This window comes from Eublepharis macularius, chromosome 4 (genome assembly GCF_028583425.1).
Source record: "Eublepharis macularius isolate TG4126 chromosome 4, MPM_Emac_v1.0, whole genome shotgun sequence".
NCBI classification, from domain to species: domain Eukaryota; kingdom Metazoa; phylum Chordata; class Lepidosauria; order Squamata; family Eublepharidae; genus Eublepharis; species Eublepharis macularius.
The window spans coordinates 143,484,312-144,061,027 of NC_072793.1; the positions used below are offsets into that span (position 1 = coordinate 143,484,312).

At 42.9% G+C, this 576,716-nt stretch overlaps 1 protein-coding gene across 2 annotated transcripts; it reads left to right on the forward strand.

The window, feature by feature from the left end:
• The first annotated feature begins 61,379 nt into the window (after positions 1-61,379).
• SUCLG2 (succinate-CoA ligase GDP-forming subunit beta) lies at positions 61,380-336,655 on the forward strand. 2 transcript variants are annotated; one of them, XM_054978337.1, is made up of 11 exons: positions 61,380-61,489; positions 125,685-125,826; positions 201,969-202,068; positions 202,188-202,278; positions 211,141-211,293; positions 213,707-213,796; positions 220,056-220,152; positions 232,772-232,933; positions 238,189-238,331; positions 317,483-317,603; positions 334,930-336,655. In XM_054978337.1, exons 1-11 carry the CDS (start codon positions 61,400-61,402, stop codon positions 335,043-335,045), a joined length of 1,305 nt encoding a protein of 434 aa, XP_054834312.1. In that variant the 5' UTR covers positions 61,380-61,399; the 3' UTR covers positions 335,046-336,655. The 2 variants fall into 2 exon arrangements, with proteins under 2 accessions (XP_054834312.1, XP_054834313.1); XM_054978338.1 differs by having other exon boundaries at positions 61,383-61,418.
• The last annotated feature ends 240,061 nt before the right edge of the window (positions 336,656-576,716 follow it).

The following is a 576,716-nucleotide window of genomic DNA, read 5'->3' on the forward strand; positions in this document are numbered from 1 at the left end:
AGATATAAAAGATTTCAGCAATTATCAGGACGTTGTATTAATTTCCCACACAAACAAATTGATGATCAAATTTTTACAATGAAGACTCTCACCACATGTGGAATGAGAAATTTCAGATGTTCAAGCTGGATTCAGAAAAGGAAGAGGCACTAAAGGTTATCTTGCAAACTTATTATTGTTACTGGAACATACTAGAAAATTTCAGAAAAAAATCATCCTGTTTTATAGATTACAGCAAAGATTTCAACTGTGTGGATCATGAAAAGCTATGGATGGTTTCAAAAGAAATGGATGTGCTGCAGCATCAGATTGTTGTGATGTGCAACCTCTGCTCCAGAGTCCAGACAAGAGGCTACTGTTATGAAAGAATATGAGAAAAGACAATGATTTCCAATTGGCAAAGGTGTCAGACAAGGATGTTTTTTATCTTCCTATCTGCTCAATCCATATGCAGAACATATCATAAGGAAAGATGGATTCGATTTAGATGAAGGAGGAGTGAAAATTGGTGGAAAGAACATTAACAATTTGAGATATGGGGATGACACCACATTACCTGCAGAAAACAATGAAGACTTGAAATGACTACTGATTAAGGTTAAAGGAAAAAATGCCAAAGCAGAATTACAGTTGAACATCCAGAAGGCAGAAGTAATGACTACTGATTTTAAGGTTGACAACGAAGAAACTGAAATTGTTAAAGATTTTCTATTCCTTGGCTCAATCATCAACTAGATGGGAGACAGCAACCAAGAAATCAGAAGGAGATTGAGACATAGAAGGGTAGCCATGAAGGAACTAGAAAAGATCTTTAAGGACAAGGATGTGTCACTGGGGACCAAGATCAAAATAGTCCACACTGTGATATTCCTCAGTCCCATTACTGTCTATGGATATGAAAAGTGGACAACAAAAGAAGCTGACAGGAAGAAAATTGATTGATTTGAAATGTGGGCTGGAGGAGAGTTTTACAGATACTACAAATGGCCAAAAAGACAAGTGGGCTCTAGATCAAATGAAGTCTGAATTCTCCCTAGAAGCTAAAATGACAAAACTGAGGATAGCATACTTCAGTCACATCATGAGAAGACAAGAGTTACCAAAACAACAACAACAACAGGAAAGATAAAGGCAGCAGGAGAAGAGGAAGACCCAAGATGAGATGACTTGAATCCATAATGGAAGCCATGGTCTCCAGTTTGCAACATCTGAACAGGGCTGTTAATGATAAGACATTTTTGAGGTTGTTAATTCACAGGGTAATCATAAATTGGAAGCAGCTTAAGGACACATTATACACCCAGCTTACCTTCCTTCCTTCTAAAACTTCTTGCCGGATCTCAGATTCTTGGTGATTCAGATTGGCATAACAGTACTTGCTCCTCAGTTGCTATCCTCATCAGTTGCTATCTGGGAACTAGAACAGAACCCTTCCCCACCTCAAAGTTTAGCCGGGGCTCCGCTGCTCTTCCCAGCTCACAGGGCAGAGACGCATAGACACCCATGGCTTCCTTTTAGACAGAACTTGACAAACTTGTCAATGAAAGACTGCTCTCACATTAGCCTGGTATGCTGCCACCAATCCCTTTGATTATCCCCAGGTACTGAAGTAAAGGGAGAAAACTCCAAGCCTGTAGGGGAACTAAAACAGAAAGTCTACCTTGCAAGGTTGCCTTACAAGCAGAGTTTCCAAAATAGAAATTTATCTTGGTAGGTGGTCTTGGGCCAAAGCATGGGGTTTTGCAGGTCTTGAGGTTTCAAAGTCAAGGACCACACAAGACAAAAAAATATAATTAATTTATTTAAGATGCAAAAATATTCAAAATTAGACAAGACAGAATGTGGAGACAAAATAACAAACTCCTAAAGAATATAAGCTTCTAACTAATAAATACCATGGTATTCCAGAAGGCAAACAAAAGTTAGGCAATGTATGGAGTCCCTTTGCAGAGGCACACAGGTCTTCAGTTGTTCAGCATAACAAGACACAAAGATGGTTACAACAAAGCTTCCATCCTACAGGATCAGAGCCAGAGCGGAAGTATTAGCTGGGTCACAGCATAAGTTGCTATGACCTGACTAAAGCCTAAAGCCTTATGTTGGTTAGTTAATTTATGGTTCTTGGAGTCTTGAATGATCCAGGCTTGTTGACCAATCAAGAGTCCGAGAAATGATGTCACCGTTGCTAGGTGTGTATGTCCAGAAGGAGGAGCAAGACCAAATCTGCAGCTTTTGGTGCCACCCCTTTGTCCCACAGGATCAAAAAGGTGTGATCAGTCAAGAATGTTAATTGGCAGGAAACTGTACTATGGAAGCTCTACTTCACTAATGAGCTAGCGTGATATCTTATCTGCAAGGTCACTGTGTACCAAGAGTTCTTGTAAGCTCTGCAAGTTTCTCAGGAAGATTTCTCAGGAAGGCCTGAAAGCCTTAACCAAAGTTTCAAGAACATGGCTACAGTTTGAATCTGAAAGACAGACATTTTCTTCACACACTCAGATCGCACACCCAGGCATTTTCTTCACACACACCAGTTTACCAGCTTACCTTCTAAAACTCCTTGCTGGATCCCAGATTCTTGGTGATTCGGATTGGTGTAACAATGCTTGCGCCTCAGTTGCTATCCTCATCAGTTACTATCTGGGAACTAGAACAGAACCCTTCTGCACCACAGTACTTAAAACCTATACATCTTTTTCTTCGCATAAAAATACTGGCAAGCAGTTGATTTCCTATTTGACACTAATGTGAAGTGGCTGCTTTAGGTACCTGTGAACAATGCAGCAAATTTGCTTTTTTTTTCCAGCAGTACACATTTTATTTGATGGTAGTTCCTAACTTTAGCTTGTGACCAAAATGTTAGCAATTTGGAGATGTTGCCTCAGGTGCTGTTGGGAAAACATAGTTACTGGAGAGACTTGTTAGTCCATCTGAAACTCTGCATGAAACAGAAACATATCATGCACATAAGAGGAAAATACATTTCTCTCATTCTTACCAACAGAAAGGCACACAGTTGGCAGTGATACATCAAGAATGGAGTTTAGTAATCTTTCAAAATGCAGGTGGCTGTAAACACAGATTCAGTTAGGACTAGAGAGTAATGCACACGACCAGCTCATAGAGTGGGCCTGCAGCAATTTTCTGCTTTTGGCAAACAGATTGTCTGGCTTGAGCCAAACAGAGCATAGAATTTTGCATGCTGCTATAAACTCCCATAGTGTGGGTTGAGTGGTGGAGTGAAAAATGTCAGGTTCTGCTTCTGATGAATAATCAGTTGACCCATTCACCACAGTGAGGAGAAACAAGTTTCCCCTGTAGAAGGGTATTTGCATGTGTCACCCCCAAGACTGAAAATCTGGCATGTTCAGAGCAGTTAAATTCAGTGGAAAGGGATTTGCTGAGCAGGTTCAGCACAAAACAGATGTGGTGTTTTCATAGCTTCTTTATGGACTCTCCTTTACTACCTAAACATCAACTTGCTGACATAGGTGAAGATTTTGCCTTACTACTTTAAGGCCAGAAAGAATATCACCTGCTGTACAAAGGGGAGAAGAGACAGTGACAAGAAAACAGTCCTCAAGTCCTCAAGTCTAACCTTCAGCAACACTATCTAGGCTGAAGAGATTGTACTATACTGAATGGATCAGGAATTCAGAGCTAGGATGATCTTGGGCCCTGCCATCTCAAAGGAAAGACAAAAGCTTAATTTGGTAAGGAAATCTGTGCCATTCTGTTCCTGCTTTTGCTGGGAGTCAGAAAAACCAGGAAGTTGTAGAGGGCATAGATGGCTTGCCACAATGCTTTTAAGGGGGTTGGGGAAGTGAGGCTGAAGAAGGTGGGGTTATGCAGCAAGCTATCAAAGAAGCCATATGATTGTTTTGCCATTCGTTTTTTTTAAGGGAAATAAATATTTCTATGTGCATTCAGAGTGAGGACACTATGATACAGGAAGCACTACTCACATTCTTGAATCAGCTTTATACGACTCTCCCTCCTCCTCTTTCCCTCTTCTTTGTCCTTAAACAGTAGAAATGGCACCAGAGGTATATTTAAAATTCAAAAATATCTGTTATATTTATTTTAGAGGGAAAGTTTGGATGAAATTAGGGGATGAACATTTCTCATTTTATTTTATTTTTATTTAATTCCGTTATTTACTTATTATTTATTTATTTTGTTTGATTTACATCCCATCTTCCCTGCAAGTGGGCTCAGGGCGGATCACAACATCATAAAATCATAAAAACCACCATTAAATACAATAAATAGTTAAAATCATTAAAAAATAATAATACACAGAAATAATACTTTAAAAAACCAAAAAACAAACATCTAGCAAACAAACCAAACTAACAATACATATAAGCATAAAAAAGAAAAAAGGAAAGAAGAAAAATGAGAAGAAAAAGAAAATATAGAGAAAGAAAAACTAAAACTGCAAGAGGGGTTCCTCTTAATTACACCTAATGTGATGATTATTAAGATCTGCATTATCCTGAGCCTTATCATACCATAAGGCCAAAAAAAACCCAAAAAACAAACATCTAGCAAACAAACCAAACTAACAATACATATAAGCATAAAAAAGAAAAAAGGAAAGAAGAAAAATGAGAAGAAAAAGAAAATATAGAGAAAGAAAAACTAAAACTGCAAGAGGGGTTCCTCTTAATTACACCTAATGTGATGATTATTAAGATCTGCATTATCCTGAGCCTTATCATACCATAAATATCTATGCCAAGGGGTTGAAAATTTGTGAGGTAATTCAACACAGATATCTCTAGGTAAAATCAGTACATTCACAGACTGTAGTTCTTATGCGATTCACAGATACTTAAATTCTTATGTTTAGAAGCTTCTGTTCTTGTGTTTTCCCCAAACACTCTAGAACACTTTATTTTAGTTTTCTCTTTTAGGTTTAAGAAGGCTGGTTTCAACTTTTTAGTACTCCAAAGCCCTTCTCTTCAAACACTAGTGCTTTCCTTCCGTTTTTAACTAAAGGTCTCCAAAAGGCAGTTTCCAATCACACCCAACCAGGGATCTCTTCGCTTTCTGTAGCTACCGCCCTGTTTCACTGGGTAGGGAGAGTCTCCTTTCCTTAGAAGATCTACTTGCTTTTTTGTTTTATATAAAGTGCAAAAGGTGCTCAATAGTGCAAATTGTCACAGTTATGATTAAATTCAATAAATATTCTAATTTCATAAATATTACAAGCAATAAATAGAAGAGGTTACAGAATTAGAATCAATCATACACCATTGGTAAGAAGTAGGTAAGTATGCAGTCCTGAATAAATATTCACAAAAATATTATTCTTTTTCCTTTCAGTTGCTTAGAAAGTACTTCTATTGTCAGGTATTCACAAGAAGACCAACATATTCTTCCTTCTTGCCAAGTTGTGTATGAAGTCAATAAAGCCTTAGTTCACAAAAGGCTTAGTTCACTGGTTGCATTTTGAATTTTCCAAAAAACTAGGCAGAGCCTGATGGGCATGTGCCAGCATTATATTCCTGTTTTGTGATTAACACTTTTTCAAAGGCTCATTATAACCATGACAATTTCTAGAAAAGATCATGCATATACCATTCAAAATCTTAAGATGCTATGTACCATTAAAGAATCTTATATCAATGTACCAGTAAAGAATCTTTTACAGCTTACTTACAATGAACATTATCACAAACAGTTTCCAAATGGTGTAGCTTTCGATGGAAATTTGGTGTACAGGACATCTTACATCACCACATTTAATGCAATAGAATACACTATCATTAAAGGGGCAGAACACTAATTTTCATAAAGGTAACATATCATAAGAAACATTTCATAGAAAATAAGAATAATCAATGCTATTATTCAAGCCATTTGTCAAGAATGGTGTGTGATTGGTTCTAATTCTGTAACCTCTTCTATTTATTGCTTGTAATATTTATGAAATTAGAATATTTATTGAATTTAATTATAACTGACAATTTGCACTATTGAGCACCTTTTGCACTATCATAGATTGTTGTTTCCCTCCGATTGTTGTTTTGCCTTTTGCCTTTTGTTTTTGGTTTACTTTGGAGGAGTCCCTGTTTGGGGGCTTGCCCCACACTGAGGTGGCAAAGCTAGAGGTGGGTGGGGAAGGGGCTCAGAAGTTGTTGCTGCCCCCCCCCCGATGGCAGAACTGGAGATGGGCAGGGGGGAAAGGAGCCTCTGGAGCCATAGGAGCAGCCCGGTAAGTGGGGAGTGACAGATACTGTGTGAGGGTGACAGAAAAAGAGGAGCATGAGTGAGGGGGGAGGGGAGACAGAAAGGCAGAGAAAATGAGATGCCCCCTCCCCACAAATTCCTTGTGGGTCCCCGTTTGTGTGAGTACCTATAAAACAATGAAAAACAGAACACAGAGATCCATAAACAGCAAGGTTATCGGGAAGAAATAAAGAAGATATGTACAAACAGTTCTTTCTTACAAAAGAATCCGACATAAAGTATACATGCTCAGCAGCTTCCTGTAATGGTGCTTCCTCGGCTAATCCATTCTAGTCACTTTTGGAGCTTTTTGATCACAGATTTTTTTTATTTGTGCATTATTGTGACACCGTAACTAACATCAAGACAATATTTATTTTAGAATGGAAAAAAAAATAATCAGGCACAATGGCTTGCTATGAGAAACATCTGCACGAAGAAGTTTTCCATAATTTACTACTGTATACATGTTGAAATTCAACTCCTGTAATCATGGCATACTTTTCATTTTTATTATTTTCAGGAAATCATTGTTCTTATCTTGGCATACCAGTTGCCCTTGACAAAGAACAACAGAACTGCCACAGTAGTATAATTGAAGATAAAACAAACCCCTTCCCCAAATATTGTGATAAGGAGACATGTGTAGGGGTAGCGATGGCTGCCAGGCCCCCACTGTTCTAAAAACCTGCTGAGTAGGGGATGGTGAGAAAAGGTCTGCAGTCACATTGAATATTTATATTAATAGTAGTACTCTGAATTATGGAAACTGGATTTTACAAGTCACTTTTTTACAGGCGTAGTTTTCCTACCATATAGCTATATATAGAGAGACATTTTGCATGGAGTTCTAGCATAGTGGTTAACTGGTTAGACTGTGAATCAGCACTCTGCTGGTTTGACTCCCACTGCTGCATTGAGCTCGGTAAGTGGCTTTGGGTAAGCTACTCTTCTCAGTCACAGCTGTATTGTGGGGATATAATAACACTGACTTTGTTCACCACCAAGCGGGACACTAATTTGTCTAGAAGAGAAATATAATAAGTACAGTATAACATACAATAACTGTATATGTACAGTTATTGTTATGTGTCTCTGACCAGTAATATAAGTATTTAATATAAGTATTTATCAAAACTGATGCTGGCAAGTGTACTGGGATCTCAGAAAAGCCTCAGAAGAGTAATGCTTCTAAGTTGGACCCACACATGCATATTCTGAGAACAAGATATGCTGCTTGCTTCAGACTGATGTTTTTTCCTTATGCAAATTTAATCACTTCCCTCTTTGATTACTACAAATTGGGTGTTTGTATCCGTGTCCCATCAGCCATTCTCTGAATGGCATCCCCACCAAGATCTCTCAGTCACCTTCTTCAGCTTACAGCCATACAGGGTCAATAGCAACTGGAAAGTTCGCCCCCACTCAGTGCAGTCAAAAACATACACTAGGGAGAATATCATAGTTAATAAAATTTCTGCTGGTAACCAAACACTGCCTTTTTACACATCTTGGCGCATTGTAAACCTGCTTGCTTTAGAATTTCTCTCTTATTTTTTGAAGGGTCCTATTGTCATACTTACATACTCATGTACATGACAGGACCACAGCATGGGGCTGGCAATCTGTCAGACTTTCTCCCACCAGCTTGTTGCACATATTCACTGGGGAAGCAGTGAGGTTTTTCAAGCTGTTAAAATCAGAGACGTTAACCTTTAAGAAACCCAGACAACTGGAGGGCACAGAAGCAGCAACATTCAGACCAAAGGTGGAAATAGCTGTGTGGGGGAAGGGAGGCATTCTGTATCTATTACAATCAATCCAACAAATTCCATAAACAATCAGCACACTGAAATATTATTAATATAATATTAATTGTCAATGCAATCTACTCTCTGTTAACCACTCTTAATCTAAAGTAGTGGTTTTTTCTAAAAGCTGGCTCCCACAGAAATGGTTCATTGGTAACTTGGAAATCGAGCAAATTAAGTCCTTTAGATATCTGGGTATCACCTTCAATCATAATCTCAAATGCGTGATGCATCGCAATAGGACAATAAACTTGACTAAATGTTCTTCATCTCAAATAAAACAATTTTACTTTTCGAAGGGCAACCAATGTGCCTCTGCTGCAATGAGAGTATTTAACGCCAAAACATTATCGCAAATCTTCTACGTTATTCCCATTTGGATTAATGCTTTTAATCGGAAGGTGGAGGATATCCAGGCTTCTTTTCTTAGGCAAATTTTGGGAGTCCCTAATTGTGTTTCATATTTTGCATTTTGTTCAGAAACAGGTCAATCCTTGTTCAAAATAAAGGCATGGATCATAACTTTCAAATTTTGGCTCAAAATGTACTTTAGAGCCGAGCTTGGTAGCTTGATTACTTATCTAAAAAGCGATTTGTACAATGCAACCTGGCTAGCCGGAATTATGTCCAAACTCAACCATATCAGGATTGCAGTAAAGGATTTATTCCTGTCAGATGAATTATATAATTTCAGATTTATCAAGCAGAGACTTTTAGATCTGGGACTTTCTAAACTCTGCCCTGTACAGCCTTATATATGTTCTCCCACTTCATTAGTTATAGATCCTCAGCCTGGGAAGATGTCTCACTGTTTATATGATCTTGACATTCCCCTTCAACGTAGGGTTTTTATGCTGGCCAGACTGAATGCATTCCCTTCTAACATTCTCTGTGGAAGATACCAGCAGGTCCCTTTCCATGAGCAGCTCTGCCCTTGTGGAGTGAATCTTCCTGAACCAATTCAGCATATAATGCTCGACTCTTGGTTTTATGCAAACCTACGTAGGAATTTGTTTTGATAGTCTTTCAGAATAATGTGATCAACTGCCCATTCTTATTGAGTGATTTGGTAATGGAAATTACCAGAGAAGTTGCAAAATTTTTGGAGGAAATACTTAAGATCAAATCCAAATATGCTGTAAAATGAGACCTTATGTTAATTTTATGTTTTTATGTTATGTATATGATTTCAACTCCTTATTGATTGTGAATGCTATTTTATGTTTCTATTATGCCAATAAAGGTATGATCATAGAATCATAGAATCATAGAGCTGGAAGTGGCCATACAGACCTTCTAGTCCAACCCCCTGCCCAATGCAGGATGAGCCTAAAGCATCCCTGACAAATATTCATCCAGCCTCTTCTTGAAAACTGCCAGTGATGATGATGATTGCTCAGATTAAGCTGGAAACAATGTGGCTTTGTTTTTTAAGTATATCTGTTTCACTCAATGTAACCACACTCTGTATCCAACCCCTGCCTGAATCACAAAGATAATTCTCACTGGTCATAGTCAGAAAGCATGGATGCTGTCACCACATTCTAAGGAGCTATTCAAACCATACTTGCTTGGTTTTGAGCTCCAAAAAATGATGCAGAAAGTATTATGGGTCACCACCAAAGGCCATACAGGGAGTTGTTTTTTCTTCAGACCTATTGTTCATACGCAAAATTAAGGGACCAATAAATCAATAAAAGTCACAGTTATACATGAATAAGATTGCTTTAAGTGGGAGACTCCTAATAATAATAATCTAACATTCATGAAGGGTATTTAAAGAGTTGCTCATGATATCATCTCAGTAAAACAGAAGAAAGTACACCAGTATCACATTTACAGTAGATGAGACATAGAATATAAGGGAATGATCAGACCAGAGGTCCATCTAGTCCAGTACCATTTCCCACTGTGGCCAGCTAGAAGGCTTACAACCAGGGCATAGAGGCCAAAGCACACACACACACACACCGTTGTTGCCACCCGCACAGATATTCAAAAAGTGACTGCTTCTAAAATGGAGGTTTGTATCCATGATCTGCATACGCAAGTATCTTGAATCTTACCTGTTTTCCCCTCCCCTCCAATAGTCTGTTCCATCCACAGGAAAGTTGATTCCTAGGGCTGTAGGAATAATATTCATGTGAGCTGGGGTTGCAGCAATCTTAGAGAGGGGATGAAATTGCCCATTCTTTGTCTCCCATCAGTGGAGCTATGATGCTGGAAGGTAGAGCAATTTTTTATGCCCTTCCCTTCCTCACTGAAATCTCTCAACCCACAGAGTCATAATTCCATGTAGATCCCATCATCTCGGAATCAGCTTTCCCAGGGTCAAAAGAAGGGACAGCTGTGGGGAGATGAAAGCAGGAAAATCCATAACCATCAGCATCTTGCACTGACAGACCCGTAGATTCACCCAGAGTCTCAATTTAGTCATTATTGCAAATGCCATTGAGGATCTATCTTCTATAAATTTTAGTTACTTTTTATCTTGTATGTTCATGGGTGAGGGCCAAACTAGACGATACAGGGATGCTGCTGCCACTTTACCTCTGGAATTCCCTCAGTTTACAAATGCTGTGGGATCCCAATCTTGCTCAGGAGGACCATGGCACGTGAGGAAGGTCTCTATTTCCCACCCATCATGTTATTTTCAAGAGCCCTGGCCCCTAGATTTTGGGGGTTTGAAAATGGAGCAGTATGAGAGACAGGAGCCCCTTCTCTCCTCTGTGATGTAATCCCAAGAAAGATGATGTCCCTGCAGCATTTTAAACTGAGGAAATTGTAGAGATAAAATAGCAACAACACTACTAGGGCATTCCCATATAGTTTGGTCCAGAGATGAGATCTGAACTAGAGATTTTTGACTCATAGCTTAGTTTCATACACATCAATCATGCAGTTCCTAAGGGCTTGAACTAGAGATATCTAAAGAACAAGGCTTGGATCTTATGAAAGAGTTCTGGATACACTAGACAATCTCTGCTGCAGGTGCACATTATCTTCACTTTAGCTTCCATTAGCATAAGGGACCTTTGACCACCACTGATCTTGGCCAAAGAGAGGTTTTAGTGGAAGAGAAAGTACACTCCATGACAAGCTTGTGCTCACAGAACTTGTTCACAGGGTCCAAGCCAAAGGCTCCTGTACAATACAATTTTGTTACCAAAATCATCTAGGTGTATGTTACCATCATATTGGCCAGTGGCGATTATAGCTGCCACCACTTACCTGTATCTAGGAGTATATGTAAGCTGGTACAGTTCCAAAGGGATTTGAAGTTGGTTGCCATTGTGAAAAGACTGTGGTTATCGAATGAAGCTGCTGTTTATAGATATTTCATAGTTTTATTATTTTTAGTGCTGGCATGCTTATAGCATACTTTTAAAAGGCCCAGTAGATAGGGAATAGTAATCTAGAAATATTTTAATAATAAATAAATTGTGGGTCTTCTAGGAATATAGAGGAAAAAGTGGTGAAGACTCTCCATGAGTTTGTACAGTGCCTTGTGACAAGTACTTCTAAATGTTATGGGAAGGGGAGACACCATTTTGGTACTGTCCAAGGAAAACGTTGGCCATAAGAAAGAAATTACTTCCCCCCGCTATGGGGTTCAAGCCTCTATCTCCTTGGTGACCCTCATCCTTAGTTTACATGTATGGAATGCCTTATCCTTTCAGCCTCAGTTGCAGTAATAAAGTTGAGGGCCTAAGTGGGTCTAGAGACCTAAAACAAGTTAAAGAAGATAATAATGCCTTTAGCTTTTTGTTAACTCTTACTGTGTATCTGATGTGATTGGAGTCTATACAAAGATCCTCATCTCAAAAGTCCCTAATTGTGTGTTCTGCATTCTTAAACCATGGGGACTCAGTGATGTAGCCTCCATGCCATGCATGTTGATCTATAGGATCTATGTTCCTTGGCCATATGGCCACTTATATGGCCTTGTGGTATACCATGTCTGCATAAATATTCTGGATTCTATACTTCACTTTGGCTATATAGACTGAGAGGGAAGAGTGGGAACAATACTTGGACTTCATCACTGACTCCATTGGTAGCATTAAAAATAAATCCCCCCTTTTGCTGGTGATAATGTTATGCAATGGTCAAGATCAAGGCAGACATCTGAGCACAGGATTTCCATGAACTATATATTTTCCCCAATAGCATTCAAATTTGCCCCTTTTCTTCCTCTTGTGCTGGTAGATGCGTCCCGATGTAAAAGTTACACAGGTACTAGCACAAGATTATCTGATGTGGGTGTAATCTTTTCCCCAAGAGCATAATGTAGTGCTCTGCTTTTCAGAGGGACTTAAGAATAATCATCTCCCAACCGTCAAGTATAACTTCAGTACAGAATCATTCTGCAAGCTGTTATTTTATAGTAGAACTCTCTTGTTAATGCTAAGAATGTCAGAATCAGGAAAGGTAAAATTCACATAAATAAACATGCTGTAAAATGCACATTGTAAAAGTACCACTTTGATTTCAACATGATTTGCATCTTCTTTGAAGCAACAGATTTTTGTACTAACACATGGGATTGCATAGGCAGCCATAGTGGTTTCCTTCTCTCTCTTTTGGTAATGAAATGTATTCAGAATGAAATTATATACTTTACTGAGCCACTCTTGATAGACAATTGTCTAATTACTTACACAATAGAATAATTCCAAAGAAAAATTCAAACAGGGTGGAGATAAATTGAATTATGATACTTGTCAAGCATGAAATGCTCTGAGAAGCAAAAGATAAAGATTGGGATAAAACCCCAGATTGGACTCAACAGCGAACAACAACGTAGATCCATACAGATGAGAGCATTATTGAACAAGTAACAGACTGTGTACATGCAGGTCAAATGGAAACCAGATGAAAACAATTCAAGAGATGAAGCCGCCTGGGTTGAAGCATGTTTGGGAACAGCAATCACCCCACTCAGTCAACAGAGGAAGGTTTACAGCCAGTGCATCTTATGACAATGACAAATGACTCTGACAACATGGTCCCATGCAAAGAAAATAGATCAGAAATGTCTCTTAGATGCCGCAGAAACCAAAAAGTGGAAAATGATGTTAAGCATTCCATTGCAACCATCATGTGAGTTGTGAGTTGTGTAATAAGTACAGAAAACGCAGTCTGAAGACCAATAAAAGAGTGCCATCTCCACTCACCTTTGACTCTGGTAAAACAAGTTTTGCAAGTTTGTTAGCTGTTTCAAACCCCCATGAATCCTATCTGATCACAGTCAATGCTGGGGGGAAAAGAAATGCATGTCTGCCATAGGACGGAAACCAAGCCTCTCTCAAAATCCTTGTCTATCTTCAGCCTAAATCACCTGAGTGGAAGCCCAAATGGTTGCTCTATCAGAAGTACAGATGGCTGGGCTGGAAGAGACTCAGTGCCACCATCAGCAGAATAGGCACCATGCTCTCTTCTCTTGTTAGTATAAAAAGCAGCCACACTATGCCATATAAAGGCTGAAATGGGAGCTACAAATTGGGCTTCCAAGCTCCCTGGAAGCAGCAATGGGAGAAAAATTAAAAAGAAAAATAAGGCCTCTTCTACAGGAAGTTACGTCTTACTGGCAATTCCTAGAGCTACTCAGATGTAACATTGGGCAGCTCTAGGAAATGTTCTGTGGTGAAGTGAGAAGTTCTTACCATACTTCCACATATTGGAATTGCCAGAACACTGTGATAAGAACTTCCTGTAAGTAGACAAGGCCTTATTTTTCTTTCTAATTTTTTCTCCTGGGGCACTGCCTCCCTCTCTGCAATCCTCCTGCTGGTCGCATTGCCTGACAACCATCGCTACAAAAGTCAGGAAAAGGATCTGCATGAGGACTCCTGTCTGGGAGGACTGGGGGAATTTAGAGCATGCAGTGCTGAACAGTAACCCAAGCAAAGTCCTATGGTGGCTTCCTCCCTCAGGTTCAGATGTTTAACAGATGTTGTCAGGATTGCTGGAGGGACCGCTACAAACATACACCTATTAGACAAAGCCTAGCTGTGAGTTAATCTACATATAGATGTAGTTGCTTGGTAACCTGCACCTAGGCTGAGCTGGTGATCTTACTGCCATCCAATTTGGCACTAAAGGTGCAATCAAGTTGTGGTCTCAATATACTCTACAGTGCCACTACTACTTTTCTGGGAGGAGAAAGGATGTGACCCACAAATAGTGACTACTGGTCTGATGCTGTATTGCATTGCATTGTTTTGCCCCAAGCAAGAGCCCAGCATGCTCTCTATATGGAGCTGCTTGGTAGTCTTAAATGAAAGGACAGCTACAAACTTAAGAGGATATTTATGCTCACGAAGCCCTTTGACGAAGTAATATTGAGTATGTTTTGTAGGCAGAGGACCTCTGGGAGCCTGAGTGGCAGTCCCCACCTCCAAGCCTTACGCTAATTCAGTACAGCACATAGAGTTGAAAACAGAAGCTATTTTCTCAAGCTGTTATAACACAAAGCTGTCTCAAGAACACCCAACTACTTGCAATGTTGTGTGCTGATACTTTTGCCTCCAAAGGTGCTCAGTGAGCTCATACAGCCCTCAAACCTTGATTGGGGATGCTGCCCATTTCACCTTCAACTGCTGAACTTGCCATGTTCAAAAGGGTTGATCAAACATGAGCTGGTCTTCCAGCCTCTTCGATTCAAGCCTGCAGAACAGGATTTCATTGGGTTTTTGCAAAACTGAGCATGCAGGAAAACGCTGTCAATTCATTGGGCATCTCTAGGGACTACTTGGATGAACACCAAAGGGTGACTGATTTATATGATTTGTGACCGAGTTAATCGTCTGTTTAAACAATTGCCTGCTGAGAGGAGCAATTGTACAGCAAGGACTAGGGGAGGGGGGAGGAGTAGAACTCCCTCAGGTTGTGTGAGAATTTGCATGCACAAAAAGCCAATTGTGCTGTACTGCATGGTTAGAAAGTAATGTAGTGAAGCAATGTGCTGCACTGCCACGAAAAGGTCGATGAACAGTCAAACCAATCATTGAAAAATCAACAGCCTTTTTGTGATTTGGGAACAGGACATGCGCCAAAACGGTAGCTGTTTAAGCATCCCCAATTTTGATCACAGTCATGACAAAGCACAATTGGGGCCCTTACTGGTGCATGGCACAGCATGCAACTGGAAAAGTCAGCTGAGGCTGAAACTGGCATACAAAAACTGGCATGAATATATTGAGCATGAAGCTCAATATATCCAGCTAATCTTTCTAGAAATCTTCTTCTAAGATGTAATATGTAATTGAAGCCCTACAGATTTCAAGATCCCAATGGAAACTGGACTTTTCTATGCCGTGATGCATTTACGGAAGTGATATCAGCCCTGCTTTAAGATTCTTGTGGAATATTGATCTTGGGTTTCTGAAAGTACACACAAGACAATCAGCCATCTGAGCACCAAACAGTGGTAAACTGAAATATATGTTCATTGGTTCCTACTGTGCATTGCTATTGAATTTTCCAGCCATCATAGGACATTTTTTTCTCTGCCTGAATTTATGTAGTTTATTGAGGGAGTAATAGAACCAGTGAATAAAATAAAAAATATTCTCTCCTATAAGTCATCCAAATGGAATCGGATTTAGTCAAAGGGTGAATAGAGCTCCACTCTTCATCCACAATGTTAACATTCACATCTCCCTACCAAGATTGTTTATCCGATAAAAGCTCCTCCATCTGGGGTCTAATATTAATACATAAATCCAAGAGATATGTCTAGAAAAACTCATACAATTTGAACAAACAAAAAGATAAATAAATTACACAGAAGACTAAAGCAGAGTAAGAGCCTTTTGGAGCTAAGCATGACTTCTTGGCCTCCATTGGGAATAGTGGCATAAATAAATTTTAGAGTGAGAAAGTATCAGTTCTGAATTCACAAAAGAACATAAGCATGGAAGGACACAGGAAATGCCATTACAGAAACTCAATGAATGGGATGTAAGGGATAAATACAAAGGATGATCGTTTGTGGTTCCCTGTCAGCCTGGAAGGGGATGACAACTGGGGTACCTCAGAGTTCCATTTTGGGCCCTGTGGTGTTTAATATCTCTATAAATTACTTAGATGAGGGAATACAGAATGGGCTCGTCAGGTATGGGGATGAAACTAAACTGGGTGGGTAGTTAATACTTTGGGGGATAGAAATAGGATGCGACTGGACTTGGATAGGATCGAGGATTGGGTTCAGGCAAATGAAGTTTAATAGGACAAGTGTAAAGTGTTGCACTTATGTAATAAAAATCAGTTGTATAAATATCAGATCAATGAAATCTGCCTGGGATATAGGGAAAGGTGCACATAGGTAGGCTGCCAGGAGGAGGGAAAGAGGAAATAGCATGAGGAAGGGGATACAGGGGGAAGTGAATGACCCCCAGCAAGTCCCTGCAGATTCCCCACCATGCAACTGGGCCTGGCTCAGCTGGTATCATGCAACTGGGTCATAGGGGAGAGTCTGCTGGAGAGAAGGTGGAAAGGTGAAGACAAAGGGACGTGCAAAGGTGGGTGGGAAGGAGAGACAGAAGCAGGAAAATGGGGAAAGGGAAGGGAATGGGCAGGGAAGTGAAAGAGGACCTAGGGGAGGGGGAAATGAGTTGCCCCCTGCAAGTCCTTGAGGGTCCTTGCTTGTTTTTTTGTAATTTCCATGAATATTATAAAGCTTAAGCACATCATTTAACCAGGGTTAGATCTTATGTACAAGTGCCTTCCTCCAAAAGCTGCAAAGGTCATCTCATTTCCTCCTATATCCCCTCCCCCACTATTTCCCCCTTCCCTTTCCTGGCAGCCCCATTAGGGTTGCCAGCCTTCAGGACGGGCATGGAGTTCTCCCAGAATTACAAATGCTCTTCAGAAATTAGTTCCCCTGGAGAAAATGGCACTCTGGAGGGTGGACTTGATTGCCTCCTTCCCACCCACCAGCCAACCTTTCTTCATCTATTCCCCTATATCCAGCTTTCCCCCCTTCCCATTCCTGCCAGCAGGGAAAAGTGTAGCTGAGTTGGACGGTGGTGGTTATTAGTGCCAGGCCAGGCTGAGTATCACGGTGTCCAGCTTTCAGATTTATTTATTTATTTTGCAAACCTGGGACTCGCTTCATATTTGTAAAGAAATCTTTCCAGTCTGTCCTTGGTCCCATTTTGCAGATTTTTGATCCATTTTCTATTCCAGTTCACAATTAGATATATGATGTTTACTCAGAATTAATCTTAACAACTTCATTAGGATGTCCTTTCAGGTAACTGCACCCAGAAATGCCTTTATCTTCATTTGGGGTCTGGATGTGCTTATTTTTCTCTGTACTGGGGCCAGTCTCCTTAGTTTTGCATGGAGAACCCACGAACATAAAAATGGCTTATGTTTGTGGAGCCGATCTATATGGGATACACAGACCACCTCCAGCTCTTTCATGTTCCAACTGAAATTATTTTGGGAAGGAAAATTCTTCATCCAGCTGCAGGGTGTGACATGTGCCACAATGAAGGTCAGTTGATCACATTTAATGTGCTGTACAAAAAACCCTGATCTGTCAAATTCCTATCCAAACTATGCAGTTCATACATTCAGCACATGCTCAGGAATGCATAGAAGTCTTTATGACATTTAGAGAGGATGCAAACCTTCTGATCTGTCAGATATTTTGGTACCTGTTAAATTAGTTTTTCCCTGGCTGCAGGAGATACTGTGAAGAAAGGAAATGACTCGGCAGATCTCTGCATGACAAGGATATCATCCACCCAGAACAGTTAGCAGATATTTCTGTCAAACAGTATTGTCTTGATTAGTATCTCTCTGCACAGAGTTTCCATGTTCTGCCAATTATTACCCCATCTCAGAGACTTTGGGATGATGTTCTGTTTCTATAAAAGAATGGAACCTGTGTTTGTAGAAGTGATTTTGTTGCCTGGGCTGTGATTGCTAGCCAGAAACAAAAAATTGCTTACACATACTGGCAGGCAATCAGGAAAGAAAGCCAAAGACAGACGCTACGTCTCCTCATTTCCCCAGCCAAGGCAACTGGCCTGTTTTGAAGACTTTGCAGTATGCTGGAGGGGTGGGGCATATTTGAAACTGTGTCTCCATTCCCACGCCAATATAAGAAGGCAAGCAGGACTGCAAAGATGCAAAAGCAATAGAGTCTCGACTCTCAGCTGCCTCAGCAAGAGGCAGTTTTAAGGACACCTAGTCAAGCTCCCAGACAAGAAACTAGTTGGGCCGGAAGAAAAATACCAAACAGAAAGCAGTAAGTTAAGGCACAAGAAGAGACAAGAGTTAAGCACCTCATGTCTGTTGTATCACAAATTGCTTTTGATAATATCTTCACTTTCAAAAGTGGTTTGCTCTATGGCATGGGGCTGCATTTCACAGAACGCAAACTCCAGCTCTACTTTGTAAAACTAATTATGTGATTCTTTGAATAAGGGCCCCAGTAAGGAGCTGAACTTTCATGGATTTGAAAGCTTGTGTGTGCGTGTGGGTCATTCTGCAGTTCTCTAAATGGTATTCTGGTCTAAACTAACTAACTCAAGCAGAGTGATTTGGAAACAAAGAATCTTGACATGTTGAAAGTTGGAAGCTGTGTGTGAGTGCACATTATTTTTAACATCCTATTTAGATTATTGTGCTTTTCAGCAATGAAACACTTCAATGTCAAAGAAGCTCTGCATAATTTTGTAGTGGACCGTGAATATAACATAGTGCCTTGATATTAATATATTGGTGATGAATCTTAGATTTTCATTAAAAAATGAGTTAAACCTTAATGTGTTCCTGATCACTGGTGTGGAAAGTTAGTATTTGAAATAGTTCAAGCCAGATCTCTTGCTGTCTATAGCTAAAACAACAGTGTGTAACCACTCTCCCCTTCCCCCCATCAGCCAAATAAAGAAGCCAGGCACACAACTTCAGATAAACTGGGTTTATTTATTTAACAGCTGCTTTGCATTCTACTTATTATCCCCATCCCTTAATGCAGGTTACCCTTTCTACTGGGCTGCCCAAGGGTATCTACTGTTATTAGCAGTTCCACTCTGGCTCAAAGCTCAAACAGGCCAACCTGCCAAGCCTTGCTTTTCCTAGCCTGGTCATAAAATGGCATGCCAAAAGGAATGGAGCACACTTTTTCATCCCCCCCCCCCACACACACACACCCTGGACTGCATTAAAGGTCATATAATGAATGTTCTCCAGAATCAAAGGGGTCTCTCTACAGCCTCCTCTAGATTGGTGAGCTATGAAAGGAAACCTCCCCCACCAAGCATCAGATGCCTCAAGATGCTTACCAGATATGGGGCAGTGGTTATTGTCAGGGTAGGTTCTGTGAGACTCCCCCAGATCTTTCTACAAACCAGAAAAACACCCCAGAAAAATCTGAAATCCCAAAAAATTAAATATAAGGGGGAGGGGTTAAAAAACCCAAAATGATAAAAGGGGCACCTGTAGCATTAAGAAATGGATGCCCTCAGTGGTCATTGCTAGGTAACCACATTAGTTTTGCCAGCCTTCAAGTCTTGGTTTCAGTCAACAAAAGGCAGGAAGAGGGGGCAAGGGATGTTTTGGCTTAAAAGGAGATCTCATCAGGGCCAGGCCCATCAGCTGCTACTGGGCAACTTGATACCACCAGACCTACATGAATCACCTAAGCATGACTACTTCAACAACAGCCACACAATAAAATTGTTGTATGGTGGTTAGAGTTTCAGTCTAGGACCCTGAATCCCCACTCTGCCGTGGAAACTCACTGGGGGCCCTTCTCAGCCTAATTTACCTCAGAGGCCGGGGTGGATTGGCCATTAAGAGCACCAGGATGCCTCCCAGTGGACCAATGGCCTCCCCCACTGGCCTGGCCAGCCCTGTGACAGAAAGACTGAGCCCAGCCTGCCCAAGTCCTGTGCAAGGTGGGGGATATGGCACCTGGCCTGCACAAGGCAAGGCAGAGGAGGTAGCATCTGGCCCACATAAGGTAAAGTGGGGGGACAATGGCACCTGGCCCACTTGAGCCCCATGCAAGGCAGGGGAGGCAGCTATTGGCCTCAGCAAGGCAGGGGAGGTGGTGATACCTAGCCCACTCAAGCCCCACAGAAGGTAAAGCATGGGAAGGGGCAGTTTCTGGCACACCTGAGCTCTGCACATGGTGAAGTGGGGGAGGCAGCAATGCCCAGCTCAGCCCACACAAGACAAGGAAAGCAAAAATGCCTGGCTCAGACTGTGTGAGACAAGAGAGGCAGAAATGCGCAGCTTGGCCGAGGCTCCTGCAAAACCAGGGTAGCAGTGCAGGTCCCTTGCTCGTTTCTTTCCTCATTGCATTCCAGGGTTTAGAAACAAAAGCACTTGAGATCTTACAGGGAAATTTCTCCCCAGGTGCTATAAATGCCAGAATTTTTACTTTGAATCCCAGAACTGGAATTGTGCCCCTCCCCATAGGGACATGGGCCATAATGCAGCCCTGTGTTGTCATTGTGTGAAGCCAGGTGCTGTTTTTCACAGCCAGGTACTGTCCATTTAACTCCAGTCAAGATCTCAAAATTCCCAGCAGTTTGAGTTGTGCGCTCCTAATGCTTTAGGGTATAGTTTACTGCTATTTTAGTTCAATGACCTGTACCTTGTTTGCAAAAAAATTCATTAGTTTCATAGTGATCCTGATGAGCTCCATGAAAAAAGTGCTGCAGTTATAAGGGAATCACGTTCAGTAGCGCATTACTGGGAAAATGCAGTGATCTTCCAGAAAGCTCTGCAGTTGTCCTAGTATAAGCTGTGAGTCTGGAATCATGATGAGTATCAATATCATAAATACCTATATATAATGTGTATCTATTGAATAGATATATTAGACTTGTGCATGGGAGTTTTTGTTTCTTTTATTGTTGTTATTAATTCCCAAAGGAACTGTTTCATTGTTGTGTTGTTTTGCATAGTTTAGTTTCATTACTGTTTCTTTTGTTATTGTTTTCATAATTCTATTTTGTTATTATTTCCCTTTGGTTTCAGTAGAAAACACACAAACCCCTTCTTGGACCTGTGTTTTGTTTTCTATCTGAACAGGAAATAAACTAGGGGACTTGCAATACATGACTAGGACATCTACACTGCTAAATATCAGTTAGATAGAATAAAGGGGTTCCCTTTTTGAAGCAATGAAAGGTGACCGTGTTTAACAGTACATTCAATATGAGAATTGATAGGAGGCAGTAACACATAAAGCAGCTTGAGGAATTGGCATTGCAGCCATTTAGCTTGAAAAATACTAGCTTGATCTCGCAGGGGAGACTTGAGCTGCTACTACTGTTGGTGGTGGCTGCTTTTTCAAAATTGCCCCTTTCTCTCCCTCTGCCAAATCTGTCCCATTGTGCTGCATATTCTTCCCACCAGAGTCAAAAGATCCTCTGCCAGTCATGATGTGCTGTGTTTGTGTGCAGATGTCAGAGAAGATATAGTAATGAAATGTTTGTAATTTTATTACTAGACTACATGTGATAAAATGAATAAGAGTAAAGTGTTGTGCTTGGGTTACACTTGGGACACCCAGACATACAACACAGACTTAGTTACACAAGACAGATAAATACTAAATTCACTGTAATTCCCGAAGGACCATACCAACTTCAGTGGAGGTGGGCACAATTAAAACTCAAAAAGGTTCAACCAGGACAAAGGCAAACACAGGCAACCCACACAGTCACAGCCATATCACAAACTGAAATGCTCAATAAAGAACTAGTGAAGAAAACGGAGGGGATTAAATAAAATATTGGGCTCCAAAAAGCCAAGGAAGCCACAAATCAAATAATAAAGCATAGAAGAAGGGTGAGTGGATGGAAAGAAACCCCCAAGTAAAAACAGTAAAATGCTTCAGAAAGAATTAGAGAACACAGCCCACATAAAACTGAAACTATATTCAACAAGAGAGCTAGGAAAGTAAGAAAGGAATCATGTAGTATGTAATTTGGCACAAGAAAATCTGCAAATGATCGAGACCTCTCTCTCTCTCTCTCTCTCTGAATTGACTCCCTATAAACAGGCACTTTCTGGATTGTGAAATCATTCTTACTTTATTCAAAGTTCTATCCCATATGCTTCAAACTTGGACTTCCTCACACATATGTAATCTTAGTGGCTACAGTCTGCAATCAGTTAAGAAAACCCAGAAGCTTTCTCCGCCTACCCTCTAAGGAACACAGCAGAGGGGGGAAAGAGAGAAAGAAAGCTCCTGATCAAAACAAAAGAAAACCATGTTTTTCCTCTTATATGCTGTTCAGATGAGAAATTCAGTTTTCCCCCATATTATAGTTATGAAGCACCCCTTTTTGGTAATTATTGCAATGAGTAATGAAAAAAATGCACAAGTCTAGTACACATAACACTGGCTATTAGTTAAACAGCTACGGGAACACCATCTAACTGGATTACACTGAGTTTCCTTCTCAGAAGAGTTTGGTAATTCCCACAGGTTCTGCACTCAAGTATCAGTGTGTGGATTTGACATGAGAGCTTGTTTAGGGTATAGTATTTTCAAACCACACAGAAAATTCTAAGTTTAATCAGTTTTTAAAAAACTGAGGAAGAAATTTATGTTCCTGGCTGTTTAACTGAATGGTATGGGATTTTAAAATGTATTATCTTTCCCAAGACCTCAAAGTGATAAGTGATATGAATTCAAACAATAAATAAAATGAGAAATACACTGAAGCAGAATTGAGCCAAAACTATTTGCACATTCTGGCAGTGTGGAAAAAAAATGCTCCCTTCATTTTAGTGACTTTCCTTATTGGCAAAATGGTTGCTAGTATTTATCTTATTGTCTGCAGTGTTCAGATCAGATTAGTTACATAGCTTTGTCCACTGTATGGTCTCTTCTTGTTCTTGAGTGGGATTCCCAATTTGTTTCATCCAAGAAAGAAGAAGAAATATCAGTCCAGGACAAATAACACTGCAACAGCAAAACTACAATGAATAAAGTCACATGTTCACACAACTGAAGGTTTTTAGTGGGACGAGAAATACCTCTATCCCATTGGGAATAGTCACTGAGAATAGTCAATGCAGCTCTTTATTGACAGAGCTGTTACTTATAGACAACAATCTACCTTTTAGAAGACAGAACGCGAGAAAACATTCCAGCTGAAAGCCAAATGAAAAAACTGTTTTAATGAAGTTAAGTTGCCCTTGTTAGCTCTTGTCTTTCCTACCGTGAAGGTTACAATTAAAAACTCTCTCTGTTTAAACTGCACCAGCTGCTTGGCTCCTTTCGAATCGCTTTATTCTTGACTGTAGGTTGTAATTAATGAGGCTTTGTGGATTATTATTGGAATGACTGGCTTTCTACAAATAAAAATTAGTTCCCTGCTAAAAATGTCATTGTTGTTAATCAATAGAAGTATCTCAAAATAGAGCTGGTATCTATCTATCTTAACATCACCTTTGAGTGACTGAGTAGGCAAGCTTGGTAATTCAACAGAATGATATACTGTCCACCCACTTCCAAAGATCCAAGTTCAACACAGAATCAAACTTAACAACGTTTGGGTGGCTATGACATTATTCACAAAGGGTTTCTCTTTGTCAGAAAATTATTTAAATGTGTGCTGTATAAAATAATAGATACCATGAAGCTGTGCTTATCTTCTGTCAAAACAAATCCACATACCTATATGAAAACGTAGGAATATTCTTGCTGGACCATAACAAAGTCCTTGCAGCTGTTTAAACAACATTTGAATATAAAACTTTTTTAACCTTGAATCTGATTCTTCTCTACCCCTTATGGCCTGTCTCTTTTTCCTTCTCCTGACGTAGGCAGAGCTTGACTTACTAAATTGTTTTTTTATATTTGCATTAATGTTTGTTGCTGTCTCTGTTTGTCTCCAGTATCCAATAACGAGGTATACTGTCACTATCCCTGAAGCTTCTGTTCTAAACTGTGGACAGACAGATGTTAGATGAATTGTTCTAAAGCTAAGGAGCCCAACATGAATCCTATATGTTACTAACTTGCCTAATTGTGATCAATAGTTCTTATATGTATAAATGTATATTACTTCTAAGATTCATCTTTAAAAAACAGTGTTGGCTGAGGGGAAGATCAGAAGGGCATAGAAACTGGAGCTAGCTTATCAGAAGGCCAAAGTAGCAACATACTATAAACATATGAAAGAGTTTGAACATACATAAAGTTGCCTTATACCAAGTCAGACCCTTGGTCTATCAAAGTCAGTATTGTCTACTCTGAGTGTCTAGGGTGTCATGTCTGCATACCATTCATCCATGCCATTCATATGTTCTCTATTTCCTGTATTGATCTGATCATACTGTGTAACTATATGCTCTCTTACTATGCTCATGTACTGTGACCATTAGATTCATGCCATCTCGAGCCTGCCTAAAAACAAAAGTACTAATGTTGAGACTGTTATCTCTGAAGCCTGCTTACTGACCTTGTACTAAAATGTAACTCTTAGCAAGAGACAGAGGGAGTTGAATTCCTTGTAATCTTCTGGCTTTCTCTGGCCTGGCAAAGCTATTGTGTTTCTTATGAGAATTGGGATTTTGCACCTTATTGCTAACTACCCCAGGGGAGGGGGGAATCCTGCTCCATATATCAAAGTGCATATGCTTGTATTCTCATTCCTGCCAATCCTACTCATCTTTGGAAGTACCTGTGAACTTAATGGATCTCTATAATAAAACCTTTTCAACCAAGACCCTAGAGTACTTGCTGTGAGGGGTTTGGGGATCTATCTGCCATGGACTGCCATCCCTAGAACTGACATAGGGCCTCAGGTAGAATCAAATCACATAATACCTGGTCATTTTAACTGGAGATGCCACGTATTGAGTCTGGAACTCTACATGGAAAGCAAACGTTCTACCATTGAGCAACAGCCTCTTTTGAAACCGAAACCCCTCAATTAAACTGCACTGCCCCAGTATAATTCAAATTAAGATAATGAAGACCAAAAACTTTTATTTGTTCCCCACAAACAAATGCTAAAATTCCCAGTATGCCCTGTTTAGCATGATATACTATTGGCAAGGTGCGCTCACCCAGAATGCATCATTACTACATATATGGAGTATGTTATATGTACTAAAATCCCCTGAATTCTCTACCCAGAAATACAAATTTGCAATCACAGTGAATTACAGATCTACCTAGATATAATTAATTACCTCCATTTGCTCCTGTGTTTATTGCTGTTTGTTGCAGATGCAGAAAGATATAGATACTGCAAACTAGATTTGAAGTTCATTAGCTGAGATGTATAATCTGAAAAAAGAAAATTGACTGTAGCACAGACAGGTGAGTTATGTGTGCACAGGCCATTGCACTTGCATAGCAGGGTCCCCCTCATTTCCTTTCCAGCTACCCCATATATTGAGTAATAAATTGTTGTTTAACTTTTACACATTAAAATAGGGATTGGAGAGGGAGGATTTATTGAATAGGAAATGAACAAAAATAAGTGGTTGAACGTAGAACTGGCATATACATTCCTGGGGATTCTGTACATCTTTAGAAAATTAAGTCAAAGGTATTCGCTGGTATACAAATTTGTATACAAAGGTATACAAATTTGCTCTCATATGAGTCAAAGTTCAACATTTTAAAATTGCATTAATTTTAATGGGAGCAATAGAATTTTAACCATCTGTCCTAAGGAAATTTATAACCTTCTAAACCCATCGAGTTTAAAGGACTTTGAAGGGTGTAAATCTGTTTAGGGCTGCACTGTGAACTGTTTATCTTTGGCTTAAATATTGTTGCCCATGATTCAGAAAATGAGAAGAGATGAAATGGAGGACCAACGGAAGAAAACTCTGGGCTTAGGGGATGTGAAACTGATTAAATCATATCAGTAGCTTCTGGTCTAGAAAAACCTAAGGAAAACATTGTGCATTTTACATTGCTTCATACATGGGTATGAATCCATCATGTTACACACACAAATATTTTAAAATTATTTTTAAATATTGTTTAAAAACATTAATGGCTGCAACGCAGGGCATTGAGCGGTTACCACAACGAAGGAAAGATCATGGGTTCCTGCAATTATCACAGGGGATGAGATGTTAATAAGTTCCTGCCACTATCACACTGAAATAAAGTGATAATTATATTTTTAAAGATTATTCCATCTTTTCCAGGATATTACTAAATAAAAATAGCAAAACTGTTTTTAACAGAGTTCTTCTTGGGCACAAAAACGAATATACGTACCAACAGCTACAAATACCTTTACAATATAGCTTCCAAGTCCCTAAAAAGTTGTTCTTTACACAGACTGAATCTACAAATGCTGGCACAACCAGCATTAGAAATCTTTTTCATCTCACATGTCAATTTGAATGTGTATCTAAATCTTTGATCTCTCTTCTCTCTATAAATGGGGTGTAATCTATTACCGCCTCTGCTTCTGTGCATTGCTTTAAAAGATCTGTGACTCCTCACTCTTGGCTGGTCTCAAAAGAAAGATCTTTGAAGGATAGTGTTGAAAGATATTCTAGTTGTATGCTAGAATACGTGAACAGGTATGTGCCTTTTGATGTAGGGTAGTGCTTACCCATTTACTTTCTATGCTCAGAGGGAGATGCTGAAGAACAAAATTTGAAGAAACCCCCTTCAGATTGAAGTAGATGCCACTGCCTCAGCGATTCCTACTGTTCGTTGTCAATGTTTATCAATCAGGGTTCCTGTGCATGCAGTGTGCCACTACGTGACAAGGAGAGCAAGAATAACATTGCAGTCCTAAGCACAGTTAGACCCTTCAAAATCTACTGCAATCAATGTAGTTTGAATGGAATAACTCTGTTTAGGATTACACTAAGTCACAATGAACAATAGGTGCCTTGCATATTTTCCTGGAACATCTGTGCACACTCTGTGAATTCCTCAAATATTCAGCAGTATTTTCATGTTTATATTTTTTAAATAATTGGTCCTTCCATTATGTCAATAAAAGGGAATCAGAGTTGGATTGAATGATTTTTTTCTACTAGTGAAAATGGAAAGCCACCAAAAAGGCTGTACTGGAAATCATGAGACCTGCAGATATAAAAGTAATGTAGGATGGGAGCTGCAATAAAGAGCTGAGATTGAGTAAAAAGCTTACTGGATCAAACTCATAGGGATTTCAGTTTAAGTTTTGCAGGATTCATTGGACTTAAATACATAAATACATAAACACATGAGGCTGCCTTATACTGAGTCAGACTATTGATCTATCAAGGTCAGTATTGTCTATTCGGACTGGCAGCGCCTCTCCAGAGTCTCAGGTGGAGGTATTTCACATCACCTCCTGCCTAATCTTTTTCACTTAAAATGTCATGGATTGAATCTGGGATCATCTGCAGGCAAAGCAGATGCTCTGCCACTAAACCAAAGCCTCTCCTCTGTTAAGACTTCCTTCCTAATGTTTATAGATTATATTTTACAAGGATGTGTGCATGTGTATGCTTCAGTGTTGGATTCAGATATGTTCAATCCCAGAGTTTGTGCTTTCAGGACAGAAATAATTAGCATATCAAGACCTATCAGGAGCCAGGGGGCCAGTATTTGGGGAACATTTTCCCCGGACAGTTCCCCAAAATACTGGACTGTCTGGGTGAAAACTGAACATGTGGCAACCCTACCTGCATTTCAGTCAGCATCTCAGTTTCCTGTCGCTACTGGAGCCCAGCAGGGCAAAGACTGAATAATATGAAAAGCAGAGAGCTGTCTCCAAGAGGCTGCTTGTATACATTACAACATTCCACCCCCCCAAAGTTTTTACTGAACTCTCCCAAACAGAATACCCTAACAACAATACTAAGAAGAACGTGACGAACTGTATGCAACATAATTCTTTAAATAAGTAGGAGTAACTCTTGATATGTAGAATGTCACATTGGCCTCTGAACAGATGATGATGTTCCCAGTGGGTCTGCAATTGTGGGAGACACAGAATGATCAGAGTCCACCTCATTCTGCATAACAGGAGACATGTCCCCCCGCCCCAAATTCTCAGCATTAGTTACTGGGTTTCCAGAGAGATGTATAGTTGGACCTCCTAAGTCTGAAAGAGACACTATAGTTTGGGCCCATGGCTTGCTGCTTGGATGTAATGTTAGGCACAGTTGAGGGCAAGACAACTCATAAATTGTGAAAAAGTCCACACAGTGGCAGCCATTTTTCCTATTTTGAGGAATTACTTACAAGGTTAACCTTGTAAGTAACACTCCCTTAAATTGAGGCGGGGCTTCAATTTATCCTCATTGCCATATAAAATAAACAAGTTTTTATTTAGCTGTCACTCTAAGCATTTCAGTCAGCCGCTCGGTTCCCTGTAAGCAGCCACCAATCCACTATTGGAACTCAGCAGGGCCAAGACTGAATGACATGCAAAGCAGAAAGATATCCCCAGAGGTTGCTTGTATACATTACTACACTATCTAAAAACTCAAGCATTGTATTGTCGAAGGCTTTCACGGCTGGAAAACGATGGTTGTTGTGGGTTTTCCGGGCTGTATTGCTGTGGTCTTGGCATTGTAGTTCCTGACGTTTCGCCAGCAGCTGTGGCTGGCATCTTCAGAGGTGTAGCACCAAAAGACAGAGATCTCTCAGTGTCACACTGAGAGATCTCTGTCTTTTGGTGCTACACCTCTGAAGATGCCAGCCACAGCTGCTGGCGAAACGTCAGGAACTACAATGCCAAGACCACGGCAATACAGCCCGGAAAACCCACAACAACCAACTCAAGCATTATTTTAGTAAGATTTGCTCTCAGCAAAGTGCTACAAATAGCATAGGCACATTTGTATAAAGGGTTGCCTGGCAGAGCCTAACAACCAGTGGGAGCATTAGGGATGGGACGTGGTGGGGGGGCGCTATGTTGTCAATGACTCTACTGACATCACTACATCACTTCTAGGTACCACCTGGAAGTGGCAATGGGTCACTCTAGGAATCACTGCAACTCTGTAGTAAAACTCTGTGGTGCTTCTGGTGATACTTAGAGATTACCTATTCTCACTTCCAGTTGTACCTGTTCTCATACCAGTACAGAGGCAAGAGAGTTTTTCCTCCTTTATTTTTCTCCTGCTGCTGTTGCTACTTAGAGTGGTGGTGAGCAACTAGGTGAATTACTGACAGACTGATCTCCATAAGCAGGCACTTGGTAAGTCTATTGTATACATCTATTAATATCATGTAGACAAATATCTAGGATTTTTTAAGGAGTCTTCATCTCCCCTCTGAGAGGTCATCTTTGCTTTCATGTACCAGCACAGGTGATCAATGATCTGGTGATCATTGAGAGAGACTCCTGGGTAGGATTATGTATTGATATACAGAATGTATATGGAACTTTTACAATTTATGTATGGTGTGGTACTCATTAGCATTTTGCAAGTTTGCCATTATACACTGTGTTCCTTTTTGTTTGTTATATGATCCAGCCTCTAGCCCTTCTCTCCCTAGTTTAAAGGATCCTCTCATGTACCCAAAACTTGCCCAATAGTTCATTCTCAGGCTCTCCAGAGCTACAAGAGTGACGGTCCTAATCTAAAAAGCCTTGACAATCAATAGAAAGGTGGGATACAAAAAGTAATCTGGTGGAGAAAAGCAGGTGTAGTGTGACTCATTGTTCAGTAAACCATATACAAATTGTTTTCAGTAAACCTTCTGAACTGAGATGAGGGCAATGAGAGGCAGAATGGCTGTAGCAGAAAGTAAACATATGGAGAAACAACTGAGATTTCGTGGTTTGCCGGAAAGTGAAGGAAAATCTGCCCAAGAACAGATTACAGAAGTTTTGGCTGGATACCTGGGGAAAGAGGAAGAAGAAATTGCGGCTTTCCTAGATGTGGTATATAGAATAAATTCAAGATTCGCGACCCAGAGGAAATTACCAAGAGACATGATTGTGCAATTCACGACTAGAAACACAAGAGAAATGATTGTGAGTAAACAATTCCAGGACCCATTGGAGGTTGACGGCAAGGTGGTGATTATCATGAAGGATTTGCCCAGATCGGTGCTGTTGGATCGCAAAAAATATAAAGAGTTAGTCCAGATTTTGAAGGACATGAAGATAAGATATAGATGGGAAATACCAGAAGGACTGTCCTTCGAATTTGGAGGAGCTAAAAAGCGCATCAGATCTGAATTGGAGATGGAAAAGTTCATTAGGGACAATGTAAAAGACTTACCAACAACAAGATTATGATTATGGAGTGCAAAATAATATCTTGGAATGTAAATGGACTTAACTCGCCTAATAAGAGGAAAAATATCTTCCACTGGCTATTAAAACAAAAATGTGACATTGTATGTTTGCAAGAAACCTATATTAAAAAGCAAGATATAAAGTATTTAAAGTTTGCAAAATTGGGAAGTGAATTTGTGGCTGCTTCAAAAAAAAAGAAAAAAGGTGTGGTGTTGTATATAAAAGAAGAATTAAGCCAAAATTAGTAGTGAGCGATGTGGAAGCCAGATATCTAGCAGTGGAAATTATGTGGAATTTAAAAAAGTTGTTGGTGATTGGAATATATGCACCTAATGGAGCAAAAGAAAATTTTTTTGAGGACTTGGGGAAACAACTGGATGAACTATCTTATGATCAGATAATTTTAGCTGGAGACTTCAATGGAGTTACCAACTTGGATGAAGATAAGAAATCAGGAACTGCACAAAAGAAAAGAGGATTACTACCAAAGTCTTTTTTTGCAATAAAGGAACAAGAGACTCTAGAAGACGTGTGGAGGAGACAGAACCCTAAAACTAGACAATATACATTTTATTCTGCAAGACATTTTACTTTATCACAAATTGACATGATCTGGGCCTCCAAAGACTTAGCGTTATGGACTAAAGATGTGGAAATAATGCCTATGGTAGGCTCAGATTATAACCCAATTATATGGAGATTTGGGAAAAGAAATAAAAGAAAAGGATGGAGAATAAATGAAGATCTTTTGCATGAAGAAGAAAACATTGAGTTGTTGCGAAGAGAGACCAGATTCTTTATACAACATAATATGAATAAAGAAGTTTCGACTAATAAGGTATGGGACACCTATAAAGCAGTGACCAGAGGCATACTAATGGATTTAAATGCAAGAGCTAGAAAGAAAAAAGAGGAGAAGAGGTTAGAGATTATGGAGAAAATAAAAGCCAAAGAGATTCAACTTAAGAAGAGACCGGGGAAAAAGAAGATATATCAGGATATTAAAATCCTACAAGAACAATTGACGGCAATGAATAACAAAGAATTGGAATGGAATCTTAAGAGAATGAACCAGAAGGCGTTTGAGGGTGCAAACAAGCCTGGGAAATATTTGGCGTGGCAACTGAAGAAAAGAAAAGAGAAGAGAATCATAAATAAAATTTGTGAGGAGAATAAGACATATTTGGAGCAGGCAGCCATTAGTAGAGCTTTTTTTAAATTTTACGCAAAGCTGTACCAAAAAAAGGAAGTGAATAAAGACTCTATAACGAGGTATTTGGAAAAGATGAAGCTCCCTGCAATTTCTGAAAGCTGGAGAGAAAAATTGAATAGGGAAGTGACGGAAGAGGAAATAAAAGAGGCAATTCAGTCAACAAAATTAGGAAAGGCACCAGGTCCGGATGGACTAACAGCTAAATTCTATAAAGTAATGGCTAATGAACTGGCACCTTTCCTGAAAGAAGTGATTAATGGAGTCATGCGAGATCAGAGGACCCCCGATACTTGGGGAGAAGCTAATATATCATTGATTCCTAAGGAGGGACAGGATTTGACCAATGTTAAAAATTATAGACCAATTTCGTTGCTGAATAATGATTACAAAATCCTTGCGAAGATTTTGGCTGAGAGAATAAAAGGATGGATGTCTGAATTTATTGCGGAGGAGCAAGCTGGATTTTTGCCAAATAGACAAATCAAAGACAACTTAAGGACAGTTATAAATGCTATTGAATACTATGACAAGCGTTGTGATAGAGAAGTTGGTTTCTTCTTCGTGGACGCTGAAAAAGCATTTGACAACTTGAACTGGGACTTTATGTTCGCCACTATGGAAAAGCTGCAAATGGGAGAAAAGTTCATACGAGCAGTGAAAGAAATTTATAGGGGCCAGAGTGCAGCAATTGTGGTGAATGATGATGTGACTAAAAAATTAACAATAGGTAAAGGTACAAGACAGGGTTGCCCTTTGTCACCATTGTTGTTTATTTTGGTTTTGGAAATATTGATGATTCAGATACGGGAAGATGATGCAATCCGAGGAATAAAAATAAAAGAGTTTTCCTACAAGGTCAGAGCATTTGCGGATGATATAATGTTAATTGTGGACGACCCAATTGAGAACATGCCAAAGGTAATGGAGAAAATAAAGGAATTTGGAGATTTGGCAGGATTTTATGTAAATAAAAGGAAGTCAAAGATACTATGTAAGAATATGACTAAACAGAAACAACAAGAACTAATGGAAATAACGGACTGCGAAGTAACAAATAAGGTGAAATATCTTGGTATTGAACTAACTGTGAAAAACAGACTTATTTAAGAATAACTATGAGAAATTGTGGATACAAATAGAGCGAGACTTGATAAAATGGAATAAGTTGAATTTGTCATGGTTGGGAAGAATTGCAGCAGTAAAGATGAATGTATTGCCAAGAGTGATGTTCTTGTTACAAACAATTCCAATTATCCGAGACTCCAAACAATTTGAAAAACGGCAAAGGAAAATATCGGACTTTGTGTGGGCAGGCAAGAAACCTCGAGTGAAAATGAAAGTATTGCAGGACTCTAAAGAGAGAGGTGGAATGCAGCTGCCCAATCTAAGACTATATCACGAAGCAATATGTTTGGCATGGATAAAAGAATGGATGATGTTGAAAAATCGCAAGTTATTGGCTTTGGAGGGATACAAAAAAACATTTGGATGGCATGCATATTTGTGGTATGATAAAGTAAAAGCAGACTCTATGTTTTTACACCACTATATCCGGAGAAGCCTCTTCACAATTTGGAAGAAGTATAAAAATTACCTACAAGATGGAATTCCTTCTTGGGTGGTTCCGTATGAAGTAATAGATCCGAGAACTGTTGATAATGAGCAGCAATGTTTAACCTACAAGGAGATAACTCGAGTAGAATTTTTAAAATTGAGAATAAAAACAGAAGAAGAGCTGTCTCCATGTTATGGATGGTTTCAATATAGACAGATCAGAGATCTTTACAATTCGGACTGTTTGAAAGGAGGAATAAGAATGGAGAATTCAGAATTAGAAGATGTAATTTTTCAAGAAGGTAAAAAGGAAATTTCAAGGACTTATAAAGTACTTTTAAAATGGTTTACAGAGGATGAGACAGTAAAAGTCCAGATGGTGGGCTATAAATTTTCATAAAGAAATAACAATGGAGGCGTGGGAATACCTGTGGAAAACTACGTTGAAGATTACGACATGTACAAGTATTAAAGAGAATGTCTACAAAATGATTTATCGTTGGTACTTGACACCAAAGAAAATTGCATTAGGAAATATTAATATGTCAAATAAATGCTGGAAATGTAAAAAACATGAAGGATCATTATACCATATGTGGTGGACTTGTGAGGTAGCGAAGCAATACTGGGGAGATATAATTGAAGTAATTAATGAGGTTTTGCAAACCCAAATAAATAAGAACCCAGAATTGCTGCTACTGAACTTGGGAATGGAGGATGTTCCAATGCAGTATAGAACATTGTTATTTTACATGATTACAGCAGCAAGACTTTTATATGCGCAGAAATGTAAAGTACAAGAAATACCAACTACAGAAGATTGGATCTATAAATTGCTGTACATGGCTGAGATGGACAAAATGACAAGAAAACTTAAAGATCTTGATCCAGGACAATTTAACACAGATTGGGAGAAATTGAAACAATATCTAGAAAAAAAATGGGACGTGAAAGGGGAACTGTGGCAGTTCGGGAATTACTGAAATGTAATAGAAGAAGAAGAGAGAAGTGACTTTACCGGGAAAGGGGGAATATAATTATAGAAACAGCCACAGCAGAGGTCTCCAGCCTTTTTGTCTGCAGACACCTTTAGCATTTTGACACAGGGTGTTGAGGGCAACCATAAAATGTCTATTGCAGGAGGTGGAGCCAGCCACAAAATGGCTGACATAGCCCATCTTCAGTCACAGCAGACATCCTAGTAAATAAAATTATCATTAGAAATGTATTGAAGAGACTGCATTTCTTCAAACATTGGAGTTTGGGATGCCAGCCATGTTGGGAGCAAGGGATCCCCTGGCCCACTTTTTATCCCCTGGCCCTGCTTACCTGGCTGGTGGAGAGGGAAGGTGGGGAGAGGCAGGCTGAGAGCTGCCCAAGCATGTGGTGACATGGTGTGCGTGCACTCTGGAGACCTTGATGATATACTTCCAATGAAAAACTGAAAGCTATGGGAGTCAGCAGGGCCAAATTGGCCACAAACATAGCAAAAATATTGTGTTTGGGGCCAATTTTGGCCCCACAGAGACTGGATTGAAGCCCCACACTTGCCTTGTGACCCCCCCCCCCATCCCCTGCTTCTGAGGTGAGCTGAGGTGGGGCTGGCAACCCTATTTGGAGTACTAACTCTTGATTCTCTAACTAAAGCTTTATATCCTTTTTTGTGATAAGCAGTTTCGCTAAGAAGATAAAATTCAGTCAAATAAATGGAATGTCTCAAATAAAGAACATTAAAATCGCTGAATAAAACAGTGGCTGGTTTCTTCAATGAAAGGTACATTAGGAACACATTATCTAAATTTTATACATTGAATCTCCACTACCTTTTCAATGAGCTTCCCGTTTATACTTTTCATTTTCTTCTTGGAACTTAGAGTGCAATATGAATTGTCCATCAGTTGTTTCTTAAAAGAAATCTCATTCTTCAGGTGGCATTTATTTTTAATCATGCTTGCTTTTTCAAGGAAAGGGGGTAGGAGGAAGGATTTATTCCTCAGGTACAGACTGATAATATAAAAATACAGTAAGGAAGTATTTTGAGCACTTCCTTTTATGCACCAGGAGCTTAATAAAACCAAACCATATACTGATTGCCTGGTAAACTTTTTAACAAGGTTAAACTTGCAAATACTTTACTAACAGCAAATCTTTTACTAACAATACAATCCTAATCAGAGTTAATCCATTCTAAACCCATTGAATCCAATGGACTTAGATTGGAGTAACTGATTGATACTAGAAATATAGGCAGTATGGAAGAATTTTAAGTGAAATGTACCACTTTGTGTTCAATGTTTGGATGCTTTTCCAAAGATCAGGATCACAATGTGAGCTTTTTAATTTATTAAATAACTGCACAACATTTTAAAATGTTTACATTTACAATTTTTACAATATTTAACTCACAGTCCATGCAAAATATATTCCATTCAATTTCTCTTGCACATTTGATACACAACAGAGTGACACTGCCACTCTACTCCCAGAAACAAAGATCTCTGCCCAAGGCACTCCTCATTCTAATCAGACATGCAAGCAAGCAAATAACTACATCACAAAGCTTATCCAAGCCACAAATTCAGCCACGGGCAAGCACATGTGTGCAGTAAATCTGAAGCCATTCATTGGGTTGGATCCACCAGAAGAGTTCACAGAAGATGTTATCAAAGTAGGTAGTTCCTGCCTTCTCCTTTTCCAAAGTAGCCTGTCATTTATTCCTAAAGCTCCCCTCTGATGATCAAGAGAGCCTGGCAAGCAAAATGAGCCACAGGATGGGGGAACTCCATGACAAGAGGGAATCATATAAAATCACCTCTTTTTCTCTCTTCTGCTGGCCTTTCCACTGCAGTCATATTTACTTCCAACCAAGATCATCACAATGGAGCCAGCCCACGCATCCCAAACATGTGAAGTATTCTACAACTCTTCATTCTAATCATGTGTAGGGTTGCATCCTAATAATATTTTTTGCTTCAGCTCTGCTAATTCCCCTCCTTTTTACAACCAATGTCCAACATGACTTTTGTCCATGCAAGTCTAATGATTCCCAGCATAGCCTTTTTGGTGTCAAAGGGGATTGCCCCCCTAATCAGAAGAATGGGACAGATACAAGACATTTGGAACTAAGGGCCACTTTATTAAATACAACTTCAACTCTAAACTGCGGCAAAGGCAAACTGGTGGTACAGGTCAAGCCATGGGGTCACTCTGGGACCTCCGCCTTGACCTGTTTGGGCAAGCCCCACTGCCCCAGGCATAAGCCATTCTTGGAATGGCCTTTACCCAGCCAGCCAGGCAAAGAGTTCCCCCTTCCCATCAAGCTCCTAAAGCCTCAATGTTACAGCATGAGGGAAGGACTTGCACCTGGGGTTTCCTGGAGGCAGTCTGCACAGGTGGTGGTAGCCATGAAGCATACCATCCCTCCTGACAGACCCCATTTCCCCACCTATGGGGAATTGCCAAAGGGGGTGCTCACCAGCCTGCTCTCTATTCCCCAACTTTCTCCTATCAACTCGAAAGGACAAGTCTCTGCTTAGGCCCTCGCGCCCCACAAGTGGCCTAGTGCCAACCTGAGCCCTTGCTGCAGGTTATCTAAGACAATGTCATTGCCAGCAACTGTCAGGTGAACCCCATCTTTGATCACTCTAAAGTCAGCAATCACCAGTAAAGACAGAACCCTGCCTTTTATTAATCATTAATTACCACCCAAGTGGATGACCACAATATGTGGGGGAGGAGCAACCTTCTCCCAAACAGGAGAGGCAGTAACCCTGAGCACAGGAGGTCCTACCGGCCCCACCATTCAACTGTGGCGTTTCCACCCAGCCCAAGCTGAGATCTTTCTGGCTTGGATTGCTGCCCAGAACACCATATTGTGTCCAACAATGAGGATCCTCTTCCTCCCAAGGCGGTCCGCTGCTCCTGGAAAAAATTCAATCAGTGTGAGATTCAAAGGAATGTAAGACTTGTAGGCAGACGATCACCATCCGCCCACCCACTGGATGGCTTTGCCTGTATACCCCATAGCCGCTGCCATGGAGGCCACCCCAATTTGAAAGAAATGGGTGCCGAATTTGACACCTGACAAGCCCAACTGATGTAGTGCCCTATCCATCACTGCCCAAAACTGATACCATGTCAGAGAAAAGTGGTCGCTATGGTGAAACAACACCCCTTGATCAGCTCCCCTGACCATGACATAATGTCGGAGGGCCTTCACTGGACATAACCCTTCCTTCACACAGGGGCCCAAGATTAACCTCGTCCCCACTTGCTTCTGGTGCATCTTGGATCACTTGATCCTGATCAAAACCTTTCCATCAACAAACTTGTTGTCCTGGGCCAGCAAAGATGGCCCAATGTGTCCTGTGACTGAACTACTAGTTCACTGACATGCAAGGCCCCCAAAAATGCCATCAATGCAACAGCATGGAAGAGTTTTCCTTCGAAACTAGAACTACAAACTGTTCCCCAAACTGATCCCAAGCCCCTAAGGATGGCTGGGGAAATTGGCTGTCTATTATCCCTTGGAGTCACTGACTCACGGGCCCAGCCTTCAAGCATTTTCCTAACTCAAAAATCCCCAGTAAACTCCGGCAAACCTCATGCCTTGCTGGCAAATGCTAAAGCTGTCAACTGTCCCCTAATGGACTTAACTGCCAACTCGCGTGCTTGCTGAGCCACACAGATCTGTAACAAGTGTTCTGGAGGGATAGGTCACTGCTGCTGTAGCCCAGCCTCTCCCCACAAAACTGTCCTGCCGCACGCTCACATGCCCTTGGAGTGCTGGGTGCAATGGCCAGCTGAATTGCTCTGCTCACTTCTGCTTCCCAAGCTGCCACAGCTCTAGGGGCATTCTGGTAGGCTGGAACATGTCTAGCCCTAAACAGTATATTCAACTGGAGGCATTTCAATGTGAATACCCTTACCAACCTCATTACCCTGGCAGATTTGGAAGTGAGGGAATTAACTATCTGCACAATTGCCATGTTGTCGCACCAGAAGTGCACTGCATGGTTAGCCAGCTCCTGTCCCCAAATCCAAACAGCTACTATAATGAGAAAAAAACTCCAAGAAAGTTAAATCCCTCACTAACCCACTAGCTGCCCACTCAGTAGGCCAGTGGTCAGCACACCAGTACCCCCTAAAGTAAATGCCAAATCATGTAGACTCTAAGGCATTGGAAGCCACCTGTAACTTGGCTCCTACCAGCTAGTCCTCTCGCCCAAAGGTCACCCCATTAAAGGATACAAGGAATTCATGCCAAACTTCAATGTTGGCTCGCATGCCCCTCCTGATGCGTAGCTGATGGCGAGGAGACTGGAGTGACAACACAGCATCACACAGCCTGTGCAAGAAAGGTCTGCTGAGGGTGACCGTCTTGCATGCAAAGTTGAAATGGCCAACAAGTTGCTGCAGGTCAACCAAGGATGCTTTCTGTTTACCCCTAAACTCTGCTAAACACTCCTTAAGGCTGCTAACCTTCTCAGCCAGGAGCCAAAGAGTCTGGTGCACCATGTCAAGCTCGATGCCCAGGAATGTCAATACTTGGGTAGGACCCTCCGTTTTCTCATGTGCCAAAGGAACCCCAAGTTCCCCGGCGAAGGTCACAAAACCAGCCAGCAGCCTGGCATACGGGGCAGTGCCAGCTGGGCCCACAAACAGGAAATCATCAAGGTAATGCATCATGTCCCAGCATTTAATCAGTCGGCGCAGCACCCACTCCAGGAAGGAGCTGCAGCACTCAAAGGCAGTGCAGGAAATCAAGCATCCAATGAGAAGGGCCCCATCCATATAGTACTTGCCCTCAAATGCAAAACCTAAAAGTTCAAAGTCCTCCGAGTATACAGGGAGGAGGAGGAATGCAGATTTTTGTAGCATTTAGCCATTTCCGCTCTGATTCCACATCTGTGCACCACTCTGACCTCCTGGTCAAAGGACATGTAGTGCACCAAACAGAGGTCTTCAGGAATAGCATCATTCACCAAGGCCCCTTTAGGGAAGGACAGGTGGTGAATTAAGTGGTATTCACCTGGTGTTTTCTTAGGGACTACCCCCAGAGGAGAAACCCTCAGGCGCGGGATCGGGGGGGGGGGTCATTAAATGGTCTCAGCACCCTGCCTTCAGCATATTCCTTCCTAATCTTTTCCCGCACTACCTCTTCCATGCCCACAACTGAACGCTAATTGGAGGACATTAAAGGAACCCTAGGGCCCTGAAACGGTATCCTGAAACTGAACTTAAAACCATTCAACAAGAACACAGAATCCTGCTGCTTATTGTAAACTGCTAACAAGCGCTCAAAACCTCTCAGCCTTACTGGGCCGGGACCCTTTACCAGCTGAATGTTGGTCACCTCCACCCCCAGACTGCTTTCCATCCCCACCCAATTTGGATCTGGGGCAGGATGTATTGGGATGGGGGCCTGAACAGGATGGGCACTCATGCTTGTATTTACATGCCCTCCGATTACAGAACCCTTTGGATGTGAAGTCCCAGCAAAGCAGCTGGGGTTGAACCTGCTGCCCCGTCTGAGCGTGGGTCCCTGCCACCACCTGAGGGTGGTATATGAGGTAGCCACTGTCAGACCTATCTCCCAAGTTGGGTTTTGTGGGGGACATCACCTGCAACCATAGCTGCTGGTGAATCTGGTCCCAGGGAAGCTGCGGGTTGAGAGTGGCCCACATCCTGAATTCTTCATCGTACTGCAACCATGCAGCACCGATGAAGTCAGTATACCCCCTGTAAATTATATTGAGATATTGAAATAGAGAAACAGCCTGAAGAGGCTGAGCTCTACCCAATACCCTTGCATAAATCAAAAATCCCAGGAGCCAATTGCACCAATTGCAGTCCACCTTCCACCTCTTGATCTTTTTCTTATCGTGTTCATATAAATCATCCTTATCCTTCTTCTCCGGCTCCCTAAAGAGAAGGGTAAAGACATCTACATACTCTCCTTTCACTGTCTTATCCCTGGTTGTCTGGGTAAGATGGTTCCCAATGGGCAGAGCAGTGTCACCGAAGGGAAACGCCCTATAAGGTGGACATCCTATAAGGAGGAAACTCCCATGGCAAACATGCCCCATATTGCCAGCCAACAGAAGGGAGGCTAAGAGCCTGGCTATCACCTGTTCCCCACGTTGGCTGAGGGCTCCCCATCACTGACTGGGTGCCTGGTGTACCAAAAACTGATCTTAAAGTGTGTATATATATATTAAAGTGTGTGTGTGTGTGTGTGTGTGTGTATATAAGTATTATATTGTATGTAATCCGCCCTGAGCCGCGGGGAGGGCGGAATATAAATCGAATCATATAAATAAATAAATAAATAAATAAATAAATAAATAAATAAATAAATAAATAAATACTAGCAACCGCTGCAGCTGAACCTATCACAGATTCAAGGGCAGAAAGATGTTTCAAAACCGCCACCTGAAAGGCAGATTTTGATGCAGCCCTAACCAGCCTAGACCGCTTGGCTCCGCTCCCGGCCAGGGTAGAGTCCCCTCTGGCCTTCTCCAAAGCCTCAAGGTGCTTCAAAATATCCAGGCTAAAGCTAGTGCCCTCCTTATCCTCAGAAGAAAGAGCGGGTAGGGGCCTCTTAGGAGACTGCTTTTTGGCAGGCTGTTTGCTGTTTGGCTGGCCCCTGTCCTTCCGGGATGCCACCTCTCCTTAAGATCACCCCCCTGGAATCTGAATTTCAAATTAGGTTCGCTCTCCCTTTTTATTTGTTTGTTTGTTTGTTTATTAGTATTATTATAACTGTTGTATGATGATCAAAACAATGTACTTATGCAGCAAGTTCATACAATGTAGGGCCTAACTATGGGCTTCGTGCTACCCAGCTGCACCTATCAGGCCTGCAACTGCACAGCTAGAAACCTAAAATGACCGCCACTCTCAAAATGGTGGCTGCTATGCAAACATGTGCCTGAAGGCCAAGCAAGACACTTAGCCACCCCCCAGGTCCACCACTAGCACAAGCCTGATCCAATTGGGCCTACAGCTACTACCTTTGACCCAGGTCTGCCTTATTATGCACAAGTTTTAACCTACAGCTTGTCTGCATAATGCTGCCTTGCCACGAATGTCACCCTGAAGAAGTACTAGGTGGAGGGGGGAAAGGGGGGGTTGAGAAGACAGCAGACCACTCCTCACACCCGAACTATCACCCCTGTGGCAACAGGTGCTTCTGTGGAACAACACCAATCCCAAAGGAACTAGGCCAGGAGTGCTCTTCTCCACTGCCTTGGCAGCAATGCCTCTGCCTCACCTGGGAACACTCTGCTCAAGCCAATGCTCTGCTCTGAGGACGCCATGCCACCGCTGGCCATAGGATGGGGCAAGGAACTGGCTTACATAGAGCTGCTGCTCCTTGCGAGTAGGGCACAGTCACTGCTGCCCTGTTCATGTCTAATCATTCCTCCATGCGCCACCTGAGAGCAGGCGACCAAAACACGTCCTGCTCCTGTCAAACACGTGGAGCAACTAAGCCTCGGGGGCAGAGATGCTTTCTAAAGCATGTGTCTCCGCTGCCTGCTTGTACCTGGATGCCCGGGAAGGCCATTTGCCTCCTCCTCCTTCCAAGGAGGCAAACTTCGGCCCCTGGCATAAGCCACTGTGTGGCTGCTGGGAAAGGGCTGTATTCCCTCCTCTCTTTTTTTCACCAGGAAAAGCTGGTTAGATGCAAACCATTAACTTTCACATACAAGCTAAGCTAACAGACACTTCACCACTATTGTATCTTTCGCAGATACTCTTGCAGTCATAATACATGCACTGACTCATAATCAAAATGAAATACTTTGCTCATTTTTAAAGCTTTCTTGGAACACAAAATTTCTGCTTGTTAGTTTTATTTTGCCATTGTTACATGATGGCTGTGGTGGGAGATGCAGCAGTTAACAGGAATATGAAACTTTTCAATAGGTCAGAAGGATTACTGTGCTAGATCAAGGTCACCTGACTTTCAAACTTTTGAAAATTAAATCTTGGCCTCAACTGCAGTTACAATGAAAAGTCAATAGAAGAGAAATTTAGATTCATGGATCTTCAGTTATTGACCTATTCATTTTGTAATGACCCAGGTAAGAATTGAATCTTGCATTTTAGTTCATTTTGTGCCACTGTAATTTTTTCTGATATTCTCAGTCATGTAGGTGTATGATTATTAAATTATTGTGCCCTCCTTTATAATGTTTGGCTAAATTCTACAACAGGCTTCACACCTGGAGTTCTAAAAAAACAACTGACTGGTTGCCGAGAGTCATTCTCATGTCTGAAAAGATGTGCAAATGTTTTGCTAAATAGATAGTGCACACAGTGGTTACCAGCCAGATAGGCGAACTTCAAAACGCTGGGAAGTGTTGGCACATTTACAGTTTGACTGTATTTCCAAGAAACCCATTTGTAAACCTCTGAGACCAATCAGTTGTGAGTTAGGGCCAACAAGACCTTATTGGGCAAGAGATGCATAAACTATTTCCAGACAATTTTTGTATAAGCAAAATCAGACATGGGAAGCTGCCAAACTGAGCAAAGGACCTATGGTACTTCTCTTCCCATCATTTGTTTGCTCACCTTTCTGAAGCTTCCTTTCTCCATGTGTGTGTATGGAGAGGAGGAAGTATCTTACTTTAGAGTCAAGGCTGCTAGACTCTGCTTTTACATTTGTAGAATGCTCAAGAAGAGAACAAAGAGAAGACATAAACATTGTGTTTATTAAGGTTTAACAAGGAGTTATTAGCAGGGTGGTACTTACAAAACATTGCAAAAATAAGCTTATCACATCCCTCTACTAGTGGCTGGGGTTCCCAGACAGTACCCTAGATATGTCACTCCACAGAGCAAACTGCTGATCACACATCTGTGCAGTTCTCCATCAGTCTATGAGATCTGAAGACCTCAAGGCTTGTGTAGCTTTTAAAAAAAATTGTTGTGGCCTAAATGCATGCAACCAACCACCTGTTTGTGGGATGCTTTCCCACAGGTCGTCTTACTGCCTTCAATGTTATCTCTAACTATCAGGCTTGCCAAGTGCCTGATTTGCATGGGCAATCTCCTAGGGATGGACTCTCCCATCTGCTGTTGCCCCTTGGGAGAGTTGGAGAAACAGTGGCAGGCAGAAATGATGCTGGGCTATATGCCATCATCATATCAAAGCAAAAACCCTGACATGACATCCACACATGCTCTAGAAACTCTATGGTAATACCAGAGACTTTCTAGAATGTCAGCTGACATCATGTCGGGGGTTTTGCCTGATATGACACCAGCACATAGCCAAAGGGCCTTTCCAGACCTTGCCCCACCCCAAATGTTCTTGGGGTCCAGCATCCCTGCTAACTCTGTACTCATCATCTGGAAAATTGGCACTGCCAATCTGAAGCCAGGCATGACACCATAGCCAGCATCCCATTTGAACCAACAAACAGCAGGGAAGGAAAGAGTTAAGGAGCCAGTTTGGTGTAGTGGTTAAGAGCACGGGACTCTAATCTGGAGAGCCGGGTTTGATTCCCCACTCCTCCACAAAGCCAGCTGGGTGACCTTGGGCGAGTCACAGTTCTCTTGAGCTCTCTTAGCCCCACCCACCTCACAGGGTGATTGTTGTGGGGTAATAATAACATACTTTGTAAACCACTCTGAGTGGGCATTAAGTTGTCCTGAAGGGCGGTATATAAATCGAATGTTATTAATGTTATTATTAAGAGTTTTTCAATAAAGAAAATCATATTTGGAGACTGTTTATGTATTTCCTCTGTAACTTCTCTCATGCACTCTTCCATTTTGCAACAACACATGTGGCAGCTTTGCTCTCCATGCTGTTCTTCAAAAACTCCTTACTTTGTCTTTGTTAGTTGACCTTTTCTTCCACAATTGCCTATAATATTTTAAAAGCAGCTTCTTAACAAGTCTTTGAAGGGATATAGTCACATTTTATCAGTGGCCCGTACTATAAGAAGTCATTTTCCTCCACTAGATCTTGCAGCTCAGATCTTAACACTTTTTACCTCCCCAGTCCTCTATTGTCTCTGACAGAAATTCAATAAAATTGTCTCTCTCCTTGCAATATAGAGTGCTCTACCTTTCTGGAACCAAGTGTTGGAGTGTCTTGCAGCAAATTTCTCTCAATAGACTGGAGCTCCCCGCTGGCTTCATTATATAGCAGTCCCTTCGTTAAAGATAATACATCTTCTTTGTAAATTGATGTGCCACTCGTACTGTTTTCAGCAAATTCATTTCAATCATAATTATTGTGCTTGTTTCCTATATATATATATATATATATATATATATATATATATATATATATATATATAAATAAGTTTACAGAGCCTGATACCAAAAGAATGAGGGATTATTATGGCTCTCTCTGTTCTATCCTCTCCAGTTGTAAATCTCCTTTTTTAAAAAAGTAACAAAGCAGTTTTTTTGCTCTTGCTTCTTTTCAGCTTATTTTCTCTTGCGTGTTATTAAGCGTTTGCTGTGGATGAAATCTTGGCTCTCTTGAGGGAAGTGGAAGTTTTAGCCATTGACCTACGTGAAGATAGGATTTCACTGCAGGGCTCTTCAAAGAGTGGTCAAAGGCCACTTGTATAGCAAGGCATATAATGCATCACCTAATCCAACCCACTGCTGCCCTCCTTACCAATAAGCAAAGCTACACCTGACAGATACTTGCCTACTGATAGATACTTGCCCATTATGTTTTTCCAGCTCATACAGAATGAGATTCCAAATCCCACTTCTCTTGTTGTTTATATGATGACTTGTTCTCACAGTTCTTGGGTTGGGGGGAAGGAACAAACCATCTTGGTACCTATGTACAATCTCAATAGTTTGTCCACATGGAACAAGTTGAGATATCAGCAGCTCAGTTGGAGATAGCCCAGAGTTGGAAATCCTCTGACTTTTAATTCTTAATTATTTATTATTTATTAATTATTAACTATTTAATTCTTAATTATTATTATCAATAGAAGGTATGCCACTGTAGATCTTAGTGTGTGTGTGTCAGGAATATTCCCCTGCAGAGGCTCTGTTCAAATGCTTCCATATGCATATGCAGTGGCAATAAGATGATGAGGAATCATACCTGTGTGGAAGCAGCCTTCATTAAACCCAGAATTTTCCAAATAAAATAGTATTGCATATATTAATGGAGATGAGAATCTCTTACAAGGTTCTCTTATTTATTCATTCAGAAAATGCATACACTGCCTCTTCAGACCTGCTTGAGGTAGCTCACAATAATGAAACAAAACCAAGCAGACAATAAAAACAAATCATACTAACAAAAACATACTAATAAAACAATCCAAGTAACAAACATTATCCTAATAAAACACACCAATAAAAGTAAGCGAGGGCATAAAAGCATATAAACTAAACAGTCTAAAATGATATTGATGAAAACAGTCCTCGAGCTATGAAGTAAAAACAGCTTAAAAAATGAAACCCTTTTTGTTAAAAGCCTAGGTAAAGAGCAAAGTTTTGAACTGTCACCTAAATGAAAGTATGCTGGATGAACTGCAAGGAGGAAAGCATAGCAATGGCCGCTTTTGGGCTAGGCCTGATCATTACCTAATTATATAAGGGGCATTCATTTGTTTCATGCATTAAAAAATCCTTGTATTATTTTGCTCAGTTGTATTCCTACTGCTATTCCCTTACCTAGATAGCCTAGATAGCCTACTGGTCAGGTCTAAGTTGTTTAATAGGTCTGTCTTAGAACTGCTTATGCTCTGTTTCAGTATTTCTCCTACTCTGTATTGGATTTTTGTTGACCTTATGTCTTTGCAAATTTGCATTTATATACCCTATGGCATTGTTTATTGAAATGTCCTTGATTGTGATTGCACTAATCTCACACTATGTAACCTGCCTTGATAGTGAGAAACAGACTATAAGTGACATAAATAAATTAAAAAATATATATGGCCACTACTTGTGCTGAGGATCCTAGCCAATCTTGGTTAGTAAATTCATGTAAATCTCTCTCTATATAGAAGTGTCCTGACTGACTCATCAATGCCCAGCACAAACCCCTGGACCTAGAAATGTGAAATTTGAGGAGAACGTTCCTTTTGTGATGTTGAGACTTACTAAGAATGGATTTTAAGAAATTTGCCCCCTTAGGGGGTAAAAAGGGGTAAAACATGTTTTCCCATAGAGATACAGCTTCCCTGTGTGGCTGGCAGCCTTCCCCACCCCCCACCCCCAACTTAGCCACTCTTCCCTAAGGTTATTTGCAAATGCTGCCTGATTGGTCAGCACCCCAACTTTCTAAACAGTATGCAGTTGCTGTTGGGAGTCATTGAGTATGTCCTGAGGTAAAAATACACCCCCCAGTCTTCACCTCTAGGGTTTCCAATCTCCCTGTGGGGCCTAGCCTTCCTGTGTGGCTGGCAGGCTCCTACCTGCTCACACCCACCCCCTCCCTGATGGGTCAGCTGTGGAACTCTGTGTTCTGAGGTAAAAATCAGGTCAAGGAAACTGCAGACAGTTGAAGAAAGACAGTATAAGACTCCTGAATAGGGATTTTATATAAAAGTCAGTATGGCAACTGAGTTTTTAAATGTTCATGGGGAGATGGTGCACTACCTTTCTAGGGGCCATTTCAATGCAAACCTCTCACGTGAACCTGCCAAAGTGCCCACCACACCACCCCTCCCTCAGTCCAACTCCACCTCACACCTCTCGCAGCCATCACCTCTTACTGCCACCAGAAAGACTTCTGGCAGATGTCGTGCAAGATACACCAATGCTAAAAGGAAGAAGCGACTTAGAGATGAGGCAAAGAAATATGCACATCATACTCCTGTGGTGCACTGAGCAGCAGTGGCCAAGTACCAGCAAGATCACCCCGAGGTGCACAGAGTGGCAGAGTCTCTCTATGAGCAACGCATCCTGGAAGACGAGTAGAAAGGAAGGTCAAGGCTCACTCAGGCATGGCATATGATCCTTCACTACCTTCAAGCTGCCTCTTAACCTCATCCATGCAGGAACACCTGTGTTCAGCATTTCAAAACAAAGCAACATGGCCCAAGTGCTGTAAGCTCATTGGTTGGGATGAGAGCACCATGGCGATTAAGAGGTGTTTTGAGGCACTGAGCATAACCCTCAAAGATATCAGGGGCAATGAGAGAGCGATGGGGGGAATCACTGTGCTGCTGGCTGGAGACTTCCGGCAGACTCTGCCAGTAGTCCCAAGGGGAACTTGAGGAGATGAGGTTACTGTGTGTGTCAAGGCATCTTATCTGTGGCCCTCATCAGGAAACTCTCACAAAGAAAGAACATGAGGGTCCACTTGAGAGGCGAGGTGTCCGCTGGGGAATTCTCTGAACTCCTACTAAAAATAGGGGACAGAGAGTATCTCAAGTCCAAGGGAAAGGTGACCATCCCTGCAGACCTAGGCACAGTAGTAATGACTCTAGCAGACCTAACAGCCATGATATACCATGATATGGCCACTATCATGGAGGAGTCCATGGACTGGCTGTGCAAGCATGCCATTCTGACCCCCAAGAATGACAAGGCTGCCATCATTAATGAAACACAACTTAACCCCCTCGAAGGGGCAGAAATGAAGTCCAGATCTGGGGACTCAGTGGAGCAAATGCATGACGTGGAGTTCCTCAACATGCTCAACCCTCCTGGCTTCCCAGACCACAAGCTTCTTCTCAAAGTGGGGGCTCCAGTGATGCTGCTCCGGAACCTCAACACACCCAAACTCTGCAATGGCACCAATGGCATTGATTGTGTTGGACTGACGTGGGAAGTTTGGCTATCTGCATGGTGTACCGACTGCTTAGCGCACCAGCAGGTACCCTGCCGAGCTTATTGGAGGCAGTGGCGGGATGGGCCTTGGAGCACCCTAGGCTGTTGGTCCTGGGTGACTTCAACCTCCATGTCAATGATGCTGCCTCCTCGCAAGATGTGGACCTAGTGTCTTCCATGGCAGCTCTAGGACCTTCCCAAGTTGTTTCAGCCCCCATGCATAATGCGGGCCTCATGCTGGATTTGATCTTCAGAATGGGGATTCATTTGGACCTTGATGCTATAAAAGCAGTGCCGTGGTCAGATCACTCTGTCCTGAAGGCTCGCCTGGGAATACCAGCTCCCCCCTGCATAGGCGGCGAGCGAATTTATGCTCGCCCATGGAGACTAATGGATCCAATTGGGTTCCAGAATGCTCTGTGGGATCCAATGCCCCCTGGCGGTTCATTAGTTGAGCTGGTAGAGGACTGGCATGGCCGTCTCTCTGAAGCCATCGATGAAATCACGCCCCATCACCCTCTCCGCCCCCACACCAAATTAGCTCCTTGGTATACGGAGGAGCTATGATGGATGAAGCAGGAGCTGAGACGGCTTGAGCGAGGGTGGCGGCAAAGCCGTAACAAAGAAGCAAGATCATCTTATAGAGTGTTTATGAAAGCCTACCAGGTGGCTGTGAAGGTGGCAAAGAAGGATTACTATGCCACCTCCATAGCATCTGCAAGCTCACGCCTGGCAAAATTGTTTCAAGTAGTCTGGTCCCTGGTCTCCCTCTCAGAGGGAGACTGCCAAATTGATAATTCGGTTATTAGCTGTGAGGCTTTTGGGAGCTTTTTTGCAGATAAAGTCTTGTCTTTCCACCGCAACCTGCCTGCCACGGTTGATACAGTAAGGGAACTGGAGACCCCTTGGCTGTCCTCTGGGTCGATCTTAGATCACTTCGGTCTGGTCTCCCAGGAGGATGTTGACAGGATCCTGCAGCAGGTGAGGCCCACTACATGCTCCTTGGACCCTTGCCCTTCATAGCTGGTGAAAGCCAGTGTAGATGGGCTGAGGGCTTCACTGGAGGCCATTGTCAACTTATCTTTGCACTCTGGGGTTTTTCCTGGGGTGTTAAAGGAAGCCGTGGTGAAACCTCTCCTGAAAAAACTAATTTTGGACCCCACCAACCCGTCCAGTTACCGCCCAGTCTCGGACCTCCTGTTTCTGGGTAAGGTGATTCAATGGGCAGTGGTGGAGCAGCTGCAGGCTTTCTTGGAAGATGCATCGGTCCTGGACTCATTCCAGTCTGCTTCTGCCCAGGCCATGGGACTGAGACAGTGTTGGTTGCCCTCGCAGATGATCTCCGTAGACATCTGTATTGAGGCGGGTCAGCGCTGCTGGTGTTATTGGATCTTTCAGCAGCATTCGACATGGTTGACTATGAATTGTTGACCCACCACCTTGCCAATGTGGGGATACAAGGGACTGCCTTAAAGTGGCTTGTCTCTTTTCTCCACGGTCGGGGACAGAGGGTAGCACTATGGGAGAGGGTGTCTGCATGCCAACCATTGGTATGTGGCGTCCCCCAGGGGGCGATTCTCTCCCCATTTTTATTCAATCTGTATATGCACCCCCTCACCCAGCTGGCACGGAGTTTCGGACTGGGTTGCCACCAGTACACTGATGACACCCAGTTGTATCTGTTGTTGGACAGTCAGCCTGGCTCAGCTCCAGAAGCCCTGATTAGACCTTTGGATGCTGTGTCTGGTTGGGTGAAGCAGAGTAGACTGAAGTTAAATCCCACGAAGACAGAGGTCCTGTATTTAGGTCATGGGACGTTGATGGGGGGGGGATCCAGCTTCTGGCCTTCGATGGCACACCTCTTGTGCCCGTTTCGCAGGTCAGAAGTCTTGGCGTGATGCTGGACTCCTCTTTATCAATGGAGGACCAGGTCGCAGCAGTTGCCTGGTCTGCTTTTTTCCATCTTCGGCAGGCCAGGCAGCTTGCTCCCTATCTCTCGACCCGTGACCTGGAAACAGTGATCCATGCAACGATCATCTCCAGATTGGATTACTGTAACTCGCTCTACACAGGGCTTCCTTTGAGACCGACCCGGAAATTACAGTGGGTCCAGAACGCTGCTGCCCGTGTCTTGATGGGTGTGCCTTTCAGGACACATGTAACTCCAGTTCTGCAGCAGCTACACTGGCTTCCCGTGGAGTTCCGGATCAGGTTCAAGGTTTTGGTATTAACCTATAAACCCTAAATGGACTGGGACCAGCATACTTGAGGGGCCGTCTCTTCCCATATTCTCCCTGGAGGGTGCTGAGATCAGCCAGTAAGCACCTACTGGTGGTCCCTGGCCCCAGGGAGGCTTGATTGGCCTCAACCAGGGCCAGGGCCTTTTCGGTCCTGGCCCCGACCTGGTGGAACTCTCTGCATGAGGACACCCGGGCCCACCAGAGTTTCCACAAAATGAGCCTCTCTCCTGGTCTCCTCTATGTCTGTAGGGGGTATTGACCATCTACCCCCCATATATGAGCTACCACGCATGGTTAAGCCACACCTCCACCTCTGTCAGATGTTATATGATTTTTATATGGTGAGCAGGTGTTTTATTAGAAAGCTGTGTCAATTTATTGTGATTTTATCTTGTATATTTTATCTTCTGTTGTAACCCGCCCTGAGTCCGCTTGTGGGGAGGGCAGAATATAAACAACAACAACAATAAAAGTAAAAGCCCTCCACAGGAACATCATTGAGGCCACATTGTTCACCAGCAGTGCTCGGGGGGGGGGGGGTGTCGGTGTTCATACCATGCATACCATCAGAGAACCCTTTCGAATTCAAGACATTTCAGTTTCCCCTCAAGGCCTGCTTTGCTATGACGATCAACAAGTGCCAGGGGCAGACACTGACAGTGGCAGGAATTGACTTGAGGGAGGACTGCTTCTCACATGGGAAATTCTATGTGGCCTGCTCCAGAGTGAGCTCACCCAGCAGCCTGGTGATCTTAGCACCTGAGGAGAAAACCACCAAGGTGGTCTACAAAGAGGTCCTTCAGTAGAAAAAAACAGGTTGTACGTATGTTTCACTTTATTTCTTGCACTACATTCTTTTCTTGCACTACAATCTTCAGCTGACCCTTGCAAACTCAGTTAACAGCCTGAGGATTATACTGGACCCAGTACTACTGCTAAAGAAGCTAATTAAATGGAGTTGCAAAAAATGCCTTCCACAAACTCAGTCTAGCCCAGAGGATGATCCCCTACCTTGACATGCCAATCTGGCCACTTGGATCCACAGTATGGTAACATTGAGAGTTGACTATTGTAATGCAATTTGCACAGATCTACCCTCAAAGGCAACTTGGAGGCTCCAGTTAGCGCAAAATGCGGCCCCTCAGTTGTTATCAGGAGCTACCCCACTAGCTACCCATCAGTTACCAGGCTCAATTTAAGCTTTTGGTTATCAGATATATCATGGACTTGGCCCCTCATATCTATAGGAGTGCCTCTCTCCCTATGTTCCACCACAGCAGCTTCACTCATCTGAACAAGGCCTTTTGCAGGCACTACCCTACAAATGGGCAAAATCAACAGCTGCCCATACATACACATTCTCTGTAGTGACCTCCACCTTATGGAATGGCCTTTAAAGTTTGCTGCCTTGGGGACCCTATTTTGAGTAGAAAGGCGGCATACAAATGTAATAAATAAAATAAACGGGCAGCTGAAGCTTTTTATGGTAAACAACACTACCTAATCAATGACATCCCATTAAGCCTCTATTAAAGGGACTGGGAAATTTTTTCTGCAGGCAATTGGCAACTGTAGTTAAAAGTGTAGCCAATTCATCTCAAAACACATCAGTCATATTACTAATGAGGAACAAAACCCGGAAGGACAGCCGTACTCATTTTTGCTTGAAGAATTCCCATTTATGCCAACAACACCAATGACACTGTAAAAGTGCTGCTGAATTCGCTCTCACTCTCTTTCATTCCAAATTAGAATATGGTTCCCCAGAAAAAAATCCACAAATGCTCTTTGCTTCGCTGCTGTAATAGCTGTTTTATTCTTGACATGTATCAGCAGGAGCTCCGATGGCATTCAGGCAACTTATTTATTTATATCCTTTGAAAGCTCCACGCAGCCCTGCTGGTTATAATGAGTTTGTATTTGTCAAATAGTTTTTATGCTTAAATAAAAGGTTAATGATAAACAACATTTCTTGAACTGCTGGGCACACCACCCATGCGCTGGGTATGACATTCATCTTGAATAAATTGGAGTTCAGAAAATAATCTATATAAAAGATATGAAAATGAGCATGCTATTTCAGCATTAACATGTACTGACCAGAACAAAAAGAAATGAGGAAATGTGGGAAGAGTGAAAAAGTGGGGAGGGGGAAATAATTGCTCTCCTTTCACAAAGTAACAGTCTTACATTATTTGGAATGAAGGATTTAAGGCTCAAGATAGTTATCATACTTTGTAATGTGCTACTGTAATTCTGCGAGACCTGGTGAGTCTTTTCAAGATTTAGGCTGCATTCCTAGATGAATTTGCTTAAAAGTAAATTCTATGTGAATCAGTGGGACTGCCTATTCCACACACCCATCATAGCTTTTCACAGCTATAAATGGAAGAAGAATTGCTAGCCCTTGGGAGTTTCTTTGTGTTTAGGATGGTGGATACCCTGAAGAAAAAGTTTGCCCCTTTAACAGATGCTTATTGTGTGGAAATGAGCTCAAGCTTTCCATGGCATGAAAACACCACTACCTGGTCATTAGTACCCCATTAAGTCTCTGTTAAAGGGGCAGAACATTCTTTCTGCAAGCAGTAGTGCCTCCTAGCATTGTGGCTGCTGGGTTGAACACACAAAACATGTTTTACCTGCAAGATGTCTTGAATACAATTTATTTATTTATTTATTTATTTAATGTCATTTATAGTCTGCCTTTCTCACTGAGACTCAAGGTGGATTACACAATGTGAGATTAGTACAGTCAATATTAGGAACATTTCCGTAAACAATGCCATAGGGTAAACAGATACAAGTTCACAAAGAAGGAAATGGAATTAGTAGGAAATGGAATCCAATCCAACATAGCGGTGAGGTCTATGATTCCTAACTCATTAGCGGGTCATCTGAGATCCCTCCCTACAACACAGCCCTCCTATCTGCGTAAAAAGCATTTTTGAATAATTTGGTTTTGCATCGTTTGCGGAAAGCCAGGAGAGTGGGAGCACTCCTGATCTCAGGCAGGTCATTCTACAGGGTGGGGGCCACCACAGAGAAAGCCTGTGTATGGTCTGCTGTAAATTTTGCATTACAATAGTCAAGTCTTGATGTTACCATAGCATGGATCCAGGTGGCCAGATTGGCCATATCGAGGTAAGAAGCCATTTTCCAGGTTACGGAGACATTGTAGAAAGCATTTTTTTTGCGGCTGCCTTAACTTGTTTTTCTAGTAATAGCACTGAATCCTGTATAACCCCTAGGCTCTTAACTGAGTCTGCAAGGGTCAGACAAACTCCATCAAAGTGAGTACAATGCTCTTCAGGATCTCTGCCATCCCAACAAGCATCACCTCTGTCTTGTCTGGGTTCCATTTTGTTCAATTTGGTGCGATGGAGTATCAGAGCTCCATATGTGGCACAATGGTAGCATGTCTGACTCCAGATCAGGAGGCTGCATGTTCAAGTCATATCAGGGTGAAATGACCTTCTGTTCCTCTGAGAGATAGCATGGTGTAGTGGTTCTAGTGTCAGACCAGGATCTCGGAGACTCAGATTCAAATCTGAGGGTGATCTCCCTCTGGGCCCGTCTGGTCTCCCTTGGTCATCTTCTCTGGGCAGGCGGCACATCAGCTCCTGCAGACCTCTCATAACTTGGGCCGTCCCCTTCTTCAACTCACCCATCTCTCCCCAGACTGCTCTCAAATCCTCAGTTTGTAAATCCTGGGTCTTATCATCGGATGAGCTGAGACCTCCTCCTCACTCCTGTTCCTCTTCTTTAATTGTCCCCATCACCCGCTAAAAGTCATCATCATTTAGCGCATGGAGGCTAGTGGATTGAGGCCTCTGGCTTCCCTCTCCTTTCATCGGAGTTCTCCGGGTTGGAGGGTCCTGAGAGACAAAAGAACTTGTTTGTCCAGTTGCCACTTCCTCCTCAGTGAGCTCATCCATTCGGGCCAAGAGTCTCATTCTGGATTGATAGTCTAGGGAATCCCAGTCCCAAAGTATCCTTTCCATCAGCCCTCTGTGCTCGAGGAAGGTTCCATATTTCCACGATACACCATCTCCTTGCCTTCCAAGGAGGTTCCAGGGTTGCTCGTATTCGTGGTCCCACCAATAATCTGGTCCAGTTTTAATCGATCCGGTTGCACTGAGCCCACACAGTTCTGCGGGGTCTTTGAGGTTGGAGTCCTCTGGATCACAGAGTCTTTCCGCCATGGCAGCAATGGCCTCGTTCAGGGTACTGGTTCCAGAAACACTTCCAAAGAGACTTCTGCCAAAATGTCAGTCCCTGGCAGTTAGCTCCCTTAGTTCTCCACAGCAAACACACAGGTGATTTGGTTGAAGGAACTTTTATTAGAGATCCATCAGTTCAGGTTGCTCAGACAGTGGAATTCACAAGCAACCCAAAAGAGGCATTCCCCAACAAGCAATGGAGATAACAGGGGCTATACAAGCAAGGGAACCAAAGAAATAAAGTCAACTGATCTGTTTATCCAAAAATTATATCTAGAACTCTCAATGTAATCAATATACTCTATAAATACTTATCTAAATGAATAAACTCATGCAGTAAAAGGTATATACATCATTATATCCATACAAGACCGTAGTCCCTCAACCAAGTTTCTCAGTGGTATAATTCAGTTTCTCACTCAAAGTCCAAGTCAAATGTTGTTTCTCAATGGTACCACACACTGGAGACCTCCGCAAAAGGAGTAGTTGAAGACAGCAGCGGGACTGGTGAGGGATCCAAAGGAAAAAAAGAGAGAAGGTAGACAGTCCCCAATGGGATATGAATCTTGATGTCGTCCGCCCTACTAGTGACCAGTTAAAATCGGCTAGTTTCAGGCAATCCACTTCCTCAGGGGACAACACACAATCCACCTGAATGAACAATGTTCCAACTCTTGTTGAGATTCTCTCATGCATACAATTCAGCACACATACAGGAATGGTCATGCTCATGTTCCCCTTAAGTGTCACATCCTGCATGAGTTCCTTGCCCACTTTTGCTCACTTTGTTGACCACTGACCCAGAACCTCCATAGTCTCTCTGTGAAAAATCCCATCTCATACTCTAGTTAACAAACAGTTAACAAACTAATGGTTTTATCTTGTTTTATGCTATTACTGTTTTCTCTCTTTATTTACAAACTGTTGTTATCCACTTTTAGCCCGGTTGCAGGGATAATATAAATCCAATAAAAGAAACAAATAAAAAGTTCAGGGGTCCCCAAACTTGCAACCTTTTGGAGCCTGCAGGCACGTTTGTAATTCTGACACACCATGGTGGGTGCAGACACAAACTGATTGCTGCAGCAGGTGAGCCAGCCGGGAAACACTGGCCACAGCATTCCTTCTGTTGCATGGTGAAGATCCTTGTAATGAGGTTTCAGCTGCTGCCAAAGGAATATTTTTAAAAATCTGCACAGCGCAGCAGTAATCTTGCTGGGCAGGTGTCACATCTGGCACCCCACTTTCTTAAAACACTTGGTGGGCACCAGGAAAACCATGGCCTGGTCTGCATGGCACACTTTAAGCTGGCTATGCTGAGCATTCACATCGATTGGTGCCGAAATGGCTTGGGGTCCCATCATTCTGCACTGCACAACCTCAAGGCATTTGGTGTCTGCTGATGCATTGAGATGTGTCTGTTTGTAGCAGCATTTTATTGGGGCTGGAGCTGACATCAGTTTTTCAAAAAAAAAATTGCACAGGTGTGTAACATTGCAGTGTTGGAGCCCTTCCTCCCACAGCATTTGATGATTGGCCTGTCCCGTGGCCACTGGAGAGGCAATTGGTAGCGGCATTCTGGGGAAAAACATGTACTTTTAAAGCTTGTTCAACATTCATTTATTTTGTTAGAGCCAAAGTAGGAAAGGATTAAAATGCTGGTGCTTCATTCCCTACCAGCAGCTCCCCAACACTTTGTTTCGCAAACCCATTTCTAGATTGCACAATGGCTTTCAACAAGGACATTTTACTCCTTCCTTTCAAAACTGACTTATACTCCACCGGACATTGTTGGGTAGTGGGCATAATAATCTTTAAGACAAGAGAAATTATCATTGTCGATTCAGCAAAAGATCGGGATCGATCACAGCAACACAGAAACATTTTGTTGTCAACTGCTGCAGCATGTCATCAAATAGCAGGTGTTCCTTTTAGGCATGCAGAGTGGAAAATAATGTTATGTGCAGACACAGTTCAACAGAGCAATACTTATGACTCTGGAGTATACACAACATTGAATGCCTACAGAGTTATTTCAGGAGAAGAGTATGGTACCTTACAAAGTGAGAATGCCAGAAACTGGATAGACGTAAACATTAGTTTGCAGTAGGAGCTTTCTATCAATTTACTTTCAGTTTCACTTTCCCTAATTGGTTTAGCCCAGAAGGAGCCAAGTAAATGTATGGACTTTAGCCTAGTGCTTTTGCATTTCTGCAGGTCTTCTGATTCTACATTTGAGATATGATTGGCTGTTCAGATTTTTAAAATCATTACTTTGGCAAGTAATGATTTTTTCGGGGGCATGCCATTTCAGTCACAGAATGCTTCTGCTAGATCCAGGGGTGTCATTCCACTCCAAAGCCTATCATTCCAGTCCCAGAGTACTTCCGATACACACAGGAGCTGTCATTCCAGTTAGACGCCTGTCATTCCAGTCCGAGAGCCCTTCTGATTCACCCAGGGGGTTTCCTTCCCATCCCAGAAGGCTTCTGCTACACCCAGAGGCTGTCATTCCACTCAGGGGTGTGCCATTTCAGTCACAGAATGCTTCTGCTAGATCCAGGGCTGTCATTCCACTCCGAAGCCTGTCATTCCAGTCCCAGAGCACTTCTGATATACACAGGAGCTGTCATTCCAGTTAGAGGCCTGTCATTCCAGTCCGAGAGCCCTTCTGATACACCCAGGGGTCATCATTCTACTCAGGGGCCTTTCATTCCAGTCCCAGACCCTTTCTGATACACCCAAGGGCTGTCATTCCACTGAGGAGCCTGTCATTCTAGTCCCTGAATAGTCTATCTGGGCCCCTTTTTTCAAAATCCATTCCATATTTTCTTTGCAACTTTTTTTTTTTTGCTATAATGTGTTTCAATGGAGCCCATGCAAATAACTGGCCATTCCTTGTTCCCATTATTTCCAATGGGCCTTCAAGCCTCTCCCATTATTTGCAATGGGTAATCCTCTCATTTCTTTTAGTACATCCCAAAGTTAACACTTTGCAGTTGTAAGGCACAATTGTTTAAAAGAGCTCTGGGCTAAGTGGATGTTTGAGGGCCGGTTGGGGTTTTGTTTCAAGAATTATTGCCCCCCTCCCAAAAAAATACGTCCACGGGATTTTAAAATGGAAACCACTTTGATACAAAATGGAACAGCAGTATATAAGTATTTAAATCCACAAACTGGTTGGGTCCAGCATATGCTGCAGACTCTTCCTCTGGAGGCTTCCCTTGCACCTGCAAGGCGTGGCTGAGGAGGAGGAGCCAGCCCTGTTGCTTCCTCTCCTACAATAAAGGTAGTCGGAGAGAGGTGGCACCATCTGTGGGTAGAACAGTTGCTTTGCCTGCAGAAGGGGCCCAGGTTCAGTTCCAGCTATCACGACTTAAAAGATGATGGGAAAGATTTCTATATGAGATGCCGGAGAGCTTCTGTCTGTCTCGGCACATGGTGCTGACCTTGATAGACTGAGCTGTTTGTTTGAAAGATGTGGATTCTGCACTCTGTTAAATCTTTCTGATACAGATCAGTATGTTGCTTATAGAGTGGCAGTTTGCTATGGCAGCCAAGAACATACAGGCTAGTACTGTGTGTAAAAGCTGAAATACTCTTTTCTACATAGAAAGGTGTTTTTAATGTGTTTTTATGTGCTTTTAACACTTTAATGTTGTTTTGCTGAAGTTTGCTTAAGTTCCTCCTATGTCCTAATTGTAATGACATTCGACCAGATACAATAAATACTCCTCCTCCTGCTGTCCCATCTGTCCAAGGCCAACTAGACTGTGGGGTACTTTACTCTGAAATAGTTTTTGATGTGCCATTAAAATGCATGTTTGGAAGTCTGTACAATTCTATGTATACTTCTGGTGGTGAATAGGACTGGTTGAACTCAGTAAAACTTCTAAGTAAAAGTATATATATTATTGGTCTGGATTGCAGGATGTGGGTTTGAATTTGTTGCGTTGACTAGGGTTTCCATATTTTTTTTACATCTTTTCATTTTTTTCCTTACCTTTAATCTTGACATCTGGTGAAGAAATTCTACAGATTCTCTTCCCCATCGTTGCTCTTCTGGGATTTGTCTCTATTACTGTATGTTTATGGCACAGCGTAAGCAATGCCTGTTGGATCTTTCCTGCTATGCAGCTATTAAAAATGCAGACAAGGGGAACCCTTTAAAAATTATTCCATTTATTAACATGTGTGTCTATACAGCTCTCAGATTTTAGACAATAAAAATTATATTTACATCCTCCATTTTATCTTCACAACAACCCTGTGAAGTAGGTTAGGTTGAGAGTATATGTCTGGCCCAAGGTCACCCAGCAAGATTCCATGGCAGAGTAGGGATTTGAATCTGAGTCTCCGAGATCCTGGTCTGACACTCGAACCACTACACAACGCTCTCTCTCAGAGGAACAGAAGGTCATTTCACCCTGCTATGACTTGAACATGCAGCCTCCTGATCTGGAGTCAAGACATGTTACCATTGTGCCACATATGGAGCTCTGATACTCCATCGCACCATTTGGGCCCACTGTGACAGACAGAACCTCTCCAGAGTTTAAGGGTTTTCCCAGATCTGATATCTGTGATCCTATGGACATGTCAGCAATTATCTTATCTCCCATGTTATTCAACCTCTACATAAAGCCTTTAGAACTCATTGGCAGCTGTGGAGTTGGATGTCATCAATATGCAGATGACACCCAGCTCTATATGCAGTAGAAGTCTTAGATCGCTGCCTGTCGTGGTGAAATGACTGAAGAACAACAAATTGAAATTGAACCCAGACAAAACAGAGGTGATGCTTGTTGGGAAGGAAGAGATCCTGAAGGGCATTGTACTCGCTTTCAATGGAGTTCGTCTGACCCTTACAGACTCAGTTAAGAGCCTAGGGGTTATACAGGATCCAGTGCTATTACTATTTATTTTATTTATTTCTTTTATTTGATTTATACCTCGCCCTCCCCTAGAACTAGAAAAACAAGTTAAGGCAGCCACAAAAAAAAATGCTTTCTACAATGTCTCCCTAACCTGGAAAATGGCTTCTTACCTCGATATGGCCAACCTGGCCACTTGGATCCATGCTATGGTAACATCAAGATGACTATTGTAATGCACGATACACAGGTCTCCTATCTAAACTAACTAGGAGACTCCAAATAGTGCAAAACACTGGGGCTCGACTGTTATTAGGAGTGAGCAGGAGTGTGAACATCACTCCCATCCTGCAGTCACTCTATTAACTACCCATTAGTTACCGTGCTAAGTTGAAGGTATTGGTTATCACTTACAAAGTCAGTTTGGTGTAGTAGTTAAGAGCGCAGGACTCTAATCTGGAGAGCTGGGTTTGATTCCCCACTCCTCCAGTCCCAGAGCCCTTCTGCCACACCCAGGGTCTGTCATTCCACCGAGAGGCCCATCATTCCAGTCCGAGATACACCCAGGGGCTGTCATTCCACTTATGGACCTGTCATTCCAGTCCTAGAACCCTTCTGATACACCCAGCAGCTATCATTCTACTCAGGGGCCTATCATTCCAGTCCCAGGGCCCTTCTGATACACCCAGGGGCTGTACTTCCTCTCAGGGGCCTGTCATTCCAGTCCCAGAGCCCTTCTGTCACACTCAGGGGCCATCATTCCACTCAGTGGCCTGTTATTCCAGTTCCAGACCCCTTCTGTCACACCCTGGGGCCGTCATTCCACTCAAGGCCTGTCATTCCAGCTACACAGACCTTCTGATGCACCAGGGGCTGTCGTTCCTTTCCAGGACCTGTCATTCCATTCCCAGAGCCCTTCTGTCACACCTGGGGGCTGTCATTCCACTCAGGGGCCTGTTATTCCAGTCCCAGAGCCTTTCTATCACACCCAGGAGCCATCATTCTACTCAGGGACCTCTCATTCCAGTCCCAGAGCCCTTCAGTCACACCCAGGGGCTATCATTCCACTCAGGGGCCTGTATTTCCAGTCCAAGACCTTTTCTTCAACACCCAGGGTCTGTCATTCGACTCAGGGGCATGTCATTCTCGTCCTAGAGCCCTTCTGATACAGCCAAGGTCCGTCATTCCAGTCCCAGAGCCCTTCTAATACACCCAGGGGCCATCATTCCTTTCAGAGGCTTGTCATTCTGGAGCGCTTCTGCTACACCCAGGGGCTATTATTCCACTCAGGGGGCTGTCATTCTTGTCCCAGAGCCCTCATGTCACACCCAGGGGCCATCATTTCACTTAGGGGCCTGTCATTCCAGTCCCTGAATAGTCTATCTGGGCCCAGGGACCTTCCTTCAAAATACACTCCACATTTTCTTTGCAACTTTTTTTTTTGCTGTAATGTGTTTCAATGGAGCCCATGCAAGTAAATGGGCATTCTTGGTTCCCATTATTTCCAATGGGCATTCAAGCCTCTCCCATTATTTTCAATGGTCTATCCTGTCATTCGTTTTAGTGCATCCCTTAACTTTCTCACTTCCTGAAGCAAACCATTGCTCCGGCTGAGACAGCGCTGAAGTCTCATGCAGAGCAATCCTAAACAGAGCTACTCTAATCTAAACCCATCGGGTTTAGACTACAGTCACTCTGTTTACGATTACACTGCTAGGGTGCTACTCTAGTACACGTAGGTTGCAGCCTCAAACGCAATCTCAGCACGCGGTACGCAGTCCACCTCAGTTTAAAACCAGTATCGCGCAACGATCGGGGGATGCAGCCTGCCTAAGAAGCAAGTCCGACGGGATTTTCGTATACACGCTTATGATTGCGCAGCAGCGCAGCTAATGTTGGCAGGCAGAGCCGCCCGGACAAGCGGAGCGCCCGCGGGGGTAACAGTTCTTTCCAAGAGGCTGCAAGAAAGCCTCCGGGGGAAGTGCGCCTGACGCCTGTCCAAGGCACAATCCGAGCTAGAGGCCAATCCCCACCCCTCAAGCCATCCTGGCGCTCCGTGTCTTTCTGGGGGATGGTTGCGCTTGGTCATCACCGATGGGATCGCCTGCCTTTTGCTCCAGGATCAAGCGTCGCCGCCTCCGCGGAGTTTTCCCAGCCCCGCGCGGGTAGGACTGGAACCCTCCCCTGGGCCGGTTCTGGGCGGGCCCCGGCACTGCTCCGCCTCGCCGCCCACGTGTGGCTGGGCGAAGATGGCGTCTCCCATGGCAGGTCAGGCCGGCTGCGCGTTGCGAGGGTTGGCCGCGCTGAGAGCGGCTCTGCTGCAGAGGCGGCGCAGTGCGGTGAGTGCGCTCGCTGGCTCCGACGCCTCCCCGCGCCTTGGCTTGAGTCGGGGGAGGAATTGGGCCGCGCCACGTGCCCGCCTCAGTAGTACGGAGTGGGTCGCTACTCCTTCTCATCTGGGTGCCCCCTGGGTGAGGGTTCCTATATAGCAGTGTCACGACTGGGTCACAAGGTTACTAGCCTTCAGCTAGTTGCTGGAGATCGCCTGGAATTGTTGTTGATCTCCAGACTACAGAGACGCTTTCCCCTGGTGAAAAGGGCTGCTTTGGAGAATGAATTCCATAGTATTATGCCCTGACGAGGGCCCTCCTCTCCCCCAAACTCTGCCCTCTGCAGGCTCCAACCCCCATATCTCCAGGAATTTCTCAACCTTGAGCTGGCATCTCTAATAGGTGGCCAGTAAAGGGGTGGTGGTGGTTCTTTCTGGCAGCTGCTTTCAACGGGTGCTTTATTGGGGACACTTTCTCCAATAATAGGATTCAAGTCTTGCGCCCCAATGCTTGTTTAGTGAGCAACACAAGGTAGTTTTGTACATGCTCAAAAACTTGAGCCACTTCCAGTAGGTGTGAGCAGATGGCCTACAGATTTCCAAATTTCCAAAACAAATTTCTGAAACAAATAAATAATTGAGTTAATATTTAAGAACTCCAGGGGTGACCTAGGAAGACAAAATGGCCCTGGGAGGGGCTTTGTCACCATGATGTAGAGAAGACTTGGTAGGCCCAACAGTGGCCAACATACACTGCTGAAGAGAGGAGGACTTGCTGGGCCCTGTGGCAGCCACTACGCCATTTGTCTGGTGGCGGGCTCCATACAGCTTAACTGGGCTGGGCTGGCAGCTACAACCACACCATTTGTGCAGCAGCGACCTCTGTACAGTTTTACCTGGCTGGGTCTAACAGCAGCCACCACACAACTTTCCATAATGGCTAGTCTGCCTCTGAAAGGCTCTCAGAATGCTGTTGTACAGCTTAAATATCTGGGATGTCTCCCTTACTGTTATTAATATATATATTTCAAAGGTGAGCCATAGCATTGCCACTTGGTTCTGGGGCTAAGGTGTAGTGAGCCCTGACTAGCATCTAGGATGGCGTACAAGGTGGTTGTGATAACAGTAGTACTGAGAGAGCATTTTGCAGCGTTTCACATACGGTAGTGTAGAGCAGGGTTGTTAAAGACAGCCAAGAGACAAGAACTGCCTAAAGTTGTTCAATGAGGCTGAGAAAGAGGTATTTGGCCCTGTTTCTTTTTATGTGTTTTTATAAGGAACAGGGCATGTCTTCACCCAAAAGGATACAATTGAAATATTAACTAGTGTCCTTGATGCTATGGTGCTGTGAAATCTCTGCCTACCTAAAGGGTATGTAGTAGCATCTTGCTTTACCACCTATTTTGGAGGTGTTTACCTCAGGTTTTCTCTTGCACTCTGAACTTTTAACTCTATGGTTCTTTGTGACTAGGCAGTCTGGTTTCTTTAGAGTTAAAAGTGAAATTTTGATGTTGGCTTGGGTTGGAGGGCATAGGGAAAAATAGAACAACAATTTATCATGATGAAAGGGTGCTAAAAACCATGCACTACCTGGAGATGATAAAATGCAATTAATTGGTCTTGACTGGCTTACAGTTACAAGATTTTTCCAGTCTAGCAGTAAATGCAATTCCACAAACATGTGTTTTTTATGTTTTTTAAAACTAAACAGAAAACAGAATTATTATGGGTCTTCCTATGGTGGTGGAGAGTGCTGTCAAGTCACAGCTGACTTATGGCACTGCCTGTTGGGGTTTTCAAAGCAAGAGACTTACAGAGGTGGTTTGCAATTGCCTGCCTGTGCATTGCAACCCTGGTCTTCTTTCCAGTTACTAACCAAGGATGACCCTGCTTAGCTTCTGAGATCTGATAAGATCAGTCTTACCTGGGCTATCCAGGGCAGGGCAGGTCCTCATATACAGGAGAATTGATGGTGGCATCAAGACCTCTTCAGTGGTGAAAGAGTTCATCCATTGACCCTAGATTTGTGACCACCGGTAGCTGATACTGTTGTTAAGAGTCTGTATGAGAATGTAGTGTCCTGCAGAGTATTATTTCTTCTCAGTGTATGTGGCACTTTCAAGGGACTTAATCTACTGATTATTTCCCTGTAGTTAAAATATTACAATTTAAAGACTCTGGTAGTGTTAGTTATCAGATTGTTGAAATGAACAGATCTTAAGCATGAAATTGAAAAAAAGTTGAAAGATGTTCTTGCAATTACTTGCATGCTCTTGATGTCTTGGTTAATTGTTGTTGAAATGTGCCTATTTTGAAGCTTAAGAGGAGACGTTGAAATAAATGGAAACTCCTATTTCCTGTAAGATGTGAAGTGGCCTTGTGTGGCATTCAAGTTGGTGCTTCTCCTCATTAAAATCAGAAGTATTACAGTTCTGTAATACAGTTCACGTTTAAGTGCAAGTAAGTCTTATTTTGTTCAATGGGAGTGTCTTCTAAATAAGAGTATGGACACAGGAAGCTGCCCAATGCTGTCTCAAATTATTGGTCCATCTAGCTCAATACCCTGTAGATCTCTGAAGTCTGAGACAGGATGAGGTCTTTGCTAGTGCCCACTGCCAGGGCCAGCTCCAGCATTGCTGGCACCCGAGGCAGCTTAATGCTGCCTGTGTGTGTGTGTATATACAAGTGCGCACGTGCATGGGGAGACTTCCAGCCTTTCCATTCAGTTGCTCTGCGGACCAGGCGCAGCCAGCCGCCCTGGCCGCCGGCTGTGCCTGGCCCGCAGAGCAACTGAACGGGAGGCTGCTTGCTCAGCTGCCCCACGCTGCCGCTGCCAGCATGCGCTCCTGGCTGCTGCCGCTGCCAGCAACTCCATGGTGCGCGCCCCTGCCCCCGGGTTGGTGCCCCTGCAGTGCCTTAGCGCCCTGAGGCGGCCGCCTCACTGGCCTCAATGGACGGCCCTGCCCTGCCCACTGCATGAGATCTTTAGTTGGAGCTGCCACTGACTGACTCTTTTAACAACTGTCTCACTTACTGCTAAGCAGGACATCTTGCACAAAACATCTTTTAACTGTGATTAAGAGGCTGGGGCACCTTTCCTGTGAGGAAAGTTGAACATTCCAAGGCTTTTCAGTTTAGAAAAAAATGGCTAATGAGGGGGAAGGAATGACATGATACAGGTTTTTAATATTATGCACGGGTCGAGAATAGAGAGAACTTTTTCTCCTTTTCCCATAATTCAAGAACTTGGGGGAACCCAGTAAACCTGATGGGCAGTAGATTTAGAATGGACAAAAGGCAGGGCCTCTTTACCTCAAAAAACAATTAAATTGTAGAATTCTGTGCCAGATGCCATAGTGATGGCTATGAGTATAGATGGCTTTAAGAGGGAAATAGATCCGCGGATCTATTTCCATGGTCCATCAACGGCTACTAGCCATGGTAACTGAAGGGAACATCTGAATACTAGCGCTAGGGGGCAGCCTCAGGAGAAGACGTGTCCTTTTTGTTGGCCTTTACGGACAACTCTATTTTACAGTGTATAATGATGTGATTTTTATTGTTGCTTTTAAATGTATTTATATTTGTTGTATTATACCGACTGTAATCTGCCCTGAGCCCACTTGCGGGGAGAGTGGGCTAGAAATCAAATAATAACAACAACAACTACTACTACTGGTTGGCCTTTCTGAGAAACAGGATGCTGGACTACATGGACCACTGGTCTGATCCAGCAGGGCTCTTCTTATGTTCTTATCTTGGACCTCGGATGTGTAAGGCTGGTACTCTATCACTGATCCGCATGTGCTCCCTATTGTAACCTTAGATGATAATGTTTTGTAGACAAACAAAAGATTACAAAGATTGTTGAAAGTATGATAGAAGTGATTAATGGCTAACTCTGTCAATTAGACTAAGCCTTTTTCATTGATACTGCTAACTGATTATTCAATTTCCATCTATTTGCATATTGCAAAAACTTCATCATAGGTGCCTTTTTGAGGTATTGCAGTATGAGTAGGCTAATTTAGAGTTTAATAAACTAAAGCTATTATTAATTTTTAGAAGGAAAAGGTCATCTTTAATAATTTCCTTTTCATTCTTTTCTGTGGCTATACAACTGAATTAGAAGTCTAAAAAATAAACAATAAATAAACAACGAACGCTGATTAGAATTGGTCTCCCACTGTCTAACCAATGAATGTTTTAGTTGATTAACCTACGAATTAATAGCTTGCAGGCCTATTGATAACTTTTTTCCTAAATGCCACTTTGATTAATTCAGAATAATTGTTGCAAAAATCTTACATAAACGATACTTTTTTTTTCGATTTTAGATTCTTAGTTATCATGGCGTTAGAGCAATGCCCTTATCTATTTTCTCTGCTAATTAATGAGAAAAAATAATGTTCATGCTTCATCAACTGTAATATTAATATTGTTTTAAAATGAGATTAAAAACAGTAATGGTTTTTGGGTAGCATTTATTTGTGATTAGTATTTCATCTGCAAGTTTATTTTCCGAGGTCAATCCCAGCACTTCCTTGCAAATTCAATCAAGGTACTTTAGAGCAGAATGCAAAGCCAAGGTAGGGGGAACTTTATTACAATTAAGACTGCCATTAACTGTTTTAATGAAAGACAGACAATCTCTGTGTAGTATGCCAGTATATTTACTCAATAATACAATACAAAATGTCTTGTAGATGGTTTCTGATAAAGTCTACTTTGGTTCTTGAGTATGCATGATACTTAGGCCTGGCCTGTACATGCTACAGAGGGAGGTGATAGGTCTGTACCACTGCAGACCTGGGGGCACGTATATTTGAATATTCTCCTATGTAACCCCCCCCCTGCAAATAGAAAATCAAAACAACAAAGAAAAGAGAGGGTTAGAGTCTTCCTATCTCATGTGCTACATTTTTACTGGCTAGAGATTTTTCACTTGGGACAGCATTAAAACATGAAATCACTAACTCTAGTCTGAAGCAGTTTAATTCTTTCTAAAACCTTATTCTGTTGTATGTGCCAATCAGGTTTATCATACTACTGTAACCAAGCCCAGGGAAACTGTGTACTGTGTGTGGCTTGGTTCTAAGCTAGCTTTTTGCCATTAGACCTGGGAGTGAGGATAGGAAATGGTGACTGATATGACTGCCCAGTGGCTAAAATGGGAACTTGGTGGGTGCTGAGGACTGGAACAGATAGCTGTCCCATGCACAGTTAACCTGCTGCTCAGACAAGGAGATATTTGTAGGTAGATGAGAACCAGCGGGTAGTGAAGAGAATATATCTTAAACAGAAGATAGTGGATAAAGTTTTGCATAGTAGAGAAAGTGGGAAGGAAGAGTTACGCTTCTGTGCCAGTTTTTAAGAGGTTACTTGTATGTCTTCCTTGTATGCTGGTGAGATGCCCGGATTCCTCATGTATCATGAATTCACTGCTGGAGAAATGTATGAATCCTTCTCTTGTTCTTCCCCCCAATCCACTTCTTGCTTTCAGGGCAATTTGAAATTGGTTTTCTCAGCCCAGTACCGAAAATCTGCAATTAAAGTTCTCAAATAAAGTTTTAAGACACATACTTTCTTGTGACAGAGTTGTATTTGTCTGGAGGTAGGGGTAGGCAAGAGAACCTAAACAGATCCATTAGTTTTTTGGAAAGTAGGATTGGTTGCTGTTGAACTTCCAGTTGTCCCCAGAATCATCGTACAGATCATTTACGTAGGGTGATGATTTTCCAAGGAACTTTTACGTACAGTAGTATGAGGCTATTTTTCTGTTCCCTCAAAACTCTGATCTGAAGGCAGACCTCATTTTCACTTTTACAATCCAATGCTATGCATATTTATGTACTCTGGGATCAAGAAAATCTTCAGTCTATGTATATGGAGGCAGCCTTGGAGGAAAATTTAACTTCTCTTTACTAGTGATACGGTTTTCTGGGAATATTTGAATTAAAAAAATCCAATTCCAAAATTTAAATAAATATTTAAATAGTGTTTGCAAAATTTTAATAATTTTAGCAAAAGAAGGACAATACCAGCCCGGGCCATGCACATGCACAGGGGGGCTATCTGTTCTCCAAATCTCACATTTAGCCCATCAGACATGATTGATTTGCAGCACATCAGCCCTGACAACTATAGATACACAGATTATATATGCGGGGCAGAAGATTTTCATGAAAAAATATAGCATCAGAAAAATTTCCACCCTGCATCATTGTTGCTTAGGTTCAGTTAAAAACCTTGGTTCCTAAATTTAAATTATTTGTATACTAAAACTGTGATTTGCATCATAAGGGTATTAACATGCTTTGATTTTGGCTAAAATAGAAAGTTGAAAGTTCATTAAAATATTTAGTACTAGTGATACAGATTATATGTCCTCTGCGTATGTGCCTGGCAGTGTACAAAGTAGCTAAAATGGCTCGGGTCCTTCTAGATGTCAATTAGGGTCAAAATCATAATATTTCATTAAGAAAAAACTGATTTTGGAAAATAAAATATGGAATTCTTGGAAAACCTTGCATGGATTGGAAATGTGTGTTCTTGAGGTCCATGCATATAAAATGGATCATTGTGTAAGTGGCTAGGAAGGGCGGGGTTAAGATCTAAATATGATGTCATTGAGTATACCTTGAAACAAGTTAAGTCATGTTGAAATTAATGGTAGCATAGTGCTCGGAAAGCACACTAAACCCCAGGATTTATTTGTCTACTGGGGCTGTAAAGTACTTTCCCCCCTCTTAAATGTGGTAATGTGGTTTCTGTTTATGCCAGTTGCTCTGACAGTGTTTTATTTGTGCGAAGGGGATGTTATGCTTGGTAAAATTGTAACTAGTTTTGTGTTTGGAGGGAGGGGAGGAAGAAGATGGCAAGCAAGTCCTTTAGAATGCAGTTTCTTTGTTCCTCAAATGCTCCAAAGCTTTTAAAGAAGCGACTATGAGATATTAAATGTGTTGATAAAACATTTCAATTAATTTAGTGTCTAATTACTTCGTTCAAATGAAAAGACTCTCTCAAAGGCAATATTCTTCACTCAACAGAATCACACAATATGAAAATGTCTATGTTATTAATCTTAATTTTCCTGGTCCCTTTTGTGTGCTTTATTAAATACTGAAAAAGCTGTGGATTTTGTGCCGTATCTGGAATAGCAGATATATGACTTTTCATGCCAAGGAAGGAGACTGTTCCCCCTCCCCCTCCCAGATCCACACAAGGGAGAAACCATATAAATGCCTGGAGTGTAGCAAGAGCTTCAGTTATAGCTCAGGCCTTGCTTACCATCAAATAATCCGCACAGGGGGAAAGCCTTTTGATAGGGTTCAGTGGACCCTTTCAGACTTGGTTAAGAGCCTAAGGATTCTACTGCATCCAGCATTACTGATAAAGGAGCAAGTAAATGCAGCTTCAAGAAAAGTTTTCTTCCAACTCACCCTAGCCTGCAAGATGACTCCCTGTCTTGACATGGCCAATTTGACCACCTGGATCTACATCATGGTCACATTGAGACTTGACTACTGTAACACGCTCTGCATAGGTCTCCCCTCAAAGTCAATTTAGGTGCAAATCACCACAGTTAAATTATTATCAGGAGGTATGTGGAGCATGCATATTACTCCTGTTCTGCAGTCTTTCCATTGGCTACCCATCAGTTACTGAGCTGAATTCAAGCTATTGGCTTTCACATACAAAGCCCTTCCTGGGCCTTGATCCCTCATATCTATGGGACCGCCTCTCTCCCTTTGCATCTGAACAGGGCCTTCTGCAGATATCACCCTAAAGTCAGGCAAAACCCATGGATGCCTATACACGCACATTCTCTGTAGTGGCCCCCACATTATGGAAATGCCTGTCTGAAGAGGTCAGGAAAGCTCCCACTTTCCCAGCTTTCTGCAAACTGCAAAACTGAATTATTCAATGGGCCTTTTTAAACAGGTAATAAGGCTGTGCTGTAAGGGAATGGTTCAGAGAGATGCTTTGATAAAGGGATAAGGATTGTAGACTATATTACTTTGTACCATCTGTTGCTGCAAGTATGCTTCTACTGGGTAGTTTCCACTTCTCTTAATAAGTCACGTTTTGTTTCGGCAAGGTATCTGATTTCTGCTTGTTTTAAAATTTCTGCAATCTGTACCATATTGTATTGTTTATTGAATGTTCCAGCCACAGATTGTATTTACTTACACTGTATAATCCGCCCTAAGTCTCAGTGAGAAAGGCAGACTATAAATAATGTAAATAAATAAATAATAAATAAAATAAATCCACGGGTGGGAATAGTACATCAAAATAATTTGCAACAAATGTGCGCTCTGGTATTCCTAGCACCCTATTGTGGATCCAGGTGTTTACTTCCTCCTGTTTTGTGCAGTTCCTTATGTAAAATGCCACGAGACATGACTATGAACTAAGGCTTTGCTTACCTTGAGAATGGTTATATGCTGTTGCCAAGAGATACCTTAGTTTTACCAAGAGGGACTTTACAGATATACATCTATGACAACTTTCTCCATTTGTGGTGTGGTGATTTTTGCTACAACAAACCAGAGATTATTCTGCAAAGGAGGCATGTTGTGTTGGAATTTTGTCACGTGATTATGTGAGAGTTAACTCTTCTGGCATTTTTAGGTGGAAACTGGTGCCTAGTTGCTTGAAGGGGTTGCCTTGGGGGTAGCAAATGCAGTATGAATGTCTTCCATTCTGAAGAAAAACCCCATATGGATGTACATTTCTTCCACACCTCTTACTGTCTAACACTGTTAAGCTCAAATGAATGATTCGGCCCTTTGACATATACTTACGTACTGCTCTTCTAGACAGATTAGTATCCCACTCAGAGCGGTGAACAAAGTCATTATTATTATTATCTCATAATACAGCTGAAGAACCGAGGCTAAGAGTAGTGCCTTACCCAAGACCACCTACTGAGCTCATGGCAGTATTGGGATTTGAACCAGCAGAATGCTTATTCACAGCTTAACCGCTATGCTACAGCAGGAACTCAGAAACCATGTACTGGGATGGCATAAGAGTATGTATGGATCTGCAGACTTTTTAGTTCCTGGGTCTTTAAAGAACGTATCATAGGAGCTTTCTCAGGCTCTCCTCTCCAGTCTCCTCACGGGGTTGAAGGCTAGGTAGCTGCTGCTAGTCTTTAAAAAGTGAATCGTTGGAGGTATGTGAGTGCTTTGGGTGGACAGAACCATGCTTTACAGAGAAGAAAAATTGTCAGGACTTCCTTGTAGGTTGTGTTATACTGATTATGTTTGAGCTGAAAGCAGAAGCTTGCTCTCAATTCATTATTCCCGTGTCAAATCACTTACTTAGTAATCGCTTTTGCTAAAGAATGCGGGTTGCCTGTTATGTACATATGATTCATGGGCTGCACTCCAATCCCCTGGTGATTGGTTTCCTTGGCACGAAGTCTGCAAAGGCTTTCCTCTGGCTGGACGCTTTGAGGCTCTTTGTTAACAGCTCCAGAGTGTCCTTTCTTTCTAAATTTTGTCAGCGCTCTATCAGTGTATGGGTCTGAGGCTGAATTGTTGTGCCAAGTAATCATTGAGGATACCTACCCATATTGGAGCTTGGTATGGCTTAACACAGAGATTATATTGTTCAAACCATTGTGGCTGTTCTCTCAGCACGTGACTGGAATAGTAGTCAGGTTATTCAGCTGAGGCTAGCCACATGGATCATATTGTACAATTTGGTGTAAGCTTCTTAGGCAGCCAATTCCTTTTTGGGTCCAGTTTAAAGAACTGATTTTAACATTTAATGCCCTGTAAAAAAGCAAGGATACTTAAAGAACTGCTTACTCCCAGATAAGCCTATTTGCATGTTCAGAAGTGTCGCAGAGGCTCTTCTCTGTCTGACACATGTCTTAGGTCCTTTCAGCTGTGGTGCTGCACCTGCAGAACTTATTTCCCAGGATAATTTGCATTGCTTTAGACAACCATTTTGTTGTGGCAGCAAAGCTATAGAGTTCTGTCCCCAGAGAGATTTGTCTGCCCCCTTCACTAATTGTCTTCAGTCAGAGGGAGAAAACATTTCTGTTTTGTTTGGCGGGCCCTCACTAGTTGTCATTGACCCTTCCTTACATCCAAGTGTCTCTGTGTTCCTGTATTTTGTTTTATTTTAAACTTATATGCATGTATTTTAAAGCTTGTTTTGATTGTTTGCTGTTTTGGAGACCCTGAGTTGTGTGGAAAAGCAAGTTAAAAATGTTTTAAATAAATAGTATCATTGGGACTGACAATCTTTCATACAACCTTTGGCAGCCCTGGTTCTTGGATCAGTCTAAGTTTTCTCCAATTTATTTCTGTTTATTTGCTTTCAATTAATTATTTTGTAGCTTTTAAATATTTTTCTAGTCATGAATTGTTAGTTTCTCTTAATTTAGCTTTAGTTGTGGACTAAGTCAAAAGGCCAGATTAGTCAAAAGGTAGAATATAAGCATTGTAAATTAAATGTCACAAACATTTGGTATATGAAGCAGGACTCATGAGAAACAAAGAATCTGTGCTGTAAAAGAGACCACTGGTTAGGGGAGAGAGGTAATTGTGTGTGTCTTCAAACATATCTTCTTCAGTTTGGCAGAAGACAGAACATGATTTATATATTCATAATTTTTATCTGTTTTTCTTCAAAATGTACCAAAAGCTGCAAGCAATATTAATGCATCAACAAGCTGTGTAGTCTCAGCCCCATAAAAAGTATATACAGTGACAGTAAAAAAAAAAATCACGCCTAAAACATGAATGTGGGTAAAAACGGTAAATTAAAAGCAAGAATCTTCCGGTTTTGATCTGAAGCTTACTCTCACCCCATAGGAAAAGGTCTTTATTAGAAGCTATTTGCTGCTGGGCAGAAATTGGCCAGGTGAATTGATAAGCAACTTCCCTTAGGAGTGACGTCAGCAAGTTGAGTGACACTACCAGAAAAGTTCCCCCTCCTATAGTTAAGAAGGCAGTGGGCCCCTACCATTTCAGAATAAGGCCCTCATCCATTAATCTGGCTTGACACGTGAAGCATATTTACCAGTGGTATTTTGGGTATGTCTGGACTAAACATGTTGCCACTTACTTTGCTTTAACAGTGCTCAGATATTAGTTAATGTGTTTAGTGAGACTTCTGTGGCAAAGCTTGAGAATTTCTGCTCTAGCTCAGAATTGCCGTTGGGTGGGGTACTGGATTCTAAATTCAGTTTTCTGAGGGCTCTCCAAGTCCTCATAACTGAGTAATTGAATACCAGATAGGAGCTGCATTAATTGCTAGAAGGAGAATATTGCTGTGGGAATTTTGGCCAGCTACGTAATCTACTTTCAACACTATACCAGAGAATCCCCAAACAAAACTGGAGATCATTGGTAGGAATTCATGTTCATAGAACATATGTGAAATACAGACCTTTTGCCCTAGTTTGCTCAGGCTTCAGTGCAGTGCAGGTAAATAATTGCTATACTGTTTTTTTGTGCTCCTTGATAGCCCCATGGGAGACAAATATATCTTGTTTAGTTGCATCTAGATCAAAGAGTTCTGTACTATGTATTGTCTAAGGCTTTCATGGCCGGAGAACGATGGTTGTTGTGGGTTTTCTGGGCTGTATTGCCGTGGTCTTGACATTGTAGTTCCTGACGTTTCGCCAGCAGCTGTGGCTAGCATCTTCAGAGGTGTAGCACCAAAAGACAGAGACCTCTGTGACACTGAGAGATCTCTGTCTTTTGGTGCTACACCTCTGAAGATGCCAGCCACAGCTGCTGGCGAAACGTCAGGAACTACAATGCCAAGACCACGGCAATACAGCCCGGAAAACCCACAACAACCAGAGTTCTGTACTCTTCCTCTTCAATGAATGTATTTGTTATAAAAATTAGTCAGGACACCTATAACAAGAGATTTGCAAGAATCTGGTATAAAGTCTCCTGTGAACTCTGGAGTGGAAGAAATTCTCTAGCAAAGAACTAGATATGATACAAGAAAAACAAAGTTTCTTCAGTGTCTTGCTTGAAAATGCCTGCATTTTTTAAATACTATGAGAGAATGCTTTCAGTCTGTTTTAAACCTTGAGTTGTCAAGCAGTGTTCTCGATCAATTTGGAATTTCTTTCTTGAGGTTTGCACAGACTTTATAAAATAGGTTGAATTTTGATTTTATGTCTCTGACTGCAGTTTACCAGAATTTGACCTATTTGCTTATTAAAAAGGACATGATCCCTTAAGACCCTGATTCTGGCTCATGTGGGACACACTAAATATTTATTGAGAGATCAGATGCTTATTTAGGGGCTTTTGTCACTGATGCCCTTTCCATATGGTAGTACTTTCCTTTGGAAGCCCCATGTTGTTGAGTCTGCCAGGGCAGTGCAGTGGAGCTTCCCGATGGGGAGTTTCTCTGGATTTTCCCTTCCCTAGTCAATAAGGAGGCCATTTCTCCCCTCCTCATCACTGGAGTGGGATGTGCATCTCAGCAATATGCCATTTTATTGGTAAATTAATATGTCAACTTCCATTTTTTTAAAAAAACAAAAACCCTAAAATCTCACCTGTGTGTGTGTGTGTGTGTGTGTGTGTGTGTGTGTGAGAGAGAGAGAGAGAGAGAGAGAGAGAGAGAGATCCAGGCTTTGTTGTGATCCTTCCCAAAACTTTACAGTAAAGCAGATCTGGGGGAGATTGGAGAAGAATCGAGAAACTCCAGGGGGTGCACAAGTGTGCCACGAGGCTGTGGAAAGTAGCAAAAACCTCACTTCTCAACATCATCAATCCTGGAGCAAATAACCTGAGTGGAAAAGGTCTGAAATGGGAAAGCTGTGACTTGTCATGCCACAGGTGAGTCTCAAGTGGCCAAACTGTCCTTCATATGAAAAAAAATCCCTCTATGTAGAAAAGCAGTTCGTCTGGAAAAGTGCTGAACACAAAACTTTCTCCCTTGCATATTCAGTTAAAAGGAAGCAATGTGGAAGAACTGTACCTAGGATTGCCAGGTGGCCTGGAATAAAATGCTGTCCCTTTAATAGAGGCTTAATGTATGGAAACAGGCGGTTGAAGCTTTTCATGATATGGAGGTAAATTATATCAGCTGGCAAACAACATCTTAGTAAGTCTTTGTTAAAGGACCAGGACTTTCCCCCAGGCTACTTGGTAACTGTACCTCTACCTGAGACATTGGAGAGCCTCAGAGTAGACAATATTGATCCTAATAGGCCAGTGGTCTACTGGCAGCTTCATTGGTTCATATGTTACTGGTACTTTGTAACTAGTGGTGTAACCTATGATGCAAAAGGAGGCCTCCTCTTGATGTTTGCAAATGCACATGTGACTTTCCAGCAGTCATTAAAAATACAAGCAAGTAATAAATGCTGTCAAGTTGTAAGAGACTTATGGCTACTGCTCATGGGGTTTCCAAGGTAAGAGGTGAGCAGAGTTGGTTTGCCTTTGCCTTCCTCTGCACAGCAGCCATGGTCTTCCTTGGTGATTTCCCGTCCAAATGCCAGCAATGGTGCTTAGCTTCCAAGCTCTGACAAGCTCAGGCTAGTCTGGGCTATTCAGGCTCCTTAAAAGATACAAGAACCCATCTGAAATTTATGATACAGATAAATGGAAGTGGAGAATAAATAAATATCTATAGATTTTGTTAATTTTTAGTTACTTCAGAAACTTGATGATAAATTCTAGTAATGTGATAGGATATGATAAGAGAACCTGAAATGCTCATCAAGTAATTATTAATGCCGATAGAACAAATTTGTCCTACTTCTTCATCCTTGGGAAAACCAGCTGTAGGTCCTAGGTTCGCACCAAACAATTGAATACCTTTGCCTATGCAGACACCTGCTTGATGCCCATGGAGGTCACAGAGACAGTTTAATGAGCAAAACCGCCATCAACAGTTTTGACTTGCATCTGCTCCCCCCCCCCCCCCCGTCTTGCTTGATAGTGTTGGCTGCTTGTCATTGAAAAAAGACAGGCAGATGCTCAGTCTAGAAAAGGACAGCCTGTAAGACAGGGAATTATTATAATATCTTTTTAATATTCCCTCCCTTGCCCAGTTTTTCATAGTGGAGGCTCAAGGTGGCTAACAAAATCCATACAGATCAAAACACAATAATGTCAGACTGAAACCAGCATTAATACAATAGCATCAACCAAAAAGCCTCTGTTAAGCATTTTTGTGTTGCATTCCTGCTCAGAAGTAAGTATTGTTAGTTGATTTTCAAGTAAGCAATCTTGTAATTTTTTTTTTCATCTCTGTGATTTTTTACTAGGAATTAAATTCACAGATTTTAATCAGACTTGAGTCCAAGTCAGTGCAGGTGATGAATTCATTAGGCTGCAACCCAGTGCCCATTTACCTTGGAGTAAGTCCCATTGAACAAAGTGGGGCTTACTTAAGGTTAAACACGGAAAAGACTGGTGTAAAAAAGTCCTAACTATTCACCCAATTTTTACTACTCATTGGGAAGACCAATGTTAAATTGTCCTAACTATTCACCCAATTTTTACTACTCATTGGGAAGACCAATGTTAAATGTATTTTTAAAGAAATTGACTGATTCTTATATTTGTTCCTTAATCTGATTTAAAGATATCTGAAGTCACCCTGTGGCTCTACAGTGCTCCTATGTTCGTGATTTCCTTTGGGATGATCTCTGATCGTATCTGCAGGAATATTACCATTGCGTTGTTCTTTATCCTCTTGTTTTCCCTTTTCTGTGCTGTGTGTGTGTTAACTCTGTACCTAATCTCATAACTGGGTGATGAACACCCAGCAGGAGTTTCATGTTATTGTATCAGTTGCTGCCAAATGGCCCTCAGCCTTTATTTCATGATTAATATCTAGAATTTGATATCTTAAAAGTTTTGGATCTAGGAGGGCACAACTTGGAAAGCTCCGTTCCAGAACTGTATAAACTGTCAGGGACTAAAGCCTTTGAAGCCTTTAAAGGAAGATCTTGTTTCAGGCTTGCAGATCTGTTGTGAACTGTGGTCTGGCCATTATCTACTGAAGGCTAAAGTAAATATGGCCCTAGAATCCATTAAAATGGTTCTCCCACAACAACTCATGGATCTTTCTAGGCCCTGAGGGATGCCCTGAGGGATTTTAAGATTCCAAATACTTGCTCTATTGATGCTGTAGTAGGAGCTCGGAATGTGAAAGCCCTTGAAGCTCTTGACACCATTGCAGCTTGCCCACCTCTCCGACCCTTGGGATAGATAGAAGCTGGCTGTCTGGTTTACCATAGAGCTGGGTGACCTAAAGAGGGCTGGAAGATGTTTAGAAAGACACTGGTATAAAACTCATGCCAAAATAGATAGTAAGTGCTACAGAGGCCATTGGAAGACCTATAAAGTGGCAATGAGAGCAGCAAAGAAATGTTATTCCTCTGCAACCGTTGCAGTTCATGATCCTCCCAATTGTTCAGGGTATCTTGACATCTTCTGACTCCTAGATCTGAATCTGTACAGTCTCAAGAACAGTTAGTTGTGATGCCTTTGCAAACATTTTCTACCAATAAAATAGCGTGAATACATTCTGATCTAGATGCCAGCTGTAATATAGGTGAAGTGGAAGAAGTGCTTCATACACTGTCTGACTCATATGGACCACTTTGACCCAATGTTGACAGGATCCTGGCATCTGTGAAGGTGTGTGCTGGATCCTTGCCCATCTTGGCTGTTAAAATCATGTAAGGACCACATAAATGAACCCTTGAGGTCTATCATAAATCAATCACTAACTCAAGGCACCTTCCCTCAGCCACTCAAACAAGTGGTTTGCCCACCAATTAAAAAAAAACATGACATAGCTGGTTATTACCCAATCTCTAATCTTTCCTTTCTGGGCAAAGTGACATCTCTGGTGGCTTTAGTTGATGATCTCTCCTGAATGCAGACAAAGGCCATGCTTCTTTTTTCTCCTCCTGGATCTATCTGCAGTCTTTGAAACAGTAGACCATGCCATCTTGCTGAGGCATTTGGAGGCAGAAGTGGGTACCTTGGACTGGTTTAAATAGTTTATCATGGAATGGACTCAGAGGGTTGCTGTTGGAGACTAGCTATCTTTAGAGTGGGAATTATCTTGCGGGGTTCCACAGGAGACAATCTTATTCCCCATTATTCAACCTCTATGTAAAGCCTTTAGGAGAACTCATTTGTAGCTATGGAAGTGGATGCCATCAGTATGCAGATAACACCCAGCTCTATATCTCACAATCCAAATTGCCATGGGATGCAGTAGAGACCTTGGGTTGCTGCCTGTGGTCAAATGGCTGAAAGTGTACAAATCAAAACTGAATCCAGACAAGACAGAAGTGATGCTTGTTGGAAACTCAGAGATCTTGAAGGACATCGTACTCCCCACTTTGATGGAGTTAGTCTGACCCTTGCAGACTCTGTTAAGAGCCTTGGGGTTATATTGGATCCAATGCTACTGCTAGAAAAGCAAGTTAAAGCAGTTGCAGAAAATGCTTTCTACAACCTCAGTCTAGCCTGAAAGATTGCCCCCTACCATAACAAGGCTGATCTGGCCACCTGGATCCATACCGTAGTAATATCGAGACTTGACTACTGTATTACACTGTACAGGTCTCGACTCTCACCTCGGAGTTAACTTGGAAATTCCATTTGGTGCAGAAAACTGCAGCTCGTTTTTATTGTGTGTTAGGACAGCATGAATATTACTCCTATTTTGCACTCACTCTGCTGGCTGCTTAACAGCTACCGGGCTCAAGTCAAGATTTTGACTGTCACATGCAAAGCTCTTTTTATTTATAAATGGGCTTTTTAGTCATATAGGAGGGCTGTACTCTAAGAAAGTAGTCTCAGAGATATGCATAAATAAAGAGATAAGAATTATAGACTTTACTACTATGTTCTGTCTTGCTTAAGTATGATCCTACAGGATTGTTTATATATAGTTTAATGTCAGTCTTAGAATTGCTTATGCTCTGTTTAGCATTTCGTCAACTCTGTATTAGATTCCTGCTAGTTTTAAAGCTTTTGCAAATTTGCATTTATATACCTTACTAATTGTTTATTGAAATGTCTTTGAAATAGACTGTACTGTTTCATACTGTGTAATCTGCCTTGAGTCCCAGGGAGAAAGGTGGATTATAAATAATGTAAATAAATAAATAAAGCAGACTTGTTGCTATTTGTAAGATTAATAAAAATTAACTTGAAAAGATTTCAATGCACACTTTTACATGTGACTTCGTGAATTGCTAGGCGTTAGAGATATGTGTAATTCCTTAGGCAAACCTTCTAAAGCAGTGTTGCAGAGGCTGTCTTTCTAGTCATTACCCCTACTGCTGCTGTCCAAAACTCACAGATAACCAATTGTGATTAACACTCAGGGTACAAACTTGCAAGTTAAACTCTTGAAACTGCTACATTGACATCAGTTCAATGGTTTGCACTCTTGCACATTTAGTTTTATATTTTAAGCACATTATTTTGACCCTTTTCTCAGTTATCCTTTTTTAAACAACTTTGTAATGTAAGCAAGTGTAATGAACACATAGTGAATGATTATTGTTGGACTAGAACCAGGGAAACCCAGATTCAAATCCCCACTCAGTAATGAAGGTTGCTGAGTGACCTTGAGTCTGTTGCCCACTCTCTTATCCTAGGGGGAGAAGGGACTGGCTGGATGCAGGGCACAGCCACTGAGCTTGTTAGCCAGAGTATGGAAAGCAGCTGTTTATCAACTGGTGCTGTTGAGGCATTGAGCATCTTACTTGCAGTTACTGCGATTTCTCTCTCCTGAGGAAGACTCGTCTGTCCCCTTCTGTTGCCATCTTCTGCCAGCAGATGAAGATTTTCTTGTTTCGTTGCTATTCCTTCTGTTATCCCTCCTTCCTGCCCAGTGTTGTGTTGTTTTTATGTTTTTGTATGTGTATTGTAGCTCAGATTATAATTGTTTTAATGATCTGTTTACTTTTGTTTTTAATGGCTTTTAAATACATGTTTTTATGATGTTTTTAATTTGTTAGAGGGCAGAAAGGGAGGGTATAAGTTTTGTAAAATAAATAATCAACCTACTTTACAGGGCTGTTGTGAGGATTAAATGGAAGAGAAGAATGCTGTGTACAAGAAGATCAAGACCGAATCATAATAGATTGATAAGGAAACTGCTCTAGGTTTTACTTAATGAGCGTTACTTTCCTCAATTTGTATTGGGGCAGTGAAACTGTCAGTTAAAGTTTTCCTTCTATCCTTGGTGTTCACTTAGCTTGTTCTGTTTGTTTTTGGGGGTAGGGTAGGAGTAGATAAGAAACCTTCCTGTTCACGTGAAAGTCCAAAGTTTCTCCATGTATGTCAGTTAAGTAAAGCTGCACAGTGGTATGGTAATGGTAAACGCTGGCAGCAGCTTTGTTTGTGCTTGTATTTGTGCGTCTTCCTTTTACTTGACAGAATGAACATGTGATTTTTTAGATAAAGTGTCCAAGCAGTTTAAGTTAATAAAGGCTAAGCTTTATTTTTAAGAGTGTGTACTGGAAGGAATACTGACCTTCAGGATTCAATGGACCTTAAATGATATCCCGCTTTGTCCTAAATTGAATTAGGCTTTTATGACTGAACTGTAAATGAAAGAGTATGTTTGTCTGAAAATGAATGGTTGCTTCTCCGAGTATCACTTTCTGTCGTTTAAATAAAAGTGCCCATTCGAATGCTGTGCGCGCTGAGTAATTCAGAACTGATAAGCAAGTTGATGATGGTAATAACTGGGGAAGGTGAAAAATGATAAGAGATTACAGTTTGTGTCACCCAGAGGGCCAATCCATACAACTGCTGTGCAGAAGTGGATAGCAACCTCTCTCTTTTCTTCCCCTGTTTCAATTGCGCCCTACTCATGTTGGGTGAGTCAATTGAAGGGCTTGTCCTGAGACATGGTGTGCAAAATCTTAGCATTTACATGGGATGATTCTGGCAATTATTTTGCTCTGAGCATGGTCCAGTAAGAACAAAGAGGGGAAGGTACCAATTCGTAACTGTGTTTGTGTCAGTCAGCACTGTGTGAGGTATTCCTACTTTAGCTTGGTGGTATCCACTGTGTAGATAACTTAACAACTATCTAAGAGAGCCAGTTTAGTGTAGTGGTTAAAAACGTGGGACTCTAACCTGGAGAACTGGGTTTGATTCCCCACTCCTCCACTTGAAGCCATCTGGGTTACCTTGGGACAGTCACAGCTTCTAGGAGCTCTCTCAGCCCCACCCACCTCATAGGATGATTGTTGTTGTGAGGATAATAATAACATACTTTGTAAACCATTCTGAGTGGGTGCTAAGTCATCCTGAAGGGTGGTATATAAATCGAATGTTGTTGTTGTTGTAATTAAGAATCATATTTTTTAAAAATTCCACTCTTGTATGGGGCTTAGGGTCGTGTGCATGGGTCTCCTTTCCTTATGTTTTGTCATCACTAAAAAAGACTGTAAAGTAGATTAGGTTGAGAGAGAGTAAGTGTCTGGCTCATGATTGATCAGTGAACTTCATGACTGAGGAGGGGATTTGAGCATCAGTCTTCCTAGCCCTAGTCTAGCTCTTGAATAGTTGACATCTGCAACTCCATAGATTGATCTATCTATTTTGAGCCATCCATTTTCATCTCCTATCCAGGAGCTCAGGGTGGAGAATATAAGTGCCCTCTTTTATTTTATCCAAGTAACAACACTTTGAGATAGGTTAGGCTGAGAGCGTGTGAGTGACTGGGCCAAGGACACCCAGTGAGTGTCATGGTATAGAGGGGATTTGAACCAGGGTCTCGCCAAGCCTAATCCAACTTTTTATCCATGACATTATATTTTTGATAACTTTGTGCATTTGAGGGACACAGATCAGTTAAGGGACTCAGCAATGGAGTTGTGGATGAGGTTGCACTCCCACTAAAGGAGCAGGTTTATAGCTTGGTGATGCTGCTGGATCTGGGTCTCTTGTTAGATAAAATGATGGTAGCAGTGACTGGGGCGTTTTTCACCAGTTTTGGCCTTTCCTGGGCAGGAAAGGTCTTGCCACCGTGATGCATGCCTTGGTAATATCCAGATTAGATTACTGCATTGTGCTATATGTGGTGCTGCCCTTGAAGCCTGTGCGGAAGCTGCAATGAGTACAGAATACTGTCGCCAGAGTGTTGACTGTAGTGGGTTGTAGGGACCATATCTCTTCAGTTATGTTCCATCTGCAGTGGCTCCCAATTAGTTTCCAGGTCCAATTCAGGGTGCTGCTATTGCCTTTAAAGTCCTATATGGCTTGGGCCCAGCATAACTTAAGGAACATCTCCCATATGAACCAACCTGACAACTCCAGTAATCTTTGGATGCCTTGCTTTGGGTGCTCCTGCCGTCTGAGGCCAGAAGATAAGTGAGATAACAATAAAGCAGTTTGTATATGAAATTTTGTTTAAAATGATCAATGACAAGCATAATTAGGTCATAGCAGCCATATCAGTCCAGTCTCTTGTTCCATCTACTCTGGCTCCCAATTTGCTTCCGGGCCCAATTCTAGGTGCCCCTGCCATCTGAGGCTAGATGGGAGGGCCTTTTCAGTCATGGTGCGAAGACTTTGGAACTTTCTCCTCAGAGAGATTTGCCTTTCTCGTTTTGTCATTTTCTTCCACCAGTGAGTGAAGACTTTTTTGTTTTGTTTGTCATACCCCCAGTAAATTCTTACTTGCCCTCCACCCTGGTTTTGTGTGTGTGTGTTTATATGCCTTTATATATATATATGCATTCTAAAGGTTATTTTAAATTATCTGTTGTTTACCACCCTGGAGACCCTATTTTGGGTGAAAAGGTGGCATTTGAATTTTTAAAATATAAATAAATGTATTACTCTGGGAATCTTTAATTGGCTGAGGCAAGCCAAGTCTTTGGCTTGACTGTTTGACATTATGAGGTAAATATTTAACTTGTTTGTAACACAGTAACTGGATTAAGCATTGAGATGTTGGGATGAATGGAGTACATGAGATAACCTGCAGTGGGGCATCTTTAGTATTTTATTTATTTCTTTATTTAATTTAAAGTATTTATACCCTGTATTTCTGTCCCACAATGGCCATCAATGCAGCTAACCGTTAAAACAAACATTATAAAAACACATCATATTTGCATTATAGCTGTGTAAACAACTTTAGCTCTGTTTCCTATATCCTTTTCTGATGTAAAATTATGAGATTTTAAATTTTTTTGACAGTTTCACATTTGCATTTGACAGTTTCACAGAGAGGAGCAAATGCACCTCTCTGCGATTACAGCTAGTATATATAATGTGAAGGAGCCTCCTAGCTAGATAAAAATTATCTTGTGCCCTTCCACCAGCACATAGAGGGGTGTGTATGATTCTTCCTGCTCTATTTTTTCCCTCACAATAACCTGGTGAAGCAGGTTGGGCTCAGAGTGTATGTGATGGCCTAAGCTTCCACGGCAGAGAGAGGAAGGTCTTCAGCAGATCTTGCTCTGTACGCTTTCTTCTTCAGAGTAAATTGTTCAGTGACCAGAGAATAGGGTCTTTTCTGTTGTAGCACCTCAGTTCTGGAATTCCTTTACCACAACTGTTCACCTCATGCTAAGCTTGCTAAGCTTTAGACTGCAGGTATCCTCCCCCCCCCACTTCTCTTTGCTCCAGTTTCTCTTTTCCCAGCTTCTCATTCCACTATGTTTTTATGATACTGGATTTAAAAAAAAGTCTGCTTCTTAAATCATTTTATTTTTTTATACCAGGTTTCTTCTGTGGATCGGAGTTTTAATTTTTAACAGGTAGAATAGGAAATGATATTTCAAGTAAACAATTCTGAAGAATGGGTCATTCTTTTATTTTTGTTTTATGTGCATCTAGGATTAAATAATAATGTGAGATTCAGTACTCTACAATGTATGCTGACACAGTGAGAAGAATTCCATCACTCCACTGTGTTTCCAAGTGTGTATGGTATAATTTCCTTCACGTTATGGACAGCTGATTCCACCATGCCTGCCATTGTATGTTATTGTCATGCTATCTGCCTTCAATCAAAACAGAGTTTGTTAAAGAAAGTGGTGGAGGTATTTTGCGGTTTTGAGACATTTTAGCCCCACCCACTTTTCAGAAATAATCCGTTCATGTTGCATTGTGCTGTGTGGGATTGTATTTTTGATGAATACTGTTGTGTGTCTGTTTCGATAGAGGAATGAATTTAAGATGTACTCATACTCCTTGTCTAGGATTTCATTGGAATTAGAATGAGATTGATGATTCTTCTCTTCCTAATGTGATCTCAAAAATTATTTACCCCAGATTTGTACAACTGTCTGGTCAGTGATTAGCTCCCCTACCAACCACTGAATATCCCCATATATTTTGTTCATTACCACTCTGCTTTTTATAAGCGGCTGGATAGTCTGGTATTTACTTTGGAGATGACCTCTATTACTACAGCTTGATCTGATAATGTCAGCAAACTAGTCTCCTTCAAGAACTGCTGAGTTCTGATTAAAAACTGTCCTTTGTTGTTTCTACTTAACTGATTCTGCCCTTGCCATATAGTAAATGTTAGGACGTGGCTAAATAGGTTCAAATGGCTGAGTACTTGCTTGAGTTTCCAAGAATAGAGAAATCAAATATTGCTTTGTTTTGAACAAGATTTTTAATATGGACCTTCTTTTTTGGGGTGTGCATATACATTTTTTTTTGGAAAATTCAGTTTGGTTTGGTAATACCAAACTGGAGAAAAAATTTGGTAATCTCTCCTTCCCTCTCCAAGTATTGCTTTCCAAGAGCTACAGTGTGAGTACAGCCTGCTGCTCCACCAAACACTCAAGCATGGCATGGGTGGAGTTCCAGCTAGTGTCAACATCAGAGGTCAGGCAACACTCTGGCACACCTGTATTGGTCTCCTTTTGGCACAGTTGGTGAGTTGCTTTCATGCTGCATGAGCAGTGACTCATGAGTCATTGGTATTTCTGGAGGAGATACTGGAAATCATGAATTGCAGGATCCTCTGCAGGTAGCTTGGAGGAAGCCAAACTGTGATGATTTTAAGTATGTGTGTGTGTGTCTTTAAATGCTTGGTGTGGTACAGATAAAGAGTGGGGGTGAAAAGAGGGATGAGTGAGAAATGTAAAGGTAAGGTAAGGGATGAGTGAGAGATGATTGGTTGATGACTGAGAGTGTGGGCGGAGCGAATTGCAGTTTTTAGTTACTGAGTGGAGAGAAAAGATTCAGTCTGGGCAAAGGAGGCAAGGTGTGTGCAGCCTGAGAGTGTCTATGTGTTTCTGAGAGAAAGTCTATATACATTTGAGTGAGAGATTAATCTGTCTGAAGCAGGTAAACTGTGTGCGCGCCTGAGAGTGAAAGTCTATGTGAGATTGATCTATTTGAAGCAGGCAAACTGTGTGTGTGCCTGAGAAAGTTTATATATATCTGTGTGACTGAGCCTATGAAAAGAAACTTTAAGAACTGACGACTATCATTGAAACCATCAAGCTTAATTATCACAATACAAAACTGATACGCTTCTTGTAAAAATAAAATTTTATTTTGTGTTTTTTTACCCCAGAGTATCTGTTATTCCTATATCCCATTCATATCCTCAGGGCCACATAGTCCCACAAAGAAGCCTGATGCTTGGGCATGTTATTAAAGGGGACATTTAAATTATTTTGGAATATAATTCCTGGTGGCAGCAGTCTACCCAGAAAGGCCTGCTGCTGGCCTCGGAAACTGGGGAAAGCTCACTCATGCTAGTTCCTCTAACATCCTCTGGGTCCTTGGGGTGAGCTTGAGGGATGGAACCCCCCCCCCCAGCCCATTCCAAAGGACACCTCATGTTGCTCCTCCTCCCGCTGCTGAGTCTCAACAGCTGGAGAAAGGGAAGCCTCAGCAGCAGGCCCCTGCCATATGCCAGCTCCTGCCTCAGGCATCTGTAGGGGTGTTGCTGCTGCAGTTGCCTGAGGAAAGAGGGCCTCTTGCTGTCAGCAGAAGCCAGGCTGGTGAATGGCAGCTGCACTGGGGTGGGCCTCCCCCTAACTCTATTAGCATTTCAGGTTGACTCAGGTCTGGGGGGGGTGGGGGGGGGGAGGATCGGAGATACTGCTACTCTGTTCAGTTTTTGGCCTCTGAGACCACCATCGTGGTGAGCAGCTTCCCTCACCCCAGAGAGGGAGAGAGGGGGGGCAGGTGGTGGTGATGTGTTGCCTGAGCGCACACAGATAAATACTCCTCTGTTTTAGGTTTAGATTTCACCCCACCCTCCATTTTTTCCCGGCTTCAGATTTTATTGCAAACCTTTTTTGCAGAAAAATGTCTGTACATGGTTCTAGTCTGCAAATTTAAGTATCCACAGATGGAGCCATGTTGACTATTGGTATATTGATTTTAATAGTAAGAAAGTAAGAAATAGGAAGAAACTTTTTTTAAAAATAGAGCAAACATATCCAAGTTACAATTCAGAGAAGATGTAAATTTTTTTTTTTAAAAAAAACTAAATTTCAATTTCCCTTAATTCCAGTATTCGTAGGAACACTTCACTTTTGGTCAAGGGAAAGAGCCTTCTACTGCAGGAGAAGTGGCATTTATGGCAGATACTTTTATGTTAGGAATTTAAAAGTATTTCTTCCTGACAATATCATTGGCCACAGTGATTTCAGAAAAGTTATATTAGCACGACACTTTTGTATTGAAAATCCATAATAGCACAAACTGATGATTTTTTTTTATATTGTGGGGGTAGTTTATAAATTCACATTTTTGTCTGTATTAAATATGAAAACCTTTTCTGTGTTTTGCATAAGTGTAACTTTAATGTAGTAAAATTATGAATTCAGGCATTTGTTAGATACAAAAACATTCATCTTTCCCTTAAGGTACTTAACATAAAAAAGGCTGTTTAATGAATTTGGGGGTTGGGGAGAGAAATATTTCATTTTACCTTTTGGGTTGCTAATGCATATCAGATGCAATAATATTTTGTTTGAAAATGCATTGAATGTATTACAGTATTTTCAGCAATTGATTATACAGTTGTATACTGCAGTGAGAATCTATTTTCATCAGAAACTTCAAAGCTCTTATTTTTAGGTCATGTCTTTCCCAAAGCTTTGAAGTTTTAAATAAGCAAAATGTTCATAAATTGACTTTAAGTTAATTACACATATAAAAGAATTTCTATTGATAGCTAGCCCACTGGAATTGGGTCTACTGCACAGATAGCTTATTTTCACAAAACCGGCTTTGAAAATACTTGAGAATCAGTGTCGCTGCTGTGTAGGTTTCTGTTATGGTAATTGATTCTCATATAGGTTTGTAGTCTCCTTGTCCCAGTTGTTACAAATGGGTTTGGGGTAGGAAGATTATAGAGTTTACTAGCTTAAGGTTTACCTGCATTAAGAATGGGATGCATGAAGTCACCAGGGAAGGGCCATATCCTGTTTTACTTTAGTGTACTTCTGACTTAGTAAAATGCAGGTTTTTCAATATCTTCTTTAAAAACTTGGATTAGATTTCCTGAAGAGGCCACAAGTATGCTATCTGCATTCTTACCTAGTGAATATGAGATTATGCTCCTTTGTTTAGTTAGGAAGCTTGTATCCCTTCCACCTCATTCAACTCAACTCAGTCACTAAAGAAGTCTGGAATTCTCTCTTCAGCAGTAAGTATGCACTGGAAGCAGAAGAGGCTATTCACTTTCAAAACCTTGAGTGCGTGGCGGGGGAGATGAAAGGGCTATAATTGGAGCTAATTAATTAGTGGTGGAATCCTAGGGAGAGTTATGCCCATTGAAGCCCATTGGCCTCAGTGGACTTAGAAGGGTCACACCCTAATTAAGGACAGACTGTAAGAACATCTGACAGCAGCATCTGCACTCTCATCCCAGCAGCCAGGCAGCTGCCAGGAGGGAAGCAACTACTTTGTCTCACATTGAGGCGAGAACAGAGACGGTGGCAGAGAGACAAGTCCTACATATATAGAGGTATATTTAATATTGATGGTTATATACTAGTAGCCTAGTAGCGACTTAATATCATATGTCTTGTATGACTCACACAGGCCCAGCTGCTTGCTACTGTTCAACAGCAGCCACCCCATGAAAGTGTAGTTAGAGTTTCAGAGTAGGATGTGAGAGACCCAGATTTGAATCACCACTCTGCTTTGGAAGCTCATTGGATAACTTTGATCCAGTCACACGCTTTCATCTTAACCTACCTCTTAGTGTTGTTGTGAGGATTATATGGAGGCAAGGAGAATGATGTAAGCTGGGTTCCTATTGTGGAGAAACAACAGGCCACAGGTTCTCGCTGTCCCCCTCAAACCCCAGGAAGAGGACGGGGTGCCACCGCGACAAGGGGGGCCAGGGAGATGTGGTGGAGACAAGGGCTGTGTTTACAATGCAGTAGTAGTGGACATTTCATCGCACAATGCCCTCTTCGAGCGCAGACCCCCCAGGTTCCACCCGCCAGGCCGATTCCAGTGCTGCGGGCCGGAAGGGGTAGAGGACAAGCTAAAAGAGGGCGTCCCGAAACTGGATTGGAGGCCGAGGAGGTTCTAGCAGAATTTGAGGTCCAGACCCAAGAAGTCTCCATCGTGCTGCCAGGAAATGAGGAGGATCTGTCGTGAGGAGGCCCCCACGGCAGATCAAAGAGAAAACCACCCCAAAGGAGGTGAGAGAAAGAGGGGCCATTTTATTCATCCCTGTTAATCTAGTTAATCCCAAAAGGGGGACTCATGTTCGGGTGCAAGCCCTAATAGACTCTGGGTGTTCACGAGATATTATTGCCCCGGCGCTGGTTAATGGGTTAGGGTTGGAAACCCGCGCCCTAGAGCCTCCTATAATATTCGAGCAAATGGACGGCTCCAACATGAACCCAGCTGTACTCGAAACAGAATTAGTGCTTACCAGAATGGGCAAACACTGGGAAAGCCGCCCGTATGTGGTCAGCCAGGTGGCCAAATACCTGCTCATTTTGGGCAGTAGATGGCTTTGGGATCACAACCCCTACATCAGCTGGGCATATGGGATGATAGTCTTTGACCGAGATTACTGCCAAGAGCATCACTGGAAACCCGAATGGGGCGAGGGAGCCCCAGCTAATCTGGAGGTTGCCCTCCTTACTACAGAAGAGCTGAATCTGATTCCACTGGAATACCGAGATATGGCCCAAGCGTTTAGTGAGGAGGAGGCGGATGAATTACCTCCCCACCGCAGCACTGACTGTGCCATTGAACTAGTCCCGGGCGAAAAACTCCCAAAAGGAAAATTGTATTCTATGAGCTCAGTGGAATGACAGGAGCTCAGAAAGTTTATAGATAAGAATTTGGAAAGAGGCTTCATTCGCCCTGCCAGCTCCCCGCACGCAGCCCGAGTGTTACTTGTGAAGAAAAAGGATGAGGGGCTTAGACTTTGCACAGATTTCCAGGGCATTAATGCTGTGTCTATGTCCAACGCCTATCCCATCCCGTTGATTCAAGACCTCCTCAGTGTGGTGGCACAGGGTAAGATCTTTTCGAAATTAGATCTCAAAGATGCTTATTTTCATGTGAGAATAAGGGAAGGGGATGAATGGAAAACCGCGTTCAACACCCCCTTAGGCCAGTATGAATACCTCGTAATGCCTTTCGGCTTGAAAGGCGCCCCTTCGGTTTACATGACAGTCATCAATGAAATTTTACACGAATTTCTCTATAAAGGGGTAGTTGTTTACCTTGATGATGTTTTAATTTATTCGGAAGATAAAGAATCTCATATACAATTGGTCTGGAAGGTGCTGGCAGCCCTTCTGCGCCACAAACTGCCGATCAAATTGTCCAAATGTGAATTCCATAAAAAAGAGTTGGATTACTTGGGTTACCGTATATCAGGGCAGGGGCTAAGAATGAATCCTGCTAAAGTTAAAGCAGTGCAGGAATGGCAAGCACCCTCAACTTGGAAGCAATTGCAATCATTCCTGGGCTTTGCTAATTTCTGCAGGCCCTTCATAGAAGGTTTTGCCCAGATTGCTCTCCCTTTAACGGTCCTGCTAAAAACGAAAGGGAAGGGAGACCAAGCCACCAAACCAATAGCAAAGTTAAATTGGGGACTGCCAACTAGCGTTTGAAAAACTGAAAAGCCAATTTACTTTAGAACTGGTCTTCCAACACCCTGATGAGATCCGTGTTTTCATAGTGCAAGTAGATGCCAGTGACTCAGCCATTGGGGGGGTCCTAATGCAAAAAGGGGAAGATAACAAAATACGTCCGTGTGCTTATCTGTCCAGAAAATTCACAGAGGCAGAAAGAAATTGGAGTGTGTGGAAAAAGGAAGCATTTGCACTTAAAGTAGCTCTCACTACTTGGCGCCACTGGTTAGAGGGAGCTCGACACCCCTTCCAGGTCTGGACGGATCATAAAAACCTAGAAGCACTTCGCACTCGCAGGCGCCTTAACGCGAAACAACTTCGTTGGGCAGAATTCTTTTCAAAATTTGATTTCACCTTAAATTTCCTGCACGGCAAATCTAATTTCCTTGTGGACGCTCTTTCGCACATGCCCCAACATCAGAGCAGGAGGGAGGAGACTATTGACACTGTCTTCTCTCCTAGCCAATTGGGAGTAGTAGTAACTACTCGCAGCCAGGCAACCAAAGAGCAAATGAAAAAGCAGGAAAACCGCGAGGGGTGGAGAGCAAAAGTGAAAAGCAAGGTGGAAAAAGAGGGGGAGGAAGCGCCCACAGAAAAACTTACACAAACGGCAGCCAGAGAATGTCTGAAAGGCGCCAAACTACATCCCGGCTAGCCTGAGAAAGGAAGTTTTACAACAATGTCATGATGCCAAGACCGCAGGCCATTTCGTATATTTAAAGACCCTGCATTTAGTGCAAAGGCAATTCTGGTGGCCCAGCATAAGAAAAGATGTCTCCCAATATGTGGCTTCCTGCCCTACCTGCATAATGGCAAAACCAAGAAGGGGGAAACCCCCGGGAATATTGCAGCCACTGGAAACCCCCTCCCGACCCTGTGATGTCATTTCGATGGACTTTATCACCGATCTATCCCCCTCTAAAGGTTGTACATGTATTCTAGTGGGGGTAGACCTGTTCTCCAAACAAGCCCATTTCATTCCCTGCACAACCGTGCCTTCGGCAAAGAAACTCGCCGGTCTGTTTATGAAACACATTGTAAGAATGCATTCTTTTCCTTCCAAGGTGATACCGAATCAGGGAGTACAATTTGTTGCCAACTTCTGGCAGGAGCTCCTACAAGTTGCGGGAATTGAACAAGGAATAAGCTCCGCCTATCACCCCAAAAGCGACGGACAATCGGAAAGAACTAATCAAATATTAGAACAGTTTCTCAGATGTTATATTAATTTCCAACAGGACAATTGGACACAATTTCTTCATTTTGCCGAATACGCTTATAACAACTCGGTCCACAGCTCGACCGGAGAATCTCCTTTCAAAATTGTGCATGGCTACCAGGGTTTAGCCTTCCCCTTTGAAACCAGCCCAGAGTCCAAGAAATCTGGAGATCTGGGAGAATGGTGGACCTCTCTTACTGAGCAATGGACTGTAATCCAAAAAACATTACACAAAGCCAAAACGGACTATAAAAAGTATGCCGATCGCCATTGTGCGGAGCAATGGGAATTGCACCCAGGAGACAAAGTATATGTTTCCACCAAGAACTTCAAAACAGAACAACACAGTAAAAAATTAGGGCTGAAGTATCTGGGACCCTTTCCAATAAAGAGAGTAATCAATGACGTGACTGTGGAATTGGAATTGCCCAAAAACCTTCATCAGGTCCACTCCACCTTTCATGTCAGTCTCCTCAAGAAGGCACCCCCCCCAGATGTCTGGCATCCTGAAAAAGCGGTGCCCCACCCTACCCTCGTGGATGGCCAAATACATTATGAAATACAAGTGATTTTGGACCCAAAACGGAGGCACAACAAGACCTTTTACCTAGTCAGGTGGAAGGACTTTGAGGAGGAGTTCAGGGAGTGGGTAGAAGCCTCCAATGTGAATGCCCCGAGACTGATTGCTAAATTTCATAGAAAGTACCCTGAGAAACTGGGGGCTACGGGGTGAGGGAGCGTCTTAAAGGGGGCAGAATGTCAGGATGTCAGTTCTCTAGCCAGAGCAACGCCATGTTAACTCTTGTTATAATCAGTAGTTTTCCAGTTTTCCTTCCTCTAGGCCCAGATGTCGTCCAGGCCGTTCATACTCATGGGAGCGAAGAGTCTTATCTATCCAGCCCAGTCAACGACCTTGATGACCTTGTCTTCTCAGGCCTTTGCAGACAGGACTAGGGGGGAGGCTGGAAATGGGTGTTTGATGTATTGTAACTTTCGTTTTACGTGCCATTCTCAACAAAGCTTTCGTTCAGCCAGGGGCCTCTCCAGCCCTTGGATTATGGACACCTGTATCCTGAGCATAGTCTTTCAATAAACCTTTTGGAACCAAGAGACCTTGTGCTTCTTGCAGAAGGGGTGGGAGACGAACTTGAGATAACTGGGATTCCATAGTCTGAGAGGCAGTATGTAAATGAAGTAAATTAAGAAATATAGGTGAAGATGGGGCAGGGGGGGAGATAAAAGGTAAGTTGTTTAGTGGGTTTGAAAGAGAGAAGGATGTAGGGAAAGGTGAGCATATGGGGGCTGCCAGGAGGAGGAAAAGAAGAAATAGTGTGGGGAAGGAGATACAGGGAAAAGTGCAGTAACCCCCGTATGTCCTTGCAGATTCTCCACCATGCAACTGGACCTAGCTCAGCTGGCACTATGCAATTGGGCCATGGGGGAGAGGCTGCCAAGAAGGGGAAGGGAAAAGGTGAGACGGGGGTGGGGGCAGACAGAGGTGGGTGGAAGGAGAGAAGGTAGCAGGAAAAGGGAGAGAGGCTATGGAGGAGTCGGAGAAGGGAAAGAGGACATGGTGAGCAAGGGGAAAATGAGATGCCCCCACAAGTCCGAGTTGGTCCCCACTTGTCTTATATTATGGTATGTGTATGTTTGGTGGGGGGCATACTGAACTCAGTGATAGGATGGTGCAATGAAGAACACTCAAGGCACCTAGAAGTTGAAATGTTTCTTACATTAGGAAAGGGCCATTAAAGATTAGTGTTTACATTTTATAAATAAAGTCTTGAGTCATTTTATTTTAATCAGTACTTGTGTGTGTATGCATAAACCTGCTTGCGGTGACTCCTCAGTAACCCTATACTTTAAGAAATAAGCTCGCTCCTTTATGGATAGCCCATCTTGTGATCTGCTTCTTGATCGTGCTGAGTGGAAAGGAATATTTATTTTATTTAAAATGTAAATCTACCTTTCCCCCAACAAGACCCAAGATGGATAACAGTAAATATAAAATAGGTTAAATTGTCTACATTAAAATATAAAACAAATCAGAACATTGAATATGAAAAACAATAAATATGAAATACATTTTAAAATGAGATATGGTAATCTGTTTAAGAATCACCTTGTTTGTAGCCAGTTAAACAAATCCTTTTCTTGCCCACAGTCAGGGTGCCCTCCAGAATAATTTTTTACCGTCTTTCTGAAGAGCCAGAAGGATATTTCACAAGTATGGGGAAGCCACACACACACACACACACTCCCCCCAGCCTGGGCCATTGTAGAATACACTTCAGGCAAAGGAGGCACCAAAATAGCCTTGCTGGGAGGAGTGAAGCTGTCACATGGAAGCATGCAGGGAGAGGTGGTCCTTCAAATATGCGAGCCCTAGGTCTCGAAAAGATTTGAAGGTAAGAAATTTGAATTGGACCCAGAAAAGAATAGGTAGCCAGTGAAGTTATCTCAGAATAGGAATAATATGATCCTCCTGATGGTATCCAAATGGCATGCATGGGGTTGAGGTTTTACAGAAAGTCTTTGATAGCAAATGTATTGCTGTTTTTTGGTTACATTGATCAATGTGGCCAAATAGAATCTGCAAACAGTAACCTTCCATATTAAGTGAAGTTTAAAGAAAGTATTTTTGTTGTCATGATCATCAATTTTTCCATCAACAGATCAGAATCCAACAAAATTCCAAAGCTCTTAACCAAGTCTTTGAGCAGATCTTGCTGCCCATCAGTGGTGCATACTACACAACACAGGAGATAACCAAGAACTTTGATGCAGCTTTTATGTCAGCTCTCAAAAGGATGATTTAGCATCTCCCACTACAGCCTTATATGGTCTATCTGATAAAATGGATGAAAAGGGGAGTGGGAGGGGGGGTGCAGGGAGGCTGCTATGTAACGAATGAGGAAGAGTGGAGGACCTGGGAGGGGCGGTCCTATATAAACCCACTGCCGGCCCTTGTCGGGGGGGGGGCTGTGCCCCACCCCTCAGTACTTGGCTGGAAGCTCAGAGCAGCTTGCACATGATGCCCAGTCTGTCTCTCATCAAAAAAGCTTACTGGACTGGAACTGCTAGTCTTAAGTAGGAATATTTTGCTTATCAAAGGAGTTTGTAGGATTCAGAAATGATCAACATGAAAAGGGAACATGAGCAACATGAAAAGGGAAAGTGAGAGCAGAAGCTTTTTTAAGAGTCTTCATTGGAGCTGTGTTCTTCCTCATTTTCCTAAATGAAGGGAAGGGATAACTGCATTGAGAAATAATTGGCTATGAGCTAATGCATGGTGTAATTACAATTAGACAAAAGTCCAATTGAAGTGTTCAGGAAAAATGTTTTGGTGCTTTCCTCAACTGTGCTGTAGTTCAGAATATCAGTAGGGAGGATGAGGCATATTTTAATGCTTGCTTTTGTGTGGTTAAAGGACAGAGATGGCTAACCAGGAAACTTTCTTCCCAGTGTGCTCTCTCTCCACTTCCGAGGAGCTTTTGGTATGAGAGATTGTCAAGGTAGATGAGACTGAAAGATTGATGAATTAACTGTTAAATGATGAACTGAAAGACCATGGGATGGGTTTTGGGTTGTGGTCATGTCATGGGGAGAGAAGGGGTTTCCCATGGTGTTTCCCTCTTCCTTCCCCAGCTGCTCTTTTGCCAGGCAAGGGTGGCGTGAGGGATACACAGGCACCCATTTGGAACCTATGGATTGGATCCTATGATCATTTTTTGCACATGAAAGGGGGGTGGGTTTTTTCCCCCTCTCACTGTAATCTGTTTGCCCCATATGTTGTCCCCCAAGAACAGCATTTCAAGAAGCTCCGTGAGCTGCAGCGACAAGGGAAGCGGGAAAGTTTTGTCCTGATGACTGAAGTGCCTTTGGAAGTGGAAAATTACCACTGGGTGGTGTCTTCCAAATGACAAATAGCCATGTAGGTTAAGCTCCAGCCCCTTGCTTTGTAACCTCAATCCAAATCATACTTGATATTATTTACCCTTGAAAAATTGAAGTAGCTCCCATCTAATGGATCTCTCATTTCTTGATTGACTCGCAGTTGTCTCTGATAGCCTTTAAATTGCTTCCAGTCCTATAGTTTACTATTTTATTTTTAATAGTTGAAGTCCCAGAGAATGGTAATCTGTGTTACTTGCTCTGAAATTTCTTTAACGGGTTCATAACTTTTACTAAGCTGAACTGTTTAAATTATTTGGGCACTAATAGGAGGATAGATTTCTTTGAGTCTAAATATTTTGGTGAGTTAACATGGGAGGCTGAACAAATGAGATAGATGGAATGAAAACAGAATAAGTATTTGAAAATACATAATTTTAGTTGCAATGGAAAAAATAGGCCAGTTTACTGTTAATATGCTTTATGTTGGTTTATTGTTTGTAAGGTTTTGAATGTCTTGCAAAATCTTGATTTAGAATTAATCACAGAAATTAAAGTTTTCTGGGGGATAGGGTTGCAGTTATAAGTAGATAATCCAACGATTTGAGGATTAGCTAATATAGTTTCAGTTGTGTGGATTTTCTTTCAGTATTTGCTAGTTAGCATTTGCTAGATAGTCAGTTTACAGGCAGATGAGCTTAGTATAGCTTGACACTTGGTTTTTGTTTAGAACAAAGGCTCTATATTTTCTAAAACACTTGTTTTCATATAGAACAGGGAGAATGAAAGCTATTCCAATAAAGCAATTTCATGTTCCACTGTTGTATTTTGGCTGCAGAGAATAGCGGTTACAGTGGCAGCAAGATAATTTCTGTGCTCATTTAGACATCATCGCAAATAGGAATTAAACAGTGATTTGTCTGTTTGAAGCACAGACAGCTGTACTGGTGTGCTCTGGTTGCCAAACACAGCTTGTGAGAGCCAGTTTGGTGTACTGGTTAAGAGTGGCAGGACTCTAATTGGGAGAACCGGGTTTGATTCTCCTCTCCTCCGCTTGAAGCCATTTGGGTGACCTTGGATCAGTCAAAGCTCTCTCAGCCTCACCCACCTCACAGGGTGATTGTCGTGAGGATAATAATAGCATATGGCTGTTGTGGGTTTTCCGGGCTGTATTGCCGTGGTCTTGGCATTGTAGTTCCTGACGTTTCGCCAGCAGCTGTGGCTGGCATCTTCAGAGGTGTAGCACCAAAAGACAGCGATCTCTTAGTGAGAGATCTCTGTCTTTTGGTGCTACACCTCTGAAGATGCCAGCCACAGCTGCTGGCGAAACGTCAGGAACTACAATGCCAAGACCACGGCAATACAGCCCGGAAAACCCACAACAGCCATCGTTCTCCGGCCGTGAAAGCCTTCGACAATACAGTAATAGCATACTTTGTAAACCGCTCTGAGTGAGGCATTGTCATGAAGGGCGATATATAAATCAAATGTTGTTATTATTATTATTGCTCTGCTTGTGTGCTCCTGTTCCCTCTCGTGCTTCCACCCTCCTCTCATGCACAGTACTTGATTTAAACTTCCCAGGTTGCTTCAGTTCGTGGTGATGTCCAAATGCAGTAGCCTGGCTGATTTTTACTTCCCATAATTGGGGATTCTTCAACACAGGAAGTAAATTGTGCCCAGCACTGACAAATTTCAGCTTGATACCTTCTTCAGGCAGCCTTAATTTTATTATTTGAGTCCTCTTATTGCTCCTAACAGTCTTGGTGAGCAGTTTATAGCAGGAGTATTTTGTTCAGTTTTCCAAACCAGAACTCGCTACTTGTGCATGGTGGGTACACACCACGGGCTTGCAGATTCAGTGTCAGTGCAAGGAACATCATGTTGGCTCTTCTTAAGGAGGAGATAAGATGGATGCTAATGGAGGAACTTCTTGAACTGCCTACTGGGCTGGTCAAATAGGTTGGACAGTTGTTTCTTTTGACCACCATTTGCCACCTGTGAAATCCAACACAAATGGCAATTTAAAGTTTAATACAAAGGTTTCCTCAGGGAGTGGATTCTTTGCTGATCTGGACTGAGAAATAGTAGAGATGCCTAGCTGATTACTGTCTTCTCTGATGGCCTAGTCATCATCAAAATGAATGAACATAGGCTAGGTCTGGGATGCTCACAAAGATTTCAAAGTTCTTCACAACTTAAAAGTGCTGTTTAAAATAGTGTTGAGTTGCTGGTTCCACTAGCTAGATGCTTTAAGGCTAGGTCAAAATTTTGCTGTTCATTTTGTTGATAAAGATATGGTCCTTGTGACTTAATCACTTTTTTAAACCATGTTGGACCAGCAATTTACACTGAAAGTCAACATGTTGTGTCTTTATCTTAATCTCTCTCTTGAGAGTCTCAGCTCAACAAAGTTTTATATTGAGCTTCTGTTTGCTGTGCCAGCTTTACTGAAGTGATTTTTTGGTCATTTTTTTGTGTCAAGTTGCTTCTTTTTTCTCCCTGATCACATTTTTGATATAGAGTAAATATTAATTGTGAGATCCTCATTTCTGTTTGCTTTCTCCTTATCTCATGAAGACCTGATGATTAATTTTAACTTGCTTTATCTTCTAGATTCTTCAGTATCCTCTGAAGTATGGAATAGCCAAATTTGCTCATGCATTAGGTAGGCTTTCTTACATACTAATTTTGGGAAAGGGGAAAAAAGAACAGCACAGCAGATATGTTGGAATATGCCGTGGATAATACATCATTTACCACATTGTAATGACTAGATCAAAAGACTAACTTTGGCCTCTTTCAAACACTGGAACATTTCTCCATCAACCATCTGAGCCTTCTTAAAAGACTTTAAACGTAGGGCATATGACTATGAATTGTTTTCCTGATGATGTCCTCCCTGTACTGGAGAGCCAGTTTGGTGTAGTGGTTAAGAGTGTAGGACTCTAATCTGGAGAGCCGGGTTTGATTCCCCACTCCTCCACTTGAAGCCAGCTGGGTGACCTTGGGCTAGTCACAGTTCTCTGCAGCTCTCCCAGCCCCACCCACCTCACAGGGTGTTTGTTGTGGGGATAATAATGGCATACTTTGTACACCACTCTGAGTGGGCATTAAGTTGTCCTGAAGGGCGGTATATAAATCGAATGTTATATAAATCGAGTGTTATGATGTTATTATTACTATACAACCAACCATAAAATTTCTGTTGTACCATGGATTAGTTGTGTATAAGCCTCAGTGAAGGAGGAATGAGGTGAACGGTTAGCACACTTCCACTGACCTGATCTGAGGCTGATACTGTCACTTCAGACTGTACTATCCTCCTATCCAAGGATAGGAAGATTTTCCCACAGGAGTGAGCTTACTTTATGACCCCAGTTTTATGAAGCTGTGGTTTTCTGCGTATGAATGTACAAGAGCTTCTCTAGAGGAGAAGAGTATGTTTTGTCCCTTTGTGTAGGTAAAGTGTTGTCATGTCACAGCCATTTTATGGCAACCTCATAGGATTTCCAAGGCAAGAGTTGAATAGAGGTGGTTTATCATTGCTTGCCTCTGCTTGGTGGTATCACATCCAAGTACTAACCACAAGCAAATGGGAGATAAAGAAAATTTCTTTGTCATCATTAATCTGAATGAGGTTAATAATAAGAATAACTGCAGTTATATACTGTTCTTCTAGATTGATTAGTGCCCTACTCAGAGCAGTGAACAAGTTAGTGTTATTACTATCCCCACAAGACAGCTGGGGAGCTGGGGCTGAGAGGAACAGCTGACCAAGGCCATCTGCTGAGCTCATGGCAGTAGTGGGATTTGAACCAGCAGGGTGCTGATTTGAAGCCCAGCCACTTAACCACTATGCTACCGTAGCTGTCCTGATTAGTGCCATCTTTTCTCGAAACAGCTGAAGGGTGATACTTGAGCATTTTGAAAAGGAAGATTGGACCGTTTCTGTAGGTAGCAAAGTAACAGAATTATACCTGTCTTTCTTGAAGACAGTATTTTTGGAAAGCGAGATGGAATAGATCATTGTGAAGTGTTATGCTGGAGAGTTACAATACTATGGAAATTGATTTTTGTTTGGGAATATTATTGTACAGAGGTGGAATTGCTATTTAGTAAATCTGGATGCTTTGAAAGAGTATGCCCCTTGTGAATGATGTGGGACATTTGTGATACTAAAGCCAGTTGTGACTATAAAGACTTATTACAGTAATGAAACTGTTGTTTTAATCAGTTAATCAGCTGGAGAAAATTCCAGAATCAACTAAACTCAAGTCTTTTTTCACTGTGCCTAAGTATATGGATATTTCTATATGAATTTTTATGGGCAAAGTCTAATCAATTTCCCTTCATAACACTGAGGCAAAAATGCCTGATTTTGCATCTGTAGAGGATGAACAGACCATTGAAATTTAAATGAGAAAATAATGTTTTATCCCACTTGAAGAAATTGCCTGTGAATACATGATAAAAATTTAATTGAAAGAATAATAAAGATATTGCTTCAAGTCATTTTTCTCTACATATGGAAAACCAATTACCTCATCTGTCTCACCTTCAGAGTAGTTCAAGTTAGTCAGATTTTTTAAAAAGATTAAAGAAAGACATGGCAGACAACCAAGGAAGGAAGAGGAGAATAAATGCTGAATACCTGTTTTTGTTCTCAGGGCTCTTTGCACACTATCGTAGATTTGCTAGATCACAAACAACTCATATGATTGTGGGCATGGGAAATTTTGCTATGGGCACCTGAGAGCACCCGCAGTTTTGAGGGGAAAAAAACAAGCAAAAATGTCACATATATATCTCGAGATACATGTCAGTGTATTATTTTGTTTTATTGACATTCAGTGGTGTAGAGAACTGCCCGATTTCATTTATTTAGACATTTCTGCTCTGTTTTTCTCCAGTGGGAGCCCAAAGCATCTTACAACATCATTCTCCCCTTCCCCATTTTCTCCTCCATAGCAGCCCTGTGAAGTAGGTTAGGCCAAGAGAAACTGGCCCAGGGTCAACTAGCAAGCTTTCATTGCAGAGTGGAACAGTAGGAATTTTAGTCCAGTGGCACTTTAGAGACCAACAAGATTTTCAGAATGTAAGCTTTTGAGAGTCAGAAGAGTCTGAAGGAGGGAGCTCTGACTCTTGAAAGCTTACCCTTTGAAAATCTTCTTGGGCTCTAAGGTGCTACTGGACTAAAATTCCTACTGTTCTACTGCAGACCAACATGGTTACCCACCTAAACTGTTGCAGAGTGGGCATTTGAACTTGGGTCACCATGATCCTAGTTGGAGTTGCTACAAATGAATGACTTACTACTTGGCAATAGCCTTCATCTAGTGATTCAAACGGTTTCCATATGTTGATTGTAAAGTTTACACCAGCTCTTGTTGCGGATGCATGAGAATTGCCCTCTGTAGAACATCTTGGAACTCTGTCTGCCAATTAACTCTTCCTCATATTGGCTATGTGCGGAGATGGAAATTACGTGTGGTTGAGTCTTGTTTCCCTTCTAGTTTACAACTGAAATGACAGGCGTACTAGCAAATCAAATGCTGCTTAGCTGTCGGCCTTCCCATTCGCCTCCATTTTTCTGATAGGCTGTGTGCATTTCTTTTTATTTTTTTAAAATGCTGAATTCTCATCTATTTAATATTTTGAAAAATAAAATGTTCTTTTGAAAAGGGGCAAAATGTTTTGGGATTTGGAGAAGGAAAATTTTGGGGTAATTCAGCCAATTTGTTGAATTCTCTCCCGCTTCATTCCCCCATCCCAGAACTTGACCCTGGGGAGAAAATATATGCCAGTGCTGAATGTGCCACAATGCTCTGAAAGAGTCATGTTTGTTTTTTTGTTATCTGTACATGCTTGGAGATTGATAAGGCTAATGCTGGGTCAGAGGTCATCCTGTCATCACACACATGGTGTCTGTTACAAAGGGCGCAGTCCTGTAAATTAGTGGGAGAAATTTATCACAGTTCCTGTTCTCTTTGTTTGTTTTAGTGGATAATTTTTGCTGGAGTTTGCCCCAAGTGTTATTTTCTAAATCTCTCTCCTTGTTCCAATTCAGTGAATTTTCAATTATGCTGATTTCTTAGTAAAGTTAAGTGTACCAAGCTGTCAATCTCTGCTAAGAAAAGTATAGTGAGAGAACCAAGCCTACTTTTCAACCCCTCCCCCCATGACTTCATGGGATTTAAATGAGCTGTTTTGTTACATGTTTACGTATTCTCACATGTGTTCATAGACTCTCTATTTCAAAATGGACACTGTTAATAGAACAGTTGTATAATTGTACTAAATGGGTCTCATGTATAGCAACCATGGTAGACTGACATGGACTTTGAGATGAAAATTCCGTGTTAAAAATGGTTGTGTAAATTTGAGAGATGTAATTTTGCATATATAGCTTTCTGGCGTCTTTTTGTGTGAAATACTCCTGCATGTCCTTTGTTTGTGTATAATATATGTCCCTTGTTTAATGGGTCCAGTATCTTCCTTATTATGAAGCATGATATATTCCTCAAATATGTATGATTATGTTAAACATGCGGTGCTGCCTTATGCCAGGTGAGACATTTGCTCCACCTGTCTTAACATCATCTACTTTGACAAGCAGTGATTGTGAAGGACATTTATTTATTTATTTATTTATTTATTTATTTATTTATTTATTTATTTATTTATTTATTTATTTCGATTTATACCCCACCCTCCCCACCAATGGGCTCAGGGCGATCTTCCTGAGGTCTTTTAATTAGAAATGCCAGGGACCTTTTACATGCAAAGCATAGATTGTCTCACTAAAATCACGCCCCTTTCTGACTCCCATCAGATTCTTGGTGGCATTTTGGTTCTAAGGAACACCCTTGAGTATTCTTTTTGCTTGTAGTAGAAAAACCAGGTGACAGGAACACAGGGGAGGACATGTTTTGAAGATGCACTGGGCCCATTAGATCCGTTACCTAATGTGTGTCATGTTTGGTTCATATGAAAGCTGCATCAACTCAAGTTACCTTTCTAGTGTTTTCTTTGGCTATGAACTGCTTCAGCAATGGGGTTGTCAGTTACATTTATTGAATAATTCAGTGTGCAATAGAGAGGCTTTGCTCTTTATTGATGAATAGTACACTTTTTCATTATAGACATCTTGGTGTATTTCCTTTCATGTAGTCTTGAAATTGCAAAGAGTGCTTTGTATTACAGGTCATAGCACACAAGCAAATCAAATAAAGTGTGGAACGGTGGAGAATACAATATACGTTTACTTTTTGGGGTTTTTTTTGAGTGGAGGGGTAATAATGCATTCCCTGTTCAGCTGTCTTTTCTTGTTAAGGCTGCTTTCTAAATGTCTTTTTCCTTCCCCTCTTCCTCAGATGGCTTGGTTTCCAATATGAGGCATTTGAAGATATTCCATATTTATAAAATCTGATGCTATAAATAATTGATAGGTAATTGGCATATAATTTGCATTGTTGGAGCAGCTTCCAATGCTAGCGTAAACCTTGTGATCACAGATTATACGTATATTAGTTCGGTGAGGCAGCATGGGGGCAGAGGAGGCTTCACTTCATTTCTCACATTCTTGCAATGTTGCTTTCTTAATATTAATACTGAAAAGTTGCTGATCAGGGAGTTGAAAGATGGTTTTCTGTCTCTGCATTCCCTATCTCTGCTTTTATTTCATTCTGAGGTGGAAAACTAACTCTGGTGTATACGTATATTAACCCATGTCTGTACACAAAGTAGTAGATCTGCTACCTTGGCCACACATCTTACTTTGCCATTCAAACGTTTACCATGGTGTGTGTATGTGTATGGGTGTGTGGTGTGAACAAAGCACTGGATACCTCATTACTCTGAGTATTTTTTGGGAAAGGCATATAACCCTGCAAAGGAGATTTGCTAGATATGGCATCTCATATCTGAGACCAATTTGGGCAAGTCGGTGTTCAAAGATCCATTGGAGTCTGTGTTGATCTTATGGAGCCTCCATACATTAAGCATTTAGATCTGAAATGAACAAGAGGCTATGACTTGGTTCCTGGCTATTCTGTTCAGTTTCCTGCTGTTTTATCTTGAACACCATGACATGCCAGCTTTATATACAATAAATGGGTTTTTATTCAGCTCTAGATTTCTAGTCAGCCCCTCAGTCAAGCCTCAGCAGACACTAGTTTGCTACAGGAGCCGTGAAGGGCCAAGACTAAAGAATACACAATGCAGAAAGCTGGCCCCTAGAGGCTACTTGTACACATTATAACATCCCCCCCCCCACAATAAGTTTTTACTGAGTTCCCAAACCAGAATACCCTAACAACAGTACTAAGAAGAACATGAAGAACTTTATACAACACAGTCGCTTAAATATGTAGGAGAAACTTTCTGACATGCAGAACGTCGCATTGGCTTCTGAATAGGTGATAGAGTTCCCAATGAGTCTGCAATTGTGGGAGACACAGAATGATCAGAGTCTTCCACATTCTGCACAACAGGAAACAGTTTAAATTCTCAGCATTTGTTGCTGGGCTTCCAGAGAGATATGTAGTTGGACCTCCTAAGTCCAACAGTTGAGGGCAAGACAACTTGCCTTCTCTGTTGATTCACATATTTTCGAACAATCTATCCATCCTGTAAGGTGATAGAATAGGACACTGGGCCTGTCACTGTTTGTAATGTAGCAAGTATCCACAATGGACCCGAGCCATAGTTTTAACATAAACTGCATCTCCTATCAGAAAAAAGTCCCCTCATTCACCTGTCATATTGTCATTTTGTTGTTAGTGATATATGAATCCTGTTAGGTACAGGTGTAACAAATCAAACCTGTATCTCAATATCTGTCCCATCAACATTTCAGCTGGGAGAGAAATTTATAGAAGAATGTGGCGTAATCCTGCAATTGAACAAATAACAAACAAGCTTCATATTGAGACTTTCACCCAGTCTTCTGGAAATGCCTTCCTTAAAGGTCTGCACTGCCCGTTCTGCTAGTCCATTTGATGCTGGGTGATATGGTGCAGACATAACCTGCTGAATGCCATTTTGTTCCATAAATTATTGACTAGTGAAAGAACTTGCTTTATCCATCACAAGCTTTTCAGGCACTCCACGCATACATATCCTTAACTGCTCAATGGTAGCTTTGCTAGTTGATGTAGACATAGGATAAATCTACCTATTTAGAATGTGCACCTACCAATAAAAGGAATATCTTACCACGAATGGGACCAGCATAGTATATATGTAATTGCCTCCAAAGTTGACCTGGCCGCTCCCAAGAATGGAGGGGCACCACAGTATGCATTTTATGGCTTTCTTGGCACAATTCACACCTGTACCATATGCTCAATTTCTTGGTCCATTCCTGGCCATTCCTGGTAACTTCTAGCTAAACTCTTCATCTTTGTGATTCGTGGGTGAGCCTGGTACAGATCTCATAATATAGTCTCCCATCCGTTTTGGAATTACTACACGGGTACCCCACAATACACATCCATCATAGAAACAGTTCACATCAGTGTTGGTAGAATAATACCAGTTCTTTGTCTTTCAAAACATGTGACCATCCCCTCAAAATAAATTCCTTGACTTTATCTGGTTGATAATGGACCAGTACATCTGAAGTTTGCAGGTGTTTTGAGATGCTACACAGTGCCATGTGACCCTTTTCTTAAGCAATGTATAAAGAGGCCATAGAAGTGTTGACAAGTTAATCTTAAGTAAGCTTTTAGCTTAGAAACATTCTTTGGTCTGGGAGAATTCCGAATTGCTTGGATTTTCTCCATCATAACCATTTTGTTATTTACATCTAATGTAATGCAAGTAAGGTCCACCTTAGGAATTTTTGTTCCAGTCGTATATGGTATAGGCTACATCCTCAGCCTCACTTACAGGACTTCCATCTTCTGCTGTATGCATCCTATGAGTTAAGGATTGGTGTCTCACATTACTTTGTGTCACAGATCTGCAGGTTCTTCTATTGTAGCCAATGAGACCACAATTACAACATTTTGCTTTTTTAAATCTACAGGCTGTGGAGGCATGGAATCCAGCATAATGATAACAGCTGACGTTACCTTTCTTTCTCTTTTCTGGTTCTTTGACAACTTTCAAAACATGTTCAGGCATCCTCAGCATGGGATCCTTCTCTTAGTATAGAGGTGGAACCTGCAAGTCCTGTACATTTTTAGTCACAGACTAGTCACAGGGGCGCAGTGTCAAATGCTGAATCAAAGGTCAAGGAGGATTCAAACAGTAGTCAACTCTGGATTTTCTCATCATTTACTCTACAGACTCACCGATCTCTTAATATCTGTGTCAATGTGGCACCATAATTGCAGTTTTGAGAGAATTCCCTCAATTCCGCCACAAACTCCCCTGTGGACTCCTTAGATTTTCTGGATCATGAATTAAATTTAAAATGCTGCAGTGTCTCACTAGGAGCAGGATTAAAGTGGTTCTTCAACAAATTTACTAACTCCAAAGTTTTTACCACTGGGTTTTTCAGGTAGTAATAGATTTCTCATTAAACTATAAGTGGAAGGTCCTATGCTTTTGAGCAGAATCACTTCCTTTTAATCTTTACTTGTTACATCATTTACAGTGAAAAAATGTGTGATAATTTCACAGTATTCCTCCCAAGTTTGTTGCTGCAGTTCAAATTGTGATACAATCCCCAGTGGCAGCCATTTTCTCCTATCTTGAAGAATTACAACATCAATCAAAAATAGAGAAATGCTCCCTTTTGAGGCCAGTTGTTGGTTAAGATGAGGCTTCAGTTTATCCTCATATGTTGTATCTCGAACACCATGATACACCAGCTTTATATACAATAAACAGGTTTTTATTCTGCTCTCACTTGGGCTCAGCCAGCATTTCTAGTCAGCCTCTCAGTCAAGCCTCAGCAGGCACCAGTTTGCTACAGGAGCCCTGAAGGGCCAAGAGTGAAGAACATGCAAAGCAGAAAGCTGTCCCCTAGAAGCTACTTGTACACATTACAACGCCTGCCATTTTGATCTGCATCTCGCTAGTATGACTAATTCTTAATGTGTATTGTTTTGGTTCCTTTGGTTTGGATCCTTGTCTTTTGGACTTCAAAAGCTGTTGTGCTTGTATCTGCAAACCAACTGTCATCCATTATACTGACCAACCTTTGTTGTACATATTGTCCACTGTATACTGCTGTTTGTTTAGTATTGCACAGAAAGTGCACGTTTACCTTAATCAGAGACAAAATGTCTCTTACAAGTCTACTGTGCTACCTTTTGGGTCCTGAGGGTTACTTTTCTAGCCTCTGCAGCAACTGAAGTTTCTCTCCTCCCACCACCGTTCTACTGTTACAGTGACCACTTACTTACTCTCCACCTGCTGTGCTGTTAGTGAAAAATATATTTTCTTAATGTTCCCTTCATATGTTACATCCCTTAAACATAAAAACAAGGACACTTATACATTAGAAAAATCCATGTTTCGTACAGGTGCAGTCTGGGAGGATTGGTGTAGTGGTTAGAGTGTCAGATTAGGATCTGGGAGGTAAAAAAAGGTAAATGTAATCCCCTGTGCAAGCACCGATGGGGGACGTCACATCATGACATTTTCTTGGCAGACTTTTGTTACGGGGTGGTTTGCCTTCCCCAGTCATCTACACTTTACCCTCAGGAAACTGGGTACTCATTTTACTGACCTCAGAAGGATGGAAAGCTGAGTCAACCTTCAGCCTGTTACCTGAACTTGGCTTCCACCAGGATCAAACTCAGGTCGTGAGCAGAGCTTGGGCTGCAGTACTGCAGCTTACCAATTCCCACTCCTCCATGGAAGCTCTCTGGGTGAGCTTGTGCCAGTCATCCACTCTCAGCCTAACCTACCTCACTGAGTTGTTGTGAGGACAAAATGTATGTGAGGAGAATGATGTAAGCTGCTTTGAGTACACATTGGGGAGAAAAGTGAGGTATAAATGATGTAGATACATAATTTGGTAGCAGACCAAGGTTTGTACTGTGTAACACATCCCAGCTCTGTTGGTTAGTGCAGCAAAAGTAGACAGGAGCCTTATGGCACTTCAAAAGCTGAATTAGTTTTTATTCTAGCATAACCTTTTGCAGACTAGAGTAGAGCCCACTTTTTCAGAATTGTGTGTGTGTGTGTGTGGGGGGGTCTCACTGTGAGGTTCTGAAGATTTAAAAAAACAGAAAGTACAAGATGAGATGTAATTATGTACAATTCAAATTTAATTAGAAAAAGTACAGAGACAATTCACAATAGTTGTAACTGGTGATAATGCAATTTCCCTGTTCTTGCTAAGATAGTTAACACCTATAATGGCTAAGTAATCACAGGTTTTGTTGCTTGAGAATCCTTCCAAATCTTCCATAATTTATTGCCTTCCACTTGCTTTTGGGTTGATGCCTACTTATTGTATGTTTTCCCCATTTGCTAAGTCACATAGTCTTTGTAAACAATTTTGGCTGCTGGTTGGTTACTAGTGGTGCCGTTTTAGACACAACTGTTTTGGTTGCCAGTTGATAATGGACCTTCTTTTTTTTAACCTTTCAGATAAAGCTGCTTGTGTCCTGTTTGCATTGTGAGGCTTCCTTTTTAAAAAAAATCTGTTTTTCCTTTTCTCAAGTTTTCAATGTGCTTCCCATTCCCAATTACTACAGAGTACTGTTTGAAATGTCTTTAGCGCTTCTGACAGTGCCACCTTTTTAATTTTTCTGCCCAAGTCCAGCACATTCTTTTTAAAAAAAATGTATATAGATTAGCGCAGTAGATGTATATTGTTGCAATGATAGATGTAATGGGTTCTCTGTGTTCCTAGCTTTCATTTTAAAAAATAAGTCTCTAGCCGTTTCTGTTGCAGAGATATGTTTTCTGACAGTTAGAGCGGTCCCTCAGTGGAACAAGCTTCCTCTGGTAGTAGTGGGCTCTTCTTCTTTGGAGGTTTTTAAGCAGGGGCTTGATGGCCATCTGACAGCAATGCGGATTCTGTGAACCTGGGCAGATCATGAGGGGGAGGGCAGAATGGGTTACATCAATGCTTAGTTCTCATGGCCCTTCTTACATGCCCAGGGTAAGGCCAGTCGCCACCTTGGGGTCAGGTAGCAATTTTCCATAGGCCAGTTTGGCTAGGGATCCTGGAGGTGTTTTGCCATCTTCTGGGCATGGAGCAGGGGCCCCTGGGGCAGTTGGGGGGGGGGGGTAGTTGTGAATTTCCTGCATTGTGCTGGAGTTGGACTAGATGACCCTAGAGGTCCCTTCCAGTTCTATGATTCTATGAATATAGTTTGTACTGGGAATTTTAAAAAATCAAAGTTGTAGTAGAACTGCTTTTTATAGAGAACAGAAATAATCCAGGATTATTTCCAGTGGGCATAGCCATGCTATTCTGTAGTATCACAAACACAAAATCCATAATTCAAAATACAGAATTAAATGATCTGAGAATGAAGAGTAGTATAAGGATTTCTCAAACTGAGGTTGATTGATTGATTGATTGATTGATTGGATTTCTAGCCCGCCCTCCCTGCAAGCAGATAAATTACAACAAATAAAACTAGTAAAATACAACTCAGTACCAATATGGATTTCAACACTCCAGGTAGTGCACCCTTCCCCCTTTCCCTGCCCACCATATACAAGGGAAGAAAAGAGTGGAGGTGTGGGTTGGTGAACCTCTAACTCCTCAAGCATGGGGAGGCAGATGGACTATATACTCCCCCCCCCACCGGCAGGAGACCGGCAGGGAGGCTAATTAAATGGATCCAGTGCTGGTCTCAACCATATGCCTGGTGGAACATCTCTGTCTTACAGGCCCACCGAAAAGATACAAGATCTTGGTGGGCCCGAGTGTCTTCCGATAGAGAGTTCCACCAGGTTGGGGCCAGGACAGAAAATGCCCTGGCTCTGGTCGAGGCCAGCTGAGCGTCCCTGGGGCCAGGGACCACCAATAGGTGTTTACTTGCAGATCTAAGAGCTCTCTGAGGTACATATGGGGAGAGGTGGTCCCTCAAGGTGCCAAGGATATATCAGTAGCAGGAAATGGAAACAGAGTTAAACTGAAACTATAGTGGATCTTGGCTTACTGGCAGAGCATCTACTTTGCATGCAGGTCCCATGTCCGGTGAAAAGAATCTAGTGGGTAGGTAATATGGAAGGACCTCCATCTGAGAACCTGGAGATCCACTGCCATTCAGAGTATATGATACTGACCTTGATAGACCATTGGTCTGATTCAGTGTAAGGCAGCATCATGTGAAACCACTCGCAGTTTTATGAACATTTTCAGCATCCTGAGAACCATCTTTCTATTCTAATTATTTTTGGCACTCATTGCAGGAAAAATGTTCCCATTCATTTCCATTGCTCTGACCATCTCTCATTCTTAACAGACATCATCTGCCTTCAGTGATGTTTTTAGAATGACAGAGATCTCACGGCTTGTATAGCTTTGTGACATCATCTGATACACAGCCCGATTACTAACCAGGAGGATGAGCTACATGACCAATTCAGAAAAGAGAGAGAAGCAGCAGTGGAAAAAGGAAGGGAAGTAGAACAGAATATAGCATCCAGAAGACACAGTGGCACTAAACAAGATCAAATCAAGGTCAAGAGTCACCCAGATAATTTTTTTAGCCAGAATAATTCCTACTTTAGTTAAAAATGGTTACTTTTGACTGAGAAAAATCCTAAGTGGTGAATATTTGGTGCTTCGGAACCAGCAGATTTATACCTAAATCCTTTCCTCCCAGTACATTCCTCCCTACAACAATTTGCATGGCATCCATGCTCTGTATTTGTTTTACAAGCCACAAAAACAACCCATGCTATTAATATTTAAAGAATACACAGAGTGTTTAAAGATTAAAGTTCTTTGCCTTGTAAATGGAGACTGGAAATGGCTCCAAGTTTATATGACAAGATCTACCATGTCCTCCTAAAACAGTTTCTGAAGTGTCTCCTGGCAAAGCATCACAGTCACTGCCCATTGAGCTGGCAGACTTCTTTTATGCCACGGACAGGCAGGAAGCTGGAACCTGTCTTAAGCAGCCAGAGGCGATCACATATACATCAGTCAAACATTGCCTGGGTTTTTTTGGGGGGTGGTGGTGGTGCTGCTTTTAAAACTGAAATCAGAATTACATCATTTTGGGTCTGAAGCAGGCGTGTATGTTAGTTTGGTAAAAACATAGCTATGAACATTATGAGTTGAATGGATGTCTTAATGGAGGCTAACTTACTCGTAATAATGTGGAACACAATATGAGTATGTACTGACAGGTTTCATCTGCCTATTAATCACATTAATTTTATTTCACCCTTTTTTTGAAGGCGCTCTGGGTGGCATACGTGGTTCTCCTTCATTTTATCCACATAACAACCCTATAAAGATAAGCATCGTTGAGAAAAATAGCAAGGTAGGTTGAGAGGGAGAGTGGCTGGATTCCCTCGGGCCTAGGGAATTGTCAGCAGAGATGAATGTTGCGATTCAAGTGCAGTAGTTAGGCCAAGGATATGGTCTGTTATTGTGTGATAAAGCCACCTCACTATATATATATTGAGCTAAGCAAGGCTTGGTTGAGCCAGTACTTGGATAGGAGGCCACCAGGGAATTTTATGCACACCACCACATTCAGTTCTATCAAGGAAGAAGGATGTGATATAAATTTAAGAACTCCATAGAGAGTAGCCTTCCCCCAACAATTCCCTAAAATGTTCAGTATCTCAAAAAGGAGGGAAAGGTTGTTTTCTTCTTACAGCCTGGCAGGATGTTGTGTTTTCTGGCTTGAATGCTGGCCTGAGTAAAAGGAGTTACTTGTTTTAAAAATTACATTCTGTGGTGTATCTAATGTTTGAAGTGGCTCACAACATAATTAAAATACAATGAAATACAATATAACACTGCTCAAAAATCACTGAAACAAAGCTCTGCCAGTTCTCCACTGTGTGTCAGCAGCCCCAGCCTCACTGTGTCACCCCTCATGGCCCCAGTAACTTGGATGGGGGGAAAGGAGGTGGCGGCAGTCAGATCACCACCTGCCCCACAGGCCAACAAGTGGCTGGGTGAGCAACCAACCTCAAGGCAAGAGGGGTAGGGACAAACAAACCACTGGCAGGCATGATCACCCATAGGGCAGCCAGGAGGGTAGAGTGAATAGGTGAGGAGCAGTGTTTACACATCCCATAAAGCAGGCTGTACAAAGGCTGGGGAGGAAAAGAGGTAGACCCCTGCTCTGAGGCTGAGAGAGGAGATGTTCTGGGAAGAGAGAAGAACCAGGTAGTGCAACTTGCTCCTCTTATTCTGAGGACCTCATGGGCAGCCCAGCCAGATGGCATAGGGGCAACCAACTGGACTGGAAAGGGGGAGTGCCATTCACCCTCCCTCCCCACCCCTTTACATGGCAAAGCAAACTGGAATGCTGCTTTTGTTTATCTCCCCTCCTAGTTGGATGGGATGTCAGTGTTACCCTCCCCATGTCCTGATGTTTGACTGTAGCCTGGGTGGTATCCTGTGAGTTGATTTATTTACTTTATTTATATCCCACCCCCCACTGGTAGAGTGTAGCATACGTTATTGTCTTCTTTTTATCCTCACTACAACCCTGTGAGGTAGGTTAGAGGGAGAGAATGTGACTGACCCAGGGTCACCCAGCAATCTTCCATGGCAGTGTGAAGATTTGATCCTAGATTTTCCCACTTGACAGTCTTAATTGCCATACCCTGCTAGCTGCCTTGTAGTTTTCTATCTGTGAGAGGGAGAGGAAAGTGTCCCACTTCAAGGCTGCAGTTACTCTCTCCTAGAAATATTGTGGTGGGTGGTGTTTTCTTACCCCTTCAGTCATTTGCAATTGGTCACATCTATGAAAGGCAGAAATATTGGGACATGGTAAAGATCCATAAAACATTCTTGTTCAGTTATATAGAGAGGATATTGAAAAAGACAAAACCAGGAGTTTATCAGTAACTTGATGGTCATAGCATGATTGCACTACTGGAATGGATGAAAGAATAATAGGAAACTGCAGCTCTGCTGAAACTAACTCGTTACATATGCATTCAGGATTTTTAAAAAGGGACCCAAGAAAACCTTAATGACTTTATTCAAAGGTGGTTAAGTTTTATTGACTGTTTGAAAATCAGAACCTGAAAGTTGATAAAATAAGCCTTTTCTGTTTATTAAAGACTATTTCAGGCATAATGTGGCCTAACTTTTTTTTCCTCCATACTGAACAGCATGTTAAGAAGTGTCATTAAAGCAGGTGAAAAGACATGTCATTCAAGATTTCTTTTTCTAAGTGCAAGCACTGGGTGTTCTTTTGGAAAATGAGTAAAAAATTGAAAAGTGAGTGTAATTTCTGAAACAGTGATGTTTTATTAGGCAGTATAAAGTGCTTTCTTCCAAATTGTGGGTACAGTCTGCAAAAACCTCCGCAAAAACCTCCTTCCCTACCCTGACTCAGTCCCATCAAATCCCAGTTTACCAGTTAGAATGTCACTAATCACTGTACGGTCTTCTGAATTTGAGTAATTCTCATGTTGCATTTAACACATCTATGGCTGAATGTGTGATTTAAATCTCACATTAATCCAAGTACTGGTTCCTGGTTTCATTTTAAAGTGAACATGCATTGTGCTTTTTCTAGCAAACAGATACACATGTGTAGGGTGTACGTGCATTCACTGTAACCCTGTGAACAGGGCTTGTGTGTGTCTTAGCACAACTGAGGATTTGAAGCTATAAGACTTTTAACCTCTACTTCTAACTATAATAAAAATAAAGATTTCTCTGGTACAAATTTTAGCTGTTCTGCATCAAGGCCAGATGACCGTCTGAGGTGAAAATGTGTGCCTACAGGAGTGATTGGCTGCTTGCTTGATAATTAAGCAACCAAGAGACAAATTACTACAAAACCACACAGGAACTGAGCATCAATAATCTGTTAATATTTTATTTTTTCAGTTGGTAAGCGTCTGACCAAAAGACAGTCCTCTAAATAGAAAATATTACCCCCCGCCCCCTGTCACACACACACACTTGTAGAGATGAGGAGAAGGTGAAGTGTCTGTTCTGAATGAAGGGAGATGTAGTTGAAAAGCAAGAATATAGAACACATTTGTAAACACGTGTTCTTTTCACTTGATTTTTTTCGCCTCCTTCATAAGAGGGGATTTCAAATGACATCCAGTGATCCTTGCTCGAACGCCAGTTCCCCCTGCTGTCCATCTGTCACCGACAGGCACCAGTATGCATTGCTACCTCTGGTGCTATGCTGCTAAGGGTTGTTGATGGTAGTGAGCTTTGGCATGAAGGGGGATTGTCAGGAATATGCAGTACAGCTGGCGTGCACCTGATGCAAGAGCTAGGTTCACACACTGCTTTGATTCCCTGCCAGATCAGAGCAGACGGTTTAATAAGTCTCATGGGGAGAAGATGTGCTACCTTGGAAGAGGGGATGGTTTCAGAAGTCTGTGGCTTCTTTTCCGGTTTAGTGTTTCATAGCCCTAATGGAAGACTTGAAGTAGAATGTCAGTTACTGTGGATTTTGTAACTTCTTCCCATACATTTTATCTTTCCTTTCCTCCAAGGAGCTTAGGTATGTGATTCTGCATTCCTCTGTTTGATTATCACTACAGCCCTGTGAGGTAGGGCTAGGCTGAGAGAGTGGCTGGCACGAAATCACCTGGCAAGGTTCAGGGCATAGTAGTAGCTTGAATCCAGTCTAGAACTCCAACCATTGTACCACTCTGGTTTCCAGCCAGCTTCCCTGTTTCTTTTTGCTTCATTCTTCCTCGTGTCATTCAACTTGCAACTAATCCATTCAAGGAGATCACAATAAAATAAAAATTAAAAAATACTCACTGTTTTGGGTAGCATAGTATTTGTGTGGGGGGGGGGGAGGGGGAGTCCATGTAATTTTTAGTACCAACCAAAAATAACACAAAACAACTCTTCATCGGGCTGGGTGTTAAAGAAAAAGAGATTTCTCAGACCATGTCTTGTAAGCATCCTGTGAGGAATGCAGACTTAAAATAGTGCTGGTGTTAGGTTTCACTCTTGGCATTCCTTCTGGGATGCTTGTAAGACAAAGCCTTGAGATCATGGCCCCAAGACATTCCCCCCGCCCTAAACTTCATTTATACCCCACCTTTTTCCCCAATGGGGACCCAAAGTAGCTTATGTTCTCCTTCCCTCTGTTTTATACTCACAACAACTCTGAGATGCAGAGGAGTTTGCCATTGCCTGTCTCTGCAAGCCTGATCTCCGAGGAGGTCTCCCATCCAGTTACTAACCAAGGCCAAACCCTGCTTAGCTTCAGAGATTTGAGAAGATCAGGCTTGTCTTGGCTATCTATGTCAGGACATTCTTTTCTCTTTAACAGCCAATTAAAAGTACCTGGAAAATTATATATATATATATATATATATATATATATATATATATATATAGAGAGAGAGAGAGAGAGAGAGAGAGAGAGAGAGAGAGAGAGAGAGAGAGAGAGAGAGAGAGAGAGAGAGAGAGAGAGAGAGAGAGAGAGTGTAATCAGTGTATCTAGTTTGTAGTAGTTTTTTAAAACATCTTTTGAAGATTTATAGAGTCTTATCTATGTAGGTGCGGAGTGGCATCATAAGTTGGCCTAGCAGAATGTCACATGATTAAACTATGAAGAATCAGCTAGATCTAAGACCAATCACATTTTTATATTATTGTCCTATGTAAAGGATCTTATAGATGTCTTTATAGATAGAAAATATCATTTAGTATACAAAAATATCATCAAGATAAGAAATGAGAGTTTTGACAAAGGAAATCTCGCACAGGATTTTAGGTGAGAAATGTATGTCTGTGTGTTTATGGAAATTCCAATGCATTTCATAGATTTTAAATAATTGACAGTTATGACTGAGAAGAGATTTATTTATATTGCATGCATATGTTCATCATTAATTGGATTTATTTTAGTATGCATTTATATTCTAGTATCTTGCTGAATTTAAAGGATTAGGATTTATTTCATTAAAAAATAAAGATTTAGACTCCAAAAAAGTCTCTGTGTACTTTGATGGGAAAGAGCTAAACAGGAAGAACCCACATAAATAATTTATACTGAGAAGCAGGTTCTCAAAGAGATGCCTTGTTTGCAGACCTTATCTGAAGCTCTGAGTCTATCCAGATTTTGGGAAATAAATTTCTATACTGGACAGATCAGAAACTCTAATGAGGTATGAATAAATCAGTCTGTTACAATACAACCATAGAAAATGTCCTGCCTCTAGTCTCCTCACCTCTGGAGTTGAGTTCATAGAGAGGGTATATATACAGAATATTTCTACTCTTAAATATGTTTGTTTGCTCCTGACTTGCTGATTATGCTTTCTGAATTCATACAGTGTAACCCAAAGGTCCTTCTCCTCCCGCGCTGTCCAGCCTGCTTGTTAAGATCTGTCTCTCATGTCGCGCTCTCTGTGTCCTAGCCTTTAGAGTTGAGGCTGGTGACTAGAGAGGGGGCATTTTCTGCAGCTTTGCATTTTAAGCCTCCTCCCCCCAGGTTCAACTGTATTTTAGGCACCAGGCCAAAACATTCCTTTTCACCCAGGCTTTTAATTAGGGGCTTTATCTTTCCAGCTATTTTATGGTTGTCTTCTGCCATGGGGTCTCTTTTATGGATATTTTTATGCTGTTTTATGTCCCCAGGCTTGTTTGTTTTTATGTAGAGAATTTATTGTTTTAATTGTAAACCACCTCGAGGAGGACCCTGGACTGATGGCATAAAAAGTTATTAAATAAATAACCCTGTCACTTAATAATCAGGAGTCAACATTTGCTTATCATGGCTTTGGTGAGCAAGAAGTTGAGTGTTTACAAGGACTCGAAGGGAGCCATTGTGGTGTAGTTAGCTATGAGGAGGCCTGGGCTTAGATCTCCACTTATCCATGGCTATCTTGGGCCTGTCACACCCTTACCTCCTAACTTACCTTACAAGCTGCTTCCTGGACAACTGTGTATGTTACCCTGGCCTACTAGTTGAGCCTCCAGGGGAAAGGAGTTCCATAATATTGGAGCAATCCCAGAGAACGCAACTCCTAGTAGTTGCTCATCTTGCATCTTTTTGTGAGGAATTTTGGAGCATAGTCATTAGCTAATCTTAAAGAGCAAGACACTGGTAGAAGATGCTTCCTCAGGCAATAATGTTTGGCTGATCTTTGAGTGGGAGTTAGTTAAAGGTAAGGAGGGGTTGGTCTCACTCTCTACAGTTCATAACTGAGACCTGCACAACAACAACAGCTGTGCTTATATACCTCTCTTCTAGACAGATCCATTTCTATAACTGGAAAATCAGGGTGAATTCATGACTTGGAATGCCTACCCACTGGCCCCGATCTGATGACAAATATGTAACTATTCTTCATTTTCAGACCTGCATTTCCCCTGTTTGTTTGGGCAACTAGGGCAACTAACTGGCTGTCCACTTTATGAAACTGCATACTGGCCTGGATGGACCACTGGCCTGATCAACAGGCTGTTATTATGTTCTTTGGAGATTCAAAAATTGCCAGTGTATACCAGTGAGCAAGATTTCGCTGTTCAAAGGAAAGAGATTTACCTCCTCTTCGGCCTACTCTTGACAAAAGCACTCTTTCTCTGGAGCTTGTAATACATCTCTTAAACAAGTATTCTTCTACTCTGCAGAGCTTTTAATACACAGTCAATTTCCAGTGATTTTCCAAAGTGTACAGATAATCAATGACTGTTGTGTACAGTGGTAGGGCTGCATTAATTCATCTTCACCAGGAGTTCATTTATCACAAAGAGTTTGTGTATTGTGAAAAATCCTGATTGAAAGCCTCAGTCAAAATTCGGGCAGAACATGGCTTCTGGATGCTTAAAATTTTGCGGTCTGCAAAGGGAAATGATGATAAATAAGAATGTCTAGTATGTGCTTTTTTCTGTTTCTGAGTTGAGAAGGTGTTAGACTTGTGGTACTACTACCTGGTGATATGCTTTCATTTTCAGGAAAATTTACTTGCTTAACATTAAAGTAAAAATGTCAGGGATCTGGGTCTGGAAATTTTTATTGTAAATCTCCTTGGTAGTTAATATAGTAATCCAATTCATGCATCTCATTAATGAAAAGAAACAAGCAGATATTAATTTCCTTGACCTTGAGGTCATGTCTCTTCTAAAAGACTGAAAAATGGCTTTAAGAATAAATGCAGCCATGTCAGTCACCCTGTGGCAACCCAAACAGCAGTCTTATTGTTCATCTTAAAAATGTAATTCCTTTGTTGTGGTTTGAACTTTTATGGGCATGAAGTAGACTCATGCTGGTCTTTGGGGTGCCTTAAGACTCTTCGTTGGAAGAACCTTTATATGTTTTCTCCTGAACCTAATTTGTATAAGACAGTTGGATTAAGCCATCCCAGATGAAGGATCTTGTTGGTGTTCGTAAACAATTGTTATTGCGGCACAAATTAATTTTTCCAATAAAAAACCTGGAATTTGGGAAAAACATTTTTTGGGGAAACAGCTGTTCTGAAATATTTTTTAAGATGAGATTTTATTCTATCAAAATGCTTTCTAAGAACTGTGCGGTATGAAGATTTCGGATATAACTTATCTCTAGCACTGAATAATGATAATTCCTCTGTCAGCTATAGACACATGCAACACACTTTCAAGGATATGCTTAATGTGTCCAATTTTGTCCACAAGTAATGTGAAAGAATCTCTGTATGGTAATTATGCACTGTTGGAGAGATCAGTGAGTTCAGTGTAATATCTAGATCTGTAGAAAATCATTAATGCTGTAACTGTATGAAGGCTTAAGTCAAAATAATACATTTTTCTTTCATTTACTACATAATTTATGGTTTCTATTTTCAACTTTTCTTCCCCCCCCCCTACTACTTAGATGGCAAAAACCAAGATATATGTGCTTTAGCAGCATAGGGTGCAGCATTTTGCAGCTTTCCTTCTCTAATAAATGGGATATTTGCAGTTTTGTTAGAACAAAACTAAAGCATTTTTTTTCCTTTTCATAAATATGCCAAAAAATACAATTTTATTTGCTAACCAAGTAATGAATTATGTATTTTATGTTCTCAAAGTAGGAAGTTTAGCTGTGACAGGAAAGTAAGTATGGTAAGTAAGTTTAGGTCTGACAAGAACGTATATCCCCCCAGGTTTGTCTCCCCCCCCCCCGTGCTTAGCCCTCCCATCGTTTCTTCCCATAGCTTCAACATTTCCAAAAAATGTACATCTCTGCATTTTAATAAAGCAGTGCGGCTCTAGTTTCCTCTGTTCGGAGTGCCAGCATAGTGTACTGCTTAGAGTGTTGGATTAGGACCCAGGAGTTCAAATCCCCACTTTGCTATGAAGCTTGCTCGGTGTCTCGCAGTCTAATCTACCTCGCAAGGTTGTTGTGAGGGTAAAGTGGAGGTAGTGAGAATGAGCCATGCTGCTGTGAGCTCCTTGGAGGAAAGGAAGGATAAAAATGTACCAAATAAATAAGTGCCAGTCTTTCTGTTGATGATGACACCACAGTGTATTTGAGCTCGGTTAAATGTGGGTGACCATTATTGTACAGCTTCTACGTACAGCAGAGGGGTACAGTCATATCTTTGGGGGCTGGCTCTGCCTTTAGAATGGAAATAAAAGTTCTGCCTTGCTCTGTGTTTCAAAATAGAATGCTACACATTCTGTACTGAAGCTGCAAAGTTTCTTCCTTTTTCTAATGTGGGCATGCAGTTGTGCATGTGTCTATCCAGCATTTGTGCATGTGTATATCCAGAGCCTGGCTAGTGAATTAATTAAAAGGTGTGAGCTTGTTTTTCTTATACCCTAGATAGTGACATCTGTTAATTCTCTATTATGGGAGAAAAACATGAAGAGCATCTTTACAGTTGATGTGCTGCAGCGGCAGGCTTGGACATACATTTCTCGACTGCAACAACAAAATGGATCACAGCTGGCTAGTATACTTCATGTTCTCTTCCAAAATAGCTCTTGGTTTATTGCCTTCGTAATGGAGTATCCTTATTTTCCTGTAGTCTGTTTACCGATGATACAGAGTTCTATTACTTACGCAATACCATACACATATCTTGCCACAATAATATTGTAGTTGCTTTGGAATGAAATTGGCAAGATAATGGCTAGAATTTTCAGAGCTCCTTGTCCATCTCTGTGAGCCTTCAAGTGCTTAATTCTGCTGATAAAAGGGACATAAATACCGTAGAGTCTTGGAATATATTTAGGCAGTGGAATTATTCTAACAGGTAGGGACATTAGCTACTGTCATATAGAGGGTAACTGCGTTGAACTCTGTCCTAATTTGTGGTGGTTTTCTGCAGCCACCATGCTTTGCAAAATTTGGTTCATCCACAGCCATGGCTTGTGACTCATTGGAATTCTTGCAGCTCTGCAATATGATCCATATTAGGGCAGACTTGTGCATCAGTGAAAGTAATTGCTGTATCTATGAAAGAAGCATAATTTTCATGTTGTTAATTCATGGAACCCTTTTGCTGTGATCTCTGGTACGCATTTTGATCACTCAGTTTACTATTGCTGAAATATGTTTATTATATTCTCACAAATGCTGAAGAAAAGGCTCCAAATGCCCCCCCCCCCCAGTACTTGGACAACGTCGTGCTAGAACTGATCCCTAGTGAAAGATAAAAGACTTATTATTGGTGTTTTTTTTTTAACTCCTTGTCCTTTATTCCTATCCCATCATATTCAGTCAGTGTTATGGTTTTCTCCTCTTGGTAAGTGGAGGTTTTTCAAAATGAATACCTCTTTTTTTACCCAGGGCACAAAGGCTAGAGTGACTTAGGTTAAGTGGCCACGCTCTTTTTTTCTTCCGCCTCCAATGTTTCTTCTTCTTTAAGTCCATACTTACCTCCAGAGATAACAGGTTCCTGCTGCTCTTTAGTTGCAAAACTAGACAAAGAGCCTGTCAGAAACCCCAGCCCAGCTATGCGATGAAGTTGGCTCCATGCCTCAAGGTGACCTCTGACAGGTCTGAGCATCTGTGCAAGTCCATTCCTTATGGCAGTGATGTTTGGCTTTCACTCAGCAACTGTGTGTGTGATGTGGAGACTTTGGCAGACAACTACAGATAGACCCTATCTTTTTCAGTTGGAAAGGAATGGGAATTAAATAATGACTTGGGAAAGCTTGCAGAGATGCAGTTGCACCCCTTTATTCTGTGCACCCAGTGAGATAAACTGCCATCTTAAAGGCAAAACCCACAGCAAAAATCAAAGCGCATCAATGTGCATTCATTTTTACAGTTCTTTACAGTTCATTTTACAGTTCATTTTGCCCTTGAGATTGTCACGGGGAATCTCAGGACCTAATCTAGAGTTTTTCAAGGCTTAGTTTTTGCACAAGCGTACCAGTGGATTTGTTCCCTCCCTGCCCTTTCAGTTGATGCCAAGCGTTGCCCATGCTTGCTTTCTTGCTTGATGGAGATGGGGAATACTGATGGTTAATTTTTTAAAAAGTGTGCCTTTTTGGTGTGTGGTGGGAGTCCTACATCTTTGGAGAGAGAGACGGGACTGGTGCCATCTGTACCATCAGTGTTGCTGTAAGCATAAATCCTCTTTCCCTTGTTCATAGACTGTGCCAAAAACTCAAAGACAGAAGAGAAGAGAGAAACTGGAATTTGGTTTCGGGCTGTAGGTGGAAAGGCTGGGACAGAAGTAAATGTTTCACTGACAAATGAAGAAATAAACTTTAGAGGGGATTCTTAGTGGGAGATAACTTTCAGGGGGAGCATGATGGAAAACACTTGATGGGAGAAAATTTTTGTGAAGAAGTAAATCTGTAAAGAGAGGAAATATTTTCAGTACCTGCAAGACAAAGGAATGGCAATTCACAGTTTGGCTGATGCAGTAGAACATAAGATCTTGCCGTATCAATTCTGTTAACCAAATGCCTCTATGGAAAGCTTACACATGGAGCTCAAATGCCCCTGTTTTCCCTCGAGTGTTTGGTGTTCACACATGGCCTATGATTGTGAAGTTCTCCTGCCCTGATTGCTTTGTAGAGGCGGAGCTCAGGTTGGGCAGGTGGTAGGAGCTTTGAGTGGGTAGGTCCCTGAAGAAACGTTGTCAGATTGGCATGGCTAGGTGGGACTGGCAGTGTTTCCTCACATTCATAACCTGCACAGATACACTTCTGGTGTGTAGAAATGAATTGTTATTGTAAAAAGCTAAAGAAATTTAACATTTGAATGTGTCTGTTGATTTTTTTTGCCATATATTTGAATGTCTTTAGTGTATATTTGTTGTGCAGATAAGTGGGATAATAATAATTTTTTATTTACTGCCTTTCAGGACAATTTAATGCCCACTCAGAGTGGTTTACGAAGTGTTGTTGTTATGCTCATGACAATCACCCTGTGAGGTGGGTGGGGTTGAGAGAGCTCTAAGAAGCTGTGACTGACCCAAGGTCACCCAGCTGGCTTCAAGCGGAGTAGTGGGGAATCAAATCCGATTCTCCAGATTAGAGTCCTGCTGCTCTTAACCACTACACCAAACTGTAAAGCAGTTTGTACATGAAAATGGTATTGACTTTTAAAGCCTCTAGGCCTTCATACCTTAAGGATCACCTACTTCCACCTACCTGTCATCTTTAGAGGCCCTGCTTTGGGTGCCCCCCACCATCTGAGGCTTGATGAATGGCAACTTGACAAAAGGGCTCAAGCAGCCATGGCACCAAAACTCTGGGACTCCACAGGGAGATTTATCTGTTTCCCTCTGTCATTGTCTTTCACCAGCAGTTTGAAGGCTTCTTTGTTTTGTCTGACATTCATTTTTTAATTCACACCTACTGAGGAACTCATTCAATACAATGGACCATGGATTGTGCGATGGAAGCAAGTTACTCCAAGTCAATGACATGACAAAACCTTTCCCTTTTACTCCCCCTGTCACATTTTGTTTAGTTATATCACTGTAAAAAAGTGTGTGTGTTTGGATTATGGGCAAAGGTATCTTTTCATGAATCCCACTCACATGGTCTGAATCCCTCTTGTGTCTACAAAATGTATTGAGACTGAGAGCCAAGCTACACATGACGAATGACACTTGAACGGCAAGTGGATTGAGTGGAGGGCAAGTGAACAGGGAGAAATACACTTGCCGTTCAAGTGTCATTTGTCATGTGTAGCTTGGCCCTGAGCCATGTTGCAGAACTCAGAGCTATTTAATGGGGAGGGGGATTGTTGCTAAAATCATATTGCTTTGGCTTCTCCTCACCATCAAGCTTGGAGGAAGAGTTGGAACTTGTCTATTATACTGTGCTTTGGAGGTGCTAAAGCGTCTCCGAAGCGTGCGTTGACACACACAAACTCCAGCCCTTCTCCTGAATTTGGACCAAGGAAACAACCAGGGCGTTGTCATGTGACTGTGCAGAACTTCAGAGATTATTATTTCCAAAGTTCCATGTGGCTTTAGGAACAAGACTGCCCCTTCTCTGGCTGCACATGGTCTGAGGATTTGTGGAGCTTGAAAGCAGGGCACTTCGTGGTGGTGGGAGGCAAATTTCAGAGACCACCATACGAAACATTTCCCAGATGTTTGCAATCTTTGGTGCCTCCTTCTCATCTGATGTTGCCTGTGCAGAATATTGCTTGTCTGCTTAAGATATAGGTTTATTCTTCTCAAAATACTTTTAAAATAGTTACTTTATGAAAAAAAATCAGTGTGATGTTCTGAGTAGTTTGGGTTATTTTTATTCTTGTAGGAGAATTGCTGTAGGCTATACAACGCATGCCTGAGTTTTTTGAGGAGCAGGGGGTTAAATGGCTCCTGTAGATTTACATGGCTTTTAATGTCAGTCTTTCATTGTGCAGATATAAAGCAAAGAGCTGCAACAACAGCAGGTGGGGGTGGGAATGCTTCTTGATATAGTGTTTTAATATTGTATAAAATCCATATTTGTTCAGATATCCGTGTAATGTTCAGATATTACATTTTTTGTGGTATAAAACTATAGGAACAATCTATTTTTGTAGGATTCTATGTAAATATTAGGATATTAATATAATAAATAATTCTGCATGTCCTTTTATCCTAGTTGATGGACTCCAGCATGCCTACTGTGGTTTTTACCTGATGAACAGCTGTTGATTCTAGCAACTTAGTTGCCAAAGGGGGACAGTTAATCTCTTCATAAGGAGGATGTTTTCCTCAGGACACTGACTGTAATTACAATAATGCTGGGTAGCACTACACTTGTCTACGTTGTATCTTTGTTGCCATTTACTTTTGCTGATGTGACCATTAGAAGACTGTTATAAGTGAGTCATGGGAATAGAAAACAAGTAGGGTAGGGATGTCAAGAGAAGAATTAACAGGGCAGACTGCTGATATGGCCAGTGTGCCTGAGAATCACGTTTTAAAGAGGATTGAAATCTGAGGTAGTTCTTTTAAAGCCTGTGATAAATTGCTCTGCCAGTTTGCTAGTGAGAGAATCAGCTTGATATCCAGTGTTCCTGGTAGCATAAACTGTGGTTGGGTACAGGGATACTGAGAAGGGAGTTCAAGTAAGGTTGCCAGCAGACCTGGAGAAAAATCACCTTTGCCTTTAACAGAGGCTTAATGTGGGTAGGAGAAATTTTCATGGCATGGAGGTAAATAATCTCCCACTCAGCTTCTATTAAAGGGAGTTTTTCTCCAGGCCATTTGGCAAAACCTAAGGCTCGGGTCGGGTTGCTTTGGGATCCCTTGAGAAGTCTTCCTGCTTCATTTTGTCCTCATATTCTCACCTAGCAGGATACCCATAATCCTGAGGCTTAAGCAACATTCAGAAGCCCCTCCAGAAATCACTTATTATTAAACCCTGTGCTTGACTTGGAATCCTAGCAAATGCTCTTCTGGAGCCAGATAGTACGATTTCCAGTTAAGTGAAGGGTTAAAGGGAAGAAGTATGTCCTTATTAAGCTTTTTGCTCCATTAAAATCTGTGACTTCCTTTCCTCTCTCTTCCTTGTCTCTTTTTTTCTTTAAAGATAGGGGAAGTGGCAGAAAGAAGTCTTTTCCCAAGAACTCTCAGTAGCTTTGGTTGGTAAGCATAGGCACTTCTCTGTTCTGGCCTTAGAAGTTAGTGTTACATTTGATAAGGTTCCATCAACTACTTTAATAGCTTATTGACACAGGGATGGGACTGAATAGCTAGATCCATGCCCCAGGGCCCATGTTTTAAGCCTTAGGCCATTTGGCCTTTTGTATATTGGACTGTTTGAAATGAAGTCACTTACAAACTTTTTATTTGAATAAAAAATCCTTTTTAAATTGTTGCTGTAGAATCACAGGATTGAAAGAAACCATTGAGATTATAGTGTTTTAATTTGGGGACAAGGTGAAATCTAAAGTGACTACAACACCAACAGCAGTAATAAATCTCAATATTACTGGAATCTAGACTGTTGAAGTTTTTTTAAATGATAGCATAGCGGAAGTTCATCTTGTGTCATCCCATTTATTCAGGCTTATCTTTGCGGTTGTAAAAGTATTGTCTTTGTACTTGGTATTATGTGGATCTTCTCCAACTCCCTTTTTGAAGGAATTGGGTTATCACAGTAGCTTGTTCTAGCTGCTCTACTGTATGGAACTCTATGGAATGCATCACTTTCTAAAACTTTCCTCTTATGACGGTCATAGTTCTCTACATTCTTGCTGGTTTTGACTTCCTTGAATGGAAGGCTGTGGTAGGCATGGTGTTGGTTGTTTTTGTATAGCACTCTTAATGCATGTTGCAATTTTTTTTTCTCTCTCTCACAGCCAGTCTGTGAAGAATGCTGACCTCAGTTCCATTTTACAGAGCAGGTAAACTGAGAGGTTAGCTTCTGGTCACCTAACCAATTAATGGCTGAAGAGGGATTGTGTTACCTTAGGTCACTGTTACACTGGATATTCACCTGTGGATATTTATTATACAAGTTCTTTATGTTTTTAATAGATGTTATTTCCAGTCTCTTTGGCTTTGCTGAATTTCTTTTTCTGTAAAAAGAAAACACTAGATTTTTTGCTGGTTGATTTGAGAGTTGAGAACAAAATGTAGTTGGTAAATATTTATTAAGACTAAAATGATCACCCAGTTTTTCCAGAGTAAATCTTACTGGTATGACTGGGGCGTATCTGCATACTGCCACAAACACTATTAAAACCTTGTGGTGCTTTCGCAATTCAGGAGTATATAAAAGCAAAACTATAAATATAAATGAATTTTATCCAGGTATGCTGTTGTTATATTCCCTTATGTATATAATACAAGGAAAAATTCCATATACTTTTGTCATTTTTATATTGCTTAGGTTTCAGAATAGCAGCCCAGTTTGGCCAGAGCTCATGAGGGCTTAGGATCTCAGCAAACTTGGCCACAGGCAGAGCCAGTTTGGTGTAGTGGTTACGAGCGGCAGGACTCTAATCTGGAGAACCAGGTTTGATTCCCCACTCCTCCACTTGAAGCCAGCTGGGTGACCTTGCGTCAGTCACAGCTTCTAGGAGCTCCCTCAGCCCCATCCACCTTACAGGGTATTTTGTTGTGGGGATAATAATAGCATACTTTGTAAACCACTCTGAGTGGGTATTAAGTTGTCCTGAAGTGCGGTATATAAAGCAAATGTTGTTATTATTGTTATTGGATAGGAGACTAACAAGGGAGACTGGAATTGCTATGGGGAGGAAGGGAAGTGCAAACTACCTCTGTTCATCTCATGCCTGGAACACCTTGTGGAAGGGGTTGACATGAATTAGCTGCGACTCGATGGCATATTTTTCTTCTACAATTCAGAATGGTTGGCGCATAAAAATGCAGATACAGTGGTATCTGCAAAATATTTAATATTTTTTACAGTTTTGTTTGTTGCTGCTTGCAGGTGACTGCAGCCCTGAGGCTTAATAGCTAAGTTGACTGTTGCATGAACTACTCATAATGAACATTATGCCTATTTTTTCTTCCTCTCCCATTTTGTTTCTCTAGGCTGTTCAATTAACCCCTAGACGATGGCTAAACCTGCAGGAATACCAGAGTAAGAAATTGATGGCTGATCATGGGGTCACAGTTCAGAGATTCTTCGTGGCTGACACTGCAAATGATGCTCTTGAGGCTGCTAAGAGACTAAGTAAGTAAGCTAGTAGTGGGATGAAATCGGTAGCAGCTGGAAAATTAAAATTACTTTGCAGTAAATATATGCATTGTGGTGCACACCATCTTTAAGTCTGCTCCTGTTTATTCTCAAGAGATTAAAATTATTTCACAGATAATGAGCATGATTTCATTTTCATTTTGTGTGTGTGTGTTTTTATCTCCCTTGATCCCAGAAGCTTTTAACTGGTTATAATGGGATATAATATATAAATATGGTGTTTCCAACAACTTTCCTTGTTGATTGTGTGTGAATGCTTCCAAACCAGCCTTGCAAAAGCTACAATAAGGTCCAGGAGAAAAAAAACCCTCCTTATCTCCTTTATGCGTATATGTTTGACAGGCTTTCTTGAACAGTATTGCTGGAGGGTAGCTTGCCCAGAAGGAATTGTTATTTAGTTAAATGGCCAATTGCCAGTGATTAGTTACTGGGCTGATAAATCCTGTTAAATGGTTTGAGGGCACTCTACCCAATTAGAATTTTTCGTGCATTCTGTTGAGTATATGAAACTCCTGCAAACATAAAATATTCCATTTGATTTCAGTGGTATTTCACCAATATCTTCTTCAGGCTTCATGAATGTGGGAGTATGCACATTCCAGAGCTTCATGTGTACATCAGCCTCTGCAGATTTAATCAGCTTGCATGATGATATTGACCTTTTGACTTGATGGATGCAGTGTCACTAGTAGAATGGTGATTTTAGAGACATTCCAAGAACCAAGATGCTGAATCTGGCACTGAAAAAGATACTGCCATTGGTGGACTGCAGTCCATGCTCAAATTAGAATAATTAGATTGCCTTCTCAGGGAAAGAAAAGTATTTTCTAACATCTGCTGCACGGGCCCTTTGCAATTCAATCCCAAACAGGGTTACAACCTTCTAAGCCCATTGACGACAATTGATTTAGAGAGGATGTAGGATTTGCAATGTTCAGCTATATCTGTTAGGAATTGACACTTTAACTATTACCCCACATTGGCTTTCAGCTGAAGTGGACATAGGAATGTGCCATTGTTCAAACACTGGTTATTATAAGATATAGGCTGGAGGCAGATCAGTACTTCATCCCACTGAAAACATGTTCATGCTTCTGAAATAGTGGGGGTGTTGTCAAGGAACAGTATGGGCCTTGTGAAAACAGGTTCTAAATGCACACTCTCAAGTTTCTGTTCTCAGTTACTAATCTTGCACGGATCAAGATTGTTTTAGAGATTATCCTTTAAATTGGAATAAGGCAGCATTTGCCCTTTCAGCAGATAAAATGAAAATTCTCCTCTGTGAGACTCTGAACCCATCGTTTTTAATCTCCCTTCTTTTTGTCTGTCATCAACTCACTACTGAGTCCAGAAGAGACCTTGTACCATTCCTATAGCCTTGTACCTTGTACCATTCCTATAGCCTGCTTTTAACTCAGATGTTTATGTGAGTCTTATAAACAGGACAGGAGGAAAGCTCGTTTGTTAAGATCATATGCCTGTTGTAATAAGAAGAGATAGGTCTCAAGATTTGTAATGGTCTCACTGCTTGGCATTTCCGTGATTTATTAATGTTATTGTCATTGATCACGGCAGTATGATATTTATATGATTACAAGGCTATTCACCAAGGGAGAAAAATTTATAGTGGTTTTTAAAACATGAAGGAGATGAGTATAAAAATAAACTTAACCAATCACATACAGTGACAGAAATTGGTACGCTCCATTTATTGAACTTGCCTGGTGTCACTGTTTTTATTTCCAGAAAGTACATTTTCCTCGGTCATAGTGATAATGCTCTTTGCTGTCTTTAAATGCATCAAATGCTCAGTGAATTAACTGGATTATTTAATACACTTGCTTTTAGTATAAAGGAAGCTGTGGAGCTGTGAAATGCCTTGCATGCTCCACTGAGATGTTAATTAACACAAGCCTTGCTGTTGTCTGTGCCATCATTTGTCATGACTACTTAGAAACTGGAATTTAGATTAAGGAACACATTTCAAAAATGATCTCTTGCTTTTATTCTATGGCCTGTGCACACTGAGAGAGACTTATTGGGTCTTTTCATATAGTGAACCGGCATCCTTGTTATCTGGATTGTTGTACATGAGTTGCTTTTCTGGACTACAACAGTAGTCTGTCTAAGTCTAGCATCCTGTTGGCCAACCAGTTGCCAGTTGCCAGTTGCTAAAGATCTACCCATGATGTTGTCTCCTATTACTGGTATTCAGAGATGTGCTTCCTCTGGATGCAGAGATTATCTTTAGTCGTCTTGTAGCCATGACTAATAGCTGTTTGACCTAATTCTCTTTTAAAGCCATTTATGATAGTGGCCATAATTATATCCACAGGCAGTAAATTCTGCAGTTTTATTATGTGTTCCTTTTGTTTATCCTGAATCTACTGCCTATCAACTTCATTGGGTATCTCGAGTTCAAGTATTATGGGGGGGAGAGAAAAGATTCTCTGTCTACTTTCTCCACCCATGTGTAGTCTTATCACTTCTCCACCCAGTTGTCTTTTTTGTAAACTGAAAAGCTTCTGTCTCTTTAGCCTTTCTTCTTAGGAAAGGCACTCTAACCCCTTATCCATTTTGTTTGCTCTTTTATGCACTTTGTCTAGCTCCCTCTCAGTTCTCGTTGGTTCAGACCTCATCAGTGTGTTATTTCAATGTTAATATTTATTTTTGTCCAATGTGCATCACTGTTCACTTAACAGCATTGAATTTTGTTTGCCTCATTTTTTTGTCCACTTTCTCGGTTTGGAGCTCTCAGAGCTCTTTGCTCTGACCTGGGTAGCCCAAACTAGCCCGATCTCGTCATATTTCAGAAGCTAAGCAGGGAAAGCCATGGTTAGTGCTTGGATGGAAGACCACAGAGGAAGTTTAGGGTTGCTACGCAGAGGTAGGCAATGAGAAACCTCTTTTGGATCTATCTTGCATCGGAAACTCTATGGGGTTGCCAATGGTTGGCTGTGACTTGAAGGCAAAATAAAAAGTCTTTACAGTCTGTTTTAGTTTTCAGCATCTTGAATAATTTGGTAGCATTTACAGACTTGACCACTGCACTGATCATTCCCAATTGTAGATCATTTATGAACAAGTTAAAGAGTACTGATTCCATTACTGATCCTTGTAGGACCCCAGTTCTTCTGACTTCTCTTCATTGGGAGAACTGCTCATTCACTCCTACTCTCTGTTTTCCTGTAAGTTTAAGAGGACACACCCTTTTATCCCATGACTGCGAAATTTACTTAGGAGGGTGTGGTGGTGGACCTGGTAAAAAGCTTTTTGGAAGGCGACATAATATCTGTTCTTTTCTACTTACTTATTAACCTTGTCAAAAAGTTTGTGAGGCATTTTCTTTGCAGAAGCCATACTGATTTTCCTTCAGCAGGATTTGTTTCTCTGTGTGTTTAATAATGCTACCTTTAATAACAGTTTCTATTAACTTACTTGAAACCTAACTGGCATCTAAATTCCTGGATCTTCTCTGGACCGCTGGGTGTAGAAAGGATGGGAGGAGGAATAAAGCCTAAAACCTGTGGATTCTATGCAGCACATAATTTGTTACTCACATCTGTTAGACTGACTAGAGTTTGTAACACAAATCCCAGTATAAAAGTTATGCTTTATGGTGACTGAAATAGTTAGCTAGCTTTAAATGAGAATTTAAAATCGGTTGCTGATCATGGTTTCAGATTGTGGTTTAAAACTTCCTATTGTTGATATTCAGTCAGGTGCAGACATAATGGTGATACAGTCAGCATTGAAAAAGGGAGAGTGAGGTTATTTTGAGGAAGATGAGTGTTCAGGTCTGAGGAAGAAGAGGCCATGAGCCTGGAGAGCATCTCTGATGAGCCACAATTAAAAGACTGTGAAATGTTAATTTGCACTTAGACAGGGACACTAAATGTAATCTCTGTTGTGGAATAGAGAGTCTGTGGGTGAGAAGTTTGGATGGCAGCATGAACTTATGCTGACCTGAATGGCTCAGGCTAGCCTGATGTGGTCACATTTCAGAAGCTAAGCAGGGTTTGCTCTGGTTAGTACTCCAGTAGAGACCACCAAGGAAGTCCATGGTTGCTGTGAGAAGCGGAAACAACCTCTTAACATCTCTTGCCTTGAAGACTGCACGGGGTCGCTCCGAATGTCTGTGACTTGATGGCACTTTCCACTACCACCAAGAAGAAATGCTGGAGAGTGTTATAAATCCGGAAGTTTGGGGGTTAAAATCTGCTAAGTGTTGAAGTCAGTGGCAGTCTCATTGCTCTCCATGTGTTTAATATATTCCTTGATTAATGGTTTTGCGAGAAACATGTCAAAAATGTACTGAAAGTGGAAAAGGGGATCATAAAAGATTTGTAAACAAGCTTAAAGGGGCTGGAAGATTTTATTTTTTCCCCCAAACAAAGCAAAGCGGATGCCTAGAAAATTAAAGTCATGCCATTAATACTTGCCTTCAAAGGGAGTTCTGTCTAGTAAAAGATTTAACCCAAAGGATTTCTAGCTTTGTACACTGCTAAACAATTCTCTGATGAAACTGCTTTACAAGATGACATTGCTTATGAGTCAACATTAAGTCATTTTATGCTTCAAGTCAAGATGCTGTTAGTATCCAACAAATAAAGAAAAACAGATTCTGTACAATGTTAAAAACACTCTGTTATGCCTGATCTCTTTTATGAGTGAGACTCAGAATAAACAAATTTGTCTTTTTATATCTATATTTAACACTGAATAAGCCAAGAGATTTGAGAGCCTATTTATGAAATTCCAATATGAGAGAACAACCATAATGTATCATTAATATTTACTTCGGTTTTATTGTCTGTGTCAAAAATGAGGTTGAACTTCAGAGGAGACAGATGGGATGATGGTAATGGTCTAAAAATATCAGTATCAGCGCAAATTTTCAGTGCTTCTACATAAACAGCTACATTTGTGAGCAGTAGATATATATAAGATTGCTAGATATTGGTGGTGGCCCTTCTTTCTTGCAAAGAGGAACATCAGACTTCCTTTTACTGCTTTGACGTACCCAAAGACCCAAGAAGGTGCTTCCACTAGATATTTGATTTTGAACACATTAAGCTGTCCCATACTGAGGCAGACCATTGATTTCTCAAGGCCAGTCTTCACTACTCTGACTAGCAGCAGCTCTCCGGGTTCTCAGGTAGAGGTTTTTACATCACCTATTACCCAGTCCTTTTAATTGGAGATGCCTAGGATTGAATCTGGGACCATTTAGCTCCACTCCCAGAGTATGTCTACATTGTCATCACTGTCTACTATTTATTTATTTAAAACATTTATATGCCACCTTCCCACCCAAATACGGTCTCTAAGGTGGCAAACGTCAGACACTAAAACATTAAAATAAAATTTAAATTGTATATATGCAATAAGAACATATAGATGATACAAAAGAACATATAGATGAACACACACACTATCAGGGAGGAGGGCCAATATAAGTTTACTGGGGATACATCAAACAAAGTAAAAAATACCTTCACCTGCTGGTGGAAGACAATGACAGAGGGAGGCAGATGAATCTCCCTGGGGAGGGAGTGCCAATTTTTTGGTGTCATGACTGAGAAGGCCCTTTCTCAAGTTTCCACCCATCTAGCCTCAGATGGTCAGGGCACCCAAAGCAAGGCCTCTGAAGATAACTGGAGTAGACTGCAATGCCATCTTCTTCTTCATCCCTCCCAGAGTAGCTCTGCTTTTTATCACTGTCCCAAGGGGGGAGGGGAAGGGTAGAGAAAGACATTTAAACTCAGGATATGAGGAAGAACTCTCTCTTTCATTTTGGGCAGCTTTTTGGATGGGCATAAGCCACAATGAACTTTCACCTAGGGATTCCATCTTGTCCATAAGGTAGAGAACAACAGAGAAGTCCCAACCAGGAGAGCTACGGAGAGCTCTATATTACAGCAACTTCAGGGAAAGCTAGCCTGTTCTAAATTAAACATCATTTAGGAAGCACCTAGTGTAAGAATGGAAGACTGCGTATTTTCACCTTTTCTTTGTTCGCTTGCTCAGCTCAAAAGATTGAACAGAATGTGTATATCTTTTAATTCATTTATTAACTTTCCTCATATTTTGAACTCTTAAGTTTGATTTCTGGAGATTCACCAGTGTTTGTTTGGTCTTGCTATCTGAAGTGTGGTAACAGGGAAGGGCAGTGGAGAAGCTCGCCATCCCTGGGGCACTATGGCTCAAAACTGTGAAATTTTACTCACCCCTGATACTTGTTTGTAGAAGATAGCAGGAATTGTAATAACTTATGCAGGGCTTCTAAATAGCAACACAGGTATAGAGTGCAAAGTGTATGTATGATTCCATCTGGCAGGAAATACTCTCAAAGTAATTGGTGGCAGGTGGTAGTTTCCTGTCTTGAAATTCACACTGTTGGGGAGTGAGAGGAAGGAGTGTGCATCACTACGTGAAGACTTGGGGAAGTGCAGGGGTTTTCTCATCTTCTCAGCCCAAGCAGAAGGGAAAGTGAAGGGTTTGTAATTCCTTCACATAAGAATTTCCCCAACAGGTCCTTTTTACCTCAGAAAAAATAATCTGCGAATAGGATATTTGCATGGAAAGCACAAACATTTCCCATCGATATCTCTTGCCAGTTCACCACATTGTTGGGTTTCCACATACCTAGATCTATAGGTGACTTCAAATGAATGCAGCACCACAGAACTGCCAAGAGGTATGAACTCCAAGACAAAAATTACATCTGCCCCTCCTTGCACCAACTAGACCAAAACCTTAATGTCACATGGGGGGAAAATATCACACAATTCACCCAATTCTATGGGGTCCCATGAATGCCCAGAATTTTTGTACCCCATTTTGGAAAGCCTTGTTCCCATATGAATTCCCATATGAATAGGATAGTGGTTAAGCGGTTGGCATGTGAATCCCACTCTGCTGGTTCGACTCCCTCTAGTGCCATGAGCTCTGCAGGTGGCCTTGGGTAAGCTACTCCTCTCAACCCTAGCTGTATTGTGGGGATAATAATAACATAACACTGACTTTATTCACCACTCTTGAGTTGGCACTGATTTGTCCAGAAGGGTGGTATATAAGCACACTGTTATTATGCATAAAGTAAAATACCTGTAATTCTTTCCAGTTGTAGATAAACTTAACTCCAGTTTGTAATATGAAGACAAAAAAAGATGTAGAGTAGAATTTTTTTTCTGGAGTGGTTTATTTCTTCAAATTGAATTCTGTTTTATAATGAGATTGTTTTTTTGACTGCATTGTATTTGCCTGTTACTTGAGTATTTTGTTAGCCTCTTTAACTGCATTTCAGAAAATACGGGGATGTAAATTTTTTTAAACATCAAGACAGTGTTAGAAGAATAAAATCTACAGAATAGACAGATCGTTTATGATGTCTACTGTCTTGTCTGAAGCAGAACCTGGGCATCTCCCACATCCTCCCCCATGCCCCGATCAGCAGTTTTTCCATGTCTAAAGCCATGCTAAGAGAAGTCATTCTGTTCTGAGGAGATTCACAATTCAAAGTTATGTGAACAATACAAGATGAGGAAGGAAAATCAAACCATTTGGAGTTTTGTGTTAGCATGAAAAAATAGAATCTTCTTTATATAAATTCCCTTCCTGGCAGGTGTGATTATGCATTGTTTTCTATAATTTTAAGTTATGGAATATCTTAAAATACTGAAAGCATTGTACTAATGAATTTTGAAACAAAGAATGCTTTGAAAAGTATGTGCATAATACACTAACTGCAGCCTCGTTAGTGCTTGAGATAGAAGTGGGCTAATTGTTGTTTTACTTATATTTTTATCCTGCTTTTCAGCAAAAATTGGCTTCCAGTAAGGCTTCTAGGAATTTAAAAAAAAATACAAATGACATTAAAATTCGATATAACTATTCACTGAGGGGCTGTGCTGCTAGTGGATGCCACGTTTGTATCCTCCAAAGTGCAACAGTGCCTTATTGTGGATCTTATAGTATAGAGAGGTTTGTATAGGAGAAAGCCTCCTCCAGATACTCTGGAGTCAAACTACTTAGGACTTCACAGGGCAAAAACAGAACCTTAAATTTGGTTCCAAATATATTAGCTGTCAAGGAAGCAGGTATAAATAAAGTGCCATGTGTTTGTTGGCTTGTATAATCCAAAATGCAAGGAACAGCACTGTGAATGATTGAGTTTCTGGAAAGTCTTCAGGGGCAGCCTCATGTTGGGTGCAGAAGTCCAATCTGGAGATTGCCAGGACATGAATGACAATGGCGATGCTGCTGTGATCTAGTATAGCTGGCGTACTGGCTGAAGCAGAAAAGGACATTCTGGGCAGTATCTGCTGTCTGAGAAACAAGGGCCCAAGCTGAGTCCAGGGAAATACCCAAGATATGGGCCCAGTCTTTTAGGGAGAACATAAAAAGAACCTGCTGGATCAGACTAGAGGTCTGTCTAGTCCAGCATACTGTTTCACACATCTGTCAACTAATAAACTGGGCATAGAGGCCGAAGCCTTCCCATGCTACTGCCTATCTAGCACTAATATTGCTGCCTCTAGATACGGAGGCTCCCTTCTGTCTCCATGGCCAGTAGCCACTGATGGACCTCTCTTCCATGTAGCAGTGAATTCCACACTTTGCTTATTGAGTAAACAAGTATTTCCTTTTGCCTGTTCAGAATTTTTTTTACCAGTGTATTTCCCATGCCCATGACTGTTCTATCTGTGTTCAGTTTAATAGAGTAGATAAGAATTAATTCTGATTTGACCTATCTAAAGACTTTGCTATTTCACCTGGATCTTGTAAAAAGAAGAGAAGAAATAAAACTGAGTATTGTCAGTATATAGTGTACATATCACTCTGTTGTTGGACAACCTCTCACAGCAGTTTCATGTATGTGATTAAAAGTTTTGTTGTCAAAAGTTCATAGGACAACTTCTGTGTGGAGGAAGAGTAGGCTCCCAATACCAGCTTTTGGAACCTATCTCTGCCCTAGAACCAGTCCCAAGGTATGTTTCAGAAGAATACTATTGTTGATGTTATAGAAAGCTGTGGAGAGATCTTGGAAAATCAACATGGTGAGACGAGACTTGCCTTGTTCCCCAGTGGTAAACTAAAGAAATTCTGTCCCACAGCCAGTTCTGAAACCTGATTGATAGGGATCTAGTTAATCAGCTATATCCTTTATGTGCAGCATTTTCAGTAACTGTTAACCTGAAAGCTCCTCCTGTGTGGTAATCTCCATGCTTACCGAATATCGTTCGTCACTGTACTTGATATGTCCTGCATCACCATGTCTGTCCTTTTGCTTCAGGGACAAAGGATAATTTTGCCACTGGAAATTAATATGGTGTTCACCTTGAAGTTCTATGGTGTTCACCTTGAGATTTTTGTTCTGAAGACATTAACGTCACATAACATTGTCCCAGGGTGACAGAGTCGGTATTGCAAGGAACAAATGCAGTGGCTTGACCAAGGCTACCAACAACTGTATAGCTGTAGTGAAATGGAGATTTTTGTATTCAGGTCTCCACAGCAGACCTTAAATGACCAGGCCTCCTTAATTGCTGCATTGATATTCAAAGTAATGTGCAGTTTTCAAATAAATTTCTTCATTTACTTTAGGTATAACAAATCTTAGTAAGATGCTAAGGTAAGACAAAGATTAAGACAAAGAAAGAAAAGCATTTAAAACTATCCATTTTTTACTTCTGTAAAGTTTCACTGAGAGTGCCTGCAAATAGTGAGCTTCAGTATACCTTTAGTTATTTTATAACCCTTCTCTGCCACCAAATGTCTTTGAATCAAGTAGATTTATAGTAATATGAGTAATGGGTAGGGGGCTAGCAAATCAAAATCTCATTTCAGATGTTTGACACTAATGTTGTGCTGAGTTACTGTTTTCTGTGTTGGATTTTTGATCAAATTACTGAAATTGCTGCTTGGAAGTATGGTTAGAGGCAAAAAATACAAACAAAATATTGTTAGAAATGAGTACTGAATTTCATAGTTTGCATATGTCATAGAATCAATTCTTTAGCTATGTTTTAAAAAACAAAGGAATCTTTTTGGAGGCTTTTTGCAGAAGGTACCATTCCTAATATATAAACATGATAAGAAGCAAAATCATGTTACAAATAATATGACGATGACAGTACTTGTCTTTTATTTATTCCTCGTTATGATATATTTTAGTGTTCTGCAGCTGAAAAAAAAATAAGGTGTGCAGTTAAAGATTAGTTGAAAGAAACTGTTCCTGTGCATACAATGAGAACTATTCCATGCTAGCTTTGTATGAAACACGATGTATGAACAGCAGTTTAACCAACAGTTAATACACTTTTATTGGTACTTGGAGCTGGCCTAGATGTTTTCAAACCTATACACCAGCTGCTTCTTTGTAGCAAGTTTCTATAGCTCTGGTTTCGTATACACAGACATTCACTGTTTGATCTAACATTGTTATATTCTGCATTTCTCTGTTTTGGCTCCACGTTAATGACACTTGTTGGTAAATTTATTTATTTAATGAATTTTTATTCTGCCCTTCCTCTAAGGAGGTCATGGTACATACATGATTCTTCCATCTTCTTTATCCTCACAACACCCTGTGAAGTATGCTAGATTGGAAGCGATTGACTGGCCCAAGATCACCCAATGAATTTTATGGAAAGCGGGCCTCCTCATTCATAGTCCAACATTTTACACCAGATTGGGTCTGTAATGATATCCTCTGAGTAGGGTTGCCATTCCCCCGTGGGGGGCGGGGGATCCCCCACTCCACCCCCCATCCCTGCTTACCTGGCCAGCGGGGGAGGTACAGTCCTCCTGATGTTTGCTCCCTGGGGTGTGGTGCGCTCCCGCGGACCCAATCCATCCCAAGTTGGGCCCAAATTGGCCTGGATCGGGCTGCTGTGGAGCGTGGGAGCACTCCCATGCTCCGCAGTGGCCCGTTCCAGGCTGATTTGGAGCCAATTCCGTCCCAATTCGGCTGAAAGCAAGAGACATTCAGAAGTGGTTTGCCAGTGCCTGCCTCTGCATAGTGATCCTGGTCTTCCTTGCTAGTCTCCCATGCAAGTACCATCAACCTACCTTTCATCTGGTGCACTAACTATATTTATTATTTATTTATTTCATTTATACCCCACCTCTTTGTAGAAAGACCTGAGTTGTCCGTTCATGGATCCAGTCTCCGGATGTAAGTATCCACAGATTTGGCTGCATTAAGAATTGGATATATTGATGATAAGTTATATAAATATAGGGGCTTCTGCTTCACTGTTGCAGTTTATCCATGGTGAACTTGATTGGCAGTAGGTTCTGGAGAGGCAAAAGAAAGTACTGCACGACATGCTGCATAATTTACTGAATATGCTTCTATAAGAGATGATATCCATTGGTTCATAAAACTTTAATAAAGGATCAGGCAGATCATGCACGTGGACAGGTTCATCTGTGGTGGTTAGCCGTGATGGCTAAATAGGACCTCCCTGTTCAGGGACAGTATTCATTTGATTTTCCGTTGTTTGGCAGCAACTGTGAGCTGGTTGCTACTGTCTTTATTTCCTGCTGGTGGGATTTCCAGAAGCATCCCAATAGCCAATGTGAGAAATATGATGTTGAACTGGACAGACCTTTGGTTTGATCCCACAAGACTTGTTTTATCATTACAAAAGCTACAACACATTGAATTATCCTTATTTTTACAGAGGGATTTCAGGATCTAATTCAGTAATTCAGCTGCTTCCTCTGCAACTTTAAGCAGGCTACTGAATTATTGAAGTGTGTGAGAAGAAAGGAGACTGCAGTTTTCCAGTGTTGAGGGGAAGGTGTTCTATGCAAGCCCAGAAGTATTTTTCTTCCAGATCTCAGCTCGTGTTGTAAACAAACTCTGTGGCCAAGCCCTAGTGAAATCTTGGCACAAACTGAATTAGGAGTGAAGATTGACAATAGTAGAGACAGATTCTATAGTGTCAGCCTTTTAGTCTGTTGTGGCAAAACCAAAAAGTCATCTTGTGCCACCATAAAAAAAAAATACCACCACCAAATGGGGACTCAGCTTTTTCTCAGATAATTTGTGTCTCATTTTTAGTATTCATTCTACTCTTGGCTGGGGAATCTGATTCTTCTTGTTGATGTTGTTTTGCACCTTATCCTATTGCAATCTGCACAGTGTAAATCATGAGTAAACTTTATTCTTTAATAATCCTGTTCCCTTTCTTTTACTGTTTCTTACCTAATGAACAATTATTATTCTGTTCATGGTATTAGGAAGCCATGTGATTTGTTGAATCATTTATTTATTTTGTTGTGCCACTGGCGGGCTGGGTGCCCACAGCAGGCTGGAAAGGGGCCATCCGTCCATGAAGCCCTGTTGCAAGAAACTCCATAGAAACTGGTCTTGCTTGCAGGAACTCTTTTATTTCAAATGGTTTTGGCGTTCTTTGCACTTATTCCGCCTCATGGCCTACCCTTGTATTCCTCTGCTGGCCACCTCCAACTGTGCTGTAGCATGGCTTTTAAGGCTTGCCCCAACCAGAGGTCCCACCTGTGGTGTTGCTAGTCCAGGGGAATGCTCTTCCCATCAGTGCTACTCCTCAGATCTCTGTCCAGCCATGGTGAGAGGTTGGCATCTGAGGTTTGACTCTTCCCAGTGGGTATAACCAGACAGAGAGTATCATGAGAAAGCACAATAATCACCAAGAGTTCGTGAAAACTAACTAAGAAATCTAGGAAGATATTACTCACGGAAAATGTGATATACCATTAAATACAATTTATAAAGAGTTTTTGTATGTGTTCTTTTTACAATAAGAAATGCATCACAACTACCCAAGGCAGCATAAAGTACTGATACAATTCATATAACAATACAAAATTTCCATGGACAATATACAGGACCAATTAATCAATATTGCAGTGATTCTCTAAAGTGCTGTGTGCATGAGCAGCCCAAGCACAATGGCTATTCATTCATACAAGCAATTAATATCATTCATAAGAATATTTAGTCCATGGTCAGTCCGTTGTCGCAATCTGCTCAAGAATGTTATGAATGGAAGGAGGAATCCAAGTAGAGCAAAGTTATCTAATGGGTAGACCGGTTCTTGTACAAGGTCCCGTTTCAGTTCTTTGTCAAAGATGGCAAGGCAGAACAAAAAATGGAGCTGACAATCTTCCTACTCAAAACATATTATTTCTACAAAAAAACAAAAGCGTCAGTCCAACTCCTTTAAAGGGTGCGTACCTGCCTTGGATAGTTGTGATGCGTGTCTTATTGTGAGAAGAACACATACAAAAACTCTTTATAAATTGTATTTAATGGTATATCATATTTTCTGTGAGTAATATCTTCCTAGATTTCTTAGTTAGTTTTCACAAATTCTTGGTGATTCTTCCCGGCAGGTGGCAGAGACAAAGCAAGGGGTTCCTCCGAATACTACACTAGATCAGTAAAAGGGGGCACCCTATCAGAGGAAAAAACTCTTAATTGTATAGATTTTTAAAATCAGTTTTATAGATCTTTTTAAGAAAGTGCAAAAGTGCTTAAAGTGCTATATACATGCAGGGCTCATTTTGAGGGGGAACACGCAGGAACGCAGTTCCGGTAGTTCCCCAAAGAGGTCACATGTCAGGTGGCCCCGCCCACCTGACTCTTGGCCATTTTGGGCCCGTTTCAGCCTGGATTGGGGCCGAAATGGCCTGGATCGGGCCTTTGATGGGTGGCAGATCACTCTCCCACTCAGCAGCAGCCCGATCCTGACCATTTTGGGGCCCTTTTTGGCCATTTTCAGCCCCTTTTTGCCATTTTGGGCCCAATTTCAGCCCTGAATGGCCAGGATTGGGTCCAAAACAGCCAGGATAGGTAATGTCAGGGTGTGTGGCATATGCAAGTCAGTTACGCTAATGACACATTTCTGGTGATGTCAAGGGGCATGGCACATGCTAATGAGTTATGCTAATGAGCTATGCTAATGAGTTCCTCCAGCTCTTTTTCTATGAAATGACCCCTGTATACATGCAATAAATATACAGTAAATACAATATCAAAAAGTAAATACAAATAGATCCTATCAGAAATTCTTTACAAACACCACTGGATACCTAGAACAAAGCATAAGTATTAATGTGACATGTTAAACAATGCAGAGTTTATATAACAACAACAACATTTGATTTATACACCACCTTTCAGGACAACTTGACACCCACTTAGAGCAGTTTACAAAAGTGTGTTGTTATTATGAGGTGGGTGGGGCTGAGAGAGCTCTGAAAGAGCTGTGACTGACCCAAGGTCAACCAGTTGGCTTCAAGTGGAGGAGTGGGGAATCAAACCTGGCTCTCCAGATTAGAGTCCTGGCCGCTCTTAAATACTACACCAGTGTATATGACATATTGTTCTGACCTGCTGTAAATTGGTGCTTAATCTTTTCTCTTTCCTGCCGCTGCAATTGTCAAACAGACACCTGTCTCCATTTTGATGTGACCAGGTGATTACGTATCCCATCTAGGGGAAAGTACCCCCCCCCATAGAAACACACTTTATTAGAAGTCCCAGCTCCCCCTGTTTCACTTTGTACAGTGAAATCTAATTTTTCTTTTTCTCTAAATGTAAGTATGTCTGGCAGCAAACTTCTTAACCCCAAGATAAAAATTGTGTCATCGAGATTCTTGAACAGGAAAGATATTTGGGATGCAAAGCATGTACTTACAGAGAGCTGCAACCTCCTACCTCATTCAACTGGATAGCTAACAGTTGGAAGAAAGTCATTTATCAGTGAAAGATTCTTTCTGACAAGCAAATGTTGCAAAAGACACCATCCAACGCTGAATGTAGGTCAGGGTGTGCCAAATTTGGTGTCTGTTAGTTCTTTAGGAAGTCGAGTGCTTATGCCTGCTCACTTTGCTTGAGCCATCTGTCTCTTGTACAGTATCAGGAATTTTTAGTCTGTTTTCAGTGTTGCTCTCTCCAGTTTTTATTTTTAAAAAAGCATGTGAGAAAAAAAATCCCCCAAGTTAGGAATGATTAGGAATGGAATGAAAAATGAAACACATTATACAAATAAATTTGCAGCGTCCCCATCTTTTGAATCATTAATGCAGATCTAACACCACGATGTCAACTAGGACATGGTAAAGCAAAAAGGACAACTGTATAGAAAAAGGGCCGCTAAAGTGATCAGAAGATTGGAACAACTAGGAAAAGCTGAAGAGGCTGGTATGTTGGGCAGGGGTGGGGGGAGTGAGCAGGTATGTGCTTGATAGGTGAGACATCCCAGCGGAAGAAGAAAACAGAAAAAGCAAGTGGCATTTCTTCATATATGACATAATTGAGGGGATTTTTGTTTCACAGATTATGGGGATGGTTACTTGTTTCAGATGGTCTTATATAAAGGGCTGTACAAATACCAGGAAGCTAAGGGCTCAGTCTGAAGGCATGTTTAGGATAGCAGCTAAACCCCACGCCAGTGTAACTTAAACATTTGCTGACATAAAGCCGAACCACTAGAGAGACATTTCACAAGGCGGGTCAGTGCAAGTTTACCTGGGAAGTGTAGGAGGCTCCTTCCCCTCTCTGCCACTGCTCGCTGCCTGCTGTCCTCTCTGAACGGGCATGAGGGCCCCCAAAGACCGTTCAGGGGCGGGCTGCTGCTGCTCTCTTCCAGGGTGCCCTTGCGTCCGGCGGGCTTGTCCCTTGAAGAAGAATTTGTGTCTTCAGCAGCTCATTTAAAACACACACCCTGAGGCGCAGCTGTTTCTCCAGATCCTTCCAGCTTTCCCCTTTTCCTTCCCCTTTGCTTTTTTCTGTCATTGTGGTTCGGCTCTGAGTCGCAGCTGTTTCTCCAGGTCTTTCCCACTTTCTCTTTTCCCTCCCCCTTTGCTTTCTTCTGTCATTTTCCTGTCTCACCCCCACCCCAGTCCCCCAAAAGAATCTTATCACATTTCCTCAGCTCCTTTCCAATTTATGAGGCAAAAGGCAGGGAAATGCCTCAGGGCTCCTCCACCCCGCACACAAGCAGACACATTCAGAGAGGACAGCAGGCAGCGATAAGTGGCAGAGGTGGGGGGGGGAGTCTCCTATAGAGATGGGCACAAACTGCAATACGAACCAGTCCAGTTTTTGCCACTGTGAAGAGAAAATGACATGAAAGGGGGAGACCCATGGACTCTCCTTTCCCTGGTTCAAGTTCAGCTAAGTCCCAAGGGGACCGTTCTGGCTCCCACGAACCTCCAACTATGAACATGTTTGTGAACATGTCATGTCCGTCAATCTTTGTGAATCCCTGTTCGTGGATGGCAATGAACAACGAACATCGTGTTCCTCCCCGCCCCCCCCCCCCCGTTCGTGCCCATCTCTAGTCTCCTATACTTTCCAGGTAAACTTGCGCCAACCTGCCTCGTGAAATGCATCTCTTGTGGTTCGGCTCATAGTGTTCTGTTGATGCCCATCCCATTTAAACTTGGTACTGATTCTGCTATACTGGTGTGGGCCCAAAATAGTGCTACAGACATACTTGGTGAGGAGTGGGGCTTACAGTGCAATCCTATGCACAGTTATTCCAGTCTAAACCCATTGAAATCAATGGGCTTGGATTGAAGTAACTCTGCTTAGGATTGCACATTAGTGTCTTAAACCCCCTCGGCCTCTGTTCTACCTATAGTGTAGGCATGTGGTCGCCATAGCCAAAACATAAATATAAGCACCTCCCCTGAATACAATGATTGTGAAAAACCAAATCCCTCTGCCTGCTTTATACCTTGCCTAAACAGCCATAGTATAACATAAGATACTGATTAAATCTATAGCCAATCACAACTCTTCTAGGCACTGTATAAACTCCAGCAGGGGTAGAGTCAATGGGAGACCTAATTGATCCTGCGGTGCCAACCATATACTGAGCCTATAACACTATCACCAGCTGCAGTGACCATTATGCGTCTGGTTGCTTGTCTGTCTGCTTGCCAGCTCTCCTGTAGCCTGTCTCCTACACCATTGCAAGCTGCTTAACAGTTGTTTGATCAGTTTTACATATAGTTATGAGGTAGGGAGGCCGGGAACCGTGCTAATATTGCCGTGCGTTGGTATGCATTGGTTGGCTGCTTCCATATATGGTTGACAAAGGGGCATCATCAGTCATTAGTTATACTATCGCAGCAATTGTATAGGCTCCAGTGTAGTTACTGAGCTCTCCATTCTTTGGAGTTGGGTTTTGTTTGCAAGTTCTTTTGCCCACTGAGTGAACATACAGCACCAGCTAACTTCACCAGTAACAATTGCTCACTGGCATCCAGAGCATAGTGTTGAACAACATTGTTGTGACAATTCCAAATGGAACCTACCTTTCAGAGATTATAGTCTTGGATTGCCAGACATATAGGAACACTCGTCAAAAGGATGTTTATTTCTATAATGCCTCAATTGTGAGCTTCCCATGGGAATCTAGAGATGGAGTGGTAGGTGGACATTTTGTTTTGATCCATTACAGTATTCTAATGTTCAGGGAACTGACGGTATAAGTAAGATTTCAATGGTGGGAATTATATTGTATTACTAGTAACAATTCGAGAATCACAGTTCTCTTCGTCAGATGCATCTGACGAAGAGAACTGTGATTCTCAAAAGCTTATGCTACAGTAAAGTTGGTTAGTCTTAAAGGTGCTACTGGACTCTTTTTGATTTTGCTACTACAGACTAACACGGCTAACTCCTCTGCATCTAGTAACAATTGTTATACTATCTGCAAGTTGGGAATGGCTTGTAGAATTTCTAAACCACTACTTGAATAGTATTCAGTGAAATACAGATAGCAGCAACACCATCGTGTAACCTTAGTACATCTGGCTGCTAAGAAGTGAAGGAGCTGGTAGAAAAGGAGTGGGGGCATAGCATATGGTCTACAGGAAGTAAAGAAAAAAGAGGGAGGAGCTCAAGCTATAAAAATGTAAGAGGAGACTAAATGTGCAAATGTTTTGCAATCACTGTTTCTATACTTTGGCTGACAAATGAAAAATAAACACTATGTAGGTAGGCATCTACTTCGGAAGGTGAGAGGAAACAGACAAATGAAAGTGTCTGGATTATAAGTGAACTTTTGGACTTACCATATGTTAAATCTCTATGCAATGGTGGCATGTAAACGAGCCAGGATAGAAAGCGGTGTCTGTTTTTCTTGTGATAGAATCCTATTAGTATGAAATTCAGTTAATAGAAGAATAAAAAGCAGTTGACTGACAGCAAGGCCCAGTAAACTTGTGCAAGCAATATTTTACCCTTGTTTTCATAGGGCACAGAATTTTTGGAATTCGTACATACTTTGAGGTTAGCTGAACTGGAACATGATTCAGTTCTGAAGATAGTTTAGGGACTTCTTAAAAAATTAATTAAACAAGATCATGAAGGCTTATAAATGATGTCCAGAAGTCTCTTGACTATTCAGTTTGGCATTGATTGTCCGCTATAAAGATCAATGTTTATGACTTAGGCAACAAAATCAGTTTTTCTGGCATTACCTCCAGCTTTTACATAACTCCGAACTATTCATTATTTAAGGCTGGCTGGTGTAAATCACAATATCCATGTTTCTTTCCACATTCTGTGTCACTGTTGTACTGACCCATTGGTTCACACCAACCCATTATTAGGTGAGCTCCCATGCCTGTCTTTTAAAAAGTCCCCCACCTTCTTTGCCAGCATACAACCAACCAGGAAGCCATCTCATTTTCCTCAAATGGCACTCCTGGCTTTTCCCACCTCCTCTTCCAGCAGCCCTTCATAAAAACATTTCTCTTCACAACTGTGTTGCAGCGTCTGTTCCTTACACCCATTCAGTGTTTGCTTTGTTGCACAGCCCAGCCCAGCCCAGCAGGACTCAGTTTGCATTTCCAGGATCAGGAATGGTGAACGCAACCTGGCTTCAGGTGCTCCTGCCAAGTTCCTTCCTTTCCAGCTGCTGGATTCTTTACATACCTAAAGGCTTTTCAGAAGCAACCCCGGCAGGAGGCAGAGGATCAAAAGGCATATCAGAGGGCAAACGCTTGTTAAGAAACTCCGTTGTGTTTATCCTTGGGGAGAAAAGGGGGGGGGGCAAGGCCAGGTTCTACCACTTCTCAGGTGAGCAGGGGAAGGCAGGATTCTGCAGAGTAGAAAACAAGGTCTGGATGGAGAGCAACACTCATAGAAATGGAGAGTAAAAAAAATGACTCTTTGCAAAAGGAGATATTTTTGTTGTTGTCAAAAGGTGTTGCTATTATGCCTAGCTGGAGGGTTGTGTGGTTTGTGACAGTATTATTGATGCATCAGCTGTAACCAAACTGCTCCGTGGTGGAAAGCCATGGTGACATGATGGGGAGGAAATATGTCAGAAGGCTGCATCTTCCCTTGATGGAGGCTGCACCCCACTTCTGATTTTCTCTCTGGGTCTCACATTTTTAGTCTGCTCATCTGTAGAGCTCAGGGTGGCACACACAGTCCTCTTCTTTCCATTTCTTGACACCAATCCTTTGAGGTAGGCTAGGCTGAAAGTGAGTGACTGGCCAAAGGCCACCACAATGCAATCCTAAGCAGAGACACACCCGTTCTAAATTCATTGAAGTCAGTGAACTTAGAAGGGTGTAACTCTGTTTAGGATTGCACTGCCAGTGACTTCATGGCTGAGTGGGGACTTGGACCTGAGTCTCCTTCCCCAGTCTTAGTCTACTACTCTTAACCACTATGCTGCACTGAGAATTTCCCAGCTGCCCTTTATATGCTGTGGCAGTGTGCTGTGGAACTTGATTTTCCTTCGGTTTGTCCTGTGATAGTTCTAGAATAGTTACAGACCTGCAAACGCGAGTGGTTCCTAGCACCATGATCTTTTCCACAGAATTGTCACCTGCCCCTTCTGGAAAGAGGAGCAGAGTTAGTCCCACGTGATTGCAGGTCTCTGTGCAATCCTAAGCAATATTTTACACCCTTCTAAATCAGTTGACATCAGTAGGCTTTTAAGGGTGTAACTTGGCTTAGGGTTGCATTGTTAATACCACAACAATGCCCTTGCCATACCGCTGTGACACATACAGGGCCTTGATAACTATGGCATCTATTTTTGTGAACTTCTTTGGCTTAAAATCTAAAGCAGAGCTACAGCTTTTGTATTTCAGGCTCATGTCCAACTTTCTGGTGTGACAAAGTGTTGCTGTTTCACATTTTTTTCCAAAAAAAATCTGTCTTATAACATTGAGATATGAGTCCAGACATCAGAACTGAATGTGCAATGGAAATTGCTAGGATCCTGGGGAGGCAGGGGGAACACACATTCTTTCTTGACAACTTGGCTGTTTCCAGGTGGGCAAAAATGTCTACACATAGCCGTTTAGGTCTGATTTAAAATAAGACGAATTGCATGTATGTGGGGATATCAGCAACACTGAAATTTTACCATTGAAACAATCACTGATGATCATACTTGAATTTCTTGAGGTCTATATTAACGCAAACTTTTCCTAGCAAATCTGTTTAAAACAAGAGAACGGTTTCTGGAGCTAAAGATGGTCTGACCTTTGCTTAATCTGCCACTTCAAATCTGAGAAGTTGCTATTTGCAGATTTTACTTTTTAAAAAAAGGTTAATTTTTCCAAAGTTCTTTTGAATATATAGTTTATTTGAAATAATACTGGTTTCAGTTACATAGTACTTTTCCTTGATTTGTTATGAGTTTCCCCCTCCATATTGATTCTCAAAACAACTGTTACTATAATCAAATCTCTGGAATAACAGGAGTAGGCAGAAGATTGACATGTGTTTTTACCAAGTGATCAACTGAAACTGCTGGTTTTATGATGACCTGTTGCTCCTGGTTGTCGAGCACAAATCCCTCTTCTTTGAGTGAGAGAACCCTACTCTTCCTTGAGTTCTCAAGCACTGTGATGTCATGATCAGTCTAGGAGCTTGGAGACCCAGGTTCAAATCCCCTTTCGGCAACAAAACTTACAGGAGTCATGGTTGTTGTGGGTTTTCCGGGCTGTATTGCCGTGGTCTTGGCATTGTAGTTCCTGACGTTTCGCCAGCAGCTGTGGCTGGCATCTTCAGAGGTGTAGCACCAAAAGACAGAGAGACCACGGCAATACAGCCCGGAAAACCCACAACAACCATCGTTCTCCGGCTGTGAAAGCCTTCGACATTACAGGAGTCACCTTGGGTGATCAGTCCTTTTTTGTCAAGAATAAGGGGTGTTATGAGGGTAAAGTGCTGGAGGGGACAACTACATATGTCATCCTGAGCTCGTCAGAGGAAGAACAAGCTGAAAACATGTAATAGGTTACAGGCAACAGAGGTGGGAGGGCTCTTTCACTTTGCACACCCTATCTTCTCCCAATTCCACTGGCTTAACAAAGTCAGTCTGTCACTTCACATTTGACTCTAGACATATTCAGAAACTGTGTGAGAGAATATCAGTTTTTCAATGTGTTCATCCCCACGTAGCTCTTGTAGGCATCAAAATGTTTCCCAAACTAGCCGATATCATGACTTGCACTATCTAGAGGTTTCCAAACTCTCACAGGGCCAGTCATATTCATTTACTTGTATTAACAGATGAAAGATATACAAACCCAAACTCAAGCTGCATCCAGACGTCCAATTTAATCTCAGTTAATTGTACATGTGCACAATCCTGGTATGCGCCAAACTCTGCATCAGTTTCCTCCCTCTTCCACTTCTTTTTTTCAAGAGGAGCATGATGAAATAATATGGGTTACCTGTGACTATGAATGCAGGCACATGGCTTAACCAGACTTAGTTTCCCAAGGTTATAGTTTAGGCTGATATGAAGTGGTCCCTTCATTCTTCTAAGTCCAGTGTAGTGTGCAAGGTTTTGACAGGGCTGAGGCCTGTGGTGGCTAGAGAAGAAATTCAGGACTCCTGTGTGCTAAGGTTGTTTCTTGAATGGCATATTGATGCCAAAAATCATCATTTAATTTAAAAACACCAAGGATTGATAATACTTACTATTTATAAAGTGACTGCTGCCATAATATATGTGTGTGGTTATTTGGTTATTATCACAAGTGTTTTGTCAGTAATCTTTGTTGTTAGCCAGTATTCATCATCTGTTTTATTATACAGATGGGGATAATAGAGTAGTCTGCTCTTAAAACCACCAGTTTGCTTAAGAATGAGTGAATTTTGAGCATAGACCATCTTAGTTCATTGCTCCTTCTTTTAACTTATTGTGTATGTGTTGCCTTCATTATGTTGTGTTTTTGAGTCTTCAAAAAGGACATCTATTCTTAAAATATTTGTCAGTGTTGATTTGACAGATCGTATGTATATATAATGCTACATAAATATAGTTCAGTCTTGTAACGTAGTAAGGGTGTTACAAAGAAGGAACCCGACAACTAGGGACATTTGGTATTAGTGGATCTTTAAGACAGCAGTGAGTTTATTTCCACCATGTAACGTGATAGTTGAAACCTGTCCAAGTCTCAAGCCATGATAGAAAGTTAGTTTTGTTTTGGGTTTTTTCCCTCACATAGTGGATAGAACCTATTTGAATGGATGGAAAAATGTAAAATGTTAAGCAAAATGCTAAGTATGAAGATTGTGACTGTTGTAATGTGTACAAGCAGCCTCTAAGGAATAGCTTTCTGCTTTGCATGGTCTTCAGTCTTGGCCCTGGAGGGCTCCTATAGCAAATTGGTGGCTGCTGAGGCTTCACTGAGAGGCTGACTAAAAATGCAGGCTGAGCCATAGTGAGAGCTGAATAAAAACCTGTTATTTGTATGTTATTTTGATGTCGATCTTCGCAGACATCTGGACTGAGGTGGCTCGGCGTAGCTGATACTACTAGATCTGTCGGCAGTGTTCGATACAGTTGATTACAATCTTTTGACACACTGCCTCGCTGATGTGGGGATACGAGGGACAGCCTTGCAGTGGCTTGTCTCTTTTCTCCACGGTCGGGGACAGAGGGTGGCATTTGGGGAGAATTGTCATCCCGCCACCCTTTGGTGTGCAGGGTCCTGCAGGGAGCAATACTCTCCCCATTACTGTTTAATTTCTATATGTGCCTCCTTGTTGGTGCAAAGTTTTGGACTTGGGTGCCATCAATATGCAGATAACACCCAGTTGTATCTGATGATGGATGGCCAGCCCGACTTGGCCCCAGATGTCCTGGAACGTGCTTTTGCAGCTGCGACTGGCTGGTTGAAACAGAGTCAGCTGAAATTGAACCTGACAAAGACGGAGGTCCTGTACTCAAGCCATGGCGGGTTAGGCTCGGGACTTCAGCTCCCGGCCCTTGATGGGGCACCGCTAGTGCCAGTTCTGAGGGTTAGGAGCCTGGGGGTGATCCTGGATGCCTCCCTGAAAATGGAGACACAGGTCACAGCAGTTGTCAGGTCCTCTTTTTTCCATCTGCGCTGGACCAGGCAACTTGTCCCATATTTGTCAACCCGTAACTTAACTACAGTGATCCAGGCAACTGTCATCTCTAGACTAGATTACTGCAACTCGCTCTACGCGGGGCTGCCCTTGAGCCTGATCCAGAGGTTACAGCTGGTACAAAATGCACCGGCATGCGTTATTATGAGAGTGCCAAATGGAGCACCTATAACACCGATATTACACGAGCTACATTGGTTGCCTGTAGAGTACCGGATCAGATTCAAGGTTTTGGTACTGACCTATAAGGCCCTATGCGGACTGGGACCAGCATATCTGTGGGTCCATCTCTCCCCATATATTCCCCGGAGGACACTCGGATCAGGAGATAAACAGCTGTTGGTGGTCTCTGGCCCCAAGGAGGCTCGCTTAGCCTTGACCAGAACCAGGGCCTTTTCAGTCCTGGCTCCCACCTAGTGGAATGCTCTGTCTACTGAGACCAGTGCCCAGCAAGACCTACTATCTTTTGGCCGGACCTGTAAGGGCCAAGCTACAAGTGACGAATGACACTTGAACGGCAAGTGAACAGACTCACGTGTATTCCTCCCTGTTCACTTGCGCTCCACTTGATCACTACACATGAGTCTGTTCACTTGCCGTTCAAGTGTCATTTGTCACTTGTAGCTTGGCTCTAAGACAGAGCTGTTTTGCCAGGCACATGGCTGAGATCTGGACCTCCGCCGGTCTGAAACAACAGGGGTGTATAATAACTAACCCTCCCTATGAAGGCTGTCCACCATCTTGTTTTAGTTCATAAGGCTGGCTATATAACTTGAAAAATGTTTTTATTTGAATTATGTTTTTAAGTGTTTTATGGAAAAGGGAATTTTATTGTGTTTTAATGGGTTGTGATCTGCCCTGAGCCCACTCATGGGGAGGGTGGAATAGAAATGTGAAATAAATAAATAAAATAAAGCTGGTATGTTGTGGTATTCAAGATACAACAGTGACAGACTATATTCTTTTTCATGGCAAATCTCCTAGCTGTCCATATCTGCTAGAGCTTGTTAGTTTCAGTTCTAGAGCCCAGAGGATTGAGCATGTATTGCTAAGAGCTCATGATGACAGGCAGGATGGGTGAAAATCATTTGTTAAAAACCAGCTTTTTCACTTTTTTTTTTTAAAAAAAGAGATCTAAAAATATCTCTTCAAAATAATGTTGTTTATGATTGTCTTGGGATAGTGGGCCTGTCCCAAAAAAGCATCCCCTTCCAGAAGCCCTCTATCCCCACAAATACACCCCTTTCCCTTCTGCCCTCTTCAGCCTTGGAGCAGGCAAGAAGAGCCTTATTTCTGGCTGCCCCCACTCTGGTCTGGGAGTTCAACTAAATTACCCCCTTCCCCATTTCCTCCACCCTTCCAAGCAGTGGCCCTCTATTGGGGAGGGCATTGGCAGATGTCTGGTTGAGCTAGAGACGAAAACTCAGGTAGAGTAAAACAAACTATTTTATTTAACAAGATGAGCAGTCACCAAACAAATGGTGTGGGCTAAGAAGAACACTTGTGAGCAACAGATATAACAGGGGATGCTTTTCAACAAGCAGGGCAAAATTAACACATAAAAGAACTGGAAAGAAAACAATAACGCTTCCTAACATGGCTATCTGACTGGTCCCTACAATACTTGGCCCTTCCTGGGTCCAGCCCACCCTCCCTGGGTGAGGGATCCTCTACTGCTGGTAGCGGCTTCTCTGCCTTGCAGTTCCTGTGAGAACGTCTTCCCCCTTTTGAGGGGAGACTTATATTATTTTCCCCATGGCCTAGAATTCTTGATGCTGATTGACCTTCCTTTCCCCTGCAGTTTCCTTATGCGTATCCTAAAGCTGGGAAGGATCTTGGGAAATTCAAGCCTGCAGGGGAATTGGCAGTCAAACCTACCGGAAATTTACTGTAAGGTCTCAGGAGTCCTTGGGGTCTGCACACCTAGGATCTTGACAACGATGAACTCTAACTTAAATACAAATTTTCATGTGAATGTAACAGAATCCATGACCTTTATCAAAGAATTAAAATTTGCTTTTATGTATAAAAGAAGGAATTTGTGTGTGTGTGTGTGTGGGGGGGGTATCTGATGTCAGTATGTAAATGTAGCACAATAGGCTGGGGGGGGGCAAATTATGACATTTAGGCATGGACATTCAGGACATAATCCAACTAAATGTGAAACAATTTTAATTAAGCCTAGTTCACTTCAAAGGGATAGAATAAATTCTGGATTTACTCTCCCATAGGGGAACACATATACTTAACATTAGCTGGATTTGTTCTTATTTTGCGTCTCGTGGGAAAACAGATATTTTTTCTGCCTAATAAATAGTGGTTTGTTTACATTAATTATAGTGTGCCTTTCTCACTGAGACTCAAGGTGGATTACAGAGTGTAAGTCAATGTGTTGCAGCATATTATCTCTCCTGCAGGAGGATAATTCCTCTCAAAAGACACATGGAATCAAAAAATCTCTGGCTGTTTCAAAGCAACACTGTAACCACTAAACCACTGGTCTATATTGAAATGGCTATTTTTCCCCAGCCTCTTTCTTACAAGAACAACCTTCTGACTGAAGAGAACTTAGAAATTTATTTTATTCCAAGTGTAAAGTGAAAATCATGTGTCCCAGCCAATCACCACACAATTTTATCTTTTAAGACTTTTATTTAACATCAGTCTAATCAATCTTGAAATGATCAAATATAAAACAATCACAGAGATACAAAAAACTTCCATGTGTCAAAAATATGAGAAGTATACCTGTCATCATCCCTTATCCTGTCTATCTTAAATCTAAAAGATAAAACCCAACTATAAGAATCTCACCAAAGTGTTTTAAGCGATTAGGTTTTACACAACCAAAGTCTGAGAGGTTCACGTTCTTTGAGGTGTGACTATCTAATGTAGGCTCAGTTACAATAAGCCCACATGACTATACCAAGTTTCTTTGATTTGTCACTTCCAGTGGCATGACTTGAGTTCTTCTCTGAGCTTAGAAGACATTTCCTATAATAAATGTGACAAACTTTGTACTTGTTCAGACAAGTTGTTATGACTTTATTCTGGGCAGCCATCTAACTATTGAAACTTATCACTTTCAAGGATGGACAGCGAGAACTTAGCTGAATAAGTAACTTGTACGTGTTTTGTAAATATGAAAACTAAAGCAGTTGTTAGGCTTGCTTCTTTTGTTCAACCAATACCTGTTTCTGACAAGGGTCTGTGACAAATGCAATCAATAGGATAGGGCATCCAATAAGCAATGTAATAAAATTAGGATGTTGGAATCAAAACCAATAAAAAGGCATAAGTATGAGCATGGCATATGAAATGATGGAGAAATTACATAATACATACAGCAACAGGAAATATATACAACATACAGTAGTATAGTCCACATTCTTAGTCCCTATATTAAAGAATTCTTCTTGAATCAATTCAGTTATAATAAAGCCCCATTACATTTGTAAAACTGCTCTCCTGATTAATTCCGTTTCATAGTTTGCAAAATGCCAGGAGAGTGGGAGCCTTCCCAAACTCATCAGGCAGGCCATTCTGTAAGGCGGGGATCACAACAGAGAATGCACATATAGGTGTTGTTGAGCTTGCTCGTTTGCAGTGTGGCACCTGCAGAAGGCCCTGCTCAGATGAACAAAGCTGTTGTGGCAAAGCATGGTTGTTTCTTCATCACTACTTCTGGGAAGTTGTGTTTAGGGTTAAATAAGATATTAATTGCCTGACAGCGCCTTCTGGTGTTTTCCTTATTATTTTTTTTTAAAGAAATTCAAATGAAAAACATTTTTCAAGGGCGTGCAAGTTTATATGAAAGAATTCCAGAAACAGAGGAGGAGGAGGAGAGCTGCCGAACCCTTTCCCCTGTGTCCATTTGCTTGCTTAAATTTGTCCACCTAGGTACTTTTTTAGCTTCAGGTATCCTTATATATCTCTCATATGTAAGTGCCTAGCAGAAATCTATTTCATAAGTGTCTAAATACAGGTTCCTATAGGGCAAAAGGTAGAAAGGTATGCATAAAGACTGTGGATTATGCTGCTTGGTAATATAAAGGCTATATTTGGCTATATTTATTAAATCAAACTCATTACCCCTCTAGACTCCTTTTATTTGGGGATATTTCAGTTTTGAGTCAATGCTGTGCCTAAATGTTTGCTGCTGTGGTTACCAAGAGGTAGAAACTGGGAGGCCAACATAGTACAATGGTTAGAATATGAGCTAGGATCTGGGAGACCCAGGTATGAACCCGATTATGCTATAAAAGCTTGCTGGGCTAATCATACTGTTTTAGGATAAACCACTTCACAAGGTTGTGGCTGTGAGGATAAAATGGAGGGCAAGAAAATGGTGGTGTACGCCATTTTGGATCCCCCTTCAGGAAGCAAAATGGGAGTACATATCTAAAAACATTTTTAAATGCAAAATAAATTGTTATCGTGAGGTATCTGGCTCTGAGTTTACTCAGTCTATTGCAGTTTGGCCACAGTACCATATAGGAGCTGAGGCTATGTGGGGAAGGGATAATGCAATCTGGGTCACGTTGGCCATTCAGCTTTCCAACTTGAGTCAGTTTCATTTTTCATGTCTTGAGGGAGCACTGTGTATTAATTTGATGGGAACCCAGCCTAGGAGGTCTGATTTGATTCACGGATGCTCTTGTATAAATATTCACTGTCCCACCCCCCTCCACTAGCCATATTCAGCACAAGGATGCACAGAGTCATGTGTAAGACCTGGTTGGGGGAATGGTGGATTGACTTATGCATCAGAGTGGCCTCTGTTTAAGGCAAATTGCCTGCTCATGCTTGCATATTTTATCTATTTATTTGTGTGTGTGTAGCCTTCAAGTCAGAGTTGACTTACTGCAACCCCTAGGGGGGTTTTCATGGCAAGAGACTATCAGAGGTGGTTTGCCATTGCCTGCCTCTGCAACCTTGGTCTTCATTGGAGGTCTCCCATCCAATTACTAACCAGGGCCAACTCTGGTTAGTAGGGCCAACGAGCTCAGGCTCACCTGGGCTATCCAGGTCAGGGCATCCATTTATTTATATCCCATCTTTCTCCCCAGTGGAGAAATCAAGGTAACTCACACAATTCTCTCCTCAGTGTTATCCCCACAAAAGTCCTATGAGGTAGGTTAGATTGAGAGTGTGTGACTGGTGTAAGGTCACCCAGCAAGCTTCCATGGTGGACTGGGGATTCAAACCTGGTTCTCCCAGATCCTAATCCAACACTTTAACCACCTTAGCACATGGGCTCTCATGCTGGTACTGCACGAGCTTGTAATGGGAAACTGCCTGAAAACCTCTCTAAATTCCTTGGGGGCACAATAGTGGAATATTACCTTTCTTTCCTGTGAATTTCAATCCGTCCATACAGCTTAATTACTCCAAGTGTTGGCCTTACAACTCTGACTTTCTGTAGTTTTATCTCTTGTTTTCAAGTTTATGTCTCTAGTTAACTAGGAAGAAATATTTATTGTTATCCATCTTTTAGATCTAGATTTTCAGTTGAGATGTTACTATTGGACATAGAGTTATAAGGAAATTGTGTTATGCAGTATAGTAAGGAGTAGGGGTGTGCAAGGAAAAAACTTTCGGCTTTCTTGTTTCGGCATTAGCCGAAACAAGATTCTCTATCGTTAAAGCCGAAAGCCGAAACAAGAATCTCTTTCGGCATTCTTTCGGCATTCTTTCGGCATTCTTTCGGCATTCTTTCGGCTTTTTTCTATGGGAAAATGCCTCCGTCTTCCAGGACGCCTGGAGGAGGCATTTTCCCACCGAATAAGCCCAAAATTGGTGGGGACCTTCCTCTAACCCTTCTCTAACAACCACCCAAGTTTCAGACAGATTGGACTTTGGGGGGCCATGTTATGGCCCCCCAAAGCAGGTCCCCCATCCTCCCATAAGAAAGCGAAGGAGCAGCATATTGTTAGCATGCTGCTGCTAATCTTTCTTCATTATTTCCTATGGGGAAAAAATGAAGAGGCAGGCTTCCTTTGCCAGGGGTGGCATTTTGCATGCAAAATGCCCCCTTACCCTCAGGGGCCCTTCCTCCCACCCCCCACCAAGGCTCAGCCTGCTCCCACTTGGGGGGGCCATTTCATGGCCTCCCCAAGTAGGTGCTCTAATCTCTACCACTGACAGCTGGGGGAGGCTTGTCTTGCCAGGGGTGGCATTTTGCATGCAAAATGCCCCCCAGCCCTCAGGGGCCCTTCTCCCACCCCTCCTCCCACCCCCCACCAAGGCTCAGCCTGCTCCCACTTGGGGGGGCCATTTCATGGCCTCCCCAAGTAGGTCCCCTCAGCCCCCAAAGTCCACCCCTCACAGCCCCACACAAACCCAATTCCCCCCCAGCTGCCACACACAGACCCAAATCCCCCCAGTAGCCCCTCACAGACCCAAATCAACCCCCACCTGCCCCACACCCACCATAATCCCAGGAACAGGCTGGCCTGCCCTCCCTTTTGGGAACCCCTAAACTCTCTTTCCCAGGGCAATTCCGCACAGACAAGGGGTGCCACAATGGTGGCAGTGCCAAATCGTCCCTGGGAAAGAGCACCTGCCCTGGCACACAGACAACCACCCCCCTGACCCCCCCACCACCTGCAGAGAAGGCTGGCCAGCCTGCCCCATTGTTCCCTATGCTGGGAACCAACCTCCCATCAAAGAAGGGAACACACACACAATGATTAAGTTTAAAAAACCTTTATTTTATAATTTTCAAATTACAAGTGGTCAACAAATCACAACATATTACACTTATTGTCCCTCACAGCACAACACAACACAACACAATTAACTACACATCAGAGAATCTTTGCAACAATTTTTCTTTTGAAATGGACAATCTGTAAAGTTTTGAACATTTCCACAGGTTACATAGTAAGCGGGCACAACAGGGCATGGAAACAGAAGCCCACACTAGACAAGATGATCATAATAACTACCAGCCTAATACAACTCTCCCTCCATAACATGACTTAATGGGGGGGAACCACTGCAACAAAATCCCCCCCAACCCTCTGGGGCCCTTCTCCCACCCTTCCTCCCACCCCCCACCAAGGCTCAGCCTGCTCCCACTTGGGGGGGCATTTCATGGCCTCCCCAAGTAGGTGCTCTGCTCTCATCTCTACCACTGACAGCTGGGGGAGGCTTGTCTTGCCAGGGGTGGCATTTTGCATGCCAAATGCCACCCTTACCCTCAGGGGCCCTTCTCCCACCCTTCCTACCACCCCCCACCACATGCATTCCTTGACAATCAAGAAATCTGGAGTTAAATATAATGTGCATGTAAGTCCCTCAAAGACAGAAGCAATATGGAGGTAATGACCCATTTGATTTCCACAACCTCAGACACAATTAGGGATCCGTTTCCCCTTGGTGGGGGATCCCCCACTCTCACCTATCACCCCCTGTCACTGCTTACCTGGCTGGAAGGGGGAAAGTCAGGGAATGAGCCTTCAAGGTACGCTCCTGGGGCTGCTGCCGTGATGTCACTGATGTCATCTGGCTGCCCTGAGAGTATTCCTGTGCTTTGCAGTGGGCTGATTTGGGCCCTACAGGCCAAAGCAGGATCCCTTGTGGCCCAAATCTGCCTGCTGTGAATTGTGCATGCTCCCCAGCCTTGTGTGATGATCACATCACTTCCTAGAACAGACATCATCATGCCAGAGCATTGCCATGAAATGATCGTGCGTGTGTGAACAGACCCTAAGTATCCTGTAGGCTTCAGTGATGGTATAGTCTGTCAGTAATGTTTTCACACACATTATATATAGAGAGAGAGAGACAGAGAAGGGGGGGAGGCACTGAACCTAGATTATTTCTTCTATTTTACTGTCCCCTTCCAAAGCCAGGGTGGCATTGGCACAATGCCCCCCTACCCCCAGCCAGAGCCTTAGTACCAGTATGCATTGACAGGCCCATGCATCATAGTCCTTTTTGAGACCCAGCCAAGTTGTGTGCCTTTTGGAGAAAAATGTTCAAGTTGCTGGTGGGGGTATGAACAATTTTTAGACATCCACTGTAGTGCAATGGCTAGAGAGTTGGTCTAGAATCTGGCAGACTCTGATTCTGTGCCTTGTAGGCTTGATGGATGTTCTTGGCTCAGCCTAAGTAAACAATTGTGTTGTGTTTTCCAGAGGCAGTCTAGGTGATTTTGGGGCCCTGGACAAATGTTCTGGACGGGGCCCCAGAACCAGTGCCGCCCCACCACTGGCTCCTTGCCAAGGCCAAGCAATTTGGTCACCTAGGCCCCAGATAGAGTGGGCAGGAGTGCGTTGTTTCCTTCCTCCCCCCCTCCCCCCCTCCAACAACTAAGAAGGCCATCGGTGGATGTAGTCACTCCAATGTGAGGCATGGAGCAGCTGTCTATTGTTAGCCTGGTTGTGATGAGGGTGAAACAAATCAAGGGAGAACAGCAATGTGTAAACCACTATAGGTTCCCATGGGGGAGAAAACCGGGGCATAAGATAAACCTTTAATTTGGTGGGGAGGGGGTATATACATTTTATGTGTATGTGTCTGTATGTTTTATGCATTCAAATCACTTAAGGTTTACTTTAGAATTATTGAGCTCCAAAATATCCCAAAAACCTTGTCCATGTATTGCAAACCGAAGTCAATCTACCACATCTAGGGTATTCTTCTTTTCCCTACTGCCTTCAATTTTTCCTAGCATTATTGTCTTTTCTAGTGAACCTTGTCTTCTCATGATGTGACATTAATCAGTAAGCACTATCATCAACTGATATCTTCAAGGGAGAAAGCAGGCCTGATTTGGTCTGGAGGCCACTTACATGTCTTTTTCGGAGTCCATGGTACATGTAAATTAAAACTTTCTTCCCACTTGACAGTATGAATGCGTTTTCTTCCTATGAGCTTTGTCTAAATTTTACTGTACTGATACTGCTCATTTGGCCAAAAGGCCTGCCCTTGAGCAATGCCACATTAAATACTTCATAATAAAAATATGTTTTTAAAACCATTTAAAAGTGTCTTTAAGTGCCATACGCTGATTTAAAAAAAATAAGCTAAATGTTTGGGAACACAACCAGATATGTGAATGACTGAAATGCAGCCCAATCCCACTGCTACTTAAAATCCATTTTTGATGGAGGGCTGGATTGTCTTACATTGGTGTCATTGGGCTTGGAATCAGGAACCTGGAAGTGTTCCATGGGGGCTACAACTTTCATGCCAAGGCTAAGAGGGTGGGAACGGGATCTCTCTGGGGTGGCAAACTCTGGCCTTGGAAATTACTGGCAATTTGGGGGTGGGACTTGTGGAAAGGGAAATCTGAGTAGGGATCTCCCCCAGAATCCATGGTCCACATTTGCCCTCTAAAGAGATTGCCCTTGGAAGCAGCCAGTTTCTCTGTAGGGAACTACTCTCTCTAACCTGAACTCAAGCCCAACCAGGAGTTTGGCAGCCCTAGGAAAATTTCTGAAAAAGATGGCAAAGGAGGGCCAGCAACTGATAGAGGCATGGAAGCCCACACCAGGACAGTAGCAGGGGCCTACTTGGGCACAAAGGACGACCAGTGCTCTCATCCCCCATAGTCCACTCCTTACAGCCCCACACAAACCCAGTTCCCCCACCCCAGCTGCCACACACAGACCCAAATCCTCCACTCAGCCCCTCTCAGAACCAAAACCACCCTCAGCTGCCCCACACCCAGTACCCCAGGAACAGGCTGGCCAGCCTGCCCCATTGTTCCCTATGCTGGGAACCAACCTCCCATCAAAGAAGGGAACACAGACACACAATCATTAAGTTTAAAAAAAACTTTATTTTATCATTTTCAAATTACAAGTGGTCAACAAATCACACAACATATTACACTTATTGTCCCTCACAGCACAACACAACACAATTAACTACACATCAGAGAATCTTTGCAACAATTTTTCTTTTGAAATGGACAAACTGTAAAGTTTTGAACATTTCCACAGGTTACATAGTGAGCGGGCACAACAGGGCATGGAAACAGAAGATGATCATAACTACCAGCCTAATACAACTCTCCCTCCATAAAACGACTTAATGGGGGGGAACCACTGCAACAGGGTCCAGCAGAACCTATGTCATTTCCTGTGGCTGTGCTTTCAGTTCAGACACACAAAGCTGAACTGGGCACTTCCAAGGCACTGGACAATGGTATTTCTGGAGCAGTTCTGCAGAGGTCTCCCCCCACCCCCACACCAGCCTCAGAATTTACCTGGGAACATCTGCGAGAGATCATCATTGGCCGGTGCCCATCCACCACTCTTCCCGCATCCCCCAACCATGCAAACCCAACATTAACATCAACAATTTTTTCTGGTTTTTTTTTTTTTTAAACATGAACATTCAATCAACTTTTAAAAAACATAATCACAACATTTTTGGGGTTTTTTTTTTCTTTTTTTTACATGAACAGAACATCAACTTTCAAAAAACAGTACAACAATTCTTCTTCAATTTTTTTTACAAGGATTTCATCTGATAAAAACACCTAAGCAATCCCTATCTAACCTGTTTCTCCCTCCAGTAGCAATCCATGTTTCTGGGGCATTATTTTTCATAATAAATTTGGTCCCACAGGGTCTGTCTCAGTGATGGGAGATGTTTTGAATACCCTGGGGGGGGCTTTCAAATTGCTGGGTGTTTTCCCTTTGCCACTGGTTCCTAACCACCCTCCCTCTACTGGCCGGTTTTAACTGTATATACAGGGTTTTATACAGGGGAGAGCGCGATTCCAAAGGATTGGACTCACAGAGGATGCAGGCCACAAGTTGGGCTCACCTCAGTCACTCTGGAAGTCCAGTCCTGAGAAATCGAAGAGGCGAGAGTTGACCTTCAGGAAGGTCAACTGCTCGACTCTCCATGGGAGAAGGCGAGTGCGATGTGGGCCGACAATGTCGCCCGCATGTGAAAAGACGTGCTCGCTCTCCACGCTCGTCGGAGGGCATGAAAGCAGCCGCTGCGCCTCGAGGGAGAGGTCCGGCCAGACCGACTCCTTCCTGGCCCAGTAGCTGAGCGGATCGGTGGAGAGCGACTCGCAGGGCTCCGCGAGGTAGTCCCTGACCATCGCCTCCGCCGGATCCTCTCTCACGGTCCTCACGACCCCAGAGGGGACGAGGGCCCACCGGAGCATCTCCATCTCCATCGGTACTCCGGTGGTGGCCGCGGGGGGGGGGGCCTGCGCAGAGGGGGCGTCAGAGGGACCCGCACGGCAGGGCCCCTCTTGCGTCCCCCCTGTCGACAGGCGTCCCCTCTTGGCCTGCCTGCGCCTCACCCAAGAGCATAGCCCGTCTCTGGCTTGGGTGAGGTTCCCGTCCCGCTCGGCGAAAGTGCCCTTTATGCGCGGGTCACACACAGTCGCCAACATGTATGACTCTTCCTTAGTGAGAGGAGTTAGCCTGGCAGCTATGCCCTGCTGCAGCCGTCTCACTAATGCGCGCACCGCTGGAACAAGGTCAGCACGGGGCGCGACCCGGTCTGCAAGGGTGGCCAGATTCCTCTGGAGCATGTGCACCAGGGGAATGACCAGACCGAGGGTCGCCGTGTCTGACGAGACCGCCACAGTGAAGTCCTTGAAGGGCTTCAGGACCTCCACTGTCTGGGTGATGGTGAGCCAATCCTCCCGGCTGAACTCACCCACCTGACTCGCACCGCGGTTCTCGGAGAGCCACGCGTGGAGTGCGGCCTTCTGCTCCACCAAGCGCTCAAGCATGGCACAGGTGGAGTTCCAGCGAGTGCTGACGTCAGTGATCAGAGCGTGCTCTGGCACACCTGTCCTGACCTGTGTCTGGCGCAGTTCGTGCGTAGCCTTCACGCTGCGCGAGAAGTGACCCGTGAGCCTCCGACATTTCTGGACAAGTAACTGGAGTTCACGGGTCCGGGTATCCACGGGTTCCTTCGAGGAGCCCAACCCCAGCGCATCTCTCACCACTAGGTGAAGCTTGTGAGCGGCACAGTAGACGCTCTCTCGGCTCACTAGATGCGCCGCTGCCCTCATGTTCTTGCCATCGTCCGTCACCATGCATCCCATGGTGGCGGGTCCCTGGCCTATCCACTCGTCCAACTGTCTCCTTAAGGTGGCAGCGATGTTCTCCGCCATGTGGGACACGTCGAGCACCTTGGCGTGAAGCAAGGCCTTGCAGTAGCCGGCCTGGCGGTCTCCCATCCTTCCCTGTCTAGCTGTGCTAGGCACCTCCCCCCGGGCCCCCACCCAGAACCGACTCGGGTTCCCACCAGTGAGCAGTAAGCGAGAGGTACGCTTGCTGCACACTTGGACAGGTCCAGATGTCCGATGTGAAGTGCACAGTTCTCCCGGCAACCCGGGACAGCTGTGCCTTCACATGATCCCTGGCAGCCCTGTAAAACGAGGGCACCACCGATCTGCTCAACGACGTGCGAGCAGGGACGGCGTACCAGGGAAAGCAATCTCGGAGCAGCCCTGAGAAGCCGAAGTCTTCAACTACGGAATACGGTTGCCCATCCACTGCTATCATGTTGACGATGTGGCGCGTGATGCGCCTGCTCGCCCTCCGGATCCCCTCTCTGGGCACACTAGCGCCCTGCATACCAAGCATCTCCGGGAGAGAGGCTTGGCGTCCCTTTCCTGCAGGTACCCTTAGGGGGAGAGCACCAGAGGAGCCTGCCTCCTTCTGGCTAGCTGGCGGCCGTGCGGCGCCACTCGAACCCTCCTCCCGAAGAAGCACCGCCTGGTGGTGCCTCTTCATATGGTACCTCATCCCAGACGTGGAGAGATGCCACACATCTTTGCCACGGCTGACGCGCTGCCTACAATGCAGGCACAGGGCTGCTCGGGGATCCTCCACTGTCTGGAAGTGCTTCCAGATTTCGGAGGAAAAGGGCATCCCACGCTTCCCAGGAGAAGCGCTTTCCGGATCACCCTGAGGCACCTCCTGTGAGGTGCTCTGGCTGGACACACCGTGTCCCACTCTCGGCCGGGCAGGTGGGGATGGACGAGGCTGAAGGGGCAGAGATGTGGGCTCTTCCACCACAGTCTCTGCCTCTTCCTCCCGCATCCTCTCCTGCACAGCCGCGAGAGGCCTGCTGCTGGCCTCAGAGGAAACTGGGGTGGACCGCCCCAGGGGGGGTCTCACGGGCAGTTCCTCCAACATCTTCTGGGTTCCTGGGGTGAGCGGGAGCGCAGGGAAAGTCATGTGCTCCGCGCCCATCCCAGGAGACACCACATGCTGCCCCTCCTCCAGCAGCTGGCTCGCAACCACTGGAGGAGGAGGAGCCTCAGCAGCAGGCCCCCGCCCAGTGCCAGCCCCTGCCTCACGCACCCGGGTTGGGGGTGGCCCTCCAGCAGCTGCCTCAGGAAAGAGAGTCTTGCGAACCCTCTTCCTGTCACCAGAAGCCAGGCTGGTGAACGGCAGCAGCGCAGGGGAGGGCCTCCTCCGCTCAGATGGGGGGGCTGCCGCAGCAGTCCCCCTCCCCCTCCCCTCCTCCCCTCTAGATTTCTCCCTAGCCTTTCCCCCGGGGCCCCTCTCTGCTTTCCTCTCTGACATACTTTCCCCTCCCAAAATCTACCCTAACTAATCAGAAAAGATTTGGAAAACAAAGGTCAACTTTGTTTTCAAGACCTAACTAACCTGCTCTAAATCTGTGCTTCTAGTGGCTCTGTGACTTGGAGATGAACAATCAAGTGCCTTTTTAAGCAACCCTATTTATGTCAGGGAACCTGAGCCTGCCAATCAGCTGAATTCCTCTGGAATTGAGCTGGCCCTAAACCCCAATAACAGAGGTGACTAAGCCTTAAACACTCACACACTAGTATGCCCGGGCCGGCCTGGCACCACCACGGGTGCCAGAGATGGGCAGTGGAACCCTAGTTATGGGGGCACTAATGGGAAGCCTATTGACAGCTATTACAAATTTTTATATATATATATATATATATATATATATATATATATATATATATATATAATTCAAACCTAACACTCACTCACTAATGCTTTCCCTGCTGAGTCCCTATTTAGTTTTTTAAAAAAACTAGGCTTGGTTTCCCTAATAATTATGTTGAGGGCAATTATCCACTGATCACCTACCAACTGGCCTACCTACCTAAGAGACACTATTTAGCGGGACCAATGTATCTGTGGTATGTCGGTGTGGGGTGTGGATGTGGTGTTTTGAAGATGAGCCTCCCCCCTCCCAAGCTAGCAAGAACCCACCCCCAAGCCCACCCAAATGTGAACCCGGACTCGCTCACACTAACACCAGTCCTGCAGTCCAGCGATGTTCAGGCGGTCTTGCAGCTGGTCCTCCTCTCCTCCGCGATGCTGTCAAGAAAATTGGAAATGTTAACAGAGTCAACACCACACGCCGCACACGCAACCCACAAAATTCAAGGCCCCGTTGCACAAGCCAAGTCAGCCCCCCCCTGAAAGGCTAGGGCCAACCAGCAGCAAAACAAAACACATCCACCCAGCAGAGCTTCTGGCCTGTGCAGGCCAAAAGCTGGCACACTCATTTTTTAGTCCTGTGAAACAGTAGTTCAAGCCCACCCCACACTCAAACTTGACAAATGAAACATGAAAGAAAGCAGGCACTGCAATCAATGCTGGCCCCCCCTAACCCCCAAACAATGTCCTCTTGCCCAACCAGAAAATGCCCCCCCTAGCCCAAGCCATAAAGACCGAGCCAAAGCATATGCTCGCAGGTAGGCACAGCAGCAGACATAAGCTCAAAAAACAAATTTTACAACAACCCTACCAGTCCACCACTGCAGATGTCCAGCAATGTTGATCCTCCACGCAGAGATCTGCAGGCCGATGTCCACCAAGTGCAGTCCAGTCCAGAAGAGGTCCACCAACGATAAACAACCTGAATGTGAAGCAAAACAGTGAGTGCCAGGCCAGCAAACGGGAAGGGTTACCAAAGCCAAAGCAGCATACCTGTGTGTGGGCCGCAGGCTGGCACAGTTGTTCAGGACGGAGCCTGTTTGAAAGCCTTGGAAGCAGGGGGCCAGACACAGGAAAAAAAGCCCACACCATTCCAGTTTGTGAAGCACAACTGTGAGTGCCAGGCCAGCAACCATAAAGGGTTACCAAAGCCGGAGCAGCAGACCTGTGTGTGGGCCGCAGGCTGGCACAGTTGTTCAGGACGGAGCCTGTTGGGAATCCTTGCAAGCAGGGGACCAGACACAGGAAAAAAGCCCACACCATTCCAGTTTGTGAAGCACAACTGTGAGTGCCAGGCCAGCAACCAAAAAGGGTTACCAAAGCCAAAGCAGCATACCTGTGTGTGGGCCGCAGGCTGGCACAGTTGATCAGGACAGAGCCTGTTGGGAATCCTTGCAAGCAGGGGACCAGACACAGGAAAAAAGCCCACATCATTCCAGTTTGTGAAGCACAACTGTGAGTGCCAGGCCAGCAACCAAAAAGGGTTACCAAAGCCGGAGCAGCAGACCTGTGTGTGGGCCGCAGGCTGGCACAGTTGTTCAGGACGGAGCCTGTTGGGAATCCTTGCAAGCAGGGGACCAGACACAGGAAAAAAGCCCACACCATTCCAGTTTGTGAAGCACAACTGTGAGTGCCAGGCCAGCAACCAAAAAGGGTTACCAAAGCCAAAGCAGCATACCTGTGTGTGGGCCGCAGGCTGGCACAGTTGATCAGGACGGAGCCTGTTGGGAATCCTTGCAAGCAGGGGACCAGACACAGGAAAAAAGCCCACACCATTCCAGTTTGTGAAGCACAACTGTGAGTGCCAGGCCAGCAACCAAAAAGGGTTACCAAAGCCGGAGCAGCAGACCTGTGTGTGGGCCGCAGGCTGGCACAGTTGTTCAGGACGGAGCCTGTTGGGAATCCTTGCAAGCAGGGGACCAGACACAGGAAAAAAGCCCACACCATTCCAGTTTGTGAAGCACAACTGTGAGTGCCAGGCCAGCAACCAAAAAGGGTTACCAAAGCCAAAGCAGCATACCTGTGTGTGGGCCACAGGCTGGCACAGTTGTTCAGGACGGAGCCTGTTGGGAATCCTTGCAAGCAGGGGACCAGACACAGAAAAACAAGCCACACCATTCCAGATTGTGAAGCATAACTGTGAGAGCCAGCCAGAAGAAAGGCACCAAAGACACCCAGCAGAGCTTCTGGCCTGTGTAGGCCCAAAGCTGGCACACTCTTGTTTTAATCTTAAAACAGTAGATCAAGCTTAAAGAAGGCAAGCACAACAACCAATGCTGAACCCCGCCCCCACCATCAAACATTGTCTGCCCAACCTGTCCCCCAGGCCATGCCAAGAATAAACTGCAACACCTTTTTGCAGAGGCAGGCCACAGCAGCACATTGCCCAGCATCAAAAAAATTTTCAAAAATTTTAAAAAGGCCTACCAGGTGTCCTCTCAGGATGTCCAGCAGCACAGTTGATCCTCCAGGCAGATGTCCTCCAGGCTCCAGGTGCAGTGCAGTCTCTCTTCTTCTCCTCTCTCGGTCAGCAGCAGCAGCAACAGAGGTGCTCCAGACAGTCTAGCTCTAAATTTAAACCCCCTGCTGCAGCCTCAGCCAAAGATTTAAATCTATTGGCTGGCATGAAAATACAGCAGAGGGATTGGTGACTCCTAAAGTCCCCCCTCCCCTGCCTTTCCCCACCCACACTCCAAGAGTCACCCTCCTCCTGCTCCCCCTCCCCTACCTGTTAGTTTTGGCGGGAATCTCTGCTGCTTTGCAAATGCAAAGTGCAATGCAATGCTTGCACCTTGCATTTGCAAGGCAAAGCAGGATTCCCTATCCTCCTTTGCAAGAGGGGTGGGGGGTGACAGAAGGAGTGAGTGATTCACTCCTTCTCCCCCCCTCCCCTCTTCTAAGAGCCTGCAGGAAGCCTTTGCTTCCAGCAGGATTTTGCTAGCCGCTTGCTAAGGCAAACGGCTAGCAAAAACAAAATGGCGATTCTCGAATGCCGAAAGAAAGCCGAAAGAAAGCCGAAACGTTTCGGCTTTTTTCTTTCGGCTATGCCGAAACGTTTCGGCATTCCCCGAAACGTTTCGGCTTATCCGAAAGAAGCCGAAACACTTTTGTTTCGGCTTTCTTTCGGCATTCCGAATGCCGAAATGCACATCCCTAGTAAGGAGTTTTAAAGCACTCTAAACAAATGAAAGGATAAGACACAGTAACAAGTTATAAACACTAAGGAAGGCATTGGAAGAGCTGTGCTCAGGCATCACAAATTGACACAAACAGTTACTATGTTAACTGAATCTGAATGGACTCTAACAGAATATTTCTTTCTGTTTTCTGGGTCTTTCACTATCTGGGGTGTGGTTTTCCAGTAATTGTTGTAGGTTTTTTATAACAATTGATGTTCCCTCAGAATAACATAAATGCTATTTTTAGCGTTTGGCTACAGTTTCTGAGAGGAAACTGTCACAGTTTCTGAGAGGAAATAGGAGAACCCAAACCATTATGTAGAAGTTCGGTCTAGAACAGTAATATACCATGTCAAACATAAGTCAGAAGATACATTTGTCACTGTTTTGCAGGGCTTTTTTTCTGGGAAAAGAGGTGGTGGAACTCAGTGGGTTGCCAGCACAGGGGGCAACTCTTGGTGGGAGATGGTGCCACTGGTACCACATGTGTGCGCGCAAAGTGCACGCATGCTCCCAGGGCCAGGGACATCACTTTGGGTCAGCTGGAACAAGGGGGGGAGTTTTTAAAAGTTTAAGTCGCCCTCGGCGAAAATGGTCACATGGCTGGTGGCCCCGCCCCCTGATTTCCAGATGAAATGTCCCCTCTGTTTGGAGATCAAGGGGCGGGGCCACCAGCTATGTGTCCATTTTCAAGAGGTTCCGGAACTCCGATCCACCACGTTCCAGCTGAAAAAAGCCCTGCTGTTTTTAATATTGCAGGTTTTGAAGCCGCTCTGTTGAAGAGATCAGAAACCTAGCATGTGTCTAAAAACTGGTAAAGTACATTGCAAACTTAGAACTAATGAATTATTAACCAGTTTTTCCCACATCCATTGAAGTGACAGCCAAATCTAAAGATTTACACCTTAATAACAGCTGGCACTGGGGTTGTGTTCTGGACATACTACAGCATAGATTAATTTAAAGATTCCTAAATGATCTCTAACCATAAAACCAAAATAAAGATGTACCTCTCACTCCGCTTCTTGATAAGTTAAAAACTTATTTGGTTGAACATCTGGATGATAGGGTAGTATCAAAGCACTCTGTTCAGAATAAAATAAATAGCTACTTGGCACAGCATACAAGGTCTTTCAAAGATTGTAACATGGTATACATAATGCTAACAACAAAGGAATATCTGGGTAACATGTTACACTTTTTCACATCTACTAGGAAATTGGCTCTTCTGTTTCCCCGTGTGTGTGTTTGTTTACTTCTATCTTGGTGTACATGTCTATCTATGTATTCGTATATGTTTTCTAAATAGACTTCTCTTTCATTTTTGTTTGTGGGTGTAAGGTTCCCCTCCTGTCTGTTGTATGTGTGTGTGTTCATGTTCATGTTCAAACTCAGCAAATTTGGACATGATCAGACAGTAATAATTATGGATATGATCAGACAGTAATAATTCTCCTTCTTACTGATTTCTAAGCCATTCTTGTTGTGTATTTTTAAGTACGTGAGGGCTTCCAGCCAATCCTGTTCCAGCCCTTTGTCTCTTACTCCGTAGGCTTTCTACTGATTCCACTCCCCTCGCCACACCCCTTTGCAGTTCCACTGAGACTCTTCAACCTAACCTGGTTTCTGCAGCATGTTACTCTTTTTGGAGTATATTATGCAGACTTTAAAAAAAAATTACATCTGTATAATAAAGGCCTCTAGCAAATATTAAATAGAGATTAGTGACTGTTGTCAATAACTCAAAGGGTTCACAGGTCCGTTGGAGGGGAGTACCTCTCAAAGGACCACCCTGTCCCAAGTTTGTAGCTGCCACCAATTCTGCTACTAAGCCCTAGCTGTAGGCTGAGGATCAGAGCCTCAATCTGTACTGGACTGTACAGCCTATCCAACAAATTACAAAGATAGTATGGGGCCAAAGCTGGCCTAGGCAACTGAACTCATTTTGTCTGGTAACGGGAAGATTTGGTTGACCTATCAGGGCTTGGCAATGATGTATGAGGATGATACTCTGCAGCTATATCATGCCCAGATGCCATTGAATTAGTTTTACCTGACAACTGAAACTGGGTTCATATATTTATTGGATGGAATGCTTTCGCCTTGACTTCCTGTGCCTCCCATCATAACGGATTTGAAACTTGCACCTGAGTACACAAGTCCAGGTATGTCTCTGGAAATGAGTTCACTTGGTATTACCAATGCTTACTAAGATTGCCAGGTCCAGGTTGGGAAATTCCTGGAGATTTTGTTTGTGGACCCTGGAATGAATGGAGTTTGGAGAGGGGAGGGGCTTCAATGGGGTATAATGTCATAGAGTCTGTCCTCCAAAGCAGCCATTTTCTCCAGGGGAACTGATCTCTGTGGCCTGGAGATCAGTTGTAGTTCTGGGAGATCTCCAGCCACCACCTGGAGGCTGTAAACTAGACCCAAAAGAGTATCCGGAAGTAGAACAAAAATCCCTAGATCTAATGAAACTAATTTTAAATTTTGATTTTTTAATATTACTAATCTCTTAAAGTGCCAGGTGCTAATTATGTGTAATATTCATATAATACATTCGCAGGCCACAGTAAACAAGCCACTCTATATAATAAATAGTAGCACAAAGTTAATAAGAATTAAGCAGAATAAATAGTACAAATACTTATAAATAGTTCTCGAAAAGTCCAGTCACAGTCCAGCTGGTAAAAAGTTCATAAATTAATAAGTTTTCATTTTTTTCTTTAATTGATGATAATTTTCGTTGTAGAAAACTCATGAAAGTGACCTCCAGGAATCTGCTGTTTAGCAGAAGAGCACCAAAGCTGAACATTACAACAAACAACCAGCCGACAGGTTTTTACCAGCATATTTTCAATTCCCGTTTCGTATCCTCACTTCCTCATAGGCTTTATTCTCAAATTAAAGGTCACATATAGTACGGTAGCTCATCACCAAGTCGGTTCTGTCTGCTTGAACCGTTTTCAGACAGGCTCCTTAATCCATTTTGTTATCTGATGGAGAATGGGAGGGGGTTTTTTTACATTTCAAACCAGCAGGCTCTTTAAACCGTTCTTGAATATTATGAATAATGTATTTTTTTCCAATTCAGATATTTTAAAGGGCAAGCATTGTCCTAGTGGTCCATCTTTTGTGAAACCACTTTCCTTCAGGTTTTGTTGTGTGGTTGCATTTCCAAGTCGCAAGAGATGCTATCTGAACTCTTTGTAGAGCTTTGTAGTAAGCTGCTTTATTCTTCCTGCCTATGTTTTTTTTTTTAATCTGAAGGAGTATTTCACTGTAACGACATAGCAATATATTGGTATAGCACAAAACGGACAGAGAAGATCAAAAAGAAATGGCGGGCACTGCGGGAAAATGCATCACCACCTGAAATTCAAAATCTGGTCCAAAATGCATTTTACATACGGTTTCAAGAGCCCATCTGAAAGTGCCCTCTTTGAAATGATCCCACCTTGCTTTAAAAACATTTGAGACTGACCCTGATTCAAAACAAGATTATGTCTTCGTGTGAAAGTGCCCGATGCTAGCTGATGAATGAGAGAGTGCTGCATGAAGCCCAGAAGGTCACTAGACTAGACATTTTAGTTGCTTTGGGCCAGGCCAAATTGACTTGTACTCTGTAAAGCACAATGACCATTGATGGCATTCTGTAAATAATAAACTAGTAACAGTAGATGATACTGGGCTAGACTGACCACAGATTAGACTCTGTGGGTGGGAGCCGGCAAAAGAAACTGATGGTCCTTTCTGACACCAGAAAGTTTTATTCCTAGGGTCACAGAACCTGCATAGATATCCACTGACAGAAGATGAAACAGGGAGCAGTTTTGCTTACTCCCTCCCCCTGCCCCCACAGCCTCCTGACCTACATAGTGATTACTTCACTGGGTCCTGTGACCCAGGAATTGCATTTTCCTGTGGTCAAAAAGGATTGCTGCAGGTGGGGGAACACAGAAGAGACCTGCAGTCCTTGCAGCCAAAGATTAATGGATCTAACTCAGTATGCAGAAGCTTTTTCAGCATCTTCTCCTCCTTCAGTCCTCAGTATGGCATTCTTCTCCAATCAAAATGCTCATATGGAGAATGTCCAAAATGTTTTGTTTTGTAAGGTGTTGTGCTACAGCATAAACAAAGTCTAGGAAAGCCCCCTCAGAAATTTAGGTTAGCACTTTTTCAGATGATAGCTTTTCCTGTATTGGGGCGGGGTAGAATTATAGTAGTGAACTGATTCTGTTCTCCTTAGCCTAAAACACATTTTGGCCATGCTGAGAACTTCTGATGTATCATTTCCTTTCAAGAGATCTGTCTTGAGATCCTATTTTTAATGGCATGATATTCATTTCTGTCATTTTAGGGATTTTTTTTTTGCCTCTGCAGTAAGGCAACTCTGGGTGATTAGTAATTGCTGTTTTGTGAATTATTCTACAGTGAATGACTTTTTGAGAGCATTCTTTCCTTGTAAGCTTGTTTTCAGAAAGAGCGAAGACAATTGACATTCTTTGTATATAAATAAGGAAATAGATTTTGTGGGAAGAATAAAGAATCTTTTAATAAAACATTGTCCCTTTTCTTCCTTCTGTTCATCTGGGAAAGTAAATTTTTGGTTGTTGAAGTGCAGAAAAACAATCAAAAGGAAGAACTGACAATCTAAACAAAGGCCAAGGTGTGAAATGCTGCTTGCCCTCCTATTCCCTGGTGAGCTTTATGTAAGCATTTTCCAAACCAGAATGCATTTGCAAAAGAATAGAGATTACAATACATACACCCCATTGAATCAAATATGCTATGAGTACAAGTAAGCTGAATGTACCAAGTGAGCTACATAGATGAATTTCAATGCAATTTGTGTCCTTGTTGTAGGCGGGAAATTAGCTTTTTGATATACCAGACCAGACCTCTTCATCTTGGACAGTAGCCTTCAATTCATGGATTAGAACCTTCACATAGGTCATGGATCCCCACTACTCTCGCAAGCCCTTTTGAGCTGCCACTTTGTTGCTGCTGCTTTTGGGAAGGATGCTAATGCTAGTGCACGTGTGTAGACAGACCTCAAAGGAGTCATGCATTCTGTCTCTTTTTTTATACATGCCAAGAGAAGAATCTGGTTGGTGAGACAAGGCCACTCAGTGGTGGGGAAGATTCTTCATTAGCACAGGCAGGTTCAGGTACACCTCCTTCCAACACACACGAAAGCTCACCTTCTTCCTCTGGCCAGGCCATCCTAAAAACCACCAGTCGGTCTTCTAATACCTATTACTCTTAATTTAGTTTCATACAGACTCCTCCTGAGCTGCTTAGCTATTTAGTTCCCATTCATGTTAGCTATTTCCTACTCCTGGCACCTCTGACTGGTGAGATATAAGGGCATCTGTGTGACGATACTGTGATTAACCAAAAAGTCATTCACAAAGAATACTTTTTAAGTGTGTATTAAGTACCCCAGTTTAAACCTTTAGTAATGCCGAAGAAACATTGAGATATGCTTTTAATTTGCAAATTCTCCTCCCTCTCCTGCCCTCCCATGACAAGATCTGTATGACCACATTGTTGGATTTATATATGGAATGGGCCTTGGGTTTTTTGACAGGCAACCCTTACCCCATGTTGCATTACATTGGACAATTTCAAAAGCAGGTTGTCTTATAGACTGAGGGAGGGCAGGAGTCAGTGGTTAAAAAAAAAAAACCCTACCCCTTCCCAAAATGTCTAAAATTTTATTGGGTAAGCAAACACCCTTGAGGGTGCCTAAAGGTCTCCCTTTTGATTCTGGTTTCACTGTGCAATTCTTTTCAAGCAGTAGTTACTGAGGCTTTGCCCTCCCTGCTACAGATCACATTTGGACATCTTTTATTTGGGAATTCTGTTTGAGAGAAATAGCATTCTGTGGTGTTCAGGATGAAAGAATAGCTTGTGGTACTGAAAGAGTAGTTTCAGGCGACTTGCTAGCATCCTTGGAGATGTCAGTAGAAAATTGCCAATTGTGCCCCCTTGGTCTGTAGTGTCAAGGAAGTGACATTGTAATATTTCATTGCTTTATGTCACCAAGGAAAGTTTCTTTTGGTTTAAAGGACTCCATTCTTTATTTTCCCTCTCCTAAATGCTTGTAAAACAGAGATGCAGGGCCAGTTGAAACAAGTCTGTTGAGGCAGAAAGAGTCTCCAGGAGAGGTGCTATGGCTCAGTGGTAGAGCGCTAGCTTTATAAGCTGCATTAGACAGCTTTGTGTAGTCATGCGTATTCACCAGGTGGTAACTTTTACCTCTCAGAGGTACCACTCTTTAAATAAAGGGTACATTCCAATGAACAGCTTACTACCTGGGAAATGCAGGGAAACTTACTCTTTTTTAAAAAAAATGGGTGCTAAACGGCAGTCATAAAGCCAGCTGTGGCTCCCTTGAATAATCCATGGTTGCTGCTATTCTACTCCTAGTTCCTGATTTGTGTTGCTGTAGAATAAAGATATGTGTCGATGTGTTGCTTCATTGCGGCTTTGTCACTTGTTCCTTACTATTTATTTACAGGTTTAGATGGCTTGATAAGAGATTGAAGCATGTGGATGTCAAAAATAATATGAATGATCAGGCAGATTTTCTAGATGCTTAAAAAAAACAAGTTTAGCATGTGCTGCCTCCTGTGAAATGGGGCGGGGGGAGATTTCTCCCTCCTGGCTCAGTTTAAACATTAAAATAAAAGTTGTATATATATAAACACACAAAGTTGCCTTATACCAAGTTAAGCTGTTGGTTTGTTTTTTCTACATACGCAACACTTGGTATGCACACTGCTAAATCTGAAAACCACATTGGAAAAAAAATGGAAGAACTATTAATATTCCACTCATGAAGTGGACTAATGAGCACTTACCACTTTCTTTTGCTGACTCATACCTGATGTAGAGGGCATAAATGGCTACCTCATCTTTGTAAGAGTTAAAATTCTATCTGTATTATTGGTGTAATTGTACACACACAGAACAGCTGAATTTTTGTCTCTGAATAACTACCAAGATGATCTAAGGTCTTTGAGTAAGCAGGCAAGAGACTACAGTGGCGCCTGAATCTTTTTATCTGGATTAAGTGGCTTTAATGCTTTTATTGTATTTATTGAAATATTATTTGAAGCCACCCTGAGCCCACTTGCGGAATGGCGGGTTATAAGTCAAATAAATAAATACAAACAACTTGGGAGCTTTTCTGCAGAATGGCTTCAAAATGGATTTGTTACCTCTCCTTCCTTCCTTCCTTCCTTCCTTCCTCTCCTCCCATTGGGGAACCAAAGCAGCTTACGTTGTTCTCCTCGCCTCCATTTTACCCTTACAACAACCCTGTGAGAAAGGTTAGTCTGAGTTTGTGTGACTGTCCCAAGGTCATCCAGCAAGCCTCCGTGGCAGAGTGCAGATTTCTACCTGGATCTCCCAAGTCCTAGTTCAGCACTCTAACCATGACACCACACTGGCTCCCATTAGAGTGTTGAATGTAATATTTGATGTGTGTTTTGCCATTTTGATAAGCATTTCTTTCATTGTATAATTGGCTGAAGACGTCGTTATATTTTTGCCTATATCCATTTTTGTACTATGGGAGTGTTGATATTTATGAACTAACGTGATGAATGTAATCCTTTTTATGCATTCTTTATTCTTGTTTTTGTATTACACTTGTGTTACGTGGGCACTTCCATTTTCAGTAACTTTTTAAAGGCCCAAAGGTACAAGAGCCAAAGGACTTTTGGCCTGAGGGTTTTCGCCAGGAGTTGGGAGTTTGGAGGAAGACCTGCTGACAGAGAGAGAGTGGCTTGACTCCCCTCCCCTTTTCTTTTATCCTGTTTATTTACATTGTATTTTTTGTTGTAAGTTGCTTCAGGTCGCTGTTGGGAAGAAAAGTGGTATATAAATGCTTTTTAGAGGATTTTTGGGAGATTTTGGGGAAGAGGTTCTAGCTGACTAGCCCCAACTGAATAACATTTAAGCTGACATTATTTTATTCCTGTTCCACAGAGATTTAATGCCTGGGTGTACACTGAGGTGTGACCATAATAGTAGTAGTAGTAGTAGTAGTAATAATAATATTTATATACTGCCCTTCAGGACAACTTAACACCCACTCAGAGTGGTTTACAAAGTATGTTATTATTATCCCCATCATAATACCCTGTGAGGTGGGTGGGGCTGAGAGAGCTCCAAAGAACTGTGACTAGCCCAAGGTCACCCAGCTGGCTTCAAGTGGAGGAGTGGGGAATCAAACCCGGCTCTCCAGATTAGAGTCCAGCGCTCTTAACCAGTACACCAAACTGGCTCTCTTTAGATAACAGCCAGTTATCTAAAGGATAACTGTTATCCTTTAGGTCTTAGCTTGAGGGTTGCAGTCTTGAAGCGACAGGAAGATCTGTCAGGAGACAGGGGAAGACCTGCTCTGTACTTCCTCTGGTAGTGCTGCCAGCTTCCAGGTGTGGCCTGGAAATCTCCCACAATTACACCTGATCTCAAGACTACAATGATCAGTTCCCCTGGTGAAAATTATTACTTTAAAGTGTGGATTCTATAGCATTATACCCCACTGAGGTCCCAGAAATTTCCCAACCCAGAACCGGCAACTCTAGGCCCTTCTCTCGTTTATTTCAGATCATGCAAAATGATGGTATTGCTCTACTCTGCTCTAGTTAGGCCGCACCTAGAGTATTGTGTTCAGTTTTGGGCACCACAATTTCAGAAGGATATAGGCAAGCTGGAACATGCCCAGAGGAGGGCAACGAAGATGTGAGGGGTCTGGAGACCAAGTCCTATGAGGAAGGGTTGAAGGAGCTCTGTATGTTTAGCGTAGAGAGATGACTGAGAGATGATATGATAACCATCTTCAAGTACTTGAAGAGCTGTCATATAGAGGATGACACAGAGTTATTTTCTGTTGCCCCAGAAGGTCAGACCAGAACCAACAGGTCGAAATTAAATCCAAAGAGTTCTCAGCCAAACATTAGGAAGAACTTCCTGACAGTTAGAGCAGTTTCTCAGTGGTACAGGCTTCCCTGGGAGGTGGTGGGCTCTCTTTTGGAGGTTTTTAAGCAAAAGCTAAATGGCCATCTGACAGCAATGCTGATTCTGTGAACCTAAGTGAATCATGAGAGGAACGGCAGGAAAGGTTATATCAGTGCTTACGTCTCGTGGCCCCTTCTTACATGCCTAGGGCAATGCCACTTGCCACCTTGGGATCAGGTAGCAATTTTCCCCAGGCCAGTTTGGTATTTTGCCATCATCTGGGCATGGAGCAGGGGTCACTGGGGGTGTGTCTGTGGGGGAGGTAATTGTGAATTTGCTGCATTATGCAGAGGCTTGGACTAGATAATCCTGGAGGTTCCTTCCAATCCTGTGATTCTGTTGTTTGTTGTTTTGCACACTGCTTTGGGGTCCCCATTGGGAAGAAAAACAGTAAATAAATAATGAAATAAATACAAGAGTCAAATAGAATATGATGTGAATAACTCTGGAGAGTTGCTGCCAGTCGGAGCAGATGATACTCAGATTAAAGCAGCTTCATATGTTCAAACACATGGAAAAATTAGTAGGGGCTGCTGAAGCTTCCATGATGTCAGATAGTACCCACCAGAAAAAAGACATGTACCACACTTGTGCTAATATAGAAGACAAAATAAACATATGGTTAACAAAAAATAAAACCTCCTATGTGGTAAGCAGTGATCATTTAGAACTGCTGCCAGTCAAAGCAGACAGTACTGATCTAGGTAAACCCATGCTTGTCTGATTCAGTATAAGACAGCTTCCTGTATTCAAGCTGGTTCTGCCCTGACTCAAAATAGTGTTCAGAAAACACCCTTGTGCAACTAAATCAATAGTGCCACGGTCCCCTACAAAAGATGCTATATTTAATTTCTTCTGCATTAAACTGATAGGAATTTATATGATCTTGAATTTGACATACAGGAGTATGTTGGGATGGAAATTGAATTATTGCGTGTGTATGAATTACTTCATTACAGTCTAAATGTTGCTTCCTTATGAGGTGATTTATGTTTAATCACAGCAGTATTCATACAAATCTTGAACCGAAATTTATGTTAATGACCATGTTGTTTCCTAATCTGGGTTTCTAATTCAGATCAGGAATGACCTGATCTCATTCATTTATTCATTTAAAAAAATGTATATCCTGCCCCTTTTGTTGCATCTAAGGCAGCTTAAAAAAGTAAAAGCAGTCCTTTAAAATCTTCCTGTGTGAGAAATGTGTGAGGAATGCTAATATAGGCTTGAAAAATTATTTGTAGGTTCCCCCCTCCTTTTCAGAAGATTCAGTTGATAATAATGATATCAGTGTCCCTTGCTATTTTCTGGGATACAGCTGTTTGACCTTCACTTTGTCATAAAGCCATACACTGCTCCCTCCTCTGTGTTAAGTCAAGCAGCTCAGTTCCTCCACCTGATTCCTTTTCCCTGTACACAGTTATAACAACTTGTCTTGCGAGGAACCAGCAGCCATCTGATGGTTATTGGTCTCTGTCAAGCAGACTTTGCCTAGGGCACAGCCTGCATAGCCCGTGCATAAGTTTATGTCCCAGATATACAATTGGCTAGCTGCTGCAAGGTTCTGAAAAGTTCTGTTCGCAGCTTTTGTATCCCCCTGCAGGTAGCCTTGCCTTCCTTTACAACACACAATCCTAACGACATTTTCTGTAAAGCCCACACGGTCCGTGTGCCTGGTTCAGATGTCATTCAGGGTCTAACAAGATGTGATGCTGGCAGATCCGTAGCAGTTTTTAAAAGCAAAGAGCAGCTTGGGAAGGCCTCAGATTTGGATGCAGATCATGTTGCAGGGTAGAAAGGGTTTAAACCCATAAACATTCCTGCCTTGGCACAATTTCGTTAAATTCATTATTGGTCTCCACAAAACTGCGTTGGCAAATTGCTCATAATACAGATGGACAATTGAGAACAGTTTGTCACATAACCAGAACTGAACTAAGGTATGTTCAGAAGTCTGCTTCCTTTGTATTTAAAAAAGCCAGGAAACATATGCAGGTGGCCAACAGAAATGCATATATACATGCTTCTGGGCACCCCCTCCCTTGCCACTGCCCCCTTTCCAAGCAACTTTTGTAAGGGGGACAATAGCTGGCAATTATCATCAGAAGATGAGCTCATTGAATATAAGAAAAGCATATTATCTTTGCTCTTCATTCATACCCCACTTTTCTCCCTAGGTAACTCAATACAAAAATACATTATTAACAGAGAAAAGAGCAGGGTGGCAAGTCTTTCTGTCTTCAAGCAGATCTTATTTCCAGCTCTAGGCCAAGATCCTCATGCCAAGATCCTTTTGTCTCTTGCCCGGTGGATAATGCCTCTGGCCTAGGCCTTAAGTATCTGCAGGCAGAGGAGAACCTCTGGCAGATCTTCCTCAAATACTCCTAGCTTACAAGCAGGTCCTTCCCCATCCCCTGTCACCTCTTGCATTTACAGTTCTCATCTTTGCCAGCTGCCATTTCCTGACAAACCATAGAAGCTGTTGTCACTGATGAACCCACAGGAAGTGATGGCCAAGGAAGATGAGCGTTACAATCGCAATGGGATATCTTGTTCAAATTCAAATTTTGTTAGCGTCCTTATTTGCATCACTAGAGAGCCAGCATTGTGTAGTGGCTAGCGTGTCGGCCTAAAGTCTGGCAGACCCAGGTTTGAATCCCCACTGGGCCATGGAAGCTCACTGGGTGATCTTGGGCCAGTTACTCTTCCCACAGCGTAACTTTTCTCATAGGGTTGTTGTGAGGATAAATGGAGGAGGGGAGAATGATTTGTTAAGCTGCTCTAGATCCTCACTGTGGAGAAAAGCTGGGTATAGATATCTAAATAAATCAAGTTGACATCGGTGGGACTAAAGTCAGATACCTGTGTCCCATTGCTATCATTGAAGTCAGTTCAAACATACCAGGACCCTGCTTTTTTACTGATTGAGTGCATGACTACATGAATGCACAGGACAACGATAATCCACAGTTGCAGACGAGGGAAGTTAATAGTGATTTCTGTGATCAAGAGTTCTGCTTTTTCCAGCCATTGCTTTCCCTCTTCTTTACAGTTGGCTAAAGCCTTTATCTAGTGCTTCATTGGAGATGACTAGCAAAGCCATTTTCTTCAAGAAAAGAGATTACTCAGACCTGGTGCATGTTCTGATTTCCTAACCTTTCCACCCATTTTTGGAGTTACAAATACACAACCAGCACTATTTCTGTAGGGACGGCAGGTCTTAAGCTTTGTTTCCCTCTGATTCAGATCTGGCCTTTACAAAGAAACTCCCACATTCATTCTCAGAGGGTGGAGTTTTTCACTGTACATGGGCTATTAATTCTCAGTGCTCCAGGGTCTGGGTTTTTCAGAGAGAAGTAATCCATTTCTCTTTTAATACAATTCCCTTTGTAGAAAAACCAGGGATGTGTTGATACTTCAACTTTGCTTGAGGCTGCCACTAAGAAGCTAACCTCAATTTAATTCCTGCTGTTCAGATGTTCCATAGGCAGATGCAGCCGGTCTTGCCAGTGTCTACGGAGTGAATATTAGGAAGGGGGGGCAGCTAGGGTGGGGAGGAATACAAAACCATTTAACGTTACAATCGCTCTGGCTCAAGAAAATGACTTGATTGTACACGTTCAGTTTCTGAAGAGCGGTAATGAAGTAGAAGACAATTATTGCGCGTATTATCTCATTTCATTTCTCATTTGCCCGGCAAAATTGGCTTTAAAACCCAGTCCTAAAGGCTGTGTGTCGAATTCGCTTTGAAGAGCTATCTAGAGAGAGCTCACCAAGACACGTTTCATATTGCCACAACCATAATATTGCCTTTTATTAATTTGGTATAGCTGTCATTTGCTTGGCTGGGGGTGGGGGAGGGAGAAGAAAGTGGCTTCAAACCCCAGAAATGATTGAAAAGTGCACCATAGTTATATATACCATAAGGTCATATAGTTACTGGCAGTGTCTGATGGAAGCAGAGTCTTTCATTGTCTGCAGTGCTCTGGTATGTAAGAGCCTCTCTGGATCATTTCAAGGGTCCAGCTAATTTGATACCCTCTTTCCAGCAGTGGTCAGATTTTTCAAGCAAGGGTAATAAAGAAAATAGCTCTCTTCCATTGTTTAAAAGCTGTCTGGGTCCTGCCAGTTTCAGGGCATTCTTTCTTTTATCGTCCTCCTCCATTCTTACCTCTCAGCTATTCAGCCAATTACCAGGGTGCTGTAATCACCGCTGCGCTTGAAGCCTCTCATGCGCCATGCCCACCGCCTCGATTCTGCGCTCCCTTGCAGAGGCTGAAAAGGAAGCGTTAACACGATTGAGAAATTTCCTCCCGCCAGCACAAGCTTGCCAGCCACCAAATGCTGGCTTGCCTGCGCAGTGCACCTGATGTCGTGGGCACTGCAAAGTTGGCATCATGGTTGAGCAACACGGGGGGAAGACCCCACAAGGCTGTTAAGCCGATCTCCGATGCTGCAACATCTGGATCCCTGTGGTGCCCAACATACAAGCCACACTTTGCAAGGCTGCGCGCGTTTATAAGGCGAGGCCCTCCTCTTCTGGCCCACCCTCGTAGAGGAGGACACCTGAAGGAGACAGCTCTGACTCTCAAGAGCTCATCACCTAGAAATCCCGCCACCTGCAGCACCATGCCACATGTTGTCCTGGGGCAGGAGCAGAGGGCCCATGACGAATGGTTGCGTGGTTTTACACTTTTGATCAAAGGTAGCAGGACTGGTCGGTGTATTCTAAATGTGGCCTGTCACCTCATGAAGCTGGGACCAGGGGTGACTTCAGCGCCAGCGCCAGAGGGCTGCATTGTAAGCCCCCTTACAATGAGACAGTGTGTAGAAAAAACTGCACCACAACGTAAGCCAACCCCCACCCGCAAAGGGGGAGTGCTGCAAAGCACAATCCTTTGCGGCAGTGGAACCACACTGCGTTCCCAGCGCTATGCCGCTCGGCCAGGAATACCCATCCTCCCACCGACCAATCACTCATTGGTCACCGTGCAATGCTGTGGCCATCCCTAGGTCCTCTGTGGGCCGAAGGCCAACTGGCGGGCGGGACGCACCCGGGGGGAGCATTTCACTTACTCCACGGTCTCGTGCCGAGGAACTTTTGCTCCACCATATCGACCTCTATATCCTCAATCATAGAGGTCATCAACTGGCGGACCATGTGTGAGAGCTCAGCACGGTCCGGGAAGAGAGACTCGAGGCGGAACGGGACCATGGTCTCCTCAGCTGTGTCGCGCTCATGCTCGGTCAGCCCCTTGGCCTCCATGGCCGTGGCTGCCTCTGTGGCCCACTCCTGCCGCCAGTTACTCGGCACGCACTCCGCCATGCTTCCCTGCGAGGCAACAGCCACGTGCAGTTGACACGAAAAGCCTAGCCTTGTGTGCGCGGGCAAATGACAGTGGCAGCCGATCACGGCACACGCCGCACCATCTGGAAGCTGATTGGTCAGGAGACATTTCAGAGGTCAACATGCGCTGATCCGTGCCTATCTCGGATACGGCGTCCAAACAAACTCCGCGGACCCCAAACCTTCAAAGTGGCCACAGCGGCAACAAGCGGGCTCACAGGGTGGCATGCGCAACCCCAGGCATTTGCCCATCATTGCAACACTCGCGGTAGGCGTTGCAACTGCGGCCAGACGGGAAGTGACATGGCCCGGTGTGCCCAAAGTCTGCGGAAAATAAATTTTTTTGCAAACCCGCTTTTTTTTTTTAAAAAAAAACCCTTTGAAACTTTTCTTGAAGCCTTTTTGAACCCACTCGGGTGGAACAGGAGCAGACGCATGAATACTGGCACGTCGGTGAGGCACAGCCAGGACACTCCCCCCCTTTGCACCCGCTAATAGCAGGACACCTGGGGGGGGTTACCCTCCAGGACAACGGGTCGCTTGTGCCTCAACCGCGCTCCACATAATTCATCAAATTGGCAGTCGGTGAAGGCAAGCTGCGCATGAGCCAGCACCCGACCACAGGAACCCGCAGCCCACCCTCGCTCCGCAGCCCGCCCTCGCTCACCACGGAGCAGGGCAAGCACTCCGTGGCAGGCCATGGGCTGCAGTACCCCTTCACTCGCAACGCATGGGCAATAGCACCATCTGGCAGTGAGTGCAATAACGACAACAACGGGAATGGAAAACGGGTAGCTGCTGCATAGAAAAACAGTCGCTCAGTGCGGGCAACTCGCTGGTCATGGAGAGGGACACGTGCAGACGCGGACACACACAGGTACGGCGGGAGCAGGACACGTGCACAAATCTGGGAACGGGGCACGGGTGGGCAGAAACAGACAGGATTGCTGGCACTCGCCCAGTCACGTGTAATTCATAACGTCTGTTTGGCTCTCTGGCAGAGAAAGTCAGTGTCCTAAAGCAATGTTCCAAATTCATACTTTCCTCCAACAGCAAACTTGATTGGTGTATTCTTCATGGATGGCTCGTGTCCCTGGTCCAAGCGAGTAACTTGATGTTTCATTTAAGCCCTTCCTCCATTGTCTCAAAGGCCTTGTAGCATAATCCGTTTCTCATCCTTGGGGGTATGGACAGGATTTTTGTGTTGTGTTGTATTTTTAAGACACAGAGATTAGTTGATTGTAGAACTGCCTGACCTCAAGAGCTTGGCTCGGGGTCTTCAGATATGATGTTTTCCTTATAGATATATATATAAAGATGCTAGGGTTTAGTGGAAAACTGCCTTAGCCCCACACCCTTGGATTCAGATATCAGCATTTGCAAAGACGTGATTATTTGTATGGTATTACTCCTCAACTCCTACATGTCCTTAATATTTTTTTCCATTGGTTAATTATAATGTCAGATCTTCTCTCACCTACAGTGCAATGAAACTTCAGTCACTGAAAATTAAAAAAAAAGATAATGCAGAATATCAAAGCACCCCAGTGTACCCCTAGTGTGCCATTTTGAAAACTCTGTTTGAATCTTCACGCTGCTCCTCTCCTGCTCCTCTTCAGCATACATCTAACTAATTCTGAAAGGGGGAAAAGGTGAATACTGGAATGGTTACTCTTCCTACTTTCTGTTATGTGCTAATCCTGTGCTCCCCCCCAGTGAAAATAGGATAGGAGGAGTATTGTCCAATGGATAAAGTGGATTGGGTCCAAGGTGCTAAGATTGTTATACAAAAAAAGTAATCCTACAGAAATCAATCTTATAATCACACAATTTCTTTTGTTCCAGAAGGGGCTTGTATTCTCTGGATCCCTATTCTCTGTATCATACTCAATATCTTTTTTCACTACAGTGATCTTAGATTCCGTTTGTATAATTGCAATTAGAATTGTTAACCTCTTTGTGTTTTGTCTCATTTTGATATTTACTCTTAAAATTGTATAAGTAGGGAAATAAAGAGAGGAACAGGTTTTCCTAAGACATATCTGAAGTTGTGGCCAAAGTTTCATTTTCTTCGTGGTGTGGAAACCACTTGTATTTTTTCCCTTACTGAGTGAAGATTAGAAAATTAGTTTTAATTATTACTTATGAGGCACCATATGGCTACTCTATAATTTTGGCTTCCCGTGGAGCTTTGTGTGCGTATGGAAAATGAAATTAATTAGTATTCACACTTTGAAATCTATTATTAACTTAATAAAGCTGGCAGCTTGTAGGGTGCCTTCATACACAGTGTGATGTAATTGTTTATGATAACAAGCCACTATTTATAAAGCCACATAGGAAATCTGACAGGGGTGGAGGATGATAGGTCAAGCTGTAAGATAGAAATCTTTTGTTTTTTAACCCAAGGTAGTGCTTGCAATTAAGCACGTGTACAGATATCATGAAAACCCTTTCAGCAAATTTGACATATTCACCAATGTTTCCTGTGCAGTTGAGAACTTGAAAAACTTCATTAAAATACTCCTTTACAGCACTCCACAATGGTTTATACAGACATGCAAAAACTTACATACAGTCTCAATTTTTAGCTGGTTGGACTGTATCTAATAGGTGCGGGTTGGCTTCTTATTCTGTGGTCTGCATTATTTTCTGTTGAGTTCTCTTGCACTACCGATGTGTGTGAATGAGTGTTTCACAGTTAAGACATAACTCATGACGCCATCCTGAATGTTTAGATGAGCATACTTTTGAGTATCCTGGACATCTGGAGAGCATCCCACCAGAAACTGACCCTCTCTATACCTTTTGTTTCTAAATATGAGTTTCTACTGAAATATCTGTAGGATGAGTATAACAGAATTGAAAAAAACCCTCATTGTTTTATACAAAATGCTTACAAATATTTAAACAGCTCTTCTAACTAGAGTCCATAAGGTGTTCCTGTCTCAAGTCTTAGCATTTTTGTAACGGTATGGTTTTATTTAGAATAAATTCAACAACGTGAAAGTTTAGAGTGAGTGACATCTGTTCTATAAAATACATGTTTTTCACATATCTATAAAATTTAGAACTATTTCAATATGCTGTCAGAGGGAAGAGTTTATCATTATTAAAACCAAGTTGACCCCCCCCTCCTTTGGTTGTGTCTACATTTAATTTCAGGTGGTTGATTTTCTTTTTCAAAATTGTTGCATGCATTAGATTGTTCTTGGCACCGAGACTGGTAGAGAGAAGTATTGTTGCTATAGATAGCTTCCTGATTGTGGAGGAAATCTTAGCTGTAATGGAAATGGACTTATACTGGCTAGCATTCTAAGATGCTAGCCAGTATTCTTCACCTGAGGATTTTCCTAAGGCTACACAGCATCAAGCAGTCTGTTTTCTGATACATAGTCCTTTGATGGTCAGTGTTAGTTATTTACCAGAAGAAGCTCCAAATCTCCACGTCTAGCTCCTGAAAGTGATGCTAACTCTGTTGTGATTCTCCTGTATGTGCTTTTAAGGAATCTTCTAATTGGTGTCACACTGTACCACCCCAAAGGGAGTGAATGAGTTCCATTCATGCTAGATATTCTCTACCATGGATCGGGCTTCCTCTTCCACTAACATTTCCATTTGTGAAAGGGAGCATTGAATATCATTGGTCTTCAGCAAATGGAAGTTTTAGCAGAAGAAGAAGTGCACTCCACAGCAGAGACTGTTTGAGGCACACAGAACTCATTCATACAATTCATATTTGAGTGATTCTTAATGGAAGCTCTGTGGATGACCCAGGAGATGAACTATAATCCTGGGTGACATTCAGAAGCCTTAGTAGGTGAGTGAACATTTGGAATTTTAGGCAGTCCCTGTCCCCACTTTCAATGGCTTCTAACAGTCAGCAGAGGAGAGTTGTTCTATATTTCTCACTCTTCCTGGAGGATAAATTCTCATGTCTTGTATTTCTCTTAAATACCCTTTAAAAAGTGCCATAGAGTTGATTAATGGTCATCAGGCACCGGGATCTTACTAAAGGTGTGCTTGATATGCAGATCTGTGTAGCATATGCATAGGTCACACACACACACACACACACAAACAAACAAACAAACTTGTTTTGACTAGTGTTGTTCTTACATCCTATTTTTTGTGGCTTGGGGAGGGGGCTTTTGATTATACTGTAGTGTACTTAGCGGGTGGTAGTGGATTATAGGACTGTGTACCCAAAAAAATTGGATAAATCAGGAATACCATAAATACTGGGTATCTCTGATATCTGGGTCTGATTCTCTAATCCAGTTTGGTACAACTGGAGAATCTCATATATCCAGCCATTCCCTATGGGGAAAACTATCCAAGTGGCTGGGGGAAGTTTTCAAGCAAACACCACCAAATTTGCAGAAAACCTAGTCCTTCCTGTCCACTAAAGGACCCCCTCCCCCAAGTTTCAGGAAGATGGGACCCAGGGGTCCAATTCTATGAGCTCCTGGACAAGCGGCCTCCAGTCACTCTCGATTGTTTCCTACTGGATAAAAAATCCTGAACCTTTCCAGGGCAAAGAAACTTTAAGCAAAGGGGCAACCCCAGCCATTGACCAAAAGCCAGTCCTAAAATGTAAGTCCCAATGCAAGCTGAACTACCAAAGCACAACAGAACCAAACTCAAACAAGGGAACCAACATCAATATCAAACCCGTAAATTACAGCATGCAGCTGCTTAAGCGACTATCCCTTATAAGAACAACTCTGAAAAACACTAGCATACAGCAAAGCAGGCAATTCTTGTCTTTAAACTAACAACCAGGAAAAAGCTATCTTCCCCCACATGAGAACAACTTGCAAGTCTCAGCAACAAAACTAAAAGCACTCCCCAAACAGCAAAAGCAATTATTAAATTTTAGCTAAGAAGAACCTTGCCCCCTTTCCCTCTTATCCTACCACTTCTACACCCAACACGAGGCCAACTCCCTGCCCCCTAAAACAGGAAAAAAATGAGTCTTAGGAAGTCATATCCTCAGGTGGCCCTCCTCAGGCAGGCAAGCAGCACTCGGGTCTTTCTCCAGGCAGGCAGCAGCAGTAAGTTCTGGGTATCAGGCGGGTGAATCCAGAAGTGATAATCCCAAAGGCAAAGAAAGTAGGCCAGAGCAAGCAAGAGCAGCACTCTAACAGCACAGTCTTCCCACAGTCTGCAGAGAAAACCACACAAAATAAAGTCTGCTCTGAGCCAAGCCTGCTTTTTTAACTCCTTGCAGGTTTTGAAAAAGGCTTTGTCCCATCAAAGAATCCCCTGATTGGCCAGACAACTTGAGTTTCTGCACCAATTGGCCATTCGCTCACTCAGTTCCACTCCTTCCTGCCTTGTTCCCCCCCCCCATCTCCTCTGGTGGTAAAAAAGCCCAGGAAAACCCAGGAAAGAAAAGGGGCGGGGGGAAGCTTGGAGAAGCAGCCTGTCAATGGCTGCAGCTGCGTTTGCCAGATAAAATCGAACACACTTGGTTTTATCCAGCCTCTCATTATCCAGTCTCCTGCCAGATTTGAGATTCTTTAGTTTTAATTGGAATAGCTGAATTATGCCAATTTGACATATATCTGGCTATACCTCTGGTATATGAATACCAAGTCACATACCCCTTGTAGATTACTGTTTAAGAACCATTGGTCTGATCAGTTGTATTCACTGTAAAGTTAGGGAACCAGGACATTCTATAGAGTTTCCCCAGTTGAAGAGGCTGCCTGGTATTACACCACGGCCTGTAATCTGTGATACTTTATGGGTGACTTGGTGCTACCTCCCTACTCTATATCTATAATTTGGTTTGCCAAACTGTTGCAAATTAAAATCAGGAAATTAGACTTTAATAAATTTCTCTATGTGGCTTTGTGCCTTCCCTGTTCTTCAGCTCAGTTTTTCACTATTGGAAATTGATGTTTATTGTTGGTATCCTGTAGTACCAGTTCGGTGAAAAAAATCACTAAGTATAGATGTATGCAAAATATAGCGTTGTGATCCAAAGCTTGAAAAAGCCATTTTGTCTGCTAATTGATCTCATTGATTACATTGTTAGGGACAAGGTTTTAAAACCAAATTTGATATTAGTTTGCTGGGATGATGTAGTTGTTAAAGTATCTGACTATGATGGTGGAGACCCATTTAAGTTCATTGATTGACACTGAGCCAACCACTTTCAGCCAAACCTATGTCACATAGTTGTGTTGAAGGGAGCATGTGAGTTAGGTCCCTCCCCCAACTTTTTAAAAGAAGAGTGAGCTAAAACATATAGACATACAGGGCTCATTTCGAGGGGGAACGTGCAGGAACACAGTTCCAGCAGTTCCCCAAAGAGGTCACATGTCAGGTGGCCCTGCCTACCTGACTCGGCCATTTTGGACCCATTTTGTCCTGGATTGGGGCCGAAACAGCCCGGATCGGACCTCTGACGGGTGGTGGATCACTCTCCTGCTCAGCAGCAGCCCAATCCTGACCATTTTGGGCCCTGTTTTGGCCATTTTCAGCCCCGTTTTGCCATTTTGGGCCCAATTTCGGCCCTGAATGGCCAGGATTGGGTCCAAAACAGCCAGGATAGGTGATGTCAGGGGGTGTGGCATATGCAAATCAGTTGTGCTAATGACACATTTCTGGTGATGTCAAGGGGAGTGGCATATGCGAATGAGTTATGCTAATAAGTTCCTCCCGCTCTTTTTCTACAAAATGACCCCTGTAGACATATAAATACCTTGATTAGCAGGGCTAGGCTTATCCATCCTGATGGGAAACAGGTACGTGGGAACTCATAGCTAAGTTACATTCACACAGGAAAACTGTTTGTGAAGTCCCAGGGTTCTAGCTTATTCTTCTCCCTGACATGCTGATTTTCTATGTGCAAGGATTTTTTTTTTATATGCTGGTCCATTTTAGTCATGTATGCTGACGTCTGAAGTGGTACAGCCCAGATGTAAGCTTACCTCCTCAGTGAGAAGTAGGTCTTCATATGCTTTAAAAGTCATGGTGGCAAATGATAAATATCAGAAATGAACTGATTGTGCCCATCTAAATGACTCTTCAGAACTGTCCTTTCTTTAAATATCTTTTTGGAGCCTGGCACTAAAAGTGCATGTTGAAAAATAAACAGCCACATGATGTGAAGCCAGCCTCTGATTTTATGACTGCAGCTTAGTTTATTATTGGTCCCAGCATATATTAAATTATAAAATGGTGCGGCATACTTTTGATGAGACTTCATCTCCTTACAGTAGTTAATATGTACCAGTAGCCTGAGGGCCACAATATTTCACTCTTGTACTGCTTAATGCAGTAGCTTTTAAATGAAAGGGGGGTGGGGGAGTAGATTCTACGAATGCTATCAAATGAAACCCTTTGCTGATTCTCCTCACACCCTTCAATAAGCAGAGCAATAAGTATTCAGAAACAAATATGTTTCCATTTCTTTCTGTAGGGTTTGTGTACTTAATTAATTTGTGTTTATTTTTCTTTTTTTGTCTCCTTGCCTCTTTTAAATCTATCTGACCCTGTATATGTAAGCAATGATATTGTACTGTCCACTTCAAGCTTGGATGAACGCTGGTACCTAGATGCTCGATGGCATCAGAGATGAAAATAAGCCTTTGACCAGCAATTTCTAATTATTCAGCCTTCACTGCACAAGAAAGAGACATCATAACGAATTCCCATCTTATTTCCCTCCATACCTTTCATTTTTATTTCTTACACACACACTTGCTTTCTCTGTGTGAAATTTGCCCCTAAGCTGAGGGGTCAGCAGAAGGACAGTGAACCAATTTAGTCGTATTTAGAATCATCAAAAGAAGACTTAAATGGAACACAAGTCACTTTGTGCAGAAAGGGGGGGGGTCTGTCTTTTTTCTGTCATACCTGGCGATTCATTGGATAGACACCAGAGCCTAAAGGGGAGTGATGAAGTATTGACATTTTGGTACACTGTGTAGTGTGATGGAACATCAGCTGCTTTGCTTGACAGAGGCAGGCTGATAAAGACTCAGTTTATAAATCTGCTGCTGGATCAGTGGAAAGCTGTTCCTTCTGCCTCCCCCTGGTCCAGATGATCTACTTGCTTTTCATGAACGGAATTTTAACAATGAAACCCATTGGCTTGTATTTGCTGCAGTGCCAAAGACTTTCGGACACTTAACAGGAAAGTTATACCCTTCAAAGTCCATTGAAGTTAATGGTCATAGAAATGTGTGTTGCTGCTTAAGAATGTATTTTTAGTTTTCTTAATTGGGGGCAGCAATTTCCACCAATTTCCCCCCTTCCCATTGCAGCCTGCTGATTCGCTTTGAAATTTTCGTCCAGGAGGTTAGCATATTGGAGACATTGGAGATTTGCAGAGAGAGTGGAAGAGCAAGATCTGGATCCAATAGCACCTTAAAGATCAATTAGATTTCCAAGGTATGAGATTTTGGGAGTCAAAGCTCTGTTCTTGACTCTCAAAAGCTCATACCGTTGGTCTTCAAGGTACTGTTGGACCCAGGTTTTGTTCTTTGACAACAGACTGACATGGCTACCCACCTGAAACTGTCTGCAGAGCATGTGGGAATCTTCAGAAACAACTATACCCTCTTAAGAAAAGTTTCCTTAAATTTTGGGAATATGGGGTTGTGTACAGGACAGTATTTCAATGCATATTTGTCTGTTGCTTTCTTCACTTCTGCCACTAGAGGGGCTGTGAGTCTGTGCTTTGCATGCTGAAGTTTGCAGGTTCACTCTCCAGCATCCACAGTTAAAACGATCCGATCAGGTGATGCAGAAGAACTTGACTTTTGACACTGGAGAGCTGCTGCTAGACAGAATCATAGAGTTGGAAGGGGCCATACAGACCAACTAGTCCAACCCCCTGCCCAGTGCAGGATCAGCCTAAAGCATCTCTGACAAGTATTCATCCAAGGTCCTTTCAACTGGAATTGCTAGGGATTGAACCCGGGACCTTCTGCATTGAGCTGTGAATCCTCTACATATGGCTCCAGGCCATATGCAGCCATGAATGGTGCAAACAGCAAATGGTCCCGCACAGAGCTGGCTGGAGCTATAGCAACTTCTTACTCACCAAACCACATGAAAACAAGTGAGACTGGAACCTCTACGCTGTAGTAATTCATTGGAAGAAGAACCCTGCTGCTAGCCATGACTTGGGTAACTTTACCTGAGGCACACGGAGATGAAGTGGCATAAGCCCAGAAGGGGTGTCAGCCAGCACATTGAAATGTGGCGTGGGAGGAGGGCCCATGGCCATTGGCCGGCTTTCTGGCTCCACTTGGTAATTAATAAGCCCCCATTGCTCCAGAAAGGCATGTACTCTAGAAGGCAACAACACAAGAAAGAAGGACTGAGGAATGGCAGCAGCAAGAGCCTATAAGGGGGACATTTCCATACCAAGGGATTCATTTATAAACACCAGCAAGCTGGTAAATGAGCCCTGCAAAATCTTACCATGTAGTATGAAACAGGAAGCAGACGACACTGATTTCAGTTGACGAATAACGTGACTCGGTAGCCCTGGACACAGAATCTCTCTGAGCAAAGAGGAAGAGTGGGCATATGTGCACTGGCCTTGCCCCCTACCTCTGCATGATCGCTGACTTGTGAGCACAGCGCTTATGCGTGGAGGCAGAGTCCACACATACCCTGATCAAGGATGCTTTTTCCTGAACAATACCAATCATGGGGAGGAAATGTATGCATGGATGCTTCCTTCATGTGTAAGTGCCATGCTGTAATTGGAAAAACCTACAGCTCAGTGCTAAAGCATATATTTTGTGTGCTGAAAAACGCCAGGTCTGGTCCCTGGCAACTCCAGTTGCAAGAATATCTGGCTGCAGGGCTGAAAAACCTTTGTTTAAGATTTTGGAGGGCAAGTGACAATTAGAATAGACCATATTTGACTAAGTGGAATAACAGTCTGATGGTGTAGGGCAGTGTAGTTTATGTTCTTAATGAAGGGGTATGCATCCATATTCACCAATACTACTGAACTGCCTTGAGCCTTCAGAATGTGTGTAACTTTGGGTCACATCCAACAAGAGTGTAATGACTATTTAATTCCCTGCATTTCTGCTTCTCTGGTAAATTTCAAGAATTTCCTCCACGTGATACAAGCCTCAGTCAGGGTAGGTGACCCAACTGCACAATCAACCCAAATCGTTGCAATATTTCTAGGGATGCCAATGAAGTCATATGTGATTGTGGATCCTTTGTTCCTTGGGATCCTTTGCTGCATCACTGATTGTAATGGGATATGATGCTTGAGTTACACATATATTGGTAACTTTGCAAGTCCCCTTGGAATGCACCTCCCAGATTATTCCGTCCACGCATTTGGGAGAATGCCTGTCATCAGGTGTTCCAGTTCATGGTGCATCTGCTGAAAGTTAATGGGTGAGATCCTAAGCTTTGCATTGCTGCGCTTTGTGTGCATAGACCCAGGATATAAGTTGTGGCCTCAGTTCCATGCGTACATTTCAAGATTTCCCCACCATTAACCTGACAAATGGCATTCTTTTTCTTTGATAATCATCCCATTTATGCACTGGAATCCCCAAGTGCATGCTGAAGCCCATTGGCCCAGAGGGATTGGAAATCTTCTAATCTGTCACCACTGCATTTCTGGACTCTGGTTTATTGTAACATTTGAACACATTGTAATCCACTCCATGTCTTTTGGAATGGGATGTTCCATAAGACTTCTTTGTGATGTGAGCCAGTGCATTCTTCAACTTTGCAAAGTAGCCAAATACTAGTATTCTCAAGTATGACCTCCAAAAATGGTAACATAAATCTTTCTAATTAGAATCAACCAAAATATCTCTATAACTCTTCATCAGGTTGTTGTTTGAGTACAAATAAAGGAAGGAGGATAGACAAAGATATGTCCAGGGCATGACAGAGAAGCTCCTACTGTGCAGTTTATAAAAACAGAATATAGGATGTGTCACAGATTTACTTACGTGGTACAAAACTACACATGTCCAGTGGACAAGAGACACAGACGTACTTTTCTATGCTTATAGATAGGTGAAGTATCATTCTACAGATACATTTTCTATACCCTTATGTGTCTGTTTTTGGCGGATTTTGTTGTTGTTGTTGTTCACAAACATTAATTCACAAGGCAATGCCAGTTCTCTGTTTGCTATATTTGTCACTGCGCAGATTCCATACCATCAGTCTGACAGTTCAGCAATGCATAATGAAAGTCCAAAAAGAGAATGGTTTCTCTCCCCTCCTCCCACCCAGCTCCAGCACTCTGCACATAATCACAAAGAGAGACATTTTGAAGGCAGTCCAGGAAAACAGGTGTGCATATTATTCCAGCTTAGAGGCAAGAGTCGTGTGTTTTGTTCTTAATGACTGCTTGACTTCAATGCTGCCTACTATTTGCTGCACAAAAAAGTTGTCCTCCAAGCTGCATTATAATAGATGCTATTATGATAGTTTGAATTTCCAGACACAGCTGAGTAGTCTTCCCCTGCTCACTGTATTTGCATTAATAAAAAGAAAATGCAAAGTAGAGAAATATACACTCTCCTGTGACTTTTGCCTCTGCCAGTTTTGTAGATAGAGAGAGGCTAAGACACGTGTGTGTGTGTTCTTTTAGTGTCTCTTAGCCTCAAAGGGCATAAAAATTGCCATGCAATGAAAGGTCCATCTAGTCCAATATAGTCCCCAGGAATGACTAGCCAGATTGACCTGTGAAATTGGTAGAGTTGGAAGAGGAGGATTCAGCGCTGTCCCTTTCCTCAGGTTTCAAAGGGGGACAAACAAAAGAGTTAGAAAGATAGAGAGGCCAGGGCCCTCTGTTTACTATTTACTGCTCTGACTATCCTTTGATATGTAGATTGTTATTCTCAGGATTTTCTCCTCCTGACTTCCTGTCACTTCTTTTCCTGGCATTGTTCCAGGCAACAACTCTCTCCTCCTCCTCCCTCCATCTTGGAAGCATGGATGCAGGACTTCTACAGCCATCCATGCCCATTCTTAGAATCAGGGCTCATTTCGAGGGGGAATGCACAGGAACGCAGTTCTGGCAGTTCCCCAAAGAGGTCACATGTCAGGTAGCCCTGCCCACCTGATTCTCAGCCATTTTGGGCTCATTTCGGCCTGAATTGGGGCCGAAACAGCCCAGATCAGGCCTCTGACAAGTGGTGGATCACTCTCCCGCTCAGCAGCGGCCCGATCCTGACCATTTTAGGCCCCTTTTCAGCCCCTTTTTGCCATTTTTGCCCCAATTTTGGCCCTGAATGGCCAGGATTTGGTCCAAAACAGCCAGAATAGGTGATGTTAGGGGGTCTGGCACATGCAAATCAGTTATACTAATGACACACTTCTGGTAATGGCAAGAGGCATGGCATATACTAATGAGGTATGCTAATGAGTTCCTCCAGCTCTTTTTCTACGAAATGACCCCTGCTTAGAATAGATAGGTAGTTAGGATCTGTCTCTCTTCCTTTCCTATCAGAGTATGAAGTTACTACAATAAAGAACTCTTTATTTCTTTTCTAAATATAAGCAAGTGTATGTTTTTGTTATTTTCTCTCCTGCACACACACCAGCCAACAGAACCGGCTCACAACCACCTTTCCTCTGCTAAACAATAGACTCTGCTAACGGCCCAAACATGGAATTCTTTAATTAGGTTTCTGGGGCCAATGTATGATTTATTTATCAGGTAGAAAAGAGATACTCACCTGCTATGGATTGGAAGACTTCTACTCAGTCCTCATATGTTAGATCTGCAGGACAGTTTTCAGAGCTGGGGTATTATGGCAACTATCATGGTGATGGGGGCTGTAGGAATCTAAGGTAAGCCTTGGTTGTTTTTATTTAGCTTTTAAAAAAGTAATACTAGTGAAGTGTGTAGTAATGAATATAAAAACAATTAACATCCGTTGACAGGATCAAGAGACTGGGTAATTTATCACTATAGATTTTAATGAGGCTTGTAATTTTGTAATAAATATACAGTATTTTTAAGGAGTATCAGCATTACGAATGTGAAGATTTATCTGTCTTCAGTGGTGCAACTAGACAGAAAAATGGAAGGATGTGGAAACTTCTCGTGCTCAAAGGATGGCTGCATATCTGGGGGATGAAATGCAAATGGGATGGGGGGCACTAATTTAAAAGCAAGACCCATATAGGTTGCTGCTATTGCAGACATTTCACATAATAGATGATGCGGCTGAACTCTACTGGTAGGTGGGAGGTTGAGCTGTGTTTTATAGAAACGCTTCAATTTCACACCTCAGTCTCACATCTCTATTTATTTGCTTGCTATTTGTGGGAGTGCTATCTTTGAAACCAGAGGCTGCTTTGAGATGTGGCAGCTCTTTCCCTGTTGGCGGGGGCGGGGACCACATTTTTTCATAAGGACTGGTAAACGCACGACACTGCCTTATACTGAATCAGACCATCAGTCCTTCAGAGTCAGTATTGTTTACTCAGACTGGTACTGGATCTCCAGAACCTCCAGTTGAAGCCTTTTACATCACCTCCTATCTGATCCTTTGGATTGAAGATGCTGAGGATTGAACCTGGGACCTTCTGCATGTCAAGCTGATGCTGTAGCACTGAGCCATAGCCCCTGGGTAAGCCAAACTGTCTAACATGGGGACTCAGCTGCCTAGATGATTTCTCAATTTTACCAGGGCCCCACACTTGGACCTTTGGTTGTGCAGAATTTAATAGGGGAAGTTTTCTTCAGCCGCAAACGTATGTGTGCAGGAAACAAATCCATCTACTAAATTTTTGTGTATCAGGTTTCTGTTAAAGGTATGTTAAAAAGATGACAGCCCAAGGCCCAGGAGAGCAAGGGATTTTATTTAATAAGGCGGCGGGGGGGGGGGGGGAGTCTTGCTGACAACAAAAAGAATGGAATAGGTATAACTGTTGTAAAGCACCCATAGCCAGAAGTGACATGGAAGAGCTAATTTAGAATGGGTGATGGTTAAGACATATCACAAGAAGAGAGGCTGGAAATCTCTGTAGAGGTCAGTATTGTTATTTATCCCCCACTTTTCTTCACGAATCTCAGGACACAGTGCACCCTCCTGCTCCTCCCATTTTGTCTTTACAGCAGCCATGTGAGGTAACTTTAAGCAGAGAGGTAGTAAATGGCTCAGGATCACCCAGTGAATGCCAAAGCAGGTTAGCCTTGGAACCCAGATTTAAACGGACCTAGTCCAACTCCTAGTCCAACTATGGCATCATACTCCATAACTATGATGTTGTACCGGTTGGCTGTGTATGAAGCAAGAATGTCTGGCGGTCAGAAACTTAAGGGTAGGATATGCCCATTGAGTTGAGCTGATATTTTGACTGACCTCAACAAGGAGGTTATCTATGCCTCTGGGAGCCCATGGAAGAATCACCAGGAGGCCGTGTGCTACCTTCTCATGTCTGAGGTCAGGCCTGTGTTAGAGGCAGGCCCAGCAAATGGCCATGGATCACCTAAACTGGCAGCAGTGGTGAAGGAAAAAGACAAGCTGGTCAGTGCCTGATGGAAAACTACCGAGGATTCCACACACATTTCCATGTACTTTCTTTAAGGATCTGAACCAAATAAATAAATGAAAAATCCGAGAACAGTGTACCCTGAGAGCAATCTACACCGACTGCTTTATATCCAGGACAGGCTTGGTCTGGGGTTCAGGCACTGTGTACCTGAAGTGTTGATCCTTCTCAGGATCTTGACTAGTGTTGCAATTGACCAGAGAAATCTAACCTAGCCTGCTCCTGTGCCTTTAACAACAAGTTGATCTGTCAAAATCTGGTGAAGCTTTCCACAGGATAGAGGCAAGCAGTATAGCTTCTTAATGTCTCTACAGATACCATTAGAGGCGCAGGAGCAGGGTGAGGTCAAAAACTGACCAATGGTCATCTCAATGTGGAGGTAGTTATTTCAGTTTGAAGATGGCAACTCTACCTATGTGACTGTCAAATCGCAGAGTGTTTCCTCAACACCATCTTAAGGAAATAGAAAAAAGTCATCCAGTATGTAGGCACTCTCTGTGAATGTCTTCTCTCTGTCCTCAAACTGTGGTTGTTTTCTGAAAGATACATATAACATCAGGCAGTTGTGACCATTTTGTGTGTGTGCATGTTTTGCAAAAAGATGGTCATGAGAGATTTTTAAACTATCGTTTTTTTTGTTTTCATTTATTACATAAAGATTCTTTGAGAACAGCTGAATAACACTGTTTTGTGACGTGATATTTCTTTCTGAGGAGAAAAATGTTTCTGTTACTATTCTTGATGATGTTTCCAAACCCCGTCGGGGTGAATGGAATATTAGAACAATTCACAGGTAGGTAAAATTAGCATCCCACATCAGGAGCCATAATCGCTGTTCTCACCCAACCATACTGTTTCGTGATCAGGAATCCAGCAGTTAAATATACACAGCGGTGGGCTGAAAACAAGCTGCTCGTTTCTGCTGCAGGCGTTTCCAGTGGACCAGAGCAATCATAGTTTCTAAAGCAGGTCCAATTTTTTATTGATTCACAATAAGCTTTCATTATGCTATGGAGTAGTGTTGCAATTTCAAGGTGCAGCACCTCCATTTGTATTCACAACACCAGAACACAAGGAGATGTATTGTAAAATCTAATACCAAAGGTATTTTCCCTTGAAAGAATTGTTCTTGGTGTAGATTTAATTCATTTACTATGACTGGACTCTCAGGATGTGTACAAGGCTTTTGAAATGGGTGCAGTTGACTAAGCTCTTCTTTTTCCTAGTCTCCACTGAAGTGAAGCAGAACTATGTAGGAGTGGGGCTTGCAGGACCCTAATAATATAGTTATTTCATATAGTTTATATAGTTATTTCAGTGTTCAAAACCCTCCACACACATTATACTTAGAGCAGCATGGTAAGGTAGGCCATATTGCAGCTAAGGTGAAGACGGGGTGATTTGCCTGAGACCACCAAGTGAGTGTGTAGCAGAGATAGCATTTGAACCTCAGACCTCTTAGATCACAGCTCATTTTCATTGCTGATGCCTCCACTCTCCATGCATAATTAACTGTGTTTTTATAATCAACATTTTGTTAAGCTGTTTTCTATAATCTTTGCTCTTTTCAAAAATTCAAAGTAATGTTGAGGGGGAAACTCATGGAGAAATGCAGTGAGATGAGGATCATTGCATGCAGACTTCAGCTTGTTCATGACACCACGAACTGGACCCTTTCCTGTGCAAGCAGCACTCAGCAGCTGGCAGAGCGTGTGTGTGAGAAAGGGGCCAATACATGGGGTCAGCCTTCAGGGAGCCCCTGGACCCCTTCTGTGTTTTGCAGCAGAACAAAGGAGAAGTCCAGTGGCTCCAGAAAGACCCAACATCAGACTGAGCTGTCCCTAACACATCATGCGTCGGAGTGAGGGGTACCTTCCTGCTCATTGGAGGCAGGGTGCTTCAGGGTCTGGCCTTGAACTGATGACTGAGCAAAGTGACGGGGATCACACCAGTCATGCTCCCAGGGCCCCCTGTTGAATCACCATCTGCACAGATGTCAGAAAAAACATCTGCAATGATGTCAAACAGTACAGACAGTGTGCCGGCCACAGCCATGCCTATGGGGCCCTGGCAGGGTTTACATAGCCACCGCCATGGGAAATGCATGCTGTAGCTGTCCTCATAATACTTACTGCTCCTGTGAGGAAGTGCTCTGCAATTAGAACTGCTCCATTTGTTTCGGTTATGGAAGAGGCAATGCATCCCATGGTTGTTTGGCCTGCTGAGTCACAGAGCACAGTGGGGCAGCTGCCAGGCACCCCAAACCTCAGTTGTGCCATGTCCCCTTTTTAAGTGTGTATGGCAAAGGAGGGTTCTAATGGCCCAGTATGGGGCTGCCAGCATCCCTGCCCCCCTTCCCTCGAGGCAGCTCTCCTGGGTACACTTCTCTGGGGATATGCCCTTGTGCATGGTATGGAGCATGTTGCTGGGTGGTTCTGGCTTACGTCACCCCCATATGCATGCACCAGTAGCCTTGGATGTGCGAGCCAGCATTGTCAGGGCAGCACCTGGCCTTTAATGAGGGAGACTGCAGGTAGATGTGGACTCCTGGGCTAAGGCAGCTGAATCTGTTAGTGGATGGACGCCCCTTTGGGTTGAGTCTTTGGAGATTGAACAATTGTTTGGGTTCTAAAATGAGACGTTAGCCACAAAGCATCTACTTTGCTCTTCTTGTTGGGTTTTAGTGCTGAGTGCTTCCTCACTGCTGTTATTTGCCCTCTCTGTGCCTCTCCTGCCACTGAAATGCAACACTGTGCACTCTAAATGTGAGTCATGGTTCTGAGCCATACACCCTACCTACTGAGCTATGGGGCATCCTGGCTGGGGTTTATGTAGTGCTGGGTGGGGGGGGGGGGGCTGTGTTTTGGCATGAAGAGAGGAGGTTTGGCCACTGCTGGGGTGTGATTAGTTGTGGTTGTAGTCAGCATCCTATGCTCTACCCTGGCTTTTGGGTGGAGCCGTGCCTATGTGGGTGGTGCTTTGCCTTATCTGTTGTATAGGCAACTGGAAACTGGAGCTGAACCTGCGTCTGCTTGCTTTATGTTCTACTCGCAGGTGCGGCCACAAGTGAACATGTTGATCTTGCAGGATAGCATCTTTTCTTTATTTTACTTTAGCTGTATGCCACAAGTCTCATCCTAAAAGATGCAGGCATCGACCTCTGCTTTAAGAGTTGCCACCTCAAGCACTTTATTTTCATGCCTAGGTGTTCAAAAGGTGAGAAATGACAGCCCCTGTCTGCGAGCCCAAAGGGGAGCAGTGTTGTTCTTCAGAGAAGCAATTTTGGATTACAGGGTGCTCTTCTCCGTAATTTGCTGTACGAAAAATCTCCTCCCTTCAGTTTGTAATGGGGGGGATTGTATTTGGGGTTTGGGGGAGATGGTCTCTTCATAACCCCCATTTTCCATTTTTTACCTTCCTTTGTGAAATATTGTTTTGCTTGAGAATAAGCTGCAATAAACATGGGAGACAAAGAACGAGGAATGAGGTAGGGACGGGATAAAGACAGAAAAAGAGGAGGAGTGACAGCACACATGGGGGAGAGAGAAAGAGAAAAATGTAAGTCAGAGAGAGTATAGAGAAAATCTCTCGATAACCATTCACATTACAAATATGTACATATGATCACAGTCTAAATAAACAAAAGGTTCTTGCCGAAAATAAACCACATCACAATCCTCAACATTTTGTGGTGGCCTCTCACTTGTTGTGATCTGTAAGCATAAGTGACTGTGCAAATGGAGCATTAAGAAGTGACATAGGGGATGGAGCAAGCCAGTATGGATCCCCCCCAGCCATGCCCAGTAAAATAATATCAGCATAGGGATTTTGTACTGTCAAGGACTACTTGGCCCCATATATGGCTAGTAAATCATCTGTTTATTGTACTAAGAAGCAGGAAGCGTTTGCAGCCAGCAATGCAGTCCCTCCTCTTTTTAATTTTACAGTGTAATGTTTAATGACTAAATTAGTGACAAAACCAATACACTTTTAACAAGCATCTGACTTATCTTACTAATTTGTTTTTAGTTTGTAGCTGTGAAGCAAACACTCTAATGAATTTCACACTAAGTCTTATCGGCCAATAGACGGGACTGGGAATTGATTGAGAGGCCTTAATTGCAAAGTGAAGTGTTGTTGAGAATGCTACATTATATTGCACTGTAGTGTATTCCATGGCTGTAAATATTGACATGACACTTTCTTCTTCGTGCTAGGCCTTTCCAAAACCCTCTTTTTTCTTTTACATATATTGATGTATAATCAAACTACACAAGAAAAGTGCCTCTTGGAGTGATACACAGAATGGCTGAAGCCACTTTGATAGACTCTAACCAAAGAGATCCATTTTAATGTCATTTTCTGAATACGGGCTTATTTCATATCCATACAAAGCCTGTTAGAAGCTGTGCTTTTTTAGCGGCACAATCCTGGGAGTATAGTTAAATCATGTATATACTTCAGGTATAATTAAATTTCCTGGTGTGGGGTACTCTTTCTTAATGTGATCTGGGACTTCAGGCAGGAGATGACATTAAAAACAAAACAAAAACAAAGAGAAATTGGTTGTTTGTGCTTTTCTAGAAATCGGATCTTTAAATAAAACGGAAACAGTGAGACTGGAGAAGTGAATCAGCTTGGTAAATGCTAAACCATCAGACCTAGTTACTGTAGAATAAGATTTGTCTGGTTTACTTCATTTTCCAGCGCTTGGGCAAATAACTGCGGAATTAAATTACTTCATGTCACTTTCCCCTTGGGTGTGAGGAACCTGTTTGTAAAGTGTTTTGCTAAGTCGCTGTATTGATTAGTACTTGAGGTCTAACCTTTACATAGTTATGCTTACTTTTCCTTGTTCGCTTATTTGTGTCTTTCATGCTAGTTTCTGTGTAAGTTCTTTTTGTTGCCTTGATGCTCTTTTGGCAGCTTAACTAAAAGGGGGGGGAGGGGGAGGAGACCCATTTATTTGCTGTTGCCAAGTAAAAAGTCATTAGTATGCAGGCTATGAATACAACTGACTTGGCCTGAAGAGCCTGTGGCACAAAAGGGTAATGATCGCAGTCATAATTGACAGCACTTATCACAGAGCATACAAGGCTTTCATTGTCAGGATGGTTAGCAACTCGAAGTAATCTAATTAAATGCTCATAGCGTCCATTAACAATGCCCAAATAGATGTTTTATCACAGCGGATAGAGCGATTTTTGTCTTTAGCTGTTGTCGCCTGGAAAGTGATTTATTTTTAAATTCATCTTAATAATTTGTATGCTTAGATGAAGCAGATATATAATGCTGGGTTTTGGGTGGTTGTTGCATTTAAATTTCCTTGTTATCTGATTTTTCGATGGCACGAATGATAGAAAGCTGGTTGTCAGAAGGGGGTGCATTGGAATGGTGGCCCATCTTCCAAGGGAAGGGTTTAATTTCTAAAATATGCTGCATTAAAAGTCAGTGTTTAGAAAGTGGTTATTTTCTAGTACATGTCCTGTACAAACTGTGCAGAAAGGAAAATATGATTTCTTTATCCTTCTTATGCTAAAACAAAGATGTCTCTGTAAGATAACATTTCAACGCATCCATCTTATAGTCACTCTTACCGCTTGTAGGCATAATACTAGGAATTTCGAGCACTGAATATGATGACAATAAAAAAATCCAACAAAAATCAGGAGGGTGGAGGCAGGTCGCTTTTGTTCAGTGTGTTCCAGAAATGGGGCCCATATTCTGCCTATCGGGTTCTGTTGAGGAGCTCTCACTTCCAATGTCACCACGGAGTCCAAACTTGTCATATACGGTTCTTTTCGTATATTTTGGGAGGTTGCAGATTCTGATAATGTAGGTCACCACTTTCCAGCTGTAAGTTGAAAAATGTGCTGTTAACATTAGCTCCCCCTTAGTTATTTTAGTCGCAAGAGATAAAACTATCCGTGCTAGGCATGAAAACTTAAATCTAGAAAAAGAGTGTGGTAGAGTACATAGAGTTCCTTGAAAGCTCTTCCATGGCTTTGAGTACTTGCTCACTCCTTGGTGTTTGCCTTAAGTTTCTTGTCCCGTTCTCCTGGTCAGCTGCTCATAGGCCTGCTTTTGACCCTGCTGAAGTAATAAGGCTGGCTCACCCTCTTCCTGTCACATGATATTGATGTCAAGTAATAACCGTCACACGTTTGCAACTCAGTTCTGGGAAGTTTGATGTCTGTTGATTTATAATACATCATTTTCTCTTTAAATTGGGATATGGTAACTATTTCTTGATATTTAAAGAAAATACTTGTAACAGTTGAGAAGTTTATATTTCAGCTGTTTGTGGGAATAGTACTTCCATATATTACTCACTTTTTTATAAAGATAGGTTTGGAACTAAATTATATAAATAGCATTTATGGAGCCAAAAGTTAGGAGAAAATATCAATGCTGGCAATTGCAATATAATCTACTTCTTTCTGGTCTCTGTGCATCACACTGATGGACTCACATCAAACCAGTGTTTACCAATCTGCATAGCTTATTTTATGCCTCCAACATTGCATAAATGTATGTTGGAGCATCTTTTGAGAATATGATTATATGACGTCAAATGACTGATTATAGAAGCTGCTGGATGAGAATTTCTAATTAAGTGTGCAACACCTCCTGGCAGCTAAGCTACAAAAACTGAAGCATCATAATAGAACAATATTGTTTTCTTTGTCTTACAGAGGCTGCTGAAATTGTGTTGAAGGCCCAGATCTTAGCTGGAGGAAGAGGAAAGGGGGTTTTCAGCAGCGGGCTCAAAGGAGGTGTGCATCTCACTAAGGAGTAAGTCTTCAGACATTACAACAATATGGAAATGCACACGCAAAAAATCAACTCCCTTTAAAATCTCTGTATACTGATGTGTAATTCCCCCCCTTTTTTTCTTTGCTTTTTCCCCTTAGCCCTAGTGTGGTAGGACAACTTGCTGAACAGATGATTGGATACAATCTCACAACTAAGCAAACACCAAAGGATGGTGTTAAAGTTAAGAAGGTAAAATAGTCTTGCTGCTTAAAACTATTACTATCCAATAAATATGCAGTTATATATGTTAATTTGCTTCAAGATTTCTGAAGTATTGTATTATTAGTGTTCATCTGATAACAGAATACCCATTATTTTTTTGTCCCTGTCCTTGACTGAATCTTACAACTGACTGGTTATAGGACATTGGAAGAGCCCTCTTGATCATTCTGAAATCCATGCATTTCAACATCCTGTTGGTTATAGCAAGATTCGAGTCTAGTGACAGCTTAAAGACCAACAAGATTTATAGGGTACATACTTTTGAGAATCAAAGCTTCCTTCTTCAGAAGGTGTTACTGGACTTGAATCTTTCTGTTCTACTGCTGACCAATACAGCTACCCACCTGAAACTGTTTCTTACAATGGCCAGTCATATAAGTATGGGAAGACCACAAGCAGGCAGTGAAGACAACAATCATCTGTTGCTGTTATCCCATAGGAACCTGACATTCAGAGGTGTCTTGTTTCTGAACATGAAGGGATCATTTAGCAAGCATGATTGACATGATAGCTGTCGATAGAACCTTTGTGTAATCCCCTTCTAGTACTGTCTGTCACTACATCTTGTGTCCACCACTGGATTTCATAAGCTAATTAACTACACATTATATAAAGAAGTACTTCCTATTGCCCATCCTGAATCTACTACCCATCAACATCATTGGAGGCCTGCATGTTCTAGTATTATAAAAGCCTGGGAGAATGTTCTCTCATTTTCTCCAAACCATACATAATTAATAAACCCTGTAATGTTTTGCACGTAAAGAAATGTAAGTATTTTATTTCTGCTGTTTAATGTGTGTTTGCTTTTTTTGGTATTTGTTACTGTGGGTTTACATGCAGGCCTCTGAGGAAAGGAGGAGAGGGGCTGTAAGGGTGAATGGAATCTGCTCTGATTGAATGGTAGCAATACCCTAGGGGGCGGAGAGAACTGTAGTTTTCAATCAGTGTGCTAAGAGAAAGAGTTCGTTCTAATTGAATCAGGCAAAATGTGCAGAGCCTGAGAGAGTCCATGTCTGAGAGACAGTTAACCGGCCAGGAGAGTCTGGTTAAGTCAGGAAACCTGTGCGGAGCCTGAGTTGTCTGCATGTATCTCAGAGAAAGTATTCATTCTGAGTCAGGTAAACTGTGAGCCTCTCTATATGAGACCTTATATGAGAACACTCAAGTGTAAAGAGACACACTGTTAGCCGGGAAGGAGAATTTAATTTCACCTCTCTACAGAGCCAGCAAAGATTGCTCCTCAGACGGTTGGTTAATTTCCTGTTCACCTCCCCAAAGGCTCTGTCAATTTCACTTCCCCTTTGGGCCAGGAGAAGAGGAAATTAACAAACCCTCTGAGGAGTTATCTTTGCCCACCCTGTAGAGGGGTGAAATTGACAGAACCTTTGGCTCTGTCTTTTTAAACTACGTTTCCCAGCTAACATTGCAGCTCTCTACACTTGAGCATTCTTGTGTAAGATGTCTTGTGTAGAGAGACTCTCTGTGGAAGCCTGAAAGGGTCTCATTCTATCTAGGTCAGACAAGCTGTGTGGAAAAGCCTCTGTGAATCTATGTCTGTGGGGATAAAAGGAGTGATTGTTCTGTTACTGAAGATCTGTGTGGAAAATTAGTTTCTGTAACTCAGTCTGTGAATATATAACTATTTTTGAAACCACTAAGCTTAAGAACTATTTTAAAACCAGTACTCTGCAACCATCATGCTTATGTTCTTATAAATAAATCCTACTTCTTTTTAAGCAAAAAAAGATCCCTTTTTACCTCAAAATCACCCTCATGCTTTGACTGTTCTGTCAGATTGCCATCTATAATAAACCTTTGTTACCAGATAAACTATGGACATCTAAGACAAAAGCCTTTGATGACAGCAAAAAACTTTTGAGTGAGTCAGGGAGGCAGCAATATAACAAATACACACAACAGGTGTGTTCTCCCCACCACTTCACCTTGTTAATTTGTTTTATTATTTGTATATTGATTTTAGTTTTTGTTTTTATTGATTTTAACTGTTCACCGCCCAGAGCCCCTGGGGATGGGCGGTATATAAATTGAATAAATAAATAAATAAATAAATAAATAAAAATAGAAGGTGTTCTAGAGGGAAAAACCTACGTAGAGCAGAGAACATCTGAAGTTCTGTTTGTTTGGAGGGGGAAAGGACTTTTGGTTGTATGATCAGTAGGGGTGTGTGCTTTAGGTTTCTGATTTAGGTAAAATACCCAAATTGGACCTGATCTGTAAAGATTCAGGATTGCCGAATCCCGAATCAAAGCTTTCCGAAGCATTTGCAATGCTTTGGAAAGCTTCTGGGTCGAGTTTAAAGGGCCCCTTTCCTGCCACTTGCAAGCAGAAGCCATTTGAGGGGTGGGAAGGGCCAGAGGAGGGGGCTCTGGCCTTCCTTGCTGCCCTGCGAGCCGCTGCAGGTCCGACGGAGACAGTGTGGCAGCAGAGGAGCCAGTTCCAGGTTGTCCCGGCCTCACGCGGGCTGCGGTGGTGACGGCGACGGCAGAGGAGCCAGCTCCAGGCCATCCTGACATTGTGTGTGCTGCCACCTCTGTGGAGGTGGCAGCAGCAGCCTGCCACCCAGCTGATCACTCTCCCTCTATCCCTGCTGGCCAGGTAAGTGGGTGGGGGTGGAGGGGTTGCCCCAGGGGTGTGGGGAGTTGCCCTGGGGGGTGGGAGGTGGGGTTGGGGCGGTTGCTTCCCCTCACTTCAGTATGCTCCGGATCTTTACAGAGCATACCAAAGCGAGTAAATACCAGACTTCCGAAGCGGCTTGATATTTCCGAATTCTGGTATTTCTGAATTTTTTCAGGGTGCAGTATTCAGAGCCCTCCTGAGGTAAAAGTTCAAGGTAACGTAAGGAGGAGCTAAACTAAAGGACTAAAGGCATAGGTTTTTTAAAAACAGAACCATTGCAAACCTCATCTTAGTTGTTTCTAAACTAAACAGCCAAAGCCCTTTAGAATTTCCTCATTGCTAAGGTTACCCTTTTCCACACCTTTTCCGCTTTGTGCAATAGAGTGATCACAATATGCAGTATTCTAAATGTGGTTGCACCATTGAGTTATACACGGGGATTTATCATTCTGTTGTCTTATTTTCAACACCTTTCCTAAAATCCCTAGAATTTAATTTTCCAATTTCAAACTTGATCAATTTTTTCTTTGAGTTACTCCTGAAAGTCTTTCTAAGTTTGAAGTTATTTCCCAAAGCTCATAGATCAATGGTATAGCTATAGTACATGTATTCAGAAAATCCAATGTTAAATTCATTACATTCCTACTTAAATTATTTCAGTTAGCAGAGCTAGGAAAGATATCTGCCTGAGATCTTGGAGTACTATTGCTGGTGAAAGTGGACAGCATTGTGCTTGTTGGGCCATGGGTCTAACCCATTGAATGTTATCTCAACAGCACAACTACAGTACAGAAGGCTCTCAATTCTCTGGCCTTTTCTTACCAGTGTGTAGCAGCTAGGAATCTGGGAGTGGACTAAAGAAGCATTGAGTCAGTGCAATGAGATTACATCTTTGAACTTTCTTAGTGCGGCTTGGCATATAAAAATCAGTGGCAATACATAATATAAAAGAAATGCTGGGAACATCTAACTAAATTATGCCTGACATAATGCAGATAAGAAGACAGCATTCTTCCAAACATTGTATCAGAGGTGGCACCCAGTTCATTGAATGATACGCATAGCAAATCTTACTGATTGTAGTGGATCGGCTGTGCATGAACTCAGGATTTACGTCAGAATGTTTTAAGCATATGAACACTGTGTCCATCTTTTTTAAATTGTCTAAAATCTTTCCAGTTGTTATTTAAATTATCTTCTGTGCATTGACAGAGAAAAGTTGCTTTCTTGCAACTGAAGTATTGCACATACATTTTGAGATTGGATAAGCTTGAAAATCAGGCTTGTGCTTTTCTTCAAAAATCAATAGGAAATGAAAGAACAGTATGTTCAAAGTAAATTATTCCAGTAAGTGAACATCGAGGTACCCTTTCAATGTTCTCCCAGCCGCATGGAAGCCACTTATTCATGAGCCATTACTGCACAGTTGGGAGGATGCTTAAATCACCCAAACGCATGGGTGGTTTTTGTTTTGTTTTTAATTAGAGACTCATTCAGGTAGGAAATGATTGAGAGATGTAGGATCAAGTTAGGGAAATTTACAAATGATATCAAGACCAGTGGCAAGTTGTTTGTGAAATTATTAAGCCTTTTTGTTGGGTCGAAAAAGCTGAAAACATCTCAAGGTGATCATGAGCCCCCAGTGTAATGCAGCTGCAAAAAGGCTAAATACAATCATTGGAATATATCAGTTGAGGAGTTTATGCTACTGATAGGAAGGTCTGCTGCCCTAGAAAAGTCACATCTGGAAAAGTGTGGTCAAAGGATAAATTCCAGCTGGAACAGATACAAATATTTAGTCCTAAAGGAGAATTTATCTCAGGAGCACAGTGCAGAATAGCTCGATTTATGAGGGACCACACTACAAATAGGATAATGGTTGGCATTATTGCTGTATGGTCCCATATCTTTGGGAGGGATTGATTTCATGCATGGAATCAGGACAACTCTTTTGTCCCATTATCAGAAGAGAGAATGTAAACCTCTTTCTAATAGTAGTTTGCTGTCCACTGACTGTAAACTCATTTAGATTCATCCATGATGAACAGTTATTCTACCTCTTCTTTCCCATCATTCTCCTGAAGTCCTCAGTGTGTTTTTCTTCTGCTTCCCCCCATCTCTTTTCTTCTCTGAGCTTCTCTGATACTTCTCTGAGCTTCTCTTTTCTTCTCTGAGCTTCTCTGATACTCAGCTGGAACACACAGGGGTACAAATATAGCAGGTGCTAAAAATGCAATACACTCCTGGACTAATCCCATATAGTGAATTTGGAGCCCAGAAGTTCTTTAAGAGCAATGCCAGATATTATGAACTCACCATGCAGTGAACATTTTTAGAGAGAAAAAGAAAATATAAGGAACAGCTACTGTATTCAACTCACATACATTTTCACAAGGCTGTCCCACCCTCACCCCATATCCTCTGAAGAATCCTGGGAGTTCTGACTTCACATAACAGAAATCTCAAATAAAGGATTATCAGCAAGCCCATGAAACTACAATCCCCGGGGTTCAGAATGAATGGTTGGAAGAGAATTTGAAACATCATGGCTAAATCCATAGTAGAGATGTGTCCTTATCAAAAAATGGGTCCTCCTGGAAAATAAAGATTCTCTTTTCCCTGCAGTAATAAGTAAAATATTGGTGCAAGATCAATCTGTCATAAATAAACAGAGCTCTCCCTTGCACCTTTAGAAGCTATTTTATAGGTTTACATAAAATTATCTTTTGACATCATTTGAAGAGTTTGCTTATCTGCAATGACAGTTTCTGCTTATCAGAACCTGCTGTCACCCCTTTTCTCCAAACGGTAGAAGAATTAAACCTTACTAATTTTTGAATTAAGAACTTGTTTTTGATTAATTAAACTTTCCTTTAATGGTAGATAGTTGATCTAACAGGAGCCTTCATTACAGTAGAGTTTTGCCAGTTCTTTCCCATCTTAAAACTCATAGCCCAACTTGAAGGCTTGGGTCAATTAGCAAAAGAAATACAATTAATACAGATACTTTCTGCATCCTCTCCCGTGGATCTGTGGTGGCTTAAGACAGCCAGTCCAAACAAGTGGGCCTAAAATGCTTCCAGACAATGGTCAAATGTTTTAGAGTATCCAAGTTCTGCCTCTGTGGAACAGCCGGTGAAAATGCATTTGTGTTTTTGCAGAGGAGGGGCTGTGTGACTCAATAGTAGAGCACCTGCTGGACATGTAGAAGGTCCCAAGTTCAATCCTTGACATCTCCAGTTAAAAGGATCAGGCAGTAGTTGATGCAGAAGACCTCTGCTTAAAACCCTGGAGAGCTGCTGCCAGTCTGAGTAGACAGAGTGTATTTGTGTATGTCCCCAAGCTGCAGAAACCCTGTTTTAAATATTAAAGTTGATAGAATATTGCCATTTATCTTGCTTAAACAACTTAATACTTCTCTGCTTCCTCTCGCTCTGTGGCAAGCGTTTGAAGCAAGAGAAAACGTAGCGGGCAGAATCTTCCGAAGGTAAGACAAAACTGCTGCTGCTTTTCCAACTCAGTTATGAGTTAACCCCTTTTAAATTTCAAGTCTCTTATTTCAGCTCTGGTGGAATTCTTGTGGCCTTTTTAGCAATAAACAGAATATGGAAAAGCGCAATTACAAAGAGCCAAATTCAGCTGACTTTCAACAACATTGACTGTTCTGGACAGTCTTCCAGGACAGAGAGGCATAACTCCTTAGTGGTTCACTGCTGGGCAACTTTAGCTCTGCTTTCTATGCTGTGGGGCTCTTCAGGGCTCTCTTTTGTCCCCCATGCTTTTTGACATCTAATGGAACTGGCAGTGAAATCTTAAGGGAATGTGGAGTTGAAATACTATCAGTGTTCTTATAGTATTCTGATGACAGTCCATTCTGTTCTCTTTCCTCTAAGTCAGATAGGACAACGGATAAGCCTAGAAGGTCATAATGGGCTGGATGAACCTAATTAAACTAAAACCCAATTTGCACAAAACACAGAGATTGTTTGCCTCCTGGTGAGGTAGCAGTACTCCTAAATGAGTAGATCTTTTAGATCCAGCCCATTAGATCCAGCCTTATCTTTGGATGCTCAAACACCTTTCGTGGCCAACTTTTGTTGGTGGGCCAGCTCAAGGCTGTAACTGGGGCAGAGGCCTGTGAATTGTGACCATGGCAAAATGTTTGAGAGGGTAATGATTTACTTAGAGTAGAGAGAGGAAACTTTTCCTGTCTTGGGTGGGCAGATCCTCCCCATCCATGATGTCGCTGCTCCCAGCATGTACATGCCATTTGGCTGGAGCTGTAGAAAGAGGTCTGGCCTCATTTGGATATATTGCTGCTATATTTATTAATGAAGGCCAGCTATGGGTCTGAGCCATTTGCTCCCATCCATGTTTTGTTCACATCAGTGCTTTTTGTGCTTTAAGTGGTGCTTCTCAGAAACTTCAACTGAAACTGGTCCCAAATCCTTTGTGTGATACAAATGTTGGACATGCCATAGTAACTGCATCACTCCCATGTTACAAGACTGCAGGTTGCCAGTTTGTTTCTAGACCCAGTTTTGCAATTAAATCCCAACACAGTTTTGACCCAGGATATTTGAACATGCATCGCCTCTTTTATGAATCTCTCTGTTAATCGGACTGACCCGTGCATCATTTCAGAGTTTATTACATCAATAGCATCAAGTATGAGACGGGTACAATGCACCTGGATTTCAAATCCTGTTTAAATTTGTTGATATACTAAATATCAACAAAAACAACCTTCTCAGCTGCATGATATTTTTAATCTGAAAATTGTACATGGAGTTGACAACAATAAATGTTACAGAGCTTGGTAGAGTATGTTTTTTAGTGTGAGTTAAAGTGCATGGTTTTTATGCCAAACTCATTATTATGGTTTTAAACTGCTGGTATTTATTGCCCATTAAAATAATTAGTTTGATCAATAGCTTTTTGAAGATCACTTTATAGTTAACCCTTTCTGCATCTTGGAAAGCTAAATGTATTCATAAAAGGGAAGATGTTAAAAGAAGGGATTTCCTCTAATTTCAGGATGTTTATCTGAGGAGTTAGATCAAGATGAGTAGCTGTATTAGTCTGTCTGTAGCAGTAGAAAAGAGCAAGAGTCCAGTGGCTCCTTTAAGACTAACAAAATTTGTGGTAGGGTATAAACTTTCCTGAGGCACAGCTCACTTCGTCTGAGGAATGGTGGCTCTAATCCACATTTAATGACTGTGAAGACAAAACCAGGGAACTGTATGTCACTCACATTCATCTGCATAATTTTCTTCTTAGATAATGGCTTGAATCCAGTAGATCATTTCCGCAGGTGGAAGGATTTCCACCTGCAGAGCACAGCTTTCTCACCTTGCTGCTGAAATGTTCTTCTTGGGGGACAGGGGACCCCTAGAGCGGCAGTTCAGGGAACATTTTGGTCTGCTGCAAGAGGGGAGAGGCAAGAAAGTCATTTCTGTCTCCAGAAATGCTCCATTGGATCTAGTTTTACGTGGAACTATAATAGTAACATTTCTAGTAATCTGCTGGTTTTAAGTCATGACTTTTGCTGGCATTTTTATTGTTTTTGTTGTTTTGTGGATTATCACTTCTGTTTAAGTCACTTCTAGAGCCACCATATGGCTAACAGCATATATTTAAAATAAAAAATAAGAGAAAGTATTTTTCTATCCTCCTCAGATGTTGAAAAAAAATCAATCTTGATTTTAATTTCTTTTCTCTTATTTTTATTTCCTTGCTTTGTAAAAGTAACAAAAAACGAATAGGATTAAGGTAAGTTTGTTAGTTATATATTAAGGTTAATGTGAAAATATGTGTCGCATATTTGTAGTAGAAGGGTTTTTTCCCTTCTAGTAAAGAGGAGTTTTTCCCCCTAAATACTTAAATCAGTATTGTGAGTGCTTTTTTATAATTCCATGGGATATTAAATTAAAAGGAGCTGTATGATATCTATAATCTAATTAAATTATTGATTTTCTTTTGTGACAAGAGAAAAGAAATGATGGATTTTAAAATGTTAGTCTAACCTCTTTGTTACATTTGTTATAGTTCAGTGTGTTACCTCTGCATAATGGTCATATCTTGGTCATATCCACTTGAAAAAATGAATGTATAACCTGCCAGATGCTCTTCTTATCGCTGTTGGCTATTGACAGCCATGACTTACTAATCATATGTTGCCAAATACAGGTTATGGTGGCAGAAGCACTGAATATTTCAAGAGAAACTTATTTTGCAATATTAATGGATAGAGCTTGCAATGGACCTGTTCTGGTTGGCAGCCCAGAAGGTGGGGTTGACATTGAAGAAGTGGCAGCTAAAAGCCCAGAGCTCATCTTCAAGGTATTGAAATTACTAATCACATTCATTTTAATAAAGTATGACTGCCATCTAAGCTTTCACTGGCAAACTATAGCTTGTTTCATGCATCGTGAAAAAACATGTTTTACTTAAGCTAACAATTGTTATTGTGATTGTATGAATAAGGGCCAGTCTTCTAACTGTGGTTAATTAGGGTACATCAACTAGTATTTCCAGATGGTTTATTAACAACAACAATTAGTCTCATAGACTCATAGGGTTGGAAGGTACCTCCAGGGTCATCTAGTCCAACCCCCAGCACAATACAGGAAATTCACAACTACCTCCTCTTCCCCCACGTACACCCAGTGACTCTTGCTCCATGCCTAGAAGATGGCAAAACACCATCAGGATCCCTAGCCAAACTGGCCTGAGGAAAATTGCTACTTGACCCCAAGGTGGTGATTGGCATTACCCTGGGCATGTAAGAAGCAGCCACGAGAACTAAGCACTGATATAACCCTTCCTGCCCTCCCTCTCATGATCTGCCTAGGTTCACAGAATCAACATTGCTGTCAGATGGCCATCTAGCCTCTGCTTAAAAACTTCCAAAGAAGGAGAGCCCACTGCCTCCCGAGGAAGGAACTTTACATTTCTCTCTTTTGAAATTCATATTATTTATTTTAGCTCAGTTTTCCAGCCTGTCAGGATCATCCTGTATCCTGACTCTGTCTTCTACCGTATTCATGATGCATGTACATGGACATCTTGTCTTGTTTCCTGACATTGCGCTCACCACAGTGCAGGCCATAATAACTGCTGGATTTCTGCAGGGGAGGTGGGAGCATGAGTGAAGTCAAGGCAAATGTATGCTGCTTTTACTATCTTAGCAACCTTCATGTGTTAGGACCATTTTATACAGTCAGACTTCAGTGGCAAATATTTTCCTAGATTTTTCCACTTCAGGCTACATACTACTACTGCTACTACTACTACTACTACTACTACTACTACTACTAGTAGTAGTAGTAGTAGTAGTAGTCCACCTTTCTCACTGAAATCCACAGTGGATTACACAGTGCAAGTGAAAATACGGTATAACAGACAGCTAAGACATTCACTGAACAAAGTACAATAACGAACAACATTAGGACATTTTGGAAACAGATACAAAAGGGAATAGAGGCAGAAAAATTTTAAACAAGTGTAAAGCCAAGCACAGAGATGAAATTATCTGAAACAAGGCATACTAATTTCCATGACATGTTCAGCAACATGGAAACTCCCTAGTAGGTACATATTTATATCAGCAGACAGTACCCGATAGTGTAGCGTTTAGTTCCTACTAAAGCATCTTACTCACAGGCCTGTAACCTGGGTAGGAAGCCCTCCTGAATAATTCAGTTTTGCATAGTTTGTGGAAAGCTGGGAGAGTGAGAGCTTTCCTGACCACCTCAAGCAGGCCATTCCATTAGGTGGAGGCTACCAGAGAGAAAGCATGTGTGTGGGCAGCTGTTGATTTTGCCCAACTGCAGGGTGCTGTCTGGGTTTGGAAGATCTGAATTCCACACACGATCAGGGAAAAAACCTTATCGCTTCAAGAAATCTGGTATGCTAGGGATACCTTTTTCTGTAACCAGGAATTTTTTTTGCAGGGGGGGGAGGAGGGCTGGGGAGTTTCAAGCATTTCAGTGGCCTGTATTGCCTGTAGCGATAGAGTCTTCTCAAACAATCTACAACTTGGTTCTGTTGATCTGTAAATGAATCCCTATTCCCTCAGCAAGTGACCATTTTTCTCCTGTGCCAGTAACATATTTATCAGTGATAAGCAATACAAATGGTTTCCCCGTTATGAATTACTACTACTATTCTTTTTCTGTCTTTAGAGCGAGCTATTATTTCATATTACTCTGCTGAAACGGTCGAGTAAATTATGACCTAATAATCGCTACAGCGTTAAAGAATTAATAATGAGACAAATTAACAACAAGGAAGCAGTTTGTACCTTCAGAGAACTAGTACACATATGTACAATTCTGCAACAATATTTGAATGCACGTTTGAAATGTCCATAAACCTAGAAATATTACTGGGCAGTGCCACTGTGGCTTTGGACATTTGCCAAAAGAAGTCATAAAAATCACCAGACTAAGTATTCATCCACACCATCTGTACAGTAATTAAAAGTGAAAAGTGGTGTCAGATTGTCTTGTCAGCATGCCACCCTGAAGAATTACATAGCTTTTGGAGGGAGTCTTTTCAGAGGTGGCATGGTAATTATAACATACCCTATGGGCAGCCTTGCTGTAGCCTCAGAATTTTGGCAATTTTCCACATTTTAACAACTAATTTGCAAATATATATGTATTAAAGCACTTTTTTGTACTTACTGAAGTTATAAATCTGTCTTCAGGCCCAATATCTTAGACCTGTTTTATGCTCTGTGTTATCACAGGAGGAAATAGATATTTTTGAAGGTGTGCGAGATACACAAGCGCTCAAGATGGCTGAAAATCTAGGATTCAAGGGACCTCTGCGACAGCAGGTAAATTTCACAAAAGTGTAGTGGTCTTCAAACATAAGCAGCCCTTTTCTGTGCATAACTCCCATGGTGTTTAGGGAACTTTTAGAGGCATGTAATGGGTGAGTTAGGAGAAAGGAAACAAGGGCAGAGTATTTTGCAGATGGTCAGGTGAATTCTTGTCTAAGCACCGGGCATGACGCGTACTGCAGCTGGGATTTAAAGCAGCTATTTCAAACGCCTGCAATGGAAATGTGAAGCCAAGATGAAAATATTTATTTACTGAAAATAACCTTTTCACTTTTTGAAAGCAATATAGTAGGTCATTAAGTCTTGAACTGCTTGCTGGAATTGCCAGTTCTAGAAGTGAGAGTCCTCCAAGCTGTAAAGTGGCCATCCAAAGTCTTCCTTGGTTTGTGTGTCTGATTTTACAGGGGTGATGCTCTTTGGATGTAGCATCCTCAGATATCTGAAGAAGTGAGCTGTGACTCACGAAAGCTCAAACCCTACCACAAATATTGTTAGTCTTATAGATGTTACTAGACTCTTGTTCTTTTCTATTGCTACAGACAGATGAACACAGCAGCCCATCTTGTCTGTCTCTATGGAAGGCACCACATTTAGCTGTATAGCGTGGAAATTCATGTACCTAGGACAAAGTCCTGTGGAGTGATAGTCATTGTTCTCCAATCATCTGTGAAACCAACTGACAGTACTATCATGTAGTTCACATTTAATCAGTTTGTTAACCAATAGGGACTTTGTCACGTGCTTCGCACAAATCAAGCCATAGAATGCCCATAGCATTCCCATGACCCATTAAGCTAGTGACCCAATCAAAAACAAAGATAGGATTAGACCAGGTTTTTAAGTTGATTACATATTGATCCTTTATAATCTTTTTGCAATATTCCCTGATATCGAATACAGATTCAGGTGTCTGTAGCTTTCCAGATCTTTCTTTCACTCATTTCTAAAAACTAGGACAGCATTCTGTGGTACCTCACCAGTCCTCCAGGGTTTCTCAAAAAACCTCTATTACCTCCAATAAAACCTAGTACATCAGAATACACTAGCATATTCCTTTAGGTCCTAGGATACAATTTATCCAGCCCAGAGAACTGGATTGTATTTAAAATAGGCATTCCCTGACTAACTCCTTAGCAGTCTTGTGATGCAGTCCTGTTCCCTGACTATTCATGCTACTTTTGTGAAGTTGTGTGCAATTCCCCATTAGGAAGAAGGCAGAAACAAAATGGAAGTTGACCAGTTTTACCTACTCTTTGTTACATGTTAAGATTTCAGCATCCTCACTAAGCAATGAACCCACAATTTCCTTCCTCTTCCTTCATAAATACCTATAAAAGCCCCCTTTCTTGTTCTTAACAACCGTTGTGACTTTGTACTTTAGCTTGCTTGTCCCTACATGTCTGGGCTCCTTATCTCTAATTGCCCCTAGTGGCCTGTCTCTCCTGTTTCCCAATCCCGTGGCTTTTTATGCATCCCCATTGGCTTCTTTAGATGTCTCCTATTTTCTTTCTCATTGATACTGTTTGCAGTTTTTGCCTTTAGCAACTCCTTTTTTTAGGAACTCCCGCCTATATTGACCATAACCCCACTACATTAACCAGTAGTATCTTATTCTTTGGATGCTAAAGGAAATGTTAATTGTTGCCTCTAGGAAACTAATCTTGCAAACGAAAGCATTGGAGGAGATTGCCATGTCCATTCGGTTTTCAAAAGAATAATATGTAGTCAGCATGTCTTAGTTGGGAGACCAAAAAGGGGGAGAAGCTTGCTCCTGTATTATCTGTATGATGTCTGCATCTTCTTTAAGTCAGCTGGAAAGCATTAAAACATGGATTTAATGGCTCTGTGCTGTGCTAACAGAATGCTTTTCTGCAATTTTTCTACTTTAAAAAATCAATGGAAAATAAAAGCTTGATCTAAAAAAACATGAACAGAGAACCAAATATGGCTTCTCAGTATGCATTTTTCTCTTCTAGGGGTTGTTTTCAGAGTACTAAAATGGAACGTGAAGTTTCAAGCTACCATGTCTGAGTGATTCATTTCATAACTAACTTAATCTTTCTCTTGTTGCTGTCAGGGAGAAAGAAATGATAAACTGTTTTTGCACAGAATTTCTCGTATCATCAAAATGCCACTTTTATAAAACCTCTGAATTTTTAATACACCACTTCTAATTAATTTTTATCCCAACTGTATAATTAACAAATGCATAATCATTAAGATGATTAACACCCATTTGAAGATTTAGCAGTATCTTTAATGAGAGAGAATTATTATTAAATCTTTCCAGATTTGCATGTTCTAGCACTTAATTATTAGCACAATGCACAAACTGCTTAACCAAACAACAGCCTAATACATTTCTTCCCATGTGCTATAACCTTTTCGGTGTGATTTACTGGAGCATAGAAACATAATGGCTACATCAATACAATCAAAGGTCTATTTAATTTGGTTTTATCATAATCATTTATATTCCCCATTATGTAAATACCAGAAGAATTCTGGTACTACAATAAAATTCTGGTGTCTAACATGCCACAAAGTCATTGTGATCAATTTTGATACACTCTGCTTATTTCCTACTTGTTCACAGTTTTGTTTTTAAATTTTTATTAAATTGTTACATTATTATCTTGATTCTCTCCAATAATTAATGTAGAGAGACCAACACTGAATTTAGTTTTAGTATCTAGGTTAATGTCATGGGTTTTCTTCAAATTCAATGTGTTGGATTTTACTAAGACATTAATTCAAATAAGAATTGGATCATTTTGAAAAGACTCTGGCAGCTTTCTAAGTTCACAAAATTGACTGAAGTCGAGAGGGTTGTATCAAGCACCTGTGGAATGGATTACATCATAGTAGGCACAAGTGGTAATGTGTGCAGCTAACTAAGGTATCACGTATGGGGCATAAGAAAGAGCCTTGTCTCCCAACCATCCCGCCTGTAAGTCTTTTCCAGAAGGATGTGGTGTTAACATGAGTAATGTGCAGGGTTCTCCCAACAAGCAACTAGAGCTGAGCAATCCTGAATCTTCCCAGGCTTTCCAGCAGCAGAAGGGGAGGAGGGGGGGAGTGAGGCAGGGAAGGGAGCGAGTAGCCAATCGGTGCAGGAACTCTCCTTATCTGGTCAGCAGGGAATTTTGAATAGGCAAGAACATTTTTCAAACTGCCTACGAGGAGTTAAAAAAGCAGGCTTGGCTCAGAGCAGGCTCCATTTTTTGTGGATCGGAGACTGTGGGAAGGCTGTGGCTGCTGGGTGCTCTTGCTTGCTCTGGCCTGCTCTCTTTGCCTTGGATTACTGGATTTACCTGCCTGCCCTGCTGCTGGGTCTTACTGCTGCTGTGCTTCCTGCCTGAGAAGGGCCACCTGCTTTTTGAGTCTCCTAAGACTCTTCTTTCCTGTCTTTGGGGAAAGGGGTGTTGGCTGGCCTTGTGTTGGTTTGGGGAGGGGTTAAGTAAAGGGAGGAAGAGGGGATATTCTAAGCTTCAAGCTCAGTTATTCACTGTTTTTAATTAAGTGGCATTGGGGGGGGTGCTTTGAGTTCCTGTGTTAACTTGTAAGATTTGGTTGTTTGCTGTCTGTTCTTGTATGTAATGTTAACTCCCTTCATTACAGGGGTGGGAGGAAACAGGATGGCCAGTGATGGCCGGTGATGAAGGGCTGCTGTAGCCTGCAATTCTGTCTTGAGGCTTCTCTGAGGCAGTGAGGGTGGCAGTGTAGGCTGCAGAGCATCAGACTGCAGACACTAGAGAGAGAAGAATTCGAGTTCACCAAAATTACACTTCTCTCTTACTTTCTGAGGCCAAGAATGATCCATCTTATACTAAGTTACAACTGTTTGCTTGCCATTGCCTTTTGCTTGGAGATTCTGGTGCTATGCGGCTTATGATGTGGGTACTTGCTGGGATCTGTTCTGTGATGCTCTCCCATTGGCCCTGGCTTCTGCCTGGCTTCTGTAAGTGACACTGGTTCTGTTGGGCTTGCCACAATGTCCCTTGTTTCAATGTATTGTCGAAGGCTTTCATGGCTGGAGAATGATGGTTGTTGTGGATTTTCCAGGCTGTATAGCTGTGGTCACAGCTGCTGGCGAAACGTCAGGAACTACAATGCCAAGACCATGGCTATACAGCCCAGAAAATCCACGGCAACCATCCCTTGTTTCAATTTGGTTTGGGTGGAATTTGCTAGTTTGACCTGATTCTCTGGTGTAATGTTGGTCCCCTTGCTTCAGTTTGGTTCTGGACAGATTCTGTTCTCTTGCTTCAGTTCGGTTCTGCTGGGCTTTCTCTTGGTTTAGCTTGTGTTGGGACTGTGCCTTTGGCCAGTGGTTGCCTTGCCCCTTTATGTTTATGCCTGAGAGCCAGCTTGGTATTTTTCCCCGTTATAGGAAACAATGGAGAGTTTCAATCTTCAGGGGCCCATAGAATTGGACTCTAGGGTCCAATATTCCTTCTACTTGGAACATCTTTAGAGAATATGAAGGAATAGATTCCCTACAAATTTTGTGGCATTTGTTTGAAAATTCCATCCCCTGGGTAGTTTTCCCCATAGGGAATAATGGCCAAATAAATTCAGGATTCTCTAATCTTGCTGAACCAAGATTAGACTCTTACCTAGAGACCCAGATTTCAGAGATGTTGATTTTTTTTGTTTCCTTGAAACCCAGATCCAAATCAATGAAATGGGGGGGGGCGGATTTCCCTGGGGTGAGAATTCCAGAGGTTTGGGGCCATGACTAAGAAGGCCCTCTCCTGGGTTGCCACCTGACTAATCTCAGAACACGAGGGCACCTGAATCAGGGCCTCAGAAGATGACCGTAGTGCTCATCTAGGTTCATAAAGGAGTAGGCAGTCCTTCAGTAACTCAATGACTTACTAAAATAACTGTAAAAATATTGGAAGATGATCCCTTAGGGCACCCAAGTACAGACTGGAGTTGTTTGGGGTCAATAAAATGACACAGAGTGTGGGCAGGCTTAAATCCTTCATCCTTTCATGCTACAGTCCTGATCAGAATTGAGCCCCTGACACATCTGAGTCTTAAAGGGGAGAAAGAACACGAACTGCGTTCATGAAACTCCAACTTCTGAGTAATTGAATCCTAAGTCAACATTCTTCCCCCAACCTTGAAAAAGTTAGGAAGGCAGGAAAAACCATTTAGTATGGCTTGTTAGACTTAATTATAGAGCTCAGCTGGGGAAGAACTGCTGTATTGCCACACTCCAGCACTGAGAGCAGAACCACAAGTGACAAAAGGCACAGATTGGACACTTGTCAGCTTCCCTCAAGTTTTGATGAGAAATGTAGGCAGCTTGGCGGAATGTTGGACAAGTGACAGTTGAAAAGTCCACTGGACAGCAGTCAGAGAGCGAAGCTGCGAGACCAGGATGCCTACATTTCCCATCAAAACTTGAGGGAAGCTGACAAGTGTCCAATCTGTGCCTTTTGTCACTTGTGGTTCTGCTCGGGTGTGGTAAGAGGAAGGGGAAACTTAAAAGGCCAAACAGATCATGAGTGTTCCTTTCAAGCGCTGATCTCCCCTTTTCCCTTTAAAAACACACACAAATCATATTATTCTCTAATTAAGTGAACATGCAGTGGTTGTTTAGCAGCTCTCTTGCATCCGTAATGCTTAAAGGAAAACGAACAGCACCGAGTTTTGAGAACAAATAACCCAATTTTTCAACTTGTTTTGGCAATGAAAGTAACATTTTGATGTCAGAAGGGAGGGCTTACATGTTTTCCAAACAAATTCTGCAACTAATCTGCATTTGTCAGCTGAATATTGCTTCACAGTTTCTGAATTTAGCCTCATTAAGGTAATCACTTTAACTTCAATATCAGCATAATGTATTCATTATGAACTCTCAAACTTGGTTCATTGTGCTTAAATTAAGTTTGTTTGAATTAATGATGCTACTCTCCCTTACTGCAGAGCCCTATTTAGCACACTGTGAAGAAGGGAGTCTTTATGCAGTGTTCAACAATGTTTTGAAGTAGCGTTCAATACTTTTGGGTGATGCCATTGGTCAGTGGTTTGCAAACAATATATAGAATGACCAAGGAACATAGACTTGTATATAGAATCAAGGATATAGAATCAAGGAACATTAACTTGTTGGGCTTGTCTGATGCCAAAAATAAAAGCTGCTTTAGTTACTTTAAATTTAGGATAATTCTTTTCTTTTTTCTCAATTTCTTTTTTGAGTAATCACACACATTCCCTTCTTTTTTCCTCCCAAATGTAGGCTGCCGATCAAATTAAAAAGCTGTATAATCTTTTCCTGAAAATTGATGCCACTCAAGTTGAAGTGAATCCCTTTGGTGAAACTCCAGAAGGACAAGGTATGGAATTAAGGAAGGAAGAAAAAGAAGGTGTATAGCAATCTAAGAGAGAAAAGGATTTTTTGAATCAACTTGTCTGGTAATCGGTGGGTGGGTCAGATTTAAGCAGTCATAAGATTTCAAATCTTCTGACAAAGACTGGGAGCATGCCGTGGCTTAGCTCACATCCTCCTCCTCTCTGCTATGTGAAATTTCCACTTCCCTGATTGTGTACTTTAATTTTGTCTTCATTAATGTTAACCATAGTTAACAAGATTGCCCTAGTAGCTGTATTTTGAAACAAGGAATGCTGACAAAGTATACATATAATTGGGTCATAATGCAAACTTTCACAGCTTGTAATACTATTTTTTTATTATGAATCAGAAAGTCTTAATGAGAAACTTCCCCTGCACAAAATTAATAATGATAAATGATTGTGGCATTTATCAGACCAGGAAACTGAGACTATATCTACTCTTGAGTACATTCTTGAAATCTAATTATTATTACCTTTTTTTGTTCTGGATGAGAACCTGATCTTCGTTTCTGATAACTGAGGTCTTGGGAATAGTTATGTAACTTGCAGGACAATGGCCCAACTTGGCCTGCAGCGCATTAGTGTAATCATAATCATGGCAGTGTGGCCCAAGTGCTTAAGCAACATGCTATCACCTACCTTTTCTCATGTTACAATTCCTATGCATCATTGTGAGAATGCACATGGCCAGAAACATTATGAGCCTGTGTAGAACTCATCTGTCAATGTAGGAAGCCAGTTACTACTGGGACAAATATGATTCAAATGGAAAGATGAGGAAGCCCACTTTATTTTCTAATAAAGTTACTTTGTAGAGATTACAAAAGGCATCCCCCATGAGAATCTCAGGGAGGGAATTTCCCCTCCAGCCAAGCCGATTCTAGCCTTGCTGCCTCAATGGAGATAGTGGGTTTTCCCCCAGCAAGCCCAATGCTGAACTGGGCAGTAGCAACAGCTCCCTCCCTAACTTCCTCCTGCACGACTCCATGTTCATCACCTCAACAGAGGCGGTGCTGGCAGTGGTGTTTCCCCCCACCTCAGCCTGAGTGATCCCTCTGAGCTTTGCTGGTGCAGTAGCTGCAGCATCAGGGACGCCCCCTGCCCACCATATTTGGCACCTCAGTGGAGGTAGAGGTGGCAGCGGTGGTATCCCCCAGCCTGGGTGGCCCCTTTAAAAGTCCCCAGGCCATTCGTAGAAGCCCCTCCCCCAATGCCTCATGCTGCTGCTGACTGTTGGCTGTACATGGTTTTGCCTGGCTGCTCCGTCTGAAGGCAGGGAAGATGGCAACTGCACAAATGTAGACAGTGGTAATGTATTGGGGGGGGGTTAACCCCCCCAGTGTATTTTTATAGGTTTTCTGATTTTTCTGGAAACCTGGGGCTCCCCCAAGTTTGCAGGAGCATCTGCTTTGTAACCGAGTGATCTCAATTCTCAATTCTCTTAAATATCCGCATGCAGAGACCACTTGACTACTAGGTGTATGATTGGTGTTCAGATGCAGTCACGTTGAGTTTATAGATCATTTCGGTGTCATTCTAAGAACATTTTAGTGGGAGAAAGGCCCACTGAGGAGGGAAGGCAGTATGGTATAGTCTGATCTTATCAAATCTCGGAAGCTAAGCAGGGTTGGTACTTGGATAGGAGACTACCAAGAAAGACTCTGGAGAGGAAAGCAATGGCAAACTACCTCTGCTTCTCACTTGCCTTGACAGCACCTTGCTAAGGTTGCCATAAGTCAGTTATAACCTGACAGCACACACATAAGGCCCACTGAATAGATCTGTGTAAGATTCTGAGTAGACCTGTTTAGGATTCCTCTCTTACAGTGCAGTCTTAAGCAGAATTACATCCTTCTAAGCCTGTGAATTTAGAAAGGTGTAACTCTGCTTAGAATGGCACCATTAGTCATCAAAGATCTTTTTACTTGATCACATGCTAGTTATTCATTTAAGATTTATGTCCTACCCTTCCTCTTGAAGCCAAAGCAGCTTCTAACAATTATTTTACTTTGTGTATGCATTTCTTTGATTAACTTTCAAATTATGTAGAGGAAAATCATGACGATGGTCTCTCTGTTTTATTTTGTGTATTTAGGAAACTGCAGGGGTTTGGGGGGGGGTGCAGGCTTTTATTCATTTAAATATAAGTACGTTAGTGGTACTCTGGGTGCAAAATCATAATTTTCTTATTGAAAGTAATAATAAATGATAAATGATAGTTTTCTTACTAAACAATAAAAGTTTAAATTATATATTAGCCAAATTACAAGAAACATGGAACGGGTTCAAAATAGTAGATTGATTTTAAGTATAGAATCTGGATTGTTGGATCGGTTTTGTGTCTAAATCTTAAGTTAATAAAAATGTGTAGAGTATGAAAATTTGTTTTTTCAACTGGCATGGTGTTATGACTGTTGGGATGTTTCTAGCTAGCACAGCGGATAGTATCTCAGTAAGATGATTTCAATTTAGAAGCCAAAGGTTATAAGCAGTGCCTGTATTGTCCACAAAAAAAAAAGATGCTGGTGCTCCTGCATAAGGGTGTTCAGATTTCCACCAATTCCATCTTCCCTCTGTAGATCCCTACTAGGCTGTTCCTGAGGGCCAAGCTACAAGTGACGAATGACACTTGAACGGCAAGTGAACAGACTCACACGTATTCCTCCCTTTTCACTTGTGCTCCACTTGCGCTCCACTATGTGATCGAGTGGAGTGCAAGTGAACAGGGAGGAATGCATGTGAGTCTGTTCACTTGCTGTTCAAGGGTCATTCGTCACTTGTAACTTGGCCCTGAGAGTCCACTCTCTCCTTCTCTCCCTGAGTGAGGTGCACTGATATGCAAGAATCAGGACTTGGGAAAGAATCAGGACTTGAAAAAGGTGCCATGCCAGTGCTCAGTAGTAGAGATGAGCACAACCAGAAAAAAAACCAACGAACATGATGTTTGTTGTTCATTGCCATCCATGAACAGGGACTCAAGAACAACCACGAACATGGCCCTGTTCGCGAACATGTTCGTGGTTGGCTGTTCGTGGGGGCCAGCAGGCTCTCCTCCAGCCATCATCCAAGTCAAGCTCCCTACTGCACCACTCCCAGAAACCTGACCTGAGCAGGCACCAGGAAAAGTACCAATAATAAATAATAGCTTGGCCCCAGAGCCTAGCAGCAGCCCTGGAACTTGAAGGGATAGATCCCTACTGCACCACTCCCAGAAACCTTACCTGAGCAGGCAGTCAGAAAGGTACCAATAATAAATAATAGCTTGGCCCAGAGCCTGGCAGCAGCCCTGGAACTTGAAGGGTAGATCCCTATCCCACCACACACAAAGAAAATTCAAGCTCCAATGCACTCTCTCTATCAAAATGCCAACAGCAACTTTCTCCCTCTCTACTGTCTGCAAACTAAGCCAGAGCTGGGAGCCCCCCTCCCCCCTGCTCTTTGCTCTCTTGTAACAAATTTGGAGCTCCACACTTGGTAGGAAGACCTGCCTATCAAGCTAAATTGGGCTTAGATTGAGGTTTTCAGGGCAACAGCAGGAGTTCAAACAGAGTTCAGACAATCCCTGCCTAAGTTGCCAAGGGAATTGATTGCAGGTGCCAGACTGTCTGGCTTGGTGAACAGCAACGAACAGCAACAAATGAGGCTTGCAATGACCACCTGTTTATTTAGAATGGGGCCTCATGAACAGCTCATTTGCGAACAGCAGATTGGGCTGTTTGTGGCTTTTTTTGTTCATATTGTTCATCTCTATTCAGTAGTACCATCACAAAAAAGCCCTGTATAGAAGTATACAAACAAACAAATGTAAATACTATATAAAAGTTAAATCTGAAACATATGAAAACATCTTCCTAAATAAAAGAAACCCCTGAATTGATTTAGCGTGTAAAGTAATTTTCTTATATTTTAGTTCTCAAAAAAAAAGTGGTCTGTTGTTGTTACCGTCTGCTTCTTGACTATTCCCCTTTTCAGCCTGTCAAATACAGACACTTGTAGCTGGGCAAATTATGGGATCCTTCCTATGTATACCAGGGTTTCAGATCTGGGCAGAGCTTCATATCAGAGTGGGGAGGTTCAAAGAACATGCCTGCAAACACACACATGCAGAGTAAAAATGCAAACTTAACACCTAAACAATAAACAATTAGGGGGACGGGCAAATGAAAGCATATGACTTGTCCTGCAGAGGGTAGAAATCCTGTAGAGTCCTGCTATGTAAAGCAGATGAGTGGGGTACAGAGACCACCTTGTGTTTCCGTGGAACCTGTGCCACACAGGTGCAGTAGATGGAAAAAACTGCTGCAAAGTATTACGGATTTGTGGCCTATACTTATAGTACAGGTGTGCAGGAGCTGGGATGTGCTGGTCATAAAGTGGGGCAATGATAAGTGTACAGAAGACTGGAAGTGACAGATGGCTGTCTCTCAGAGGGTCATGGGGCAGTGAGAAGGCTGCTAGATCCTGCTTTGCATAGACTATCAGAAAAACTCATTCTGGAGAATTGCCCAAATTTAAAGTGAGAAGCTGATATTGAAAAGAGAGTTTTCCTGGTTTGCATAAAAGTTAAAAATGCTTCCTAGAGGAGGTTTGGATGGAAACCTAAGGCTGGGTGAATAACAAGAAATCTTCCTGTACAGTCACTAAGATAAGGGGAGGAACTAGCTGGGGTCAGACCATTGCTCATTTTCTTGGAAACCCGGGTCATTCATTAGGGTCAAATTATTTGGGAAGGAAGCTCCAAAGTCTTTCGGAGAATGTCTCTCTGGTTTAATCAGCCTGAGATGGGCTCGGGTCTGCATTCCTTTGCTGCTTAACGACTCACCGCCTTGCCCTCAGCATGGTTCACTGCCACTGCCGTTAGCTTAACTTTAGCAGGATGCAGAGTCCATTTTTTATCCCTAAGCCCATGTTATAACCAAAATGGGGGTTCAAAATAGGCTCCCCATGGGGTGAGGGTTCCAGGGCTACATCGTATCCTGTTGTAAGCAAATAGTATTAATCTTGTCCAATGTATTTTTTTATCTAGTAAATAAATCCAGAAAAGCAACTGGCCATATTAGTGAACTAAATAGAATGTTCAGTACTTCAGAGTGAAATTCTCTGGTTACTTAATGACTCTCTCAAAAGCCACAGATCTTTGGTGATGTAGATAAGTTGCTTTTTCCTGTGCCTTGGGGGTTTATTCCTTTGTATACAAAAATAAAATATGGTAAAGTGACTTTTTTAAAAAGTCATAAAAATAATTCATTTACTGTAACACATGACAATAATTCAGAGATTGAATTACAGTCATGATCAAGTGTATGTTTTGTTTTCTGACTATAATGTACAATAGTCAAATTAAACTGAATTATAGGGAAAAATGATTAATGACCCATATTTATATTGTTGCCTCTGTACAGGAGCTCTTTTCTCTATCCCACTTCCTCTAAAACCCCTACGGCATTTTGGATAGATTTGCAGCACAAGCAGTACAATAAAGAAGGAAATATTATTTGTAATTATCATACTCTACCTTACAGTTGGACTGTAGGTCATTTGAGAAATACTAGCAGCATACAAATGAAGGATGGATTCCTGTCCCCGTTGAATGTGTAGTCTCCACTGAGAGTTTAGTGGATCCGGACCCTTGTCCACAAATATCCATGTGCAACTTTTTATTTGACTACAAACTTGGGAAAATAACTGGTGTTACATATTTACATCTAGATTGCAATGCTGATGAAAGCTCATAATACATATTGTACAGTAATAAGCTAAAAGATGCTGTATATTTAGATCTGCATGTCCAATCACTGGGTTGGATCCTAACTCAGTAGGGAGATAGAGGATTTCACCCAATGTCTGGTCTGTTGCCCACTGTCCTTCCATATTGTTATTCCATGTATGATATGTTGCAATAGCCTCTTGCACCTGCTCCCTGTTGCTTTCCAGATCCCGAGATGAGTGAGCCCTTATCTCAGATGGCTCGCCGCAGCGGCCTTGGGACAGTGCCTTCCGTCCCGCTACTGGTTGTGTTCAGCCAGGAGGGCCGGTGGGGGGGGGGGAACATGTGAAAGGGTTGATATAATGTAACCTATGCTCACTGCGTCATTCTTAACAACAGACCTGTGTACAGCCAGACGCTTTTAATTGCTTCTATATAACCTATGGACATATGTACCGAGAAGCCTGTGATATCTCAATAAAGACCTATTTACTCAAGAGAGCTTGGATTTCTTGCTGCAAGGGTCATGAGTCACCTTCAACGTATCCTGTCTTCCATAGACTAACACCCAAGTCACCACCATCCCATAGACTCTGCCACATGGCATTTGGCCATGAGAGCCCCTTAACTCCCAGCATTTCAGGGAAATGCTGTGAAAGGCAGGAAAAGCTTATTGGATTGAAGTTTGTTCCCAGTCTAGTCCAGACTGCTGCTGCAGACCTCCCATGCTGGTTTGTGGCATCTGCATCAGGCTCAAGGGATCATTTGCGCAGTTTGTATTTTTCACTACTTGTAAAGCCTTTCATTAAATCAATTATTTTAAAATAATGATAACTAGTGTGGAAGAAATGTGTGAAGGAACTGTGGGTAAAATTTGAAAAATGGTATTCTGTCAGGTAATTTTGTAGCGGAATCTCTGTATGGGATAACTATATGTATATTCACCACCTATAGCAGCAATATATGTTAATTAAAATAATAGAACACATTATGGGATTTCCTGTGTAAAAGCTTAGTGGATGGATCCAATCAGCTGTTCCACTGCTAAAAAACGGAGGACAACTCAAAAAAGCTATGCTGGGGCTCATATGGCCCGTACGGACAAAAGCCACACTGAGCAGGGGAATTGGATGAGATTGAATGCGGGGGTGAGGGAGTGGGGAGCTGGCTGGAATAGGCCTTGTTACAATCCATACTGTAATTGCAATGCCATATGGAAGAAAGAGAAGTGGAGGAGTTACATTTGGGCTTTGAATGTGAGAAATCTGAAGCACTTGGTGGAACTGCAATTGGTGTAACTTCTGTTGAAAGATTTTGATGGATCCATACCGATTTACTCTGGAAGTCAATCAAAAATTAATCCCTGATGATGGTTGTATGTATTGTTTAGAGTTATATTTATTTATTTATGTAAAGCATTTATGTCTCACCTTCTCTCTTTAAACCCAAGACGAGTAACAATATAACACATTTCCAGAACTCAAAAATGTAAATTATATATACACATCCTTATAACATTTTAATCTCTCTCTTTCCAAAGAGTCCAGGGTAACATCACACTTGTTTTTCTCTTTGCCTTTAACCATTACAATAAGACTGTGAGGTAATTAGTCTTACTGGCTCAAGATCATCCGAAAGCATAAATGTTAAATATATGATTAAAATAATCTTTAGACCCAGAACAACCTATTCAAATAAAGGAATGCAAAGTACAATATCATCATCCTTGCTGAAAGTAGGGTTGCCAGCCTCCAGGTAGTGGATGGAGATCTCCCGGAATTACAACTGGTCTCCAGGCCACGGAGATCAGTTCACCTGGAGAAAATGGCTACTTTGGGGGGTGAACTCTATGGAATTATGCCATGACAAGGTCCTTTTCCTTCCCAAACCCCACTTTCTCCAGGTTTCACTCTCCAGATCTCCAGGAATTTCCCAACTTGGAGCTGGCAACCCTACTGAAGAGTGTTATGTTACTTAAAAGCATTCACATGCTTTCACAGATGATCATTCATCTCTGGGATTTGTGAGTTCTCTTTCTCTGATGAGGACTCATTTTGACTCCTAATCTCTCCTCAGTTCTGACATGCCTGAATAACTGTAAAGAACAGTTTTGACTGTAAAGAATGCCACTTGCCTTATATTTCTTTCATATTTCTTAATCTCTAAGACTGGCTATTAGTTATCCTTTCCATTGCACAGGAAGAAAAAAAAGCTCCAAAATTTGAGACCTTAGGGAACAGCCACCAAGCACCTCCTTATGTCTCCTCACTTGATATTCATAGGACAGTCGTAGTCGACTACAGATTAGTTTGGCTCTCTTCTTCTTCCTTTCTGGTAGCATAAACTGTTGAAATAGCAGTCTTTTGAACATCAAGTCCCTAACTAAATAACAAAACAAAAAATGGTACAGTGGAAAAAGTAGTTTTATTCCAGAATACTGCCCCTATGTATTTTGTTGATGCTTCTTCGGCGGCGAGGTCTATATAATAGTATCAAGTACTTTCCACAGGAGCAATTTCTCTGCTTTTTTGTTTCTTCTCTTCTTTTATTCCCTTTGTTCCATATTTAGTGTGGCCCTCTTCTCTGGCATTTAACCAAATAACAACAAAACGTTTTTGTAACTATAATGTTTCTATGATTATAAGTGATGAAGCTTGCTCAGAGATTTGTTCGGAAGGGAAAAAATCATTTGTATAATCTATCATGCATATAACTGTGTGCTTTTGAAAATGGAATCTATTTTTTAAATATTAATATTGGGCATTTCTATTTCATACACAGTGCTGCTTTTATCAAAGACAAATGTACTATAGAAATGAGATTTTAGTGGCAACACTGGAATGTTTGTTTCCAGACACCTGGTTAATAGCGTTGACATCTGTTGCAGACAGGGATTGGGGATGTTTCATTTTCTGGCTATCAGCTGGATACAAAGAATGTTTCCATCACTGGAGTCAACACAGGTGTGATCCAGTGGCTCCAGTTCGTATATTGAACTCTGTAGCTCAAATGCCAAAGCTGCGTGAGCAGCACAGGATGTGCAAGGGGCATTTTGGAGTGGACAACTAGAGCTCTGCACACATTACTGAACATTGCCCACACACACACACACACACACACACACACACACACACACACACACACACACACACACACACACCTCAATCTAGAATACTTTACGTTGTAAGGAACTCTCAGCCTTCGCAGCCAAGAGAGTCCTTGATGGATTAGTCAAGATTAGATTTTTTTTCTTCAGCCCAAATCCATTATCTTTAGCTTCAAAGACACGAGTTACAAACGATGCAAGCCCTGGATATGGAGGTGGCAGAAGAACAGTGTTGGGGACTTCACTGCACGGATGCTAAGATACTATACTACAATTACGGTTGTCTATAAACTGCATAGGCTCACTCAGGCCAATTTCCATTTTTTCCAGCTGACACACTACCCTTGATTTTCTTTGCCTCTTGAAATAAAATAAGCATGCTTTATCCTTGGTAGGCTTCTTTGGGCATTTCTTTTCCTATACTCATAAACTTTTCCACATGCACAAACGTTGTGTGTGTTTTTTTGAGGGGGAGGGCATACTTTCTATATCCTGCTGGTTACTCTGAGACTATCAAGCCATGCAAAAGGAGTGCTTAAAGAAGAACCCAGTCACAACCGGAAGAATGACAAGTGATTGTAGGATGCCAGTTAGAGCTAAGCTACAAGTGACGAATTACACTTGTCTGGCAAGTGAACAGACTCATGTGTATTCCTCTCTGTTCACTTGCCATTCACTTGCGCTCCACTGTGGAGCGCAAGTGAATGGCAAGTGAACAGGGAGGAATACACGTGAGTCTGTTCACTTGCCAAGCAAGTGTAATTCGTCACTTGTAGCTTGGCTCTTAGACAAGCAGAAGAGTTTGGGGATGTTTTGTTTTGTTGACCTCCTCAGACTGTTTTAGGGATGGAATCCCTCATTTACTTGGAGATTTCAAATTGCCAGATGCCAGTCCTGTCTGTGCTAATCTCAACCAGATTCAGTCTCTGGTAAATTTAAGGAGAGAAAATAGTCATTCCCCTAAAGGCTATGTTCATTTTCACTCTGTACGATATTTGTGTGTGTTAAATAAGCAAAATAAAGCTTTGCAGTGAAATTGGTTTTATGAGTCTCCTGTGTACATGGTATAATCCTTAATTTAACATTAACAGAAATGTATGCTTCATCTGAAAGTTCCATTATGTCACTTCTAGAATATCCTTTGGAGATAGTGAGGATATATGTCAGTCTCATTTGTTAGGTTTGGTCTTTAGAGATTTTTGTTTATTTTGTTTTGTGTGAAATATCCTGCCTGTCAGCAGTGCACTCTAGGCAGCTTGTAAAATTTAAGACATGGCACATAAACGCATTAAAATCCATAATCAAAACAGAATCAATAAAACCATTATAAAACAACTCATAGTTGAAAAATAAGCTGTTAAATTCCATTGTAAATAACAAAGCTGGGCTTTGCTTCCTAAAAATGAACAAGCATCCGTTTTTATAGAACTTTCTACAGGGGAAAAGAATCTTAAAATACCGGCGGGTGAATCCTTTTCTGCTTGATTTGTGTTTAGGTCACTAATTACAAGCATCCTCTATGAATATTGGGGGGGGGGAGATTTCCCCACCCCCCCACCACCCAAAGAGTTTTCAATTGGCTTGTTGTCACAAGGATAGAGCCAAGTAGATGGCAACCATTTCCCAAGCAACTGCACAATGCCACCTTTCCGTTCACGTACATCACATGTCCTGACACCCTGGCTACTGATGCAGGCACTGGAACGTGGTCAGATGGTTGTTCAGAGGGAAGAAGTGTATTATTTCCCCCCTGAGAATCATATTATGCTCAACATGACAGCCCACATGATGCAGTGGTTAGTGTCAGACTAGGATCTGAGAATCCTAGATTTGAATCCTCGTGTGATGGAAGCTTGCTGGGTATCCTTGGGAACTTCTCTCTTTCAGCCTCACTTACCTCACATGTATTTTCAGGTGGTTAGCCGTGTTAGTCTGCAGTAGAAGAGCAAGATTCAAATCCCATAGCACCTTAAAGATCAACAAGATCTTCACGATATAAGCTATCAAGAGAGTCAAGCTCTCTCTATCAGGGAGCTTTGTCTCTCAAAAGCTTACACCCTGGAAAGCTTAATGGTATTTAAGGTGCTACTGGACTTGAATCTTGCTCTCCTACTTCAGACGGTGATAAGGGGGATAAAATAGAAGAAGGAAGAATGATGTAAGTCACTTGGGTTACCTTTGGGCAGAAAAATGGAGTATAAACGAATAAATGAACAGTTTTCCTCGTCTTCCATGGTGGTGACGATGAGCTACAAAGAGCAAGTCCATTGTTGTGTAAAATTATAGTACCATTGAAAGAAAACAGCCATTTTCTGTTAGGAGTGGGGTATGTGGAAATAGAAATGTGCTAATATGGCTCTTTTTGTTTAGTTTTAATTCCATGTATTGCTGTTTGAGTATGTTGAAGTAGAAACCAAATCCTTATTGTCACTTATATAAATATTTTGTGTTTGAGTGTGCATGCAGGCGCCCTGTCAAGTGTATTCATCTGGTAGCTGGCCACCCTGACACATAGATTTGTTAGTGCCTAATGGATTGTGCAATATGTGCATGGCTATTTTAATGGATTATTTTACTGATTAATATTTTAATTTATGCTACCATGTTTTGATAATATTTATTGTATTTTGTGATCTGCTCTGAGCCTGCTTGTGGGGAGAGTGGAATATAAATTTAATAAAATAAAATAAAAATCGGCTGACTTACAGAGACCCCATAGGGTTCTCAAGGCAAGAGGCATTCAGAGGTGGTTTGCTATTGCCTGCCTCTCTGTAACAACCCTGTCCTTCTTTGGTAGTCTTTCATCAAAATACTGACCAGGGTTGACCTTAACTTCTGAGATCTAATGAGATCAGGCTACCTGGATCATCCAGGTCATGCATAAATATCATGCAATAACTTTATTGCATAGATTATATTCTGCCAGTACATAAACAGATCCTCAAAGTGACACTCAAGTACCTATAATAAAATTTGAGCAAGGTGGATAATAGAGGCAACTATGCAATCATATTACCATAATAACATTAACAATTCTTGTATAATGTTATTAGTCTTGCTGCATTGCTTGAGAATTCCTCTAGATACTCGTTAATTTTTGGCCCCAATCGATTCTGCTGTGCTTTTTACTTTACCAATAAAGGGCATGAACCAGCCTTTTTAAAATCACATTGGTTTCAGTGGAAAAGCTAAGGACATGTATAAATTTCTTCTACTTGAATCCATGGGTTTTGCCTAGTACATATACTAACAGTGCATTCCTCTAAGTAAATCTGCTTACGAGAACAATCGTAAGCAGGTTTACTCAGAAGCCTACTCTGGTCTTTTCAATGGAGTTTACTCCCAGGAATGTTTTCTTGGGATTGCATTGATAATTATCTAATGTAAATCAGTTACTGCAACAGTTAAGGATTTACATTTGAATAGAGGATGTTAACTTCATTGCTTTAATATTCTGACAGCAGTTATTGATGCAAAATGAAGAATGTTCTGTTTGGTTTTTCGTTTTATGTTGTTACTTTCATTGTGTATAGGTTTCAAAGCACTGCAAATCCTGTGCAGACTCTGAAATCTACTAGTCTCATGGCCAATAATTTTTTTGTGTTTGCAATTCTAAATCCTGCTTCCATATAATTCACCCAAAAACCTAACATTGAGTTCATAGAATATAGGAATATACATTCTCCGTCCCAGGAATCGTGTTGGTTGCAATTTAAACATTGCAAGCTCCTTTCAGATTTTTGAACTGTAATTTGTAATGTACTAATTTCATTTCTTTCTCATTTAGTTGTATGCTTTGATGCCAAAATAAACTTTGATGACAATGCTGAGTTCAGGCAAAAAGACATATTTGCCATGGATGACAAATCTGAGAATGAACCTATAGAAAATGAAGCTGCCCAATATGACTTGAAGTACATAGGCCTGGATGGAAATATTGCATGTTTTGGTGAGCAAAAAAGTTTTAATATTTAGATCCAGACTGATTCAAAGATCAGCATTACGGTATTGTGCTGCATGCTCAAGGAAACAGTCTGTTTGTCCGTCTAACTGTAAGACGTCTTTTGAATCTGATGAGAACTGTGATATTTGCCATTCAAAAGAAAAAAATGTGACTCTGTGAATCTTGTTCTCCATAATTAAATGGCTTACAGTTTAACATACCGTAGGGCAAGTCATATTAAAATTTGAAGGTCAAGTCTGACTTTCACATTTAAGTTCCATGCCATCAGTATCATGGGCACATTGTTTCCATAAGCATGCTAACAACAGTTGGTAGACATGTTGTTTATACTAAATTTTTATTTCTGAAATTGTCCCCCAGTGAACTTCTTTTGGCCTGATTCCTAGTGATGGGTGATGGTCATAGTACAAATTTAGATCTGCAGTCTTGTTGGCAAGATTTTTTAAACGGAGGTTTGCAGTTCTCAGGAGCCACAAAAGTGCCCTAATGGATTGTACAGTGCAATCTGGTGTAGATGTTAGACTTCAAATGATTGTAAGATGCAGACGAAGATGATAGAGTAAATCCTTTATGTAATGTGCAGACAGGCAATCATGCATAAATGTGCACTGGCGTTTGTGTGTGGATTCCTAGTCATACCACACTGGCATATTTGGGGTGAAGGGCATGAGCCCAGGACTCAGTTGCATATATAGTCAGTATGTTGGGGAATGTGTGGACCTGTCTTTAGAACCTGTAAGTGTGAACCTGTAAGTCATATAGGTGGAGTGTTATTTAGGAGTATTCAACAGTTTGTGTCTTTACTGTGCAGTTAATTACACTTGCTGCATTTTAAGCTAATTAGACCCCATGTTGAGACTGTAATTGTGTTTTAATTGTGCTTTGTTGTATTTATTGTGTATTGTTTGTTCTAGTTGTAACCTGTCCTGAGCCCGCTTGTGGGGAAGACGGGCTAAATATCCAATATAATAAATAATAAATAAATACTTACCTGTCCATCCATTTTAAACAAACTCTTCCTCTAAGGAGCTCCAGGGACCGTACACGGTTCCTCCTCCACCACCACCACCCATTTTGTTCTCTCAACAACAGTCTAATATAGGGTAGGGTGAGTGGCTTAATATTAATATCCCTGACTGAGCATTAAGGTTGAGTGGGGAGTTAAAAACTTTAACCACAGCACCACAGCTGCTTTTAACTATGGCTTGAAAAAGCACAACACTATTTGGTGTTTTGGGCAAAATTTTGCTTAAATGATTTTTAAAAATATTTTTCTCTTCTGTATGATAATGTCAGACTAATGTATTGGTCTTGTTTGTATATTCAAGTTTTCATTCAGATGCTTACTATTTTAGAGTGGGAGACAACATTTCCCCAGTGTAGGCATTACATTTCATTCATTCCAAACAATCATATTTCATAGAACTATGCATTTGAATTTAAATTAATGTTTTCAGTGCCACTTTCTGCATAAATTTCTTAAGCGGTTAAAAGAAATGCCTTCTGTACAGTGATGGAAATTCCGAAGGGCTTCAGAGGGATTTTGCAGGCATTAGGGTACCCAGTCTTTCAGATACTCCAGAAGCTCTGTTAGTGACCACTCCTGAATTTTCCCCACAGCTTGGAAGTAGCGTGCAAGGAGCAGTTTCTTCGATGTAGTGATTCCAACATCCCTCTGTCCATACAGCAGTTCCATGACCTGTCTTGGTCAAGGGGTGCTCTTACTGACTTTACTTTGCAGATGCAGGGCTCATTTCGAGGGGGAACGCACAGGAACGCAGTTCCAGCAGTTCCCCAAAGAGGTCACATGTCAGGTGGCCCCACCCACCTGACTCTCTGCCATTTTGGGCCCATTTTGGCCTGGATTGGGGCCGAAACAGCCTGGATCGGACCTCTGATGGGTGGTGGATCACTCTCCTGCTCAGCAGTGGCTCGATCCTGACCATTTTGGGCCCCTTTTCAGCCATTTTCAGCCCCTTTTTGCCATTTTGGGCCTAATTTCGGCCCTGAATAGGTGATGTCCGGGGGTGTGGCATATGCAAATCAGTTATACTAATTACACACTTCTGGTGATGGCAAGAGGCATGGCGTATGCTAATGAGTCCCTCCAGCTCTTTTCCTACAAAATGACCCCTGTGCAGATGTGTTATTAGATTTCAGTACAGATTACTAGATACAGAACTTGTGTCACATGCTACAAGTCCCCTCCCATCTTCCTTCACAGAATTCTTGTAGGTAGAAATGTATTTATTTTGTTTTTATTTTAAAATATTTTGACCTTGCCTTTCTCCCACAAGCAGAACGCAAGGCTTAGAGTAAACTGACTCTAAACAAACACTACTGTATAATATACCGCGCTTAAAAAATCTTACATGACCAGGGATCAAGTAAGTCACAGTCTTTTCTGCCCAGACAAAAAGTTGTTTTAGGGCTGAGCAGCTCGTCTTTTTAGCCCTGGCTAGGGTTCTATTCTCTTAACAGCAGCAGAGTCTGGGAAGCAGGTGTACTTACAGTGCCTCAAGCACAGAGGAGTGTGAGGCTGTGTAGCTGGTCTCCCGCAGCCTTGGCTGGATTGCTCTTTTGCCCCCCCCCCCCGCCTTGGGGTACAATTTTTAAATGTTTTGATTTCTTCGTCTTTATCTATTTGTTGTCCACCTTTCTTGCGGGGGCTGAAGGTGGTTTACACAAAATAAACTGGAATTTGTCTGCATTCTTTTTTTTTTAAGGTTAAATAGAAACTTCCCATTCTTTGAGCAGAAGGATACTTTCATTCATGGAAAAAGGGACAGTAATTTCTGCTGCAGACCCCTTTGTGAATGCTCAGGAGTAACTTTTTGAGGGCCAAAGGGGGCTACTGGCTGAAGAAGGAAGTGGGAAATATTATCCTTTGGAGCCATTTGACTTTTTGATTTTAAAAAACATGTAATACAGGATAACATTGCCCATGTAGGAAAACAGTATAACTTTTGGCTGCTCATTGTACATCAATCTGGGTGCTTCCTGATTAATTCCAGGATACTGTCAGGGTTGCCAACCTCCAGGTTCAGCCTGGAGATCTCCCAGAAGTACAACTGATCTCCAGACTAGAGAGATCATTTCCTCTGGAGAAAATGGGTGCAGACATAGAGTGTGGACTCTATGCCATTATACCCTGCTGAAGTCCCTCCCCTTTTCAAACCCTGCCCTCCCTAGGATATACCTCCAATCTCCAGGAATGTCTCAACCTGGAATTGATAACTCTAGATATTAAGGTTATGGTAGAACCAATCTATAGCTTCAGTACCATGCTTTTTATCTTCCTTGAATTAACATTAGCAAGATTTGTAGCGGATTAAACCAATAGGGGCATCACATTATAGGCCTAAAGCATCCCTTGTTGTTTAGTGGTTTGATCAAACTTGACCTGGGAGACCTTGATTCAAATCCCCAGTTATGATGAATCTTGCTTGCTGACTTTGCCCACCCCCCACCCCCCGCCACCTCAGCCTAGTGATCGGTCTGAGGAAAAAAATGAAAAAGAAGGGACAACCATGTGTGCTACTCTGAGCTCATTAAAAGAAGGACAGGATAAAAATACACTAAATAAATAAGCAAAATCTGTATGGAATTGCTCCGTGAGTGTGTGTGTATGTTTTAAGAAGCTTCCTTTGTATAGAAGCACTCATTTTAATGTACCGAACCATTTTCTTCCATCTCCCCCAGATGATCTAATGTACTTTCCATGCTGACAGCATTTAATGTAGCAAGGATGCCAGCAATTTTTCTAAAATAAAAATTTAAAACCTGGTCATCAAAACAATACCAACAGGAAATACAGTTAAAAGCAGAATTGTTTTTAAAAATGTTTTGCAACAGAGAGTTAGATATATGCCAAGGTTACTGAAATTAGACATGGTCTATAAAACTTCCAAGGGAATTAAGCAATCAAGTGAAGGAAACTTTATATTGGGTCTCTCCTGATTTAAGAATCGGATTTGTCCTTACTTCCCTGAAAAAGTATATACAATTTGGGAGATAAAAATAAGAGAACTTGAGAATAATAAGATCAATTAAAATTACATATGCTAATGCAACAATCCCAAGAACATTTTTTTGCTAGTAATTACCATTGAGTAGGATGGGACTTAACATCCAAGTAGATCTGCTTAGGATTGTTCCTTAAGCTTAGTAGGCTGGCACTATTAAATTTATCATATAAACAGGCACTGTATTAGCTACAGAGGAGTTAGCTGTGTTAGATGCATCTGACGAAGAGAGCTGTGGCTCTCAAAAGCTTATGCTACAATAAAGTTGGTTAGTCTTAAAGGTGCTACTGGATTCTTTACTATTTTGTATTAGCTACAAGTAATATGTAGTCTCCAAAGCTTTGCTGCATCCACAGGAATATTTAATGATGTTTTTTTATTTTAAATTATGCCCAGTATTTAGAATGATTTATTTTTTTGTGTAGTCCTCACTGTATGTCTGTAATCCTATTTCAAAGTGAAGGTACATGTTTACTCTATTGATACAGTTCAAAAAATGTAGTCACCAAGTCTTCATTTGCATCTTCTTGCTCTATAGGCAGATATCACTATAAAATATCATTTATAAACTGAAGGTTTATAAACTAAATCCCAATTAGTTATAATGTCTGAATTCAGGTGATCCTACAACACCCTCAAACCAGGATTTAAAATTGTGGTTTATAACCTGGATTGCAGAAACAGAGGTTTGTTGCAACATCAGAATTTACTACCCCTTAGATCTGCCTGACTACAGAGATAATAGGGAAAAATGTCTTTCCTGGTGTGAGGTGGGAAGAGGCAAGAAGCAAAGAAAGAAAGAAAGAAAGAAAGAAAGAAAGAAAGAAAGAAAGAAAGAAAGAAAGAAAGAAAGAAAGAAAGAAAGAAAGAAAGAAAGAAAGAAAGAAAGAAAGAAAGAAAGAAAGAAAGAAAGAAAGAAAGAAAGAAAGAAAGAAAGAAAGAAAGAGGCTGGGTTTATACACAAACCAAGCTCTACCAAAATAGGTAGAGGTTGCACAGCAACAACATTTGGTGGCTTAATCCCTTATGATGCCTGCTGAAGCACATTCTACTAGAGGAATGTTGCATCAAAATCCGTGGCATTTGTAGAAGTATAATTTGCTGTGGGGTGCGCAGTCCCTTTGCTTAGAAGGGGCACATTTAAACTACATTTATCTTGCAGAAGTCTGTATTTTGCCTTTTCTAAATTCAAACCTCTAACTCTCTTAATTACAGTCAATGGCGCTGGGCTTGCTATGGCAACCTGTGATATAATTTCCCTTAATGGTGGAAAGCCTGCCAATTTCCTGGATCTAGGTGGAGGCGTGAAGGAAGCACAAGTATATCAAGCATTCAAATTGCTCACTGCCGATCCCAAGGTAAAGCCTGTTGTCTTTGCATAGAAGATTTCCTAATGCAATTGTACATTGCCTTCATGAAGCCAAGAATGTACTTAAAACATGAACTGTGAAAAGAGTATTTAATGCACCAGTGTTCTGCAGCTGTGATCATTGCGCACCTCATCCATTTAATCTTTTTTCAGTCACTTACTTTCTCACCTTTATTGTAAAGACTCATACCTCAAGCCAGAAAAAGAGATCGGTTCCCTTAGGTTGCCTTTGGGGTACACTGGCTATGTGGATAAACATCTTGGGGCACAGTCCCATCTGCTTCAGATTGTTAATCCAAATCACATTAAACTAGCTGAACATCCATATTTAAGGCCATCACAGCTGTAGCCTTGTTTGGGATCTTATTGTAACAAATCACCTCCTTCTGAAGTTATCCCTTAGGACATCTCCTTAGGTCATTCATCTCAATATAACACAATATACAATATAACACAAAGCTTGTTCCTAGCATTCTGATTTGATTGTACTTCAGTTTCGGTTTCACAGTCTAAGCAAAGTGGACAGAAGTACACCTTTCTTGCCTCTTGAGCTGCCCGAATGCCAGTCACCAGGGGCAGCTGGAAGTCTGAAGTTTTTCCACCCGTATTGGTAAACACACCCTCAAAATACACTTAGATCCAACAGCTAGTCTTTCTGTAGCAAAAGTAATCAAAGCTGATGGTATGAATAAGCATTCTACGGTGTCCTGTTGTGTGTTGGTGTTTTGTTTTTTTTGTTCTAACCTGCATCATTTTTATTTCTCATCTACTCCTTTGGTTTTGCTGTTTTATTTCAGGGTTTTTTTTCTCCTCTGTGAAAGAACTGCTGTTTTCTCAGAGACAGAAAGCATCTGTCTGAATTTTTTCCCTTCCACCCTTTTCTTTGTTCATATATTTTTTACTTTCTCAGTTCTTGCTCTTGCTTGTTTCCTGCTGCTTTTCTGAATGTGTCTGCTTTAAAATGTCCCATTGGGTGAACTGGACTCGTTTTTCCCCTCCATTTCCTCCCTTGTAAAATGTGGCCCTGCTAAACACCCTGTCTGCCCTTGGGTACCTTGCTAATAGGAATGTCAGGCCTTGACATGTAGGTACAATTGGTGCCTCAGGCTTTGTCCACTGTAGATTTCAAATCAGGCAGAAATTATTGCCATCATCCTTTTCTTAAAGTTATTAACCTCTGTTCTTTGACTGGGTCCCTCTGTACTATTGTTTGCTAAGTTTGTTTTCTGCTGCAGTTTCCTTTAAATTAGCGCTTTTGAGTGACTGGTCCCTTGGCCACACTGTGTGACTGATTTTAAGCTTCTGCCCTCTTGGCTCTGCTGCTACGGCCGTGGGTGAAGCTGCTTCTGTATTCTGTATTCGCAGGCCATCAGAGAAATAATTTCATCAGAGGAAGAGCTTTCACTTTCAGCACTAAATTATGAGGGATGGGAGGGGAGTTAAATTGGGATTTCCAAGGATATGTTGTAGGTGGTAAGGCAGGCATGCATCAACCATGCAAGGTTTCAGAAGAATTACAAATTGCCTTTCTTCAAAATTACCTTTCCTGCCGTGTTATTTAAGGACAAATGCAAACTACTAGGATGTAATGATTGAGATTTTATTTGCAAGGCTACTTTAAAAGCTGCCTGCTCTTCTCTCTTCACTACCCCCATTCATCTTCCCCTCCCCACCATTTGTTTGTATCACTGAAGAGCCAGGTAATTCCTTTAAAGGCTGGGAGAGATGATCATTAGCAACCTAATTGTACTCCCCCCTTTCGATGGAGTTCGTCTGACCCTTGCAGACTCGGTTAAGAGCTTAGGGTTATACTGGATCCAGTGTTACTACTAGAAAAAGTTAAGGCAGCTGCAAAAAAATGCTTTCTACAATCTCACTCTAGCCTGGAAGATGGCTTTTTATCTCGACACAGCCAACCTGGCCACCTGGATCCATGCTATGGTAACATCAAAACTTGACTATTGTAATGCACTATACGTTGGTCTCCCATCTAAGTTAACTAGGAGGCTCCAATTGGTGCAAAATGCAGCAGCTTGACTGTTAGCAGGAGCGAGCAGAAGCATGAACATTACTCCCATCCTACAGTCACTGCATTGGCTACCTATCATTTACCATGCTCACACCCTAGCCCAACTTATCTATGCGACCACCTCCCTCCCTATGTCCCTCCACAGCAGCCTTGCTCATCTGAACAGAGTCTCTTGCAAGTGCCATCCTGCACGTGGGTGAAATCAACAACAGCCCATAAACAGTCTTTTTCTATGGTGGCCCCTACCCTGTGGAACGGCCTGCCTGAGGAGGTCAGGAGAGCCCCCACACTCCTGGCTTTCCACAAACAATGCAAAACTGAATTATTCAAAAAGGCTTTTTACTAAGATAGGAGGGTGGTATTGTAGGGAGGGGGTCTCTGATGTTTCGCAATGCGTTAGGGACCATAGACTTCACCATTATGTTGCCTTACATATTATCTGTTGCTTTAAATATATAATCCCATACATGTGCTTCATGTCGTCTAATGTCAGTCCTAGATTTGATTATGTTCTGTTTCAGCAATTCTTCAACCCAGTATTGGATCCTTACTAATGCTGTGTCTTTGTAAAATCCTATGACATTGTTTATGGAAATGTCCTTGACACTATATGGAAATGTCCTCGATACTGATTGTACTAATCTCACCCTGTGTAATCCACTTTGAGTCTCATTGAGAAAGACAGACTATAAATGACATACATACATACATACATACATACATACATACATACATACATAAAATAAACCACCTCCGGGTCAAAAGGAGACCTGGGGTGTTGTTACAGCTGTCTCTCTGAGCCCTAAGGGCCATGAGAAAGGACTCCTGTTGCTTCCCAGCTCACATTTGAACCATCACAGCTGCTCAGCATGAATCTCCCATTCCCGCTCTTTAAAGGGCCAGGAGAGCTTTCAATTTGCATTTCCACCCGGGGGGAATTTTTCTATGGCTAAGCAAAAATGCTGCCATTCACTGAAGAAGAGAGGGGAGGAGGTGCTAATTGCATCTCTGAATTGAAAAGTTGCCTTGTTTTTCTGGATATGTTTCTAAAAACATTAAAAGGAAGTCTGAATGAGGAAGCCTGTCTCTTTGACGTTACTTATGTTTCTCTGGACAGGTTTGGAAACTGATCTACTAGGGCTCCTCTGTAGGCCTGGAGGGTGGAGCATTAGAGATTATATGCTTCTTATTTCATGGGCAATTTCTGTGATCTCTTGTGAACAGGAGGGTCACATAAATTTGCATATGACTTCATCACATGTTATGCAGTTATGCTTGCAAAGCATTTGCTTGTAGACTTAACTGTCTCTTTCATATTTACCCCATCCTTCTTCCGAAGAAGCTCAAAGGATGTATCTTTCAGTTTTATCCTCACAACAATCCTGTGAGGTAGGTTAGACTGACAAAGGGCGACTAGCCCGAAGTCACACAGCAGGCTTCATGATACATTGGGGATTTAAAACTGAGAGCCAAGCTACAAGTGACGCCTGACACAGGTTGGACACTTGTCAGCTTCCCTCAAGTTTTGATGGGAAATGTAGGCATTCTGGTCTTGCAGCTTGGCTCTCCATTACAGCTGCAAGACCAGGATGCCTACATTTCCCATCAAAACTTGAGGGAAGCTGACAAGTGTCCAACCTGTGTCAGGCGTCACTTGTAGTTTGGCTCTAGGATTCCCCTAGTCCTGCTGTTTAACTGCACTGTCATACTGGTGTGGATCCAGCCATTGTGATCAACAAAGTTTGAAGCCTTTCTCCAGCCCAGGAGCTTTCCTCCAGCTTAAGCAGTTCTTGCAGAAGAATGCTTCAAACTTTGCTGAACGCAGTGGCTGAACCACCCCACTGACTCTTGAATTGTATGTGCATATAGCAGTTGATCATAGCCAAGTGCTGGAAATGCTCAGCATCTCTTTTCCACAATGCTAGGCTGTGATCAATTGCAGCACATTTTTTAAAAAATGCTAGAATCTTCCCCTTAAAAGAAAATATTTCATTTAGGTTGTTTTTGCGTATTGTTACTTGCCACTCTTATTGTCAAAGCATAGTCTGTTCTCCAGGATTTGAGAAGGTTTAGAGGCATGAGCAGGCAGGGATTTTTCAAAGCTGCTGAGAGATTTGCTAAATGGACCCAGGCAGGCTATTTTTTCCAATGAGGAAATGTGAGAATACTGTCAGCAAGAGAGATGCAAGAAGATTGTCAACAGAAAAACAGATCCCCAAATATATGACGATTGTTTTAAAAGCAGAAAGTAAAAAGTAATCTTAAACAGAACCTGAATTAACAGCAGTTCTTTTTTAAAAAAAATACTAATTTCTTATTTACATGTAGGTTATATTTGTGAGAACTACAAGATCAGACATTGTAAACATCAAAATGGCTATAAAGACAGCAAATGAGTAATATGCTTCTTTTCTTCAGACATGTTTTCCTTCCGCTCCTCATCTAACATGACCAGAAATCTTTTTCCTCATGTCGAGGGTTATTTATGTTCATACCTTTCAAAGATTGCCATGTTACTTCCTCCTGTTATTGTTAGAGAACACACAATGGGATGGATCCCACAGAACATTTCCACTGACAGAAGGATTTCCATTATTATAGTATGAGAGTCTGTCTATATGAGATATCTGGGCACATGTTCATCAAGTGTCGGGAGACACAATGTTAGCCAGGAAGCATAGTTTTAAAAGACAGCGCCAGTGGAGATCACTCCAGAGGGGACAGATTCTCTCACAGCCGTCCGCTGCCTTTGGGACTGTCTCCCCTTCTGGAGCCTTTGCCCTGCCACCCTCACTGCTTAAAACCAGAGTTATTTTCTGGGAAAAGAGATGGTGGAACTCAGTGGGTTGCCCTTGGAGAAAATGGTCATATGGCTGGTGGCCCCACCCCCTGATCTCCAGACAGAGGGGAGTTTAGATTGCCTTCTGCGCCACCGGGCAATCTAAACTCCCCTCTGTCTGGAGATCAGGGGGCGGGGCCACCAGCCATGTGACCATTTTCCAGAGGCTCCGGAACCCCGTTCCACCGCGTTCCAGCTGAAAAAAAGCCCTGCTTAAAACTTCAGTAGGGCAAAGGCTCCAGAATGGGAGACAGTCAGGCATTCCAGAGGTGGTGGAGGGTTGTGAGAGAATCCATCTCCTCAGGAGCCCTCTGGCTCTGTTATTTAAAACTACGCTTCCCAGCTGAGAGCCAGTTTGGTGTAGTGGTTGAGAACGCAGAACTCTAATCTGGAAAACCAGGTTTGATTCCCCAATCCTCCACTTGAAGCCAGCTGGGTGACCTTGAGTCAGTCACAGCTTCTAGGAGCTCTCTCAGCCCCACCCACCTCACAGGGTGATTGTTGTTGTGGGGGTAATAACAACATACTTTGTAAACCGCTCTGAGTAGGTGTTAAGTCATTCTGAAGGGTGGTATATAAATTGAATGTTGTTGTTGTTGTTGTTGTTGTTGTTGTTGTTGTTATAACACTGCATCTCCTCCTAACACGGGAAAAACACGTGTCAGAAGTCTTGAGAAGGAGAGAAACAGTCTCCTGCCGCCACCCACAGCAGCCCAACCCCCCATACATCCCTGAAGAGCTACACATTGGGTTGCAGGAAGAAGGGGCAGGTGAAAAAGGTGAGCTCTTCCAATGGAAAACATTTGTCAGTGGAAACACTATGGGATCCAAGCCAATAGCTCGATTTTCTAAAAATAGATTTAAAAGCAGTGGGAAAATATGGTTTCTCTTACTAACAGAAGCTTCTCCTTGCAATATTTTAAAATACAGTCAATAATACCCTCTGATTATTAATAACTGTTTACTTGTCATACTGAGAGGAGCTTATATTGACTGACATTTCTTCGGCACAGTAAAATGTTGGCTATTGGCATCTGTTAGCTCATATAAATGGAATAATTGATGACAAGCTTAATTTGTTTTCTTCTACAGCCATGCCTCAGTCCAAATACAGACTGTTTTATGAATATGGAATAAGCATTTCTTATTCATGTCACTTTTCTTAAGCTTGTTTACTTCTGTCCAACGAATCACTGCTGTCCAATGCACTGAAACTAAAATAATGGCAAGGGAACATCAATGCCATTATGTTGTGTGTATGTGAATTGGAGCTCTCGTGGCTTTCCATTTACAAGACATCTCAGACAGTGATCAGAATCCTGAAGGAAGTTATCGTTAAATATTTCTACTCTTTGCTCATTTTTCAGCCGTCACTGGTGTCTAAATAATACCGTTTGTCCTTTATTAAAAAAACACCTTTTTTTACCACAACTATTTACCTTTCGAGTTGATGAATTCATAAGATTTGTTTTCTTAAATTTGCAGCCTATTCTTCAGTATAACAGGTAGCTTTCATGATTATCTAGCAGAGGTCAGATGGGGATGGGGGGGTCAGATGATGGGGGGGTCAGATGGGGATGGGGGGGGTTGAACAAGTATAACTAAACAAGGAATTGTGATAGGACTGAGGGGCTAGGAGAGAAGGAAAGTGGCACCAGAAATGTGTGAGCTTTTGCACCACCTATAGAAGTTTGGAAGAGTCTGTCCAGCCTCTTTAAATAACTTGGTCTCATTGGAATCCATACAGCTTCTTTGGAAGGATGGCTGTAGACAAGTGATCCCCGGTGTGGTGCCTGTGGAGGCCATTGTGATTGTTGATAAGTTTCTTGGTGCCTACTTACTTCTGCCTATTTTCCAAAGCAAATAAGCAATTCTGCTTTGCCCCCTTTATTGGAGTAGAAGACTCTGGGAGTCTTCGCCATGGGATCTACAGGGAGTTCCCATTCCAAAATAAGCAGCTGACATTGTAGGAGAATAGGTGGTGTGCATGCTCCCAGCATTTTCTTATTGCCTCTCATGGCAGGCATTTTGTGATTGGTCCAGCCTCCCATGACAGCCTTTTTGTGTTGTCGCCTGCTACCTTTTCTAAAAATTACAAGTGTCACATCCTCAGCAGAGTTGGAGACCCCTGCTCCTAGATACCTAGATTTCTAAAAGAACCTATTTCTTCACCCATCCAATGATTTCTGGGAAGTTTGCATACAGTTTAAAGGAAGCTGTAGATTCTGCAAAACTGTGGCTTCTTTTATTTATTAAATTATATTTATATCCCTCCATGCCCTCAGGGCAGTTTATAAGCAATTTCATCAGTATCTTTTTTCCCAGTCCCAACAGCTGACTTTTTAAAGGTCTCACCCCTCCTCACCTGCACAGGGTTGACAGGTCTCCTCCCCCTCCTTGAAACTGGAGAAGCAAGGAATGCCACTTCTCCTTTTTCATGCACGTTCCCAGTGATGCCACTTCCAGTTTAAACTAGTCTCAACAGGGCCAATTCTTTAGGAATCAGCCCAGAACATAATGAAAACACTGTTTTGTGTCGATTCCTAAATGATTGGACCTGCTGAGATCCTATCGCTTCTAGTTTAAACTAAAAGTGACATAATCAGGATCTTGTAAATCACATACATGCCACTTCACCACGTGCTCCAGCCAGCCTCCCCACACCTTCTCCCCAGCAGCCAGGAAAGCAAAAGGAGAACAGTTGGAGGCAGGGGTATCCCTAAGCCTGTATTCCTGTTCCCAGGTGCTTAAAGAAATCTTACAGAGAAGGAATAGTTATTAGCCTGCCTATGTTTCCTGTCTGGTGAAGGAAGGGGAAAGCCATTGCCAAATAAGAGCATAACATAATTTAGCAGTTACTGAATTGTGCTCTCCACCATCAACTTTTCTGGCTTATAAACATTTTCATTGGTAGGAATTCCTCAGGATTTGAAAAATTAATTTAGGGTTTCCTCCATGGGGGAAAAACATTATTCTAGACTGGAATGTTCCAGGCTCTACAGTCTTTCCTCATAGGGAAGGTACACCAAACCCACCCCCAATCTTCTTAGTTGCCCTCCTTTGACATTTTTCCAGCTCTGCAGTATCCTTTTTGAGATGTGATTGCCTGAACTGCACGCAGCATTCCAAATGAGGCCACATCATACATCTATAGAGGGGCATTATAATATTGACTGTTTTATTTCCAGTCCCTTTCCTAATAATTCCTAACACTGGGATGACATTTTCATTGAGCTTTTCACTACAATTCCAAAATCTCTTTCTGTTTCATCCAGTTCAGACACCATCATTATGTTAAGATCTTTTTTTCCAATATGTATCACCTTATACTTACCCATATTGAACTTCATTGGCCACATTGTTGTCCACTTATCCTGTACTTCCTCCTGTATTTCTTCAAAATCTGCCTTGGTTTTCAGCCATCCCAAATAATTTGGAATCATGTACAGTCTTGGCTACTACACTGCTCACCCCCTATTCCAAAGTATTTGGGAACAAATTAAATAGCACTGGTCTCAATACAGATACTTGTGGGACTCCGCTGCTCACTTCCCTCCATTGTGTCCATGTAGTTGTACTCTTTGCTTTCTGTAGTTTAACCAGTTTTTAAACCATAAGCAGACCTGTTCTCTTATCCCATCACTGCTAAGTTTACTCAGGTGACTTTGTTCAGGTACCTTCTCAAACGACCAAGTATAATAACAACAACAATAATAACATTTGGTTTATATACCACCCTTCGAGACAACTTAATGCCCACTCAGTAGTTTACATAGTATGTTGTTATTATCCCCACAGCAATAATCATCCTATGAGGTGGGTGGGGCTGAGAGAGCTCCTAGACCCAAGGTCACCCAGCTGGCTCCAAGTGGAGGTGTGGGGAATCAAACTCAGTTCTCCAGATTAGAGTCCTGCGCTCTTAACCACTACACAAAACTGGCTCTCAGTTTAGTGATGTCTACCAGATTACCCATATCCACAGGCTTATTAACCTGTCCAAAGAACTCCCAAGTTCATTGTCCATCTTCCTGTGCAGTTCCACATGGGACTGCACATATGCAGGCCTGCCGAACAGCAAGGTTTTTACATCTTAAAAATCCACTAGGGAGCGCTAGTCTCCCCAGAGCGCCTGCATGGTGTTTTCCCTCCGAAACCAGGTGACTCTGGGAGACAGCTCCCCTTCACCCCCAGTACCGCTTTCACCACCGTTTGAAGAGGTTCTTTTACAGCAATCTGCAGTCTGCTCGCTTCGGAGTAGGCCAAAGACTGATAAAGCTTTATTCAAGTGTTGCACCACGTGTGCTACTAAAATGACTTGCACCGATGGACACGCGAAGTGCCTTGCTTGTCTGGGTGAGGGGCATAATGTGGCAGCTTGCAAGTACTGCCAGGATTTTATCCCAAAGGCACGGGCTGAAAGAGTCAGAAGGCTAAAAGCCATTCTGTGGGAGCAGGCTATGCTGGCATCTGCAGGTCCCATTGCTGAAGAGGCTAAGATCGCCACCTCTGAGTCCTCAGAACGGCCAGTGCCAATATCAGCTTGGTCCTGCAGCTGATCCCCAGCAATTCATGGTTTGCAGTTATGGACCTGAAGGATGCTTATTTTCATGTAGCTATCCACCCTTCCCATAGGAAATACCTTAGATTTACCTGTAATGGACACAGTTATCAATACCAGGAGCTGCCATTTGGCCTAGCTACAGCTCCTAGAGTGTTCACAAAATGCATGTAATAGTGGCACATTTACGTACCTTAGAGTGCTCCGTATACCCATACCCGGACGACTGGCTGGTGTCCGCTCCCTCCAAAGCAGTGTAGCAAAACCATATTGACCTCATTGTTTGCACCTGCCAAACTCTAAGACTTCTCATAAACTTTAAGAAGTCCAGTCTGACACCTTCTAGGAAGGTTCAGTTAATTGGTGCTATCCTTAATAGTCAGATCAATAAAGCTTTCCTCCCAACAGATCGGGCTATGCATATTAAAACCATGATTAGACAATTCAGTGCCTATAGATTCCAATCAGCTAGAGCCATTCAGACCTTATTGGGTCTCATGGCAGCGACTACTATGGTGGCCCCAATGGCCAGGTTGTACATGAGGAAACTGCAATTGTGGTTCCTTTCAGTTTATCATCCAGTTCAGTTTATCGTCCTTTCAGTTTCTCATCCGGAGAGGAAGTTTACTGTCCCAAGGGCCATAATTAGATCACTTATGTGGTGGACTTTAGATGCCCATTTGCTTACCGGTATGGGCAGAGCAAGACAGAGGGTTGCAAATTAACATGCTGGAACTGTGGGCCATTCGTTATGCACTTACCTTGTTTGCAGATATTGTACAGGGCAAACATGTGCAAGTATTGACAGACAGTTGTTCAGTGATGTATTATCTGAACAAACAAGGGGGCACTGCCTCAAAAGGGCTCTGCAGAGAAGCTATTGCAACTTGGGAATGGGCCATAGCTCATGGCACCAGCCTCCAGACGGTTCACATCCCAGGAACATCCAATGTTACTCTGGGCACCCTAGCAGGCTGGGTTCAAACAACCATGAGTGGTCCATAAAGTTATCTTACATAAAAACAGTGTTCTTGATTTGGGGTTTTCCAGACGTAGACTTGTTTGCTACGGGGGAAAACAAGAAAGCCCCGCTGTTCGGTGGGTGTAGAGAGAGGTTCTCTAGGGGACGCGTTTCAGATACCTTGGAAGGGTCATCTTTTCAACGTATTTCTCCCAATTCCTCTCATACCTTGTATGATCAACAAGATCCAGATGGACAGGCCACAGATCATAGTGGTAACATCATACTGGCCAAGACAGCCATGGTTCCACCGCTTGATGTAATTATCCAGAGGAGTAATGCATCATCTATCTGCACATCGGGACCTACTACAATACCAGGGGGTCCTACATCACGATCTACCCAGACTGAAGTTAACTGCGTGGATGTTCCAATAGGCAGTTTTTCTGAAGGGGTCACTGAGGTGATTTTGAATGCTAAGAGGGATTCAGCTAGGAAGTCCTGTGCATCTAAGTGGGATAGATTCTCACAATGGGCTGGACCTAGATCTTTAGACCCGTCAGATTGTTCCTTAGCAGAAATATTTGAGTTTTTGCTCCATCTGAAACAGGAGGGTTTTTCTAACTCCTCAGTTAGAATATACCTAGCAGCTGTATCTACTTTTCATACCCCTATAGATAGGAAGAAGTTTTTTCTCACAATTCATCCAAATTGTTTCTCAAGGGTTTGAAGAACCTGTTCCCTCCTGTGCCTGAAGTGGCTTAGTTCTAGCTCATTTCATTAGTAAACCCTTTTACCATTAGCTACGTGTCATCCTAGATTCCTCACCTGGAAAGTGGCATTTCTTATAGCAGTTACATCTGCTAAGAGGGTAGGTGAGATTGCTGCCTTACGTTCAGACCATCCCTTCCTTAAAGTCCACACTGGGAAGGTGGTTTTATGGCCAGGGCCAGATTTTCAATCCGAAGTGAAACCTGAATTTCATACATCACAAGACATAGTTCTTCCGATATTTTTTCCATCACCCACATCAACGGCAGAACAATCATTACACACTCTAGATGTCTGTAGGGCCATTCTGTTTTATTTGAAACATACAGAATCCTTTAGGATAGATAAACAACTTTTAGTGTGTTATGCCAACCCCAATGGGTAAGAGGGGTAACCCACAAAATATATCTAGGTGGGTGGTGAGAGCCAGTTTGGTGTAGTGGATAAGAGCACGGGACTCTAATCTGGAGAGCCAAGTTTGATTCCTCACTCCTCCACTTGAAGCCAGCTGGGTGACCTTGGGCTAGTCACAGTTCTCTAGAGCTCTCTCAGCTCCACCCACCTCACAGGGTGTTTTGTTGTGGGGATAATAATGGCATACTTTGTAAAACACTCTGAGTGGGCATTAAGTTGTCCTGAAGGGTGGTATATAAATTAAATGTTATTATTATTCAACTTTTTAAAATTAACTTTTATTAATACATTCATAACATAAGAACAATAACAAGAACTAGAACAATAACAACTGAGGTAACGTGCAACTGTCATTATCAACCATCAAATAACTGCTTTCACAAGTAGATTTAAGCTAAGGTCCATAAAGCAGGTATACAGAGTAATTCTGATGGATTATTTAAGATAAAATCAATCCAGAAAAATTAAAAGTCTAGATTCACCATCGCCTGATAAGGAAGCTTTGTTAATAACAATTCATTATTCGACAGATATTCAACTTTGTTACAAAACTGCAGACCTACCTTGTCCGTTGGAGATCCATGCACATTCCACAAGGTCACAAGCATCCTCCATGGCGTTGATGGTCAAAATCCCATTAGCTGACATCTGCAAAACAGCAACCTGGTCGTCTTTGGAGACCTTTGCAAAGCAATATGCACTCAGTGTATGGGAATGCAGAGAGGCTGCTGTGGGACAAGCAGTGCTTCAATCTCTCTTCAAGTGAAGAGTATACCCATCTCCTGATAAGTGGCTTGTTAATCTCCCATTTGGGACTGCACAGGAAGATGGACAATGAAAACAGAGTTCCATTTACCAGTAACTGCTGTTCATTGATGTCTTCCATGCAGGCCCACATACCCTCCCTCCTACTCCGCTGATGCTCTTTGCATATTTAAGAGAATTGGCAGCTCAGATGGAACTGAGGGTGAAGGGGCGCCGTCTCCCAGAGTCACCCAGTTTTGGCGGGAAAACAACGCATAGGCGCTCTGGGAAGACGAGCACCCCCTAGTGCATTTTTAAGCCGTGTGTGCCTGCACGGAAGACATCAATGGACAGCAGAAACTGGTAAGTGCAACTCTGTTTTCTAACTCCAAGTAAGAAGTGTTTTCCTCAGGAATGTGTGGCAAAAGCGTAGAGGCAGGTATGGGCTGCTATAAGTTTGGCAGGTGTCTCATCAAGAGAAGAGGTTGCCCCAGAGGCCTCTGTGACAGCAGGCTTAGGACAGACCTCATTTCCATAAGGAAAAAGAGCCTGCTCAGAACCTTTTTCCGAGGTACTTTGATTTGAAGGGGCATGTCTTTAGTCACAGTGGTGGTACTGGCACCGTGGCAACTAAGCGAAGTACAGCAGCAAGCAGAAACCCATTAAATGGGGATCAACCAGCCCCACATGTCTGAGACCTCCTCAGTATGGCTCTTCTTTAATGATTGCTTTTACTTTCCAATTTTCACCCTAATCTGCATAACATCAGCCTTTGCAGCAGCTGCGGACGCCAAGGCTGAAAGAGACCCATCCCTCTTCAAACCCACATATGTATGCCCACATGGATGTTGTCAGCCTTTACTTGCATTCTGTGTAAAAATGTGCAGAAAGAGATGGCATACCATCCTCTGCTCCCCTCCCCAGTGCAAAGCAAACCTTTTGCAATTCAATCCCTAGAGCCACTCAGTGCCAAAGCTATTGCCTATGAAGCCTGAAGAAAAAGTACACTAATTCTCTTTGAGGACATCCCCTTCCCGCCAATAGTATTAACACTGAGGGCTCAGTTTCTCCCTTTTGGATCCAATTGGTTGCATGATGAGTGCAGACTTACTGTTAAGGAAAACAAGATGTGGCTGGATGGCCCACTGCTGCCTTGCCTGCCTGAGTGGCCACTGTGCACATAAGAACGGAAACAAAATGCACAAACTTTTGGGGGGGGGGGCAGAGTCATTACAGCCTCGTTTCCTGAATTTGTTCTACTGTTCCAGAAACCACTTTATTTATTTATTTATTTATTTATTATTTTATCACATTTCTAGACCACCCTCCCCGTCAGACGGGCTCAGGGCGGTTTAACAACAGTTTAAAACAGTAAAAACATTATAAAAGCATTAAAACATTATATCAAAACAATTAAAATTGGCGGGTATAAAATATTAAAATACAGCATTTTCCTGCATGGGTGGTGGAAGGTATAGTGGTATAGCCGGCGAGAGGACAGTCTAGCCCCCACCAAATGCCTGGCAGAACATCTCCGTCTTGCAGGCCTGGCGGAAAGATAACAAATCCTGCCGGGCCCTATGAGCTGAACAGCAATTTAATGAGCTGAACAGCAATTTCTCTCTGTGTTTCTGACTCTTTTTGTTTGTTTGTTTGTTTTTGTTATGCACACCCCTAATCTTAAGCACAGTTACAGCTTTCTAAGTGGATAGACTTTAGTGGATTTGGAAGGATGTAACTGTTTAGGATTGCACTGTAAACCTTATTGTATGTAATAGAATTTAATAGTGTTTCACTTTTTTAATTTTATCTTCTTGACTGTGACAGTATAAAATCTTCTCTAATTTCTTTAAGAGGATGGCATTGCTGCCTGCCATTGTTGATACCATCCATACATTATTGATATACCCCTGTTGAAGGAAGTAAAATGTAAAAACAGTATTCAGTTCTTAGTGTAGTGCACTAGGTTAGCAGTAGATTTATTTGAATTGTCAGATTGCATGTCATTAGATAATAGGGAAGCAACTGCATTTTTCTTTGGTCATTACCAAGGCTTTTGTGTTCTGATTCAAATACATGTATCTTTTACATGCCTCGCTGCCCAGTTCTTCTTTGCACAGTATTAAAAAAGCCTTTCATTTATGATTTGGCTTTTTTGCAGCAACAACAGACATTAATTATAGAATGATGTAAGCAATGCATTTACTAGGAATTGGAGTGATGGAGATACTAGGAAATAAGCAAGATAAGTTGGGATAGTAAAAAGGAAGCTCAATTGTTAAAAAGCAGGACACTAATACTTTGAAACTGTTGCCAAAACCCAAAGATAATTTAGGCATGCCCAGAAGCTTGTTTTAAATAGCAAGGCCACAGGTCAGTGGTTGTGCACATACTGTGCATCCCCTTGGTTGGTCTACACCACCTTATGATGGCATAGATAATGCAGCTGGAAGAGACTTCTTCCTAGGAATAGCCACAAAATGATGTAGCGATGCTGTTAAGCATTTTTATCTTTGGACTTGAAGATTTTAGCCCCCACCACCATCATTAATATCAGGCTTTTGGGGAACCACAGGGAAGTAGATACAGGAATAAAAATGAAGATGAGCTTGGAAAGCTACGGCCTACCCCCCCCCTCCCCCAGCCAGCATAACTGAGAGCCCAGGCTTTCATCCCAAAGTCTGGCATGTGCAGAACCATTAAAACAATGATAAGCCTAAGCAAATTCTGGATATCTGGCATTAAGGGATTTCTGTGGCCTGGTCACTGAGTTTGTCCCTTTAAACTGTGGAAAGTTCAATAAAACAAGGCAGCCAAAGATTCTGACTCTATCTGTGACTTTGCCGCAATACTTTAGTCTCCTGATTTTTAGAAGCAACTGTGTGTCCAAGCAGGCAGTTCCTCTTTACATTGCTACCTCATATTACATTTAATTTTGCTTAAGAGTGTTTCTCCCTTCCCCCCATCCTTTACAGAGCAAGCATTTTTTACCATGATTTAGTGTGCTGTCCTTCCTTATTACAAGGTAGAACCTTCATTTGCTGTGTGGGCATTTTTCAGCACATTGGAAAGAGAAGTGATTTAATACCTTTTTATGTGATGAATGGAGATGTATTAGTTTGCTTAGAATGAGGGTGTTAATGGAGGCTTAGTCTTAGTCACAAAGTCCTAGGCTGGTGGGAGTGTATAACTAAGGGCTTTACGCCAAGAAGGTTTGATCAACCATTTACATTTGATAAGTGCTGGATTCTCTTTCCATTTTGCTAGGTAAAAAGTATCCCTGACAGCCTAGACTGTTTCACACATGCAGGAAAATGAGGTGATAGTGAGGGGGTAAAATTAGACTGTGAGCCGAACTACACGATACAAATGGCACGCAAACGGACTTACACGTGTCTCCCCGTTGGTTTTCTGTACACTCACCAGCACGGTCATACTGCCCTGGATCACGTATCCATGCTGACACAGGTTTCTTCTGCGCTTCTCCAAGACGCAGGAATGGTATCCCATTATGCATCGCCAGTTTGTTCAAGGCAGTTTTTATGGTTTTCCCAGAAGCTCTTCGATCCAGGCTCTGACTAGGGTCAGGTCTGCTTAGCTTCAGCAAACATACAGGATTAACGTGTCTTTCACCTACACACTTTGTGTATATATACAAATCTTTAATGTTCTCCTGCTGCCTTTTTACCAAGAGGATCTCACCTCCACTCACTGCTAATATTCCTCCTGTGCCATATTTACATCCCTTCCTGTCCTCCTATCCATCAACTCTTTGCTCTTCTTCTCTCATTGAATTCCATTACATAAACTTCTCTCCCATCTTTACCCCATCATAGCAATGATTTCAAAATCTTCAGAATTTACTACTAGCCTTATGAGCTGCCCTTGGACATTTTTCAGCAGCCAGAGATACACTTCCGACAAGGAAGGTGCCCAAGCCAATGAGATGGTAATTTGTAGGCTTCATGACAAGGTAGTGCATTTGCATGTTCTGTGCTGTTGGAAACCTGTTCCCTGTTGCACACTTAACAACTGCTAGTGAAGCTTCTGACAGGAAGGATGGTGGTTAGAGAGACTAGGATTTGGGAGACCCAGTTTTGAATCCCCATTCTGTTGTGAAACCTTGTTGAGTGACCTTGGGTGAATCACAAATGTTTAGTCTAATTTACATCACAAGGTTGGTTGGGGGATAAAATGGAGGAGAGGAGTACAATGTAAGCTGTTTGGGGGCCCCATTGGGGAGAAAGCGTGGCTATAAATAAAATAAATAAAATAGACATTCTGTGCTGGAAAATAAAAGATTAATGCTAAAGGATCTAAGGAGAGACAGTTGCTCATTTAAAAATGCTGAATTTTTTGTTCATTCTGAAACTAAAAACAAAGCATTGCTTCAGTCATTTTTTTTTCTTTTCAGGATATTGAGTTTATTCAAGATTATAAATGAAATAGCCTTTGATAACCAGGGGAAGAAACACAGTGCCACGCCCCTTCCCTGTGAAACCAGATATTCTTACCATAGGCCTGTGAAGAAAAAGAGATTGTGCAAGTATTTGTGAGGGAGGATAGATCAAGGAGATACTCTTGTAAGAGCAGTGGCCAGTCAGGTTAGAGCTCTTGTTCCTGACATGCCAACTTTCTGTGAGGAGAGAACTGGTGAGTATGTGATTCCCATCCTAAATTTATTGAGGTGGGAAGAACCATGTATGCTACCCTGAGTTCCTTGAAGGAAAGTTAAACTAGAAGTGTAGGAAGATAGTGTAACTCAGGGCTGGCTTCAGCATACTCTTCACCATGGCCTAGGATTTCTGGCAGGGCCCACTGACCCCACCCCTCCTCTTTCACCTGCCTGTGTGCCATTTCCTTATGTGTTTGCTTGCAAGTGCTCTATCTCCTGTGTTCTTGGCTGCCTGGGCTGCCCAGCACCACCCCAGAAGAATGGGCAGGTGATGCAAGCTGCAGAAACACACAGTGCTGTTGAGGAAAGGCCTTGCATGTGGCGTGTAACTGTGGGCAGGAGGGTAGACGTGAGTGGAGGGTCCTGGGTGGCAGAGGAGGGGAGGGTGGCCGTGGGTACTCTCTGCCCAGGGCACCTCAAAATCTAGAACCAGCCTTGGTGTCACTTGTGGTGTTGGCAGTGTAAACTGGGCTGTTAAAAGGAGCTTGCTGGGAAAGGAACAAAAATGATGGTTAAAAGGAATACAGAAAAACTTGAATAGGACGAGGGAAAGTTGGTCTTACCTTTGGGAAACTTTCTATGGCTGTGCTTGAGAACATTTGATTTGGTGTGATACCGATCTGGAACATTTCAAAGCTGTGCCATGAGAATTGAGGAGTGGCTTGAAAATCCATTAATCTTCTCTACTTTTTCAAGAAATGTATCAATGCTGACCACTGCTTTGATCTGCAGAAACATTGTTTTTTCAACTGGGAAAAAGGGAAATGAAGGAAAAACTTTCCATTCACAGTATTATGTATCCTTCAGACTATCTCCTTGTTTGATGTTCAAGGGTGTGGTGGGGAAGCTGATCGCAAATTAGATTATCAGCATGCCTCAGATGATTACCAGTGCCAGCCTATGCATATTTAATCGGAAGTAAGTCCAGAGATTTTTCTGAGATTTTCATAGGATTGTAGCATTAGTGTCCTTCCTTTAAAGGGGGGGAGATGTATGCCCTTTGGCAGGAGAAAATTGATGATTTTAATCCTTTACTCAAAAACGAAACACATGCTGCTCGAATTTTTTTCCTCGCTGGCCAGAGACCAGCAGATGACATTTTCAGCTCTCATGGTAAATGTAACCTATACAGAACTAAGAGTGGCATAATGAATCAGACTGTGTCAAATTCTTTCTCCGTGACAGCAGAATGGGCATTGTGCTAAAACATGACTCTTAAATATTATTCTGGGATAGTTTTGCAGAAACATGCTATTTTATGAAGTAGGAGACATTTTAGTGAACAGTTCCAGTTTTTAATTGATAATGCTGAAACACAATATCCCAAGGTGAATTCTCACATAGACCTAGAACAAAACCATAATTGTTTCCACAAGGTTCAAAGAAGATGACACAGTGAAGGCTTCCAATTGCACTGTGAATACTAATATAGGGGTTGCTAGATATGAGGAGGCTGATAAAAGTATTACACCTTTTTGTATCAATATAAATTCTCAATGTGGTCAAAACTCTGGATAAATCCAGAAATTGGAGCTAGGAGTGTGCACAGGAAAAAAGTTAGTTGATTCAGTTGCTGCCCACCCTCTCCAAGCCCTAGTTCCTCAGGAATGCAGGGCGGACAGACCCATGGAGCTTCCCGCCTCCCTCGTACTCTGTGCCCATCTTTACCCCCTCAGGCCAGGACAGACAGAGGATGCTGCACAGCACCGCGCACTGCCTCTGAATGTCCTTTAGAAAAAAAATGGCAAAATAAGCGTTAGGGGAGCTGATGAGGGTGGGTGTGGTTAAATCTGCTCTGGCCAATCAATTTACAATAGGGAAGGAAGCAGGGGGTTGAGAGAGGCAAGCCGTTCGCACACGCATACACCGGACCAAGAGCGAGTCAGCAGCTGAGGCAAAAAAAAAATTGCCATTTGTCTGTAGCCAGATACCATGAGGAACATAACATAGCCCGGAGCTGCGTCACATAACTAGTTTGGAAGTGTAAAAGGCAGACAAACAGGGATGCGAAACAAGTAATGAACGTGCTGTAAAGACCAAGTGCGAAAACACCCTTGGTTTCTTTCATGCAGTCTATAGATTGAATGAAGCCATGGAGACACAGAGAGAAGTACCAGGGGTGACTATTTAAATTTACACAGATTGTACTGGTTTATATTTGGCTATTATGCAATTGATTTATTGAAGAATGGTTTGATGGTTGTATATATCTATTGTATAGATATTATTTGTTACCTGTATTTTGTACTATTTATTCAAAGCACACAGCACTTTCTATACTGTTTATAAAAATGTTCTAAAAATTTCCTCCAAAAAATTTAAAAATTTGATATATATAGTGTGGGGCATTTTTTTCTAGAAGTTCTTTAGATAAAAGGCAGGGTGGTCATGGCCTTTGAAGGAGGGCTCATCAGGACCAAAAATGGCAGCAACCACCAAGTAACTTTATGCCATATGATTTGCATGACTCACCCACGCCTGACTGCTTGCTACTGTTCAAAAGCAGCCACCTCACAAAAGCCAGTGTGGTGTGGTATAGTGGGTAGAGTTTCAGGTTAGGTTCTGGGGGAACCAGGCTTAAATTTATTGTCTTCCATGGAAGTTCACTAGGTGGCCTTTGACAAGTTGTATATTCTCAGCAGCATAACTTATCTCACAGGGTTGTTGTGAGGCTAAAATGGAAGAGGGGAGAATGATGTAAGCTGCGTTGGGTCCCCACTGTGGAGAAAGGTGGGGTATAAATGAAATATTAAATGTAGCTGAAGAGGGAAGGCATAAAAAAATAGGTTGGTGGATCATAAATAAACTTTGAACATTTGTGGAGGAAATCAGGCACAGCAGCAAAGCTCAAATACATTGCTTTGTAATGCATACCATCTGGGATAAGTTGTGCAGTTCCGTAGAAGATTTGACTGATTCATGCAGTTAGCAAGTGCGACATGGTCTCCCATATTGCTGGGAATGGGAAGACAGCAGCTCAGAAAGCACTTTGCTTAGATCTTAAAAATGTAGTAGAAGGTGATCATCATTAATGTCATAAACTTAAAGAAGCCTTTACTGCCATCTGATTTCAAATAATGCCAGCTTCCATGTTAGCTGGCCGCTATTTGCAAAAAACCGTCTTTCATCGAGTGTGTATTTGTGGAGCTCTGGAACTGGAGGACCTCCCTAACTATGTCCTGTTCTGCTATGTTTACTCAGCTCTCAGATCCAAGTTTCTTGCAGTCATTTTAGCCAGGCTACTTCATGTTCAGTGGCAGATAAAATAATGTCTTCTTTATGAAGACACCCAGCATGTTACTTATATGATGTCTCTCTATGCGCTGGCTGCTAAGAAAATCTACGTGAGATTTCTTCTTGACATTTAATGTCCTGCAATTTATGTTATGGCCCTGAAATTTTTAATACTGCTTTCAGTTTTATTGTGCTTTTACTGTTTTATTTATCACTGCTTAGGCAGTTGTTTTTGTTATATTGTAAGAGACTGACTATATACAATAATTTTTTACCTACCTACAACTTACCTACCATCAGTACAGATCACTAGAGAAGGTTGTTTGCAAGCTGTGTAATCTTCCTCATGAAGTCCTGAAGTCCTGATTCTTTCTAGCGATGCATGAAAGAGTGCCATAGTAAGAGTGCTGATTATCAGCCACTGTGGAGGCAAGCAGCCTTCACAGTAATATTCCAAACCAACTTGCACTAGAAACAAATGGAAGTGGGGAAACTGCAGTGCAAAACTGGTTCCAAAGCTCATGTTGCTATCTCTGTTGCCTATTGCTTGTGACACACCCCTCAAATGTGTGTGCTCAAGTGTATGCAGATCAGACAATGAAAGGAAACTGCAGTATACCACACACAGCATACAAATGCAGAACTAATTCACCTTTGACATTATAAGAATTACAAAAGTGGGTTGGGAAGGGAACGTGCTCAGAGTGACTTTTTACTTTTATTCAAAGACGATGACCTATGTAAAAGTTGTATTTTGTTCCAGTGAGCAATAGTTAATGTTGCAAACTTACTACTTTATGAAGAAATGTAACAATTTCAAATGCTATTCCTATTCTTAGTCCACCCACCCACCCATTTCGTAATAGAAGAATGGCAAAATAACCTCAGGCAGTAGCATTTTTTTCCCCATTTGGCTTTCATGATAAACTTTTTAAAATGAGGTTAACAACTTTAAAAACTTTTTACCCCCAAATGCATGAGGAATTTTTTTCCCTGTGACATTGGTTCCTATAATAAAAATGACAAGACTGAAGCAATAAACAGCATGTTTACTATGCACATTTGAATTAGTAGAAAAGTGGGTTTACCAACTCCTATGTACTTCTTCAAGGGAGTTTGCCCCAGCGTATCTGGAACATTTTCAGGAGATTTTCAACAGTGGGTTGTGCCAAGATGGCTCCACTACAGGGCAAATAAACATCTTAGGGCCCTGGCTGGGCACACAGGCTGCTTCAGGATATTGGTGCTATAGTGGAATTTTGAGTGGTTGGAGGAGCAGGCAAAATTTTCCCTGTTCACCCCCACAACCTAGTGACATCAGTTACCCCGTGTGCCTGATGGCCTGATCATGCAATTCTTCAAAAAGGGGCTGTGTTGTGGAGATCACACTAGTTGGACTACATATACAAGTTGTTTAGAGCTGTGCTGATCCAAAAGTAAAATCCAAAAACCCAAGAAAACAGTCCATGTAATACTTTTATTAGGACTAACCCAATGACACTGCTATATGTCATTAGTTTGGTGCAAATAAAGGTATTATATAGCTTGCATTATTGCATATGTAGGTCTCTCAGTGCAGTCTGTTTATCAGTCTAGGTACATGGCAGAGAAGAGGGGCTAAGTGCAGCCTCTTTAGTTTTTCATTGACCTGATGAGCCTGTTTGCCAGTGTGTGGTGATGCATGTGTCCCAAATGATACGTTTGTGTTTGGTTAAAGTTGTGGATCAAAACAAAGGTCAGTTTACAGAAAAGCAAAATTGTTGTTGAAAGTGTTTAAAGAGAGAGGAAACCCTTTAATTTAGTTTGCAAGCACATGCCAGGTTGAGCTGTATTCACAAATGAACTCCAGCTGAGACTTTTTATTAAGCATGTGGGTTTGCAAAGTTTTATTCTTGTTGACAAGGTAATGTCAGGCGTATGTGATTAAAGCAAGCACATTAAGACAAAAATAAATACTTCTCCCATTGACAATAGGTTTTTTTTAAAAAAGCAGTGTGTTCCAAAGCAGGGAGCTTGTTAAGAAATTGGGTTTCTGTTGTGTGCTTTTAAAATACTGATTTTTTTTTTTTTTGCAGAGTTAACTTTTTTCTTAAAGTAAGTCCTGATTAAGCTATCCTTTCTGGATCCTATTATAGAGCTCTAAGAGGCAAGCCTTTGAAAAAGAAAAAAAAATCAATTACTGTTAAGAGTCGGGGGAGAGGGTGTAGGGAGGGAAACGAATGTGCAGAGTCAATATTTTATAGTAGGTGATGAAACTTGAATGCCTGATGCCCAGCAAATCATTTGATTTAAAGGTTTGGGACTGCAATGCATGACTTTTCATTGAAGAAATATAAAAGAGCAAATTACTGTTTGCTGAAAAGTCACAGAAACCTTATCAGAATTGTTTAGTTCCTGCTGTTCCCGGGAGGTTTTCCTCTTCAGCCACTGATTGAGTATGTGCTCTGTGGATTGTGAAAGATTTGCCTTTAATCAAAACTTTGATGTGGCCTTATATTATTTTCTTTTTTCTTTGTATTGTGTGATACTTAGGAGAAAACCTTATAATGCATTTGGGGTGGATTTTAACTTCTTCCCTACAAGTAGCAGAATGCAATAGGCATTTTTTTTTAAAAAATCCCCAAAAGGAAAGTATCTCCCCTCCATTACACTGATCTATACAGATTTCCTTTGAAGATGAGCTTTTAAAAAATGATTACCACATGTGTATGACAAATCACGTTCACATTAAACATTGATCTGTGCAGATACCGTGTTCCTACCACTCCACAGGAATCCTACACGTTACACAGAGCTCTAAACGAAGAGAGGCTTCTTCATCCAATTCAGTAGGATTGTGTTTGCCGTTAACTGTCATTGGGGTAAAGCAGAAGCAGCCATTCGCATAGAACTCCTCCAAGCATATGCACTAGTGGTTCTACATCAGAGGATAAGTGTATTTTACCTTCTTAGTATAAAATAGACAATCAGAATGGAGATTTTAATAGAACAATTCCTCATATTGCGCATAACAGTTCCTTGCTCTGCTTCTAATCCAGTGTGCTTCCCAACCCAACTGTGATTAAGGCATTCATGGTCTGAGAAATAATATGGCTGGCTGGTCTACCTCCCTAACTTTGTGTATGAGGGCCTTCCTTTTTATTCTGGTGGTTTTATAGAAGCTGACAGAATAGAGCCACTGGAATCTGTATCCTAATCCTTTGACAGGCACATCTCCTTGGTATTTGTCAAATGATTTAAAGAGGAGTCTTGTCGTTTATTTTCTTAATTGCTGCTTTTAATTTTTTTTAGGGAAAAAATCTAGCTGAGATGAGATTTTTTTTAAAATCGAACTTATTTGAAGTGTTTAGAACTCACTTGTCTCCAGAGTTTCAAGGCAAATGATGAAATGCCAACCTGGAAAAGATGTATAATAAAACTAAGACACCAATATTGCAAGAATATACAGCAAAATAAAAACATCATTATAAAAGTGGCCAGAAAATATTTAAATCATTCTATTAGCAGGCACAAATATAATCTCAGCAACAGCCACTACAAAAAGTTCTGCAGAAAAGTCAAGCATACAATGCATGATATATCTTTTATTAGGACCAACCCAAAGACATATAACAAGTGTGCAAGCTTTTGTGTTCCTCAGAACATAAAAAAGAGGATAAAGGCACAGTTTTCAGGTCATTGTAACCATAAAACCAAGCCATGCCAGAATATGGTGGAATTTCAAGCGGAAAAAGAAGATTAAGTTTTTAAGCCACTGCTGGCCTCACCAGGGTTCCTGATATCACCCTTAACCAGGGAGACTTCCAGTCCCTTTTAGGAATGAGAGAAATCACATTGTATTCTCAGGAGATTGATTTATGATGTTGCCAAGTATATATAATCTATTGAAGCCAAATTAGGTAGTCATCGTTAGAGTTCATTCCTCCCCTTCCTTCCTTCCTTCCTTCCTTCCTGCTGTCTGCCAGAGGGGCAGAGGGAAATCTGCATCTGTGAGAGAGGGTTTGTTCTCCCCCCCCCTGCCCTCTCTTCTCAGTTCCTTATTTTGGTAGCCACCACCACCCAAGATATGCCCCTTCTTTCTCTACTTGAGGCTTGAGGCACAGATAGGGGCTATATGTGTGTATATGCTGCTTCAGGCACCCCTTCCTCTCTGGCCAGTTAAGTGTCTGTAGCCCAGCCAGGAGTTTCTGGTCTATGCATGGAATGAGCAGTCAGGTGCCCTTGGTGAGATTCCTTGATCACAGTCTGAGATCTTTAAAAGGAAAAGATCTTCATGTACCAAAATATAACCTCAAGTCTCTAGAGTACAAGGACATTGGGAAAGTATATTAAAAACACTACAGAGACTTACTGAACTAAGAAAAGAAAACATATGAGTCTAAGTTTTATAGTCACTGATGTTAACTTGGCATTCTCTTCCTGGAATAGACTCAAGACCACTGTGAAAAATAGAGGCTGCTCAAGTCAGACTTTGCTTAGTTGCTCACCTGTTCCCTGGACCTTGGTTTGCGCACTTCTAACTAGGTGTCCAAACCTTTTAACCCTTCCTATCCCTGCTAGGAGGGTTTCACTTTAACCGTATCATGAAACTGGGAGCGGATCCCCTCATGTGCTTTTTCTCCAATCAAATTAAGGCTCAAGTCTCAAACCCTTTATTGCCATTTCATGATGTCCAAAGAGCCATCTGCCTTGCCCCCTTCCTTCAGCTGAGCAAATGGTTTTCTCTATCCTGCCTATTTGTCTCTATAAAGGAAACTCATCTCCTCCAAGTCAGCGATCTGAGAAGTTGTATTGTTTTGTTTCCCAGGAAGAATGTTTTCCCTGAGTGTAAATCAAGTTATCCGCATTTCTTTAGCTCAAAATGAGCTATTACCTCATTTTGCCTTTTCATATTTATTCATTATTTATATATGAAAATTATTTCATATTTATTTGTTAACCTCTAGATGTCATGCACTGCTTTTGATCAGATGAATTCAGGTATCATAAAAGTAGACCTTGCATGCCTTTAGGAAAACTTGCAAGGAAGATGTTCTTCAAAGTCCTCAAGAAGTCCACTCTCAAGAATCAATACATGAGTGAAAAAAATCCCCGGCAAAGGATGAATGCACAACTCTACAGGAGGGAACCACGGTAGAGAGCTTGCAGTGACAATCTCAGAATTCCCACGCTTAACAGTATATGAAATGCATTGCCGGCATTGTACATCGCATTGTAAAGACTACATCAATCATAACGGATCTGCCATTGCCCTGTTTGGAGTACTGCTGGAGAGAGACCAGTAGGCTAAAGATCTAACATGTTTCTGTATCATATTGTTATATTCCTTACAATTTGTGTAATATAAGGAAATAGTATTATAGTTGAAATACGTTGTTACTGATTGTAGTTGTGGTTTTTCCCATATTGTAAGCCACTTAGAGTCTCCGTTGAGTGGAGGGAAACAGGATAAAAGTACCTAAATAAATAAATATGCTTTTTTTGTGCCCAGTTATAGAGAATCCAAGGCAGCTGCTTCTTGGAAAGCATATGAATTCATTTGCAGTGCAAGAGCAGAGTCACAATTACTTCCTAGCGAAAGTAGGAAGGATGAGATAAGGTGCATGGGGAGGGGCACTGAGTCAGAACATGGCCCCCATCTAGCTCAGCATTCTGTCTACTGCAGTGGCCAGCCAGTTATCTTAAGGGAGAGTCACAGACTGAGCATGATCCATCCGTTAATTCATGTGCTATCCTCTGCATCAAATAGTCAAAAGCGTAAAGCAGGACTACTGACCACAAGAACATATACAGCATTTTATAACACTTTCCACTCTTTTGTGTATGTATGCATGAGTGTACGTACACCCACCAGTGCCTTCCCCCCCTCCTCCCTCTAGCAGGACAGGAGGTGCTATCGAGGAGATGATACTTAGGCTATAAGTAAAGCACTGATTGCCCAGTCAGTCAATGCTCCAAGGAATGTAGAACTTCACAGATTGATGCTTGACAGAATAATTAGAAAACTGTCACTTGAAGTAACCACTCCTGTGTTCCCTAAAGAAATGTGCCTAAGCCAAATGTGTGCTGTCCAAATCTAGAGGTTAAATGTTCAGTAAGACAAAACACAGCCTGTCACTCGAGAAAATTGCTTCCAACAAGCTGTGGAAGTGATGCCCTCATGCTTCTCAAAAAATGACTGCACGGTTTATCGAACTTACCTGCTTTGATCTTGTTCCAGTATCAAAGAGATTTTTAGTCTGTTGCAATTTATCCACAATATGAAAGAGTCAGGATCTTGTGGAATTTCTGCTGTTCATGTCTGTGCATTTCAAAGTTAGGTTTGAATGTTCTGGTTAAGTTTTGCCTCTTCTGCCTGCTTCATGACATGGTGGAGAGGTGGAAAAGTCCTCTGCTCAAAACCCTGGAGAGCCACTACCAGGCAAAGTAGACAAAATTAGGATTTGAGGATTCATATGCAAACTGGTTCTGATTGTCTACATTTCTGGCACATTCCAGAATGAATTTATTCCGCTCTGCCTCCGGAATAGGTTATAGAATCTCAGGTGGGGGCAATGGTTTTAGCATACCTGTGCTAGATTTTCCTTTCCATGGGTTAGATCTTGTAATCCATCATCTGAAAGCTCTGACTATCGCTGACCTCACTGGCTTTTCTCCGGCCCCCAGCAGTTTATTCCCACTGTCATGATACCCATATGAAAATTGGGGGTTGCAGTGGGGAGGAGGAAAGAGGGAAAAATCACTCTTCTGTGAGCAGAGCTTCACTGACAAAAGAGGTAGAAGGGAGACATTTCTTTCCCTTGTCTCTCCTTTCTATTGCCTTCCATGATCCTGGGAATAAGCTTTCCTGGGATCTGAAAGGACTGCTGGGGAATGTCAGAAAAAAATTACAGTTCTTGCTCTGGATCCAACCCAACACGTGTCTTCCAGTTCCTTCCCTGATACCTTTTTATTTCTTTGCCTCTCAAAAAGAGGTAATATGTGAACAATGCAGCGTAATGACTAGAGCCCTCCTGACTCAGAAGATCAATCATTCTAGATACTAGAGTGGCCAAATCATCTAAGCCATCAAACAGCCATGCTAATTCTGCTTTCCTAAGCCTGATTTAAACAAATCAGTTGACAGTAAGGACGAAGGAGGAGCTGAAGCTTGTTAAGAATGCTCTAAGCCCAGTGCCAGTGAGCTGAGTCATCCTGTAAGAGTTTCCCAGGGTGTGGAATGCTAATGGGGGGGAAGCTTCACTGTATCCTGAGGAGGTTCTTTTGCATATGGTTTGGTGGTTGATATGCTAATCTTATCTGCAGGGCTATTGTAAGATGTAGAGTATTTTGTTAGTCTGGTGTTTTTCAGGACTGGAAATCATGCCCTATTCATTCTTAAACTCTCTTCTTTCCTGTTGAAATTGTGCTTATGCTTATGAATTTCAATAGCTTCCCTGTGCAATCTGACAAAGTAGTTGGACGTGTTGTCCAGTATTTTGGTGTCCTGGAATAAGATACTGTGTCCTCTTTGAGTTAGGCTATGTTCAGCCACTGCTGATTTTTCAGGTTGGCCAAGTCTGCAGTGTCTTTCATGTTCTTTTATTCTTGTCTGGATGCTACGCTGTGTGGTCCTGATGTAAACTTGTAAACTTATAAAACTGTTGTCAGTTGGGCAGGGAAAATCTATGTAGTTCTTATCACTACAGACACCCTTGGGTTTGGAAGCCAAGTCAAAAGCTGTGTTAATAAAATTTCTTTAGGGCCTTATTCTGTTCCACTTCATACGTTTCCCATAATTTTGCCTCTGCCAGATAACCAATTTTTCATGCATGTTTATAGGCATTTTTAATCACAACAAAGTACTAGTAAACTTTATCTTGGAGCTATTCACTACTTGAGAGGTGCTGTTGGTGTTTACTTCTCTCCCAAATTATATCACCGTGCTCCTCTCCTTCAAGTTTGATATAAAATATTCTGTTTTTTTCTCTTGTTTTTTTCTCTTGTAAATATTTTTTAAAGGTCAGGTAAATGTGATGGCTGGATTTAAATTTTCATATACAGACCCACTCATTTCTCAAAGTAATATGAAGAAATGACTTGACAAATGGGGTGAATTGGAGTGAGTCCTATCTCTATACTAGCATTCCCCCAAACTAAGGTGATCTTTCTCCAAAGGAGGAGCCACTTAATTTGGGGGAATAGTCTTGATATTTAGATCCACCCTATTTTCTTCCATAAGTGTCTTTTTTCTAAAATTCCAATCAGGGCTTTTTTTCTGGGAAAAGAAGTGGTGGAACTCAGTGGGTTGCCCTCAGAGAAAATGATCACATGGCTGGTGGCCCTGGCCCCTGATCTCCAGACAGAGGGGAGTTTAATTGCCCTCCGCGCCGCTCGGTGGCGCGGAGGGCAATCTAAACTCCCCTCTGTCTGGAGACCAGGGGGCAGGGCCACCAGCCATGTGACCATTTTCAAGAGGTTCCGGAACACAGGGCCAAGCTACAAGTGACGAATGACACTTGAACGGCAAGTGTATTTCACCCTGTTCACTTGCCCTCCACTCAATTCACTTGCCGTTCAAGTGTCATTCGTCACTTGTAGCTTGGCCCTCAGTTCCACCTTATTCCAGCTGAAAAAAAGCCCTGATTCCAATCCATATTTATGTGTATAAACCATAAATATGCTTATAACCATATTTAAGAAATGTGATTATACCAATTTCTAATCTCTTAGTCAAAAATTCTGTGCCCAGAGAATTTATACAGGTTAAGTTCGTCTGCATAAGTTTCTTCCGTTCTTAAGATGCCAGTGTTCAAATAGAATCTGAAATATTTTATCAGTGATTGTCATGGGAGAGAGCAGATAAACAGGAGATGTAGTTTGCAGCCACAATAGGAATTGCGGGGCAAGCACTGAAGCCTTAACACAGTGGAGGTTGGGGTGGGGGGGGTGAGAAGTCAGCAGACCTTGTTGATAAGGGATGTTTTCAGACTCTTTGTCAACTTTTGTGATGAGAAATTGGCTTTTGTTTTAAATGGCTTGAGAGTTTAGGGCTTTTGCTTTCATGGGAAAACTGCTGATGCCCTACATTCACAGTACTATTTGTACTCCCAAAACGATGTCCTTATAGCATGAGTGGCCTATTTCTGTCCTCTGCAAAGTGGAGTCATTACAATTACTTTAACCTTCCATAAGCAAACATTGGAGGTATATATGAAGTGGCTTTTGTCCAAACCCCCTGTGTGGCAATGGGTATGTACAGGGAGGACTGGTCACTTTTCACTGAGTAGAATGGTGGGAAGGGCAATACTTTGAAATAGAAGGGAAGGAAAGCAAATGTTCATTTTGTGTCTGGTAGCTGAATCTACTAAACTCCAGTCGAATCTGTATAAACATAGCCTGCAGCTTGCTTTGTATACTCAGCTTCTTCCTCCTTTTAATAGCAGCACCTGGCAGTCCAGAAAGAGCACTGTGTATTTCTTAAGGGAGTGCTTTCATGTTATGCTTCACATTTCCATCAGAACTTAGTGTTCTGCCTCATTATCAGCCTCATGGTGCATTATTGACATGGCATGAGTGTGTGTCGTGGCCCAGTTTGTGCCTCCTGTGAGTGTTGGGTTTTGTCCCTAGCAGTAGAACACCCACATTTTTTATTTAAAATAATTGAGCACTTCTGTTCTCTTTCCCCTCTGAAATATCAGGCCCAAGGAGGTCACTCAATATCAAAGGCTAAATTAAAAAATGTAGACTCTCACAATTTCTCTACAGATGCATTTCAGTGAGTAACATAACCATGTATCAATCATCTACATCCCATTCTTCAAACACATATCTATACCTTTTTGGCCACTTCTTGAATATTGGATTTTTTCCCAAGCCCATTTTCCCATGAATCTATTCTTTATTGTGATATTCTGTTTATTGTAAAAGGATTAAGGGGGAAATGGAACGTTGGAGAAATATTATTCTATTTTTTTGTTTGATCCTCCATAATACGTTTCTTTGTCTTGATCCTCCATAACATGTTTCTTTGTCTTAAAAAATGACTTTTTATTAAGTGTGGCACATTTTCTAACTGCAAGAACCTAGCTGGTGTTCTGAAGGCTGAAATAGACATAATAGCAACCGTTGCATGTGTTGAAAAACAGAACTGACCCAGTCAAGTAAAATAAGAAATGGAAGTCCAGTTTGATAAGAAGAGTATAGGGGTAAGGAAGGTAGAACCCCTTCCCTGCCATTATCCCAGCTGCGGTTTCGATATCAGGATGATTACTCTCTTTAAATATTTGAAAGGCTGTCATTTGGAGGAGGGCAAGGAGCTGTTCCAGTTGGCAGCAGAGGGTAGGACCTGAAGCAATGGGCTTAAATTACATGCACAAAGGTACCGGCTGGACATTAGGAAAAACTTTTTCCTAATGTAGTTCAAAAGTGGAATCAGCTGCCTAGGGAGGTGGTGAGCTCCCCCTCACTGGCAGTTTTCAAGAAGAGGCTGGATGAATACTTGTCAGAGATGCTTTAGGCTGATCCTGCACTGGGCAGGGGGTTGGACTAGATGATCTGTATGGCCCCTTCCAACTCTATGATTCTATGGACTCTAGCAGAGAAGAAAGCCCTTGGGAAAGAGGAACAGCAAACAGATAAACCTCAGGAGGGGAAAGAGGCTAAACCTCCTCTCCTACATGCCCCTTTTGCTTTTGAAAAATAACCCTCCTGTGTTCTCTTTCTATGTGATTGGTATGTTGATGTCAAGTTTGGTCGTAATGGATTTCTATGGTCCTCCAAGTAATTATTTGACAGCTAATTAGTTCCCTACGTATCTCATACTACCTGATTATCAATATTAATGCACATCATGATGATATTCCAATATTATACATGTTCTTTTACAAAATACATATTTTGGCATTAGTTGTTAAATGAGGAAAACCCTATTTTTGTTTTTTGTTTTCATGGTTTTTGTAAAGCCCACAGAGACTCTATTTCCCCTTTGATTTCAGAGGATGAAAGTTTTCCCTTTGAATTTGAACATGGTTTTTGCTTTGTAATACGAGTCATGTAGACAGAGAATATTAGAGAGAGAAGGAATGTTCTTTTTCTCCCATGAGGCATTGTGAGGGAAGGTGAGGAAGAGGAACATGAAAACTCTAAAAAGGTGATTCAGTGGCTGCCACAATCAGGCACTCTACATATGTGAATCATTCAGGTATCCTCAAGACATAGTATACATCCAGCCACATGGGAAGCTGCTCTTCTTTGAGTCTCTGCCATGCAGGTGAAGGCAGCAACTTGAATGACTCAGACGAATAGATAGAAGCTAATTATGTGGCTTGAAACCTCAGAATTATCCAGTTCCACAGGAAAAGCAGTTTGATTGCCTGTTCCCAGGGCTCATTTCAAGGGGGAATGCACAGGAATGCAGTTCTGGCAGTTCCCCAAAGAGGTCACATGTCAGGTGGCCCTTCCCACCTGACTCTCGGCCATTTTGGGCCCGTTTCGGCCTGGATTGGGGATGAAATGGCCTGGATCAGGCCTCTGATGGGTGATGGATCACTCTCCTGCTCTTCAGCAGCCCAATCCTGACCATTTTGGGCCCCCTTTCAGCCATTTCAACCCCTTTTTGCCATTTTGGGCCCAATTTCAGCCCTGAATGGCCAGGATTGGGTCCAAAACAGCCAGAATAGGTGATGTCAGGGGGTGTGGCATATGCAAATCAGTTATACTAATGACACACTTCCGGTGATGGCAAAAGGCATGGCATATGCTAATGAGTTATGCTAATAAGTTCCTCCGCTCTTTTTCTACGAAATGACCCCTGCCTGTGCCCACGTGGTTGCATCATTCTGACAAACTCCCAGCTGTGATTTATAAATGTGTAGTTCCTGTGAGGCTGAAAGTACATTGAAAAGGTATCTCAAATTAACAAATTAAAATAAATTTAATTTGATTGACTGCTCAACAATTGGCATTAATCGGTTACTGAATATGGCTGGAAAAGTTGTTGTTAAATGGAGACAACTGAAAAAATGGAGACCAACAAGATTTCCAAGGTGTAAGCTTTCAAGAGTCAGAGCTCTTTCTGAAGAAGGGAGCCCTGACTCTCAAAAGCTTACACTCTGAAAATATTTTTGATCTTTTAGGTGCCATTGGACTCAAATCCTGCTATTCTGCTGTGGACCAGCATGCCTATCCACCTAAACTAAAGACTGATGAGAGACAATGATTTCTTCACTCAGTAAAAATAGAGATGATAGTATTCAAACACCCGGATATCGTGGCCTGAGAGATTTTTATCTCTCACCACCACCTTTTTGTTTTGTTTTTGAACATCTCGCCTTGATCTGTAGAACTCAAAAGCTTACATACGGTTTTCTGTACTTTGGCTGATCTTAATAAAAGGTATTGCGTCGCTTCTGTTTAAAAAAAATATATTAGTGTTAATGTTAAAGAGGATGAAATGGTAGTATTATTTTAAAAGGAGAGTTCCGTGTCCAGCAACTTGACTCAGTTTGATTACTTGTAGGGGAAGCCAGTTTGCTGTAGTGGTTAAGAGCTGTCAGACTGTAATCTGGAGAACCAGGTTTGATGCCCCACTCCTCCGCTTGAAGCCAGCTGCGTGACTTTGGGTCAATTGCAGCTTCTTGGAGCTTTCTCAGCCCCACCCACCTCACAGGGTGATTGTCATGAGGAGAATAATAATACACTTTGTAAACTTCTCTGAGTGGGCATTAAGTTGTCTTGAAGATCAGTATATAAAGCAAATGTTATTATTAATAGTTTAGGATATCTTCTAGCTCAGGTATTTGGCTGCTCGTGGACAAAATCCCAGAATCGACCTTCAGCTACTCTGACTGCCTTCTTCTCCTGCATGTCATGTTGATAATTGGAGAGTTCACACTGCAGTTCCCTAGCAACTTGAACTAGAGTTGTTCCCTGCAACAAAAGAAAAGGGAGTAGGGACTTTTCAGTTTAGAGAAAATATGACTGAGAACATAATAGGGTATATAAAATTATGTATTGGGTAAAAAAATTAAAGAGTGAACTCTCTTTTTTGCCCCTTTCCTATAATACTTGAACCCGCTGGAGCCCAATGAAGTTGATGGACAGGACAGGAAAAAAGGAAGTACCTCTTTACTCAGAGAATAATGAACTTTAATAATACGTGATTCAGTGATGTCCACTAACTTAGATGGCATTAAAGTAAATTCAGTCGTGGAGAATAGGTCCATCAGTGGCCTCTGTGCCCTGTTTGTCAACCTTCCGAGGTTGACCAGTGTATGAAACAGGATGCTGGATCAGATAGGCTACTGGTCTTACCCAGCATGACTGTGCAGAAACACTTACGCTGTTCCTTTCTTGGATACAGAAGAGGGTAAGCTGGGCTGGGACTGAAGCTGTTCCCTTCTTGGTTCCATTAAGGAAGCTGACCTGGCATCAGCCAGAGCCTGTGCCTTCTCCATTGTCACTCCCTCTCTGTGGAATGGAATCCCTGAGGGAGGTGAGGAGGGCACCATCTTTAGACATTTTTAGGAGGCACAGTAAGGCTATTTTATTTTCCAGGGTTTATAATTGGGTATCTTTGAGGAGAATAGGGATTATTGGGGGCGTTTTGCTGCTTTCAAACGGTAATGTTTTAAATTATGGCTTGTAAGCTGCCTTGCGCCACTAGGAAAAGCAGGGTATAATAAATTTAATAAATAGTCCCATCTTGGCTTCCTCGTTTGCTCACACAATTGTGCTTGAAAGAGCTCTTGTCATCAGAAAGGGAAGTTTGCATCACAGAGTGGGTTGAATGTGACCCTATTTTTCTCTCTTATTCAGAGTGACAGCTTCAAGCTTATGGCTATGCTAATTTTATGGGGGGGTGCATTTTTTTGCATTTATATCACATTAGCACATAATGAGAGCCAATTTGGTGTAGTGGTTAAGAGCATGGGACTCTAATCTGGAGAGCTGGTTTGATTCCCCAATCCTCCACCTGAAGCCAGCTGGATTACCTTGGGCTAGTCACAGGTCTCTCAGCACCCCACCCCCCCACCTCACAGGGTGTTTTGTTGTGGGGATAATAATGACATACTTTGTAAACTGCTCTGAGTGGGCATTAAGTTGTCCTGTAGGGCGGTATATAAATCGAATGTTGTTGTTGTTGTTACATTTTCCTGACTTTCTATGTAATTTTGGATTTCTATATCTGATGGCTTTTTTGTTGATCAGATGTAGTCACTCTTTTCTCAGGTTCAACATCTGAATTTATCAAAGAAGATTTAAAAAAAAAACTTTAAATACTCCTAAAACAAATTAACACATTCTTTTACAAAACTGGTAAGGATTTTAAAGAAAAAATAAAGTCACTTTGGCTTGATCCAGCTTGTCATCTGTGGTAAAATATCATTATATGAAGTAAGAGGGGAAGTTAGTTTTTAAGATTTAAAGGCCAGGAAATAAACAAGTGTGATGCTTAAACAAAAATAACGAAGGCATTAATGCATTTCTTAGGGATTAATGACCGGCTGGAAGGAGCTATTGGTCCAAGCATAGCCAATAAAACTCATCTGATCATTAATCTCTAAGTGCCTTGGGTTCACCTCATCTTTGTGACTAGAAAATAAATATTAAGAGATAAGGGTGAAGAATTCTGTAGCTTACTATTTTAAAGTTGATTGAGGTGGTACTACCACCAGAGCTATGTTTGCTGGTCTCCAGTTTTAGTCCTAAAACACAGACTTGAGGGCTAATCCTCACAGCAGCTGGTTATAATCTCAGAGCCCTCAGTTTGCCTACAGTTGAGAGCTTCTTTCAAGACTTCTATATATGCTCACTTCTGATAACACATGAATATTGGAGATGAGAAGCAAGAATCTGGCACAGTTCATTAGCTGTATTGTGCAACTAGCACATATAGGGAGACCAGCCTCCCGGGCTTAATCACCATTGCCTACCAAGGGCTGGTGGGGGGGGGGATGTGCTAATAGTACAACCTCACTTCTAGAAAATACCCAGAAGTGATAGCCTGTTACCAATGTGACATCACCACGATGCTCTAGGATTCAAGCAACACTCTATGGTTTTATCGATGTCATACTAGTGCTGTGATTTCACTTCTGGGTATGCATCAGGATTGACATAATTCCCCCTGTTCCTACCTCCTGTCCATATTTTCAAAGCAATATGACTGCAATTATAGCATTTACAAAGACTGTAACATACAATTTCTAATAGTGTGTGAAAGTACAGCCATGAGAACTGTTGAATGGGACTAGGTTAGGGTACCTTATCCTCATAAGACAGGAATCAAAATTGTCAGGACAGGAGGCTTAGTCATTGTCAGGCAAGAGGTCAAGCCCAAAACTACAGACAATATGGCTACAGGCAAGTGGCTCAGTTGTGGTTGGCGGAGTCAAGGCAAAGCAATAGCAACAGGCCCAGAGGGACAGCAGAGGTAGATCTTGACCTGTCCACCCACAGAAATTGCTGATGGATCCAAGCCTTAGTCATTAAAGTAGAATGGAGAGATACCTAAAGTCCATGTTCTACATACTATCCATCTAGTTCACTTTTATCCTGACCTTCCTTCAAGGACCTCAGAGTAACATATTTAGTTCTCCCTCTCCTCATTTTATCCCCAGAAACAGCCTAGGCTGAGAATATATGACTGGCCCAAGGTTACTCAATAAGCTTCATGGCACTTTGACATCTCCCAGAATCTAGGCCAACACTCCCAGCACCTGGGGTCTCCCAGAAAGCAACGCTTAGCAGGTCTACTCAAAACCCTACTCAAGACTCGTCAGTGGGGCTTAGTCCCAAGCAAGTGTCCTTAGGATTGCACTGTCAGATTCTATATCCGCACTCTTAAGTCTCATCAGATCTTCTTTCTAGATTGCAGTGAGCTTTAGAGCAAATTAAAGGTTGACAAAAGTATGGGCGTGATCCGGGCAATTTTTTTTCTGACAGCCGCTGTCAGAATGCATGTTTGAATGTGCTTGTCTTCTAGTCATATGTATGAGTGCTTCTGAATCCACATTCTAACATTCTCCATCATTTGTTTATTTATTTAAACATTTATATCCTGCCTTTCTTTTTTTGGCTCAAGGTGGCTTACCAAAAAATTAAAATATTACAAATTTAAACTAAAGATAGCAAACAACTCCCCCCCACCCTATGCCTATTGTTTATACCTCATCATAAACCCTGGAAAACAGGCAAGCCATGCAGTACCTCCTGAAGATCTCCAAGGAGAGGGCTCCCCTCACCTCTTCAAGAACCGATTCCACATAATGGGGGCCATGATGGGAAAGGCCCAGGCTCTCTTCAGTGTCAGGAGGGCTATCCTAACTAGGGAAACAGCCAGCAGGCAGCCAGCTGAAGACTTTGTTTTGATGCAGATGTCCTTCAGATGAGTGGGTCTCAGACTGTGAAGGGCTTTAAAAGTCATAACTAGCGCCTTGAATTGAACTTGGAAGCGCTTTACCTTTGAATAAAGAAATAACTAGGAACTCTGTGATCTTTGTTGCTTGCAAATCCCCAGCTGTTACAGTAATCAAAATTAGAATTAAAGCAATACACTCCAGTTGTCTTCATTTCAGATTCCATGGGATCCTAGATCATCTTCAGGTCTCTAACTTTTAGCTCTGAAAACACAAACTTTTTTTTTAGATCTGTATTATTTTCAGATTTCATTATTCATTAATATTTTCTTAGTAGCTTGAAATAAAAAAATTCTTACTGATTTTGTCCCTTTCTATTTGGCAAACATTGATTTTCCTCCCCACCCTCTAATGAACCTTGAAATTACCATTTCAGTTTCCTTCTCAGTGCACCACCATTGCCTGTGTTATAATCACTCTCTTAATTTATTCTATTTTGGCAAATGGTACCCTGGGCTAGATTAGCAGTTCAACACAGACATCTGTCTGTTCTAAATGATTCTCTGCCCGCTTTGATTCTTTAGGATGTGCTGTCGTCATCTATTGGATTAAAGATCTGCCATTCTTTTCAGAATTTTCTTTTTTGGTCTTCCAAGCTGCATAGTTCTATATTCAGGAATGGAGTTTCTGAATTACATGGGAGGGAAAAAAATCTTTTATACAACAAAGAAATGAACACCATGGACTAGCTCCACAGCTGATGCAGATTAGCATAATTCAAGAGAAATTGCAGGAACTAAAATTATTTACACTGTCGAACATCTGGCATTGTATCCTATTCATTTGTGGGCATATCCATTGTCACTGTATTCTCATCTACCTCCTTAACTTTTAGCCTTGCATCTGTCTGTGCTATATGTTTAAAATCTAAATACAAGCCTTGCATAGTCTTGGTGGTCACTGCAAACAGACTGAATTGTGCAAGTGGTATAAACTATGCAAATGCCTCTTCAGTTGAAGTAATCCATCTGTTGGGTTTGATTTATTAAGTGTAAAACCCTGCTCAGCATTAGCAGAAGTAGTATCTGTTTATTCATCACAGTGGTAACTCTTATGCTAGGTTAAAACCAGTTTACTCAATCCCTTTACAGATGACCTGTCTGCATGCTGACTGAAGCCTCTGAGAGGGACAACAGGATGAGTGGACTGGCTCTGTCCCCCACCTCTGTGTGATTGTCAGCTTATGAGCAAGTTGCCTATGCACAGAGGTTCCTTCCCCATGATCAGTGATGCACGGGGAGGGATGATACATGTGAACACTTCCTCCATGCATAAGCACCAATTTCACAAACTGGTGATCACATGGAGCTAGGACTGGGGCCAGCACACTTGTACTCGCTATCCCTCTCAGAGTCTTCAGAAAATGCTCAGAAAGGTTTTATGTGCAGGGCTACAGCGAAGAGAATCCTGTGGTAAGACTATTCTTAGGCTTGGCCTACACGTGCAGCAAAATGGTACAATCCTGAGTTGTTAGATTATTTCCTCATATAGAAACTTTTAAATACCAGTATGTAAAAACTCCCTGCAAATAAAAGTTAGTACATCAAGGAGGGAAAATTCAGACTAGCCCTTCACAAGCAATGGTTATTTTCCACTTATAGGGAATAATTTATATCAGGGAACTTTGGAAAACGGCTCCTGCAGTTTGAAACAATGCAGTCCCTTCTGCTACCTCAGCACTCTTGCCACTTCATTAAGATTTCATTCTGTTGCATGTGTAGACCAGGCTTTAGCCTGAAGTGTTTTATTCTACAGAGGTGGTTGTAGGAGGGAGGGTTGTGTGTTTGCGTTCCCATTGTGTGAGAAGTGCCCTTCAAATTATTAAGATGGGGGAAGGGTTCAGCTTAGCCATTTAGTTTTCTTTGTCCCAGTAGAGCTGCCCTAAGCATCCTTGAATTTTCATGAATTTTCATATGCTCAGGGCAGCTCTACTTTAGATAGCAGTTTCTGATGGGGCCATTGAGGGTCAAGCAAGACTGAATGTGCTAGATGGATGCAGAGAGGGTAGGTAGCCTGCTCTGCTGCTTTTTCTTTCCCCAACAAGTGGTGGTTTGTCGTGCAAAGGGAAATAACAGATGTATCTTTCTCCCCCACCTCCTCCCATACCAGTATCAATAATAGTGGACCATAGGAAAAAGCACTACACACACACACACACACACAGCAGTCAGGAGGCGGCAACTGTTCTCCTTTGGCAATGTCACTTGCAGGGGTGGAGTGGGAAGGCCTCGGGCTTGATTTGGTTTGGCTTATTCCGTGAGGGAGTGAAGCAGAGAAGGAGTGTGGTTGCCAGACCACGAGGTTTTGTCTGGTAAGTCTGAACTCACAGTAACTCACATAGTAACATAGTGCTTTTGTGTCAGTGATTTAGGTTAAAACAGACTAAAAAGCCTAGTTCTGTATATGTTTGATCTGAAGTAAATCCTGTTGAGTTCAATGGGATTTGTTCTTAAGGAAACTCTGTTGCATGTGTAGAGTCTTGTTTTACATTGTGAGCTAACTAAGAAATCTTGAGGAAACCCGAGCAGTTTTTTTAAAAAAAACATTTTATCATGATGTTTGTAATCAGCAACCAAGTTTTGATTTAAAAATCAGGGGAAGCGCTTTTTGCCCATCTCTAACCTCAAGTTCCTATTGCTTAAGGTAAGACATAAGAAAAGGAGCAGGAGAAAGCTAACTCTGTCCACTCTCTTTTCCACATTTGTTCACAACTCTCAGTACATGAGAGTTGTGAAAAAACCCCACAGAATTCATCGTCCTTAGTTTTTAAAAGGCAAGTTTCTACTGCTTGTGACTGTGAAAATAGTTGACGATGATTACTGACTGCTAACATCCCATAAGATAGGGAATATGAAGTGACACTTCACCTACAGCTGTCTGTGACAAAGTTACTACTTCACAAGGTAAATATTTAATATGAGCTCTGCAAATGCTCAGAAGTTAAGCTAAAACTTCCCTTCCAAGCAGTCAAAAATTGCAAATGAAATTCCTCTGCCTAGCCTTCAGGCTGCCAGGAGAATAGCAGTTAGCCAGATAGGCAACAGAAGAACATTTTGTGTGGCACCAAGTCCTGTACATAGCCAATGAAGTCTCCAGAAACCTCCTAGAAGCTAGTAACTTACCATTAGGTACGATGGTAGAGGGCTGAGAGGGTTCTAAGAAGGACTGTCTTTACTTTGCAGAGACTTTGAGCAGTTTTTTTCCCCCTGATTGCGGTTGAGAAAACTTGGAATTGATATGGGAAGAAGAATTAAGTGAAAGAGACCAGAAATGCCTTAATGGAAGGACAAGCAAGAACATGGCCTCAAATAGATATCATGTATCTTTAATATTACTCTGCCTGTTTATTCACCATCAAAAGGGGCAAGTTTAAAACTAGGGAGAGAGGATTGCCATTATACCTCAAGTTATTTTCCATTTGCTGCTGAGTACCTCATAGGAAATTTTTTGTTCTTATATGTTACCTTCTTTTTTTGGAATCAAGCACTGCATATGTATATAAAGTTTTTTTTTTTCCATTTCTGGTAAGTGTGTTACGATGACCTGTCTGCATCCACCTAAAAGTTTGACATGGCTCAAGTAAGTGAAGGTACAAAGAGAAAATAGAGAGGTGCCGCCTGGACCTAATAAGTTAGATTTTCAAGGCCTTCCATACATCTTTTTGATTTGGAGTGTCTAGTACTTAATTCAGCAAAGAGCCTTTTAAAACTTATTTTTATTTTCCTATTAAAAATACAAGAACTACTTACAACTTATAATTCTGAACAAATTTTGAATATAATAATACAAATATTCATGATTAACTTACAAACTCCAGTGCTCATGTTCTTGTATCTCTTTTGTAGCGAGACAAAGGTAATATGATCAACAACAACATTAACAATAATATTTGTTTCCCAGACAATCCAATATTAACCTTTTAATTATTCATTGTAATTTACTTGCCAGACAGATCACAAAAAGGCTGAACAATTATAAAACTAGAAGATCTACAGATAACTAGACAAGCATATATATATAAAACTTAATCTGTTGACAACAGCAAAACAGAATCCTCTTTGTGCTGGGGGTGAAGTGAAACAAAGCAAGAGAGTTAAATAATACTAACAATAACAACTTTTGATTTATATACCATTCTTCAAGACAACTTAATGCCACACTTAGAGCAGTTTACTCATTAAGGTCTAGTGGCTTGATGAGTAAACTTCTTATCCCATGGGGTTGAATGATGTGCCTGTGGACAAACCATGCAGGGGTTGGAGGATAGTTTCGATGACTTGTATAGATTCTTGTCCCCCTAGGTATAAATGGTGATTTTTGTGATGTGAATTAGTACAAAGAATGTAGAGTTTTGTCCTTTTTTTAAAATAATCAGAATTAGTTTCCATTTTGAACCTCCTAGCTACAGACAGATGTGAGAACTAGAAACTCTTAAAATGAGAATCTGTTTTCTCAGTAATTCAGTAAATACAGTTGGATGCTGCAGTTGTTTTCACAATCCATGATGTGAAAATAACAATGGTACATGGCCTGATTATGAAATGGGTGCCCTGTTTCTGTATGTTATTAATAAAATGCATGGAAATGGTGAGAAATATTCCTCTTGAGAATGTAGATTGAGATTCCATTTCACCTGCACAAGACCTCAATAATTTCTGTGGGGCTCACATTATTTGAATGTTTAAGGTCAGGCTGAGTTTATTTTGTTTCTCAAATACTGCCTTGACATTCGCATAAAGTTGGCTACTACCCATCAGGTAATTTGTGTGCATATTCGAAGTCAAGTAATAAGGCTCAGACAAGTCCCGAACTTCAGTGCTTCATTTGGCAAGCAGACAATTTACTGCAAACACACACAATTTCTTCAGCATAAAGAGGCCTCACTGGGAAGAGGTGATAGGCTGGAGAAGAGCCCTAATTTGAAAATTTAGGTGCATGATTTACATATTATGTACATACATGAATGTGGCAAGTATGGGTTTATATCCATTTCCAATGGTCATATTTTATTCTGTATCAACCTCACTAAATTAATTGATGTCTGACACTTAAGCATGAGAAAAGCAAAGGAACGGGACTCTGCGAATACAGTGTCATCAACCACATTTTGTGAAGTTACACTCTCTTTGAAGGGGGTGAGATTATTTGTGATTTTTAAAGAGGATTAGACAAATTCTTGCAGGATAGTTCCATCAGTGGATGTTAGCTAGGACCATTAAACAGGTCCTCCCTATTGAGAGGCAGTAATCTTTTCAGTACTGGTGTTGAGGGACAGCAACAGGGGGAGGCCTTCGCCTTGGCACCCTCCTTGGAAGTCTTTTGGAGATAACTAGTTGATCACTGTACAAAATGAGATGCTGGACTAGGTGGACCGTTGGTCTGATCTAGCAGGGCTAAACTTATGACCCGCTTTCCCAATGAGTCCATGACTCATTCCATTTTGTGAAATGGCAAAATTAGACATTTGAGTTACTTTAGCCAGTTCAGTGTCTTTCTGAACATTGGAGAAGTATAGAGTATCTTGTAATAGGCACAGATTTAATATTCAGCTAGAAACAAGCCAAACACCTCTGAAACATATTAAATATGTGTAGGAATATGACCTCTCTTTTTCATCTTCACTTTCTGCAATATTTCCATGTGTTGAGTAACATCTTGTTCTTCAGTTTGCATGAGATTTCATCACTCCCCACTTTTTAAAGACAATGGCATGTTCAGAAACAGTGGCCAATAAGGTTCCAGATGTCTTCGTGACTGTGAGAGTTACAATTTTTAAAACCAAGTTTTTTTTTTTTTTTTATAATTTTTTTTATTTTTCATAACTACAAAACACTACACCAGACTATCACAAGGAAAGGGAAGAGGGAAGGGACAAAGGGGAGTGGAAAAAGAAAAAGGGGGGGGAATGAACTACAAACACTAAACACTACACTTCAATGTTTCCCTTCATACTGTCATAATACAAAAATAGCTCCATAGAATAATGATGGAGTGGTTAATCATACAGAGAATAAACATTTCAAATTCTGATTAAACTTTCCTCCCCCTTCTGGGTCCCGGACGCAATTCTCTCTGTGCAACTGCTGTTGCAATGCTCTCCTCCTCCCCCCCCCCTCCGGCTCCTCCTTTTCTTCGTTCTTGGTGCAGCAGAGTTCTGGGTTTTTATTCTCAAAATCCTTTAGTTGATCTTCTGATAATATCTTATAGGCCTGATCTTTATATCTGAACCATATTCCTTCCGGGAATAACCATTTGTACTTTATTCCATGGTCCCTCAGAAGAGCTGCAAACTTTTTATATTTAAAACGCCGTTTCCGGACTAGAAATGGAACGTCCTTCAAAATCTTGACTTTCAAACCCATAAAGTCCAAATCCGCATTGTATGAGTTATATAGGATGGTGTCCCGAATCTTTTTAGTTGAAAAGTCAATAATGATCTCACGAGGCAACTGTCGCTTTGTTGCATATTTTGAAGAAGCCCGACGGACCTCCAAAATGGCGCTTTTAACCTCTTCTTTAGTCGTCCTCGCGGGTGTCGCCAGTAATTCCGAGACCAAATCCCACAGATCCTCATTTTCCTCCTCTTTCACGTTTTGGAGACGCAAAATTGTCTGCGTTCGTTCCACTTGTAGCCCGATCAGTTGGTTCTCCACCAACTTCAGCTCCTTTTTTGTAGCCTTCACAAGTGACGCACTTTCCAGAGCAGACTTTTCTGCCCCCCCCGCTGCTGCCTTAATGGTTTTCACCTCGCTTTCAATTAAGCCCACCCTTTGATCAGTTTCGTTCAGCTTGTCAACAAAGGGTTTTATGGCTTCCACCACCGCCCTGCGCACCAATTCTTCGAGCGACTCCCCTTTCTGCAAGGTGGCCGAGATTGACTTACCGAGAGCGGGACTTTGCTTCTTTGCTGCCATTTTGGGGGGGGGGGCGCCAACAAAATTCTGGAACTCCACGAAGGGGAAGAGCGAATCTTCTTCAGATCAACCTCTCCTTCACAAACGCTTGTAGAACAGAAGGGATTCGCTTGTTTACAGGCTTCCGCCTGTTTCTTTTACTTGCCGTTTCTCGTTGCCCGGCGGCACTCGAGGCGCCGCGCACATCTGCCGGCCTCCATAGGGACAAACGGGCAATTCCCTCCCCGCATTGATTTCGGGGAGTTCTTCCCGCCGCGTCCCGGACCCTGGCTCCCTCCCTGGGAGTCCTGGGGGCTAATCCTTGCAGATCAGCCGCCCGGTCAGGGTGCCCGGTCGTTTCCTCCCGGACCAGCCGAGAGGAGCGTCCGGCATGGCTGAGAAAACGAAACCGAATCCTTAAAACCAAGTTTTTGAAGGATGAATCAAGTCTTCTAGACAAAGAGTTCACCAGATCACATTTAAACTGCTCTGTAATATCTAGGCACATGCAGAAGGGACATGGCAATGATAGTTTTTGTCAGCTGATAAATTTTGTGTCTTTTTGGTGGGTAAAAACAATGTTGATCATTAAAAACATACTACCACTTCTGTTTTTTTCCAGATCCTTTATGGGGTTATCCATGAATGACAGAGATTTTGATTGATATATAAATAGTGTAGTATGCTATGGAGCCTCTTTACAGTTGTCACTATCCCCTTTTCTGAGTGACTAATCAAGCAGCTTCTAAAGAAAGTTTACTGAGATGCATAAGGAAACCTTTGAACGTTTATTTAATGATTCTACAGGCTACCAAATGTGTACTGGAATTAGAGTTCTTATTCCCTTCTATACTGCCTTGGTTACATTTATGAAAAATACCTTGTCCGCTCTATAACCAGACATAAATCAAGAGGTTGGCACAATTTACAAAGTTTATTTCCTCCCTTGGAAGAGAGTTCACAGATGGTTTAAAATTATTTAGTTGTATCAAACAGCACCCATACTAGCACCCTTGACTGAAAACAGCAGTTTTAACCATTTTTTTTCCTTCAGATCCTCTCTCCCATCTAGTTGCTCCCAAGTTCCATGGCCCTAATTGACTGTTATGTGTTCAAGACATACTTCCACCAGGCATAAAGGGGATTGGTCATATATAGAAAGGAACGGTTCCTTTGACCATGCATCACATTCTGTCATTTGTCATTTTTAGTCTTAATTTCAATTCATATCATGTCTTTGTGTAATATAAAGATGCCCATAGTTTTTGTGAAACAGAAGTTATTTCATCATTTTTCCTAATAAACTATATAAATTATGTCGTTCAAATTACGAGTACGTACTTCAAGCAGATTTGGAACAAAAAGTAAACGCTTACAGGGTTGTTGTAAAGATTACTGCCATGAAGCCCTTTGAACTCTTTAGAAAAAGCATTATTATTATTGTATAATAATGCAAGTATTATACTACTAGGCCTTAGACAAGATGAGAACAGCTATACAAATCATAGTGCTGGTAAGTCAATTTAGACATATGGGCTTGAATCCAGGAGATGTTTCTGCAGATGTTCTGCAGATGTTTCTGCCCGTGTCTCTTCCTCAGTCTCACCCCCCTCTACAGTTCAAAATATCCCCCTCCGGTGCTGATCCTGGGGAAAATGATCCCTAAGAATACCATGGCAGAGAGTCTGAATTCTGCAGAGGAAGGAAGAACTGAAAAAAATCACACACCCTCCTGTAGATATCATCTATAGATTCCAAGTCATAGCATCTAAAATGCAAATAAAAACAAGCATTTTGTTGAGTACTGTTTAACACTCAGTGACATCACAGTTTAGATCCAGATCTTAGTTAATTCTTAAAATTTCTGTGGTGAGTGCAAATCTCCAAAATTGAATATAGTGCTCCAGCTGCAGTCTTGTCACATTATATACAAAAAGAAAAGACAAATTCTGTTAAGGAAGAGTTAAAATGACTAAAATGTGCCTTAGTTTACATGTTGAAAAGACTTCATAATGAAGTGGTACCAAGGTAAATTACATGAGATCGTTGCTACAGCACAAGAATTAATGTTGTATATTTTTAGGATGAGCAGTTCTAGATACTGCTTTCTTTATTTTGTCAAGGGTAAAATTTCTTAAATGCTTATCTTGTTCAAATGAGCTGTTTCATACTAGAGCATTTAAAATGGAAAATTTAACCAACCATAAGTGTAATATGAATTAATCAATTTAAGCCTTAGGCAATCCAAGATATATGTCAAGTTACCTTCCCCCCCCCCCCCGTCAGCTTCCACATTTGATGTTCCATAGAAAGCTATGCAATGGAACTGAAAATTGGAGAAAGAACAATGAACATCACAAATGAGGAGGCCTAGAAAAAAGTTTACAACGCCACTTGCCAGAAAAGATTTTAGATGCAGAGTATAAAATTACAGGAAACAGGCAACAATTTTAGCATCATCTAATTCTGAAGGCAGCTGAGCCTTTCAGTAATTGGAAGACCCCAAATGGTATCCAACAAATCGGAAAAATTACATGTATTCCTCTCAGGTCTTGCTGGCGATGTAAGACTTAACAGCATGCTCTTGGGTGTCTGGCATGGTTACGATATTTTCTGCTCCAAAATAGATTTCTGTTTGCAGCACAGATGGGACAACATGGTTACAGAAACTATTTCATGAATATGTTTCATGACCTGACTTGTAATAGCAAGCCCTTAACAGTCCTACCCACACATTATGTCCAAAAATGATGATAGAACACAGATGTCCCAACCATGCTAGACTGTACAGTTATGATTTGTGTTATGGATGAGTTTGTGGTTCAGCTAAAAATGGCTAGAATTCTTCCCTCTTGTTTGTCAAACAGTGCATTTTGTGGATGAAGCCACAGAAATTCTGAAGGGCACTCCCCCCCCCCCCATCAAATTAAAAACAGCAGTGCTTGAAACTGTTAGCATCTCGGCATGTACAGAAGGTGTGAGAAGCCAGAGATGCAAGAATCATTTGCAGATACACACTTTATGAAGATCTGAATGGGTAACCACAGGATTGACTTGTTTGTTTTTTAATACTTTGTAACTTTTGGTGAGAAAATGAGTTATTTTCCTTTCTGTTAGCAGAACTTCCGTGTTTTGTTCAGAGCCAACACTTTGTCACAGCTGCAAGCAGGGCTTTTTTTCTGGGAAAAGAGGTGGTAGAACTCAGTGAGTTGCCCTCGGAGAAAATGGTCACATGGCTGGTGGCCCCGCCCCCTGATCTCCAGACAGAAGGGAGTTTGCAGAGGGCAATCTAAACTCCCCTCTGTCTGGATCTCAGGGGGCGGGGCCACCAGCCATGTGACCATTTTCAAGAGGTGCTGGAACTCCATTCCACCGAGTTCCAGCTGAAAAAAAGCCCTGGCTGCAAGTACGAAAAGGGATCTGTATTGCTGAATTTGCTGATAACCAGATTAATCAGTACACAATAGGTTGATGAAATGCATCGCTTATACAATTTTGGATTGAAACTGGGATACAAAGAACAAAATAAAATAATTTGAGGCTTTCATTTAAATTATTACATTAAAAGAAGAGGAATATGAGCTGTGGAGGTGAAAGTGATGAGCACAAATCTAGAGACATACTAGGCCTCACCCATGGATAATCAGGCAGCAGGTTGTGACATGTATGTTGATCCTGTGATTTTCTGAGTCAGCTAGTCAAAATTCAGTGGGGAGGGCATAATATCATGACATGGTATTAGGAAGTGTTGTTGGTTCAGAACATTCTCTTTCTTGTTGCCAAAGTTCTTCCTGAAGAGTAACTGTGCCCAGATCATTTTCCACTGCAGTTAGGTAATATAGCTCTGTCATAATTACAAGGTGTGAAGAAATGTTCCTCAAGCAAAGATTCTTGCAGGTGAAAAGGTTTTCTGGGTGATACCCCTTTGCCACTTAGTTATTTTGATCATCCCCATGTTGATCACTGCTGGTCATCCAAATGTAGCAGGAGTGAGTCAAGGGACATTTGTTGTTATTATTGTTATTGTGCATTTAGATCCCATTTCCAGGCCTGAATAAGTTCTCTCAAAACTATTTTTTTATCTTTCCACTGAAAATTCTGCATTTGCCATCCTTTTTTATCTGTCCACTGAAAATTCTGCATTTGCCATTCTTTCTTGTTGCAGTTTGTTGTTCGTTACTCTTCAGAAAGTGGAAAAGGCTTTGTAAGACAAACCCCACCCCACCCCCGCCCTGTGGGAAAGTTTGGGGGGTGCTGGAGTCACTGGTTTTCAACCAAATGAAAACAAAATTGCAGCTTAGCATCTGCTACTTGTCTTCCCAGGAACCCCCTAAGTTTCAAGCAAATTGGACAACAGGGGTTGATTTTATAGACCCCCAAGGTCCCTCTTTGCACAGCCGCACTTAGTTCTCTTTACTGGTTCCTAAAATGGCCGTCAAGCAGCATAAAAACAGCAGAGCTCCAGCTGGCCACAGACGTGTTTTTAAAAAGGTTGCATCCATTTCATTTCCTTACTTTTACAGTGATGGCCAATATTATTTTTTCAGTTTCTGCTCAACCCTCTGCATTTGCCAGCCTTCTTTCCTGTGGTCTTCCATTTGTTTTCTTTAACTCAGTGAGGGAGGCTTCTTTTGAAGACCTCCCTCCCCTGCAAAATAAGCTGCATTATTCCCAATGGAGGGAGGGAGGCAGGAGTAGTTGTTTTTTAACCAAATATCATTAAATGGCAGCAGAGCTTCTGCCTGTCCATCAAAGAACCCCTGAGTTTCAAGCAAATTGGACGAAGGGGTTGAATTCTATAGTCCCCTGAACAAGCTTAGGCTTTTTACTTTCAGGAGAAAAAAAACTCCTCCCCACAGAGGAAGGAGAATGGCAGCTCTGTGCAGTTTGGGATTGGCTGGGAGTGCTCTGTGCTCCTCCCTTGTAAGGGTCTGATTGGAAGGAAGAAATCAGTAGAATAATTTTTTTTAAAAGAATCTTTTCGGGGAGGGTGTTTCATTATTCCCAAGCATCTTGGAATTGTGTTATCATTCCAGGAAATCAAGGTAATGATTTGAAACAGCAATTTTCATGTATATTTTTTTTTGTTTTGGTTATGAACACCTCTATCCTCATTTGCTTTTTTGGTATGAGAAAGGTACTCTGAACTGGGATGCCTGACTCCTTCCAAAAACAAACCCTTCTTCCATCTAAAAATGCCATAAGATGCTTTCTTTTCTCTTGTTTCTCCTCGAAGTCTTGGCTGGTGTTTGTTTTGATGGCTTTTGAAATTTTTATGCAATTTGATTATTTTTTAAAACCTAAATGGAGTCAGTTGTGTAGAAAACATTTTTTAAAATCCCATCAGTCTCTCTGTTAACAGACTTTTTGTTGTTTTTTTCCAAAAAGGGAAGACAATGCTCAGTAGCTTTAAACAAAGTTTTGAAACGTTGCCCAGTCATTTCTGGAAAGAATTGGATTGGATTGCTCAAGTTTAGAAGCTAATTCAAAAGAATTTTCCAGTCTCTGACGGGCGAAGGATTATAAATGGGTCTATCTGTCGGTTGCAGACACTTAGACAAATGACAGTGTGAAGGCTATGATAATGAATGTATTATCATCTGCTGTTATACCAAAATAAAATTGTCTTCCTTTGCAGAATTCAAGAGAAACTGTAAAATTGAACTGCTACTTCTGTTCTTCTTATGCAATATGATTTGAGTAAAGAGCACTTTGGAGGGTTTTCAGGCGGCTTCCCAAAGGTGTCCCAATGGTTCATGCATTGTTTTTCAAACCTTCAGTCAGCCCTCACATCATTGCAAATCCTCACAAAGTTTAGTGCAATGTTTTGCTGCCTTAGGTGGATGATTTATTGTTTAACTGATTATTAGCATGAAACATGGTGTGACTGTGCTTTAGTGTGTGGGCTGTATCATTGGAAGTCTACTGTCTGAGAGTGCTGAACGTAGCTTGTGCCAGTGCTGTCTCTAAACTGTTTGAATCCAGAAGTCTTGAGTTTTTGGTTCACACATTGCTGAGTCTTGGCTGCACTTGGAACTCATGGGTACCAGGTACATTTGCCATCACACTTAGGAAGTGAATTAGTTTCCTTCCCAAAAGGAGGAGGGGATGTTGGAAATGTATTAACACAGTGCAATGAAGGCCCGTGTGCTATGCCTTCGTTGCTCTGTGAGAATACTATGTGAGAAGCTCACCAAAAAAAAAGTCTCAGACTGTTCCATTAATATTATTTTGTAATCTACAGAAGACTACTTACTCTGTATATTCTCCTCAGTTGCGGGGGAGTGGGGTTGTCTGTGATTTTTTTATGTTTTGTTTTCAAAGCCAACAGTTTTCTCCGGAGCTAAAAAGAATGACACAGCTCTCAAAGAATTCATCTTAACCCCTGACCTTTAACATTTTTTCACCACCAGATTCTGGAAAGAGTTTTCAATTAATGAAGGGTTTGCTTCTTAGGAGGGGAATACAAATAGAGAAGCCTGCAATTAATAGATAACCTAAAACAATAGTTTTAATAGCCCGTGACAGAGAGCATTTAATATGTAAGGGGATTTTCTTAGTCTCAAAAACAACAAAAGGCTGAGTGAATGTGGGTATGATTAGCAACATGCATCAAGGGTACGGCATTGTTTACACTGAAAAGAGCTGCACATGTGTAGATAGTTGATAATGCAGATAATCATTCATTTGTATATAGCTGACTTTCATAATAGGAGAGGGCTATGACTTCTGTTTGTGTGGTCTGAATTAGATAGGGAAATGATTAATTACAGAGCTGTATTTCTTGTCAAGTCATGAATAAATATGTTTAGCATCAATATAGCTGTTTACAAACAAGAAACTGGCATACTTGCCAAAGCTTTGATTTTTTAAAAAGAACACGCCAACATTCCATTCATCTTGATATTCTCTGTAGGAAAGATCTTTACATTTGTGTAGTTTGGCATGTTGTAATTAAGTGGCTCTTAAAACATTTTAATTAGACCGAAGGGAAGTTAAAAAGAAAAAGCCTTTGTTCTGCTTTCTGTATGTACTCTCAGGATGCCACAGAGTACTGGGGTGGTTAATATATTGTTATAGGCCACCCTCTTGACTGTTTTCCACATGGCCAGGCGGGCAAACCCTACTTTACCCCAGGAGAAGTGGAGGTTTAACTCTGGCTTAAACACGTTGTGGAATCTGCAGGTGCTAGTTCTGCCAGAACAGGTGCAATTGTGGTCTGCTTTTTAAACATTTACCTAGAGGCTCCCACACACTGCCTTTTCTTGGTGTATCTCCTGATCTATTCGCAAACCCCGATTGAAGTCAGCTGTAAGATTATTTATTTTATTTATGTGTTGGATTTATATCCTGCCCTCCCTGCAAGTGGGCCCAAAGCAGGTCATGACATCACAAAGCCACAATTTCAAAAAGATATATATACAATATATATATACAATAAGGAGCCCTGTGGCGCAGAGTGGTAAGCTGCAGTACTACACCCAAGCTCTGCTCACAACCTGAGTTCAATGCTGATGGAAGCTGGGTTCAGGTAGCCGGCTCAAGGTTGACTCAGCCTTCCATCCTTCCAAGGTCGGTAAAATGAATACCCAGTTTCCTGGGGGTAAAGTGTAGATGACTGAGGAAGGCAATGGCAAACCAATCCATAAAAAGTCTGCCAAGAAAATGTTGTGATGCGATGTCCCCCCATAGGTCAGTAATGACTCGATGCTTGCACAGGGGACTACCTTTACTTTACCTACAATAAGTACAATAAATTACAGTTTAAAATCATATAAAACAATAAAATACCAGTACATATCATTCTGGGTATCATTCTGGGTATGTTTAACAGATCTCATTAGACAGTGGAGCAGAACAAAACAGACAAGGGACCAGCAGGATAGTTCGGCAGCTCCTCAACCACTCTCAACCATTCTCATAGGCCTGGCAGAACATCTCCATTTCGCAGGCCCAGCGGAACTGTAATAAGTCTCAGAGGGCCCAGGACTCAACTGGGAGAGTGTTCTACGAGGCCGTAGCCAGACCTGAAAAGGCTCTGGCCCTGGTTGATGCCAGGCAACCATCCTTGAGGCCAGGGACCACCAGCAGATGTTGGTCTACAGAGCATAATGCCCTTCAAGGAACATACAGGGAGAGACAGTCCCGAAGATATGCAGGTCCCAGTCCGTTAAGGGCCTTAAAGATTAACACCAATACCTTGAACTTGACCCAGAATTTAACTGGGGAGCTCAACAAATCTTGACCCAGATACAGGACCTCCGCCTTCACAGGATTCATCTTCAGCCAACCTTGCTTCATCCACACAGTCACAGCATCCAAAAGCCTGGCCAAAACATCTGGGGTGGCATCCAGCCAGCCATCCCTCAACAGATACAATTGAGTGTCATCAGTATATTGATGGTACCCCAGTCCAAAACTTTGGGCTAATTGGGCAAGGGGGTGAATACAGATATTAAATAGCTTTGGAGAGAGAATCGCCCTTTGAGAAACACTACATACCAGTGGGCATCTTAACAACATCTGCTCCCAAAGCACTACTCTCTCTCCTCAACCATTGAGAAAAGAGACGAACCATTGCAAGGAGGCCCCACGTATCTCCACTTCAGCAAAGTGGTGGGTTTGAAAGTCATAAATCAACCATGTCACATGCTGCTGTCAGGTCCAATAACACCTGCAGCACTGACCTGCCTCAATCCAGATACTGACGAAGATCATCTAATTGATCGGTGTCTGTGCTGTCTCCATCCCATGTTCCAATTCCTTAATCATGTGGTAGCCCTCTTCTGTACTTTTTCCAGCTCTGCAATACCCTTTTAGAGATACAGTGACCAGAACTGCACAGAGTAGTACACATGAGGCCACACTGTAGATCTATACAGCGGGATTTTAATATCAGCCATTTTATTTTCAATCCCCTACCTAATAATTTCCAGCATGGAGTTTGCCTTTTCCACTGCTGCAGTACAATGGATTGACATTTTCATTGAGTTGTTTGCCTTGACCACAAGGTCTCTTTCCCTCTTCTTCTCAGCAAATTCAGACCGTATTAGCATCACCTTATTTGCACTGAACTTCATTTTCCACATTGTTGACCCCTCACCCAGTTTGTGGAGATCCTCCTGAAGCTTTCATGGCCAGCCTTGGTTTTTGCCAACCTGAATAATTTTGTATCATCTGCAAACTTGGTCACTACATTGTTCATCCCCAGTTTCAGATCACTTATAACTAGAGACTGTCACAAACCAGAAAAAAAACAAACCATGCAGTTCATCGTTCGTCACATTACACGAACCACAAACTTTAACGAACCTGCCCCGGTTCATGAATCAGTTCATTTTGGTTTGTGAAAATGTCACTTCCAAGCCAGCAAATCACCACTTCCGGGTCAGCAGAAGGTCTTCAGGAAGTCCATCCCCTGTTGCCTAGGAAACTGATTGATCGGCGCCAGCTGTCTGCAGTGGTGAACTGAAAAATGAACCAAACGAACCAGTCTAAAGTTCATGGCGGTTTGTCAGAAATGGAATCTGACGAACTGCTGGTTCACGAACCACGACCTGGTTCGTCACGGATTTTGTTTCATACTTTGGTTCATGCCCATCTCTACTTACAACAAATTCAATAATACAGGCCCCAATACTGATTCTGGTGAGATCTCAAGGCATACTTCCTCCATGGTGCAAACTGTCAATTTATTCCTCCTCTTTGCTTCCTGTTGTTTGACCAATTTTTCATCCATTAAGAGGACTCATCTGCTTATCTCATGACTTCAAAGCTTACTCAGGAGTCTTTGGTGAGGTATCTTATTAAAAGCCTTTAAAAGTCCAAGTAGATAATGTCCACAAGGTCACCATTATCTACATGTTTGTTCACTTTAACAAAGAGCTCCAAAAGACTGGTGACGCAAAAGCCTCCCTTTGCTCTTAACAGAAGCCATGCTGATTTTCCCTCAGCAGACTTTGTTCCTCTGTAAGCCTAATAAATCTATCTTTGATTACCATTTCTATTAATTTGCCTGGATCAATCATTAGGCTAAGTAACCTATAATTTCCTGCTCCCTCTCTGGATCTGTTTATAAAAATCAGTGTAACGTTCGCTACTCTCTAGTTCTGATATAGTGGCTTATTTTAGTGACAAGATACATATACAGATTAGTAGATCAACACACTCACATTTGAGTTCCCTAAAAACTCTCAGGTGTATGCTGTCAGGACCTGGAGACTTACTGGTTTTTAATTTTCCTAATAGATATAGAGCTTAATCTCTCGTCACCTCAATTTATTTCCCAGGGCTTTGGCAATAAGGAAATTTTAGTTTGGGCTTCTTGTCTTTGGGGTAGCTATGGTGGTTAGCTGTTCAGCTGGGTTATTTGCAAGAATTTTAGTATGTATGATATGGATTTTGTAATTTTAGTATTGATATTTTATGGTTTTATTGTCTTTTTTAGGAGTTTTGTGAGCTACTTTGAGAGATAGGATACAAATGTTTGAAGGAAATCAATACAATGTCCCTTACTTACAAATAGGTTTTATCCCACAAATGCAATTCAGCCAATTTAAAGCGGGCTGGCTGCTTCTCCAAGTTGTTTTTGTTACTTGGTTTTGGGCGAGTGAATGAATGAGTGAGTGGCCAATGGATGCGCATTGGGGAGAGAGCTTTTTTCTGGTTGTGTTAGTTGCTTGCTAGAGAAGAATTGCTTGCTTTGCTGCTTGCTAGTGCTTCTTTATGTATTATTAAGAAATTGTTCTTGTAGGGGGGAGTTGCTTAAACAGTTGCTTGCTGTTAATTTACTTGTTAAAGTGTCCTTTGCTTCAGTTTGGTTTTGGTGGGATTCTATAGTTTGATGTTAGTTCCATTGAAACCTAAGTAAAATAAATTACAGCTGTTCCATGACCCGTTCATTTGAAGATGATTTCCTTAGATTGTTTCTAGTGTCTAAAGCAAGGCATGTATACCATTTTACACCACTAGCATCCCATTATTTCACAGCAAGCTCCATTTGCTCCTTTCTTTCTTTCTGTCTTTTTTTATTGAAGATGCTGATGTCTTTTTTTACTGAAGTCTGCCAAAGCCTAAGACTGAGCATCTTCCTAAGGAAATAAACCAAATCCTTATTTTGGCAAGCATTTAGCAGCCAGAATGAAATAAAGATTTATGATATAATTTTAAAGTTGTTTTCTTAGTGATTAATTTTATTATTTTACTGTAATTGATCTGAGGTTTGGGGGGGGGGGTTAAGGAGGGAGTTGCTTTCCTGCCCTGGTAGATGAGGTTATCATTTCAGGGTTGTTGTTGTTTTAATCTGCATTTTCAAACTCAGGGTTGTAAATGATGAATCAATGAATCCTTTAACACCTTGAAAGTCCATAAACTGAAGTAGACTGCACTATACAACAGAGACTTCAGGAGTTTGCTGCTACCTTTTGCTTATATGAAAATCTGCAAATTTTTGATTATATTGGGAGAGATCCATATGCTACTCTAGAAATTTGCATTCCTTGTAAATGCTGCACTGGAGACTGCTGAACACGGGTAAGTTGACTGATATACACAGAACAGCTGATCACTGGGATGCATCCTATGCATACATATTGCAACATAAATCCAAATTATGCATATAATCATAGAATGTGATCCATACTGGCTCTGCATATCATAAGATAGATTGTACCTTTCAGTCTATCATGATTCTCAGTTGAATGTATATCCCTTTTCTGCTGTCTGCATCTGGTGCACCTAGTTATAGACTAACATTACTTGTTGCATGCAACTCTTAGGACAAATATTTCAGATACACAGTGTGTATATCTGGATACGTTGGTTTTTATGCCTGCTGCAGATGTGGACCAGAACATTACATCTACAATGTGATTTGTTTTAAAGCTGCCCTGTAAATTTACAAATATTATAGCTTCAAATTGGCAGTGATAAAAGGACTTCAAACTCATTACTAAGCCTGTGAGCCATCTACTTCAGCCAGTAATATAAATTCTGAAGTTAGCACTTTAGTTATATGAATGTTATTACTGATCATTAATTTTTAAACTGTCACAGTTATTCAATTTTTAAAAAATCAAATTAGTTTTATATAACCCTGCAGAAGATAAAAATGAACATTCATCTTCCAAAAACTTTGTTCACAATGGATTGCCTTTAATATACTCAGCAAGTCAGCTGGCAGAGTCCCTGCTGATGACTTTAAGGGCAAAAGTTCTTTGAAAAGATCTTCTACACTTATGCCTAGATTGAGGCACCATGCTTATTGGCTAGGTCTTCAGTTGTAATCATGACTCCAAATTAACTGTGTTACCTTTTCTCAGTAATTTGAAACCAATGCAACCTAATCCCCTGTGTGTGTTATGTAACATCAAGTCACTTCCATCTTATGGCAACCCTGTGAATTAACAACCTCCGAAACATCCAGTCATTAACAGCCTTGCTTGTATCTTGTAAGCTGAAGGCTGTGGATTCTTTTATTGAATCAAATCATCTCATTTTGGGTCTTCCTCTTTTCCTGTTGCCTTTCACCTTTTCTAGCATTATTGACTTTTCCAGTGAGTCTTGTCATCTTATTATTATTATTATTACTACTACTACTACTACTACTACTACTACTACTACAATAACAACATTCGATTTATATACTGCCCTTCAGGATGACTTAACACCCACTCAGAGCGGTTTACAAAGTATGCCATTATTATCCCCACAGCAAAACCCCCTGTGAGGTGGGTGGGGCTGAGAGAGCTCCAGAGAGCCGTGACTAGCCCAAGGTCACCCAGCTGGTTTCAAGTGGAGGAGTGAGGACTCAAACCCAGTTCTCCAGATTAGAGTCCCACGCTCTTAATCGCTATACCAAACTGGCTCACAGTGTGTGACCAAGGTACAATAGCCTCAATTTTATCATTTTAGTTTCTAGGAAGAATTCAGACTTGATTTGATCTAGAACCCACTTACTTACCTTGTTGGCTGTCCAGGGCATCTGCAAAACATTCCTCCAGCATCACATTCCGTCCGTCCGTCCGTCCATCCGTCCGTCCCTCTCTCTCTCTCTCTCTCTCTCTCTCTCTCTCTCTCTCTCTCTCTCTCTCTCTCTCTCTTTGGATATATATATATATATATAAACATCTGTGTGTGTATAAACAGAGATTAAATATTGTAGAAACAAAACATAGGTAATTAAACATCAACAGACAGTACCCAGTAGAATAATTTGCAGTTCCTGACCATTGACCAAGACATCTCTCTGAACCATTTCTTATAGCACAGCTGTATTACCTGAGTAGAATAGTCCTCCTGAACAATTGTTTTGCATAGTTTGCAGAAAGTATGAGTCAGTTTTCTTCCTGTTAACTTTCTTCATTGTCCAATTTTCACATTTTTAACAACTTTTTTCTTCAACCTTAAAGTTATGTAATTCCTCAGTAGACATTACTAATGTCTTCTTGCTGTTTTGCTGTGGCACTTTCTCATTTAACTTTCATCAGTAGTCATTTCAAGTCTTCACTGTGTTCTCCCAGTAATATGGTGTCATCTTCATATCTCAAATTGTTAATGTTCCTTTCACCAATTTTCACTCCACTTTCATGTAAATCTAATCCGGTTTCCCTTATTTTCCATATAGGTAGAACAGTTAGAGAGATAATATTCCATATTTGACATGTTCTATATTTGTTAATCCCCTACCCCAAGTGAAAAAGTCAGGGATTTATATATACCCTTATATATCCTTCACCACACCAATGGAGCATTGTCTACTGCACTCCACCCAACTTAGATAATAGTACCCCTTTTAAAAATAGGAGCACATAGTGTTCCAAACATGAATAGGTAAATCAGCTGGGCTGCAGCAGTTGAAGCAACTCGAGAGGGTGCAAAGACCAACGTATAGATTGAGTGGTGGTACATCATAAGGAATATTCCAGCCTTCACACCTAAACAGGGGATGTGGCTCCATTTACCAGCAGGCAACAGGACATGGCAATGGAATCATGAGGGCCATAATTGCACCATGCAGATGCATGGACAGTGGAAGCTGGCATAGTGTGGTGGCATCACTTGCTGATGCTGGGTTCCATTAGCCTCTCTCTAGCGGTGCTGCAACTGTGATCCCATGAACTCTGTCACTGCCCCCACTTTAGCTGCTCTCATTAATGTGTCCTATGAGCCGCCACTGTTAGAGAATATTGTAATGTTAAATATATGAATTAAACCTTTGCTTATGAAGTTTCTATCTTCAGTGGTTAAGTGGTGAGGTTGCGAATCAGTACTCTGCTGGTTCAACTACCGCTACTGCCATGAGCCCTGCAAGTGGCCTTGGATGAGCCACTCCTCTCAGCCCCAGTTCCCCAGCTGTATTATGGGGATAATAATAACACTGACTTTGTTAACTGCTCTTAGTGCGGCACTAATCCATCTGGAAGAGTGATATGTAAGTGGTGTTATTATTTATAATAGTAAAGTCTGAATGCTGACAGAACACAACACCAGGAATTATTTTGTAGAGATGGGTGAAAATATATGAAAGATGAAACAATTGAAAAGACCTAGAAATTGAAGTTGGTCTTTCAGTGGAAACATTTCATACAGGAATCTGTTTTATTTGGGAGTGAGTTGGCTAAGAGCTAAGAAAAATACCCAATTGGTGGCAATATTTCTAAGCATTACAGAAAATGATTGAGTTACAATTAGACATTATAACTGGAAGATCCATAAATTGCAAGATAACTACTTACCAAAGAAAAATGAAACTTATAAAGATGCATATTTCTAGTTCTCCTGATTTCAAGGAATATTTGGGAAACATGAGCTATCATGTAAAACATCTGAAAACCCAAAAAATAAAAAGCAAGCAGGGCATATAAAGACCTTTCTCTGTGGTTGTCCCATAATTTAGGGATCTTCTTCCCTTGGGAAATCACAGACACAGAATTTGGACTCTACACATCTCAGTTCTTTATAAGACTTCTCTGTTTGCAGTAGCTTTTATAAGTCAATAGAGAATTGGGGCTGTTAAGCATTCTAATAGGGTTTTAATTTTTTATTTGCTTTTTGATCTGCTACCCAACCCATGTCCGTATGGGGCTGTCAAGCTCCTGTGCGGCTCATGTGCTGGTGTTGTGCCATGACTGGCTAGTAAGTGAGACAGAATCCTTTGTTTCAGTGTATCTGACTGGCAGTGGGATGGGAATATGTTTTTGGAATTGGCCTTTAGTATAAGGGATGTGTTCTGAATTTATGAAGCCTTTTCCCCTTTGTGTAGTTTCCCTGACTTTTCAACAACTAATAGTATCCCAACTGACCTAGCTACTTCTCCCCCACAGCAGTAATCTCTTCCTGTTCTGTTTGAGTGTAGCCGCAGTGACTATATAACTTAGTCCCAACAACATTATAGCCATAAAGTCTTTGCCAGTGTGCCCATGCAGCGCCCATCTTCACAGTGTCATCTCTCTAGCTAACTAGAGGATAGGATTGTGCCTAATAGTAACTTTTCTCAAAAATAGTAACTTTTATCTTGATACTTTGTAATCTAGCATTCATATAAAACACTGTTATAGCAAGCAAAGACCATCTTAATTCAGATGAAGGCCCTGTAATCAATTCTTCAAGGAAATAAAATCAAGTAAGGGCCAAACGATGTAAGACTTTTTAAATGAGTTGGGTTTGGCTTCCCTTGCTTTCCTGGCCCTGACTGCCTTCCCCCGCGGCCCTATGCAACAGCTGTAGGGAATGCTAGTATCTCAGGACCAAGTGTGGAGGGGAGGCCTCCTGTCTTCCCCCCATGCCTTGATCCTGAGCTGTTTGGAGCCTTCAGGCCTTAGAAATAATGTTCCCACAGCTGATGTGTGGCTACGGGGGGGGGGGGGTGGAATCGGGTCCAGAGAACTTGGACCCAACTAGTTAAAATGTCTTGTGTACTTTGGCCCTAAAATGCTGCCTCGCAATAAGTTAAGCAGCAAACTGTCATCCCTCTGCCTTATGACTCCATGAGATCACCCTAAATCTTCTAGATCTCCCTCCCTCCCCCTGTCCGCTCACTGAAGCCACTCTCTTCCTCCTTATTAGTCAAAATCCTCCCAGTCTCTACTTCTGCCATCCTTCAGTTTTTCCCCTGTTCTTGTTAGCTCTTTCTCTCTTTCAAATTCCTCTTTTTCCATCTTCCCTGGTGACACTGTACATGCAAAGACATATGAGTGGGTTCTTTTCCTAGCAGTGAGTGAAACATACTTAGACATGAAACTAGGAATTGTTTTTGTTGGAATTGCATTTTAAATTTGGCTCTTTTTTTACCTTTGTCTCAGACCTTCAATGGCCAATAAAACTGATCTTCTAACTTTAAGATGTGCTTTTCCTCTTTCTTAATAGCATTATATGCCATGCTTGTGCATACACGGACATACAATCCTAAAAGCAGGATGGGGACACACTTGTAAAGGTGGCTCAATGTCTATTCCTCCTTGTTTCCTGAGTAACATCACTTCCAGTAGATGTTCTAGATGACTTCTAGAAACATAACTTTGTCATAAAAACATAACACAGAATACAATGGGGAAGGAAGACTCCTGAGATACTGGAAGAAAGAGCAAGAGACATTTCTTTAGTAATGAACTGATAGAAGCACTTGAGTATTATGTAATAATTAATACAATGTAACCCACTCCACCCTCAGATTGGAGTAATTTAATTTTGATGGCTACATTCTTATTGTTAACAGAGTAGAGTTTAATTATTTGCATAGTTTAAATGTTTAATATAACAAATGGAGTTCAGCATTTCTAACATTGTGCATTTGCGTTAATTGCTCATATTTTCATTTAGAATCCTTCTTTCAGAAGTTTCTGTCTTGGCTTGACCTAGATAGGATTAATGTAGAACTCTGTCTTCTACTGGACAGGGAATAAATGTCAATGATATTTCTCAGGTGACAAAATGCTGAAATTCCCAAATCTCTCTCATAGCTGGTGACTAACCATTCTTCATCTGTTTTTATTTAGAAAGTGTATACAGCATATATTTAAGGAATGTTGTCAAACATGGAATGATATTTCTTAAGGATAAGGTTTTGGTGTTCCCTTGCTATATATTCTTTAAAGTATATTCTGTGTCCCTAGTTCTCTAAAATATATTCTGTGTCCTTATGCAAGGGAAATGTAAAACTTTGCTTATATGTCAGCCAACCCCCCTCCCCCCACCCATCAGCATTTTGCATAAAAGTAATTTTTAGAAAGGTCATAGTACAGTTTGAATAGAATTGTATTTGCTTTTCAAGTTACACTTCAGAAATGGGGTAAACATCACCAAATCCTAGCATTCTGCTGAACAATCTCCTTCCTGCCAAATGTGAGGGTCACATTTTGGTCCCATATGAATCAATCAGGTACCCTGGGGCCTTCACAAAGCCCTCAAAGAAGGTGGTTGATGCTGGCTGCCGCCACAGAGTTCCTCAGTGGGATCCTTGGAGGAGGCCTCACGGCTGTTGGGATCTTCCGACTTCACAGACCCTCTTTCGACTTCATTGTCCCTCTCTGGAGCACTCAGACCCCTCCAAACAACATCTCCTCTCCCTCTCGTCCTTTCCGCGAAGGCAGGATGGTGGGTGCTGTCGGCTGCTGCCACAGAGTAGGTTAGTGGGAGCTTCGGAGGAGGCCTCGTGGCTGTTGGTGGATCTTCCCACTTCCCCTCCAAATGACATCTCCTCTCCCTCCCGTCCTTTCTGGCAAGGCAGGAAGGTGGGTGCTGTCGGCTGCTGCCACACTGTTCCTCAGTGGGACCCTTGGGTGAGGACCCGTGGTTGCTGGGGGATCAGGCCCCCGTCCGAATGACATGTCTTCTCCCACCCACACTGGGAATACCAGCACACTCCTCTTTGGCCTGGCGGGTGGGCACATGGGGAGTGCCGCCGGCGAGCAGCCAGACCCCCCGCCCCCTAAATGGGAGGTGGCTTGTCGCTGCCTCTCCACCTCCGCAAAACTCAGTGAACTCGTTCTGTGTCGCTGTATATTGGTAAGACACTGGTGAAATTCACAATCTGTTGTATCATGCTGCTTAAATTATTAATCATAAACTTGCCTTCCCCTTACCCATAGGAATGTGCACCAAAAATGTAAAAAAAAAAAAATCCAGGTGATACTTATCTAGGTTTCAGGGATACCAAAAAAAAATCATTATTCCTGATAATGATCCTGGATCATTCCTGGATCATTAATCCAGGTCATATTCTCTGATCCAGATTAGAAAATCCTGGATTTATCTGGACATTGTTCCTTATTGCCGGGGGGGGGGGGTGGCAGCATTTTTAAGCAAATGCCACCAAATTTTCAGGGAATATGGGCCTGACTGTCCATAAAGATTCCCCCCCCCCAAAAAAAATCAGGAGGATTGGATCCCGGTATCCAATTCTAAGGGCCACTGAACAAACTGTCCCCAGCCACTCTCCATTTTTTCCTATGAGGGGAAACATTTCCAAGGTTTAAAAATTCCACGGTTTGTCCCTTGCTTGCTTGAAATTCTCTGGTTTTACATTAAAACTCCCTTGCAAGCTTAACCAACTAAGCCCAACAGAACAGTACTGCAGCAAGGGAATCAATGTCGAACCCAAGGATACCAACATCAAACCTGAGAATTCCAAGCATGGGGGGGGGGGGGGATAAGCCATGGAATTCAAAAGGTGGCCGGCAACGGCAGCTTGAAGGGCTCTTTTGGACTTTGTGGAGGGGTAGAATGGGATTGGAATCTATTCTGCCTGCTCCTCCTCCTTCCCTCTGCCAACCTTGTGCTTCTCTGTTGCTAGGGCTTGGAGCTCAGCTTAGTTCCATTCATGGTGCTGCCCTCTCACTCACTGCCTGTGATAGCTGTCTGCTCCTTCTCTGCAGTGGTTGCATCCAGCCCAGCAGAATCTGACTGCCCAGTTGGATCCAGGGTTCTTTTGTGTGAAACAACATAGCTGGATTATGCCAGATTGGCGTAAATCCCAGTGTTTAAGGGTTCACTTACCCAGATCAGACACCCAATACTGATTTTATTTTATTTTTCAGATTGCTGCATGCTCCTTAATAATGAGGTAGCCAGTGGATATGTGCCCTGGGGAAAGGAATTGCCATCCCCCTGGTCCTGGGTAGAGAGAGAGGTGGTGATGGGGTGCAGATTGGCTGTTCCAAGAGGCCTGGCCACAGTTTGGCTAATCTTTCTTCAAGTTTGCCTTCCACTCAACAGAGACCTGATTGCACCAAGGTTGAACCCCTTGGCCTTAAGATCTTGCTGTTGAATGGCAGGTCAAGAAATGGAAAAACAACTGCCATCCGGAATTTAATCATAAACAGGCAAGACAACCTGGCATGATTACACAGACCTGGCTGGAGGAGGCAAGAAGGGTAAATCTGACCCATCTCTCCCCTCCAGGTTTATCTATACAGAAGCAGGCTAGGCAAGGGGGATGGGGAAGTGAGATTGCAGTGGTCTATCATGATTCCATCCATCTATCGAGGTCCCTCATCCAACAGTTTGCCAGGTTTGAGTGTGTGTTCCTAAAGGTGAGTGACCAGGACAGGGTAGGGATTTTGCTGGGCATCTCATTGACCAGCTGTTTCTCTTCCTTTTTTAAAAAAAATCAAGGGTTTTATATAACAAAAACAAAGACAAAGTATAAAGATACAATTATACAAAACCCAGCCAAATAAAGAAATCAGCTAGTAAGGATCCTGTATTGATACTGTATGGAAATGTCCTTGATACTGATTGTACTAATCTCACACTATGTAATCTGCCTTGAGTCTCATTGAGAAAGGCAGACAGTAAATAATTAGATAAATAAAAATTATTTCATCTTGTCTTATATCTCTATTTAATACCTCGAGAACAAGTACGGACAACAGGACAACATGTTGCAGTCTTGTCCCTCCCATTTCATCACCATCAGTTCCCTGTGAACCAGGGAGAGTGCTTGGTTGTGTCTGGGGGCAGAGAGCACTTGGGGCAATTGTCTCAATCACCCAGGCCATTTCCCTATTCCAGAGAGTGGTCATGGCATTGACAGTCAGCAGCAGCTGAGGTGGGGAAATCCTCAGGTGTGGACAGGAAACCATCAAGATCTATCAGGTGCCTGGGGTGGACCATCGTAATGCATCATTGACAAAAAACTTGGAATGAGAATGATTGAACACAGCATAGAACCAGTATTAGAGCTTATTATGTGGCAGTGACACTGACTTCGTTCACTGCTCTGAGTGGGGCACTAATCTGTCTAGAAGAGTGATATATAAACATACTGTTGTTATATTTTCTGCCACCATTGTTTCTGCATATAATCATCTAGCTGAGATGTTTTGTATGGTGTGAGGCATTCAACAACATGGCCCCAGAGAATTGGACCTTGACCACATGATGGCTTGTTGTGATCAATTTGCTACTTACTTTGCAGACAAAATCACCAAGAGTTAGATGCCAACATGGATGCATGGTTAGATGATGTACGTCTGGCATCTGCTTGTCCTATTTCTATGGATACTTTTTAGCTTGTGGAACCCTGCCTTTGAGGGAGGACTTATCAGAGCCAAGGCCAGAGGCAACAACCAGGCAACTTTCTACTATATAACTTTCTACTATATAACTTCCATGAGCCCACAAAAGCCAGTGTGGTCTAGAGATTAGAAATTCAGACTAGGGTCTGATAGACCCAGAATCAAATCCCTTCTCTGCCCTGAAAGCTCACTGGGTGACCTTGGGACAAACACTCTTAACCTAACCTACCTCACAGGGTTGTTGTGAGGGTAAAATTAAGGAGAAAAGAATAATGTAAGGCACTTTGGGTCCCTGTCATGGAGAAAGGCAGGGTATAAATGAATAAATAATAAATATAGCTGAAGATGGGATGCAGATAAAGGTTTGTCTGATCAGTAGGTGGAAGGAGAAAAGGAAGCAGAGAAAGGAGAAAAGGCAGCAGGGTGAGCATATGGTGACTGCCAGGAGGAGGAAATACTGGGGGGGGGTGTCATGGGAAATTGAGTCGCCCCTACAAGTTTTTGCGGGTTTCTCACCACACAACTGAGCCAGGCCCAGCCTGGTGGCCACAACCACATAGAGTTTTGCAGGGGAGAGGCTGCCAATAGTGTAGGGAAGGAGAGAAAGCTGCAGATAGTGTGGCAGATAAAGATAGGATTGCTGGTGAGTGGGAAGGAGAGACAGAAGCAGGAAAAGAGGGAAGGGAGAAATAGCAGAGGAGGGGAAATGAGCTGCTCCCTGACAAGTCCTTGTGCCCCCCAACTTGTTTATAATAAACTGTAAAAACTGCTTAAAAGGCTTACTACAATGACCGTCATCTTCATCCTTCTAGCCCTACCATACGAATGAGTTTTGCGCTATTGTCTCTTTTTTATTTATTTGCAAAATATCTCCTCCTCCACTTTTCCACCCTGATAAAGACCACCAAGGGGGCTAAAAAGTTAAAATATACATAATAAAATTGCATCTTAAAAACCATTAAAACCAACCAAAAGTTAAAATATACATAATAAAATTGCATCTTAAAAACCATTAAAACCAACCAAAACATACATCGTTAAAACAATTAAAACCAGAGCTAAAATGTACGTACAGGAACATAAAAACTACAATTAAAACATTGGATAGGAAGAAGGGATCACCACGGGAGCACCAAACAAAACAAAGAAGTCTTTAATGGCTGGCAGAAGATGGCAACACAAGAAGACAGACACATATCCTTGGGGAGGGAGTTGCAGAGTTTTGGTGCTGTGACCAAGAAGGCCCTCTCCTGAGTTTCCAGTCTCCTAATCTCAGAAGACAGAGGCATCTGAAATAGGGTGTTGGAAGATGACCTCAGTGGTGCAGCAGGTTGATAAGGTAATAGGCTCTTCTCCTTTTTTCTCCCCACTCCCCAAAATTTAAGCCAAAGACATCCTGTAAACAAACCAAAGCATGAAGCGTTGCTGCCAGTACAATAACAGTGAAATCCTAAGCAGAGTTACTCTAGACTGGCGTGACTCTGCTTAGGATTTCACTGTTAGTGTCCCGCTAGAAAACAGATACTGAAGCTGACGTCACAAGCCGTGTTGACAGCTGTCACTTGGCTGCTCACCATGTATCTCCTGAATTTTGCGATAGTAAGGGCAGATAGCCCTTTAGCCTTTTTGCTGCTCTGACAATTTGGCTAAAGGAAACTCTCCTTCAGCTGCTACCACTAGAAATCCCGCAACATGCGTCCCAACAGCCATGATTATATTGAGCATTCTAATCACTGCACTGATTATACCAATTATACGGTAGGGTACTGATTATACCATACTGAGCAGGGACTGTGGCTCACATACGAGTCAGTTCATTACAAGGTTTTGCCTGATACTGCAGCCAAGTAGGAAAATAAGCTATTAATTCCTGAATCTCTCCAAATAACATCACCACTTTAGGGGAAGAGGGCAAATTGGAGAGAGAGAGAAAACATTTCAAGTGAATTCCTTTGAGAGCTAAGCTGGGCAGTCTCTGCTTCCGGCCAAGTAATTCTTTACTACAGAACAGGATGGATTCAAGCCACGCTGGAAAAAAGCCCTACATTTTAGGGAAGAAACGCCTTTGCACATTTTTCTTGCAAGGGGCAACATTTCCATATCATTTGCTTATATGGAGGATGGCAGGACACAACTGAGAGATGTGTTTCAATTGCCCTGGCAATGCTTTGAACCTGTTAACTTCAAATAAGGAAATATTTTGAGGTAATTCCCCAGCAAGTACCAAAAAGGCAATAAAACCAGGCAGTACAGTGACTTCGGAAAGAGGTGATGATGTTAGGTTCCTTTTCAGTTTCTTCCCTGATTCTAACTCTCTTATAGTATTGCCATGATATTTTCAATTATGAGGACCAGGAGGGAAGGGGGAGTTTCAGCTTTCTAACTAGAGTACTAACATCTTTCCCCGGCTTATCCCCCTTTGACCAGCAGAATGAAACCTTTTAGACTACTACATGAATCTTCACGCAAATTAATGTGCATGTTTTTAAATTTCAAGGTAGATAACAATTATGTAAATTCTGGTAATACACACTATGAAACAGTATGTAAAAATTGTATTTACTGTTAGGGAACAATGAAATTTGTACTTGATCTGGCACAGATATTTCTGGGGGAATATGCATGTATAGATACTAGCTGTACAAGTATACAGATTATGGCCATTTCCCCACGGTCTGAAAACAGTGCGATACGAAAGGCTGATTTTTGACATCATCCATTTACAAAAAGGAGAAGGCAGCCATGAAAGCGCCATCATCACTGCCTGCCTCCGTTTTGTAAACGGGTGGCGTCAAAAATTGCGCGAGGAAGCCGGCAGCCAGCCTTCCGAGAGTATCATGGGGAAACAGCCTATCATATAACACCATTTGTAGTAATAGAGCTGAAATGGGGGGAGGGGGTAATCAAAGATCAGTTTCCCCTCCCCAGAAACTTTTTATATGTGACCTGGAACTTTGCTAAGGTAAACGTCTCTTGCAGTGCCATCACCCTGTCATTGCGGCTATTATTTTCTCCTCTCATTTTCCTGGCTATTGTGACAGCTGGAAAGCTTTACAGGAGATCTCTGTGTGAAGCTTTTCTTTCCTCTTCGTTCCCTCCGTGGTGCTTAGAACACAGCAAGGAAACATAGGACATGTAGTTTCCAGGACGTCGCATCATCTGTGAACTTAAGACCTTTGGAGAATTATGTTTCCGACACTGCTCTCCCTAGAATCAGAAGTACTGCTGTTACAGTGTTCTAAGCACTAGGAACAGAAGATGGCCTCTCCTGGAGGTCCCCGTGAGATGTCTGAGCCACTGGCTTTTAAATTATGATGCAACTAAGGATTCGGAGGAAAGTGAAGTATTGGTATTGGTATAGGAGGTACATAGACTCTGTGGCACTTTCTGACCGCATTAGGAATTTTTGTTTGCATCATGAAGATAGATCAAGATGGGTGTTAGTCTTTCTGTAGCAGTAGACAAGAACAAGAGTCCAGTAGCTCCTATAAGACTAACAAAATTTGTGGTGGGGTATGAGCTTTTGTGATGAAGCCCAAGACAATACATACACCTGGATTGAATCAAGACCTAGGCTGCCTGTCTGATTATCAATGCTGATTTCTCCACACCCACTACCCCTCTGCATATCCCACCTACTCCAATTATACCTGCTATTGTCATTTACCAGCTATTGTCATTCAGCATCTGTAATAACTCCACTCTCCAAGATATAAGGACAGATGGACTAAATTCTAACTGACGTTGATAGCTTTGCTCCGTCGGATCTTACCAACTGGGTGTTATGATTAAGGCTTGTGAGAGACTATTTGTACAATCATGCCCGTGAAGAAGCTTGGTGTCGGAGACCCGCCCCAGCGGGGCGCTCTGCCTGCAGATGATTCCTCCTCTGAGGAGGAGGGGCTGGAAGAGCCAGCGCGAGACGCACCCCCAGCCCCTGAAGCTCCAGACAGCAACCAGCAACCTGGCCCCTCAGCACAGGATAGACCTCGGTATGGCTCCTTGACTCTCCCCTGCTCGCGCCCCTGACAGACAAACTCCCCGGCTCGTGACCTTAGCGTGTTCTGGACTCCCGCTCGCAGCCCGACGCTCAGCTCAGCCCTCACCTCGCCAGGAGCCCTTGCCCTGACTGTGACACTTGTTGTGTGAAACGGGAATTGAAAATCAGCTGGCGTAAGACCCGTAGGCTGTTGTTGAAGATTGATTACAGCTCCTTTTCCATCTGGAGAATGGTCTGCTCTCTGAAAAGGACATATGGAAAACAATAAGTGTTTCTCTCACCAGTTGAACTGTTTATAATTTGAATGACTTTTTCTTGTTCATTGACTGAATTGACTAAATATGTATTGTGGTTTATGACCGTGTATATTTTGTATGATTCACATGTTGCACTTTGCACTTTAAAATTTCTAAAAATTTCTAAAAGCCTGAAATATAAATTTATATAAGTATTTAGATAATTATACTGCCTCCTTGTGGTAGTTGATGTGTTTGCCACTCTTGATCCCAGCTGGGTGAAGCGGGTGGGCATTGCCATCTGCTCTGCTCCCGATCCCACCTGGGTAAAGGGGGGGTGGGGATTGCCACCTCCTCTGCTCTTAGTACCGTCTGGGTTAAGGTGGAGAGTGGGCATAGCCACCTGCTCTGCTCCTGATCCCAGCTGGGTGAAGGGGGGATGACATTGCCACCTGCTCCGCTCCTAATACCAGCTGGGTTAAGGCACGGGGAGGCCATTGCCACCTGCTCCGCTCCTGCATGTGTTCTGGAGCTATATAGTGAGTTACCTGGGCTTTCCTTTGCAGCAGCACCCTCTGGTGGTGCACCAGGGTATAAAGTAAGATCATGTTGGTTGTATATTTGGTAAATTTATCTTAAGAAAGAGTTTTTAAAAAGAGAGAGAGAGAACAGCCCTGCTTCTCTCATATGAACTTTACAGATATGTTGCATCTGTTGATGAGGCCTTGTTTTGATTTCTGTATTATCAGGAGGCTTTCTGTCTTAGAGTCAGCTTTGTTTTCAGGTTTCTGTAATCCTAGTCCTATTTAACATTGCCAAGTCCCCCAGGCAACCAACAGGGGATGGAGGGAGATAATCAGTCTGTGTTGAATTTAGTGGGATTTTCCAGCTCCAAGATGGGCTGGCCAGTGGTTCAACACAGGTAATCGGTTACCATGAAGAAATTAAACCAAGTGTGACTGGCCATATCTGTACAATGGAAGGAGGGGGAAGAATAGAAGAGATGGCCATGTGAATGTACATTGCATGTTGACTTTTTGGTTGGTTTGTCTTGGATTCTGAAAATCTGTGGCCGAGAAGTAAAACAGACTATTAATTTTATTCTCTGAAAGTTGAGCTTCTTTTTGTACTCCTTTTCCATGCTGAAATGATACTGGCCTCTAGTGGATATCATAAGCAATTGTCGTATTGCTGCGCAACACAGTGATAACTAAGGTGAAATGTGTTCATAATTGGGTTGCTAAAGAGATCTGTAAATGAATTCTGGCACTGAATCGAGCCGATCGGAATGTTCTTTATGTTCCTGAGGGAAAGAAATGGAAGGAGAAAATTCTTTTCGTGCAGAACTTTGGGGTACCTCTGCAACTAGGGAAAGAGTTAAGTAGAGCTTGTTTGTCTTGGCAGGGAGGACCTGATCAACAAATGCAGGGCGGATGCCTGGTAGTGTAAAAAGGTTTCGTGTCAAATTTCAGTCACAGCAGGCTTGAGGCCAAGATGTAGCTTTTAATTCACTGCACACACTGACTTTACTGTCAGTTGCCGAGGAGTTCGTTTCAGCTAAAATAAATGGATCGAGCTGTAGAGCGACAGATTACAGCAAGAGCCAGGCAACATTATTGGTCATTTTAGAATATTGTTTATAACAGCTTTTTACTTATTTATTTATTTTGTGCCATTGTTTTCTGACAGAGACCTTTGACGCCAGAAGCTGGTGAAAAAAATTAACCGAGAAGAGTAGCTTTTCTTACTCCTGCAAGATTTAGATAACGTTTAATTTGTCTCCAGGAGAAGCATCTCACAAGGAGAACATTAGCAGGAGCTTTGATTTGCAAGATCTAAGGACTCCTGTTTAATTAGCCCCCTCAGTTACTTGCTGCACTCTTTGGTGGTGGGGAGAGATTTATTTGAAAAGTTATTTTCGCTGCTTTCCCCTGAGAAAACCCATTGTGTGTGTTGAGAGAGGCCTCTTTATGGGAAGACACAGAAACAGCTGGGCTTGCTGGCACCAGTGATTCTGTTCTTCACCCTGTGCTAAGAATAAATGTATGTCATAGTTATGAAGGCAAAATATGTATTGTTTGATGTTTTCTAAGAGTGTGCCACATTAGAAGAATCTTTTTGGGAAATTCATACACTGCATCTGCCTTGACGAACATATCCTTTTCCTCATGGTATGCAATATTCATTTTGTTAGGGAGGATTCGAAAGGATACCTGGTAGATATGATTGCTGCCACAGCAGACAGCCAGGCATCCAATATATAGATTTATGAATTAGTGATAGAGCTTTTTGGTTTTGCCTTTAAAAGCTATTCCAATGCATAACTGTTTGCTTCATTCTTTCTTTCTTTCTTTCTTTCTTTCTTTCTTTCTTTCTTTCTTTCTTTCTTTCTTTCTTTCTTTCTTTCTTTCTTTCTTTCTTTCTTTCTTTCTTTCTTTCTTTCTTTCTTTCTTTCTTTCTTTCTTTCTTTAGACCCAGGAAAGAATTTTTTTAGTGTTTATTGTTTATAGTGTTTATTGTCTGTGTTTTCCTTTTACTCCGTGTGTGTGTGTGGGGGGGGGTTGGTTGTGTCACCTGCTGGTGAGAGTGATATGTTGGGACTGGGGTGGATGGCACTACGATTAATGCTTAGGATGTTTTTAGTATTTATATGATTGCTACCAGTGTTTTATTATATGTTTTTATTATATGTATTTAGTATGAGCCTGCCTGCGAGGAGAGCAGACTATAAATTAATTAATTAATTAATAGCATGGTATGGGGGAGATGCAGTGGGAGATGAACAAGCCAGGGAAGAAAAAGTAACAACAGACACTGACAGGCCCTGATTGGGCAGAAAGGCAGGATATATATTTTATAAATTAAATAAATAATGTCAAGGCATGTTTTTGCCAAGTGTATGCCAGTTTCTGAATTCCATTTCTTTCTTGCCCACTAATATCACACTCCTGTATGACCAAGGAATGGAACCCAGCACACTTCTGTGATGGTTTGATTGTTGCTGGTCGCCATTTCAGGTTCTATAGAACAAAGTAAATGAGCTGAAGTAAGTGAAACTATTGAAAGAAGAGCAAGCCATGATGGGAACTAGGATCCCCCAAGGCAAGAGAATAGTGTATTGTCATTCAAAGGTTATTTCTGAGAAACTCTCCTTGGCTTTTTCTCATATAAATTAATAACTGTTATTCAGTCTCATGGAAAAGAAGAAAGTTCTTCACTTAGGGGGAATGTATAAGGGAGAAACATGCCCTGCTGCTGACACAGGATGTATACCCCATTAAAACACAATAATCCTCTGTGTGTACTGTGGCCGTTTTCACATGTACCCGTAAGCCTCTGGAGGATCACGCGAAACTCATGGCATGAAGCATCTTCCTAGTGTGATTTCCCAGCATGACCCCTTTAATGGTGCGATGACATCAGAGATCATGCCGGGAAATTGCGCTAGGAAGACGCTTCGTGACGTGAGTTTTGCACGATCTTCCAGAGGCTTTGAATATGTGAAAACGGTCTATGTGCAGAAATACTTTGACAACCTGTACTATATGGGCTTTCTCTTTGCCTCCCCCATGATTATATTGACTGATTATTTGCTTGCTTGATTTATTTCGCATCTTTCTCCCCAATGGAGAATCAAAGCAGCTTATATTGCTCTCCTCCCCTGCATTTTATCCTCATAACAACCCTGTAAGGTGGGTTAGGCTGAGAGTGTGAGACTGACCCAAGGTCACCCTGTGAGCTTCCATACCAGAGTGGGGATTTGAACAGGGCCTCCCAGATCCTAGTCCAACACTCTAACCAGTACAACTCACTGACTCTCAAATATACTTTTTGCTTTTATCATTTAACACTCAATATTTATGTTCCTAACACTGTAGTATTTTAGAGTTATACAGCTGAAATCAATGGGATTAAATACATAAAAGAGCCCTATCAAGATCCATCTAATCCAATATCCTGGTCTCAACAGCAGTTAGTCAGCATCCCATCAACGATATAAGACAACACCTCTCCTTTGTCGTCTGCCTCCCAGTAGTAGGTGTACAGAGGTGCATTGCATCTGCCTCTCACCTGTATTCTACACCCAGAATGAAACAAACCAGAATTTACAAATAGCTTGCAGAAGTGCTTCTACAGGGAGGTGGAGGGGAAGAGAGAGAAATGCTCCATGGTTCAGCATTCATACTGCAGTTCTTCATATACGCACAGTTCTGCATCATGGTAAACCTCTCCAGTTCTAGTCTGTTGCCTAGATCAGGGTTTATGAAGAGCTTCCTGCTCCCATATATCCCTGCTCATCCACTAAGGTTATCTTCAGAAGCCGTGGTTCAATTGCCTCCACCAAGTACAGAGATTGTAACAACTGTAGATAAGGCTTCTTTGCTGGCGATACTATGGCCATTTCCACACATGTTGAATAATGCACTTGCACTTCAGCAATCCTTTAGAAGTGGATTTTGTGTTTCACACATGAAAACTCAGTTCCATATGATCATTAAAGAGCATTGAAAGTGCATTATCCAGTGTGTGTGGAAGCAGCCTATAACTTACAATGCCTGGCAAAAACATTTTTATGTCAGTGAGCACCTTCCACTCTTGGGCAGCAGGGGGTGCTCTTCTTAGAATGTGGTTCTTAACTCTGGTTGTTAGTACTTGTAAAATGTTCTCCCTTTTATCCACTGCTGTACAGGTGTTTACTGATTATTGTGACAATGATTTACTTAATGCTGTGACCTATGATGCCATGCTGATAACATATACGGATGGATTGAGACTGAATTTTCTAGTAAAAAAAGGGAGGGGTCCTTTCCACCAGTTTCCCCTTGTTACACCTCTCCCCACTCCCGGGAACAGCATTTTGGGGATATCAATGGGCTCCAGCAGGACAAAGAAGACATGAAAGGTGCATTCCACTAACAGAAATACTTCGAGTAACTGGAAAATTTAGTCTGGACCCAACTCGTTATGAGTAACAAATGCTTAGATTCAGCCAACTTTTGCACTCAATCCTGCCAAATCTCCCCCTTTACTGCAGCACCCGTCCCACATGACTTTTGCCCATGCAAGTTTCATGATGCCCAGTGTAGCGTTTTTGGGTGGTCAGAGAGCCCCCCTTGTTCCTTTTCTGCCTTCTGAAAAGCTGGCTGGATCATTGGGGTTTTTTTTTATGCGGACCACTTTGGGCAATTTTTGGAAAGGCTGTATATAAATGCCATAGACAGGTAGGTATGTAGGTAGACAGATAGATAAAATTTCATTCAAGGCAGGTGAATACCTTAGATCTATGGGCCCTCAAAATGGGATACAGATGTATCCATGGAGAGAGATGCATACAGTTTTGTATGGGGGGGGGGGCGGCTGCTGTAAAATGCCATCAGTTCTCATGTAGCACCTATTTCCCAACACTGCTCCTTAGTATTGATGAGTTGTGCATTGGCCATAGAAGCGGAGATGATGTCTTCACACATTAGCATTAGCTCCCTGCCTTCGGTGCAAGGGCCATCTCTTCCTTTGATGGATCTCTCATGTCTGCTGTGTCAGTAAAAGCAAACAGTTACCGGACAAAGATGCTTGCATTTATATTCCCTTCTGCATGAAACATAAAGCTCTGACTTGCAAGGCACGAATGTTAGGTGGAAATGTTAATCATTAATATGCCATTCAGGGCAATCTCTCTCTTACGCAGGCAGGGCACTCAGTTCTCAAGGTACATTTTGTGTTTGGTGTTTCTCAGATTCTGGCTATGTTAATGAGGGCTTGTCTACAATATGCAGTGGGTGGTTTTCTTTTTCCCCACTGGGCACTATTTCCAGCCTCCACCTTCTCTGCACGCAAAAAACACCAGCATCAACCCCTTCATCGAAATACGTCTCCAGAATGTTAAGCCAGTTTTAAGGAAAAGCAAAATCCATTTAGGGCAGCAAAAGAACAATAAACACCATTCACCAGTTTTAAGCAGAGTTCATAACTGAATTGCTTTACTGTTTGTAGGGATCTTTTGGCTTATTTATAAGATTACAGTAAAACCCAAGATTAAATTCTTTACCTGATTCAGTTTCCTATTGATTGAACTCATTCATGCTCCTTTCTAATTTAACTGATCTTATTTACATTATTGTTATTATTAAAGGCAGCCACACAAACCTCAATTATCCAACACTAAATCTAATTTCCTTCAATATTTTTTTTTCATGTAGCTGACAAAGGATTAGAGGAACTGATTAGAATTCAACAGAAAAGCACACCCTTAAATGAGAAGGTCCGCATTAGGAATTAAAAATATCTATATTAGGCATAAAATCCTCTTCCTTGTTTTTAATGATGTAAACACACTCCCTTAAGTTTTATATGCCACACGGTTGGCAAAGTTGTTTGTACATTAGGAACCCATTTTAGAAAAGAAAGAAGCCTTTTGCTCATGGCCACCACCAAAGTGCTTTCAGCACTCCTTTGCATAGTAATAATGATACATTTGTATAAAGCACCTTCAGTGCTCCAAATGTTTCTCATACATTAGAACAAGATTTGAGTCCAGTGGCACTTTAAAGATCTACAAGACTGCAGGGTCTAAGCTTTTGAGAATCAGAGCTGCCTTTTCCAGGTATCTGACAAAGCGAATTTTGTATATACCATGGATATCTTGTTGGCCTTTAAGGTGCTACTGGACTCAAATATTGCTCTTCTATTGCAGACCAACACAGCTGCCCACATGAAAATATTTTGTAACAGTAATCTTTACAACAGCCCTACAAAGGTCATATTACAGATGTGAGCAGAAGGCTGAGAAAAAGTGGCTCTACTAAGGCCACCCACTTGATAGTATGTCTGTGACTGAGATGAGACAGACATACAGTACTGTCAGTTCACAGCTCATTCTCAAAGCCGCTGCAGCAGCTGGATTAAAACCAGAAATTACATGAAACCTTTGGGTATGTATCCTATCAACTAAGAGTGGGGCTTCAGTCACAGAACAGGACCATCCCACTTCCCCCCTCCAGATGCAGCCCGTGGTGCCTTCTGAAATAGTCCCCTGAGTTGAGGGGACCCCCTGCCCAAGAACAACACTGGGCACAATGTGAGGGCTCTGCAGTGGGAGGAGGGAAGTGGTAAAAATTTGCCCCCGATCCACCAGCATAAGTGTCTGTGTGCTGTGGAAAGCACCATTGGATACAACCCATGTTTTCCTCTGAAAATAGCAACACCCCACCCCCTCCATGACGTCTCATTTCCCTGCTCTCTGCCCCCAGCATCATCCAATGATATTAAATGTGGACAGAGAAATGCAGTACATTATGATATTGCAATACAATATAATTTCAGGTGGGTAGCCTTGTTGGTCTGCAGTAGAACAGTACGATTTGAGTCTAGTAACACCTTAGAAGCCAACAAGATTTTCAGGGTATCAGCTTTAGAGAGTCAAAGCTCTCTCCATCAGATACCTTGTGTCTGAAGAAGGGAGCTTTGACTCTCAAAAGCTTATATCCTGAAAATCTTGTTGTTCTTTAAAGTGTCACCAGACTTGAATCTTGCTCCAATACAAGGTAAGTTCAATTAGATGTTATTTATAGGAGTGAGGAGCTAAATGCGTGGCTGAAATCTGCAACTGATTGTTTAGTGTGTCACACACTAGCAGTCCCTATCACAAAAATGTCTGGGGGGGGGGGGTTAAACAGTGGTACCATTCAGAGGTACCTCCAATGGTACCTCCATTGGTTCAAGGTGTTGGTGTTTACCTTTATCCCTTCATGAACTGGGTCACACATTCCTGGAGGACCACCCCTCTCTCTCTGCATGTTCCTCTGCAGCAGCTTTTTGCTTCCCACCAGTCTCCACTGTGGTCTGGGCTGGGACTGTTTCAATGGCTGCCTCATGTATGTGGAACAGCCTCCTAGAAGTGGGGCGGGGGGGGGGGGCTTCTGGAGAGCCAGTTTGGTGTAGTGTTTCAGAGCTCGGGACTCTAATCTGGAGAGCTGGGTTTGATTCCCCACTCCTCCACTTGAAGCCAGCTGGTTGATCTTGGGCTAGTCACAGTTCTCTGGAGCTCTCTCAGCCCCACCCACCTCACTGGGTGTTTTGTTGTGGGGGTAGTAGTAGCATACTTGGTAAACTGCTCTGAGTGGGCATTAAGCTGTCCTGAAGGGTGGTATATAAATCATATGATGTTGTTGTTGTTGTTGTTGTACTACCCTTCTTACTTTCCAATAAAGTTGTAAGACAGTTAATTTAGAGAGACTTGGGGGCAGCCTGGTCAAAGAGGGAATATCTTCTTAGTGGGACATAAGGTGTCTCTAGATTGTTTTTACTATGTTTTAATGAATTGTTTGTCAGTTTTAATGTTTACTTTTGTCCAGTTGTTTTTATATTGTTGTTACCCACCTTAAGTCCTAAAGTGCTTGAGAGAAAGGTAGGTATATAAATATTTTAAACAAACAAGTTGTGGCAGGCTGAAACTCACCCGAATTATTTAGTAACCTTCTGTAGACATTGTGGGAAGTCAGCATATGGAAAGGGCCCTCATAAACAGTAAGAAGCAAGTATTGAGGACGCGTAAGTAAATAATACCTTAGGCTGGAACTAGCTGGCTATTTCAACCAATCTCACCTAAGTTCCCTTTTTACTATAGTTCCTGGCCCATGTAGTTTTTAAAGTCCATGGTCCCATGATCTCCAGCACAGCCTATTTTGATTGTCAAAGGGGACCCCTCCTCCCTTTTTCCATTTTGGAAAAGTTGGTTGAATCCAAACCCTGATTTGGAATAGGCTGAATTTAAACAGGGGAATGGGTTCCAGTTGCCTTGGAGAATAGCCATTTTATACATGTTTTAAATAAATAAAATAAGAGTTTGTATAGGGTGATTTAATTGTGAGTTAGGTGAATTTCAGTTCCTCGAAGTTGATGGGTAGCTCTTTTCACTCTGGGACTTATCAATTAATCCGTTGTAATGAATTCTCTTACTTACTTCTCCTTGTTAATTATAAAGGATTTTCTTACCCCTATTTATCAAGTCAGGACAAGTATATTACCTCTCTGTCCATGCTGCTTTGAATGTGGAATATGTGCCAGTAGTTTCATTAGGAATCCACATGCTAAATGGTGTGGCTCAGATGATTCAGATTAAGGGTTTATGGAAGTTTTTTCTATCCTTCCTGCTGTCCTTCTACACAAGTGATATACTGGAAATGTTTGTTCTTTTCACTGCTGATGAATTGGCTATGAGCTCCCTTCTCACACATTAACATGTATCAAACAATGGAGTTCCTCCAATAAAGTGGCATTTCTGTTTACGGTAGGGAGGGTCATTTTCACCCTCTCCCCTGCAGATCACCACTTGCCCCCCTATGCTGTTTTGGGGGGAGTCCACAACATTTCAGGGGGCTCAGCAGGCTGCAGTAGAAGGAGAAGTTAGAAAGTCCTTTTCTATGAAGTTCACAGATAGTTGGATAAGCAGAACTGTGTTTATTTATATGGATTCACAGTTATGCAGCTGTCATGGTTGGTGGGGGGGAGGAATCAAAGTTCATTTTTAAGAAACAAGGGCCATTTCCCCACACGCTGAATAATGCACTTTCAATGCACTTTAGCAATCCTTTGGAAGTGGATTTTTTGTTCCACACATGGAAAAGCAGTTCCAAATGTTTACTAAAGAGTATTGAAAGTGGATTATCCAACATGTGTGGAAGCAGCCAAGGAATCCATTCGTAATTGTCTAATGTTGTAGGATCCCATTTGATTTTTTTTTTTAGCATGAACTCTTGCTAAGCTGATGAAATACATGGTGCTTAGTCTTTTGATTCAGATTTTTACGTTTCTCTATAGAAGTCCCCTGGTAAGCTTAGATTCCCTTACGGACAATTTGCTATACCTCTTAAGGATAGTAAATTGCTATTAAATTGCTATTTAATGCCAATAATATTATAATTTATACACATAGAATAGAATTGGAGAGAGGTTACTTTGCAGTGGGGCAATAGCCAGCTTTGTTTTTTTGGCAGGGGGAGAGATATCTAGCTAGATATGCCTTCATGAACCAGGAATAATAACTTTACTAATACAAGGAAACAATACAGTGATGCTTATTTGCTTTTAAGCTTACCTTGCTGGGCCCCTTTTTAAAAAATTATGGCTAGATTAGCTTTCCCACAGTGGAAGGTATGTAGCACAAGTGCAAAGTCTCAAACCAACAAAGGAGAAAAATAAAATCTCTTCACGCATTGATGCAACTCGAGCAGAGAGGAATTATTTCCAAGCTCACGTTGTTTCCCGCACCTCCTCCAGCATAATCCTGGGCAGAGTTACTCCAGCGTAGGCTTTGACTGGAGTAGCCCTTCATTGTATTGCACTGTTAGAGCTAGTTTTCCCAAGGCAGTCACAAAGTCTGATTGCGTTAATGATCACCGTCCCCTGCACACAATCTGTAGAGTATATTTTGAAGAGATTTCAATCTTTGCCTTGTGGCATCTTCCTCACAACCCACTCGGGTGTGTCATTACTACGATTTTATATGCGGGAAACAGAGGCTGCAAGTCTCTGCCTTGCTTGTGGCTACCTAGTTTGCCCACATCTGAGCCTAGATGCCCCGAAGTCATATCTAGCATTTCAGGCTTTAATAAACCCCAAACGCCTCAGGTGTTTGGTTGCCATGGCACTGTGATCACTGTGACGCTGGCCCTAGAAATTTCTTCAGATCTGGAGCTCAGCTCTATTTGAATTATTTCCCCCCAATACACTGTGTCTATTTGCTTCACGTTGTAGCAGGAATCATAAAATGGAGGTCATAACTTGTCCCTTTTCTTCTGTGTCCCATTTTGGGTTTTTTTTTGTTGTTTTTTAAAAAACCTCTCAGTATGTTGCATTTTTCTTCCTCACCCAGGTGGAAGCAATTCTAGTCAATATCTTTGGTGGGATTGTCAACTGTGCCATTGTAGCCAACGGTATCACTAAAGCTTGCCAGGAGCTTGAATTGAAGGTGCCTCTGGTGGTCAGACTGGAAGGTGAGTAACAGGTTTTAAGTTCTCTTCAGTTATTTCACTTCAGTTGAACCATTTCCTCATTTTTACATCATGACTTGCTTAGCCAGGTCCAGATTAGAGTGTAAACATTCTACTTTACCTTGCTGACCCAATCACATCTCTTCCTTAGCTCCAGGTCATTGGACTCTAGTTACTAAAGGGATCTTTTGTAGGTTGCATGACCATTTCTTCGATCTTTTCCTCCTCACTATTTGACCAGCAGAAGCTGCTACAAATAAGTGGCTGCATCTTACAAAGTGCTAAAGGCGATGGCAAGTCTTTTTCTCCCTTCTGCCAAAGAGCTTAGCAACTCATTCAGAGAGATCCCCATGAGCTTGTTTGTTTATATACGTCATTTATAGTCTGCCTTTCTCACTGCGACTCAAGGCAGATTCCGTAGTGTGATTTAGCACAATCAATGAGCAGAACCACAAGTGACAAAAGGCACAGATTGGACACTTGTCAGCTTCCCTCAAGTTTTGATGGGAAATGTAGGCAGCTTGGCGGAATTTGGACAAGTGACAGTTGAAAAGTCCATTGGACAGCAGTCGGAGAGCGAAGCTGCGAGACCAGGATGCCTACATTTCCCATCAAAACTTGAGGGAAGCTGACAAGTGTCCAATCTGTGCCTTTTGTCACTTGTGGTTCTGCTCAATATCAAGACATAATGGCTACATATGTGCAATTTGCAAGATTTGAAGAAAAAGAAAGAAAAGAAAGGTTTAAAGATTTAACAATGTTGTAACAGAGCATAAGCAAATTCCATGACTGATATATTGAACAACATAGGAATTACCCAGTAGGATCATACTTACAGCAACAGTAATGAAGTCTGTGGTCCCTCCTTATTCCTTTACTGATGGGTTACCTATCCCTTTATTGATGGATCTTTTGAGACCACTTCCCTACAGTACAGCCCTCCCATCTGAGCAAAAAGCCCTCTTGAACAATTCCGTTTTGCATCGTTATGGAAGGCCAGGAGAGTGGGAGCTTTCCTAACCTCCTCAGGTAGCCCATTCCATAAAGAATACGGATGCCAGTGTTTGCCTATTGATTTTGCCCATGTAAAGGATGGTACCTGCAGAAGGCCCTGTTCAGATGAGCAAAGATGCCATGGTGGAATATAGGGAGAGAGGCAGTCCCATAGATATGATGGACCAAGGCCATGGAGAGCTTTGTAGGTGATAGCCAATACCTTGAATTGGGCTCGGTAACTGATAGGAAGCCAATGGAGTGACTGTCGAATGGGAGTAATATTCATGGTTCTTCTAGCTCCCAGTAATAGCTAAGCTGCAGCATTCTGCACCAGCTGAACTCTCTGAGTGAACCTAGAGGGGAGACCGATGTACAGTGCACTACAGTAGTAAAGTCTTAATGTCACCATGGTGTTACCGGAAGTGGTCTCCTTGCAATAAATATGATTTGTGGGGGGAATTAGCAAGCAAGGAAGACAACTATACGAGAGGGGGTAACTGGGATCTATCACCGGTGTATACCAGGTCCCTTCCAAAATACAACAAGTGAGTCTGGTGCTTAATATCAAACAATAACCTTTATTGAACACAAGAACTTCATGCACATACACACAAATTACTGGGGAAAATAATTACGCGCACACACAGAGTCCTAGGAAATGTAGCCAGAAATTGGGAATAGAGAGAGGGAGTAAATATATCTACCTATCCTGGAGAAGGGGTCCAGTCCATGGAGGAAGAGAGTAGCTTCGAATGCCAGCATCCTCAGCCAAGAGAGCAAGAGGCTTAGGGAAGTGACCCTAAGGGAGAAGCCAGAAAGCTTGCATTATTTGAATGAGGCCAGGGCCTACCTTTATAGGTAAAATGTGCCCTGAAGTGGGAGAACCCACCTAGCAGTCAGAACAAAGACTACAACGGTCAGTTCCTGGGTTTAACAAAAGATAAGATTGCCTTGAGTGGTAGCTGCTGGGGCGTGTGAATACAAATGTAAAACTAGTTCTAGAGCTGCACAAAAAGGATAGTTTGCTGAAGAAGTCCACCAGAGCTACGTTAATGAATTTGGGTGGGGAATGCACTGTTCCAGGAACGACTGTATATACTTATGAATGTCATTTGATTAGCTCTTCAGTCATGGACAGGAGATCTCATCATGGAAAGAGGGAAAGGAATGTGCTAAGTGGGGATGACTCTGCAAGACCTTTGTTGCACTGGGCACCAGTGGGGCCGGAGGGATAGTAAATCCAATTGCTTCTCAATCACTCTGCATTCCTGTGCAGCATTCCATGCATGCCATGTTCTCCCGGGCAGGATTCAGCAACTGCTGGAGGTCCTCTGGTGAAACAACAGCCATTTTAACTCCAGTGGCCTGAACATTTTTAATATTACAAGCAGCCACATATAAAACTGCTATTAAAATGACGGAGGCCGGGCCGACTGCTTACAATGGCATGAATACAGGTGGCCAGATCAACCATGTTGAGGTAGGGGGCCATCTTCCCGGTTAGGCTGAGTTTGCGGAAAGCCTTTTTTGCAGCCACCTTAATTTGCTTTTCTAGCAGTAGCGCTAGATCCACTATAACCCCAAGGCTCTTGACTGAGGGCCAAGCTACAAGTGACGAATGGCACAGGCTGGACACTTGTCAGTTTCCCTCAAGTTTTGATGGGAAATGTAGGCATCCTAGTCTTGCAGTTTGGCTCTCCGACTGCTGTCCAGCAGACTTTTCAACTGCCACTTGTCCAACATTCTGCCAAGCTGCCTACATTTCCCATCAAAACTTGAGGGAAGCTAACAAGCGTCCAACCTGTGTCATTCATCACTTGTAGTTTTGCATTGAGTCTGCAAAGGTCAGATGAACTCCATCAAAAGTGGGAAGTACAATGTCCTTCAAAATCTCTGCCTTCCCAACCAGCATCACTTCTATCTTGTCTGGGTTCAGATTTAATTTGTTTGCCTTAAGCCATTTGATCACAGCCATCAAACAGCGACCTGAGATCTCTACTGCATCCCATGGTGACTTGGATAGGGAGATATAGAGCTGGGTGTCATCTGCATATTGATGGCATCCAATGACATAGCTATGAGTGAGTTCTTCTAAAGGCTTTACACAGAGGTTGAACAACATTGGGGATAAGATTGCAGCCTGTGGAACCCTGCAAATAATTTTCATTCTGCGGATAGTTGGTCCCCAGCAGCTAACACAGTCCGTTCTAAGAGAAACTATTTAAACCAGTCTAAGCCATATCCCTTGATACCCATTTCTGCCTCCAGGCACCTCAACAAGATGGCATGGTCTACTGTATCAAAGGCAGTAGCTAGGTACAGGAGAGAGCTGCCTATGAGCTAGTTGAAGTGGATCAGTCAGTCCCAGTCACTTAATCATATTTGCTTCTTTTCTGAGTCCTCATCAAGTGATAGGGAAGTAAAACTAGTTTAAGTAAATAATGGCAAATGGCAACAATAGTGATCCAAAGACTCGGAGTTGGAGCCCTTCTCACCCTTCCACCAAGCCTTCCTGCAACAAGGATTTCCATCATCCTCCACTAGAGGGAGCCTTTCTCCCATGAAGGAAAACCTAGCCAAAGAGAGTCACAGGATCCAAGCCATTATAAAATACAGCCTATCACGATCCAAGCCATTATAAAATACAGCCTATCACATGTTCTTTTTGATAAGAGTGACTGGGTCAGGTGCATTCCGTTGTCTGTTTGATACCTTCTCCCACTGCAGGTTTGCGATTATTCCCATAAATCTTACCAGATTTGTGACCTGCACATTAAAAGCTGTTTGCCCCTGTGCAATGTATTACAAATGTCTTGATGAGTAAAGTTTTAATCAGTCAGGTCTGTCTTGATTTAGCAGGATTTCTTGGGCAAATCTTTGTTCTCAGCTATATAATAATTACAGCCTGTTTTACTAGTGGATGATAAAGGATTATTCTGTTTGAAAATGGTAACAGAAGTCACCAGCTCAGAAACAAGTTCTTTTTTGTTTTTTAAGGAACAGGAGTGACTAGCTTACATTCTTGATTTTAACTGTAGGTCTGTAGTCTCTCCTTCAATCTAATACTTAGACAGAACTGCAGTACAATTCAAATCTCACTGTCCGTTGTAGTAGAGAAACAGTTCTACCTGTGAATTCCTTTAGGCATGCATGCACCTGTCCGCTCCACTACAGTGAACTGAGGAGGACACTGTGAATAATACACCTGCGTGTGGTTATGAGGGCTCCCACCTACAAGAAACCACTGGATCAGATCAAGTTTGGTGTAATGGTTAAGAGTGGCAGGGCTCTAACCTGGAGAACTAGGGTTGATCCCCCACTTCTCTGCTTGAAGCCAGCTGGGTAACCTTGGGTCAGTCACAGCTCTTCTAGAGCTCTCTCAGCCCCACCTATCTCACAGGGTGATTGTCATGAGGATAATAATAACACAGTTGGTAAACTGCTCTGAGTGTGGCATTAAGTTGTCCTGAAGGACAGTGTATAAATCAAATGTTATTATTGTATGTTATTGAGGCTCTGGTTTGGTCCACACACTGGAGCAGAATGAGATTGTTACAGTTCCATAGTGGTTAGTGTGGACTGTGCCATTTCAGACTGCAGGTGGCAATCACATTTTTGACCACACACACACACACTGTCACGGGCTGGGCTGGGCTGGGCTAGCCCAAGCAGGGTGGTTCAAGTCCAAGCCTTAAGGCCAAAGTCAAAGGGGAGTTCCAAGAGCGAAAGCCAAGTCCAACCGGTGGTCAGAGCATAAGATAAAGCCAGGAGTGAGTCCAGAGTCCAAGAGCGAGGTCAGGCATAGTCCAAGATCAGTCACCGATAGCGTCAGGTCCAAAAGCAGGCACGGGCAAGGTTCACAGAACACGGAGTGGTTGCAGGCAATAGACACATTGCTTCCACGCCCAGCAGTTCCCCCCAGACTGGCTCTTATAGCCAGGCGTGGTTTTCAGCCAGCTGCTGGGGCTCCATCCTGACGCTACTCATCATCACTCTCCAGCAGCTGGCGTTGCCTCAAGAGGCGAGCACTGCACCGTCTCTCCTGCAGTTCCAGTCACTGGTGCTGCCTGCGGCGTTCCTTGGGCGTGGGTGAACCTGGGGGGGTGGAGGCTCTTGGCTACGCTGCACCTGTAGAAGTCCCTGGCTGAGCTTCCCCTGTGGTATTGGAGCTAGAGGGTGCTGGTGTCTCAGCTGCTGGCTGCAAGCTCTGGTCAGCCAGCAGGTGTTGCTCCTGATTGCTGGCTTCTGCTGAATCAGGGCTAAGGCTGGCTACACAGGGCTCCTCTTCTCCTGAGGAGTCCTGGCTGGCTACACGAGGCTCCTCTCCTCCAGAGGAGACCTCACTCTCAGACTGGGCCATGACACACACACACGAAAAAAAACTTCCCTGAAAATAAAAAGTTAGCAGAACTAGGAGCAGCCAAGCCACAATCTCTTTCTCTGTGGTATGCTAGTTTTTTCCTTACAGTTTTTCACATTGGGAATATTTGTTAAAAATTATACTCCCCACCAACAGCCTGGTACAGCCCATTCTGCCATGTTGTCGTATGAACAGATCAGCAGGGCTTAAGTATCTAATTCTTATATAAATTTATAACATGTTGTCTACATACACATGGTCTCATGTGGGAGAGATTAACTGGGTCAAGGTCGCCTTCAAAAATAAAACTCTTGAACCATTGGCATTCAAGTCAGACCAGAGTATGTTTAAAAAACTTAGACAGGCCACCTTAGCGCCCCCCCCTCAGTCCCCAATAAGTATACCCAGTCCCTCCCTTTCTGTTGTTGGGCCCCATAGACCAGGTCTATTCCTTTAGGTATTAGAACCGGGCTTATTCACATTGGAAGATATATGTTAGCCATATTGTACAGTGGCTAGTCTCAGTTGGATAACTCCATTATGTATACATTTTACGTATATATTTATTTTATTTCATCTCCCCGGAGAGGGGGGGGGACCCAAAGCAGTTTACATTATTCTCCTCATCTGTTTTATCTTCACAACAACCCTGAGAGGTAGGTTAGGCTGTGAGTGTGTGACTGGCCCAAGGTCACCCAGCTGACATCCATGGCAGACTAGGGATTTGAACCTGGGTCTACCAGAACCTAATCTGACACTTTAACCACTAATTACACTGACTCTTGTAATGAAACTACCATGCCTTGATTGCAACCTACATATGTCAGATGCCTCAAAAATATTTCAAGATGGCAGCAGCGTGAATTTGAGAGAGAGTATGTAGCACATACACAGCAGCTGTCTCGGCTGCATAGTAGTTGATCGGAATCCAGGGTAGCTAACTTGCAAAGAAATACTTTTATAAATACCTTGCTTTATAAATACCTGCTCAAATCAATAACTTTGTTAGTGACTTAAGAAGTAATGAATATTCTGCACTGAAATGTGTGGTGAGATTTCATAAATCTTCTGGAATGCCGTGCTCCTAATAGATAGGAAAGGTTTTCCAGCTCAGGGAACCCTTACTGAGCACAAGTTGATTCACAACTAAGCCATAACTTTGTCAAATGGCTGCATAACAGCAGCATATGAAAGGGAAGGGGGTTGAAGAATTATTGGGATGATTGTGAGGCAATCACCTGTATGATACCACTTCCTGATATCCCAGCGTTCAAATTATATCGTTTAAAAGGAGAGGCAGAAATTCATTCCCTTGCTGTACTAATATTGTACCGGAATTCTACCGTTAGGTAGAATTATTATGTCAGCTACCTACTTCATATTCTTTCAGTTTGCTTATTTTTATTTTTTATTTTATGTTTTTTAGAGTTCACCTTTCTCTGAGACTCAAGGTGGATTAATAACTATGAATCAGTATGACCTATGGCTGGGCATTCAGTGTATAGTGCAATGGGGCACTGAACAGCAGAAAGTTTGAAAACAAGCAGAAATCTGATACAGAGCTAAAACAATGCTGAAACAAGACATAAGCAATTAAACATGACATGTTAAATGATGCAGAAAATACCTTGTAGGAGCATACTTACAGCAGCAGACAGCACACAGTAGTATAGTCTACAGTCCTTATCCTTTTACCAAAACAACTTTCTGAACCATTTTGTTACAGTTCAGCCCTCTTACCTGCATAAAAAGCCTTCCTGAATACTTCAGTTTTGCATGGTTTGCAGAAAGCCAAGAAAGTGGGAACCTTGCTAGAGCTCATCATGTTTCGTAGTGTGGTATAGTGGTTTGAGGGTCTGAATAGGATCTGGAAGACCTAGAGTTGAACCCCCCCACCCACCCCACTCTGCCAGGGAAGCTTGCTGGGCCACCTTGGATCAGTCACACACTTTTAGCCAAACCTCCTTCACAAGTAGAAGGATTGTGAGGATAAAATGGAGGAGAGGAGAACAAAGTAAGCTGGTTTGGGAACATTGGGAAGAAAGGCAGGGTATAAATGAAGTATATATTCACGGCCAGATTTGAACTTGTGATCCCACTCTATATAACCAGCTTAATTGCACAACAACTTAGCTAAATACTTCTTTTTGTTGTTGTTGTTGTTCTATGATGACTGTTCAGAAGCATGTTTATATGTTCCCATTTCCCTCAGAGTGGTTCTGAAGTTGAACTGCTGAGGAGGGAACAAGAATGTACACTGCCCTGAGCAGCGTGAAGGACAGGCGGACTATAGAAATAAAAATAAACATTTCAGGCAGTGATCTCAGACTGCAAAGATGTGAAAAGCCGGTGCTATTTATGTATGCTAGAAAAACACTTATTCGTGTTTAAGGTGTCACAGGAGTCCTGTTTATTTTTACTGTCCCAGGCTAGCATAGCTAGCTCTCTGGGGATATGTACTGCATCCCTAATTAGCTGGTGCAGGTATGCCTCACACCCCTTGGCTTCCCAAAGATTGCGAAAAGCTGCTTCTGCTTAAGTTTTCTCTAATCAATGGGATTGTCTGGAGCCTAGCTTCATAGCATGCTTAGTGAAATGGCTAATCCAGCCCTTCATACTCAAGAAGACCATAGCCAAGGCAGAACTGGGTCACTGGCAGTACAATCCTAAACAGAGGTTATATCCTTCTTAAGCCTATTGACTTCAGGGAACTCAGAAGGACGCAACTCTGCTTGGGATTGCACTGTATCTCTTCCATCCTAAGAATGTTTTAGAAAGCAAACTTTTTAAAAAATGTGTACCGTGACAATTTCTTTTAAAGGAGGAGAGGCTTTCCCCAAACTATTTTACAGTGCAATTCTAAGTGGAATTACACCCTCCTAAGCTCGTTGGCTTCAGAGGTCTTAAACACGTGTAACTGTGCTTAGGATGGAACTGTTAGAATTTTAAAAAATCAGTGACTATGGTCTAGAGTAGAGGTGGGCACGATCCAAAAAAAATTACCGATCAAGCTGATCATGGATCAGCGCCGGCAACGACCCCAAATCACCGATCCACACCGATCATCTCCCGTTTCTGATCCGTGATCGGGGAGGCCAAAGCGGAGGGGCGCCCCGCTGTTCCCAGCTATGTGGGAAGGTGGGTGGTGGTGGCGACCGCCGGGCCTGGCGGGCACGGGGAGGCGGCAACGAACCGCCTCCCCTCAGGGAGCAGGGGGTCTGGCCACTCGACGGCAGCACCCCCCATGTGCCCACCCGCCAGGCCAAAAAGGAGCATGCGGGCGAGATATGAATGGTGGGTGAAGACGGCGGCCGCCAGGCACAGCGGGCATGGGGAGATGGCGATGAGCCGCCTCCCCTCAGGGGGCGGGGGGTCTGGCCGCTCGTCTGTGTTTGGCCGTCAGAGCTGCCTCTCAGGGTTTGCAGGGATGAGATTGCAGTGCCCATGGCTACAGAACACCCCCTTCCCCCTCCCTCCCCTGGGTGTCTTCTCCCAACTGGTGAGTGCTTTGCTGTTCTGTGGTTGGAAGGAAGCCCTGCTGATCAAGGCAAGCTGGGCTTCCATTGGGGTTTCCAGGGTGACAGAAGGAGGGCAAACACAGCTCAGGCATTCCCCTGGCTCCATTGCCAGGGGAATAGGTTGCTGGCGCCTGTGTGTCTGGCTTCCCAATCCGAGCCCGATCACCCCAATCAAGCCCTGATCAAGCACCCCCCGAACGCTGGATCGGTTGCCTGTGAACGGCACCGATCCACCGGGTCCCGATTGCGCGATCGCCATTATCGTGGGTATTTTTCGATCGTAATGGCAATCATGCCCATCTCTAGTCTAGAGTCCTCCACCTGCCCATCCAGGATTTTTCTTGGTTCAAGGTGAGTGTTTGAAGGTCATCATGACTCTTACTGTGCTTAAGTCACCCTAAAAAACCTCCCTTTACATACTAATATATTAAATATTGCAATGGTCTTAAAAGGGATGCCTTAGGAAGCCAATATTTATTGTTCATTATAGATGTGTCCCTATTTCTGAATTTATAACTGCTATTCCTGCTCAGCATGTATGTTTCTGATGCTAGCAATGCATACACTGAAAAATATACGCAAGACTCTGTATCCTGGCTCTAGTCTGCGCATTGTGGGAGAAATAATGACCTTTCCCTCATTCATTTCTTTGAAGTCAGTCTGGAAGGGTATCAGTGAAGGGCAGCTACAGCCATGCTTGTAGTAGACTTTGAGGCGAATCAAGGGGAATCTTTTTCTATTGTGTAAGAAAAGTGAAGAAAATACACAGCTCCCTTCAAATCCTGTGCGTTTCCTCAGTTAAACAGCTGCTTCAGTGAAAGTGAAGTGCAGATTATTTTGATAGCCTTGTTTGGAAGTCTGTTTATAGTTCTCTGACACCATCCAGTGGCAGGAGGTTAATGTTAGTTTAGTTCAGTGAGGGATTTTTTTTAACTATCTCCAGAAAGAAAGTCTTTATCTTATTGAAGATTCTGTCCAATGCTTTTTTGATTATACCCTCATTCAGATTCTACTGAAAACAAACTGATTGTACTCCCTATCACTAAAAACAGCCCTGAAGTTGGTTTATGCATCTCCAGAGCTATTTTTGTGGATGAGGAATACAGTCAATTTGCTTTCAGTAGAACTATCTTCAGCAGTTTCTAATACGTCTGTCTTGCTTTTAACAACATTGATCTGCTAAACATTGTGCATAGTTCAGTGCTTCTCAAACTGTGAGTCGGGAGTGACCAAAAAGTGGGTTGCAATTCTGTCGTGGGTTCATGAGGGAAGGAGACAGCAGCAGAATGAGGAGGAGCAGGGACAGCTCAAAGGGAAAACTCCGTGGCAAATTTGAGTTTGCCTCTGTACATTGTGTGACCTGGCAGTGAAATACAGCCTGTTGCTCAGAGCCAAACTACAAGTGACGCCTGACACAGGTTGGACACTTGTCAGCTTACCTCAAGTTTTGATGGGAAGTGTAGGCGTCCTGGTCTTACAGCTTGACTCTCCATTTAATTAAAGTTTACAGAACACTCCCCCCACACACACACACAGCGGAGGGGAAGGGGGGCGCCCAGCAAGAGCCCGATGCCTGCACTCCCCTCCCGACTGCATGTTCTCCCTCCCATAGACTGCCGCTCTGTAAACTTCAATTAAATGGAGAGCCAAGCTACAAGACCAGGACACCTACATTTCCCATCAAACTTGAGGGAAGCTGACAAGTGTCCGACCTGTGTCAGGCGTCACTTGTAGCTTGACTCTCAGTCATAACTGATATATGTTTGTGTGTGTAATTAAAGTGCCATCAAGTCACAGTTGACTTTTGGAACCCCTGCTGGGCTTTTCAAGTCCAGAGACTAACAGAGGTGGTTTGCCATTGCCCGCCTTTGCCTCGCAACCCTGGACTTCCTTGGTTAAAGTACTACTCAGGGCTGACCCTGCTTAGCTTCCAAGATCTGACAAGATAAGGCTCACCTGAACCATCCAGGTCAGGGCATATTTATAAATACCATACATGACAAAATGTGATATGTGATTCCTGCATTTTATGATGTGGAGGGGAGAAGCAGCATGGAGTTACTTTGCAAGTGATCCCTGAAAAATATAGTCAGTTTAGACATGGGACCTACTTAAAATTTCTGAATATAGGAGCCTCGATGGATCAGAGCAGGGGTCCATCTAGTCCAGCATCCTGTATCACACATTGGAAGGGCAACAGACAGGGCATAGAACCACTCGTAATGTTTGCATTTTGACTTGTTCTTTTCATGGCATCAAAAAAAGTTTCATTCTGCTGGGCTCTGGCACTCTCCCCACCCCCCCACCCCCCACTCCTAAACCTCAGGATTTAAATAAAAACAAGGAGCTGAACAGTTCTTGTCTTCATGAGCATCTTTCCTGCTTGTTCCGTTCATTTTTTAAAGGCCCTATAGAAATCTAGGTGCACAGTGCATTTAATCGCAGCCTGAATATTTTCACCAGTGGATCTACTTGTGGTGCCAGTGTTGTTCTTGTAGGATAGCCATGTATTCTAGTCAAGCTGGAGAGAAAGAACTGCTCCCTGCTGAGATACCATCCGTATTGGCTCCCTGTTCATTGTGTGGGCACTGAACTTACTGGAAGATTGAGGGCTTCTGGTTCTGTTGCAGAAAATCACCCTCAATGTTCCAGCACATTTTCAGTGTGATTTTGGCATTCATTTCGAACAAGACATGTGTGAATGCTCCTGTTCCAAACAAAAGGGGCAAGGAACAGGTTCACTGGCCTCTGCCAACTTTTGAAATATACTCTCATCTCTGTTGTCACAGCTATCTGCATGGTGTGCTGTTTTAGCTATATCTGACTGTCAATAGTGCTCTCAACAGTCCAGTACGTTCTGGAGACATTGTCAATACAGTAGAAAGCATGCTTTCTTCATGGTTTATAATCGAGAGGTATAATTAGAGAAAATTGCAAACATTCGTTAACATTATTTTGAGGTAAATCTCTCAAATGATTACCCAGTTAAACGTTTTTACATGGCAGAGGGACAAGGAACATTGTATAGGGGCTATGGGGAGGAAGAATTAAGGAAAGAATAGCATGTAATCTTGCTTGTCATCTCATGATGCAAAACAGCATGTACTAAAGCACTAGGTCTATCGTACAACATCAGAACTTCTTGGACAACCTGCATCTCCCTGAAGGCTGCAGCAGAAGTATTGGGGAACTGAGTTATAAATTTTGGCTGTAGCATTGAAGACTTGCTTACTTACACCAACAAATCGGTATGGGACATATGGGACATATTATGTATACAAAAAGTCATGAGAAGGCACTGGATGGTTCTGCAGGATTTAAGAGTTTTTTAACATTTTTATCTAAAGAATACAGAATGAACAAGGCTCTCCCTTCTCCCTCATCCCTTTTATTTTCACAACAACCTTGTGTGATATGTAGCCTGCCCTAAGATTATGGAATGAGTAGCTCAAGAACATGCAATTCACCCACAAAGCTTTGTTAGGTAGCTTAGTTTTGAACTTGGGTCTCCCAAACCAGTCTTTTAACAGCTGTACTAGACTGTCCTAATGTTGTGACAGAAATACTTAGAATCTAAATGCCAAATGTCTAAATTCTGTTGCCATCTGAATTTGGATCCTGTTTACTGAGAGTGTTCTTCTTCTTCTTCTTCTTCTTCTTCTTCTTGTTTTTGATGTTGTTGTTAAATTCATAATCCACTCTCTCCTACAATAAAAAACAATAAAATCACAGGTTCATACTCTAAATTCAGTGGCATAAAACAGGCTCTATGATCTCACTTCTAATGCCCCGAAGAGGATTCCATTTGTCCTTCCCCACAACCCATAAAAGGAGGAGTAGGGGTAGAGATGTGGAATTGATGTTCCAAACCACATACTCATAAGAACCTCATGGTGCAGAGTGGTAAGCAGCAGTACTGCAGCCCAAGCTCTGCTCACGACCTGAGTTCGATCCTTGCAGAAGCTGGATTCAGGTAGCCGGCTCAAGATTGACTCAGCCTTCCATCTCTCCGAGGTCGGTAAAATGAGTATCCAGTTTCCTGGGGGTAAAGTGTAGATGATTGGGGAAGGCAATGGCAAACCACCCCGTAAAAAGTCTGCCAAGAAAAGATTTTGATGCAACATCCCCCCATGGGTAAGTAATGACTCAGTACTTGCAGAGGGGACTACCTTTACTTACCTTTACCTACTCATACATGGGGGCAATTGGTCATATGCCCCCCCCCCCCGGCTGATAGGACACTGGCAGGAAGGCTAATTCAGTAGATCTAAGTGCTGGCCTCAACCATATGGCTGGCAGAACATCTCTGTCTTGCAGTCCCGCCGAAAAGAGAGTTCCACAAGGTTGGGGCCAGGACTAAAAACACCCTGGCCCTGGTCGAGGCCAGTTGAGCCTCCCTGGGGCCCAGGACCACCAGTAGATGTTTTCCTGCTGATCTAAGTGCTCTCCAGGGCACATACGGGGAGAGGTGGTCCCTCAGGTATGTTGGTCCCAGTCCATTTAGGGCTTTATATGAAGTATCTTTTGAAACTACAACCGTCTCCTATGACCAAGACCAACATGGAAGTTAGCAGTTTATGTATCTCAGTTGCAATGACCTTTGTCATTTCCAGACTGCTTGGAATGTTCCAACACTGGCTGAGAAGTGTCTCAGTCAAGGCTATATTATTAAACTGATGCAAGAAATCAGAGTACTGCAGACATGTTGTATTACTGGTACGGTTTGCTGCCATTTGGCAAATCCCTATAAAAAAATTTAACCCTCCCCCAGTCTAAAAAAATTGTCTTGAGATATATTTGAAAAAGTTCAACAACTTTTTGTGAAAAAATGAAATATTATTCTTGAACAACCAGATGGATTATTTATGATAGGTGCATTTATTATAGGTATGTAATAGTCTTTGGAATGACTAACAATGTTGTGCATTCGTGTAAGATGATCTCTGATTAAAAGGGCTGAAAGAGCTACAAATTGTCAAATAAGAAGAGGATATTAATTGCAATCTAATAGCAAAGGAAGAAAGAGAGTGAGGTCAAAATGGTATTTGCCTTTTGGAAGCTTGCATTTGGGAGTCCATTATGGGCACAGGAAGAAAGTGGCAGAAAGCAAACAGAACCTGTTTTCAGGGTGTGTGGATTCTCAATAGAATATCTGTTGACTGTTTCTTTCACCCATAGTAGAAGTGAGACTTCCACTATGGGGGTCTCAGTACTCCATGAATGTACCTGTCATTTCTGCATTAATCACTGTTCCTGGCATAAATATTTGTGGTTTTTAAAACCTCCTGAGTTTGGACACTAGGAGAGGGCCTGTCTCCCTTTTTTGTCAGACCCTTTGACTTATCCATCACCTTTCCACCAAGCAAGTGAAAAGGTACCATTGTTGTCAGAAGGTGCTTGGATGTATGGCATCAAAACACAGGAGAGATTGCTGGGGAGAGATGAAATTTATGTGATCGCTCTGCCAGAACGATTCAACTGGGCCTGTCTTTTTGCAGCATTAATGAACAAAGAGCTACAGGATGTGAGCAACAATCAGTCCTCTCTTTTAATTAATCTCCTCTCATTTAGCTATGTTCTTGCCTTGTATAGGAGTTTGACAGACTGTAACGCACACTTTCCTGAAACGTCTCTTTTAATTTATTGGAAACCCCCTCCCATCCCTGTTTTTCCAGCAGCTACAATTCTTATGTTGACTGAACGATGTATCAACTAATATAGCCCTGAGATTCGAAAGTCTTGTTTATACCCCAGAAAATGTACTGTGTCGATAATCTTCTGGATGAATTACAGCCAAACAGATTTAGAAGCTCCATCAGGTATCTGATGGGATCTGCTTCTTAGAGTACCAGTTTTGCATATTGAAGGTCCCAAGTTCAGCATCTTCAGTTAAACAGACCCCAAGTACCAGAGATAGAAAAGACTGACCTCTGCCAGTTTGAATAACTCAGAGCCATAGTAAGCCCTTCCCAGTGTGATAGAACAGCAACCTTACTGCTAGCCTTTTAAAATGGGGAGGGAGAGTGGCTGAGGGGATCTTGACCCCAAGTAATTTAACCACAGAGGATGCAGCCCCCAAAATGGAGTTTTTGCATTTCTTGATCACAGACTTTAGTACCAGGGGGTGGGGTTTACCTCAAAATAAGCTCCTGTTTTCCAAATTAAAACGGCTGTACCACAAATGAAAAAATTCTGATGTGGGGTAAAACAGTCTTCAGGTGGCAATGTTCTCTCCTGGCTACAGCCCTTGAATAGCTCATTCTGACTCCATATAATACAATTTCATACTAGTACTACACAATTGTTTCCTTATGTGATATGATTAGCAAGAATAAATCAGTTTTACAGGCTCTACCTTCCCAGGATCATTTGAAGTGGGTGAATTTGGTCAAATCATGTTCTTCATTTCCTCTTTCATTTGTTGTAATTTTTTTGTGAAAGAGTCCCATCTTGCAGCAATTACAGTGCAATCCTAAACAGAATTACTCCAGTCTAAACTGACTAAGCTGGGCTTAGACTGGTGTTTCTCTGCTTAGGATTGCACTGTTAGTTGCCTAAAATATCGATTCATGAGCCATATAAACTGATCAAAGTAAGTTTCCATCTGGTTTAACATCTTTTGTTGGATAAATACTGCAAGGTCAAAAATAATAACATTTCTGGAATTTAATTTTTATTGCTGTATAACCTGTCCAAAATACTTCAGTGTTGCTGTGTCTGATGTAATCAGTGTTATGTAATCTGATATAATCAAGAACTTTTTTAAACATGAAATTTCAATAGCTAAGCTTATTGCTAATAAGGTAATATTTCAAGTATCTTCTTGAAGGATCTATATTTACCCATAATTTCAACTTTGCTGGGTTCACTATCTCTGGTATTTATTGCCAAGTGCAACTAGAATCTCATTTAACTCTGAAAAAGAATTCAAAGGGGAAAATATGTCATCAGTGTATAAAGGCAATTGTAATCATTAATATGTTCCACATCCAGAAAGACGCCCTTCTTTCTCACTCAAAATTATCATAATTTCTTTGGAAAGATTAATTAACATTGGCAAGAAACAGCATTCCTGCTTCACTCATCTTAAATTCAAACATGTTAATCTAGTGAAGGGAGATACATAAATCAACCCAACCCATCAATTTGGGCCTATATCAAAAGTTTTCAAGATTCTTTTAAAATGGCCATTTAGATCTATCAAATGCTTTTTCAGCATCTAGAAAATTTACAGTATATGTAGGTGATTTAGTTCTTCAGGGAAAATCAGTGTTTATTATCTTCCTTGTATTAACCTTAATTACCTCTCTCAAGATATCTCGAACCATATGCATATATTTACATAAAACATTATTCAATCTTTCTGTTGATATATTTGTCAAGATCTTATAATGTTCATTTAATAGTGTGATAGTTCTATGGGAGCTACCCTTTTCTGGATCTTTGAAGTTTAAGAATCAAAATTATTTTTGCTTCTCTTTGGTGGATGGAAATAGACTTCTCTTGGAAGAGAGCGACCTCTTTGATTGTCCAGGTGGGAATGTAGGTAGTACATAGTTTAATCATTCCATATCCTGAGTTGAGGGGTAATGAGAGATCTGCTTAGATTATAAGGACACAATGCTAGCAGCATCAGTCTGGGTGCTATAGGAAATGCTTAGCAGCGTCTAGTAGTTACACTCGAGCACATTTTGTAGAAATTCATATTTGAAATTTCAATCCACCTCACAGTCCCCAAATCAAGCATTTAAAATAATTTCTTTTAAGAATCTATCTAGAATAGAATGTAGTACTTTCAGAAACAAAATAGAATGTTAACAATAATAGCAGTCGTGTTGTCTTGTTAGAAGTAAAACAAAACTCACCAAGTTACCAAACCAGAAAACTATCAAATTTGTACACTCTACAGTTTAGATAAAGGTTGATTATTTAAGTTTAAAACATTAGTCAGAGCCTGAATCAAGCACACAGTTCCGTAGATATGCTCAGGACACATCAAAGATCATTGGGAAAGGAAAAACTTAGCATACATTCCCAGCACTACTTTATATCATAATCCTCCCTGTTTGTTTATTTATTTATTTCCATTTATAGTCTGCCTTTCCCACTGGGACTGAAGGCAAATTACAAGTGCAATAGAACTATTTGGTCAATCAGTGGGCTTATTACAAAACATGATAAAATTTGAAAAATAAAATTTGACCCTAACCTCAAGTCCTAGTAAGACAAAGCTATTTAGTCAGCAAGTGGTATAACAATGTTTGAGTCTAACAGTAAAGATTCCTAGTAAAAATGATACAGTGGGGCTAAGGTAGAAAGACTGGGGGGGGGGGGGACATTATCCCTAATAAAAAAACACATGTATTTGCAAGCTACTTCCTAGACCACCTTACACAGTTTTCGCTCAATGGAATTAACAGTATGTGTTATTTAAGTCTCCCTACTTCTTTTCTAGGTACAAATGTTCATGAAGCCCACCGCATTCTAAGTGAAAGTGGACTGCCAATAACTTCAGCAAGTGACCTTGAAGATGCTGCTAGGAAAGCAGTTGCTAGTGTGACAAAGAAATAAAGGCACTGCCAACAAAGAGATCTCCAATTCACAACAGATGACATTCCCAGTGTTGCCTCAAATTATATATTTAGGATTCTTTTTTTTCCCAACCATAAGTAAGGTTAGACTTCACCTGTCTGTCATATACTGAATTTACAAACTGTTCAATGTGTTGAAGTTCAGATCTGTTTTAGTACTGAAGCCACAGGTCCTGTTCTTTTCAAATTATTCCAACTGGTCTGTGAGCAGCTGTACTAACGAGTAACTACGGATGTCACCATTCAGGTTTCTTGTGTAATATTGTTCTTGAACTTCTAATTTTTCCAAGATACTTTGTATATCTTTATTATCCAAACACTAGCAAAAGGCTAACAGTTCAGACATGTCAATAATTGGACCAGGATCTAAAGAACTGTACCATTAGTTCCAGGCACCCAAGGGGGATATGGCCTTGTGTTTTTTCGAGGGCCCTTTAGCATGATGCCTGCGGTGGACCACTCTCTCTGATTAGTCCACAGCTTTGCCCCTGCCCTACTCCTTTAACCTCTCCCTTTGGGTCTAACCCTCTCTGCCATCCAGAGTGAGATAGTGAGATAAATGGTCTCTCAGATGGAGCCAGCAAGTACATGACAGCTGCAAACAAGAGAAATTATGAGTCACGGCAAAGTGCTGTACAATGCCAGCTCCTGACACAGGCCCTAGACATGAGGCCTTCTGCTTGAAAGGGAACAGGCCACAGTCCTACTGAGTGTGTCCGCTGTCCTGGATATGCCAGAAGCAGCTCTTTGGATCCCAACCAGTACGTTTTTTTATGAACTTTTCAAATTGTTCCAATTATGTCATTTGAGCCAAATCAATGGGAATGGTTTGTTTGTTTTTTTCATTTTGAAAATGTGCTTGTTTCACACATGCCTTAATGAAATGGTTGTGCTTTGATGCTCAGTATATACCTCACACCCCATGAAAAATAGAAAGTGTGGAAACATCTCGTTTATATGCTATACTATGAATGAATGAGTTTCAAATCATGTGAATACTTTTCAGCATTGAAGGGGAAACATACTACATCCTCATGTGGTAGTGCCATGTGTCCAGTAACTGACTATAAGCTTCTGGAATCAATGTGCGTAGTAGTAAAATTGCCGTTCATAGCAAAATGAAGAATAAATATTCTTTAGGGTGAATCCTGTAATGCAAAAAAGGAAAGTTAAATGAAAAAATGAGGTATGATCTAGCTAAAGATAAGCACCATCTAATTTCCATTGACTTCAGTGGAAATGTTTCAAGCGTGTACTTTACACTCAGTTTGAAGGTTTTTGAACAGAAAAGTACTTAATGTCGACTTGATTGTGCTTTTATTGTGTGAAAAACATGCATGCAAAAAAAGTTTCACCATGAAAGAAATTTATAGAAATCAAAGATTTGACTCCAGTAGGCCACTTTGTTGTAGATGTTGGTTATTTGCACGAATTATCCAATCAGGAAATAGAGATATAAGCAACATGGTACCACTGACACAAACCAGAAATTAGGTTTGGAATCTTTTTCAATAATATTCGGTAAAGATGTGAAAACTTTGTAATTTAATAAAGATGAAATTTATCTAATAAATTGCTAATTGTTAAGTCTCTAGTTGTTGCCAACGTTGTGTTGTTTAAGAAACTTAATTGCAAATGATTTTGAGAGATTTCTACAAATATATTGAGCTGTTGAATAAATTCAGGGAGAATATAGTTCAGTATAGGAAAAAATTAAGAGATCTTTGCTTTTTCAGATTGCCACCTCACAACAGAATCCCTGCTTGGACAGTAATCAGCCTCCCAAACCATGGAACGAACCAGACAAGGTGCAAAAGAACCCAAAATCTGGTCTCCCTCTTTTAAATGTTGTATTTATTTGCTTAGCCCATTTACATCCCACCTTTCCAATATCTGTTCAAGGGAGCTATATTTGTTAGAGCTAATAAATGCAAAAAGCCAGTCTAGGGTGGTCTGTATGGATGTTGGGTGAGAAGTGCCATTATGGCCTTTGTGGACAAATAGCTTGGATTAGGGGCCATTTGCATGGGTAAGTGGCATAGGGAAGAATTAAGAAGAGATCTCTGCCAAGACTGCTGCTCTGTTCCAGCACTGTCCCCTGGCTGCTTTTAACTAAATACAATGACAGAAAAGGAGAGTGAATGAATCTTTTCGATTTAATCTTAATAGTTGAGACATATTTTTTCCTGCATTGCAGTTGAAGACAGTAATATGCAATAGTTTAATTTTAGAGTGTGGCAGAATAACCGATCCTTAAAAAAGCCGGTGCTTCTGTGTCAGTTATAAGAGCCCGTGGCGCAGAGTGGTGAGCGGCAGTACTACAGCCCAAGCTCTGCTCACAATCCGAGTTCAATCCTGGCGGAAGCTGGGTTCAGATATCCAGCTCAAGGTTGACTCAGCTTTCCATCCTTCCGAGGTCGGTAAAATGAGTACCCAGTTTCCTGGGGGTAAAGTGTAGATGGCTGGGGAAGGCAATAGCAAACCACCCCGTAAAAAGCCTGCCAAGAAAACGTCATGATGTGATGTCCCCCCATGGGTCAGTAATGACTCGGTGCTTGCATTACCTTTTACCTGTGTGAATTACCATTTTGAGCATGAAAGGGTTAAATGATCAAATCGCATACACTGCAGACGATGTAACTTCTTGTGCAGTTGATGAAGTGGGATCTTATGCCACACGAACTGTGTTAAACTTTATGGTGCCAGAAGGCTCTTTGGTTGGTTCAGACATCATGTGAAACCATGGTTTATTTTAACTATGGGTAGCTTGTGAAACCAGCATTCAACACACACTCAAACGTTGGTTTCATTCCCTCCTCTTTCTTGCCTGCATGCAAAGGCGTCCCCAGAAAACAAGCCAACATCAAACCAGGATTATACCAAGATGTCTGCATCCAAGCATCATGCAAAACCATAATCAATGCTAACTGTGGTTAATAAGCCATCCAGGTCCTGATTTGATGGACACCACTGCATTAAGATAATCTCACTAACCACAGTTGGTTTAATTAAACTAAACCATGGTTTTACACAATGTCTGAACCGAAACTTCATTATTTTGGCCGCTGCAAACTAATACTCTGGAATTTGTCATTGTGGAAGGTTTAGAAAGACATCAGTATCTGGTTCTTTCAGAAGGAATCTGGGCATACCAATCCTGTTATACGTCCAGTTCACACATGAATGTACATTGATTGATCACTGAACAGTGAAATGGAGCTGAGTGTGTGTGATTGTGAAAAGCATTTGATTTGTGGTGAGATGAGCAGAAATTAGAGGATTCCATTTGATATTCCTAAACATTGCCTTAGATTCACTGGAGTTTTTCAGTGGCAGAAGTTTCTCTTCTTTGTTCCTCCTTCCCATGGCAATTTGAAATGCTCCTCCCCAAGGAACAAGATTTTGGGTGGCATTTCAGGCTGCCATGGGAGAGCGGCTTTGAGAAAGTTGTGCTCCAAAAGTTAATATCCTTCTGCCGCTGAAAAACTCAGAGGGATCTAAGCCACTATTTATTTATAGTAGTACATGATCTCTAATCTTAGATCAGCACCCTATAATACTATGTATCCAAGGACAGTTCCTGCCACTGAAAGCTTGTCTGATTGAACTGGACTATAGCATAGCAATGCAGGAAGCTATACCTCTAAATTCTATAGGGGGAGAAAAGTAGAAATATTTTCCCTAGGATGGTTATAGAAGGATAATCGCATTAAAATCAAGACTAATTTATTTTAGATGAGGGGGAGAATAATGAAGCCAGTAAGTGACAGAAATATGAATTAGCTACAGTTTGGGAAGGTAACATGAGAGGAATTTAGAGGAGTCTTTGCATTTCCTAAATGGACTTCTGAGCACTTGCTGAGCAGACACAAGTCATCACCAGGAAGGCAAGACAGTGGCAAAGTACCTGCAAACACTCTAGTATAGGAAGGTTCAGAGAACTTTCCACATAAGACAGACTGCCTGATGTAAGATCCACCAGTGAGCAAATGAAAACTCTGAGCTTTCTATTATGAGAGTACAAGACATTGTTGAAGAGTAAGGTCAGGCAGTCAAACCCATTAATTCCCCTAAAAGTGTTTTGGAATATATGTTTGTTTATACCCAATCTGCCTCCAAAGGACTCAAGATCAGGTTCTTATTCTGAATTCTTTAAAACGTCTTCAGCAATGGGGGATCTTCAGCACCCTAATCTGGATAGCCCAGGCTAGCAGGGTTGGCCCTGGTTAGTACTTGGATGGGAGTCCACCAAGAAAGTCAAGGGTTGCTACTCAGAGGCAGGCAATGGGAAAGCACCTCTGACCACCTTTGGTCCAGAATACCCAATGGTGTCCTCATAAGTCGGCTGCAACTTGAAGGTACTTAACGCATGCATGCACGCACACACACACACAGAGAAACTTCAGCACCCTGCACATACATGCCGCAGCAGAATTTTGTGGCATTTCATACAAAAGAGAATCAACTCTGAGTGCACAATAGGTTTGGGGCCACTGTGCAGTTCTGTTCTATCTCGCAGCCAGAATAGTTTTCAGCACACCATAAGACTAATGATGGTGTTCCTTATGCTTCAGGTGAGAGGCAAAGCAATTGGATGGCCAGCGGGAGGAGCAGGAGCCACTGGCTCCCACAACTTCTCCTTGGCCACCAAGGCAGTGGTGCAGCAGTCTGGCAGGTTTGGGGAAGGAAGAGCAGAACTACTCATTGCCAGCTCCTCCACCATGTGAGCCAGGCAGGCTGGCGGGAAAGTGTCTGGTTGGTCTGTAAACGAGCAGTTGGGGCAGGGAAAGAGATGGCCTCTGCAAGTCTCGAGGGTCCCAGTTTGTTTTCTCCAATATATGCCTTATGATTTCATTATGATTTCAGGAACAACGGGGCCGAATCTATGGCATAAACAAATCTATGGTATTAATGCTAAAAATGCTGTAGGAATGCGGATTTGTTTTTAGAAAAAGGGCTTCCATACTTTAGGCCTTCAGCTCTTTTTTGCAGGTATTTTCCTTTTGCAGCTGGACTGCTGGCATCTCAAATGAGAATATTATGGCCTAAGCTTTAATGAGCCATTCAGGGCGCATGTGACTCCAGCTCTGCAGCAGCTGCATTGGCTTCCCGTGGAGTTCCAGATCAGGTTCAAGGTTCTGTTTCTGACCTATAATGCCCTAAACAGACTGGGACCAGCATACCTGAGGGACCGCCTCTCCCTGTATGTACCTCGGAGAGCTCTTAGATCTGCAGGTAAACACCCACTGGTGGTCCCTGGCCCCAGGGAGGCTCGGCTGGCCTCGACCAGAGCCAGGGCATTTTCTGTCCTGGCCCCAACCTGGTGGAACTCTGTCAGAAGACACTCGGGCCCGCCAATATCTTGTATCTTTTCGGTGGGCCTGTAAGACAGAGATGTTCCACCAGGCATATGGTTGTGGCCAGCACTGGATCCAGCTAATTAGCCTCCCTGCCAGTCTCCTGCCAGTGGGGGGGAGCATATGGTCCATCTGCCCCCCCCCATGCCTGAGAAGTTAGAGTTTCACCAAACCACACCTCCACCCTTTTCTTACCTTGTGTATGGTGGGCAGGGAAAGGGGAAAGGTGCCCCATCTGGAATGTTGATATTCATGTTTGCACTGAGATGTTATTTTATTGGTTTTATCTATTGTAACTTATTTATGATTGTAACCTGCCCTGAGCCTGCTTGCGGGGAGGGAGGGCTAAAAATCAATCAATCAATCATAGCCTACTTTACCAGATGCATGAAGTATCACCCCCAATTCAGTAATGTTTATATCTAAGAGCAAACAGGAAGGAGGGGGAATATTATTACAAAGTTGGGCCAGAGAACCCAATCCAAGGCAGAGGTGTGTTTCATTACCAGGCAGAGCAAATGAAGATATCCAGTCAAAAGATCTGATAACTTTATGTCAAAATAAATTGATTAGTCCTCAAGGTTCCACCAGACTCTTCACTAACTTTTGCTTCACATTACCCCAGGAATATTCACAGCTCTTGCATACATAATCCAATCAGGTTCCCGAAAGAAGAATTTCACATGTAGTTCCAATTACCCTTGCTTCCATGTATTTCAGTCAGCAGGCTCTCGTGAGTATTTTTTAAAGATGGGATGCTTTCAAAAGAGAAATTGTGTCATGACATAAGGGGGTGGGGACTTCTCTTCAAATGAAAAAAAAGACAATTCCATCGGGCGCATGCAAAGCAGCTCTTCGAATCCCAGCCAGTGAGTTAAATCTTCCTGGCTGAATGCCAGTAATTAAATGCTAATTAAAAAACTCTAAAAATGTATCCTCTCTTCATATTACCATCTGCTCTATTTAATCTTTTACACCTTTTCACACCAGCTCTTCTAATCCTTACCTTTTATAAGATTAACAAATTATAATTATCTCGTGTCTTTTTATTAACATTCCCTAAACTTATTCTTCTGAGCACATGCAGAGCCCAGAAAATATGGGAACAGGAATCATTCCTGAGATACAGGGAAATGTGAGGAAATTTGCCTGCTTCATAAATGTGAGCTCAATGACTGCAGTGTAGACAGCTGTGGTTGTTTTTGCAAACTTCTGGGTCTGCTGTTGCTCAAGCCTTAGTTACTGGCTTGTTCTTTTGCTGAGAACTGTTAGTTCTCCCTCTTCCTCTATTTTGATGCTGTTTCACAATTTCTTACTTTCCTTTGTAGTTGTTTAGATGGGAGGTTAAAACGAACCCCTATACTGTAAAATTTAAATTCTCCACGTATGTTCTCTGTCTGAATAATTCTCTAGCGTGTTTTGCTGCTTTTTCAAAAAGGTGCGCCAGCGTATGTGGTCTGTGCATACCTGCATACTACCAGTTCAGACTGCTTAAACACAGAGATCGATCCCTCATTCTCATTCTACAACACCAGATGGAATCTGCCCATATGTATTTTTGGTATGCTGCAATTGATGGTATGAAATTAATTTGTAAAAATGGATTTGGTAATAAGTTTTATTAACTATTAAATATGTTTTAAAAGCATACAGGCTAGCATTTACTATATTTACACTGCCATCCTAAGCAGAGTGTCCAGAGTTGGGACCACCAGCCCTGCACACACCTGTGGCAATCACACTCATCTCCCTCATACCTGCCCATCAGAGGGGCTCCGAGGGAAGCAGAGAGGTGGCAGAAGCAAGAGTGCAGGAGCCGGGCCCTGGGAATGCTTGGAGGAGAGCAGAGGCAGCCTATGACACCGAGGCTGGTGGGGTGCTGCTGATCAGCTGGGTTGAGCCTTCTCACCTGTCCATGTGGGTGGCTGACTGGGAGCAGCTGGCAGAGCCACATGAGAATCCACATGGGGGGGGACATCCCCGCCAGCTGAGGCAGGACAGGGGACAGAACTAGGAGGAGCAAAGATCCCCATTAAGGGTTAGACAAGTCCCTCATGTTGGGGGAGGATCTTGAGTGGGGCCAACCCCAGCACAGCCTTTAGAAGTCTGCCAGAATTACAGCCAGGGAGGAAGGCCCAAACCTCTCAGAAGTGGTGAGTGGAGAGGTACCTTGCAATGGAGAGAGAGACTATTTCTGAGGCCCAGTCCTCCAAGGACCCTTTGGAAAGGACGAGGCTGGAGGTCGCCAACACCTCAGGTTCAGACCCCACCTAGGGAGAGCCTGGTACAGAGAAGACAATGAACATAGAAGGGTATAACTCTGCTTAGGGTTGCACTGTACAACTGAATGGAAGAAATGGATGAATTCCCTTTAGGGTTCGAGAAGATGACCTGCAGATTTAACTTCCTTGAGGGAGCTCTTGTGAGCTTCACTTGTTCTGGTGATAGCTGGGTATCTGTCTTCTACTCTGAATCCAGATTCTGAAATTTTAAAATTATTTTTGGTGATTAAAATGTGTGTGGAGAGAAAGAACATGTGCAGGCTGTGTGGAGAAAGATCTGCCCTTCCCATGTAAAATGATGTGACGATCTGCTGCCCTCCGTCCTGACCTTTGCCTATACCATCCATCAACAGGTAGTTTCATGTCCTCACTACAAAATACATTGTTCTCTGGTCTGCTCTAGGAACTGTCAAGCAGATGTGTATTGGGAGTTCTCAGGTAAAACTTGGATGCCCAGGCATACAAGATCCCACTTGGATGGGGAACTGCAGCACATGGGAGAAGAGAGCCAGCATATTGTAGTGGTTAAAGGATTGGACTAGAATCTGAGAGGCTGAAGTTCGAATCAGCACTCTGCCATGAAAGCTTGCTGGATGACCTTTTAGCCTAATCTACCTCACAGGGATGTTGTAGGGTTGCGAGAGCATTTGGGAGGTGGAAACTGCAGGGAACTATGGAGTGAGCCATGTTCTAGGAATTCTCCCTATCTCTATGCTAAAAACCATAGAGATTAGGGAGAATTCCTAGAACATTGCTCGCTCTCTATGGTAAAAACCATAGAGATTAGGGGAATTCCTATAGCACTACAGACATGGTGACATTATTTCTACCACCCATTGCTCTCACTGCTCCATTGACCAAGAGGAGGCAGGAGGTTACCATGGGAGGTTGCAGCAGTGGTAGAGAAGGAGAGGAGAATACACTCTGGGTTCCCATTAGGGAAAAACACGTGGTATAAAGGAAGGAGTTAAATAATTAATTAAGGTTGCACACCACACACAGCATTTTCTCAAACAAAGAAAGCCCCTGGGAACTTCTATTTACTCCACTGGTGGCTACATACACATCGATGTGTTATACAAAAGTTACCCAAAAGGACAATACTGGCTTCCCTGGGGCCATTTCATGTTGAGAAAATGGCATAAAAAGAGAAGGCTTAAGCCCCCTCCACGCACATGCTATGGTCCCAATCCAAACTGGTCACTTACACAATTAAGAATGAGGGTTTCCCTGGGAACTCCCAGTGCACATCTGCTTGACAGTGCTGGGGGCAGTTGTGGGACAGACACAGGAATGGTGATAGTCTGGTGCTGAATTAATAATAATACAGTGTCTATATGCATTTAATTCCGGATGCAGCTGTGCTCTAGTTACCCATCCTGTTTTGAGTGGGAGATGTGTCTCAGCTTGCTGAGCATTTATGCCTGTTGAAAGTATGCTAGAGATTTATATGAACATAATGGATTAGTATTTTAGTCTGTCAAATGTCAATAGGCAGAGCAAAATGCTTTACACTGTAGTTATAGGATCCAGCAATTAAAGCATTAGACGAAAGCCTTTTTTATTGGAGTATACATCACCATTTGCTCCAATTATTCTGCCATTAAACATTAAGAATAATTGAAGCAAATGGTGCCCAATAGAAGGGATACATCTGCTCTGATAAATTCTAGCCAAAAAGTACTGAAGGGTTTTTTTTTTTTTTTGCTAAGCAAGATATTTCTTTATTACTCTCTATAGCTAATAGGACATGGTTTCTGAACTTTATTGAGATATATGAATTGGGCTACTCAACACCAGTAACGAATTATTACCTATCAGAGAAAGGTAACAGAGTAACTGTTGGGGACTACATTGATCAAGGAGCATGGGGCTGAGTTCTAAGATCTGTTTGCTGCACTCTTCTTATGGAATGGATATTTCCTGCTTTCCCGGTCTGCTATCCCCTGCCACACCATCCCAAAAGCTGCTCTTGGCAGTCGATGCAGCAGGAACTGCTGCAATTAAAGTGGGGAATGGACAAAAATAGAGGACCCATCCTTGTGAGAGTAGAAGTACAGCAGAGGCCCCAGGACAAGATCCAACAGATAAAATAGTCATAAGGAAACAAAATGGAACCTATTACATCTAATTGTGTTCTTAGAGAGAGTCTTAGAGATCGGACTGTAAATTAGAATCTCTATGTGTAAGTGGGTCTCATCAATTTTGAGTCTCTTCTTTGTAAAGAAGAGGACTGGTTGTAACTAAATTGTCAAGATTTTGGGGGGGGGGGCACTGTACTTTCTTGAGGTGAAGTCCATGGAGTAGGAATGTACTCCCAAGTAGTAGGAATGTGTATTTAAAAAAAATAATTTACATCCTTTTTTTTGAATTACTTGTTTTCTGCTTGGCTTTGGAATGTTCTTTGCTGAGTTTGGAAAGACAGATTGTTTGTTACTTTCTCTGGTTAGCAGTTGTAATAGGATAGAACTTCTGAAGATGGTTGGAACTCATTAAAAATGTGGAATGTAGCTGTGTAGCCCCAGGAGAATGGGATGGGAAACATGGAATTTGCCAGATAACGGTAAGAAGCTGGCAGCTATACATTAGCTAAATAAATATTTTGAGAAAGTGATACATTTTTTACAGGATCTTTTAAGTGCCCCAGAAGGCAAGGTGGTAACTTGATACAGATCCTGGATATTCTCAGATATTCAGAGTTCACTAAGAATATATTCTTTTTCATCCATTTTCTGTAGTTAAGCTCACATCTCTGACATGCTTCAGTAATGCTGGGCAGACTTGATAATAATCATAAAATTGCAGAATTATTTTAAAAGTCGAGTTTTAAAAAATTGAACGGAGAGGAAGAAATAAAGAAATAAATGGAAATAATTTCCTGTAAATGTTTCCTAAACTGTTTGCCTTTCTTTGCACAGAACATAGAGTTGGAAAGGGCCTTATAAGCCATCTAGGACAACCCCATCCTCTTTGCAGGAAGTACAGACGGGAGCATTCTCAAGAAATGGCTGCCAAATCTATCCTCAGCTTGAAATCCTTCACTGAGGGGAATATGCACCAACATAACATGAAGGATATCTCTCAGTGTTCTTAACCTACTACTGACAGGACAGAACTGGCAGCTCTAACTTGCCCTTGCTTCCTCGAAACAGCCCAGAAGCAGGGTTTCTCAACCATGATATTTCAATTCTGAATGTTCTGGGCTTTTTTTTTTTTAAACAGCCTGACTTTATTTGGTAGACTTTATGTCTAATGAAAGCACACACTGCTTTTCATCAACAGGTGCCCTGTGCTGCTTTGTAGGGATTTTCAGTTTGCAGGTCTTATGAGTTATTAAAAATAACCTCAGAAGAAGTTTGCAAAATACACTGCTTTTCACATTTTAACCTTTAACGGAAGAGCTGTTTCTTGGATAGAAGCCAAAAGTAACTCTGCTCTCCCATAGATACCTGAAATGGTGTTTGTGACAGTAATCTGAAGTCGCTGGAAAATTCACTTGTTTGCTTGTGATAGGGAGGCTGTGGAGTCCTTACCACAATGGTGGTCTGTTTTATCTTCCAAAGTATTCAGAATATTGCTTATATACAAAGCAGGTTAGTTGTTTCAACACTGAATATGTGTACTGGACAGTATATCTCGTTGACAAAATTTTAAAATACTTGAAATTTAGAGGTAGTTCTTTGCATTCCTTCGGAAAACAGCCTTCATCTACATGCCTTTCTTGACTACTATATGGCAAGTGACTTTTCTAATGAAAAATGGGATTCATGCCAGACCAGGGGGCTTCGGACTAGACATGGGCACGAACGGAAAAAAAAAAAACCCAAACAAGCTGTTGGTTGTTCGTTGCCATCCATGAACAATGAACAGTAACAAACATGACCCTGTTCACAAACATGTGCATTGTTCATTGTTCGTGCCCCCTTAAAGATCCCTTTAAACTATCAGCTGGCAGGTGGCAGGGGGAATTTCCCCCTGCCGCCTGCCAGCTGATAGTTTAAAGGGCCCTTTCCTGCCATGTGCAAGGGGCAGGGCCCTTTAAACACACCAGAAACTGACCTTCCCAATACCCACCAAATTTGCAGGGGACATAGTCCTCACTGTCCTCCAAAGACCCCCCAAGTTTCAGAGAGATTGAACCCCGGGAAAGGCATGATCCATGTGTCCCCCGCCTTTGCTGTCATTTTCTGTTCACAGTGGCAAAAATGGAACTGCCTGTTGGAAGGCAGCTACTTTAAGAGGTTACAAACTGACCTTCCCAGTGTCCAATACCCATCAAATTTGCAGGGGACATAGTCCTCACTGTCCTCCAAAGACCCCCCAAGTTTCAGAGAGATTGCACCCCGGGAAAGGCATGATGCATGATTTCCCCCCCCCTTTTTTGTCATTTTCTCTTCACAGTGGCAAAAACGGGACTCTTTGCTGGAAGTACTTTGATGGGTTAAAGCCAGAAGGAAAGCCAGAAGGAGTTCAGACAGAGTTCAGTCCCTGCCGTTGCCAGGGGAATTGATTGAAAGGCCCCAAACCGTCTGGCTTGACAAATGGCTGACGAAGGCAACAAACGAGGCTTGCAACAACCACTTGTTCGTTTAGAATGGAGCCTCAGGAACGGCTTGTTCATGAACAGACGAACGGGCTGTTCGTGGGGGGGGGGGGGTTCGTTCGTAATGCTGTTTGTGCCCATGTCTACTTAGGACATATCTTAAAGCATTGGATACTGTACCGGTGGGGATCTGACTGCACAGTAGAGAGCCTGCTTTGCTGAAAAAAGGTTACAGATTCAGTCCTTGAAATCTCCAGTTAATGGTTTCAGGTATGTTTGAGAACAAGCCAGTCACAGCAGACAACCCACTAGTACAGCATCTGCTTTGCATATAGAAGGTTCCAGGTTAAAAGGACTAGGAAGCAGATGATGACAAAGACTTCTGCTTGAGATGCTGGAAAACCACCAGCAGTTAGAGTAAGCTATACAGTGCTAAGTTCACCAATGGACTGACTCAGTGGCAGGACTCTAATCTGGAGAACTGGGTTTGATTTCCCACTCCTCCATTTGAAGCCAGCTGGGTGGCCTTGGGTCAGTCACAGCTCTTTCATAGCTCTCTTAACCCCACCCACCTCACAGGGTGATTATTGTGGGGATAATAATAGCATACTTTGTAAACCTCTCTGAGTGGGCATTAAGTTGTCCTGAAGGGCAATACATAAATTTAATGTTGTTGTTGTTGTTGTTGTTGTTGTTGTTGTTGTTGTTGTTGTTGTTGTTGTTGTTGTTGTTGTTGTTGTTGTTGTTGTTGTTGTTGTTGTTGTTGTAGGGCTTTTTATTTTTCAAGTAAAAATTGGGAGGGAGGCTTTAAAAACAGTTAAAACTAAGCTAAAAATGACACATATGGTGGAATAAAATACACATACATAAAAACATCAATTAAAATATAGGGTAGAAAGAAAGGATCACTGAGGGAATACTGAACAAAAAAAAACCCTGCACTGCTGGAAGGAGATAGCAACAAGAGAGGGAAGAATTTGTGCCACAACCAAGAAGAACCTCTGTCTGGTTGACAGAGGAAGCAGGAACTCAAAAGATGATCATAGTGGTCAGGTAGATTTGTAAGGAAATAGCTGTTCCTTAAGGTATGCTGGTCCTATGCCATATAGGGCTTCAAAAATCAATGCCAGCACACCTTGAATTGTGCCCAGAAACAGATCTCAAGTCAGTGTTGATAGGCCAAGACTGGACTGATATGGTCCCTATGACTCATTCTAGTCAACATCCTAGCTGTAGCATTTTGCACAAATTGAAGTTTCCAAACACTTTTCAAGGGCAACCCTATGTAGAGCGCATTCCATTAATCTAATCAGGATGTGATCACGCCAAGCACCACAGCATCCAGATCTTTTCTGCCCTGGAAAGATAGCAGCTGGCTAACCAGTCAAAGCACTCCTGGCTACAGCTGCTACTTGCTTATCCAGTAGTAGACTTAGATCCAACATACCTGTTCCTTCAAGGAGAGTGCAACCCTATTCAGAATGGGTAACACCTTAAGTCCTTGGTTAGACCTTTTGATCACCAGTAGCACCTCCATCTTTTCAGGATTAATTTGTTAGCCACATCCTATCCAAAACTGCCTCCAGGCACCAGCTAAGGGTTTCTACAGTCTCCCTGCAATCAAAAGCAGGAAATAGAACTAAATGTCATCAGCATATTGGTGATAAACCAGGACAAATCTACAGATGACCTCACCCAGCAGTTTCAAGTACATGTTGAAAAGCATAGAGGACAAGATGGAGCATTGAGGAAATCCTCAGGCCAAAGGGCTGAGCAGAAGTTCCCAAGACCACCTTCTGAAACCTATCCTCCAGGTAGGACTGGAACCACCACAAAATGGTGCCTTCCAGTCCCATAAGGGATGCCATGACTGAGGGTATTGAAAGCCATTGAGAGGACCAGGAGAATCAACAGAGTTGAACTCCCTCTGTCCATCTGGCACCTGGATAACCAAGGTTGTTTTCAGTCCCATAACCAAACCTGAAACCAGACTGGAAAGGATCCAAACAATTTGATTCATCCAAGCTGTCTAGCCACCACCCATTCAATCATCTTGCTCAGGAATGGAACTTCTGAGACTTGTCAATAGTTATTGAAATCTCCCTCTCTCAAGGAAGCATTAACAACCTCTCAGACTCAGTTGCCCCCCCACCACCACCATTGGCAAATTCAAGTAGCCAGAAAGAGCAAGGTTCATACAATCAGGTGGTAGAACTCAGTCTTCTAATGACCTTGTCCACAGCTTCCAAATGAATAACATGAAAAGTATCTGAAACAACTGGACACATTGACACCCTTGCACTATTTGTCCTTGTCACTGCTAGTGTAGAGTTCAAGTTGCTACAGATGCAAAAGATTCTATCTGCAAAATATTCTGCAATGGTGGTGGAAAAGTATTCTTTTTTTTGTCAGCACCACTATCCGAGTACAAACCAAATGAACAGAGTAAGTTTCAAAATGAGCCTTTGCCTGTGACTTACAGGATTTGTCCTGAGTATCTTCTATTGTAGCTAGAGGCAGGCACAAACTGAAATACAAAAGGAAGTTCGTCACAAACTGGGCTGGCTCATGGTTCGCGGGAGCTCATTTCCCACAAACCGTGATGAATTTTAGCCCAGTTCGTTTGGTTTGTATTTTGGTTCATCACTGCAGACAGTCTAGCACCAATCAATCAGTTTCCTAGGCAGCAGGGGAGATGATGGGCTCTCTGCAGACCTTCTGCTGACCTGGAAGTGATGTTTTCATGAACTGAACGAACCGGCTCGCGAACCAGGGCAAGTTCATGAAAGTACGTTGTTCATTAAATGCGATGAACCACAAACCGCATAGTTTGGAATTTTCCCGGTTCATGCCCATCTCTTATTGCAGCTCTAGTTGTCATTTTGTCATCTGCATCCCCTCAGAAAACCAAGAGTGTACCTGGGCTCTAACACTCAGAGAGGGCACTTGGGAGAAATCACGTCAACCACCCAGGCAATTTTCTCATTCCAGAGATCAAGTAGGGCACTGAAAAAAGAACCAAACTTATCAACAGGAAAACCCTTCAGAGCCATCAGGAAGTCCTTTGGATCTATCTGGCTCCAGGGGCAAATTATTTTAATAGATGCCCCCTCCCTTCAAAGTCTTGGTAGCCTTGTAAGTCTAAACCCAAGCAAATGGTGAACTGTCCATGGCAAACGAACTACCATCAATTCCTTTATCCTCAATCACATTGATTCTGCCAAGCAGGACTTTTTTTCTGGGGAAAGAGGTGGGGGAACTCTCACCCAGGACAACTATGGGGAGGAGGTGGTGTGCCTCTTAACACAGCATGCACTCCCGGGACAGCACAATGATGTCACTTCTGGGAAATGTTGACATCACACAGGCCTTGGCCGCTTCGAGAGCACTCCTGTGCTCCATGGGGGGGGTCCAATTTGGCCTGATAAAGGCAAAATTCAGCCCAGATTGGGACTGAATCTGCACAGAACAGGCCACTCCACCACAGGGCGGCACCCCCCGCATGGCAGTGGCTGAATCCGGGCCCTTTGGGGGCAAAACTGGGCCCAAACAGGCCCCAAAGGGCCCAGATCAGCTTAGAACAAGCTTTTGCCACAAAGGAGAGTGCTCCCTCATCCAGAAGCAGCCCAAACCTAACCGTTTAGGGCCCAATCCGGGCAGTTTTGGGTCCAAATTGGGCCAAAACGGGCCCAAAATGGCCCAGATTGGCCTGGAATGGGCTGCTGGCACACAGGAGAGCACTCCCCCACTGGGCAACAGCCCAATCTTGTCCATTTGGGGTCTGATCCTGGCCAATTCAGGCCCAATCCTGGCCAAAATGGCTGAAAGGGGCCCAAAATGGCCAGGATCGGGCTGCAGTTGGGCGGGGCCCAAAACAGCCTGGATCGGGAACGAAACAGACAGGATCAGGCCAGTGCCTGGTGGGGGAAGATTCCCTTGCACAGCTGCAGCCCAATCCTGGCCATTTCGTCCCTGTTCCGGGCCATTTTGGCCCCAATCCGGGTTGTTTTGGGCCCTAAATGGGAAAAACAGCTTCGAAATGGCACCGATCAGGGGCGAAATGGCCTAGAATGGGCTGCTTCCAGGTGGGGGAACCCTCCCCTGCCCAGCACTGGCACGATTCTGGCCATTTCATCCCCGATCCAGGCCGTTTTGGGCCCTAAATGGGCCCAAAATGGCCAAAATGGCATCAAACGGCCCAGATTAGGGCCAAAACAGCCTGGAATGGGCTGCTCCCAAGCTGAGGAACCTTCCCCTGTCCAGCACCAGCCCAATCCAGGCCATTTCAGCCCTGATCTGGGCCATTTTGGGACCTAAATGGGCCCAAAATGGCCAAGGCAGCACCAAAATGGCCCAGATTGGGCCGAAACGGCCTGGAACGGGCTGCTGCCAGGCCTGGCACTGGCCTGATCCTGGCTGTTTTGGCCCCGATCCGGGCCCTTTCAGCCCAGATCCGGGCCATTTTGGCCCTGATCCTGGCAGTTTTGGGCCCTACATGTGACGAAAGCGGCCAAAGAGGCCTGCAACTGGTGGCTGCTAGGCGGGAGAACCCTCTCTTGCCGGGTAGCAGCCCGATCCAGGCTGTTTTGGGCCCAATCTGGGCCCAAACAGCCCCAAAATGGCCAAAACAGGCCATTTGAGAAATACCCATGTGACACCAGTCACGTTGGTATTTTAAAGAGGTGCCGGAATGCCGTTCCTGGTCATTCAGGCTCAAAAAAAGTCCTGTGCCAAGAACAAAACAGCAGATCAAAAGTGTAACCTGCACCATGTGTAGGGACAATTATTACCTGAGACTGACCTCTGGTTGTCATGAAGGCCATGAACAACTGAGTCACTCCCAACAAGACAGCCTTGCTACAAATGTGGAAATCTCACCAGTCTAGGGGTCTTCACTACTCCCCTGAGACCAGCTCAGAGAGTGAGACTTTTAGGCTGCAGGGTGGGTGGTACACCAACAGAATCCCAATCCTGTTTCTCAATCCCAACATTAGGTATAAATCTTCAAAATCGGAAGTGTCGTGGATGAAGCACAATGTTGGGGGATAGAGTCATTATAGTCAATATCAACACCACCTCCTCACTCACCAGACCTAGGCTGATGTATCATAGAGTACCCTGAGGGACACAGATGCAAGAAGTTAATCTCTCCCCAATCTCCCTATCAAGTCCAGGTCTGCTCTCTCTTCCAGAGTTAGATGCTGGATGGCTGTTGTTTTTCCTGTGGCTGACCTGGCATTTATCTGCAAGATTTTACAGCCTGGTAGGTTATCGATACGGTTACCAACATCACCTTGGCTGGAAGAAGAGCAAGAAAGGGCAACAGTACACAGATGTCTGCTGCCCTTTCTCCTTACCTGGCCATTTCTTCTCATATCAGCATATCTCCATATTGTGGCAACATCTTTCCCCCCATTCCACCCCCCCCAAACATATCTCTCCCATCAGCAGGTGAAAGTACAAAAGGAACAATACACAGTGGGACACACTCAAAACCAGTACACACTAAACAAAAGTCCAGATCTACCTCTCACCTGGGCCTGGGTAGAAACACACACTAGCTCTCATCTGGTGAAAAGACAACCAAGTAGGCACATCTTCACCCTCCTTCCCTCCAAACAACAACCCAGAGATGCCAATTATCTGTTTGGTTAACTCTTCCTGTCTCAGTACAGCAAATATTGAAGTGGCATTGCTTGCCCACTACTACTTCTCATTGCATCCAGGATACTTTATTTCCGCTCAGCTGAACCAACAGGCAAAGAGCCACAGTACAAAAGCCCTTTGGCTCTTGTCCTTCAGCTCAGGTCTCTGGCACAAGCCATGGTCTAAATAGCTGTATCTGCAAGAAAGTTTTGCAGCTGATGCCCACTTGAAACCTACTTCAGTTCCTGAAGTAGCGATTAATCTGTGTTTGGGATGCTTAGATGCGAGAATCCATCTTAATAGAACATTATTAAAATGAGTCAGATTTTTCATTTGCTTCAGCACATGCACTTGTTTTCTGTTTGATGCTTCCAACAACTTAACACTGCGAGGGATAGTTTGTGACTACCAAACTGAAGCTGATATACTGCTTCATATAAATGGGAAAGTGCATTCCGCACTGCTTGGTGTAAAAACTTGGCTTCCAAACTGGGTTTTGATGAAGCTGGTTCCTGGGAAGCTGAGGAGGGGTTTCTAAATTAGAGATCCAACAAAGCAGACAGGCTTCCCTGAAAAAGTAGCCTGCTGATATTCCCATGCATCACATTTCTTCAAGAAAGGGCTGAGTATAGTCTAGTGTAATGGTCTAACCCATAGGTTGGACCTTCAGGTGGGTCATGGATCAACAAGACAATAAGGTGTGGCTGGAAAGAGTTCCTTTTTAGCACAGGGAGGCTTCACTCTTCCCATAAAAGTTCTCTCTCATCTATTCCTCCCCAGCTGGCAGAACTTGGATGGCTGCCCACACCCCACCAGATGGTCCTCCTATGCTTCTCACATTTGCTTTTAGTATGTGGCCCCTCTGAGCAACCTCTCATTTGCTTCATCTCTCTTCCTCCTACCCAGCCTTGTTACCATCACCACCAGTCAGGCCTGGGGGGCGTGCACTAAAAAAAAAAATCATTATTTTCCATATTTGAATATTGGGAAGGCCCTAATATTGGTATTCTGGACATTTGGGTCCAAAAATACTGCTATAGTATTCAGATTAGGGTTTTATTCAGAAGTCCAAATATATTTGGCTCCATTATTCCATATGGGGGAAATCTTTACATGTTTTTCATGCAAAGTACACCAAAATTGCAGGTAATCTAGTCCTACCAGTCCATAAAGACCTCCAAGTTTCAAATTAATCGAGTTAAGGGGTCTCCAGGCACTGTCCATTATTTCCTATAGGGGGACATTATCCAGTTATTTCTCCAGAGCAAAGACAGAAGCCTATAAAAGCCAAACATAGAAGAGAACTACACCAGCCAAGCCTCCCAAGCAGAACCACCAAAGCCCAACACAACAAACATCAAACCAGAGAATCCCAGCAGAACCTATGTCAAGCCAGAGAATCCCAACAGAACCAATTGAAGCCAGGGACACTGTTGTAAGCCCAAAAGAACCAATGTCACTCTCAGAAGCCAGGCAGAATAAGCCCAACAGAGGCAACATCAAACCAGAGAATCCCAGCACTCAACCAGGCAAGCCAGTACCATGAGAGAATCACTGTGATGGGCCAAACACTTAGAGCTCCTCTCTCATTCTCCCCTCACCCCTGTTCCCTGGGAAACCTGAAAAGGTGAAAAAAAATCTCAAACTGGCTGTTATTCCCAAATATTCCCAAATAATTCCAGATACATTTGGAAACAGCTTTACTGGCATATCCAAGAACCCTGAATTTATTCTGATTTCCAAAATATACTTGAAAAATACCAATAAGGTATTTTTCATGTATACTTTTGGCTTGGGTATACAAAATATCATACCTCCAGTCAGGCCTTCAATGCTCCATGCATGTGCTTGCAGCATGGAGTTCCCTCTCCCTGAGAAAGTTGCTCTTTGGCAGGTATTACAAGCATTTGAAACTGATGAGGGTAAATGATTTTTTAAGGGGTTGGAGTAGAATTAGGTCTCTAAATCTGCCTGCGCTGGCTTGTTCATTCTGGTGGTTGGTCTGGGTTCCCAGCCATTATCTCTTTGGATCTGCTGTCTGTGGTCCTGGCCTTGACACTGGTGAGGTGATAACTCTGTCTTTTTCCTGTCATGTGATTCTGATGTCACATAACTTCCTGTTACCTGCTTGCAGCTCTCTGGGTTTCAAGCTGCCACCTGGCAATTAAATGGGTTGACAATCTTGTCCAGTGACCTCTGTATTCACGAGTAGTAGTGAGGCCTGACAAACCAAGCCAGGGTCTTGAGTGAATTGAGTGTATCCTAGAAAATCCTCCAATATGTTCTGAATAAGTGCAGAGATTCTAGGACAAAAATGAGGGTGTTTCTTGGCAATCAAGTTGCCCATGGACAAAGCCCCTACAAGGTAGAAAATTTGAAAACCATTGGTCTACATCTATGGGCATGGCGATCTGAATCCAAAGGGCCAGGAGTCCACTTCAAGCATGCTCACCCTTCTAAAACCACAACCAAATCTCTGTGAATGATGGATGCTTAATATTTCTAAATGGGGGATGATTTCACCATCCATCATCAGTTCCATTTGCAGCCCCTCCTAGATTTCAGAACATGCAAAGCTTTAATTCTCCCCATCTTAATGCAATGCAAAGATATATGTTGGATCTGCTCAAGCGCTAATCAAGGTCTCAGCAGCTCTCAGTTTCACGACTGTTCGCTTTAGAGTGGAAATACATCAGATACAGGGCAGAAATGGCACTTCTCAGCAGTGTGTCATAATGATTGGTTGTACTGGTCTCAGACATCGGCAAGAAATGCACTGCGTTTCATTCTACCGTCAGGCCTGCTGTCTCTCTGGGAAACATTTGTAACTAAAACTGTTGTTCATTTGCAGAATGGGCGAGAAGAATGAAGCCTTGACTGAAAATATGCTGAGGAGCTGCTGTAATAAATTTAATATTATATGCATGACATGGATGGATAGACCATTGTTCAGAAGGCCTGGCAAATAAAAATGGTACTGTGGAGTGAGAATTACTGAGAAGGGGAGAAACATTGTTCAACACGGCATGCTTCAACTAGAAACCAAGTCTGAAATAGCCATATATTATTTCACTGCTTTAAAAAAACCCTGAATAATAAAGAAGTCTTCCTCTCAAAAGAGATTGTGTAGTTGATTGATGGCCATTAAGTGAACTTCCAAGAAACTTCCTAACTAGTAAACAGAAACTTCAGCATTCTTGCTCTCTGCCTTTGAATGTTCGATATACACAGTAAAACTTCTGTGTTATCCAAGCCTCAAGGAATGAGATGTCCTTGGAGTTTCATAGTGTAATCCTAGGCAGAGTTACTCCAGTCTAAGCCCATTGAATCCAGTGGGTTTAGACTGTTTAATCATGTCTAATACTTTATACTTTGTTTCATAAAGCTTGTTTGTAATTTATCTATTGCTGTAACCCGCCCTGAGCCTGCTCGCGGGGATGACGGGCTATAAATGTAATCAATCAATCAATCAATCATATTTATGCAGTCCTAGTCCTATTACTTTGCTTATTAGATGCCTAAATCTATGGATTGCATTGATTTACACTATATAATCCACCTTGAATCTTGGTGAGAAAGGTGAGCTATAAACAAAGTAAATAAACAGTGTGGCTGCATCCACACATTGCTGGATATTATGCTAACCAGCTGCAATACAGCAATCATTTGTACATGGACAGAAAAATGCAATCGTGAATAATTGCTATAGTGCAGGGGTCCCCATCATCCCCTGTGCGTGCCATGGTGCCCTCCAGCACCTTTGCTGGTGCCCACCAAGTGTTTTTAAAAAGTGGGTGGGCCAGATGGGACTTTTAAAGCTTTTGATGTCTTTGGCATAATGTAAAGCACTTTACCTGTGCAAATAATGGAATGATATTCTAATAGAACAGTGGAACTTGAATCTGACCAAACACGATTTGCTGCATGGCTAAAATGTTTAATGCACCTAACTGGAAGGCCTATTGAAGTCATCAGATCTTCCCAGTTTTAGTGTATTTTTATAATTCAAGTGGAAGTTGATACTAATATCACTACATCAAATTTTGTTCATTTTTCAAAAACCAGTTATGTCCCTATCAAACCTGGCTAGAATCTGTCTCTAACTATACACACATCCAAGGAGCTCTCACCAGCCCTTCAGCACCAGCTGTCATTCTTAAAAATAATAGCACAGGTTAAAAATGACTGGGGCTCCTGAGAGAAGGGTTCCTGTAAAGGGAATAGCCAGGAAAAGAAACATTTTTTTCCTTTTCCTTTTGCAAAAGTGTGCTAAATGCTTGTAAAATAAAGGCAGATGCTGCCAGATGAGAGTTTCTTTGCTAACTCAATATGTATAATTATCTTGTGCCTATGCAAAAAAATATTTTAAAACAATATGTTCATTTTAAAAGGCATACCATTAAACAGAACTTCTGCTTGAGATGTTGAAAATCCGCTGCCTCGGTTATAATAACAATAACTGTGCCTATATACCACTCTTCAAGACAGATTTGTGCTCCGCTCTGAGTGATGAACAAAGTCAATGTTATTATTATTCCCACAATACAACTTGGGAGCTGGGGCTGAGAAGAGTGGGTTGCCCAATGCCACCTACTGAGCTCATGGCAGTAGTGGAATTTGAACCAGCAGAGTGCAGATTCTCAATCCATCCACTAACCACTATGCTATGCATAACCTCAGTCCCTGACATTTTGTGATTGGCTCCATCTCCTGTGGTAGCCATTTTGTGGCTGCCTCTACTTCTGTGGTGGCCATTTTTGGTTGACTCTGTCATCCTGTGTCAGAATTCCAAAGGTGCCCACAGACTTTAAAAAGTTAGGGACCCCTGCTATAGCGTAATGACAGCATAACATCCAGGGATGTCTGCATGCAGCTACAGTTTACAGAAGGTCTCCAGTTCTACCCTTTGCATCTCCAATAAAAGCATCTCAGACAATAGGTTAGCAAAGAGCTCTGCTTGAGATTTCAGAGAACTGTTGTCAGTTCAGGCTAGATATTTATTTACTTACTTACTATTTATGTATTTACCTCATTAATACGCTACCTTTGTCCCCATTGGGGACAGAAAGCAGCTTACATCATTCTTCTCTTATCCATTTTGTCTTCACTGCAAACCTCTGAGTTAGCTTAGGCTGAGACCATGAAACTAGCCCAAGGTCACCAAGCAAGCTTCCATGACAGAGTAGAGATTCAATCATGGGTCTCCCACATCCCAGTTTGACACTCTAGCCATTATGTCACACTGGTGTAATATGGTCTACATGGTCTGATATGTATATTACAGCTTCAAACAATTGCTTCATACTAAGAAGGGATCTAATTACTAAATGCTCCCCTGTATGAAAAATCTGCACACCAGTGATTATCACATCAATTTCAATCTCAGCGCACCTGCTCCAATTTAAAGGCAAGACAAGAAGAGTTTTGCCATATACTTTATTTAGGCTTGCCAACTCTTTTAATTGCCCCAGCTCCTGTGCATAATAGCCATAGCCATGGCATGAAAATGTTCTGTTGATTCCTGCAAATCAAACTGCAGTTAATGCCACCGGAATCAGCCATTATGGTTTTTTTCCTAGAACAGCTGGTATTACTAGATTTGCTATTCATGTAAAGCAAATATGAGTCACCTCAATTTGTTACATAAGAAGCTCCCGAATACCTTTCTTGGCATATTATGACATATCTCTGTTTGACCTGACTTTGAACTTTTCATTCAACCAGAAGTTGTAATTCAGTAAAATCCATTCCATGACCTTTTATTTTTTCTACTAATCATTTTATCATACTTTTGACTCAGCCATTTTTTTCACAATAAACTCCAATAGAATCCTCATGAGGAAAAGTGTCTCTCACAAGCCTTCCCCCCGGCCCCGGGGCCAGGATAAGCCACCCGGGAGGCCCCCACCCTTGGAATCTTGTGCCTCTGATGTAGTTAGCAAGGGAAAATGGCCACTAAGGTCATTCTCTGTCATTAAAGAGAACTTTCAAACTAGGCCTATATAAAATGCCAATCAAGCCCAGGGGACCTCCAAAGCACCTATCATTAAGGACCCCTCTTGGATGCCTGGTAATTGCTTTACCCCACCTCCTCCCCAAATTCACATCCCAGCAGTCCAACAGACAGAAAACCATAAAAAGGGTTCTTTTGCCCAGCAATTTGTATTGAGCCACCACTGGGGCTCAGACCTGAACTTTGAACTTTGAACTTTGAAGCAAGGACTCTGTATCATCTAAGGAAAATTTCACCCCTGCCCAGGATCTTCAAGAAATCCTATACCAGGCACCCCTCCCCTTCTCATTGGACAGGGAAAGAATATTTTACATTCTTCCTTTTATTCTCCATTCAGGCTGCACCTCCCTTCCCCAGTATCTTTACATAGGTCTAGTACGCTAACATCCTCTGGGTGTATTTGTGTGGCAGCCACCCCTCAAAGTTCTGCCTATCTCCAGGGTTCAGTCTGCACCAATCCTGCAGATTCTGCCCACAAACAAGCTCCAGAGACTGGCTAGCCAATCAGAGCCTCTGGAGCTCCACTAGATGACCCATCTAAGGGCCAAGCTACAAGTGACAAATGACACTTGAATGGCAAGTGTATTTCTCCCTGTTCACTTGCCCTCCACTCAATCTACTTGCCAGGCAAGTGTCTTTCGTCATGTGTAGCTTGGCCCTCAGTTTGAAGAGAGATTGGATACACAGGGAGACAACAGATCTGGTAAAAAGCACAAGGCGAGACAGGCTTTTTCTTTTGGGCATTTAGGATTTTTGGGTAAGGAAGGATAGGGTTGGAACCTTGTTTAAAGAAGTAAACAAGCATCCCGTAAAGTATCTTTCCGAAACCTAATTTTCCTGGTACTGAGGCCAGGTTTTCTGAACGTTTAGAAGACTAGCCTAGTATGTGAGTGGAAGCCTGTCAAACCTGTCAACTGTATTAAAGAGGTTACAAATGAATAGGGTTCCCAGGTGCATGCCAGAGATGGGCAAACTCCCAGCAGTTTGCTCCTCTGACTGCTGATCTCTGGCAATCAGCGAGAGGAGGCAGGCCACATGGTGATCACCCGCCACTGGCAGGTAACCTGGAAAAATGGACACATGAGCTCCCAGCCCCGCATGCACTGACATAATTTCTAGAAGAGACATTATCATGCAGAGTGTGGCAATGTGTGCATGCTTTGTGCCAGGGCTGATTATTTAAGAATTGAACCCAAATACTATGTATTGGGCTGATTCTAAAAGAATTTGTTCTGGTGCAAAGCACGCACTCCACATTATACCATCACTTCTGGAAGTGACATCATAGTGCATAGGGCCAGGAAGATGAGCATGCAAAGCACGTGTGAGAGGGAGGTCTAGGTGAGTACTGCCCCTCTCCCACCGATCTCCAGAAAGACCTGGCAAACCTGCCAATGAAACCTAAATGCTGAACAACCCTATCTGGAGGAAAAGTATTAATTTCTCCCCTCAGCATTTGTGTTATTAACTTAGGCTCAGGTTCAACAATTAACTCCCGTTGGAAAAAAGCATAAGCTTTCGGAAGTGGAGTTGCAAACCAGTTGTACCTTTATTCTTACTATTTATTCCACATAAAATCTATAACTGTTTCTACAACATTTCCTGTAAATTAATCTTTGGTGGTTGTTCTGTTTCATCTGCGTGCTGTCTGTCCATTCAAAAAGCTGTAGGAAAGGGATTTCTAATTACTTCACTATCAAGTACCACATTATTAAGGTCACAGATAAAAGCTCTTTAGGAAACACAAAGCTACAATTCATAAAAGTTTGTGTCTCCTCTTTTTATGAATATGGTGGCAGCTGGGGTTTAAACAGAACAGAAGGAGAAGCCAGAGTGTGGGAGTAATAGGACAGCATTCAGTCCAGGGAACCTTTAGCTCAGATGTTTCCTCTCAGCTCTCCCTCCTTCTCATTTCCCCATCACATCAGGGTACCTCAAGCCATGCAGTCGCAATATACAACAAAAGAGGTAAGGACCAGGTGCTTACCATCACAATATGATATTCTGCTGGAGCAACCACATAGATTTGAATTGTCTTCAACTCTCTTCTTTTCTTGTTGTGCCTGTCATTGCTTCTAGAATTATAATGACTTCTCCTGTTTAGCTGAAAGTTGGAAGAGAAGTTCCATTAGGTAAGAGGAGTAGTACCAGAGAATTGCATCCCAATTGGGAAGGAGAAGCTACAGGTGGGGATATGTTTTAAACCAGGTGCCCCTGACCTTTATGAGCCTGCAGGCACCTCTAGAAATCTGACAGAGAGTGGTGGGTACAACCACAAAATGGCTGCTGCAGAAGGTGTAGCCAACCACAAAATGGCTGCCATAGGAAAAGGAACCAACCACAAAATGTCAGGGAGAGTGGCTATGCATAGCTGTAAAAGTAAATATTTAGCATTTCAGGTAGAAACTGTTTTAAAGGATGCCCTTTAAAATAAACTTTTAAAACAAATCAGTCACACAATGAAGATCCTAGAGCTGTGGCAGAAGCCAAAGCAACATTTAAAAAAATCTGCACAGCCAGTCAGAAGCCCTTCAGTTCAGAAGCCCATCTGGCTACTTCCACTTTCTCAAAATACTTGGCAGGCACTAGAAAAGGTGTTGGCATGTGCCATGGTGCCCACAGGCAGCACATTGGGGACCTCTGTTCTAAACAAATCAAATTGACTACCAAATTAATAATCTCAAACACATGCTGTTAATAAAATATTTAGCTAACAAAACAAGTTGAATCAAAACCTGAATAAAATTTTGCCCATGCCTCTCCTCTTGCCACAGAACTCCTTGAAACCTATAATACCCTCATTCAAATCTGAAATTAAAACTAAAGCATGCAAAACAAGAAGAAAATGTATGCAGATAAGCAAATTTACACCAATTTGCCTAATTTATTGCGAATTTTCCCAATGCAAACACATACACACTTGCACATATTCTGTGTTGTGGCTGCGTGATGGCTTTAATGATCCTTCTAAGTGCAACGTTTGACTTCAAATTAAGTGTCTTGTGTAAATTCAGCTTCCTTAAAATATCTCCCTGGAGATGTGATTTTTGTAGCACAACTTACTAAGGAACATTCATCAATCCCCCTCATTATTGGTGTTCACCATCTCCACAGAATAAAACTGATTTTCTTCCAAAATGGTCTTTAGATTTGAACTTGCTGCTATTTGTTTGGTGGATTTCTATTAGTGCTTGGCTTCTTTTGGAAGGTTTTTTGTGCTTCATGTATGTTGTTTTTACTGAATTTTTTTCTTTTTAATTTTGACAGAAAGCTATTCTCAAAGGGAAGGGAGCTGTATAAGTATTTTAAATAAATAAAGGAACAGGTTATTCTAAGTCCTGACGGCTATCCTAACTCCTTTTTGTATAACACCTATTTGAACACAGCAGTTTGTAGGAATGAGTATGAGGGACAGAGTGAGAGGCTGACATATACTTTAAAAAGGGAGTCCAAGTCCTGAAAACTAGGCCTGCTACAGGCTAGCTCATGGCCTAAAGAAGTGTTAACCAAGATTCTAACACTCAACAAACTGGTTCAAATGAGAGGAACACTCAGCATGTTGCCTTTAATATATCCTTCCAGAAGGGTCACTTAGAATTACTGCAGCTTTTAATGGCAACTGTGACAATTTAGCAGGGTCCTTATCGTCTCAAAAACCCAGTCATGTGGCATCCAATAGTAGCTGTACTAATGGGGAAATTAACCAGGATCCAGTTCTGAGATCAATAATTGTTGGTCCTGAATTTGGTTCTGACCTTAAGTTCAGGCTTCTAGGAAGACTTTAGAAATCAATGCCATTTTCAAAGGCAATAGGCAGAGCAGTGTGAAAACTGAATGCATCTAGCTACATCACAAGTGACCACCAGGACATGAACTATTAACTTCTCCCTGTATAGTGTATCAACAAGGGCATGCAGTGAGAGCTGGTGGAGAGGGGGAGAGAGAGAGAGAGAGACCGGCATTTCTATAAGAAGAGTAGAAAAGCCAGTAGAGAGCCAGTTTGGTGTAGTGGTTAAGAGCATGGGACTCTAATCTGGAGAGCCGGGTTTGATTCCCCACTCCTCCACTTGAAGCCAGCTGGGTGACCTTGGGTCAGTCACAGCTTCTAGGAACTCTCTCAGCCCCACACACCTCACAGGGTGTTTTGTTGTGGGGATCATAACGACATACTTTGTAAACCGCTCTGAGTGGGCTTTAACTTGTCTTGAAGGGCAATATGTAAATCGAATATTATTATTATTAAAACAAATTTGAAATCCTCAGCTCTAGCAGATAATGGGAAAGAGGTAAAAAGCATAGGGAAGACAGAGAGGGTGTTTCTTAAAAGCAGACTCACTACTTTGCTTTTCATGTTGGACATGACTTAGGAGCACTATTGAATTTCACAGCCTTGTTAACTGGAAATTCCCATGTTGTGTTGTGTTTGTTTTTCCTTTGTGCAAATCAAACTCATTTTTGCATCATTATCTGTTTCTTCATGCTGATTTTTACTCATTCAATTTACACAGTTTATAATGTTTTTGTGCCAATGTCTTTGAGAAGGAATGGCCCCACTAACCCACGGTCACTGCTCCATTTGGCCCAACAAAGCATCTAGACACCATCAGCCAGCTGAGTCTCCACCTGGTGATGCATGCTCTCAGGGTCTGCCTCTGTTCTTTCCCTCTTTTGGTACCCCAGCCACCAACTGGCCTTGTTAAGAATACCTGCTGAGAGGGCCAGTGCTCCAACTCCCCTTGCTGCATTGCTGTTCTAAGGCTCCATCTCATGGCTGCCTCTGCTGGTTACCATAGGAATGCTTACTGTACTTGTGTGTTGCTGGAGAGTTAGTAGGCTTGCCAGCCTCCAGGTGGTGGCTGGAGATCTCCCAGCATTACAACTGATCTCCAGGCCGCAGAGATCAGAGATCAGTTCCTCTGGAGAAAATGACTGCTTTTGAGGGTGGACTCTATAGTATTATACCCTAATGACATCCCTCCTAGAGGTGGGCACAAATCACAATATGAAGCAAAAAAACGCATGAACCAGGCTGATTCATGGTTTGTGAAAACGCAGTTCGTGGGACTGCGTTTTCCATGAACATGACTTTTTTGACCTGGTTCATGCGAGTCGTCAGCGGTTTGTAAAGCCAGACAGCTTGGCGCCGCTGATCGTGTGTGAAACTGACAGCCCCATTCTCTTGCTGCTCGGGTGGCAGGAGAACAGGGTTGTCAGTTTCCCAGACCCCACGTTGAGAACCTTCTTCCCTTCAAACTCTCCCCCTTTCCAGCTGGATGGAGCAATGGGGGGAGAGTTTGAAGGGAAGAAGTTTCCCCGTGCTGCTTGCAAATGGTGTGGGGAACCTTCTTCCCTTCAAACTCTCCCCCTTTTCAGCTGCCCTGAGCAGGAGGAGAATGAGGGCTGTCAGTCTGACAGACCCCGCACCAGCTTCAGCCAATGGGCTGAAGCCCATGTGGGGTGAGTGAAGCTGTCAGCCCCCGCTGAAGCTGGCACGGGGTCTGTCAAACTGACAGCCCCCGTTGTCCTTCCACCCTGGGCGGCAGGAGAACAGGGCTGTCAGTTTCACTCACCCCGCACTGGGTTCAGCCCATGGGCTGAAGCTGGTGTGGGGTGAGTGAAGCCGACAGCCCTGTTCTCCTGTCCCCTGAGTGGCAGGAGAATGAGAGCTGTCAGTTTGACAGACCCCATGCCAGATGCAGCCCATGGGCTGAGGCCAGCGCAGGGTCTGTCAAGCTGACAGCTCTCATTCTCCTCCCACTCGGACGACAGTAGAACAGGGCTGTCAGTTTCACTCACCCCGTGCTGGGTTCAGCCAATGGGCTGAAGCTGGTGTGGGGTGAGTGATGCTAACAGCCCTGTTCTCCTGCCACTCGGGGGACAAGAGAACAGGGCTGTCAGTTTCACATGCCCCATGCCGGCTTCACCCAATTGGATGAAACCTCCGTGGGGTGTTTTGAAACTGACAGGCTTCTCCTGCCACTTCGGGGCAACAGGAGAAGGGGGCTGCCAGTTTCAAACACCCCGCACAGGCTTCAGAAGCCAGTGCCAGGTGTTTGAATTCCACAAACTATGAACCACAAACCAATTTGTGAACTGGTAAAAGTTTGTGGAAGTTTGTGGTTCCTGGTTCATGGAATAGCAACAAACCATGAACCTCCCCTCCCCAAATCCTGCCCTCTCCTGGCTCCACCCCCCAAATCTCCAGGAATTTCACAATCCTGGAGCTGGCAACCCTAAGAATTAGTGATTTACCAACTGACCACCTCCCTTCCCCTGATGCCCCTTTTAAATAGTGTGTGAACAGTGGAGGCCTATGGAGTATGGAGAACAACTGCCAGCATTCAAAACAGTAAAGGATTTATAAAAAGTAAAATGTCCACATGCATACTTTCAGTACAGCAATGGATTGAGCAAGTAATACAAAAAGAGTGCCCTAGCTGGTCTTGTTCTAAGGCAGGTTCAGTCATATTCCAAGTTACAGCATTCTAAAAGCTCCCCATTACCTTGGCAACTTCATTCAGGGAGTCCGCCCTTTATCTGCTCCCCATGGCAATGACTGGAACTCCGGTGTGAGAGCTCCTTCCCCCAGATGGAATCAGCCGAAATGGATCCTCTCCTGCACCAAGAGATTTTATTATCTCTGTTTGCTCATCCCTTGTGGTCAAAGAATCCTTTCCTCTCATTTCCAAAAAGATACAATCTGGCCTCTCTCGCCTCCAAAGTCCCTGTGACCCTTCTAGGGGTCAGCTTGCAGATGGAGGTGTGAGCTGACCATTAGATTGCCTCCTGCCAGGAACTCTATTAGCATATCTCAAGCACTGGTGGTCATTGCTTGAGTGAGGTTTGAGAGCAGTTGACATCCCACCTCCTGCCCCTCCTCTTCTAGGAGAGAGAAAAACCTTCTAAAATAAATGCGGAGGTTTTAGTATAGTCCAAACCTCCAAATAAAACACATTTCTCCACATCCTTAAAAATGTTGTGAATGGCATTAAAAGAAATAAACTAATCAAGAATACCAGCAATGAAAGAGGATGAAATGAAAAGGCTCACAATAGTGACCTATGAAAACAAAACAAAATGTTAAAAAGGCAGATTTGTGCATCACTAGCTACCTTGCCCTGATACATAACTAAGGCTAATATTGGCTGGTGTTGAAAATAAATTGCCCTTGGACATCTTGTGGTGGTGACATCTGTATGAAAAGCCTATTCTCTGCACAGAACAACAAGCCAACCTATATCTCATCAGCCTGGTGTTTTTAAAATGCACACATTTGACAAGGAGCTTAAGGGCTGCTGGAACATTCCAATCTCTCAGACAGCGTATTACTCATGTTTGAGTCTGTGGCACTGCAGCTGATTTCAGACTGAGTAAAATGTAGCAGTAAAACAGTAAGCTGTAGGGATTTTTAAAATTTTTGGTTTTGTTTGTTTCTACTCTTGAGGACAGCATGTGGAAAGCAGTTTCTCACTTGCAGCAAAATATCATGGAAATGACCTGACAATAATATTCTCTAAAAGTTTAAGATTTTCATTATAAAAAATCTTGACTGTGTCTTGTAGGTGGACTCTTGAGTCTTGACTAAGGTAATCTGAGCTGAAATATGAATGCTGAAAGAGTGCACACATATGAGGCTCAGCATCGATGTATATGGCTTGAAAAGAGGGGATAACAAACTACCTGTGTGATGAGGAATGGTAGAATATATTATTAATAAACATTTCAGACATATCTGATCACTGAAGTAACGTTGCGGGGAATAGTGGTATAGATTTCAAAAAATATTATTTTCATTTTACTCCATAATTTCAGAAAGGGCATGATTATCATTTTCATTAAATTTCAGGAGTATAGATATTATTTTGTAAATTCATTTCAGGAAAAGTTTTCATGTTTGGAAATATTGAGTATCCACCTCTTTATTTTCTGTATGTTAAATAAACTTGGCTTTCAAGAGCAGGTATTTTTTTAACCAAATGACACCAACAGGAAACCTCGTTCTCCTTTCTACTAGTTCTGCTCCTCCAAAGTTTCAAGTGAATTGGACTAACAGGTCCAATTTTATAGACTGTTGAAGAAGGTGCCCAGGGGCATCCTTATTGTCATTGTGTCCTATGGGGAAAATACCTCATTTCCTCCAGTTTCAGGTAAGTAGCTATGTTGCTCTGCAATAGAACAGCAAAATCCAATAAGCTTTTGAAAGTCAGAGGTCCTTGATGAAAGTATCTCTGAAAAAGGGAGTTTTGACTCTTGAAAGCTTATACCCTGAAAATCTTGAACTTGCCACTGAGCTCAAATCCTGTGTGCTTCCTCTCGTTCACCTTAACTGAAACATTCAAGCAGTTGCTCTCAATATTAGAGAGAATCTCTCTCTCTATTAAAGACCTTCAATTTTCGTAAATTTTGACACAGGACCCTACAATAGGATGCCATTTACAAAAACTAGGGCCAGCCCAGGGCTACTGCTAATAGCCTGGCCAGGCAGAAAGATTAGCTTTAACTACAAGTAGGTGTAATGGTTCAAAGCAAAATCCAGGGCCGGATCTAGCGCTCCTGGCTCCTGGGGCAACGCTTGCCAGTCCTCGTGCGCACGCTCCTGACGTGGCATGATAATGTCATTTTGATGACGTCATCACGCCGCGCGCCGGAGGCAGCACGGGGGGCTGGGAAGCCGCCCACGCCATTCATTTCAGAAGCGAATGGCGCGGTCGGCTTTGCAGCCCCCCGCGCTGTCTTTCGCCTGCCTTGCGGGACAGGGGGCGACCGGCTTGCTGAAGGGCAAGCGAATGCCTGCCCTGCAGGACAGGGGGTGCGCGGCAAGCCGGCCGCCCCCTGTCCCATGGGGCAAGCGAAAGGCAGCATGGGAGCCTGTGAGGCTGCCCGTGCCATGCATCTGCCCCGCGGGACAGGGGGCGGCCAGCTGCCCCCTCTCCTGTGGGGCAAATGAATGGCGTGGGCGGCCACGCTGCCCTTTGCCTGCCCTGAAGGACAGGGGGTGCGCAGCAAGCCGGCCGCCCCCTGTCCCGCGGGGCAAACGAAAGGCAGCGCGGCTGCCCATGCTGTCGCCTGCGCGCTCTGGGAGCTGCTCCCAGCGCCCCTTCCCTGGCAGCGCTGGGGGCAGACTACCCCTCTGCCCCCCCTAGATCCGGCCCTGGCAAAATCCATACACAAATTTACACAAAATAGTGTAAGATTTCAAGTTCAAGTTCTCCACAACTATTTATGGGCCCTTGTGCATACTGTAGTGTTAACGGAAAAGAAATCTTACTCAATGGCTGAGACTATTTAGTATGCATGGAACTCATTTATAAGAACTGTTGTAGCAGAGTAGTTAAGTTGTTGGGCTGTGAATCAGTACTTTGCTGGTTCATATCCCATGAGCTCAGCAGGTGGCCTTGGGTAAGCTGCTTCTCTCAGCCCCAGCTGTATTGTGGGGATAATAATAACACTGACCGTGTTCATTGCTCTGAGTGGGGCACCAATCTATCTAGAAAAGTGGTAAATAAGCACAGTTATTATTATAAGATTCAAGCCAGTATCTTTTCTGCCATAATTATTTTAGGAACACTAATGCTCCACTTATTGCTCCATTTCTTAGAAGTGGACTTAGGCGGACCTTTGCAAGCTTTGTACCTGGGCTGTCTTCGCTATGTGATGAGTAGTTTATACTTTGGTGTAAAGTATAGATCATCATGAGGTTTATGAATGGAAGAGCAAAAAAACAACAACCCAATAACAGAGAGCATGAAAGAAAATATAGTTTCTCCACCCTGTAATGCTGACTGGAGATTTATTTCATTTATTTCTTTATCAACTTGGTCTCCCACTCTGGTCTCCTTTTCCTTTAAGGTTTGTGCTTAAGAAAAACCCTAAGGGAAGTGATGTGGTTTGTTCCTCAAAAGGATACAGATAGGTGGCACAGAGGCTGGGGAAACCTAGGCTATCAATGCAATCCTAAAATGACTTACTCCAGTCTAACAGTGCAATCCTATGCAGAGTTACTCCAGTCTAAGCCCATTGAAATCAATGGACTTAGACTGGAGTAACTCTTCTTAGGATTGCACTGTGTATCTCTTTAGGAGACAGCATTAAACTGAACACATTTATTCCTGATATTAGCCTCATTGCTTAGAAGCAATAATCTTACATATCTAAAGACATGAAATAAGAGCCTATCCCAAGAAGCCCTAAAGCATTTTCTATACGAAAGATAATGGGTTAGGTCCCACACAGGATTTTTACAAACAGAAGGGATTTCCATCTACAGAACATGATTTTCTCAACTCCCTCTTTTTGCATCCTCGAATGCTCCCCCAAATGCTGCTGCTGCAGGGGGTAGGGAGACCACAGGAACAGTGCTGGAAAGATGTGGGGAGTCTTTAGCATGAGGGAGGAACCTGCAAAAAATGCCTCCTTTCCACACACAGAAACCCTCCATGGGACCCCAATCAATTCAGAGAATCATAGGGTTAGAAGGGACCTCCGGGTCATCTAGTCCAACCCTCTGCACAATGCAGGAAATTCACAACTACCTACCCTCCACACACACACCCAGTGACCCTTGATCCATGCCCAGAAGATGGCAAAAAATTGCTAGGTAACATCTTGCCAACTCCAGATAGTGAGAGGCATGTTTAGACTTGTTCCTACATTAAGAAGCGCACATGAGATTGATTCATAAAAAAGGGAAATAACTGGGATAACACATTTTCATGTAGATAGTGGGTAGCCTTGTTGGTCTGTAATAGAACATCAGGATACAAGTCTAGTAGCACCTTAAAATCAAGAAGATTTTCAGGATTTTCAATGAAACCCAAATAATGTAAAAGCTTCCAAAGCTTTTGAGAGTCAGAGCTCCCTGAAAAAGGTATCTGATGAAGAGAGCTTTGACTCTTGAAAGCTTATACTCACACTGAAAATCTTGTTGGTCTACTGGACAAGATCTTACATTTTCATGCATTACTCATGTTATCCATTAGGGCAGGGTGTCAACGTTGTGCCACAACAACAAAAATGTTTTTGAGTATATCAGTGGGCAGGGTAATTGCAGAAAGTCCTCTAGAGTTTTTTAGGCATAGCAGATTATCTGGACAGTTGATCAATGAGCAGGCCCTGTACTCCTATAGATTTTTGTCCACACAAGTCTAATGATCTCAGCCATAGACTTTTTGGGAGAATCATAATGGGCCCCTCGCCCCCCTTGGCACCAGCAGAAAATATGGAGCAATCAAACCCAATCAAATCTAGCTCTATCCTTCGACAACAGTGAATCTTCACCTGCAAGTCACCTACAGTTTAGTCCCCCTTTCCCAAGCTACGGAGTTTTTGCTCCATGCCCAAAACTTCAAAATCTGATCACTCCAGGCACACTATAGGGTAATGCAAATGGAAGATGCAGCATTTACTTTGGATCATATTCTCACCCCTTTCAGTCCCAACATCCCTCTTATTCAATTCTTCTGCATACAATTTCTCATTGTATACCACCAACCACTGCAAGCTATTTTGAAAAACTACTCTGAAATATAGGAATCTGTAAATACTTTGGTCTTTTAATGTTCAAATTCCAACTGGTTTATGATCTGTACATTTGTGCTAGATGTGCTGCTCTCCTTTCCTGTAAACAACCCCTTGGGATAATAAATATCTGTAGCACAACAGAAAAACAATGCAAATGAAACCCAAATAATGCAAAGCATGTGAATGTACTTTTGCATTACCACCTGAAGTGACAACAAGCTGCAGAGAATATGTAGATATTATTGGGATGCACCAAAATGTAAATTAGAATTGTTAGGTGAAATGGTGCAGAAAGGAAATCTCAAGGACCTGGATCATGTGATTTGAAAAAACTGCTTCATGGTATATAAACATGACTTTCTCATTTATTTTAACGTCAAGTTTCTGTCCTTCATGGTTTGAGTGACCTGCCTGAAAATCTATAGCTAGATAGTGAAATGTTTGGAAATAAATGAATGGAGCTTTTATTGGCCAATGAGCAACCATATTAAGGCTGTTCACTGCACTTTGATTAAGATCTGGTATTAAGGTCTTGGGTCTAAACTTTTTGAACTCAGAGCTACCTGTTGTCCCTACCCACTGCCTGATGCCCCTGTTGTTCTGACCCCTCATTTGTATGATTGTGATTAATTCAGCAATAGAATTAGCCAGGTTTGGAATACAGTCAATGACCAAAAATATTCACAGCTTGCCTGAATAGTATATTCAGGCTTCATAATTGCTTCTTCTTCATAGCATCTGATCTGCTTTCTACGTCTGTCATATGAAGAGAGGGAATGAGGATCTGTGTTATATGCTCTTCCCAATATGTTGCTTCTGTGTGAGGGAAAAGAGAAGGTCACCTTCCAACAACTAAGAGCAATTATCTGAAGGAGTTTCGCTCTCTGTCCTCTTTCTTTCTATTATTCTCATAAGCTGCATTCTGTGGCATTTCTTAGAAGCAGGGAACATATCAAACCTGCATATGTCAACTGGTATTGACATCAAATACCTTTCATCCAGCCCCGAGCCTCCCCAATGTCTTTTGAGCCCTTCACCCTCGAAAGTGGCTTGTCACAGCTGATTTTTCCAAGTGAGGAAGCATGTGGCATAATGAGACAATGTAGTCCTGGCACTTACCTTCCAACTCATTCCCTCCACAGTTCAGGCTCTAAACATGAGCCTGCATAGCAATTAGACTCTCAAGAAACACCGACAGTCATCACATTAGGCACTCCTTCAGTTTCCTCCATGCCATTCTTGAAACACGTTTCGCCTCCTACACTGCAGGAGGAATTTGGAGGCTTTTGTCAGCCACCATTATTTTTATACAGTACATATGAAGAGTTTGGTTCTTGTATTACTTTAGTTAATAATAATCTGTTTGGTCCAGGAGACCTGGACTGAAATCCTCCCCACCCCCAGCCCTTTCTCATGATGACCTTGGACAAGTATCTTTCTTAGCCTTATTTCATTTAAAATGGCAACTGTAACTCGATATGTCACACTAAGAACATAGTGTTTGGAAAACACTCTGCAAATTCAACAACTGCTATGTGATCATCATAGCAAGAGTAATTAATTCTAGTGGTAGCACATTAGTGCCTAAATGCCATACATGATGTATGTGTGTGAGAGAGATCTGAAAGAAATAAAATTGCTCCAGCAGAACAGACTTAGAATTTGTGCTGAGCCAAGGAGCAGTTATATGGCCCAGACAGGGGTGGCACCAGGGTTTCTGGCGCCCACAGCTGCCCCTACACGCATGCGCATGGAGTGCGTGTGCACGCCCCCCCGCCTGCTTGATGACGTCACTGTGTGTGACACCATCACACAGCAAGCCAGCCTCATTGGCCAGCGGGCGGCTGGGACAGCGCGTAGAGGCTACCTGCGCTCCCAGTTGGGCATGGTGGGTGGTTGGGGAGGTTCCGCACTCTGCCCTGGGCGCCTACCACACCTGGCCTGTGGCTGCTGCGCCCAGCCGGGGCATGTGTTGGTGGCAGCGGTGCAGGGCAGGAGGGCTGGCAGGCTGCAGCAGCTATGGGCCAGGCACGCCAGCTCTGTGGCATGTGCCCCCCCCCGGTGCCCCCTTTGGTGCCTCAATGGGTGCGCCAGCCCTGGGCCCAGAGCTAGTTGCTGTCTTTCAAAATGGCTTCAGATCTTGTATGCTTACTCCTGTTTCCAGAATGTCCACATGTACAAATATTCTTAACTGAAGACAAAAAAGAAAAGGAGTGTAACTTATTCTTGAGAGAAGACTTGGCAATAAGGAGCATTCTCAAGACAAATTCATTCTCACATACAGACACGGAGCAGACCAGTATTTGAGAAGTATCGTATCCATGTTCACGTTACAGTGTTCAACATGCTTTAATCGGTATAATAATTAGGATCCTATAATTACTGGAATGTTTGGTGACTGTCTGACCTGACTATCTACCTCCCCATCACCCTTCAAAACTGGCTTGTGGCTTAGAAAAGGTGCTTTGAAAATTCTGGTTTCTAAGTTCACTTTTAAAATTTGTGGATGACACCAAATTGGAAGAGATTGTGAGCAGTTGGGAGGATAATAATTCAGAGTAATCTCAACACATTGGAATAGCGGCCAGAAATAAATAGGCTGAAATTTAATAAAGGGAACATCTTTGGTAGTATATTTGGCAAGTATACTTGAATTATTAACCAATAATGCAGCAATCTCTGTTGGGCTGGAGTTGATATATTTAAAATATTAAAAATATACATCACAGAATTAAGTAAGGAATATAATGATACTGAATCAAGTGGGAAGGAATGAAACAAAATCAAATAAAGGAGCAAAATGCAAATAATGAGAAATCAAAGAAGAGGAGAATCAAATATGAGACAGTAATACAAATGATTGCATCATATGCTCATTATTCTAGTAATGAACCAACAGTGACCAATAAATATGTTGGGTAGAGCATTGCCATGTTTTCTTTTTGCTCCCCAAAGCTATCAACTTCTTTTATCACCTCTATCTTTCTCATACACAGAGGGCATTTTTGTATTTCTTCAAATTGTTGCTGTTGACTATACCACCTTTCCCTTCAGCTTGCCTAAAGGGACACTAAATTCATCTTATTCCACCATGTCCTTAATCACCCCTTTTATAGTACTTGGCTTGTGCAGAAGAGCCACAGTTCATTGGTATGTAAGAGGTTCCATGTTCTTCCCTTTGAGTCTCCATTGTGAAGACTTCAGGTAAACCTCTTGCAGAAAGATTGCAGAGGCTGAGCATATACTTTGTATGTGGAAAGTCCAGACAACGGTTAGAATGTCGCACATACAAGTGACGCCTGACACAGGTTGGACACTTGCCAGCTTCCCTCAAGTTTTGATGGGGAACGTAGGCAGCTTGGCGGAATGTTGGACAAGTGACAGTTGAAAAGTCCATCGGACAGCAGCTGGAGAGCCAAGCTGCAAGACTAGGATGCCTACATTTCCCATCAAAACTTGAGGGAAGCTGACAAGTGTCCAACCTGTGTCATTCGTCACTTGTAGCTGGGCCCTAAGATATAGGAGATCAGGGTTCAAATCAGCCAAAAAACTCACAGGTTGACCTTAGATTGATCTCTCTCCACAGAACTCAGGTGTTGTGAGCGGAGGACGGAGAGTCACATACTAAGGTCTTTGGAGAAAGGACTGGATAAAAATTTACTAGATAGACAGAAGGACTGGGTTCAGGTGGGTTCCCATGTTGCTCTGCAATGGAAGAGCAAGATTTGAGTCCAGTAGCACCTTAAAACCAACAAGATTTCCAGGATATAAACTTTTGAGGGTCAAAGCTCCCTTCTTCAGGTACAGAACTAGAAGAGCTGCTGTCAGTTAGCATAGGAAACCGTTGCCTAGATGGTCTGATACTAGTATAAGGCAGCTATGTGTGCTCATCTGCTGTGCCTGTTCCAGTTGGAACAGAAAGCCTATTCTGAGCCAAACAGGTGTTCTTCTATATATTTTTTATTGTTCTCCAGGCAGTATGGATGAGCTACATTATGTATTGAGCATTATATCCCACCCCCAGTGATATGCTGAGGTTATTCCCTAACCTGGAAATGCACCTGAAATATTAGCATCATGTTTATTTCCTTTTTCTCTCTGACAGTACCCTCCACGATGGCTGTTTTAAAAGCTGTTTTTTTGTGCATGTCAAGGACTTGTCGGATCATTTATTATTAAAAAGTGAAGAACAATCATTCCGTGTAATAGAGTGCTGATGTGCAGCCAGCTCCCTTCCTTTAATGTATTCATAAAAGGCTACAGTTGTAGATTTCTCTTTGATGCAGGGCAAGCGAGGGCAATGAGTACTGAATCGATGTCTCTCCCTCCTCGAATGTCCAAATTTACAAAGAATAAATTCCTGCTATGGTTTCAAACAGCCTTTTTTATTATTATTGTGTCTCATCAAAAGAAAATTCACATCAGGTGAACTTTAGAAAAAAAAATGGAGTGATTTTCTACCTCACAATTTCACAGGTGAAATTAATGGATAAAAAAAGAAAGAAAATGCCTACCATGTACATCAGCAATAGGGACTTCTCGCTGCAGAAATTCTCAGGTCAATTCGAAAACAGTTCAGGGTCAAACTCTTATTTAGTCACCTAGAGATTAAAAACTAATTTTGCCAACGACTATTGTATATTGAAGCTTTTTCATGCAAATAAATATCCAGGGGGCTCATTCTCTGGAGCTTTATTAGTGGTGCATGTCATGAATGATGAGCAGGGCATGTTATTTTTTCCTCTAATTTCAAACATTATATTGGGATGGGGGTGTGGAGCACTATTTCTTTGCTTACGTATAGTTAAGTAGCATTCCCATTCTCTCTAGACAGGCATCATGATGGCTCATTAGAGAACAGGAGATTTAAAACAATAGATTGTGCAAGATTAATAATAATGCACGGAGAGTGTATAGCTCTTTCTGTTTTTAAATCGCTTCATGTATTTTTGAGCTGAGTCCCACCATTCAGCTGAGGTCTGTATGGAACCTTTGTCTAGTATAAGGAGATTTCTTATTTTATTTATTTATTTAGAGAGCCAGTTTGGTGTAGTGGTAAGAGTAGCAGGACTCTAATCTGGAGAACCAGGTTCGATTCCCCTCTCCTCCGCTTGAAGCTGGCTGGGTGACCTTGGGTCAGTCACAGCTTTGCGGAGCTCTCTCAGCCCCGCCCACCTCACAGGGTGATTGTTGTGGGGATAATAATGACATGCTTTGTAAATTGCTCTGAGTGGGCGTTAAATTGTCCTGAAAGGCGGTATATAAACTGAGTGATTACTGTTACCGTTACCGTTACCGTTACCGTTACTGTTATTAATAGTCCACCTTTATCACTGAGACTCAAGGTGGATTACATAGTGTGAGATTAATACAGTCAATATCAACATTTCAATAAACAATGCCATAGGGTAAATAAATGCAAGTTTACAAAGGCATAACATTAGCAAAAATTCAATACAAAGTTGAAGAAATGCTGAAACAGAGCATAAGCAATTCCAGGACTGACATTAAACAACATAGAACTACCCAGTAGGATCATGCTTGAAGCAGAAGTAGCACATAGGAACACATACAGATAGAATGTAAGGCAACATAGTGGTGAAGTCTATGGTCCCTAACTAATTAGTGAAGCATCTCTTCGAGATCATCTCCCTATAATACAGCCCTTCTATTTGAGTAAAAAGCCCCTTTGAATAATTCAGTTTTGCCTTATTTGCAGAAGTCCAGGAGGGGGGGGGGCTCTCCTGACTTCCTCAGGCATGCCGTTCCATAGGGCAGGGGCTACCACAGAAAATGCACAAGTATGAGCTGTTGATTTCGTCCATGTGCAGGATGGCAGCTGCAGGAGACCCTGTTCAGATAAGCTAAGCTGGCTCCATGTTGAGCAGAGTGGAGTGGTTGGATCCAAGCCTTATGTTCTCTAATGATTTCAATGGCCTAGTGAGGAAGGTCCAACTCAACATCATTATCCCAACGTTACAGACAGAGAGGGAGTGGCTAACACCCCCCGCCCCCCAATGTGTTCATGGCACAAGCATGATTTGAACTGAGCTCATTCTCATATCCAGTATGCTACAGCAGCTCCTAAAGCTAAGAATGAATATGGTTGCTAATTTTTTTCCACTGGAAAAGTAGTTAATGTAATCATAATTGCTCTATGTCTAAATTGCATTTCCGCCCTAAAGAGATGGCAGTGTACCAGTCTATGAGAAAATGAGCATTATTAAAAGAGAAAACATGCTGATGAAAAAGTTAATAAACTTCCTTTAAAAATTTACAGCTGCTACAGAAGTAATTGAGAACCTCTGCAGGGTATGTCTTGAAGAACTCCTGTTAAGAGTGATCAATTTTATTTGCTTTATCTGCTAGAAGCAAACCAAAGCTTTTTCTTTAAATGTCTAAAATTATTTTTCAACAGACACAATTATACGTTAGTATTTTCCTTGTTTTTGATTTTTAAGACATTGACTTGGTTCAGATGTAACGCTATGTCTCGTCACCACATGAATCATCCTAAAGGAGAAGATCACATTCTCCCCCGTCCCCTTGTGCATGGCCAGATAATTGGTAGAGATCCATTGTGCATTGATACTGGTATGTGAATGTGTCTGATTCATTATTCTTGGTAAATGCCTGGAAGAAGGAGTGATGGAAACGGGATATTCTCGCTAGCAAACCCGTTGCTGTTACTATTTACTTGTGAGCTATATATGCATTATTTAATGACTACTATGTATTGATTGATAGAATATTCAATGAAATTGTACTCTGGATGTGTCTTTTTCAGAAGGTACGGTCCCTTTAAGCTAGCACTTGCGCTTTGAAAAAAGGAGTTTACAAGCACTTTTTCCACTTTGAATCCTTTGTATTGTATGATGCTATTAGCTGGCAGCGAAGGACTTGCATACCTCCTATAAATTGACGTAATGGCTGGATTTTTCACTTTGTGATATGAAGAACACTCTTGGTTAATTCTGTTATCCTGTGTCCTTAAAATCACATTAGTAAGTCAGTCACGGTGTTTTCTTTTTGGTGGGTGCCTTTTTCTGTCTCTCTCTCTCTTTTTTGTAGAGAACCTCCAGGTGGTGGCTGGACATTTCCTGGAATTACAACTCCAGGCCACAGAGATCAGTTCCCCTGGAGAAAACAGCTGCTTTGGACTCTATGGACTCATATCCTGGTGTGGTCTCTCCCAACCCCAAACCCCATCCTTTTCAGGCTCCACCCCTCAAATCTCTACGAATTTCCCAACCTGGAGCTGGTAATCCTGGTGGAAGATGAACTTCTGGAAACTCGAACTCATGTTCTTCTCTGTTGGGGATATTTTTATCCTAAGTGGCAACTGTGAGGTAAATAAAGTCTTTGTGTCTGAGTGTGGGTATTCTTCTCTTTGTGCATTATTTATTTATTTATTTCATTAGACTTCTATTCCGCCCTCCCCGCAAGTGGGCTCAGGGCAGATTACATCATTTAAAAAACAGTCACAACAATAAATACAATAATTCATAAAATTCATAAAAACAATTAAAATCGGAGTTAATTAAATCTTAGTTAATTATTACCAGGACCGGCTGCAGTGGGCCACTCCAGATACACCCCAACCTGCTGATGTGACAAAGTGTGCTGTGTCTGCAGGCGGCAAATACATGTAGGGAGTAAGTGTGGCCAGCACACTTGATCCACATGGAGATGGAGTCAATGCTTCCACTCTCCTTTTACACTCATCTGATATGCATTCTGTTCTGCTATGAGATTATGTTCAGCTAAGAGAATATGATTCCTCCAAATCCTCCGTATGATCCATGCCTGAATAGCAATTTTACCCCAGCTCTCCCCAATTCAAGTGCCGCACTTTATCCTCTCCAAGCCTATCCCTGACTTTCTGTTATCTGTGTTTTGATGCCAGACCTTGCCATTATTGGAGGAGGGAGGGAGGGAGGGGTTACATTTTAGGAATGTTGTCACTGAGGAAAGAAATTTATTCTACCTGAAATTATTCAAGCCTTCACCTTTTGCTTGGCGAAAACCAGTGAGATAGCCTCTGTGTGTTTGCACAGTACTCCCAGATAGGAGCAGTTATTAAAGAAGCAAAGTGGGAGCTTGTCTCTGCTCAGCTAGAACTATTGTGATCGAGCAAATAAATTGTGATTGGAGAACTATGGGGTGGAAGTCTCCTAGCAAACAACCAGCAGCATCTTGACCAAATTTTCATACTGACACAGCATATCTCATCATCTTCAATGAGCAAATACCAGCTTCCACTTTTGCAAACATTAAAGACCCATTACTTAGAGTGATGCTGAGATGAGGAACTTGACACCAATATAAGAAAGGCTTAGCAGGTTCAGAGTTTTGTTCTTTATTTTGTCTCACTCGCAACTTTTATGAATGCTTGTTTTATGATATCCTCTGGATTGCCACTCCATTGGAACCTGAAAATGATTCCGCTGAATTTTATCTTTGCATCTCTTGGTTTAGCACTTGTCTTATCTAACAGATCCCATATTCCTGCCTTATAATTTCTTTTTAAAGATAAATATAGGTGGCATTTCCAACCATCCGCTTATGTGAGAAGCATCTATAGGCTTGCCCCTCTTGAATGTCCAAAACTACTACGATCAAGAGCATCTACCAGATTTCTCTGATGGTGTTTGTCCATCTGAGACAATCTGTTGAATTTCCCACCTACCTGACAGGTTGGCCAGCTGGAACTGGAAACGGGCATTGACCATGTTCCATCGGTTCTAAAAATTAAAGAAACTAGCAGTTGTAATCAATAATTTCATGAGAAAAAAACATGAGAAGACATGAGAGCCAGTTTGGTGTAGTGGTTAAGAGCGTGGGACTCTAATCTGGAGAACCAGGTTTGATTCCTCACTCCTCTACTTGAAGCCAGCTGGGTGACCTTGGGTCAGTCACAGCTTCTAGCTCTCTCAGCCCCACCCACCTCACAGGGTGTTTTGTTGTGGGGATAAAAATGAAATATTTTGTAAACCACTCTGAGTGAATGTTAAGTCATCCTGAAGGGCTGTATATAAATCAAATGTTGTTGTTGTTATGCTAGTGTGTAAGCTGTATGTGAGAAGGACAAGAACAGCACCCTTCACACACACCAGCAGCCTGGAGCTGGGAGAAAGGATTATGACCAGCTGGGATAATTTCAGGTGGTTAGCCATGTTGGTCTACCATAGAACAGCAATATTCAAGTCTAGTAGCACCTTAAAGACCAACAAGATTTCCATTCCTACTTGTATCTGATGAAGTGAGCTTTGACTCTTGAAAGATTATACCCTGAAAATCTTGTTGGTCTTTAAGGTGCTGCTGGGCTTAACTCTTAATCAGGTGGGAATGACCCATGTGATCTCATGCAGGGCCAGATCTAGGGTTGCTGGTGCCCAGGACAACCCAAGTCCAGTGCTTCTGGCGCTGCGTGATGATGTCATTTCAGTGAAGTCATCATGCAGGGGTGGAGCACGCTGCCAGCGCAGCAAGCCAGCTGCCCCAGCACACAGTGCGCCATGGAGCTGGCGGTGGCAGCGTGGGTGGCTGGGAGGCCACCCGTGCCATTCGCCTGCCCCGCTGAGGGGGCAGCCAGCTTGCCACATGCTCCCTGTCCTGTGGGGCAGGCAAATGGTGCGGGCAGCCTCCCTTCCTCCGCTCAGCTGTCCGCACTGCCACCAGCGCGCTCCCGGCAGCTGGCAGCTGTGCCCGGTGCCCCCCTCTTTGGCAGCGCTAGGGGCAGACTACCCCCTGCCCCCCCCATTGATCTGTCCCTGATCTCATGAGGTAGCAGTATTCACACACAGAATCACAGCTACATGGGTTAACATTATGAGGAACTGTGGGAGTAGATGTGACCATGAAGATGGTCTCCAGTTGTGAACAAATATGGTCCATTCTGTTGCTTACTCTTGCTTTTGCCTCTAGAAAGAATGGCTAAGGTGTGACTCAGAGACATCTTTCAGAATTTTGTCCATATTTGTTTTCATGTTTCTTTGGTTTAGTATGGAGGATTCATTCCTTTGAATAACATATATTGGGGATTTTAAAAAATGTATTTCCATGCTTCATGATGACCACTCTGTCCTAATAATGGGTTAAACTGAATAAATAAACAATTCCCATCTTTTTGTTACCTTTCACCCCCATTCATCTGTTTTAAAATGATAACATTGGCTTGGAGATCAAAACTATGATTAAGATCAGCCAGTGGTTACCTTTTGCTGTGTAGGTGCAGGAGTAGGGCTAGAGATTAGATTAAATCATTGGAACTTAATGATGTTTGAGAAACCATCTAATGCCCTAATGAATGTTTGAGTATAAAGGGCAAATGATTTATCATCACCGATTTAAACTCCAGATACCCTCATTGTAAAATACAATAATGGGATAAAAATCTTGTCTATAGCCTTGCATCTCTTGTTATTTTTTATTTAACTGGATACTGTTTATAGATGTTCTCTTAAATATATGCATTTTGTTAAATTCACTACCCCTATTGAAACTGAGCCCACAAACATTGCTTTAGAATGTTGAGATGATCTAGATCTTGATTTTTTAAAAAAGATCAATTATCCATAATTGACAAACTGTTCAAAGACGCTCCTACAGGAATTTACGCACAAGATCACTTTGACTAAGGTCACCATTGTGCTATGAACTGGAGATAAGCACGGTGCAAATTATGCAGAGATAGAATTCATCAGAATACTATGCAAATTCCATAGGAAAAAAATTCACCAAAGAAAAGTCATTTACCATATTGTTAAAATTTGAGATGATTTCTGCAAATTATTTGCAAGTAGTGTCTGTCTATGGGAATGAAAGAGGTTTTGGAAATTGCCCAGAAAGTAAGGAGACAGGAAACATAATTTGTGCTTTATCTTTCTGTGATTACTACTAGGGGGTATGTAATTCATTACTCCTGAGCAGAATATACACCCAAATAATTATTCAGGTATATTTAGCATACTTGTATAAATCCAGATATATTTGGGTAGATCCCCAAATATACCCAAATTATTCAGGTTTATCTGGCTATCACCACACCAATGATTTTAAAGCTGGCTTTCAGGCTTTTCGTTTAAAAGGAAAACAAATTAATTTTCAGTTTAAGGAACAGAGATTTCCCCTAAAGAGGCTTGTGTCAGCATTAAGAAGAGGGCAGGTGTTGTTGTTGTCAAATAGATAAACAGGCCCATACAAAATTAATCAGACTGCTCACCTTGCTCTTGGTCTGAAGCCAGGCCTGGTTGTTTAGAATAGTAGAGTTTGTAGCTGCAGGCTGACCTTTACCAATCTCCAGGTTTCAAGAAGGTTGTTGCTTGATTCTCAAAGAGGTATTAAGCTTCTTGCTAGTGTAGTCAGAATAATAATCGAACCAAATAAGACTTTTTAATAAGAGAAAATATTTCAGCCTCCAGGTTAGATCCACAACAATTTGCCAGCTTTTAGGGTAGGTAATTTGGTAATCTGATATTTGGCTAGTTGTTGATTGTTTGAAAACCTAAAAAATAAAATATGGATGTGTGTGTGTGTGTGGAAAATCTTTGTGGGTTAGTGCTGCTGTGTAAGTGGGTGTAGTGCACCTCAACTAGGCCTACTGTGAAAGTACCAGTACTAGTGGGGATGGAATGAGCAATAAGAGAGGAGTCCAGCAGGCCCCCGATGGAAAAGCAAAGCATAAGAATAGCAGGAAGGAGTGTTAGAAATATTAGAAAGTTTATGAATATAGTTATGCCATAAGCCCTTTCTCTGACTGCGTTTCATGCACTAAAACTACTGCCCAAGAAGGCAGAAATATGGAAGCCATGATCCCAGCCAGGAGATGAGCTTGGGGAATGACAGGCGAGGCCAGCTCACCCCCTCCCACACCCTAGAGATGTGCTAAGGATCCTGATATAACAGGGCCTTCCTGGAGTTCCTGAATTAATCACCACAACACACCCTAATGATCTCCCTTTAACCACTTTCCTATTCTTAGGCGATTCAGAGACCTGAAAGCTCACCCATCCATACTTCATTATTGATAATTTTAGTTCCACCCAGGAAGACCTAATCAGTCCTTCCTAGTTCACTGCCACATCCCAGAGATGTTTTGCCAGTTCATTGTCCCACTTTGGAGACCGTTTGCCAGCTTTTTGTCTCACCCTGGAGATAACTTCTCCACTGCTTTCCAGTTAGTTAGGAGTATGTGCTGTATGTGTTTTTGTGTGCTGTTGACCTTTGTTATTTTCAATAAAACCCACTTTTTGTTTTAAACATCTGTCTGGTCATTGAAAGAGTTCTCTAGCTGGGAAAATCTTTGTATACACTGGACATCTCGAAGTTACCCCCTTTCGCAGCATTTCCATGCATGCTAATTCCTCTAACTTGCAAAGAGACCTTCCAATTGGGTAACAGGTGGTTCTACTGGGTGGTTATTGTTGGTACTTGGTTCTATTCTGGCCCTGGCTGCCTGGCCTCTGAGAGTGAAACTAGTTCTGTTGGGCTCGCAACAATATACCTTGTTTCACTCTGGGTCTGCTGGGATTCTCTGGTTTGTTCTCCTGGGACTATCTGGTTTGGCATTAGTTTTGTTGGTTTAGCTTGCAGTTGAGAGTAGCTGTTGGCCAGTGGTTGACACTGTGTGTTTGAAGTTTGGTTAAAGCTTCTTTGTCCTGGAAAGCCACGTGGATTTTTTTTCCCCTGTAGAGAACAATGGAGATTAACTGGGGCCCATAGAATTGGACTTCTTTGTCCAATCTTCTTGGAACTCTGTGGGTCTGTAGTGGACAGGAAGTATTAGGTTCTCTGCAATTTTGATGGAGTTTGCATAAAAAACAGCAAACCCCCACCCCCCGCACCAGCCTCCCACATATATTCTGCCATCCGGAACAATAGAGCTGAATATATTTTGATTTCTGAATAAAACCCATATCTGAATACTAAATCAGAATTTTTGGACCCTAATATCTGGAAAACTGAATATATATGAATCATATGATATTCAGGATTCCTGGATCCAAATAAAACAATTTTTTTTAGTGCATGCCCCTTATTGCTATGCAATGGCCAAAGCAGGAAACTTATCTTCAGGAAACTTAACATTCAGAAACATGTCTGAATGTTTCATTCAGACATATGAAACATTTCTAGGTCCCCTTATATGAAAATGCATAAAGTTGTGCAATTATGTGTTGCATTAAAATACTTCTTCATTCAATGCATTTAATTGAGATTTGCTGTCATGGGATGTGGCAATAGCTAGTAGCTTAGATGGGATTCATGGAAGATATGTTTATCAATGACTGCTAGCCAAGATAGCTAAATGGGAACTTGGTTCAGAAACGATATACCTCTAACGGTGGAGAGACCTTCAAGGTCTACTTGGGAGCTTCCTGGAGCATCTGTTTGGCTACTGCAGGAAACAAGATGCCGGACTACGTGAATACTTGGTCTAATCCAGCAGGGCTCTTATATTCTTCGTGCTCCCAAAGGTCACTTCCCTTTCCTTCCTGTTTAATACCCATTTATCACAGAGAAGATTATTGACAACATCCTTTTACAAATGTGCTCCTACAGTCATTGGTATCATTTCATCATCACAGAAAGAACCTTCTGACAAAGTGTCTGGCTGTACTTAAAATCTATAAGCAAGTTATTTTTCATTAAGGATTACCAGATAGTGGCCTGTAATTCTGAGCAGGGGATGACTTCAAATCATCATAATGTGTTCTTCCCAGTAATGGATGACACATTAAAGATTATGCTTTAAAAAAAACATAAAAGAGCTGATTGTTTAACGATGGCCATGAAAAAGTCACTACTCTTTGATGAAACTAAAGTACATGTTCCTATGTCAGCTCTTCTTATGTGACTCCTTACATCTCAGATTTACGAAAGCAACATTGGGAGTTGCAAATGTAGTAGCTGTCCATTTTATGTCAAGAACAAAATGCACTGCAAACGTCCTTTATGTTAAGATCTATCTAGATACTGTGTTGGAGATTCACTGGCTTCCACAATTCCTTGATTAAAGATGATTTGAGCTGATAATGCCAACTTCTGATGATGGAATCCTACTAGATGTAGACGTGAAAGACAAACAAATTCAAACTGACCAGGGTGGTTTATTTTTGTTTACAAAAAGTATTCCATACTCTGTATTTGTTTGCTTCAGAAAGAACAATTCTTTTTGGCAAAAATTGCTATAACCCATTCAGTTATATTGCCAGTAGGAAATCCAATCTGAAAGTGGCTTTAAGCTTCCATCACTCGTCATTTGAGTGAGGCAGTTTGTCACTCTTCTGGAATAATATTGTACTGATGTTAGGATCCCATTACAATCTTTGTCATGAAAATGAGGCACCAGAGATTTAATGCAGCAAATACACTGTGCAGTTCAATGGCACATTGCCGTGTGGTAGCTATTTGAGCTCTTTGTCATTTGGTTGCCTGTTCCAATTGTTCTTCCTGTTTTTGAAGAACAGAGCCAATCAAGAAGCTGAAGAAATATGCAACCCCCCCCCCCAATATGCACAAGGAAAGCAGGACAAGACCCAGGGGGCTGTCAATGTGTCTCTCAAAATTTCCAAACTTTTGAATATTCTATGGCATTAGAGTGGCTCAAGGTCCTTGGGGAGACCTGTGTTCAGATTATCACTCTGTCTTGAAGCTCCCTGGGTGACCTTGAGGGCCAGTGTCCTTTCAATCTAACCTGTGCCACAGTGTTTTTGTCAGGGTACAATGCAGGAGGGGAGGACTATGTGACTTTGGAGGAAAGGCAATATACATATGTGATAGATTATACATCTTAAGGCATAGGGATATGCTAAATTATAGTGATCTGTGTGAAAAGTGGAAGCATCTAGGGCAGACTAGCCTCAAAGTAGATAACTCCTTAACATTAGATCTCTGCCCACGACACAAGAGGTATTGAAATCAACACACACAGAGAGGGAGTGGGCACACTTCCTGACTATGCATGTTTGCCAGTTCATGAGCATGGAGTCTGTGCGGGTACAAAGTATGTACACAAATATGTCCTATATCCATGGTCAGGAACACAGCTTTTTTAACATGCCCAATCACAGCAAGGGAGATGGCATGTATAGACTCTGTGCTCATAAGCCAGCAATAGTGCATAGGTAGGGGCAGCATGTCCATGTCTGGTCTCTACATATATTAATGATGATGTGTCTAATACTGTCTGCAGAGGAATAATGATATGAATGGAGCAACATTTCTTTGTACAAGGGGCTCCACTTGAACTTTCCAAACACAGATGCACTATTAACCACTATGGTTCCCATTCTAACACGCCCCACCCATTCCAGCCCAACCCAATCACTATGCAGAATGAAAGAAAATTACATGGCTTGCCCAGTTTCATAGGCCTCCATGTTTAGGGTCTCTCTCTCTCTGCTCCCCACCAACAATCTCCTGGGCTTGAGGGATCCTGCTTACTTGATGAGGAGCCCAGGAAATGGCCAACAGAGCAGAGATTCCCCAGGATGCCTGGAACAGCTCTGGAGGGCAGGATAGTGGTACACAGCTCTCCCAAGTCTCAGAGGAGCCACGTGAGACAAAGACATCAGCAGCGATGAAAGGTAAGCAGCTGAGAGCTGTAGGCCAGTGCACAATGCTCCCAGGCCACAGGAAGAGATGTGTTGCATGGGGATGTTATGTTGGATGGGAAATGCCCAGCCAGCCTCAGCAGCATCAGGCTGCACCCAGCAGATGCCGCAAGCCCCAGAGTAGGGGAGGTGGCTAGGAGGAGCCAGGGGGGCTCTCCTCAACTACTGCATTGTCTCAGGAAACCCCAGCACACAAAGGGTGGATCCAAGGAGATCCTGAGGCAGCAATACAGCTGCCAGCAGGTGAAAGTACCTGCAGGGCTCATCAGACATGTGGCTTTTGCCTGAGTCAGGCAGTGCCCCAGCCATTGGCGCAGGTGGCATTTTGAGCCCTGGGGCTGGAGTTGTTGATGGGGGGGATGGATAAAAGGAAGTTCCAGAACCAGGTCAGGGAGCCAAGTGGCCAACATGTCCAGGAATGTGATATAGAAGATCAGGGTGTTGCTTATCTGGGCTTCCCAGGAGTTTGCCCTGTTGCTTGCCAACTGCAGGCGATCAGCCGGAGGTGGCAAACCTCCTGACTGCCAGCCACTAGCAGGCAACCTGAGAGAGTGCACACCGGGCACACTCCTGGATGTGTGCGATGATGTCACTTCCTGGAGCCATTGTGCTGGCTGCAGGGGTGTTTTGGTCCCAATTTTGTTCCAAATGGGCTGAATTTGCCCCATGCAAAACATGGGAGCATGTCCATGGCTAGCATGATGCAGTCACTTCCCAGAAGTGACGTCGTTGCACAAGCACCAGAAGTACACAAAAAGAAGAGTATGACGAAGCACAAGGTAAGTGCCAGGTCTCCCACTCCCTCCAGGAGGGTATAAGAAGCTGGAAATCCTATGCTAACCTCGCTCTCACCCTTCCATTCTGAGGCCTTGGGAAATCCCAGGGTGATCCAGCGGGACAACTGGAAGCCAGGAGGTAGCACCAGTCGAGGAGAGCCTTCTTCATATTGTTGGAAATCGCAATGCCTGGTGTACAACAAGAAGGAAGAAGAACCTTCCATACAGGGGGCAGCAAGGATCACTTAGGACAGTGAGGGCGGCATTTCTCTTGTTTCCAGGGGATCATTTCTTGTCTCCTATTGAGCTAAACAGTGCAATATCCTGCTTCTTCGCTCTCCTGGCACCACTCTTCTCTAAGATGTAGTCAGATAGTGAGGACCTATTTCTATCTCTCCCCTTTACTTTCAAGTATGTAGTTCCTAAATAAACTTTTTAACCTCTTTAATCAGCACAGCGGGACTTCACTGTGCTTTATTTACCTACTCTGCTTAACATATATTCCACTTTCTTATCAGTGGATTTCCTAAATCAATTGAGCAGCACTTTTCTCCTGCTGTTATTCCAAGGAACTCAGGCTGGTGTACCCAGTTCCCCCCTCCTCCATTTTATCTTTGCCAAACCCCTGTGAGGTAGATTAGGCTGTGAGACAGTGACCGGCCCAAGGAAATTCAATGAGCTTCATGGCAAAACAGAAGTTTAAATTTGGGTCTTCCCAATCTTAGTCTGTCACTCCAACCGCAACGCTAACTCTCTCCAACCCCCATTGCTTCCTAACATTTTCATTCCTGGGAGTGTTGATTTATCAACTGGAGTATTGATAAGTATATTGGTTTATTGGTTTCAGAATACGTTCATAAGTAGAGATGGGCACGAACCAAAATATGAACCAAAATGAAGCACAAACCAGGCCAGTTTGTGGTTCGTGAACCACGGTTCATCAGATCCCATTTTTGACGAACCGCCATGAACTTTTAGGCTGGTTCGTTTGGTTCCTTTTTTGGTTTGTCACTGCAGACAGCCTGGTACCAATCAATCAGTTTCCTAGGCAACAGGGGATGGACTTCCTGCAGACCTTCTGCTGACCCGGAAGTGAACTTCTGCTGGCCTGGCAGTGACCTTCTGCTGACCTGAAATTGATGATTTTCTGACCTGGATGTGACATTTTCACGAACCAAATGAACCGGTTCATGAACCAGAGGCAGGTTTGTAAAAGTTTGTGGTTCGTGAAATTTGATGAAGCACGAACCGCATGGTTTGGTTTTTTCCCGGTTCGTGCCGTTCATAAGCTTGGTGGTTTCATATTAGGTACAGGTGTTTATTCACAGACCAAGCAACAAAGACTAATTTTCCACACAATTGCCATTTAGGCTAGAAATAATAAACAGACACAGTCACAAGAACTTATTTTCCACATAGTTGTTCACTCACAGAATAATTCTCTCCTCTTATCCTCACAGCCACAGACACTCAGGCTTCCACCATACAGACTACCTGACTGAACTAGAGTCTCTCACCAAACTGGACACTGACAGACTTCTGATTGACTCAACTTTCCCTCTGCTGTCATTCAGGCTGCATTCATCCACAAAATAGAATACTCAGGCTTCCACACAGAGTCACTACTGAACTACACAGAGTGAACACTTTTCCTCAGCACTCTGACTAAAAATGGCAGTTCACTCTGCCCCTTCGTGTCTAGCTACCTTCCAATAACGGCATGCTTCACACACACATCCTCAGCCCCACTCTTTCTTACTATAGAGGCCTGCATTTCACACCACAGTAACAAATATTTAAAACTCCCCCATTAACCAGCAGAAACAAGACACAAACTATTTATATGGCAAAACCCAAGGGAAGCAAATTCTAAATATGATCTGGCTAATAACTTCCTTCACTAGCAATAAAATCAAATGTCCAGGGACACCATTTTAGGTTTCACTGCATGCATGGTGGATGGACTGGAAAAATTCATTGGAAGATGCAAAGGCCTGGTCTCAGGTATTTTCCAGACTAAACTGCCAAAAGGAATACAGTCCCTGAGCAAGTAACCAGAGACATGTTGTCTACCTCATAGGAGTCGGAGTGTTGTAGTAGTTACAGTGTTGGACAAGGATCTGGGAGATCTGAGTTTAAAACCAAACCTTCCATAAAGCTTGTTGGGTTACTTTGGGTCAGTCACTCTCTTGTTTCCTCACAAGGTTGTTGCAAGGATAAAATTAGGAAGGGGAAATCATGTACATGTGCTATGCTGTGTAGCCTGAGCTGCTTCAAGCTGGTCTCTGAATAGGCATCATATAAATGTTAAATAAATAGTACTCCAAGCTCCATGGAAGAAGGGCAGGATAAAAATATAGATAAGGAGAAGGAGACAACACTTGCTTCTACTCTCTCTAAATGCCACACACACATAAATCCCAATGATATCCAAACACAACATTACTGCACCATTTTTCTTATTCCAGCTTGCTTCTCAAAGTAGGAGCCATATTTCTAATTGCAGTCCAAGCCACTGGGGGTTATTTCAGTAGTAAAGCCATATCCTATTTCTCTGAGTATGTCAATATATCCTCTGCTTAACATAGATGTCTGCTGTTGCCACTGGAGAAAGATTGACAACAAAAAATGATATTTGAGAAATAAATTATTTGCACTTGCTTCTGTGTGCTTGGTATCTAAAGATTATTCCAATTCCAATGTGTGCATGTGTGTGTGGTTAAAACAGGATACTAATGTTCTACAAAGCAGCAGTCAAGGTTTTAATCCTCACTTGACACTTTGCCAACCAAGAAAGATGGACCAGTAATGATGCTGACAGTTTTATTGTCCTGATACTGGCAGAAAAATAGGCAAAAAGAGAGAGGATTGCCGAGGCAGCAGGACAGAATGCCACATGAAACTTGAGAAAAATATTAACTGGTTGTAAAAAGAGGGGAATGGATGAATTCAAAGCACTGGCATTTCGGTTACAGAGCAGCACTTATTACGTTTTTTTCCTGGCCAAGTTATATTGTTGTTGTTTTTCCCCCTCTCACATTGTATCTTTGCAACTGTGTCTTGGGGCTGGCAGTAAAGAATTCTTGGGTGAGGGATGGAAGTTTTATTTGGCAAAAGAGAAGTACAATAGCAGTGAATCACTCCAGGCTGAATCAGCCCTATTGATCTCAGTAACAATCCCTTGACAGTTTTGCTCATTTAAAAATATATTAGCTTGTTGTTCTTTTACTGATCTGCCCCCATACTATCATTCCCTAGCCAGGCTGTTCATGTACACCTGTAGAATTATTCAACAAATCATCATAACGGGGATGGAGATGTGTGCTACAAATGTATTTCAGCAATGTACTCTTTGTGCAATCTATGGGCATGTCCAGTAATGTACTAATTCCAACTTCTTCCAGGCTCATCCATAAAAGCACTCAGAGAACCTTACATGATTCCCAGGCAAACTCCCACCCAATTAGCTTATAGGGCCAGACCGACTTCGCTCTGGCATTGCTTCCTTTCGGGCTATTATTGGCTGATATTTTACCAAGAATACAAAACCAAATTCTTTCACCGCAATGAATTATGCAGATTAAGTTTATTAGCTTGTACACATGCTGAGCTAGAGCCTATATTATTTTCCAGACTACAGATATTTTGAAAAACAATTCTGCAACAGAAGGAACTTCTACAAATGTGGATCATTGGGATGTTGTCTTAGAGATCCCACAGAACTCCTGCTGGCCTGAAGTATAGTCCTGTCTGAGGAAAAACAATCTGCAAATTATTGAGAAGAAGCAGATTCAACGGTTTAGAGGTTTGTTGAATGTATGAAGTTCAAACTTTTCAAATGAAGAACCAGAATCTCTAACTACCCAGTGCCCCTCATTCAAGCATACCAAGGGTCCCCGGCTTTCTTGAACATGTGGACACTTTTGGAATTTTGAGAACATGCATCAGGTGCCACAACAAAATGGCTGCCACGAGGAGAATGGGGCCAATAAAAAAAGGCCTGCTGCGATAGGAGCTGGGTACAATCACAAAATACTGGGAGTTTACACAAAATGTTAGGAGATTCCAAAACCAAGCATCCTGCTATGATGGAAGCATCTGTTTCAAAATGAGTGCTCTCTGCAGACAAAAATGCGATGTCTCCTGTGCTCTTCTGAAGCACCAATAATGCGGGAGAAAGCCAGCATCGGTAATTTGCTTTGGGGGAGAGGTGCCATTAGGAAGAAGCAAATGAGTACCAGGAAACACACCGGTGGGAGCTATGGCATCCACAGGCACCATGATGTGAAGTGCTGCTGTATAAGCTCCTGAAAATAAAGGCAGAGGGAACATCTGCAGCCTATCAGTGCTGGACTACCCCCCCAAAAACAGTGCTCCCTTACATTATTGCTAATTCTCAACTGGGGTGAAGCTTAGATATCTGATAGGTTTGCTTTTCTAATTAGATACTCAACTGAGCTCAGACCAGAGCTGAAACAAGAACAGACATCTTTACTGGGAGTTTTTCTAGGTTTTCAGCAATTTAGTCAAGCTCTAGCTGCCTGGAACCTGCTACCTCTGCTGTTGAACATTAACTACAGGTCATTCTCTTCCAAGGCTCTCAGTCTTGTTTAAACAAGATAGTTTAGAGGTGATGCTCTCATTCAACTGCAAGGGCTTTCTTTCCATTGCAGGCACAAATTGGCTTCCTGCACTGAAATAAATATGGAATCCCATGGATGCAGGAGTTCCATATGCAGCCTCAAATAATCAGTTGATTTAGAAGCAAAGACAAACTGTCTTTTTTATATACCTCACAAATTTGTCAGAACTGTTCAGGAGTTTGTAATTCAACATTAGTTGCTTCCTGGAGTGTAACCAACACTCTGCTCAAATGGAATTATAAAGGGAATGAGGCATGCTTTAAAAAGTAGAAGAAAAACAGCACATCCAAAGGGGGGGAAATTTCAATCATTTGGTTACATGCCCTTCTGACGCTGGAAACTATAAAACAGGCTTGCTGACAAAGCAAAGGTACACTTCTAAAAGGAAATGTTTAGAGCGAGTTTCCTTCTCTTTTTTTCAGTGAGAAGTTTGGGGGGACATACTGAATCTGATGTCGCAGCAGGCAAATAAGGGGAAATGGTCTTGCTGAAGCTTTATTGAGCAAATGCATGAAGTATAGTAACTGAACAGACTCTGAGAAAAGCCAGAGGCTAGCAGAAGAGCCGTCACTAAAAACTGGTGGCAGAGGTGGTTAGGTACACCTGAAGAACACGCCTGGCATTTTGTGTAGTTTGGCTCTAAGTCTCCCTGCAAGTGAAAGTGAAGCCTCAGCTACTGCCAGGCCTGGCCCAGATGAGTCTTCCCTCAAAGGCCAAAATAGCCCTGGAAAGGGCCCTGCCCTTTCCCTCTGCCCACTGTCAAAAACCAAGGTCTAAAGGCTGACACTACTGTTGTGGTTGCTTACTATAGCATAAAGGTTGTGTCAACTCTGCAGATCCTGGTTATTGACTGCTGCCTTTTTGATTTCATGCAACACCTCTGTTTTAGAATGCCCTATGGATTCTTGCGTTCTGACAACCTTGACCATGCTTTTGCTGCACACTATGGACTTGTTGCCTGACTACTGGACCCTTAACTAGACTTTTGACCCATAGAGTTTTAGGCAATTCTTAGACATGACTGATGTCATTTCCAGGTTCCTCACAGAAGTGACATCAGTCTTCTCTAGGAATCACTGAAAACTCTATGGAGAAAACTCTAAAGTGATATCATGCCATCAACCCAAAAACATTTATTTCGCTGTCAGTCCAAGTTGCTATGAGAAACAAGATGAGGAGTGGGAGATCTCCTACCCTCCTGGGTACTGACAACCCTAGCCCCTACATGCTACCAGTAGTACCTGACTTGGATGAATCCCCAGGCCAAGCTGCTTGCTACTGTTCAACAGCAGTCACCCCACAAAACCCAGTATAGTGAACTGATTACAGTTTCAGACTAGAATCTGGGAGGGGGATACAAGAGAAAGAGAGATGCCCCCTGCTCTCATTGTAGGTTCTCTACCATGCAATTGGACCTGGCCCAGCCCAGTAGCTGAAACTGAGCAGAATTTTCCCAGGAAGAGGCAAGGAGGGAAAGCTGAAGAAGGGGGGCAGATAAAGGTACGTTGGTGGGTGGGATGGAGAGAAGGAAGCAGAAAAAGGGGAGAGGCTGTGGGGGCTTTCAGGGAAGGGGAAAAAAATAGTGGGGGAGAGAAAAATGAGATGCCCTCACAAGTCTTTAGAGGTCCCCAACTTGTTTCCTCTAATAGTGCCTCAGTTAACATGCACAGCAATGCTTTAGGGCTTCTGGTGCCAGGCTTTGGGTTCAATCCATCAGCCATCCCAACTATAGACCTTATGATGAACTGACATAGGTAGGGTCGCCAGGTCCTCCTGGTAACTAGGGCAGTTGGGCGTGGGGATGGGCACATCCTTTTTCTCTGCATACGTGAGCATCAGCACACCAAGGCCCTGGTCAATACATCTCTTCCGGCATAATCTGGAAACAATGGCATTGTGTGCTAGGTGGCATTTCACTATGTTTGGGGTTGATTCTTAAAGAATCAGCTCTGGCATACTTCTGTCATTTATGGGTCACACCAGAAGTGATATTATTGACTGGGACAGTGGATGCCTGGCCTGCCTCTTCCCATGGGAACAGATGACTCCTCCTGCCAATCAGCTGGCTATTGACAGGCAGAGGCATGAATCACTGGGAGTTTGCCCGCCATCAAGAGGCACCCACCATCCCTAGGTACAGGGAAAATCATAAGAAGCCCACCACCTTCCATACTTGTGGTTTACTGGAGGAAAATATATCTGGTGAATTATTGTTTTGTATTCACAATGTCCAGTTGTGAGAACAGGAAGCTGATATCTAAACATGCTCCAGTTCTTCAGTTTTATATAAGGAGTGACTGTGTAGAATACTGATGATACATTGTCACATCTCTGAAATCCCCCTTCCAACTTTTTTCTTACTGCACTCCAGCAATATACACTGAATGCCTGAAACGAGTTATAGTTACGGAAGATGAAAATGTCAATTAGGCTAGGTGGCTATGGAGGGTGCTTGAAGTTGATGGGTCTTTAATTATGAATTGATTCCGCTTCCAAAATGGGGGGGGGGAGATTTATCAGATCCTATGCTTACAATGGGATTTAGTGCATTACCAAACAGCTTTATCACATTTATTTCCTGCATAAAACTTGCTATTATTATTAGTGGGCTGGACCCTACAAACAGTGGATGCCAGGTTTGCAAAAGCAGATATTCCTGTAAGCTGTTGCTGGGTGTTGGAGGACTCTCACAGACAAAAAGCGAAACCGGTGTGGGTGGCTGCAGTTGGGATCAAATGAAATTGCCCTCTTCCGCTCCACCGGTGGAAGAGGAAGGAGAAATAAAGAAACAATAGCAACTTTCCTTTGAACCTCCGTAGGGATATTTTTATAGCTCAAAAGGGTGTTGTTACACCTCTAGAGTGATTGCATCGCTCCTGTATAGTTGCACAGGATCAGTGGGCAGCACATAACTAGGCATGTCCCTATTGTGCACAATCAATTACTCCCTGCTCTGCCTTGTGCACTTGTAAAGCATTCTATGAAATGTCCACTGAACAAATTATTAAGGTGTTCTACAGAAATTACATTTCTTCAAAACTAACAGCAACCTGTATCACCCATGATTGTAGGCTGTTAAAAACCTGGGTAATGAAAATCAGATGGCAAACTGAAGAATTCTTCCATAAATAGAGCGCTAAGGTTGAATTCTTTTGAATGCATATCAAGAGGGCACTTTCAGGCTGGTGTGGGACAAAAGAAGTAAGGATCATTAAATGCCTGGATATATGTGTATGACTCAAGAAGCGAGTAATAGTTCCCAGCGGCCAGAAGGCACGTGATGCAACCATCCTGCTAAAAGAACACACCTGCATCTGGCCAGTGCATGGGCAGAAGACAACCCATGAAGGAAAGTAGGGCATAAACGTAATTATAAATACAAGTAAGTAATAGTCTTCAGGTCTTTATCATTGATTAGGGGGGAGAGGTAGGTTTTCCTATAAAGGATAAGCAGAGACGGTTACTTCTTCCATATAAGGAATTAAAGCTGATTTTGTAATCACTATGGTGCAATTTTATTCATTTATTTAATGTGTAAGCTGCTTCCTTCAAAATTGTTCTCAAAGTAGGGATCCTCCAATGCAACTGAATGTTTGCATGATGGAGAGGTTTATGGTTGCCCTCCGTTGACTGCACTAGGGGCAACACACCGTCATTGTTAAATTTCCTTCTAGGATGAATGTTGAGGGTTTATACTGATGAATTTGCTGCGCTGTTCACAAAAACAAACTATCACATTCAAAGTACCGTTCTTATTTATTCGCTTACTTAGTTACTTGGTTTCTTAATCAAAAAGAGTCCAGTAGCACCTTTAAGACTAACCAATTTTATTATAGCATAAGCTTTCGAGAATCAAGTTCTCTTCATCAGATGCCTGATCCTGATTCTCGAAAGCTTATGCTATAATAAAATTGGTTAGTCTTAAAGGTGCTACTGGACTCTTTTTGATTTTGCTACTACAGACTAACACGGCTAACTCCTTTGGTTTCTTTACAGTCTGCTTTTCTTGCTGAGATGAAAAGTAGATCACATTATTTAAAACAGAGTAATCAGACAGTATAAGAAACCTGATGAACAATGCAATAGGATCAGGATTACAAAAATTAGAAAGGCAATACAAAAGTGAAAGATATCAGACATGAGATCTCAAACAATGAAGAAATGCCATGTTTTGGTCAGCTAGTTATCTCAATAAATACTCTGATTTATTTTTTGTTAGTAGATCAAAGGTTTGATTCATATTTTCTGGTTAAGATAGCTGTAGCACTTAATTTAGGAGTCACAGCTAATTGTAACTCTAGCCTGTAACTGAAAAATAAAACTTCATTATTGCCTCATGACCTCTAAGTTGACTTTAGGTTATTGATTTTCTAATAGCAAGAATAGATTTTTTTTTGTACAGATGCCCCAGTGCTGCGACCTGAACATAGTTGTAATTTCTAGTAAGTCACAGAGTTTTGTTCTGCCTACTTAATATTCTAGCTAAAAGTGAAAATATTTGCCACTTTATAGTAAAAAGAAATCATACAGCAAATATATTGACATGTGCTGCATCCTAAACAGTACAAAGGAGGACCACAAAGGCTGCCCTTAATAATGATACTATTGTATCCAGTTGCTTTGTCAGTCAAAGTCACTCTGATTCTATTATACAAATATGAACTGTTGAAATAAAAAAAAAACTTTAATGGAAAAGTTTTAAACATATTATTGACTTGGGTTAAAAAATTAAACCTTGAAGAAACATTTTAAAAACTGACAAGTTTGGTTATTAGCAACTGACAGTGATAACCTCTCAGTGGTGTAGTGGCCAGAGCGTTGGACTAGGATCTGAGTGAGCCAGGATCAGTTCCCTGCTCTGCTGTGGCTGCTTGATGGGTAACTTTGGTCCAATCACACATTCTCTAAGTACTAACCAGGGACAACCCTGCTTAGTTTCTGAGAGCTGATGAGATTCTGCTGGGTTTATCATATATTTATCCCACCTTTCCTCCAAGGAGTACAGGAGTACAGCATATACAGTTCTTCATTTATCTCACAATGACCCTGTGAGGTATGTAAGGTTGCCAGGCTACCTTACTTGGTGGGAAGGGGGGACCTGGCACTAACCTCCAGTTTCTTCTTGTGTGCACGTGCCCAGCGTGGTGAGATGATGTCACTTCCAGGAGTGACATCATCGCACAGATCCTGGGAGTGCTCCTGAACTTCATGCCAGGCTGATTTGGGGTCTTAAATGGGCCAAATTGGCCCAGTCCGAAACCCAGTAGCACTCCCAGGGCCTGTGCAATTAGGTCCCTCCTGGGAGTGATGTTGTTGCACCAGGAGCGTGTCCTAGGAAGCCTGTTCCTGTGCCTTTCCCCCGCTGGCCAGGTGAATGGAGGAGGGGGAAGAGGCTGGGAGCAGGGGATTCCCTGCCCCCACTGGGGGATCAGCAACCCTAGAGGAAAGTTAGGCTGAGAGAAAATGAACTTTCCCAAGTCACCCAGTGACTTTCATGGGGAGTGGCCATTTGAAACTGTTTCTCCTCATGCCCAGAACCAATACACCACACTGGCTCTGAATTCTGAGATTTATTTTCAGTTTGGGGAAACCAATTAATAAATACCTCGTTAAAAACAGGAAAAGGATATGTTTTATTGGCAGAATTCTCTTTGAACTGGAGAAGTGGCACCATTTCACACATTAAATTTTTATCAGTGTACCTAAAACATTTTATAAATTCCTGTAAAACTGAAACAGAAACCTCAAGTATGTGTTCCTCTTCATGTGTATTTTACAAATATTTAGGCCAGAGAGTCAGAATTAGAGATGGGCACGAACATCAATACGAACTAAAAAAAGTCACAAACAGCCAAATCAGCTCTTCGCGAACAAGCTGTTCGTGAGGCCCCATTCTAAACGAACAGGTTGTTGTTGCAAGCCTTGTTCATTGCTGTTCATCAAGCCAGACAGTCTGGCACCTGCAATCAATTCCCTTGGCAAACGGAGGCAGGGACTGCCTGAACTCTGTCTGGACTCCTGCTGTTGCCCTGGAAACCCAATTTAGCTTTATAGGCAGGTCTTCCTTTCAAGTGTGGAGCTCCAAATTTGTTACAAGGAAGCAAAGAGCAGGGGGAGGAGGGCTCCCAGCTCTGGTTTTGCAGACAGTGAGGGAGAGACAGTTGCTGTTGGCATTTTGAGAGAGACACAGGGAGAGTACATTGGAGCTCGAATTTTCTTTGTGTGTGGTGGGATAGGGATCCAGGGCTGCTGCCAGGCTCTGGGCCAAGCTATTATTTATTACTGGTACCTTTCCTGCTGCCTGCTCAGGTAAGGTTTCTGGGAGTGGTGCGGTAGGGATCTACCCCTTCAAGTTCCAGGGCTGCTGCCAGGCTCTGGGCCAAGCTATTATTTATTATTGGTACATTTCCTGCTGCCTGCTAAGGTAGGGTTTCTGGGAGTGGTGTGGTAGGGATGTTGATGGCTGGAGGAGAGCCTGCTGGCCCCCACAAACAACGAACAATGAACATGTTTATGAACAGGTCATGTTCATCAATGTTCGTTGTTCGTTGCTCATGGATGGCAACAAACAACAAACACTATGTTCATTTTTTTTTCTGTTTGTGCCCATGTCTAGTCAGGATTCGCTGTGGTACCCTGTTGCATATTCAGTATCTCACACTCATGATCGCTAAATGGCAAAAACCACTTGGAAACTTATACATTTAAAAACATTAGAAACAGAAAGATCCTTCAGGAGGATAACAAGATGAACTATACTGGGAAAAACAGAATGTGCAATTTTTCAGTTCACTACTGAAAGCCAAGAGGTTGCAGAGAGGATGCACCGCAGAGTGATTCATGACTCTTTTCCTTCATTCACCAACATAATCTGAAATTTCCAGTCTTACATTCTCATCTGGCTCTTTTCTCCATCTGTTCAATTGAATTCTAATTAGCGTATTCCTTTATTGTTCATCTTTGTGATGCATATAAGGAAGCAAAGCTATGTGTGTGTATCTTCAAATACCGTTTTAGTTTTTGTTCCCTAATGTATAAAGATACTGCTTTCATAACATGAGGTGATGTGCCGAAGGGGCAACAGGCAGGAAACCTTATCGACTTTCAACTATTCTTAAAATATGCCACTTGAGCTTTACTATATAAAGTATATTGAGTGCTGTGGTTAAAGCTCCTCTTAAGGTACAACTCGATGGCTCTAATTTCAGGGAGTCGCTCCAGAAATGTGAGATGCTCCAGTTCAGTTTGGTTCCCATTGGAAATGGTTCATGGATTAACAGGGCAAACCTCCTCAAGTCTACTCAACAGCACTTACTCCCAGGAATGTTTTCATAGGGCTGCACTGAAAATCATCTGTCAGATCTGCATGACCAGTTTCCCAGTGTGAGAATGGGGAACCCCAGAGAAAATATATTGGCCTAAATTACTATTTAGGAAAGACTTGTTCAACTCAGTGTTGAACTGAGTCCCAGCATCAAACATTGACAAGCTGTCTGCATCAGACAACTGCAGGAAGCCACCCAGGCTGCTGCCTGCTCCTGGGCGGAGCTATGTGACCACAGGAACCCACCTGGATGCCCGGACTGCTGGCTGCCCTCCTGGGCTGCATGTGCCTAAATGCCTAAATGTAAAAGTCCCTAGTATCCCCGCCCAATGAAAAAGAGATACCTTAGAACTCATTTCTCTTGGGAATCACTTATCCACCCACCAATACTCCAAACTCTGCCTGGACATAGTTTCCCCCCTCAAATGCAGGAACCCACAAAAGTACTCACATGCGTGAAATTAAAGAAGCAGATCCCCGTAAATCATTAATCAACCTTTCGGTGGTGCTTAAAATAGTTAAAAAATGTTTTTCTTTGCTCTTTCAACAGTTTTTTTCTGTCAAGTTCAACATATGGCCTGGTGATTTTAATACGTTGTATTCATAATGAGTACACAGGAACCAGAGTATCAAAGCTAAAGAGAATTTGTGGCTTCAGAATGTTATCTTCATTGTATCAATTCAGTTTATTCATTCATATGCTACACGGTTTGTGCTTCATTCTCAGATAAAGGATGCTGACAGAGAAGAGAAAATGAGTGATCCACTTAGCATTCAAGAAGCAAAGCAGTTACTAGGAACCAAAGTGGTTTCCCATTTTTAGCATTGAGTTGTCCTTTTTTCAGACCCCTTCGATTCTCTGATACCTGTGATAAAGCAGTGATGGGAACCTTGTTTGGTATTGACAGTTCAACAAGCTACCAGTCTAGGCTTATTGTGGAGGTCATGTACACGTTTTCACTTGCAGTGGTTTGTTCAGATGATCACATATACTCCAGAGTTCATAAACTCATTGAAAATTTCAGGTCAGGTACAAAAATTATGACTGGTTATACATCAAGGGCTGTGCAAGCATATAGCTGAAAACCTTTTATTCTCAATTTTCAAACTCAGTGTACAATTTTGCTCTCTATAGGCATGCATGGAGGGATCTCTTCAGGGGTCAACAGGACTGGGCCTTATTTCATTGTCTGTTTCTCTGATATTAGGGCTTTCAACCAATGTATTCTTTCGACTGCCTTTTCAACAATTAATCAATAGAAAATTAGCACGTGCATGCTACTAAAACTTTTATACTTTTCAGATATTGAAAGAAGTGTGGAGTTACAATTTAATAAACCGAAGGTTATTTCTCATTTACAAAAAAAAAATCACATTGCTTAATTCTTTCCTTTCTAATGCCCAATTACAGCAACACACCAGACTCAACACAGCCTCAAAACATGCCTGTGCCTTAATGGATTAAAACTGAGCCAATGTTGATTGATCATTGTAAAATATAACTGAATGTCATGCTAATCTTAACAATTGCTTTCTGACAGTTGCTTGATGTGTCCACACAACTCTTCTCAAACAGAAAAAAATGGCCCTGGGCCATTGTTCCTAAAAAAATGTGAAAAGATTGCTAAGGGCCAGGCAAGTAGGTTATGCTTATCAAGAAACTACGGTTTGCAGGCATACCATACCAGCCTTCAATAACGTGTATTCTTTTAGAGACAGGGAACAGAATATGGGCTGACTTTGTAATGTCTTTAAGCAGGCCCTGCAGTGGTTGCTGAGAGAAGAAGTCTGAAGTTTCTCTATTATTTGCTGCAGCAATATAGATGAAAGGAGTTGCCCATCTTGACACATTCTTAGTGCAGAGGGTCCAGGTGTTCAGGAACAGCAGGAAGTGAAGAACTAAACCGGCCCTGGTGTTACTGTGAGGCAAGAACTACTGGGGAAAGTGAGAAGGTATCCTAGAAACTGAAATTCGGAAGCTGCTGGCACTTATGTGAAGGTAGAGGTGGCTCCCCCATCAAGATCCAAGAACCACGAGCTGATTCTTTAATAGGTTGGGAACACAAAAGGGTGAGCTGTAACATCTAGACACCCAAGAGTAGTAAAGAATGGTCTTTATCTGGACTGTTTAAAGAAATCACCAGGTTCTGACGCACTAGCACACAAAGCGAAGGGCACTTTGGTTAGTGCTTAAGAGTGGCAGGACTCTAAACTGGAGAACCGGGTTTGATTCCCCACTCTTCCACTTGGGTCAGTCACAGCTTCTAGGAACATTCTCAACCCCACTCACCTCACAGGGTGATTGTTGTGAGGATAATAATAACATACTTTGTAAACCGTACTGTGAGGACATTAAGTTGTCCAGAAGGGCAGAATATAAATCGAATGTTGTTGTTGTGAATATTATAGTATTAATCACTGTAGAATGGTAAAGCCCCATCTAAAAATCCCTGAAGTATCTGGGAAGACCCAGAAGTTACTTTAGTCCTTTCTAGGAATTGCTGAAAACCCTCTGATTTTACCATACCATAGAGATTTGGCCAATTCCTAGAGGAGCATAATGTCATTTCCAGGTTTGCCTGGAAGTGCAACCTACAGCCATTGCTTAATTTTATTTTTTCCTGCCACTGCTCAGAGCAGCAGCAGAAAATACTAGGTTGGTGCAGGGATTGCCCTCCTCCACTGGGAGGTGGGGGGCTGGCAACCATAATGCACAGTTCCCTGAGGACCTTGAAAAAAAGGCAACATAAAAATATGGTACAACCTAAAGGCAAGTAGCTAAATATAGGTTATTTAATTGTGTTGACTAGTGCTTGTCCCTTTTATACTCATTGGCCAGATCACTAGAAAGCAAGAGCACTCTTACTTTTTTGTAAACAATTGAGCAGAATGTTGGCTATGTATTTTCCCTTATATTTCCCTCCACAAATAAAAGAGAGGGAGACTTATAAAAAACACATCAAGGGTGACAATTCAGGGACAACCTGGAATACCATTTAGGCGTTAGACCCTCACAGATCCTATCATCCTGCCCACTCCTATGGATGTGTGTCTAGCCTTCATATTAACCTTGCCCAAATCTACATGCTTCTGGAAATTCTCACTCATTTTATTTTCAATGGAAACCAATGAAGAATCCGCACTTCCTTTGCTCCTCCTTTGCTCTCTCTCTCTCTCTCTCTCTCTCTCTCTCTCTCTCTCTCTCTCTCTCTCTCTCTCTCTCGCACACACACACATATAGACACATACATACATATATACACACATTACACACACACACGTTTGTGTGTGTCTGTGTCTGTATATGTACATATACATACACACATTACCAAAGGCTCTCAGTTTTTGTGAAGGCAGAAGCAAGATGTCTGCAGGCAGACCTGTCTCAACCCCCCACCCCAGGCTACTTCTTTATTTTTTCTATTCTGCTTTTGGCATTGAGATCAAGCAGGTTTTACTGCTCAAGGCCCAAATCCCTCACGTAAATATTTCAACTCTCTTCATTTTGAATATGTATTGATAAAAATCTTCCTCTCAAAGGATTCTAAAAGCCCTTTGCTGTTGTTCTAGCAGCATCTGTAGCAGTAGACCTTACCTCCCACATCTGGCAAAAATGATCAGAAGGTGCATGCATAATGCAGAAGTCAGTGTTGCATTTGGGACACTGATTTTTAGATGGGGCTTTTTCTTTTCTTTCCTTTTTTAAACAATCAAAGATTCTACAGGTGCCTGCGCATAACTGAAGTTAGAAACCACAGGGGAATCCGCTAGCCAGATGTGCAGACTAACGATTTTTAAAAAGGCACAGAAGGACATTTTAATCAACTCAGATTAAAACTTCACTGATTGCTCAGACTTAACATGTTGTTGTCTTTCAAGAAACTGGGCTGTAACTTTATTGATATCTATGTACACTCACACTTCTGTTTCTCAAAGCTTTAGTCTCTATTTTATGAAATATGCTGTGTATTCTGGGTTGATAAAGCACAGTAAACTGGGCTTGGTTCATATCTACAGTAAACTGGGCAGTAAACTGGGCTTGGTTCATATCTACTGTAGGACAATTTTCATTGCCAGGCACGGGAGCCCACAAATAAGCTAAGAGTACAGAAATGATTTAGATAAGAACTCTAATCCATGAGGTTGCTGGTTCAAAACTTGCCTCTGCTGTGAACCACAAGGTGACCTTAGGCAAGATGCATGCTCTAAGCCTACCATCAACAATATGGGGCAAAGAATGCTGGTTTGTGTTAGGGGGCTGTAGTAAGAATGAATGGGATAATAGGGTTGCCGCTAACTGCCTAGAAAAAATGCCCCATTGCTTTAATCAAGGCTTAATGGAGTGTTATTTATCAGGTGAAGTTATTTACTTCCATGTCATGAAAGGCTTCAATTGCCCATTTCCATATATTAAGCTATGAGTGTGCATTTGGATAGTCCCTGTCCAAAATTCTCCCTGAAATTGCCTGTTTTCTTGTGGCTTGGGGATACTTGAAAGAAACCAAAAACATTCACAGAATTTTGTGAATAGTTAAAATTTATCTCCTGAAATTTTAGGAGTGTTTCAGGCAGGGCATACATATAACTCTCCTTCCTCTCTGAGAGAAGGTTTTCTTGAGGCATATACTGTGTAAAACCAAACATCTGACAACAACTTGTTGTGTGTATAAACTGTCATCAAGTCACAGCCAACTTAATAATAATAATAATAATAATAATAATAATAATAACAACAACAACAACAACAACAACAACAACAACAACAACAACAACAAATGCCCACTCAGAGCAGTTTGCAAAGTATACCATTATTATCCCCACAACAAAACACCCTGTGAGGTGGGTGGGGCTGAGAGAGCTCTGAGAGAACTGTGACTAGCCCAAGGTCACCCAGCTGGCTTCAAGTGGAGAAGTAGGGAATCAAACCCAGCTCTCCAGATTAAGAGTCCTGCACTCTTAACCACTACACCAAACTGGCTCTCACAGGGATTTCATGGGGTTTTCAAGGCAAGAAAAAAACAGACATAGATTTTAATTGCCTCCCTCTGCATAAACAAACCAGGACATCCTTATTAAGTGTTAATATTTACCTTGGTTGTGTGTGTTTTTTATGAAATAAACTTTTTTTCTTGTTATCTTTAAACAGCAAACCATCTTGTGTTTCACAGTGCCTGTCAGTTTTACCTCAGTTACCAATACAGGCGTGAGGGGGTTATACTCTGTCTCAGATGCTATCCCCTTGATACAATTTTCTCTTTTATTTTTCCACTGGGAACCCTAGTCCAGTGGGGGTGGGTGGGAAATTGTATTGTGACAGAGGGAAAATCCTGTAGGGTATTGTCTAATCTTCCAGGAAATTTGTCACAGTTTTATCTTAGGGTTTGGCCTTGACAATGCAAAGACAGCAGCAAGCCATAGCTTCCAGCACCACCACCCTCCTCAAATTGTGATACCCTAAGGAGTCTGCTTGGGTCACTTGTGAGCTGGCACTACCTGGCATCCTTGGACATCATATGTGTGCCAACAAGAGGTTGAAGATACCCTCCACTGAACATGTGCCATAGATATAACTGGTTGAAGATAGAATCTGAAAAAGCTGTAAGGACAAATTGGTAGTTTTCAGCAGCCAAGTATGTTGTGGTATCATGAGGGACAACATTCTTGAAATCTGGTTATCCTTCATTGTTGGTATACAGAGCTTATGCATCCACGGTTGCCATTAAGATCATCAGGAGATAATCAATTGACTTACTTTCCTCTCCAGAAGTATGTGAGGTTCTGCAGATAACTAGGCGTGTTAGTGGCATAAGGCCTCTAAAGAAACTGACTCTCTTGCTATAAGAGGAGCTGGCTTAAAATGTGAGTTCAGTTTCCCAATAATCGAATTGCCTTACTAATATGCAGCACCACACCCCCATGCAGAGGGCAGAGAGCATAAAACTCCACAATTCTTATAACTTGCTGCAGGAAAGATGTACATCTCAATCTAAGAAAGGTCAGCAAATAATCTTTTGCATCTCCCTGTAACTGTTTGGGGCTGTTTAGGTATTTTGGGTTCCTACCAATTATAAATGAAAATGGAGGTCTGATACATGTGGAAGACAGGAGCCCAGTTCCTTGGTTAGACTTCTCTCTCCGGTCACATTATATTCACACTTCATTCACCCCACTCACAGCAATGTGCAGATACAGAATCCTTCTCTAACAGAAGAATTTCTTTTCTTATATTAATCTGTCAAGCCAGCCACCTCCGTTCAGTGACACACAAACTTAGCCAGGCAACCTCTAGATGGCCCTTGAGGCTTTCTTTGCCAATTGGAAATACACTTTGGTTCTGTTACCTTGGGCAAATTTAATGTGACGGTTATTTTTCTGAGCCACAGAGATAACATGCCAAGAAGTATTTAACATGTGCTGCAAAACAAGCCTTGCGCTGTGTGAGCCAATTTTGTTGTGAAGATTCATATGAAATATGAAGCACTGTTTATCTGGGGAGAGGGAGAAAGAGCAAGAAAATATGCTCACTTACTCATATCTAGTAAACATCCCAGCGGTTACTTCCCCTGGTGCAAAATTCATAATTCATTGTGTGGGGCTTTTTTTAAAAGCTGAGGCATTCAAATTATAACCCAGGATCATGTATCACTTAAATGTGTGAAGAATAAACACCACTGCGCATTCCATTTACAGAGAGCTGAATGTTTTCCCTCAATAATTCATTTGGAGGTAGCGCACTTAATTTTAAACTTCTTATAAACAAGAAGTAAATATTTTAAATACCATCATCTGATTTATCTTACAGAAACTTGGGACTATTTCAGGTAGGTATCCGTTTTGGTCTGCAGTAGAACCGCAGGATTTGAGTCCAGTGGCACTGTAGAGACCAACAAGATTTTCAGGGTATAGGCTTTTGAGAGGCAAAGCGTCCTTATATGAAGGGAGCGTTGATGCTCAAAAGCTTATACCTTGAAAATCTTATTGATCTCTCAGGTGCTACTGGACACAGACGTACAGTGCAATCCTAAGAAGAGTTACTCCAGTCTAAGTCCATTGATTTCAGTGGGCTTAGACTGGTGTAACTCTTCTTATGATTGCACTATTCGTTTACAAAAGGATACTTTTCTGAGTGCCGGAGGCCTCTGAGACTTATTTGTACTAGATATGATAAGTATTACTATCACCAATAAAAATATTAGTAATAAGCAGGGCTTTTTTTCTGGGAAAAGAGGTGGTGGAACTCAGTGGGTTGCCCGCAGAGAAAATTGTCACATGGCTGGTGGCCCCGCCCCCTGATCTCCAGACAGAGGGGAGTTTAGATTGACCTCTGCGCAACTGAAACTCCCCTCTGTCTGGAGATCAGGGGGCGGGGCCACCAGCCATGTGATCATTTTCAAGAGGTTCCAGAACTCCATTCCCCCGCGTTCCCCCTGAAAAAAAGCCGTGGTAATAAGCAAAACCCAGCAATTGTTGTCATACAAGAATACAAGAATAACAGCAGATTAACCCCAGGTATAGTCTGTGCTGCCTTTTAATGTAAATACTTTAATTTGTTTACTTATTTAGGTCTTTATACCCAGCTTTTTGCTGCAGTGGGATCCAAAATTGCTTACAACATCATTTCCCTCTCCTGTTTTATCTTCACAACAATCCTTTGAGGTAGGTTAGTCTGAGAGAGAAAGAGAGAGACAGGGAAACTGGCCTAAGGTCACCAAGCAAGCTTTCATTGCAGAGTGGGGATTCAAACCTGGGTCTCTTAGGTTCTAGTCTGACACAATTAGCTATTTGAAATAAGGAGTGGGCATTGTGCAATGAAAGGGCATACGTTTAAAAATGAGTTAAAGGGGAAGGAAGTATGTTAGGCAGGCAGAGTTTAAGTGATGGTCAACTTTGGCTGCCAGGGTTTCTGCTGTCTTTTTCTCAGCAATGAAGGCAGCAGTCTATTAGCCCTGTATGTGGACAGGAGATATACTCCTCTATCTCACTTGTCTTGTCTATTGGATGTCAAATAAGAGGACTTAATTAACACTTGACTGTGCCTGGCTCCAGGTCATCTTCAGCTGCTCAGGGAACAAACACTGTGTTATTGCAAGAGTACAAGTGTGTGTCTGCTGCAGCCTTTGGGCTGAGATTGAGTAAACCCAGGAGGACTATGATTGGTGTGCCCTGCAGATATAAGAAGCAGCTCTGGCACCAGCCCCCTGAAGTGTGTTCTCTCAGCTCAAACGTTATTGGATCAACAGTATGAAGAATGGCTCAGGACCAAAAAGGACATGATGCTTGCCACATGGTTGCCACAAGGACTTGCAGCCATATGCTGGCGAGAACTCTGTTTACTGGTCAGAACTACGATGGGGGGAGGAGGGGCTGCTGCCTCCCCCTCACCATTTTCCTAACCCAAAACACCACTGGGGCATTATTTGCCCTATTAGACGGCTGCACATGAAAGTGTTCAAGTCCAAAAATGGCACGGGAAGGAGAGAGCAGCCCCTCCTCCCCCATGCCATCATCTTGATCTGGATGAGGCCCCTGCAGTACTTCTACATGGAGTTGCCGCTGGGTATTCACAGCTGCCAGTCCTTGCTGGGAACTCTCATGTAAAATGTCACATCTATTCTGATGCCAAAACTGCACCTATTTAGCTCCACTGACATTAGAACTTGCTGAATAAGAATTGTCTTCACACCTGAAATTCAATAATAAGATCAGCTGTGCTGCAACAGAACACAGGTCCATGGAGCCCAGTATCCTGTTTAATACAGTGGCCAGTTAGATCCCTCCAGAAGGCCTACAAACAGAGTATCTCCCAGTTGTTGCCCCCAGCACTGGTTTTGAGAAAGTGAATGCCTATGGCCGTGGTAGTTCCATCCAGTTATTGTGGCTAATAGCCACTGAGGGACCTCCAAGAATGTATCTAATCCTGCTTTAAAGCTAACTGAACTAGTGCCCATCACTACATCCTGTGGCAGTGATTTCTACAAGCTTGCGTGAAGAAGAAGCACTTACTTTTGGCTGTCCTGAATCTACCATCCATCAACATTCCTGAGCACCCAAGTTTTATGGGATAGGGAGAGAAAATCCTCTCTTTCCACTTTCACCATCCCATGCATAATTTAATAAACCTTATCTTGTTGCCCGTTAGTCATTTTTCTATAAACTAAAAGGCCTCAAATTCCTTAGGCTTTACTCATTGAGGAAGTGCTCCACGATTTCTATCATTTTAGTAGCCTTTTTCTATTCCCTGCCCAACTCTATGAGATCCTTTTTGACACAAGCAGCTACAACTGTACATTAGGGATGTGCATCTGGAAGGTTTCTGTTTCCGCTTTGGTTCTGGGGGTTATGGAACAATTGTGTCTCATTACTGGTTTGTTCCAGCTGGGGCAGTGCCAACTCAGAATTGAATCCATTTGTTTTTTTCGTTTCATGTGTGTGTGTTGCATGTTGCACTTGTGTTGGCCATGCATGCTCTAATGCACAATCTTCTTTTCAAGGGAGCAAGGCCTTGAGGCAGCTGTTTTTGCATGCAATGGCACCAAAGTCTCACAGTTCTCCCTCTAAACCATTGACCTACCAAGTCTGAGAGCATGTAACAACAGGGTTCTGTGTTTATGGGCCCTGAGAAATACTTGGAGAAGACATGCACCAAGGTGAGTGTTGAGCAGTTGCACATGTATGCACACACTGTTCTTTTTGGAAGTTCTAGCAGGGGAGCACAGCTATTGTATACACTTGACCAAAGAATGGTACACTCTTTCTATCTGGGGGTCTCACCACACGAGACAAAATACACTTGAATTACACGGGTAATTCAAGTGTATTTTGTAATTTGAGTGTATGTGAGTGTAATTCAAGTGTAATTCAAGTGTATTTTGTCTTGTGTGGTTTGACCCTACAATGGTTGTCTTCTTCCACCGAGTGCACAGCTTTGGGAGGGATGTACATGGAGTGATGAGGGAGAAAGGGGACACCCGCCTAGCCAGCCAGATCAGCCAATTCAACCTTGGTGATCAATGTGGTGACAGGTGTCACAGCCAGATTGCCCTCCCATCCCACATACTGTTCTTTTTGCATTGTCCAAAACCCATCGATCCAATGAGTTTCTTCTCAAGCACATGAAAACGAATGGACCCCAAGGAAGGGGAGTGTTTGCATTGGTAGGCACACACAATAGTGGGAAACAAGTGGCACCAGCACAATGCGCAAGCAAGAGTGCGTCATTGTCAACCAGTCCAGCACAGCACAGTGAAATTTTTAAAAAATCCTACTTTAGTGACAAAGCCAATAAATGTTACCTTTTAGTCTTGCTGTTATGCCATGCTTCCCCGTGCTTTCTAGTTTTGTTTCCACAATGAGGGACGGATGCTTCTCATCCTAATCTTCTTTGCAGCAGCCCAGAATTCCCTGTTTAACCTGCTGGTTGCCAGCCTGTTCTTGAACTGTGCATAAAAGTGCAGAGAAAAGAAGGGCTATGTGTTGGTTCTCTTTTTCAGGAAGGGAAGTAGAAGGATGATGCCTCTCTTCCCCCTTTTTTTTACTGTAAGAGTGGGAGACTGGACCGTTTGTTGGCTGCCAGTATCCCTTTCTGAAACTGTTAACTCAAAGTTGAATGAAAAGTAAAAGAAGAGGAAATGACCGGAAGACAAGCAGAAAGAAAAAAAAATCTGACCAGATTGGTCATTCCATGTGGAATGCTGAACTGGAAAGATTTGGGTGTGCATACATGTGCAAGTATGCAGCACAAATGCCTGCTGCCTCCCCATCATTTAATGCTGGGTTAACAGTTTTAATCAGAAAAGGGCAACAAGCCTGTCAGAAGGCTTTCTGGGCCAGATGAAATTCCTCCTGGTGCTCCTCAATCTACTAACTTTGGAGGGCTTCTTTAGTCACAGTGACTAGAGATGGGCACGAACAGCAACATGAACTTTAAAAGCCACGAACAGCCCAATCAGCTGTTCACAAACAATCTGGTTGTGAGGCCTCATTCTAAATGAACAGATGGTTGTTGCAAGCCTCGTTCATTTCTGTTCGTTGCTGTTGGTTAAACCAGACAATCTGGCACCTGCAATCAATTCTTTTGGCGACTGGAGGCAGGGACTGCCTGAACACTGTCTGGACTCCTGCTATTGCCCTGGAAACCCCAATCTAAGCCCAATTTAGCTTGATATGCAGGTCTTCCTTTCAAGTGTGGAGCTCCAAATTTGTTACAAGGAAGCAAAGAGCAGGGGGGAGGGGGGCTCCCAGCTCTGGTTTTGCAGACAGTGAGGGAGAGACAGTTGTGGTGGCATTTTGAGAGAGAGATGGGGAGAGTGCATTGGAGCTTGAATTTTCTCTGTGTGTGGTGGGATAGGGATCTACCCCTTCAAGTTTCAGGGCTGCTGCCAGGCTCTGGGCCAAGCTATTATTTATTATTGGTACATTTCCTGCTGCCTGCTTAGGTAGGGTTTCTGGGAGTGGTGTGGTAGGGATCTTGATGGCTGGAGGAGAGCCTGCTGGCCCCCATGAACAACGAACATGTTCGTGATCAGGTCATGTTCGTCAATGTTTGTTGTTCATTGTTCGTGGATGGCAACAAACAACGAACACCATGTTTCGGGTTTTCTTCTGTTCGTGCCCATGTCTAATGGTGACTAGCCCTGGGGCATTACGACGCCTAAGTGAAGGACAACAGCAGAAGAAGGCCACTGGATGTGTATCAACCAGCTCCACATGCCTGGGATTTCTTGGCTATCCTTTAATAATTGCTATTTCTTCCTATTTTCACCCTAATCTGCATAACATGAGTCTTCGTGGCAGCCAGGGACTCAGAAGCTGCAGGAAACCTCTCTCTCTCTTCAAACCAACATGTGTGTGCATGCCCTTATCTACAAGGGCATCTGTTCCTTGCATTGTGCATAAAAGTGCTGGGCATCTGTTCCTTGCATTGTGCATAAAAGCGCACAGAAAGGTATGGCAATGCTGGTGCTGATGGCACCATGCCATCCGCTGCTTCCCTCCCCAGTTGAAAGCAAACCTTTGATCCCTACAAGCCACTAAATGTCAATGACATAACCACATTGCCCAGGAAGTCCAGGAAAAAATGTACTAATGTGCACCATGCACACACCCTTCCCACCAACAGAGTTAATGCTAAGGGCCCAGTCTTTCCCCGTTTGAGCCTAATGGCTGCAAGTGCAGACAGACTTGCCATTAAGGAAAACAAGATGCTGCCAGCTGACCCCCTGTTGCCTGGCCTGCCTGTGTGGCCTCTTTGTGGTAAATACTGAAATGAAACTCCCAAACTTTTTTTGTGTGGGGGAATCATTACAGCCTCATTTCCTGGATTTTGTTGAGAGTTCTGGAAGCTGCTTTAACAAGCCGAACCACCAAGTTCTGTGTGTAATTTCAGCTCATTTTTTCCATTATGCACACCCCTACTGTACACTGTTGACCACATGTAGTTACACCATAGAAGGACATTAAAATACCAGCCAATTTGTTACCTGTCCTTTTTCTAATAATCCCTAGCATGGATTTTTCATCACTGCTGTCAATATTTGCATTGAGCTATCCCTCACAACTTAAAAAACTCTTTCCTGGTCAGTCCCCATTCTTTGCATATTAATTGAGGACTTTTTGCAACAATATGCTTCATTTTGCAATTACATGGAGCCATATTTGCCCTACTGTTGTCCACTCACCAAATTTGGAGAGATTCTTTCAGAGCCAAGCAAGCAGTTTTAGTTCTCATAATCCTAAATAATTAGTATTGATGTATTGTAGTTAGGGTTGCCAGGGACCTGGAGTCCCTCAACAGGAGATTCCCAAGGTCTCTGTAGTCTCCTGGTGGGGGATTGGGAGCCGGTACTTAACCCGGCTCGCGGGATGATGTCACTTCCACGAGTGACATCATCACACAGGGTCAAAGGGGGCCCTGGGTCAGAGGGGGCCCTTGTTGCCACTGCCGCCAGCTCTCATTGCGAGCGTGGCCAGTCGCTCTCACTGCCGCCACTCACCACAACTGCGGCCCATACTCATTGGTGCACAGGGGCCATGGTGGTGAGAGGCGGCAGCGGTGGTGGTGGTAATTGTAGTTGAATTAGGAGTCATCTGCAAACTTGGCCATTTTGCTACTCACATCCAATTCCAAATCATTTATGGACAATTTTTTAAAAAAAATTTATTGGGTGAGTAAAAATTATTACAGATTTCCAATTAAAACCCTCACTTCCATATTTTCCCACCCTTTTCCCTCCCCCCTTAATCTAAGACTTCCAACAGTTTTCCAACCCGCTGTCTAAATCTACTACTTATATCCCCTTTTCTTACCTATCTTAACACACTAGTAAAATAGATAATATATATTAGCATTTATGGACAAATTAAATAGCTTTGGTCCTGTGGGGCTCCACTGCTTCTGAGAATGCTCCAGTTACGCCTGCTGTCTGCTTTTGTCACTTAACTAGTTTCTAACCCATGAGGCGATGACCTCTCCTTTCCCCCAAACTTGATTCTTAGCCCTTTTCCCTACAGCACCTCTCTTCCTTTAATGAAAGTCTTAATTGCAGTGCTCTGTCAGCTATCCATTTTTTTCCTACTGTTCCTCCAAGAAGCTTGGGGGTGGCATTTATGGTTTTTACCTCACCCATTTTATCTGCTCAACAACACCATTGAGAGAACATAATTGGCCTGTACTGAGAGCTTCACAGGGGCCAAAGGAAGATTTGAGCCCCAGTATCAATCCAGCACTCTATTCCATTGTAAGGCTGCTCATTATGTGAGATCACCTTTTGAGTTAGTTATGAACCTAATGTGTAACAAGGGAAATTGCTTCCATTTCAGTCTTTTTCTGAAGAAATAAGTGGTTTGAAACTGAAATGCATAAACAAATAAGAAAATCCTGCCTGGAAGTAATCACTCTGAAGTAAGAAAGAGGGAGAAAGAAAGAAAGAAAACTTGCAACTAACATTTGCATGATTATGCTTTGCCAGCAGCAGACTGAAGCAGTACAGAGATTTTAATTATACATTGAGGCCCCAGTTACTAAGCCTCAGCCAGCTAATTTAGCATGGATAAAGACTAACACAGTGAAGAAGGGACTCGCTGCAGAGTTTCCATTTCCTCAAAAAGGTAAGTCTTTTGTATTTTTTTAAAAAACCCTCTCAAATATTTATGTAATGTATTTTGGAAATGGGTGCCCATCAGCATTGATTTGTAGTAACTGGATGATTTGATACTGTCTTTTTTTGTAGAAAAAAGTCCCCATTCTTGAAGAGACCAGTAGGTTCAGAATCCTGGGGCCAGAGCAGTGGGCAACAGGCTTTGATCTCCAGCTACACTTCTAATGTCCTCTGGTTCTTTACCTGGATGACATATCTCAGGGTGCGCCTGGATTCTGATTGGTCAGTATGGTGTATTTCAGGTTAGGTGACCATGGCAGTGGCTGGTCTGGTGTTTTATCTATGATAGCCAATTATGCCTCATGGGTTGTGCACAGTTCCTGAGCAATCAAGAGTGGTTCCTGGACTGTTTGACTGATGAAGGGAACACATCTAAAAGTAGTATTCAAAGGCCTCGGGACATAGCAGAGACTTCCCTCCTTCATTTTCTCACTTAGCTCTGTGCTGTGATCAAAGATCACTGGGGGCCAAACCCATATCCTCAAGTCTGCCATGGGGATGCACCACCATTTTAGAGCGGTGAATCAATTTAAACTCTGGAAAATGTGGGGGGAGCCCCTTATTCTCCCACACCACAGTCCCTGCAAAGATATAAAAGTTTTTTTTTAAAGCCCAAGGCTGCAAAATGGTGCTGCATCTCTAGGACTAACGAGTGATGAGTGTCCATCATCTTTATTTCTATCTCAGCAAAATTTAAGGCCAGCTGGTCCTAACTGCCTCTTTGAAAGCAAAGTCACCTGAGACTTTTGAAAAGTTGCTTTGGGCACAATTCAGTCTGATTAATAGGATTTACACCATTGCCAGAATAAAATATGCACAAGCATCTTCCCAAAATGCAACAAGTTCTTAGTCTTGCATTTTATACATCTTTCTTGGAACTCAGGAAAGGCATATGGACAACTTATTTATATAAATGTGAGTAACTGTAGTAATGCAAAGAGTAACTTGTGCAGGCAATAGCTACAGCATATGCTTTGCCAAGCTATCCACCAGGCAATTCCACTTTTCAGATGATATCCCATGATGTGAAATCAGCACACACAAGGGATATTGGGAAGGGCTGGGTATCTGCTTTGCATGTGGAAAGTCCCAGCTTCACCTGTTAAAAAGGACCAGGCAGTAGGTGACATGAAAGTCCTCCACCTGAGATCCTGTAAAGGTGCTGCCCATCTGAGTAGCAGACCATGCTGACCTTGATAGACTAAGGGTCTGAGTCAGTATAAGGTAGAACACAGGGAGAGAGAGGAACCAGGTATTTGGGCAGAATGGAGAACTTCTCTGAAAAGACTGAAGAAAAGAAGCTTGGGAGATAAATGTCTGCTATGCAGGGCTCATTTCAAGGGGGAACACGCTGGAATGCAGTTCCAGCAGTTCCCCAAAGAGGTCACATGTCAGGTGGCCCCAACAACCTGATTCTCGGCCATTTTGGGCCCGTTTCGGCCTGGATTGGGGCTGGAACAGCCTGGATTGGGCCTCTGATAGGTGGTGGATCACTCTCATGCTCAGCAGTGGCCCAATCCTGAACATTTTGGGCCCCTTTGCAACCATTTTCTGCTACTTTTTGCCATTTGGGGCCCAATTTTGGCCCTGAATGGCCAGGATTGGATCCAAAACAGCCAGGATATGTGATGTCAGGGGGTGCGACATATGCAAATCAGTTATGTTAATGACACACTTCCAGTGATGTCAAGGGGCATAACATATGCTAATGAGTTATGCTAATGAGTTCCTCCAGCTCTTTTTCTACGAAATAACCCCTGCTGCTATATATTTTTATCCCACCCCTTCCTTTAAGGAACTCAAGGAGGAATACTTCCCCTCCTTCATTGTTTTATCTTCACAACAACCCTGCAAAGAATGTTTGTCTGAGAGAGTGTGATGGCCCCAAAGTTTACCCAGCAAGCTGCATGGCAGCTCAACAGTCTGACCACTGCACTATGCTGAGATAACTGAGTAGGAATATCATGCATATTAAGAAGAAAGAGCATTGTTTAATTAAGAAGAAGGCAGTTGAGGCCGGGGGACTACACAGTCAATTGGGAAAGGAGAAGAGCTCAGGCAGCTGCTGGAAGGCTACGTCTGAGCTCACCAGCATCCTTAGCAAACCAGAATCAAATTATTTCCAACTGTGGAAAAAATCAGCTGAGAAAAGAAGCTTAATTTTCCTAGTATTTTAGGAGTATTTTCCTTTCTTGGGCTTTGTATTTTGTTTTAGACTTTCCTCCTATGGTGTGGAACAAAAGCATCCAAGTGAAGAATTTTGAATAAAGTAGTATAGGAAGATCTCTAGGCTGAACACACACCTCTTTCTGTTTAACCATCAAACCCATATTACAAAAATATGCATTAACTGATGTTGTTAGCTCTGTAATGCCCAAAAGGCCTTTAAGATGTCATGTGAGTCACTACCATTTGTCTCCCCTCCCCCCCTTCCACATGTAATATTTCTGGACCTATGGATAAAGACTACTAAAATGCAGAACGGCTTCATACAGCAGTAGGCAACCCCCTGGCACTCAAGCCAACAGTGTCACTCCAGATTTTTTTGCATGGCACCCAGGGCCACATCTCTGCCCACAAACCAAGACACTGGCAGCACTGCTGGATATAGCAGTGTGGGAAAAGGAAACAGGCATGTCTAATGCCTGTTACCACCTCCAAAACATCTACAGCCACCACCTCAGTTCGAGGGAAATCACTCAGATGCTGACAGTGTCTGTCACAATCGGGAGAGGAGGGCTTCCTCCTCCCTCTCGACCACTGGATCCTTCCGGTAGAATGCCACTACCCAAACTAACCAGTACTGACCCTTCACCAGCTGTTTAGGGAGCTGAAGAGCCTATGAGCATGTACAGAATGCTAGCAGTGACTTGAGTAGAAGGCCTATGAGTAAGGACACATCAGCACAACTGAACTTACCCAAACTGAACTACATCAGACTACAAAATATGGAGTGCACACAGGATATAGGAAGTTGCCTTGCCCCTGGCTTGCTGCAAAGAAAAAGGAAAAAAAGAACAGAAAGGTGCAAGTTACCTAATCGTACACGAGACATCCCGTGTTGAGATGGGTGTTCTGTGCTTGGGGAGAGTGAAGGCAAGGCTGTCCTGCCAAAGTCTCCATTCTCCATGCCCTTCTGAACCACTGAACCACTCATACAAAGGGCAGCTGAGCCCCCTTATACTTTCTCCTCCTCCATTGCATATGTTGGTCAGGAAGTCAGTTTTATGATGGGACCAAAAGGCTAAAGCAACATACATTTACTTATCCCAAGGATGCCAGTTACCTAAACATCTCAAGGAGAGGTTGAGCAAATGGTGTTGTATTGGCCTGCCCTTTCCTTCCTGCTTTCCCAGGGCTGGATATGAAAAGCTGAATCACAGGCCAGCTTGATATCAAAAGTCCCATTTTCCCATCCTGACAGCATCACTGGTGCTTGGGTTGTTCAAGCATCTCCCCAAATACAAACGGTGTCTCCCCACACTCATTTTGCTTGCTGGCACACCAACTAACAAAAGGCATTTTTTTTGTCACTTAGGCCAAAAATGTTGCCTACGCTTGGCTTTAACCACCGTAATATAAAAAGGAATTAAAACATCATGCATAGCAGTCTCTATGCCTCATTCTAGAACTAAGTGCATGTGCTTAACAGTGGCTAAATTAGAGATTCTTACACTCATCTTCTCCACCCTTTTCTGTACCATGTAACTGCTCTAAATGCTGCCACTTTATTACACCTGGAGATGGCAACAATAACCAGGATGATGGACCAAAGCAGTGTACTGACTTACCTTATAATGCTGATGCAACATTGCAATACTGTACCCTGTCAAACACGTTTAAGTGACAGCACAGCAGCTGCTAAGAGTCAGCTCTTAGTCACTAAATCAGGAGGGGTTTATATTTGTGTACCTTTTTCTTCTCTACCAGGTTTGTCTGTGTCTATCAATATACCCACATGACAGGATGAACTTGTTAAGCCCTTCACATGTCTTTGTGTGTCACTTCTAGAGTGTATCTAAGATGGCTCCAGTGGGAAAGGAAAGCTGTTGGATGCCACTGTACATTGCTGATATTAATCATCCATAGCTGGGTGATTTCAAGAGCTCTCTCCATTCTGCCCAGGCATTGAACTTTGGCACAGTCCGACTGATTCTGTAAGCTGAGATTGCCTTACAGGACACATCTCTCCAATAAATGTCAGAACCACAGAACTCCACTTTATAGAAACAAGGAGCTTGTCTTCTAAACAGAATTATAATTATGGCATGGATTTTGGATTTCTCTGTTGCTTTTAATAGTTTACTTATCTTACAACAATGTCATACTTATCCACCAGCATGTATCACTGATGCATCATCTGGACTGATATTAGCATAGAGTTTTGGGAGAAGTCCATAGTGTCACCTGACATGCTGCCATCCTATCCAGAGTTTCAACTGAAAGTGACAATGGCACATTGTGTGTTATTTCCACCAACACTCCACATTTCTCCCATTGGCCAAGAAGCAAATGTTGATATGAAGACCCAAGTACCTGCCAGAAGTGGGCAAATAATAAGCCCATGTAGATCTTCATAATACGGAGACAAAACAAAAAAAAAGAGCTTAGCTACAGACAATGAAGACTTCTAGGAAATGAAAAGTAAAGATTTCTATGGGTCAAGAAAAGCATTGGATGAATGGTTGGAATTCTGACCACTGCCCTTCCTCCAAAGAGCTTGTGGTGGCATACATGGCTCTCCTCTCTCCACCTTTGTCCTCACATCAACCCTGTGTAAAGGTTAAGCTGAGAGAGAAGGACTGGCCCAAGGTCACCCAAAGAATGGCAGAAGGTTCATAAAAACAGGGCACTGAGAGTTCTGTGAACTCCTTAAAAAAATAGGCCAAGTGGCAGCTCCTGGGAGCCGTTTCAGATCAGGGGCCTGGTGTTTAGAGAAGGCCAGAATCTACAGAGCTCCCAGTGCCTTGTCCATTTTAGCGTCTTGGGTGGTGATCGGAACTGAAGTCTTCCAGATCTTCATCTGACACACTAATCACTACACATTGCTTGGTTCATTGGAAGAGGCCATTGATTTTACATGCTAGACTCTAAAAAACATGGAATAGTGACCTACAATGGCCTTGCTGGCAAATTGAAGAGTAAATTGCGCATCAGAGCTGCAAATTCCACAGCAACTTGAAAACCAATGTAAAAAGCGTTGAAAAAACAACGACCCTGGGTTTTACATTAAACTTCAAAGACTGATGGACTCTATGTAGTTTTGGGGCATGTGCTAAATGAGAGCAGGGCCAATGAGATTTGTGATTTTTTTTTTTGCATATGAAGGGGAGATGAGGAAGCATGGAAAGCACAGATTATCACCATATGTTAAAGTAGCTCTCGGTGGAAGAAATTTACGATGTAACAAAGTATCTCATCAGAAAAGTATAAATTTTTAATTTTACTCTAGTTTATGCAGAAGCATAGACTACTGTTTAGGTTCAGAAGAAGGGCATCATATTTAGGTGATCCGAGCCATTAATTTCTTTGGAGGAGCAGGGAGTTGTGCCCATTTGGCCTTTTTGCTTCAACACTTTATTTTAAGCTTTCCATGCTTCCTGGACATTAAAAAAAAGCAGACTAAGCAAATTATTTCCAGTCATCAGGGATTTGCAACTGAAGCATAGTTTGAATGTAAGCTTGTTTAAAGGAGTATTTCTATATGATAGATACCGTCCCTATCAAGTTCTGTATGAGCACGAAGAGTCTTATAATGTGTTAGGCTGGGCAATAGTTGAAATTGGTTTGTGTGTTCCCAGTTGGCAGAATTACAGTGCAACCTTAAACAAAGTTGCACCCTTTGGAATCAATGGAGCTAGAAGGGTGTAACTCTGCTTAGGGCTGCACTGTTAAGCATTTTCCTTCTGAGTCCAGTAACTTTGGAATATTATAAATCCATACAAATACACAAGGATGCATATTTATTTATTTAGAAGATTTGTATGCTGCCTCTCCAAACCTGCTAGCTCTCTTTGCATGATCCAAATCCAGAGAAAGCAGAGTTTCCAACTGTGTGCATATCTACCTCAAATATGAGAGTCGTACATACATACATACAGAACCATATTAAATTATCAACCGTGGCTCCATTGGCAGATACTTAAATCCACACATTCGGGCCATGTACAGACTGTAGGCATTTTCCTGCAAACTTGGGAGACCCCCCCCCCAGGTTTGCAGAAAAATTGGAAAGCCAAGGATAATATAAGGGATACATGAAATCACCTAAAACAGAGTTCTGTTTGTTTGTTCGTTCATAGATAATTCACCTCTGTTGGAGCCACCTTGGAGTGCTCATGGCTACAGAACACCCCCTTCCTCCTCCCTCCCCTGGGTGTCTTCTCCCAACTTACAACTGCTTTGCAGCTCTGTGGTTGGAAAGAAGCCCTGCTGCTCAAGGAAAGCTGGGCTTCCATTTGGGTTTCCAGGGCGACAGAAGGAGGGCAGACAGAGCTCAGGCATTCCCCTGGCTCCATTGCCAGGGGAATAGATTGCTGGCGCCTGACTGTCTGGCTTCCCGAACCACACCAGAATGCAATGAACCAGGCCTTTCCCAGATGCTGGTTCGTTGGCCGTGGACAATCACGAACCACCGGGTCACAATCGCGCGATCACCATTTTCGTGGGTTTTTGAGGTTCGTAATGCGGTTCGTGCCCATCTCTACTTTGGGCCAGTCATACACACTCAGTCTAACCCACCCCACAGGGTTATTGTGAGGAAAAAATGGGGGGAAGGAGAATGATATAAGCTGTGTTAAGTCCACATTGTGAAGAAAATGTGGTATAAATGAAGTGAACAAATAATAAATATAGCTGAAGATGGGGGACACATAAAAGTAGGCTGGTTGGTAGGTGGGAATGAGAGAACAAACAGGAAAACACTGAGGATTTGGTGGCTACCAAGAAGCGAGAAAGATGAAATATTGTGGGAAGAAGATACGGGGGAAGTGAAGTATTCCTGGTATTCCTGCAAGTCCTTGCAGGTTCCCCATCGCACAACTTGGCTGGAGTTTTCCTGAGGAGAAGCTGCCAGAGGTGTTCTTGAGGTATAAACCTGGGTCAAGTAGAAAACATCTGAAGCTCTGTGAGTGGTTGTGAACCCTCCTGAGATATATTTAAAGTAAGGAGGAGCTGACTTGAAAGTCTAAATGCAAAGGTAAAAAGGTTTAAAAACAAAAACTAAGCAAATCATTACATAAGGAATGATGCAACAGTCTGATTACACCTCCATTAGGAGAGACAGCAAAACCACCTGCCTCTAGCAACTACCAAACTGAAACCAGCAAATCAGAACCGTAGATCTAAAAATGAGTACTTCCCCTCCCCACCCACCCCCGCCTCCTAATTTCACTAAGATTTATTCATTTCTGTGGAGTAAGTTCCATAAGGTTGCATCTTTCCCTCTCAGTGGAACAAATAGGATTTCTTTGGCTACAATTTAAGGTAGTTGCCCTGAGGAATATCAAGCTACAAATAGACAGCAGTGTCATTGCTTCATTTCAGAGGATCATAAACAGCACTGAACACATTATTTATCATAAAGATATTTCTTCTTTGTCCAGGGGGTGGAGTGGAATGAAATGCTATCTTGCTGATAAAGCCTTGTAAGGAAGGCCTTGGACATCACTCTGTGGCAGAGTTGCTGGGCACAACTGGAGGGGTGGAGGGACTGAGGAAGTGACAGAGACTCACCTGTGTGCACTTGTGAAGTGCATGTGCATGCCCACATCTCCAGGTGATTGTCATTTCCAGCATGACCTGGAAGTTATGGGTCATGCTGGAAGTTACTCCATTAGAAATGAATAAATATGGATGAAACACCTCACAGTGACTTAAAAGCATTTCTTGAATATTCGGTGACATTTGGAGCAGTGTAGCATGCAGCTGTGGTTACAGGTCCCCTCTGGCAACCAGCAGGAGATTTACTGGGTTATGGGGGCTTGCCAGCAACATAATTACATTGCCAGCAACACACTGACAACACTCCCCCAGTGCCTAACAGTGACAACATGTCACCAGAAGACACCAGGGACACTCTGACATTTGAGCAAAACTCTATGGTTCCCCAGTGAGTTGCTGATGTCACTTCCTGGCACACAAGAAGTGACATCAGTGAGTCAAGATGCTGTTGATGTTCTGTCCATTTCCTGCCATCACTATTCCAGCTCGCCAGCTGAGTGGCCACATAAAGTGCCCAGTAGTGGTGAAACATCCCCTGCCACCACTGATAAGCCTACATGGAACCCAGAGCATTTTCAGTAATAATTACATTCCAGGACTTCTTGTTGAGAAAGGTCTTTGTGTCCTGTTGTTTAGATATATGGTTAAGACTGTCATCTCTTTATGGGCACGTGGCAGCTCTTGATCTTTATTGTATGGGAAAGGCAAGGGGAAGCGTCACAGGACCATTTCCAAGTCTATTTTGGCCTTTGAAGGAAGGCCAGAAGGAAGGCCAGACCCAGCCACAGCCACCAGGTAACTTGCTACCATCTATCTTGCATGACTCATGCAGGCCCAGCTGTTTGCTACAGTTCAATAGCAGCCTCCCCATAAAAGCCAGCATGGTGGAGTGGTTAGAGATTCAGGCTAGGATCTGCAAGACTCAGATTTCAATCTCTGTTCTGCCATGGAAGCTTTCTGGGTGAAATTGGGCCAGTCACAAACTGTTAGCCTAACCTTCCTCACAGGATTTGTTGTGAGAGAAAAAATGGAGGCAAGGAGAACAATGTAAGTTGCTTTGAAGTACATTTTTTTTAAAAAAAAAATGCTTAGTTTCAGTATTTTTTGTTTAGCTCTGTATCAAATTTTCTGCTCTCCAATACCCTCTTGCATTGCTTATTGAATGTCCCAGTTATAGATCATATTGACTTACACTATGTAATCCACCTTTCAGTGAGAAAGGTGGACTATAAATAACGAAAATAAATAATGTAAAGAATGTCATGGTGGTCTATTTCATCAAGTTCTGCTTTCTGTTACCAGCAAGTGCTGGGGTCTCTCAATCCAGAGAGCCTAACAACACACACTCTAATTACTACACTATGCCAGCTTACATCTGGGCTCAGCAAATGAGCTCATAGTTGAGGTGAGATTTGACCAAGGGACTCTTGGCCATTATCCATGTCTAGGATATGCCAAGCCTGACAGAATCAAGAAAACCAATGCACATTATAAATAATGACTCTGGGACTTGCAGGTAAAGTCCTGATAAGGCCTCCAGGCTGAGCATCTGTGAGATATTGTGACATCTGTGCCAGTTTTTTTGGGGGGGGGGAGTAGGCTGACAGCCATCTATTTCAACTGGACTCGACAGTCACTAGTCTGCAGTAAGATAAATTATTGCAGGATTTAGAAGACTAGATGGAACAGAGTAGCCCAAAGTCCTGAAGTGGTCCCTCCCTACCCTCACCATAAAACACTGCCATGAAGGCCCATTCATTAAGTGGTGTTTTGATGAAAAGAAGAAGTTATATGCTGTTTGGAATTTATTTGCTTCCTTTCTAGTGAGAAATGACTGCAGCCAGGGTTTCATAGACAAGTATATGTAGATGAGAACTACTGGCTTGATTATTTGTGATTCCTTTCAAGTCTCCATATTGAATGTTCGGCCTCCATAACAAAATGCTGACTGGCAAATTCAGTGTTTAATAATCTAATTACTATTTCATCATCTTTCAGCTGCTAAGGACACATCCAGTGTCCAGTATGGTTGGATGTCTCTGCCGGAAACTTAACGTGCCTGCAAAGCCAAGACTTTTGTGCGTCTTCAGCTGGAAGCCTTTTCCAAACGAGTCCTACAGAAGGCAGTTGTGTGTGAATGTTTCTTCTGACTGACCTGCCTTGCTAGGCACAGAGAAATGTCAGTTCCGTTCAGCTCACACTCTTGACACTTGACGACTTTCTGCCAGGTTACATGCTTGACAGCTGTTCTGGGGGTGGTTTTCTTTCCCAGCCATCAGCCTGACTAGCCTCATAAAGCCAATTACAGTCACAGGCAATTAATGACACCCTCCTCAAACACTTACAGAAATGGTAGGATAATGTGGCAGATTAACATTAAATCCATGACCTTTGGAAATATAAACTTGCAAGGGAAGCTGAAACCGAGACAGTATCAAAACAGATTCAATTAAGCTCTTAAGCACTGATAAGGAAGGCAGAGACTACATGCATATGTTGTTGTTGTTGTTGTTGTTGTTGTTTAACTAACAGGTTGTTTTCAGCCTGAATTATTTTCTGATTCCACTAGCTAGCAACAGTTCTTTCCTAGATGCTGAAGCCATTCATTTGATTTTCTTCAGAATCAGAATAATATTTATTGCATGTAGCCAAAGGCCATCACAATTAAGCAAATAAAACCCATAAGTAAAATATGAACAATAAACAATAAATTACATTAAAGTACATTAAAACACATCTAGAACCAGAGATGTCTCCATTTCTAGCACAACCCCCCACCCCCGCATGGTAGCATCTCCATTTTGTCTGGATTACATTTCAGTTTGTTAGTCCACATCCACTCCAAAACTGCCCCCAGGTGCCAGTTCAGGGTTTCTACAGCCTCTTTGAGATCTCCTGATCCCGCTAGATAGAGCTGAGTGTCATCTCTATGTTGGTGATAACTCAACCCAAATCTCTGGATGGCTTCTCCCAGCAGTTTTACGAAGATGTTGAAAAGCATGGGGGACAAGATAGACTCTTTGACAACCCTGTTGGGAAAAGGCTATAGGGCAGAGCAAACTATAAAAATGTATGAGGTGGAGGGTTGGACTGAGGAATAGATTTAAAAGTTATCGTGGGAAAATTGTACATAAACACTGGAGATAATCGTACTGGGCATGCTGGCAGGAGGGGGATGTAATTGAATGGGGTTTGGCAAAGGGGCAAGGATCTGACATTACCAGAGGTTCAGCCTCTTATCTGAGTGATGCTATTGGTCCAAAGAAAGCATAGTGGTATACAGCCATTAGTGTATCAGCCTAAAAATGAGAAGAGCTGGGTTCAAATCCTTTATTAGCCATGAAGCTTGCTTGTTGACTTTTACCAGTTACATTCTCTTAACCGAATCTACCTCACAGGGCTGCTGTGAAGATAAAATGTTTTAACTAAGGGGCATGTGTGCAGGTCCATGTTCTTTGGAAGAGAGGTAGGATAAAAGGGGACAGAAAGATATCCATATAGAGATTGCTGGCAGCAAAAGCCATGTAATAAAGGTGCTTCAGTTTCAGCTCCTTTATTCTCCATGGCAGTGTGGTTAGGGATTTGGTATATGGACTGCGAGGGCTGTGTTCTATTTCCCTGTTCCATCCAAAATTAATCTATCTGCCTCAAACTCACATTCTAGGGTTGCCTGGTCACCCTGACCCCCTGGTGGGAGGTGGGGGACTTGGCAAATACTTGCTGTGTTCTCTTTCACTCATGCGTGAAGCGCATGTGCTCCCAGGCCTGTGCAATGATGTCAATTCCAGGAAGTGATGTCATCACATGGGCCGTGGCCACCCTGGAAATGCTCCCACAATCTATGGTGGGGGGGCAGATTGGGCCCGCATGCCACAGTGGCCCAATCCAGTCTGATTACGGCCCTATCTGTGCCAATTCTGGCTCAGATTGGGCTGGATCAGGCCCACAGGAACACGCTGCGCCACCTGGGAGCACGGCCTGGGAGGCCCAGGCCTCCCTCACCAGCCAAGTAAGCAGGGGGCGAGGTGGAGGGTAGAAGTGGCGGAGGGGAGGGAGTTCAGCAGGGATATGATGCCATGGACTGTACCCCTCCCATCAAATGACCTCAATTGTGTTTCACCCTATATGACATCATGGGCTAAGTTGAAGCATGAATTGCTGGATTTTGATTGTATTTTGTGTGATTGTTCCAACAACTTTGGTCCATAGAAGTGATTGCTACAGTCTGGAGATCAGTTGTAGTTCTGGGAGAAGTCTAGCTGCCACCTGGAGCTTGGCAAGTGTTTTTTTTGTTGTTGTTTAATTTATTTATTTAGCTTCATTTATACCCAGCATTGTCCCACCTCCCTGGATCTTCTCCCAGTCACCACTCAGCCTCCCTGAGTGGTTCTTCTCCCAACCTATCTGATGGGAGGGCTGGATACACTCTACAGTCTCCTGGTCCCACTCACTCCATCTCAGCCCAGAGCAGGGCTTTTGCTCTGTTTTCTGTCTGACTCACCCCTGCTGCTTCTGGGGCCTCTCCAGTGGCTCCCTTGGTAGTTTGGGATCTGTGCCTGCCCTGCTTGAGTTCCTGGCAATCTCCTATGGGCCCAGCTGAGGTGGAGTTGTCTGGGCAACTGCAGGAGAAGGGTGAGTCTGCTGGGTGGCTACAGGTTTGTGCCTGGGCGTCGGCTGCTGCTGGTCTAAGGGTGAAGGATGCCTGGGGAGCTATAGAGGCACTAGGGTTGCCAGGTCCCTTGACTCCCCCTGGCACCTACCTTGTTGTGCCCCTCAGTCCTGGTTTCGCACATGCGGCTCCGGCTTGCATGATGATGTCACTTCCAGGAAGTGACATCATTGTGTGGGGTCAAAGAGCTGGTAACATCCCACAGGCTGGATTGGCCCACTGCGGGACACAATTCAGTCTGAATCCAGCCTGCTGTGGGGTATGTTTCTGCCTGAATTGGGCTGCTATGGGCGTGGGAGTGCACCATGCCACTCAGGGGCGCATTGCGCCACCCAGGGGGCACCCTGGGGAGCATGCCCCCCTCACAGGCCAAGTAAGGGGGTGAGGGGGAAGGTTAGGAGCAGGAGATCCCCCACCCCGGGCAGGGTAATAGCACACCTAATGAGGCACCTGCAGCTGAGGTACTGCCAGAGGCATTGCTGCAGAACCTGAGGATCCCCTACCCCGGGCAGGGTAATAGCACATCTAAGAGGCACCTGCAGCTGAGATACTGTCAAAGGCATTGCTGCAAGGCGTGAGGACGGGTGTATGCTGCTGCCAGGCTGGTGCAAGCGGTGGACAGGAGGACGGCATTGCCAGACAAGGACTCATAGCAGTATTCTGGTCAAAGAGGAAATTCAGTTCAGATTTGTTAGCAAATGGCCAGCTAGCCATGGCAATGTACTTTCTCTGATACTGTTGGTCATGTACCGTAAAGACCACTTGTGAGACATTTCAGTGGTGAAAATTGTGTGTGTGTTTGTACGTGATATATTTAGATACCTGTGATGCCTACAATTTTATTTATTTAAAACCTTACAATATCAACCAAGGTAGTAAACAACAAATCTAATCAAAGCAGCCGTCTAAAATTATCACATAAGTCCATTTGAATTATTCTCCATTGGGTAGTCAGAGACCCACTTTAAACATCCCATATGGTTGCCATTGAAAATTCAAATGGTGGGGGCATCGTTTTGCACAGTGAGGCATTTGCATGAAAGGCCTCCTTAAATTAAAGAGCATACAGTGGTTTCATAGGCTGCCTTCCTGCAAATAACTATCTTACAAGGTCATTCTTCCATTCGTGCAATTTTTAAAGAAATTATTTGAATGACGTTATAGCATTGCAGAACAAAGTAAAACAGAAGGATGGGGCAGACCAAAGGACCTCTCAAGAAAGCTCACGGAGATACTCCAGTTCAGTCCTGGTACAGTTTGTTAAACCCAAAAAGCACCCGGTGATTTAATAGGAAGGTTCACTGTTATTTATCCACAGCGTTGTGTTCAGCCAAGTTGCTGTGCCCTCTGACTCAGGGTCCCTTTGGAGCTGTAGCTGGTGGAAGTGCTGCATTCTAGGGTCCCAGATGCTTGATTGAAGAGCTGACGACACCCGGCGTGACCAGCCACAGAGGCAGATGGTGAGGAGAAAAATATTTCTGAACCTTGTGAAAATATACCACCCAAGAGCCTCACAAGGGAGGTAGCAAAAACTGAAAAATAATGTAATAGAATATTTTATTTTACACAAAAGGCTTGAATGCTGGGAAGAATGCCATTCCTGATGGGGCAGTTTGGCTGAATGCCCTGCTACTCTGCTTGGTGCAATAAGGACATGCATTGCCAATGGCGGTTTGTTCTCAGAATTAATCTGAAGCAAAATTTTGTCTCCTGGTCTGCAAAACACCCCCAAACAGTAGTAAAAGGGATCTTTACTAGAATGGCAAAAGGATGCAGTATTTGTGACTCAATGTTGCTGAAATAAAGTAGCATTTTTATCTCTTTACACTTTTTATTTATTTATTTATTCTGTATGGCTGATATCTTGATAGTCTTTGTGGTAAATTTAATGTTGTGGTTTACTCACTAGGTGGCACTATTAATAGCTGTTGCAGTTATTCATAGTTTGCTTTTCATACCAATGAGGGCCCAAAGCAGCTTAAACATAATTCTCCCTTCCTCCTTTTTATCCTTACAACACAATGAAGTAGGTTAGGCTGGGAGAATGATGGCACGAGGTCACCTGGTGACAGGGTTGTCACAAATGTCCCAGCACCCAGTGGGAGACCAGGGGGAGATATGGGCGGGAGGAGGCTGAAAGCTGACAGCGGTTGGTGGCAAAAAACAGGAGCTGGGGACTGGCAACCCTGCAAAGCTTTAGTGGCAGAGTAGGGGTTCAAATCCAGATCTCCCAGACCACAGTCTAACACGTATACCATACTAAGGTTGCAAAGTGGCCTGGAGGGAAAAAATGTCCTGTCCCTTTAATATAAACCTATAATAATGGAATGTGATTTACCAGATGTTATTTACCTTCATAAAACAGCAGGTGAAAGTGGGGACCAACAGATGGTGAGATTTTCCTCTCATGTGAATTTCTTATGGGTTTCCACTTGTTCATGTCTGCTGATAACTGGTAACATCCCGAACTGAAATGCATTAAGTCTATTCTGTCCAAGAATAATGTTATGGTTCTTATTTAACATTAATAATTATTCAAGCTTAGAAGAAGAGACATTTCAAAAGTTATCATGAACATGTAGTCCCCACAAAAAGTTAACTAAAATGATTAATTCTGAATGAAATGTTATGAGATACATGAGTGGAGGTTAGCACGGACTGGGAAAAAACCACAGGCCGTTGGGCCATGGGCCGTTGCATTTCACAGACCATAGACCATGAACTTTTCATGGACCTACCCCAGTTCACAGACTGGTTCGTCGGTCAGTGGTCTGTCACATTCGGCAGCCTGTCAGCTGAAGCCAGCCCCATGGGGGAGCACCTATTTCAGCGCTGCTTGTAAGTGAGGGGCACGGAAATGGGCACTTTAAACCCCGTGCCTTGCTTCACCTGTCAGCTGAAGCCAGACCTGCGGGGCAGCGCCCGTTTCCATGCCACTTGCATGCAAGGGGCACGTTAAACCCCTGATTGGAGGAGGAGGAGGAGGGTTCTCTCTTCTACCTGCCATGGGAGAAAAAAGCAGCGGGACGGAAAGTTTGAAAGCTCCCTTTTCCATGCAGCTTGTTCCAGCTGACTGGTGGGGGACTTGCAAGCCACAAGGAAAGGGGTGCTTTGCAACCCCCTCGGCTTGCTCCAGCTGATCTGCAGGGGAGTCCCCATGGGTCAGCTGGAGCAAGCCGAGGGGATCTAAATGTTAAAGCGCCCCTTTCCCCACGGCTTGCAATCCAAGTGGAAACAGGAGCTTTAAACCATGTGCCTTGCAGCTGGCAGGCGTGGCAGTCCCTGCCTGGTAGCTGAAGCCAGCGCTGCAGGGAGTGCCCAGTTCCATACTGCTTGCAAGCGAGGAGCATGGAAACAGGCACGTTGGACAGGCCCAAAAGTCATTGGGTACATAGAGAACACACGTCCCATGACTCTCTGCTTTGCGAATGCTGAACCGGGCTGGTCCATGTCAAACTTTGGCCCATTTTCCAGTCTATGCCCACCTCTATCAATACGTGATTTCCCCCAATATTTCAATTTGTTTGTTTGTTTGTTTGTTTGTTTGTTTATGTCATTTATAGTCCGCCTTTCTGACTGAGGCTCAAGGCGGATTACATTAGTACAATCAGTATCACTTACATTTCAATACAGGATCAAGGACATTTCCATAAACAATGCCATAGGGTAAATAGACATAGTATTAGCAAGAATCCAATACAGAGTAGGAAAAAAATACTGAAACAGAACATAATCAATTCTAGGACTAACATTAGACAACATGGAGCACAGGTGGTACATAGGAGTACATATTTAAAGCAATAGATAATATGTAGGCAATATAGTGATGAAGTCTATGGTCCCTAACCCATTAGCAAAGCATCTGAGACCCCATCCCTACAATATAGCCCTCCCATTTAATAAAAAAACTTTTTGAATAGTTTGGTTTTGCATCATTTACAGAAAGCCAGGAGAGTGGGGGGATCTCCTAACCTCCTCAAGCAGGTCATTCCACAGAGTAGGGGCCACCACAGAGAAAGCCCGTGTACGAGCTGCTGTTGACTTCACTCGTGTGCAGCCTGGCATCTGCAGGATATCCTGTTCAGATGAGCAAAGCTGCCATGGAGGAACACACGGAGGGAGGCAGTCCTGTAGGTGTGCCAGACCAAAGCTGTGAAGAACTTTGTATGTAATAACCAATATCTTGAACTGAGCATGGTAACATGGGTAGCCAATGGAGTGACTGTAGGATGGGAGTGATGTTCATGCTCCTGCTCGTTCCTGATAACAGTTGAGTTGCAGTATTTTGCACTAACTGGAGCCTCCTAGTTAACTTAGATGGGAGATCTATGTATAGAGCATTACAATAGTCAAGCCTTGATGTTACCATAGCATGGCTGTGTAATACATGCCACAAAAATTCAGCTGAATCAGTTGTGATGATTCTTCAATTCATACAAGAAACAATATTTTAAATTATTGCCATTTATTAATTCTCATCGAACCAATGTAAAGCAGTGTAATCTGGAATCGGATGAAAGAAAGACATCTAGATAAATGTATGCCAGGCAATCAAAAACATTCATGATGACAGTGTTGTGCGAGGCTAACGCATTACTTCTGTCTAGCTCTCCTTTATGAGAAGACTGAACTGCCCAAACTTACAGCAGAATGGATCAAAACTAAATTGACAATTTTATTGTCACTGCATTTAAAGACATGGTTATAACCTATTTTTTTTCTTAAGACCTACCTACTTTATTTTGTCACATAAAGGAAAGGAATTGATCATTCTGAATGTGATTCCGATTGTAATATAAATGTAATGGCTAATATGAAATGGGAAGCAAGAAAAGATTTGTTCAGAATCTGTAACCTCCTCAACTGATTCCACCTTCTTAGCCTTGGATTCAATAATATTGTTAAAGTATCTTGCAGTACTAATACACAGTGACAGATGTATGTTAAAATGTATGCCCTAGACACAAAAAAAAAATCATTACCCTCCTCCCATTCCTTTAGCAAGATTTTTCATGAACAGTGGGAGAATAGTCAAGAAAGAATAATGAATGGAATAAAATATATCAAATATAGACATGAGTTTATACCGTAGAAGGTCCCTCCCCACTCTCCCAACTGTGAAACATGATTTATCAATTCACTAGTAACAAAGCCGTTGTTGAAAAAATACAACAGGCTCTAGAAAGGGGAGGGTGGGCAGGCGAGCATTGTCTCCTCCTCTGTGACTTATCCCGGCTGGGAGAAGGTGGGGGGCAGACATTGCCACCTGCTCCTCTCCTGATCCCAGCCGGGTGAAGGGGGGGGCGGACATTGCCACCTGCTCCACACCTGATTCTGGCAGGGTAAAGGGGGACAGGCATTGCCACCTGCTCCACTCCTGATCATGGACAGGTGAAGGGAGGATTGGCATTACTGCCTGCTCCATGCATGATCCAGGCCGGGTGAAGGGGGGCAGGCATTGCCACCTGCTTCGCTCCTGATCATGGACAAGTGAAGGGAGGATGGGCATTGCTGCCTGCTCCATGCATGATCCAGCCCGGATGAAGGAGGGCAGGCATTGCCACCTGCTCCACTACTGATCCCAGCTGGGTGAAGGGAGGCAGGCATAGCCTCTTGCTCTGTACTTGATTCCAGCCAGGTGAAGGGGGGCAGGCATTGCAACCTGTTCCAGCCTGATTCTGTAAGGGTGAAGGGGGGTGAGTGTAACCCCTATAAGGTAATTGGTTTAGCCCACTAGGGTGGAGACAGTAGCTAGAGCCAGGCTGCTGAGGAGGAGGCTGGTTTCTCTTATCACCTTGAATAAGGGTGGTAATTCCCCAACAAGAGGACAGAGGCCTGGGCTACAGTTGCTTCGAATTAGTGAAAAAGGACTCATCGCTTTGTGAAATGTTGAACTGTTTTACCTTTTCAAAGACATTGTTTGTTTAACGTTTCTGTATGGTTGCACCTATGAGCTTAGTTTTTAAAAAAGTTGTATTTTATTAATTGTTAAAAGTTTTTTTTAAAAAAAAATTCTTAACTTAAATTTGTGTGAAAATTTGCTTCCTAAGCCCCATAGAACCCATACAAAGATAAGTTACACAGGCATTGCCACCTGCTCCGCTCCTGGACAGGTGAAGGGAGGATGGGAATTGCTACCTGCTTTGTGCCTGATTCCAGCCTGGTGAAGGGGGGTGGGCATTGCCTCCTGCTCCGTGCCTCATCCCGGCTAGGTGAAGGCGGGGGGGGGCAGGCACTGCCACCTGCTCCACTCCTGATCCCAGCCGGGTGAAGGTGAGGGGCAAGCATTGCAAACTGATCCACTCCTGATCTCAGCTGGGTGATGGGGGGTGGGGGTGGGCATTGCCACCTGCTCTGCTCCTGATCCCAACTGGGTGAATGTGAGGAGTGGGCATTGCCAGCTGCTCCCTGCCTGATCCCAGCCTGAGCTTCCCGCTGCAGCGTGCTCTCGGAAAGATGGACTGCCTCTTCTGGTCTTCCCTCCATGGCAGCACCTTCTGGAGGCACACCAGGGTAGGAAGTGAGTTGTCTAGAATATGGTTAGCCTTTTATATAGTGAGATTGTAAAATGACCATTTCTTGCATGGCATCAAAGAAGGCTATTCATAAGTTCTGGGTGGTCTTTAAGTTTAAAATACATTTAATTAGTGTGCTAAAAAGCATCCATATTAATCTACCCTATATTTCCTATGTCCTCATAATTTCACAATTTATGTAAAATACATCAAAAGCTCTTGAGTTACAGTGGAGTGGAGCCAAAAGAAACCACAGAATTTGGGAACAAACCATCATCTTCTGAGGACCAAGAGAAGCCAAGCTATTTTGCCTCTCATGGAGGCCTTGTGAGGAATGAGAGGCCTTGTGAGGCCTTGTGAGGAATGTGCTAAGTGAGATGTGATAGAGCCCTGAGGTACCATGTATGGTCAGACATACTCCACCCCTCCTAGTTTGCATGCATGTGGATGACTTTGGGCAATTGCTGTCTCCTAGCCTACACTACTTCATAGGGTTTGTTGTGAGGGTAAAATGGAGGAGGGGAAAACAATTCACACTTCCCTCAGCTCTTTGGAGGAAGGTGGGATAAAAATGTACTAGACAAACAAAGTAACTGTCTGCCACAGTAATAACAACAACAACAACAACAACAACAAAATTTGGTGTATATATCATCCTAGACAAACAAAGTAACTGTCTGCCACAGTAATAATAATAACAACAACAACAACAACAACAAAATTTGATGTATATATCATCCTTCAGGACAACTTAACGCCCACTCAGAGCAGTTTTCAAAATGTGTTATTATTATCCTCATGATAATTGCCCTGTGAGGTAGGTGGGGCTGAAAAAGTGAGAGAGCTGCTGTGACTGACCCAAGGTCACCCAGCTGGCTTCAGTACAAGCAAAACCTTTCCCCTCCCTGCCTGATAATGGAATGGCTCAGACCACCACACTCCGTACTTATGTAGAATATAAAGCCAATGAGATAGTGCCATGCCAGAAGGTGAAAATGCTGAGCACAAACAAGCCATGCATATCTGTTGTTTGCAGAGTCAATTTCTCTTGCTGCAGCCAGTCCTGCCTTCTGCTGCCTGGATCAAAACTGCAGAGTGAGGTATCAGACTAAAGGTCAGAGTGGAATGTTTCCAACCAGTTCAAAGTATGTCCAACATTCACAAATGGCTGCTGTTTGGGAGAGATCCAAGTTAGGAAAGTTCTTAGTGCATATTACACTATGGAATTATTCATTTGTTCATTTGTATAGGTAATTTATATGCTGCCTCTCCAGAGTCCTTCTCAAGGTAACTTACAACTAAAAATAATACTATAAACCATAAAAACACCATAAAACATCAATATAAAAACAAGCTACTAAAAACAAGCCAGTGAGAGAAAAATAGCATAAAACAACCTTTGAGCAGCCCCAAAATATCCATAAAACAGACCTTAGGGGAGATGCAAACCATAAAATAACTAAAAAGACAAAAGCTCTCAGTAGAAAGCTATGGTAAAAAGAAAATTTTGGGCCTCCCTCAAAGGGAGGGCTTTCAAGAAAGTTTGATGCCACCACTGAAAATGCCTTGGCCCTAGATGCTGCCTATGCCCCTCACATCTGCAGGGCTCAAGGCAGATCTTAATTGAATGGCTAACATGAGACCTCTTCCTTTCCTGCTTGCAGATATTTATGAAGGGGCAGTATCCTTGCTTGATATTAACCGCATTCCTGGAAGAAACATATGTTTGTTTAACACATGAATTGTGATATTAGATTAATTGAGCCAGAGGGACAATTACAAACCTGACCTTACCTCACGATGATAGGGTCACTTAAGTATCATAAATCTTTAGCAAACCTGGGAAATCATCGTAAAAAGAAACCAACAGCATACTAGGGACATTAAAACAAAGAGAGACAGAATAGCATAATTGCTGTGTTGACATTTGAGATTACATGATGACATAATTTGGGTGTCTTGTGCATGAAAGCATGCACTGTTTTTATATTTCTTATGCATCCCAAGACAAGAAGCATCACCTTCTAGCTCAGGTATACGAGTTTCTGGGTGAAAGATAATTATCGAAGCAGAAGGAATATTTCCCCATGTCCTCTTAAGGGGGTAGTCAGGAAAGAGAAATTGCCATTGCTGCAGCTCTTGTCTGCGGTTCCCTACCTAGAGACTCTTAACCTCTTTACTGCAATGTGGATATATGCCACACGTCAAAGTTTACTGCACCTCTGGTGCGGTGTGTGGAACACACGTCCTGTCATTTTGCTGGCCCCTTTTTGTAACTCTAATATTGCTCACAATGGGAAAATTCTCTCAGTCGAGCAATGTTGTACACTGTTCTCTTACTCTGTTCTGCTGCATGTATGTGTGTGTGTGAGTGTGTGAATTATGATAGGGTTATTTGTTTTATTTATAAAAAATATAATCATTGAGATAATGATATGCACTTAGTTAGACAGCTGATTTGTACCAACTAGACTCCATCAAGGCCTTTCTCCAAACCCCCTTCTGTAATACCTACACTCGGTTGCCGTAATATGCATGGGCATAATACATAAAGTATAAACAGAACGGTGGATTGATTAGATACATATTTGGCATAGTATCATCTTAGATACTAACAGTTGCAATATTTTATGTAAACAGTAAACATTTCTTCTCCTGATTCCAGGGTGGATCCTACCCCTATCCTACCACTTCTCTGAGCAAAGGTTTGCTGTTTTAAATTATTTATACTCTACCTTGCCCTCTGGATCAAGTTTGAATCCTTCTTCCAATCTATGGAGCTTTCTTCCGTCTTAAACAGCTCTACTGTTGACAAAAGATCAAGTTAAGTCAGAGGAAGTCTTCTTAAGCTGGAGGAAGGCTACATAGAGGATGGTTTGATCCACCCCACCATTGCTACAAGGAAGAGTCATAATAACTCGATAACAGAGCACATTTTTAATGGATCATCCCCAGCATCACCAGTTAAATATTCTTGGGTAGGGGAGTTGATGAAGATCTCTGCTTGAGACCTTGGAGAGTTAATGCCAGACAGACCTAATATAAATAGACCAATAGTCCAACCCAATACAAGGCAGTTTCATGTGTTCATATTGGTTGATGATACGGGGGTGAGGTACGAAATCATCTTCTCGTACTGCAGGCATGGTTTGTTGAAAATATCTGAGCTTATGTTACTGCTGCTTCTCCTCTTGGTATATGTTCATGCCTCTGGTATTCTTAATGTGAGAAATGTTTTTATTTGTAGGTTTGAAGTGTGTCAAAACCTTCACCCCCAGTTTAAAAAGTGTCTCTGAGTTGAGAACAAGTAGAGGGGGAGGGAAAGCCAGATGCTTTCTAAGCTGCACCCTTCCTTGGGCCATGCAGATGTGGCCAGAAGGCCAGAAGGTTACAATTCCAGATGTGGGTGTGAATGTGGGAGGAGACTTGGGGGACTAAAATTCCAAAAAGGTGTCTTCCAGGAAAAACCTCTTTGACCTGCACCCTTGACCTGCCCAGGGGGTGAGCAAAGGGAGAGAATAAAGCCTACTTGTACAGGAAGGAGGGTCTCACTTTGGCTGACCTGAGCTGGAAACTGAAGGATTTGAGAGCTGGCCCCTCACAGGCAGCGGCCATTGACCATGTGGAGACAGGAGATCTGAAACAGGAGAGGTGTGAGGACTTCCCAATAAGCCGGACTTTTCTAAGACAGAGAGCCTGTCTAAACAGAAGATCTAATAGTACTACAAGAGGAAAAAAAGAAGAGGACTAGCAGTGCCAAACAAAGTTATATTATAAAGCAGCTGTCTTGGCTTGGATTATAGACTGGATAAAAAATCCAAAAGACAGATTAATACGACTAGAAGTGGCTGATCTACCGGAAGGACTGCATAATTACCTCTGGGTGAAGATAAGGGCAAGGTCAAAACAAGAAAGTCATGTGATAAGAGACAGCTTGATTCAAATTTGGGATTTGGTAAGAACAAGGATAAGCCCAATGATATCACCGATATTGTCACCAATTGATTCCTTTTGTGATAAGAATCAAAGAAAAGTTAATGACTTTATAACTTATTAAGGCATGATAAATTCCCAAGGAAAGATAAAATCATGGCAAGAAATTTGCAACGAAGGAAAGAAAATACAATGATTGATATATCTCCAGGCGGTCTCCAGAGTGAAGAAAGCTCTCAAGGATTATAGAGGTCAATTGATGGACCTTACTGATTTTGAAAAGATAACTATGCAGGGACACATTTACAAACTCTTACTTCCATATGATACAGAAACAGAACAAGTTTAAACTTGTATGATAAAATGGATGCAAAATTTTGGAGAAGAAATGACATTTCAACAATGGGAAAATTTATGGATTAAGGGCATAAAAATTTACAGCAAGCCAAACACTCAGAAAAAATGGGTATAAAATGTTTTTTAGATGGTACATTACACCAAAAGATATTTTAAAAATGGACAAGAAATATGTAGGGTCATGCTGGAAATGTAAGGATGCAGAGGGTTCTTTCTTTCATATGTGGTGGACATGTAAAAAAAGTTTAAAAACTTGGAAAGATATACATGCTGAGATTCAGAAGATTTTAAGAACTAATTTCACTATGAAACCCCAGACTATGCTGTTGGGAATTATGCCAGACAACGTGGACAGAAAATTACATGAACTGCTTTGATAGTTGCTGACAGCAGCAGGAATAATAACGGCAAGTAAATAGAAAGAAGGAGAATGCCCAACCAGGGAAACTTGGAAGGACAAAGTGTCAGAATACGCAATAATGGCAAAATTGATAAACTATGTAAATAGGAGGCCAATTAAAGAATTTGAAGAGAAATGGGGAAAACATTTTGCTTATAATGGATAAAATTTATAAGATGTTTGAGCCCTGCAGATTTGAAAATGATTGTATTGAGATATGCTTGACAATCTGATTGTAAGATAATTAGTTATATAAAGATAATAGACTTTATAATACTGAAATATGGGCAAAAGGTCAGCATTGTTACAGGTATATAAAGTATAAGTAAAAGGTAATGAAATATGGAGTAGAAATAGATTAGAATTTTTAATAGCACTTTATCTTAAGGCTCTCAAAGGTTATGATAATCAGTTATATTAAGTAAGAAGCAGTGTTAGTGTTAAGTATTTTCCCCCCTCTCTTTATTACTACTAAAATAATGAGTAGAAATACATTTGAATTTTGCATGTGTTGTTCTTTTGGAAAAATATTTAATCGCTATTTTAATATCTATAAAGGTTAACACTTTGGTATCTGGTATTTTAATAGTCCTTGTAGCACACAGTTTTACATCTGCTTTGCTTGTCCCCTTTTTCTCCCTTTCCTTTCTGTACCCCTTTTTTATTTAATAATGAAAAAATAAAAAAAAATAAACATAAGATCTAAGTTAGGTATGGACAAAGGAAAAGAAAAAAGAATTGTGTTTTTACTTTTGTTTTGTTTTTTAGTTGCTTTGTTTGCTTGGGTGCCATGTTCAAAAGTGTGTGAACATGTTTTTATCTTGTCTTTTAAAAATGCTTTTAAAATTCTTAATGCTGGTAGCTGTTCTCTGCACCACATAGACTCCCACTACTCAACCATGCTACCTAAAACAGTTGCCATGGGAAAGGGGTGGTCTGTCGGGAATTGGCCTATCCCCCAGTTGTGCACAAGTGCAGTAGACAGCCCCTGCAGTAACCAGGTGCTCGGCAGCAGGAGACTGGACACAAGGCAGAGTTCAGAGTGGAAAGCCTGCCCAGGGACATGGAGAGTTTTGCACCCCCCAAAGACAATTCCTACAAAGGCCAATGGTGGCCCTTGGCACAAGCCACTCTGAGGGTTGGAGGGGACCACATGGGTGGCACATCCTTAGACTGCCACTGGTGAGCTCCAGACACCCCCAGAGGACAAGAAGAGGCAGTGTTCACAGGTCAGTGGTGCTTTTCCTCCGCACTTATATATAAACTATACAGCTGCTGGGGCTATTCTGCCTGTTTTCTGAATATAGATAGTCCAGCCCCCAAATCCCTTCCAGTTCTACAGTTTTATGATTTTTCCCAGCATTGCAAGAGCAGGTTTACTACTTTCAGTGTGTATACTGTCCATCTTTATAAAGGTTCTAGGAAATCAGTTCTTTGCAGTATAGATTTAGTATATTTCCAAACATCAGTATGCACTCACTGAGTTCTAATTACATCCCAGGTCTCCACCCCAATTTCTGTGATAAAGTAATTCCTGAAATTGAACAATTAATAAATAATGATCACATCTGTATTGATTGTAGAATATGCTTTGTAGATTTTTTTTAGAATAAAGAAAAGAGGCAACTTGCAATAGCTTACTGTCTCCCCTGAGGTCTAGCTCCAGCTCCAGCAAAGAGACAGTCTTTCGATTTGGGGATGGTCTCATTAACAGACAATTAAGTGAGGTCACTGATTAGGGGCCAGAAAGGAAAAGTAAGAAGATGCAATATTGGACAAATGAACCAAATCCTGAGGGTGACTTTGCAGAGGACATTCTTTTGGAAGGTTATTGAACATTGTCATGAAGAGTTTGAGGCTTCCTTACTTCTGTCTCAGCTTTTTTTTGCGCTGCTTTTTCTCCTTCTAGGAATAATGAGGACAGACTGGTTTTGGTTTCCATGAGCAAAACAATGTAGAATTGGAAGAGCTCTAACCCCCTCTTTGAACTGGGGCACTACATAACTATTTGTTTACAAAAGACTAGGAAGATCTGATCAGAGAACTTCAAAGTGTGTCATTTAGAGTACCCTGAACTGCTGTTACATTTGCAGAATTTTGTGTACTATTGGGCACCTGGTTAACATCAAAGCACAATTATAGTTTATCCAAAACCAGATCTTCCTACACATTTGAAAAAATGGCCAAGGTTTGCAGAAAAATTTAAAATCTAAAAAAACCCAAAACATTTTTTTAAAAAAACAAAAAACTCCAAATGATAAAAGGAACACCTTTAGCTTTAACCGGGGGCATTCAGTGGCTATTACTAGGCAACCATAACAGTTTAGCCAGTATCCCAGGCTTGGTTTCTCTCAGTAAAAGGCAGGGGGGGGCAGGGCCCTTTCCATGGCTGTTTTGGTGCTTGAGGGAGGACTCATAGAGGCCAGGACCACCAGCAGTCACAGGGTGACTTGTTACTTCCTGATTTGCTTGACTCATCCAGGGCTGGCTGCTTCCTACTGTTTAACAGCATGCACACACCACGCAAAAGCAGTGTATTGTAGTGGTTAAAGTTTCAAAGTAATATCTGAGACACCCATCAAATCACTACTCTGCTGTGGAAACTCACTGGATGAGTTTGATCCAGTCACACACTCTCAGGCTAACCTACCTCTCAGGTTGTGAAGTTAATATGGAGGCAAGGAGAATAATGTAACTGCTTTGGGTCCCTACTGTGGAGAAAGGTGGAGGCAGATAAAAGGTAAGTTGTTTAGTGGGTTTAAAGGAGAGAGGGACATTGGGAAAGGTGACTACATAGAGACTGCCAGGAGGAGAGAAAGAGGAAATAGTGTGGGTAAGGGGATAAAGGAGAAAGTGAAATATCCCTTGCAAGTCCTTGCAAGTTCTCTAACATGCAAATAGGCCCAGCTCAACTGGTCCCACGCAACTGAGCCATACAGGAGAGGCTGTGAGGGGGAGGAAGGGAGAAAGGCAGGCAGAGAGAGGTGGGCAGAGAGAAGTGGGTGAGAAGGAGAGAAGGAAGCAAGAAAAAGAGGAAAGGCTATGGGGAACAGGGAAGGAAAAGAGGACATGGTGGGGAAGGGGAAATGGTATGCTACCCACAAGCCCTTGCAGGTCCCCCCACTTGTTAATACCTGTTTACAGCACAATCCCAAAAATCTGTCAGATACCTTCCACCATTGGTAGATAAATTGTGTTTAATTCACTTACATTGCACTTTTCTTCCATTACCAAATGCAGGGTAACACCAGAAAAAGAGGGCTGTAGTCTGCAGTGTAATAAACAAAAGCAGCAATAAACAAGGAGAAGCTTCCAATTTCTAAGTGAGTCTTCTCTCTCCATCAGCTTTTGGGGTGGGGGCAACTCTGACCTTCAGGCTAAGAACTAAAGGACAAAAGCCCTTGCGCTCATGCTCACAGACCTATGCCTCTGGTGGGGTTGTCAGCTCTAGATTGAGAAAATCCTGGAGCCAGGGGAGGATGGGATTTAGGGAGGGGAGGGACCTCAGTTGGGTATAACCAGGGCTTTTTTTCTGGGAAAAGAGGTGGTGGAACTCAGGACCGCACAAAGAAGTCACTTTGGGTCAGCTGGAACAAGGGGGGAGTTTTTTTAAAGTTTAAATCACCCTCGGCAAAAATGGTCACATGGCCTGTGGCCCCGCCCCCTAAACTCCCCTCTGTCTGGAGATCAGGGGCGGGGCCACCGGCCATGTGACCATTTTCAAGAGGTGCCAGAACTCCGTTCCACCACGTTCCAGCTGAAAAAAAGCCCTGGGTATTATGACACCTTCCAAAGCAGTCATTTTCTCCAGAGAATCTGATCTTTGTTGTCTGGAGATCAGGTGTAATTCCCAGAGATTTCTAGGCCCCCAACCAGCAGGGTCTTCTCTAGTTCCTCCAGATTCAGCATAGTTACTGTGATATGTGGCTTCAAGCCACACCCTAAGCCAAATGCCATTTTGCATTGAACCAGCAAGAGTTTATACTGAAACAGCTTCTCTCAGATATGGGGAAAACTGAACCAGTCCTTGAAAGGTCTTAATCTACGGAGCCAGAGAGCATTTTTCACTTGCTTTGTGACTGTAAAAGTGAGGCAAATTTACCTTCCCCTTCAAAATTCTCTTTAGAATTATTTCTTGATTTTGATGGTGAATATACCATCCCAGTGATATCGAAGTATGATGATGTGCACCAAGCAGTCAGCAATATTAATCTTTAGTATCTCTGCTTGACTATCTCTGACAGCTGCTATGCAATAGCAGTCAGCTTTCCACAATTCTTGACACATAGCAATCAGAATTGAACAGGATCTGAGACATCACTGTGGGAATATTTCAGAAGTTTTGACAGCTGACGTGCCCTAGCAGTCAACTTTGACAGCATCTGGCAGGTGATATGCAACAGAATTTAATACATTTTATATTAATTTCATCAATTCATGAAACATAACCATTTTAGAAAAACTGCAAATATAACAAACAAACTCTAGATACAGAATTCCAATTTTAAAAAATCGAGGGCAAAATCTGTTCTCAAACTGCAGCTTTGACAATTTGAAAATTCTCTCAAAACAGTGCAAACTTTTGCTTTAAACTCAATGTTTTCTTTAGCATACTTTGCTGCTAAACAAATTGCTGCAATCCTGAAGACAAGAAACATACTTTTAAAAAGGAAAGCTAGAGTTGCTGTGAATTGGCATGAACATTTTAGATCAGCAACTCTTAACATTAAAAAAACCTGTAGCAGCCCAGTATGTAGAATCACAAACTTTCCCATCCACTGATACAGACATTTTGTAGACAGTGTCCTGTGCTTCAGATCCAGAGGAGTTAGCCGTGTTAGTCTGTAGTAGCAAAATCAAAAAGAGTCCAGTAGCACCTTTAAGACTAACCAATTTTATTGTAGCATAAGCTTTCGAGAATCAAGTTCTCTTCTGATGAAGAGAACTTGATTCTCGAAAGCTTATGCTACAATAAAATTGGTTAGTCTTAAAGGTGCTACTGGACTCTTTTTGACTGTTCTTCAGAGACAACTGTTTAGAGAAAGCAATTTGGGGTAAATTGGAACATTCTTTCTCCAGTGGCAGACCAAAGCACAAGCAGAGACTTAGAAGCCATATTTATTCAGTCAGACATCTGATAGCCAGGGCTAACACTCATTCAGCTACATCTGATTCCAAGTACTGATATTTTAAAATAAAGAGAAGCAGGTAGGATGCAACATACGCCTAGAAGACACAAAACAAGTTGAGATACCTCTCAGATTCAAGACATCTATTCCCTGCCTGCCAAGACAAATCATTTCCACAACTATTTTCAGTGTGGCAATCAGAGACGGCATAAATTTGTGTTCTTCATGGCTGCTTTCCTTAGCTGCACTGACACTGAATATTCTCCCCATGCACACTGCCACAATGGCATATGCTTGGGAAAGAAAGTATGTCAGTGATAGAATGCAATAAACAAACAAACTAGTCACAGTTACAGACATCTCTGGCTCCAAACCAGACCTTATTGAAAAGAAAGATGTGCACAGATTTATCGTAGTGTGTTCAAGGAAAATAACCAAGGAAGTGGAAAAATATTCTAGTCATTCTGCATACATATTAAGCTCTGTGCTAAGAAACCCTGGCTCCATGCCACCTACGGCTATATACACATGTTTGCTAAAAGCTGGTTCTGACAATACTTCAGTGGGGAGGAGGAATAGCGAGCGCATGACCATACCTCTTTCCTTCTCCAGCATGCCAGCTCACCCTCCACATTAGTGAGTATCCATATGCTGCTATAACATCCAACAGTGCGTAAGCTCCATATGTGCAGCTAAATATTAGGTTCATTATAAATTTCAGTTGCTCATATGTAGCCTAACTATGCCAAAGCAAACTGTTTCAGAGGAAGGCAACTGTACTGGGCAGATGGGGAAGTCGGGGGCCATTCTCCCTACCGCCTGCTTCTCAAAAGAGCCCAAAGAAGTTAAGAATTCGTACACTTGAAGGGCTGGTTTGCACATGATTGATTTCTCTACACTTGCTCTGTACTGGTAACTAAAAGCTGAATGTATGAACACACTCCCCTGAAAAGCATTGTGGTGACAGTTATTAGGGAGGGGCACAAACCAAAATACGAAGCAAAATTCATGACGAACCAGGCTGGTTCGTGGTTCGCGAACCAGTGGTTTGTCAGATCTCATTTCTGACAAACTGCCATGAACTTTAGGCTGGTTCATTTGGTTCGTTTTTTGGTTTGTCACTGCAGACAGTCTGGTGCCAATCAATCATTTTCCTAGACAACAGGGGATGGACTTCCTGCAGATCTTCTGCTGACCTGGAACTGACCTTCTGCTGGCCCGGAAGTAACCTTCTGCTGACCCAGAAGTGACGGTTTTCTGTCCTGGGTGTGATGTTTTCAAGAAGAAAACGAACTAGTTCATGAACCAGGGGTAGGTTCATGAAAGTTCGTGGTTCGTGAAATTTGATGAACCACATGGTTCGTTTTTTTCCCGGTTCATGCCCATCTCTAACAGTGATATAATAATAATAACATTTGATTTATATATTGCCCTTCAGAATGACTTAACAACACACACTCAGAGTGGTTTACAATGTATGTTATCATTATCCCCATAACAACAAACACCCTGTGAGGTGGGTGGGACTGAGAGAGCTCCTAGAAGCTGTGACTGACCCAAGGTCACCGAGCTGGCTTCTAGTGGAGGAGTGGGGAATCAAACCCGGTTCTCCAGATTAGAGTCCCGCGCTCTTAACCACTACACCAAGCTGGGTCTCTGGAAGTTGTTTCTGTTATCTCACACCTATGACAAACCATTGACTCATGGCAATTGTCATTTGATTCCTCAGACATTGACTGATGAGCAACCAGGTGTTAAGCCCTGGTAGCGCCAGGATGCACAATTACCACAGCCAGTGTGAACAGACCCTTAGGAAGAAAAACATAAGAAGCAATTCACATACAGCCCACTCTCACATGGCAAATTTGGTAGCTGAGTACCTGCCACTACAGCAGATAAACAGGCCTCAGACATGAAGCAAAAATAGTAATTTGTAAACTTAAGCTCTGAATCAGGAGAAAGCACAGGGCCGGGGTGAGGTATTTTGCCACCCGAAGTGATGCTGATATGGAGCAGTAATGGTGGTTGCAAGCCACACCCATTGCCTCCTTCAGGCTTCCATGCTGCTACCACCTGGTAACAAAAAGAACACCAGTGGTGTGAGCAGATTTAAAGGCAGATGCTCATCCAGTCAGGATGAATCAGCTTTCAGAGCTCTGGTGGAATGTTGAGGAAAGTACAAGAAGTTGACAGTTAAGGTCTGACTCTTGGAGTTAGCAAACAAAGTTTAATTGAGGGCTGTGTTTCAGAGAGAACAGATGGAATATATTCAGAGGCTTGAGTTTTGGAGAAAGCAGACAAATTTCAGTTGGGGTCTGACTCTTGTAGAGACCAGATGAATTCTAGAAAGAGTCTGTCTTGAGAGATTCTGTGTACATCTATCACAGCACCCCAAGAAGCCACTTGGGTCACTTGGGCAGTGAACTGGCTCTGACTGAGCATGCCCTAGGTGAAGGCATGCCTCCTGCTATGGTGAGAGGCCTCCTGCAACACAGTGGTAGAAGTTTTTTAAAAATCAGCATAATCAATGCAGTTCAGGTAAAACTTGGAAGTAACAAAGGGTAGCTCTTGGAATGGCTCTAGGTTTTACCATCAAGTTTCCAGCAATTCCTAGAGCTACCTTTTGTCACTTGGAAGTGATATAGCAGCATCGGTGACATCAGCAACATGATAACACCCACCCCCCATGTCCCTGCCCTCACTCCTCCTGCCTGCTGCAACCCTACCTTGGTAGTACAGAATGCTTAGCATAGTTGAGCATCCATCAAAGGTGTGGGGAGCAAAAGAGAGGGGATGGGGAAATTGGCCTGCTGAATCTCCCAGCATTTTTTCATATCCAAGGGGAAATTTAGGTCAGGAGGGAAATTCCTCACCATTTATTCCTCCATTATTCCTTTCAGGTCCCCAGCTGGTAATTTAAAATAGGCAACTTCTGTCACTCCACCCGAAGTATAAGGTTCTCTTAAGATAGAAAATAATCTCTCCACCATTTGGGTGGCGTTATGTGGCTGAAAAGGAGCTTTATAATGTGTACTTGTATGATTTAAGTCTCTTACAGCGAATGGGAAACAGGCTTTTAATAAAAGCACATAACTCATCAACCAGAGAAGCAGGCAATTTTGCTCTGCAGTAAATTCTCCTGATTATCTTCAAAACAGAGAGGTAAATATTTCTTTCTATGTGTAAGGTAAAATGGGGCTGTCTTGAATTGTACTTGATAGAGCACACCTCGATATAGAGTAGTCCCTATTCTTTCCTTGCCTCTCTAAATTGCCTTTGGACTGGCACAGAATTCTTGTGTTGGCAATTATATTGTCATTTTTAATTATGCCACTTTAGCAAGACAAAAACTATGCTTATCATCTCCAATCCTTGTATGTAAAGGTGTTCACATTTATTTGGCCATATGCTGATGTACATTCCTGGCTGCCACCATAATAAATGTAAAGGCATTTAAAACATTTTCAGTGCAATCCTAAACAGAGTTACTCCAGTCTAAGCCCATAGATTTCAATGGGCTTAGACTGGAGTAACGTTGCTTAGGATTGTACTGTTTATCCTTCTTCTGGGCCTTTTGAAGCCCACAATATGGCAATCAATAAAACATAACATATTTTTAAAAATACACTTAATAGTAGATGTGTATTGAGTGTGCTTTTCTCAGATAGATATTCTGGCTTTGGCTCGGGTGCTATTGAATCTGTAAGTCATGTTCCATTTGAATGTCCTTGGTACAACAAGGCAAAGCGGGGTTGAACCCTTGATATTACAACTGACACAGTCTACAGCAGATATTTTACTTCCTAAATTATTAGGGATAAATAAATTATGTAGACACCAGAAACCTAATTAAAGGATTCCATGTTTGGGCCATTAACAGAGTCTATCATGTGGTAATAGGAAGCATGATTATAGGTAGTTGTGAGCTTGTTCTGCTGGCTGGTGTGTGTGTAGGAATGAAAATAATAAAAGCATAGACTTAGTTTATATTAAGAAAAGAAGATTTCTTTATTGAAAGAACGCCATACTCTGATAGGAAAGGAGGAGAGCTAGATCCTAACTACCTATCTAGTGTAAGGATGGACATGGATGACAGGACAAGTCCTGCATCCATGCTGCCAAGATGGAGGGAGGAGGAGGAGAGAGGTGTTGCCTGGAACAAAGCCAGGAAGAGAAGGTGTGAGAGGGAGGAAGTCAGGAGGAGGAAATCCTGAATAGCAATCTGCATATTAAAGGACAGTCAGAGCAGTAAACAATAGTAAACAGAGTGTCCTGACCTCTCTATCTTTCTAACTCTTTGGTTTGTCCCCCTCTGAAACTTGAGGAGACAGACAGTGCTGGATCCTCCTCTTCCAACAATTTACTTATTTCAGCTAAATTTTTAGTTCAAGCCATGAGAATTTGGGCAGCTCGTGGGAAGTCAGCTTTTCTGTAGTTTGTGACCTTCTCTGGCCTGAATTCTGAATTCAATAGCAGAAACCCAATTGACTGAAATAGAGCAATTCTACCGAGTTGAATGCAAATCATTTTTTTTAAAAAGCTACCAGCCATTAAAGTAGGGTCTGGGTGTAATTTAAACAATAAAGCCAGTTGATCATAAATCTGGAATAATATTGTCTTAACTAGCCATCCCAAAGCCAGAAGAGATGGGGCAAAATAAGCTTTCCTTAGAAGACCATACTGAGGACCTAGTTTTGCTACTAAGAACATCTTATTCCATGCAGCCATGTATCAAATTTCCAACAGCATGGGCACATGTAATATAGCATGTCCTGATGACTTGATTGAGCAGACAGGATAATACAGGAGGAGGCAATCCCTGAAGTATCCCATTTCCAGATCATCGAGAACTTCAAAGGTCCAAACAGAACTTGGATTGGGCATGGAAACCAATTGGAAGCCAATGTAATGAAGTCTACTAACACTACAATTTAGGGGAAAGGAGGGAAGGGAAAAAAATCAATGTAAAAGATAAAGTGGTTTATTCTCTAGATTTTAGGAAAGAAATGCAAAAGTTATTAATGAAAATATGTAATATTAATACAGTATTTTAGAGCACTGAAAGTGCTTTTCATACTCTTTAAGAAAGCCAGTATTATTAATCCTATATTTTGGGATGAGGGTGGAGGCTCAGAAAGAGTGGCTTGCCTATAGTCACCTAGTAAGTTCTTGGGACTTCCTCTTGATTCAGAGCTTAATCTCTTTGTAGCCTTAATTCTCAATAAGTGCATAAACACTACAGCTGAAAAATGACCTTTTTCCTCCTATCCTTTTTAAAGCTGTCAAGGAAACTGGTTCATAAACCAAGTACAAGTTTCAGAATATTAATCTTTAAGTGACATGTCCAAAAAAGATCTTTTGAAACTTCAGGGAAGGCTTTAGCCTACTTTACGCTTCCAATTTTAACACACCCGCCTGACTGAGGGCTGATCATCAATTCAGGAGTGATTTATGTACCTCCTTTGACATGAGTGATCAGATCAAATTTTCTGGGAGACCTCAGAATAGAATGAACTTTCTGGGAAGACTCAAACAGCAATTGTTATTTGGAGAATATTGTCCTCCTAGCTGAACTGTCACAAGCCATGATAACTTTCGTTAGAAGAGGTAAAGTTTCCTAAATATATCATCCAGGGCAAATAAAGATGTGCAGAGGACAATAGAAATGATGGATGGAATAAAGAGTGCTGCAAGTGACTTCAAGAAGATAGCATCTCACTTATATACACCTATCTGTGCTGTATGGCTACTAGCACAGCTATTGCAAAATTCTATTGAAAGCCTTTTGGGTGGAATCTTGACTTCTTTGGTGCATGTCACTTCTGATTCCATCATAACAAGTTGCTCCAGTTAGTAAAGTGGGGAGTATTAACCTCTCATAGCTGGCTTTGTAAAAGGTCTCTTTAAAAACTGCTTTATCCAAGCTCCATTTCTGCCCCAGCCAATTTATATCTTGTACAATTGGATCCAAAATGACTTGTCTTTCTCATTCCCCCTCTATCACTGGACCCCGAAATTATTCACCTCTATTCCTCTCTCTTAAACATGTCTCCTGCTACCAGGTTGAAGATGATATTTAAGTGTTGTCACACTTCATTTAACATAAAAACATAGGAAAAGAACAAGAGTCCAGTAGCACCTTTAAGACTAACAGAATTTGTGGCAGGGTATGAACTTTCATGAGTCACAGCTCACTTCTTCAGCTACAGCTAGAATGTGAATCTATCTGTCCTTCTATCTTGGAGAGTGGGGTGATTGCGGAAGCCAAATGATAATAGCCAGTGAATGACAATGGCAGGCAGGATTGAATAGGGTGGGATATACAGAGGGGTAGTGAGTGTGGAGAAATCAGCACTAGGTCTCGATTCAATCCAGGTGGATGCATTGTCTTTAGCTTCGTTATCGGCTGCAATTAAGTAGTCTCTCTTTCTAATCTCCCTTTGAAATTCTTCTACAGGGTAAGTGCTACTTTTAAGTCAGTAACCAAATGTCCTGGAACTCCTTGGAAGATGTTCCCCCACTGGTTTTTGAATGTTCCCCATTGGTTTTTGAATGTTGTGGTTTCTGATGTCAGACTTATGTCCATTAATTCTTTGTCGAAGGGACTGGCCAGTTTGTCCAATGTAAAGGGTGGAAGGGCATTGCTGATGCGTGATGGTGTAAATCACATTAGAGGATAAGCAGAACCTGAGATGGTATGGCTGATGTTGTTGGGTCCACTGATGGTGTTGCTAGGATCAATATGAGAGCAAAGTTGCCATCTTGGTTTATTGTAGGCCTTGATACCAGAGTCCATGTTACTGTTAAGTAGTTTATCATTACAAGTGAGTAGTTGCATTAGATCACCAGGCTGTCTCTAAGCAAGAAAAGGTCACCTCCCCCAGTGCCTGTGCAAGAGAATTGTCCATCATTGTGTCCATTGGCAATGAATGCCACAATTTAATTATTCATTGATCATATAACACATTGTTTGGCAATATAGCCCAATGTTTTTTTGTCAATCTCTTTCACTTTTAATGACTTAGTCAACCAACAGTGGAGAGGATCATAATTGCTAAGGTGCTCCCTCAACACATAGAAAGTTGAATCTACCATGCTTTTATTCTACCTTTCTTCCGAGGAGTTCAGAGTGGCTTCCACAGTATCCTCCTTGTCTATTTTATCCTCATAACAACTCTATGAAATAATATAGATTGAAAGAGAGCGATGACACAGCTACATCAAAGTTTGACAGCTACAATAGACTAGTCACCTAGCAGAATTATGTGTGAATGGTTTCTCCCTCAGATTTTTCCTGGCCCATGCATTCACCCAGCTGACCAAAGTAAAAGTTGAGATTAGAGGCAGGCATGAACTGAAATACGAACTGAAGTTCATCATGAACTGGGCTGGTCCTTAGTTCACAAACTGGGCCATTTTGTGGTTTGTGAATCGGTGGTTTGAATCAGTTTCCTAGGCAATGGGGAGGGGGGAATAGGCTCTCTGCAGATCTTCTGCTGACCCAGAAGTGACATTTTCCCAAACCAAACAAACTGGTTTGCAAACCAGGGTAAGTTCGTGAAAGTTCGTGGTTCATGAAACGTGACAAACTACTAACCACACTGTTTGGAATTTTCCCAGTTCATGCCCATCTCTAGTTGGGATATAAATCAGTTGCCATGACCTGTTTACATTTTGTTGGCCCAAGTCTATACCCCTCGATTCTGTAACCATTCCACCTATCTCACCATCTTAGAAAGATCTGCCTCACCCCATCCAAGAACAGTTTACTGATAGATGAGCCTCACTCAGATAAAGTGCATGAATGACAGAGAAGGCAAAGATCAGCCCAGAGAACAGGGAGGAAGAGATAGGGTTGCCAGCTTCACATTGGGAAATTCCTGGAGGTTTGGAGTTGGAGCCTGGAGAAGGCAGGTTTTGGGGAGGGAAGGAACCTCATTAGGGAATAATGCCATTGATCCCACCTTCCAAAGCAGCCATTTTTTCCAGAGGAACTGATTTCTGTAGTCTGGAGATCAATTCTTATTCCTCGCTGGTATGCATGTGTTTGTATGTCTATATGTTATTGAATATATGTTTTAAATGTTTTAATGTTTGATGTTCACCACCTTGGGGATCCGCTTTGGGTAGAAAAGTGGCATATAAATGTTTAAAACAAACAAATACTGCAGTTTTCTTGACTATTACTCTTCATGTGACTTTGTACTTTGGTTCCTCTCAGTAATTTTTCTCTGATTGTTCTGTTTAATCCGTGCCTAAATCCATGCCTCCATCTACATTCCAGTTTTGCACTGTGGCCCTGTTATGTTGTCAAAAAGATTCCTAAAATAGGGTTATGGTCTAAGTCCAGGTTTTGGAAATATTACTTGCTAACCAGGTGCTAAAGCTTGCTTGGACAGGGCTACTTTGTGTGATTCTGATTTCTGAGTCCATTTTGGAAGTCTGGCTCATTCACCCAAGGTACTTGTCTAACATACACGTTCATACTAGTGGGTTTATTGTGGCATAAGTTTTTGTAAGTCAGAGACCACATCCTCCTCATCAGATATAGCCCTGGAATAAATGTTTTTTAATGTTTTTATAATGTTTTTACTGTTTTTAATTTGTTGTCAAACCGCCCTGAGCCCGTCTGATGGGGAGGGCGGTCTAAAAATGTAATTAAATAAATAAATAAATAATAAATAAATGAGAAACAACTCAGTAATTAAACATCTGTTTGCATCCACAGTGGATTATGATGGAAAGGAAGTGGACATGACATAGATCACAGAGCAGGGAATAACCAGACCCACCTTCAGTGAAAACACAGCACATCTTGAATGCTTATGAACTTGTAAGCAAAGAATAGACTGGAATCTTGAACTGAAATCTGAGGTAACGCAGGACAACAGCACTAGCCAAGGAACCTGCCTAATATCTTCTGGCAACATTTCCAGAGGTTCCCAGATGCCCTTTGCCCTCATATAGTCATTCTCTCTACTGCTTGGAACGTAGAGATGCCTTCGTGACTTACCATTCCTTAGAACCTACAAAATTATCCATTTTTTAAAGGAACTTGTTCTTCATTTTAATGGTGTAACATTCCATTAGGGGATTAATTAATGTCATTAGATGTTCTGGTTGCTAATGATAACAGTAATCATCATCACCATGAATGTGAATTTTAGAGACCAAGATTGATGTCTTCTGCCCTTCTGTAAGCCCTGTCGCGTGCTAATGGCAGATCCCTGAAGTCCCAGTCTTCTGTCAGTTCTGTTCCTATCAGGCAGGTGGTGAGTGAAAAGTTATTCAAGGATGGTGTTGTGTAGCCTTCATGAATTATGCATCTTAAACAAACTTACATGATCTGAAGCACTCGAGTGGAAGCCTTTTAGCTACAAGCTGGCCACTGGAGAGCTCAGCTACAGATCTCCGGTGATGGGTTAAAATGGCTCACTGAAGTAGGTTCTCTCTCTCTCTCTCTCTCTCTCTCTCTCTCTCTCTCTCTCTCTCTCTCTCTCTCTCTCTCTCTCTGACTCAGTGGCCCACAGTTCGTTTCATTAGGTTACCAGTACCACTGCTGTGGAGCTTGTTAAAAAAATTCCTCCAGGATAGAACCAGTTCGCAGCTCCTTCAATGGTTAGAAGCACTTCTATCTGTTGGAGCTTTGTCTTCTGATCCACTTTTAAAGAGAAAAAAGAACTCCCACTGAGATCTTTTTAAAAAAAAATCATTCCATACAGAATAATGATGTATTGTCGAAGAATAATGATGGTTTAATAATAATAATAATATTAACTGTACTTATATACTGTTCTTCTAGATAGATTAGTGCCTCAACCAGAGTGATGAACAAGTTAGTGTTATTATTATCCCCACAATACAGCTGGGGAGCTGGGGCTGAGAGGAGTGGCTTACCCAAGGCCACCTGCTGAACTCATGGCAGTACTGGGATTTGAACCAGCAGAGTGCTGATTCTCAACCCAGCCACTTAACCACTGTGCTTCAGCACCATGTTTGCCCTAAGTGAAAGGGAATTTCCATCAGTGAAAGGGAATTACCTCTTTTTATTTTCCCTAGTCTGGTCAACGTGGCAGTGAGTCATTCAGTGACTGTTGCCAGGCTAGCTAAGTTACAGAGTAGCAAGTAAGCTAGGCAAGTTTGTCAGCAGCCATCACTAGGTCTGGCCAAGCTGTGCAAATTACACAGTAGCAAATTGTCTAATGGCTACAATGCCCCTTTATCACTTGTCTACAATATTGTCAGTTATTGTTAGCACTGCAATAATTAGAAACATGATAAGCAGGGTGTAATAAAGAGACCCAGCATGGCATAATGGTCAGAGAGTCAAAGTAAGATCTGGAAGACCCAGGTTTGGATCTCCTCACAGCCAGGGAAGTTTGTTGGGTGATGTTGGGCCAGTAACTCTCAGCCTAAATTACCTCACAGGGTAGTTGCTGTGATGGTAAAATAGAGGAGGGGGGAATGGTATTGTAATCCATTTTGTATTCCCGTTGGAGAGAAAAATGCATTATAAATAAAATAAATAAATTAGATGATAATCGTGCTCTCTCTTAGGTCCAAACGACAGATTATCATGAATATGTTTGCCACTGGCCCACATTTCCCGGATAACATTTAATTATAGAGGGTGTGTGATATTCCACCTTCCCTCACCTTCTTCTCAGCTCCTTCTACTTCATGGGTCTCCACTTGCCAGGCACAGAGTAATGCTGAGCAGAATGATACCTCAAGATGTCTTTAGTGAAGTGATTCTGAGAAGAGATGCATGTCAGAGGTGGCCATGCACTCACGATAGCATGCATTTTGGCTTCTAGGTCATGTACTGTCTAAGGAGGAATTTGAATGGAAATGGGTGGAAGTTGGGGAAAAGTTTTGGAGCTGTTCATAGAAAAGGGAAAAGACTAGCCCCACACATAACATGTCTTTTACTGTCTTTAGATTCAGAGTGGTGCCTCTCAGTGCTGAAATGCTTTGCATTGGAAAACAAAGTGAAAACCATTTTGGTATTATACCTGAAATAACTATGATGATGACTGTACAAATGGGACTGGCAAGGACTTGTGGGAGCATCTCATACTCACTTGTAGCATCTCCCCACACTATTTCCTATTTCTTTCTGCAGCCCCCACAGTTTCACTCCTTTTCCTGCTTCCCTCTCACCCACCCACACACCCACTAGCCTATCTTTATCTGCCCCCCCCTCATGTTTGACTTCCCCTCTTCCCTCTTTCTGGCAGCATTTTCTTTGAAAAAAATCCAGCCAGGCTGCAAAAGCTGTGTGGTAAAGCTGCACACAAATCACACAGGTGAGTCATGTGGTGCCCACTGCTATGCCCAGCTAACATGTACAAGTAGCATAGTAACAAATCATCCAGGTGAGCTGTGCAGTGGCTGCTATTGGGCCCAGTTGAGTAATGCGGCAGTGAGTCATTCAGTGACTGTTGCCAGACTGGCTAAGTTACAGAGTAGCAAGTAAGCTAGGCAAGTTTGCCAGTAGCCATCACTGGGTCTGGTCAAGCTGTTCAAGTTGCACAGTAGCAAATTGTCTAGCGGCCACCAATACAATCAGTGGCTGCCACCAGGACCAGCCAAGCTATGCTACCTGTATGGCAGTGAGTCTCCCAGTTGCTGCTGCTGGACCCAGCTGAGTCACACAAGTTTCTGATGACCACCAGTGGGCTCAGCTCAGTCATGCAGGTTGCATGGCAGTAAGTTGCTCCAGAGTTTATTGCAGTAGAAAAGAGCAAGAGTCCAGTAGCACCTATAAGACTAACAAAATTTGTGGTAGGGTATGAGCTTTCATGAGTCACAGCTCACTTCTTCAGATACTTCAGAGTTTATTGATATTCCTGGCCAAGTCATGCAAGTTGCATGGTAGCAAGTTATTCAGTGGTTACTGCCAGGCCTGGTCCTGCCAAGTTGTTCCTCCACCAGAAGACATCAGAGATGGGTAGGGTTGCCAGCTCCAAGTTGGGAAATTCTTGGAGATCTTGGGGGGGGGGGACCTGGAGAAACCTGGAGAAAGTGGGGTTTGGGGAGGGAAAGGACCTTGGCATGGCATAATTCTATAGAGCACCCCCCCCACCAAAGTAGCCATTTTCTCCAGGTGAACTGATCTCTGTAGCCTGGAGACCAGTTGTAATTCCGGGAGATCTCCAGCCACTACCTGGATGCTGGCAACCCTAGAGAAGGGGAGCCTTTCTAGGGCTGGTTCTAGGGCCCAGTCTACCCCCTTTCCTCACCCAGGCTTGAAACAGCAGGATTTGCATCCAGAGGCACCTTAGAGACCAACAAAGTTTTTAGGCTGTAAGCTTTCAAAAGTCAAAGTTTCCTTCTTCAGATACAAGGAGGAATGAAGATCCCTGTGCCTTTATATCTTAGTCAGGAGGCGTGGGGGGGGGGAGAAGAGAATTGGTATGTAAAGGAATAATGCAGCTTGATTAGAGCAGAAAGTAGCATCTGTAGTGAGAGAAGAATCCTACGTCTCTATTCAACCGCATAGTTCCATTGTTCGGAACTTGTAAATGAACTCAAAAGTTTTTTTGTTTGAGAACAGCCACTTTCAGCTCAGCAATGGAATGTCCAGGAAAATTAAAATGTTCTCCCACTGCTTTGAGTGCTGTGATTTTTAATGTCAGATTTATGTCCATTTATTCTTTTGTATAGGGACTGTCCTGTTTCTCCAATACTGAGAATGGAAGGGCATTGCTGATGCCTGATAGCATGTATAATGTTGGAAGATGAACAAGGGAATGAACCTTGTAACTGGTGTTAGGTCCAGTGATTGTGGTGTTGGACTGAATATTGGGACAAAGCTGGCACCTTGGTTTATTGCAGACCCTGGTCCCAGAGTCTGTGTCCATGTTAGGAAGTACGTTATTGTGAGTGAAAAGTTGTTTAATATTAGAGGGCTGTCTGTGGGCAGAAAAGGTTTGCCTCCCAGTGCTTGTGAAAGAAAAGTATCATTGTCCAGTATAGGATGCAAGTCATTAATGATGCATTGAATGGGTTTGAGCTGAAAGCTATATGTGACCATCAGTGTTGTTCTATTGTTGTTTCATTTGGGCCCATCTTGTACTGGTTGTCCCTTGGTATCATTCTGGCTCTGTCTATCTGTTTCCTTACCACATCAGGTGAGAATTGTAATTCCAGAAATCTCTGTTGTAGATCCCTCATGTCAGGATCTCTGTCAGAAGGACTAGAACAGATGCAGCCGTAATGTACAGCTTGCTTGTAGGTTATGGATTTTTTAAGTTTAAGACTGAAGGAGTACAGGTATGTTTGCCAATCAGTGGATTTCTTGGTGGTCCTGTATTTGTGCAGTGGTGTCTAGAAAATGTACTTCTTGTGTGGATTGATTCATGGTCAGGTTGATGGTGGGGTGGAAATTGCTGAATCCTGGTGAAATTCCTCCAGTGCTACTTTATTTCCCATGTGCTCAGATGATGAAAATATCACCAATAAATCTCAAGTACAGAAGGGGTGTTTGCAGGTGGAAGCTGAGAAAGCATTGTTCCAAGTCAGCCAAGAAAATGTTGGCATATTATGGTACAATGTGAGTGCCCATAGCTGTGCCATTGATCTGATGGAATCATTCTCCACCAAATCTGAAGTGGTTATGGGTAAAGACAAACTGACAGAGCTTGGTAGCAAGGTTAGAACTGTGGTGTTCCTAATGGCTTGTAGTCCATCTTTGTGGAGGATGTTGTTATTGTATAGAAAGAGAACATCCATGGTGACCAAAACAGTGTTACTTGGAAGATTGTCAACAGATTCTATTTTTCTCAGGAAGTCTGTGGTGTCTTGCATATAACTGGGGGACATTGATGGCATAGGGTCAGGGATTGGAGACACCAGTCAGGGACTCCAGACACCCCAACAGTGATAGTGCCTATGCCCAAGACAACAGGAAATCCTAGATTGCCTGACTTGTGCATTTTCAGCAGAAGATATAAAAAGTGCCTGGTCAAGGTTCTTGTAGGATGTCCGTATAGATTTGATCCTGTACATTTGAGGATAATTCCTTTAAAATCCTGTTTAATTCTCTTTGGTATTCCTGATCCTGAGTGGGGTCTATAGCTCTATAGCATTTCAGATTGTATTATTCATGCTTTCCAGTTGGTAGGAATGTGAATGGTGAGAAATGGCAAAGGCTGCATTTTATAGACTCATCCATTTGAAGATCCTGCTATATATATATGGCTCTCAGGTATGTATAGTGTATTTGTATGGCTATTAGGTCCATGCATTCCAACCACCCCTGAAAAATTCCAAAATTCTTTTCAGTGTCAGCCTGTGGCTAGATAAGGCTCTTCCTACAGGTTCCCTTTCAAAAGCAAACAAGAGTCCATTGATTGAATAAGGAAACTTTACTGCAGAAAAGGTCCATTATAGTCCACTGTCCTGAATAGAAGACTCAGGATGGTACACAGTCATTGTTACCAATGAAGAGCAAAGCATGAGGTACAGAGTAACAATTCCCATCTGAATCAGCCTCCCCCCACAGTTCTCAAAACAACATCCTTCAGTCCTGGGAAGCTGCTCTCCTTCAAGGCCAATGCTTGGTGGAACGGTGTTAGACAAAACAGTCTCCTCCGGTGGGAATGCTGCCTGGGAACTGGTGCACCTGCGAAGAAAGCACTTAAACACTAGAAGCATTAGAAAATGGAGTCAGTACAGTTTAAACATACACTGGACCTGACATTCTGCCCCCCTTAAAACAGATCCCCCCCTGGTTTATATGGGTAACGAGTATGAAAAGCTTTGGTTAATCTAGGAGCATGAACATGTACAGAGTTCACCCATTCATCGTAGCCAGAATCGAAATCCTTCCACCTAATGAGGTAAAAAAGCTGATTTCGTTTGAATTTAGAGTCCAAAATTTGTTGCACTTCATAGTGTATTTGGTCGTCTATCAAAGTTGGAATGGGTGGAGCTTTGATGTGCCACTTGTCGTCGGTGGGAGCCCTTTTGAGGAGACTGACATGGAATGTATCATGAACATGGCGCAAGTTCTTGGGTAAATTTACAGCAACAGTCACTTTATTGATTACTTTGCGTACAGGGAAAGGTCCAAGGAACTTTAACGCTAGTTTGCGGCTTGTCTGAGCTAGTTTCAGGTTCTTGGTGGAAATATAAACATGATCTCCAGGTTGTAAATCCCATTCGGCCGCACGATGGCGATCTGCGTACTTTTTGTAATCCAGTTTGGCTTTTTCGAGGTGTTTCTTAATAAGAGTCCACTGTTGCGCGGCCTCCCCCCACCAGGAAGATACATCAGGCGAACTAGGGGAATGGAAAGGGGGAGTGTCCAACGGGAAGGGATTGAAGTGAGCTCCATATACAATTTTGAAAGGGGCCTCCCCAGTGGAAGCATGCACACTGTTGTTGTATGAGAATTCAGCCAGAGGGAGAAGATCCACCCAATTATCTTGTTGAAAATTAATGTAGCAACGAAGGAACTGTTCTAAAATCTGATTAGTTTTTTCGGATTGTCCGTCGGTTTGTGGGTGGTGGCTTGAGCTGATTCCTTGCTCAATATTCAACATTCGCAAAAGCTCCCGCCAGAAGTTGGCAACGAACTGTCCGCCGCGATCCGAAATCACCTTGGACGGAAAAGAATGTAATTTTACGATGTGTTTTAAGAATAAATCCGCCAGTTTTCGAGCGGTGGGTATAGCAGTACATGGAATAAAATGAGCTTGTTTGGAGAACAGATCTACTACGACTAAAATGCAATTATGTCCTTTCGAAAGGGGTAAATCAGTGATAAAGTCCATAGATATTATTTCCCAAGGTCTGTTAGGTGTTTCCAATGGTTGCAGGAGACCTGGAGGTTTCCCTTTCCGGGTTTTGGCGCTGAGGCAAATGGGGCAGGAGCTAACGTATTGGGAAATGTCTTTGCGCATGCCCGGCCACCAGAATTGCCGTTGTATTAGATGCAACGTTTTCAGATACCCGTAATGACCAGCAGTGGGGGCATCATGACAGCGCTGTAACACCTCCCGTCGGAGGCTGTCCGGGACATAAAATTTGCTTCCAGCTAGCCAATCCCCCTGTGGGGATTGGGTCAGTTTGTTTCTAGGCGCTTTATCCCCCTCCTTTTCCACTTCAGTTTTAAGTTTCGATTTCCACTCCTGGTTGTGCGGGAGGGGCTGGCTTGCTCGGCTGCGGGTAGTCACCACGCCTCCCAATTGCGTAGGTGAGAATACCGTGTCTACAGTCTCCTCCCGTTTGCTTTTGTGTTGGGGCATGCGCGATAGGGCGTCTGCCAGAAAGTTAGTCTTGCCCGGGAGGTAATTTAAAGTGAAATTGAATTTGGAGAAGAATTCTGCCCATCGCAATTGTTTGGCATTCAGTCTGCGTGGGCTTCGAAGGGCCTCCAGATTTTTATGATCTGTCCAGACCTCGAAGGGGTATCGCGCCCCCTCCAGCCAATGTCTCCAGTTAGTGAGGGCTGCCTTTACTGCAAAAGCTTCCTTCTCCCACACATTCCAATTTCTTTCTGCATCTGAAAACTTCCTTGACAGGAATGCACAAGGCCGCAGTTTCCCATCCTCCCCCTTCTGCAATAATACCCCTCCTATCGCCGTATCGCTGGCGTCGACTTGCACTATGAAAGGGTACTTTTCGTTGGGGTGGCAGAGGATGGGTTCTGTTACAAATTGCCCTTTCAGGCATTCGAAAGCAGTTTGGCAATCGGATGTCCATTGTAATTTGGAGGAGGGTTTTTTAGCCTGGTCCCCTTTATTTTTTGTTTTTAACAGTTCCGTTAAGGGGAGCGTGATCTGGGCGAAGTTTGCTATAAAGTCTCTATAGAAGTTGGCAAAACCCAGGAATGACTGCAGTTCTTTGCGGGTGGTGGGAGTTTGCCATTCTTGGATCGCTTGTACTTTGGCTGGATCCATTTTTAATCCCTCTTGGGAGATACAGTATCCAAGGTAAGTGAGTTCAGTTTTATGGAATTCACATTTGGACAACTTGATGGGTAGTTTATTATTCATCAAGGTGGCCAGGACTTTTTGCACCATTTGAATGTGTTCCTCCTCTGTGTCCGAATAAATTAATACATCATCAAGGTACACCACCACCCCTTTATAAAGGAATTCGTGTAGAACTTCATTTATCATGGACATGAATACAGACGGGGCTCCCGCCAATCCAAAAGGCATAACTAAGTATTCATACTGTCCGAGGGGTGTATTAAATGCGGTTTTCCACTCATCCCCTGCCTTGATACGGACGTGGAAGTAAGCATCTTTTAAATCTAATTTTGTAAAGATCTTACCTTGGGCCACGACGTTGAGAAGGTCTCGGATGAGCGGGATGGGATAGGCGTTGTTGGTGGACACAGCATTAAGTCCTCTAAAGTCCGTGCACAGCCGAAGTCCCCCATCTTTTTTCTTCACAAAGAGAACCGGAGCGGCGTGGGGGCTATTGGCTGGGCAGATGAACCCTCTTTGAAGATTGGTGTCGATGAATTTCCGGAGCTCTTCTCGTTCATGGAGACTCATGGGATAGAGTCGTCCTTTGGGCAGTGAGGCTCCAGGTAAAATTTCCACCGCACAGTCAGTTCGTCGGTGCGGGGGTAAAGTATCAGCTTCTTCTTCGGAGAAAGCATTCAGAAAGGGCCAATACGGTTCGGGTATTTGGTTTATTTCTTCTTGGGTGAGAAGAGCCTTCTCAGTGTGAGTTGGATCACTACCCCAGTTTTGGTTCCAACGATGGTTTTTACAGTTGGCGTGACTGAAAGTGATGCATCCTTCTGCCCAATTTATGTAGGGATTGTGATCACATAGCCACTTGCTGCCTAGAATTAACGGGTATTTGGCTGTGGAGCCTAGTCCGTTGACTAGGGCTGGGGCGATGATGTCTCTTGAACAGCCCGAGTCGATAAGGGCTTGCACTCGGATGTGCATCTTCCTCTCCGGGTTAAGTAAAGTCACTGGCATGAATAAGATGGACCCAGGCGGCCGGTTCCGTGCAGGGACGGGCTTGGGGTGGATCTGTCAGTTGGGCCCTTTTACGACAGATCCATCTCGTTTCCCGACTGGGGGCTTTCTGGATTTACCTCTGCATTTGGGGAAGCGGGGTCGTATTCCATGACCTCTTCCGCTTCCAGCCCCCTTTCTGAGGCGGGTCGTTGGGAAGCGCCTCGGCCTCTGTTCGCTCGTGGAGCGGGAGTCGGGCGTTGGAGAGTAGGAAATGGAGCAAGGGTTGGACACCGTAGTTGAAGCGGAGGTCTTTGCACAGGCCGGTAGGGGCATTGTGCTGCAAAGTGACCGGCTTGTCCGCATTGCAAACACAGCCCTTGTTGCCATCTAGCATCTCTCGCTCCACGAGTGGCGTATCCAGTTCCCCGTCCTCCCCTCTGTAAAGTTAAGGGTCTTCTTTGTCCCGTTTGTTGTTGTTGTTCAACCAAACGTACTTCCAGAATGCGATTTTCAACTTCACATGCAAGCTGGATCCAACCTAATAACGTAGGAGGATTGTCCTGCATAAGGGCTCTGTCCAGAAGTCTCGGGTTTAGCCCTTGCTTGAACAGGATAATTTTGGTGGACTCCTCACACCTAGGGCATTTGGCAGCTAGTTGTCGGAATTTCGTAATATAGTCCCTTGCCGACATGCTGCCTTGTTTAATGGCTTGCAATTCTGTTCGGGCCCTGGTTTCCTCTAAGGGGTCTTCGTATTGTGCTCGAATAGCGTCCACCAACCCCTGGAGAGTATTGAGTTCGGGGGCCCCGATATTGTATAGGCCTACATACCAGTCCGCTGCTTTGCCTTGTAAGCGGGAGCCGAGATGCTCAATTTGACTGGCCTCGCTGCCGAAGAGGTGTCCCCACCGGTTGAAGAATTGCACTACTTGCACTAGGAAAAATCCTAGTTTGGAGGGATCCCCATCAAAAGTAGCTTCCAGTTTCACCCAGCCCATCGGGAGGTCTTGTCTCGGAGCCGGCGCTGGGTAGAAGTCCGTCGGAAGCATCAAGGGCACTTGAGGTACGAGGGGAGGTAGTTGGGGACCCGGTTGTGGCAGGGGTGCTGGTTGCACTGGCGGCGGCAACACCGGCTGAGCTGGTGGTGGTGGCCTCGGCTGGGCGGGCGGTGGTCTTGGCTGGGCCGGTGGCTGTAGCAGTGGCCGGGCAGGCTGCAGCCTTGGTCGGGCTGGTGGTGGCAACGCCGGAGGCGTCGGCAGTAGCGGTTGAGGTGGAGGTGGCCGGTGCGGTCGAGTGATGATCGGCCGCTGAGGGGCGGGTTGGTGGGGTTGTAGTGGTGTAGGCCCCACCGGTTGATTCGGAGGTGGTAATACGGGTTGGTCCGGTGGCAAACGGATCGGTTGCTGCAAAGGGATTAGTTGCGGTCGAAGCGGAAGGGGCCGCAGCGGCGAAGGCCTGATGGGTGGTGGGCCGCGCGGGCTTGCCCCTCCCGGCGTCGTTACTCTGGGAAGCAGAGGCTGGTCTTGTGGCGCCGGTAGACCGTCCCTTGGGATTTGCTGAATGGGGACCACTTCTAGCGGTTGTTGTGGCAATTCCTCCCCAGGAGGAGCCGGAGGCTCTTCCGACTGATCCGGCCGGACCGTTATTGGAGAAGCGGGAGGGGGTATCACCGTCGTCTCGGTTGGACGGGTTGGCCTTTCTTCCCCTTCTCCAGGCATCTCAGCTGGAGTCTCAGCTGGAGTCTCAGGAGGTGGATCCCCGTTCGATCTAGGGGGTTCTGTTGGAGCTTCTCCAGGTACCTCAGCTGGAGTATCCCCGCTAGGCGGAATTTCGTCTAATCTAGGAAGTTCCGCGGGCGGTTCTCCCGGTTCTCCAGGGCAGGATTCCTCCCCTCCTGAATGCGGCGGCTGCTGCGGAACGACCTCCACCGGATAGGAAATAACGCTTTGGAGGGTAGCTATCTGTACAGCCATTTCTTCAGGTGATATTCTCTCTCCTGCCCCCATCGCTGAGATTAGGTGAATGGCATGAGCCAAACTTTCCTCCATGTCGATCAGCCTAGCTTCCAACTGTTGCATTCGGCTTGGACCCGGTTGCCCCATCACGGAACCTCCCTCAGTTGCACTCACCGGGGAAAACGGCCCCCAAGGCGGAGGGTCTCCTTGATCGACTCGCGATCTCGCTGCTAGAAGTCCTTTGGCTAGGCCCGTCACTGCCGAGATGCCGGAATCTACAGCATGGGTGCGACTTTGCATCTGCACCCAACTTTGTTCAGGAACTTCCGTTGGCTCTTTCCACGGGGCAAGTTCCGAATAATCCCAACTCAGGGCGCCGCGGCGGGATGTGTTCCCGTCCGTCTGTTCGGTCGTCCTGTTCCAAAACAGCCACGGTTGGCTGCTATCCAGCTCAGGGACAGTCTCTAGGCTTCGGCGCCCGTCCATCGAAACTCGTGGATGTAGTCCACCGGCCCGGCGCTCTCTCGTTTCTCGGGGTCTGGCTCCCCACTCCGACGGGGTGGGTAACGAGATCAAGGGGAGAGCGGCCGCCGTCGGCCTTGTCCCCTCACTGCCGAGGTCTATGAGAGGCGGGGTAGTAATCGAAGCTCCGGTCCCGGCTGGCACCGGTTCCTGAGATTCTTGGGGTTGCGCTGTTTGACTGTCGGGAGACGCATACGGATCAAACAAAGGATCCCTGTCTGGGACTACTTTGGATTCCGCTGGGCCCGACTCAGGCATGATTGGTAACAAAATGTCAGCCTGTGGCTAGATAAGGCTCTTCCTACAGGTTCCCTTTCAAAAGCAAACAAGAGTCCATTGATTGAATAAGGAAACTTTACTGCAGAAAAGGTCCATTATAGTCCACTGTCCTGAATAGAAGACTCAGGATGGTACACAGTCATTGTTACCAATGAAGAGCAAAGCATGAGGTACAGAGTAACAATTCCCATCTGAATCAGCCTCCCCCCACAGTTCTCAAAACAACATCCTTCAGTCCTGGGAAGCTGCTCTCCTTCAAGGCCAATGCTTGGTGGAACGGTGTTAGACAAAACAGTCTCCTCCGGTGGGAATGCTGCCTGGGAACTGGTGCACCTGCGAAGAAAGCACTTAAACACTAGAAGCATTAGAAAATGGAGTCAGTACAGTTTAAACATACACTGGACCTGACATTCAGTATCTCAGACAAAATTATAGATCCAGAGGAGTTAGCCATGTTAGTCTGTAGTTGCAAAATAGTGAAGAATACAGTAGCACCTTTAAGACTAACCAACTTTATTGTAGCATAAGCTTTCGAAAACCACAGTTCTCTTCATCAGATGCATGATGAAGATGCATGCATCTGATGAAGAAAACTGTGGTCAGGGCCGGCGCCACCATTGAGGCGGTGAGGTGGGCGCCACAGGCACCACAGGGCCGGAGGGGGCGCTGGAGGGGGTGCCGGGGGCGGAGGCATGCACCACGGAGCTGGTGTGCCTGGCCCGCAGCTGCTTCAGCCAGCCAGCCCCGCGCCACCACCGCCACTGCCGCCACCACCACACACACCCCGGCTGGGCGCAGCAGCCATGGGCCAGGCATGGCAGGCAGCTGGGGTGGCATACGGAGTGTGGGCAGCCTCCTCGCACCGCCCCAGCCACCCACCAGCCAATGGCCCTGGCTTTGCTGCATGATGACATCATCATGTGATGACATCATCACACAGTCCGGGGGTGCACACGTGCGCATGCACGGGAGGGTGGCCACAGGTGCCAGAAACCCTGGCACCAGCAGTGACTGTAGTTCTCGATAGCTTATGCTACAATAAAGTTGGTTAGTCTTAAAGGTGCTACTGGACTCTTTACTATTTTGAGACAAAATTATAGTAATATATTTTCTTTAGTTGATCACAGAGTGGGGAAACAATACTTAATACGACAAATAAACAAAACTGCCAGCGATTAACATCTTTGGAAAACAAATACCCTTTCTTAAATGCTTTGGCATGTCTATAAAGAAATACAAGATGGCTGATCTTAAAAGATGTTTAAAAAGTGATTCATTAGTACAATCTCACTTAAAATAAACAGGGCTACAGTCCACTTAGCTGAAAGAGAAAAAGCTTCTAGAAACTGCAGTTTTGAAAATATAGTGAGCAGATGAGAGGATGCTTTCATTTGCAGTTGTAACCTGGGTCCAGCCAATCTGAGTAACATCAAAATACAAATCAGTGAGTTGGTCTACTGTTAAAGCACTCCAGAATGACTACTTCATTGGGCTGAATGGGGTCTAATTGAGATTAATTAACCAGGTTAACCAAAGTCTAGACTGTTCATATCCTGTCACACATTAATAAGAAGAAAATTTGTGTTTTATACAAAAACTGTTAAATTAATTTTAAACTATCCAATTATTTATGTCTTTATGCTCTGGCCATGTTTTTAATGCTGAGTTTTAATTCACAACTTTTAATATTTTATGCTTTTAGTAAGTTTTATTTTGTAAGCTGCCTCAGGCACATTCCCTGAAGAAGTGGCATAAAAAATCCAGATAAATAAATAAATACAGCTGTATGAGATTTATACATAAAATGTCTTAAACATTAAGCCAGGACTGCTGTCCTCAGACTACAATAATTCTCAGTCCACAGATAAAGGCTACCAGAATGAGGAATGCCATAAAACAAGTTTAATATGAACCCCAATGAAAATATTCTGCAGAGCAGTCTCTACGTCTTCTACCAGAATGGTCTACAGTTATGTGATCTTAGGGAAGGTGCCCATACCGCTGATTCCATAACACTATAAAACATAAGGAATGTTTCCAAATTGTAAATTCTCTCACCTGCATAGATTACTTACTTCTCCAAACCTGACCATGGTCACTCAGAAAGTATGTAGCAAAGAAGGAAACTTAACTAACCCAGGCTAATTTCCTACTATCTCTTTCCCCCTCCAATACCCCCCTAAACAAATGCAGTCATCATGACAATCTGGATGAACACTAATGTCTGGCATCTGTGGTCTTGTCACATGAACAGAAGTGATGCTTAAATAGCAGTAAAGGAGAATTCCATGCCACTGGAAGCTGGATGTGTTATAAACTACTGCTCCATTTCGAAGAAGGCAGAAAGAGGCCAGCAAGCATTTAATTGCCAATGTGTGCTCAAGAGCCAAGCTATCTCTATTGAGTGCAATTTTTTTTAAATGCAAAAAGAACAAAGCAGTTCAGCTTGACCATTTACGCTGCCCCCTTAATCACTTCTTTGATCGGGGCTGTCCCCAAGGAATGTCTTTGGTCTGCCGAAGCCTCCTTCTTGGCACGCAAGCTGACTCCTTATGGAATAGAATGTAGTGATCAGTCAAACACCCAGCACCATATACTGTGTTCTTTTCAATTATTACTCCCCAAGTTCTGCCCTGCCTGACCCTGCGGATTGTCCTTTTGGAGTTCTATAACTTTCCTGACTGCCTTGAATAAGGACGGTAAATCCATACAATCTCTTCCAAGCAATACTCCTCAGCTAATGGGCTTGTTAATTAATAAACACTAGAACAGGATGCCCTTTTACCCAAATGATTTCTTTGGAAGTTCAGTACAGTTTAAAATAGAGATCCTGGGAAGGGAAGTGGAGATTGGGAAGGCAACCAAAATACTTAACAGGAGCTAACAATAGGGGAGATTAATGGCTGCATTCTTCAAGCCACTTAGATTTTGTTTTTCACTAAGTAGCTACACTAGTTTGTTTTACTGGAGTAACTACACCAATCAAAAGTAGACTTACTCAAAGAAGCGTCCATGGGACTTATTCCCATATAAATGGGAACAGGATTGGTAATTACCCCTCCTCAAAACAATTCACATATCCCGGAGAACGAGTTGTATCCTTTGTAACAATCACATATAAATTGCGGGTTCTCCTCAATTCCCTTGCATGCAGTGCCTAATTCAGACTGTGGCATGCACAGAGAAAGGGCATAAGCCTTCCCTCCAAAGCAAGTTTCCTGACCTGCAAAAGTCTATGGGGACATTATTTAGTTTGCTGGAGAAACTAACAAGTGTGTGTGGAGGTTTCTCCAGTGGCCCAAATGGCATAACTCCAGGACTATTGCTGGTTAGAAAAATGGCACAGGGGAAGTCTGAAGTTCCTCTCATATCCATTGTATTGGATTGTAGTCTAACAGTAACAACTAGAGATGGGCACAATCTGCATTACGATCGGAAAAAACCCACGATAATGGCAATTGCGCGATCGTGACTTGGCAGATCGTGATCAGCTATGCACAACGATCCAGCAATTGGGAGGGGCCTGGATCGAGGCGTCCGTGCTCAGATCAGAGATGCAGACACTCTGGTGCCAGTAATCTATTGCCCTGGCAACGGAGCCAGGAGAATGCCTGAGCTGTGTTTCCCCTCCTTCTGTCAACCCGAATGGAAGTCCAGCTTTCCTTGATCAGCAGGGATTCCTTTCACGGAGCAGCAAGGCACTCACCAGTTGGGAGAAGACAGCCAGGGGAGGGAGGGGGAAGGGGGTGTTCTGTAGCCATGAGCACTCCAAACCTTCTTTGCTTTTTTTAAAAAATGGGGCTTTGTAGGAGGAATGGCTGTTTTTCTGTCTGTCACTCTGTTTTTAACCTGCTTTTAAAACACTGTATTTTGTGGGAAAACCTCATTCACGGCTCTGTGCGTGTGTTTAAAAGGGAGTGGGTAAAAGCTGAATCCAGATGATTTTGAACAGATCCTCGTGAATTCATATGATTTTTATACGGAAACAAAACAAAAAGGCTGTCATATTATAGATCAGGTCCTAGTCTACTGACAGCAACCAAACAATCATGCATCCACTAATCCGTGGCGCTGCCACGGCACAAAAACATGCTAAAAAAGCACGGATCTGCTTGGATCCTCTTGATTTTTAAGTGGGGCCACCCAAAATCCACCACACAATCACAGACCATGTCTGTTACCACAAATGGGACCAAAAAATTCAGCCATCCACTACTTCGTAGAACCGCCATGGCGCAAAAATACAGTTCAAAAGCACGGATTCACATGGATCCTCTAGGTTTTTACATGGGACCACCCAAAATCCACCATACAATCCCAGATCATGTTCATATCCACAAATGGGACCAAAAAAATCATTCATCCACCGCTTTGTGGCAGCGCCACGGCACAAAAACATGGTTCAAAAGCACGGAACCTCATGGATCCTCTTGATTTTTACATGGGGCCACCCAAAATCCACCATACTAAACTGTGTGTGTGTGTGTGTGTGTGTGTGTGTGTGTGTGAGAGAGAGAGAGAGAGAGAGAGAGAGAGAGAGAGAGAGAGAGAGAGAGAGAGAGAAAACGTCCCCTCCCTGAGGGGAGGTGTCTCGTCGCCGGGTTAAAAACTTCCCCCCTCTGCTCTAAGTGTGTTTGGGGGCGCCCCTCCACTTTGGCCTCCCCGATCCCGGATCGGAAACGGGACTTGTTCGGGGTGGATCGGTGATCTGGGGTTGTCGCCCGCGCAGATCCACGATCAGCTTGATCGGTATTTTTGGGGGGATCGTGCCCACCTCTAGTAACAACCCTTAGCACAGGTACACCCTTTGAATTCAATGGGCTTAGAAGGATATAAATCTGTTTAGGATTGAACTGTAAATGGAAGTTTTGCACAGTAAATCAAGCTAAAATCTTGAGGGTGAGTGGTGTTGCTAGGATCACCATCTTTCAGTTACATCTGGCTCCTAAACTGGCCTCTTGTCTAGATTCTGTTATCTTGGCTATGCTCTTCCATGCTACCACAGTTCATTGGGTGATTGTTACATGGTGTGCATGCTGTGCATGGTGCTGCCTTGAAGATTTTCAGAGCTCCAAGTGGTGCAGAATATGGCAGCAAGGCTCATCTCTGGTGTCAGCCACTGGGAACGCATCACCCCAGTGCTGCATAGTGGGGATAGGGGTGTTCTTGCCTGGCTCGACCTCCTAGTAGGAAGGGTATTCCAGCCCTGGTCCTGTTCACCTTCCTTCTCCTCCAGTTCCTTGCTCATGGAAACTGGAAGAAGAGTGTCCTGGGTTTTTTATCTTCAGAACATGATCATTTGCAATCTTACCCCATAAAGGTCCTTTCACAAGACAATATGAATACTGAAAGTAATAAAGTAGAGATTTTTTCACAACACCCCCCCCCGCCCCCGCACATTGCCTTGCCACAGTTTCTGCACATTTTTTTCTAGCCTCTGAATCTACTCCCAGGCGCTTCCTTAAATGGCTGCTGAACTTTCTAGCTTAGTTTCTGCTGACCATATTCCTGTTTGCTTACTGCATGGACAGTCTCTTCAGACAGCCTCAGTTGTTTTGCCTGTGGTAGAGCAGAAGAAAATGAGATGCCCCCTGCACATCTTTTTTTTTAAAGTTTTTTATTTTTCAATATCTAACATACAAAACTACAATAACAGTAACTACAAAAGACTACAATAGCACAAGGGAAGGAAAAGAAGGGAGAAAAAAGAGAAGGGGAAGGGGGGGTGGGAAAAAAGGGAAGGTAGCCTACAAACACTAAACGCTACACTTCAATGCTTTCCCTTCATACTACCATAATAAGAAAATAGCTTAATAAAGTAGTAGAGGAGTGGTTGATCATACAAATTACAAAGTACAGTTCAAGTTAAATCTTTTTCCCTCCCCTGGGCCTCGGACGCAATTCTCTCTGAGCAGCTACCGCCGCAGCGCTCGTTGCCTCCCCCCTCCCTTCAGGCTTCGGATCTTCTTCTTTTTGCTTGGTATCTGGTCCAAATTCTGGATTTTTTTCCACAAAATCCCTTAGCTGATCTTCCGAATTAATCTTGTAAGCTTGATCTTTATGACTAAACCCGATTCCTTCCGGGAGTAGCCATTTGTACTTTATGTCACATTCCCTCAAAAGAGCTGCCAACTTCTTGTACTTAAATCTTCTCTTCCGAACTAAGAATGGAACGTCCTTCAATATCTTGACTTTATTTCCCAGAAAGTCCAACTCCACATTGTAAGAATTATATAGGATACTGTCCCGGACCCTCCTAGATGAAAACTCAATAACAATCTCACGAGGCAGCTGCCGCTTCATTGCATATTTTGAAGATGCCCGACGGACTCCCAAAATGGCGCTTTTCACTTCTTCTTTAGTTGCCCTCGCGGGTGTCGCTAAAAGTTCCGAGGCGAGATCCCACAAATCCTCGTTTTCCTCCTCTTTAACGTTCAGGATACGCAAAATGGTCTGTGTTCGCTCCACTTGCAGTCCGATCAGCTGGTTTTCCACCAGCTTCAGCTCCCTGTTCGTTGCTCTCATAAGTGACGCACTTTCCCGGGCAGACTTCTCTGGCCCCCCCCCGCTGCTTCTTTAATGGCTTTCACATCGCTTTCAATTAAGCCCACCCTTTGATCTGTTTCATTCAGCTTGTCAACAAAGGGTTTTATGGCTTCCACAACCGCTCTTTTAACCAGTTCCTCAAGCGTCTCGCCCTTCTGCAAGGCCGCCGTAACTGACTTGCCAAGAGAAGGACTCTGCTTTCTTGCTGCCATTTTAGGGGGGGGGAAACCGCCAGTCTTCCGAGCCTCTACGAGGGGGGAAAAATCCGAGTCTTCTAGCCTTCAGACCCCACCACTCCTCCCATACGCTTGTAGTAACAGAAGGGACTTGCAGGCTTTCGCCTAATCCTGTTCCTTGCCGTTTTCCATGGCCCGGCAGCACACTGGGTGCCACACTCATCTGCCGGCCTCCATAGGGACTTACAGGCAACCCCCTGCCTCAATCTGTCAGAGGGCTCTTCCCGCCGCGCCCCGGACTCAGACTCCCTGCCTGAGAGTCTGGGGGCTAACCTTTGCAGATCAGCTGCCCGGCCAGGCGGCTCGGCCGCTTCTTCCTGGACCTGCCAAGAAGAGCGTCCAACATGGCCGCGAAAACGAAACCGAATCCCCCCTGCACATCTTTGAGGGTCCCCACTTGTAATTGTTTATTGCCAAACAAGTCCCAAAATGAGATGGCTTGACTCAATAAAGGAGTCCTCCAGTTTGCAAAATCTGAGCAAGTCTGTTAATGATAGGATGTTTTGGAGGTATTTCATTCATAAGGTCACCATATGTTGGAAGTGACTTGATGGCACAAAACACACACACATTGCCAAACAAACGCAGTATTCTCCTAGCTTCCCTAAATGCTCTTGTTGTCATGCCATGCCGGGAGAATGCCCAGGGGGGCCTGTCCCTGCACCTTTTCCCCTGCTGACCAGGTGAGTGGGGGGGGGCATGAGGCTGGGAGTGGGGGATCCCCTGCCCCCACGGAGGGACCAACAACCCTAGTCAAAATCTTTCATAGAAATCATGAATTCCCATGCCTCTGCCAGCAAATGCCAAGCATGAACTCACAAAGAAATGGTCCCAACTCATATAGTAAGTTATACAGACTGTCTCAGAGGCCCAGAGGAGTTCAGGCCACTTCCAGCTTTTGAGGCTCCTAGCCATAATTTAAAAAATGACGGCACAAGACATGCACAAAAACAAGTTGCAAAATTCAACAAACACCAAAAAAGACTCCCTTTGAGACTGAAACTGAAGCCAAATGGCCCTTCTGCCCTCCCCCTACCCATTGACTCTGAAATTGGTCCCAGTACTTATGGATGGGATTAGTTCATATATGTACTTGAAAGTGAGTACTACCCAAAGGAAAAGGGAGCACTCTTCCAATATTTGTTGACAGCTGCAAGAGTAATAGATGCAGCAAAATGGAAGACAGAATCTTGCCCTGATATGCCTGAGTGGATAGGCAAACTGTACAAATAGGCGTTGATGGCTAAACTAACTTCCTATGTGCATAATATATCAAGTGGAAGGATTTCTTTGATTACCTAGCTCAAAACTAGTTAATATGGAAATGGAGAAATCATAACATAGATTAAAAATGTGGAGTATAAATTATGGAAGAGAAAACTGATTAAAAACGATTGATATTAAAGTTTGTGTATAAGCAATCAAGGAGAGGGAGAAGAGGACTTTTACATAAGCAAGTTGTGTGATCACATATTTCGAATATATTTTTCTGTTGTAGCTTAAATGTAGCTCAAATGTAGTGCTTTGTATTCTGCATAAGTTTCTATGCACATTCTATTGTCATTTCTATTTCTTTTTCAAATAAAACTTTATTTTTTAAAAAAGTGAGTACTACCAAAACCAATGGAAGTTACTTCTGCAATGGTGAGTACTCCTAAATGGCTTCCCAACAACTTTCTTTAGTTATTTCAGCTGAACTTTTCTTTTGGTTCAGAAGCTGAATCTGAAATTGATCTTATTCATTAAAATGTTTTTTTAAATCATCTAAAATTGGTTTCCGCTTGATTGATTTTTTGATCAAAATGCTATTTAGCTATCTCATTTTCATTCGCAGACTAGTACTTCCTTGCTGTGTGTAATTGTGTGTCCCTATTTTCCCTGTGTGTCCCTGTGAATGACCAAACTACAAGCAGCCCAGATTTATATACTGCGCAGGAACAAGACATAACATGTTGCCGTCTTATCTTGCCAAACAGCTTTTACTGAGTGGGAATCTGTTACTTCTTAATAGTATCTTTTAAAATATTTAAATAGAGGTGCCTTCATATTCCTTCACAAGCTCTTAGATGTAATCATAAAAATGCAGTTAAAGAAAAGGAATTATGTATGCTAAGTGGCATTTGAGCATATAATCATCTTTCAAGCGGACGGTTAAAAATTCAGCATTTCATTTTATAGTCAACTACTTAAGCCGAACTAAAATATGAAAATAAATCCACAGTTACATAGGAAGGAAGGAAGGAAGGAAGGAAGGAAGGAAGGAAGGAAGGAAGGAAGGAAGGAAGGAAGGAAGGAAGGAAGGAAGGAAGGAAAAATATACAGTTACCCAATCCAGCAGCATAGGATCTCAGCAGTATAACTGGATCCACACATTCTCTATGGCACACAGTTGGTTGGGACTTATCATCCTACTGTGTGAACTGAGAATGTATTGTAGAATATACCCAGTGCCTGGATCAGTTTCAGGGTTTGGGAAACCCTTGGCAAGATGCCCTCCAGTGCCTCCCCAAAGTGTGTTATCCCCTCATATGCACACGCATGCACAGACAACCGTCTTGCAGATGAAAGTGGTATCTGACCTTTGTACTTCTTTAAGTCCAATCGTAGTTGGTGGGGCTCAAAAGAACATGAAAGTGTCATACTTCACTCTTTCCTCTAGGAGTCGCTTTCAGCAGCAAATGGAATAGCTACCACAGGGCCATCTGGGATATTCTTCCATTTCTGGTGGGAGTTGACATGCCAAGCATCTTTGGTTGCCAATGAACCTTCTGCTCACCTTGAGCAATAGATGGACAACAGTGCCAGTTCTTGATGCCTAATGATCTCTTGCAGCTGTGCTACATGACAGAGAATACTTTCCAGAGGTGGGCCAGCTGTCTTTCAGAGAAGTTTCCTGCCATAACAGATCCTTTCACCACAGAATTCCTGATGAACTTTCCATGTACCCCAGGAGTTCTCTGAACAACAGCTTGGAAACCACTAGTCTCAAGTATATTAGAAAACTAGATCCACACAAGTGATGGATCTGTGTGGGGCATCTCATTTTCCCTCTCCCCACCCCCCAATAGCCTCTCCTCCTTTTCCTGCTTCCTTCTCTCCTTCCCACCCACCTTTGTCTGCCCCCCATCTTCATCTTCCCCCTTCCATCCCACTGGCAGCCTTTCTCCTATGGCCCAGTTGCATGGTGGGCAACCTACAAGAACTTTCAGGTGTCATTCACTTCCCATCTGTATCCCCTTCCCCACACAATTTCCTCTTTTGCTCCTCCTGGCAGCCTCCATATGCTCACCTTTCCCTACATCCTTCTCTCCTTCAATCCCACTAAACAGAAACTTGCCTTTCATCTGCCTCCCATCTTCACCCATATTTCTTAATTTGCTTCATTTATATCCTGCCTTTCTCCACAATGGGGACCGAAAGCAGCTTACATCACTCTACTTGCCTCCATATCATCCTCACAACAACCCTGAGAGGTAGGTTTGGCTGAGTGTGTATGAACTGGATTAATGCTACCCAGTGAGCTTCCACAGCAGCATGGTGATTCAAACCTGGGTCTGCCACCTCTTACTTTGAAACTCTAACCTCTACTAGGGGTATGCACCTAGAAAGTTTCCATTTCAGTCTTGATTCCAGAGGTGGCATAGCAATCACTTCTCATTACTGGTTTAGGGAAGGCATGCATCAGGGTGAGTTTTGGGCAGCTGCACAAGTGCTCTCTCACACACACTGTTCTTTTCACATCTTCCAAAAACCTATTGATCCAATTAGTTTCTTCTCATGCGCAGGAAAACTCACATAACAGTGGCCCCCAAAGAAGGCGAGTGTTGGTGGTGGCTGGGTGCACACAATGGTGGGAAACACCATTGCACAGTGCACAAGCTGGAGAGTGCTGCTTTGCCAACCAGTCCAGCACAGCACAGTGAAATAAAACATTCTTGCTTAAGTGACAAAGCCAATATGTTTTACCTTTGAGTCCTGCGTTATGCCATGTTTCCCTAGTACTTGTAGTTTCCCTAGCCTTGTAGTTTCATTTTCACTAAGAGAGGGGCCATTCACACGAATCCTCCTCCCTCATCTGCTGCAGGAGCCCATGCCTGGATGGGACTCCCTGTTTAAACCCACTGGCCTCCAAAGCACACAGGGAGGGCTATGGTTTTTCCTTCACAGGAAGGGGAGGGAGGATGCCTCTCTTTTTTCTTATTTTTTATTAGTAAAAGTGGGAGATTATACAGGTTGCTGGCTGCCAGTCTCCCTTTCTGACTAAAACAGTTAACCCAACATTAACTGAAGAAAAATAAAAAGTAGCAGGTGGAACTGAACAAGTCTCCCAGATTGCCCTTTCCACATGGAATACTGACGTGGAAAATCTTGGGGATATGTGCATGTGCGGATGTGCAATGCACCTGCTTGCTATCTCTGTGTCATTTAATGCTCTGTTAACATTTTTAATCAGAGAAGCCCCCAAAGCCTGAAGACTATCTCAGATGAAATTCCTCCTGGTGCTCCTTAACTTACTATCTTTGGAGGACTTCTTAAGTCACAGTGAGTGGCCCTGGGGAACCCTGGCACCTAAGTGAAGGACAGCAGCAGAAGGCTACTGAATGGGCATGAACCAGCTCCACATGTCTGGGACCTCCTGACTCTCCTTTAATAATGGCTTTTTCTTTCCAGTTTTCACCCTAATATGCATAACATGAGTCTTTGTGGCAGCCAGGGACTGAGAGTCTGCAGGAGACCCCTCCTTTTTCAAACCTTGACCTGGATGGCTCAGAATAGCTGATCTTGACAGATCTTGAAAGCTAAGCAGGGTCAGACCTGGTTAGTACTAGGTTGTCAGGCACAGCCTGGGCAACTGCTGGGAGAGCTGAAGGAGGGGGACAGCATCACAGACTCCTCTACTTTTGGGAAGTTCTTACTGGAAGTGACAAAGGATAGCTCTGGAAATTGCTGGATACCTCAAGTTACCCTTTGTTGTTTGTGGTAAGAACTTCCACTAAGTACTCTCACTGCCACTTGGAGCCACAGCAGACAACTGGTCCTGGGGGCAGGGGATCCTCCATCCCCATTGGAGGCTTGGCAGCTCTAGTTAGTCCTTGGATGGGAGACTACCAAGAAAGTCTAGGGTTGCTGTGCAGAGGCAGGCAGTGGCGCACAACCTCTGATTGTCTCTTGTCTTGAAAAACCTACGGGGTTACCATAAGTCACCTGCAACTTGACAGCATTTTGCCTCCACACACTGATATAAAAACCTCTTGTTTTATATACATCACTTTGTGTAACACACAAGGGGACAGGTCTGATCTCTGAGGAAGTCAAGCTTCTTATATTCCAGCATCTCCTCTATTCTTAAGGATCTTATAGCAACCATGTCGTGTTTGATTCAGCCTGATTTACATTTTTAGCTATACATGTATAAGCTTTGTAATGACTTTTTTCTTCTTGTGGAATTGTTCCTGGTGAACTTTTAGCAATCTGTGAGATATTTTTACCATCAGCTAGTCTGATAAACATCTAATGGTAAAAGCAAACTAATTTTGCTAGGATATTATATTTTAAAGCACCCTTAACATCATATTTAAGTGAATTGATTTATCTCACTACGTTTATGGAAATGAGCCTCTTAAAAAAAAAGAACATTAGCTGGGCATTGTCCTATGAGACATTCAGTTATTTATGTTTCTGATATTTCATTTTTGTAGGCATTTTGTGAATGTCAAACAGTATACTGAACTCATTGAATTTAAGATACCTAGGTATGACTTTTATGTATTTCTCACATGGACTATGTTGTGTCGTGCTAAATTTAAATCAGACTGCTCCATTTTCCTCTACTCCTTTCCACCCTGTCTCAAATTTCATTCACCCCCCCCTTTAATATGACCAAGAGGCAAAGGACATGAGCGGCTCCTACTGTAACAGCACAGCATCCATATTGATAAATTATCAAGGAATTGAGTTAAATCTCACCACCTGGAGCAAGCATCAGGTGCTGATACCCTGATAGCAACCCCGTCTCTTACAAGCATGGGATCAGGGGTACCCAGTACATGGTACCTCCTTCCCCAACGCTTAAGTGCAGCCCAGGTCCATGGAACAAGTCACTGGAACCATGGGGGCCCCTGAAGAGTTCAGTACTCTAGAAGCATGGCTTTCTCCAGGGTTCTCCAGGGTTCACCCTTGAAATCTCCAGGAATTTCCCAACTTGGAACTGGCAACCCTATTTGTACTTCATGTAGTCTAAACTAATCTGTTCCCATGCAACCTCTTTGGGGTTTCATGCCAGAATGTCAACGGACCCCGGAGGGCAGGAAGTTTCCCTATAATTAGTAATGCCTTTGTTTGAATTGTCACTTTTGCCAGTTGCTACCTTAGGGTGAATACCTGTACTGTATGGATCTCAATAAAGCTACTTCAACTGGAACACTTGCGTGTTAACTGTGGAGGGCTTGAGGGACCTGACTGCTGTTATCTGTGTGTTTTCTCTTTAGCCTGGGAAGCAGTGCCTCATGGCCTTGAAGTTTCCAACACATCGTCTCTGCTTTGTCCTGCTGCTCATCTCTTGAACTTAGCTAACTGTTCCCTGAAGGGGTTGGGGACTCTGGGGATTAGGCTGTGCTTAGAATCCTATATATGTTGTGTCCTTGTAGAGAAACATCATTCCTGACAAGGAATGCAGTACAAATCTGATTCTAGTAGCTTATCAATAAAGTTCTTTAACTCATGCAGTACCTGGACTCATGCAGTGAAGTCTTTGAGAGTTACTTGGCAGATCCTTACAGAAAGACCTTCAATATACCACCCTTCAGGTGGGTGGGGCTGAGAGAGCTCCTAGAAGCTGTGACTCATCCAAGACCACCCAATTGGCTTCTAGTGGAGGAGTGGGAAATCAAACCCGGTTCTCCAGATCAGAGTCCCACACTCTTAACCACTACACCAAACTGGCTCTCTAGTATTGAATCAATACATCTTATGTTGGGTCTTCCTCTTTTCCTAATGCCTTCCACTTTTCCTAGCATTATTGTCTGTTGTTTCCTCATAATGTGACCAAAGTATGATAGCCTCACTTTGTCATATTAGCTTCTAGGGAGAATTCAGGCTTGATTTTTCCTAGAACACACTTACTTGTCTTTTTGGTCATCCATGCCATCCATAAAATTCTCCTCCAGCACCACATTTCAAATGAATCAATTTTCTTCCCGTCAGCTTTCTTCACTGCCCAACTTTCACATCCATACATACTAATAAGGAATACCATGGTATGAATTATCTTGATCTTGGTCTCCAGCTACACTTCCTTACACTTAAGGATCTTTTCTAGTTCCTTCATGGCAGCCCTTCCTAGTCTCAATCTCCTTCTGATTTCTTGGTTGCAGTCTCATTTTCGGTTGATAATGGAGCCAAGGAATACAAAATATTTAACAATTTCAGTTTCTTCATTATGAGCCTTAACATTGTGTAATTCCTCTGTAGTCATTACTTTTGTCTTCTTAATATTCATCAGTACTTGTTTCAAGTCTTCAGGATTTTCTACCAGTAACATGGCGTTATCTGCATATTTCAGATTATTAATGTTCCTTCCCCCAATTTTCACTCCACCTTCCTCTAAATCTATTCCAGTTTTCTTTTTCATATGTTCTGCAAAGAGGTGGAACAGACAGAGATTGAGTATACATCTTGTCTGAAAACTTTGCCAATCGGGAATCATTCTGTTTCCTCATATGCTGTCCTAACAGTAGCCTCTGGCAGCAGAGGCAGGTTAAACATTAGAACAATCAGATGATGTGGTGGCACATACATTTCTCTTAACACCATCCATAGCTTGTCATGATCTACGCTGACAAAAGCTTTGGTGTAATCTATAAAACACAAGCTGATTTTCTTCTGAAATTCACTGTTATGCTCCATTTGCAATACGATCTCTAATGCCTCTTTATTTTCTGAATCCAACCTGAACATTTGGCATTTCTCATTCTATATATGGTAAGAGTCTTTGTGGTAGAATTTTGAGCATCACTTTACTTGTGTGGGAAATTCATGTGATGGTCTGATAGATGCTGCAATCTTTGGCATCTCCTTTTGTTGGAATTGGAATGTAGATAGAGCATTTCCAGCCTATGGGCCACTGTTTCGTTTTCCATATTTGTTGGAATATTCTTGTTAAGATATTGATGAACTCTGTAACTTGAAATAGCTCTATTGGTATATCATCTATATTGGTATATCATCTATACCATCTATGCTCCGTATTTCTTTGAATGCAGCTTTCACTTCACTTTCTAAGACTGCAGGTTCTTTGTTAAGAGATTCTTCTTTGAAAGAATCGGTATCCCTTCCACTTCTTTTTTACAGTTTTTCAGTGTTTCTATCTTTTCTCTATTTTTTTCCTGATTGAATACTCTGTTTCTGTGTTCATCCTTCAGCATCCCTACCCATGGTTTGGATTTCTCTTTGATTTCTTGGGTTTTGTGGAACAGATTTCTTGTTCTTCCTTTTTGTTCTTCTCTACTATTTCTTTCCAGTTTATTATAATAGTTCTTTGTTTCTGCATACAAATCACTGAAAAGCTGCATTTAGAATTCTGATTCTATTTTAGTCAGCTTTTACATTTGCTTCTTTAGCAATTTTAAGAGTTTTAAGTCACTTCATTAGGATGGGTTTCCCATGCAAAACCTCAAATAGACATGGAGATGTCCAAGTAAAATAATGATGACAGTTTCCTGAAATTTATATGTATGTTATACTGTAATACTCTGATCTATTTTGTACATCAAAGCTATAGAGGAATTCTTCCTTCCCTTAAAATCTGCTCAGGTTAGCATATCAAGCCCTGTGTTTTAGCAGATTCCTGTCACTAGCAAAGAGAATTTGCTGACCCTTACCTGCAGGTTTCCAGATTCCCATCTCCTTTCAACTCCCATATCTAATCAATCACTCATCCCTTGTTTTTCCACTGCATACTCAAGCACCCCAACTTCCAGTCATTTTCTGAATTAATCCTTACTGCCCAATCTGAATGTAGACACATACCAGGTGTCCATAGTAATGAACTTAATTTACATCTTGTATAGGTGCCCTATGGTATAAAGATGACATCCCAACAGGGTCTTTGGGGGTCTTTGGCCTCTTTTTCCTTTTGTCTCATTTAGCTTTTTTGGGAGGGGCTTGTTCTTCATGCCACTAGTACCTTTCATGCACCCTTTTTGTATACTTTTAATATGTTCCCACTTTACATGCCCTTATATTAGGCACCTTTTCAGCTTGTCAGTGTGATTAAATGCATTTCCTCACGTCTACTATTTTGTAGTTCTTTTGGGAGTTTTCCACCTTGGACCTGTCATTGTTTGAGACAGACTGTATGTTTTATTATTGCACCCACACCTACATATACACTAGTGTATTTAGGAACATCTAGAACATCATATCAACTAGGGAATCTGTAGCATCTTGTTGTTTATGGCTATGTATGATTTATAACTGTGTATGATATGGAGCGTGTACAATATATCCCTTTGTTTTGTTGAGGTTTTCATTGTGTTCTTCCTAGTTTGTGTCTTTGTAGTTATTCCATTGTTTGTCTGCTTAGTAGGAGTAAAACTCCATTATCATACTTGAGTGTCACTGTTGAGTCTAATTCCTCACAATTATGATAGAGTAGAGGTGACAGTCCACTCAGCCTGTCTTTCCCTCTCTTTCTCTCATTGAGCAATCCTTGCTTCTGGGTTGCAGCATAGTTTAGCACTACCCATGGGATCCTGGTATATATAGGAACAGACACCAGTTTATATGCGATCCCTTTTGGTGCTGGTCTGCACTCTAGAAGTGCTCAGAGGGACATCTCCTAGGGCTAAGGAATAAACATGAGTAGCCACTAGGGTAACACTGCCCTCTGGCGGGGGTGGGCGGGCAGAGCTGCTAGCTTGTGGCAGTGGAAACTCCCTCTCCCCTTAAGAGGGCTGCATCTTGCAGAGGCATTGGTTCTCACTCACTGTGCGTTGGAACATCTGGGGTTGGGGCAGCCATGGCAGCCATCCAGACCATTGGCCAACTCAGATTTTCCCTAATGGCCTTAATGGCCAATTCACCCCTGACTATAGGAGTTCCACCAGCCCAGGCTTCTTCTGGCACCATGGACCTACTGTACCCACTGTGTTCCTCAAGCCTGAGATAATTTGGTTTCAGTCTTATGCCTGTGCAGCCATCATCAGATCATACCAGAAGTTGTTTTTACGTAACAAAAGCAACACTATATTGCCATGGTTCGGATGACCACCAGAAAGTGTGTGTGTGTGTAATTTATGGCAGAAGTATACCTTACATGGTAGCTGTTGTACATTACACTCACAGTAGGGTTTCTTCGATGACTTTTTTTATTTTCCTTAGCCATTTCAGGGAACAAACAAAGCTTTCTCAGAGATGCTGACCTGCTGATTGATTCTTTTTTAATTGCACAAAGAATATTTTATAGCTCTTGTAGTGGTATTAAAAATTAAATAAGTTCAGATGGCAAATAATTTATTTGGTGTGGGGCAGACAGACAGTCCCCCAAGTATAACAGCAGACAGAGCACTGAGCAAGAGATACCATATATTAGGCTTGTCTTCTTAATGCCAAAGCACCTTGTACAGTCCTGGAGGGTGAAAAACAGACACTTTGATACGCTTCTCGTGGTTTATTGATCCTATTAACATTATCTCACAGTAAGATCAATGTGGGAGTTTCAGTCTTCCAGGAGACATGTAAACGAGGAGGTGAAAAATAAGCCAAGACAAATGGCTTCCTGATGAAAAATGAGATGTGAAAGGAAACAATCAACATGAGGTGACTGAGGGAAAAAGTAGACATACTGTTGACTGTTTCATGAGCTTAAGTATGGGACTGTTCAAATCACAGAGAAAGATTGGGAAGGGATGCCTGATTTTAAAAGCAAAGGGAATATGTCAGTGAGGTGTGCAGAATCCTTTCCCTACCTAGAGTTTAGAAGATCCCTGAAGTTCCACTCCACTACTTTTTCTCAGCTGGGAACCCAATACCAGAAATAATCATGGCTCAAATAAAAGTGTATAAGAAGAAGACAGCACAAAAGAAGGTGAGAGATTTCTAGGGGTGCGCAAAATGTTGAAAAATTTGATTTGAAATTGAGTCATAACTCATCTGGGTTGTTTAAAATCAGAATTAAAGTTAATTGTATTAGGAAGTCAATCAGGTAGTAGTTCGACAGAAAATATAATTCTGGATATAATTTTTCCTCACACAATTACAATAAAATTCTTAGCAATGGCACCCCTCACCCAAGAGATCCTCCCCTTTACATTTCAGGCAAATAGCCCATTCTATAGGCAATGAAATTCTTACTTGCACAGAAGGCACAAGAAAGTGTAAATTGACTAGTGAGCTTTATCCTCCTTTCCTGGGAACTTGAAGTGATAGCCACTTTGGTATGGTGGTTAAGAGCAGCAGGACTCTAATCTGGATAACCATGTTTGATTCCCCACTCCTCCGCTTGAAGCCAGCTGGGTGACCTTGAGTCAGTCACAGCTTCCAGGAGCTCTCTCAGCCCCACCTACCTCACAAGGTGATTGTTGTGGAGATAATAATGACATACTTTGTAAACTGCTCTGCGTGAGTGTTAAGTTGTCCTGAAGGGTGGTATATAAATAAAATGTTGTTGCTGTTGTTGTTGTTAGGAGAGAAGTATCTGTTTCTTACCATAACAAAAAAAATTGGGCAAGGGCAGATCTAAATTGTTACCCCTGCCTTTCTGCTCTGTGCTTGGTTCTGCATTTTTTCCTGGCATTGCTGACTTCAAATATCAAAGCCTGTTTGAGAGAAAAATGTTTTATGCAACTAAATAAAATGTGGGGTGGGGCATTGTTTAGTTCCTCTGAACCAGTTTGTTGTAGTGCTTAAGAGCAGCAGGGCTCTAATTTGGAGAACTGGGTTTGATTCCCCACTCCTGCAGTTGAAGCCAGCTGGGTGACCTTGGGTCAGTCCCAGCTTCCACAAGCTCTCTCAGCCCCACCCACCTCACTGAGTGATTGTTGTTGTGGGGATAATAATGACATATTTTGTAAAACTGCTCTGAGTGGGTGTTAAGTTGTCCTGAAGGGTGGTATATAAATCAAATATTATTATAATATTATTATTAACATTATTATTAACCACGTGGTCCAGTTTAGTTTAAATATAAACTCTGCAAACCTTATTTTCTTTACATTTGAGTAGGAGAAATTGCCATTCTTTTTCTTGTTTTGGGACTAACAGCAGCTAAAGAGAAGGCAGTTTGTACTGGGGTAAGGAATTAATGCTTAGTACTTCTGCATGAAGTTCCAGATTTTCAGAGATCCCAGGACTTGAACCAGCAGTTACAAAAATGGTATGAGCTGCCTTCCTTTTCACTGATCTCTCATATCTCATTGAGTTTTGTGAGTTTCTGTGTGAGTGTAACTTCTGCCATAGCTTCTGCCTTTAATCACCTTGGAAACTTTGTTGAGAGTGTGTAAATACTTTAAATAAGGATACAAATAAATAGAATATCCATTCTAGTCCATCTGCAGGGCACATACCATCTCTGCAGCCATGCCTGCCTGCCAGTACATATAAGCAAAGCATTTCCTTCTATCCCTGAACAGCTACTAAGATGGTTTGTGCTGCCAGCCTATTGTAGAATGAAGGCTAGCTAGACTTTTCGTGTCTATATCCACCCACATCTGTTCAACCTGTCTGCCAGCAGATTCAACCAAAGTCATTCCTTGTTTACCTAACACATGGGGACAACCCTGAATAAGACACGCAGAAGCTGTGCTCCCCAAACCAGAGAGATTGAGCAACGACTGGCAGAAATGAAAATGCAAACAGTATGCAAAAATGCCTGTCAAGAGGATCCTCTCCCCCAATATCCCCACACATGTATTGCTCCCCTCCCCTCCTTGCCCATTTGTCCTGTAAATGAGGAAACTAGTGAGTGAGGTGAGGGTTTGGGTGGGGGGGTTGTATTTATCAATGAGGGACATTCAGGTTGGATAACTACTGTTAAAATTCCATCTACGTACCTGGAGGATTTATTCTCCTCAGCCACCCATCTTTTTTAGCTTTTTAAATCTCCTTTCTATTTGAATGGATGCGTTCTATATTTAAGCATATGTTTAAGCAACCATTACATGTCATTTGTCCTGCTGAGGACTGATAAAGCCTGAGAGTGATATCACTATATGCTGGCCACTTCTGAACTGTGTATATAACAACTACCAACAGCGAAACCCTCAGAAATTTCTCCTAACCACCTAACCCTGGAAATGCTGAGAGCGGTTAATTTACCCAATAAATCTCCTGGAATTATTTGGATTCAGAAATAAACAAAGACATTAAAGGGATTTCAGAATGCAGTGGAAGAGTAATGGTGAGTGATTTAGCTGCTTCCTGCTTTGAGAATGAGTGGACAGTGGACAGTGGTCACCATTGCCAGAAAAGAATATTTTTTTATTAGCTGCACTTGGCTATATTAACATCTGGCATAGATGTTTAAATAATGCATCTGTGAGTGCTGCATAGGCAAATATACATACTGGTCAGAGGTCAGGGCTCATTTTGAGGGGAAACACACAGGAACACTGTTCCAGCAGTTCCCAAAGAGGTCACATGTCAGGTGGTCCTGCCCACCTGACTCTCGGCCATTTTGGGCCTGTTTCTGCCTGGATTGGAGCCGAAATGGCCTGGATCGGGCCTCTGACAGGTGGTGGATCACTCTCCCACTCAGCAGCAGCTTGATCCTGACCATTTGGGGCCCCTTTTTGGCCATTTTCAGCCCCTTTTGGCCATTTTGGGCCCAATTTCGGCCCTGGATGGTCAGGATTCTGTCCAAAACAGCCAGGATAGGTGATGTCAGGGGGTGTGGCATATGCAAATCAGTTATGCTAATAGCACACTTCTGGTGATGTCAAGGGGTGTAGCATATGCTAATTAGTTATGCTAATGACTTCCTCCAGCTCTTTTTCTAAGAAATGACCCCTGTCAGAGGTAAACATGGATTACGGTAGTTGATAGGAAATGGCAACATCAGTGTAGACCTCAGTTAAAGAGCAATGCATCCATGGAAAAATATTAACAAGGAAGAAGTTGAAGCAATAAATAGGAGTGAATACAAATCAAAAGGGTAAAGGGCTTTGTATGAGAGTTCACAATGATTGGTTGAACTTGAAAAGGCAACACAAGATGTGTTTCACTTTTAAAAGCAGTACAGAAGTTATAGATTGACAATCATGCCTGCAAAATATATAATCTTGTGGTAAGGAAATGGAATCTGCGTGAACCCCAGTAGAGCTCCCTGCAAAAGGCCAATGACATTCTTTTAACTTTATTTTTTTCAAATGCAAAGAAATAAACCAAACATGTGAAACACTCTGTCAACTGGCAATCACGCTGTTGGAGAGGGCAATTACATTCTGCCTGATTGGCCCATTTCTCCTCTATGCTTTCTATGAACTTGGGCTAGTTGCTGAGCACACAGGCTTTAAGAGCCCTGTTTGTTTTCATTGATTGAAGCCATTCTTTTCTTTTCTGTCTCCTCCTCCTTATGAGCAAAATAAAAGGTCATGTTTGCCTGGGAAGTCATTTGTCAGGAAAGCCCACTTATACTGTTGATTTTAAAATGAAGTACCATGCCAACACAAGTGCTCCATATAGTGTTGCAACTGGCATTTATTTATTCACTTATTATTAAAATATTCATATCCTGTTTTTCAATTCCCAAGCATAACACAGCTATGGGTTATGTTAACCAGCTGTGTTATATTAACCATTTTCTGATGGATACTCAGAAGGGAGGGTGTGACAGAATGGGCTTTTAAATGAAAGGATTACTAAGTGGAGCACCCAGAGAGTAGAAGGGAAAGGGTTAAAAAACTGCCCAAAGGGAGAATAATTGACAGGCTGCTTCCCCCCACTCTGTGATTAGCCAGTGAAAAGGTAACAACTGGTTCTGACAGAATTGTCAAAGGAGTTGAAGTTTGGAGTTTGACAAGGAGAGTCAGACTAGTAACCTTCTGTGTGAGGAAAAAAGAAAAGTTTGCCCTTAGTGAGACAGCTTTAGGTTTAAAGAAGACTTTTAGTTAAAGTACTTAAATATGAAAGCCAGCACTAATTTACACAGAGAAGATAGAACTGAGGGTGTGTTGTTGGCAGAGGAAGTAGGTAGTGAAAGGAGACTCCCCTTCAGCCAAGTGAACAGGGTTATGTCTTTGGGGTAAGAATAATTCCTGCCTAGCATCTATAAAAGGCGGTTTTGGCTCTGAGGAGGACCCTAGATCTGGTGTAAAGAGAAAAGAGTGCTGTATTGAAGTCAGAACACCTACGCTGTAAAGTGAAGGAATTTTGTCAATGGAACCTAAGTCTGAAACTACCAACCTCCCACTTTTAAGATCTGTAACTACTGAAACTAAGCTTTAAGATTATTGTGCCAAATGCTTGTGAAGTATTCTGTTATGCAACTAAAATTTACCTTAGTGTTTTCCCCCTGCCTACCTATATACCAACTCTGCCTGTTTAATAAACCTGCTGTTTCCTTTTGAACTTTACTCAGTCTCTAGTGCCATTTCATTTAAAGATGTGAACTCTTGCTTCTCCACTACCAAATATTTGGGCTGGGATATAAGCCATAAATATATATGTTTTAAAATGTAGGACAAAAAGATCTTTAAATTATACCCAGAAACATGCTACCAGAGGTGGCCCAACCACAGCAAGCAATTCTGACCATTTTGGAGGGAAAATCTGCCTCACAGTGGGGGAGTGAGTGGGGCTTACATCATAGAGGGATCAAAATAGTTTGTTGTGTGGCCAGTCTATGCACTCACCCAGCTCTCAGTCGTCTTGGCATGGGGCAGGATTGAGAACAAGTGTTCCCTCCACCTCACCTACAAAATAAGGAGTACTAATGAAGTCATCAGATTAAATTTTCTCCTCATGCAAAAATGAAATGATCAGCTAAGTCAGTCTAGGCAACTTATGAAGACAGATATATTTGAATGATCCTCCATATATAAACTCCCTAGATGAAGTAAATTAATATGTAATAAAGAGAGCTACACTCAGATTTTCTCCCTGTCCCAGGAGATTGAGGGGGGCAGTAATGTAACCTGAAACTTGGGGTCAGATTCTCTCAAAAGTCCCAGACCACTTTCAGCTTTTGAAGCCCCTTAAAAATGACAACACATGAAAACATAAGAAGAGACACCACAAAGAAGTGACAAAACCTGCATCAATTAACAAAAAAATAATGATACCAAATCACATCTCCTATTTGTAGCTCTAGAAACCATTCATGCAAGTTTAAATAAGGAGTCAATCTTTTAAAATTGTTTTTATAGTATGGCCCTAGCCTGATAACTATTTTATGAGGTGTGTTTTAATCCAGTAAATGTTTCGTGCTGTTTTGAATCTTGATCTGGGTTTTTACTAGTTGTTATCCATTTTTATGCTTTTGTGGGTTTTTATTGTGTTTTACTTTATACGCACCTGAAGCAAGTTCTCTGAGGAGGCAACATGTAAATTTACAAAATAAGTAAATCATTTCACTATATAGGCAAATTGGCTATGACACTGCAAGACCCACTACTCTAACAATGCAATCCTAAGAAGAGTTACTCCAGTCTAAGCCCATTGAAATCAATAGGCTTAGACTGGAGTAACTCTTCTTAGGATTGCACTGTAAAAGTTAATGGTGAAAGTACAGACAGGCACAACCTTGTTTAACTTCTAACTTTAGGCAATATGAAGCAATATGTTGGAGACCTTCAGTCTTAAGGGGCTCTTGGCAGATTATAAAGTTGTAAAAGCTATATTGGCCTGTAGAAAATCTCAAACAAGAAAACAAATCCATGTAGTACCTTTTTATTAAGGCCAATCAAATAATACAAAATATTGTGCAGGCTTTAGATTCGCCAGAACATGTTATCAAGAAAACATTGAAAAAATAAGTTAAGGAGAAAGAAGGCAGACTCTTTTGCCAGCTCTGGTGGTATTAGGTGCTGACAGACCCACAAATTAGTTCAAATGCTGCAGGTGTTAGATTTCAATACTTGCATCATGGGAGGCTGAAATATATAATGGAGGCACGTCTCAACTGGAACAATGAAGACCAGCAAGATCAGTGGCAGACTGCCCTCCTGTCTGCATCCCGGCTTACAGCACCTTTGTAATTGTGCAGACATTAGAAAATGCACCCACCGTACATATATAGAAGGGCAACATTTTAAATAATGCAAGCTGCCTTGCACCAATGCAATAGAGAAAGATGAATATCCTTGTTATATTAATATACATATACTTATTGTCACCTTACAGCCTGTTAACATATGGGGGGAAAGCAACCTAAATTGCTTCAGACCTTTTTCCTCGTTGGTGGAATTTTGCTTGTGCAAAATACAGAATTCTGCCAATGACAGCACTTAACTCATGTCACCACTTTAAACAGGACAAAAGCTTCCCACTGTATCCACGCACACCGGCAAGGATGACCCTCTAGAGCAACTGGCCCTGGAGCAATTTATTCCTGAGCAGCAGCAGCAGAGTAAATTGCCATGAAGGAAGCACTGATTTGCTCCAGGGCACTACACTCATCATGCGGAGTGCTCGGCGACTGCCAGGGGCAAGCATCGTTTGCTCTGGAGAGGGATTGCCCTGCGTAGAAAAGGTCTTAGATTTTCTGGTGGATTACAAAAACCGCCATCTCTGTTGAAAAGCACCATTTCCCATTTCCCATGTACTTGTGCTCTCTTATAACAATCACCGCGTCATACTACATTCCCTCATGCCACCTTTCTCCCCAGTCTTTTCTTTTAAAGCTGTTGTAGTCCTTGTTTCTATAATCCAGTCATCCAAACTTGTTAAAACTTGCTTCAAAATATAGCACTTTTGCTTTGCTTACTTCTCACAGCTGGCCTTTGCTCTTTTCAAACATCACTGGCTTCTTAATCAGAGCCACTGATTGGTCCATCTCCTCCCTGAAATATCCCCCCCCCTTTCTTCTGTTTCCTTTTAACTGCTATTTCTTTTTATGCTGTTGATGTTCATCCTTCTCCCAGCTGAATGCCTCATGCTTTCTTCCTTTTTAATTTTGCTACAGTTTCATCCTTTTCCTTCCTTGACAATCTCTTCCCTCTTTTCACTTCATTATCTGTTTAATGCCACCACTCTTCCCCCTGTTTGTGCTCAAGAAAAACACTGGGAGTGACAAGAAGGTAAGCACTGGGTGCCCCCTCCCACTGGGAGGGTAAAGGGACCTGGCAACCCTAGTTCTAAGAGAAAGCAAGCCTGAATGCCCCCTAGAAACTATAACAGCAAAACTGAAAATCAAGCCTGAATGCCCCCTAGAAGCTAAAATAGCAAAACTGAAAAATAACATACTTTGCTGACATCATGAGAAGGCAGGACTCCCTGGAAAAGACAATAATGCTAGGAAAAGCAGAAGGCAGTAGGAAAAGAGGAAGATCCAACATGAAATAAAGGAAGCCACAGCCTTTGGTTTGCAGGACCTGAACAAGGCTATCAATGACAGGACGTTTCGGACAGCTTTCATTCATAGGGCCACCATACTATAGATGTAACTTCATGGCACATAACACACTTCACTGCATTTGGCTTGAAAGACAGAAAAATGGAGAAAGGAGGCAAAGTGAAACAAAACAAGGGAACATGGGTTTTTTTTGAGAAGCAGTCCATTTCCATCAGATTACTCCTATCTAAACTGTATTTTTACAACTAATCCATGGCACTGATAGTGTAGCAAAAACTACATGTGGCAAGAATGGTCAGGCTGGTCAACCCTTCTCATAGAAGAGGGGGGGGGAGATGTGTGCTCTTCTTCAAGAAGCATCTCCAGAGAGAGAAAGAGAACAAAGACATGGAGGAAAGACTGCAGGTGAAAAAGAAAACTATCAGGTTACCTATGCACAACGAGAAGCAACATTCTTCAGTATGCCAAAAACAAGGGGGAAACACACCTCATCCCTGTTATATATATATATATATATATATATATATATATATAGTTTCTAGACTTTTTGCACGTGTTAGGATGTTTTAAATTTCTGAGTTCATGTTTATGAGTACAGTTTCACGTCTGGGGGGAAAGGAGGGATGTGGTATTTTAAAAACTGTGTTCCTTTAATCCAGGGCAGTGTTTGAGACTGCCCTAGTCCACTCTAGGATTTGGTGCGGACAGGGAGAAGGGAAGGAAGTTGTTGTTGTAGCTGCAGCTAGGAAGTGAAGGAATAGAGACTGAATAAAACTTTTGCCTGTTGAAAACAATGCTGCCTCTTCATTTCTTAATCTGGCATTAAGGACTCAACAATCCCTGATTCTGCTGCCTGCATCCCAGATTCAAGAGCTGCGAAACCAAATTTCATTGTAGGGACAAGATTCACAGCACTAATCGAAGGCCTACTCAATCAAAAAGTAGTGTGTTTAGGAGCAGTGGTTCACTCCATGTAATGTATTGGTTTTGTATGTCAGACTAGGATTGGGAAGGGTTTGGTTCAAATCCTCACTCTTCCATGAAGCTCACCTTGGGGCAACCGTCACTGACAGATAGATATAACTTCTTTATGACTTACAATAACCAGACACATAGGGGAAAAGGCAATCCCAAAAACATGAGTGACTTTGTATGAGATAGCCAATACCTTGAATTCAACCTGATAATGATAAGCAACCAGTGGAGTGACTGCAGAATCATAGTATGCATGCTTTTCCTAACTCCTGATAATAACTGAGCTGCAGTGTTCTGCACCATCTGGATTCTCTTAGTTGACTTCAGGGGGAGACCTATGTAGAGTGCATTACAGTAGTCTAGTCTACTGTGACATGGATCAGCTGTAGGGGGCCATCTTCAGGGCTAGACTAAATTGGAAGGGAAGTTTTTTTGCAGTTGCATCAATTTGCTTCTCTAGCAGCAGTGTTGGATCCAGTATAATCCCTAGACTCTTCACCAAGTCTGAAAGGGTCAACTGAACCTCATTGAAAATGGAGAGTACAGCGTCCTTCAAGATCTCTGTTTTCCCAACCACCATCACATCCATCTTGTCTAAGTTCACTTTCAGTCTTTGACCACAGCTGTCAGGCAGTAACTCAAGACCTCTACTAGGTCTTGAGCAGGGTGTTTGGATAACAAGATATAGAGGTGGGTGTCATCCACATATTGATGACATCCAGTTCCAAAGCTATGAATGATTTCTCCTAAAGGCTCTAGAGATTGTATAACATGGGGGATAAGATTGCACCCTGTGGAACCTCACAAGACAATTCCCACTCTGAAGATAGCTGGTCTCCAACAGCAACTCTTTGATTCTGTTTCACAAGGACCAATTTAAACCAGTTCAAGGCACATCCCATGATACCTCCATCTGCCTCCAAATGCCTCAACAGGATGATGTAATCTACCATATCAAAGGCTGCAGATAGATCCAGAAGGAGCAACAAAGAGGCATGCTCATTGTCTACAGAGGTTATCATCTAAAGCCACTGGGATGTCTCCGTCACATAGCCCAGCCTGAAACCAGACTGAGAAGTGTCCATAGTGGGGGTTTTCTGTATATTCTACTTCTGGTACTTCACATCCAAGCAAAAGAGGCTTTGTGTTAGTCCTCACCTCAGAGGTAAATAAATTACTCATGAGAAGTTCAACCACCACCATCCCCAATTTGCTGAAATTATCTACTTGCTGAATATATGCTGTTCTGGTGTGGGATTTGTTTCTCAGAGAGAGAGCATTTCTCGCTTCTCAGATGCTGAACACTTTTGATGAAGATATATTCTGAATAACAAATGGCGCCCATGTTATATTCATTTGCCTCCTCACTAGATTTGATGTGTTCCCACGATATTAGTTAGAGGATAGGACTGAGAAATATCTCAAAGAAAAAGGGAAGGTAATAAAAAATCACATGTAAGGAAGTACTTGGGTGAGAACTCACATATTCCCATTACTGGCTCTTTTTTATTTTACATTTTTTGACACTTTTGAAGAAATTAGGTATCTACAACTAACTTCTGGAAATTCCTGACCTGAACTCTAATTTACCTTAAATGTTTCTCATGTCTGTGAAAGGTATTTATTTGTGCCCTTCCTAAGAAATGTGAGGGCTTATCAATAAGTAACATCTGGCACATATCAGAGATTAAATATCTGATAGGGAATCCTGCTTACATTGTACACTGTGGATAAAATTTGTGGACAGTGGCAATTCATCTTGTATATGAAGTTGCCAAGTATTTTGTCATGTGAGAGTGTTTGTGTATTAGTGTCTTTTTTGGCCCTATGAACTTGAAATCAAAAGGATCAAATTCCAAGTCCATGTATTTGTCTTGAAAAGAACATTGTACAGCCATCCACGTTATCAAATGTGTGTGCTTCCAAACACAAGTATGCATCTGTGTAAATGAAATTGGCTCTGTCCCTTGCAGTCAGGTGCTTTATATCATCCTGCAAGTTCAAGAAAAACTCCCCGTTCACTAAAACACACACAATGTAGTATCTGACATTTCACGCTGGACTGTGCCAGCATTGACCTTGCTATTGGAGCTATTAGAGCTACGGGCAAAACAGTGGAGGAACAGGCTGAACTGATAACCCACAAGCATGAAAGTATACTGGCAAAACACATTTAACCATCTGACCCTCAAACCCTGTGAGAGAATTCTTTTGGCTGGGAAGACCTAGGCTCAGTGGTAGTATGCACCCAAAAGAGCCTCACTCAGGTTTTGGCATCTCCAGAGAAAAGAATTGCAGCAGAGATTAGCAAAACTGTAATGGAGAAGTGCTGCTACTCAAAGTAGACAATACTATGTTGAGTAGGTTCATAAATCCAGCTTCTGCCTACTCACTGGGCAGCCTACTCCATGGCCTCCACCCCACTCCTGGTGCTGCCGGGGCCAGCAAGGACAGCTCTTTGGGCTCCGATGCCCTTCCTTGGCTCCACTTTGGCTCCTGCCATGCTCCAGCCTCAGCTGCAGGCAAGGGGCTCGGCAGCATTGGGGAGGGAAGTGCTCCGGCCAAGTATGGTGGGAAGAGCCACACCAGACATGACATTCAAAATACTTAGGAACAAACCTGATGGGGGAAAGTGTCAGAGTATGCACACATGAATGAAGCCAAGAATAACTGAATACTTGCATAACAACTAAGGAAAAATGTTGATAAGTAACATACCCTAGGCTGGAGGAAGGCACCTTCATTGGAGGAAAAGCCATTGAAAGTTGGAGGAAGCCACTTTATGCTAGAGGAAGGCTTCAAAATTTGCTCAGTGGAGTGGGAGAATGCTTGCCATAGCCTTGAAAAAAGAAAAGCTAAATAATGTGTTAGATCTTATGACTCTCTTCAGCTAAGCCTAGAGTTAGCATCAGTAGTGCATGGCACTGCCTTTGCAGCACCAGGCTCACAATCACATCCATCCTCACCCACAACTTTTTTTGCTATTGGGGGCAAGTCTAGAACCACCTGGTATTTTAGACTAAAATTATTGGATTTCCCAAAATTTTATTTAGTTACTTCATTTATTTGCTGCATCTCTCCCCAGCGGAGACCCAAGCAGCTTACATTGTTCTCTTCTCCATTTTATGCTTATGACCACTCTGTGAGGTAGGTTAGGCTAAGAGTATGTGACTGGCAGAAGGCTGAGAATGTGTGACTGGTAAACTTCCATGTCAGTGGAAAATCAAACCTGGGTTTCCCACATCCTAGTCCAACATTCTGACCTCTATGCCACACTACATCATACTGGAAACCGAAGATCACTCTGCTCTAGTATTTCTGCTTCTACACTCATTCCCATACTCTGAATCCAAACCCACCTCACACCTCAAACTGACTCACTGGTAATAACAAAGTCATTGGACATTAAGGAACTCTTCTAAAGAACATTCTAATTTTGATCCTATTTTCCAGCTGCTGAAGTAAATACATTTTATTTTTTTTGTTTGATTGTTTGTTTGCAAGCTCTCAGCTATGCTTCTTCTATGAGTGTTTTAAAGAGCAGCTTAGGAAGATACAAAGAAGATGATAAAGTTGCTACATGATACAGGAATTCAATCCTTTATGTTAGTGAAAAAGATGTTATTGTAAAATTGTGTAATTACAGTCAGGGTAGCATGCTTAATATTGACTCAGAACAGAATAATTCATGTTTTAATTTATGATGTACTACCATAGCTTCTGTCCATCTTAAACACTGCCTCTTTTGAAGAATTGCTAGATTATATAATTTTATTGTACACTGAGTTGCCTTGTAAAAATTATTATCTTTCTGTCTGCCTAATTAAAATAAAGATGTAATAAAGAATTTACAGTTTTAATTAGATCATGGATCTAAAAGCTATTACAGTGTGATTAATAAGTCTTTAACAAGAGATGAAGAATAAAAGGTTCTACTCTCATGAAAAATCAATAGGCATTACCCAATTATGCTAACAGGGTTATACACAGCAATCTGGGTCCCAATTAAATGGCTTTTTTTGTTAAACTAGTTGGTGGAGTTAGCAGTTATTAATGAGTCCTGATTTGTTTGTTTGCTTATTTTCAAACTCTTTGGGGGAAAAAACCTGCTTCAGAGACATGCAAGGATAAACAATGAGACCAAAAAGAAAGTACGTATTGCATGAGCTATGTGCCACTCTGGATAAGGTTAATTTAATGATTGCTTCCAGACAGTGTTGCATATGAGTAGCATAGAAATATACAGCAAGAAATCAAAGTCTGCAACAAAGTCCAGTCTTTCAACTACTATGGCCAATGGCTTCAATCCAGTGGGGGGAAAATAAGCATACTTAAATGCATTGATTTCATTGGGTTTAGGCATATTCATTTGTGTTGGATTATGGCCAATAATCTTAGACATATGTATCAAGGTTTGTCTTATATCCTGCAGGTTCTTGCCCTTAAATCATATAATTTGACAAATGAAATAGTCTCTCTATGGAAAAAGGATGAATCAATTTTCAAAATGACAGTGTACAGAAAACGGTAGAGTCTCCTTGGACTCTCCATTTCTGACCTCAGAGATATTAAGCAAAGTAATTGAAAACATTTCCATCTGATCTGTTCTGAGTCAATCTTTTGGACTTCCCACTTTTTTATTCTCTATTCAGTGCAGGTTGCTTGTTTGCAGGCCTGCTACTTTGAGATCTTTTGAGATTGGTAGAATACAAAGTGTGTATTCTATTACTGAACTATGGATGGTCCAGTAAAAAGGGCCACTGCACTGTAAGGCTAAATTGATTGTATCTCTGGGCTTGAATGAGGATTGCCTAGGCTAAATCATTGCATCCAAGTCTCTGTATCACCTTTGTAGCTGCTTTCTCTAGCTGCTTATGGGAGTAACAGCAGACTTTTCACTTATAGACTCTGTACCTCTTCCTGTCATTTCCATACATTTTGGCAAGCCCCACATTGCCAGATGTCATTGCATTATGAGCACTTGTCTCCTCTAAGCAGTCTTATCTAGCCAAATGTTAGTGACCTGGGAGGCATGCTTGGAGACATGTTTATGTTCTTGAAGTCTATGATAGATTGCTTGGGAAATGCCATGGCTAATGCACATGCTAATCTTTTGCAATTCAGCACCATAGCTGCCAGGTGATTAAGTGCCCTGGAAACTACTGTAGTCAAGAAACAAACTCCTGTCTGGATATATAGCTAATGTTGCAAGCTAGAGTAGAGATTTCACTTGGATTAACAGTCGGGTGCATATCTCATTGCTGATATACAAATTCCGCTTGTGAAGTATAAAATTCATTGTAAACCTCTTTGGAAAGAGATTTGCCTTTAATATATGAAGTTAGATTTCATGGCTACATACTATGGATTGTTGATCGCTGTGTTGAACTTGGTTTAGGAGATAAGAGTCAGAATCTCTGCTCAGCCACAAATATCACAGGGTATTTCAGTCTTTCTCCTTTCCATCTCTGCAAAATTGGAATAGAGATGATTTATCTCAAATATATTACAAACTATTAATATACCCAGATTAAGGCATAACTGGGCCAAAACTAAGTGTTTTCAATTCCTACTGATTTCAAAGGGAGAGATTAAGATATGTTTAAATCTCTCCAGCTGGAGCTGATGAGATTTATGGCTGGATTGTTAAAGAATCAGTTTGGTGAAGCTCTAAAAATCATGTCAATGTTTAGAATTACTTTGTGATCAGACTCTGCAGATTAGTTCTTCTGTACAACAGCACCAACATGATCATTCTGAAAGGAGAATATTGGTAAGGGCAGGTGATTGGGAAAGACCTGTGTGGCATGGGAAACAGCCAATGAGAAAGTATGAAGAAATCACCGAGAGAAGAGCATCATGACTTTAGAGTCAAAGGCTTCTAAGAAAGCTCTCATTTGCTTATGATGCAGTCTGAATGAACTTGGTAAAGTGATTCTACTCTACCTTCTGCTTCGGAGGGAAGGCTAACAGCTGAGGAAAAATCATTCTTCATCTCTATGCTGAACTGGTTAGATGAGGGGGAGGCACTGAAGATATTTCTGCAGACAATGGAATATCAGGCAAGAAAATTTAAACATTATGAAACTGCTTCATGCTAAGAACATTGATCTGTCCAGTTCATCTGTCTATGGTCTCAGCAGAAGCCTGGCCTAGCCTTAGTACGTGAGTTGCTTCCAAGCACAGAGGATTGGGAGTAAGCCTTTCTGCACATAAAGCATGTACTAAACTATTAAGTGACAGCCCCATTTTAATTAGCTGTCAGGGGATAATTAATCAAGGTATAAATCTTTTATGTTTTTATGAAGAACCCCCACCTTCACTCTTCCACTCTGAGGCAGATTTTCCCACCCAAATCTAAGTTTGCCTGCTTTGACTGAGCAGCCTCAAATAGCGTGTCTCTATTAGTGATTTTAAAGTTGTTAAGTTCCCTATGTCTCACCCTGATAAGCAGTTATATTTTAGGCTTTTTCATCCAGCCCAGAAACTTGATGGGGGGAAAGCAGGAGCCCTCTTCCTCTTTATACTAAATGGTACAAGAAGCTGAGTAACTCTCAAAAGAATCAGCAACTTCATTGAACAGACAAGGATGGAATATGAGCAGTCAGGGGATGAAACTCCTGAGGTAAAATTTGTTGGGAGAATAGAATACTTTAAAATTAACAAGCAAAATAAGTTCCTTTAACCTTAGTTTCTTATTCTTAGATCTTGTTAATGAGGGGTGTTTTGTTTACTTCTTTGGTTACAGTAACAATGTTTCTGCACAGAGTTCTCTTTTAAACTTAGATTTCCAGACATTAGTTTGACAGTTTTCCTTTTACAACAGACCCAGGGTCCTCCTTAGAGCCAAAACCTGCTTTATAGACATTGGGCAGGAATTATTCTTCTTCATAAGACATAATCCTGTTCACTTGACTGAATGGGAGCCTCTACTTACTACCAACTCTGCCAAAAACACGCTCCCAGTTCTATCTTGGCTGTGTAAATGGATTTCAATTTGTGCTGGCTTTTATTCTTGGACTTATCAACTGAAAATCCTTCTTAAGACAAAGTTGTCACTATTAGGACAAACATTCTTTTCCCCCTCATTTCAGAGGGGTACCAGTCTGACCCTCCTTGTCAGACTCCATACTCTCAGCTGAACTCAAAATCCTATCTGAACTGAATCCTATCAGCACTAACTGTCATTCTGATTAGGCAATCAGAGAGAGGGGGGAAGCAGCATGTCAATCAATCTCTCCTTCCAGGCAGTTATTAACTCCTTCCCTTCCACTCTCTGAGTGCTGCACTGTGGAAACCTTTCATTAAAGTGAATTCCTTCACACTATTCCTGAAAACAATATCTATGAACAAATAAATAATTGACATTAACCAGGGTTTCTAGACTTAAGCACTACCTTCCTAGATCAGACCAATAGGCAGCCTGGTCCAAGATTTTGTTTCCAACGATGGCAAGTCAGATTTTTCTAGGAATCTCACATGAAGATCCCCTCTCCTGCCCCCCTCACATTTGCTACTCAGAAATAACCTGACCCTGAAAAATGAAGCATTCATTTAGCTGTCAGGGCTAATAACAATTGATAACTCTATTATCCATAAATTGATCTAATCCTTTTTAAAATCCCTTCTAAGCTAGCAGCCACCCTCATGTTAAGCATTTGCTGTAAATTGTATTAAAAATGTTTTATTTTGCTTGAACCAGGCCTACTACCAATCAGTTTGTCTGGATACTTCCAAATCCTAGAATTATGAGAAAGTTTGTATCTGTCTAGTCTCTTCATGCCACAATTCCATGTCCTCATGGAGGATGTAAACATATATAACAAAAATCACAGATTTCAGTAAGTCTGTAAAAAGGCACACTGCAATTTGGATCAGTGCTGTGTTCTGTTTGAAATCAAGGACAGATCCAAGCTTCTTTCATGCACCAAATCCATTGTTAATGGTTCATCAGAACATATAAGGCACTTTTGGCTGCAGATACAAACTTTCTCATGGATCTCATGGAATGGATCTTTCAAGTGACATTCTGAACCAGTTGCAATTTTCCATCACTGGGTGGTTTCACTCATTGAAACTCCTCTCCCAACACAGTAATCAGTCCTCAAAAGAAAAAAAAAGGAGAAAGATGGGTGACTTTCCTTTTTTTCTGCAAAAAATAATAGGAGCACAATGTCAGGTGGTGCTTAGCATCACCTGTCATACCCAACAAGACCCTGCGTAACGTTTGTGCTCTCAGGCTATGGGTATAACTGAAGGCTGATACTATTTCTTGACTGTGATATGAAAGTATGCAAGAGAGGGGCTGTCTCTACTGTTATCTGTATGTTCTTCTAAACTCCTCTCTCCTTAGCCTGGGAAGAGATGCTTGCATGAGCCCTCATGACCTTGAAACTTCTCATACATCAGCTCTGCTTTTTCCCACCTAGATGCCTCCTCTTGAACCTAGCTGACCATTACCTTAAGGAGGTGGGGATTTGGGAATTCACCCACACTTAGAATCCTATATATGTCTTGTGCTTGGAGAGAAACATCATTCCTGGCAAAGATGGAGTAAGATCCTGACACTGGTAGCTTATCAATAAAAATCTTTAACTCATGCAGTGCAGTCTTTTTGAGTTACTTGGCAGATCCTTGTCCCCCATACTCTCTGCAGTTGTCCCTAACCCCAAAAAGGACTACATATGTCTAAACTAAGTGTAAAAGATGCTGGGAGTTTGGTGATCTCCATCTTGTCTATGTTTGAACCTAAGCAGAAAGCAGCCTTCCTTTCCCTATGAGGTAACAGACATCTGTTGAGCAAACCCCAATTTTCTTCAAGGAGCCAGTTTTCGCCTCACAAGCCACCTCACTTCTGAGCTAGCTCCAAGGAAAACATTATTTACTGCAGTTATATACCAATTAGAAACAAAGTCATTGGGTTCAAACTAGCTATACTTTTCATAGTGTTGAACTGTTAAAGCAGTGTGGTGGAGTTATCCATAAACTACTACCCAGAAAATAATTCCAAGGAAGCCTGTAAAATTATTTCAGACCATTAGATAACACCCATGAAACTTACATATGAACGCATGATTTTTTAAAAATGTGTGTGCCAAATAAGTCTAGAGTTTCTAGTATTTGACAACATTTTCTTCACAGTCCAATGAGGCAAATATAAATTCACATTTATTTTGTCTGTTTGTCAAAACTGGCACGATATGTGACTGAAATGAACATAGCTAGCAAAGCCATACAACATGCAAAAGAACTGTCTTCTAGCAGATGCCAGTAGTAATGGTGTCAGACCCAATATTTCCAAACTCTAGTGGTGTTTATCATTTTAGCTGCAGAACTACAAATCACTATGAAAAGTGCTCATCTTCATACACACATGATATCATAAATGAAATGTGATATGAGCATGACAGACTTCAGCCTGGTCACAGCAAGCTAAACCTGTCGCAGGATCTAAAGAAATAATGACAGCATTCCCTGTGTCATAAGCTGGGGCAGTTCGAAAACCAGAATGATTTGATCCATCAATTCTCTCTCGCTTCCTTATCCCCACACCAGATTTCTCCATCCTAGAAAGATTAAAGGCTGTTTGTTTTTACTTCTATGTAATGCCACGCTCCATTTGTAAGCTTAATAGCTCTCTGGGGATCATAAGAAATATCTAAATGATACCACACCACCTTTCACAAAAACTGCCTACCAGACCTAATTAATAGAGCATCCTAGTTAACACATGCAGACTTGGCATTATTAGTCTAATTAAAAGGATTTTAGCAATCCCAGTCGCCCTCCTCCCCTCCCCCGCAAGCAGTCCGACATATGCAACTCAAGTAAATTAAACCCATTAATCACCATTGGTACAAATGATATACATTCTCTGAGCACCGTCCTGTCTCTGAAAGAGAGGCACTAACAGCCTTCATTATGTTTAATTTTGTTCCCCAGCTAAGGCTAACAAATACAAATTGTAACATCACAATAAAATATTCAATTATTCAAGAATAGGTAAGGAATGTTATAATCAGCATTCTGGTATGTGTCTTCATTTATGCAATAATAGAAGCAATTTGTGAACATTGGCATTTTTCTGGTCAAATGAGAGTTTATTGAACTTTTACTGATCTGAAGAACATAACAGTTCTCAGGGTTAAAATGACACACTTTGGGAGTGATGTGGGGGTGTTTGGAGAAAAAAACAGTAGCTTAAATTGAACAAACTTTGCTTTCTAAGGAAGAAATCAAAGATCTGATGTAGATTCAGAGTTTTCTGACACAAGCAATTTAGGGAAGAGGACAGATTCCTGTTATGGTTCCAGGTCAATGCTGTAGCAGCCATGTCAGTACAACAGAAATAGAAAAGCTAAAAGGGGCGCTTTCCTACCTCAGTATTGCCTGTAAGAGAAGCTACAGCTGACCCATACATTAAATGGGTTTGATTCTAAGTGTTTCTCCACAGGGATGAACAGTTCTATGAGGAAAGTGAGGCATCTCTCGCAAATCTACAACTCCTCGTCAAACTACAATTCCCAGGATTCTTTAAGACATTGCCTGTAAGATACGTTGTATGAAATATTTATAGTTTGGATATACCCAATGAGTCAGAGATTCCTAAATATAATGGAAGAATCATGAATAAATGGCATAATCAGCTAGGAACTTGTAAGGGTTGGATCCTAACAATCACACTTGTAGAAGTACTTGTGGGACAGAACTTTTTCTTCCTCGCATGGTAGCTTGTTGTGCTGCCTGAAACATGGCCCACAGGTTGGTAAATTTCTAGAGATAGCATGGGGAACAGCGTGGGGGTCTGAGGTGGGAAGAGGGAATTGGCAGCAATCTCCCCCTCTTGTACAAGTGGAAATGTGACTTCCACAGTCTGAAGAGGATCAATTCAAACATTAGCAATACTGAGAGGTTTTCAAAAGAAAAGAAAGCTTTGAACATACGGAAATCCATGAAAAGGCTCCACCAAACAGGCAGACCACCTTTTAGTACATAGTTAAAGGAGTCCATTAAGATCAACAGCTTTTGTAAAAGAGTTCATTGATAAAATTTGAATGTAGATACAAAGAAATGCATTGCTCAACAAGTCACGATTTTAGCTTTTGGTTGTTATGTATCTTATGGGAACCCAGGCAGCTTAAGAGTGGATTAATGCTTAGAGAACATCTGAATTTGAAAATCTGTTTCTAATGCACATGCCAGACATTCCGCCACTGTAACCTTTGTGAAAAGAAAAACCTTTGGATGGCTCATGCCAGAGGTAAGCACTTGAATGAAAATTGTGAATTGTGTAGTTCAAGCAAACCCATAAGGCAATTAGCGCCTGGGAGATTGAATATATTTCTTGGTACGCCACAAAAAAAGATCTGTTCACAAGGTTAAGGAGGACTGCAATTTGGAGTAAATTGAGATTGCCAACAAGAGGGTATACATAACTTTCAGAAATGCATTTTTCAGTACAGAATAGATTTTCTTAGCTTATGGACATGAATGATAATATCCTTCCTAAACACATGGCTGAATTAGTCTAAGAATGTATGAGAATGTGAATAGGCAATCAACATAATAAATGCGGGAGGGAGGGTATTCTCGGTCGACTAGTTCTTCCCAGCAAGATTTCCCATCTTTGGGAGCATTGAAAATAAATTAAATATAACTTGAACTAGATAGTGGCTCACAGGGAGTGCCTAGTTTAAGGGCTCATTAATCACTGGTTTAAATCTTAGAGCACCTAGTCATGCTAATTAATGAAATTATGCTGAACTTTTGGAACACAAGAGTAGCAATGACAAGGTATTGCCAATTGTGGCAGATAGGGATCATGTAAGGATTTTTTTTTCTTAAAGAAAAAGAAACTATGTTGTCACTTTAATTCAAAAAAAAGAAAAAAAGCAATATCCTGAAACTTGTGTACATCTCTGTGTTATATAACCTCCATATTTCATTCACGTTCTCTGGTCATTTATGTCTGCTCTCTAAACTGCCCATTCTGGTGGTTTCTGATTGTACCTACCTAGGTTCCTATTTATGTAGTACATCCTGTTCTAGGGTTGCCAGCTCCAAGTTGGGAAATTCCTGGAGATCTTGTGGGTGAAACCTGGAGAAACCCAAAGAAAGTGTGGTTTGTGGAGGGAAAGGACCTTGGTATGGCATAATTCCATAGAGTCCACCCCCCCAAGTAGCCATTTTCTCCAGGTAAACTGATCTCTGTGGCCTGAAGACCAGTTGTAATTCCAGGAGATCTCCAGCCACTACCTGGAGGCTGGCAACCCTATCCTGTTCTGGCATAGTTCCATGGTAGGAAAGATCAACTCAATGAGGTCCATATCCCTCACAGATCTCATTGGATCCAATTTGAATTTATTAGATTCAAGATCAGGAGAGCTTCTGTTTTCCTTAATACTGCCTTTCCAGTTCTCCTGCCTGCATGTGATGATCATGGCTAGACCATTTGTTCACCTACAAAATCTCCACTGAAGGTAATGGAATGCATGGATAATCAAGCTCCAGCACTGCTCCACAATCCCAGAATCCCTGTAACATTGCCCTTGGAATGTAGAAAAGCTGACCACAATTCCCCTCTATCACTGTTTTCTGCTAGTGGGTGAAGTCTTTTTTGTTTGGTTTGGTGTTCCACTACTAACTGTTACAGGCTCTCCTCACTGTTTGTTGTTGTTATGTGTTTTGTTATGCTTTAATAGTTTAAATATTTTATATATACATATTTTAAATGCTGTTTTAATGTCTTGACAATGAAATGCTTTGGTGTTCACCACTTTAGGGACCATATTTGGGTGGGGAAATGTCATATATGCCTCCTGCATATCTGCCATGAATGTATATGGGCTCTGCCTCTGGTCTCTGAGAGTATGGGAAGTTCTTTATTGCTGCAATGCCAGTAGGTTATCTCGCAAATGTTTACTTTCTCTTTCTCGCTCTGCTGAGCCAGTGTCCTTGACTACCAGCTGAAACTGGCTCAAAATGTATCCTTCTTGAGAACCAAAGGTAAGTTCATCTTTCTCACTGTCTACTCTAAAACAATGTCTCACTCCAACCCCCCCCCCTTATTAATGGTCCTCTTTCCCAAGGTGGGAATATTCCCTATAACTAACATTGCTAGCTCCACATACGTCACTTCTGCCAATTCCACTGTCTGAGCACCTTGAACTGAATGGAATCTAATAAAGTTACTTCAACTGGAATACTTGTGTGTTAACTGTGGAGAGCTTGGGGATCTAACTGCCAGGGACTGACAAAAGATGGAATAGAAATGTTTTAAACAAGAAAAAAATCCTTTACTACCACCAGTTTTCAGTTGAGGACATAAAACTCTGGAGTTCATAAAATAGCTATCCTACATTGTAATGTTGTTTCAAGTATTACTGTGATAGTGTAACTTTTTGAACACTTAAAAAAACAGTTATTTTAATACTAAGTACTATTATACTCTTCTGTTCCTGATTATAATAATTTCACTTGCTATTTCAAAGTGAAAACAGAAGGTTGGATCCAACCTGCTTTTCCATTTGTGAAAAGTAGTGAATGAGTCTCTCTTGACCACCTAAGGAGTCTATACTGGTGATGATGGGACCTGCCTGGACTAAAGCCATGGGGGCTGTAGTAAGTAAGAGAATTTGGCAAGACTGAGCACAAAAGGTGGCTTGATCAACCCAGATACCCCAACATGTTGTAGAAGAGGTTTGAATAAAATTTTGCTGTGAATTATGTGGCTTTTGTTTTCAGAGCAGCAACTGTGTGTTTAAACCACCTCCACCCCCCTTAAAACAGCTGCCTGTCTTCTGTTGGTGAGGTTAATTTGGAACTTTTGGATACACTCATTAAAGGACTAATCATGCTTCTAGTATGTCTTTAACTATAAGAAAAACAGCCTCTTTGATTTGGAAATAATACAGGGCAGAAAAAGCAGAGTAAATTAAGCCAGCATACATCATGTACAGAAGAACTTTCAGCACCAATATGAAATTGTGGGAAGGAGATGCTCCAGCAGTTTGCAAGTGTGCTCTCCGAATAGGTGTTCCGCAAATACATGATTATCTCTGTTTCCATTAACAAAATGTTGGCAAGCTTGTATTTTACATGCAATGAAGGTGCATCAGGACTCTGCAGTTATTCAGAGGGTCAATCCCCTTGTTCCAGCCCTCTTCAGCCTTGAAAATCTATCAATCATTGAAACAATTGGAAGAATGAAATCTGTGAAGAGGCTGTTACCTTAGATAACTGATTGTGCTGACATACCCTCTTTATATATACTGATTATTACTAACTTGTGAACGTTTTTCATTAAGGTATTTTGGTAAATGTACTGGTAGACAGCCCTCAGGATTATTTTCATGAAAATGAAGCCCCAGTGGTTTGAAAGGCAAACTGCATGACATTCAATTGCATGTTTCTTTCCCCTGATGGTTTATTCTTTTACTGTGAAAAGCAGCCTGGGAGGCTTCCTTAGAAAGAGCGATGGGTAAGAAGGCCATTTGCCCCTTTCCCTTCTTCCTATATCTGCTCAAAATCTTCCTCCCCAAGTTACTCTTCACTACCCTGTGAGAAAAGGTAGAAGTGGTCTCTTTTCTTCACAGGTGAAAAAGCAGTTTTGATAGAGAGGATTTTGAGTGGATAGATAGCAGGAAGAGAAATGATTAAGCACTGATCACCTCTCCCTTTTATTCTGCTCTTGGTCACAGATACTGGAGCTGTTTTTCAATTAATTTTTTTAAAACTGTCAGGAAAAGTGACATATGGAGCCAGAGCAAAAGGATGAAAAGCCTACGCCTCCCCACACACTCTTTCCATTGCAGAAAACTGGGCAAGAGGAAATTGGAAGCTCCTTCACCAAGTGAACAAGCACTTTTAAAGGTGAGTTCCCCCAATGGATATCTAAATGTGAGTCCAGTTGTGCACCTGTGATCTGACACATGTTCTATATATCATGTAGTTACACCCTAAGAAAAAGCAGAAGGGATACTGCATATTAAACCAGGCAGAGATCCTGTCAGTAGGGTTTAAAAAACACACAAGGAAATTCAAGTCAGATAAAATACTATCTAAAAGGTGAGACAATAAGGTGTCCCATGAGGAAAGATGCAATCCAGCCTAGGGGCTCACTTCCTGGAATCATCATATTTTCCAAAATGACAGGAGCTGTTTTCAGTGATTTTACCATGCAGAACATGCTACATGCAATCCTCCTGATACAAATGATCTTCATTTTATCTGAAGGAGCAACATGTGTATTTTATGCCTCAGTACATATGTATCAGAACTCTGATTTTCCAGGGTCCTAGTTAGAGATGGGCATGAACAGCAATAAGAACTTTAAAAAACCACGAACAGACCAATCAGCTGTTTGCAAACAAGCGGTTTGTGAGGCCCCATTCTAAATGAACAGGTGGTCGTTGCAAGCCTCGTTCGTTGCTGTTCATCAAGCCAGACAATCTGGCACCTGCAATCAATTCCCTTGGCAACCGGAGGCAGGGACTGCCTGAACTCTGTCTGAACTCCTGCTGTCACCCAGAAAACCCCAATCTAAGCCCAATTTAGCTTGATAGGCAGGTCTTCCTTTCAAATGTGGAGCTCCAAATTTGTTACAACAAGGGAGCAAAGAGCAGAAGGGAGGGAGGCTCCCAGCTCTGACTTTGCAGACTGTGGAGAGACGGTTGCTGTTGGCATTTTGATAGACAGGGAGAGTGCATTGGAGCTTGAATTTCCTTTGTGTGTGGTGGGATAGGGATCTACCCCTTCAGGTTCCAGGGCTGCTGCCGGGCTCTGGGGCCAAGCTATTATTTATTACTGGCACCTTTTCTGCTGCCTGCTCAGGTAAGGTTTCTGGGAGTGGTGTGTTAGGGATCTTGATGGCTGGAGGAGAGCCTGCTGGCCCTGACGAATAACGAACATGTTCTTGAACAGGTCCTGTTCATCAATGTTCATTGTTCATGGATGGCAACGAACAACAAACACCATGTTCTTTTTTTTTTCTGTTTGTGCCCATGTCTAGTCCTGGTTCACATGTACTCAAACTGAAAATATGCAACTTGCCCTACTCTGTTGTCCCAATTCAAATCCTATCCTCACTTCAGAACCTATTTGACAGTAGGTGGTGGTGGAACGTGCTATTATTGCCCAAAGACATGAGAGAAAGATCTCGAGATGGTGTGTGCCAACAATTCCATTGCTTGACTGTCACTTTAACAGATGAAACTTTTATGTTACTGCACGAATGTTGAAGGTTGGTTACCCAGATTCTTTGCTTGCTGCCTTCTTAACCTCAAAGCACTATATTTTGTGTGGAAATAAATTTTGAAAAACTATATCTATTGGAATTATCTCAAAGCAGTTTCATAAACAAAAGAAGGCTGTATTTATCACCGAGGCAAGTAGTGGAATTTTTAAGCTACAACAAATTTTAAAACATAGACAAAATTCCTGTCCTCTTTGCATAAGAGGGGATATTGCCTATGCAAAGCAGTTTGCATCAGAAGGGCAAAAAGCCGACTTCCATTGCAACAATAGTTTTCTTTGTGTTTGTTTGTGAAATGTTGGCAGCAGATTCCACTAGCATAATGTGGCCTTGATTTTTGTTCCCTGAAGCATGTACACGGGGCTTAAAAATAAGCAGGAGAATAAACTGCAAGCTCCTTTGCCCTGGCCTGTCACCACCATCTGGAAGTTAATTAATTAGAGGGTCTTGGAGGGTTGAACTTAGCTGTCATGAGGGAGAAACTTCTTTCTGGTGAAAGGTAAGTTGTTCCTGCCACAAGGAAGCTACCTAGGGTATCATCTCCTTGCATGGAAATTTTTATAGGGTAGCATCATGCAAATTCTCTCACTAATTTCAGCTTTGTAACTTGTTTCCTTTTTATTGTAATTGACTGCAGTGGGGCTCTGGTTTCCTTGTATAAGTTTAGGGATTTGTTTAATTACAGCAGCATTTTTAATATTGTTCATTTGATTTGCTTTATTTATGGACCACTTTTCAGCTGAGCACCCAAAGTGATGTACAAATTAGGGCTTGGACCCGCTGGAGCTTCTCCACGGATGAAAGGATTTCTGCCAGCATAGCATGACTGTCTTGCCTCCCCTCCCAGTGCAACTCCCCAGCACCTTCCCCTTAAACCTCTGGTGGGTCAAATCTCTAGTTGACACATTTTGGATAGTTATTGGTACACATTTGAGCCTGTAAATGTTTCAAATCTCAAACTATTAGCCCAACCTGGAGCCTCAGCCCAGGGACCCTCTCTCCCAATTCTAGGGAGACACAAGGACGACTCCCCATTTTAGAGTTAGCCTAAACCCCTATTTTCAGAATAAATTGGTAGAAGGAGGGGATGATTATTCAAACAATCAAGGTGCTCGACAGAGTGAGGTAAAGCAAGAAGGAGCATGGCTAGCCTCCCTTCACCCCACACACTTTGCTACATATACACACACCATTCCACACCATGAACAGGTGGAATGTGTATAAATATTTGGCCCCTTCCAGGGCTGCTTTTAGATGAAGAGGGATCCTCTTACAGAGACAAACCTAGTAATCTTTTTGCCTCACACAGTGGGTGCATGCTTTCTGCTTGTTAGAAAGTCAGGCTTTGCTCTGCAAAGCAGCAGAACTGCCTGTCATGAGTGTGGGCTGGGGAAGGAATGCATAGCAAGAGCAATTTCTTGCCCTTTGCTCCAAATGACAGAACAAGTATTCAGTCTTATAGAGGATGCAAGCAAAGCCTTTCTGTCCAAAACTGACAGGCTTGGGGAACTTCACCAACTTTTCGCCAAAGAATGCAAGCAAAGCAATTGCTTCAGCTGTGAATGCCCAATAGCCGGAAAGCTTTAGGCAAGGAACACCCCTGCTTGAAATAATGAGAGACCTCCCCAAGCCACTGAGCCAGCAATAGGATTCAAGGAGGGGGACCACAGAAAATCCAATTGAGGATGATGCTATGTGGTGGACAGGCTAAGCATTGCAGCTGGGTGGCATGTCTGTCAGGTGCATATTTGCTGAACTTTGCAGCCCTTCCCCTGTCCCTAGTTGCTCCCAGAAAGGGCCTGGAGAAATGGAATTGGAAAGCAGAGTGCAGCCCCAGAGTTGTGGTGCTGCCTTCTGGTCTAGCTGGCTTGAGTATGAGGTTTCGAAGAAATTTTATTCGGATCAGTTATCCCTCCCAGGTTAACAGCGTGGTTGGATTTTCATTAATTGCTTTTCAAATGTGCATCCCTAGTACAAACGAAAGCACCAAAATAGAACACCACTCAAGCCACATTCTTTCCAATACTTCCCACATCCTTACCATCCCTAACTGCGAAACCCCTCCCCCCTTTCATTGGTCCTTTCCCGCATATGGAGCATTCTAAAGCTATGCATGTGCACAGGATGTAGAAAGTGCCATCCTAAGCAAAGTGACATCATCCTGAGTCCATTAAATTTAATGGGTTTAGAATGGTGTAACTCTGCCGAGGACAGCAGTGTGAGTGGGTTGGTGTCTTAGGAATACAATGAAAACAATAGTTATAAAATGTCAGATCCAACTGACTCTGTGCTGTCTGTCTGAAATGTCAAAACCAGCAGCTCATAACATTGCTGTATGTAAAAGTGACAATTTCTAAAGCTACAGCTCAGCTACCCCATAAAAGAGATTTTAACTAATTTCTGAAGCTGCACAAGAAAAGCCTGATAAGACCCCATGGGGATGTCATTCCATAACTGTGGCTTCGTAATCCAGAATGCTTTGCTCCAGATAGACATAAATCAAATATTCATAAGGTACGGGACATGGAACATCGATTCTCCAGAAGACCTTAAGATGAGATGGGAGGAAGGTGGGGAGGGGGGTCACATGGGAAAGATGTTACATTGGTTACCCTGGATTCAAATCATGTGGAAAGTCCACAGCAGAATGCTGAAGCAGTCCCCTGAGCAAACTAGAATCCAGGATCGTTGCAGAGCTCTCTAAATGTTCTCCTTATTTACTGTGAGGCCAAGGGACAGGGAACTTAATCATACCTCATTTGAATTATTTCCTAAAGGATCAGGCGACATTTTTTCCTCTCTTGGATAAGGTGAACTGGTAAAAAAATACCACATTAAGGTTAATATAAATCATATTACCAGGAGCATCAATGAACTGAGAAATTGGGCAAAAAGTGTATAGGTTTTGCTTCATTTTGCATTTTAAAAATTGCTCTGCTGTCTGACAGCCATTAATCTCAGCTTGAAAATTGTTCATTTGCTTGTGCTGTAGTCCTGTAATAAAATATAAGGGATTCGTTTCATATATGTTATGAACATTAATTCATGCAAAAAAATGGAAATTTGGGTGAATTTAAACAAAGACCTGCAAAGAGAGTTGTTTGTCCTATCTCTTATTATTTGTGTTAAAATCCATATTATAATCTCTTTTTTTCCTTTCATAGTCAACCCTTATTTCTAAATTCTCTCACGTGGTGAATATTTTTCAGCGTTCTGCACATATTTCTGTACATATTCATCCCTGGAATGGGCCCAGTCTGCTCTGTTCAATTTAATTTAGAGTTGGGATATTAACAAATTCTGTGTTTCAATTTGGAAATCCCAGTTTCTGCCATGAGAATTTTCTGTGCACTTGACACTTCTGATTTTCTTAACAGGTGATCCCCAAGCACTGGAACTGGTTTGGATATGGTTCTTCTGCACAACTGCCCTCCCTTTGCATGTTTACAATTGTGGAGATGGTTTATTTTGTTCCGGGTGTGCCTTAAATAATCAAGATTTTGATTATTGAAGGGAGAGTGCTGTTGTCGTCATACACTCCCTTTTCAATTTTTTTGCATATGTTAATATCACTATATTGAAACAAGGGCTGATTTTTTTTAAAAAAACAGATAAAAAATGAACAGATGGAGAATTTTCTCAATGGGAAAGCCTAAAGGGGGAGAAGCTTTGCCTCAAATACCTAACAGCCTCCCCACTGTTGGAAGTTTTATATTTTAGGTTTCTTGGTTTGCAACTATAGTTATGCGAAACCTTTATAGTAACACAGCAGAGTAACAGCAGAGTTTTTTAGGCAGAACTGTTTAAACCCCTAAAGTGTGCATTAATTAGTCTTCAGACAAAATCATAGAAAGATACAAATTACAGTTTTATTGAAGTACATTCCTTCCATGGCAATATCTTGTAAAGGGAAAGATCCTAATCTAAAGAGTTACATTCCCTAATTCTAAACCACGGCCTGAAAGCTAGGTGGCGAGGTTGGCAAGTGTGGGTCTATGGACAATGTTCCATGGTGGAGCATGGAAAATTTACATCCTTCTTCTTGGAAGACCATGTGGGAAGAGAAAGATTCTCCCAAGAGGCATAGAGACAAGAAGGAGGAGTCAGGAGGCGTTCCCCCCTTAAACAAAAGAGTGGCAGATTGCTAGAGTTACACAAACATATAAGAGAGACATCCAGTGCCCCCAGGGCATGCTGAGTCGTCTATTCCAACACCCACAACGGTCCAAACTGGAGAGCTCTGCTCTAGCTGACCCAGAGCCAGGAGGAGAAGGCCAGCACTGGCAGGGCAAATTGACCTCTGTTGGGATGGAGCCCAGAGCAGCAGCAGCTATGTGATTTTCAAACCATGCTGCTTTTTCTAGCACCCTCCATCGTCTGTGTCACCAGAGTTTTCAATTTTTTTTAAAAAAATCATCATTTTCATATTATTATATTGACCTACCATTGTAATAATACAGCATGTTTCTAAATTCTCAGCTTTCATTTTAAAAAAAAAAGTCTCTAGCCCCTTCCCTTGAAGAGATATAAGAAACAAGACATATCTCCACATGGAATCTGCTGCATGTGTTATTACGGGGAAAAGCCCATATAAATAATAACAGCAACAGCAACAATAACAATAACAATAACAATAATAATTGATTTATATACCGCTCTTCAGGACAACTTAACAACCACTCAGAGTGGTTTACAAAGTATGTGAGAAGGAGGGAGAGGGCAGAAGGGGTTGCATCAGTGCTTTGTTTTCGTGGCCCTTCTTACATGCCCAGGGTGGTGTCGATCATCACCTTGGGGTCAGGTGGCAGTTTTCCACAGGCCAGTTTGGCTAAGGATCCTGGAGGTATTTTGCCATCTTCTGGGCATGGAGCAGGGATCACTGGGGCAGTCAGGGGGGGAGTATTTGTGAATTTCCTGCATTGTGTATAGGATTGGACTAGATGACCCTTCAGGTACCTTCCAACCCTATGATTCTATGTCATTACAACCTTAAAAACTAACTATGTACATGTTAACAAAGAACAGTAAACTTAAATCTTATTACAAAAGTAATGCATGTATCAAAAGTTATAAGTAAATTGTGATTACATTCATTTTATAACAACCTGTAAAATGACATCACAGTTACATTAATCCAAACAATTTGTTTCTGTAGTCTCCAAAAGTAAAAAACCTGCTAAAGTCCTTAAAAAATACTGTTGCCAAGTAGGCCCCCTCTCCTGCTTTAAGGCCTGCCATGAACTGTGTTAAAGTTTCCTGCATTGCTGTTTCACTGCTGCTACACAAAGACTGCTTTGCACGTGTGTGCTCTAATACACGTGTCAGTTTCCTGCTTGCTTGTTAATTACCTTGCTGTTGCAATAGACTGTGTAGTTTACTGACTCCATGTTTGGATAACTGCACAAAGGACTCTCTTCCTGGGCAGCCCTGCCCTGACCTGTATCTGGACTTCCCAGTGTGTGTTTGGACTGTGTTACAAGTATGCCCCGTGCCTGCATTGCCATCTGCCACGGACCGTGCCTGTTCCCTGCTTTGGACTGTGTTTTGTGTGCTGTTCCCCCTGCCTCCATGGAAGCCTGCCTCATATGGGCCCAAGCCGCTGCTAGCAGCCGGACGCCAGCCGGGGAAACCTCCAGCGAGCCTGGCTAGGCGCTCCCTGGTCAGTTCCCGCCTGGAGCCTCCCGCGGGCCGGTCGCCGAGCTTGCCCTCGCTACTGGGCAGCCTGCTATCCAGCCCCAGCTATGCCCCACCGGCATCCATGTTCTCAGGCAGCCAGAAGACCCAGGGAAGAAGACTGCTTTGAGAAGCCATTTCGGCGAAGCGGGCACACCACGTCCGCAGCGAGAGCACCTCGCCCCGCTCTGCATATCTTAGGAGCCGCCCCGGAGAAGAACTAAGTGCCGACCATCCCAAGCACTTAGAGAATGCATCTCAAAGAAACCTCCGCATTCCAGAGCTGATGACATCAGGACAAGCCCTGTCCGCTGGAACATCCTTTCAGCCCACTTGGATTTCCCCCTCCCTCTTTTGTCCCCTCTTCCTGAGGTGTCACTTATCACAATCTGATTACCAAAGTGGCCCATCCAAGCCATTCAGTAGCCCATTAGAACCTTTGTTTTAATCTGTGAGAACCACCAAGTACAGCACCAGCCCCAGGGTACGTTTTGGGGTATTTAAGCTGGTCTCCCAGACCACTCGGTGCTCGTGCCATCCTATCCAGAATTCCTTGCTGTCCGTCTGTGGTCCCAGTGCTGGCATTGGGCCACCTCGTTGCTGTGTCTCTGCTTCGCTTCAGGATAAGTGAGTATTCCCTCTACCATCGTTGGGAACCTGCTAATGCGAAAGTCTCTATATTTCTGACTCTGTATTTCTTAGACCTTGTATGCTTTCTTGTATGTATGTGCAAGCTCAGGCTTACGCCACATTGTTAGCAAATACACGTGATTGAAACTATTTGTAGTCTGCCTCTTTCTCACTAGAGTGTCTGGAATCGGGACCTCCGTAGACATAGGTTAAGATCCGCGCTAATTTTAAGTTACAGACTGCTATAGCTAATTCCCCATTATAATAAAGAGCAGTTCTGGTAACAGTTTACTGGTGGAGAATGCGGGCATAACCCAGTTCGTGTGAATACACGTGAGTCGACACGCGTGTCTTCAGCGAACTGACTTAGAGGAAAATTTTCCAGACCTCAGTGTAAAGAGCGCAATTTAGCTCAGGGAATTAAAAGTGTGAGTGTGTGTGGCTCTAGCGAGCATTTCTATCTTGTGGGTTGGCTTTTCCCCCATTTCCTCCTTCAGCCAGCTTTGGACTACTTGCCTTTTGTGGTGCACCGCGAGGCCCTCCAGCCGTTATAAACGGTGTACTGTGGGTGAGGACCTCTGAACTGGTGAAGTTCCTGGCCACCTTCCGGGCCGCCTAAACGCGTCTATGTGGGTGGGATCCCAGAAGTAGGCTATATATATATACTTCCTGAAGCAGCACATATAAAACTCTTTTCCGCCCTCCCCCGTCTCTCCTAAGTCCGTCCAAACCCCGTTCCTGCCAGCACTTAGGCTTCAATCCCCGCTCCGGAGGAAACGTGAAGGGATCGATAGTCCGTTTGTTCAGTCAGTTTAGCTTTGGGAATCTAAAGCCAGGTTCCTGAAGCCCCGCGGCAGCCGGCCGCACCGTGCTTAAGAGTTTTAAGTAGGACTCTTGGGCGCACCTCGCTTGGGAGTTGGTAGAACTCTTGAGCGCTTTTTCCGCTTGGGAGCACTGTAGTTTTACTCCTGGGCCCTTTTGCTTGGGGACTTGCAGAGGCAGTCCTTGAGCGCTTTAGTCTTTTGGTCAGGTCTTGGAGACAGTTTAACCGTTTGTCTCTGAGCGCGAGGCCTGGGGACACTTTGAGTTGAGTTCTTGGGCAGAGAGCTTGAGAGCATTTTGGCTTCTGAGCAAGAGGCTTGGGAGCATTTCTGGTTGCCTAAGCAGAGGCTTGAGAGACCCCCTTAGTTGCAGTTTCTGAGCAGAGGCTTGGGAACACTTTTTGGTTTTCTGAGTATAGGCTTGGGAGACCCCTGAGCTTTGGTTTTCCGAGTATAGGCTTGGGAGACCCCTGAGCTTTGGCTTCTGAGCAGAGGCTTGGAAGCACTGAGCGTTTTTGGTTCTTGGGCTTAGAGAGCTTGAGAGCACCCTCTGAGCCAGTAAACTTTTCCTGGTCCCGTGGCTTGTAGGCAAGCTTGAAACGGGAATAGGAATTTTCCCCTCTCCCCCGGTGGAGAAGAACCGAGTGTAGGACCCTTAAAAATACCCTTGTAAACCTAAAAGTAGGACCTTAAAACCACCCCTCGTAAAAACTTGTGTAGTACCCAGTTTAAAAATCCTTGAGAACCGGAGGGAAGGATAAACCTCCCAAAGGAACATAGAGAGGAAAAAGTTGTTAAAACCCCTGAGTAGCTTTAAACGAAAGGAAAAATGTACCGGGCAAACCCCACCGTGTCCTGCCTGGAGAAGTGGCTAGTTAAGAAGGGAGATTGCCCTTGGGAAGCCGGTTCCTTCAAGGGACCCGACCCGCTCCAGATAGTTAGAAGCGCCTTCCAGGATTTCTGTGAGAAGGAGAAACCTAGATCGAGCAAAAAGGACAGATATGGAGCTTGGGGACTTTTCACTGCCCTACAGGACAGCGTGTCCCTAATTAGTAAGTTGCAAACAGCGCAGGAGGAGCTCGAGGAAAGGTCAGAGCGAGAGCAGGACGCCTTGCGTCTAGAGATCCAGACTCTCAGGACTAAGCTAAACGAACAGGAGTATGAGAGAAGAGCAGTTGAATGGCGCGCCGAACGCGTCAATTTCATATTAGAGAAACAAGGACTCACTACTGCCCTTCAGGACGCTCAGCACAAGGCTGAAGCGGCCACCGCTCGTGCCGACATAGCTGAGCACGCACTAACTGAGGGACAAGAGGAGATTACTAAGCTCACCCATGCCGCCCGGTTCATGGCGGACCACAACCAGTCTAAAACCGCAGCCGCGGATCATTCAGCTTGTAAGAGGGAGCTAGAGGCCCTGAAGCGACACTTGGGGATGCAACAGGCCGTAATTTCCGCCGTGCACCCCTCAGCCCTCTTGGCCCTCCCAGAAGATAGTAAGGATAGCTGGGCATCTCAGTCGCCCCAGCCCGAGGAAGCTCCACAGCCCCTCCATCCGATAGCTACCAAAGAAATTGTCTCCACAGACGAGGATGGCAGGAAGACAGACCGGATAGTTAAAGAGACCCGCAATTGGAGGCCCGATGAGCTCCAAGCCATAGTGGACCGCATGGGGCCCCTGAACCGGGACTCAGCTATACAATGGTTCGCACACGTGACCATGTCCCAGCCCTCTGCCAGTGGCTCCAATGTAGCTCAGCTGGCTCGCCATTGTGCCAGCCCCGAAATAATCACCTCTCTTAACGCATATATTTCTAACCAGAGACTAGCCACTCGCAGTCAGTATGGTGCCATGAAGGAGTTGTGCGCCTTCCTCTGGCTAACCAAGAGCTTGAAGGCCTTATACATAGCAGAATCTCAAAAACCCGGAGAGGACCCAGAGGCATATTTAGCCAGAAAGCAGCTCCTAGCCGAACTAGCAGACGAGGTAGACTTAGACTTGAGCGACATGCTCGACTTCGATGACTTAGAGTTTAGGAGAGCAGTCATAGATGGGCTCAACAGCACCACTCGCCTGGCCCTGGCAGGAGTCGAACCCGGGAGCATTACATGGGGAGAGCTGGAATCCCGCATCAGGAGCATTGCTGGCCTGTTGCGAGAGACCGGAGCAATCCGTCATGTGAAGTCCCCGGCCTCTCGTAGGAAGGAGAGCGAGCCGATAAGTGCAGTCACTTACGCCAATCATGGCCCCCACTCTCAGTACCAACCGCAGGGACGCAACTCGTACTCGGAGACAAGGGGAGGAATCCTGAGGGGAAGGAGCAGCAGTTTTAACCGGGGAAGAGGGCCAAGGGACTACCGCCCGGGAGTTTCCTTTGCACCCACCCCGAGTTACGGTTCCTCCTCCCAGCAGGGACCCCACGAGCCCCGATCACAGGATGCGCCCCTAGCCCCTTCTCACTCTCGAGCATCGCACCCGTACAACCATCAGGTCTACCCACCTCCAGATCAGTCTAACGCTTGGGGGGCATCGCAGGGCGACCACGAGGGCTACCGGGACCGTGGCAGCACGCCCCAGTCCAGGGACCCCCTCCGTTGGGAACTGTGGATGCGCCTCAAAAACATTGGAGCGAACATGGAGCTATTCGATGGGAAGCCCACGTCCGTTCTAATGAAGGCGATCATGGAGTGGGAAGACCAGCAGCAGCCCCCAGTACCCCCGTCGGCGCCCCCTTTACCGCCAGACCCTCCCTTCTCGAGTCCCCCGATAGCTGCGGTCCGGGAACGCCCGAGCCCCAACAACCCCTTCAGAGGAAGCGCCGCTTCCACCGACCAGGGTGCAGGATCAGAATAGGGTAGCCCCGAGTCCCAGTCTCCTCCCGTGGGCATAGTTGCCAAACTAAAGCCGGACACATGGGGGAGACCGACAGTAAAGGCAGGGATCAGGACTCCCGGGGAAAAGAAGAAGCCTGCCACCCTCCTCATAGATACCGGAGCTTCGCTTAATATACTCCGGCCCACCTTAGTTACAAAGGGAACTCAGACCTCTACTACCATGCAGCTCGCCGGTTTTGGAGGCGGCATGCAGGAATCCCCGGTCTGGCAGGATATCCCCCTCTCCGTTGGGAACCTGGCCACCCGGATTTCGGCATGCGCAAACCGGGGAGAAGATGATGGACTTTTGGGTATGCCGTTCTTCCGAGCCGAGGGACTGACCATTGACCTAGCAAATGGGCTCCTGTGGCGCATCCCGGGAGGCCCAGACTTCGTCAATGCAGTCCATCGATGTGCAGCCCTTAAGGCCCCCCTTCCTCTCGCTCCCATCACAGGAGACCCCTGGGTTCAGGACTTTCCCGAAGTTTGGGTGACAGACAAAGCCGAGTGTGGGATAGTGAAGGGCGCCTGCGTCCTGATTGAAGGAAAGGACCCCCCTCCCCAAAGACAGTACAAGTACCCAGCCGAAGCCGAGGCAGGGATAGCCAAGACCATAGAAGGACTCCTTGAGTGGGATGTCATACTCCCGATGCAGTCCATCTGCAACGCCCCATTGTGGCCGGTCCTGAAAGCAGATGGAGTGACCTGGAGAATGACGGTCGACTTCCGTGCCCTGAATGCCACCACCCCTCCAGTTGCCCCGGTTGTGGCCAAGTACAACGAGATCCTGACGGCCATTGCCGCTGGGTCCCGGTTCTACTCGGTCATAGACCTGGCCAACGCTTTCCACTCCATCCGGTTGCATGAGTCTTGCTGGTACAAATTCGCGTTCACTTTCCGCGGCCAGCAATACGCATTCAAGCGGACACCCCAGGGTTTCCACTCCAGCCCCAGTATTTGTCATGCCCATGTAGTTCAGATGTGGGAACGCCTCCAACCCTCCTCAAGGCCCCATGTTCTGAGCTACGTGGATGACATTTTAGTCCACGCCCCTACGGAAGAACTAGCCCGCCAAATCACCAGGGAAGTCCTGGAACTCCTCCGCGAAACTGGGTTCAAGGCAAGCAGGGAAAAGGCTCAATTGGTTCAGACCAGTGTTAAGTACCTGGGTCTGACCCTGGGACCCGAGGGTCGCACCCCGGACGCCCAGCGAATGGAGGTCATTTCCAAGCTGCCTGCACCCACCGACGTCCCCTCCCTTAGAGTCCTTCTAGGAACCTTTAACTTTTCCCGAGACTTCATCGAGTCCTTTGCAGACAAGGCTCGCCCCCTTTATGCTCTCCTTAAGAAGAACACTCCCTGGGAGTGGGGAACGGATCAACAGACAGCCTTAGCCGAACTGAAGCGCAGCCTGGCCGCAGCCCCGGCCCTAGCCCATCCAGATGTTACCCAGCCATTCTTTATTCAGTTAGCCGTGTCAGACAAGAGCATCGGAGCTACGCTCACCCAGCAGCAAGCGGGAGCCGCTAGAGTAGTAGCCTATGCCTCTCGCAACCTAACCAGTAGAGACCAAGTTCAGCCCATGCGAAAAGACTTGCCTTGCTCTAGTTTGGAGTCTGACCCACTGGGAATTTATCATAGGAGGCTCACGCACAATAGTTCAAACCACTCACACACCCCTCAAATATATTCTGTCTGGCAAAATACAAGATGGACAAGTGTCAAACGCTCGCATAGCACAGTGGACCCTGGCCCTGGTTAACCGCGGAGTAGAGTTTAAAAAGGAAGCCACTGAGCCACCAGCCCCCTATGGCCTGTTAGTAACCGGGACCGAGCACGAGTGCCCCATGGACCCGCCACCGCAGGTTGTTTGGCCAGTCACTTGGGGAGTCCCGCTAGAGGAAGCCCGACTGAACGGCTTCGCATGCTGGTTCTGCGACGGCTCCTCCTTTCACGTTGGAGGCTCCCCTCGGACAGGCTACGGCGCCGTGCGAGTGAGCGACGCATGCACTCTAAAGGGTCCAGCCCGCCCCCATTCCAGCCAAGCGGCTGAGGTGCAAGCGCTTCTGGCAGTGCTTGAGTTTGAGCCCCCAGAAAGCCCACTTGCCATTTACACAGACTCGGATTGGACGGCCAAAGCCGCCACGGTCTGGCTCCCGGTATGGCAAAATCAGGGGTGGAGAGCTAGTGATGGGAAACCCGTAGCCCACCTACAGCTATGGCAGCAAGTAGCCGCGCTCCTTCAGTCCCGCACAGGCCCAACGCAGGTTACCCATGTTAAAGGACACCAAAAGACAAACTCAGAGACCGCTTATTGGAATGACCAGGCAGACCTCGCAGCCAAGGCGGCCGCCACGGAGAATGCTCCCTTACCGGAACCAGCCACCGATTGTCCCCTCCACCCTGTCACCACCCGGGCACAAGCCCGCAGCCAGGCTCAGGGAACCGCAGGAACACTAGACCTAGCACAACTGCAGATATCTGACCCAGAAGTAGCTGACCTCCTAGCCGCAGGAAGAGATCAGACAGGAAGACTAATGATCCGAGAAGAGGAAGGCATAGTTTGGGCAGTAGATGCAGCCGGTGAACGCCACTGGGTAGTGCCACTGGAAGTCAGGGCAGACCTGATTCAGTTTGTCCACGAGCAGGGACACCGAGGCAAGGACCTGACTCTGGAGAGGGTCAAAGAGGTTGGTTGGTGGCCTAGCATGCGTACCGAAGTAGCACAGTGGGTGGACAACTGTCTGTCCTGTGCTATGGTCAATGCAGACCCAACTGGACCTAGAGCTCCCCTCCAGCATCAGAGAATTGATGGACCCTGGGCTCGTATACAGATTGACTTTATCGGTCCCCTTCCTCCCACCCCCCGCGGCAATTGCTACTGTCTCACTGTCATAGATCCCTTTAGTAAATGGGTCGAGGCATTCCCGTGTAAGCATAACACTGCAGCCACCACGGCCAAACTACTGTTCAATAATGTGTTTTCGAGATGGGGCACTGTGCGAGTCATGGATTCCGATTTGGGCTCACACTTCATTGGAGAAGTAACCCAGGAACTTTGCAAGGCATTAGGCATCCAACAACGCTTTCACATAGCCGGCCATCCCCAGGCTTCCGGCGCCATAGAAAGAACCAACCGGACCCTCAAGGAGGCTCTCCGCAAGATGGTTCGCTCCTCCGGGAGAGACTGGGATGAAAAACTCCCCATAATTCTAATGGCCATCAGAGGCACCACCGCAGTTCACGGACTCACGCCCCATATGGTCATGACAGGACGGAAAATGCAGCTCCCAGAAGCCTTCTGGCTAGACACGAAGCTCCCTTCTGATATGCAGCCCGTAGTAATTAATGACGCCTGGGTCCAGGACCTGCTCTCATCGATACGCGCCGTCCACATGCAAGTAGCCCAGAAGTTGGGCGCAGCCCAGAAGGATATGGACCGCAAACTAGGATGGGTCAGGAACCCCAGGCAGTGGGAGGAAGGACAGCTCGTTTTATATAGAAAGTTCTCACAGAAGGCACACTCACTAGCGGCAAAATGGCAAGGCCCCGTCCCAATCACGAAAAGAGTCTCTCCAGCCGTCTATCAGGTAGCTATCCAGAGGAAGACAGGAGGCACTTGGCTAAAATACTTCCATGCCTCTCAATTAAAGGAATGGAAAGGGAAGCCGCCCCAAACCGCCCCGCCTGTGTATGATCCTGGGGGAACAGCCGCTAGCCCAGCCCCCCTCTGCCCAGTGATTCGCCAGATATCCCTTCACCCTGGGCCAGAGATACCCTGTGTCCCCTTAGACCAGACCTTTGTAGCCTTAGTATAAAAGAAACAGCAGAATATGTAGATGTAGGTGTGAATGTCAAAAGTTTTTCCAGCTCTATTCTTTAACTTTATTAGGCGGGCCCCACAGTTGGGACCCTAGGGGGAAACACGGCAACCAAAGCCAAATAGGACCACCACCGAGAGTGATTCTTAATTGGATTTAAGCCGCATGTTCGGAAAAAAATTGCACAGGCAAAAGAGATTTGCTGTGTGTGAAAGTGTTTGGAGAGGCTTTAGCCCAAAGGTGAATACATTCTTTCGAACATAGTGGAACCACCAAAAAAGGTGATCCCTGTATTCGAAAATATATCACCCGCCGTGCTGGTGAAGATCCCGCATCTACGTAGATTCGGGGTCTCACCTGCCAGATCCACGCTTTCGCATGATGGTCGGCTTTGGCTTTGAGGGCCGTGCCTCCCCTGGAAAAGGACCCCCAGGAAACCCAACATCCCTCTTTTACTAATGTCCATATTCGTCATGGTGAGTTGCTATACGGCGCCACCATCTATTATGCTTTAGTGCAAAGGTAAAAGACCCGCCAGTATTTTGTAAATATGTACCCTCTGGAATATGTTATTGAGGTGCGTTCGCTACTGATCCCTGCTGATCGCTACTGATTCCCTGCTGATCCGGACCCAGGAGACCCACACCATCCAAATTGACCCTTTGATTGCTAGCAATGAACAATTAAGCCAAGGCGGCACGCATATAGTGGGCTCCCATGTTTTGAAAACTGACATTCGAGAGAGAGTTCTAGTCCGCCCGCAAATGTCTTTAAAAGAGATCCGCATAGACTTAGCTGAGCTAAATATAACCCAGAGGCTGCCGCAGTGCACTCCCTATCTGGAGGCCGGTAGCAAGGGTTGGAATGCATGGCTACAACTGTGGATCGATCCCTCCCCCTCTCTCTCGCGTGCCAGACGAAGCATTGCCGACTGGACTGCTCCTGCAGCCGGAGGCTTAGCAATCATGGATTCGGTCAATATTGAGACTCTCGCTAATAAGTTTGCCCATGTCACGACTAGCATCTCCGACTTAGGTAAACCGGTGGTGCAGTCCCTAAATTCCATTTCGAATGGGCAACACGAGATCAGCTCCATTTTAGTTAACTGGGAGAGTCAAATTGAAAGAGATTTTTCTCTGCTGCTCAAAGGAACACAGTCTTTTGAACGCAACGTGTCAATAGCCATGGCATGTATGCAAGCCCAACAATTAAACCAGGCTGTGGCCATGGGGCTAATTCGGCAAGCCACGGACGGGCACTTGCCCCTGGAAATTAAAAGATTGATTATGCCCAAATTGTCACCCATAGAACTGGAGCTTGAATCCTGGTGGTCCCTTGTAAATTCCTTGTTCTCACCGACCACCCAGGAGCTTAAATTATTTTTATTAACGGCCAGTGCGTACGAGTCATTCCATGTGTATCCAGTTGTGCCTCTGGGACTCCAAGTCAGCGCCACCGAAGTCCTCTACGCCCGCCACCCCGATCATTGGGCCCGCTTCACCCCGACCGGATGGCAGCTCGTCAGCCTCCAAGGGTGCCAGCATCGAGACCAGACCGGCTTCATTTGCCAAGACCAAGCCTTCGCACCGCATCATCCCTGTGTAGCCCCGCAAGTCGACGCCCTCAACGAGTGCTCTTTCGAGGTCGTCCGGGAGAACAGCTCCGCTGTGGTCTACCTTGGGAAAGGATGTGCCTGCGTGTGAACGGCCTGCGACTTTGTGATCCTGAACTCGTTCCAGCTTAAGCCCGTGATCCCAGGAGTCAACCGCTGCTTCTGCAACCTGTCTTCTGTGAAGCCTGCGACTTCACCTACACGGTACCGGTCTGGACCCAAGAAGAGATCCTAGTGGCACCCTCCAGCTATCGTTATGTGAAGCCCATCTCCCTTGGCATCGGTCTGGAGCTAATCCACGAGCTCCTGGCCCACCCGCAGCTCCACCGCACCCTCCAGAGCATCCAGAGAGACGGGGACACCACTGCTTTGGTTGTGTCCCACAACGGCAAGGAGATTTTGGATCTTGCCCAGCGAATCAAGACCACGGGTGAGCACTCGTGGTGGGAAACCCTCTTTGGCTGGAGCCCCACTGCCACTGGAATTTACAATTTGGCTTTGCATCCGATCGTTGTTATTTTGGCCTTCCAAGTTTTGTTGTGCACCTCACTACTTTATTTGGGCTGTTGGAGCCGCCGACAGCTCCAGCAACTCCAGCTGTCTTACCGCCTGGATCACTACAATCCAGACCTCCTCCTGCCTTAAGGGTTGTTCTTGGCGCCCCGTTTTTAGCCCTTGTTTATTTTATTGCTTATGTTGGTATGAACTATGCTTGTGTCTTCATGATTATGTGCACGGATCCTGAACCGCCCCCCATGGACGCTCTGCTGCCGGACACCGCTCCGAGGCCCCCTTGTGGACTAGGGGGGGACGTATTTTCCTGCCTCCCAGCCCACGGCCCGCCTACGAACGACCGCCAGCGGCACTACCTCCATGAGGACTAGAACTGTGTGCCTGAAGCCCTTCTTGCCGCCAACCGACCCTGCTCTGCGGATTGACGCAGGCAGCAAGGGGGGGTGGAAGTGTGTTTTGGAACACATGGACTAAACTTGCTTGTTCCTGTATATATGCAACCCAGTCCAGCAGCTGTACTGCGGACTGAGCCGCCTGTGATCTTTGTTGCTCTATTGTCTTATGAATTTCTTGCCATTGCTTTTTATGAATTTTACTCTCATGAATTTAGCCTCGAACTAGTCCCTCCCGCTATTTGCTGCAAGTGCGCCCATGATCTTCCCATGAACTGGGACTCTTTTATCACCCCTTATTAACTTTATCCCTATGAATTTGATTTTAACCTTACGAATTGCCTTTTTAACCTGACTCCCTCCGCCGAGGTAATTCTAGCCTATCTATTATTTTATGAATTGGGTTTTATCCGGGACTTCTCCTGAGCAGTCTCTTTTAAAGGTTATTTTATTCCTAATTTTAAACTCCATGAATTTGGTTTTAATCTGGCCGCATGAATTGGTCTTTTAATTGCAGAGTTTATTTTTCTGACCCCCTATGAGCCCTTCCGCCGCTTACCCCTCATGAATTGTTTCCACGCACTTGCTTTTACTACTGCTGCTTTTATCTGTGAATTGGTTTTAACTCCCTGAATTATTGTTTTTAATCCTATATATTTATGTATTTATGGTTTTAATCACCCATGAATTGTTCCACCCTCGATGAAGTGGTCTATGCCTTGCTTGCACATTTCACTTTTACCCTGTATGAATTGCTTTTAATCCTGCATTCATGAATTGACCCATGAATTGCCTTTGCTTTTAATCTTATGCTTATGAACTAGTCCATGTATATGAATTGCTCCTGGTTTTTAGTGTTTTTAATCCACCATGAATTACGTATGAATTACCTCCATCCATGAATTGATCTATGTACACAAACATGAATTATTGCTATTTATATGCATGAATTGCTCATTGCTGCCTATGAATTGCTGTTTATGTTGACTGTAGCACTTAGCACACCCCCTGGTGTGAACCCAGAGACTTGCAGCCCATTGGCTGATCTAAATTGCACTTATTCGGTTAGGTGGTTCTCTAAACTAAATCTTTGAGTGATGCCTCCTCCCCCTTCCCTTCCCACTCCTTCTTCGCTCGAAGCTCGACCACCGGACATTGCCGACCACCTCGCCTTTGAAGTCAAGTTCGGAGACCCACGCGCCTGACGTCACGTGGTCTCCGAGGGGGGGAATTGTTGCCAAGTAGGCCCCCTCTCCTGCTTTAAGGCCTGCCATGAACTGTGTTAAAGTTTCCTGCATTGCTGTTTCACTGCTGCTACACAAAGACTGCTTTGCACGTGTGTGCTCTAATACACGTGTCAGTTTCCTGCTTGCTTGTTAATTACCTTGCTGTTGCAATAGACTGTGTAGTTTACTGACTCCATGTTTGGATAACTGCACAAAGGACTCTCTTCCTGGGCAGCCCTGCCCTGACCTGTATCTGGACTTCCCAGTGTGTGTTTGGACTGTGTTACAAGTATGCCCCGTGCCTGCATTGCCATCTGCCACGGACCGTGCCTGTTCCCTGCTTTGGACTGTGTTTTGTGTGCTGTTCCCCCTGCCTCCATGGAAGCCTGCCTCATATGGGCCCAAGCCGCTGCTAGCAGCCGGGCGCCAGCCGGGGAAACCTCCAGCGAGCCTGGCTAGGCGCTCCCTGGTCAGTTCCCGCCTGGAGCCTCCCGCAGGCCGGTCGCCAAGCTTGCCCTCGCTACCGGGCAGCCTGCTATCCAGCCCCAGCTATGCCCCACCGGCATCCATGTTCTCAGGCAGCCAGAAGACCCAGGGAAGAAGACTGCTTTGAGAAGCCATTTCGGCGAAGCGGGCACACCACGTCCGCAGCGAGAGCACCTCGCCCTGCTCTGCATATCTTAGGAGCCGCCCCGGAGAAGAACTAAGTGCCGACCATCCCAAGCACTTAGAGAATGCATCTCAAAGAAACCTCCGCATTCCAGAGCTGATGACATCAGGACAAGCCCTGTCCCCTGGAACATCCTTTCAGCCCACTTGGATTTCCCCCTCCCTCTTTTGTCCCCTCTTCCTGAGGTGTCACTTATCACAATCTGATTACCAAAGTGGCCCATCCAAGCCATTCAGTAGCCCATTAGAACCTTTGTTTTAATCTGTGAGAACCACCAAGTACAGCACCAGCCCCAGGGTACGTTTTGGGGTATTTAAGCTGGTCTCCCAGACCACTCGGTGCTCGTGCCATCCTATCCAGAATTCCTTGCTGTCCGTCTGTGGTCCCAGTGCTGGCATTGGGCCACCTCGTTGCTGTGTCTCTGCTTCGCTTCAGGATAAGTGAGTATTCCCTCTACCATCGTTGGGAACCTGCTAATGCGAAAGTCTCTATATTTCTGACTCTGTATTTCTTAGACCTTGTATGCTTTCTTGTATGTATGTGCAAGCTCAGGCTTACGCCACATTGTTAGCAAATACACGTGATTGAAACTATTTGTAGTCTGCCTCTTTCTCACTAGAGTGTCTGGAATCGGGACCTCCGTAGACATAGGTTAAGATCCGCGCTAATTTTAAGTTACAGACTGCTATAGCTAATTCCCCATTATAATAAAGAGCAGTTCTGGTAACAATACATCCAAAGGAATATCTACTGCATAGCTCCACCTGTATTTATGACTCTAGCTCTAATTCAAACAGTGTGTCCGATATATTCAACTAGGCTTTATCTGTAAAGCAGGAGGTGCAGTATATTCTTAATGAAGACATGGTGTATCATCCAACAGTGGATCTGTAGCCAACAGGGAACCAGTTTGAACACCCTGTTTCAGAAGTTCTTTTTTCAAGGGTATGGCCAATTAAACAAAAGCCTCATTACCAAAACATTTGAGCATGAAAATGTGCTCTTCCAATTGACATTAATTTCAAAGCTGATTCAAGATTGAATGTTTTGGTAATGAGCAGTTAATCATCTGGAACTCGGAAGAAAACCCAAAGAAGTATGGAGCCAAATGCGGCAAAAATTGCCCATATAAAAAGGGCTGAAGGATACAATGCATGCTGGAAATTCAGAATCTTCTTTTTCAGCAGCTGGGTGACGCCTCTTCCGCTTTCTTCTTCCATGGCATCATATTAAAAAGTGCCTGGTGGAGAGTATATTATTGGGTTAGAGCTGACAGATCCATTCTCCTAGTGGTGAAACCATCCTTCAATGCAAGGAGTTTTCTTCTGACTGACACATGCACCTTTATGCAGGAAGTTTGAATACTGGGACAAAACACTGCTGCTAGCAGAACAGAATCATGGGATCCAACCCATTCATTCTAAATGGAAGACAACCATAGTCAGAGAGGCAGGAATTTCAGTCTGCTAAGATGGGAATTCTACTTCAGTGATAAATATTTACCAATGTATTGAAAAAGAGAGGTGGGGGGAGAAAAAAGATTCCTAAAGTCTGTTTGTCTTCCTTCCCCCACTCTCCTTGGTCTCTAACCAGTTGCCAGGCCAGGCTTGGCAACCCTAGTGCAAGCAAATGAGGGAGGGGGTGGGAGTTCACTCTCTACAGGCAGGAATTTGGTAAGCCTAGTCCAGAGAGATTATGCAAATTCCCTGTTTGGTAAAGAGTTTTACTATACATCAGCATCTGATGTATGGTAAAAAAAATGTAAAAATTTTGTCTGTATAGTATAATCAGCCTTTAGCTTGAAACTGAAAAGCCCCTTAGGGTCCCACAGGAGCTCTCATCTAGAGGAAGACAACCCCTTTAAACTCCCCTCAGTTTCACAAGAAGCTTACTATATGACATGGGAGAGGGGCTACTGCTAAAGCCCTCAATGTCTCTCAGATCTACTTCAGTGGTTTCTGGCTGGAGGCTGAATTTTTAAATAAAAACATCACACTTCTTCCCATATCACACAGCCTGCCTTAGGGCTGGAAAAAATACTAGGACCTCGGTTGCCTAGGCATCGGAATATTTGATGCTGGACCTGACAACCTTGGATGTTATTAGAGCTGTGTGGAGGGCAAATTCTGTCAAATACAAAGAATTTTTAGAGTGGAGGATACTACTTCTCCCCCAGCTCATATAATTCATACACACATACACCACACATACAGAGGTATCCCAGTTGTGACACTTACTGAACTCATGGAGGTTTTCATACTAAGGACCATAGTCAGGGTGGAATAGATGGGTATACTGCCCTGTTTAGGACACTGATTTACAACACCTAGGAACTGGACCTTTTTAAAAGCCATACTTGTTTATGTTTCTGAAATTTCTATATAAAGAATCTATATAAAGAATAGTTAAAGTACTGCTACTCAGAGACAAGTGCTGGTCTGCACACCCTCTGCTGCTGGTCCACTGCGAGTTCAGGGAAGAAAGAAATAATAGTATAATTTAATAATTGCGCTGGAATTCCACCAACAATTGTTATCCGTTGATAAAGATGACAATATTGTAGGTGTGTGTTATGTGCCGTCAAGTCGCATGTGACCTATGGTGAGACCCTATGAATGAAAAATCTCTAAAGTGTCCTGAGGAGACAACTGAGGAGACAACTGTCTCAACAGACTGCAACATTTTGTTGCAGGACCCTGTTTGTATGAATCTATAAGCGTTTGTCATTTGGGACCCCATCCAAACCCACTTATTCATTGGGGCTTATAATAGAATAGGAAACTTTATGATTTAAAATAACAACAACAACATTCAATTTATATATCACCCTTCAAGATGCCTTAATACCCACTCAGAGTGGTTTACAAAGTATGTTATTGTTATTCCCACAACAAAACACCCTGTGAGGTTGGTGGGGCTAAGAGAGCTTGGAAGAGCTGTGAGTGACCCAAGGTCACCCAGCTGGCTTCAAGTGGAGGAGTGAGGAATCAAACCCAGGCTGAATCCACACTACCTTCCCCTTCGCATTTCTTCCGCTTGTCTTCTGTTGTTCTCCAGCGCGCATTTCCCCCTTTGGTGTTCTCACACCCTTTCCGATAGCGGATGTTGCGCGCCGAATTCTGTTCACATCCCCGTTAGAAATGCGCTTCTCGGGGCGTGTCCTTCCATCGCATACGCGATGACATCACTACGCATTTTTTAAAAAATTGTTGTTTATTTCCGATATATCGATAGTTTGTTGGTATGTGTAGTCGATTGCCCCTAATTTTCACTTTGGGTTAGGTCCGTCGTTTGCAACATTCATTACACCAACACGCATTTCTCCCAAAAGTTTATTTTATTCCGAACTGACAATATATCGGCAAATTGAAATTGCGAGGACCAACCCACCAAGTGTTCAGCGATAGGATGCCCACGTTTCACGTCAGCGCTCCTTCCAACTATTGGTCCCCTTTTCAGCGCGGGTGAATTTGAATCCGCATAAAAGCCGTGCGCTGTGCGTTTTTCCTTTGTGGGTAGTTAGAGCGGTGGGCGATCACTATGGCTCCAAGAGAGACGGTTCTGTTTCTGATCGGACAAGTGGTTGCCATGTTGCTTCGTTCCAGTTCAGAGATGTTTCGATCGTACAGTCGATACATCGCTCGTTCGAATCGTGCGACTGCTCGATTCCTTCATCTGAGAAGACGCATCCGTCGTCGCCTGCTTGCCTTTGCATCCCGACGCCGTCGCCGGATCCGAGCTGAAGGGAATGACCCTGCGTTCCAGTGGTGTTCTGTGGCTGAGTTGAATGATCCCAGAGATTGCTGGGTCTATCCACGAAGCGATCACTGGTGGGAGCGGATAGTGCTCCAAGTCTGGGATGACCACGAATGGATCTGCCGATTCCGAATGTCCCGCAGCACCTTTGGCTATCTTGTTTCTGTGCTTCGACCTCGTCTGGAGAGGCAACGGACCACGTTTCGAGAAGCCATATCTGTGGAGAAGAGGGTGGCTGTGGCTGTGTGGTTCCTGGCAAGCGGCTCCACTTACCAGGTGGCAAGTGACATCTTCGGGGTGGGTCGCTCCACCGTCGCCAGTCTGGTGATTGAATTCTGTCTGGCCGTCGAGCACAAGCTGCTTTCGAAGACCGTTCGGCTAGGGACCAACGTTGGGAGGGTAATGTCTTTCTGTTAGTTCATTAAACCGTTATATCGACACCAGTAGACATTGAATAATTCATGATTTTAATTACAGAGGGCTGCACCATCCACCACTTGCGTGTCTGTGTGTGTGTGTGCCTCAACATTTCCAAAAAGAGTGTGAGTGTTACTTGTGAAAGTTTTCTTGTCACTGGCTTAGCACAATGAAGTTGACATGGTATGGTCCTGCCTCATTGCTGACATGAACTGTCTTCTCATTGACATGTGATTCCCATATGATGGTTATGGAGAAAGCAATTAGATGTGGTTCATTGAATGCCTTTGTTTCACATCTTGACTGGTTTGCATTTTTGATTTACTTTTCAGATAATGGACGGTTTCCTGCAACTTGGGATGCCACACTGCATTGGGGCCATTGATGGCACACACATCCCCATATGTTCCCCTGGAGGAAGGCCCGACCAGTATGGGAACCGTAAAAGTTTTTCATCAATCCTTCTCCAGGGAACTGTTGATCACCGGGGAAGGTTCATCGATGCGGAGATTGGGTGGAGTGGTCGAAATCACGACGCCTTCGTCTTCACTCACTCCGCATTCTGTGTTGCTATGGACTCTGGGTCCTTTGTGCCTGGCAATCCTACCATCTGTGTCGATGGAGTTCATGTGCCTCCCTTGGTGCTTGCAGATGGTGCCTACCCGATGCGCCGTTGGCTGTTGAAGCCATTCGGAAGATTTGCGGAAACAGAGGCACATAGGAGGTTTGACCGGTGTCTTGCTAGAGCGCGCAATCGGGTGGAGTGTGCTTTCGGCCGCTTGAAGGCCAGGTTTAGGTGCCTGTCCCACAGACTATTGGCCAGAGAACAAAACGTGGTGTCAATTGTCACCGCCTGCGTGGTCCTCCACAACCTCTGTGAGGATAGGGGGCACGACATCGTTGGGGGGGTGGGCGATGTAGACCCACTGCTCATCTCCAGGGTGGCAGGACAAGATGGGGAAATGCAAGACAACCATCTGGATCAGGGCAAGGCGGTGCGTGAGGTGGTGTCGAGTTGGATGGCTCGTGGGTTACAGCATGGACATCATACATAGTGGGTTTAATGCTCTGATGTCAAGAATGTTCCTTCTCAAATTACTTTTTGAATGCATGATTCTTTATTGAAAATAAAGTTTGGATTTACTTGGTTCAATGACTGTGAAATTATTGAAAGGGAAGATTGCTCCACAGGAATCATTTTCAATACATTGAAGACTCTGATCAGTAGCACAAACGTTGTGGGGGTTCACTCCCACATGATCAAAACAAAAATTTATCCTGCACTTATGCATGCACTGTTATGCGACATCCTATGATCCAGAACGCAACATTGGGTGAGATGATGGTCTCTGCACAGTGGCAAAACCGGTTTCCTACGTGTGCCCCTTTGCCGTGTCTTGAAAAAAACTAGCCAAGGGTGTATTTCACCTAGGACTACCATTGAAAATATTGACTCATACATAGAAAAATTAAAATAAAAAAGGGAGAAAAAAGACAAGACACAACCCCCCCCCCCGGTTTGTTCACATTATTTCTTTATCTTTTGGTAAACCAATAAAAGGTTGCCTCCAATGTCTCAAGTACAAAGCCAATGAATCCCACACGTTTTGTTGCAGATCCCGTTGAAATGTCTTGCAAACAATCCACGCAGTGTCCAATTTATTTTGGTAACTTTTGCCTTCCTTTCTCACAATTTGATAGAGTTGTGTTCGCCATTCACGTTATTTTTAAACTTTGAAATTTCGATCAATCGTTAAAGTGCGCAGCACTCTCTGCAAGATGATAACGGATGGTTTTTATTCGCGCCTTTTTTGAGAGCTGGAGACGATTTCGTGCATGCGCAGAAGAAGAAGTGCAATTTATCGATAGGGCATTAAGCACTAACAAAAATGGCGCCCAGCGGCAAGGGAGTGTTTTGGAGGGAAGCGGAGGTCGAGGCCATGCTGGAACTCCTCGAGAGAAGTGGAAAAGCGGAACGGGTGATGAAAAGCACCCATCTGCCTACTCGCCTGATCTTTCTCAGGCTATCAAGGCAGATGGGTGCCCGCGGTTTCACCCGTTCCGCGGAGCAATGCCGCTCAAAGTTTAAGCGGGTTAAGGGTGCCTTCTTCGACGCCCTGGAGGCCTGGCAGGGCATTCCCCGCCAAAGCGCTCGCCCTGCACACTTCTCCACGATGCTCCGCCTCTGGGAGCAAGCCGGGAGACCGAGCTGGATCGCCCGCCGTCATTCTGGTAAGGTGCTTTTTTTTAAAATTTGCAAAAAAAACTCTTTGCATCATTGCTTCATTCCATAGTCCTGTCCCTCCCCAGAGGACCTAATCTGCAAAGTGTCCAACATGTGTCTGGGGTGTCCTTGAGAATAAAAGAAAAAAAAATAACATCGAATCGATATATCATTGCCTTTTCAAGTGTCACATTAGAGAACCCAATATCTCGTTTTGACTGCCTGACCCATTTGAACGATTAGTGGATGGTCTGCCCCCAGCCCAATTTTTTTTTTAATAAAGCGGTACTCGTAGTCAGACTTGCCTCACAAAGATTCAATCCGCAGGTGCATTGGCCATCCAGCTCAAGCACTCTTACATACACAAGGAGTGCCCAAGCATCTTCCACGCCCAAATGCTGCACCAAACAAAAGGTTCCTTTTTTCCTGTCTACAAATTAAAGAAAATTGGGTGGGGGGGGTTTGTTGCTGATCCAGTGATAGGAACCACTGTACTTTTTTCTTTGGCTCATAAAGGATCAGCAGTTAAGTGTTATATACTGGAATGAAAAAAATCATGTTCGATCACACAGCCAAGAAAACCACTTAATGGGATGTCACTAGTTTATTCTAATTTTCTTGGTGGCTGTTGTAGCTTGCATAAACATAAAAAGGCATATGAGCATCTCTGTTCTTTGTTTAATTGTTTTTTAGTGGTTCATCGCAGCCAGGACGAGCGGCAAGCCTTGCCAGCAGAAGGGGAGACCAGCGGTGTCCAGGAGGACTACTCAGAAGAGTTGCCTGGCCCTGTTGATGTTGCCCAGGTTCAGACTCCCGCCACCTGTAAGCATGATGGAGTCGTGTGTGTCGAAAATCACAAATAGCTTTATCTTTGTAATGTGGATTACCCAGACTAGAAACCCTAAAAGGGGCATTTAAAAGGATCACATCTGCACATTGACTGGTTCCCTCTCACATCATGTTGTTTTGTGGTGAACTGTTCCCTGTACAGTGGTGTGCTGTTAATCCGTGTCGCTTATCAATAAGCGTTGAGCACACCATCAAAAGAAAATCAGATGTTCAACCCACCAAAATTTTCCTTTTGGCATGGAAACTGCAGAATGAGCACAAACCTCTAAGCACAATCCGCATCCATGCCAAAGGATTGACATGCAATTCCATTTTGAACACCATGAAAAAAATTAAAGACAAAAACCCTTTTGCAAAGTAAGGCATATTCCCTTGTGGACAACACTGCGCACAATGTCTATGCAGAAGTCATAACTGAACAGCGTGTATTTCCCTTTTCTTTCCAAGCTGATCCTGCTGAGGCACAGCCCCATTCATCCTCCACACAGCGGCATCCAACTGAACAGCACACGGTGGAGGATGTCTACCGCCTGCTTCACGGCCTGGAGGGGAGAATTGGAGGGACCAGTGAGTGTTTTTTTCACCTCCATGTTCTGATCACACCTGAGGGTTGCAGGACATCACTCCACATTGCCGGTGATTCTCCAACACCACATTGTCCAGCACAATCACTGTACCTTGCATATCGCCACGGCACAGACTGAACATTTTTTGGGGGGTTTTGGAACACCTGCTGCTTTTGAAAGAAACAGCTAAATTCCACTATTGTTGTACTTATAAGGCCGGGCGAACACACCCCCACCCACCAAAAACTCAAACCGTTCACTGATCCAGAGGTGCATTTCTTTTACCTCGAGGTCACCTAGAGGTCTCTGAAACATCAAAATTGCAATGTGTCATCTGTTGACGGAAAGGAAACATACTTTCTCTCTAACCGCCCGATAGCAATAAAAATTGTGGGTTGCATGGTGTGTGGGCCACCCCATGCTCCAACAGATGACAGCGAAGGAAGCGCTATCATGCATTCTTTGATTGAATCCCTGGAAATCTCAGTTTTGTTAAACATGACTGTTGTCTGTTGTGCTAGCAGTGATACACTTACTGGAAATGTGATGTGAGGGGCACATTTACATTCGCTTAACACTTCACTTGACACTGTTTTCACAGTTACCAAAATGATGGATAGGATGTCCTCGTTCGATGCCAGACTGACAAGGCTGAGCAGGAGAATGACACGGATGGAGAGGCGGGAACGGCAGAGGGAACAGACCAACAGGGGTGCAACTCCAACAGAGGAGGGTGTTTAGTTGATTTTTGTTTGTGAGCCCCTTTTTTGTCCAGTCTGAGTTGTTGAATTTGGCCCTTTCCAGATCACTTTCTGAAATGTTAATAGTTGGTCCCATCATAGTTATAGGCAATTGTTAAAAAGCCTAACGTATCTTTCTTGTTGTGTGATGTTAGTTTGTGTGTTTGTTAATAAAAATTTATTCAGAGTTTAATAATCCGTTTGTGTGCCCCTATTCTTTCCAAAGGAAGGGCATTTGGAGTGATGTCTTACCACTGTGGCCGTCTTACAGGCATCTTTTTCCCAAGCAATCCTCAATGGACTTCAATTTGGAAAATTCCCCACAAAACAACAATCCACAACATTGATCCACGATAGGTTCCTTGATCACATCACACCTCCCACACATTGATAAGGTGGATCTGCTAACATGACCCTTGTATCAGCCGTGCTGATTGACATTCTCACGAGTAGCATCAGCTCACCTTTACGCTCCAAGACATACAAAAACCAAGGATTGTTATTTCAAAGTGAGTTATAAGGAGACAAAAAACGGTTCTCATTCCCCTTGTGGGTGACTATTGGAGATATTTAGTATAGACCACCACCAAACCATGTTGACCGATGCTCCCCTTTATTTCTCCAGTGAAGGTCAGTCATAGACAGAACAAGAGGAGGTGAGAATACAGAAAGATTGTCCTCAAGTTTGCAACATACAAACAGCTTATTTTGGGTTTAACCAACAAAGCTGAGTTCTTAGTTCGCCACATAAGTGATCATTGGGCTGTGGGTGGAATGTCAAGGCTGAAACTGCCAACAGTGGTTGTTGATCAGGGGCATTGACCGCAATCTTGTCTAATAGCTTTGCATCACTCATCGCTATTATTCAGACATGGGCAATCACTTGATAGTAACTGTTAGAAATGCTTTCCCTGACAGTGGATGGTTAACACAACACACAACATAACATGAAAGAGGGCTCTGTAAACAATTCTACAACGTCAACCTCTCCCGGGCCTTGCCCACACAGGAACGCTTAGCACCGGCTGCTCTGACAATTGATGGCTGTGATTCAGGAATTCTGAGTGCCATGTCAGAGGGATTGACCGTCTGCTTTTGCTGCACCATCAATTCCCCAAGCGTTTGCAGTGTGCCGACTGCAGCCCTCATTATATCAAGGTTTTCCCTCCATGCCTCCCTCAAATCATTCCTTTCCCTCCTTGCTTCCTCCAGAAAATCCATTTGTACCCGCTTATCCTCCTCCAACCACCTCATATTTTCCTGTCTTTCTGCTCTCCATTCCTTAAGCTGCTCTCGGTGCAAAGTCCTGTTTTGGCTGAGCATTTGGTCCGCCACACCATAAAGAGCGGCATTTTTTCTTTTTCTGTTTCTGATTTTTGAAAGACGTGTTCCTGGTGAGAGCTCTGCTGGTTCTAATGCTGGAGATCCTGCGCGTTCTGTGAATGAAAACATTGATTTTTGGTAGAAGTGTGACACACATAACTCATACTGTGGCGGAAATCAATTCATGAAAATCTTTTCAGGATCAGAGACAGAAAATGCAGAGTGAATTACCAATTGTTGATTCCTTGGGCGAGGTAGGGGACTCCCGCACACCAATCCAATCTTCCTGTGCATCGTTGCAAGGCGCCATGTTTTCTGAGGAGACCACAAAAAAAAGAGAGTCAGTTTGGAATCACACATAGAGATGCAGTTAGCAAGGTTTTAGTAGACACCCTGACATCCTTGTTTTCCAAAGGGGGGGCCAATAGATGAAACGTCTTGTTGAATGCCATTCAAACTTCTGTGGGGGAAAGCTCTGTTTCCGCAGCAAAGCGCAAGATGATCGGCAACAGTTCATTGAGATCTCCATGTTCCAGCTGAGTTGTCACCCTGGCACAGATGTGCCACCAGGACTGATTTCACACATGATATGCACTTCAGAAACTGATAATCATTACCATTTTCAACTAAAAAGACAGCGCCTGTCCTTGGACAGCAATATCGGGTGGTAATTTGCAGTACTAATCAGCGCATTTCACACCACCAAACAGCAACCACCTTGTCTATTCAGGAACCCTGTCCTGGCCATTCTTGGGCAAGATTATTAAAAAAAAAGGGCAGAGAATGACATAGGGGTTAGCAAAAATTGTCAGGATTGGCATGATGATGAAAGAATAGTTTTCAGTCATCCCTCAGATGGCTAACCATTCATGGACACATCTTGCCATAAAAATTTCAAAGAGTCAGTTTGCCGGGCACACAGGACATGGGACCTGTCGGTGAAGCTGATACAAATCACGTTCTGTCTATCTCTACTCAAACTTAACCCTTGTAGTCCAGATTAGTATTGCAAGGAGGAAAAGGAGACCGCTCCTTGATAAAGGGAATGGCGACGTGCACTAGTGGCACACAAACATCTTTCCTAGCCCTTCACAGTCACTGATGGTCGTTTCCGGTGTGCTGCAATTAGACATGAATGAGGGGCCCTTGCATCATTGCCTTGCTCTCCCATACACGACTGAATGTTTTGTTACCCATTTCAAAATCTCGATGCGTGAGAAGATGCTATGTGCAAACTGTGGCATGTGTTGCATTGTCAAGCCCACTAATCTCACCTTTGTCTGCCAGTCCATCAACTGTGTTGTCCAGCTCACAGTCGGTTCCCTCTTCTGTGGACACGGAGGATTGAGCTGTGGATTGGGATAAGAATAAATTGTCACAGTCCAGTAACATTTATTGCTGGGTCAATCAACAACACAGTAGGCGGTGACCATGACGAAGGCACGCACACCCCTTGTTACCTCTTGGAGCAGGTGTGGAGCTTCGTATGTGATCGTAGTCCACGGTTACAAGGTCATGAGAGAAGAGTTCTTCTGAACCGTCTGATGGGATCAACTCTGGGCGACTTGGAAGCTCCTGAACCGCAATGTTCAAGCTTCGAGCTATGCGCTTTGGCTTTACGCTTGCGTCCCCACGCAGGATGCTGTGCAACTCCCTGTAGTAAGCGCATGTTGTTGGGGAATTACCCGATGTGCCATTATGAGCCACGACCCTTTTATACTCCAAGCGCATGCTCTTGGTTTTGTTGCGGCACTCCAGAGCGGATCTGTTGTGTCCACGTACAGCCATTTGTGAGGCAATCTTATGATAGCAGTCAATATTTCTATGCGACCTGCGCAAGGCCTCCTGAACCTTATCCTCGCCCCACAAGTCCAAAAGATCTAATATTTCTCGTTCACGCCAAGTGGCGGAACGGGCAGTGGAGGATGCATCTGCTGACATGTTTGGGGTCTCCCTCTCTGATATTTTCAACCCACCTTGAGACACTGTGGACATCAAATGGCTCTATTGAAGGGGTCGAGTGATCATTGATTGCTGCACACCGCTCGAATGTCGCCTGCTCAGTGGCTCCGAACATGCGCAAACCGTTCTTTCCGACCGTTACATTTCGCGCCTAATTTTTTTCCACGGTTGAAATTGTCGACATATCGATGAATCAGGTAAACGTAAAAGGAACGGTTGGGGCAACATTGGCGGTGTGTGAGATTACAGGATACTAGAGTTTGCTGTTCAATGAAGCACAGATTGAACATCAAAGGCAGTCATCACTTTTACCAAAAATCGATCATCGTCATGTTTATGTTTCGATCTATATATTTATGGTTGCTTTGATTTCTCGTCATAACGGAAATCTTGAAAAAAAAATTAAAAAAAAAAAAAGGGGGTGGTGATAGAGTGAAAGTTTGAGCAGGCGTCTTGGGAAGGATTTTTTCCCGAGCTGGAATTTCTTTTTCATTTTCGGGATATTGTCGACTCGTGGCTGCGGAGCAGCGATATAAGTTAAGTTAAATTAAAAAAAAATATATAAAACAAGTGATTTACTTACAGGGTGAAAGGCACAGCAACAGAGGAGGGGAAAAAAGGACAATGGGAGTGGTTTGGATTGGGCAGAAACAAGGAGAAACGGATTCTTTTGTTCACATCCGCGGTGCTTGCTGCGCAAGAGACGCGCAAGAAACCCATGAAATATGCGTTCGAAAAAAACCGCGGGAAATCCGGATGTGCGGTTAGAGTATGTGAATTGAAACGGGACCTGCGGATTTTATGCGGGGAAAAAACGGAGGAAAATGGAAGTGTGGATTCGGCCCCAGTTCTCCAGATTAGAGTCCTGCGCTCTTAACCACTACACCAAACTGGTATAATCAGATAATACCATCTAAAAATGGTAGTACATAAAATTCTACCCATCTGATATATGTTCTGCTTGCACAGGATTCCCCTACTGGCACATTTTTTAACAGCACTATCTCTATTTTAGTGGATATGGCAGGGTGTTTAAAATGGACTAAGGGCCAAGCTACACATGACGAATGACACTTGAACGGCAAGTGGATTGAGTGGAGGGCAAGTGAACAGGGAGAAATACACTTGCCATTCAAGTGTCATTCGTCATGTGTAGCTTGGCCCTGAGTTAAATAACTTTTCATTGATATTGGATAAAATCTTCTCTTCTTATTCTACATGTTTCTTACACTAACAATATACACTAAAGTACACAGAGAAAGGAAGATTTGCAATTTCTCTTGATTGTAAGGAAATGATTCTTTTTTTCTATTCATTTTTAAAATCCTCCAGTGGCAATACAGCATCTTCGCCTAATGAGGAAGACTGGCTATGAAGCACCTAAAACTGGTGTACAAATACAGAAAAGTTGTTGGCCGCTAAACAGCTTCTGGGAATTTGGCAGCTATTTTGGAGTCATCCAGTCAGTGGGGTTGTTAGTCACAGAACTGCATTTCACATGGCTGCTTGTTGGCATTGCTGATCTTTTTATTAGCAGGAAGCAGAATCACAGGGGAGGACAAAATTAAATCCTGCACCCAGAAATGTTATATGCTGATGCTGCTGAAATATTCATTCAGCTGCGTGAAAGAGGACTGGTCCCCCAAAACATGTTAGCTTTTTAAAAAATGTGATACTGGTGAATACAGATTTTATTTTCTTCCCTGACCTCGTTACCAAATCCCTACTTCACCTGTATAATTCACAATCTCATTTTTGGAAGTGGATAGTGCACCTTCCAAAGCTACCCTAAGTCTTTCATCCTTCCTCCCCATCAAAGGTGTTTGGATTCGGTTGTTTGGATGAAACGGGTAAATATAGCTGTAGTCCATTACCTAAGGGGCATATGCTTATTGTAGCAAATAGAAACAGCAGCCGGGGACATTCCGGTCTTTTGCAATGACAGGAACAGGAAACAGAAACCAGCAAACACTGAATCTCAGGTCTGCTGAAAGGGTTGAAATGGAACAGCTTTTTGAAGTTACATGGCACAACCTCCATACCATACACAACATCACCTCTATGTACATTTCCAATTCCTTGAGAGTAGCAGGCAGCTACCATGAAAACATAATTTTAAAAACCCTAGCAACATTACAATGGCCACGTGCAAAATACATGTACAGGGTTTTTCAGATATACGTTAAGCAATACTTATGTTACAATGTGTGTAGAGTTGACCATGCAATTTAAACTTCAGACTTACTCAAGTACTTGTCTCTAGTTTTATTTTTAAAGTGAATATGCATTGGCTCTTTTTTGCAAACAAATGTATGCACATATGTGCAGGATGTACACATATTCATTGTGTACACTGAATTAGATTCCAGAGTTTTGCATAAAATTGCTGAACACTTCATTCCTGTAAAAGAATACCAAGTGAGGTGACTAGTAAATTCAACTAGCTTATTAAGGATCAGTCCTATGCACATTTACTTTTGAGAAAGCCCCTTGGAACACAGGAAACATGTACAAGGCTACACTGCAAGGAACTTAGTGCCATACCAAAGAGCCAAAAAATCTACCATATTTCTATTATTTCAATATACACCTGATAGAGTGGGGCATCAAAACAATTAAACAAGCTGATGCAGTTGTCTTAAAATGTGTTATGCCCTCTCTATAATTGTAGAGAATTATAATTGTAGATACAGATTCGAGAAGACAATGCAATCCGTGGAATAAAGATAAAAGACTTTTCCTACAAGGTCAGAGCATTTGCAGATGATATAATGTTAATTGTGGAAGATCCAATTGAAAACATGCCTAAGGTAATAGAAAAAATTAAAGAATTTGGAGACTTGGCAGGTTTTTTATGTAAACAAAAAGAAATCAAAGATATTATGCAAAAATATGACTAAGTCAAAACAGCAGCAATTGATGGAACTAATAGATTGTGAAGTAACAAATAAGGTGAAATATCTGGGAGTTGAACTGACTGCAAAAAATATAGATCTATTCAAGAATAATTATGAGAAATTATGGACTCAAATAGAGCAGGATTTGATTAAATGGAATAGACTGAACTTGTCATGGTTGGGAAGAATTGCAGTAGTTAAGATGAATGTGTTGCCAAGAGTGATGTTTCTGTTACAGACAATACCAATCATTAGGGACTCTAAGCACTTTGACAAATGGCAGAGGAAAATATCGGAGTTTGTGTGGGCAGGCAGGAAGCCTCGAGTGAAAATGAAAGTATTACAGGATGCAAAGGGAAGAGGTGGAATGCAATTGCCCAATTTGAGACTTTATTACGATGCAATTTGTTTGGTATGGTTGAAAGATTGGATGAAGCTGAAAAATCGCAAACTGCTGGCCTTAGAGGGATATAAAAAATTATTTGGATAGCATGCATACTTATGGTATGACAAAGTAAAAGCAGATTCTATGTTTTTGCACCATTATATTCGGAGAAGCCTCTTCTTAACTTGGAAGAAGTACAAAGACTACCTGCAAGAAGGAATCCCCTCCTGGGTGGTTCCATATGAAGTAATAGATCCGAGAACAGTTGATAATGAACAACAGTGCTTAACGTACAAGAAGATAACGCGAATAGAACTTTCTAAAATAAGAATAAGGACGCAACAAGAGTTGTCTCCAAATTATGACTGGTTTCAATATAGACAAGTTAGAGATCTTTACTATTCGGACTGTGCGAAGGGCGGGATAAGAATGGAGAACTCAGATTTAGAGAAAGCAATTCTACAAGAAGGAAAAAAAGGAAATCTCTAAGATATACAAAGTACTGTTAAAATGGTATACGGAAGATGAAGTAGATAAAGTGCAAATGGTGAAGTGGGCTATAAATTTTAATAAAGAAATAACAATGGAGGCGTGGGAATATTTGTGGAAAAATACATTGAAGATTACGACATGTACCAGTATTAAAGAGAATCTCTACAAAATGATTTATCGTTGGTATTTGACACCAAAGAAAATTGCGCTAGGGAACTCGAATACATCTAATAAATGCTGGAAATGTAAAAAGCATGAGGGATCTCTGTATCACATGTGGTGGACTTGTGAGGTAGCTAGGCAGTACTGGGGGGCAATAATAAGAGTAATGAGTGAGATTTTACAATTTCAAGTTAATAAGAACCCAGAACTCCTGCTACTGAACTTGGGAATGGAAGATATTCCAGCACAACACAGGACATTGCTATTTTACATGACAGCAGCAGCTAGACTCTTATATGCGCAGAAATGGAAAGTACAAGAAGTGCCAACTATTGAGGACTGGATTTACAAATTGCTGTACATGGCGGAGATGGATAAAATGACAAGAAAATTGAGAGACCTTGACCCGGGACAGTTTAACACGGACTGGGAGAGGCTGAAACGATATCTGGTGAAAAAATGGGAGGTGGGAGGACTGTGGCAGTTTGATAATTACTGAAATATAACAAAAGGAGAGGGGAGTGACTATACCGGGGGGAGAGAGTAAAGTGGAAAAAATTCTAAGCAATTATTTTATTTGATTAGTATGAACAGTTGGGTAGCAATAGTGTTACTATTATAAGGATTATAAGGATAGAATTTAATTAATTTTTTTTAAGTAAGCAGATAACTGTACAATGGAGAATTAATACACATTAGCATACATAATATAGGTCTAATTGATAGACCTTTGTTGAATGTGTACATGAATTGTTTGTTGTGTAGTTTTACAATGGAGAAATTAGTTAATCAAAAAGGACAAGACATGTAAAAGAAAGTAAAGAGTAGCACATAGAGTACAAGTCAAGTTGATTGATTTATAATAAATGTATGCAATGTTTATAGAAGTATGTGAAGTTATGCATAAAGAGGGACAAATTGTTTGTCCTATTTTGAAGTACTTAGAAAGAGTAAGATAGAGTACAGAATACCAAAATGATTATTATTACTATTATTGAAAAAGATAAGTTAAGACTGTCATACTTTTACCCATTTGGGAAGGAAATTAGAGATAGTACTATGTTACTATAGAAAAGCTTAGAAGAGTTTGAAAGTATATTATAATAAGTACAATAAGTTTGAAATGAGTAGAAGGAGAATAGACAAGGGGTTGGAAAACTGTTGGAAGTCAACAAAAGGGGGGGGAAGGGAGGGGGTTAGAATTGGAAAATTTAAGGGAATGTGATTGTAATAAATTTTATATGTGTCTAATCCAATAAAAAATTTTATTTTAAAAAAAAAACAATTAAACAAGCTGATGCAGTTGTCTTAAAATGTGTTATGCCCTCTCTATAATTGTAGGCTTTGACCTGCAGCAGCTTTAAGAAATATATTTGTGCCTTCCACATCCATCTTTTCTATTGCCTACCCCCACCACCAGCCCAGGTTGGCGTATGAGAAGTTGTTGGACTTGTAGTTCCTTCCATCAGCAAAATATATTTCCAGAAGGGGAAAAGAATGAAGAAAAGCCAAAAATACAGCCGTGTAGAAGCTAAGTCCTTCATTAGGTACATTGTAGACCGTCTTAAAAGAGTGAAGTCCCTTAGTCTTCTTGGTTTTCCCCTCTCTCAGCTGCCTTTTCCAGCCCTAGAGAAGTTTATTTCTGGAGGTTGCTGCTGGTCTCGTGGAATAATAGCCATGTGGGATGGGACGTTGTAATGGGTTGAAATCATTCCCTTCTTCAAGTTCTGTCAGCAGAGATCTGCTCATGCCCTTTTCCCCTCTTGATCCATTTGGCTATACTTTTCCTGGAGTCTGAAATGGCTGCTGGAGGGAGGGGAGACCCAGGAAGATAGGCAACCATCAGCACCTTCCAGTGACAGATTGTGCCATTGGTATTTTATTTTGCCTTCATTGAACGGAAATAATATAAAAGAAAGTAAATACACTCAAATCTAAGTTCTTTTTAAAGTTGGGACACATCATATAATTTTTAATGCTGATGTGTTAGCAGAATATAGAGTTCAAATAGAGATTAATAATCCAGAGACAATTAATTTGAATTTATTCCCATCTTGATGAAAATGTGCTTTCAAAGCTACTTACTCCTTCAATGAAAATTGTTCAATTAAAATATATTACTTTACTTTCAAATGGAGTTTTTAATGCTCTGGGACCAATATACCAATTGCTGTTTCTATACTAAATTTACAGGTCATGGGATATTGAATAATATTGAATAAATTATACCAGTGTAAGAGGCTGTTGAATCCCCATTTCACTGTACTCGTTAGGGAACTGCATTGGTTATAAAAATTGTTCCCTCCATTCTTCTGCAAAGGAAAAGAGCTGTCCATTTTGAAGTGAAAACTGAAACCAAAATGTGTCATTTTGAAACATTTAATCATTTTTGGTTCTAGCAAAAAATGTAAATGTTCTCATTTTGGTTCAAACTGCCTTGGATCCTTTGGATATTTCACAATTCATTCTGATTTAAAACAGAAGTAATTATGAAACATCAATGTTTCCTCTCCAAAGAAAACCAATTTCTTGTCAAACTGTGAAAGAACCCATTTAGATTGTTTTCAGGGATGCTGAATTATAGTTTGAAATAGCAGGCATGGCAGATATGGGATGGTGTTTCTCTTATGTACAATAGAGGTTTTTTTGGGAACATAATGTAAGTCTCTGTCACGTATCTTTGTAACCCATGGGCATGAACAGAAAAAAAATGAACATGGTGTTCGTTGTTCATTGCCATCCATGAACAATGGACAATGAACACTGACAAACATGATCCTGTTACGAACATGTTCGTTGTTCATGAGGGCCAGCAGGCTGTCCTCCAGCCATCAAGATCCCTACTGCACGACTCCCAGAAACCCTACCTGAGCAGGCAGCAGGAAATGTACCAGTAATAAATAATAGCTTGGCCCCAGAGCTTGGCAGCAGCCCTGGAACTTGAAGGGGTACTCTACCGCACCACTCCCAGAAACCCTACCTGAGCAGGCAGCAGGAAAGGTACCAATAATAAATAATAGCTTGGCCCCAGAGCCTGACAGCAGCCCTGGAACCTGAAGGGGTAGATCCCTATCCCACCACACACAAAGAAAATTCAAGCTCCAATGCACTCACCTGTCTCTCTTACAGCAGCTGTCTCTCCCTGAAAGCCAGAGATGGGAGCCCCCCCCCCTGGTCTTTTCCTCTTGTAACAAATTTGGAGCTCCAGTCCACACTTGGAAGGAAGACCTACCTATCAAGCTAAATTGGGCTTAAATTGGGGTTTCTAGGGCAACAGCAGGAGTTCAGACAGAGTTCAGACAATCCCTGCTTGAGTTGCCATGGGAATTGATTGCAGGTGCCAGACTGTCTGGTTTGACGAACAGCAACAAATGAGGCTTGCAACGACCACCTGTTCATTTAGAATGAGGCCTCATGAACAGCTTGTTCACAAACAGCAGATTGGGCTGTTCGTGGATTTTTTTAGTTCATATTGCTGTTCGTGCCCATCTCTACCCATGAGTACATAACATGTATTTCTTAGGAGAGTTATCTGGAAAACCTTTGTATGCCGTCCAGATGATCTTTCATCTAAGAACACAGATTGTAATGTCACCAGGGCCTCCAACTATACTGATAGTTAGAATTGCGCCCATTGTTTTAAATGGATTTAGGGTATAATTCTACTTAGGACGGCAGCATGTGACCTAAAAAAAGCAAACTGTGCTAAGGCCTGAATAAATACCTAATGGAAAGTACAACTCAGAATCACCATGTTCCTTATTCGTTGTCAAGATAATTAATTATTATTAAAAATTTGGATTGGTCTGATCTTTCTGTTCTACAGAAGCTATTTTGTTTATTTTATAAATATATTTATACCATGACTTGCCTTTGTGGATCAAGGCTGCTTCCAAATCTTAATTTAAAACAAATATTTTAAAAAAATCAAAGCCACTGAAATTAAAGTTGGCACGGGTTCTTTATGCTTTCTGCATTTCAAGAACACAATCACCTGCCATTTTAAAGAAGCCAGAAACTATAAAAGGACAACAAATTCAGACTGAAAGGATCATCATAGATACAGAGGAGTTAGCCGTGTTAGTCTGTAGTAGTAAAATAGTAAAGAGTCCAGTAGCACCTTTAAGACTAACCAACTTTATTGTAGTGTAAGCTTTCAAGAGCTACAACTCTCTTTGTCAGATGCTTCTGGCGAAGAGACCTGTGGCTCTCAAAAACTTATACTACAATAAGACTGAAAAGGGCGACCCATTCAGAAAAATATTCTATATTTCAAGGATAAACCCCAGCTTGACTCCAACACACATTCTCCAGGGAAATAGGAAAGATGTACAACCTAACATACTGCAACATCTGACATGGAGACTGCAGTAAAACAATGTGTTTGTTGAGAACAACATTTACTGTTTGAACTTCAAACACCTGCTGGACCCATATCCATTTTCAGGGGTAGGAAGGGTGGAGGGATCAAAATTTAGAAAGTAAAAGCAGAGTACTGTAAAATTTATTGAGATGCTCCTCATCTCTCTTGGGAATACCTGCACCTATGGAAATTTGGTCTTTTACCCTCTTATAAAAGATGCTGGAGGCATGTTCTCCTTTGGTGTTGGCCCTCAGACAACAGTATTTAATAAAGATAGCAGAAAAAAGGTTGGGAATTGACCTGTGGGGAGCAGGGAGGAAGACTAGGAGAACGCGACAGGACTTGGAAATACCCATGGAGAGCTGGGAACATCTTCCCCTATCCAAGTTGTTAATTAATATTATAATTGAAAGAGTAATGCTGTGGTAGCTTATGACATTTTGAACCACCTGAAAATGTCCACCCCTTTAATTCCATCACTTAGCATTCAATGGTATTTTTGCAGTAATTAGTCTGACCATATCGTGAGCAAGAATTGATTTAGCAGGAGGGTGTATTTTATGAAAGATGCTGGATGGATCCACAGGCATTTGAAACACTGCAGTTTCATTCTCTTGTACATAGAAAGTACATGTGAGTTAAAGGCAAAGGGAGCTAATAAAAAGTGGTTTACAAGGTGTTTGGGCAGCAATCAATGAAATCTGCTTGAGCTGAAAGGGAAATTACTTACATTCAATCAATAATCTAAGTCTCTCAGGCAACATCCTTATACAAAAGAAATCGCGGAGGAAGAATGTAAGGGAAGGTTATGCTTCTAAGCATGAAGGCTGTCCCTGAGGAAGCACAGGCACTTGCTACTTGCAAGCAATGAGGCATGCGAGCATGCAAAAGAGAACTCAATAGTGCTAGAAGCCAATAGGACTACACCTTCATTACTACAATTAGTTCTAGAGCCCAAGCAGCCACTATAGTCAAGGGAACAAAAAGGCCACGAAGGGCACTAAGTGGTCTTCTTGTACCATCACCCTCACAGTCCATCAAATTGTTGTAAGACTATGAGCGGAACTACAAGTGACAAAAGGCACAGATTGGACACTTGTCAGCTTCCCTCAAGTTTTGATGGGAAATGTAGGCATCCTAGTCTTGCAGCTTGGCTCTCTGACTGCTGTCCAATGGACTTTTCAACTGTCACTTGGGCTCCGTTCGGGGGCGGCCCCGCAGCGCAGCCGAGGCGGAGGTGGAGGCGGGGAAGGAGGCAGCACTGGTCCGCCCGCCCTGCTGGGCCCCTCCCCGCCTGCCCGGGCCGGGGTGCCAGTCGACGCGCAGCCTCTGGCTGGAACGCCCAGCCGGCATGCGGCCCCTCGCCCGACGCCCCAAGCCCGCCAGACCATGAGGGAGCTGCCCGGTGCCTGGCTGCAGAAGGCATGCCGCCTGCTGGTGCTCGTCTGCGCCCTGCACCTCTCGGCCGTGCTCTTTTACTACCTGGCCGGTAGCGTGCCCAGACCCGGCTGGAGCCCCAAGCCGGCCCCGCGCGGCCCCGCCACCCCCAGCCCCCGCACGACGCCCCCCGCCACTGCCGCCGGCCAACGCCTCGCAGCCCTGCCCGGAGCCCTCCCCGCGCCTGGTTGGCCCATTGTGTGTGGAACTGTCACTTGTCCAACATTCCGCCAAGCTGCCTACATTTCCCATCAAAACTTGAGGGAAGTTGACAAGTGTCCAATCTGTGCCTTTTGTCACTTGTAGTTCCACTCTAAGTATGGATAAATGAGATGCATATAATAGTGTTTTTTCTCAGATGGGACTACTAAATGAATAATAAATTAGAAGATCAGTAGGATACCAAAGTAGAAATGAACAAGAGCTGACAAATGCAGTCATTTTTGGGTTATTCTCAAGTGTGTCCTGTTCACATGAATCACCAGAATGGAAAGGAGCCGCTCAAATGATGCATCTGAATAAAAATGCCCTGTGCCTTTAGGAGCTGGAGTTTTGCTTGGGGCTAACATGACCTTTTCAATATTCCTTGATTTGATTGATGGACCATTTATTTGCCTCTTTTTCTCCTCAAGGTTGTAAACAAGGGAGAAGCAAAATATCCAGCCAAAATGCAGCATATCCCATAAGCTACAGCGGGATTTAAAGGATTTATGGGATATAAAATTCCACGGTCTCATTCTCCTCATAAAAATTATAAAGGGAACAGAATGTGGCATTAAAAAAAAATCAATCCACTTTCACGAAAAAGATCATTTGCTAAGGCAAGAGGAAAATATATCCTGCACTCCCACTCATTAAAACTCTAAGATGATCACTAAAGCTTATGTGTTCAAAAGCTGACTGGAAATTCTTCCCATTTTAGACAGACACAGAGAGATCATTTCAACCAAGTGATCCTTTACACCTGCTATATTTCAGCCCAGCAGTGAGGTAGAGTTTGATATTATTTGATGAAAGTTTAAGCTCCTATCCTCAATAAAGGATTTTTAAACCTATAGTCAGATGATGTATACGCTGATGGGTTGAGAATTGGATTAGATGGGTGAATTGATGTACATTCCGAAGTGAGAGGAGGTATGTACTTGATGTGCCCTCAAAAGATAGAAAATATTGTTCAATGAATATTTATTATTACTAGTAAGGCCACTAGAGAAGAATTTAGTGAAAATGTGTTTGTCAGGTTTTTTTAACCTTTGATTATGGACATTATTTTTACCCAGATTACTTTCTGATGCACCATTCAGTAAATTCTGGCTGTTATTTTAGCACAGAGCTAACCATTTTTGTTGTCTCTTCTGCTTCTATTTGTATAAAAACATACTGAAGAACTTGTTTATTTGCTCTGAAAAATTGCTCTCACGGTGGCTGATGTGTCAAGTCTTTAAACACCAAGATTAAAATACCACACAAATACTATAAAATAGAAGAGAACTAGTTTCACAGAACCCAAAAGCATTATGCCACCCTGGGTATCAACAATTAAGCACTTTCCAAAGCTTGTTTATCCGATGTTGCTTTACAGTTTTTGTGAACTGCTGCAGGTTAGAAATCATCCTTAGTTGGTCTGGCTAACTGTTGAAGGGTGCTGGAGAAAAGACTCATGCCCAAGCTGAAGAAGATCTCAATAGCCTACAGGGTTAATAAAGCCTGGAATGATGACTGGAAGTGTTGCATGATCCTTTTTCAAACTCTAGTCGGGGTTGTCACATTAGCGCGCGCGCGCGCGCGCGCATGCGCACACACGCACACACACACACACACCCTTTCTCTGTTCCGGGATTGAGTGGAGGAGGAATGGAACAGCATTCAATGTCTCATCTGCCTTCTGTGGTGCAGACTAGGGATGTGCGTTTCGGCTTTCTGAATGCCGAAAGAAAGCCGAAACAAAAGTGTTTCGGCTTCTTTCGGGTTAGCCGAAACGTTTAGGAGAAAGCCGAAACGTTTCGGCTAGCCGAAAGAAAAAAAGCCAAAACGTTTTGGCTTCTTTCGGCTTTCTTTCAGCTTTTCAATGGGAAAATGCCTCCGTCTTCCCGGACGTCTGGGGGAGGCATTTTCCCACCGAATCAGCCCAAAATTGGTGGAGACCTTCCTCTAACCCCTCTCTAACAACTCCCCAAGTTTCAGACCGATTGGACTTTGGGGGGCCAAGTTATGGCCCCCCAAAGCAGGTCCCCCTATCCTCCCATAAGAAAGCGAAGGAGCAGCATATTGTTAGCATGCTGCTGCTCATCTACTTCATTATTTCCTTTGGGGAAAAATGAAGAAGCAGGCTTCCTTTGCCAGGGGTGGCATTTTACATGCAAAATGCCCTCTTACCCTCAGGGGCCCTTCTCCCACCCTTCCTCCCACCCCCCACCAAGGCTCAGCCTGCTCCCACTTGGGGGGGGCCATTTCATGGCCTCCCCAAGTAGGTGCTCTGCTCTCATCTCTACCACTGACAGCTTCGGGAGGCTTGTCTTGCCAGGGGTGGCATTTTGCATGCAAAATGCCCCCTTACCCTCAGGGGCCCTTCTCCCACCCTTTCTCCCACCCCCCACCAAGGCTCAGCCTGCTCCCACTTGGGGGGCCATTTCATGGCCTCCCCAAGTAGGTCCTCTCAGCCCCTAAAGTCCACCCCTTACAGCCCCACACAAACCCAATTCCCCCCCAGCTGCCACACACAGACCCAAATCCCCACATTAGCCCCTCACAGACCCAAATCCACCCCCACCTGCCCCACCCCCATAACCCCAGGAACAGGCTGGCAAAGGCCAGCCCTCTCCCTTTGTTCCCTATGCTGGGAACTTCTAAACTCTCTTTCCCTGGGCAATTCTGCACAGCCCAGGGGTGCCACAATGGTGGGCACACTTCTGAGTGCCAGCTGGTCCCTGTGAAAGAGCACCTGAACCACAGACACCCTCCCTCAAATCCCCCCCCCCCCCACCTACAGAGATGGCTGGCCAGCCAGCCCCATTGTTCCCTATGATGGGAACCAACTGCACAACAAAGAATAAAACACGAACAACACAAAATAAAGTTTTTTAAAAATTATTTTCTCCCTTTCAAAGTACAAGTAGGCAAAGCATTATGACACATTACACCAGCAGTCCGCCACACAGAAAAATTAACACAACTCACTTAACATCAGAGAATCACAAAACACGATTCCTGTCAAAAACACTTTATTTCTTGAACAGCTTTAGGTTACACAGCAGGGGGGCACACCAAAGGGCATGGCAGCACTATCTTACACAAAAATAACACAACTCACTTAACATCAGAGAATCACAAAAGCACAATTCCTGTCAAAAACACTTTATTTCTTGAACAGCTTTAGGATACACAGCAGGGGGGGCGCACCAAAGGGCATGGCAGCAGTATCTTACACAAAAATAACACAACTCACTTAACATCAGAGAATCACCCCAAAATATTGCTGTCAAAAGCACTTTATTTCCTTAACTGCTTTAGGTTACACAGTAGGAAGGCACAACAGGGCATGAAAGCAGTGTACTACATAAAAATAACACAACTCACTTCACATCAGAGAATCACACAAACACAACTGCTGTCAAAAACGGTGAAGTGGGTTGTATTATTTTGTGTAGTACACTTCTATCATGCCCTTTGGTGCGCCCGTTTAGAAGTTCCCAGCATAGGGAACAAAGGGAGAGGGCTGGCCTTTGCCAGCCTGTTCCTGGGGTTATGGGGGTGGGGCAGGTGGGGGTGGATTTGGGTCTGTGAGGGGCTAATGTGGGGATTTGGGTCTGTGTGTGGCAGCTGGGGGGGAATTGGGTTTGTGTAGGGCTGTAAGGGGTGGACTTTAGGGGCTGAGAGGACCTACTTGGGGAGGCCATGAAATGGCCCCCCAAGTGGGAGCAGGCTGAGCCTTGGTGGGGGGTGGGAGGAGGGGTGGGAGAAGGGCCCCTGAGGGCTGGGGGGCATTTTGCATGCAAAATGCCACCCCTGGCAAGACAAGCCTCCCCCAGCTGTCAGTGGTAGAGATTAGAGCACCTACTTGGGGAGGCCATGAAATGGCCCCCCCAAGTGGGAGCAGGCTGAGCCTTGGTGGGGGGTGGGAGGAGGGGGTGGGAGAAGGGCCCCTGAGGGCTGGGGGGCATTTTGCATGCAAAATGCCACCCCTGGCAAGACAGGCCTCCCCCAGCTGTCAGTGGTAGAGATGAGAGCAGAGCACCTACTTGGGGAGGCCATGAAATGCCCCCCCCCCCCAAGTGGGAGCAGGCTGAGCCTTGGTGGGTGGTGGGAGGAAGGGTGGGAGAAGGGCCCCTGAGGGTAAGGGGGCATTTTGCATGCAAAATGCCACCCCTGGCAAAGGAAGCCTGCTTCCTCATTTTTCCCCATAGGAAATAATGAAGAAGATGAGCAGCAGCATGCTAACAATATGCTGCTCCTTCGCTTTCTTATGGGAGGATAGGGGGACCTGCTTTGGGGGGCCATAACATGGCCCCCCAAAGTCCAATCGGTCTGAAACTTGGGAGGTTTTTAGAGAGGGGTTAGAGGAAGGTCCCCACCAATTTTGGGCTGATTCGGTGGGAAAATGCCTCCCCCATACGTCCGGGAAGACGGAGGCATTTTCCCATTGAAAAGCTGAAAGCCGAAAGCCGAAAGAAAGCCGAAAGAAAGCTGAAAGTTGAAAGCCGAAACGGCTGGCCGTTTCGGCTTTCGGCTTATTCGAAAGAGATTCTTCTTTCGGCTTTCGGCTTTAGCCGAAATTTTTTGGCTTGCACACCCCTAGTGCAGACATACACTATGCCTCATTTAATACCCCATTGTTTTATGATCACTAGGCCCCACTGAATGGATGGATGGATGAATTTGCTGCTGAGAGCAGGGTAGCAGGCAGATAAGACAGGAAGCAAAGGGCTTCCAAATCAAACTGCCCTGAACCTCAAGGCCATCTTTCATTAATAATGACCAACAATTCACTTGGTGCTGCCACTGGTGTGTCCTTCTAGGGAGGCCCTGTTTTGCTTTGTTTTCTTTTCAGTCACAACACAGCAGAAATTTTTCTGGTACACCACTGACTTAAGCAGTTGTTCTATGCTCATCCCAAAACAGTTTTTAAAAGCAGCCGTCTTCTGTATTGTGGGACATTTTCCTAAGCAGCATGTATAACGTTGGACTGCACATCTACTTTTTGGAGTATGTTTCTCATGTAGAGTGGAACAGATGCGGCACATTTCAAAGATGACATCTGGTGCTGTCAGAACACGCAACTGGTGTTGATTTTTAATGTTAGCAGAATATCCTGATCTTATTTATGAGAGATGATAGCCCTTACCTACAGCCTAGTTGCCTCTGTCATTGCACAACGTATGTAATCTAGGAGCTTTACAGTCTTGTGGGTATTTGTAATAGAAAACAAAAGAAATAAGTAAGATGGGGGGAAGTTGAAATTATAGCTGAGACAAATGTCCAGCATATGGTCAGATGCGATTGTCAGCATTCAATGGTGTTCAGCAGCTGCAAAGCGGGGGGCGGGGGAAGTCTACCACCTCCACTTATCTTGAGTTTGTGGACCTGGCAACCTGAATCCATACTTTGGTTGCCTTGAGGCTAGACTACCGTAATGCACTCTACATGGGTCTGCTCTTAAAGATAATTCTGAAACTACCTTGGATACAGAATGCCACAACCCAGCTACTATCAAGTGCCAAGAAGAATCTGCATATCACTCCCTTTCTTCAGATACTCTATTGGTTACTGATCAGTGACTGGGTTCAATTCGAGGTGTTAGCTACCACCTACAAAGCCCTAACAGGCATTGGACCCACATACCTGCTGTTCTGCTGTGAGAGCTCCACTCATCTGATGAAAGTCTTCTAAAAGTGCCACCTAACAAACAGGTAACACTGCTTGTTCATGCACATTTTCTGTGGTGTTTCCTGCATAGTAGAATGGTCTACCTGAGGCTAATTGGAAGGCCCCCCCACCATGCTTCTATCATTTTGCAAAACGTGCAAAAAAATTATTCAGAAGAGCTTTCCAGTAGAAGGAGCAAAGCTGTGGTGTAATGGTTCAGCACAGGAGATGAATTTTATAGGGATAAAGTTTTTCCTACACTGAATGTCCTGTTGCCTTAATCAGAATGCTTGCATATATTGTTTGTAGTGTATTTCTTTTTTCTACAGTCCCAGCCCACCTGAGTGTTTAGTCTTACTCTGAATCTTTGCTGTTAGATTAAAATGTAATTATACCTTGTAATCTTCTTACTGATTGACTGAAAAGTTTCTATCATATTTGTAATCCACCTGTGGTCCCAGTGGGAAAGGGCAAATAAATAAATAAATAAATAAATAAATAAATAAATAAATAAATAAATAAATAAATAAATAAATAAATAAATAAAGAAAGAAAGAAAGAAAGAAAGAAAGAAAGAAAGAAAGAAAGAAAGAAAGAAAGAAAGAAAGAAAGAAATGTCTGACGGGAGCTCTGACTCTCGAAAGATTAAATTCTGAAAATCTTGTTGGTCTCTAAGGTGCCACTGGACTAAAATCCTGCTGTTCAGTTGCAGATCAACATTGCTATCCATCTAACTAAATAAATGTAATTGTTATTTATAAAATTAATAACAACAACAACAACATTTGATTTATATACCGCCCTTCAGGACAACTTAATGCCCACTCAGAGCAGTTTTCAAAGTATGCCATTATTATCCCCACAACAAAACACCCTGTGAGGTGGGTGGGCACCTCCCCTCTGGGCAACATTAGAAACATACACAACAAAAACACTTCAATCCAAGATCAATGCAAGCACTGAGCAGACATGGGCATGATCGGAATTACTGTCTGAAAATTGCCCCCATTTTGGCGTTTGCGCCATCGGGACCGGGCTGATCGGTTCCGTCCACGGCTCCCGGTTCAGCGGTTGGGTGGGGCGCTCTATCGGGTCTCGATCGGATTGATCGGTTTATGTTCGGGATTGCAGTCTGCAGACAGTCTGGCGCCAGCCATCTGTTCCCGAGGGAACGGAGCCCCGTGGAAACGGAGCCTGGGGAATGCCAGAGCTGTTTGCCCTCCTTCTGCCGCCCTGGAAACACAAATGGAAGCCCAGCTTTCCTTGATCAGCAGGGCTTCCTTCCAACCACGGAGCAGCCAGAAAAGCGCGCGCCCGTCTCGTCCATTTGGGAGAAGAGAGGGGAGGGCGGGGGAAGGGGGTGTTCTTCTGTAGCCATGGGCACTCGAATCTCATCCCTGCAAAGCCTGAGAGGCAGCTCTTACGGCCAAACACAGCCCTCCTGCGTAGCAGACCCGGGCTTTATAAATAGCCATGTGCTGCGCAACAAAGTTTCACTTTCCGCTTGCGGGTGGAGTGGGACAGAGGCGAGCTCTTGCTTGCCGCTTTTGGAGAGAGAAAGCGCAAGAGAGAGAGAGAGGGAGCTTTAGCTTTGGGCTTCAGCAGATAGGGAATAGGGAGCTATCTCCTCTGGTTCCAGGGCTGCCGCCTAGCTCTGGGGCCAAGCTCGGTGGGCACCTCGGCTGAGGGCTCAGGTCTGGGGGGGAGTGTTGCAGCTGGGGTTGGGCTCTATTCCTATTCTCTCTCTCTGCTTCCAGGGCTGCCGTCTAGCTCTGGGGCCAAGCTCAGTGGGCACCTCCTTGGCTGAGGGCTCACACAAGTACTCCACACTCTAGTGCCCGGTCACTCTGGTCTGGGGAAGTGTTGGTGGTGGGGTGCCCTCCCGCATCGGCCTTCCCAATTCCCGATTCCCGATTCTGTATCGGAAACGGGACTTGATCGGCGAAGTTCGGGTACCTGGATTCGGCGCCGCCGCGGAATCACGATCAGCTAAATCGGGATTATTTTTTGGATCGTGCCCATGTCTAGCACTGAGTCATCACAGACCCATGGGGGGGGGGATGTCACATTACAACATTTTCTTGGCAGACATTTTGTCACAGGGTGGTTTGTTTGTAGGAGCCCTGTGGCGCAGAGTGGTTCACCACAGTACTGCAGCCCAACCTCTGCTCATGACCTGAGTTCAATCCTTGCAGAAGCCAGGTCCAGATAGCTGGCTCAAGATTGACTCAGCCTTCCATCCTTCTGAGGTCGGTAAAATGAGTATCCATTTTCCTGGGGGTAAAGTGTAGATGACTGGGGAAGACAATGGCAAACTGCCCTGTAACAAAAAGTCTGCCAAGAAAACGTTGTGATGCAGCATCTCTCTATGGGTCAGTAATGACTTGGTGATTGCACAGGGGACTGACTACCTTTGCCTTTAAGCCAATTAAAACCCAACTAAAATACACATACAAAAACAACAAATAGGGCAGGAAGGAAGTTTGAAGACCTCCCACCCCCTAGATGACTGATTCCATTGTCAATGGCTGCCTCAAAACCACATGCTTGGTTGACACTAAAGGGAACAGGGAAATGTAGAGTGCTGTGACATCACAGTATGGACAGGGACTGCTAAATGTTATGGAAGACGGGAGGAACTAGAATAATGGTTAATGTGTTGTTTAACAGTAGACACAAATAGTGTCACAACTTGTTGGAACCTTCATTTATAACTTAGATGTTTATTTTTTAAAAATAAGCTTTATAGCAAAAAGGAAAGAAAAATGAGTAAATATGCCTTTCAAACAGTTTTTTAAAAAAATTATATGAATTCCTTTGTGGGTTTGCTCATGTTCAGAACTATTGTCTCTGAATTTTAGCACTGACCTTTGGAAGGCCAGATACTGCAAAATCATTGCCACTTCTCGTTGAAATGTGTGTCAAAATACGTTCCAAAAAAAGGTGGGTTGTTTTTTTTAAGTCCTCTTATTGTAAGTAAAAACAGCAGAATATGCTGACCTTTATTTGGGCTTAATAAGATATTTTCTGAGCAGGATGAGATTTGTACTGTTGGCTTTAATCATGACAAAGAGAGGCTGTTTCCTCTTCCTGCAATTTGTTGGTTGGGGAGGAAGTGCTTGTATATTGGAAAAAACAGAATTTTCTCTAATGACAATGATACAAAGATGTGTATATGGACATGCTATTTTTTGGCTGTTCACTTTGGAATAATATGTAAAACATGTTAAACAGAAAAACACAATCATTATGAAGTCCCTCTTCAAACATCCTTTCCAATGTATTTTGTACTTTTGTTCCCACTCCTCCTTCAAAAATGTGTGATAGAATAATCTGGTCTTCATACATCTAACAAAAAATGTGTCATATGTTTCACTGTGGTATTTCAGTGATCAGCATATCGCGTTATGGTATATTATATTTATATATCTTTCCCAGCCACCATGTAAACAATAGTGAAGATCACAGAACATTACAAAGCCCCCAGGCAGAAAGTTGAGCATGCAGACTAAACCCAAAGTTTTACCTCAGCTGACCAATAGCTATGTGCCTTATATGCTCATTAAGTGGATGCCTACCCTCCATTTTTTGCTTACGTTGTGTTTAAGTGTGTGCGTGTACGTGTGTGTGTGATGGTACCACTCACAGCAGCATGTTTTTTGAAGCTCTCCCAAATCCTGAGGAATGAATTCATGAAATTCAAAGCAACCTTATATATAAGTAAAGGTACTTTAAAAAAAAAAAGCATTGATAATATAGTATAGCATCTGGGAAGAAACTGTAATGCCTTGGACAAAATGTAGTGTGTTTGCATGATAATGGTGCCTCTTACACTACCATTATCCCTGTAATCTTATATACTAATAGCCAAGTTGTTGCCAGGAACTCCCCTCCTCCTGTTATGGGGCCTGCCATGAACTGTGTCAGTTTCCTGCGTGCTGTTTTAAAGATCCACCAAAGACTCTGTCTAAGGGCAGCATTGCCCATGCCTGCTTCATGTGCTCACTGCTGTAATGGACTGTGCCACCTATGCCTGTTTCCTGCCTCCTTGGGCACCTGTCTCACCTGGGACCAGAGCCATGCTGCCACTAGCAGCACAGTGCCAGCCGGAGGGAATCTCTACGAGCCTGGCCAGGCACCCCCTGGTCAGTTCCCACGGAGAGCCCCTTGCAGGATGGTCACTGGGTCTGCCCTCACCACTGGGCAGCCTGCTAGCAAACCCAAGTCGTGCCAAGGAAGAAGCCATGTTCCTAAGCAGCAAGGAATCAGCATGGACAGTTTACTCTGAGGAGCCATTTCGTGAATGCGGGCCTGTCATGTCCACAGCAGCCAGCCTCGCCCTGCTATGCATATCTTGGAAGCCGCCCCAGAATGGAAGCTACATGCTGGCTGTCCAGAACACCTAATGGACGCATCTCAATACAACCACTGCATTCCAGAGCTGATGATGCCATCAAGACAACTCCAGCTTCCTGGCAGATTCAATCAACCCGCCCGGCACTCCCCTCCCCTCCTTTGTCCCCTCTTCCCGAGGTGTCACTATCACACAATTAGACACTAGAGTGGACCATTAGGGATAGTTGTAGACCCATTAAGCCTTTGTTCCCCTTGTGAGAACCACATGGACAGCACCCGCCTCAGGGTACATTTTGGGGTATTTAAGCAGGCTTCCCCGGCCATGAGGCACGCGTACCATTCCTATCCTGAACCTCAACCGTCACTCTGTGTGTCTAGTGCAGGCATTAGATATCGCCATGGTTCGCTGCCACATCTTTATTCCTCGCCGTGACCAGGAGCGTATCGCCCAGTTCCATCGATCTCAAGTGGGTTCTCCTGCTAATGCAAACGGCTCTATTTTTCCTACTCTTTATTTCCTAGTTCTTGTATGTACCTTGCTTGTGTGTGTTATTGTAGGCTTACGCAACACTATTAGTAAAAACATGTTTTATCTTTATTAGTCTTGCCTCTTTATTGCACGAGTAATCTGGAAGAGGGACTCTGGTATAGCTGGTTAAGATCCGCAATAATTAAACCCAGACTGCAGCTAATTTCCCCATAAAGTAACAGTTCTGGTAACAAAGTGGCCATGATCTGTGGATGCTTAAATCCAGAGACTGGAGCTGTGAAGGGACAAAACAGATTTCCCTACGTGTCTGAAAAATGCCCCAGCTTTGCAGAAAAATCTGAAATCTAAAAAAAAATGTGGATTGGGGTTTTTAAAACTCAAAAATGATAAAAGGAGCCCCTGTAGCTTTAAAGGATCAGATTCCCTCAGTGCAGTGTAATGGTTAGAGTTTCAAACTAGGATCTGGGAGACCCAGGTTCAAATCACCAGTCTGCTGTGGAAGCTCCCTTGAACACTATCAGCCTTACCTACCTCTCAGAGTTGTGAGGATACTATAGGGGCAAGGGAAGCAGTATATAAATGAAATAAATTAATTAATATAGTTGAATATGGGTGGCAGATAAAATATAAGTTGTTTAGTGGGTTTGAAGGAGAGAAGGATGTATGGAAAGGTGAGCATATGGAGGCTGCCAGGAAATGGGGAAAAAGAAATTGTGTGGGGAAGGGGGTACAGGAAAAAATGAAGTATGGCCCCTGCAAATTCTTGCAGGTTCCCCAGCATACCCAGCTCAGCCAGCACCACGCAACTGGGCCATAGGGGCGAGGCTGCTGGGGGGGGAAGCTGAAGAGAGGGGGCATTCAAACGTGGGTGGGAAGTAGAGAAGAGGCTATTGGAGCAAGGCAAGGAAAGAGATTGTGGTGGGGAGGGGGAAAATGAGATGCCCCCTGCAAGTCTTTGCAGGTCCCCCACTTTTCTATCCCTATAAAGAAAGTTTCTCTACAGCTTGACCACTATGTCACTTTCACCTGGGAGGACCAACCCATGAGACAGTCTGGTGGTTTTACAAGACCGAGATTTCTCCCAGGTAATGGACTTTGAAAAGGCCCTTAGATTCTTTCAAGGTCATCAAAAGGTCAAAAATTGTGTTGAAAATTCATCCAAACAAATAATCTCGGTTAAGGTTGAGTGTTATGAGCCTCAGCACCTCAGCAATTTAACAGTTCTAAGATAGAGCGCACAGGATACAACAACTTTGCAATCCATGCATCAAATATTCTTGATACACAAAATAAAAAGTACCAGCTATATAAGTAAAATTACCAAAAGATCCATCTCAGTTCTACTGAGAGAGGACTGAAGTGACAGAATTAGAGCCAGAACAGAAATTTCAGCAGATGATGTGCTTTAAAAAATAACCTATTTTACACATCTGTGAGATAATTTGCAGGGGCTGGTTACTTTGCCACATCACATTCAATTTACTGCTGTGAATAACAAATGCAACCTGATTAGAAATTTTTCAACTCTCTGGATTATTGCACTCAGCCACAGCTTCTACAATCATAGGTAAAAGGTCACAAAGGTGTTGCAGCTACTGTGGGAACATTCAGAAAATCTTCCAGATAACCTGCTCAAAAGTAAATATTTTTACTGCTCAAAATATTTACATCAACTCGATTACCAAGCCGTTTTTATGATGCACCCAGGACCATAACATAACCCTTAACTTCCTTTAATGACTATTTTGATGACATCATCATTGCACTGTAATAAAATAATGGATTTTTGCTGGCTACATGACTGAATTTCAAAAGCTGCCTGTTTTGATTTGAATTTCCCAGTTTTGATATCATTTCTCCCTTGTAAGAATTTGTGTGCGTTTATTTCTTTTTTTACAAATTTAGATCCCGCTCTCTCGGGAGTAGCTTACAATAAACTGCACATAATCACCCAGTAATAACAATTTAAAAAAATCAAATGGTTAAATGAGGGCACACAACCATACTGCCCAGCAGAGACACTATAAATTCTTTAATCATTAAATGCCTTTCAGAAAGGACAAGTCTTACGTGCCCAGCAAAAAAAAGTCATAAAGGGCACCTTCCAAACCTATTCGGGAAGATTATTCCACAGGGAGAGCAGTACATCTGAAAGAACACAGGCTGCAGAAGACACCTACCAGACCAAGGGAACCATCAAAAGATCCTGCTGGGCTGACCTAAGTCAGGTGAGGCACAGGTCATGAAGGACTTGGCTTGCCTTGAATTGTGCTTGGAAGCTCATAGGCAAGGAAAACTCTGTCAGAATCTGCTTCATATATCAGACTGCAACCCGGATTCAAAGAGCCAGCATGACGTAGGGACGAGAGTAGGACATGGGAGAACCATGTTCAGATCCCCACTCTGCTATGGAAGCTTGCTGGGCAATCTTGGGGCGCACACACACTCTCAGCCTAACCTACCTCACAGGGTTGTTGTGGAGATAAACTGGAGCAGAGGACAATGATGTAAGCATCCTTGTGTTCCCAGTGGGGAGAAAGGTGGGGTAGAAATAAAGTAAATAATAAACCCGTAGGATGAGTCATTCACTCTTTCAGCTGAATCCATGTCACAAGGTTGTTGTGAGAATTAAACAGGGTAGGGGACCATGTATGCCATTCTGATTTCCTTGGAGGAAGGACAGGATAAAAATCTGATAAATAATCATAATCATACCCAAAGGCAGGCTGCTGCATTTTGAACTAACTGAACTATCTTCAGGGGTAGCTGTGTGTAGAGCACTTTACAGTAGCCTTGCCAAGACATTACAGAAGCATTAGCAGAAGATTAGCATGGCTATATAAGATGAATCTAGAAACGAGGGCAACGTTGGCCATTTAAAAATGCTGTGAGGACCCAGTCCTGTTTAAGCCCCAGTGCAGCAGAAATAAGAAATATTGGGGTCCCCTCCCGCCCCAGTATGCCTTTTCAAGTGCCAAAACAGCCAGAAGTTTCAGCATTTAAAAAGGAACAGAGTGGGTGCTTCAACATGGACCTGATTAGGATCAGGCCCTCACAGCATTTTAAATGGCCAAAATCTTGTCTAAAATGGCTTTGATGGCCATGGGTAGGACCTGCAGCTTCCATAACATCTTGTTTGGCTCTTAGGAGCCAAGTACGGTTGGTAGAAACGATGGCACCTGTAAGTCTTTATTTTCTCACTAACTTCTCTTTCCTCACATTAAATTTCTTTGTTGTTATTTTGGAGATAATAGCATAGAAGAAACAGAAGGATCATCAGTGACAGCAACAAAAACATGGTACGTTATGACAATAACAACATACAAAATCCGAAAGAAATGAAAATGACCTTATCAGCTCATCCTTAATATTTCCCCACACTTCATTTGGATTGATGCTTATGCATGTGTTCCCGTGATCCTAAATTAATCTGTGCTTTTAAGTCTGATCTGATTATCATGAGCATTGATAGTATGAATAACTCATGTTAAGCAGACTTGGGGTTGCCTCCATGTAGCTTTTCACTTGAGACTATTCAGTTCTTCTCCTTGCCACAACCCCAATACCACATGTAGGTCTCATGATCCCTCCCTAGCATAGCATATTTGGGTGCTCAAAGGGGACACCTCATTCTGAAAAGCTACCTGGATCCAAATCTTAATGACTTCACTTTTGTGAAGCCTTTTTAAATAATAGGAAGTGTCCATCCTTTAACCTATTCCTTTGAGGTAGTTCAAAAATTACTATTCATAGATGAGCACAGCTGAAGAGTTAAGAACAAAAGAGGTGCCCTGCTGGATCAGACCATCCAGTCTAGCATGCTGTTTCACACAGCATCCCCGAAGAACCAACGAACAGCACATAGAGGTGAAAAGATCCTTCTGACGTTGCTTCCTAGCACTGGTGTTCAGAGGTCTACCGCTACCGGACATGGAGATACTCTTTAGTCATTGTGGCCAGTAGACTCATCCTTCATGTGTTGTTGGTCTCTAAGGTGCCACTGGACTAAAATCCTGCTGTGTGGCAGCATTATATCAATGACATTATTTGGAATTGTTTTTTTAAATCTAAATTTGACAGCATCAACCATTGGCAGATGCTGTTTCTATTGATGATGATGATGATGATGATAGTGAGTTGTTGCAACAGAAAGCTTCTGCACTACTACCCAAAAAGCACTGGTAAAACATCCAGTGGGATTGAATTAGTGGGAGGTATGGTCAGATAACTGATCATTGCTGATAATTTGAGCGGAGCCTTTGGAGACTTACAGAACAATCCTGTGTGGGGTGGCTGAAAGCACTTAGGAAAGTACTTAGGAAGCCACAACAGTGTATCTACCTGCTATGCCAGTGTAAACCTGATTTACATTGGCAGTTCTCTTTGGCACCATTGTGCCTGGGTTATCTGCCTGCGCCCAGCTGCCATAGCCAGGAGTGGGTGGCTCTGCAGCATAAATCCTTGAACCAACAAGGCAGGGGGCAGGGCAAGGCTCAAGTTAATTGGCTCTCTAAGCTGTTTCAGGCTTGGGAACGCCCCCTGCAGCAGCAGAAAGTTACACCATAAAAAATGGTGCAGCCAATAGGAGTCCATTGTAAGGGAAAAATCGTCTCCAATCCCTGCACCCAGCCCAGTGAAAATTGGGGTTTACCTTGCACTCACACATGAGAGGAGAGCTAAATTGAAAATGTCTGACTAACAACCCATCCAAGTTCCCTTCCAGATTACCCATCTCCTGAGTCCTAGCTTGGGGTGGGGATAGAGTGCACTGATGGGTAAGAAGGAGCTGAGGAGCTAGCTACCCTGGCTTTCTTGTTCACACCTGCCTCCCCTCTCCCCTCACTGATGCCCCCCCCCCCAAATACTGGCCTTGGTGGTTGAGTCTTGCCGGTGTGGGGGGCACAGCCCCTGCTTGCAAGCCGACCCTTTGACAAAGAGACCGTTGGTCAGGGCTCCATTCAGACTCCTTCATCTGGGCTTTCCCCTTGGGCACAGAAGAGAGTGTGGCCGCAGGTCAGGATGACTGGGTGCTCGGTCTCATAACTCTCCTGTGGTGGCGGGTGCACAACCCATCAACTGTCTCCCTCACGGGATCAGTGCTCCAAGCATCCACAGCAGCACTAGAACATCCAGATGCAGAGCAGGAGAACTTTCTCACTGGGGGGCATCCATCATCTGGTTGTCAGCAGCACCACCACCTCCGGCCATGAACATTCTCCCAGGATATAGCAGACCTGGCTATGGCTTGCACGAAGCCAGGCCCCTCACCCTATATATCTCTGTTTCCCTTTCAGGTATGTCATGGCCCATCAGGGAGGCCGAGGAGCATGGCTGTTCCAGCCCCCAGTAATCCTTCTCAATTGGCATTCAAGCCTAGCCCCAGGAGTGATTTCCCAGGCAGCCTGCAACTCAACCTCACTCCTGAGAAAGCAACATGAGGAATAGCTCTCCTGGATCCAACTACTACACAAACAGGCACAGCTCCCTTCTCGGTTGAGAGAAGCTGGCAACACATGTCCAGACATCATCTTAACTTTTGTGAGTTCAATAAAGTCTATGTCAAACAATAACCCCCTCCCTGGCTGTTTGCTTGCCTTTGGATGACAGTAGCTCCCCCTGCTCGCTAACTTCTCCATAGGACTGCCCTTCGACACATCCTGGAGGATGATCTCTGGCTCTGGGCTGATAAGGGTGAGGTGGCCCCTAAGAGACTCCAGGTGCCTCCCACCTTTGTGTGGGTCTGCTGCCAAAAGGAAAAGGGGTCCAGTGGCACCTTAGAGGCTCTAGTCCCACTTAACTTCCTTCCCTCTTCTCCCCCTCAAATTCATTACAGGCAGTGGGATGAGACTTGGAGTGTTGCCTGTGTGTGTCTGGTGGGGAGGGGGTGCCATGGAGGACTCTCATTCTGCAACAGCACTGCTAACATCTGATAAACCAGACAGAAGACCACTGCATGTGGTGGTGGGGGGGAGCTGATGCCAGCATGTGAGGAGGAGGTGCAGTGACATCCTGGGATCTCTGGCCATTCCACTCTCCTTTTTGTTGTTCACAGAGTCAAGGATGGACTTTGAGAATATTGCTCTGGGGATAGGATGATGGCCCCCAGGGCAGTTTCTCTGGTCCTGGGAGCCATCATTCCACTTTAGGGCTGGCATTCCACTCTGGGTACCATCATCCCAGCACTAGAGCATGACTCTCAAGGTCCACTCCACATTTTCCGTGCATCTTTTTGATGCAGTAATGTATTTCAATAGAGCCACTTCAAGTCGATGGGCCACCCATCATATCCAATGGACCTTCAAGCCTCTCCCACTGTTTCCAATGGGCACTCTCATCATTCATTTCAGAACATGCCCCCCACACACACACACAAACACACACTTGTGTCTAAGGAGATGCCTGTCTGAGACTCGGGGGACTGATCCTGAGTGTCAGGGGCTGTGAGTGTGACCCTTGCCAAGTCTTGTTGCCTTTCTGGTCTTACTTTTCTGGGAAGGGATGTGTGTTTCTCAGAGTAGTAGTGGTGTGTGTGTGCAAGCAAGCAGTGCTTCAGCAGCCAGCCTGGGCCTTATCAGAACTGGGCATTGGGTAAGTGGGTGGGCAGGAGTTGTAAAGATAAATGATCCTGAGTGCCAGGGCCTGCAGGTGAGGCCTGTTGAGGTGCTGGTAAACTAATCCCAGGCAGTGGCCTCTAGGAAAAAAAAGTGTTTAAAATGATAGCAGTGGTAGAATCAACTAATAATGGTGACTTCAAGCAACTACCTTGTTTCAAGATAACTGTAATTTTTATCTACGTTAAAGGTCAAGTTATAGGCTGGATCCAGTGATTCCTTTCCATTATGAGAACTTCTTCCTTTCACGCAAGGACCCTCAAAGGAAAGATTTTGAATGTCTTTGAAATTGATTGTACTGACTCACACTGTGTAATCCGTCTTGAGTTTCAGTAATAAGGAGGAGGATAAATAAATAAATAAATTTCCTCACTTAGCAGAAGGGAATGCTTGGATATAAATCTGTCCCCTTCACCCTCTATATTCAGGAGGCAGCTAAAAACTTTTAAAAATAGGATGGCTGTTGCTGAGCTGATTTTAGATGTATGGGTAGTTTTTAAACAGTGTTTTTAATGAATTTTTATGCTTGTTTCTGTGTCATATTGTAAGCTGCCTTGAGCTCCTCTGAGGTGGAAATTCAGCTAATAACGTTTTTAAATAAATAGTATATGGCAGCATAATTCTATCCAATACAACAGAGTTTCTGTGTCAAAGCTTTTATTTCTTCCTAACTGTATAACAGTGCAATCCTATGTAGAGTTACTCCAATGCAAGTCCGCTGAAATCAGCAAGAGTAGATAGGAGTAAAATTGCATATGATTGCAATGTAAACCACCTGTAGCCCTGTTTATGACAGTCATACCATTCAGCTGCAATATATGATTATCATTCTTGAAACCTTAACTACTTTAGAAAGAACTCTTAAATGAAGTAAAAGTAGATGTTAAAAGCCAAAGGTCATGCTGTGAATTAGAAAGAGATTTCCTACAGCAAAGAGATCTAATACAGTGCAAGATTGAACTCTAGTGGTTATATTTAAACATTACATACAGCTTTGGGAATCTTCAAAAAAATACAAGATGCTTTAAAATCTAGCCAAGCTGCTCAGAAAGGAATCATCCCACCCATCTACAGGTATGATACGTTCAAGGGGAGTACCAAAGGAAAGATGCATTATATGGGAAATAATACTTTCAAAATAAGAGCACAATACACTCACAAAAAAGGACAGATTTGCAACCTTAGGTAGCATCTTTTCAGAGAGAAACCAAAGGCGTGTTCAGTAAGAAAGTGCGGTTTCTATTCAGTTTAGGCTTTGTTGAACACCCATTTTTTATTCCAAATAAACTCCCTTTTAGTGCAGCGAAAGTCTCTGTGTGCACATAGGATGAAGTTTTGTAACATCCCCTTTCCCTAGGAAAAATTCTTTGATTAGCTATTCCGTTTTAAATTCTGAATAGGATTATGGTCTCTTATTTTAGTTGGTCCTAATAGAAAAGGTATTGTACGATTTATGAGTTTGGGATTTTTACATGGAACAACACAGCTACCTACAATCTAAATCTGGGATTCGAAATTTATTTCCACGTTCTCATCAGACTACGAAAATGTATCATTTCCACAACTACGTTTTCCAGTCTCTTATCCAATTACTCCTGTTTTTTCATGACCATGGGTGTTTGGAGTAGGGTCTACAGTAGGGTGAAACTGACAATTTGATTAAGACTGATGGATTTCCGTACTGGAGTTGTTGGTGAAAACCAATGAGGAAATTCTTGTCAATTTCATCATTAAGATGTTCCCCACACCTTCAAAAGCACACACATGTAATTAAAGTATTATTATCTGTGTGATAATATGCTACTTTAAAAAACTCATTAAACAGTAAAACTGAGCTGATTTCTCCTGCTTCTATCAGTCTGGCTAGAGTGAAACTGAAAGCTTTTCCCAATCTTGTCAATATCACTGGACACCAGTTGTGGAGGTAGTGAATAATTTAGAAAGGGAGTCAAAGACTTTCACTTTATTGCCAGCAACATTATGATGGGATTGCATCCAGGTTTAGTTGCATGGCACTATGGACCAATATCCAGAATATGCAAGTGGATAAATGTCTTCCCCTAAAATGACTAGAGGGGATGTGATGATATATAAAGTGGGATAAACAAGGCATGTGAATGTGAATGTCATTCACTAACTGAAATGCAAAAATTTTATAAAGTAATAATTAAAGCATTTAAAAGTGCATCAGATGAAGGTAGTTTAGTAACTGCAAGGCATCAGGTATGTGGTAAATATGTAAGGCAAATAACCGTGTCTATATGTTGGCTTTTCTGGGATAAAGCATGGCCTCATATTTGCTATTGCTTGTCATGTTGGTATGCCTAAGTTCATACTGAGTCATAGAATCAGCACTGATGACAGGTGGCCATCTAGTCTCTGCTTAAAAACCTCCAAAGAACCCCCTAAGCCTGTTCCACTGAAGAACCATTCTGTCAGTAAGTTCTTATTGTCCGGCCCCAAACTATTTTGATTTAATTTTAACCCATTGGTTCTGGTCCAACCCTTAGGGGCAACAGAAACAACTGTGCTCCACCCCCTATGTGACAGCCATTCAAATACTTGCAGATCACTATCATAATACCTCTCAGTAATCTCCTCTGCAGGATAAACACACCCAGCTCCTTCAGCCTTTCCTCATATGACTTGGTTTCCAGATCCCTCATCCTCCTTTGGACATGCTCCAACTTGTGCTCATTAAACTGCGGTGCCCAAAATGGAACAAAGTACTCCAAGTGAGTACTCCAGAGTAAAGTGATATCATCACTTCACGTGATTTGGACACTCCTTTTTTTGATGAAGCCCAAAACTGCATTTGCCTTTACAGCTACCACATTATACTACTGCCAAGTAGGGGTGTGCAAGCCAAAAATTTTCGGCTAAAGCCAAAAGCAGAAAGCCGAAAGAGGATTCTCTTTCGTATAAGCCGAAAGCCGAAACGGCCAGCCGTTTCAGCTTCCGGCTTTCGGCTTACTTTCGGCTTTCGGCTTTCGGCTTTTTCAATGGGAAAATGCCTCCGGCGTCTTCCCGGACGTCTGGGGGAGGCATTTTCCCACCGAATCAGCCCAAAATTGGTGGGGACCTTCCTCTAACCCCTCTCTACAAACCCCCCAAATTTCAGACCGATTGGACTTTGGGGGGCCATGTTATGGCCTCCCAAAGCAGGTCCCCCTATCCTCCCATAAGAAAGCGAAGGAGCAGCATATTGTTAGCATGCTGCTGCTCATCTTCTTCATTATTTCCTATGGGGAAAAATGAAGAAGCAGGCTTCCTTTGCCAGGGGTGGCATTTTGCATGCAAAATGCCCCCTTACCCTCAGGGGCCCTTCTCCCACCCTTCCTCCCACCCCCCACCAAGGCTCAGCCTGCTCCCACTTGGGGGGGCATTTCATGGCCTCCCCAAGTAGGTGCTCTGCTCTCATCTCTACCACTGACAGCTGGGGGAGGCTTGTCTTGCCAGGGGTGGCATTTTGCATGCAAAATGCCCCCCAACCCTCTGGGGCCCTTCTCCCACCCCCACCAAGGCTCAGACTGCTCCCACTTGGGGGGGGGGCATTTCATGGCCTCCCCAAGTAGGTGCTCTCATCTCTACCACTGACAGCTGGGGGAGGCTTGTCTTGCCAGGGGTGGCATTTTGCATGCAAAATGCCCCCCAGCCCTCTGGGACCCTTCTTCCACCCTTCCTCCCACCCCCCACCAAGGCTCAGACTGCTCCCACTTGGGGGGGGCCATTTCTTGGCCTCCCCAAGTAGGTCCTCTCAGCCCCTAAAGTCCACCCCCTACAGCCCCACACAAACCCAATTCCCCCCCAGCTGCCACACACAGACCCAAATCCCCACATTAGCCCCTCACAGACCCAAATCCACCCCCACCTGCCCCACACCCATAACCCCAGGAACAGGCTGGCAAAGGCCAGCCCTCTCCCTTTGTTCCCTATGCTGGGAACTTCTAAACTCTCTTTCCCTGGGCAATTCTGCACAGCCCAGGGGTGCCACAATGGTGGGCACACTTCTGAGTGCCAGCTGGTCCCTGTGAAAGAGCACCTGAACCACAGACACCCTCCCTCAAATTCCCCCACCACCTACAGAGATGGCTGGCCAGCCAGCCCCATTGTTCCCTATGATGGGAACCAACTGCACAACAAAGAATAAAACAAGAACAACACAAAATAAAGTTTTTAAAAAATTATTTTCTCCCTTCCAAAGTACAAGTAGGCAAAGCATTATGACACATTACACCAGCAGTCCCCCACACAGAAAAATAACACAACTCACTTAACATCAGAGAATCACAAAGCACGATTCCTGTCAAAAACACTTTATTTCTTGAACAGCTTTAGGTTACACAGCAGGGGGGAACACCAAAGGGCATGGCAGCACTATCTTACACAAAAATAACACAACTCACTTAACATCAGAGAATCACAAAAACACAATTCCTGGCAAAAACACTTTATTTCTTGAACAGCTTTAGGTTACACAGTAGAAGGGCACAACAGGGCATGATAGCAATGTACTACAAAAAATAATACAACCCACTTCATCGTTTTTGACAGCAATTGTGTTTGTGTGATTCTCTGATGTGAAGTGAGTTGTGTTATTTTTGTGTAGTACACTGCTTTCCTGCTCTGTTGTGCCTTCCTACTGTGTGACCTAAAGCAGTTACAGAAATAAAGTGCTTTTGACAGCAATTTTTTGGGGTGATTCTTTAATGTGAAGTGAGTTGTGTTATTTTTGTGTAAGATACTGCTTCCATGCCCTTTGCAAAATGCCACCCCTGGCAAAGGAAGCCTGCTTCTTCATTTTTCCCCATAGGAAATAATGAAGAAGATGAGCAGCAGCATGCTAACAATATGCTGCTCCTTCGCTTTCTTATGGGAGGATAGGGGGACCTGCTTTGGGGGGCCATAACATGGCCCCCCAAAGTCCAATCGGTCTGAAACTTGGGGGGTTTGTAGAGAGGGGTTAGAGGAAGGTCCCCACCAATTTCGGGCTGATTCGGTGGGAAAATGCCTCCCCCAGACGTCCGGGAAGACGCCGGAGGCATTTTCCCATTGAAACAGCCTAAAGCCGAAACGTTTCGGCTTTTTTTCTTTCGGCTAGCCGAAACGTTTCGGCTTAGCCTGAAATGTTTCGGCTAACCTGAAAGAAGCCGAAACACTTTTGTTTCGGCTTTCTTTCGGCTTTCAGAAAGCCGAAATGCACATCCCTACTGCCAAGACAAGTCTCACTTTTCCTATGCATTTGATTTTTTTCCTACTAAATGCAGAACTTTACATTTATCTGTATTGAAATTCATGTTGTTAGTTTTAGCCCACTTTTCCAGCCTGCTGAGATCATCCTGAATTTTGATTTTACATTCTACTATATTACTACCCCTTCCAATTTAGTATCATCTGCAAATTTAATGAGCATCTCCTCTATTCCTTCATCTAGCAAAGATTGCTATAGTCCTTTAGTCGTGAAGGAGATGCTCAACATTCATCAAATAATAAAACTTCTTCCATGCAGCTTGTTGGAACTTTATAGGCCAAACTTGTACAGGCATCTGGAGATGGAATATAATTGTATATGTAGTGAGATATAGGCTGTTTCTCCATGTCTCAAAAAGTAGCGCCCCACTCATGGAACACCGGCAGCTCTTTCATGCGAGCTCTGACATCACCATTTCCAAAATGGTGGCAGGCAGTTATGATTCTGTTTTCGTGGTGCAGCAATGACAGGTCTGTCGTGATGGACCCCCCTTCACTCCTCCACTGTGAGACTGATTTTCCTGCGAAAATTCAGTTTTCCTACTTTTGCTGAGCAGCTCCAAGTAGCACGTTAATCTTTGTGGTTTGAAAGTCTGTTTGTTCCACCCTGACAGTCAGATATAATTTTGGCCTTTTAGCTTAGCCCAGGAACTTGATGGGACGAAGCAGGAGCCCTCTTCCTTTTGTTGAAAATAGTACTGGAGACTGTATAATGTTCAAGAGGAAATAACTTTATTTAATAGGCAGGGATTGAGTAAATGTAGTCAGAGAATCAAAGTGCTGAGGAAAAATTCTGTTGGTAGTACAGAATACACTTTGAGTAATAGGCAAAATAGTTTACCTGAAGCTTAGTTTCTTATATTCTTAGTTGTTAGCAGTGAGCGGTGTTTTCCTTAATACTTTAGTTACAGCAACAATGTTTCTTTACAGAGTTTCCTATGACCACTCTGGTTTCCTTGAGTTAGTATAAAACTGTTTTTCCTTCACAACAAACCCAGGGTCCTCTTCAGAGCCAACCCCCTAACCTTCTTCTTCTAAGAATATACAACTTTTCATCTTTTGGCTTGAAAGGGAGCCTAACCTACTACCCAATACCTCTTGCCAACACACACTGACAGTTCTATGGTGTCTGTGTTGAGTGGGCTTCAGTTTCTGCTGAAACTTATACTAAGAATAGTTAAACAGAATTCCTCTTCAGGACAGTGATGTTACAGTTAAGGCAAAAGTTTCCTCTTTCCTCACTCCAGTGGGGAAGCTGTCTGATGTTCCCTGTCAGACTCACTCCCAAAACTCTCCCTCTCTCTGAACAATCCTGACAGAAACCAACTGTCAGCCCTTCAGCTGGGTTCTAACTGACCAATCAGTGAGGAAGGGGCAATTTGTCACTACATTCCAAGCAAGAGTTAACTCTTTCCATCCAACTCTCTGGTTTTGCTCTTAGGAAACCTGCTTTCGAGTGCAGTCTGTCACACCTGTGAAGGAGGAAAACTTGGGCATCCAACAGTCTGTGTGACAACTATGTGTGTATGAAATGCTGCCAGTTGCACTGTGCGGTACTGCTTAAATACATAAAAAGTTTGCTGCTTATGAATGGGTAAACTGACTTCCTGCTTGCTTAGCATGAACTGAACTGCTGATCTCAGTGAGAAATGGGTCGCAGTGAGAATGGTAGTCTCATAAGTGTCTTGGGTCTCAATGAGAAAGGACTATAAATGAAGTAACAAACAAACAAAAAAAGTTACATCAGTTTCCTTAGTACTCTGTTCTGGGATGGAATCATCATGTGAATTTAATAGTTGGCTAAAACAGGAAACCTATGGGTTGGGGAGTGTATTTAGAATATATTTATCTTGCATCTCAGTAAACATTGTTCCATGTGACGTACAAAATTCAAAACAATACAAACATAATCACAAATCAACAACAATTATATCTGAAAATATCAAGGGTTTTATATGTCCAAAATTTGATATGCCTGTTTATCGTCAGAGAACTTTGCTGGATGCCCTTTGGAGATAAGGCAGAAAAGGTAGACAGATGTTTGCATAATACCCATATTGCTGTCATTTAGGCACCAAATATTCTCTCAGGCTTGTTTCCGTAACCTTGTTTATTGCTATTTGTTGTTCTTGCCCTTATACAAGGGCAAAGACTTACTAGCTGGCCTTAGGAAAGCCTCTTTCTTTATCTCTGCTTCAGTCGCCCCATCTGTAATGTGGGGATAATGATACCAGCCTGCCTTACTGAGCTGCTGTGAGGATTCCTGAGGTAAGGTATACGAAACACCTTTAAAGCATTCTAGAATTACTGAGTTTCTGCTGGTCATAATTTAACCTCTTCAAAGGGTGATATGTTTTCCCTATAAAGAGGAGGGGATGCTTTGGGACAAGGCTGAGCAGGTTGTGCAGGCTGCAATCCTAAGAACATTTTCCTGAGAGAAAGCCTCATTAAATGGGACTTAGTTAAGACTGCTCCTTCAGTCTAAGCATCATGAGGTACTGATGCCAGGGACAAACTGAAATTCATCAGCGATGTAGCAAAAGAAGAGTTGTTTGGTTTGGTGTCCTTGAACTCGTATTTGCCCTCCTCCCTGTTTGTGTATTTTTATTAGTCTTTATTTATTATCAAATGAATGCTTTTTAATGTTTGAAATATTTTAATGTTCACCGCCTTGGGCACTCCAAATTGAGTTGAAAAGGTGGCACTGAAATGTTTTAAATAAGTGAATTTCAATGGTATGACTATTTTCAGAGTACTTTTCAACCTTCTTTCCCTGTGATGATCTCTTCATAATGAATAAAATGTGAGCATGCCATTGGAGGCAGCCCCTTCTGCCCTTATACAATGCAAAGAGAGGCGTGGATGTGCGGGAGGCGATTCACACTAGTATTAACTTGTCAGCTCAAGTAATTAAGTGAAAATGTATCATTTTTATTCCTTTCTTTGATGAGTGGCGAAGGCACATTCATCTTCAGTGTATCAACTTGCTAGCTCCATTGTCAGATAGAATAATGGCAGGCATTAGAGAGAACACAGCCTGTCAAGAAGGAATATATTTGCTCCTACATCTGATTGTATAAATATACACGTCCTTACTTACTGAGAAAATAAGAGAACAACACAAACTTTCTCCCTGCCTGTGTCTCTGCGTCCGAGCTCTATATATCACATTTGGCAATGGGGCAGAGTTCCACGGTTTTAAAAAAAATGATGATCTAAAGAAAAGCTGCTCATGGAGGGCTCTACAGACATGAAAGTCTAGGTCGTATTACCCTTTCAGTCTTCCCAAGTGACGTCATTGACATCCAAGTTCCAATTTAGAATTCCCAGTGGCCCAAAGCGACTTTGAAATTTGGAGAGTTATTTCTCAGTTTGGCCTACTTCTCAGGATGTTTTGGTAGCGTGAATGAGGAAATTATAGTAGAAATTACTGATGAAGAAGATTGTAGGAAGAATCCGGAAAAGGAGGAACTTACATGTCTATACTTCAACACCATACCCTGTAAGATGACAAAATAATTATCTAAAAAATAAAAACGAGCATTTGAGCTGCACTCCTTAAGAACACAAAAGGTGCCTGACTGGATCAGACCAGTGGTCCATCTAGTCTGGCACTGCGTTTCAAAAAGTGGCCAAACAGTTGCCGTGGAGGGCCAAGAAACAGGCCAAGATCTTCCCCTTACTTGCTTCCTACCTTTGGTATTCAGAGGTTTCATCCATCTAGATGTGTATTTTTTTTTTTTTAGTCCTCATTATTAGAATCCACTGATGAGCCTGTTCTCCCCGCTGATCATTCCAGATGGGTAGCCATGTTAGTTGGAAGCAGCAAAATAAGATTGGAGCCCAATGGTACCTTAAAGACTAATAGAACTTATTCTGGAATGAGTTTTTATGAGTCAGAGTTAATTTCAACAGATGCGTGGAAGTATATATCCAGACCAATGTTTTTACATTCACAACAGAAATTGCAGCCTAGGCTGATGGCGCGCAGGACGACCGGCGCTGGCGACAAACTGAGACCACACCATGGCTGGGTGAAGATGGCCACAACTTTATTGAGAACAGCAGGAAGGAGCGAAGGCAGTCATATGGATCGGATCCCCAAGCATCGGCTGGCCCGCCTGCCAGCCGATGAACCCTCCCCCCTCAGGCCCCAGCTGAGGGGGGGCACCCAAGGAGCGGCATTAAGGGGGAGATCATCTGGGTGTACACCCCTGCATGATTCCCCTGCCGCCTGGTGGTGAGTCCGCCTGGCAGCCCCCGAGCTGGGCATGCACCTCCGTGACTCACCCCCAAGATTCCTTATGGGAATCCCCTTACAGGAACCAGGGCAGAGGCCCTGATTCCCCCAAAAGAGATCCGATCCAATGACCAACCGCCAACAAGTTGTGACAAAGAAGAAACTTAACAACCCACGAACTAAAGGGAGCGGTGGGTGGGGTTCCGTCGCCTGAGCCGAGTGGGCTGGGGCCGGGGCCGAGCCTGGATAAATACCCAGCCAGCGGACCAGAGGGAAGACTGCCTCCCTGTGGTCCGGTGGCTGGCCCCGCCCCGGCCCGCCTCCCGGCCGCCGCGGATTGGCCGGCTGGGATTCAAATCCCATTGGGCTGCTGGCCGCCCGACTACGGTCGGGACAGCCAGCATGCCGGCCGCCGCGCCTGCCCCGTCCCCCGCGCCTCCCGGCAGCAAACCGAGCGCCCGGTAAGTCGGGCGCTCGCGCTTGCAGCCTAGGCTGATGGCGCGCAGGACGACCGGCGCTGGCGACAAACTGAGACCACACCATGGCTGGGTGAAAATGGCCACAACTTTATTGAGAACAGCAGGAAGGAGCGAAGGCAGTCATATGGATCGGATCCCCAAGCATCGGCTGGCCCGCCTGCCAGCCGATGAACCCTCCCCCCTCAGGCCCCAGCTGAGGGGGGGCACCCAAGGAGCGGCATTAAGGGGGAGATCATCTGGGTGTACACCCCTGCATGATTCCCCTGCCGCCTGGTGGTGAGTCCGCCTGGCAGCCCCCGAGCTGGGCATGCACCTCCGTGACTCACCCCCAAGATTCCTTATGGGAATCCCCTTACAGGAACCAGGGCAGAGGCCCTGATTCCCCCAAAAGAGATCCGATCCAATGACCAACCGCCACCAGAGCCCCCCCCGGGGGGGGGGCTCCCGCCAAAGCTCCTACCGCCGCAACCACTCCAGCAGGCCATCCCTGAGGTCCTGCAGCCAAACGTCCTGCCCCCAGCTGGACAGATGCACCCCATCTGGGCGAAACAGCGCCTCCATGCGGAATGAGATGTCCACGTGCCGAATGAGCAGGCCCCCAGCCGCAGAGATGTAATGTCCCATGGCGCGGGCCACTCTTTGCCGGATTCCATCCACCTTCTCCGGGTGGCGCGCAAAACGCCAGCAGCGCCTCTGGAGCAAGTCCGACCACAGGAGGAAAGTCCGAGGGAACAAACCCCTTAGATAGTCCAAGTCACTGCACATCGCCCGCTTCAGCTCCGGGGCTTCTCGCTTGCCCAGGTCGTTCTCTCCCAGCTGGATGATCAAGGCGTCGGGTGGGCCCTCCCGGCGGGCCTTCCGAATCAAGGTGGGAACCAGCGCCTCCCACAGCATGCCCCGGGAGCCGATCCAGCGAATCTCGATGCGGTCGTCCAGCCCAAGGTGTCTTCCCCATCCTGAAGACGTGGCGTACTTCCCGGCCCAATACACGATACTGTGGCCGCAAATCCACACAATCCTCCGCCGCCCTGAAACATGAAGCATAAACAAAACTCAATGAGCAAGAGCCCGGGCAGGGCGGATGTAGGTGCGAAAGGCCCTGGACCGCCAGCGGCCGAGCTGCTGGATGGCAGATGCGGGGAGCCCAAGGCCTGCCGCCACCGTGGCCGCGCCGATGCGGAAGGAGTGGGATGCGAAATCCGCCGGCGGGAACCCTGCCGCCTGAAGGCAGGACCGCAGGAGGGCCGCGAACTGGTAGCGTGTGAGAGGGGAGCCCCCCCTGTGCGCCAGGAAGGGGCCTGGGAGGGGAGGCCGAACTGCCAGGAAAGACTGGACCGCCGTAACTGGACAGATGGCTCGCTCACGAGCGGCCCGCAAGGTGACGGAGGCCCCCCGGCCCCGCTGGTCAGTTTTGGATTGCCGGACCACAATGGTGACCCTGCGTCTGGAAAGGACCACGTCCCCCACACCCTGGGCCCTGCCAGAGGCATCCTGGCGGGACCCTGCCACCAGTTCGCTGACCCTGAAGGCCCCGAAGAAGGCCAGGGTGAAGGCCACGCGTACGAGCCGCTCCTCATATGAGGACCAGCAAATGTCTGGAAGAACCCGCAAGATCGCCCGCAGGATGGGTAGGGTGATGGGCCTGCGCTGGTCAGGTGCCCGTGGGGAGACCCTCCCCCACCCCTCTATGGCCCGGCGAGCCTGGAAACCGCCACATGGGTCAGGGAAACCCTCTGCCTTGCAGACGAAAGAGATGGCCGACAACTCGCGCCGCATGGTTCCTGGAGCGAAGCCAGATCCTCGCAGGTGAGCCAGGTAGCGTAGGATCGTGGTCCTGGATGGCGGCCAGGGGTCCCACTCCCCTTCCTTTCCAGCGAAGGTGAGGAAGCGCACCACCGCCTTGGCATAGGCCCGCAGAGTAGAGGGATCCACGGAGCTGAAGATTCCCTGTGTCACGGTGTCTCGCCAATCTCCCACAGGTTCCCCGGGAATGGGTCGGGAGTGCGTGCCGCCTGAGGCGCCAGCGAGAAGAACCTCTCCATCTGGAAGCGAGACAACGCGTCTGCCATGCTGTTATCCAAACCTGCTATGTGCTGGGCTGAAAATGAGATGTTAGCAGAAAGACAGCATAGGACAAAATGCCGGATGAGCCGCATGACCCGCTCAGAGCGAGAGGATTGCTTGTTAATCACCCGGACTGACGCCTGGTTGTCGCACCAGAAGAGGACCCGCCTGTCCCTGAACTCCTCCCGCCAGATTGTGACAGCGACCAAAATGGGAAACAGCTCCAGGAAGGTGAGGTCCCTGAGGATCCCGGAGCTGGCCCAGGATGAGGGCCATCGCTGGGCGCACCACCTTCCTTTGAAGAAAACCCCAAACCCCAGGCTGCCTGCTGCATCCGACTGCACCTGCAGGTCGGAGCCAGGGGAGAGGGCGACTTGCCACAGCGAAACCCCATTGTAATTGGAGAGGAATTCCCCCCAGACCCTGAGATCCTCCTTTATCCCCTTTGTGAGCCGTATGTGATGGTGCGGTGCCGATGCCCCCCTGCAGGCCCTGGCCAGGCGAGCGCAGAAGGCCCGACCCGGGGAAACCACCCTGCAGGCAAAGTTAAGATGCCCGAGGATGGACTGGAGGTCCCTTAAGGTGCACTTCTCCCGAGTGAGCGTAGCCTCAATGATGGCCCGGAGCCGGGCTAACTTGTCCGGGGGGAGGCGAGAAAGGCCTGCCTCGGAGTCGAGTTCAATCCCCAGGTAAGTGAGACGGGAGGCGGGGCCCTCCGTCTTTTCTGGCGCGAGTGGGACCCCCAATTCGTCGGCCAGGTCCTGGAAGATCCTAAGCCGGATGGCACAAGTGTGACCACCGGGGGGCGCCATTATCAGGAAATCATCGAGGTAATGAGTAATGTGGGGGGAACCCATGCGATCCTTGGCAGCCCACTCCAAGAAGGTGCTGAACGCTTCAAAGGCGGCACAGGCGACGGAGCATCCCATGGGCATGGCCCTGTCCACGTACCATTGATCCCTGAACTTGAAGCCCAGGAGGCAGAAGTCCTGAGGGTGAACTGGGAGTAGCCTGAAAGCGGATTGGACATCACACTTGGCCAAGAGGGCCCCCCGCCCGCAGGATTGGACTAAGCGGACCGCCTGATCAAAGGAGGCGTATCTGACTGAGCACAGCTCCTGGGGGATGCAGTCATTGACTGAAGAACCCCGCGGGTATGACAGGTGATGTATGAGTCTGAACTCCCCTGGGGCCTTCTTGGGGACCACCCCCAGTGGGGAAACCCTGAGGTTAGGAAGCGGGGGGGAAGAGAAGGGACCGGAGACCCGGCCAGCCCCCACCTCCTTGGCGATTTTAGCAGCGACCACCTCAGGCAACTCCCTTGCGGACTTAAGGTTGCCCGAAGAGGTGGCCACACGGGGACCTGTGAAAGGGATCCGAAAGCCTTTGGAGAAGCCTTCCAACAGAAAGGTGGCTGCTAACCTGTTGGGGTATTGTGCTAGGAGGGGGCGGAGGGCCTGCAAGCGGATAGGTGTGGGGGCCAACCCCAACATGCCACAGGCCGGGCTATTTGCTGCTGCTGCTGGATTGGTGAGCCGCGGTGGAACCCGATCCCCCGTCCCTATGGGCACCGCCATTGGAGGACCGACCCCCCCGAAAGGGAGCCGTGATCTGCGATCCTCGGGGGCATGTCTGGCGGGGGTGCGGGGCCCCGCAGGACTCGCAGCAGTGCTCGTAACGGCACTTGGACCGCTGGCACTTGCCCTGGTTAAATTCCCAGCAGAGGCCGCGAAGCCTGTCCCGCCGGCTGAAACAGCGTCCCACCCGGGCAGGCTCAGCCCGCCCCTTCATTTGGGGACCCACCAGCCAAAGCCAGAGCTTCTGGCTGATGAGGTCCCACCTTGCCCTGGGGTTGTGGGAGGCCCTCTTCCGAAAGGCCTCATCATAGTCCATAGCTGCCGCATCCCCAGCAAGGGCCCGGGCCCGCAGGACATTGCCCAAATGGTTGGACAGGTGCCACCCTCGTAGCGGGTACGCTAACTGCACCACCCCCATGTAGACAGTGAACCCCTCCATCCAGTTATTAAAGGTGCGTTCGGCTGTCTCCCTTTTTGGCGTCTTTTTGTCCCGTTTGCTAGACGGGGCACTTCTCCCATCCTCCGCCTCCGGCCTGAGGAGGGAGAAAACATCTACGTAGAACCCATTCAGGATTCTCTCCCGAGTCTTTCGAGATAGGTGGATCCCCGGGGGGTCCTCATCGTCCGTGAAGGACCGAGAGGGGAGGGGGGATGTTTCGTTGTCATCTGCCCCCCACACCTCCCGGGAGTCCCCACCGCCGGATGACACCCTGCGCCGCGAGGCCCAGCCTGGGATCCTGGGGATGGCGGCCCCTGCCTCCCAATAGCCCGACCCGCCGCACTCATCCTCCGATGAGGACTCACCTGTGGATCCATCGCTGTCTGAATCCTCCTGGTGCCGGCGGCGTCGGCTCGACTTGCTGGGGGTCTTCCTCCTCTTGGTGGAGGGGCGCCGTCTGCGGCTGGAGCTCCTGGAGCTGGAGCTTGATGACCTCTCCCCCCGATGCTCTCTGGCAGAGCCGCTTCTCTTTTTCTTGCTGCGCCTGCTCGAGAGGACCTCGACAGGCCCTGGGGGAGGCGCGGCTCCCCCAGGCCCGGAGTTCCCCAGGGTCTCAACCCTGGCTGCGAGCAGCTCCAGGGTCCGACTAATACTCTGGAGGGAGGTG

What these genes read in the sequence shown, in the direction of transcription:
- SUCLG2 (XM_054978337.1), top strand. Translation starts at nt 61,400, where the DNA reads ATGGCGTCTCCCATGGCAGGTCAGGCCGGCTGCGCGTTGCGAGGGTTG. An exon ending in TGCAGAGGCGGCGCAGTGCG is followed by an intron (nt 61,490 to 125,684) that starts GTGAGTGCGCTC and finishes TTGTTTCTCTAG; the next exon opens with GCTGTTCAATTAACCCCTAG. An exon ending in TGGAAATATTGCATGTTTTG is followed by an intron (nt 232,934 to 238,188) that starts GTGAGCAAAAAA and finishes TCTTAATTACAG; the next exon opens with TCAATGGCGCTGGGCTTGCT.